Source organism: Xiphophorus couchianus, chromosome 11, assembly GCF_001444195.1.
Source record: "Xiphophorus couchianus chromosome 11, X_couchianus-1.0, whole genome shotgun sequence".
Lineage (NCBI taxonomy): Eukaryota > Metazoa > Chordata > Actinopteri > Cyprinodontiformes > Poeciliidae > Xiphophorus > Xiphophorus couchianus.
The window spans coordinates 7,332,144-7,754,018 of record NC_040238.1 but is presented as its reverse complement, the minus strand read 5'-3'; the positions used below and the strand labels follow the sequence as shown (position 1 = coordinate 7,754,018).

General features: G+C 39.7%; 4 protein-coding genes and 3 long non-coding RNA genes across 9 annotated transcripts; 3 read left to right on the top strand and 4 right to left on the bottom strand.

Annotated features, from left to right (window-relative positions):
• Positions 1-24,372: 24,372 nt before the first annotated feature.
• On the bottom strand, positions 24,373-39,253 carry LOC114153801 (uncharacterized). The gene is made up of 3 exons (XR_003597413.1): positions 39,006-39,253; positions 37,305-37,307; positions 24,373-24,384 (listed from the first exon to the last, which is right to left on the bottom strand). It is a non-coding gene; the product is annotated as an uncharacterized LOC114153801 (long non-coding RNA).
• On the top strand, positions 27,686-60,637 carry cep162 (centrosomal protein 162). Its single transcript, XM_028032566.1, has 25 exons — positions 27,686-27,835; positions 36,264-36,354; positions 39,239-39,362; positions 43,715-43,892; positions 44,218-44,419; positions 44,493-44,535; positions 45,703-45,781; positions 46,237-46,438; positions 46,525-46,714; positions 46,805-46,965; positions 47,135-47,260; positions 47,648-47,776; positions 50,047-50,159; positions 50,264-50,363; positions 50,444-50,570; positions 50,728-50,894; positions 52,208-52,312; positions 52,399-52,635; positions 52,870-53,088; positions 53,462-53,759; positions 54,943-55,075; positions 56,539-56,680; positions 56,765-56,863; positions 58,011-58,145; positions 58,407-60,637. Exons 2-25 carry the CDS (start codon positions 36,295-36,297, stop codon positions 58,608-58,610), a joined length of 3,573 nt encoding a protein of 1,190 aa, XP_027888367.1. The 5' UTR covers positions 27,686-27,835; positions 36,264-36,294; the 3' UTR covers positions 58,611-60,637.
• On the bottom strand, positions 40,891-43,682 carry LOC114153802 (uncharacterized). The gene is made up of 2 exons (XR_003597414.1): positions 41,674-43,682; positions 40,891-41,495 (listed from the first exon to the last, which is right to left on the bottom strand). It is a non-coding gene; the product is annotated as an uncharacterized LOC114153802 (long non-coding RNA).
• A 7,576-nt stretch (positions 60,638-68,213) lies between the features above and the next one.
• On the top strand, positions 68,214-92,809 carry cyb5r4 (cytochrome b5 reductase 4). 2 transcript variants are annotated; one of them, XM_028032567.1, is made up of 16 exons: positions 68,214-68,831; positions 69,022-69,175; positions 72,336-72,436; positions 81,087-81,200; positions 83,119-83,203; positions 84,380-84,461; positions 84,541-84,598; positions 85,350-85,443; positions 87,223-87,255; positions 87,591-87,713; positions 87,965-88,105; positions 88,378-88,524; positions 88,975-89,125; positions 89,769-89,855; positions 90,248-90,409; positions 92,368-92,809. In XM_028032567.1, exons 1-16 carry the CDS (start codon positions 68,748-68,750, stop codon positions 92,420-92,422), a joined length of 1,671 nt encoding a protein of 556 aa, XP_027888368.1. In that variant the 5' UTR covers positions 68,214-68,747; the 3' UTR covers positions 92,423-92,809. The 2 variants fall into 2 exon arrangements, with proteins under 2 accessions (XP_027888368.1, XP_027888370.1); XM_028032569.1 differs by lacking the exon at positions 81,087-81,200 and having other exon boundaries at positions 68,220-68,831.
• Positions 92,810-99,697: 6,888 nt separating this feature from the next.
• On the top strand, positions 99,698-109,122 carry LOC114152724 (uncharacterized). Its single transcript, XR_003597215.1, has 2 exons — positions 99,698-100,509; positions 108,261-109,122. It is a non-coding gene; the product is annotated as an uncharacterized LOC114152724 (long non-coding RNA).
• Positions 109,123-138,761: 29,639 nt separating this feature from the next.
• LOC114153643 (single-minded homolog 1-A-like) lies at positions 138,762-167,462 on the bottom strand. The gene is made up of 12 exons (XM_028032324.1): positions 166,678-167,462; positions 166,003-166,496; positions 163,310-163,389; positions 161,431-161,520; positions 161,243-161,351; positions 161,064-161,149; positions 158,713-158,912; positions 157,537-157,643; positions 156,870-157,017; positions 145,054-145,222; positions 141,190-141,571; positions 138,762-141,020 (listed from the first exon to the last, which is right to left on the bottom strand). Exons 2-12 carry the CDS (start codon positions 166,175-166,177, stop codon positions 140,296-140,298), a joined length of 2,271 nt encoding a protein of 756 aa, XP_027888125.1. The 5' UTR covers positions 166,178-166,496; positions 166,678-167,462; the 3' UTR covers positions 138,762-140,295.
• A 3,058-nt stretch (positions 167,463-170,520) lies between these two features.
• ascc3 (activating signal cointegrator 1 complex subunit 3) lies at positions 170,521-408,857 on the bottom strand. Of its 2 annotated transcripts, XM_028030743.1 has the most exons (42): positions 408,738-408,856; positions 408,006-408,143; positions 400,894-401,044; positions 392,491-393,068; positions 380,448-380,565; positions 369,007-369,208; positions 366,248-366,383; positions 358,689-358,814; positions 317,433-317,636; positions 316,482-316,622; positions 295,866-296,030; positions 284,339-284,515; positions 284,034-284,105; positions 278,949-279,083; positions 262,770-262,961; positions 262,246-262,470; positions 252,106-252,225; positions 251,059-251,223; positions 250,604-250,690; positions 249,368-249,544; positions 244,773-244,998; positions 244,435-244,589; positions 229,396-229,494; positions 229,145-229,313; positions 223,788-224,008; positions 223,405-223,490; positions 223,123-223,289; positions 222,807-222,952; positions 221,700-221,820; positions 221,322-221,464; positions 201,580-201,717; positions 201,027-201,147; positions 199,212-199,344; positions 198,698-198,823; positions 188,642-188,753; positions 188,422-188,556; positions 184,333-184,557; positions 178,267-178,418; positions 176,214-176,364; positions 174,585-174,791; positions 173,912-174,087; positions 170,521-171,458 (listed from the first exon to the last, which is right to left on the bottom strand). In XM_028030743.1, exons 2-42 carry the CDS (start codon positions 408,093-408,095, stop codon positions 171,326-171,328), a joined length of 6,603 nt encoding a protein of 2,200 aa, XP_027886544.1. In that variant the 5' UTR covers positions 408,096-408,143; positions 408,738-408,856; the 3' UTR covers positions 170,521-171,325. The 2 variants fall into 2 exon arrangements, with proteins under 2 accessions (XP_027886544.1, XP_027886546.1); XM_028030745.1 differs by lacking the exons at positions 170,521-171,458; positions 173,912-174,087; positions 174,585-174,791; ... (20 more) ...; positions 250,604-250,690; positions 251,059-251,223 and adding an exon at positions 251,237-251,761 and having other exon boundaries at positions 408,738-408,857.
• Between the last annotated feature and the right edge of the window lie 13,018 nt (positions 408,858-421,875).

The window sequence follows — 421,875 nt, the reverse complement described above, 5'->3', positions numbered from 1 at the left end:
TCTCTCGCTGAGAAAACGCTTTTTTGGTCTCTGACATTCAAAACTCATGAAACTCAAAATTTAGACTTTGTTCCAGCATTCAAACCACCAGAAACTACTGCATCTCAGCATTTCTATGCTGTTCCAAAGCTTACTAGGCTGAAAAGTGAACGCAGGCTGAAATTCACATATTGTCACTTTTTTCACTTCCTCTCGCTGAGAAACGCTTTTTTGGTCTCTGACATTCAAACTCATGAAACTCAAAATTTAGACTTTGTTCCAGCTTCAAACCACCAGAACTACTGCATCTCAGCATTTCTATGCTGTTCCAAAGCTTATAAGGCTGTAAAGTGAACGCAGAGCCGAAATTTCACATATTGTCACTTTTTCACCTCTCTCGCTGAGAAAACGCTTTTTTGGTCTCTGACATTCAAAACTCATGAAACTCAAAATTTAGACTTTGTTCCAGCTTCAAACCACCAGAACTACTGCATCTCAGCATTTCTATGCTGTTCCAAACCTACTAAGGCTGAAAATTGAACGCAGTGCTGAAAATTCACATATTGTCACTTTTTCACCTCTCTCGCTGAGAAAACGCTTTTTTGGTCTCTAACATTCAAAACTCATGAAACTCAAAATTTAGACTTGGTTCCATCTTCAAACCACCAGAACTACTGCATCTCAGCATTTCTATGCTGTTCCAAAGCTTATAAGGCTGTAAAGTGAACGCAGAGCCGAAATTTCACATATTGTCACTTTTTCACCTCTCTCGCTGAGAAAACGCTTTTTTGGTCTCTGACATTCAAAACTCATGAAACTCAAAATTTAGACTTTGTTCCAGCTTCAAACCACCAGAACTACTGCATCTCAGCATTTCTATGCTGTTCCAAAGCTAACAAGGCTGAAAAGTGAACGCAGTGCTGAAAATTCACATATTGTCACTTTTTCACCTCTCTCGCTGAGAAAACGCTTTTTTGGTCTCTAACATTCAAAACTCATGAAACTCAAAATTTAGACTTTGTTCCAGCTTCAAACCACCAGAACTACTGCATCTCAGCATTTCTATGCTGTTCCAAAGCTTATAAGGCTGTAAAGTGAACGCAGAGCCGAAATTTCACATATTGTCACTTTTTCACCTCTCTCGCTGAGAAAACGCTTTTTTGGTCTCTAACATTCAAAACTCATGAAACTCAAAATTTAGACTTTGTTCCAGCTTCAAACCACCAGAACTACTGCATCTCAGCATTTCTATGCTGTTCCAAAGCTATAAGGCTGAAAAGTGAACGCAGTGCTGAAAATTCACATATTGTCACTTTTTCACCTCTCTCGCTGAGAAAACGCTTTTTTGGTCTCTAACATTCAAAACTCATGAAACTCAAAATTTAGACTTTGTTCCAGCTTCAAACCACCAGAACTACTGCATCTCAGCATTTCTATGCTGTTCCAAAGCTTATAAGGCTGAAAAGTGAACGCAGAGCCGAAAATTCACATATTGTCACTTTTTCACCTCTCTCGCTGAGAAAACGCTTTTTTGGTCTCTGACATTCAAAACTCATGAAACTCAAAATTTAGACTTTGTTCCAGCTTCAAACCACCAGAACTACTGCATCTCAGCATTTCTATGCTGTTCCAAAGCTTATAAGGCTGAAAATTGAACGCAGTGCTGAAAATTCACATATTGTCACTTTTTCACCTCTCTCGCTGAGAAAACGCTTTTTTGGTCTCTGACATTCAAAACTCATGAAACTCAAAATTTAGACTTTGTTCCAGCTTCAAACCACCAGAACTACTGCATCTCAGCATTTCTATGCTGTTCCAAAGCTTATAAGGCTGAAAAGTGAACGCAGAGCCGAAATTTCACATATTGTCACTTTTTCACCTCTCTCGCTGAGAAAACGCTTTTTTGGTCTCTGACATTCAAAACTCATGAAACTCAAAATTTAGACTTTGTTCCAGCTTCAAACCACCAGAACTACTGCATCTCAGCATTTCTATGCTGTTCCAAAGCTTATAAGGTTGAAAATTGAACGCAGTGCTGAAAATTCACATATTGTCACTTTTTCACCTCTCTCGCTGAGAAAACGCTTTTTTGGTCTCTGAACATTCAAAACTCATGAAACTCAAAATTTAGACTTTGTTCCAGCTTCAAACCACCAGAACTACTGCATCTCAGCATTTCTATGCTGTTCCAAAGCTATAAGGCTGAAAAGTGAACGCAGTGCTGAAAATTCACATATTGTCACTTTTTCACCTCTCTCGCTGAGAAAACGCTTTTTTGGTCTCTAACATTCAAAACTCATGAAACTCAAAATTTAGACTTTGTTCCAGCTTCAAACCACCAGAACTACTGCATCTCAGCATTTCTATGCTGTTCCAAAGCTTATAAGGCTGTAAAGTGAACGCAGAGCCGAAATTCACATATTGTCACTTTTTCACCTCTCTCGCTGAGAAAACGCTTTTTTGGTCTCTGACATTCAAAACTCATGAAACTCAAAATTTAGACTTTGTTCCAGCTTCAAACCACCAGAACTACTGCATCTCAGCATTTCTATGCTGTTCCAAAGCTACTAAGGCTGAAAAGTGAACGCAGTGCTGAAAATTCACATATTGTCACTTTTTCACCTCTCTCGCTGAGAAAACGCTTTTTTGGTCTCTAACATTCAAAACTCATGAAACTCAAAATTTAGACTTTGTTCCAGCTTCAAACCACCAGAACTACTGCATCTCAGCATTTCTATGCTGTTCCAAAGCTATAAGGCTGAAAAGTGAACGCAGTGCTGAAAATTCACATATTGTCACTTTTTCACCTCTCTCGCTGAGAAAACGCTTTTTTGGTCTCTAACATTCAAAACTCATGAAACTCAAAATTTAGACTTTGTTCCAGCTTCAAACCACCAGAACTACTGCATCTCAGCATTTCTATGCTGTTCCAAACCTACTAAGGCTGAAAATTGAACGCAGTGCTGAAAATTCACATATTGTCACTTTTTCACCTCTCTCGCTGAGAAAACGCTTTTTTGGTCTCTGACATTCAAAACTCATGAAACTCAAAATTTAGACTTTGTTCCAGCTTCAAACCACCAGAACTACTGCATCTCAGCATTTCTATGCTGTTCCAAAGCTATAAGGCTGAAAAGTGAACGCAGTGCTGAAAATTCACATATTGTCACTTTTTCACCTCTCTCGCTGAGAAAACGCTTTTTTGGTCTCTGACATTCAAAACTCATGAAACTCAAAATTTAGACTTTGTTCCAGCTTCAAACCACCAGAACTACTGCATCTCAGCATTTCTATGCTGTTCCAAAGCTTATAAGGCTGAAAAGTGAACGCAGTGCTGAAAATTCACATATTGTCACTTTTTCACCTCTCTCGCTGAGAAAACGCTTTTTTGGTCTCTAACATTCAAAACTCATGAAACTCAAAATTTAGACTTTGTTCCAGCTTCAAACCACCAGAACTACTGCATCTCAGCATTTCTATGCTGTTCCAAAGCTTATAAGGCTGTAAAGTGAACGCAGAGCCGAAAATTCACATATTGTCACTTTTTCACCTCTCTCGCTGAGAAAACGCTTTTTTGGTCTCTGACATTCAAAACTCATGAAACTCAAAATTTAGACTTTGTTCCAGCTTCAAACCACCAGAACTACTGCATCTCAGCATTTCTATGCTGTTCCAAAGCTATAAGGCTGAAAAGTGAACGCAGTGCTGAAAATTCACATATTGTCACTTTTTCACCTCTCTCGCTGAGAAAACGCTTTTTTGGTCTCTGACATTCAAAACTCATGAAACTCAAAATTTAGACTTTGTTCCAGCTTCAAACCACCAGAACTACTGCATCTCAGCATTTCTATGCTGTTCCAAACCTACTAAGGCTGAAAAGTGAACGCAGTGCTGAAAATTCACATATTGTCACTTTTTCACCTCTCTCGCTGAGAAAACGCTTTTTTGGTCTCTAACATTCAAAACTCATGAAACTCAAAATTTAGACTTGGTTCCAGCTTCAAACCACCAGAACTACTGCATCTCAGCATTTCTATGCTGTTCCAAAGCTTATAAGGCTGAAAAGTGAACGCAGTGCTGAAAATTCACATATTGTCACTTTTTCACCTCTCTCGCTGAGAAAACGCTTTTTTGGTCTCTGACATTCAAAACTCATGAAACTCAAAATTTAGACTTTGTTCCAGCTTCAAACCACCAGAACTACTGCATCTCAGCATTTCTATGCTGTTCCAAAGCTATAAGGCTGAAAAGTGAACGCAGTGCTGAAAATTCACATATTGTCACTTTTTCACCTCTCTCGCTGAGAAAACGCTTTTTTGGTCTCTGACATTCAAAACTCATGAAACTCAAAATTTAGACTTTGTTCCAGCTTCAAACCACCAGAACTACTGCATCTCAGCATTTCTATGCTGTTCCAAAGCTAGTAAGGCTGAAAATTGAACGCAGTGCTGAAAATTCACATATTGTCACTTTTTCACCTTCTCTCGCTGAGAAAACGCTTTTTTGGTCTCTGACATTCAAAACTCATGAAACTCAAAATTTAGACTTTGTTCCAGCTTCAAACCACCAGAACTACTGCATCTCAGCATTTCTATGCTGTTCCAAAGCTTATAAGGCTGTAAAGTGAACGCAGAGCCGAAAATTCACATATTGTCACTTTTTCACCTCTCTCGCTGAGAAAACGCTTTTTTGGTCTCTGACATTCAAAACTCATGAAACTCAAAATTTAGACTTTGTTCCAGCTTCAAACCACCAGAACTACTGCATCTCAGCATTTCTATGCTGTTCCAAAGCTTATAAGGCTGAAAAGTGAACGCAGAGCCGAAAATTCACATATTGTCACTTTTTCACCTCTCTCGCTGAGAAAACGCTTTTTTGGTCTCTGACATTCAAAACTCATGAAACTCAAAATTTAGACTTTGTTCCAGCTTCAAACCACCAGAACTACTGCATCTCAGCATTTCTATGCTGTTCCAAAGCTATAAGGCTGAAAATTGAACGCAGTGCTGAAAATTCACATATTGTCACTTTTTCACCTCTCTCGCTGAGAAAACGCTTTTTTGGTCTCTGACATTCAAAACTCATGAAACTCAAAATTTAGACTTTGTTCCAGCTTCAAACCACCAGAACTACTGCATCTCAGCATTTCTATGCTGTTCCAAAGCTATAAGGCTGAAAATTGAACGCAGTGCTGAAAATTCACATATTGTCACTTTTTCACCTTCTCTCGCTGAGAAAACGCTTTTTTGGTCTCTAACATTCAAAACTCATGAAACTCAAAATTTAGACTTTGTTCCAGCTTCAAACCACCAGAACTACTGCATCTCAGCATTTCTATGCTGTTCCAAAGCTTATAAGGCTGTAAAGTGAACGCAGAGCCGAAAATTCACATATTGTCACTTTTTCACCTCTCTCGCTGAGAAAACGCTTTTTTGGTCTCTGACATTCAAAACTCATGAAACTCAAAATTTAGACTTTGTTCCAGCTTCAAACCACCAGAACTACTGCATCTCAGCATTTCTATGCTGTTCCAAAGCTAATAAGGCTGAAAAGTGAACGCAGTGCTGAAAATTCACATATTGTCACTTTTTCACCTCTCTCGCTGAGAAAACGCTTTTTTGGTCTCTGACATTCAAAACTCATGAAACTCAAAATTTAGACTTTGTTCCAGCTTCAAACCACCAGAACTACTGCATCTCAGCATTTCTATGCTGTTCCAAAGCTTATAAGGCTGAAAAGTGAACGCAGAGCCGAAATTTCACATATTGTCACTTTTTCACCTCTCTCGCTGAGAAAACGCTTTTTTGGTCTCTGACATTCAAAACTCATGAAACTCAAAATTTAGACTTGGTTCCAGCTTCAAACCACCAGAACTACTGCATCTCAGCATTTCTATGCTGTTCCAAAGCTAATAAGGTTGAAAATTGAACGCAGTGCTGAAAATTCACATATTGTCACTTTTTCACTTCTCTCGCTGAGAAAACGCTTTTTTGGTCTCTGACATTCAAAACTCATGAAACTCAAAATTTAGACTTTGTTCCAGCTTCAAACCACCAGAACTACTGCATCTCAGCATTTCTATGCTGTTCCAAAGCCTATAAGGCTGAAATTGAACGCAGATGCTGAAAATTCACATATTGTCACTTTTTCACTTCTCTCGCTGAGAAAACGCTTTTTTGGTCTCTGACATTCAAAACTCATGAAACTCAAAATTTAGACTTTGTTCCAGCTTCAAACCACCAGAACTACTGCATCTCAGCATTTCTATGCTGTTCCAAAGCTTATAAGGCTGTAAAGTGAACGCAGAGCCGAAAATTCACATATTGTCACTTTTTCACCTCTCTCGCTGAGAAAACGCTTTTTTGGTCTCTGACATTCAAAACTCATGAAACTCAAAATTTAGACTTGGTTCCAGCTTCAAACCACCAGAACTACTGCATCTCAGCATTTCTATGCTGTTCCAACGCTTATAAGGCTGTAAAGTGAACGCAGAGCCGACAATTCACATATTGTCACTTTTTCACCTCTCTCGCTGAGAAAACGCTTTTTTGGTCTCTGACATTCAAAACTCATGAAACTCAAAATTTAGACTTTGTTCCAGCTTCAAACCACCAGAACTACTGCATCTCAGCATTTCTATGCTGTTCCAAAGCTATAAGGCTGAAAAGTGAACGCAGTGCTGAAAATTCACATATTGTCACTTTTTCACCTCTCTCGCTGAGAAAACGCTTTTTTGGTCTCTAACATTCAAAACTCATGAAACTCAAAATTTAGACTTTGTTCCAGCTTCAAACCACCAGAACTACTGCATCTCAGCATTTCTATGCTGTTCCAAAGCTTATAAGGCTGTAAAGTGAACGCAGAGCCGAAAATTCACATATTGTCACTTTTTCACCTCTCTCGCTGAGAAAACGCTTTTTTGGTCTCTAACATTCAAAACTCATGAAACTCAAAATTTAGACTTTGTTCCAGCTTCAAACCACCAGAACTACTGCATCTCAGCATTTCTATGCTGTTCCAAAGCCTATAAGGCTGAAAATTGAACGCAGTGCTGAAAATTCACATATTGTCACTTTTTCACCTTCTCTCGCTGAGAAAACGCTTTTTTGGTCTCTAACATTCAAAACTCATGAAACTCAAAATTTAGACTTTGTTCCAGCTTCAAACCACCAGAACTACTGCATCTCAGCATTTCTATGCTGTTCCAAAGCTTATAAGGCTGTAAAGTGAACGCAGAGCCGAAAATTCACATATTGTCACTTTTTCACCTCTCTCGCTGAGAAAACGCTTTTTTGGTCTCTGACATTCAAAACTCATGAAACTCAAATTTAGACTTTGTTCCAGCTTCAAACCACCAGAACTACTGCATCTCAGCATTTCTATGCTGTTCCAAACCTACTAAGGCTGAAAAGTGAACGCAGTGCTGAAAATTCACATATTGTCACTTTTTCACCTCTCTCGCTGAGAAAACGCTTTTTTGGTCTCTAACATTCAAAACTCATGAAACTCAAAATTTAGACTTGTTCCAGCTTCAAACCACCAGAACTACTGCATCTCAGCATTTCTATGCTGTTCCAAAGCTTATAAGGCTGAAAAGTGAACGCAGAGCCGAAAATTCACATATTGTCACTTTTTCACCTCTCTCGCTGAGAAAACGCTTTTTTGGTCTCTAACATTCAAAACTCATGAAACTCAAAATTTAGACTTGGTTCCATCTTCAAACCACCAGAACTACTGCATCTCAGCATTTCTATGCTGTTCCAAAGCTATAAGGCTGAAAATTGAACGCAGTGCTGAAAATTCACATATTGTCACTTTTTCACCTCTCTCGCTGAGAAAACGCTTTTTTGGTCTCTGACATTCAAAACTCATGAAACTCAAATTTAGACTTTGTTCCAGCTTCAAACCACCAGAACTACTGCATCTCAGCATTTCTATGCTGTTCCAAAGCTACTAAGGCTGAAAAGTGAACGCAGTGCTGAAAATTCACATATTGTCACTTTTTCACCTCTCTCGCTGAGAAAACGCTTTTTTGGTCTCTGACATTCAAAACTCATGAAACTCAAAATTTAGACTTTGTTCCAGCTTCAAACCACCAGAACTACTGCATCTCAGCATTTCTATGCTGTTCCAAAGCTACTAAGGCTGAAAAGTGAACGCAGTGCTGAAAATTCACATATTGTCACTTTTTCACCTCTCTCGCTGAGAAAACGCTTTTTTGGTCTCTGACATTCAAAACTCATGAAACTCAAAATTTAGACTTTGTTCCAGCTTCAAACCACCAGAACTACTGCATCTCAGCATTTCTATGCTGTTCCAAAGCTAATAAGGCTGAAAAGTGAACGCAGTGCTGAAAATTCACATATTGTCACTTTTTCACCTCTCTCGCTGAGAAAACGCTTTTTTGGTCTCTGACATTCAAAACTCATGAAACTCAAAATTTAGACTTTGTTCCAGCTTCAAACCACCAGAACTACTGCATCTCAGCATTTCTATGCTGTTCCAAAGCTACTAAGGCTGAAAAGTGAACGCAGTGCTGAAAATTCACATATTGTCACTTTTTCACCTCTCTCGCTGAGAAAACGCTTTTTTGGTCTCTGACATTCAAAACTCATGAAACTCAAAATTTAGACTTTGTTCCAGCTTCAAACCACCAGAACTACTGCATCTCAGCATTTCTATGCTGTTCCAAAGCTAATAAGGCTGAAAAGTGAACGCAGTGCTGAAAATTCACATATTGTCACTTTTTCACTTCTCTCGCTGAGAAAACGCTTTTTTGGTCTCTGACATTCAAAACTCATGAAACTCAAAATTTAGACTTTGTTCCAGCTTCAAACCACCAGAACTACTGCATCTCAGCATTTCTATGCTGTTCCAAAGCTTATAAGGCTGTAAAGTGAACGCAGAGCCGAAAATTCACATATTGTCACTTTTTCACCTCTCTCGCTGAGAAAACGCTTTTTTGGTCTCTAACATTCAAAACTCATGAAACTCAAAATTTAGACTTGGTTCCATCTTCAAACCACCAGAACTACTGCATCTCAGCATTTCTATGCTGTTCCAAAGCTATAAGGCTGTAAATTGAACGCAGTGCTGAAAATTCACATATTGTCACTTTTTCACCTCTCTCGCTGAGAAAACGCTTTTTTGGTCTCTAACATTCAAAACTCATGAAACTCAAAATTTAGACTTTGTTCCAGCTTCAAACCACCAGAACTACTGCATCTCAGCATTTCTATGCTGTTCCAAAGCTTATAAGGCTGAAAAGTGAACGCAGTGCTGAAAATTCACATATTGTCACTTTTTCACCTCTCTCGCTGAGAAAACGCTTTTTTGGTCTCTGACATTCAAAACTCATGAAACTCAAAATTTAGACTTTGTTCCAGCTTCAAACCACCAGAACTACTGCATCTCAGCATTTCTATGCTGTTCCAAAGCTAACAAGGCTGAAAAGTGAACGCAGTGCTGAAAATTCACATATTGTCACTTTTTCACCTCTCTCGCTGAGAAAACGCTTTTTTGGTCTCTGACATTCAAAACTCATGAAACTCAAAATTTAGACTTTGTTCCAGCTTCAAACCACCAGAACTACTGCATCTCAGCATTTCTATGCTGTTCCAAACCTACTAAGGCTGAAAATTGAACGCAGTGCTGAAAATTCACATATTGTCACTTTTTCACTTCTCTCGCTGAGAAAACGCTTTTTTGGTCTCTGACATTCAAAACTCATGAAACTCAAAATTTAGACTTTGTTCCAGCTTCAAACCACCAGAACTACTGCATCTCAGCATTTCTATGCTGTTCCAAAGCTTATAAGGCTGAAAATTGAACGCAGTGCTGAAAATTCACATATTGTCACTTTTTCACTTCTCTCGCTGAGAAAACGCTTTTTTGGTCTCTGACATTCAAAACTCATGAAACTCAAAATTTAGACTTTGTTCCAGCTTCAAACCACCAGAACTACTGCATCTCAGCATTTCTATGCTGTTCCAAAGCTTATAAGGCTGTAAAGTGAACGCAGAGCCGAAAATTCACATATTGTCACTTTTTCACCTCTCTCGCTGAGAAAACGCTTTTTTGGTCTCTGACATTCAAAACTCATGAAACTCAAAATTTAGACTTGGTTCCATCTTCAAACCACCAGAACTACTGCATCTCAGCATTTCTATGCTGTTCCAAAGCTAATAAGGCTGAAAATTGAACGCAGTGCTGAAAATTCACATATTGTCACTTTTTCACCTCTCTCGCTGAGAAAACGCTTTTTTGGTCTCTGACATTCAAAACTCATGAAACTCAAAATTTAGACTTTGTTCCAGCTTCAAACCACCAGAACTACTGCATCTCAGCATTTCTATGCTGTTCCAAACCTCATAAGGCTGAAAATTGAACGCAGTGCTGAAAATTCACATATTGTCACTTTTTCACTTCTCTCGCTGAGAAAACGCTTTTTTGGTCTCTAACATTCAAAACTCATGAAACTCAAAATTTAGACTTTGTTCCAGCTTCAAACCACCAGAACTACTGCATCTCAGCATTTCTATGCTGTTCCAAAGCTTATAAGGCTGTAAAGTGAACGCAGAGCCGAAAATTCACATATTGTCACTTTTTCACCTCTCTCGCTGAGAAAACGCTTTTTTGGTCTCTGACATTCAAAACTCATGAAACTCAAAATTTAGACTTTGTTCCAGCTTCAAACCACCAGAACTACTGCATCTCAGCATTTCTATGCTGTTCCAAAGCTAACAAGGCTGAAAAGTGAACGCAGTGCTGAAAATTCACATATTGTCACTTTTTCACCTCTCTCGCTGAGAAAACGCTTTTTTGGTCTCTAACATTCAAAACTCATGAAACTCAAAATTTAGACTTGGTTCCATCTTCAAACCACCAGAACTACTGCATCTCAGCATTTCTATGCTGTTCCAAAGCTTATAAGGCTGTAAAGTGAACGCAGAGCCGAAAATTCACATATTGTCACTTTTTCACCTCTCTCGCTGAGAAAACGCTTTTTTGGTCTCTAACATTCAAAACTCATGAAACTCAAAATTTAGACTTGGTTCCATCTTCAAACCACCAGAACTACTGCATCTCAGCATTTCTATGCTGTTCCAAAGCTATAAGGCTGAAAATTGAACGCAGTGCTGAAAATTCACATATTGTCACTTTTTTCACTCTCTCGCTGAGAAAACGCTTTTTTGGTCTCTGACATTCAAAACTCATGAAACTCAAAATTTAGACTTTGTTCCAGCTTCAAACCACCAGAACTACTGCATCTCAGCATTTCTATGCTGTTCCAAAGCTAACAAGGCTGAAAAGTGAACGCAGTGCTGAAAATTCACATATTGTCACTTTTTCACCTTCTCTCGCTGAGAAAACGCTTTTTTGGTCTCTGACATTCAAAACTCATGAAACTCAAAATTTAGACTTTGTTCCAGCTTCAAACCACCAGAACTACTGCATCTCAGCATTTCTATGCTGTTCCAAAGCTAACAAGGCTGAAAAGTGAACGCAGTGCTGAAAATTCACATATTGTCACTTTTTCACCTCTCTCGCTGAGAAAACGCTTTTTTGGTCTCTGACATTCAAAACTCATGAAACTCAAAATTTAGACTTTGTTCCAGCTTCAAACCACCAGAACTACTGCATCTCAGCATTTCTATGCTGTTCCAAAGCTAACAAGGCTGAAAAGTGAACGCAGTGCTGAAAATTCACATATTGTCACTTTTTCACTTCTCTCGCTGAGAAAACGCTTTTTTGGTCTCTGACATTCAAAACTCATGAAACTCAAAATTTAGACTTTGTTCCAGCTTCAAACCACCAGAACTACTGCATCTCAGCATTTCTATGCTGTTCCAAAGCTAACAAGGCTGAAAAGTGAACGCAGTGCTGAAAATTCACATATTGTCACTTTTTCACTTCTCTCGCTGAGAAAACGCTTTTTTGGTCTCTGACATTCAAAACTCATGAAACTCAAAATTTAGACTTTGTTCCAGCTTCAAACCACCAGAACTACTGCATCTCAGCATTTCTATGCTGTTCCAAACCTCATAAGGCTGAACATTGAACGCAGTGCTGAAAATTCACATATTGTCACTTTTTCACTTCTCTCGCTGAGAAAACGCTTTTTTGGTCTCTAACATTCAAAACTCATGAAACTCAAAATTTAGACTTGGTTCCATCTTCAAACCACCAGAACTACTGCATCTCAGCATTTCTATGCTGTTCCAAAGCTAACAAGGCTGAAAAGTGAACGCAGTGCTGAAAATTCACATATTGTCACTTTTTCACATCTCTCGCTGAGAAAACGCTCTTTTGGTCTCTAACATTCAAAACTCATGAAACTCAAAATTTAGACTTGGTTCCATCTTCAAACCACCAGAACTACTGCATCTCAGCATTTCTATGCTGTTCCAAACCTCATAAGGCTGAACATTGAACGCAGTGCTGAAAATTCACATATTGTCACTTTTTTATTTCTCTCGCCGAGAAAACGCTTTTTTGGTCTCTAACATTCAAAACTCATGAAACTCAAGATTTAGACTTTGTTCCAGCTTCAAACCACCAGAACTACTGCATCTCAGCATTTCTATGCTGTTCCAAAGCTAACAAGGCTGAAAAGTGAACGCAGTGCTGAAAATTCACATATTGTCACTTTTTCACTTCTCTCGCTTAGAAAACGCTTTTTTGGTCTCTGACATTCAAAACTCATGAAACTCAAAATTTAGACTTTGTTCCAGCTTCAAACCACCAGAACTACTGCATCTCAGCATTTCTATGCTGTTCCAAAGCTAACAAGGCTGAAAAGTGAACGCAGTGCTGAAAATTCACATATTGTCACTTTTTCACTTCTCTCGCTGAGAAAACGCTTTTTTGGTCTCTGACATTCAAAACTCATGAACCTCAAAATTTAGACTTTGTTCCAGCTTCAAACCACCAGAACTACTGCATCTCAGCATTTCTATGCTGTTCCAAAGCTAACAAGGCTGAAAAGTGAACGCAGTGCTGAAAATTCACATATTGTCACTTTTTCACTTCTCTCGCTTAGAAAACGCTTTTTTGGTCTCTGACATTCAAAACTCATGAAACTCAAAATTTAGACTTTGTTCCAGCTTCAAACCACCAGAACTACTGCATCTCAGCATTTCTATGCTGTTCCAAAGCTAACAAGGCTGAAAAGTGAACGCAGTGCTGAAAATTCACATATTGTCACTTTTTCACTTCTCTCGCTTAGAAAACGCTTTTTTGGTCTCTGACATTCAAAACTCATGAACCTCAAAATTTAGACTTTGTTCCAGCTTCAAACCACCAGAACTACTGCATCTCAGCATTTCTATGCTGTTCCAAACCTCATAAGGCTGAACATTGAACGCAGTGCTGAAAATTCACATATTGTCACTTTTTTATTTCTCTCGCCGAGAAAACGCTTTTTTGGTCTCTAACATTCAAAACTCATGAAACTCAAAATTTAGACTTTGTTCCAGCGTCAAACCACCAGAACTACTACATCTCAGCATTTCTATGCTGTTCCAAAGCTTATAAGGCTGTAAAGTGAACGCAGAGCCGAAAATTCACATATTGTCACTTTTTTATTTCTCTCGCTGAGAAAACGCTTTTTTGGTCTCTGACATTTAAAACTCATGAAACTCAAAATTTAGACTTTGTTCCAGCTTCAAACCACCAGAACTACTGCATCTCAGGATTTCTATGCTGTTCCAAAGCTAAAAAGGCTGAAAAGTAAACGCAGTGCTGAAAATTCACATATTGTCACTTTTCCACTTCTCTCGCAGAGAAAACGCTTTTTTGGTCTCTAACATTAAAAACTCATGAAACTCAAAATTTAGAATATGTTCCAGCTTCAAACCGCCAGAACTACTGCATCTCAGCATTTCTATGCTGTTCCAAAGCTAATAAGGCTGAAAATTGAACGCAGTGCTGAAAATTCACATATTGTCACTTTTTCACTTCTCTCGCAGAGAAAACGCTTTTTTGGTCTCTAACATTGAAAACTCATGAAACTCAAGATTGAGACTATGTTCCAGCTTCAAACCACCAGAACTACTGCTTCTCAGCATTTCTATGCTGTTCCAAAGCTAATAAGGCTGAAAATTGAACGCAGTGCTGAAAATTCACATATTGTCACTTTTCCACTTCTCCATCCATGGATGGATGGATATCCATCCATCTTCTTCCGCTTATCCGAGGTCGGGTCGCGGGGGTAGCAGCTTCAGAAGGGAGGCCCAGACTTCCCTCTCCCCAGCCACTTCTTCTAGCTCCTCCGGGGGAATCCCGAGGCGTTCCCAGGCCAGCCGAGAGATATAGTCCCTCCAGCGTGTCCTGGGTCTTCCCCGGGGCCTCCTCCCGGTGGGACGTGCCCGGAACACCTCACCAGGGAGGCGTCCAGGAGGCATCCTGACCAGATTCCCAAGCCACCTCAACTGGCACCTCTCGATGTGAAGGAGCAGCGGCTCTACTCTGAGTCCCTCCCGGATGACTGAGCTTCTCACCCTATCTCTAAGGGAGAGCCCAGCCACCCTACGGAGAAAACCCATTTCGGCCGCTTGTATCCGCGATCTCGTTCTTTCGGTCATGACCCAAAACTCATGACCATAGATGAGGGTGGGAACGTAGATCGACCGGTAAATCGAGAGCTTCGCTTTTTGGCTCAGCTCTCTCTTCACCACGACGGACCGGTACAGCGCCCGCTTGACAGCAGACGCTGCGCCAATCCGCCTGTCGATCTCCCGCTCCCTTCTTCCCCCATTCGTGAACAAGATCCCGAGATACTTAAACTCCTCCACTTGGGGCAGGACACCCCCCCTGACCCGGAGAAGGCACTCTACCCTTTTCCGGCTCAAGACCATGGCCTCGGATTTGGAGGCACTGATCCCCATCCCGGACGCTTCACACTCGGCTGCGAACCGATCCAGCGAGAGCTGCAGATCACGATCTGATGAAGCCAAAAGGACCACATCGTCTGCGAAAAGCAGAGATGAGATCCCAAGGCCACCAAATCGGTTCCCCTCAACACCTTGGCTGCGCCTAGAAATTCTGTCCATGAAAGTGATGAACAAAATCGGTGACAAAGGGCAGCCCTGGCGGAGTCCAACTCTCACCGGAAACGAGCCCGACTTACTGCCGGCAATGCGGACCAGACTCTGACACCGGTCATACAGGGACCTGACAGCCCGTATCAAAGTGCCCGGTACCCCATACTCCCGGAGAACCCCCCACAGGGCTCCCCGAGGGACACGGTCGAACGCCTCCTCCAAGTCCACAAAACACATGTAGACTGGTTGGGCGAACTCCCATGCACCCTCCAGGACCCTGCTGAGGGTGTAGAGCTGGTCCAGTGTTCCACGACCAGGACGAAAACCACACTGCTCTTCCTGAATCCGAGGTTCGACTATCCGACGGACCCTCCTCTCCAGGACCCCTGAATAGACCTTGCCAGGGAGGCTTAAGAGTGTGACCCCTCTATAATTGGAGCACACCCTCCGGTCCCCCTTTTTGAACAGGGGGACCACCACCCCAGTCTGCCAATCCAGGGGAACTGCCCCCGATGTCCATGCGATATTGCAGAGTCGCGTCAACCAACACAACCCTACAACATCCAGAGCCTTAAGGAACTCCGGGCGGATCTCATCCACCCCCGGGGCCTTGCCACCGAGGAGCTTTTTAACCACCTCGGCGACCTCGCCCCCAGAGATTGGAGAGCCCAACCCAGAGTCCCCAGGCTCCGCTTCCTCAGTGGAAGGCATGTTGGTGGGATTGAGGAGGTCTTCGAAGTACTCTGCCCACCGGCCCACAACGTCCCGAGTAGAGGTCAGCAGCACACCATCCCCACTATAAACAGTGTTGGTGCTGCACCGCTTCCCCCCCCTGAGACGCCGGATGGTGGACCAGAATCGCCTCGAAGCCGTACGGAAGTCTTTCTCCATGGCCTCTCCAAACTCCTCCCACGCCCGAGTTTTTGCCTCAGCAACCGCCCGAGCCGCATGCCGCTTCGCCCGCCGGTACCCATCAGCTGCTTCCGGAGTCCCACAGGCCAAAAAGGCCCGATAGGACTCCTTCTTCAGCCTGACGGCATCCCTCACCGAAAGTGTCCACCAACGGGTTCGAGGGTTGCCGCCGCGACAGGCACCGACAACCTTGCGGCCACAGCTCCGATCGGCCGCCTCGACAATGGAGGCACGGAACACGATCCACTCAGACTCCATGTCCCCCACCTCCCCCGGGACGTGTTCGAAGCTTTGCCGGAGATGGGAGTTAAAGCTCCGTCTCACAGGGGATTCCGCCAGACGTTCCCAGCAGACCCTCACAACACGTTTGGGCCTGCCAGGTCTGACCGGCTTTCGCCCCCACCACCGGAGCCAACTCACCACCAGGTAGTGGTCAGTGGACAGCTCCGCACCTCTCTTCACCCGAGTGTCCAAGACATACGGCCGCAGATCCGATGAAACGATGACAAAGTCGATCATCGAACTGCGGCCTAGGGTGTCCTGGTGCCAAGTGCACATATGGACACCCTTATGCTTGAACATGGTGTTCGTTATGGACAATCCATGGCGAGCACAGAAGTCCAGCAACAGAACACCGCTCGAGTTCAGGTCGGGTGGGCCGTTCCTCCCAACCACGCCTCTCCAGGTCTCACTGTCGTTGCCCACGTGAGCGTTGAAGTCCCCCAGCAGAACAAGGGAGTCCCCAGGAGGAGCACTCTCCAGTACCCCCTCTAAGGACTCCAAAAAGGGTGGGTAATCTGAACTGTCGTTCGGCCCGTAAGCACAAACGACACTCCTTTTCCACTTCTCTCGCAGAGAAAACGCTTTTTTGGTCTCTGACATTCAAAACTCATGAAACTCATAATTTAGACTTGGTTCCAGCTTCAAACCCCCAGAACTACTGCATCTCAGCATTTCTATGCTGTTCCAAAGCTAATAAGGCTGATAATTGAACGCAGTGCTGAAAATTCACATATTGTCACTTTTCCACTTCTCTCGCAGAGAAAACGCTTTTTTGGTCTCTGACATTCAAAACTCATGAAACTCAAGATTTAGACTTGGTTCCAGCTTCAAACCACCAGAACTACTGCTTCTCAGCATTTCTATGCTGTTCCAAACCTAATAAGGCTGAAAATTGAACGCAGTGCTGAAAATTCACATATTGTCACTTTTTCACTTCTCTCGCCGAGACAACGCTTTTTTGGTCTCTAACATTAAAAACTCATGAAACTCAAAATTTAGAATATTTTCCAGCTTCAAACCACCAGAACTACTGCATCTCAGCATTTCTATGCTGCTCCAAAGCTAATGAGGCTGAAAATTGAACGCAGTGCTGAAAATTCACATATTGTCACTTTTCCACTTCTCTCGCAGAGAAAACGCTTTTTTGGTCTCTGACATTCAAAACTCATGAAACTCAAGATTTAGACTATGTTCCAGCTTCAAACCACCAGAACTACTGCTTCTCAGCATTTCTATGCTGTTCCAAAGCTAATAAGGCTGAAAATTGAACGCAGTGCTGAAAATTCACATATTGTTACTTTTCCACTTCTCTCCCAGAGAAAACGCTTTTTTGGTTCAAAACTCATGAAACTCAAGATTTAGACTATGTTCCAGCTTCAAACCACCAGAACTACTGCTTCTCAGCATTTCTATGCTGTTCCAAAGCTAATAAGGCTGATAATTGAACGCAGTGCTGAAATATCACATATTGTCACTTTTTCACTTCTTTCGCAGAGAAAACGCTTTTTTGGTCTCTGACATTCAAAACTCATGAAACTCAAGATTTAGACTTGGTTCCAGCTTCAGACCACCAGAACTACTGCATCTCAGCATTTCTATTCTGTTCCAAAGCTAATTAGGCTGAAAATTGAACGCAGTGCTGAAAATTCACAAATTGTCACTTTTTCACTTCTTTCGCAGAGAAAACGCTTTTTTGGTCTCTGACATTCAAAACTCATAAAACTCAAGATTTAGACTTGGTTCCAGCTTCAGACCACCAGAACTACTGCATCTCAGCATTTCTATTCTGTTCCAAAGCTAATTAGGCTGAAAATTGAACGCAGTGCTGAAAATTCATATATTGTCATTTTTCCACTTCTCTCGCAGAGAAAACGCTTTTTTGGTCTCTAACAGTAAAAACTCATGAAACTCAAACTTTAGAATATTTTCCAGCTTCAAACCACCAGAACTACTGCATCTCAGCATTTCTATGCTGTTCCAAAGCTAATAAGGCTGATAATTGAACGCAGTGCTGAAAATTCACAAATTGTCACTTTTTCACTTCTTTCGCAGAGAAAACGCTTTTTTGGTCTCTGACATTCAAAACTCATGAAACTCAAGATTTAGACTTGGTTCCAGCTTCAAACCACCAGAACTACTGCATCTCAGCATTTGTATGCTGTTCCAAAGCTAATAAGGCTGAAAATTGAACGCAGTGCTGAAAATTCACATATTGTCACTTTTTCACTTCTCTCGCCGAGAAAACGCTTTTTTGATCTCTAACATCAAAAACTCATGAAACTCAAGATTTAGACTATGTTCCAGCTTCAAACCACCAGAACTACTGCATCTCAGCATTTCTATGCTGTTCCAAAGCTAATAAGGCTGAAAATTGAACGCAGTGCTGAAAATTCACATATTGTCACTTTTCCACTTCTCTCGCAGAGAAAACGCTTTTTTGGTCTCTAACAGTAAAAACTCATGAAACTCAAACTTTAGAATATTTTCCAGCTTCAAACCACCAGAACTACTGCATCTCAGCATTTCTATGCTGTTCCAAAGCTAATAAGGCTGATAATTGAACGCAGTGCTGAAAATTCACAAATTGTCACTTTTTCACTTCTTTCGCAGAGAAAACGCTTTTTTGGTCTCTGACATTCAAAACTCATGAAACTCATAATTTAGACTTGGTTCCAGCTTCAAACCCCCAGAACTACTGCATCTCAGCATTTCTATGCTGTTCCAAACATAACAAAGGCTGAAAATTGAACGCAGTGCTGAAAATTCACATATTGTCACTTTTTCACTTCTCTCGCAGAGAAAACGCTTTTTTGATCTTGTTGTTGCGCAACACCCCCCCCCTCCTTTCTGTCTCTACTCTCTCACTCTCGTACTTCCTCTTCTGAGAGGGGAGATGTGCTACCAGCTCTCCGTCTAACGGGTCCGTTGAGTTTCCTAAATCTGCTGGGATTTACCCTGTCCAGAACTGAAGTAAACTCTGTTTAAGCTGGTTTCGAGAAACGATTCGCCTGGTTATCTGACGGCCTACATCCAGGTGTCCCACCCTTCTTCCCCCTGTGAATTAGCCAGACTGAGCAGCCTACAGCCAACTAGTTTCACAGAGCACACCTGTTAACGGTCGCTCGTTCTCTATTTTACAACTTGCATTTGTTATTGAACCAGGTAGGTTTTAGTGACTCGGGCGAGTCCCAAGGATGAGGTTTTAAATATGGGCTACCAGCAACCTAAAAACATTTTCCACTTTTTCCTCTCCAGAATCAAACATCACAGCTATTTTACAACCATCAAAGAACTTTAAGGTGACTCATTAACTGAATGTCCACAACATCTTTAGATTTTCTTTATGCTAAATATTTTATTAGTAAGGCATTTTTGCAAGGGTCAGTACAGCTTAATTCAGTAGCAGAAATAATCAAATAAGTAAAATCAATCATCTAGTCTATCTTTCCCTACTGCTGATACTGAGAACTAAAAAAGGGAACCTTTGAGAGAGACGGACGGAGTTTGGCGTTTCGAACCCCAGACCTGGCTTGATGATGAAGAAGGTGTGGCAGCAGGAGGAAGATGTTGATCGGCGAAGGCCAGGATCTCCGCAGGTCTGATGAGCTTCCTCTCCGCATGGATGCTGAGGTCACACAGGACTTGGTGCTGGCAGGAAAAAAGGCACCAGTTCTTCTTCCTTGTCTTTGTCTTCATCTTTGTCTTTGGGGTCAGAACCCAGCCGATGAGAGAAGTGCGATTCGAAGCCACAGATTGTGGGCCAGACGGGTTGGTCTCCATGTGCAGGACAGTCTCCGGCTCCGTGGCCCCGGCTCTTCTTCAGCTGCAGAGTTCTTTGTCCATCTCGATCTTGGCTCGAAGCTGCCCGGAGGATCCAACCAACGGTTCCTCTTTTGCACCCACCTTTTATAGGGTTCATCCACCCCCCTGGTGCGCCTGCTGTCTGCTTAGACAGATGATCTCATATCCATCACTGTCTTACAGACATTTCCTGATGTCTGTGCTAATGTCTCAGGGTTGCTCAACCTCCTATGTCCCTTGCCTGCACAACCTTTCACCTACTCTCTACCTCCAACATATCAGTGATGTTTAATTGCAGTTACACCTTTTTACACCATTTCAAGTTTAATGTCAAAATCACATTTATATCACATTTATTTTCTTTAGCTTCTCTGATTTAGCATTCATTTATAATTTTATAACCATAACTTATTAGTTACTCTTATTATGATCTTAATGTGAGTTATTACAGATGTTTTTCTGAAAAGAAACCAAGAATAATACATGATTCTAATTATTTACTACTAAAGTTACAGTTACTTGTTTTTCTTGTAGTTCCCACAAATATAAATGTATTATTACAAGTAAACCAATATTCATATAAGTATTTTACTTTGAATCTTATCCAATTACTAATAATGTTTAGATTTAATTTTTTAAAACTTTCATGCTTTAAAATAGTCTCAGCTATTTTTATAAATCTGCAGGCTGGAAACTTCCTCTTTTTCCAGGAAACCTGCTTTTCCTGTTTCATGAATCTCTCTGACTGACTATGATTTCTTATGATTAGATAGAAAAAAGTAGAATTAAAGCAAAGTTTGCATGAGACAAAAACAACACACACAACCAGATTTATTTTATTGACACTTAAGTCTAATGTTGGGCCTTGATGTCACTTGAGTGATTCATTATAAAGATAACTTTATTTATTATTATACTGTTAAACTAACTTTATTGACACTTAAGTCTACTGCTGGGCCTTGATGTCACTTGAGTGATTCATTTTAAAGATAACTTTATTTATTATTACTGTTAAACTAAAATCTCCAGCATGGGGAAGTGGGATGAACTCGGATTTTCTTGACACCCCCTCCACGAGGTCAGACCTTTCACATGCTGGGAGTCCATCACCCTCCTGCAGTTCGCCGTCCTCATCCCCTAGAAAGAGAAGAAGTTCGTCTGGGATGTGAAGATGCAGATTCTTCATCCTCAGTTTTCACAGAGGGCTCAGTGTAGTCATCAAAACTCCACTTCTCTTGACACCCCCTCCATGGAGTTTTGATTTCCCCCATGAGGTGATGAATGTCGAAGAAAACTTGGATCGCTCTGATTCTTCTACAGGAACCTTCGCTGGATGAACTGTCGGTTCTTCAGGATGTGGAATGGTTCTTTAGGGAAGATGGGCTGAGACAGAAGGCCTCAAAAAAAAAAACTTTTCTGGCTGTTCAGCAGAGCAAAGCAAAAAGCATAAGCATCATGACGCTTTATCCGTAATCATGATCCTTTTCCATTTTAATCCATCAGGTTGTGACAGGAGTTCTTCTTTAGCATAATCCAATTTCTTCACGGCCCTCCCAGTCCAAAGCCTTGAAGTTGTTCTTTGAACGGCAACCTTCCTGTAATAGTGGCCAGTCTACTGTAGGATGGCATGGTGCTTGATTCTCTGGCCATCTTCTTGTAATGTTCTGGTTCGCTGTAGCTAAGAACTGGCTTGAGCACTGCTTCCTCATGGACCCCTTTCTTCATCAGTAGTACTGTGTTGAAGTTCAGTACTTACTTTACAAAATCTTGGGCGTTGAATCTCAGCTTGATCCCCGTAGCTGCAGGCCGATCTTGAGCTTTAATCCAAACTCTCTGCCCTGTTTTCAGTGACACTTCAAGCTGCAACTTCCCTTTTCCTTCTCTAAGCAAAAAGGAGAAGTGTCTTCGCCTCCCTGCTTTCTGTGACGTGAACAGAGTTCCTCTGCAGGGGAAGACCTGCTCTTCTAGCAGTTGTCACTGTGTCCATCAGCACCAAGAGGTACTTCTCACCTCTCTTTCCTGTTGTCCCCATTGGCTCTGCTACATCCATGCAGACTGAACCCCATGGGACTGTGCTCTTGATGAACAAACCTTCCATCCGCTGCCCTCGGCGACCTGCGTTGTATTGACCACACACTTCACAGTCCCTCAGCACGCGTTGGACTTGTTTCACTGGGATCCAAAGATCTTGCTCCTCCAGCTCCTTACGGGTAGGTCGCACGCCTGCATGTCCAAGGGCCTCATGCACGCTCCGCACGACCTCGACCACGTACTCTTCTGGGACCTCCCGTCCTCTGGGAGTACTGTCCCACTTCTCGGTACCGACAAAGACGATCTTCCTTTGTTGGACATAACAGTCCACTTCATCATTCCCACGCCAATGAGCTCCCTCATGCGTGTGTGCTCTTTGATGCTCAACTTCTATCTCCAACTGCATTTTTAGCTCAGCAATCTTTTTCCACAAATCTTTGTGTGCCACGGGCTTGCCCTTTGCAGTCTCGAAACCATTTTCTTCCCAAATGGCCAAGTCCTCTCTAAGGGCCTGAGCACAGTAGTAACTGTCAGTTACTAACCTGGCACTCTTGATTTTCCTTTTCACCAGCTCCAGCAATCCTTCCAGTACTGCCGTTACTTCTCCGGCTTGAGCACTACCGGGAGCTTTTCCTTTCTGACGGCATTTCTCTCTGCCATCCTGCTTCAGAATAAATCCCCAGTATGCCGACTGGTCGGACCCCTTTCTGGATCCATCGGTGTAGATTGTCCATTCCGGTTGTTCTGGCTTCTCAGATGTCTCTTGCGGTCGTTTCTTACTGGTGGGTTGTGCTGGCCCAATTTCAAGCTCCGGGTCCAGCAGGATGTCTTTAACCATGTCTGCGTCTGTGTGATGATGTCAGCTGCTGGTGTTTGTTCCTCTGTTGCCGGATGTCTTCGCGATGGCTGCAGTGGAGGACGCGGTGTGCTTTCTCATCCATCGTCGGCTGATGACACCTTTCTCCGTCTCCTGTGCATGCTTGCTGGCTGGTCTGGTCAGCATTACATCACGAACCACTCCAGCAAGAGTGAGCCAGCTTTTCTTTGTCAGGGGTTGATGTTTCAGTTCCTCATTCTTGGAACCAATTTCCCCACTTGCTTCAGGTCTGAGTCACAGTAGCTGTGTAGAAGCTGATGCAGTTCTGTTGAGGTCTCCTCCTTTTCCAAACGATCTGGGTGGCCGGCTTCCTCCGGTTTCTTTCCCAGATTTTCCTCCTCGAAGTGATCATCCATCACTCCGTCTCTCTGTCGGTTCGAGTTGTCTATCCCCCAAAGCCTCTCTTTAGCCTTCGAGCAGGGATGGGTCTAGACTATGTTGGCTACTAGCTTCACTGTCTGGATCCGGTCATTTATCCTCAGTAGAAGCCTTCCCTCACCTGTATGCCATACAGTTACTGCAAGGGTTGTGACTGACGGCCTTATCAGTCACCATTAACTCTATTCCTTAAGAGTTAACAAGCCAAGTGAGCTATTCAGATCCTCACATCTGTTTTTACTAACTTGGCCATAGGGCCCTCCTACTCCGTTGGACTGGGCCCCACGTTGGGCGCCACTTGTTGTTGCGCAACACCCCCCCCCTCCTTTCTGTCTCTACTCTCTCACTCTCGTACTTCCTCTTCTGAGAGGGGAGATGTGCTACCAGCTCTCCGTCTAACGGGTCCGTTGAGTTTCCTAAATCTGCTGGGATTTACCCTGTCCAGAACTGAAGTAAACTCTGTTTAAGCTGGTTTCGAGAAACGATTCGCCTGGTTATCTGACGGCCTACATCCAGGTGTCCCACCCTTCTTCCCCCTGTGAATTAGCCAGACTGAGCAGCCTACAGCCAACTAGTTTCACAGAGCACACCTGTTAACGGTCGCTCGTTCTCTATTTTACAACTTGCATTTGTTATTGAACCAGGTAGGTTTTAGTGACTCGGGCGAGTCCCAAGGATGAGGTTTTAAATATGGGCTACCAGCAACCTAAAAACATTTTCCACTTTTTCCTCTCCAGAATCAAACATCACAGCTATTTTACAACCATCAAAGAACTTTAAGGTGACTCATTAACTGAATGTCCACAACATCTTTAGATTTTCTTTATGCTAAATATTTTATTAGTAAGGCATTTTTGCAAGGGTCAGTACAGCTTAATTCAGTAGCAGAAATAATCAAATAAGTAAAATCAATCATCTAGTCTATCTTTCCCTACTGCTGATACTGAGAACTAAAAAAGGGAACCTTTGAGAGAGACGGACGGAGTTTGGCGTTTCGAACCCCAGACCTGGCTTGATGATGAAGAAGGTGTGGCAGCAGGAGGAAGATGTTGATCGGCGAAGGCCAGGATCTCCGCAGGTCTGATGAGCTTCCTCTCCGCATGGATGCTGAGGTCACACAGGACTTGGTGCTGGCAGGAAAAAAGGCACCAGTTCTTCTTCCTTGTCTTTGTCTTCATCTTTGTCTTTGGGGTCAGAACCCAGCCGATGAGAGAAGTGCGATTCGAAGCCACAGATTGTGGGCCAGACGGGTTGGTCTCCATGTGCAGGACAGTCTCCGGCTCCGTGGCCCCGGCTCTTCTTCAGCTGCAGAGTTCTTTGTCCATCTCGATCTTGGCTCGAAGCTGCCCGGAGGATCCAACCAACGGTTCCTCTTTTGCACCCACCTTTTATAGGGTTCATCCACCCCCCTGGTGCGCCTGCTGTCTGCTTAGACAGATGATCTCATATCCATCACTGTCTTACAGACATTTCCTGATGTCTGTGCTAATGTCTCAGGGTTGCTCAACCTCCTATGTCCCTTGCCTGCACAACCTTTCACCTACTCTCTACCTCCAACATATCAGTGATGTTTAATTGCAGTTACACCTTTTTACACCATTTCAAGTTTAATGTCAAAATCACATTTATATCACATTTATTTTCTTTAGCTTCTCTGATTTAGCATTCATTTATAATTTTATAACCATAACTTATTAGTTACTCTTATTATGATCTTAATGTGAGTTATTACAGATGTTTTTCTGAAAAGAAACCAAGAATAATACATGATTCTAATTATTTACTACTAAAGTTACAGTTACTTGTTTTTCTTGTAGTTCCCACAAATATAAATGTATTATTACAAGTAAACCAATATTCATATAAGTATTTTACTTTGAATCTTATCCAATTACTAATAATGTTTAGATTTAATTTTTTAAAACTTTCATGCTTTAAAATAGTCTCAGCTATTTTTATAAATCTGCAGGCTGGAAACTTCCTCTTTTTCCAGGAAACCTGCTTTTCCTGTTTCATGAATCTCTCTGACTGACTATGATTTCTTATGATTAGATAGAAAAAAGTAGAATTAAAGCAAAGTTTGCATGAGACAAAAACAACACACACAACCAGATTTATTTTATTGACACTTAAGTCTAATGTTGGGCCTTGATGTCACTTGAGTGATTCATTATAAAGATAACTTTATTTATTATTACTGTTAAACTAACTTTATTGACACTTAAGTCTACTGCTGGGCCTTGATGTCACTTGAGTGATTCATTTTAAAGATAACTTTATTTATTATTACTGTTAAACTAAAATCTCCAGCATGGGGAAGTGGGATGAACTCGGATTTTCTTGACAATCTCTAACATCGAAAACTCATGAAACTCAAGATTTAGACTATGTTTCAGCTTCAAACCACCAGAACTACTGCATCTCAGCATTTCTATTCTGTTCCAAAGCTAATAAGGCTGAAAATTGAACGCAGTGCTGAAAATTCACATATTGTCACTTTTCCACTTCTCTCGCAGAGAAAACGCTTTTTTGGTCTCTGACATTCAAAACTCATGAAACTCAAGATTTAGACTATGTTCCAGCTTCAAACCACCAGAACTACTGCTTCTCAGCATTTCTATGCTGTTCCAAAGCTAATAAGGCTGAAAATTGAACGCAGTGCTGAAAATTTAAATATTGTCACTTTTCCACTTCTCTCGCAGAGAAAACGCTTTTTTGGTCTCTAACATTAAAAACTCATGAAACTCAAAATTTAGAATATTTTCCAGCTTCAAACCACCAGAACTACTGCATCTCAGCATTTGTATGCTATTCCAAAGCTAATAAGGCTGAAAATTGAACGCAGTGCTGAAAATTTCACATATTGTCACTTTTTCACTTCTCTCGCAGAGAAAACGCTTTTTTGGTCTCTGACATTCAAAACTCATGAAACTCAAGATTTAGACTTGGTTCCAGCTTCAAACCACCAGAACTACTGCATCTCAGCATTTCTATGCTGTTCCAAAGCTAATAAGGCTGAAAATTGAGTGTAGTGCTGAAAATCACATATTGTCACTTTTTCACTTCTCTCGCTGAGATAAAGCTTTTTTGGTCTCCCACCACTCATGCTGTGGGAAGTGAAAAAGCTTCAAACAACCAGAACTACTGCTTCTCAGAATTTCTACTAAAACTTGTACTTCTAGCCGATTTCAATATATGTAAATTGCCCATTAAACTATCAGAGTTCCATAAACAAGTGTTACTATACTGGAAAATGCTCTATGTTTATTACTACTCGCCACACTCCTCTATCATATGGAATAACAGATTCATATTACATTGCAATAAATCCTTATTTTACAAAGATTGGATGGAGAAGAATATTTGGCCTATTATACACTTAATGGATGCTAATGGTTGCACGTTAAACTACGAACAATTCTGTGCAAAGTATCAATACTTTCCCCCAAAAGCTGAATTTACCAGATTATATAATGCCTTACCAAAACCATTTATTAATCAGATTAAAAATATAAAAACATATCATCCGATGACCCCACAATTACCTAATTTATCTATTAATGGATTATCATTCACTAACCAAAAATTCAATAACCACACAATTAGAAACTGTCTAAATGAAACTTTATTCTTTGGGAAAATAAATAAAAATAACATTCTTTGCAAGTTTGAAAAAAAAAAAAATCAATGGAAAGGTTAAGAACTCTTTATTTAAAACTCCCCATATAATCAAAAGCTAAAGAAACACACTTTTAAGTTTTAAATGCAATTTACCCCTCAAAAGAACTTCTAAGAAATCGCTTTAATATCGATTACAATAAATGCTTATTCTGTGAAAGTGTTGTAGAATCGATAGACCATGTCTTCTATGAATGCAATCAAACCAAAATATTTTAGAATTGCTTAGAAAGGTGGTTCAAATCGAAAATTGCACTTCCTGAATCTATTTCTAGAGATATGGTAACTTTTGGAGTGTTAGTGAAAAACAAAATAATAGAACTATGTTGTAACCTAATATTTTGTTTGGCAAAATACTTTATTGATAAACAAAGCGTGCTGGGATCATCCCCAGTTTTTTTTAAAATTTTAATCTGAATTCCAGTTATATTTGAAATCTCTGAAATGTATTGAATCATTGATACCTGACTGAATTATTAATGGAATTGTTCACCGGTGTATTATTAATCCTAACATATGAATCCCCTTGTTGCTATTTTAGTTATTATTTTATTATAAAAAAAAATGTTCTTTATCAATATTAATTCGTATTTCATTTCGAAATCTGCCTCTACTATGCCCTGTACAGAGTCGCACTGTTGTAATTGCCTTACTTTTTTTGCTTACTTTGTTTAAATAAAGTTTTTTAAAAAAAAATCACGGCTAGTATCGCGGGAAGTTACACTCAAAACAACAGAGTGAAGAGCACCTTAAATTGTTTGCCAACCGCCATAAACAGGGAAGGGGAAGACTCGCTGAAGATGTTTCAGAAGTTATTGTGCTGAGCAGCTGTCATCAAAGACCTCAGTTCTGAGTGAGTAGTTCTAACCCAGCAGTGAGACATTGTCGATAACAGAAGTGGGTTTCCTGAAGCAACAGTCATGCTGGAAGCTTTGATTAACTTCTTTGGCTAAGTATTAGCTCCTTAGATGAACCGATGTTATAGATTAACTGGTGGCTAAATTAACTGGTTGAAATTTATGCGCACCGCAGATGTTTCTAAATTGTAGGTGGTTGTGTTGATGCCTGTTGAAAAATGCTACTTGTGTGACAAAACTGTCTTCAAAACCTTTACTATAAATCACATTTGAAGCAAATATGTTTAATGTTGCACGTGAAAATTATGTTTCAAAACAAGTTTCTACAGAGCAGCATTCAGTGCGCTTCGAAAACACCGCATTGGAGCAAAACCAGATCAATGAGTAACTCCACAATCCCATTCACATTCAGGTTCACCAGAATAAATTCATTTAATCTCATGAACAGCCACAATGTAAACCTAAGTGGGAGGTTTCTGCTTTTTGTAACCAGCACTGATCAGAAAAACATTGGAATTTACTCTCAAGTACCTGTAATATGATTTGCTTAACACTTCTAGCCTAGTGTGTGTTTTTGGCTCAGATCTTGCAATGCAACCTCACTGTTTCAGAACTTTATTTTTTTGGCGACACTACCCACAGTAAGTGTCGCTGAACAATGAGGTTGGTGTCATCATATTTAATAAAATTTAAATCACATACCTGATGGTGTTGCTTGTGGTGTTTACGTGTCCAAATAGAGAGGAATATAAAGTAATGTCGATAAGTTATACTTAGGCCTGTCACGATAGCAAATTTTGCTCAGCGATTAATTGTCTGAAAAATTATTGCGATAAACGATAATATTGTTTGAAAACCTTTTTACACTGATTTAATGGAAATGACATAATAATGCATGCGATTTCCTGCCAAAGATAGATACACTTTATTTTCAAAAGAACACTAAACACTGGAACTGATAAACAAAACAACCAAAAACGAAAATAAAATGGTCTCCATTAACAAAAAATGCACTTGAAAAAAAAACTAAACAACATAAAGTAAAAGTGGAAATAAATACTGCATTCAACCAAAAGAATGCAGATTATGAAGTCTGTATATTATGTTGCCCTTCAGTAATAATTAGATTTAAATAGAGAAGATGGGCACATCGACTACCTGATGCAATAGTTCACACTACATGATTTTTTGCTCCTATTTTTCCCTTTACAACAATCTTAAAACGTTGGTCTTTCTAAGATTGTGTGGTGTGTTATGGTAGATCATCGTTGCCGCTCCGATCTAAATCAGGGATTTTCCCCGACTGGGAGCTTAACGCAGCCTGTTGAATGTGACAGGTAGCCAAGCGGATTCTCCTCCGCACTTTCTGAGGGGAAATTACGTCGGGGAATCCCAAACAGCTGACACGGCGCAACCCGAAGTCCAGCGGACATTGGAGATGATGTGTGGAAACAACATTAATGTTTATTTAACATGCAAAGAATATAGAAATGACAAGGGGAGGAGTTGGAGCGAAATTGCTACCGCAGTTGATAAACCCGGTAACTTTTCAGCTGTTCTTCGTTAACGTGACGTAAATAGATTATAATGATTTTCATTCAGTCAGGACTTTACGCTGACACTAGCCACATGCATTGCAGGTAGATTGTAGTAAAGCATTGATTAATGCCTGGTTTTAAAATTAGTTCACTGGACTTGTAGCCATTATTTTGTGCCCATTGTTGGACACCACACGGCAGGAACGAATCCGATCGAACCGTTATACCAAGGATTTCTGTCGGCTAAAATGGGCGACAATCGGCCGACAGCTCTAAGATCGTGTCGTGTGCGCTGGGCTTTACACTAAGGAAATGAGAAAGGGGGTCAGTGGAGAGCACCGGAGCAGAGCCCTTTTTTCATTCAGTGTCATTAACAGAAAGAGAAAAAGGCCGGAAGAGGCGATAATGCCGATAATTAAAATGACATCGATAGTTTTAATTTATCGTGCGATTAATCGATTTATCGTTTATCGCGACAGGCCTAGTTATACTGTAATAAAATCTAATCTAAATGATATCAAGTTAACAGCCAATGTTGTAGTTGGTGGTGATATCCAAATTGACAAAAAAAAATTATAACTAGAAAATTCCTGAAGAAATTTAACCGGGGCCTGCCAAAGTGTGCCCGTCGGTTTGGGCCCGGCGTTCTGATGTTACAAATTAGCATCAATGCTAAAGAACGCTGCAATAGTATGAGGAGAATTACAAGATTGTTCACTAACATGCACTTGCACCATTCAGTATGATAAAGTAAGTGTATCAGCTAAAATTAGCATGATGTCAAAATTTTCAAGGCTTTTATTTTGAAATTTTTGTTAAGCTTCATTTCAAAGTGCCAAACTAAATCCATGTATAACAGTCATTGAATAAAATCAGTTATATAATGCTCAAAAGAGCAATAATGTCGTGTAGAAATTGTCAAGGCTTTTATTTTGAAATTTTTGTTAAGCTTCATTTGAAAGGTCCAAACTAATCCCATGTATAACAGTCATTGGTTTAAATCAGTTATATAATGCTCAAAAGAGCAATTACATGATATAAAAATATTCAAGGCTTTTATTTAGAAATTTTCAGTATGCTTCATGTTAAAGTTCCAAACTAATCCCATGTGTAACAGTTACTGAGTTAAATCAGTTATATACAGCCCATAGCAGCAATTGGTTCTAAAGGCCAGTTCAGTCCTGATCTGTTTCAACTGAGTGTTCCACCATAGTTAGTCCTGACCAGCAGCCAATAGCCTCCTGAGTTCCGTTGCTATGGTAAATAATTGAGCTGTGAGTCAGACATGCTGGGGGAGAGAATTCTCTGTTTGAGCCAGCCAGTTTCACCCAAAAAAAGCATTGGGAACAACTCCTTCCCGTTCGGGAACCGTAATACATATTCGAAAACCGTTTGAAGCGTATGAGAGGGCTATGTGTCTTCTGCGATAGTCCCGATATTCATATCTCTACCTCACTCTCAGCATTAAGAGCGATGAGAGAAAGAAATGGTGTGCCCAGATCTGAAATTTTAGTCAAATACATGGGAGAGAGCCTCAGACAGCCTCAGAAATTCCTGTCGCATGACTTTGCTCTGAAGCACCGTGACAGAAAACCGTACGGTCTAGATAAATTTCGAAAACATTTTACCGGAGCAGGCATGCTCAATGTCAGGACCGATTTTGATACCAATCGTGCGATATTTGTGGGCGTGAGGGCGATTTCAAAATTATTTTGGGGTCAAAAATTCTCTTCATTTCTCACTCTAGCAGAGGGGTCTGAGATACACTCTAATGTTAGGAAAAATTAAAAACTTTGGGTCGCTTAGAGACAAATTGTGGACAAACTGTAATTGGTATCGATGAGCCGTCTTCACTTTCGAAGAGATCACGGACGTATCTACAAAATGAAATTTGAATGGCATTTCTACGTGAATTCGTGACGACTGCTTTTCTCTCTTTATTTACTGCCTCTGGGTTCTGTCCTCAGGAAACATGGGATTTCGTTTCATTGTTACGCTGATGATTGTCAGATTTATTTGCCCCTGAAGCAAAAGGATGTACATTCTATCAAACATCTCCTGGCATGTCTAGGTGATATTAAAGCTTGGTTGGCCTTGAACTTTTTAAATTTTAATGAAAACAAAACAGAGGTGATGGTGTTTGGACCCAGTGGCTCCTGTGAGTCCTCCTCTGTTGACCTGGGACCCTTGGAGGTTTATTTTAAACCTGTTATTACAGATCTTGGTTTTAAGGTGGACAGTGATTTTAAATTGGATAGCCAAATCAGAGCCGTGGTTAAGTCCAGCTTTTACCATTTAAGGCGATTGGCGTCAGTGAAATCTTTTCTTTCCAGGCAGCATTTTGAAACAGTGATCCATGCTTTTATTTCAACTCGATTGGATTACTGTAACGCACTTTATCTGGGAGTTAGTCAGTCGCTGCTCTCATGTCTGCAGCTAGTACAGAATGCTGCTGCACGACTGCTGACAGGAACTCGAAAGAGGGAACACGTGACCCCTGTCCTGGCCTCACTTCACTGGCTGCCGGTATATTTTAGGATTCATTTTAAAATTCTTATGTTTGTTTTTAAATCACTACATAATCTTGCCCCAGCTTACCTCTCTGAGCTTCTTCACCCATACATACCTTATCGATCTCTTAGGTCCGCAGATCAGCTGCTTTTGGAGGTACCGAGATCAAGAAGGAAGCTCAGAGGGGACAGGGCTTTCTCTGTCATGGGCCCCAAATTATGGAACAACTTGCCTTTGCAGGTCAGGGAGGCCCCTTCACTGTCCACTTTTAAAGCTCGTCTTAAAACCCATCTATTTTATTTGGCTTTCAACTCTAGCGGGATCTAGTTTTAAATTGTATGTTTTGTTTTTAAATTGTAAGTTTTTATTTTATGTTTTTTATTGTTATGTTGTGTTTTGATGTACAGCACTTTGTATCAGCTGTGGTTGTTTTAAAGTGCTTTATAAATAAAGTTGGTATGGTATGGTACGACACAGAAAATCCTCAAAAATAGGGTAATTTTAGAATTTTTCTGTGCTCGCTCCATTGACTTATAATGGGTTTTTTTGCATCGTTTTTTGCGAATTATGTCGCCATGGTAACCCCGAATCCCACCTAAAGTAATAGCTCCAATGGCGTGAATTTTCCGCACGTTTTGATACCTCATTTGTGGGTGTGCACGCAGCGGTACGAGCCACATTAACGGTCACGGAAGAAAAATAAAGATTAAAGAGACACCTTATTGGGTGTAGAGTAATAGGTTCCTGCCATTGCTTTGCATGGCAGGCCCCAATTAAAGAAGCCTTTCTTGGGAGAATAGTAATAGGTTCCTGCCATTGCTTTGCATGGCAGGCCCCAATAATAAATGTTCCTACATTACTGTCAGATACCACCAACAGATTATGAGCCATATCTACAGTATTTGTCTGTGTTCTCTACTAGGAAACAGTTTGCAGGCTGGCGACGAGGGGAAATAAACTTAAAAACAAAACGAGCCGCATTACGATCTGAATTAACTAGTGACAGTCAAACGGGGTCCTCAACGCAGATGTTTGTAAAACTTTTGGTGGCTGTGTCGTTTCCTGATCAAAACGCGACAAACGTAAATAAACGGATTAGAAAATGTCTATGATCTCTTCAAAACAATAATAATTTTTTGTATGTGAAGGAATATTCAAGAATATATTGAAATATCACTAAAATATACTACACTTCAAGAGGAGACTGTGCTAAACTACAAGAATTTGTACCCAGCATTGTCAGAGTACTGACGATTATTTTACATCTTCTCCGTCTTATATTGATTGACATGTTCTGCAAAGATGTCAATAAATGTAAACAGTTCTGAGATTATGAAAACTAATTCCTTGCTCATTTAATGAAAGCCATATTATTTTGTTTGCACTTTAACTGGGATGCAGACGCAATGCTGTGCAATTTAGTAATTTTACAATATCCTTACAGTTAAAAGTTTGCACGGCAAACTTGTTAAACGATATTACCTCCAAAACATTGGCAGCAAGTTAATTTCATTTTTTTAGACAATAAAATAAAGTGGTCCAAAAAGTGAATCAGACTACATCTCTAACTAAACTCGTACCAGCTGTCGCTGAGTTCCGAGAGCAATGTTTTATCCACTAAACTAAATCAGCCAACGGAAGTCCACTAATCCTACCTGCTATTGATTCTGATCTAACAGACATCCCGCGCTTTAAGAAGCAAACCAAACCTGGATTAACTGGTGACACTTTCAGAATCTCAGTTTGAGTGAAGATTTTAACCCATTTCTGATGTAAAAGTATATAAGACAATTGTTTTTTCAGCGTTGTCTCTTATGGTTGAGTATTAGGGTCACTTGATGAAAAGAATAAAGATGTTTAGTTAAAATACGAGAAAAAATATCAACAATATAGGAGAAATGACACTGCCACATAGATTTGCCATGTCTTCTGTAAATGAACTAGGAAATAAACTATAACATGTTACAAAAACAGTGTTTAAAAAGATTTTGCTATTATTTTGTGGATATCCAATTGAAATATCATACAATATGAGGGAGATGTGGAAAAACAACAAAGTCAGTTGATCTTTTTAAATATTTTATTTTTAATTCCATGGCTCTTCAACACTTATGTTGGCTTTCAGGCATTAATCTTTGCTTTGAGATCTGTTCATGGCATCTTTCGATCTTCCCTTGACGAGTTTCAACCTCTGAAGCAACACATAAATCAGGACAAGTACTGTGTAATTTACCTGTTTTGGTGATTTTGCAGATTAATGTAAAAAAAAAAAAAAAAGGCAACATACCATGTTAGACCAATAAAAGTGTTTCTAATTAGTTATTCCCGAGATCTTAATGGGTGTCTTACGGAATCGGATTGCATTTTTGCAAAAAATTTGTAGTTTTTTAAGCTTATCGCATTGTTTACTTCCTGGTTCTGTAAAGGGGTCCTAAAAAGCCACGCCCACAGAGACATCTGTCTCTCCCAGATGCCGCCACCAGTTAATCTATAACAGCGAACTGCTGCTGGTGAGCCTGTGTTAGCTGGAATTATCCGAATGCAGCGGAAAACCAAAAAACAAACAACAAAAAAAACAACCAAATACTGAATAACTGACCAAATAGGATTCAAAATGATATGTGTTCAAAACTGGAAGATATTGATTCAGCCTTCACCAATAGTTTACGTTAGACACAAATTATACAAAGCAGTGTGAATAGTGAGGGGCATGTGATAAAAGATGTAACAGCTTTTTATGTTCTTTCAGTAATCTGGTTTGAGTGTACATGTCCAAAAACAGTAAATTGAAAACCTTTGGGTTAATTAGCTCGGTAACACTTTATTTGACGGTGTGTGCATAATGAAAGGCGGACCCTGTGGTAAGGTCCATGGACCATTGGCTGATGCCCATTCTACGTGGTCATGTGCGTGGCCGTCTCACAAACACACGCTTCCCGTTAGCTAAGTACAGCATAATAACAGTACTGATGCAACTTCTACACCTTGAAGCCTGTATGCTACACAGTCTTACGTTAGCTAAACAGATCAGTATGCAATGTGTCTGTATCTGACATACACTAAAGATTTTATTTTAGCAGAAAAGGCTTTGGACTAAACTGTTACTCGTGTTAGCCACTCTAGCACCAAGTACAGCTAGTCAATCAACCATCGCTGTGTTCAGGGAAGAGCTGATTAATAATCGAGAAATAAATATCAAGCCTGGAAGCTTGATATGGTAACGGACTGAATGTTATGTTTTTAACATAATCTTTACTCGTCTTGCGGGGCGCAGGCGATTGCCACGGTAACAGGTGTGCTTAAACTACAAAGAGAGAGAGAGTAGAAAGGTACTAGTGGTTTTGAGTTGATCACCTGTTCGGGATATTTTACCTTTGTTTACCTTTGCTGTGGCGCATTACAGCCGCTGGAGGTTGGACTAATTACCTTGTTCGTTTGTGAGTATACATCATTCACAACAAACATCAAATAGAACAAATATATTTCATAAAATTTTAACAAACAAATGGCTTCTACCGTGGTAATTATGTGAAATTAAATTAATTATATCCCAACTTCAGAAGATTTGCCTTTACCTTTACAGAGCTCTTTGGTTCCTCCTATCAGCCTGTAGTTTCTCATATTTCAGTCATCAAACCAAATTTCAGATCTACCATAACTGACTGACACCTGCTGGCCTCAGGTTTGCAACCAGCTTGTGACTGAGAAACCAGTAACCTCCTCCCAGATGATGACATGAACTTGTTAGTCCTCTGTCCATTGTAGTAGCTGATATATTGTGAAAATCTGGTAGAAATTATGCACTAATCAGTCATGTTCACATAGAAACAGCGCCGCGGGCTGTGTGAGATTTGCGGTCACGTGGGTCGGTTGTGGGCGGAGCTTGGTAAGGTCCATATGGGTTGTTGCTATGTTGTACGGTGTTTTAAGATCTTGTTCAATGGGCTCCTTTTTAACTTTTTCAGAACTTATCTGACTTTACATTACGTTGGAGCAAGCTGGTGCTCCAACGTAATGTAAAGTCAGTGACATAACCCCTTTGTCAAAATGTGACACACTAAAATCAGAGTCTCAGTATGCTGCTCATTGTAAGCGTAGCTTCAGTTATTTGTCATTGTTATTGTTTTTCCATTATTTTTTTCTATTGATAATGCCTTAAAAATAATATACTTGTAAATACTGTATGTTAGAACATAGGAAGTATACATATGTAAACATATATCACACACTTGTAATAACACAGGAAATTCAAATGGAAATTTATTGCATTTAAATATTTTTTTAATATCATGTAAATAATGTTAGCATTAAACTGTAGCATTTTACAAAAAATTACTTTGCTTATTAATTTATACTTCATGGGATTCTTTTTCAGGTTCAGTCCACAACTGAGGAGCATTATTACAATGTCTTACAGACAGACTAAGGAAGAGCTGGATGCTGAGTTTGAGAAGTTCCTGAAAGAGGTAATGCACCTAAAAAATGGCAGCTAGTAAGCTCTTCAGAGAAACTGACATTTAAGGGTTAAACACTAGTCTTGCATAAATCCACAGTTTGAAATTTGACTTTGGCGCTAAGCATCATGAACACACCTCAAATGGGGGAAAAAAAACCCTCACCAACCATTGTTGAAATTATTTTGCCACATTTTGCTTTCCCTGTGTCAACCACCATACAGAAGACATAGGTAGAGGAGTCCACTATGTTTTTACAGAAAGAGCATTGATTCAGAGGCTGAATTGGTTGGTGCAGCCACCTTTGTCTGTGTGAAGTGGCACTTTACTGTCTTTCCATTGAAATTTAGTGACATTTTTCAATATGAAAAATCTTTGTATTGAGTTGTTGAAGCTAGGAATATCAGCCATTTAACATCATCAGGTTGAAAAATGGCAACATGTCAATTGTTTCGTCGCGATAAACAATAAATCAATTAATCGCACAATAAATTAAAATGAGGGTGATAATATTGCTTGTTTGTTTTCATTGCATCTCTCTTTCTACCAAGAAAGAGAGAGAAAGTGAAGCTTTTGTCTGCATGACAAAAACTTCACTTTGGCGCCTCGAGTTACTCCCTCTGATCTTATTTCCTTGGTAACTGCTAAACACACAGGGAGCTAAAACTCTCAGTTTTCCTCCACTTGGGCTGAACCCAATACATGGGACATGATAGCGAGAAGGACAAAAGTTTATTGACCCCTGAGAGGTTGTATTTGCATTGTTAGATAATTTTTTTGCTATTGGTTAACAATGGTCTCAAAATGACAATATTCTCAATTATCGCAATAATTTCTGGGACAATTAATTGCCAGCAAAATGTATCGTGACAGGCCTAATTTCAATACTGTAAAAAATATATTAAGAAAATTATTTTACTTTTTAAATGCAAAAATTGTATTCATTTATGCCCCTTTTTCACTGGCTGTACTACAGCAGCCCAGCTTGGCTTGGCTCGGCTCTATTTCGGAGTGACCGCTTTTCCACTGGGCCGTCTCGGCACTGTAGCAGGGTGACGCCTCCTGGCGGTTGGGGTTATAGCGCCCCGCCTCCAGGAGCCATTTGCTGTGCTTTGTTACGATGCGACCTAACGCGAGTTGTTTTTCTGATGCAAAAGAAGAGAGAGCTGAGCTATTTTTTTATAGCCTTATTGTGATTTTTCTGAGACTTCAAGAAAATGCGTGGTGGGAGGAATGCTGCGATATGTCAAGGAGGACAGTGACTCTGCCTTGCAGCAGGAGGAAAGCAGGTGGCTCAGATGGTGCAGGTGAGCTAACAATTATTTTTGTATTAAACTACTATAAAACTTGCTATTGTGCTGAATATACATGCGCTAATGTTAGTCAGGGTGTTGCAAATAACTTAAGCATCAGAATTCATTCATAATATAATTCAATGTGTTTTCAGATGTTGGCAAACTGCTGCTGCAGATCAACAGTATGAGCAGTATGGTTCGTCCTGCACCCTGTGAGTTGTAGGATGTCTCATCAGTGTCCGTCTTCCTGACTGCCAGTCGGCGTTTACCTTCAGGATGTCCAGAGACTTTCACCTTTCTGGAGCTGGGATCACATGAGCCCAATGTGCTGATGAAATATTTCTAATTAAAAAACTGTGGCTGATGTTCTTACAGAGTGCATTAACAACCTGTTGTTTTTAACTTCTCAATACATTTAATTTTGATTCATCTGATGTTCAAGTTATACTGAGAACAAATAAAGCTGTATTCCTTCTGATCTGAATGGCTCTACTTTTAATCAAACCTTCCATGTTTTCACATTTTGGTCACTAAGAATTGATCAAGGGCTTAAAAGTTTAAACTCAGTTGATAGATTTATTTTTGTCCTAACCTGCAAAGAATCAGCAAAAGACAGTGGTTACATTTCTGCAGAACCGGAGAATTGATAGCAGACGCGACGAATCGCTGTCAAACACTGTCTGGAATCAATTCTGCCAGATCTTTCTTTGCATTTCTCTTTATTGTATAGAAAAAGGAGGTTGGGCTTCTTCACACAGTCACACAGAGAATTGACCAACCGTCTTTACATTCTGGAACCTTCTGTGGACATGCCCTTGTAAGGGCATGTGGCTGACCACAACTAATCAGTTACCCATGGAGCTAATAACACATGAATATTTTAACGTTTTTAGCTTCCAGGCAAACATCCTAAACAAAGTTAATAATATACTACAAAAGATTAATAAAGTACTACAAAAGAGAGAAGTTAAGTAAACATAAAAAAGAATAATAACATGAGAATAATATGAAAACATAACTTGTAAAATAAACTCATAAGTAAATGAACAGGAGGATAATTTTTCTAACATCAGTCTTATTTATCACTAATTAAGGTTACAGGACTGTATTAGGACCTTGATGCCATACAAACTACAGTTTGTATGTTTGAGTATAAAAAAGAGACTTTGTTCATTGAGAGAAAACATCATTTATTTTTCTTCTGTCTGTATCAACTCTCCCTGGAGCTCTACCATCTCTCCTGGTAGCTGCTTCCTCCTGAAGGAGATCCAGTTGTTGTTCTGACGGTTCTCCTCATTTTTCACCATCATGTCAGCCATGTTCCTCTTCTTCTGCGATGAAATAAAACACATGAAACGAAACTTCCACAGGTATTTATAAGAAATCTGCTGAGTAAGCAGTATGTGACGTAGCATCGATATGCGCATTACCACCAGGTAGGACGGATTTACGGGTAGCACAGATCAACAGAACACCGGTGGAAAAGGGGCATTAGAAAAATAACCTAGTAGATTTTCTACTACTGAGTTTTTGCATTTTTTTTTTTTTTTGGTGCTGCGTTGTCATTGTTTTGGCATTTTGTTTGATCCAGTGTCTAAAAGTCTGTTTCAGATGACTCGGTGGATTTAAGCAGCCCTGACAAGCAGCCCAAAACTAGAAGCAGCCAGAAATCCAGTGAGAAACCGACAGTTTCATGGTGGCAAGATGATGAAAACAGCAGTGGTGGTAAGTCTGTCTAAAGGACTCTGTGTGTGTGACTATGACCTAAGAAAGGACACCACAAACATTTTCTTTTTTTACAATAATATAATTATATTGATTTCATTCTTGTTTTTCACACTTTTTCTCAAGAAACAAACAAAACAAAACCAACAAAACAAACCAGAACATAAATGGGGGTGGCAGGGTAGCTGGAATACAATCCAATCATTGACATCTAGGACTGTCGCATAAACGATAAATCAATTAATCGTACGATAAATTAAAACTGTCAATCTCATTTTAATTATTGGCATTATCGTCTCTTCCGGCCTTTTTCTCTTTCTGTTGATAACACTGAATGAAAAAAGGCTCAACTTTGGTGCTCTCCCCTCCCTTCCTCATTTCCTTAGTGTAATGCCCAGCATACCCCACACGATCTTAGAGCTGTCGGCCAATTGTCGGCCAATTTTCAAAACCTGAGGCCACACATTAGCCGACAGAAATCCTAAGTATAACGGTTCGATCGGGTTCGTTCCTGCCATGTGGTGTCCAACAATGGGCATAGAATAATGACTACAATTCCAGTTAACTAATTTTAAAACCAGGCATTAATCAATGCTTTACTACAGTCTACCTGCAATGCATGTTGCTAGTGTCAGTCCTGACTGAATGAAAATCATTAGAACCTATTTATGTCACGTTAACGAAGAACAGCTGAAAAGTTACCGGGTTTGTCAACTGCGGTAGCAATTTTGCTCCAACTCCTCCCCTTGTCATTTCTATATTCTTTGCACAAAATGTTGAATAAACGTTAATGTTGTTTTCACATATCATCTCCAATGTCCGTTGGACTTAGGGTTGCGCCATGTCAGTTGTTTAGGATTCCCCGCTGTAATTTCCCCTCAGAAAGCACGGAGGAGAATCCTGCCTGTCACATTCAACAGGCTGCGTTAACGCTCCCAGTCGGGGAAAACCCCTGATTTAGATCGGAGCGGCCACGACGATCTACCGTAACACACCACACACTACAGGATGATCAGTTATGAAATCGCAAGCGACAATCTTAGAATGGCCGGTGTTCTAAGAATGTCGTAAGGCGAAAAATAAGGGCAAAAAATCATGTAGTGTGAACTATTGCATCAGGTAGTCGGATGTGCCCATTTTCCCTGTTTAAATCTAATTATTAATGAAGGGCAACATAGTATACAGACTTCATAATCTGCACTCTTTTAGTTGAATGCAGTATTTATTTCCACTTTAGCTTTATGTTGTTTAGGTTTTATTCAGGTACATTTTTTTATTAATGGAGACTGAGAATCCAGTTTAATTTTGTTTTTGGTTGTTTTGTTTATCAATTCCAATTCTTTGGCAGGAAATCGCATGCATTATTACGTAATTTCCATTGAATCTATGTAAAAAGGTCTTCAAACAATATTATCGTTTATCACAATAATTTTTGAGACAATTAATCGCTCAGCTAAATTTGTTATCGTGACAGGCCTGTTGACATCACATATAATTCACATTGTTAGAGGTTCCCGTTTGAGCCATTTTCTTATGAGAGCCTTTTTGCTCCCAACCAGTAAAGTGTGCAGAGGTTTTTGATCATTATAGTTCAGTTTGTCCACCGGTATGTTACATAAAAGTATGCATTCAAAGTTTAAAGGAAAATCAAATGTGAAAATATTCTGTAAATCAGGGGTCCCCAAACTTTTCCCTGTGAGGGCCACATAACTTTTCCCTTCTCTGATGGGGGGCCGGGGTCAGTTTGTAACAGAAAAAGTGTGACAATTGCAAGAGTGCCTAAACGTAAAAATTTATTGTTTTCCAGAAAGCACAATCAAATAACCCTTTCTGGATTCTTCACAGAACAAAGTCAGGAAATAAATAACAACACTATTCATGAAATAAATAATAACCAAATAACAGTCTCTGGGGTCTTCACATAAAAAAGTCCATGGAACATAAACTTTATGTTGTGCCGTGCACAATCTTAACAGGTCCAAGTTCAGCTTAGTTGTCAGAGCAGAATCTCTTACTTAAATGGTTCATATGAGCAGGCTCTTAAAGTTCTTGTGTTCCTTTCTTATAATCTTTTGGTAGGTTCCAATAGCTTGTAGACATCGCTGTTTGCAGCTCTCTCTCTCTTCAACTTCCCTGTGAAACCCATAAAGCAAGCAGGCTGAGAAACTGAACTAAGTGATACAGCACCTACACAGCACAACCAGTACCACTATCAGTATGGTTGTGGAGATGGATTTTATCCCAGTAGATTTTATTATGATTATATTTTTATACTCAGAATGACTCATTCAAATCAGAAAAGTGATCTTACCTTTGTACGTTCATCAGTGTGAACTGTGGGCCTGAATCTGGCTGGCGAGAAGTTGAATGTCAGGTTCCATTCTAGTCACTGCCAGTCTCAAACACTGATGCAGATGTGCATCTGTTAATCTTGATCTCATTGAAGTTTTCAGCAGTTTCATACGTGAAAAGGTTTGCTCGCAGATATACGTGCTGCTAAAAAGTGTGGACATCTTCATTGTGTGTTTTCTGATGTTAGGGTTCGTGTCGTTTGGGAGGGTGCCATAGAAGTCAATGAGATTGTTGGGCTTGAACGCGTCTTTCAGAACATCACAGTTCTGTAACTCGGCCAACTCAAACTGATAAAAAGGCTGGGCTTCATCAATGTCAGCAACAAAGGGGTTCTGGAAAAGACAGATTTCTTTTGCATAAACATGTACTTCACAGAATCGCACACTGAACTCCGCCTTTAGCATTTCCAGTGCTTCCACACACTTTTCAGCTGGAAAAGGGACCGCTGGGTTCTCTGCAGAGAGATTTTGTGTAGCAGGGAGATGGATAAAACTGTGCTTTTTCACTTGTCCCAAAAGCAGCTCTAGTTTCACCTCAAATGCTTTGATGTGGGAATACATTTCACAAATGAGTTTCCCCTGGCCTTGTAGCTGCAAGTTAAAGCTGTTCAGCATTTCTGTCATGTCTGTTAAAAATGCGAGATGCCATTTCCATTCTGGGTCGATCAGCTCTGGCACCGTTTTGTTTTGTGAATGAAGAGATGCGTTAATTTCAGGTAGCAACTCGTAAAAACGCCCCAAAACTCAACCATTGAACTGCTGTGTAGTACAGCACATCTCCGTGCGCAGATTCCAGTTCAGACAGGAATTCTTGGAACTGCCTGTGTTTAAGTCCCTTTGCTCTGATGAAGTTTATGCACGACACCACAACCTTCATTACAGAATTCCACGTCAACACTTTGCAGCACAGTGCTTGCTGGTGAATTAGGCAGTGGACTGGTAGCGGGGCGGTGAGACCTCGTTCTTCAATCTCCCGGTTCATGCGTCCTATTAGACCCCAAGACATGCCCACCATACTAGGAGCCCTGTCAGTTGTGATGCTGGCCAGCTTTGACCAGTCCAGGTCCAACTCTTCCATGGTTTGGTACACTTTGCCGAAAATGTCCTCCCCCGTCGTAGTCACTTTGAGACTTGGGAGGGCTGCCAGCTCCTTGCACATCTCAAAGTTTGCAGTAACTCCACGAATAAAAATGAGCAGCTGCGCGGTGTCCTGCATGTCCGTGCTCTCATCCAGTGCTAATGAAAAAAATTCAAATTCTTTCGTCTTCTGCTGCAGCTGGGCATATACCCCCGATTTCTTCAATGCGTTTGGTGATTGTACTCGCTGATAGACTCACGGCATTAAAGACGTCTTTCTTCTCGGGACACACCTCCTCTGCGACAGCTTTCATGCATTTCTTGACAAACCCTCCTTCAGTGAAAGGTTTACCGCTGCTTGCTATCAGTTGAGCAACCCGAAAAAAACTGGCCCGAACAGATGACTGGTTCAGCAGAGCTTGTATCCTGCTGAGCTAACAGTCCACCTTTTAGCTTTGAGAGTTTGTCTGCTCGCATTTGGCTTTGCAAGCCATCATACTTGTCTTTATGACGGGATTCATAGTGTCTCTGCAGATTGTATTCTTTGAATACCGCCACCGCCTCTTGACAGATGAGACAGACAGCCTTTTCTTTGCATTGAACAAAAAAATAATTGTTTGTCCACTGCAAGTTAAATGCCCTGCATTCTGAATCAATTTTTCTGTTACCTGATCTTTTCGCCATTATTCCGTTCTCTCTTTGAGAGGGGCGGGTTTAAGATTTTTTGCTGGGGGTTGCCAGATAGGGGCACAGACCCCAGAAGGGTGGAACAGAATGTCACATTTTATGCATGTATGAAATAGTTACTAACTAATAGTTAATAATGAAAAAAGTTTATAACTAAGGAACATTTTATTGCAAAAGTCCAACTTTATTATCAAATACAAATATATTTTGTAGAAGATGATTTTTGTTTTTGTACAGAATCATCAAAGACACCAGGTGGGAACAAGAGCGCTATGGGCCTGGACACACTAGAGGAAGAGGAGGAGAAAGCCAGGTTCTTTGCACAAATAGAGGCAGGAGCTTCATCAGCTATAGATTATTCCAAAATGAACAGAGAGCTGGATTCAAGCCATTCTACCTTTGCCACTGAGCTCAGGTATGGAAGCAGCTAAGGGCATTGATTAGACTTTGAAAAAATCTTGTAAACATTCTCCAGATAGAATGCATTCTAAATTGAAACACATTTCCCAGTGTGGAAGGTAGGTTCTGCTGTGCACGGACCATAGGGGGAACATACCTCCCCACAGGGGATTTGACAGAAATCAAATGACAGATCTCTGTCATTTGACTGTTCTAAAAATACTTTTCTGCACCATTGTTTGACCTTTGGGCATGATGTCACAGCCATCTATGTGATGATGATTCCTTGGTAAAGCTCTGGACTGTGAGTTGATGAAATCAATGAAATAATTTCCTTGTAGGAAAGAGAATGGGCCAGCAGTGGAGCCTTCTGCTGCAGCAGTAGCTGTGGGAGAGTCTTCAGGTAGGAGGGCAGTTCTGACGAACAACCCTGTTAGAGACTCTGGGTTTCCTCATCTCTTTTTTCTCTCAGCCCACTCTGGCTCCCCACAATACAGTGAAGATTTTGAAGATGAGGATGGAATAAAAGAGTCGCAAACGAAGGTTTGAAAATTCACTGTCTACCTATTTTATCTTCTTGCTTACTCTTATATTAACATTTATGTGTCTTCATCAGCATGCTCAGCAGTCTCTGCAGCCTTTTTCTACCAACGACTCAGGTCAGACACCACTTCTCGCATTAATGTTCAGCTGTTTTTTTTTCTTTCTTTTTTTTTAATCACAGACAGTTAAGCCCATATATTTCACATCTGTAGCTCAGAATGTAGGATTGTCATTTTTGCACTAAAAGGTTTCTTCTTAGATCCCATGTTAAAGTATTCTAGTACTTTTTGCCTCAGTCAGGGTTCTTAACAGAACATCTTGACAATTATAATTAACTTCTTGCACAGTGGAGGTTGCATTTAAATTTTTTTGGATTTATATTTTAGTTATTGGTTAGATGTTTCCCACAGTATTGTGGGAACATGATTCTATAAGCTATTAAATGACCAGTTTGGGTGCAAGGTTTTTTTTTGAAGGACTGGAGGACATCTTCTGATATCCACTTTGTGTGCTGAAATTGTTCCACATTCCCCTAATAGTTTGAGTCGACTTTCTAGAATTTGTTCCACTTTTGAGTTGCAAGTTTCCACTTAAAATTATGTTGTCTAATCTGAAATTTTCGTCTCATACTTTCTGCAGTAAAATAAAAATGCACATGTTCTTATTTTTGATTGGCATTTTCCATAGCAGTCGTCAGAATTGGATTCTCTTGATTTAGGAGATGGTTAGAAATGGCCAGGCAGGGGCGTGCTGTGGTGGCGCGACCCACGTTTGGAGGCCTTGAGTCCTCGACGTGGCTGTCGCGAGTTCAATTCCCGGACCCGGCGACATTTGCCGCTTGTCTTTTCCCCTCTCCTTCCCCCTTTCCTATCAGCCTACTTTCATATAAGGGGCACTAGACCCCACAAAAAACCAGGACAAATCGCCTAAAAAACAGTTTTTACCCGATGGCAATCATGGCACTAAATTCAAAGGCATAAGAACGTCTGCTCTTGACACCACTTTGTTATAAATGTAAATTCTGTTGCGACACCTCCAGGCGCTGCAACCATCTTCTGATGTCTAAGTTTATTTCTCATTTTGTACTATTCATTTTGGTATATTACGTATATACACATAACCTGCATCTTAAGTCGAGTCGAGCAAATCTCAATCTCGTTGTAATCTGTTGATGACAATGACAAATAAATCTTATCTTATCTACCTTATCTTATCTGGAGGGGAGAAAAAAAAAAAGAAATGACCAGGCTGATTCCTGTGATGTCTCTGTTTGGATGCTTCAGACTTGCCCACAGAAGAGGAGCTGATGAGGCCCATACGAGCAGAAGACCACACCAGAGGCTTTACTCTGCAGCCTGTCAGGTTAGATCCATGGACTTCTACATCCAAACATTAAACAGTTATCACACAATACAAACTAGAGTCATAAACAACTCACAGTATTATAAAGCATAATATAGTCCCATTATTATTGATGTCGACTAAGAGAGAAAGAACAGTCAGCGTCACGAGCAATGCTGCTTGATTATTGAATTGCATAAACCATCTTAGGTATAGCTATGTAAATATACAAGTATTAAAGAATCTTAAAGGAGTTCGTAATCTCCTTTACAAGCAATAAAAAAGATTTAATACACATGCACCAGGTTTTTTGCTTTAATTTCATGATACGATCAATTAATAGTTATAGAAGTGGCAGCATATAAACACACTAATTACCAACTGGAAAATATGAAGCAGCTGTCTAGGAACAATGTATACTGTACTTTTATCAAATCAGCGATAATGGCCATTTCTATCTGATGAACTGATTTCAGTCAGGAACTGAGGATGTTCCCACGTGTGACTCCATCAGAGCTGGACCTGGAGCAGCCTGGACAGAGCCACTCTAGAACCACAGAACCACTCGACCTTGACCTGACCTCCAGTATCAGGAAGGAAGTGGGAAGACTGATGCAGGAACAGAATAAACATTTTCCCCAAACTCTCTCACTGGTTGGCAACGCAAAAAAAAAAACAGTGAGGAAGGCCAAACTCTGAAAAGCAGACACACACACATGCACGCACGTTTTGAAATTCAATTTGCTTATACACCCCCTTCACAGACATCCAAGGGCTCCTCTGTGTTTCGTTCCTGCATGCTGTCTGAAAGGAAGCTTCCTCTCGCTCCATCCAGAGGCAGGTTCGGGGACAGCAAGGCAGCTGGGAAGATGAGCAAAGCTGCTCCTCCCAAAGCCCCCCCCTCAACAAACAAATCCACAAAAAAACAAGAACAAGATAGCGGTGGTGCTGCAGGTCACTGTTGTCCCTGACCATCTCAACAATATGTTTGTTTTATAATGATACTGTTGGCTGTATGTGTGAACATATGGTGTGTATGGCCAGCAGAGACAGGTGTGAGGGTAAGCAGTGAGCTGGTGGCGTCCGTTCAGTCCCTGGTGGCTGTCCTCGAGCAGCAGATGAGCAGTCTCCATCATGCTGTGCCTCAGGACTGCAGCTGTACACAAGCCCCTCCTCAGGTCGCAGTAAGACAACAATTCACCACAGTGAGTATCATGTATTCTATGTATTCAAATGCACTCATTAGTACAGTTAGTCCACGGTGTGTACATGACACAGAATCAATCAGTCTGGGCTGGATCTGCTGGTTACTTCAGGTTTATGCTGCCTGTGTTGAGTTTGTTCAGATAGTGTTCTGATTTCCAAACGATCCAGGACAGTTCTGTGATTGAGGCATTAAGAGCACAGCTGGTCTACAAGGAAAAGGAGTTGCAGATGATGAAGGATGATGCTGAGGAGGTCAACTCACTGAGACAACAGAACTACCTGCTGCAGAGCAAGGTGCAAAACACACTTCACATCAGAGTACATAGTTTCTAACAGAAACATTCCTCTATGTATTCACCTGCACTCACCAGCTGATATTTACTCACAGAAATACCAGTTTACATGAAATAATCTGTTCATTCAATCAGAGTGGCTCCTTCTGGTAGCCAACCAACACACACGCATACGCACTCCCATGCCCACACACACACAACACTGGATCTGGGTTATAATGACAGTGTTAGCAGACGCTTTGCAGTCAAAGCATCCTGCTAGGTCTTTATTCATGGAAACCAGTTTCCAAACACACAGAGTGAGGAAATGAACATAGTCAGGACTGTTGTGATGTTCAATGCCCATTTATATTCAGGCATTTGTGAATGTTTGCTTTGTCCCACTCAGCTGCGCAGTGCAGAGGAAGCCAGTCAGAGGGGATGGCTGGAGGCTGCAAATCCTGGCGCTGACGACAAAATCCAGCTAATAGAGAAAGAAATGAAGGAGCAGGAGATGCTCATCAAAGGTTACCAGCAGGTCTGTCCCTAACCATTCCTCCTGAAATCTAATGTCCTAATGTCTGTTTTTAACCTGGGCTTGATTCTCATTTAGTTTTTAATTCCCAGTCCTCATACACGGGTCACCCATGTAGTCATGTAGACCAAAAAATGTGTAAAAAACACATTTAGTCTGCAGTCTGAACACTGCAGACACGTCACATTTCATCTAGTTTGTATATCATTGACGTGAGACATGCATTATAATTCTGCACCAGAAGTAGCCAGACATAATAAATCCAAGCATATACAATTCTTCAATTCTATACAATTGAAAGAAGTCTGTCATTGAAGCACATCACATTCCCACCACTCATTGTCCTAGTCCAAACAGACCTCTCTACAAATGCTGCAGTCAATACTCCAAGGCTTTTGCTGTTACAGTGATTAAAATAAGTATTTGAACACCCTGCGACTTTGCAAGTTCTTCCACTTAGAAAGAACTTTCAGACCCCTCCATTTCAGACCCATGGAGGGGTCTGAAATTTTCATCTTAGGTCCACTGTGAGAGACATACCGGTAATCTAAAAAATAAAAGAATCCGGAAAACACAACATATAATTTTTTTAAGAATGTATTTCTGTGTTACTGCTGCAAATAAGTATTTGAACACTTGCCAATCAGCAAAAATTCTGGACTTCAAAGATCTGTTTGTCCACCTCTAAAAAGTCCACCTCCTCTTATTCAAAATTAGAAGCACTTGTTTAGGTTGTTAGCTGCATGAAGACTCCTGTCCACTCCACACAATCAGTAAGACTCCAATTACTAACATGGCTAAGACCAAAGAGCTGTCCAAAGACACAAGAGACTAAATTGAAGACCAACACAAGGCTGTAAAGGGCTACAGGGCAATTGCCAAGCAGCTTGCTAAAAAAAGATCAACTGTTGGAGCAATTATTAGAAAATGGAAGAAGCTAAACATGATTGTCAATCTCCCTTGGACTGGGGCTCCATGCAAGATGTCACCTCGTGGCGTATCACCTAAGGAAGGTGAGGAATCAGCCCAGAACTACATGGGAGGAGCTGGTCAATGACCTGAAGAGAGCTGGCACCACTGTTTTCAAGGTTATTGTGGATAATACGTGGTTTAAAATTATTCATGGCACGGAAGATTCCCCTGCTTAAATCAGCACACGTCTAGGCCCGTCTTAAGTTTGTCCATGACAAGGCCTGTCACAATAATCAATAAATCAATTAATCATACAATAAATTAAAATAAGCTCAATAATTTCCATTGATTTATCACTTTCTCTTTTTCTCTCTTTCTACCAAAAACGGGATGATTTCATAATTTATTTTGTTGTTTCTGTTGTGTTCTTGTATTCTTTTGTGATTACCATTATATTAGTTGAAAATGATCTCAAAACAACAATATTATCGTTCATCGCAAAAGCCTCTGGGACAATGCATCATCCAGCAAAATTTGTTATTGTGACAGACCTACCCTTGACCATTTTGATGATCGAGAGGAATCATGGGAGGAAGTTATGCATGGGAGAAAGTGGTCAGATGAGACCAAAATAGAACTTTTTGATCTTAAGGTGCATGCACACCAAAAGCGTTTTGAGCGTCAGGCGTGTCTGGTTTACATTCAAAGTATAAGTAGAGGTTCATTGAGGACCGTTGCGGTGCGTTTCGAGTGTCTAGCATGGCGAGATTTGAACAGTTTGGAGCGTTTTGAGTGTTTAAAGCGTCAAGAGCGTTCAACACGTATCAATGACTAGAGCTGACGCTTCTGACGCGCCCTCGACATGCCTCCACATAGACTTTGAACGTAAACCAGACGCGCAAAACGCTAGGTGTAGAACAAGATTTCAAGCTTCTGCATTCAAAGTGCGCATACGTCAAACTTAAAGCGTTGGATGCATTTTTGACGCGCATAACACTTTTGGTATGAACGCACCATTAATTCCACTCTCTGTGTTTGGGGGATGAAGAAAAACACTATCGCTACTGTGAAGCATGGGGGTGGAAACATCATGCTTTGGGGGTGTTTTTTTGCACACGTGACAGGACGACTGCACTGTATTAAGAAGAGGATGACCGGGGTATTGCAAGAATTTGGGGAACAACCTCCTTCGCTCAGTTGGAGGATTGAGGATGGGCCATGGCTTGATCTTCCAACATGACAATGACCTGAACCACACAGCCAGGATATGTGCTTCGGAGCCCTACAAAGTGGCTCCGTAAGCATATGAAGGTTCTGGAGTGGCCTATCCAGTGTGTAGTAAAACTGAATGTGTCTTACAGGAAAATGAGAAGCTGTATGTAGAGATGAAGGCTGAGCACAGCAGGAGTAAAGCCAATCAGGACGCCATGTTAAATGAGAACCAGGAGCTGCTCAGCCAGCTGGCTGTCACCAGGTAACTGTTTGCCCAGCAGAGCAGTGAGCTGTGAGAGCTTTTATCTCTTATTTTTGTCAAATGTTTTTTCTCACGAAAATGTTTGTGATTTCCATCTTCATCAGGGAGCAGCTGAGAAGAAGCTCCAGGCCTGTGAGCAACGTGTGTGCAATGGATCACACTAAACGCATCTCTGACTTGTTGGCTCAAATCAACACCCACCAGGTTTCTAACGTTGTGGATAAAGTGTTTCTGTGGTGCTGGTCTCAGTCATCTTCCATATTATAATGTGTGTGTGTGTGCAGCAGAACGAGGCCAGACTATGTGAGGAGAACAGCAGGCTGGAGCAGGAGAAGCAGTCCCTGCAGGTGGAGCTGCAGCTGATAAAACAGGAGCAGCAGTTGGCCAAAGCGCAGGCCTTCTCCATCTCAGGTCACAGCAGCTCATGGCTGGACTTTGTACTAACATGGCTGCCTTCTTCAGTCCTAAACTTGTTCACATGATGAACATCTGCATCACCTGATTCAAGCCCTGGGTCTCCTGGAGCTGAGAGTCCTTCCAGACAGACTGCTGTTTTGATGTGTTTCAGGGGGAGATGAGATGTCTGAGCTGCAGAGCCTGCAGCAGCAGCACAGGGAGGAGGTGGCAGCTTTCAAGAGTAAGCTGCAGTGGTTTGCAGAGAACCAGGAGCTGCTGGACAGAGATGCTGGCCGGCTAAAAGCAGCAACAGCTGAGATAGTCCAACTCAAAGAACAGGTGGGGATTTTCCCTCATGCTGCATGTTTACGAAATGAACACCAAAGTGTGGAAGGATTTTGTCTTTAGTTTGGGAGCAGCAAATGTAAGATTCCATGGAGATAAAAGGTTTTTGTCTCTGAGCTGAGACTAAGATGGACTTCTTCCCTGCAGGTGTGACTCCTCATAAAGACTATGTTAGACTATGTTCAAACTGTAAGGTTGTGTTTTCTTGTTTGGAGTTATAGTATCATCAGACATTCAGTTGAAATTGAATCCAAGTATGTATACACAAATAATACATGACTGCATGCCGATTTATTTTGGAAAATATTTGAGTCTCTCTTTGTCTTGGGTGTAATAATTAGATAGCATTTGACCTAAAGTCATTTTAATTAACTTTTTACCTTTCTCTACATAGAAAGTACACTTTAATCTTTGGTTCTGTTTCGTTTGTTTCTCTCCTCTATCTTCTCAAGCCTCCAGTTGGTCATGTCTCATCAGAACCTGGCCACTGACCCAGGTTCTGATTTTACTGGAGGTTTCTTCATGCTAGATGATAGTTTTTTTCTGTTGCTACATGTGTGCTGAGTATGAGGGATTACTGTAAAATCAATGAGACAACAGAAGGGATTGTACTGTCTCTATGTACTTCAGGACTGAATGCTCCTCATGAAGCTTTCACTCAGTGACTAAATTTTCTGCTAGGCTTCTTTAAACAGAAACTTTTAAAAACTATGAATAATGAGCTGAACTTGATGTGTTATTTGATAAATAGGATCAATTGGGATCTATGTGTGATTGGACTGAATGGCCTTTGTTATATAGTTCTTGACACTTGACTCTGTTGTGAATCAGTCCAATACTGTATATATAAACTGAATTGAAAATTGAATTGGAATGAATTCTCCCACCAATGTTTTCCTTTTTGTAACTACTAGCTGGCTTCTGGTGTAAATCTGATAGGATATTTGACCTCTCGGGAATGGTAGAGGTCATTGAAATAGTTTGGTTGGTGACACAGGCTGAGGTCTTAAGCTCAACTGCTGAGGAAAGAGTTAGAAAAATCTCTTAAATTAACAAATAAAAAGTAGTGAAGAGAGTTATTTTAAAGGCAAAACCTTCATGGAAATACTTTAGGTTTTAATGGATCATTTCTCTGGATTGTGACCTTCAGGAACTGTTATAGCTGCAATAGCTGAAAAAGAACTGTTCAAATGAACCATTTAAACAAAACGAAACTGTTCTATTAGCCATAACTCAAGTCGAGTTTGCAGAATGTCAACTCCAGTCTAGCATTGCAAGCAGTGACTAGAAGCTTGTTTTTGTTCCAGGTGGAAAACCTGAAGAGGGAAGTAGGCAAAAGAAGCAGCGATGTGCAGAGAAAGGCCAGAGACAGACCTGCAGACACAAAGAAAATGCAGGATCTGCAGCGGCAGGTTCCTCCAGACCAAACACATTAATCAGACTAGCCAACTCACTTTTATGCATCTGCAGTACAGCTAACTGCTCCTGTACTCACCAGGTGAAGGAATTGGAGCAGATCCTGAGAAGCAGGAACCCAAACTCTCTACCAGCCCTCATCTATGCTGCAGCCACGGCCGCTGGCGGGGAGGTCACCTCCAGCGGGACGCACCCTCCCAGCACAGTCAACGTTCTTCTGGAGCGCAGGATTCAGCAGCTGGAATCTGAGCTGGAAAGTCACGATCAAGAGGCCAAGCGAACCCTGAGGGCCATAGAGCAACAGTTCCACCAGATTAAGGTCACAGCTGCAGCTGCAACATGAGAAAATCTATGACACCTACCTCTGTCACTTTTAGATGCTTATTTATAAACCTTTATTTATACATGAAAATTCTCTTGACACACTTTATTGGCTCATTTACAACTCATTCATCACAACAAATAACATAAAAAGAAAATTATTAGTTTGATGCAAGAAAGTGTCAGGAAAAGGACCAGCACATGCTGAGTATTTGTGTGTTGTGTTCTGTAGCTGCGTTACGAGCAACAGATATGTGAACTGGAGCAGCAGCTGGAACAAAGACAGCCGCCCGCAGCAGCGGCCACGGTGGCGGAGGCAGGGTCAGATGCATGGATATCTAAATGTCAGGGTCTGGAAAAGGAGCTGCGGCAGATAAAGGACAGACACCAGCAGAAAGACAAACATCTGCAGGACCAGATAGAGTCTCTGCAGCAGCAGCTCAAACACAAGGTCAGCCTGGGTGACTGTAGCTGAAGAAAAGCAGTTGGCTATGGTGCTTCACACTTCAGCAACAGGGTCAATGACATCATACAGTTATTGGTTATGCAATAAACATATTTTGTCAAATGGCTTCATCAAAATTATCAAGCAAATATACATCAGAATTGTATATAATATACTTTAGTTACTTTATTTATAGAGCCTTTCGGCTGTTTCACCATTGAACTATTAGGAAGTCTATTGTGAAATCATATAATAGATCAATTATACATGTTTGGTTCTGGATTCAGACCAGAACCAGAAGAGCTGAAAGGTCTGGGATCTTTAATGTATTGTAGTCCTAATCTCTTCAGTGATTGATAAACTAACTAACTTCTCCCAGGCACAGCCGAGTCCAGGGCGACACCAGCGCCAAGCTGAGGTGGCGTTAGGAGGCCAGATCAAGTGGCTGAACCAGGAGCTGGCCACTAAGAGCCGCACCATTCAGGAGCTGAGCCGGATGGTAGAGAGGCTGCAGAGGGAGCCCAGGAGCATGCCGTCTATGCCCTGCCAGCGATCAGAGAGCCATTCAGCAGAGAGCAGAGCTCAGGAATCTGCTGCTGCAGCAGATGGCAGCACACAGGCAGGAAGGTTTCCTGCAGTTCAGTATGAGAAGACCTACCAGCCGTCTGTGTTCACAGGTCTGACTCTGCTCTGCATCACTTCATATAGTTGGTCATACTGATCAGCAACTAGAAGCCAAACTAACCCCCCTCTCAACTTCTTTTTTTTGCTCTCCCCTCCCCCCTCGTACCTACCCTTCCTTGCCCCCCTATCCCCTTCTCGCTCTTTGGTATGCTCTACCCTCCTCACTCTGACTAAAAGTGCGGATGACTAAAAGTTTCCGGTACTCTCAAATCCAAAATTTGTCAGCACTCTTACGGCCATAATCATCCACTCCCGTGAGTTGTGAAGTTCTGCTGAAGAAACACAGTTTTGACACATTCTGACAACGTGTCTCTCCGTTGGTGAGAAAAAGTCCTGTAAACACCGTTACGCATGAGGGTGCACAGAGCCTGACTTTGACACAGCAAAGTAAGGCGTGTCATTGCGCGTGGTTACGCATGCAGCTGGTGGATTCATGTCAAAATAAACCCCAAATGCCTTATATCCTTATAACAGGACACATGTTGGCTACACATCGGTGGCTTTAGATTTAGTTTCCGAGTTGACCAGACAGAAATATTCCAGAAAAAGAATACAGGCCTGTCAAAATGAGCTCAAGTCGCTCTCGGGATATTATTGGCTCGGAAAAAGACATTTCATAACATTATTGGTCGAATGCGGTGTCAATCAAAGGAGGGGGGCTCAAGGCTACCCAATAAAAGCGTCAGAATGGACACGGGCAGAGTTTAAACTCTTAAATCTCAGCTCCGGAAAATACAATGGAAAAACGGCACGCGGGCGTTTTGGTGCGGGTTAAGGGGTTAACTAATAATTGATTAGAAAATTAATTATTTAATTGATCCATCCATTTTCAACACGCTTATCCCTAGTGGGGTCGTGAAGTGTGCTGGTGCCTATCTCTAGCGGTCAACGGGGGAGAGGAGGGGTCACCCTCAACAAGTCGGCAGTCCATTGTAGGGCAACATAAGCTACCTGATGTTTTACTTTACTGAGGCAGTAGAAGTCATGAGGTCAGTCTGCTTTTGACCGGTAAACCTTTTATGAATGCAAAAGCAAGAAACCCCCACTTGATGACTTTGTGTTTCTGTGTTTGTTATGATGTAAAACACTTTGAAATGCCTTGTTGCTGAAATGTGCTATACAAATAAAATTTGATTGATTGACTTCGCGTCTGGTGGATGTCCCTCCTGCTGTCAGGAAGCCATGTCTCTGAGCTGCAGCAAGAGAACGAGGCTCTGAGTCGGCGTGTGGAACTGTTCCAGCTGCAGAGTGAGCAGAAGAAGGAGGAACTGAAGGCCAACGCTGTTCAGGCAAAGGAGGAGCTATTCAGGTCTGTACATCTGAATCAACTTACTGACACTACAGGGGCCTCATGGAAGAAAGAGCGCACAGTTTTCACACTAAAAAGTGTCTTACGGACAAATTTAGAAAAGTGCAGCGAACAAAAAAATTCAGATGTATAAAGTATTGCGTACATACACACCTTTCCCTTATAAATTCCAATTTGTGGGAAATTCCTCCTTGTGCTGCTGATCTGCCCTTCACATATGTAAATTAGTATAAATACCCTGAATGTATAAATGTTATATAAATGTATAAATAAATGTTAGTATAAATACCCTGAATTATTGCTTCACTATGTGAAGCAATAACCACGGCAACAGTCTTTGCTTGTATCAGTATTTAAAATAATAATTATTATATATTTTATGTAAAAGGGTTTTTAAGGCACATAATATCATCTCACAAAAATTAAAAATAATATATTTTAAAGAAAAAATTCCAAAATAAAGGTAAATGCTTGTTTGTACAGCAGAGCGTTCAGTCAGGATTTAAAGAAAGACAACGTCCCAGAGAGTCCTTTGCGGTGTTTGGGGAATAAATAGAATATTTTAATAATATTCTATGTATTAGAATAAATAGTGGATGTTTACTCTAAACAGAGGAATTGTGTATAAGTTGCCCATTTACATAATGGAGATGCTTTCTAGTCATAAAGCTGGGATGGCTCAACTGTCTGACCTGCCAGCAGTTCCAGCTGCACTGGTAACGCACGGCTCCATGTTAGTTCTGCGCTAATAAACACTAATAAACCATTATCAACATTTCCCAGCAGATCGATGTGGTCTCTGAACAAACACTCCCTCCGAATCGATCTGTTGGCAATGTTCTTCAGTTCCAAAATGTCCCAAATTACACAGCACACCTTTGTGCATCTACACGTGATCAATGTCTACAGATCTTGTTCACCTTACAAATAATAAAACCTGACCTGCTTGGAGTTAAACTGTGGATCTGACTCAGTTTTTTTTTTTTTTTTACTGACACTACAGGGGCGTGATGTATGAAAGAGTGTGCAGCTTTACAAATAACAAGCTTTTCTTGCACTTTGGTGCGCAGATCAATTACATCTTTATGTGAAAAAACTGAGAAAATTTACTATTTACATTCAAGTGAGATTTTCACATCCTTTTATTTTGTGTGTGCCTGTTATTGTCTGATTCAATTTTATCGTTTATTTTTAAAATCATGAGAAACAATGGATTTGATGTTTCTTGGTCTAAAAAACACTGAATGGAGTTAGATTTCAGTGTATTCAGTGTTGATGATGGTTTACTAGGTTTTTGGTGAGTTTTAGCACTTTGTAGTTTATTGTCCACAAAAAAAGCCGCACATTTTCACGGCAGGTAAAAAGTTCACCTGTAAAATATGGCGCCGCACCGTTTTTGTACTTTATACACGAGGCCCAAGATCACCCCTGTGATTAAACAACAATTGAATGGGATTTTGCAGGCTGAAAGAAGAATTTGCAGAGCAGCTCTCCTGTGTGAAGGCTGAACACCTCAGGGTGCTGAAGCATCTGCAAGCCACCCATGCCCTGGAGCACTCATCCTCCAAGGTTTCAGAACTGAGCAATAAGCTCAACAACCAGGAGGTACAGGTTCACTCACCCACTGGCCTGAAGTTAGTTCCAAGGTGAAAATCCATTCCATTGCTTCAGCTCTCCATCTTCTCTCAGATAGCAATGAAACGCCTGCAGCAGCAGCTGAAGGAGCTGCAGGAATGTAAAGAGGCTCTCTCCATCTCCAGGCGCAGAGAAGAAGCTCTGCAGAAGCAGGTGAGCAGCTTCTACCAATCCCCTGCTCCTCAATACCCTTTTAAAATAGTGCTTTAAAATTAGTACTTATACCTCACCAACTTCCTCATATTACAGCTCCAAAACTTAATGTATTTTCATTTATTTTTAATATTTTGTACAGTTAATCTCAGTAGATTCTGTCCATTTGTAGTCAGCACCTTGTAAAGCCACATTTAGCTGCAGTTCTTTCTGCAGTTCTGTTTCTTTACCAGCTTTGGACATCTGCTGAACACCTGCAGCATCTCCATAAAAAAAGTTTACGTGGCTGCCGCACATTTTCACGGCAGGTAAAAACTTTGCGTATATTCAAAATATGGCGCCGCACAGTAGCTTATCTCTTTTATTGAGGGGTTTGTGTGTTCACAGTGTTTCTCATCTGATCTACATTATATTCCCAAAAGTATTTGATCACACATCCAAAATATCGGAATCAGGTGTTCCAATCACTTCCATGGCCACAGGGGTATAAAATCATGCGCCTAAGCAATGGAACCCCATGACTTTATGGACCTTGCTTTGTGCTCTGGTGCACAGAGTCTGGTGTGGATGAGCTTGACTGCCCTGCACACGGTCCTGACCTCAAACTTTGGGATGAATTAGAGCAGAGACTGAGAGTCAGGTCTTCTTGTCTAACAATAATTTCCTGGCTTCTTGTGACCTCTCAAATGTGCTTTTGGAAGAATGGTCAAAAATCCCCATAAACTCTCCTAAACCTTGTGGACAGCCTTCCCAGAAGTTCTAGCTACGAAGGGTTTACCAACGCCACATTGAACCTTATGGATTAGAAATGAGATGTCACTTAAGCTGAGTCAAGGCAGGTGAGACTCACCTGCCTTGACTCGCATATTGGCAATATAGTGTATTTCCATGTTTGCTGTATTTTTTAATTTTTACATTGGTTTTCTATTTGCCACACTTCCACCTTTATTCTCTTCTATTTGCCACATTTTCACAAATTATTGTTGGTAATCAAGACCTGCATCAGTGTTTGGCTTGTGTAATTCTTAATAATTATGATCAATAATTTATTAAGGAAATTCTTAACTACTGTTCAACCTTACAATCAAGTCAGGACTTCACCTTCTTACTTACTCTATGCTTACTCTAATGTTCTGCTCATGCTTAGTTAACCAAACTGCTGCAGGAGCTGAAGGAAGCTAAAGAAGCTCAGAGCTCTGAGGTGAAACTTCTGAGCAGTCTGGAGAGGAAGATCATTAGCATGGAGCTCAGACATGAGCATAGAAAGAAGGAGCTGCGGCAGGTACCACAACACACACTTTATCTGGTAGATGCTGACTTGTTTCTCTGCTGGCGCTCCAAGCTGCCATGATAGGCAACACACCTGAGAGATAATGCACCGAGACCGTACTGCTGCTTTGTTCCTGTCATTTCTAAAGACAAAAGCAGGATGAATAACAGCAGCTGACAATAGAAATTCAAACTGGATACAGAAACATTGTTCCATGATTCTTTAATATATGCAGTTATTAGCTGGAGGTCTGGATGTGACCTGTCTTTGCAGGTTATTGCCGAAACGTTTCAGATGTCAACAGAAGACCTGCAGTCAGAGGTGGAGCGGTGGCGGCGCCTGGCTCAGGACAAGAGCAGCGAGCTGGACACTTTCCGCTCAGAGCTGGACTCCATACTGGACATCCTGAGACATCTGCAGAAACACGGAGCGGTCCTCCCCGCTCTCAAACCTGGGCGTACAGCCTGTCTCCTGTAGAGTACCATGGAATCTGTTAGCATGGAAACTTCACCCTGCAGAGTTTGCACTGTAATGTTAGCCAGCACATAGACGACACTGTCCTGTTCTCAGATCAGTGCTTCTAACAGACAGGCATTTTCAGATTTTTGCATCTAATTTATTATTAAAAAAAAAAAAATTAATATATAGTGTGCATGCACTAACGTGTATGCACCCTGTTGCGGTTACTCCTCTCATTGTTTTCTTTTTAAAATATTTTAAATAATTTTTCAATTATTTTATTTTACCACTTTAATTATTTTAATTAGTCTGTTTATTGGTGAATTATCACCCAACGTAAAGTTTTTTTTCTGTGCTGAAAATTGTTGAATACCATGTCTTCAGTACAATTAGACATAACCTTGTCTAATAAGTGCTTAATATGTAAAAGATCTAAATTAAACTTCATAACACTCCAGTGAAGTATCAGTTTCTTAAATCCCCATTTTCTGCTTCTTTTGCTGAAATAAAGCAGTTTTTTTCACACTTTACTGTGAAGCTCAAACACAACACAATGATTAAACATGTTCTAGTCTAAAATCTTTGTTCAGTATTCTGAGGCGTTAAAAGAAAATTTACATAATCGCTCCATTTTTCTCTTCTGTCACTGAGATAAAGCTACTTTTCCTACCTTTGCGCTAACTGCACTGAGGCAGACCGCGATTGTACTGCTTAGAGGTGGCCTAGTGGAAAAGTGCCTTTAGAGATGCTTCATGACCCTGAAAATTTCTCTATGGAAACTGAAGAAATGGTGACAAGTGATGGGCAGATGAGGCCTCACTTGGTGTGTGGCACATTTCCCAAACTCTGTCGACACTGTGCTGAGACTGTGTTGCTTTGTCACTTACAGTAACATCTGCTGGATTTAGAAAGTCATTGCAGGCAAATTCAATAAAGACTGGAGTGTTAAGTGGTTCATGCCCCTCATGCCGGGGCACGATAATGCCTCAGCATTGTAGAAGAGCTCCGGTTACAGTACGAAACAAAACCTGGGAGCAAATCCGACATTTTTCACCTTCGATATAAATAAAATATCCCATGGAAAGGAATTTGAATAATTCAAAAGAAAACTTATCAAAAGTGGAAATGAGGATGGAATAATTATTTTCTGTGATAAGATCAAAAATGATCAAACACGGGAGAAAACTTCCTCTTCCTCTGTTGATTCATAACACTGGTATTCAAATACGAACCAAAAGCCAATGCAAAGAACACAAAGTATCTTAACTTCATGGTTTGGAAGGGTTATTAAACCAGTCGCTTGATCCGTCCATGGCTGTCATTGAGGCACTTCATGATAAGAGTGATGTTCAGTCACTTTTTCAGTCATTGATGTTTCCAAATTTTTTTATGTGACTCCTGCCAGTGAGTAGGATTGTGTTTTTCTCCTACTCCAGGATTTTCTTTGCAGAAGTAAATCTATATATTTACTTTTGTGTAGTGGGGTGTAAAAGGCACCTCTGGTTGTCCATGGGATCCCAAGGGATTTCTCTAGAATCTAGAGAAATCTAGAGTCTAGATACTGAGCGGATCTCTCGTCTCCTGACCCTATTGTAGGATAGCTGTTGCTGATGTTACATTGTTCCAGTGACAAAAATGAATCTACTCTGTACTGAGTGTCTTTTACACTGATTTTCATTTTGTGTAATTGTAGGGGGGTGGATATTACCGGCTGTATTTCTCTTTTGTTATAATTACACAAAATAACTTTAATTTTGGTTATTTGTATTGTTCCTACCTGACTGTAACACCTTTGAAAACTCTGTCATTGTTTTAACTGTGTGACTTTAAGACCAGGGCACCCCTCCTCTTCATTTCTCCTTCTGTTGTATTGTAATTAAATTGTCTGCGTCTCTTAGCCCTTCCCTTTTGAGATGTTGTCCTGTGCATCCAGTTTCTTTATAGATTGATTAAGTTTGAATTTGTTATCACAATTGTAATATTGTGTAATATTCCTTAATGTGAATATTTAAGTGAACTAACAATAGTAAAGTAGGAGAAATTAACTTTTGTCTTGCTATATACTTTTTAAATTATTGATCACTTTAAATTGTCCTCAGGTCTGAGTGTTTCCATGCATCTTGGTCCTGAGTGTTACCCTGTGATAAACTGGTGAACGTGTCCTGATATATCAAGTCTAATGGCTGCTGCAGATAATCACTTCTTAGAGAAGAATGAAATTTGAAATAAGGCAATTGCATATATTTATTGCCATTTAATATTATTATTAAATGGCAAAACCTATACACACAGTACACTCAAAGATGTGACCTTTATTTTGAAAAGAACGTCTGTCCAGAAATCCTCTTAGCAGATTAAACTTTAGAAAGGAAAATGCCAGTGCAATGGAAGACAAGGTTTGTATATTGAAGCAATTAAGTGTGAATTAACACAGCACTGCTATGTGGGATATTATGATTCCATGATGGGAAAGGCAAACTCAACACATTTGTCGGAGGATGAGAAAGATGACACTGAGACTATATTTTGTGGAGGAAAAAATGGTTCATCCTTCATCTCTTTTTTCGGCACTTTTCTTTCAGGTGAGTTCGTGACTGAATTGAGGCGCACACAAATGTAGCACACAAAATAAAAGATGAAGCAACTATTATGATTGTGTAATACCTTCTGTTTAGTACAATAGCTCCTATGCACACGTATGACTATTATATAATAGTTGCCTGCTGTTGCATCCCATGGGTTGGTTTCACCTGGAGTGGCAGAAAACATTGAAATCATTGTTCTTGGTGTGCATTGCACACGGTATCCCATGGACAATGCAATGAACCAGGTTTCATTGCTGCTCATTTTTGTGTTGTGTGTGTTTTGTTGTGGGGCTGTGGCAGGCTGCATTGACATAAAATCAGTTTCATCTGACTGCAATTACCTAAAAAAAAAAAAAGTATATTACAGAACTATCTTGAATAGTAATTTAAGATATCTGCCAGATATTATGGCTAAGAAATCAAAATATTTTCAGTTATATTTTGACAGATGAAAATATCTCACATCATGTCACTGAATTCGACATTTGATACATCCCTAATTACAATTCAAGGTTGGTTTTTAAAATTTTTTTAAATTACATCTGTACTTTTCTGAATTGAGCATAGGTCCCTTGTGCTGCTGCCAAGTTCCCAGAATTTTGGACTGCATGAATTGTCAAAAAATGCCACTATGTAGAAAGAGCTCAGCATCGTGAGATATGTGCAATCTTTGTGTACTTGAAGACTGCTTCGAAAATCTAAGAATTTCCTATTTTCTTCTGACATTACACTTAAAACTGTCATGTTTCTGGAAAGTCATTTAACCCAGCTGCAGATTTGATCACTTAAAAGGCATGAAAATTCAGGGTATTTACAACATAAGGAGGCTTCATGCATGAACTGTAAGTAAACATTTGTCTTAAGGTCCAAAGGGAGTGTTTCATAGGAGGGTTGGTGAAGTTCAACTGGTGGAGAGTGCAGGAGGCTTGGCAGGTGTGAGAATCTGAGGTCTGTCGCAGAGAGAGGGCTCATCAGAGAGAGGCCAGGCAGGTCAGCGCTGGAATCAGAATGGTGTGGAGTATACCAAAAAAACCAACACAGCCTGTTGCCAGGAGATCAACAAGTGGAGAACTCTGTTAGCTCAAGCAGAGGTCAGAGCTGAGAACACAGAGGAGAAAGCTAGTAAGGACATGAGAGGTAATCACTGGAAGACAAGAGCAGACCACTGGAGCTCAGCAGGCTTGAGACAACTGGTAGAAGGCACCAGTTGTCTCAAGCTGAGCTGCTGCAGCAGATAATCCTCCAGCAGCTCCTTAACCCAGGGCTGTGAGGAGACCTTTGGAGTGACAGGGGCTCAAAGTTAAAAAGGGGCACATTGAACAATATTTTAAAACATCGTACAACAACGTAGCAACAACCCATATTAATCAAGAATCTAATATTAAATTAGATCATACTGTATCACTGTCATCATGTGGGGACAATGCAAAGCAAATTTAATCTATGTTTTCCCCAAAAGTTATGATGTTGCTTCTGCTGCAGTCAATGCTGGAGGACTGTGTTTTAAACAGACCATAGGAGGCAAGGTCGCTGGTCTAATTAAAACCTAATAATATCTGTTTAATCCCCATAGCAACTTGGCTTCAGACTTTTTTTTAAAATCAATAAAGGTCAGAGGGGTTAACTCTACATATTTTTTCAATGTTAGCACCTCAGACAGGGCAGTGCAGAGACCTTTGGAGGGGCAGGGGCTCAAAGTTAAAAAAAGGGAACATTGAACAAGATCTTAAAACACCACACAACAACATAGCAACAACCCATATTAATCAAGAATCTAGTTGGATCATAGTATATAATTGCCATCATGTGGGGACAATGCAAAGCAAATGTAGCATATTTTTCCCAACAGGTATAAAGTTTCTGTTTCTGCTGCTGACAATCCCGGAGGGCTGAGTTGATCTGAGACTGTAGCTGTTATACAGACCAGAGGAGAGAAGGTTGCTGGTTATGAAGTTATGAAATAAGCAAATTTGCTGCCATTTTACTAATTAAGCCCTAATAATATCTATTTAACCTGGCTGTAGACTGATCAAAAAAGCTCAAAGGAGTTAACTCTACATATTTTTTTTATGTTAGCACCTCTGAGATCTAGAATTATAAGACTGGTATATCAAGACAAAGAAAACTCAATAGCTGCTGGTAGGGGCCATCCAGACATTCAGGGGGCCTTAGAAAAGGCAGGACCTGTAGCATTCATTTATAGAGAATGACAGTGTTATTAAATTTTATTTAATGCATTCAGCTGAGGAAAATAAAATTGTGCATTTTAGCAGGATTTAACCTGAACCATTTTAACTATGTTACACGCACATTAATAGATAGATAGATAGATAGATAGATAGATAGATAGATAGATAGATAGATAGATAGATAGATAGATAGATAGATAGATAGATAGATAGATAGATAGACCTCATTAATATAAACGATAAAATTAAAAACCCATCAAATAAAAACAAAGAATAAAAAATAAATAAATGAGACAACACTAAAAGAGGAGGTAATAACTATGTTAGTGGACATAATCATATGCCATCCCCGTATTAACCTCTGTTTCCTTTCTCACTGAGTTACAAAAACAATTTGAATTCTTTCTCCAGCACTGGTCTAGTCAATAAACCAATTTTAGATATCTGAAAACAGTGTGGGACAACGGCCTGCCATACCGGATTGTCGCAATTTGTTGACATAACTGTCACGTAAGCATAGGCACCATATATGGCAAGCCGTTTTAACATAAATTCGGTATCGTCTGACTATCCGTAATTATATTCCAGATATCTAAATTTGGATTTTGACTAGACAAAACTACATTTTGACTATCCGGAATGGTAATTTAAGATATCTGTATTTACATTCTGACTAGGAATAATAATAATTCAAGATATCTTCAATTACATTTTGACTAGTCAAAATTCCTTTCAAGATATCTCAAATAACGTCACCGGATTCGTCATCGGAAGGGTCATACATCCGTAATTATAATTTAAGATATCTCGAACGTAATTATGACTAGTCAGAATTACAATTTTAGATATCTGAAGTAAGAAATTGCATGTAAGCCTCTCTTTGGCTGTACTGAGCTGTCCAAACAATTGCCTGAACATTCAATGGCGCTGGCAGTTTTGGACAAAATTGTAAGAAATTGCTACAATATAGAAAGAGTTCTTCAGAATGTGTTATGCGGAGAGCGCGATTTTATTATATTAATATTAATATTCCGCAGCCCGGGCCAGTTTAAGTAATAACCAGATGTAGTTTTTATACTGTGGTAAAGCTATCTGCCTCTTCGGAAACTATAGTAAAGCCAGCCAGCTCTTGATTTTGACATGCTACACGGCACTACAGCTCCCTCCTTTAGCTCCTCTGAAAATAAAAGCGCAGCCCCGGTTCATGTCTGATTCACACTTTAAGTTGCTTTCCAGCGTCTATAAAAGTTTAAAGCTTTGTGTTCATGGATTTGCAATAGGAAATTATGTATATCAAAATAAATTTATACATTGTGTGAAGTGCATAGTGTCACCCTTAGGAGACACAGGGACACCTGTAGAGGATAGACAGATATAGACAGACAGAGAAAAACAGTTGTATAAAGTAAACATTATGCTAAGGCATTTGAATATGATTCTATTTTAGGTGGTCGAGGTAGACCAGCTATTCATATTAGCTATAAGAGAGCAGATCGACTTTCTTTTGGCCCAAGGTTGGGCTTTGTGGTCCATGGTGGCATCAATGGATGTTCTCGCTTAGTTACTTACTTGAGCTGCAGCACAGAAAATCATGCCTCAACAGTGCTATTTCATTTTCTCAAGGCAACAGGCCTCTATGGCTTACCTTCTAGTGAGGTCAGACTATGGTGGCGAGAATGTGCAAGTGGCACTGGTGATGAACGACAGTCAACTAACTGGGGAATCCATCCATAATCAGAGAATTGAGCATCTTTGGAGGGATGTGTTTTTACATGTTCTGGAACCATTTTATAGCACTTTTTAAAATCTTGAAGATTCAGCCCTCTTGGATCCCAGCAATGATGTGCACAAACTTTCTCTTCACATAGTTTTTCTTCCTGAGATTCAAAGCTGACTAGAACAATTCAGAAAGGCATGGAACCACTATTCCTTGCGTACAGAAAATAAAACACCAACACAAATCTGGACTGAACAGATGTTGGCAAACATGGGTGCCAACAGCAGAGCAACTAACAATGTGTTTGGGGAAAATTCCAACGCACAAGAGACTCTTGAAGAACTTCTGCAACAGCATGGCCTCTGGCCACTACCAACCACTGATGCTGAAGAGGTTCTTAGTGTAGTTGTAGAACCAACCAATCCAGGCTCAGTCAGCAGCAACTTCAGTCAGTTAATCTTGCAGTCAATCATATTTCAGATCTGAAGGAGAAATACCAGGCCTGTTGTGCAGAAATTCCAAATGCTTTATTGATTTAAGTACATGTCACTATGTTTGAGGAGTGACAAACATCAATAACATTTGATCAAATGCATTGTTCTAAAGATACAATTACTACAAATAAAACTCGGAACTGATATGAGTAGGTAACCTTACAAATTTAATTATAAAATGTTAAGGTGTTTAAAGACATGACAAATTAAATATACATTCTGGAGAGGGAAAGAACAATAAAAATTCTACTTTTGGAAATGTTCATGTAGAAATAACAAGTATATCCCAACCCCATTTTCAATTGCATCTTTTGGAACCTTTGAGCATCTTTAGAATTGGATTTTGTTTTTAATCCAAATGAGCCAAGTTCATTACATGAACTAGAACAATCATTACAAAAGATTAAACTACAATGCCCATTTACACAGAAAAAAAAAAAAATCTTACCTAAGATTTTCCAGTGCAAAAATCTTTCTACACTTCAAATAAGACACAAGTAAGATATAAGTAACTTTTCATCAAGATATGAGCTTGTTTTAAGTAATTTTTTCCTTAATATTGATGAAGAAGAACTTATTACATTGTCAGATTAGTTCACTTATAGCAAGGGAAAGATGTTCAGTTATAAGTGAAATTAATATGCCAATGTAACTATTTTTTCAACAATGCTAAATAATTAGACTTAAAACAAGCTCATATCTTGATGAAAAGTTACATGTATATTAGTTTTATCTCTAGTGTACTAAGAAATTTGCACTAGAAAGTAGTCCAAAAATACTTGATAAGACCTCTTGTTTTTGCAGTGTGGCTCAAACATCCACCTTTAAATCGTGAAACAAAAAAGTGGTTAAAAAGACAGCAAATATTGCATTTACAATTCAATATTTTCCAAGTTAGGCCACTACATTACCTTTATTATAACTTGCTTTAAAACACATAACTCTTTTTTAAAAGAACTGCTTATTACACTTATTAGCTGATTATGCAACACCAAAGGTAGGTGCCTGCAGCATCCCGTCTGTCATGTACTTTGTGAAAGACTCATAATCTGGGTGTACAAGAAGGTGGAGTACTATAAGGCAAGTATTTGCTTCTGGGAAGATTTTGTTAGCCTCATGGAGGAATTCAATTTGTGGACGATGGAGAAAGCCCAGTGGAGGCACCGTGGATGCTCTGGAAGCGAACTCCAGTATCATTTCAAGGGCATTCTCCTTCTGAAAGACAAAATGTTGCAATTATTACCTTTGTTATAAGGTATCCAGCATGTACTCTTAAAGACATTGTAGGAGATACTTCTCCATTTTCAGTTAAATCTTAGAATTTAGATTATTTAGCTTATTTGTATTTTGTTTCTTATTTTCTAGCTGATTAGAGACAACTTGCTGGGAGCGCTGCTGATTGCCGGCCAGTTTGTCATTCCTGAGGTTTGGAAAGCCTCTAGTTTTAAATTATTTTGATAACTTGGCTTTGTTTCTGAACCAAATATGAAGATTCGCAGCGACTCAATGTTTTAGTATTTTCCGTTACTGAATTAATGTCTAAATTAAAAAAGGGGTTGCCACCTTTCATAAGTTTCAATAAGGAACGCCCACCACGATGGGCGTTAATCAAGTAGATTATGAAAATTGTGAAATGAAAATGTGAAAGCCAATAATGTAATTTCTCATAATGAACAAAGACTGTGATGGACTGGCTACCTGTCCAGGTGTACCCGCCTCTCGCCCGCTGCTGGTGCGAGATGGGAACAAATCATATACACAACAAATCGCTTCCCATATCGCTTCAATACGGGACGCAAAATACTGGACTATTTCGTATTTTATAGGGCGAATAGCAACTGCAGTGCTAACTAAATAGGCTACTTAAATTTTTCCAATTAATATTTCTTTATTCCACTAGCACGAAGCTAACGTAGCCTCGTAAGCTACAGTTAGAACCGACATCTGAACATCCACTTACCTTCACTTCTCTGCACTTGACGTCGAAAAAGTCTTCTTGTGGCAGAGAATAAATTATCCGTATTTCTTAATTTATGTCGAGCACGAGCTGCAGCGCTGAATATTGTAATAAAAACACGAGCATTTGAGCTGGACTGACCTCTCATTGTGGACCACGGACTAGCACAATAAAGTAGCCTAAGGCTAGAATGCCTGTCCGCCAAAATGCTACGTAAATCTGTGACGTTTTGACTAGACACAGTGCTAATCAAAAATGTCATTTTGACTGGTCAGAATGTCAATTTAAGATATCTTAAATAGAAAAGCTGAATAATTCAAGATATCTCTAATTTATTTAGAGATATCTTAAAAGTAATTTTGACTAGTCAAAATTACAATTCAAGATATTTTTAATTTAGTTTTGTCTAGTCATTATTTGCTTTTAAGATATCTATAATTTAGTTTTCACTAGTCAAAACTACATTTCTCCTATCCAAAAATACATTTAAGATATCTTGAATTATGGTGTCATTTGAGATATCTTTAATTAGAATTATGACTAGTCAAAACTAAAATCGAGATATCTTGAATTTACTTTATGACTAGTCATAATTTAATTGTAGATATCTTAAATGCGTATTTCAGATAGTCAGTAATTAATTGTAGATATCTTGAATTGAAGTCTCCATACAACTCAATGGTAAATCTGACGTCATTTCGACTAGTCAGAATGTAATTAGAGATATATTAAATCGCTAAAACGTCTAGTCATAAAACAATTTGAGATATCTGGAATGTAAGGGCGGTACAACAGAATTTATGTTAAAACGGCTTGCCATACCACCACATGTTGTCTTCCTAATGGAAACGGAAACTGTGACGCACGGGACATTAACTCGTAGTTAATTCTCACATATCGAGGGACAACTGAATTTCCGCACTAAGAATCAGTTCTTTCGACAAAAATATGTATGCCTTTGTTGATTAATGTGACAGTGCCGCAGTAGTTCTCGTGAATGAGACCGATTGAGAGTTATTTCGTTTTAGCCTAGCCTAGCTTAGCCTACCCTTGATGCATCAGTATTAAAGGGATGCTCACAACACGGAAGCTGTCTGGAGTTGTTACAGAATGTTGCGTATGTGACCACATATCATCTCCTGCTCCTTTGTGTTTGTGCTAAACTGCTGCTGTTTGAATAGGTTTTATACAAAATTGGAGCAGCGTTCATAACATGTTGAACATCCCGAGCCAGTCGTTCCCTGCGCCCAGCTCCCAACAGAGGGTCTCCCCGTCCGCACAGTCCGGGAGGAACAAGGTAACACTGGAACCATATATCAAGCAGAGCTGAGAAAGCTATGTAACCAACATTAATGTCACTGTCGCGATCTACGTATTTCCTTAGTCTTTTTTCTAATACTAACTGGCACATTAGCGACCAATCATTAAATATTTAATTTCTTTGCAAGCAACAGCTTCCCGCCCTCTTGTTTACCTCTGTGTGATAGGTGTCCCTGAAGCCGGGCCACAGTCTGATGGACTGGATCCGGTTTGCCAAAAGTGGAAAAGACTTGACAGGGCTGAGAGGGCGCCTTATTGAAGTGACCCAGGATGAGCTGCAGAAGCATAACAAAAGGGATGACTGCTGGACCTGCATCCGAGGTGAGTCAAAAAGACCAAGGAGTCATTATTTATTTTCTAGGCACATAGTGCCATTTATAGTAATTGTTACTTTAAGTAACATAATATAGTATTTTACAGAAATGCTGTATCTATAAAAACAACTTAAGAAAAATTTGACTTTGCATCATAGTCATATCCGAATCCTTGAAATCAGCCTGTGTGTTTAAAAACCTCCTGCCTTTTCTGACATGCCCCTTTCACATCATCAAAACAGTGGTTCTCCATGTTGTGTATTGATGGCATTTGCAACCATTCTTAGGAACATTGTAGTTTCTATAAGATCAGCAGGCTCGTAATTCCTCCCAAACAAAATAAAAGTGTGAGTGGCCAATAAAGCTTAGAGTTTTACTGAATACATCTGTCTTTATGGATTGGGTCCATTGCCACTGATTCCTTCCTGATCAAAAATGTTTTTCAATATCAGGACCGATAGAGATATTAATATCGAATCAGTGCATCTCTGCAAATGACAGTATAATGTGAGATAAAGATTTTTTTTTAAAAAGTTGATTTTGCATAGTAATCCCATCCATAATCCCCCCCATCCAAGGGGCAGTATTATGAAAAATTAAACTTTTGTGTTATTTTCTCTTCGAATACATACCTGGAGTGTTCCTTTGATTGTTTTCATGGATATTTTAGAAATCCTTTAATCTCCATGGCAACCATTTAACTGCAAAATGTCTGGTTGGACAGAGCGCCTCCTTCCAGTCGCAGCTCCTCCTCAGAACCTTTGCCTCACAGAGCAGGCTCATAGTACTGTGGGAAACCCTGCTCATCAGAGAGATTGTTCTCCCTCCTTTTGACCAGCTCCAGTTTTTCTGCTATCATGTATGTGCACTTTTCAGTAGTTTTAGGTATATTTGCTGTTGAAAATGCAAGGAGGAAATTCAATTTCATTATTGCAGGGGACAATAAACACAGAGATTTCTTAAGTACAATTTTGGGGTGAGGGTTGTCAAAGTTACAGTGAAATAGAACGTTATAAAATGTACAGATGGAGCCTTATTAGCATTGCATAGACCATACTCAATAATTGGTAATTATCATGGTTGAAATGGCATGGCTAAAATGTATTTTGTAGTCACATTAATAGCAATATTAATTATTACAACAATGTCCCTTATTATCCCCATATCTCTTAGATAAAAGGTTTTTAATGTGTTCAATCTAGACCAGTAGTGACTAGTAAGTGGCAATGAATATCAAACATTGAACAAACTGCTGAGACCCATAGAAGTCAAACTAAAAATTAAATATTGTTTAGATTTTTAATTTTTCACAAGAATCTTCTTGTGGTCACTGTCACAGATCTAATCTCTGCTATGCCTTTATAAAAATGTAAAGCTCTATATAAAAATAAGTTTTAATGAATAACCCCACTTAATATAAGTTCCTCAATTATTGATTCGTTGTAGTGTCTGTCAACACAAGTTATGCATTATTTAAATTAAAACTTGTATGTATACAATTCAAATTAATAAATTACATGTATATTAGCTACTATTCTGTGCAAAATAATGATTAAATAGCACAAAGATCAGAAAATATCTTTTCCAGGTCTTCCACCTGCATAGTGCACTAAAGCTTCCGTCAGCTTCATATGAAGACTCAGGCACTTCTAGCGCAGGTCTGTGGAGGGAGGTTTACTTGGTCAGAAAAAACCCAGTGCTTCTAAAACCTCTACTGCTTCAAAAATAGGGACAACTGTGTTTAGCGCAGAATACTGAGTTAGGGAATCTGTCTCCAGTCAGGAGTGCACTCTCCAACTTCAGCAAAGCCTTTATGTTGTCTCATCAAAATCCTCACCAAACTCCACACTGTCCAAGAGAACTACTCATAATGTACTACTTGTACTGTTGCTGTTTGATACAACAGCAACAGTACGGTTATTGTTTAAGTACATGTCCGGATGAAGAGGATTTTGCTCAACAATTAAACACACAAGTTAATCAAACTCACAAAAAAAGAAAACAAGGTTTTTAAAATGTAACTGTACTTCAGTTCTTGTGATTAAGTTGCTTTATTTTTAAACCCTTTTTGGTTCGGCCATGCCCCCGATGAAGGTCTGAGAACATTTCATCAGCATCAACACTGTCCTTCCTTTTCTACATATGTTCGGTTCTGTTACTTTAATACCTACATCATTAAACAATTTCATAAAAACTTCAGCCATTTTTTTTTAGAAAATGGCATTAACTTCCCTTTCAAAATACAGCATTTCTTACTTGGCCTTTTCCTAGACTTAAAAATGATTGCCTGTTTTTTTTTTTAAAAACATTTCTGCCAAATTTACTGACATCATTGGCTACTTACAAAACACTTCGTGTTACTTGCAGAGTAGGAGATAAGAAGCACACATTACCTAAATTATCTACCTAAGATTATTTAATTCAGATTATTATGAAGGCTACTAGAGACTTGGTTGACAGAAATTTATCGTATGAATTAAGTCTTCATGTAGTAAAAACATTTAAAACAAAATAACATTCTGGAAGCTATTTTACAAGTAGGTAGAAATAAAGAATAAATCTGGGAAAAACTGTCCTCAATATTGTAGCTTGATTTTATTGTGTGATTTTTAAAGGCTATAAGATGACATACCTTTTTTCTATGTCTACTGCCAGCGCCTCTGCTCTCGGCTCCCACACACCTAGCTGTCAACCACTCACAACGCTCATCCTCTCCCTCCAATTTCAAACTCTTCTCATTAAAGCTGCAGTATGTAACTTGTTAGAAAGAATATTTTACAGTTTCAACAAATATATAAAAAAATATGCTTTATAGAAATTCCACTCTGCAGCTCAGCTTTGTACAGTCAACTGTTTTTGGTCTTATTCAGATTACTGATTATTGATTATTACATTTTTACTCACTAGCCTTTCTTATTTCCTGGTATGTTTTTGGCTATTGGTTATCAGCCATTGGAATGGTGGAGGAGATTGATTTTTTCCACATGGGGGATAATATAAAATAATGTCATGATATGATGACAGATTTAACTTTTTAAATAAAGTTATCCTGCATTCCTATTTGTTACTTAAAAACAGTTCTAAAAACAGGTTATTTGGTACCCAATACCTGTAAAAGGCATTACAACATAATACAGACTAAGCTGATTTTCTCTATGTATGTCCAGGCATGGTTTACAATGTGACACCTTACATGGACTACCATCCTGGTGGAGAAGAGGAGCTGATGAAGGCAGCAGGAATAGATGGGACTGACCTTTTTGACCAGGTAGCTGTGCTTAAAAAGAAAGTAAAGCTCAGATGGTCCCTGTTTCCCAATATTGTTAAAGCTGTTTCATATTCCATTTCTCTGTTAAGATTAAGTTCATTATACTGTATTTAAGCTCTATGTCAGGAATGACCCTGATGAAGGCCACAACCTGATGTGGTTTTTAGTACTTCATGTGCTGCTGGAGGGATTTACCTTACCATATCTGCTCTCTTTCCATGCTCATTAGAAGAGGGTGAAGTTGTGCCAGAAACCTTTAGATAGCTATAGAACTACATCTTTATCCCTTTCCGGATCAAGACATGTACTTTGTAATGCATGAATTAAGATGCCTCTCAGCTTATTAAACCATAATTGAAGTATCAAGCACTGGATTCAAACAGTTCAAATACCAAAAATACCAGAACTAGCATCCACTTCAGGTAAAGACTTCTACCCTGGTTCTTAGTGTAACCCAGTGTTAAAAACACAAGTAAAAAGTGAATAGATATTAATTTAATATCTTCCTCTACAACAAGATATATACAAACAAGATTTATACAAAAGTATAAATAAATACATTTCATGTCTTATTCTACAATAAGAGTTAAAAAGTAATAAAGTTAAAAATAAGTTCATAAATATGTTCATAAATATATATAAAAAGTGCTAAAAGTCTTCAAAAATTGTGAAATATGCCTTTAGTGATTGCTTTTAGTAACGGATTAAATAACCAATAGTTGGCACAGACTGATTTCACATCAGCCAATAAGGTTGATTCCCACTCCTTTAACTGCGTTGCTGAGATTTTGCTCAGATTGCGAAAGACACTCTTGAGAGCTCAGAGCTGATGGTTGCTTCCGCGAATAGCCTGGAAGATCTTGTAAAATTTGATGTTGGATCTTGGAAATCAGTAAGAAAAACAATGTTAAAATAGTTTCGCAATATATATATATAAATCAAAATAGTAAATCTGTTTTTTATTAAATCTCAGAAAGCTTCCGTTGTGAGCAGCTGAAGCCCGGAAAAATCCCCGTGTAGCGTCGTGTAGCATCGTAGCATCGGTGATTGATCGCATGCGCTCTGCAGTTAGCTCAGTAAATTCGCTGAAAATTGGCTAAAATCCCTAGTAACTGATCAGATTTAATAAAAATAAAATTGTATTGTAAGATTATTATTATTGTGTATATTGTGGAAGTCAGCAGAAAAAGACGAAAAAGTAATTTGAGGCTTGATTTGTTCTCAATGTCTTCCAACCAAAACTAAAAATAGAATGAAGTACATCTGTTGGTGTCTTCTCCTCTCACCTTCTCCCCTCCACAATAAAAGTATACATTTGGGTGTGAAATGTATACATTGTATCCGCCACACAGGCCCCCCCTGAACACACAGAATGTCACAAACACAAAAACACATAGCATGTGAAACAACATCACAAGTACATAAAAGAAAACACACAAAGGTAAAACTAAACAGCAGCGACAAACAAAACAACTGAAATACCTAGCGGTAATGACTAGGGAGTTGGCCACCATGGCTTCTTTTCACAGGAACAGGTGTTGAAATTGAAAAAGACTCTCCATATCAACCGCTACCAAACTCTCCAGCTGGAAGGGGAGGACCAGGAAGAGTGTGTAAAGAAACTGGGGGACGACCACGGCGAGGTGGCTGAGCCAACTCAACTGGGTCCCCTGGTAACACATGAGCTGGCTTCAAACTGTCCTCCGAAATACTCTCCTGATTACCCCCCAACTCCACCAAAAAATCCTTAGGTTCCCTCTCCAAAACACGGAATGGACCATCATAAAGAGGCTGAAGTGGTGAGCAGTGTGAGTCATGGCGGATAAATACATACTCAGCAGACATTAGGTCCTTTGGCACAAACACCTGTGGAAGGCAGTGATGTGCTGCCAATGGGACAAAAGATCTAGATACCCCATTTAGAACTGAACTCAACCGAACCCGCTGCACCCAGAAGAAGTTCCCCTGGTACTCTCAAAGGTTGGCCCAGGACCAACTCAGCTGAAGAAAACTGCAGCTCCTCTTTTGGAGCCGAATGTTGGCCCAACAAAACCCAACGCAGGCGATCTATCCAGCCTAGTTGATCTACCCACCAACTAGGCCCGCAATGCAGCCTTCATTGTGCGGTGGAACCTCTCACAAAGACCATTGGCCTGCGGATGGTAGGCAGCCGTACGGTGGAGTTTAACCCCAATGCTCTCTGCCACTGCAGTCCACAACTCTGAAGTGAACTGGGGACCTCTGTTGGAGGTCAAGTCCAATGGCACACCAAACCGGGGCACCCAGGAGGAGATAAATGCCTGAGCCACATCAACCGAAGTGGTTGATGACAGTGGAACTGCGTCCGGCCACCGAGTAGTCCTGTCCACCATCGTAAAATCTCTGGAAGGTGGAAGCGGCCCCACTAAGTCCACATGCCCATGTTCAAACTTCCGTTGTGGAACAGGAAAGTGCTCCAGTGGAGCCTTAGTGTGCCGTTGCACCTTGGCACGCTGGCAAGCCAAGCAGGAAGCCGCCCATATCCGTACATCTTTACGGAGTTCCGGCCACACAAACTTTGCCCCTACGAGTTTAACAGAAGCTTTAACGCCCGGGTGTGAAAGGGAATGAACTGCATCAAAAATCCTCAGACGCCAACTAATAGGGACCAGAGGCCAAGGTTTGCCAAAGAAGGGTTGCGCCACACTCATGAAAGGAGACCTCCTCTAAATGCCACCTGGATTCAGCCGCTTTAAAGGCCAGAATGTCCTGGTCAGTCAGTTTGTCTGTGACCATGGCGAGGTAGTCCACACCTAAATGCACAGAAGCAACCTTTGCTCTGGACAGACAGTCAGCCACCAGATTATTCTTGCCAGCCACATGCTGAATGTCAGTGGTGAACTCTGAAATGGCAGACAAATGCTGTCGTTGCCGAGCCAACCACGGTTCAGAAACGTTTCAGATAGCAAAAGTGAGAGGCTTGTGGTCAACAAAAGCAGTAAAGTCCCTGCCCTCCAACATGAAGCGGAAATGGCGTGTTGCCAGAAAAAGGGCAAGCAGTTCCCTATCAAAGGTGCTATGTTTTTTTTTGGCATCTCGGAGTTTCCTGCTGAAAAAGCAAGGGGTTGCCAGACACCATCCACCCATTGCTAACAAACCTCCCCAACTGCATAATCAGAGGCATCAGTTGTTAGAGCCACAGGAGCCACTGGTGATGGATGGGCCAAAAGCACAGCTTTAGCCAAGGCCTTTTTGGCATCATCAAATGCCTGCACCCTCTCAGGGGTCCACTCTATCTGCTGGTCCCCTTTTTTGCCTCAAAGTGCTTCATACAAGGGGTGCATGAGGTGAGCTGCCTGTGGGATGAAACGGTTATAAAAGTTTACCATCCCCAAAAACTCCTCCAGGGGCTTCACTGAGGGAGGGTGGGGAAAAGCGGAAACTGCTTCAACTTTTGCAGGTAGGGGAACCGCCCCTTGAGAAGACCCTTTGTGTTCCAGGAACTCAACAGCAGGCAGCCAAACTGGCATTTAGCTGGGTTCACAATCAGGCCATGTTCACTGAGTCTAACAAACAGCTGACAAAGGTTTTTCCGCAGAGAACACTGCAGACTAGCCACCAATATGTCATTCAAATAGACGAACAAAAACGGCAAACGGCATTCTGCAGGACCGAATCCATAAGTCGCTGGAAAGTCTGCACTGCGCCTTTATGACCGAAGGTTTTTACTTTATGAGTAAAAACTCATAAAGACCAAAAGGCATGATAACTGTGGTTTGGGGTACATGTAAGGGATGCACTGGAACCTGATGGTAACCTTGCACCAAGTCCACCAAAAAAAATGGTTGCTCCAGCCAGGCAGGCAGAAAAGTCCTGAATGTGACGAATTGGGTACCTGTCATTACTGGTCGCGTTATTAAGGCGCCACAGGGTTGCCAACCCTGGTCTGCTTTGGGAACCATGTGCAACATAGATGCCCATGGACTTTCGGAGCGCCGTACAATGCCATGATGCTCCATGTTTGCAAACTCCTTTTTCGCTATCGCTAACTTTGCTGTGTCTAGGCGGTACACTCGCACAAAAACCAGTGGATCGACCGTAGGTATACAATGTTCCACCCCATGCTTTGCCACGGTAGCAGAAAATGTGGGAACCGTTAAAGATGGGAACTCTGCTAACAGACGCTGATACTCATCACCTGTGGCAAGCATGTCTCCACTGTGCACACGAGTCCACCAGGAAACGCCATCCAGAGACCTCATCCATGTTGAAAAGCAGCTTGTCCGAGCTGCTAGCAAGTGCTAGCAGCTCTGTCGTTTCCCTGATGCACGAACGAACACGGAGGAATGCAGCGCTTTGCCTTCACTCCGAACCGGCGATGGTAGAAGCAGAGAACATCATCCTTCTGCTGCTCCTTCACCGCAGCCGCGGCATCAACAGGCTCTGACTCTCCTTGAGTCACACCTGGTAGAAGTGCATTCATACTGTAGTCCCTGGAAGCCAACAAAATCCGGTCTGCTTCATCAGAAATGGAGTGATAATCTTTTGTCTGGATCAGCGGAGAGCTGGCCAGTGCGGTGCGAACAGGTGGAGGAAGCTGGCTCAGAAACAGATGTGTAAAAAGGAAGGTAACATCTCCCGAGCCAAGTAATGCCAGCATGTTTTCCATCAGCTCGGAGGGCTTGCGATCCCCCAAGCCATTCAAAGAGAGCAAGCAATCGACCGACAGTTGGTAGAGCCAAAGCAGATTCTCCTTGAGCACGCTGTACTTGTTAGCGTTTGGTGGGTCCCTCAGCAGACCCATCAGACGGCGGGTAAAAACGGAGTCCAAAGCAGCAACTACATGGAAGTACTTGGTCTCATCTGTGGTTATCCCTCGGAGATGGAACTGGGCTTCCACATGCTGGAATCATGGTTCTGGATCGTGCTACCAGAACTCTGGAAGCTTGATAACGGCAGCAAAAACAGAAGCGGCGGTTGGAGTAACGGCCGCCTGGCAAGAAACTGGGTTCAAAACCACAGCTGGCGGAGAAGCAGCGGCAGCATATGGTGAGTTCTCGTTAAAAAACATGTTCAGATGTTTGCAGTTGTTCGGGATCACTATTGTGGAAGTCAGCAGAAAAAGACGATAAAGTAATTTGAGTCTTGATTTATTCTCAGTCTCTTCCAACAAAAACCAAAAATAGAATGAAGTAAAACCGTTGGTGTCTTCTCACTTCACCTTCTCCCCTTCACAATAAAAGTATACATTCGGGTGTGAAATATATACATTGTATCTGTCATGAACCGTTGTGGTGAGTGGTGGTGAGGCAGACGCAGCAGACCCAGGATGAGATGATTGATGGAAGTTTAATGATGACAATAGACTTAAGTAATACCAAAAGTCCACAAAACCTGGCAGCACAGTTGAGCGGAAGGCTAGGGCTCAGCACTGGTAGCAGCAGGCTACACGCATGGACAGGAACACATTGACAAGGACCTGACAGAGACGCTAAGACACAGGTGACATTAAATACACGGGAGGGTAATCACAGAAACGAGACACACCTGGGAAACAATCAAGGGGAAGACAGGACAACACGAAGACTCAGGGAGACAGAAAACTCTAAATAAATACACAGAAAAACACAGATCCTGACAGTACCCCCCCCTCAAGGGCGACTACCAGACACCCATAAAAAAATTGTCCAAGTGAAAAAAAAACACAAGGGTGGGTGGAGGGGTGCTGGACACAAAACTTTTACAAACAATTGAGTTTTTAAAAAACACGCAGTCATCTATTAGAAAACGATTAACAGAGAAGAATACAAGGATGGGAGGAGGGGGGGAGGGAGTGGAGCCTTTCTTCCGCCCAGAGTCCAAAAACAACAAAAAACGACCCAACGGAGTGGGCGGAGGCACAGGAAGGGCCAAGAGTCCCAAAACAACAAAAAACTACCCACAGGGTGGGCAGAAGCATAGGAGGCGGGAACCACGGAGGTGGTCCGGCGGCTGTCCATGGCGCTGGAGGCAGCGACGAAGAGTCTCGGGAGGAGCACTAAGAGGCGGGGTCTCGGGAGGAGGGACGGAACTAGGGGGCTCTGGAGGAACACTGGGAAAGTCAGGTGGGGCCGAGAACCCACTAACCGGGGCCGCCTGTCGGCCTGGAGCAGTCTCTGGAGCGGGGGCATGAGGCTCGGGAAAGCCGGCAGGTGCGCCGGCTGGAGGTGCTGGTCCCGGAGATGCTGGAGTTGGGCTGGTGGAGCGAAAGTCCGGCTTGGGAGGCAGAGGGTCGCCAGTCATGATGGCTAGAGCTGCCTGGCGTTCCCACTCTGCCTCCCGCTGCAGCTCCACCAAACCCAGCAGACGGAGGTGAGCGGACCCGTCCTCCAGCATTAAGAGAAGCCTGGTAGCTACACCCAGGCGTCGATAAGCTAAATATGGCTCGGCCATAATTTCTGTGTAGTTCTTGATGTTTCTCCGTAACTCGTTCCATTGCGGGGTGTTCATGTTGATGATTATTTTCTTTTAGCTTGTTTTGCGTTCCTCACCGTATTTGTTGGTCGGGTCCTTCTGTCATGAACCGTTGTGGTGAGTGGTGGTGAGGCAGACGCAGCAGACCCAGGATGAGATGATTGATGGAAGTTTAATGATGACAATAGACTTAAATAATACCAAAAGTCCACAAAACCTGTGCACAGTTGAGCGGAAGGCTAGGGCTCAGCACTGGTAGCAACAGGCTACACGCATGGACAGGAACACATTGACAAGGACCCGACAGAGACGCTGAGACACAGGTGACATTAAATACACGGGAGGGTAATCACAGAAACGAGACACACCTGGGAAACAATCAAGGGGAAGACAGGACAACACGAAGACTCAGGGAGACAGAAAACTCTAAATAAATACACAGTAAAACACAGATCCTGACAGTATCTGCCACAATATTGTATTTTTTCTATGTAATTGCACTTATTTTTCCATTAACACACGTTCTAATATTTCAACGCTGCTAATTCACTTCATGGTGCCAATTCATAGTTCATGGTGCAGTAATGTGCTTTTCTATTATCATGTAACAGGTGGCACATGATACCAGGTGTCGCACTCTCTACAGCCTGAGCCTCCATAAAAGGGAAGCTGGAAAGATGGTGGCCAAGTATCAATTTCCTGTGTGCTAGACCAGCTGTGTGTTGGGCTCACGCTGTTGCTGGCTGTGGACTGCATTGTTGATGGTGTTCAGGTGGTAGCGTTACCTGGGCGTGGTTGTTCAACGCTGCAGGGTTGCACCAGATTGGCTACACCAAGGTTTGATCTGAAAGTGTTGATTTATGCAATGCAGTTTTTGCACTGCCTCTTGCTGTCCTTTTAGCGTTTGGTTTTCCTTTTTGTTAGTCCGCCCAGTTAGGATTGTTTTTCTTCTTGTAGTACTTGTGAGGGCAGGCTAACGACCTTTCATTTATTTTGTTTGTTTTGGAACACTTCCCTGAATACTTGCGTCCTGTTTAGTGTGAGCCCCGTGTCGGGTTGACAACGAATGGATAAAGCTAGCGGGGAATCCTTTTCATGTATGCAACAATACATATTAATAATTAACTAAATTCTGGTTGTTGTTTATTGCGCTTTGGCTTGACAGAACTATAACAGACATTACTTAGGAACTTTCTGTTCTGAGTAGGTCAGAGCTACTGTGAGCTTCTAATCCTGATGTTAAATATAGTGATATACAGTGATCCCTCGTTTTTCGCGGGGGTTACGTTCCAAAAAGAACCCGTGATAAGCGAAATCCGTGAAGTAGGAACCTTTATTTTTTGTAACAATTATCATACAATGAAATACTCAATAATACATTTAAAACAAAGAACAAAACCTCTTTTACAGGGCCAAGAATTTTTTTAACAAATAAACAAAGTACTGTATAAACATTTTTCTTTTTCTTTTTTACAAATAACTACTATACTGAAAAATAATAATTTTAATCATCAATACGAAGTGAAGGCCTCAAATTGCGGAGATCAGCACCGCCCCCCGAGTCATTGGATTAGAACGGGAAAAAAATTATTATGAAAAAAAATACAAAGTGCAGTTGGACAAATAGTGATTCACCTGTATTTCACTGCTCCTCCTGACTCCGCTCTGTCGCGTTTTTGTCTTCTTAAGCCCGCGGTGCAGGTGTGGTTTTTTCGAGAGAAGAACATAGTTATCTGTAGTTGTTGTCGCTCTTTTTTCTTCTGGGCAAAAAGATTCTTATAAATCGACATGCCACCATCGATTATGTTAAATTTGGTCAGCTATTTTACGTACGTGTACATATTACCCGCAAAGTTATTGACACACAGGTAGAGAAGAAGCGGAGAGACTGTTTAGCCAATCAGAATGCAGAACACAATGCACGATGCAAATCCGCGAAGCAGCGAGACCGTGAAAGGTGAACTGCAAAATAGCGAGGGTTCACTGTATATGTGCTTCATTGGTAACTTTATATTGAAATATACTGTATATATATATATTTACCACATATAAGCTAATTTATTTAGTTTTACTGATTTGTTGGTAATATTGAACTCTGATAACTTGAATAATATTGTTGTACAACATGGGAAAACTTGAGAAATGAGGAATAGTAGCTTAAGCTTTATTGATATTAGTGTCCTGTATTTTAAGATGCTTTACTCTGGCCTTGTTCCAGGTCAAGTTTTTTTTTTGTTATGGTGCACTTTTGGCCTGTAGTGCCCAGAGACCCCAAGATCACCCTCTCCAGAACTTGGATGGCAAGCCCCAGCCCAGAGGACCAAGTGAACTGGTAGATGGTGACCCGACTCGTCACTAGCAGTGAGACATTGAATGAACATTTGACAGACACATTGAAAAGACTAAAGGAAACATTGAATGAACATTTGACAGACACATTGAAAAGACTAGCAGGAGTGGGCAACTCCAGGCCTCGAGGGCCGGTCTCCTGCAACTTTTAGATGTATGTGGAATAAAATAATTATTTACAGTGTGTTTACTTTTATTAGAAGTTTATTTAATATTAATCTTACAATGTTTAATTAGTTTATTATGTCTCACTAAGTCTTACAGAGTCATTGTTTCTCTTTTTAGCCTTCACAGTTTGCCTCAGTGTGTCAGAAGCTTAGCAACAGGCGATAAGTAAATAGTTGTCATACCTTGCGGAGGGACAAGACCAGACCGACGGTGGAGCGATTATTATTAGACACAGAATATTCTGTCTGAAACCCATTTTTAACTGAAAGTTGCATTTTTCTCTTTGTGTATATTAATCTGATTAGCTCCTTGGGAATGTTGGTGGTGACACTCTGTCTGTGGGAGAAGGACGGTATACAGTATATGTAGAGAGGTGATTCCTTTGTCTAGTTAGATCTCTTCTGAGTTCTCCATCTGTGCAGATGTAAAATAAAGCTGTGTTTTGTTCTTTCTCTTTAACAAGGTTTGGACTTTAATTTTTCTCGCTCCACATGTATCTCTACTTCAACACACCTGAGTCAAATAATGAGGTTATTAGCAGGACTCTGGAGAACTTGACTGCACTTAGGAGGTGATTCAGCTATTGGATTCAAGTGTGTTGGACCAGGGAGATATCTAAGAGTTGCAGGACACCGGCCCTCGAGGACCAGGATTGCCCACCCCTGGACTAAAGGAAACATTGAATGAATATTTGACAGATACATCGAAAAGACTAAAAAAACTGGGTTATTTCTTTTCTTTTTTTTCAAAAGCACACAATTTTTGTTTATTTTGTAAATGTGGATACACAATGTTCACTATAATAAATTCTGCTCTTTCTTATAGACACTGTGTGCTCTCCTCTGTTGTTGCTCACACCTAGGCTCCCACGAATTCAGAATCTTCTGATCAGGCCCAACTTCCTTTATTCTTGTGTAGTGTTTGTATTAGTCATTGAAATAAATTAACTTACCTGCCATTTACTATTATCAAGGGTATTTGAAGTGATCTTTCTTGTGGGTTACATTAACATAGCATGTGGACTCCTTTGATTATTGATGTTATGCTATCATTAGGCATATTCAGCTTTTTCATTGCTGTTCCAGAAATTGTAAGTATCCAAGAACACCTATCAGGGGATTTACAAAATCATACCTGTCCAATCTATTTATGATACACATCATCAAATCTCCACAAAAGCCACGTTTTGGTAAATGTGCATGCAAACCTACTTTTTGTCTGATGTTTGAGCAGGCAAACATCAGACAAAAGTATCAGAACATTTTGTCGGATACATCACATGTGCTCGCATCAGAATATGTTATTAGTGTAAATACAACCATCTTAAGCATCTTGTTTGTACCATTCTCCAACAAGCCTGATCAATGGTGACTAGCAGAGTCTGAACATAGCAATAGGAGGCTCAGATGATTAGGATTTCCTTAGTATGAAAAGAATGAATTGTTTGCGAACATGTACTGTGTATTTGTGTGGATATACTGCCCATTCAAAGACAGCATATTGTGTTCTTTGTACAAAATTAGATGTACGTGTCTATTGAATAATTTGTGCTAGTTTTGTGTATTTATTGTTATTGACTTTGTTTGAAGTATTGCTTTATCCTTGTTGTATTGCACCATTGTCCCATCTTCTAAGACAAAATTCTCCCATAGAAGACAATGGTGTTATTCTTTAATCATACTAATGTGTTGACCTTGACTTTTTCACCTGGGTGTTGTTACTGTGTCTTGCAGGTCCATCGATGGGTCAATCATGAGTCCATGTTAAAAGAGTGCCTGGTTGGACGAATGACTACCAAGACCGCAACAGCTAGTAAAGGTGAAACTTGATTTGTGCTCTCTGTTTTTGATATGGTTCTTCAGCCCTTAACTAAAATGAAATTTAGTCTTGTAATCTCATAGAAAATGTCACAGGAAACTGATTCTACAATGACATAAGTCCTTTTAAATCCTCCTTGTAAACATATTCATGGCTCATGTTTGCCAAGTGTTTCTGAATATCTCTAATGAGTCATTCTGATTGTTATATTTTCCCCAACTGCTTTTTGGAAAGCAGTTTTTAGCCAAGTTATTTTTGTTTTTAAAATAGTGAGAAAAATGTGTTAGAAAATTCAAGACGGTTCAAGTCCTGACAATGCATCAGAGTTTGTATTTGTAAGTATAGGACTGAGATAAAAACTAAGCCTTCTACAATTAATAATGTTTTAGTAATTATAACAATAATGCATTTAAGTGTTAAATCTTTTCAAGACGCCCAAGGACACTTAACAAGAAAACAAAACAAGAATACACTAAAAATTAAAACAGATGTAGAGGAGAAAAATTACAAACAAGAAATGACAAAAAAGGCCAACTTGAACACATACATTTTGATTTGTGATGTTAAATAGGAAGAAAGTCAATATTGTGAATATGTGAAGGCAGAGTTCTAGAGTTGGGGAGCAGATTGAGAAAATTCTGATCCCCAAGCTGCTGAGCTGTTTTAATCTAAATGTATCTTTACATTAGTTTCAGATACAAGTTCACTCTGTTTACATATTATGGAACGTGATCTGATGAAATGCTCCTGCCCTTTTTTACCACCATGTATGTCACTGTGACATTTGCTCTGTCTGTATCAACTCAAAACCTCAAAAAATAAAGCAGTAATCACATTCTGCCCTCATCATAAAATGTTACAATTTCTGATTATGGGTTTGTAAGGTAAAATAACCAAAATGTGGTGTTTTCATGAAATGTGTTCTTCATAATAACTTTTAATCAGATCCATATGTGAATATTGCATAAAATTATATCTGTTATAGAGGTTTTTATACTTTTGTTGAACCCAACAAAAGCTGCACATAATAATAATAATAATAATAATAATAATAAAACATTTTATTTAATGTGTCATTGATGCAATAGAATCACATCTATTGCATCAATGTATTACATTAAAGTATTTGACTTAAAAAGTACTGATTGTAATCTTTTGTTGAAATTTTTTCCTCAGCCATCACCCTTCCTTCATCATCAACAGGTCTTACTCCACCTGCTGCAGGGCCTTCTCTACCAAACAAAGACTCTCAGCCTCGGTATGAAATTGAGTATATCTGCAAAGAAATGCAGTTAAAGACTGATGACTTTAACTGCCTGTGCTGTTTGCTGTTAAAGGTACGACTGGTTTCAAACTGATGCAGCTGTTCATCTGGCTGTTTATGCCAAAAGAAAGGTAATGAAGGTTTAACTAAAATGAATCACTTGCTTAAAAGATGCAGAGAAATTCCAAACATTACCTGAATTCTTGTGTTTCTGTAGTGAAGCTGTTGAAACATTGTTGGGTATTAAAAGCCAGCTGCCAGACTAATGCTGCGTTCATACTGCAGCCTGAAGTGACCCGATTCCAATTTTTTTTTATGTAATGCGACCTGCATCTGATCTTTTCATGACAGTCTGAACAACACAGAGAGGATTCTTTTCGAATGTGACCCAGGCCACTTGGGTATCCGATACGTATCCGATTCAAATGTGACCTAACTCCTAGGTTACATTCATCTCACCTGAACGTCACTGATACAAATGTTACTATTCTGCGTCCTGATACGTGCAAACGAGAAGAAAAACAACAACTATGGGGGACTATAATGAGGATTAAGTTGTTAATATGCTGACAACAACTTCAAATGTGTAAACTATGCTCCATCGTTAGCATCCATGTTTACTTCTGCAAACACTGAGCACTTATTCGTTTTATGGCGGTTGGCAGAACATAAAGAACACTGACGTTATTGCACCCTCTACTGCGCATGCGGGACACTTGTTTGCCTATTCAAACTGCAGAACACATACAGGTCGCATATATTTGGAAGTGTGAACGGCCATGGCAAAAAAATCCGATTTGACAAAAAATCGGAATTGGGTCACTTCATGCTGTAGTGTGAATGATGCCTAATGTGCAGTGTATGTCATGTTGTTTCTCTCAGATCCCCAGCTCAGGATGTGTGACCGTTGACCTCAAAGCGGGAATTCTTCGGTTGGAAGTTCTCCTTGGGAAACTGTCCTACATGATACACTTAGGTGAGCAGATTCACTGTCATTTTCTCTTTTCCCCTTACAAAATTAAAATACATTTACTTCCAATTGCATTAACATAATTTGGTGTAGCTTTAAATATGTTCTCAGAGCTTGTCATTGATGTCTGATACCGCAAACTAAAGGAATTGGATCAGTTTTCTTCTTTGCTAGTTTCCACTTTGTAGATTTCACTTAGAAGGTCCAAAAAATACTTCATTCAAGCAATATATATTCCAGAAATACTTAAGGAAAATGGCAAACTTGCAAAACAAAATACTCAGTCATGAAACGTTTGTTTTGTAGATGAAATGGTGCAGATTAGAGATAGTCAGATAGAGTTTTTTAAGGCTGATGCTGATACCCATTATTTTGACATCAGTCTAATCAATCACCAATATGTGCTGCCGATACTTTTGGGCTGATTCTTAAAACTGTTTTTGTTTCTTTCTTCCATTTACATAATAAAAAATTACATTCTACAACAAATTTCAAAAAAGGAATAGGTCAAACAGGAATAATCAGATCTGAAAAAAAAAAAAGAAATTTGTGAATAGACAAAATATAAGACTGGAGGTGAGAAAAAGAAAAGAAGTACTAGAGAAAATAAATCCATGTATGGTTTAAAAAAAGTGATAGAAAAAAAATACAGAATATGAAAAAAATGAAATGTCACAATAAATGAAAATATATTATTTATTTAAGGCATTAAATAAATAATGAATATTAAAAAAGAAAAACATAATTGAAAAAAATAACTAATAAAGCTTCAAAATTGATGGAAACAAAGGAAAATGAAAGAATAGTCATAATATTACATTAATACTGTTGATAGTTATAAACAAGTTACTTTATCATATTGTTGTCAGCAAATGAGCATTTTCAGAAAAGGACTCAAACCATCCAGCTGATTAAACTACGGTACACAATCACCAGCAGCCTCAACGCTATCAACAAGCTTTGAAAAAGTAGAAATACAAAACGTTTAAATACGAACATACATAGCAGGGTTAGCAGGGATGTAAATATCTCTCTGAAAGGAAAAGGCATGACTAACATTTCCCATGATGTCACAAACGGCAATGTTCTTGCCGTACAGCAAATAAGCAAATCTTTGTGCAGACCACTTGCATAAAGATTTGCATATTTCCAAGTGTCGGCTCACGTAAGTGCAATGTCGTACTGAACTCGTCTTCATCACCGCTGGTAAAATTCTTAACCAGCTGCGCATATTGCTAAATCCAAATGACAAAAACATTCATAATAGAGACCATTTGTAATGGAAACACAGCTTGTCTGTCTGTCTAGAACAGGGGTGCTCAAGTCTAGTCTTCGAGAGCTACCGTCTTGCAACTTTTAGATGCATCCTTACTCCAACAGACCGGGATCAGCTCTGAACAGCCATTCATTTGATTCAGGTGTGTTGGAGCAGGAATTCATGTGAAGGTTGTAGGATGGTAGCTCTGACTGGGGACTGGACTTGAGCACCCCTGTGTAGAGGGTTGTGAGGGATGGATGGCTATAGATCGATCCATCCATCACTTTCGCAAGCTTTCTGATATTTTACATGTGAAATAAAAAAGGTAATTTTTTGGCAGTATATGTAAAGGATTTTATTTATTAAATGAGTTAGACTGCTCCAGGGCAGATGTGGCCACAATATAGTAGCTTCTCATTATCAGTGTGTGAATGTGAATGACTGGATCTGGTGTACAATGTTTGAGGGTCTACACCAGATAAAGGCCATTTACATGTAAAGGCCATTTACCTTTTATTTCCTTTCAGATCTTGCTCGTAAAGTTGAGGAAAACGTTTCTGGTAAGAAAAGAGTATTTCTATACACGATGCTGCTAATTTTCCAAATCAGTTGGGTTTTTATTTTTTACACTTTTGGTTGAGGACAAAAATCAAATATTTGAATTATTTATCAGTTCCAGGTAAAATGTTTTTAGTTTCAAAACTGATCTCTTTTAACCACGTTGCTTTGGATTATTCTTCCAAGTTAAGTCAGTTAGGCCATTGTCAAGCTCTACATAGCTGAGCTTTATGGAACAGGAAGTGAATAGCTTGTCTTCTGTGTGTTTTCCATGTCACTTATGTAGATGTTTCTGAATGGCATGTTCCTAATTGTAAACTTTGGTTATCACCAACAGTTCATACTGCTTTCTCTGTGGGAAAGATCCAGGTCACCATAAACAAACAAACTAGAGGAAAATGGACAAGTCTTGGTCAACCGCTGGAATTTCATAACACATTTCTATGCAAAAAAAAAAGAGGTGAGAATCTTAATGAGCTCTGTGACATGTCACTTTTATGGCCCATTGAACAATGAATCCAAAGATGATCCTGATATTTGCCTTTCATTACACTGTTGTGTGTATTTATAGTCAAAATTTAGTCAGCTGAGAACCAGAAGATGGTTTTTGTAGTTGCAACCAGGATTTCATCTTACATATTCATCATCAATATTATTGATTTCTTTTTTACTCTCTCTTCTCTTTCTCTGTGTTCCAACTATTCCCTCAAGGACCCTTCTATCGGGACTGTAGACTGGTGTCTAAAATGGAGGTGACTCATAATACACATGTTTTCAGACTGCAGCTTCCTGGAGGGACAGTCATGCATATGGCTGCTGGAAAACACGTCTACCTCAAAGCTATCATTGAAGGTAAACAACAACAAACCTGAGTGTTGTTCATGTTCACAGATGAAGAAGATCTGCTTAGAGAAATCTCCATTGGTGCATAAATGTCACTAAATATAAAATGTTCTGTAAAGGTTTTTTTGTTTTAAGTGAACTAATAATACATTATTATTTATATAATACAAACTAAGTCAAAAGTCAGTTAAATTATTCATGACTTTGGCCATTTTGTTGACATTTTGTTGATTAACATAGAAATTATTAGAATACTCGACGACATGTACTTATATTTCCAGGTACTGAGATAGTGAGGCCATACACTCCAGTGGATCAGAATCTGGTTTCAGCTTCCTCACCTTCGGCACATGAGTCAGACCTCTACCTCATGATTAAAGTCTATCCCGATGGAGTTTTCACCCCATATCTGAACAGCCTGCAGATGGGTATGTCACAGCCAGGTCAAACAATGAGGCGATGTGTTTGTGTGTCTCTCATCATGTCTTAACTGAACCTGCATGTGTCCTCTAATTACATTTTAGTACATCTGAGGATGTACTAAAGCCATCCTTGAAAGCAAACATTGACTCATTTTGATGAACAGTTTCTCCTCAGAACCATTTAGAAAATCTGCTATTTGAACCACCTCCCCCTTCCAATATTTGAACAGATGTAAAAAGGCTCTTATATTAATCACTGCATGTATTTATGTTACTGAAAAGTAGGTCATCAAACAAAACAACAATAACAACTATTAGAAAGTTTTCCTGTTAATAATTTTAGTTTTTAAAAGGTTCTGTAAGGGTTTATACTTTGTTACCTGTTTGATATTTGATCCCTGTTGCCATGCAGTTTTACTTTGGAGTGTATTATGAATGGGTTTTCTGATTTCCCAGGTAAAAATATCTCCGTCAGTGGTCCAGAGGGTACCTTCAGCCTCCGCCCACTTCGTGATGTCACACACCTCTATCTATTAGCAGGAGGCACAGGATTCACGCCAATGGTTCGCCTCATCAACCTGGCTCTACGAGAAGTTGACACAATCAGGTGGGAACAATCAGTTTACTCATTTATTCTGTCAGAAAATATGACTGATGGATGATAATGGCCCTACAAAGCAGCAAAGGTTTGAGTTTCAACTAGAACTCTTGTTGCTGTCTGCTGTTGCTGAAACCTTTTATCCTTTGTATCGTGTGTCGGGTTAATTACACGCTTCTGTGAACTAGATGAATCTGTGGGAGAAAGACCTCTAGGTCAAAATATGTAATTTGAATAATCTGCGTTATTATCAACGTGTTAAAATCTTCAGATTAACGCATGTTAATGCATGCAGATTAATATCTGCTTTTGAAAGGAACACAACCAGGTATGTTTTTGATGAGGGTCTAACATTATAACATGATCTAAAGCTCAGAAAAGTCAGTTTTGCATAATACTGCCCCCTTAAAACATCTGTTCTGATGTGACATTGTAATGTTCCAAGACATTAAATTTTGGTTTTTCTTTACCTACAACCATTAAAATTCTAAAACATAAAACTTTGAAATATTTGCTCTGTAAAGTTCCGATTTCACTTTCTGAGATGACTTGCAGAAAATATTGGATTTTACACAACATTCAGATTTTTCCAGATGTACCAGTAGTAGTATTTTGTTTTGACAAATGATCACTTAAATCTCTGTGTTGACAGAACAACAAAGCTGCTGTTTTTCAACAAACAGGAGAAAGACATACTATGGCGCTGCCAACTGGATGATCTGGCAGCTTTTGATGAACGGTAAAACAAAGTGGTGATATGTTTCTATAAAATTTTCTCTTTCCTGCGCTTGGAAAGTGCAGAAACATTTTTTGCAGAAAAGAAAGCTTGATTTAAAATTCAACTGCATTTAAATATTTCTGAAGATTTGTTCAAGACTGAATCCATATTTTACTATCAGATGGGAAATGAGAAAAAGAATCTGTAAAAGTTTCAGTTGGTTTTGTTTTGACATGGAGTCAATGTACTCTCCAAACTGTAATCTTATTAGATTACAGTTAACTTTTAACTGAAACATCAGTATACAGTTTTGGAAGATTATCTTTGTTATTAAGCTAGAAAGCAGCTATTTTCCCTTGTTCCCTTGCTCTCTAAACATTTTTTCAGACAGTCATGGTTTTGTGTGCTGTCAGGTTTCAGGTGGAGTACATTCTGTCTGAGCCCTCTGCCAGCTGGACCGGCAGGAAGGGTAGGGTGGATGAGATCCTGCTGAATGATCTTCTTGTCAGGCCAGAAGGGTCAAAATGCTACGTTTGTGTGTGTGGGCCATCTGCCTTCACAGAGCAAACACTAGGGTATGGAATATTATAACCATCATGATAAATAATAATAGTTCCTCAGTTTTATCCAAATAACTAATTACTAAAGTCACTGACAAATGCTCTGGCTTTTTCTTCTTGTTTATTTAGTATTAAAATTCAAATATTTCAAACGTTTCAAATGTTTTTGTATAAAAAAACGATTTTATGTACATCATCAACATTTCTGCATGTGCATGTCAGAGCTGCTTAGTTCTCAACCACACTTTGGTTCTGCTATTCCAGCTGAATGCTCTTAAAACAGTTTTGTGATCTCATCAGATTGTTCTGAAAAGGAAAATTTGTCATTGCAAAACTATTTCTGTACTGTCATTTGAAAGGAGTCTTTTTAAACAAAAAGTGACAGTATCCTTTGAAACTACCAAACTTAACATTTTGGGTTTATTATCAAATAATCAGGATGGAGATTTCCTTACAGACACATTCATTTTTATTGAGTAGATGAGTGTGATACACTTTGTGAAGATCTTTGACATTATGTTCCATTGAAATACACTGCCTGACCAAAAAGAAAAGTCGCCACCAAAAAATGGTCACACTCTCTAATATTTTGTTGGATCGCCTTTAGCCTTGATTACAGCCCGCATTCGCTGTGGCATTGTTTCAATAAGCTTCTGCAGTGTCACAAGATTTATTTCCATCCAGTGTTGCATTAATCTTTCACCAAGATCTTGTATTGATGATGTAGTCAGACTACTGCGCAAAGCCTTCTCCAGCACATCCCAAAGATTCTCAATGGGGTTAAGGTCTGGACTCTGTGGTGGCCAATCCATGTGTGAAAAAGATGTCTCATGCTCCCTGAACCACTCTTTCACAATGTGAGCCCGATGAATCCTGGCATTGTTATCTTGGAATATGCCCGTTCCATTTGGGAAGACAAAATCCATTGATGGAATAACCTGGTCATTCAGTATATTCAGGTAGTCAGCTGACCTCATTCTTTGGGCACACAATGTTGCTGGGGTTGCTGACCAACTGCAGCAACCCCAGATCATAGCACTGCCCCCACAGGCTTGTACAGTAGGCACTAGGCATGATGGGTGCATCACTTCACCTGCCTCTCTTCTTACCCTGATGCGCCCATCACTCTGGAACAGGGTAAATCTGGACTCATCAGACCACATGACCCTCTTCCATTCCTCCAGAGTCCAATCTTTATGCTCCCTAGCAAACTGAAGCCTTTTTTTCTGGTTAGCCTTACTGATTAGAGGTTTTCTTACGGCTACACAGCTGTTCAATCCCAACCCCTTGAGTTCCCTTCACATTGTGCGTGTGGAAATGCTTTTGCGTTCACAATTAAACATACTCCTGAGTTCTGCTGTTGTTTTTCTTCGATTTGATTTGACCAAACGTTTAAGTAATCGCCGATCACGATCATTCAGGATTTTTTTCCGACCACATTTCTTCCTGGAAGACGATGGTTCCCCACCATCCTTCCAGTTTTTAATGATGCCTTGGACAGTTCTTAACCCAATTCTAGTAGTTTCTGCAATCTCCTTAGATGTTTTCTCTGCTTGATGCATGCCAATGATTTGACCCTTCTTAAACAGACCAACGTCTTTTCCACGACTACAGGATGTGTCTTTTGCCATGGTTGTTTAAGAAATGAGGAGTTACTCATTGCATCAGCTGGGGTTAAATAACTTGTTGCCAGCTGAAAGATAATCGCCTATGCATTATCCAATTATCTATTATCCAATAGGAGGCTTGTACCTATTTGCTTAGTTAAATCCAGGTGGCGACTTTTTTTTTGGCCAGGCAGTGTATATTCATGTTTGTGGTTGTGACAAATATGGAAAAGTTCAAGGAGCGTGAATACTTTTGCAGGCCACTGTAAGTAAATAATATGCTGAAGAACATAATGTTCATACATAATCAATATTAAGCTCTGGTGTGTTTGCACTGAGGGTTTTTTGTCTTTGTTGGTTTCTCAGATTGTTAAAGCAGCTTTGCTTCAGTGAGGAGGAATGCCACGCCTTCAAGGGCTGATGAGCCTGAAGAGACGGAGGACAAAAAGCCTACTTTTATTTAAAGCTGTGTTTGTGAAACAATAAAAAGAAAGCATATATTTCTATGCACCAAAGACACATGTCTGCAGCCACCACTCTATGCCTGGCCAGGAGAACCTGGACACTTCTCAGGGACGAATTGAAGGTTCCTGGAACATATGAAGAAAAAAACAATTCCTCCACACCTGCTGATTTTTCACCAGATCTTCAAGTTACTTTTTGTGTGTTTACTGTTAGATTATGGTTAGATATTTTTTTATGTCAAGTTTATTTTGAGAAATACTATTTTTAATAAAAGTGAGTATGCACCAGTGAGAAGCTGCTCAGTTTGTGCATTATAATAATAAAGTTACAAAACTTTGTTGATCACCATAAAAGTAAAACTTTGTGTCAGCTACATTTGATACTAATTATTTATCAAAGTCACAAATAGAATGGAGCTTTTCTGGGGACATCCTCTTTGAATAATCAAAGCTTTAGATGACACACCATCAGCTAGAACTTTTAATCTAATAGTTTCAGAACCATTTGACAGGTTTTATACTGTCGTGGAAAAAATACTATTTCCAAGCACTGTTCAGGTGAAATCACTCAATCAGGTTTATTAATATATTGTGCACAATACAGAGAGCTTGTAGGACAATCAGTAATGAAGCAGGTCTGGATGAAAAGCTCTGCCAGGCAGAGACAACACATGACAATGTGTTATCCCTTTGACAATACAAAGGGATAAGGGATCCTAAGCATGGGACCAGACTGGTTCCCATGCAGCTTTGAAAAACAACCAACCTTGCACATGTAACCAAAATAGTTTAACTTGGTGGGAATATACTGGAACTTAGAATAAACATATAGCAATACAACCAGCAGGTGTGACCTTACTTTAATTTTTCCACTACAATATGTGCCAGCATGAGCTGGACCCTCCAACTATCAAGTGAGGGGCAATGGAAATTACACCAAAGTGGGAAAAACTGCTTTATCTCAGCAATAAACATTCAAATTGTACTGTTTGAAATAGTAAATAAACTTCTAAACTACACCTATTTGGTTCTGCTATTCGAGCTGAATGCTCTGAAAAGAGTCTTGTGATCTCATCAGATTGATCTGTAAAGGAAGATTTGTGGTTGCATAGTTATGTCTGTAACTACCTTTGTAAGTGTTAAAGCAATATATTTAAAACATGCTAGTATGGCATGTTTAAATTGAGTGAGCATTCAAATTTATATAGTCTGTTCCTCATTGTTGTGGGCAGGTTGTGAGTGCGCAGCCGCTGTGTCTCTGCTGATGTCTGCAGCTACACTCTGCAAAGGAGAGCCTTAAGGTAGTTCTGGGCTCAAATAAACCCAGATGTTTAATTTTCTTTTACTTAAATTCATTGCTGTCCCAAGCATAATGATAAAGACCCAGATCAGTTGATTATTTTGCAGGACACATTAACATACAGTGAAGAAAATGAGTATTTGAACACCCTGCAACTTTGCAAGGTCTTCCACTTAGAAATCACGGAAGAGTCTGAAATTTCCATCTTAGGTTCACTGTGTGAGACAATCTAAAAATAAAAAAAATCCAAAAATCACTGTGTATGATTTTTCTAATTATTTGTTTCGGTGTTACTGCTGTAAATAAGTATTTGAACACTTGTTAATCAGCAAAAATCCTGGCCCTCAAAGACCTGTTGGTTCGCCTCCAAAAAGTTCACCTCCACTCCACTTATTATTCAAAATTAGAAGCACCTGTTTGAGGTCGTTAGCTGCATAAAGACTCCTGTCCACTCCACACAATCAGTAAGACTCCAACTACTAACATGGCTAAGACCAAAGAGCTGTCCAAAGACACCGAGGCAAAATTGTAGAACTCCACAAGGCTGGAAAGGGCTATGGGGCAATTGCCAAGCAGCTTGATGAAAAAATATTAACTGTCGGAGCAATTATTAGAGAATGGAAGAAATTAAATATGATTGTCAATCTCACTTTGACTGGGGCTCCATGCAAGATGTCACCTTGTGACGTATCAATGATCCTAAGAAAGGGAAGGAAGTTGTTCCCCAATGTAGGAGCTATTTCTTTATTTTCAGTTAAATCTTATAATTTATTTTTATTTGCTTATTTTCTTGATAACTAGAATTTTTGTTTAATTGTAGTTATTTAGAATAAGTTTTTTGGCTAGTAATTCACTTAATTGGTTAATTTCAGATTGGGACATGGGAGTTTCACAGTATAAATACATAGGTTTTAGGTAGCTCATTATGCACGTGGGTGGTCACGTGGTTTTTTACCAGTCTATCCAGCCAGTCACTTCACAAAGTCAGTCTATCCAGTCAGTCAGCTTTGCAACTATGGAAAAACAAAGAAATTTTTGACTTTTTGGTACTATGTAAGCCAGAAACCCATGGTGCATCAAGTGACTATTTGAATTGAATTTATATTTGCTTTGATCACTTTTATACGAAAGAGGATTAGGGCCACTGAAAAAAAAAGAATTCTGAGATTAATCTCAGAATTCTGACTTTGACTTTAATCTCAGAATTATTATTGTTTTTTCCGTGACCCTAATCCTTCGGAAGAGGAGTTTAAAGTCAGAATTCTGAGTTTATCACTCCCTGCTATGTGTGTAAATTTTGTAAAGATTGTTTGAATATCTGTAAGTAATAAATACATTGTTTTTGTTTGTGTAATTGTAAAAAGAATAGAGAGACAGGAAAAATCCACATAGATTGAACACGTCAGGAGCTGTTTTTGTGTATTTATTTCGAGTTTTCTGTGTCTGAGTCTCCATGTTGTCCTGTCTCCCTTTGATTGTTCCCAGGTGTGTCTTGTTCCCTGATTACCTCTTGTGTGTTTAGTGTCCCCTGTGTCTCTGCGTCTTTGTCGGGTCCTTGTTGTATGTGTGCTTCAGTCCTTCGTCTACATTCCAGTTGCTACCTGTGTTGAGCCCTGGCTTCCGCTCAGCAGTGCAGCCTGGCGCTTTGGACTATTTGTTTTGGATTACTCATCATTAAAATCACATTTATTCCTCTCATCCTGGGTCTACTACTTGCTGCCTCACTACCTCACACCTCAGTTCATGACAACACACTCTTACTCATCTTTTCACTGGGACAGGGGTTAAAGATTATGCTGGTATCGGGGTTAGAGCTGCTGCTCACTGACTCATCTGTTAAGTGTGGTACAGAGGTACAGTTAAATGAATATGTTGTTAAATTCTTTCTTTCAATCATTAGTGAAATGGAGGCAAACAGCAGTAAAATCAACATGGAATTCCTGAAAATGGTAATTACAAACATGCAGCTTAAAAAAGCTCCAGTGTTTTTCCTTAAATTTACTTTACATTGTTAAATATCAAGGGGACATATTCAAAATTTACTATTTGCACGTTTTTTACTAGCATGGTTGAAATGTAAGTACTGGTTCTACTGCACAACTAAAGTGCTTTAAAAAACTATCCAGCCATTTTTTTGGCAATAAGTTGTTTTTTGGTGTTTGGAAAACAACCCATTTCAAAAACAACGTACCAATGTAATGTCACAAATTAGGCACTGCCTCTCACCTATCAACCTCAGCAAAACCCAACTCTTTACATTGCCGTGGGGCAATGTAAGGAATCTTGTGTGTTAATACATACTAAAACTGAACATTTTGTCTTGTTTCCTTGCAACTTTGGCATAATTGAACTTGGAATACACAATTGCTGTGAGGAAAAAGAATGGTGGATTTATAAAACTCCAGATTAGCCGGGAGCATGACCTTGCTTAGCAGTTCCATAGCAAATGGAACTGGCAAATAGAGAAAAATGAACAGACTGAAAAATATGACCCAAAAAGAATATAAAGCTATCTAAGCAGCACCGGGAGAGAATAAATGTAATTTTTTGCATTCCTAAACACACAAAGTACACGTAAAAAATTATTTAAGGGCAAAAAAAAGTGGATTTTTCATATGTCTTCTTTAATATATTTTATCTATACACTTGTTTTGGAACTTATATTTTGGTGCATTTATTAACATATCAATTTATATGAGACCAAACACTCATATATTGCATATATTTTATACAGTGATGCATAAAATATTGTCATTGGTTTCCGTTAATTACACATATGTAAGAATGTCTGTACTGAAATTTACTGATTGATTACTTAGTAATCATTTGTTGCTCAGTTTCAAATGGAAATCACTAAATGGTTTCTGATTTCTTCATCTCATATTGTGGTTTTGTAGGTGAGAGACTGTCTTTGACTGTTGTAGCAAAGATGTCTATTCAGTGACAAGTAATTGTGGCATTTCTCACAAAGTATTGGTAAATATGTACTCTCCCACACTTCACTATCTGGGAGAGTGATAAAGCAGGGCAAAGCGAGGCTGATAATGACTCACTGAGAATGGGACCAGATTTGGGGTGTAAACAGAGGTTGAACAAGCTGTCTGTGCTACCACAGCAGATAGTGTTTAAGCTACGACATCTCCCTCTTCCTCTGCGTTGTTCTCTGCTGCGGCCAGCACTATTTTACAGCATATTTCACTGAAAGTCACATGGTGTACTTTTCCCATCTGTACCACTCTCTGTTGTTCCTGGTGGCCAGAACACAGGTTTAGTGTATACAAGAGATGAAATGTGATACCCTTTTTACATTTCATTATAACATGAATTGTTATAATGAAACAATTAACTCACTCTAAGGAGTCTGTGATGATGATGCATCTACAAAACAACCTGTAGCAATTTGGAAATTTTTTATTTCACTGAGTTATGCACAGTTTCTAAACTTCAGAGTTTTAATATGTAATTGTTGTATTACTTTAGGCAGACAAATACTTAAAGGCCTACTGAATAATACATTTTTAAGTGCGTGAGTGTGAGTGTCTTCCACTAATATACATATACGCTGGATGAGTTAGCACCTGATGAAATGTGTACTGGAAATATTAGTTGCACAAGATTTCCACAGCAACGTTTTAACAGATTCTTAGATAGCATTAGCAAATATGAGTTAAGCAGCTACTTTAATAATCACGGTTTGATTATTGAGCTACAGAATTGCTATCACAGAGAAAAATTAATTTTCGAGCACTATTAGGCTATCACACTATCATATTCTACAAAGATGATAATATATTGTACAAACGTGATAATTATGTTGTATAAATTACATTTTATAAACATACATCATATTGTATAAATGTGATAGTTGATAGCAGCTGTACTGCTGCTGAGGGGATGGCTCTGCAGAGTTAAGGCTGCACAGAGGAATGTGGGGAGCCTTTCCTCCACCTCGGACCTCTACACAGCACGATGAAGAAGAATGGCGCTTCTCATAATGGACTCCACCCATCCTGCACATAGACTGTTCTAGCTGCTCCCCTCAGGCAAGAGGCTGAGGAGCATCTGGAGCAAGACCACCAGGCTGAGGAACAGTTTCTTCCCTTCAGCTGTCAGACTGCTGAACTCAAGCTGCACCTAAGACAGATTCATCTTACAAATTATTTGCACACACACATGCTCGCGTGCACCCCAACAGACACACAGACACACACACCTATATATATCACATAATTACTTTAATATTTATTTATTTTTTGTGTAGTAACTTTCTTAATCTGGGACCTGAGTCCAAATTTTTACCACAAACAAGCAAGGTAGTATGACAATGAGTCCTTGCATCCTTGAATCCATAAAAAAAAGCACATTTAGAGGCTTCACTGGATAAGGTTTGTTCACAGAAAAAGGCTGCAACTGCAGAGGCTAAGGCAGAAGTTTTCGAGTCAGCTGTGGAACAACATAACAAAAACCTTCAGTGAAATAGACGTTACAAATGAGCATCCAGAATTACACACAAAATAATATGTAGAAGGAGCTATCCAAAGGGAAGGCACTCTTGAAATGCCTAAAATAAAAACTTATTCATGTGATACAGACCTGCAACCAACCCAACATGAACCTATACGTGACTCTGATCAAAGACTCTGTGCACCAGAATTGACATTCCCAGTTCCAGCCAAACTCAGAACCTGCCATAGCAACACAGGCACAGAATCTAACCATGGCGGTTGGATCCAATAACCATTTCACAAAGCAGTCAAGATTCGGCAGAAAATCTATGCCAAAAATTGAGCAAAACACAAATTCTTTTGCAAATCTAACAGAAACTTTCTACAGACTATAGAAACAGGGCTGACAACTCTCCTCTGTCACAGAATGCCATTTATGCAAATAATGGTCCACAAATGAGTCAAGGGGATGAAAGTAAATGCATGTCTGGTTCATTGCTCGACATAAACTAGTGTCCTCTGGTCTCACACAGTTCAATGACCATCCTGAATGCTGTAGGGCCTGGAGAGCATCCTTTCTGACTGACATCAGTAATTTAAGCCTCTCAGCCAATGAACAGCTCAATCTTTTAGTTAAATGGCTGGGGAATGGTACATGGGAATTACCCCTGAGTCCATACTCAGTTCAGGATAGACTAAATGAGTGTTATGGGCCTTCAAAGGTGATTGAGAAGGTTGGAGAGTTTTCCCAAAAACTCCAATAAATACCACCGCAAATTAAGAGAACTGGGAGATGTTTAAAGGGAGATAGAGGCAGCAAAGACGGATGGTGATCTACTAGGTCTAAGTTACTTAGCCTCACATGCCTTGTTGTGCAGAAGTTGCTATTCTATTTACAAGAGAAGTGTCCTACATCAGGATTTAAATAGAGCAACACAGGGTTTCCTATCCTCCATTCAACTTCTTTGTGAACTTTGTGTGTAATCAAGCAAGAATGAGTGTTCTGCCCTTTAATTTATTGTAAAATAGGTTCTTAGCTTTAAATTTCGTGTTAGGCTTTTATTTTGAAGGTCAAGGTAGGTCTGGGACAGAAAGTCAGCCATTTCGTTGGGATTGTTTTGCTCAGTCACACATGAGGAGGTGAATCTGTCACAATCAGCCTTTTGTTTACGCCATCGACATCACCGTCTGTAAGTTTTCATTTAATATTCAAGAGTAGATTTTATTTAATACCTTATTTGTTAAGAATGTGTTTTTTGTTATAACTTTTTTGTACTCATAATAAGTTCAGCTATTTTATTTATGTTACAGTTTACTCCATGTCATACGAGTACTTGGGTCACCAGAATAAAGCGGAAGTAAAGAACCTGCATCAAGTGTCCATTTTATTGGAGTTGGGCTTACTGCTAAATTGTGTTGGCAAACACACAAGGAGAACAGAATAATGAGACCTGACCCAGGTTTATGCTGATAACATTAAATAATGACTCAATTGAACATATTCAATTGATTCAATTCAATATGACCATTAGGCAACTCCTGATGGTCATAAACCCCTAGCTGTACTGAAGGCTGGGACTTTACTAAGTCATTACCTGGACAGCACAGTGGCTCTACACAAACCAGCATTTCATCTGTAAGTAAACCCATTACAACAGATGACCCAGCCAAACGTGTGCTACACAAAAAATCTCATCTTTCTAAATGTAGAGGCTTCAAGGGAATGCTCATTCAAGAAAGAAAGGCAATTCTGAAGAAATAGAATAGCAGCAAATTCTGCAAGTGTTGCAAAGCTCTACATTTGGCAAGGAACTGTAAAGAAGAGATAATCTGCACAGTGTGGACGTAAAAAACATGTTACAGCTCTACACTTGGTGCTTTAATTCATATCATTCAATGTTTCAGAAAAGGACAGAGTGATGTCTCAACTGAGTCTAAAAGGTAGAATTTGTGTCCCCCCACATCTGTCAGTGCATATTCTCAACCACAGCACTACAGTCATCCTCAAAACTGTTCAACATGAAGTCTTTGGAGAAGAGCTGGAACTACTTCAAAGCATTCCAAAGAACCACCCACTGTGGTCTTTGAACAAGAAGGGAGTCATAAGGACCAGAGCTCGTCTTCATAAAGTAAGTTTGGGATCTGAAAAAGAAAGATCTACCTAATTCTACCTGGCCTTCATCCTGTCACCACCCTGATAGTTTGTGATTACCGTGAAGAGACTCGACATCAAGAAAGGCATTTTACCGAAGGAGTCATCAGATCTGCAGGTTTTTGGATCCTAGGATGCAAACTATGCGTGAGTAAGCTCATCTTTGAGTGTTAGGGTTAGCTATGTATAAAGCTAAGAGGAAGGTGTGAAGTTCAAAAAATGGCAGATCTCCCATCCGTCATTCTCAGCATGGGATTGCTGTTTTCATATATTGACTTAGATGTGTGTGTGGACATCTGAACACAGAAGCTTAAAACCAGGAGATGTTGTACTCCTAAGAGACAATGTAGTGAAATGCAACGGCTGGCCTATGGGCATCATTGCTGAGGTGTACTCCAATAAATATGGGCTTGTTCAGAAAGTTCAGGTGAGAGTGGAAAAAGTAGATGCCATAAAGTTATTCTTATGACCTGTGAGTGCTTATTTCTTCCTAAGCATTATCTGTTATATGTTTGAAAATGTTGTAAAAGGTGAAACACTTAGTGTTTCAGATGGGGAGTGTTTTGTTGCATGTCAGTTTGTTGACATTGCACAGATTTGTTATGGAAGTGTTTGGTTGGTGTCACCTAGAGGCGGAATTTTGGTACTACATTTAATAGTCTGCCGGTGTTTTATGATGCCATTAAAAGGAGACAAGGCAGGAAAATACAAAGCATGGCTTTCTCTCAGTAACACTGCCACTTCTTAAAGATTGTGTTGGTCTTTGAAAACACTGTTTTGCAATTTTGCAATTGATATTTTTTTGATCAAGAATAATTTAGGTGTTTGTCAGAAAGCAGCATTTCTTTTATAAAAACTTTCACAGCTTTGAGCTAAATATTTTCTTTAGAGCAAATTTATTATAATGCTGACATTTAAATGCTGTTTTGTTTGCTACTGCTTTACGGTTGGGGATAGGCTAGGCATTAGGCTCAGAAATGAATGGAAGTCAATGGAAAGTTTGTATGTTCTCAGTTTTACCCTATCCCACCTGGCTTCAGTAAAGAGTCAACGTAAGCCCTCTTGTCTGTGTGGTCATTTTGTAGAGGAGTTTATCTGAATGTCAACTCCAACAAGGCAATAGAATTTGAGGACATGACACCCCAAGAAACAATTTTACATCCAGATTTTTTAAGTTGCTCACACAGAAGAAGAAACGTAAAGAGTTGTAATGTCTGGTCTTCACTTTTATTTAGTTTTATTTAGAACATGAGAATACATTTTAATGATTGGAACAAACAAATTCTCCAAGAAAGTTGCCAAGTGAACTCTCTTGGTAACTTTGGTCACCCCTCATCAAGTAGAATTTTTAGGGCTGTGCGCTTGTACTACTTCTAGTACTAACATTCAGGTGCTTTTTTTAAATATATTTCAAAAAGAAAAACAAATAGTTTTCAAAAATAAGATTAAATGGACAACTCCCAGCATAACCCTCTGTGTATTTTTAATAGAACACACACTAAATTATGAACTTTATCATGTCTTTAGCATCAATGCCCAGGAAAAATGTATTTCAGAATTACATTTATCTGTATTTGGATCTTGTAAAATGATCAAATTAAAAGATAAAACAGCCTGTTTGTTCCTAGAGCTGCACTTTAAATGGCGATCTCCTTTGGAAAAGTGCCAGTTATGTCAAATGAACCATCTGGCAAATTTTAGGGAAGTGCTCATCTTCATCCTGCAGCATCTTTCTAGATCCATCATCATCTTCCTCAGCACTGAGTACAGACTCAGTGCTGTAAATGTCATCACCAGAGAGCGTTAACAGATAATTTCTGTTATTCCTCAGTAAACACACATACACAGACACGCACCCACGCACACGCACTTGTCTATCTTTGCAGGGCCTTTCCATTGACTTCCATTCATTTCTGAGCCTAACGCCTAGCCTATCCCTAACCCTATAACAGATTTCTGTAGGGACCAGGCTTTGGTACGTCCCCACAATTTCACAACGTGTCCAGAAAATGGTCATCACATAGTATTAAATACATGGTACACACACACACACACACACACACACACACACACACACACACATCAATGGCAAACTCATGCTTATCAGCTCACTGCTGGTGCTGGTGAAACCAGGTCACTGCTTGTTCTTCATTGTACTTTTAGTGTAGAATTGATGTCTAATTATTACACCTGACCTCTGACCTCCCATTGTGTTGCCATGGAAACCTGCTCTGGAAATGAGAAGGACGGCAGAGAGTAGGCATTGGTGCTTGGTATTCCAGGCCTATCCCCAATCATGGTTGTGGATAGGCCTGGAAGATCCATCCTGTCTATTCAAAGTAAAAGAAAAGACAGGATGGAGATGGGAACAAAGGACAGGAGTCCTTTACTCCTGTCTGTCCTTTCTTGTCCCCCTTTTCTCTGCTGTGGTGCCAGAAGATGGTTCAGAAAACAAACATTTGTCGGAAGTTCAGATCATTACAATAAATAAACATGGGAAACCAGGAGATTTTGTAAATAAGACTGGTTCTTTGTGAGTACAGATGAGCATATTCATGACATAAACACTAGGAATGGCAGCTTTTGGATGATTAAAAATAAATTTTGTTATACGTTGCTCTTATTTCAGAAGCTGACATTTTTGGAAATTCATCAAAGATGGACATATGAGAAGAATAGTAGTTTATTAGGGTACATACTTAACAAGCTATGCTCAGAATAATATACCCTGAGCAGAGAAAAACAAGGTTTTGATCTGATTTACCCAGAGGAGCTCTTGCTTATATATAAATATTTGACATTTATATAAAACAAATCCAGTGTGTTATTTTCTCTTGAAGAGCAGCTGACAATCTTTTGAAATGTTGGCAGTGTAGCAGAAAGTGAATTATGGTTAGAATCACTATTGTCACAAATGTATTGTGTTTGTATCTTAGCAACAACCAAACTGATGACATCCCATGCAGTGTCAACAACAACTGAGGGTGGAATGTAAGAAGTTACCAAAAAACACTACTGAACTCTTTTGGTATGTACTCACTGGCCACTTTATTAGGTACATCTTGCTAGTACCAGGTTGGACCCCCTTTGGCCTTCAGAACTGCCTTAACCCTTCGTTGCAGAGATTCAACAAGGTACTGGAAACATTCCTCAGTGAGTCTGGTTCATATTGACATGATAGCATCATCATTGCAGATTTGTCGGCTGCGCATCCATGATGCAAATCTCCCGTTTCACCAAATCCCAAAGGTGCTTTATTGAATTTAGATCTGTGACTGTGGAGGCCATTTGAGTTCAGTGAAACCAGTAGTGTTATTGTCGTGTTCAAGAAACCAGTCTGAGATGATTCGCACTTTATAACATGGCACGTTATCCTGCTGGAAGTATCCATCAGAAGATGGGTACACTGTGGTCATAAAAGGATGGACATGGTCAGCAACAATAGGCTGTGGTGTTGACACGATGCTCAGTCGGTACTAATGGGCCGAAGTGTGTCAGGAAAATATCCCCCACACCATTGCACCAGCCTGAACCGTTGATATAAGGCAGGATGGATCCATGCCTTCATGTTGTTGATGCCAAATTCTCACCCTACCATCCGAGTGTCGCAGCAGAAATTGAGACTTATCAGACCAGGCAATATTTTTTTCCAATCTTCTATTGTCCAATTTTGGAGAGACTGTGTTAATTGTAGCCTCTGCTTCCTGTTCTTGACTGACAGGAGTGCCACTCGGTGTGGTCTTCTGCTGCTGTAGTCCATCCAGCACCTCAAAGGTTGATGTGTTGTGAGTTCAGAGATGCTCTTCTGCATATCTCAGTTTTAACGAGTGGTTATTTGAGTTACTGTTGTTCTATGAGCTTGAACCAGTCTGGCCATTCTCCTGTCACCTCTGGTATCAACAAGATATTTGCGCCCATAGAACTGCCTCTCACTGAGAGGCAGTTCTATTTTCTCTTTTTTGGGCTATTCTCTGTAAACCCTGTAAAGATAAGGTTGGACGTGAAAATCCTTGTAGATCAGCAGTTTCTGAAATACTCAGCCCAGCCCGTCTGGCACCATGCCATGTTTAAAGTCACTTAAATCATTTTTCTCCCTCATTGTTATGCTTGGTTTGAACTGCAGATAGTCTTGGCCATGTCTACATGCCTAAATGCATTGAGTTGCTGCTTTGTGATTGGCTGATTTGACATTTGAGTTAATGAGCCGTTGGACAGGTGTACCTAATAAAGTGGCCAGAGAGCGTATGTAAGTCCTGAAAAGCTTGGGAAGCATTTTTTTTTACCATGAAACATTCCAAATATTCATATATCATATATAAAATATGTTATACAAATGTTTGTATGTGATACACATATATCCCATGTGAAAACATGCATAACATATATTGGATATAGAATTTATTATTATTATTATTATTATTATTGGTTATAATTTTCTCCAGATCATGTGTACCTGCATTATTTTCTTGCCTGAAAAAAATTATATTTTTGCTCATCTAAGCACTGGGTACCAGAGTTTTCACTTCAACATCTCAGAGAGACATATTTATAGACAACCAATAAACCCTCATTACACTTCACTACCCATCCTTCATGGAATTCATCATGGCTTATCGGTTTATAGCAGTAAAATACTGGCTCAAACAAAGCTGAAAACCTCAACTTAACTTTTGAGTCATAAGCTTTGCAGCAATCAGTGAAAATGTACTTAACCACCAGAGTTTTGTAGTTTATCCATTGATTATTGTGGTTTTTGTGACCTAAAAAAGAAAATAAAAACTAACCATTTTTCTTCATAGCTTTTAACTGTTTTTCTCAGTCGCTTTCAGTGCATTGCTCAGAACAGAATAACCCAGGTAATCCATGCTGTTCTGCTGTTCTGTGAAATCACCACAACTTTGTGAAATCCAGCAGTGCAAATCATCACTTCTTTTTCCAGCTATATATTTTAATGTCAGCACTAGTAAAAATAATACACATTTGAATAATATTTCTAAATAATTCTGTTACTGGAAAATGTTTCAGTATCTTCAGTATTTATTTTATCTAAAAATTGAAACCACAAGCAGTGCAGAATCCCCCTCCTCTCTTCTCTCTCTGTCATACACGCACGTACACGCACGCACACATGCATACGCAGAATAGCAGTAGGAGTGTTGACAGCAGCCTCTTTGGTAAATATTGAATTTAGCCAAGTAGGCTGAGTCTAATCTCCCAGAATGCACTGGTTAGATGTTCATTTATCCAGATGGACAGCTTTGCAGGAAGTTATTTGGTACGCAAATCTCATATGTTATGCTATGTTACAATCCAGACAAATACAAAAAATTCCACAGCCAGCTAGTGAAGCTTGAAACTTCCTGTTTCCATGAATAGATTATTTTTCCACAAGAATAACATGCATATTCTTGTGCAGTCATGAGAGTTGCTGCTGCCTATCTCCAGCAGAGTATACTCTGGACAGGTTGCCAGTCCAAAGACACACAGGACAAACAACCAGGCACACACAGACGCACGCACACATATGTAAGGACAATTTAGAGACACCAATTAACATAATAGTCATGTTTTTGGATTGTGGGAGGAAGTTGGAGTACCTAGAGAATGAATGCATTGAATGCATTGGGAAAACATGCAAACTCAATGCAGAAAGACTGGGAATCGAATGCAGGAGCTTCTTGCTGCAAAGCAACAGTGCAGCCCTGGATATCCATTAGTCAGAGTTTATTCATAAAGCCCTTTTTTATACAAGCAAATGTAAAACAAGAAACCAAGAATTATGCATGCAAACAACCACATTAAAATAAATTGCTGACTCAACTTGACAGTCTAGATTTCTTATTGTGACAGTATGGTATGAGACAGATAATCAGTGAAACAAATCGAGCTCCTCCATCTCCTCCCAGCACTTCTATTGATGTCTGCAAAAATATTTTCCTGTTTGTATGTATTGTTTTGAGAAAGGCACTTACTGTTTTGCAAATGTCAAAAATGATTTGAAAAATGCATTAAAGGAAAAAAATAGAAATGGGAACATAAGACAGTTTCAATAAAAAACTTTACATTGAAACTGTCTTATGGAATTTGAGGAATTAGAGTTGTCTTCATCAACTAGCTAATGAAAACACCTCAGTGGGGTTAAGGAATGAAAAGCAGGACGAGAGCAACTCCATCAAATTCCTGTTGTGGGTCGCAAATCATATTCTGATGATGTTGGAGTGATGGAAACTGGGATATGTCCTCAGCTTCTTCTGATTCTTCTTCTGTCTTGCCCTGTCACGCCTTCCTCTGTTACAACCTCACTCTCCTTGGTCTCTGTGGCTTTTGACCCTATCCAAATCTTTGTCCTTTCATTGCCTCAAATGGGACATTGTGGCTATGTTGCCTGTTGATGTACCTTTGAGCTATTTCAGATAACTGGTTGATCATTAACTGATCTAGTGCTTCACTTTTACTTACGTTGGTGAAAGTAATGATTCATCTGAGAGCAATGTTCCAGATCAAAGAGAAAGTCAAATAAAAAATTATAGAAATATGTTCTACACATAATTACAACCTGTTCAAGCATTTTACATATTAACACTTATGCAATGAAATTATGGTTAAACATTGTGTAGGTCAAGAGAGACTTTATAATACATTTCGATCAATTTGACAAAAGTCACCAACATTTGGAAAAAGCATAAAATTGTACAAAAGCATTTGGAAGTTGCTGACAGAAATGATAAATTTTTTTTAGATGTGCTCCAGTGGTACAATGATTTGAAGATTGAACAAGTGGTTTTGAGAATTTCAGTTCTGTTTAGAGAAATGAACCAAAGCAACTGAAAAAAAATACTATTAGAAAAGATCATCCAAATATGACTTAGAATCAGAATAATTATGATGTGGGAAAACCCACGAAAGTTCATTGTACACCGACTTACGAGTGTGACATTTATACCTCAACCTTTCTCAAAGATGCTATCTCATCGATAGTATAGCATGGGTAGTATCTATAGTCTATTTCATCAAAAGACTATCAATGATATCTTTGACTATCTCTAAGTCGACTATCTTTAACTAGCTAGTCAAAGATTTTTAACTAGCTAGTCAAAGATCTTGGCTGAAATGTACCAGCAAAGAGTATAGTAGGCACAAAGACACCACCCAGTGCTGTATGATGTTAGCACTGTAAATAAAGCAACACGGTTCTTTATATTTTCTGAATTTTGTCGCTCAGACATAATGGCGGTGTTGAGTGATGGAGACCTGTACTTAAAACTGGATTAGTCTTAATTCTTCAACAACAAATTCTCTCAACAGTTTACAGTCCTTTAGTCATTCTTCTCTCTAACAATGGGACCAAAGCTGTTTAGGGATAAAACTGATTATGGGAAAGATCAAAGGCAGTTACATATATTAAATTTGTATGATTCTTTATGCTGGATTACAAAGCATATTAATCTTCATCAGTACTATAAACCTTCAATTTTAATAAGATTAAAGATGCAATCAGAAATGTTAAGCAAAACTTTATGATTATGACTTGTTCTGCTGACTTTCTACAGGAACCGCTGAGAAAAAAAAAGCAGTAAATGCTTTGGATGAAGTGAAACACTTTCAGTGTTTTTGTTGTCACACCTTGCACTACACTGTTCACACTACACCACACTCAAAACCTAGAGAAATTAGTTTAAGCAGCTGCAGAGGCACTACGCACTGTCTCCTGCACAGTCCTGCCAAGGTTGAAATTTCCATTGCTAATATGAACTTTGCATAAGTGCTTATACTGGTAGCCTTGCTTCAGCCTGGATATTGTTTTTCCACTGAATTAAGGCAAAGCTGAGAGGATTCATGTGTAAATATAAACTTTACTTAAGTACTTATATGGCTGTTTTCTCTCTCCCATATGGCAGCCAAAGACAGAAAGCCTCAGTGGGAATACCAAGCAGCTCTACTAAGCTCCCTTCCTCATCCACTGGACAAAGAGGCACTCTTCAAAGCTACACTTGGCCTTCAATTAGTTGTCAGCAGTGCAGGCTTTTAAACCCAGCACTGTTTGGTGTTTCTAAAGCCTTGAAGATCTCCTGCTCTCCAGCTTGCTGTATCCAAAAGAATGAACAGATATTCTGTATAAGGTGTTATTTGCTTTGGCACATTGTATTTATTTCTGTCTATTTTTTTTTCACTTGGATCATTTTGTATAGAAGTCAGTTGTATGATTTTTTTTGTTGTTGTTTAATATAATTTGGAGTTTTGATAATTCTTTCTTGTAATTTGGTCCGTTAATTTGTGACGCTGTTGGACCGCCTATAAATAGGCTGGGTTGCGCCAGGTAAAGCGCGACGCCCCCTCCCAACAAACACCCAGGATGCGTTCTGACGCGGTGCGCACGTCTCCAGCCTGCCACGCGGTAGTTTTTGTTAGCCGTTTGTTTGGTTGATGTTTTTTTTTGTTGTAATTTTTGACCTGGTGGGACCGGTTGTCCTGTTTTTGATTTTTCTTTAGCAGAAGTTTCTTTTTCCTTGTAGTCCGGTACTAGCAGGGGCTTCGACGGCCCTGTATAGGGTTGGCCCCCTGCTGTACCGTTTTGTTCTTTTTGATCGGCTCATCAGGTCCAACTTTCTGTTTATACTTTGGGATTTTTGTTTTCTTTTTTTTGGGACACGGGGAACCGAGGATTTAATTCTCTCTTTTTCTTCACAGAAAAATCAAAAGAAGCTCATCTTAAAGAAAAAGGTCGAGAGAGTTGAAATAAAAATTACTTTTGAATCCTCATTTTTGTCTTTGTGTCCTCAAATATGTTGGCCCTTTGTGGACGTAACATAAGGTGATGATTTTATCCTTATCTAACTTTTTTTCCTCAAAATTAACTTGCAAACCCTTCTGTTTTATGATGTAAATATTTTTTTTAATTGATGTTCTGTCATATTTGATGCTACACGCTTGACCCACATGCAGAAATACAAAGAATCAGATGAATAAAGTTTATTTCCTTTTCAAATAAATAAATATGTGGTTTGGTAAATGATTTCTTGAAGTGACTTGATCGGGATCGTCTTTGTGCTGGAGGCAGGTAAGAGGAGAGGTAAGTGGAATGTAACCTGGAACAAAACTAATTCAGGAACGAGCTTACTGGATGAGGTGAGGTGCATCTGCCGGGGGTAACTCAGGTTGGGGGTCTGGAGCCTGGAAGGCAGAGGAGTCGGGTCCGGGATCCGAAGGCTGGAGTATTCTCCGAGGTGCGGATGGGAGAGTTGTGTTAGGGCAGACAGGTAAGTATGGGCGTGGAGGAAAACGGAGGAGAGGTCCGGCTGCCAGCTGGAGCTTTCGGAAAACTGCTTGGGATCAGACCAGTGGGTATAGACCCACTGGTTGCCCGAGTTCTATAACCACGTCGTCACGAGGGAGGAAGATCCAAAGGCCAGAACAGGGTCCTCACAAGAAGAATACACTGCATCACGAAGAAGCACCATTACTGGCATAACACTCTGGCGCTGGAGAACCCGCCGCCCGCTCCTCTTATGCTGGCGATGATTATGCCAATTACGCACCGGTGCGTGGGAGCCGCCCTTAAACAGACCCCAACCTCATGGCTCCTCCCGGTGGAAAAAACAGCTCCCAACAAGACCAGATTCCAGCACCCAACATGTTCAGCTGCATTCAAGTTTTCAAACTTCCAAGGAGCATGCATGGCTCTGTAAATATTTTTTTACAGTTCCTAGTAATATTAGTTTGCTAATGTGAAAAGTCTAAAATCATCCCATCATCCACTCTGATGTAGCCTTCCTTACTGAAACACATTCACAAGGATCTGAGTGTATCGTTTTAAAGAGAGGTTGGGTTGGACAGATGACATTCAATCTTCTAGGGAAAGGCTCTAGGAAACAGGATTTATTGAAAAGACTGACATTTTAATCAGTAAATCAGTACACTTCATTCCTCTGAAACCACATCACAATGTCAATGGTCGCTTTGTTACTGTGGTTGGCAAACTTTACACCATATCTGTAGCTCTAGCCTGTGTCTACGCTAGGGATGATTAAAAATTTATTAATAATTTCTTGCCAGCTATACCATATTTAGAGTTCATACTGTAGTTCATATTGTAATTGCAAGGCAAGGCAATTTTATTTACATAGCACATTTGCAACAAGGAAATTCAACATACTTTACACAAAATAACAAACCAAAGGAAAAGAAGAAAAAAAAATCTGATCATGTTGATCTAAAGTATATAAACTAGATACTCCTGATGTGGGTTGCTAAATAAGTATAAGTACTCCATTCTTGTCCAGAATTGCTGGATTCTAAGTTTGTTCTAATCCCTGTTCAAGCAGCTCAACTAACTTACTTATAAGTAAGTATTCTCTGGACTTTCTAAATTTGTAAAACTAATGAGTATTCCACAGTTTTTAAGTAATAATAAGTTTCTAAGTGTTCCTGTTCTGGAAGAATTTTTTCTGGATTCTAATATCGTTCTAATTAGTTTTCTGGGTTGCAATAATAGACTTAGACTGACTTTATTGTCATTTTGCATGAACAGGGTGTATACAGAACGAAATTTCGTTGCATATGGCTCAGGACAATGTTTTGAGGTTCCAATGTTGTGAGGTTACTCCAGAATAAAATAAAATACAGTATAAAATATGAATATAAATATGAATATAAAATATAAAGTGCAGGAATGACAGTAAAATAGAAGTTATTTAGCTATGTATATGTGCAAGGTATGAAGTGGAGACCAGTTTTTGAGTGCAGTCCAGTTAAGAGTTCAGCAGTCTGATGGCAAGTGGGAAAAAGCTGTTTCGGAACCTGGTGGACCTGCACCGGATGCTGCGGAACCTCTTTCCAGAGGGCAGCAGGGAGAATAGTCCATGGTGGGGGTGTGAGGGGTCACTGATGATGTTTTGGCCTCAAAATAGGAGTCAAATAGGAGTCTCTCTGCATAACAATCTAGAAAGTAATCTAAATTAAATTCAGCAATATTGGTCTAAATAGTGAGTACTTCACAGTTTCTAAAATTACTAATAAACTAGAATAATCTGAAAAGTATAGTATTGGTCTGAATAGTGAGTCTCTGGATTCTAATTTTGCTCATTCCTTTTCTGGGTTAATAGTGAGTACTCCATAGTTTCTAACAAGTAACAAAATAAAAAGAGGAAAGGACAAAGGGTATGGACAAAGCAACATTCAGACAAAACAAAGACATGGGTGGAAGGCAGTGGCATCAATTAGTATATGTGCTTGCTATGTTTGTGTATTGCATTTATATGTCTCCCGGCAAATAGTCCGATATGATTTTGCTATCTAGGAACATGTCCTTGGGAGCGCCCAGCTCCACAGTCATATGGATGGTAAGAGGAGGGGCTAAAGTGGGGAGGAGCGTTATATTTAGATATCTTTGAGGAGATTTGAAATATGCAGCCCTTAAAGGCTGACACAGGAAAGCCAATTCAGGTAAAGAATGTTTTAGGTTGGGTAGATTTTAAATTTCAATAAAATAAGTAAGTCTCACCAATACATCTCAGTTCATCCCAATGATCCAAATTAGTGTTGCTGTTCCACTGAACCAAAGCTAGCAACTTCTCCAAGATCAATTCCATTCCGTTGGTGAGTATTTGAGTCCTCAGCTGTCCTGTGAGTTTCAGCAAAACTTGCACCCAACTTGTGACTTTGTCCCACACCAAAACAGTCTGAGTGTTCGCTAGTTCGGCTCAACCCGTCACAAATTTGTCAATATGCCAGGAATGTGCAAGCTCCAAACAGCAGAAATCTTGTTATCATGAATAAATCCAGGGTTTATCCCGCCGAGTATGTCCCTGTGTAACAGGTGGCATCAATGAGTCTCAGAAGTTGTTCAGGTGGGTCTCAACCAGATATTTTATTTTTTTTTTTTTTCTGGGGGAAGAAGGGAAAACAAATGAACAACCTCCTCAACTCCTTCTCCCTGCACTCCGACTCCACAGCAGCGCAGAATAACGCTCTCTGCTAACATTTTTTTCTCTCAGACTTAACAAAAGTTAACAAAAAAAGAAATCTTCTCACAAAAATAGTAAACTAAAAACAAGAGGAGAAAACCGCCACCTGGTGGCCACAACAACACAATACAGTGGGACAGAGTTAAATAAACAGAGATAAAGGGTATAAATTAAAAATAAAAAAACATACCTGGGGGAAGAAGGGAAAACAAATGAACAACCTCCTCAACTCCTTCTCCCTGCACTCCAACTCTAAAAATGTGGAAATAAAAACAATGTTCAACCGGGCTGTGCTGGACTAGCACCGGTCGTTCGCGCCAAAATAAAAAGGAAATTATAATAAAACTATTTATGAAAAAAACCACAATGACGGTCAAAACTGCAAAATAACACACTAACAAACAATAATAAACAGCATATGGTAAAGACCTCAACATGAACAACATCCATACAGAAAAACAACCATATCTCAGCAGCTAACTTTCCTCTGACTTACCCACAGCAGCGCAGAACAACGCTCTGAGGGAAAAGGGGGGCAGAGGAGCTACGAGGGCTGGGATAGACTACGGAAGCCCAGGAAACACAAACGAGGCGGAGAGCAGAAGGGCGACCCCCGCAGGCAAAAACAACGAAATAAATAAAAATAACTGAATAAGATAAAATTCACAAATTCACAATATAAAATGAATAACAAATAATAATTTACAAAGAAACACATTTGTAACTCTGTTACACTTGCAGGACAAGAGGGCCCTCATGTGCCCAGTATTCTTGTCAAGAAAATTTGATCAATTGCATTGAGAGACTGGTTGACCAAATCCTATTTTTTAGATTTGGAAGATGTGCAGAAAAAGGCTCCAAAAAACATAGAGCAAAAGACAGCACAAAAACAGAGCAGGTAGGGCTCAGAGGAAAAAAGCATCTGCCTTCACCGAGTGTGCACTTAGTTTGATAAATCTACCACTCACTCCGTCACTAAATGGCTGCATGAATTTGTGCAGCCATTTAGGCTGTAGTGTGAAGTCCAGAACTTCACACTACAGTTCTGGACTTCACACTGGGACAGAACTTCACACTACATTCAGTCATTCACTCTTTCACATACTAATGAAGGCAAGCTACTGTGGGGCAGCCAGAGCTACCGTGGGGCAGTCTGCCATGCACCAGCGCTAGCTGGAAAGGCGGGTGAAGTGCCCACAATGACAGAGCAGTGCAATCGGACCAACCACGCCATTTACACAGAATGCATTGCAAACAATGTTGTAAATAACAAAGATTGGCTTAAGGGCCAATCACTTTAAACTGAAATCCAACCTTAAGATGGATGATGGAAAATTAATATCACCCATTTACTGGTTTTATTGTTATGTGTGTGAATACAGTGACAAGTAGAATACATTTTTAAACTTTTCATTATGGTCCATCTCATTGTGAGCAAATTTACATCATCTTAGTTATGATTAATTGAAAACACATTTATTTCTCTGGTTTCTGTCCCACATCTCCTGTAATTAAAACTCAGTATCAGATGAGTATCAGATACAGTATCAGATGTTGTAAAACCTTATTTGTGTGTGTGCACGCAGTGAAGACTCCCAGGCATATAAAGCAGTCACTGTTTATGGTTGAGAATAATTACTGTGAGCAGCTGTGAAATGTAACAATCTGGACCCTGTTTCTTTATTGCAGGAGTGTGAAGTGTTATCAATAGTAACATGATTAACATCTTCTCCATAGGAGCAGTAGAGGGCAGTGCTTTGTATGAGAGTACAGCCCTCGGGTGACTGGGGTTATATGATTGTGTGTGCTTTATTTCTAAGCCTGTAATTCAAAATAAGTATTATGTGTAGCTCTTCCACATCCCTATAATTACCTTGTTGATGTATCAGTGACAGGCATTGATCACTTGACTAATCCAATCACAGAGTCTGCAATTGATTCTTCTCTAAGCAGCCCCACATTTAGGACTTTGATCAACGAAACGGTCAATAACACATCCACAATTGTCTCTCTCAGAGCTTAATAGGCTAAAATAAGCCAAACATTTTGGTACCCCTTTCAAGCATCAGATCAATTGAGGGAATAGTGTTTGCATCCAGATGACAGGCTTAGAAGGGTCTGCTCGCCCTCTAGCACTTCAGCCACCACCCCTCTTTTAATTTCTGATGTATTTTGAATCTATGTCTTTAAAAACATTTCCAAGCAAAATGCAATAAAAAGCCGGATCACTGTTCAAGCAAACATATTTTCTTGGATTGCACCCTTTGTACATGCTGTTTACATTGCGTGTGAGTAGGAAATACTGGATAATATCAGTTATGAGCATGGCAGCAGATAAAGTAAAATCAATCAATCAGTCAATATAAATGTGCACATTTCAGGAACACGGCAGTTCAAAGTGCTTTACAGTTTACATCATGAAAAGATTAAAAAAAACATAAATACATGATCAACAGCTGTGAAAACCAGTAACAAACTTAAATTTTGTCCAGTGTCATTGTTAAAACCCTAAATACATAAAAAAATGTACACTAACAGGATATCAGGCAGCTTTGGCTGTGCAAAGGTAAGATTTTAACTTTAACCACTCTGAACCACTCCAGCAAAGTGGGCGGAGTCAAGAGACACAGCAGGTCAGCAGGGCTGTGGTCAGGATGAACTGTTAGCAACTTATCCACTTTGTTGGTGTATTTATCAATTTTCCAGACACCTCTACAATTACAGTTGTGTTATTGGAGACTTTTATTGCAACAGTGCTCTGCAGCCTGGCTGCAGCCTGTCTGTCCTAAGCGAGCAGTGATATTAGTTTTTTCACTTCTTCAGCACTGAAGGGTAAATCCTATTAATCCCACAATCCACTGCATCAATAGTCAGCATAAACAGGAAGCTGAGGATGAGTCAAAAAATAAACTGAAAGAGCCAGACTCTAAAGAGTAGATCCCACATTGGTGAGAAGGACCTCGCTGCTGCAAACAGTTTGGGGCTGGGACAGACCACATGGCAAACTAATACCATTTTTGGAATTGGGGCCATTGCACTCCACAAATGAAGGGGGTGCTATTTCCTATATTATCTGCTGTCTACCATTTTTATTTTCTTTTGAAATGTGTGATTTGCCTATTTGCCTTCTAACCCTAACCCAGCAGGTGTCAGTCAGTTATGGTAGATCTGAAATTTGGTTTGATGACCTCAATATGAGAAGCTAGAGACTGATAGGAGGAACCAAAGAGCTCTGTGAAGGTAAAGGCAAGTCTTCTAAAGTTGGGATATAAATAATTTAATTTCACATAATTACCACGGTAGAAGCCATTTGTTAGTTAAAATTTTATGAAATATATTTGTTCTATTTGATGTTTGTGGTGAATGACGTAAACTCACAAACGAACGAGATAATTAGTCCAACGTTTAGAAACTACAGCGGCTGTAATGAGCCACAGCAAAGGTAAAATATCCCAAACAGGTGATCAACTCAAAACCACTCGTACCTTTTTACTCTCTTTCTCTCTTTGTAGTTTAAGCACACCTGTTACCGTGGCAACCGCCTGCGCCCGCAAGACTAGCAAAGATTACTTTAAAAATATAACATTCAGTTCGTTATGATATCAAGTTTCCAGGCTTGATATTTATTTCTCGATTATTAATCAGCGCTTCCCAGAACACAGCGATGGTTGATTGACTAGCTGTACTTGGTGCTACAGTTTAGTCCAAAGCCTTTTCTACTAAAATAAAATCTTTAGTGTATGTCAGATACGGTACACATTGCATATTGATCTCTTTAGCTAACGTAAGACTGTGTAGCAGACAGGCTTCAAGGTGTAGAAGTTGTATCAGTACTGCCATTATGCTGGCAACTAAGGGGAAGCGTGTGTTTGTGAGATGGCCACGCACGGGACCACATAGAATGGGCATCAGCCAATGAAAAGCGGCCCCTCTGGTAAGGTCCATTTTCCCCTCATGCATGAACAAGATCTCGAAATACTTAAACTCTTTCACTTGGAGCAGGAGATCCTCACCGCTCTTAACAAATTCTGTAGCTTTCTGTGTACTTCTAAATCTGCTCCTTAGTTGCATCTTTTCAGGTCTACTACTGCCTCTAGTGGGGTGGAGGTGGTAATACAACTAACATAAATACATATCTAAATCAGAATTTCATAAAGTCATTATTTACAGATTACAAATCCAATTAAGAACTGCAGTGAACTGCAGTCCAGCTGCATGAAATAAACATCCATCCATCTTCTAACACGCTTATCCTTGTTTTGTCCTGAGGGTAGCTGGTGCTGGGCTGAACAGTTCGCCAGTGCATAAAACACCCATGTTGCAAGATGGGTGACGTGCACGACAGAGACGGATGGTGCAAAAATTGAACTGGCAACCCACTGATTGTAGATTTACTATCCTGTAGTTATTACTTTTACTTGAGAAATATTATGAACTATTGCTCCTCTTACTTGATTAGATTGAAATTGAATTTAAAGAAATATATTTCAGAAACTGGAAACAGATTCTTAAGTTTCTGCAATCGAATCAGCATAATTACTCAGCATTTTATACATGTAACAATTTACATCATTGTTTTTAAGTACGGTTATGTTATTTGAAAGGTTACATGAATGTTTGTTTATGCATTTAAATTAAAAATCAGTTGACTGTGTCCCCTCAAAATAAGAAATTGCCCTTTGAGCTAAATTCCTCTGGAGTTGGGTCTGCCTTTACTGAGAAGTGACTCCTACGATGAGCTCAGCAGATGCAGAGTTCTATCAGGCGTTTACTAATTGCTGCTGCCGCTAGTCTGAAGGAGTTGAAAGGGGGCGGGATACTCTATGAGGCAGAAGCTCGGCTTGGAGACTACAGCTCTGAGGAGGAGCTTCATGGAAAAGGCAGCACCATGAGCGTCTCTGCAAACAGAATGGATACCAGACGAGATTAAAGGATTTTTCAAACATGTATGAAAGAATTACATAGCTGAGCTTCATGTAACAGGTGATGGCGGGAGCTGCAGCAGTCAAAACACTACAGAAACTACTGTTTATCCTTCTTGCAGATATCAGCTAAAACTGTGAAATTCAGTGCAGTCCAGACTGTGGACCACCTGACCAGCTTCTTCCTTGTTTTAAAGAAGGTGCTTGGCAAACAACCAGGGGTGCCACTAGGAATCTTTTGCCTTATGGCAAAAAATTAAATTGGGGCCCCCTTTCACACCTGCTGTTGCTGTTACAGTTTCTTGAGTCTATCTGACCCATATAAAGCATCACAATTTTAAAGGCTTGTGACTGTCTTGCTTTCTTTGGTCCAATACTGATACTAGCACAATATTTACTGCTCGTGAATTGCACAAGCAAATAGGTTGCTTAAATTTTGTGCAAAATATACATAAAACAATCCATACTTCTCAAAAAATGCTATGTAGTTGCATTTTATTCAAGCTGCAGCATGTAACTTTAATAAAAAGAATGTTTTCTCAATATTTGTTAAAGCTGTCACCATGTTGTGATAGTTTGCTAGGAGACAGATAATCTGTGAAAACAATCAATCTCCTCCACCTCCTGCCTGAGCTACTACTGCTAGCTAAAGTAATGCAACGTTCTGACCAAAAACAACCAATCAGAACCAGGAGGGGGGTCTTAGTGTTGTCAATCAACTTCACTCACTACTAAACGTGCTAATGGCGGAGAAACAACTTACGGTTACTGGAAAACTGTTTATCTGCTGTCATTGGTAGCGATGCCAACGAAACTGAGCATTCACAACAGGCTATGCTAGTTGCAGCATAGCACAGAGCTAGGGGAAAGGAGGATGAGCAGACACATAAGATTGTGATTGACAGAGCTGAAATCTTCCTCCTCCTGGTTGTTTCTAGATAGTACTGGGAGCACTGCATTTCATGCAGATCCAGAGGGAGGTTTAGTGCAAATATGGATTTCTGCTTTTTGGTTTGAGAGGGGTAACATTTAATTTTTACTGCTAAACACAATTTTAAAAAACACAATAACAGCAATTGACAGGGCCCTATTTTTTTTTCTATTTCTGTAAAAAAGACAAACATGTTTTTTGTGGAGGTGTGGGGGGGCTGTTGGTCAAGGGCCCTTGGAATTATCCTAAGCAAACAACTATAGGAAGCATTACCACATAGCGCCGCCTTGCGCTACACAGGTCAGGTTCAGTTAAATGACAACATCATTTGATATTACAATATTCATTTTTTCACCTCTGACCACCGTCAGCAGGCAAGGCAGGTGAAATATCTTGCCCAAGGACACAATGACAGAGGCAGGCGGAGAAGGGATCGCATCACCATCGCAACTATGGTAAGGGAGAATCAGGTAAAATTTACTTTTTGTACATGAAATGTTAAAGGCATCTATGAGCCTGTCAAAAAAGACAAGGTGTTCTCACTCTAAGACTCTCAAAGCAGATATCTTTTAACAAGAAACTTAATTGAAGAATGATGCTCATTATATCTAACTTAGGTGCCATTGGGTTTGTATGCTCTGTGAGTGATGATTTGATACATGGAAAAATACTGGTCCACAAGTAATTTACAGAATTCTTGCAAACGCATCATGGATTGAAGAAGTAAGGTAGAAAATACAAGATGTTCAGTTTTTTTTCCCCCACAAATGATATCATTTGGTAATTGTCTCAGCAAAAACCTCCTCACGTGATCAGAGCAAATTTGCTGCAGTGGGGGTCACTAAACTTTAAACACGTGTTATACCCATACAAAAACAAGGACTTGCCTTGGTTTAAGAGTTGAAAGACTTCATTGTTGCAGCACACCTGTCTCCATCACAAGGAACATAATAGAATCCATGCAGGATTTTTGCCTAATCCTAGTCCTGCTTATAGGTTGCATGTCATGGTAATGTTTACCCCACAACTCAACCTCAATGATTGTGCTAAACCATGTGCATGTCAACTTAAATACCACATGGATACCATGCATCCACCAACAGCAATGAACCAATGAGTGAGCGTGAGGTGACATTATGAGAGGCTGCAGGGGTCAAAGGTCAAGTATATCCAGTTACTCTACTCATTTTCAATTGTAAAGTGTTATGGCACAAAGATAATTCTTTGCTCACTGCTAAGTTATATATTAACAACCCCAGACGAACATTAATAAAACAAATGTTACACTCTCAACACTGATGTAACAAAACTTAACATCTTTAGGAGCAACAATGTAAGGAACCTTTCTGCATGATTTCTTAGTCTCCCACAGTGATCTAAAGTGATGTAGAGGTATGTATGAAGGTACTTCACTCTTTTCACTCTTGCTGTTGTTCTAACAAAATAAGCAGAACAACAGCAATCCAATCCAATCTCAGTAGATTATTGACTGAGACTGTACCAAGTCCAAGTCTAATCTCAGTCATTTTCTATAAATACCTGCCTGATAAGGCTTAGATTTAAAATAATAGTACTGATGTTTTTTTGAACTTTAAGATACTACAAATGTATATGAAATAAATACTGACAATTTACAACAATGTGCAAGTCTATTATCAACAGAATTCAACAATATAGTTAAATACTTCATTCAACAAGTTTTTGAATAAAGTATTTACTATATATTACTACTGTCACTAACCTGGTGACTCTTAACTACTGCGGAAAAGACAAAAGAATATTGAATCTAATAACTACTAAAAGTAAAAACAGTAGAAATATAAAAATAGCTAAAAAATAGAAACAATAAATAAATCATGAATGGTGGAAACAGATTTATTAAGAAGAAGTAATGCTTTATTGATTCTTGATGGAGTTAGATTGACTCAATTCTCCAAAAATAAGCTATTTGGAGAATTGATTCTTATACTAGTTATCAGTCACTGCTGGCTCTTAGATTTTCAAAAAGTAGAATGGGAGGCACAACCTTTATTCATCAGGCTCCTCTCCTGTGGAATCAGCTGCCAGTTTTAGTCCATGAGGTAGATACTATGTCTACTTTCTAGTCTAGATTTAAAACTTTTCTTAGCTTAGGTTAACTTAGGCTTGGGCTACTGATCCAAACTGACCACTTTTTCTCACTTTCTTCTTCTACTAACCTCCATCTTTCATTATTTGGTGTTATTTCAACTGTTTGTTTTTTTTTGTTTTCTATCGGTAATTTTTCTCACCATAGAACCTACACCCGGTCTGGCTTGCTGAATGGCTGTGATTCCTTCCTGGAGGAGGACCATTGATTGAGATAATATTGCCATTCTCCATCTCCTGCAATTAATTATAATAATCCTACTTCAGTTCCTCTGTTTATTCTTGTGCATTCTGTTCTGTTTACTCAAATCTCCAGTCTCTATGGTCTTCTTAACAAATAGTCTCAAATCAACAAAGCCTTCCAGCACCATCAGCAGAAACATTGAATCCATCAGTGTAGAGCACATTTGCTTTGCATTGTCCCCACATGATAACAATGATACAGAATGATCCAACTCCATATTACGTTTTTGATTAATATGCTGTTATGTTGTTGTTTGGTATTTTAAGATCCTGTTCTATGTACAGCTTTTTAACTTGGAGCACCTTCCCCTCCAAAGGGGGCTCTGAAGGCCCTGATCTCAAAGATGAACAATGAAAACCGCTCAATTTTGAGTTTATGGCAAAGGTTGTGTATACTTATGTAAATGTGAATTATTGGTTTTCTGTTTTTAATAAATCTATATATATATATATATATATATATATATATATATATAATGACAGATTTTAGGAAACCAATGTTTTAATACAATATGGAATAAGGCTGTGACATAAAACTTGATGCAAGTAAAGTTCTGTGAATATTGTCCAAATGCACTGTAAATTAAAGTCTACTGTTATACCCAACAACATGTCTTTTTTTTAAATGTAGCTCAAACATGTAGAAAAGCAAAAATAGATTTAAATCTGAAACTTCTTAAGAAGAACTACTATTGAATCCTCTCTTTTCTGACCCCAGTCCACCTCTAGCTTGTGCCGGAGGCTGAGGAAGGATCAAAGGCTAAAAGGATGTTTATTTACTTGTATCATTCTGTCCTTGGATTGTCTGACTTTCAGTGAGCTCTATTCACACGGAATGGCAAAAATGAAAAAAATCTTCATACTAATGTTCATGTGTGTCAGAGGAATCAGACCATTCCCAACTGAAGCTCCAGAGCTCTCTGAGGTTTGCATTCAAATACATTCATAGAGAAAAAAAAATCAAAAACCTAAACGGCAGCATCCGGCCAGCGATGATCTGACCATGCAATATTTTTCTTTTTTATTCAATTTACAAAAAATTCTACATTGCTTTGTCGGTCAAAATGGGATGTTGAGTTTACACTCATAAGAAATTATATGAACCTTTTGGATTTTAGCAAATGGCAGCAATGAAATCAAAAGTGAAAATTTTAAAAGGGTCCGAATACTTCATGAAGCGCCTTATGTGCGTGCATGTGTTTGTGCAACACAACTCCCGACTCGTCATATATTGACGCTTTGGGAAGGTTCCCTTTGCGTCAATAATTGATGAAAAGGGTTCTCTCATTGAATGCTGTACCGCTCCCTAAGCGTCCAAGTTGGATCAAGCGACGATCTAGGAACAAATAAGAGGTTAGGGTTAGGGTAAGGGTTAGGGAATACACAGTTTTCCTGTGTGGCAGTATGCCCTGTGAGCTTTGAACGCACCACACAAGTGCCTGAATTTAATTGATTGTGGCGCTGTCTGTATATAAAGGGCCCTCCCTCACCTGGTAGACATCATGTTTTCCTTCCGGTTCAGACCTTGCTGTTTGCTAGCGCTGCACACCAGCCGCATACTAATGCGCGCTTGAATTATGCGCTTAACGACACTTTAATTGCTGATCGAGCCTTCTTGTGGTAAGAAGTAGTGATGGTGAGATGAAGCCTCATGAGGCATTGAACCAACTGGTTCGAGAAAGGGTTCATTTCTTGAAGCTTCATGTGCACACGAAACCACCTACTGGCCAGGTGTATAATCACAGCCAGCTGTATCTTAACACGTGTGATGCATTGAATTTTTGTCTATTATGGCTCTTGGGAATGACGTCACAAAAGGTGTAGGACGAAATCATTTGTCTACATAAATTATGTATACACATATGTGTATAATAAAATATTGTTTGAATGTATTCTCTGTGTGTAATTATTCCCAAAATAGTAGTGTCATGTGATATGGCATGTTGTGTAATAATGTTTTTCTGTGACTCTAGAAAAATGGCATGGGCTTAATCAGGCAGAGGACAGTGAAAGTGCTTGTGGAACTAGGGAGGGGGTAGTGAATAGGCTATTGCTTGTGTAACTTGGATGATTTTGTGCATTTTTATTAAGAAACAACAATTTCTCCACAGTTTTTGGTTTCAAACGATTTCTCTTTTTTGACACTACATGGATGAGGTGTTATTATTGTACCCCAACTCCTTGGAGCACAATAAACACCTCACCTTTACAGAAAATAAGAAACAGTGAAAAATACAGTTCCTCATAAGCAAACCTAATGCATCTGCAAATGTTCAGTTCACCTTACCTTGTTAGGGCTTATCAAATCAAAATGTTCCCACATAGGGGAAATCTTCCTCTTTCTCACCGGCTCCATCCTACTCCTATCCTGTCCTCGCACTCCTATCTATCTATCTATCTATCTATCTATCTATCTATCTATCTATCTATCTATCTATCTATCTATCTATCTATCTATCTATCTATCTATCTATCTATCTATCTATCTATCTATCTCTCTCTCTCTCTCCTAAACTCTTCAAACACCAAACTAACTGTCTCAAACTAAATAACCACTATCCAAACTCTGCTATCCAAACTATCAAAATTCTATCCACTCTCTCAACTGACCGCAACTCGCCTACAACAACCCACATTTTGAATGGAGCCTGTGGGGTTTCTAAGGCTGTCAAACCCCGCGCCAAAATCTGAGCCACTTCCGGAAGCAGTCACGTGGTACAGCCGGGCAGCGAGGCTTCGGACGTCATCGTTTTCGGCTCCTCCCCTAAATGAAGCAAGCTTCGATACGCGCTTTACGGAAACGCCCCCTCCATTACTCGACACACGCCTCGAAGCCTCGGCACATCACGTAACATCACTAGTAAGAAGCTTCTCCCACCCTTAGCCTAGCCTTAGCTCAGCTTTACCTGTATACCCAGGCGGTCCGTACAAGCTGCCTGATTCTCTTCCCTGCCAGAGGCACTACACAGAGGTCAGTGGTGAGTGAAAAGATCATTTTTCGTATGCTTCCAAAGTCTATTTTTGACTTATGTTTGATGGACGATGCTGTTTGTCCTTGGCCGGCTGCTTGCCGGTTGTCCTGTTGTTCCTGGCTGATCGTCCGCCTGATACTTCGGTTATCCATCGTCGGCTGTCTACCCGTCGCCCTGGTTGTTGGCTTCATGCCCGCCGTCCTGGTCGGCGTATGCGGGCTCCTGTCCCTCGTCCAGTGTGGCTGATTCAAGCTGGTTTGTGACCAGCTGGTACTGATCCTTCTGGTGCTGCTCTGGGCGGCGTCTGCTGCGGCGTGGCGGTTCGACTCAGGACGGGGTCTCAGTTGGACTATTGCTGCTTGATTTGTCGTGGACTTAACTGCATAATTATAAAATGTATGTAATTTGAATGTCTCCTTTATTTTGACAGGAACGGCCGGCTCGTGGTGTTGGTGGTGGATTTTCCGGGTGGTGGTAGTCCTTCTGGTTTGGTGCACGATTTTCTTTTGTTCTTCTTGTTTGTTTTTTTGCTGTGTTTTGTAGGTCACCTTCCTGATTTGCACTGCCATCTTCGAGTTGAGTCATAACTGTTATTTTAATGTGTGAGTGGTTTTAAATGGTATATTTCTGACTAAACAATTGTGTAATAAATAAAATTAATGAATTGGGTGAGATTGTCTCGAGCCTCGTCTGTAGTGGGCCTGTGTGCCTTACCTTTTAAGTAGAATTATTGCAACCTTACATTTATTCAATTAATGGTTGTAAATTCACGTTGCCCATTTGAATCACACTGGTACCGTCACATCTGTAACAGGGTTACGGTTAGGGTTACCCCCTCCTGTCAATTATTGATGCGAAGGAAGTACCTGACGCATCAACATGTGACGCTGGGAACCTGCCAAAGTGTCAATATATGACGAGTCGGGAGTTGGAATGGGTTGGTTTGTGGGGATATATACATCCATCCATTTTCTGTACAAACTTGTCCCTAGTGGGTTTCGGAGAGGTGCCGGTGCCTATCTCCAGCGAATGTTTCAGGTCAGAAGCGGGGTACACCCTGGACAGGTCGCCAGAGGTGTTAAAAAGGGCATGACAAGTATCTGTCCCTTGACACAGCTTAGACTGCATGTCAACATTACTGGGAGAATGGAAAGGTTAAGAGCCTCTAGTCACTCAGACTGGACCCTCCCACCCCACACACACATATACACATCACACACAAACATCTTTTCAATTTTATACTTGTAGATCAGCTACATTTTGTGACAACCATGAAGTTGTGGAAAGACATGCAATGATGCAGCTGGTGTGGAGTCAAATTATTAGTGCAGCTTCAAGCAAAATAGCAAAATACAGAAGCTGAGGTAACACAGATTCACACACTTCATTTGTCTTTGCCCTTTCTGCTAGCCATTTATAAATGACTATGTGGAGAATGTGTGAGTATGCACATGCTAAATCTGAAATATAAACCCTATGTGTGACTAGATGGTTCTTTTTTGGGTGATGAACTTGACAAATTCTTGGCAATGGTTAGCGACATCTGTCTACCATTGATACCTTACATATCTAGCTCTCCCAGCCAGCCAAACATGTTGCAGTTCAGCAGTCAGTAGCTGCGATATTGCTTCTCTGTGGCTCCCCAGCAATGACAGCTCTTTCAAATTACCATTCTAAAACACACATCAGTAGAGAGGACATCTTCATGACATTGCTTTTGAATTGTGATTCAATGAACTCATTAAAAAAAACATCCTAATGAAACGAGGCTGGACAAAAATGATGGTCCAGATCAGCAAGTTTCAAAATTCTGTAACATAGAATTTTGTCACGCAGCCTTTTACCATTCTTATAGCATGGTAATTATGTCACCTTCAGTTGTTATATTTTTATAACTGTACATATCAAACATAATTTAAAAAAAGTTTGAATTTGCAAATTCACTCCTTGAAATTAGCTTCTGTATTATTAAGATATTTCATTCAACAAAGAAGTTTGCTTCTGATTGGAAACGAGTCTGGCATTTCTCAGAAGAAAATAAAACAACAAATGTGACAAAGGAGTATGAATTCTGAAAAAGAAAAAAAAATCTGCACAATTAGCATGCCAAAAGTTATTCACACCATGTTTAACAATCACTGAATTTATTTTCTTTATGCCCGTCATTGTTGCTGGCTAGTTTTCAGAAGTATTCCGCAGTTCCTCTCTGAAATCACCCACCCATGCCCAAAAACTCAGTTTAATTTATTTGTTTCAAAGGCATTAGACTTACAACTATTTTCTTATATTTAAAGTTAAAGATTAAGTTTAAGTTAATACACACAGAGCAGTGGCTTGTTTCACAGCCTTAATCCCAGCGCACAAAGAGCTCATCAACATACACACTCTTAGCAGCTTCTTCTCTCAGGCAAATTTAGGCCTTGGTCCAACTGCATCAATCACTCTCTTTTGGTTGCACTCACTTTCTCTTTCAACATTTCTCAATCTCCAACTTCAGTTATCTCACACACACAAAATCAAGCTGCTACGTCAGCTTCAGTTTCTGATTAATTGGCATTCCGAGAGGTAAATGTATTTCTAGTTGTCATTTTTGTCCTGTTGGGCTGGGAAGTGTAAGCTGATATCTCAACTTCAAGACTTTTTATTTCTCTAGGCCTTAAGTTACCAGAAAGCAGGAGATGCCGGATGGTGAGGAGATTGACACATGTGGTGTGTGGATGGTCAGGTGGAGAAAGGAGGTATTAATTTAGTGTCACTCAGTGTCTATTCTAGGCTTGTTGAGATTGCATGTCTCCTGCACTGTCAGGCTCTCAACCATCTGTCATTGTATCAGAGTTGTGTTTACACGTCTTCTTTAACAGACATGTTTTGGATGAACTTGTAAGGTAAAGATGGTGTTCTCCACAAAAATGACTGTCACATGCATGTAACACTTTCTTTGTGCACAAATAAATATTATATAGAACAAAGAGAACATTTGGCCATGATGCAAATAATTTATAATGATAAGGATGTTAGGATTTGAGTTTTTCTATGCGTTTACTTAGGTTTCTGTGTTCTGTGGAGTTTCTGTGTTGTCCAGTCTACCCCTTGATTAGTTACACCTGTCTCTTGTTTCCCCTGATTATCTCCCTATCTATTTAAACCCACCTGTGTTCCTTGTTCTTTTTCAGGTCCTTGTCAGGTCTTACGTCTTGTCTCGCTGTCTTGTTTAGGCATCAAGTCTATACCAGTTGCTACCGGTGTTTTGAGCTCTTAGCCTTCTTGCTTAATCTGTAGTACCTGAATTTTGGACTTTTGTATTTCTGACATCATTAAAATCAACATTTTCTTCATTTCAACCTGGGTCCGCTGCGTCTGCCTCACCACCTCATACCACATATCATGACAAAGGAATTGTTCAAATGAACTGAAAGTTGACACATTAATTTTCATGACTCTGGAATGAACAAAAAAATCAAGAGCAAAAAATAAGGAGAACACAAAAAGCTAACCATTAATTAATACATAATACTTTCTCCATTATTGTGGTTGGGACTAATATAATAGTGATTGTTGGAGTTATACATTGTCCAAAGACTTATACAGTGGGGGAAAAAAGTATTTAGTCAGCCACTGATTGTGCAAGTTTTCATACCTAGAAAGATGAGAGGTGTGTAATTTTTATCATTGGTACACTTCAACTACGAGAGACGAGATGAGGAAAAAAACACTTCAGGAAATCACATTGTAGGATTGTTAAAGGATTTATATGTAAATTGTTGTTATGTTCACTGACCTCTAGGGGCTCTATTCATGTGAGAGCTCTCTTGTGTTACAAGAAATCCTCTTAGCCAGTGATAAAATGAAGGCTTTCTGACCTTATTCATTCACAAAAATACAAAGCATCTTTTGGGCCCCCAAAAGCGCCGGGGCCCTGGCAGTGGCGCAAAAAGTGGGTATGTACCCTATGAAACGCATAGGGGCGCTGCACTAGAGGGGCCGAAAAAACGATGTGGGGAATTTTTTTTCTAGTCAGCATTTTATGTACTTAACAGCTGTTAGTGTATGAAATGATCAATAACAGAGGAACGGCACTGATTAGGCACCCCTCCTCTCCTGCCAGCCGCTCTCCCCTCTGGATAAAGCTTCCTATCAAGCTATAAGAATAATAGAAAACATGCTAACAAAATGCCTCAGACCTGCAGCCCATAGGCGGTTCTAGACATAGGAAGTGGCTCTTTGACTCACTTATATATTAAATGATCAAATATTGCCCTGTTTTTTGTTTCATTCTTTTTTTTTATTGTAATATAGGCAGCAATTTATTCATATATATGTACATTTATTATTATTGTTTCTTTAATTAAAGATGAGTTTATGTCATACAGGGTGGAGGGGGGGCACCGATGACATGTTTGTATACACCTCAGAAAGTATGTAGTTGCACCCCTGGGCCCTGGGCTGCAGCCCAGGTAAGCCCATGCTAAAATCCTGGCTTGTGGACCGCTCTTGCCTATTGTTGCTGACGAGATTTAGGATGGCCATCTTGGAGAGGTTGACCGCTCCACTCAGCGTTATATGTTTGACAGGCGCAATGAAGTATCAGCGCATTTAATCAATCATAACTCGCTAAATACTAAACAGATTTTTATTTTTTTTGCTGTAAACCTTATTCAAACAGTTATCATAGCTACATTTACAAGGAAGTTTATGTTTTTAAATATTTTTGAATTCACTGATACATGGTTCAGCGTATTTAAATATTCTTAGTGGGGAAAACAGAATAGAATATTTTGATACTGATGTGTGATGAGCATTTTACAAAGCACACAACCAGTCATAATTATTTTATATATTATTTAGTAATACTATTAATACATGTTTATATAAATATACAAACACAAAACAATATAATCACAGAGAAACAAAGATGATTAAAGCTGTATTAGGCTATACATATTACACATGGTTATATACATAATGTCTATATAAATTTTATTCATGTTTTCCAGCCGAGGAGTTATTGCTTAAGAGAGATTCAGCAGCTGAGATTAATCCGTGAATCCGTCTCTCCTTAAAGACATTTCCCACTTCTTCCTCAGATCGTTTCTTTATGAAACCTTCAAAACTAAAATGGGAGCTGTTACTTTTGATAGAGTGAAAGAATTACACATAAATAATAGTCTTTGCCATCTTGTCGCATAATCTACACATCAATGGTAGAGAATAATAAAAAAAATTTAAGATTAACAAAATTCGGTTAGCTGTCATCGTGGGCCCGGTATTACACCCAGCACCATAGTCAATATTAGCTGGCATTTTGCTAGTGGGCATAAATGCCAGTATAGTAATATTATATTCACAAAATATAAATGGTAATACACTATGTCCATCTTACTTGTGAAACGTTATCCCCCGATATCTCACGTCAATAGTCCATCGATATGAACAGAATATCCCGCAGTGCTGAGACTTCTGCTTCTGTTTTGGTTTAGCCAAGTAGGAGAGACGATTGCTCCAAGATGACCGCTGTATTTCCTAAGCCAGAGCAACCAATGGGGGGTCTACTCATTATATTATGTCTATGATTTAAAATGTTGCACCATTCCTTTTTCTTCTCTCTTTGCTGCTACATATGACCATACCACGGCAAATCAGTGAACAGGAGTGAAGCTTGCGCCACTCACAAAAGCAGGGCCAACCCGGCTGGCCCTACTCCGAAGCAGGGACCTAAAAAGCAGGGCCAGACTAGAAAAAAAGTCGGTGGAAATGCTTGCAAGTCGAGTAGAGACGAGCTGAGCCAGTGGAAAAAGGGGCATAAGCTAACTTTCCCAGACATTAGCTAAGCCAGTGATAGAGAATTTAGTGAATGGTGAACATGTTTTAAGGTATCTGGGGTGTCTGGAGTCTTGTATGACTTTGCCAAGCTCATGTAATCCGAATGACCCCATCTCTTAAGACCGCAGGAGGGTTAACGCCACAAAGTTCAGCCATTTCCTGAAAATCCAGGAACAAAAATAATTGTGGCTCTTTCCACATGTGAGATCGAGGTCATTGGGTTAACAGCACACAAGAAAGTCTATATTTAACTCTACCATTAAATAGTATCAGGTACAACTGTGTAGTACTTGGTGATAGCCAACAGTGTGTAAGAACCCCTTGAACAGAGATCCAAACATAATGGTGTGCAGAAAAAAAGTCTTCTCTCAACATGTTTGCTGTTCACCTGAACATCCTGACCAAACCTACACCAATAGCAAAATTTCAGAAATTCATTCATATTTGAGAGAACAAAAGTTTGTTAGAATATGTTCTCATGTGTTGTTTGCGTTATCCATTCATGCTGTATAATTTGCTTCAAAAGACATAGCTACAAGTTCTGTATCTAGAAGAAGTTGGACCTGTAATTTATCAATAAACTGTCAGGAAATGCGGGTGGTGAGAGTGGTGAGGCAGATGCAGCGGACCCAGGTATGATGAATATGATGTTTTAATTACGGAAAGCCAGTCAAAACAACGAACAGCAGGCACAAGGAAACACTGACGACGAACTGACTAGACATAGACGAGGACCCGACGACGAACAAGGAACACAGGTGGAGTTAAATACACGGGAGGGTAATCACAGAGACGAGACACACCTGGGAACAATCAAGGGGAGGACAGGACAACGAAGAGACTTAACGACACAGAAAACTCTAAATAAACAAGGAAAAACACAGATCATGACAGTACCCCCCCCTCAAGGGCGGCTACCAGACGCCCAAGAAAAAAAAAACAACCAAAAAACCCAGCAAGGGTGGGTGGAGGGGTGCCGGACGGCGGGCCAGAGTCCAAACCAACAAAAAAAAAAAAAACAACCCACCATCGTGGGCGGAAAAACAAGAAGGGCCAAGAGTCCAAAAACAACAAAAAACTACCCACAGGGTGGGCGGAGGCAAAGGAGGCGGGAACCACGGAGGTGGTCCGGCGGTCGTCCGCGGCGGCGGGAACCACGGAGGCGGTCCGGCGGCCGTCCGCAGCGCTGGAGGCGGGAACCACGGAGGCGGTCCGGCGGCCGTCCGCGGCGCTGGAGGCGGGAACCACGGAGGCGGTCCGGCGGCCGTCCGCGGCGCTGGAGGCGGGAACCACGGAGGCGGTCCGGCGGCCGTCCGCGGCGCTGGAGGCGGAAACCACGGAGGCGGTCCGGCGGCCGTCCGCGGGGCTGGAGGCGGGAACCACGGAGGCGGTCCGGCGGCCGTCCGCGGCGCTGAAGGCGGGAACCACAGAGGCGGGACCCCAGGAGGCGGTCCAGCGGCTGTCCGCGGCCCGGGAGGTGGCGATGATGAGCCCCCCGAGGCAGGGTCTCTGGTGGAGCACAGGGGGTCTCGGTGGGAACGCCGGGGGTCTGAGTCGGAACACTGGGAGTCTTGTGAGGAACGCAGGGGGTCTTGGTCCTCGGGGTCTCGGGAGTCAAGGTCTCGGGGGTCAGGGTCTCGGAGGGAACGCAGAGGGTCAGGGTCTCGGAGGGAACGCAGAGGGTCAGGGTCTCGGAGGGAACGCAGAGGGTCAGGGTCTCTGGAGGAACGCTGGAGGTCAGGGTCTCTGGAGGAACGCTGGAGGTCAGAGTCTCGGGTGGAACGCTGGAGGTCAGAGTCTCGGGTGGAACGCTGGAGGTCAGAGTCTCGGGTGGAACGCTGGAGGTCAGAGTCTCGGGTGGAACGCTGGAGGTCTGAGTCGGAACGCAGGGAGTCTCGGTAGGAACGCAGGGAGTCTCGGTCGGAACACTGGGGGTCTCGGGAGTCGGGGTCTCGGGAGGAACGCAGGGAGTCTCTGGAGGAACACAGGGAGTCGGGGTCTCAGGAGGAACACAGAGGGTCAGGGTCTCAGGAGGAACGCAGAGGGTCTCGGGAGTCGGGGTCCCGGAAGGAACGTAGAGGGTCTCGGTTGGAACACAGGGGGTCTCGGTCGGAACACAGGGGGTCTCGGGAGTCGGGGTCTCGGAGGGAACGTAGAGAGTCTCGGGAGTCGGGGTCTCGGCGGGAACGCCGGCTGATTCGGCCTCGGGTGCGCCGGCTGGAACGCCGGCTGATTCGGCCTCGGGTGCGCCGGCTGGAACGCCGGCTGATTCGGCCTCGGGTGCGCCGGCTGGAACGCCGGCTGATTCGGCCTCGGGTGCGCCGGCTGGAGGTGAGCCGGAGCGGAGCCTCGGTCCCGGCTGCGGGGGCGAACCGCAGCGAAGCCTCGGAAGCGGCTGCGAGGGCGAGCCGCAGCGAAGCCTCGGAAGCGGCTGCGAGCCGCAGCGAAGCCTCGGAAGCGGCTGCGAGCCGCAGCGAAGCCTCGGAACGGGCTCCGGGGGCGAGCCGCAGCGAAGCCTTGGAAACGGCTGCGGGGGCGAGCCGCAGCGAAGCCTCGGAAGCGGCTGCGAGCCGCAGCGAAGCCTCGGAACGGGCTCCGGGGGCGAGCCGCAGCGAAGCCTTGGAAACGGCTGCGGGGGCGAGCCGCAGCGAAGCCTTGGAACCGGCTGCGGGGGCGACAGCTCCGGAAGGCGACGAGGGGCCGGGTCCCTCGGCGGCTCCCATCGCTGTCTCCGAGCTCGCAGCGGAGGAGGTGCTTCCGGAAAGCGACGAGGGGCCGGGTCCACCGGCGGCTCACGTCGCTGTCTCCGGGTAGACGGCGGAGGAGGTGTTCCCGGAAAGCAACGAGGGGCCGGGTCCACCGGCGGCTCACGTCGCTGTCTCCGGGTAGACGGCGGAGGAGGTGTTTCCGGAAAGCGACGAGGGGCCGGTTCCACCGGCGGCTCAGGTCGCTGGCTTCCCGGACGAAGGAATCGACGGGGGCCGTACCCGGGGGGTGCTAACACCAGCCTTGTTCCCCGGAAAAGCTCCCGCTGCAGGTCGGCGAGAGCTTCAGCTAGCTCCCTGTCCTCCCTGCTGGATCTCCGCCTCGGTCCGCTCTGCTTTTTCGGAGGGAACCTCACTCCAGCTGGGTCCATAATAGCGAGCCTCACCGTTCGGTCTGGTCGGGTCCTACTGTCAGGAAATGCGGGTGGTGAGAGTGGTGAGGCAGATGCAGCGGACCCAGGTATGATGAATATGATGTTTTAATTACGGAAAGCCAGTCAAAACAACGAACAGCAGGCACAAGGAAACACTGACGACGAACTGACTAGACATAGACGAGGACCCGACGACGAACAAGGAACACAGGTGGAGTTAAATACACGGGAGGGTAATCACAGAGACGAGACACACCTGGGAACAATCAAGGGGAGGACAGGACAACGAAGAGACTTAACGACACAGAAAACTCTAAATAAACAAGGAAAAACACAGATCATGACATAAACAAAATAGCTTAAGATGAGAACTGAGCAAAAAATGCAACACTAATGCTATTTTGAGATAATTATGTGTGTTGATTAGACATTACTGATAACCTGCTGGTAACCTAAAAGTTAGCTACCTTTTAGGTGACCATTGCTTGACATCAGGCGAAACAATATCAACTGATAGCATTCTTGCAGAAGGAGTTAGGCTGTAACCGTAATTATTAGCATGTCTGTTGAAAACGTTGGGCAGTTTTACGTTTTTTTCTCCATTTAGTTTAGATTACAGATTGTACATCATAAATTTATTTAAGCATTGGTCCATTAGAATGTATATATATATATTTATTATTACTGTAGTGTATGTTAAGTTTCCTGATTACTATCTTATTTTGTATATCATATGTAAAAGACTATACAAACAAATTAAATTCTTAGATTATTGTATTTACACAGAAAACGTTGAGCGTAACATGAGTTGTTGCATCAAGTCATAGACCCTAAGGAATCTTGTTCAAAGGTGTTTGTACTTGTGCAAGTAAGCTATTGCAGATCAATAACTAATGTCTTCTAGCATATGTCCTTTCTATTTGGATAATATGCAAAAGTCAAATGTGACACTAATTCCAGAAAAAAAAGAGAAAATTATTATTGTTATTTCAGTTGCTACTTCCATTATAAAATGCTGTTTTGTTCTGTATCTGTTCTATATTGCCCCACAATGCCAGAAAACTAAGCTATTCGAAGGTCACAGTACAAAAGAAAATCTATGCAACATCTGAATAAGTCATACTTAGACAATTTGTTAAAGTTTACTAAAGAAAAAAATTACTAAATTAATGCCAGTATTTCATTCTTGCATCACACACATCTTGCTGGTGTTTATTATTTCACCCTGAAAACTATGGCTCAAACATTTCCTTTCTGCTGACTATTTCAAGAGTGGAGCCAGAAGTTAACATATCTTCAACACTGGTGGCCAAAGTTCTGTCTCACGTGATCTGGCTTTTCATTCCACCTTCTGTCCTGAGAGAAGACTTTGGTGAGAGGAAATGGAGAAGTTCTCTGCCTTGGAGAAAACAGAGATGCCGAGAGAGCAGGGAGTAGAAGGAGAGGTGTAGTGTTTCAGGATTCACAGGGTTTAGTGGTGAAAGGTTGTGAAAATAACACCAAGCCCAAGCTGTGCGTGAAATTACGAACAGAGGGATTAATGTGACTGTAAAAGGTCCCATTGCCCACCCCCTCTCAAAAAACCTACTTCAAAGAGGTATGTCTTTGTGGGACAACACTTTGCTTGAAGAAGTACTTGTGTGCATCTTTGGCAGGGGAGTCGAGGTGGGAAGGAGTAAGATGAATGGACGGATGGAGAGTATTTCATTTTACAACACTAATGAGAAAACCAGTGATTTAATGTGATAATGGTATCTGAAGCAGTGACAGACCAGACTGCAGCCTTCCATGGCTGAGCTATAATTATTCAGACTAAGACAGTAAATTCTGGTTTAAAGGGCAGGAAGGGCTTTTCATTCCACCTTCTTTCCTATGTAATTTCACACAAAAAAGCATATATTTTAAAATACAATTGTTGGCATACCACAACATTACTGAAAAATTATCCAGTAGCTAAGTCTGAAAATATAAAATTATAGTGACCACAACAAAGAACAAATTTACCATCCTGTTTGGTTATTTAAAGAAAACTGAATAAAAGCAGCTTTGGAAGAACACGTCCAACCTTATCACTTCAGAGATTAAGGTGATAAGAAGCGCCCAGGTGCCTCGGATTAAAAACATTTGATCATCTGATCCTCAGCCAGCTTTAGAGGAGGCATTTTGACAGATTGAAGCATTTTTTGTTTTGCTAATACTATCTCAGTAAGTAAGCAGTTTTTGGGATTCAATAAAGACTTATTAAAGAACTCCACAAAAGCCCATAATGGCTTGGCTTGTACTTGTAGTGTTTTTTCCAGAGCACCCCAAAGCCCTTCAAACCACATTCAGTCATTCACCCATTCACACACACATTCACACTTTGATGGTGGCAACTGGATAGTAGCCACAGCTGGCAAGGTGGGTCTTGCCCAAGGACACAATGACAGAGGCAGACAGAGCGGGATTCAAACTGCTCTGTCTGATTGTTGCAGAAGTGGAGGGACGATCTCTTACCTCTGTCACCCCTGTCAAAGTTAAAAATATTGTTTTTGTTCAATTTAAAAAAAATTATATTTATGCATTTTATTAAGGGAAAACATGCATTTTACTATTTCCACTATAAACTGTTTAGCAAACACACAATTTTGGGGTGTATTTTTGTTTTTGATCTCATTTTAATTTAGTGGACAAGCAGATGTAATCACTACCCCACACACTGCTTGAGCCATGTAAAGGAAAAATGTGTGGGCAAGCAGATATGGAGTAAGATTCTCATCTGGGCATTGTGTCAGAGTTTAAACCTTCATTGGATCTTTTCTTACCTGGAGCTCAGCAGAGGAAAGTGCAGCATATCTTTGATATTGATCCCTGAAAAACAGACAACAGACTTCCATGTTAGTTTTTAGGATTAGCTTTAGTCTTATTTCACAGTAGGAATTACTGTCCCAATTGAGATGTGTAGCCTCATGCTTAAATGTCAGAAAATGGCATCGCAATCATTCATCACTGTATAGGTCAATGTTAACACAAACATTGCAATGATGACCATCTTTCAGCACCTTGGAGGATGGAAAGCACACACAGTGAGTCTACCTGTCTACATTTTGTAGACGGGCAATATATACAATTATATAACGTTAATTAATTGAAGTACGTCAAAAGAAAGACTTCGGTTTTATGTCATTGTCATTATCTGACAGATTGGGTTTTGGTTTTCAGTTGTGTTTTGATCACTGGGCTTTCCATATTCAGTTAATTTCTCTGTTCTTTATTGTTGTTTAGGTTCTGTCATGTTAGTTCATTCCTATTTAGTGTTCAGCTTCTTCATTATTTCTCAATGTCTGATTGTGCATGTAGATTATTCTTTATGTTAGGGTTAGTCTAATTTGTTTGTTTTTGATTCAGTTCAATTCAATTTAGTTTAGTTATATAACCCCAATTCATGACAAAAGGCACAAAGAATTCTGTCAATTCAATCACAGACACATTCCAATTGATCCATACAGTACTACTTTGACTGGATTATTCAAAGTAGATTAAAAAGTTTCTATCCAACAGCATCAGTTTACATCGAGTCATTCACTCCTCCAGGACAAACACGTAGCAACAATCACTTTTCAATCTCTCATATTGCTTTACAATAATACATGTAGCGACGATGGAGAAGAAAAATGTCCCTTAAACAGGAAGAAACCTTCAGCAGAACTGTGCTCAGAACAGTTGGACGTTATTTATGTGTACAGCTCATTGACAGAGCTCAAAAGCATTTGTAAATGATTTGTTAGTGAAAGGTGCATGGATATGACTGGGGAACCACAGAGAAATTCTGCTAAAACAAACGAGTCCAGAACTTTGTGCTCAAGTGCCTTTTGACAATTCTCTCAAGTTCAACTAGCTTCACATGGAATGTGTTAGTTTGGTTATCCCATCATTGTTAGACATTTCACTTATTCAGCATTTGAAAAAGAAAAGCCAATTGAAGTGGAAGAAAGATTAAATCATGTTTCATGTATAACTGATGTGCACAGAAGTGTTTTCGGTGCAAAGGTATTTTTGAATCATTTGTTTATTTGGAAAATCAGAGAAAACTCAAGTTTTTATTTGCCGATTGATAGTCTTCAATAGAACATGTAAAAACCACATGATTATGATTAACTTTCTCACTTGTTTGTCATTAGTATGTCCTGTTATTTTTAGGTAATGTATGACAGAAACAGGGGGTTGGTTTCTGTCTCGCTGTGCTGAGTGCACACTTTGTGTCCACAGGGTGCTTTAGGTCTCCTCTCATTCTCAGCAGAAGCAGGCAGCTTCTGTTTAAAGATTTAATATGTGCTTTGTTTTTAAAAGATTCTTTGATTTCTGTAAATTGACAGAAAACAGAGTTGTGAGACCCGTTGACAAAGATCAACGGGTCAAAGTAGTGGCACAAGAGTGCCACTACTACGACCACTACACTACACTCCACTTACGCAATAAACAATAAAGTATTTGTATTCTGAATGAAAAGCAAAAACAAGAGCAATGTAATCACACTTTCAACAATTTATTTGTAAATAACAGATATAAACTGAAACAAAAACTGAAGTTATTAGTTTTGGACCTAAAGAGGAACAATCTAGAGTCAATGCATAGCTTCAGTTATTACAATTAAAACCTAGCGATCAGGCCCGAAACCTGGGAGTAGTGATGGACTTCAGAGCCACATTAAGACAGTCACAAAGTTCTATCACCTGAAGAACCTCTCCAGAATTAGTCTGTCTCTACAAGATCTAGAGAAACTCATCCATGCGTTCATCTTTAGTCGCATTGATTACTGCAACAGCGTCTTCACAGGTCTGTCCAACAAATCAATCAAACAGCTGCAGCTGATCCAGAATGCTGCTGCTCGCATTCTCACTAAAACCAGGAAGATAGAGCACATAACACCAGTTTTAAAGTCCCTACACTGGCTCCCTGTAGCTCAAAGAATAGACTTTAAAATACTGTTGTTAGTTTACAAATCACTGAACGGCTTAGCACCACAATACATTAAAGATCTGCTGTTGTTGTATCAACCTTCCAGACCCCTCAGGTCTTCTGGTTCTGATTTGTTCTGCATCCTCATAACCAGAACCAAACAAGGATAAGCAGCATTCAGGTTCTATGCACCACAAATCTGGAACAAACTTCCAGAAAACTGTAGAACAGGTGAAACACTGACTTCCTTTAAATTTTGACTAAAAATCCACTATTTAGAGTTGTATTTGAAACATAATCAATTACGAATTTAACGATGGCACTTGACATCATGTAATGTTTTGATTATTGATTCTATGTTGCATGACTTTGTGTTTCTGTGTTTATGATGTAAAGCACTTTGAAATGCCTTGCTGCTGAAATGTGTTGTACAAATAAAATTTGATTGATTGATAATTTGCGATATTTTTTGCACATACTGGAAGAGATGAGGAAAACAACCTCCCTAAAACATTCTCTCCTATTTCCAATTCTGATGATGAGAAGAGTATGTTAAGCATTCTGTGCGTCACAAAGATCCTGCACTTTTACTGTATTTCCAGAAATCCATCATATTTAAGTTTGGGCCAACTGCAACAGCTTTCAGCAGATCTTTATGAGTGGTCTGAGATTTAAATGGACATGCAATCTGTGGTTAGCATACTTTTAATGAATACAACTCTCAGAATGATGGTCTTCTGAAATGATGCTATTGTACTGTTTCAGGTATGCAAGTTGTTGGAGCTCATTCAGCCTTCCATCTTCTAATCTTCTGAGCGCCAAAACCTTATTTAATTCCTGTCAAATAAAACTTTCTAATCGCAGTTTTTTCTTTATGTGAGTCACCCCAGGTTGAATTGCAGCCAAGCCTATCCATGCAGTTTGTAGTGACTTTACAAACTGCAAGGAGTCGCTGTATCTTCAGTTGCAGTTTTATAGATGAAAATGGTGGCAGTTAATTTCCTCTTGGACACTGCTTTCAGACCAAATGTGGCACTTGCTGAGCTTTTTAGTATAGTATAGTACTATGATATACTGTAGTATAGTATCATCTCCATTGAGGAAAAACAATGTCTTAAGTCTATAATGGAAACTTTCATCAGATTGTAGTACAGACGTCAAAGTTTTAGACATTGCAGGACCAAGAAACCCAATAACAGCAACAGATAGGAAAAGAAGCACAAGTCATCCCTGCAAAAAGGGTTTATTTAATGATTTATTTTTTTTAGAATCTGTCAAAATACACTCATTAAACAATCTGTTAAATTGGATCTGACTGCATTCATTTCAAACTCCTTTCTCAAATTTATGTGGAAATATTTATTCAATACAGTTTTTTGCACATGTGCTTACACATGAAGGGATTTTCTCTTCAAAGCATATTTATAGTAACACTATAAATAACAGTAAGCAATGAAACATGTCAAACACACAGTTGCTTCTGTGATCCATCATTGTAACCTTGTCATTTGAGCTCCTTGGCCTGGCATCTCCTCACTTGCACATGGACCCAATCTTTTTTAGGCCTCTTTCGATTATCAACATCTATCTTTAGTATAAATATCTAGTTATTCTTTCAGTATGAGCAGATCTCAATGTCAGGTTATGTTTAATTGGTATTATGGCGGTCATGAGTGCATCTGTCTCTTTGCTTACCCTCTTCCTCAAGGATGAGTGAGAGTGCAGAAAATTGTTTTGCATATCAGTTTGTGAGGTTATAGCTGTCAGATCAACTTGAACCAAAACAGAGATTTGATAACTTTACATATCTCTAATTGTTGCAGTACAACATTTTAGAAAGCTCATTGTGACTAAACAGACTAAATACAGTCTGAAAAACAAGGGACTCCAGTTCCATTATTTTCTTCCAATTTTCTCTATCAAATGAATTGACAACATCAACAGAACTCAGATTTTGTTTTATGCCATTATCTGTTTGACAAGAAAATCACACATGCAGGATGAACACTTTCTAAAATGAATTGCTTGCGGGATAAACAGGGACAGTAACCAAACTACCTACAATTTTATTTTCCCAAATGTTAGAAATGTCACAGTGCAGGAAGTCAGCTCTTTCATTAACACACTTGCAGTTTTTCAGTTCCTAGATGACTTCCCACCAACAGCTACTTCATCCAATCCGATAATGATACAGGCTGACCTGAATAAAAAACTCCTCGAATCTCGGCTTAACTTCAGAAATTGGAACATGGTTAGTTTTCACCTCAGTGATTACTGTAACACAATGAGGATGAAAGCAGGCCTCTAAATGCCAAGAGAAACTACTGCTTGATACTCTCTAACTGGCTCCTCATATTTTAGGGTGGGTTTAATAAATATGTTGTAGTCAGTTCAGATGATACTTTCTTTCAGGAAAAATAAAAGACAAACTTGGATGGAATTGCCTTACAGTGCCTTGTCAAATCCAGAGGACCCCAAAGAGCTTGACACTACAGTCAGTCATTCATCCACTCACACACACATTCACACACTGAGGTTACAAGCTACTGGATAGTAGCCACAACTGCTTTGGGGCAGTCTGACAGAGGTGAGGCTGCCATGTACCGGTGCCACCGGAACCTCAGATCAGCACCAGCAGGCAAGGAGGGTGAAGTGTCTTGCCCAAGGACACAATGACAGAATGAAATAACATTATCTCTTAAGATTTCAGGCACTGGTATTCTACTATGATTTTGTTATTTCATCTTGTGAATATTTTTCACACACTCAGAAATATATTAATTCCCTCTATAGTTATTGCCTGACTTGTTGCTTCCTTGCAGAGTTAGAATGCAAACTGTAAATAGCTGAACCCTGCCAGATAGCCAGCTTGTACAAACTATGTGACTCTAGTCCCTTTGTGGGAGCTAACGCTACTGTTGGTGAGAATGAATGACTGCCCTTTATGTCCAGGATTTTGTTCTCCTGGTACAAGGAAATGATCGTAGTGGTCAGTGCTAGCAGATGTACAGTAGCCCCGCAGGTTCTCAGGGTCATACAGGTGCTCCAGAGTGTAGTCTGTCAAGGAATATGAAGGATGTCTGTCCACATAGGATCGTCGGTGACTGTGAGATGGGTAAAGTGCAGGGGCTGGTGTAGGTAAAGGTGTGCAGACCAACCGACCAAATGGGTTGTGTAACTGCAAAGGAAGAGGATTCATGTCAGTCTGGTGGTAGTCTTTGGGCCTGTGCGAACACTCCGCACTAGAACTGCTAAATCTAGATAGAGGGGTAGGACTAGAAGCAGGGCTTATCACTTGGCTAAAACTTCGGCACACCATAGTTTGTAAGGACCGTTGAGTGTACTCTGAAGTAAAACCTGAAGCAGCACCCCTGTGAAGCTCATTGGCAGTGCCTGGAGGTGTATTTTCAAAGCTCTTGCGTAACTGCATTTGATTCTCTTCTTCCTTGATCATCTGCTGTGTGGCCCTAATCAGAGTCTCAATTTTATTGGGCTCCTCTGGGCTGCAGGAATGGTGATCTGCTTGATACAGATCTCCTGAGTCACTGACTGAGTCTCCACCTGGAGAGCTGACTATGCTGTCTTCCTCCCAGTGGGCTCGGCCTGTAGAAAGAGAAAGAATAAAAACACAACAGTCAGAAGAATGAACTTGAATCAATATTACTGCAGTTGACACAAGAGCTTCCTTTCCTTTCTAGTTTTGGTCACACTATGTCTATCTCTTGCTCACATATTTAGGTAGGACATATTTAGCCATGTTGTAAGTCCTTACCTTGCTTGCTCTGGATTGCTGAGATGCTTGCCAAACTGCTATTGTATCCATCATGGTTGTTCAAATACCTTTTACTCAGTGGTATAAAGGACTGAGCTGTGCTGAACCATGTATCCCTGCTGGTTGGTGGAGCTCCAAGAAAATATCTACCTGCATCACATCGACCCCTCTCACAACTCTGCCCTTGACCGTGTGCATGGATATCACTGGTGGTGTGGTGCTGCTCTTCAGATAAATTGTAGCAGAGACTCTGTGGATCAGATAGGTTTCTGCAGCTGTAAGAGGCTTCCATGTGTTCACTCAGCTGAGGGGAAGCCGAGTCTGTGAGAGGACTGCTTCCCCATGGACTGTCCAGGTCAGACTCTGTGTTGAAGCTAGGATACTGTAACATGGAGAGAGTGTGCAAGAAGAAATATGTTAAGAAACTTGGCAAATAAAACTGTTGGGTTTCAGGATTTTATTTAAAAATGTAGGAATTCCTTTGAATATTACTGTGGACAGCAAACAAGTTTTAACACATGCAAAAAATAAAAAAAATCTTGTTTGAGTTTTTTGTAAAACAATTTGCAAATACATCAATAAGCTATAGGTTAGAAAACCCGATCAGATTCACTGGGACATGCCAGACTTTTTTTATTGTTTGGCACCCATCCACCAAAGCAAGCCAGTTGCTGAAAGGGTTATGTGTCATGCAAAAAACTGGGTTGTTAACAGTCAGATTTCTGTACTGCTGCCTGAAGAAACTGAACAGGCTTTTCGCCAAGAACTGCTTTTGTAGTCCTTAACCTACTGACTCAATTAGAACTCACAAAGGAGTCAGCTTTGCACAAATCAAAGAAATTGCACTTGCAATCCCCCATTGTAGGTGAGGTCTGAACAGTGGGCTGGAACCAACTTAAATAGCAGTTTAGGAGAAATAACATTTTTACATTTCTGTACAGACACAAAAGAAGGATACATTTATGATCTTAGAATCCAAGATCATAACAGATAACTGTTATGATCTTGATAACAGATCATAACAGATAACTCTCAAAGAAAAAGGGAATCTTTTGAAAGAAGAAGAGACCATAGTTCTTCTACAAAACACCCGTAATACCCAAATACTTAAAACAAATTGGAAGTTATGGTCAGAAGTTTACATACAATCATCATGTCTTAAATGTAATTGTTTTAGGTTTTGTAATGTACAGCTCTGTAAGCTGTACATTTAGCAGGGATCCCTAATTATAAAACATACACCTGCAGTGATTTTTATTTCACCACTATTCAACTCTTTTTTGATTATTTTTGTGCCCTTAGAACACTTTTGAACAATAAGTAAACTGGTTAGAAAAAAATAAACATAAAAAAGGACACATAAATGGACATAGTTGAACACTCGCCTATGGTTGCTAAGAAAGGGCATCGTAGCGAGGGGAATATAGGCCCAGCAGTAAGCATGGCAGCATAATGGCTTCCTGTGATAAAGATAATCAGGAGGAGAATTACAGCATCAGTAATTCAGAATAGCTTTGTGGATTTTATATGAAGACTGGCAGGCAGGACAAAAGGGGGTGCAGTGGTGCATGTTGGAGCCACAACAATGAAAATATGACCTGCTTACTAACTGAACTGAAGCTGTACATCTAATGATGCACAGTCAACTGGGCAATCAGGCAGGTATAATTTTGGCCATTTGTGTGATGAGACTTTTTGTAGATGTTGAGCAAAGAAATCTGAACTTTGTGGTAACTTTATGTTTGACAGATATAATACAGTAATATTGTAATTGTTAATAGATTATTTAAATGTATCAGTGCATGCTTATGTACTGTACATGTAGTGTACAGGTAGTTGCTGTACTGAGCCTTGCTCCCATAGGGAGTGGGTGTGCAGCAGAGATTTTTATGTGCTGGAGATTACTGAGAACTTTGGATGATGAATCATGAAGAATTTTTACAGTAGTCCAATCTGGAGGTGATGAAGACTGTATGGATGAGAAGGGGAGTGATGGACGGAGGAAAGCAATATTTTTTAGATGAAAGAAGGCAGTTCTTGTGATGAGGTGACATGGTGTTCAAAGGAGCGGTTACTGTCTAACATGACCCCAAAGTTGCAGATGTGAGTGGGTGGAAACAAAGTGGTGCTGTCAATGGTGGGGCTGAAGTTGTTGATGATTTGGTAAGGAATTTGGGACCCATGTTGATGTCTAACTTGTCACAGTTTAGTTTGAGGGAGTTTGACTATGGGTAATGTAACTGAGGAGGAGCATGTACAGGATGAGACAGTGTTCAAAGTACAAGTGAAGCTTTACATCCCTGCTATGAGCTTGGACATCTCAACTGAGGTAACAGGAGAGACCAGTACTGCAACGAAGGGATCATGTGGGGAGATTGAGGCAAAGGTGGTGGTAATCTAATTATTGTAATCTGCTGTAAAGGAGTTGGAGATGTCATCACTGGGATAAAAAGTGTTTATTTACAGTGGAGCCTTGGGCTAGATGCACCAGAGTATGTAAGGTTTGAGTAGTAGGTGAAGTGGGAATTGATAAATGACTGTAATGACTAGCAATAAAGCAATATGTTCAAATGAAAGAACAACAAGAATGTTGTTAAAATGTCCTTTCTATGTACAGCTCTAACACCATCTCCATGCTCCTCAGGGAAGCTTTTTTAATGTATGTAAAACCAGGGGTGTGGTCTGGTTTAAAGAGAAATAATCCAGGGGTTTATTTCATCTCTGGTTTCAGTGAGACAGAGAAAGTCAAAAATATTTTCAGTTATAAATGAATGTGGTTTTTATTGTTGAGGGAACGAGTTTTTAGCAGAGTCGCTTTCAGATTATGTTGTTTTGTGATAGACTCTGAGGACCAGTGGAGTAGATGGAATTTGGGCAGATTCACATACTGTTTATTGTAATGACGGAAGAAGGGAGTTGGATTGTGACATGACCAAATAAAAGGGATGGAGGTAGGCAATGTGAAATTATAGGAGAGCATATAACCAGAGTGTCTGTGTGGAGGACAGTAATGCCAATGTGTTGCAGATGTCCAACTCAGGTGTTTTTTAAGGCTGTGGAGATCAGTGGTGAAGCAGAGTGACAGCGTGGTCTGGATTGAAGAAGTGGTGGATGGATGTAGCTAAATTTGTGACAGCCTTCTGGTCGATGGTTGAAGGAGGAACATGGGCTGTACCTGAAGCCCAGGAATGGTGGTATGGGCTTCTGATATTTGGTTTCAAATTTAACAAATTGTGCTCACCGTTCACCGTTACTTGAACTTGGTTTTTGTTGGAAGATAACTTCAAAGACAAAAGTGGTTGTTTTTTTTTTTTTGAATGAGTTTATATGAATTGGAAGTAAGATTTAGAAAATTGTGCAAGAAGCGCAATCAACAATTTGCCGGTGGTTTCATTTGTTGCACAAGGTGCCCTTTTTTTCAAACTTGAAAACCTGCCCCCCAAAATGTCTGTGCATGTCACTGTTGAACTGTGTTGAACCAGGGACACATCTAAAAGTTGCAGAACACCAACCCTCAAAGCTGGGATTTGAGGACCCCTGTTCTAGAACTCTCAGCATCTCCTTTTTTAATTTAAATGTTCATATATGTACAATATTGACCTTGTATGACCTTGTATAAATTTCTTTAAGTAAAATGTTAAAAACAATGTTAATGTCATGCCCATGATGGTTGTGTGTAACCCACTGACCAGAACTGTAAATGTTCTTAGGATTGAATAAGTCATTTTCATTTGCATAACATGCTGCTTGTGCTCTATCTGCTTTCAGAAACAGTTTTATTGCAATGACCCCAGTTCACTCATTTGCAGCACAACCTGTAACCTGTAATCTGAATGGTATTGCAACAAAACACAGAAATCTCACCTGAGTGTATGGTGAAAGTCTAGATTTGGTCTTGGGGCGCATCACTCTGCTTTTGAGGGTTTTGCAGTTCTCTGGAAGGCTGTTGGTGATACTATTGGTGCTGAACGGGAAGGAGGCCTTGGATGTAACCTGATCTAGAGAAAACTGAAGACCTTTATATTCTGTTTCCCTAACAAAAAAAAAGCACAAATGTTTTGGTCAGTAGCTACACAAAGAGATTTCCCAGCACCGTGGCTGTTTATTAAAGGCCACAAACAGTTCTTGTATGCCTGTGCATTTTCTTTTAGGAGAAGAAAATCCTCGCCATCTGTTGGAAATTAAAGCCTAATCATGGAGCTTAAAAGGAGCAGCATGTGAAGTGCTGCATTTTTGTGTCTGTATGAGCATAACTCCTGGGAAGAATTGGGATGTGTTAAGAAGGCTGTAGCGGCTGTTGGGAAACTTGTTTTACCAGAAGGATTGCAGCAAGGCCTTTAACAAACAATCCACAGTGAAAATCTGTCCTATCAAATACACAGGGAGATTAAGATCTATGTCTGGATAATCAGGCACAAGGAAAGCTTGGACATCTCACTACTGGGAAATGGGAATTGATTTCTTGCCTAAGTGTTATTACCATCCAAGATGAATCTAGTTTGAGGCAACAAAAAAACCTGGATGAGAAAAATAGTGATTCATTCTACATGCATGTCACCTTTTCGTTTCAATATCTCACCACACAAACACTAATCCATATACAAGTCAAAGCAGTTCAAAGATTTGCAACATCTCCATTTGAAAAGTCCTGGAACACCACAATTATTTAGTGGTCCATTACATACAACTGTAATGGACCGAATGTTTTGGTGTTTTTACGTACTTTTTGTGTGGTAAATGTTTTTGTGTTTTTTATGTTCCTGATACACTTGAACGCACTCTTGGAGCTGTTTGTTGGGTGTCGTGGCAACGGGTCTGCGTGTGATGTTAAGCTGACATAGAAGAAAAGAGAGATTAGATTATGAAACTCTTAAGAAAATTGTGTTGCAAACTTACGAACTTGTCCCTGAAGCATATCATCAGAAATTAGGAATCTTAATAAAACTGCTAATCAGACATTGGTTGAGTTTGTGCAAGAGAAGAACATTTTGTTTGGTAAATGGTGTCATTTGTGTAAAGTTACAACTACTGATGATCTGAAATCACTCATTTTGTTGGAAGAGTTTAAAAAGTGTCTCCTGAACAGATTGTGACTTATCTAAACAAACAAAGTGTCATCTTTAACAAACGCAGCACTTTTGGCTGACGAGTTTATTTTAAGTCACAAAAGTGTGTTTTCTTCACAAAATTCATCTCAGAAAATCGTTCAATCCGAATGAAAAAAAATGCATCTCCAAGGCGGGTGCGTCGAAATGTGCCATCAGTTGCTTTAAAAGCAAACAACCATGATTGCTTTTATTGCCACACACCTGGGGTCTATGTATAAAGTGGCGTACACACAAAAAATTTATTTTACCCACAAGTCAGTATGTATAAAAATGAATGTGGCATGAAAATCCATAATCTGCATAAAATGTAAAAAAAATAAAATAAAAAATAATAATAGTAATAAAATGAAAAAAGCTCTACGTCGATTTTTGGGTATGTGTGGTTTTTATCAGGGGTTTTGCAAAAAAAAAAAAGAAAAATCACATGTGGTTAGTCCGCTGACTAAACTTGTCAGTCTTTCGAAATCTTTTGTTTGGTCTTCATCTTGTCAGGTTGCGTTTGAGTTCGCCAACGCATTCTTGTGCAAATACTTGGTGGAAAAATCCTTGTTGGCAAGCACATCAGGTCTTTTAATTTAAGAAATGTATTTCAGAATTGGTCCTTTATACATTTTTTTACATAAAGCAGGAACTTTGAGCTTTGTATTAAATTTTTGATTTTTATTAATATTATTTTGCATTATGCATTCATATATATTTTGACGCCTATTTGTACATAATTTTATTTTTCTTTATTCCATTTGTTGTCAATATAATTCCAGTGGCAACCTGTAAAGCTCTGGTAAACTCCATGCCCAGGAAGGTTAAGGTAGTTTGGTAAATAATTGTGGCCACGCAAAATATTGAACTTTCACTAAGGGGTGTACTCACTTTTGTTGCCGGTGGTTTAGAGATTAATGACTGTATTTAGAGTTATTTTGAGGGAAGAATAAATTTGCACTGTTATATAAGCTGCACACAGACCACCTTTCATTGTGTCAAAATGTCATTGTGTCAGTGTTGTCCCATGAAAAGATATACTTAAATATTTGCAGAAATGTGAGGGGTGCACTCACTTTTATGATACACTGTATATATATATATAAATATAAGGAGAAGCTGGCTAACTGCGCTGCTGGGATCTGACTGTGTGTCTGCTGTACCCACTGGTTGAGCGTGTCCCCACACTGTGTCTTTGAGGAATAAACTGGTGCAGATCCTGAGTCCAGTGTGACGTTGTTGACCCTTTTAACAACTGTTACACAGAACACCTTCTCCCAGTCTCTCACAGAGTCATTAATATGTTCATTGGCAAACTTGAGGCAGGCCTGGATGTGAACCTTCTTGAACAGAAGAGCCTTGCGTGCACTACAGGATTTTAAACCATTACGTCTTTGTGTATTACCAATGTTTTTTTGGAGGCTGTGGTCCCAGCTGCCTTGAGATCATTAACCAGCTCCTTCCGTATAGTTCTTGGCTGAATTTTAAACTTTCTCACAATCAATCAATAAGACTCCATGAGAAGACATCTTGCATGGAGCGCCAGGCCTAGGTTAATTGACAGTAATGTACTTCTTACACTTCCAAATAATTGCACCTACAGTTGTCACCTTCTCATCCAGCTTCTTACTTATGGCTTAGTAGCCCATTCCAGTCTTGTGTAGGTCAACAATTTTGTCCCCGACATCTTTAGACAGCTCTTTAGTCTTGCCCATGTGGAGAGGTTGGCATGTTGCTGAGTCGTCTTCTTCTTCTTCTTTAGATTTTATTATTGTTCACTACTGCCATCTATTGGATCCTAATATCTATACCTCAAATTCTCATAATGATCCCAGTATTTTTTTAAAAACAAAAAATCTTCTTTTCCCCCTCAATACTATTTAACTGATCAACCACATTCTCAAATTTCAATTCCCTATTAAAACCTAATTCCGTTTTAATAATCTTCTTTGATTTACATATTTTCTACAACTAATATAAACATGTTCCACTGTTTCTACAGTATCACACCAACTACATAACCAGAAAGATGTTTCCCCCATCTTAAAAAGAGTTGCATTTAAAAAACTGTGACCGGTTCTTATTCTATTTAGAATTATTTCCTCTCTCCTGTTTATTCCTCTAATCCTTACTACATCAACTGTATTTTGTATTTTATATGAATGCCTTCCATTTATTTCATTATCCCACCTAATTTTCCATAACTTCTTACTATCTCTCCAAACTATGCTTTTGCCTTCAGATTTAGATAACTTTACTAGCATATCAATATCTTCTTTTTTAATAGCCTCCTTAGCCAACCTATCTGCTCTTTCTTTACCCAAAATACCCACATGAGCAGGAGTCCAAAATAATATTACATTTTTATTTTGTTCACATATTCTATGAACAGCCATAACCTCATATAATATATTTTGATGATTATTTGTACGTTCCTTTTCAATACTCAACAATGCAGATGATGAATCACTACAAACTATTATTTTATTTATATTAGTATCCTTCACCCATTCTAAAGCTAATAATATGGCACATGATTCTACTGCATATATACCGAGATAATTAGATGTTCATTTTGAAATATTAACCTTTAATTCAGGAATCACTACTGCTATACTGGTTGCTTCATTTTTTGGGTCTTTTGAACCATCAGTATAAATTTGCAAATATTCATTATATTTATTCTGTATTTGATCATAAAATTCTTGGCAAATATCTGTTATATTTCTTTTCTTAATATTTAATAATGATCTGTCTATATTAACATATTTCCATGTCCATGTAGGTCTCAAAGGCCACAATACTGTTGGACTAAATTCTGTGTTATATACATTAAATGCTTTTGCTCTGTCATCCTCAACCCACCCAGAACTATTAATGTGTTCCTTTCCTCTTTCCCAACAATTTTCCAATACGTTATTAATTGGATGATCTTCATTATGTCCTTTTAAATTTATCTAATAATTAACCATTATCTGTTGTCTTCTGATACATAATGGCATTTCTCCTGATTCTATTTGTAAAGCACATACTGGAGTTGATTTAACTGCCCCTAAACAAATTCTCAATGCTCTAGTTTGAATAACATAAAAAAAATTTAACCTAGTTTTAGCCGCTGAGCCATACACCACACTCCCACAATCTATTCTTAACCGAATTAGTGACACATAAACATTTTTAAATGATTCAAAACTTGCTCCCCAGGTCAACCTGCTAAACAACTCATATTAAGAACCTTTTTCTTTTTCTCCATATGTTCTATATGATTTTCCCAAGTTAGCTTCTTATCAAAAACTACTCCCAAAAAACAAAAACAGTCAACCCTTTCCAACTCTTTCCAATATAAATACAACTTTTTATCAACCCCAATTTTTTTATTTGTAAAAAACATTCTGTCTTCTCAATTGAAAATTTAAAACCCCACTCTATCCCCCACTTACCCACTTAATCTATGCCTTCCTGAAGTTTAAAATAAGATGTTCTACATTTCTTCCCCTTTTCCATAATGCTCCATCATCTGAAAAAAGTGATTTGCCAAAACTAATTGATAATTCTTTAAAAATATCATTAATCATAACTGAGAATAATGTTGGGCTTACCACACTTCCTTGAGGACTTCCATTTTCTATTTTACATGATTGTGAAACATGAGATCCTATTTTGACTTGAATAGCTCTATCACATAAAAAATCCCATAACAATTAAACATATTACCTCCTATACCCATCTGATGTAATTTAATCATTAACCCTTCTCTCTATGCTTTTTCTACATCAAAAAACACAGCAACAACAGTTTCCTTATTAATCTGAGCTTTTCTAATATCATCTTCTTCATAAAACAGGATCTATACCTCCTCTCCCTCTACGAAAGCCACTCAGATAAGGAGCAATTATATTTCTTGACTCCAAATATTGTATTAATCTCTCGTTCACCATCCTTTCCATCAGTTTACACATATTAGAAGTTAAAGCAATCAGTCTGTAGTTTCAAGGATTACTTTGATCTTTCCCAGGTTTCTTTATCGGAATAACAATGGCTTCTTTCCATTTACAAGGCAGTCTCCCCTCTTTCCAACTCTTATTATACAAAATTAATAATTTATTTAAAACGTCATCACTCACATGCCTTAACATAGTATAACACACTTAGTCTTTACCTGGAGCAATATTCCTAGTTCTATCCATAACGCTTTTCAGTTCTCCAATAGAGAAGGGATAATTCATCAAATCACCAGTAAGTTATCCTTCCTTCTTAAAACTTTATAATTTTTCCTTTTAGTTTTCTATCTTCCCTGTATTTCATTAACTGATAAATTTTTCCCACTATGTATCTCCACAAACGTGCTTACTAAAATATCAGCCTTTTTCCTATCATTTATTGCTACTATATTGTTTTTTTACTAAGTATCGGATAACTCCAATCTCTTCTATCCCCCCTCCATTTTTTGATCATTCCCCAAACTTCCCCTATCTTTGTACTGCTACCAATTTTGTTACAGAAATCTCTCCAATATATTCTTTTTGCTCTTCTTATTGTTCTTCTTACTTTTGCCTGTGTTTCTATATTCAATTAAATGTTGAAAATTATGAGACCTTTTAACCAATTTAAATGCTTTATTTCTTTCTCTGACTGCTGTTCTACACTCATCATTCCATCATGGAACTAACTTTCTCCTATTTTTCCCTGATGTCTTTGAAATAAACTCCTCAGCAGCTGCTAAAATACACTGACTGATCTCTTGATTTATACTTTCAATACTCAAATCATTTTGAACATTTAAAACGCTACATTCACATAAGTTATTAATTTTTTCCCAATTTGTTTTCCCAAATATCCACTTTCCTCCTATCATTTCAGGACTCTGTACCTGACCCATCCTTATATTGTTGGTTATAATATAATGATCACAACCAAAAGGCTTATTTTTAACTTGCCAATCACATGGACAATGTAGCTAACCAACTAGAAACAAATGATAAATCCAATACAGATTCCTTACCTGAATTAATATCAATTCTTGTCTTCTTACCATTATTCAAACATACAAGATCATTACTATCTAAAATTGTTTCTAAAACGTTACCATTATAATCAACTTTTTCACCTCCCCATAATGAATGATGTGCAGTAAAATCTCCACACCAAATAGTATTTCCTTTCATGTCCATCTCCTCAAGTTTACTTATTTCAAGCTTCTTACAGGGATTGTAAAAATTTATAATCAATATTACCTTCTCTTCTACCCATATTTCAATTGCTACATACTCCAAATCCCCTTTCCTTTCAATTATTTGTATGCAATAACTTCCTTAATCAGAGAAAGACACCCACCCCCATTTCCTTATTTTCTATCATATCTTACTGCAATATATCCATGTACTCGGAAGTCCAAAAAAGCTTCAGCCATGTTTCCTGTATACAAATTATATCAGGTTTTACTTCTTGCTCATAAATAAACAGTTTAAAATCTTGACCATTTGACAAAAGACTCCCTGCATTCCATTGTAAGATTAAAATTATGAGAGAAAAGAAAGGAAAATGACCCACATGATCCTTCTTGACTTGTTTGACTACATAGTTCTCCCCTTATGTCTTCCCATCAAATATTCTTCAAATCTAAGCTATGGCAGATTATTAAAAATAATCTGAATCCTTTCCATCTTTGATTTCACATCTGAGGTTGCATTTATTACTCCTGCAATAAAAGTCAGAATTTTCTTTTTTTTTCCTCTTCTATTTTCTTTTCAACCATTTCCGTAACCTTTTGGATTACTTGTTTTTCTCCTGTCAACAATTTTCCATTTTGTTTCTCTTTTTCAACCATTTTACATGCTTCTGCATAACCTTTGTTTTCTGTATAATTGTTAGCTGTTTCATCACAGCAAACAATTATACACATCCCCAAAAGGCGACACTATGCTCTCCTCCACTACTGCAGCACTTTGGTTTAACTTCAACTCCACATTTTCCATATTTATGGTCTCCAGAACATCGGGCACATCTCCTTTTTCCTTTACACATTTTTGCAACATGGCCAAATTCCTGACAGTTGAAACATCTTACTGGTTTAGGCACAAATTCCCTGACACTAAATCTTATCAAACCAAAGAAAACCTCCTTTGTTTCATACTCCACCAACACAGTTTCTGTTTCAACTTTCTCTGGACCCTTTGTCAGTCTTCGTGCTCCTTTTACTTCCCTATTTTGTTCTTTTAATTTCCCAACTAAATCTTTCATATTTCCACATAAAGGCACTCCTGTATTAATTCCTTTACTTTCATCATTTCTTTTTTCACTCACTCTAACAATTGTTCTAACTTTGACTTTACACACCCAACCAAGTTTCTTCGCTTTTTCCACCTGAACTTCGGAATTACATCCAATCAGAAGATTTGCGTCTCTCAATATTTTAGCATGTTTAATTTCTCCAAAATGCTCTTTAAGTGCTTTTGTTAACTTAAGTGGATCAATCTTCTTAACCCCTTCTTCTTCATCAAATCTTACTATAATATTCATAGTTGGATTTTTTGATTCTTCTGCTCTTTCCTCAATGCTTTGACTATCAGTGTCTTCTGTACTTTCCTCACTTCTCTTTTTCCTCTCTTTCAGCAGTTCGCTGCTTCTAATCATCCTTCCTCACCTTTTCCCACTCTTTTTCTTCATTTTGACTACTTATCCCTTCCTCGTCACTACAATCCACACTATTCCAGTCACTTCTTTCTAAATCCATCATTGCCATGTTCTGATTTAAGTCACATTTATCATCAAAAGTTCAGTTAAAAACTTTCCCGTCTTCGCGCTACCGCAATCATACGTGGCTTCTGGAAATGTCCGTTCCCCTCCGAGCTCCGAACCAGACCCTCTCCCGTGCAGACACATTAACAGGAATCCTTCCTCTTGAATAAGGATTCCTTGCCTTCGTTGCCTTTACAGACTGTTGGAAATAGTCGTGTCACTGAGTCTGTTGGGAGGTGACCTTTTATACAGGTGACAATTTGGAACAGGTGCCTCTAATCCAGGTAATGACTTCACTGAGATTAGGGTGTGTCAGTGGTCTGTGGCAACCAATGTTAGTCATTGTTGTTAGGGGATGAAATACCTATTTCACTCAATGAAATGCAAATTATTTTTTATTTAAATATTTAATTTTCTAGAGTGTCTTCTTGATATTCCATCTCTCACTTTTAAAATGAAATTCCCGTAAAAGTCATAGACTGTTTAATTATTTGTCAGACAGAATTTTACACGTTGGTTAACTAGTGACTTTAAAGCAGTGCTTATCCCTGGGATATATCCCGTGACATAGCTGACAAGCTGTAGTAAAACTACGTAAAGCAATACAAGGTGGAAACTTGTTAAAATATTGCCTGATATTATTTTTGAATGAAACATTTAACGAATTATGAAAAATTAGAAGAGAGATTAAACATCCAATTATAGTGGATGAGGAACTTTGAAAACACAATCATGTAGACTTGCACAAAAAACAAACAAAACAAAACACTACATGGAGAAATAAATACAAGTTTTAAAACACTGAAGTTATACTGAACAAAAACAAAAAAATACAATCTAAAATGATACATATTTTGGAGAAAAAGACTTGACAGTACTCCTAAGAGTATTTATAAGATAAATACCAATAAAATGAGAAAACTTCAGAAATGATAAATAGTTATAAGCATAAACTAAAGCCAGATTGAATAGATTGTTTGTGGTTTTTAAAACAATCTTGTTGACATTGCCATATTTAAAGGGCTGGACATGCTGGTAAGTGTCGGAGGAAAAACAACACAACTTCAGTGCAGTGCGCCCCAGAGCCGCCTCTGGCCTTTTTTTTTTAACAATTGCGTCCACTTGTGTACATCTCAACCCACAACTGGAAGTCAACAAGAAGATCAACAATGCGATTCAACACATCTAAACTCTTGCTGCTCTCAGGTCCTTAGTAAGGTTCTTCCAGAGCTGAAGGCTGCAATAGGAGAAAGATCCTTCTATGTGTGTTTTAATTCTCTGTTTAGATAAAAGGAGACCTGAGGGTCTGCACAAGTTCAAATAGGGATTCACAGCCTATGTATAATATCAGTAAGAGCACCTTAAAATATATTCTAAAACAGTCAGGCAACCAATGCAGAGACTTTAGGATTCAACAGCATTAGCAGCTTTTCTGAAGTAGCTGTAATAGAGCCAATATTACTTTAGCAAGACCAGAAGACATAACATAACAATAACCTATTTAACTAAGCTTGAAATAAAGTCTCTACATTTGACTGTGAGAGAAATGGTGGCTATGGAAGATCTCCAAACCTGGGGCATGAAGAGTGGAGGCTATCAAGGCTAAACACACAGCAGGAGTTCACATTCAGGTGAAGTGCCTCCATCCCTTGCATTATCTAACACTGCATACACTTAAGCTACTGCGCAAATTAGCTCTAGATATCACAATCTACTGCATTGCTTTATCTTTTCTTCTATGTGTTATGCAAAGAGAGAAACACTGATAGAAAAATGCCTCATTTTCAGTTCACTTTAAGAAATAGTAAGAATATTGAGATTAGGAGGAAAATAAGGATTCACTCGTGGTATAGTAAGTTAAAGCCCATAAACGCTCATCAACTTTACAACCTATTAATTAGAAGGCCATCAAAATAAAGCTGTTAGGATTTATTGTAGGAGGAGGAGAAAATATGTGCCAAGCTGTTCTCCACCTCTGAATGCAGCCAGCCATGCTGCTTAATGGAGGGTTTTATTGGCTTTATTCGTTCTTGTGTTCCCTTGTACATCTGTGAAATAAGCTCATTGGAAAGGGGATAAAAGAAAGAAATAACAGTACAGAAAACTATCTCTTCCGCATATTGCAGTGTGGACTATGTAGAAAAAAATTGCTGGTTAATTTTTGAATCTGCCTGAAAACACATTACAACTGAACTGCTGCTACTGGATAAAATCAGCCTCTGTCTGCAGGCAGACAGTCTTCAGCTTCTGCCCCCATATTTACAACTGAACTGCCAGGAGAATATGCCACAGGAGAGCTGCCAGTAATGTCAAAGCCAACACATAAGCATGTACAGCAAACTCTGTAACAGAGGCTGTACTTTGAGATAACAGAAGAATATCTGCAGACTAAGAACAGCAGGAGAGCAAAATCAAATACAATTTTTTCTGTTTTCAGTTTGCTTTAGTCTTCAGCAGGAGCAATAAAAACCACATGAACAGAAATGAGTTTAAAACATTTGCCATGTTTTTGCCAAGTACTTGCTTGCAGAATGCATGTAATTTTTTAAAATTCATTTAAAGTTAATTGGCTCTCAGCAAGGGTTTGCATAAATTCATTACATTTACTCATTATCTTCTCAATCACTGAAAGACAGCACAGTGATCTCAGTCATCCCTGTCTACTCTGTGGATATATCTGACATCTTACACTGACCCCACTACCTTTACACATACTGCTTGTGCAGTTTATTCATAGTTTCACATCTGCAATAAAAAGAAATCTTTAATTTCCTTGTTTATTATTGATACTTTCTCATAGACAGTCATTTAAAGAGGCAGTATTATATATTTTCCAGGGTTAGGGTTAGGCTCCTCTTCTTTCTGACACGCCACCTTCAGGAAGCCATCACAATGTTCCTTCATAAAAAAATTTAACAATGTTTTTACCAGCGTTCCACTGAGAAGTAGTTTGTATGATGAGCTCAGTAGATGCACATTCCCACCAGGTGTCTGCTAATTGCTGCTGCTGCTAGTCTGAAGAGGTAGAGCGGGGGAGTTGCAGGGGAGGGCTGACCTATGAGGCGGAATGGTTGCCAAGGAGATTAAAGGATTTCTCAAACATGCATGAAAAAATCAAAGCAACACTCCACGTATATTTTTGATGAGGGAATAACATCATAACATGATGCAAAGCTAAAAAAATTTCAATTTTACACAATATTGCTTGCATGAGGCAGGTCCTGGATTCTTAACCGTTTTAAGAATCAACTAAAAGATTTTTAAAGACATCAAATGAAACCTTCTCCACACCTAACCAAAATACCAATGAAAGAACTCTGATACAATGCTAAGTCAAGATGTTTGCATCAAAGTGCAAACCATTCTGAGTGATGCATCCAACAAGCAGCAGTTATTAAGCAAATACAAGTTGCTGCTTCTTCAACTTACCATTTCTGTTTCTAATCTGACTAATTTATTTATTAAAAAACTGTACTTAATATTTAATTTAGAAATTGAAGTAAGATTTTAAGGTCTTTTTAAGCCTAGTCTTAAATTTCACTCTTAGAACTTGCTCTGCCAGCTGTTTCTTTGGTCCACTTTTATTCAGGAAGAAATGCACATCATCAAGACACCTCAGGCAGAGAGTGCAAGCTGAATGTAAACATCTCTACAGTAAAGTTTCAGATCAAGTTTGAATTCAAAGCAACACTACACGTAAAAAGAGTAGCACTCTTTTTTTAAAGATCAAACTCAAACAACTCAGTGTTTCACAAAGTCTTTTGCGAGGAAATATCTCACCAGCTTCTTAACATAGCACAATCGAATCTAACAGACATTAGAAAGTATGGTTCCAGGAGCTGGAACAACACTTACGTAAGGACATAATTGACGCTGACAATGCAGTGAGGTCGGGATGAGCGGCTGTTGTGCACAATAGTTGCATAACTCTGAACCCAGACCCAACCACCTTGTTTGGCCAAGAAACGGTAGTATCTTGTTGTGACTTGACCTTTCACCAATACTACAAGGAGAAGAGAAAGGAGTCAGCCATGTGGTGAAGATCTACACACACAATAGAAGTACATTAGGTCTGATGGGTATTTATGGTGAAGACTATCAAAGATGACATAGATGAGCTATAAAACCAAAACAACAATATTCACTTGCTCTCTGCACCTCAACTAGCTGGAGATGTTTAAAAATGACACACAAACATATACACAAAGTCATGCCAACTCATTATCAGTTTGGTGCAGTGCCGCAGCAACTACTTCCAGTAACAAATAGCAATTAAACGAATTGCTGTTTTGTTTATACAGAAATTTAAATGAAATTGCTGTCTAAACGAAATTCCTATATATATATGTATATATTAAGACATATATTAAAAATTAATATGTCTTAAATATATGACATTAAGACATATATTTCTTAATGTCCTTGTATAATAAAAAAGGAATGTAATATCCAACAGCATTGTAAAGCTGTAACAGATTTTCTTCTCTACAGAAGAAGAAAATTGAATAAAATCTAAACTTACACAAATGATGTGCATAGCGCAGGTGGAAAGAGTCACAGATGTGGACATGATGATAGAGAGTCTTCTCTATGAGATCCTGAGGCTCATAGCCTGTTAGCTCTGCAACTCTGAGGAAGACAACACAAAAATGCTTTTCATTACATGGAGTGACCCACATTACAGGGAGCTGTTACCTCTTCTGAGAAGACACAAACCATTTAGCTCTGATAAAACACTATAAAACATTTGAGCCACATTTGGTTGTGTGTACCATCTTCAACTCTTTAAGTCAAATAAATTTAGCGTGTTTTAGATTTTGAACCTAAATGTGTGAGTCTGAAGTATAAAGGACAAACTAAGTTGTGTTAACTTTTTATTAATTTTGTCAAACCTCCAGGAGTTGAATAAACTAGAGTTTTTAAGTTAGCACTTAAAAAATGAAAGAAGAAAAAGACGGGAGTGGGAACTAATTCCCAGTGTGCTTAGTGGCATGTTTTTGTATCTTGTGTGCCTTCGTGAGTGAGATGGAAGTGTGTTACATTGATCTGGCTTTTGTGTGTTATTAAAGCAAATGTTTACTTTAATGCAACTGACAGTTTCCAAAGCTTAAGGATAATGTCCTGTTAGCACTAAATATTTTTGAGCTGAATTCATTGTGATGCTTAATAAAATTCATGAAATTTTGTTCATGCAATTTTAAACAAGAATTTCAATTATTCTAAAGTAAAACAAGTAGTTATTTTAACTTGATATTGTGGGTGAACATAATAGAGAAATATATGCTTTTTAGGTGAAGGCAGTTTTTTCTTGCATATTGTGAAATAATTATTTGGTTTAATTTGCAGTATTAAGTTAAAACTCAATTCAAGATTAGTGAATTTAAAAACCAATGTTTAGACAACTTGCCTCTTGTTAAATCAACTTCATGAACTTTAATTTCTGACTTAAAACCGATACAATGTTCTTGTTGTCTTAAATTGCATTTTCAAGGCAGCAGGTGAATCATTTTCTATTTGATCCACCTTCAAATGTTTTACAGTGCAGTTTTATGTCCTCATGTGTCTGAGTACAGTACATCAACAAGGTGTATAATAATTACTCTGCTTTAAATAGTATACTTTAGTCACAATAATTGACATTAATATGTATCCAAGTGTGTACAGGCAGATTGGCTTCACCATAGAAGAAAGAGCACACCGTGAGTCAAGGAAGATTAGTTTCATGTCCAGACTGGCTCTGAACATGAACATGTTGCAGTGCAGTTTGATTTCTGTTACAGCACTGGGTGGTAACGAGTGACCAACGGCCACCAGACCGATGTTCTGATAGCAGCCGTCAAATGGAGACATGTCCAGGCTGTACTGACGGATCTTCAAGTAGCCACTGCAGTGGATCACCTGGACCAGAGGAGTCACACACAAAATCATACATCAGGCATTTTAATTCAGAAGAATAAGAAAAAAGGGCATGCTTGTGGTATTTACCAATATTCCAGTTGATTTATTTATATCGAAAAATAATAAAATGGTTAATCCTTCAATAGCAACAATGATTACACTTTTGTCAGTATCTATAGTTGGACGTGAAGTTAGACTCAGACACAGAACTCATTTGTTTTATGCAGGAAGTACAAAACTATACCATATTTACCTATGTAATAACTAAATCAAATGTATTAACAATACATTTAGGTTGTTAATGATACTTCAATTATTGACAATGACTTTCATTTATGGTAGTGCCATTATAGAGTAGATTGTAAGTGTACTGTACTAATATTTAAACGTAACTGAAATTTAATTAGTGATGTCCCAATCTGATCACGTCATCGAAAATTGGCCTAATCACATGGTTTCAGAATCTGGTGTTAATCCCAATCAGGGATCAGATACATATTCATTCTAAGCACACATTGAATAATACTAAGCTTAATTTTATTTGTTTAGTATTTGATGTTTGTTGTGAAGCACTTTGTTCAGCTGAGGCTGTTGTTAATGTGCTATATAAATAAACTTTGACTTGACTTGAATAACAGTCGGTATATACAGTTACGTGATACAGAGTCAGACTGTCTTAAAGCAACATGCGCCTGGCAATTTACAGAAGTGACGGCTGTAAAGCGAAACAGAACATAGCATCAGCTTGAAGTAAAGCACTGCTGCCAACTTACAGTAGCGACGTTGTTGCTGTACAGTATTTCGCAACTGTTCAGACCCTTCTAGCAATTTTTTTCAAAAAAGTGACAAATCTAGCTTTCTCTGGTTTATTTTAGACTTTGGCAACAAAACAGAAAAAAAAGCCTCGATAGTACTGCAGTTACAACGAGAGTTGAGAGCGGCAGTGAGCCCCTCACACCTACAGAGGACTTGATGCAGCAGAGCAGAGAGGAGATCCACCCACTCCGCTTTGCAATGGAATTATACATGCAAACGGTACTGGTGATCCTGTTCTAAATTAAATATAATGTAAATATAGTTCTTCATTTAGTCAAATGTTAATTTTAACCAAAATTGCTGCACCAAAACAAAATATCTGCACTTGACTTACACAGCCTCAGTGTTTTGTTAAATGATAAATAAAGTAGATCCTTTGTCTTTTTCTTTGCTCTTTATTTTTTAAATGTATTTTTGAAATATTGGATCGGGCCTCAGGATTGGCCAGTACTCAAAATCAAATGACTCAGAGGCAAAAAATAAATTCATTAATTAAATAAATGACAGGGACATTAGGTTAATAAAGTATTATAAAGTTTTGACATACTAAAGTATGTCAATACTAAATTTCCTTGGCAGAGCAATTGTCACTAAAGTATTTTTTCTGACTACAAAAAACTAGACATTGTACTAGTTCTTGTGTAATTGTTCTTGTTCTTATGCTATACAAATAAAGGGATTTTTTAGGAAACTGCTCATTTGACTATTTTTAAGTTTATACTAAAAAATTAAACCATGTAAATGAAAAAGATAGATAAGCTTGCACAAAAAAAGGGTATGTGGGATTTTTATAATTAGTGTTGCAGCATCTACTAAATAATTGTGGATAATAAGAATAATGGCAGGAAGGCTTTGCAAGCTCATCACCAAATATGATTATTCAAACTAACAGTGGAATAAAAGGAGTTATAAAAAAGGTTTGGTTGCTGAAATGCCAATAAAGATTTTTCCATCGATTATTGAGAAGGCTATAAATAACACCCATCATGACATTTTTAAATAAAATGTAACTACAAAAACATAAATTAGTTTTTCAAAGTTGACACGGCTTCAATATTGTTTCACCATGTCTTGAGAGATGTCTGTTTCATTTCCTGCAAGAAATAAATTTTCATCTCACAACAATTTAAAATCTAAATGAAGACTGTATGACAAATTTTAAGTTTCAATATTGCTTTTTTTATTTTTCATGTTCTCTTGGGAGCCTAATAGACATCCCTTTATTGTGGACCCTTTGTCTTACTCCAGGTGTCCGCATCCTCCAGATTTTAAGGTACATAAAAGAACAAAGAACCAAGCAGCATTATGAGTGGTTCAGCAGTGTGACTTTTGTACCTTGTAGCCTCCACAGGTGAGACCAGCATTTCTTTTAGCCAGGACACATTTCATTCTTAGGAAGAAGGAGCGCTCCATCTCATACTCTGCAAAGACGTATAAATTGTGAAGTTATTCATGTTGTGCAGTAAGTTCATGACTCACGTTTTGCAAAACTATAGGGTTGCATGAGAGATTACCTTGTACAAAATGGGAATGGTAAGGTTGGTGGGCTGTTAGGACCGCTGTCATTTCATCATGGTCTGATGGATGAATGTATTCATAAATGCTGTTTCCTGTCAACTCTACCTGTTGAAGGGAACATTTAGCTCTGAGCTGGGATGTGAAAGGTGCAATTGGATAACAGAACAGGCTTTTAAAAACTAACCTGTGATAGACCCAAGTGCACTGACGCTGTCTCTGAGATATACATTATTTTTCCATCTGGAGCTACCACAAAAATGAATCCATCTAAAGTCTGGAAGAAAAAAAAAGACTATTATCTGACCAAGACTAATATTTTTTTTCTTTCTGAAAAAAAAGTCAAATGTCTTTTTATCAATATCACATTTATTGTTAAAATTGTATAGGAGGTGTCACAGTAGAAAGAGTTACAACCATACAGCTGTCAAAAGAATAAGGCATTGAACACTGAAACTGTGCAAGGTGCTCTCAACTAAAAGTGATGGAATAATTTTTATAAAATGATTTGTTTAACCAAAGGAGTTTTTAATTTCCATAGCAATGTAAAATAGTTTTCTGCCTATTATTATTATTATTATTATTATTATTATTATTATTATTACTGCTATTGAATTGTATACCAATAATCAAAACAGAATTGCTCACCGACTTTATGTGCTAGAAAATATAAAGAAATAATTAATACTGTCTGACAGAAAAGCATTTCAGTAACAGCTTGCAACTTCAGCTTTTCAAGTCTGACATTAACGACATTTTTAGATCATGGGTTAGATCAATAACTGATTTACAATTTTTTTCAGACGTTCAAGAAATTATGTCTAAAAAGTTGTTAAATGTCCAGTATTAATCAGACTGAGAGTCCTGCTGTAAGCTGATCATTTTTGATTTCTTCTCAGTGAAAATCAACAGATCCTTGGCTCCAAATCTTGTGGATGAATCTAATTTCTTTCACATATTTGGTAATATTTCTTTCACATAATACATTTTTTTTTGTTACCTGTGTTTAACTGTTTATATGTTGTAACTGTACTGTCTCTTGAAAATGAGGTTTTTAATCTAAATATTTTGTCAAAAAAGGTTAAACATATATACATTTTTATTAAAATAAAGTTAACTGAAAGAAATATCAGCTACTCAGATTTACTATTTTTCAGAGATAGAGTCAGCCTGATGAGTAAAGTTTAATTTTCACTGCCTGTCTGCAGATTTTTATGCAAGTTTATACTGCATACGCTTTAAATTCTCAAGTTAAAATTGGTCAGTGAGAAGTACTGACATTGTGTTATTACCATGCACATAGTATTTCAGTCGGTCTTATTTGCAGATTATTTGGAATTATGGTGATATTTGTTAAAATAATACAAGTTATATGACAAAGGTTTGTTTCCTTAACCTGGAAATCTGTTATCGCAATATTACTTCAAACTAATTAATTTATGTCATGTTTCTGATGTGATTATTTTTGTATTATGACAGAGGTTGTACAGTTGGTAACTTTCAGAGTTATTCTATGTCAGTATTAGTTACATGCCAAAATAGTTAATAGAAGAGAAAACAGTTTGTCATGAAAATCCATTGTACCATTCTTACTAAGTACTTGTTTAGCAAACTGCCTGTTTGCATAACTATCAGTGTACTCACTTCACCTCACTCAGAGGTCCTCTCCTTCCAGCAGTGAAGTTTGTTTTAATGTTTATAGTGATAATGTATTATTGACAAATTATTCCAATCAGTGCCAGACAACCTTTGTTTTTAGTTTCTCCTTTTTGTTAGCCTGGAGCCCTGCAAAGGCACTCCATTGTGTTGCTGCTGATGTGGGGGGAAGGAGGGGCAGGACAGACACGATGTGTGCGTGACCAGGAATGTGTTCAACTCATTTCACTCTCAAAGCAAGGAGAATGAAGGCAGCAGGAGGCAGATGGTGACAGCTACCAAGCCCCCCTCCATACACACAGTCCATCCAGCTTAGCTTAACAACATCAACAACAATAATAATAATAATAATAATAATAATAATAATAATTTTCTTTCAATGTACTACAAGTGAAGCCTTCAGGCAGTACCTGTAAAAGATGGGAGCCTAATTCCAGGCTGACACCATCCAGAGAGCTGTGGCTCACATGACCCCAGGACTCGCCAAGACCTGCAGGAAGATACATTAACATACAGGAAAAGTTACTAAAACACACAGGAAAGAAATTTCTAGTGGACAAAAAGAAGGTGTCTTCTTTGTCTTTTTGAAGACAAAGAAGACACTGATAGTTTCTGCAGCAACTATCAGAAATCAAACTGTCTGTTATAGTGGCTAAATAAATGCAGCCTACAGTTCTGTGAGTGACTGATGTGTTTTTATAAAGAAAATGCTTTATAATTACTGTATAAGCTTCCCGAACTGCAGCACTGTAAACCCTAATATGAAATTTACAGTGAAGTCAAGAAAGCCGGCAGGAGTAAAGTCAGACTGACTGTCTTTCAACTAGCTTTGTTTTTTTTATATGTAGGAATCTTCAGCAGAGTAAACACGCAACAATTACCTTTTCTGAAACGAAACAGATCTCAGATGAAGTAAGGTCTGGAAAATGAATGCGCTGCAGCGCGGCGCATTGAGATGTAAATCCCGATCTGCAGAGTAAACAAGCGGCGTGCCGCGGTCACAGAGCTCCGCCTGCACGCCGCGTACCAGCTAGAATGTACTGAAGGCTTGGAGAATAATCCAGCCAAAAATAATAATAATAATAATAATAATAATAATAATAAACTAGCAGCGACTAAACACACACAGAGAGCGGGAGAAACAACAACAACATGCCTTCACTTGAAAGAGAAATAAATAATAATGTTTTTATAAACCAGCTCAGTAGCATAATAATAATAATAATAATAATAATAATAATAATAATAATAATAATAATAATAATAACAGAACTTAAGACTAGAAATAATTTCTGACTTGCTGCAAAGGGGTTAAAAAAAGGTAAATCGTTAGTGAGGCTCATTTGTGGACCCACCTGAATTCATCAGCACATTATAAGGCATAATAAGAATAATCTGTTAACAATAAAGCTCTTCTAAGGAGGGTGATGCTGTTGATGATTTAGGTCTAAAAATAATTAAGGTTAAAAATGACTGAATAAAATTAGTGTAGCTTCACAACTACTGAGATAAATCTATAAAATAAAAACGATCAACCCAGCAAAATGCAAGAAAATTAAAAAGGAGGGAGGAAGAATATAGCGTATCAACATTATATTTAATATTTTGTTTCAAGAGACACGCAAATACTTTAAAATAAGAAATGGCATGCTACATAATAAAATTATCTAATAATATTAATAATAATGTAATTATGAACTTATGGCTAAATAAATGTCAGGGTCCGCACATGCGACGAATAAGCGCTGCAAGCAGCCGCCAGTCAGATGGTAGGAGCATGGCTCAGTATGAGAAACAGAAAATCACTTTGGAAGTGGACGATTTCATGGTGAAATGAAGGAAAAAAACATTTTTCCACTTTAAGCCTTTTCTAGAAAAGTTTCAAGAAAGTACCCTCGCCCAAATGCTGTTAAAATTAAGATCAATAATGAAGAAATAATTTCTCTTTCTGAAATAATGACTCGATTATTTGTTTATTTACTCATTTATTTGTATGTATCATTTTACTTTTTAATTGACCCTCACCCAATCAAACAGTTGTGTAAGTAAAAAAAATGTAAAATGAACAAGAACAATAAATACATTAATTATGTTTAACAGTAATTATGCATTTAGACAAATTCGGTCAACCAAACCTGGGAGGTTGTAGACTAATCTAACAGCGACACCTCTTAAAACAAGCTGACAAAGTTCATTAAGGGTATTTAAATTATGTTTCTGTCTTTTTTCTGTACCGTTGTGCAGGTTAGGCAGGGAAGTGAGACGGTGTAAGAGCTGCCCACCACTTAAAAAAATAGAGCCCATTTACCGAAGGACTGAGGGCTAACTATTGAGAGCTGTGCAGGTAGCACCGCGCTGCCACACAACAAGCAGCAGCACACAGTAAAAGGCAAATGCAATGAGGGACTCAGCCTTTTCTGCAGCAGTACACAGGATGGCTGTAATGGGGTAGCTGAGGAAAGTCTTCTCAAATAACTGGAGGGTAATTTAAGATCATCAGCATGTTTAAACAACTGTAACCCAGATAGACTACAAGCACTATATTCCAGGATCATAACATCAAATTACCTCAGATAATTTTGCCAATCAATAGAACGCACATTTCCTGCAGAAGCCAATCTTTATATTTCAACATAAAGGGCTGTATAGTGCCGATGTCATGCCAAGGTTTTCTTTGTGTTTATCATCTTGGTTCATTATCACCAACTTCACTGAAACGAGGCTCCATATGTTCATGGATCACACGTGTTGATCACACAATATCAGTGGCCCCATCAACGTCACGCAGGACGGGGCCTTTATTTCTGACCTTTTTTATATATACTTTACAACAGCCGATCCCTTAATAACTGACCACCTTTTAGGAGCTTTGTCTACTTTTAGCATGCTTCCACTGTTTTAACGATTTATCTTTGGTGATGAGCTCCAAGTCTGAGGTTTGAAGATGTCCTGTCCAATAAAATAGATTTTACAAAGTTTTGTACTGGTATACTAAAAACAGTAACAATAGTTGCATAGTCGGAAGAAATATTTATTTGGATAATGGCCACTTTTGTTTGCTCTGTGGTGTTTTGCATGGAAGTATCGCAGCCAGCCCTCTTACCCTCAGGAAACACGGTTCTCATCTTCAGGTAGCTGGTTGTCAGGCGGATAACTGAGGCTTTATCTAGTTGGGAGGTGATGGCAGAAGGAAGCGGCAGCAGCTTGGCCAGTTCGTAAAACTCACTGTTTTCCTTCTCCCGACGCGTCCGGGCCGCATTTTTGGATTTTTCCTTCATGTTGGCGGTGTGTTCCGGTCCGGTCCGGCCCTCTCCCTTCTAAGTCGATTTGCACTTACAGCACGTACAGCTCTCTCATGTCCTGCTCTTGAAGCGATATCTCCCCCGTTCTCGGCCTAAACCCCACAGCAGACGGCGCGCGGAGCCCTCTTTACGTTTACAGGTGTTCCTGATAGTTCACGACCCATGAGACCAAACTACCTCATACTTCCTACTACTGAGGGAATATTCATTAGAATTTGGTGACACCGAAGAACTCAACGCACACTTTGATCCACCACACCTGGTGTGAAACTTGTATGACAGCCTAGGAAAATGCCTACAAGAGGAAGAAAGAAAAGAAAATTAATTAACAAATTACATGTGTTTTCCGGCTATTTTAATACAAGAACATAAACAAATTGAGCCGCAAACTGAAATAGAGGTAAGCATGAGATTTCAACCTAACGGCCGATTGAATTGAATAATATCACAGACTACGGTGAAAATGTTTTCCTTACCTCAATGCAGACAGTATGGTTAGCTGTTACTGGAGGGCCTGCTGGAGCCGTTGGAGTCCGCACACAACCTCCATCTAGCACAGAGCTCCATGACCCTCCATCTGGTAGGATTCTGTGATCAGAAGCGCAGCTACAGTTTCTTCTGCTACAGTGGGAGACACGCCCACTGAAAACAACATAGTTGCTATTGGACAATTGCTTACGCTCAGCGATTGTCTATTGGTTATTCTTTAAAATGATGGGCGCACAATGGACGGTGATTGGTCGGCGACATATTCATCTCGTGGTTCAAGGTGAAAAAGTGAGACAACCGAAATTGGCCACTTAGTTCTCTTACTTTTTAAGAAATGCAGTTAATTTATTTTCAGTCACGTTTATTTCTTTAGGGCACTCAACATTTTGACCATTATTTCGTGTACTAGCGTCTATGATTATTGTTTCTTAAAGAAGTTAAATAAGTACATCCGATATATCTGTCTCAAGAGTTGTTTTTTTTTAAATACACACATTATCTATAAAGCATTCTTTATAAATTGCTTTTATAAAGCACTAACAGTTATACTCTATCTAGTTCACACAAGATTTTTTGTTATTTTCTCAGAAAAACATAGTTTTCAATATATTACCTTACAAATTCACTGCAAATTAACCATATATTTTAGAAAACTTGTCTTATCCAATGCAACAAGAACGATCGTGGTGTTAATATTCTCACAAAGTTGTCGCACTCTTCGCGCTCGCACGCACCTGTGTGTGTGTGTCTGTGTGTCGGAGAATCTCGGTAATGGGCTCCAGCTCTATTTGGAAAAAAAATTCACCCAGATCGATGGAGGTTCTGCTTCAAAAGTAATTTCAGCTTCAAATATATGTAGATAAACAAGTCGCACACTGGGAAATAAATGACTGGAGGAAAAACTCCATAAGGTTAATTCTTTGTGCACTGAGGACGGACAAGTACGCAGCCACTGAAAGACAATTCCTTAACAGAATAAAAGTAAAAACCGGGAAATAAAACGAACTAAATGTTTGCAATTATCATTGTGATTTAGTTACATTTTGTTACAGTGTATTTATAAAGACAGGCCCTACTGAATGGTAGGGGCCCAGATTACAACCAGCCCTACACCAGTTCCCAACCTTCTTTGACTATGTGTCACCTGAACCATTTTGTATACCATCAAATGTGTTAATGATTTTCCAAAAGTAGAACTGATTAGTACAGGTACTATTTTGCATTTTAATGACAAAAGGAGAGAGGTTGTGTTGTTTGGGCCTAGCAGCAGCTCAAAACCTCATGTTGACCTGGCCCCTTTAAATCAGTATGCAACACCTGTTGCAACAAACCTCAGTGTAAGGCTGGATTATAGTTCAGTTGTCAAATACAGCTTTATATATATATATATATACCTTTTGGGGGTGTTATATATATATATATATATAACACCCCCAAAGGTGACGGAGAACGCCAGAGCTAAGATCCTGTGAGACTTCCAGATCCAGACAGACAAAATGGTAATGGCGAACTAACCAGACATTGTCGTAGTGGATAAACAACAGAGGAAAGCCGTTGTGGTAGATGTAGCAATACCAAGCGACTGAAACATCAGGAAAAAGGAGCACGAGAAACTAGAGAAATACCAGGGCCTCAGGGAGGAACTGGAGAGGGCCTGGAAGGTGAAGACCACAGTGGTGCCTGTGGTCATCGGGGCCCTCGGGGCAGTCACCCCCAAACTGGACCAATGGCTACAACAGATCCCAGGAACAACATCAGACATCTCAGTCCAGAAATGTGCAGTCCTTGGCACAGCCAAGATACTGCGCAGGACCCTCAAGCTCCCAGGCCTCTGGTAGAGGACCCGAGCTCAGAGGATAAGAACCACCCGCGGTGGGTGAGAAGGGAATTTATATATGAGACAACTAGCCAAAGTAAAACATTTTCTTGTTTTGCATTACTTTGAAATGTTAATTGTTTTTTTTCACCATTTGTTTAGACTTGAACTTTATGTCAGAAGTCACTTTCTAGACTCCAGTTGGTTTCTATTGCTGCTGCTCGGCTTTTAATCAGTACTAGGAAGCGAGGGTACATTACTCCTGTTTTAGTATCTCTTCACTGACTTCCAGTACATTTTAGGATAGATTTTAAAATTTGTCTGTTTTTAAATGAAACATAATTTAAAAATCCCACTCTGTTTTACCTGCTTCAGCCAAATGTTCCCTCATTCTCTCAGGTCAACAGATGAGTTGTTAGTTGTTCTGAAATCGAAGAGGAGGTTGAGAGGTGATCGCTCATTCTCTGTGGCTGCCTCAAAACTGTGGATCGGTTTAACTCTGCATATCAGACAAACTGAGTCTCTTCTTGTGTTTAAGTCTTTTCTTAAAGCTTATTTTTTCCTCACTGACTTTTAACTCAGCATGAAGTATTGGTTTTTACAGTTATTGTTATTGTGTTGTTTGTTATTATTTCTGATTGTGGATGGAATAAGTCCATCAGATGCTCCTGCAGCCTTGCAGGAAAGGTGCTCTTGCTCTCAATCAGTGTAATTGGGTCTCTCACCCAAACCAGTCTTTCTGACTTTTCTTCAGTGTCCTGAAAATACTGGCTGAAATTAGTGCTGAGTTTGGACATATGTTTTAAGTTTGACCACTTGAGCCAGTTGCTTTGGTGCATTTTTGTCTTGTGACCTCTGTGTGTCTTCTCTCTCTCTCTCCCTGCCTCTCTCCCTCTCGTTCAACTGAAAAGTGTCATTTTTCAGTTGATCAGCACTGATAACCACGCTTTTGTCTTTTCCACATGCAAGTTTTTGCTTGTGTCTTTTTTGTGTGCTTTTTTTTAGGTAAAACATAGCATGTCACCCCACAGGTTTATTTTTTAAGGCGTGCAAAGTGCATGTGTCTGGCAAATGATTGATACTCATAATCTGTGAAATAAAATATAAAATATTTCCCCATACCTTTGTAATATACCACTGGGGATAGGAGTCCCTCCAGTTGTGAATCACTGTCCTACAAAATTCTTCCAAAAAAATATTTGGTTCGTCTCAGGTTGGGCATTTGATGAAATTAGAGATAAATGTTTCATTTCCAGGCACATTTTGCAATAATAAACTAAAAAAAATTAACCTCTGGAGAGGGTGGTTAAGGCTACACAGATGACTGTGGGAAGCAGCCTTCCCTCTATGCATATGTAGACATACTGTATATATGTATACATATACTTCTAAACACACACATATACATGTGTGTTTGCATCTCACACCTCACATACTGAACTCTGCTGCTTAATCCATGTTTTCCCCCATTTAAGGTAAATAAAACTTTCCAGCAGTACAGATGGGTACAAAAAAGAAAAATTAAACCAAACAAATGCCTGACATGCTTATACTAAGTGAACTTAGATGAAACATTTCTCCTCAGTTTCAATATTTGGGTTTCATGTTTCCTGGTACATTCTTTCACCATCAAAATATCCCAGAATCTCTAGATAGGTTATTCTAATTTTGGAGCCATTAAGCGAAAGCAATAAAATGCCAAATCACTGACATCTGGCATTTTGTCAGTCAAAACTAAGACAGAAATATTCACGTAACATAGGACGCATATACTGACACACATAAAATCTCCACAAATATTTGTACAAAAGTTCTGTATGTGGCTGTAAAGATGTGTTGCTCTGCTGAAATGCCACAAGATGGAACTTTTGAGAATCTACTGCCACCAAATCAGAGATTCAAACTAATTCTCAAGCCAGATTATTGAGGCCGAGGCCAGAGGCAGTCAATCCAAATCCCAGAAGTAAATGGTGCATCAGTAAACTGTGGTGAACATATATGCAAAACAAGGATGTCATCTCAAAATGAAATTTTATTTTAAAATAATTCCACGGCATAAAATCAACTTGTTGCACAATTCAATACAGATGGATTTCTGCCATGTTTGTTCTGTTTGATTTGATGACTCAGGTGTGTGTAACTTTGAATGAGTTGTTGATGAGGAAAAGACAGGTCAGATCTGTAGATAAGATGTTGAGGAACTTACCTGCTATTTCACAGATTTGTGCTTTAAATCTACTGCAGCAGTTTAAACTGTTTGACCTGCTGCAACAAATGTTTCATTTATACTCAGATATAAATTAAAGGTTGTAAACTTAACTTTCAATCTTAAACATGTCCCTGGCCCCCACCCTCACAAAAAAAACATAGAATCTTTAGAAAATGTTCTTTACCTTACATTTTTATCTCTGTCTTGAACCAGTCTGTGTACAGCTGTTTGTGGTTTGGATTTCTGTTTTTAAATTTAACTCAAGTTTTTTTATTCATTGCCATTCAGTAAATATACATACAATTTTTGCTAAACTTCCAATTTTTTGCAGTTCGTTAAAGTGGAAAGTCTTTAAAGTTGGAGTATATGTACTTGAACAGGGGAATAAACAAACTGATAACATTCTGTAATGTTTCATATTCCAAGAAGCAAGCCTCACTTGGTCTGATGCTAATGTGAGCAACAGGTCTTTGAGCTTCCAAAGGTTGAGTTCCAGGAAACCTTAACATGTTATGATAACATGTCAGTGTGAGTGTGACTCAGCACATCAATGAGAGAGCTGAACTGCTGCTGTGCCAGAGTGGACTAAAGGTTTCCCTATTGCTGCTCCTTAGCTGAGGGAATCCACTACTTCTGTGTTGACCTGCGCTGCGATGCTGGTGGGGGTTACATTCAGGTGGATGTCATACTGCTGGTCCAGGCCCAGGTAGCTGTCACTCATCACATACAGCGTGTAGATGCACCTACAAGCAGAAGGTTCAGTGTTGAGTAGCGCAAAATCATAGAAAATTTGTTTTTAATGCTCACCCTGTGCTGAATAAGGGAATAACTGAAACTGGAATTAGAAAATGAGAGTCCACATATTTCACTGTTAAAGATCTCAATGAGGAAAACAACTCAGCATTGAGTTCATTTACCACCAAAAGAAGGCTGAAATATGACAGGGTGTCCCCCAGAAAACTTGCTAAGCCCGGTGGTCAGGGCGCCGAGGCGGTCCACTGTGTTTTTGTATTATAAAATGTTAAGTAGACAGGAAAAGTAAAAATATTACTATATGTTATGGGAAAACATCGCCAATGAAATGCTATCTAAACCCACAACTAGTCTTAAAAGAAACAATTCAAAAAATGCAATTAAGGCACCCCGGGGCTTTAGGGGCCCCATAAATGCTAATATTTTAACACAGACCACAGATAAATAAATGTAACATTTGTTTATTGAGATTATCAATGCTGCTAAATTTGATTTAATGGTTCCAGCATACATAAATAAAAATATTTTAAATTGATTAACATTTAAATGTAAGATTGTAAGGAGCTAACAAGTTTACTTTGTAGAAGTTGAAAGAACAATCTTCATAGTTAGATTGTCTTGTTACCACAGCAACAATCTGATGCTGTGAGTTTAATCTTTGAGTTTGAGCTCTGTTTGTTCACAAATACAAATTAATGAACTTATTGCTTTTTAGATTGGCCAATCAAACTACTCCCCCGCTCCCAGATTTCACTAAATCTAACTGCAGCTGTAAGTGGTGTTGATGTTTTTAGCACCAAGAGGGGCCCCTAAGACAAATTCTGCTCAAGACCTCATACAGCGTTGGACCAGCCCTGCATAATGAGTTAAATCTACTGCACTGCCGCAGAGATGCGCAACAAACGGGAGATTTAATGTAAAGCTGCTAATGTGGCTTTAGTAGCACTTCCATTTTGTGTCTGAGTTTTTAATAAGGGCCACAGAAACTGTTTTGGTTGCTCGAATATATGGGACAAGGTTTCCAGACCTCTGCGCTGCCGCGCACATAAACCTTGGCTACATGGACATATCAAGCATTTGATATGGTTTGTTGCATCATGTAACCGGAAAAATAATACTTTAAAAAATAATAAAACAATATAAACCCAGCATGATGCGTGACTACGAGACGAGCGTGAAAGCTCCTCACTGGGCTGTACCTGCATGATGAATGTTTAGCGCTGGTTCTTTAACCACTAACGCTCCAGCCAACAGGGAACACATAAACTTTACAGGGAAGACAAAGTCACGCTGGCCAGCGTGTTGAGATGTAAATGGCCCACATAATTCTTTGTTCACAAATATAAATCATTCTCACCGCTCTCTCAATGTGCACGTCTGAAAGTGCAACTACAAGTTATTCCTGCAGTTCTCATAGAGCTGCACAAACAGAGCTAACGCGGTGGGTTTTAAACTCTTACCTTGATGTGGAGTAGGCTACGCCAAAGAAACATAATTCCACACTGGGGGTTCATGTAAATGTCCATACAGGTCAGGCTGTGTCCAGTTTGAGTGAAAGGAGGCACATGCGATCCGCGCTGAGGTAAACTTCAAAGCTCATTTAAAGGCAACACGTGAGGCAACGCGCAGAGGCACCAGCCGTGTGATTGGTCCATTCTCCGGCTTTCAATGCATAAACTATAAACATATCTTTTAGGAATAAATTTGCTCCGTCACTGAAACGCTCTGAGCAACAGAGACACTTTCAAAATGTATTAAACAAGTTGGGGTTTTTTTAATATATTTTTTTTATTATTATTAATTTTTCTAAAATCAAAAACAAGCAATGCTTGGCCTTGGTGGGGGGGGCTAATAAAGGATGGCGGGCCGCCAGGCTTATAATACACTAGGGGAAACCCTGATTATCACGTAATAAACTCTACATGCAGAGCACATGTGGCATAGTTGATTTTGTGGTGTGTCTTGTGGGAATAACAGCCAGACAACAGTTGATTTGAGGCACATTTAATGCGCCTGCATTAGGTAACAGATTATAGTAGTAAGTAACTAACTTTTCCTCATTAGAGTATTCCATAGTCTCTAAAAGAGAAGAGAGCATCTGGTAGAGTGGGAAAACAATTCACCCACCATGGTCTGAGTCATTAAACTTATCTGCTTAAACATCAAACTAAAACACAAAATAATAATCTTGGTAATCTTGGAGCTTAATTTGTTCAACAGTAAAGATATTTTTTTACCAGTTGTCATAACAAAACTTAAAATTCTAAGTTTCAAAACTGGAAGTTAGCAACAGTGGTTAAAGGTGTGGATGGCTACAGTCACGGGTGAACAGTGTAAAAAGAACCGGGCTAAGCACACAGCCCTCCACCTGTATTGTGGACCAGGGTGGAAAATGTTAGGTTCCATATTCACCACCTGAGGTTGGTTTGGATCAAAATCTTACTTCCCAGTCTTCTCTGGGGTGTAGAAGGCCACAGACACAGCGGTATGGTTCCGGATGTATCCGACCCGTTTGACAGCCAGCAGCTCTTTGCGATCTACTTCCCCCATGATCAGGAACCATCCTTCGTCCTTTGCTTTTGGGAACCTGGGAGCCTGGGCCTTACTTTCCTGCTTCCTCTGCAACATACAAAAATGTCTCACCTTTACTCATGATTTTACTTGCAGTTTTAGAAAAAATTAAACTATATCCTTTTAAATTGCAGGTTTTTAAATTCTTTGTTTGGGAATTTGTAGACATGTCAATTTTTTCCACTAACTTTCACTTTTAGATTTTACCTTTTTTAAATATATAACGGCAGTAAAGAATATGCAGATTATGTGAAGGCAAGGTTGAACTTGATTAATAACAGAACATTTATTAGTTAAAACCTTAAATCTGACAGAAGGTGGACTTCCTTTTTAACCATAAATTGAACTTTCTGAGCACCGTTATAGTTATCTCAAAGAGTGTCACAGCACTTGTGACTTAAATCAAAAATAATGTAATGTCAAAACATGTTGAACTATGTCACTCTTTTTAAAGGTAGATGTTTGTATTTCTATGCTACATCTTTCTGATAAAACATGAACTTTTCATCAAAAGGACTCAGCTGTCTGACATTGGTCCCACTTACCCTGTGCTGACCCAGATTGAGCCGATGCAATGACACCTGTAGAACGTACTCCTGGTCAGCATGGACATCCAGCCATCTGCTCTCCTCTCTCAGGTTAGTGCCCCTTCTAGGGAGAGGGCACTCCATCTGCTCCTGGCTCTCCTCCCACCATCCCTTCACACTCATCTGGACCTCCAGCACTGGGAGGTGGCTCAGGAAGGACCATGCCTGGCAGCGGGCAGAAAGGTGAAAAGACAGGGATGATAGTAGACACTGCAAGTTAAGTCAAGCTGAAGTTACACTGTTCAAAATTAACTTGCTGGGGTAAAACAGAAAAAAAATGGAGAAAATGCAAAGGTTTTTATAGATTTTTAAAATCCATTTATGTACATCATCTCCCACTTAGTGGCTAACAAAGGTTACCCAGGAGGGAAATCCTGATATCAGTTCTCTCACCAGTCTTTATTGTCTACATAAAGACAACAACAAAGAAAAAAATATGGAAAGGATAAATTAGTTTGTTGAGATCTATGTGGGAAAACACCTCTGAAATTCAGCCAAGAAAATACTCTCCAGCTCACTCTGGAACAGAAGGTCAGAAGGAATGCATTGTGACCCCCAAGGCCTTCCAAAGGAGATACTCAGTAAAAAAAAAACTGGATCAGAGCCTAACAACACTTCAGATGACTCCTTTCTTTTATTTCTTATGTTTTCACATGTGAATATGTGAGATGAGTCAGCGCAGACATGAAGAAAGCCTGGTGGTGCAGTGTTATGCTGGAGACAATGTTGACCTGGAAAATTTCCACAGCATGTCTGTCCATAGATGTCTGTGGTAATGGCATGTGTATATAGGTTTGACATGAAGCACCTCTTCAAACATTAAATTGGCCAAATTGATATTTGAAGGCCAAATTGCTGGAATGGAGCCTTTTTACACGCAGCCAAAGGGCAACTGTAACTTTCTTTGATGTGTGCCACTAATGTTAGAAACCAGGACAGGAGTCAAGTCTAGTGATGGTAAATCCCTGTATCAGAGCAGGTTATGATGGACAGATCTGCTAAATGACATCCAGTGTACTGTATCTATTATCACACATGCTTCTCCCTGCTTTGTACGGGATTCTGAGGAAAATCTTAAAAAACACATCAAGAGAAAAAGACAATGTGATACAAAAAACTACATAAAGACAACAACAAAGAAAAAAATATGGAAAGGATAAATTAGTTTGTTGAGATCTATGTGGGAAAACACCTCTGAAATTCAGCCAAGAAAATCTATTTATTTGAGGATTACTCTTCAAGAGCAAGTCAGACAGGAACGCTGCACCACATCTAATTATTCAATTATAGAGCATGCCACCCAGCAAGGCGACGGATGTGAAGGTGGGGACGGAGGAGGAATCCTGCTGATTTGGTGAAGTCACAGGGCCTGTTGCTGTGCCTGACGTCCTCATTACAGCAGCCATTAGCTCTCAGAGTGGAGTTATGATTGGGGGTTTGGGAGGCATCAGCGACCACAGTGGCAGGACTGCTCATGGCCCCGCTCTCATGAAATTATGTGTAAGTGTGCGCAATGTCGGAACAATCAAGTTTTTAAAGTTGTTGAATTGAATTTTTACCAAATAGTTTCTTTTGATGTGAGCTTACCTGCAGTATTTGATTTGGCTGAAACTCCTGGTTAACAATAGCAGATAAAACACTTTCTTTTCCACCGCAGGCAGCAATAAGTTCTGGGAGTCCCTCAACAGGCCCACAGAAGCCTTCAGCATCACTCTTTCCTTTTATACCTGCCCATTTCCTGGAAGATGTTTGTACAAACAAAAAAAAATGAGTCATTGATTTAAACTGAAGAAATCTTCAATTGCAAGCTTTAGGTGTGAAACTTCCATCATGTAATGTTGGTACCAAAACTAGTTTTGATTTAGTGCTTTGAACATTGCAGAAAAGAAATCACATCAAATATTTATTAGAAGGAAGAGTATGTATCTAAAGGTAGTGAGGGTCTGAAAATTGACAAGCTTCAGAGGAAAGGATTATGTTTAAATACTGCAATACATTTATTACTCTTAGCTCTTCAGAGATCATCTAACAGATTTATGTGGATATAAAGAGTCTCTGGGATACGCACATATTTAAATATCACTCTAAGGAGTTGTTTATTGATAATTCTGAAACATTTGGAATCAATAAGTTGTTGGTGTGTATTATAACTGAAAAAGTGGTCTAATCAGGGGCTCTGACTAGGTTCCTGCACTTTATTCATGGAAAATTGTCAGACTTATTTTGACTCATTGATTTACACTTCTAAGTCCTTCACGGTCATTTAAAAATATGTAATGCTAACATATGAATCTATGACGTGTATGTGTTTGACAGGCAGGACATGCATGTGGTACAAAAACCACATGCATGACAGAAGGAATAGAAGTACAAAACCAAGGAAAGAAAGTAAGGAAAAATGAAGGACACATACAGCAAAGGAAAGAAAGAAGAACACAAGGAAAGAAAAACAAGGAATCAAGTTTTGACAAAAGGAAGAAAGAAAGAAAGAAAGAAATGAAAAATAGCGCAGAATGGAAGGAAGGAAGAAAGGGCAAAAGAGAAGGATGAACTTAATGGATGGGAACATAAAATAAAGGAAGGAAATAAAGAAAGAAGACAAGAATAACATAAGAAAGAAAGAATCGAAGAACAAATGGAGAAAAGCGGAAAAGTAGAAAAATATTGAAGGGATGTGAGCATGGAAAAAGAAAATGGACGCATATGAGGAAAGAATACACCCAAAGAAGGAAGGGTAAACAGAAGGACACCTTTAGAGAATGGGATAGGGACAGAAGTCTTGTAATGTAAACTTTGACATATTCTTTTTTTTCTCATATTTTACCAGACCTGGAAAACACTGAAATTGAATTCCATGCCATTCCAGACTATGAAGGAGCCTGCCTATTCCAACAGAGGAATCAATGACAGCCGTTGTTCTATCTAGACCAAGTTTCTTTAAAATGTAGCAGGCTGTCAGAATCCTTCTCTGTAGAGTTTTTCCTAAACCCAGTGTAACAAAAGTTTCAGTCATGTCACTGATCAAGTTGCACAACTAGAAACAGACAGCCATCTTTAAAATGTCAGCTTTAAAAACTCAGATCACTCACAAATATGGTCAACTCAAGGTTTCCATAAGGCTGCATCTGAACTGTATTAGAAGTTATTTTATTCCAGACTTATAAAGAGGGTAATGAAAACATATGTTCTGATTTTAAGATTTCAGGATCTTGCCTCCCCAACTGCATGTTTCCACATGTCTAAACACAACTTTCCCCTGGAAGTCTTGCAAATTGTACTGCTCTGTATTTTATTCTAAAAATGAATGACTTTTCTCAGACTGCTGCTGAGAAACATTAGCCATACTTCACAGGTATCTTTTTTATAGGATGATTTGGCTCTAGTGGCCTTTATTTCACAGTAAATTGACAGAAAACAGGGTTGTGAGAGAGGGAGAAGACATCGTAGGCATCCTACATGGGAAAACGCAGAGTAGCATCCAGCCAGTAACCAGCTTTTAGATGGTTCAAATACTATCTGCTCTATCTCTCATACAGTGTCTGGCAATATTTCCTGTAGAGGTTCTCTCTGTGACATCAATAACAAATGGAGAATGCATAGAGCAGGAGAACAACACACGTGGAGCAGTGATGCCGTTTACCTGAACAGGTAGAGGTGGTGTCGTTGGACATGTGGAAGAGTCAGTAATGAAGAGTCGTGCAGCCAGCGGCCCTGGACGATCATCTGGATCAGGTTGCAGATACTGAGCACTGTACCAAGCCAGCCTTCATTGGCAGCTACATCTAGCATTGCCTGAAGTGAGAAAGAAAAACAATTAAAAATCAAATATACCGTACTTCTGCATGCTTATAATATAAGCATGCAGAAGGTTTGACATGAAGGTTCACTTCCATCCAAGCATTCACAGTACTAACTGCTTCTTAGCCCAATGAAATGCCAATGTTTAATGGCCTTGAAGCATCCAAGGTTTCATCCAACATGTTTTTTTTCTTTACATACATTTTTAAGTTTTCTAAAGAGAGGATTTTAAATTGTGTTCAGTTTTAGCTTAAAACTGAGATTGAGTGAGGAAGCCAGAGAATGTATGAAGTACCCAGGGAGAACTGGGATTCAAACCCAGTGCTTTCTTGGTGCAAGGCAACAGTGCTAAGAGTTCAGCATTGTCATGACTGACAACACCAAAAAAGGTCAAACATAAATTATGTTTTTGTCTCATCTTATTTTGCTGAGCCACTCACTCTGTACACCTTTCTACAACCAATAGATCATCTTACCAGTTGTTACTCTCTGTGCCCAGATCAGGATGGTAGATTGAGTTATTGAGGTTTTATGATCAGGGAGTCTCTTCTATGGAATGAACGAACTGCCACTTACAGTTGAACCAGTACAGTTACTGGTCGAAATGTGTTCATTTTGTAGATCGCCCCAGATTTCAGATTTTCACACAACTCCTCCATAGGACTGAGATGAAGACTTTTGTGATGGCCATAACAAAAGAATTCCCTTTGTGGTCCCTACCTACTTTGTCTCCACTTTGGCTGCAATCTTGGGGTTAATGTCCATTCGGAAGACCCATATCTGTCCAAGATTTAACTTCCTGGCTGTTGTCTTTAGATGTTGCTTCAATACTTCCACATAATTTCCTTTCCTCATGATGCCATCTATTTTATAAAATGTACCAGTTCCTCATCCAGCAAAAACAACCCTATAACATGATACTTCCACCCCCATACTTCACAGTTAGGGTGATACAAGAATTCCCACTTTTCCTCCAAATGTAACAATGGTCATTATGCCCAAACAGTTCCACTTTAGTTTCATCAGACCAAAGGAGATGTCTACGGAAATGAAGATCTTTGTCCTTGTGTATATCTGCAAACCGCAGTCTGGCTTTTTATGTTTCTTTTGAAGTAAAGGCGTCTTCCAAGCTGACTGGCCTTTCAGCCCATGTTGGTACAGGACAGTTTGACTGTGGATAATGACAGTCTGACCAGCTTCAGCAGGATCTTTACAAGGTCTAAGGATTTTGCTTTGGGGTAAATCTGCACATTTTGCTTTGGGGTAAATCTGCAAATTCTGCATGCTTATACTATAAGCATGCAGAAGGTTTGACATGGATGGGTTCTCTGTCTCACAATCTTTAAGACAGAGAACCCATCCCCTTCCTAAATGTTATGATGGTTAGACATTCCCATACTTGCATATAACTGTAAGAACAGATTAACCTTCAAACATCAGTAAATTGTTCCCAAGAATGAACCAGACTTGTGCAGCTGCACAATTTTCTTCCTTAAGTCTTTACTGATTTCTTTTAACTTTCCCATCGTGTCAAACAAGAAAGCAGTGTGTTTCAGGTCCTTCCAATTAACTCAGATGTGTAGGTTAATTTATCAAAAGTTTGTGGAAGGAAACACAAAGTCATACATTTTAAATGATAGTTATCCCTGATAGTGACCAAATGTATGTAAACTTAAGAATTCGAAGAAAGTTATAGAAAACAAATCTCTAAAAAATGTTTTCACTAATTTTTCTGGCATTTAGCAAAAATAAATAATTTTGGTAATTCTAGCTAACCTAATACAAGAAATGTTTGGTTTGATTGAACTTCTATGGAGAGCCATTTCAGCCAAAATTAAATAAACAATTTGCTTCTTTATTCTTATTTATATGTATTTATTATTTTATTTATTTATAAATTTATTTATAATTGTATTTATTCATTCTCACATCTATTTCTGCCTGTCCTTTTCCCATCTCCTCACCCTTCATTATGATAATGAGGAGGGGCAGTGTATTTGGGTGTATTTGGAAAGATGGCTTCCTAAAGCCATCTTTCTTGGCAACAAGAAAGATGGCGACCTACCACCAGCTTATCAGTGAGCTGAAGCTTAGCAACTTTTTTTTAGAAAATAGTGTTATAACTCCTGACTGTTATTTTTTGTGTGGACACTCAGACAGAACGTGTTTCAGTTAGAGCAGGGGTTACCAAATTCAGTCCTCAAGGGCCGGCATCCTGCATGTTTTAGTTCTCTCCCTGGTAGCACCAACAACCTTTTCAGCATGTCAGTGTTCTTCTTATGCCTTCTAATGAGCCATCATTTGATCCAGGTGCGTTAAACCAGGGAGAGACTACAACATGCAGGATGCCGGCCCTCGAGGACCGACTTTGGGGACCCCTGAGTTAGAGACTCTCATGGACTCAAGGATTCACCGTCAGGTTTTTCATAGTTTGGACAAAGCAGCAGATGAAGTTGGCTTCTGATTGCATCTTCGGGAGTCCTGTGAAGCTACTAGCTGAGGTGGAACTATGAAGTGCAGACTTTTCTGTACATCATAAGAGAATGGCAATATCCAAAGGCAACTCTGTGGAGCATCGACAAATGAGTTGTTGTTTTTGTTGAGCTGAGAGAATGAGAATGGCAAGCCTTGGAGATCTGCATGAAAGGCCATCTTTCCTTCACCCTGATATCCACAGACGCACATTCAACACCACTGCTGTGCAGATAGTGACGCCATTAAGGTGAGCAGTGTGCAGGTACTGTATATGTATCTGGGTTATATTGTATTTTATGATTGTCTACACAGTCATGAAGACATAGAAAATTGTTGTACCAAACATTAAAATGAAGAAGGAATTTAAAGAAAACTAGGATGGTATAATATTTTAATGACTGTACGTATCTGTATTTAAATTTACTTATTTCAGTTATGGAGCCTAGGCGAAAATTCAAGCTGGGAGACTCTACACATGTCTCATGGACAGTTCTATGAATGTTTGATTGAAGTGATTGCCTCAAAAGGTTGTGCAACAAAATATGAAGTAAAGGGTACCATCAAAAAGAATGGTATCCAGGCCTGTTTCATGAGTTTTGTTTTTTCTTATAATTCTGTAGAAGCATGTTTGAATAACCATGTTTGACTTTCATTTGTTCATTTTCATAGAATGTTTATTCATTATTACCTCTATCAGATTCAAGTTATTTCTGTGATCATTGTGAGTTATTTTTTCATTAATAACCAACAATTTTGCCCATGTGTGTAGTACTGTCATTGATATTATTGTTTTGAAATGCAATTCTGATTCCTTCCATTTTATTGTAGGTCCCAAAATTCAGTGTGGCTCAGTGTTTGCGTCTGCTTTGTTTTTTAGCAGCGAGGATCCTCAATTTTTAACACCTGCATTAGCTATTCTGCTCTTAAAGTTCTGTAGACCTTAAGGTCTCTTTTGGATGCATCAGCATTTTACTTATATTTGATCTCTTGTATACCTTTCTATTATTTTTTTATCTCTCCTACCTCCGAGAGATTAGGGAGAATTGTTTATCTGTTTTATTGGTTTTATATCTTATGCCTGTGTCAAGTATATGCACTGTATTGATTGTATTGGAGGATACACTAAAATATTCCAGATATTTTTATCGTATTGATGATAAAGCATGAGGAAAATTCATGTCTGGACTTCATTAAGTCAAGAAAAAACAGTCTGCACAGTCAAAGTATCTGCGTGCTGGACTGTGACATCTCCAATGCAGAGCACGGATTTTTGGAAACATAAAATTAGACAGAAATGATTAACCAGTGAACACCTGTAGCTAAATAATGAAATATTGCACTACTGTGGTGAATCACCATGTTCGAGTCTACAAAGAGTTACTGGGGAGAACTGGAAAAAGATGACCACATCCCTCTGTGACAGAATCAGTACCAAATGTGAGCTGACAGCAGCTTCCACTCTCTACAAGTTCCAGTCATCAGCAGCTTTAGTTAACAAATAGATGTTTTCTGGACCAAGTGTTAAAGATGTCAATAATAACAGTCACCTGGGATTCTGTAGTTTACTGTGAAAAGTATCCGGATAAGTTGGACTGGTCAATTCAATGTACAACACTACTGTTCTTTCAGTTCTGCCTAACAATAACACAGTGATGAGCAGAGCCACTGCAGTAAACAGTAGCAATAGGACTGTGCAGCAACAAGTACACCCATACCAGCCACTTGCACTAGAGGGAAAATCACAAGCACATGTCTGCATTTACACACTAAAAACATACATTTCAAGATGTGGAAAAATCCTTAAAGATTTTCAAGCAAAGAGAAACCATTTTAGCTATACATCACATAGATGATGATTTTGAGAAGTTGACCAAAAGCTTAACTCCAAAACATTCTTTAATTTTAAATGTATTTCAATTTGAGCAGCAGAGATGATGTCAATACCAGAAAAGCAGAATCCTATCAGTTCATCTTAATAACAAGATGTACTGATGTACTTATAAACTAAAAACAAGATCAGTTATTTAGCTATAATAAGTTAAATTTACAAACAAAGCTATGGTCACTTATTTCTGTCAATCAATTAAACTCAGAAATAAATTTGTGAATTAATAACTCAGTTTCTTTAAGGGCAGCACAAATTTTGGAGCAATTTTGTTCCACTGACTCACTTTGTTTGACTTTATATCTAAAATAAAAGGTCTGTTGAACACACTGTAAACAAATATTGTTTACGATTTCAAGTGAACATGCTGTTACTGTTATTACTGTTATTCTCATCACTTGTTGTTTGTACTCATCTTAAATAAGTGGAATTAATTTTTGGATAATAAATGTTTAATAAGTTATTCTTTTTAAGTTGAGTCCATGTAAAAAAGTTAAGTATTTGACTGGCCAACAAGGTATACTACAATGCACCGTGCTACCAGTAGCAAGGTATCCCACAATACATTTTGCCACCACCAGCTGCAACTAATTAAACCACTTTTTTATAGTTTTTAGATGCCTGAGGTAGACTCTAAAGCTTCAACTATGCAGTCAGTTCATCAACAACTCTATCAGCTAGTTTTTGAGATTTAACAGCACATAGAACTACTACTCAGCATGAGCAAGTTGTATATTTATTTTCATGACCACCCTAGTCTGCCTTAGGTGCCACCTCCCAAAATTGACTCATTTTTTGTCATTAGTTATTTCTTTGTCTAAATTATATTTCAACAAATAAAGAGGTGGTAATTTCTTTTTCTTTTTTTTTGCAAAAAATATTTTGGAAAAAAATGACTTAAGCCAATATTTTGGTTTCTATATCTGGTTTCTATATTTTCTGTCAAAGTTTCAGCAGAGAAACAAATAGAAAGCAAGAACTGTTTCAATTAAGTTGTTTTCTTTTAATATAACTAATTTCTAGGGAAAAAAACTTATGTTTCGGTCATTGTTTAAGTAAATGCAACATACTCAGATTCATTAAGTTAACTTAAATTATGCTTACTAAAATTGCAAAAGTTATTGTTGCTCAATCAGAACAGTTTTACAAGCTTAATTTTTTGAAGGCCTAAATCAAAATATGCCAGAGGTATGATAACTTTAAACACAGGCTAATAAACTAAGAATTCTGCTGCTCAATTAACTCAATGCACTGAACTAGAGCATTCTAAATACCACTGTATTTTTCTACACATTTACTTCTCCGGCCATGCCGGCTCCTTTAAATTGGAAACACCTCTCATTTCATCAGACCAATCAGACTGGAGACTGGCTACGATTCAGCTGAAGACAAAAAACACATTTTGATTGGCTAGTAAAGATTGGTACATTTATCTTGACCAATCAAATTGTTTTTAATAGAGTTGCTGTGGTGTCCAAAGAGTGGAAACAAATTTTTAATCCTGAAATAAATAACAGTGCTTGGTGTCAAAGCACTATAATGAGTTACCTGACAGATTCGAATGGCGTTGTCCAAAACTGTTTTTGTATCAGTTGTGTAGTCACTACATAGGAGTTGAGTGTGGCTGAAGTGTGCTTGCAGCAAAAGATGAGTCTTGGTGTGTGCACTGTCAAAGGAGCGGGGGTTGACCTGCAGAGGGAGCTGCTGAGCTAGCTGGCTGTTGAGCTGGTCCTCGTTGTGTCTCACCGGTAGCTCAGCGTATTCCTCTGCGTCCTAAAAAACATCAAAAGTGAAACGAGCAAGTCAGCCCTGGTGAGTCCACTTCAGCTGGAAGATCTGTTGACAAGAAAGGCGTTATCTGTCCCCTTTTTAGATCTCTGTCCTGTTCACCAGTCTGTGTGCTGAACCTGGGTTTCCAAGGCTAAGTTTCAGATGGTCTAAAGCACAACACCACTGAACTGGAGACATGTTCACCAGAAAGATACATCCATCAGGGAACTTAGTATTGTCCCTCGGATTAGGTTTGGCAGTTGCCGGGAGAACAGCAAGTTCCCGACTGCATGGGGTAAAGCTTAAAAGGATACATTTTCTGTACTTGTATAGTGCTTTCTCTGGTGCAGTGAATCCCAAAGTGCTTCACAGTACATTCAGTCATTCACCCATTCACACACACATTTACAATGTAGTAGCTGTTGCTACTACACCCTAGCCACAGCTGCCCTGAGCCACCAGGCCCTCTGGATCTCACCAGGAGACAAGATGGGTGATGTGTCTTGCCCAAGGACACAACAACTGAGACAGACATGTAATTGCTTTGAATGGGAAATTCACTGGTTACAGCAGTGGTTCCCAAAGATTTTCTGGGCCCCCCTATGGATTACAATATAATCCCCCCCAAAACGAAAAAAAATCAACTGGGCACACATATCGTTCAACCAGACATAAACCTATACACATATTTTGTTTTCAAACTCCACTGAAGTTTATTTCACACTTCAGGTTGCAACAAAACACACTACAAACCATCTTTACAGTGAAACAATTTTGTGTAACTCTTTTTTTTCATTCATCCATACTGCTTCCTGTTCCCCCCCTGCAATGGCACTGCGCCCCACACTTTGGGAACCACTGGGTTACAGGACAAACTCCTGCCAGAGTTGCTACCTTTGTTTAGACTTAAAGTATGATTGATGATGTTTGCGAGTTTCTTCAGGAGTTAGCCTTGGTTCCTTATTTCCAGTGTTCTTAATGTAATTTTATAATTTTAATATTGTTTCTTTGAATGAATTGTGTGTTTTTTTATGGTTTCATTGAGTGCCAATAAAGGTGTCTCCAAATAAAATGAACTATTATTCTTAATGCTTCCCCATACCAAAACGGTTTTAAGCTCCTGACTCTGAAGTGTCACTAGGAAATGGTCTTTCCTGTTTCAACATGACTGCATCCAGTACATAAAGCAAGATATCCAAGGACATGGATAAGCAAGTTTGGAATGGAAGATTGTCTCTGCACAAATAGTTGATCTCAACCAATAAGATACCTTTGATAAAAACAAGAGTAGTCAAATCCTGAAGGAAATTTTGAGAAGCTAAGAGTTTTGGCACAAATAAAAAAAAAACATTAAGTGGTTAGTGCTCAAATGTTGTTGTCCATGTGTTGTTAGGTCTGCAGGTGTTCATCCTCTCTATTGGGTACCATGGCACTGCATGAGTGGCAGCCTGTTAAGCAGCTCAGACCCCAACAGTTCGGCGAAAGAGCTGCAAAGGAATATTGTAATTTTACAGTTTATTATAATGGTTCTGCCAAATAAATTGACTTTTTGGACTTAAAAAAAAAATTCTATCTTATACATGATAAGACACTGAGAAACCAAAGCATCTGGTACTGATGCTCATCTGGTCCCCTACAATACTCAGTAGCAAAATCATAACATTACTTGGAAAACCCCATGAGATAAGAAAAAAATAGGGTTTACTTTGAAAGGTTCACAGCTGACTCCTGTGACCTGATCATCATGACAGTGGGTCCAGTTACATAAGACATGTTGGTGCAACTAGGCCTCCAGTACTTATAGTTTTTGGTGGAGGATGTGGGCGTGGCGTTGTGGCAAATTTAGAAGTCATGCCATTGCCATATGTTTGGCTCTAAACTCAACAGATTTGAGCTAAGCTGCACCAAACTTGCTAAGATCAATCATAATCTACAGTCCAATATTTGGCGTGTGTAGCCTTATTCGTCCACTCAAGAAATCTTTCACAAGATGAATCCCCAAGCCCTGCTTTGACCGACAATCATGAAACTTGCCACACCTGTGTAACTTATGTCCTACAAAGAAGTCTCTTGGAATCATGGTCCAAACGTTTGCATGAAGTCAGCTAATTTAGATCAAAGCCGCCATGTTATCCGTTTTACTTATGTTGTATGTGAACAAACTGTTCCTACAGTTTTTTTACATACAGGCTTTAGAATCACTCAGCACAATACTGAGACATTGCAGATCAAAAGTTCTCAAAACCTTTTGGCTGCATTAAAGCACTTGGATACGACCAAATCTAAAAATCCAACCATTCGTCATAAAACATCGAGGTGAAATAACTTCTACATACAAGACAATTATCATAGGATACTTTCTGTGTGTCATAACAGATGCAACACTCATCACATTCTCTGGCAACTGGTGATATCACTTTAGCCCCACTCCCTTTGAACATGACTGGAGCATGTGGGTTTGGCTGAATGGCACTGATCGCCAATGATGTCAAAATGCTGAATTTAGAACAGTGCACTGTGCATGTCCCGTGGCCACATTAGTTTTGGACAAAAAGGAGCGATAGTGAATCAGACAAATCCTATTCAAAACACTGCAGCTTTAACAGAGTGACTCAAGGTATGGTGATTGGGAGCAAATGAAGGAAGTTCTTTTTTTTCTTTTTAAATTCCATTTCCAAAACTCCAAAAGAATACAGAGGAATATTAGTCCTGGAGGCAAGCTTATAAGTGAGAGCAGTTTATTGCAGAAATTGCAACTAAGTCGCCTATAAATGCTTTCAACATTTCAGTGGTAGAAAGGAACCAACAATTGACTTTCCATACCCCATACCAGTCACTCCAACATCGGTGCCGGTAAATTTATACATTTTTACAGCAGGATGAAAACGTCAACATTCTATAATGATATCCCTCATCGTTAAATTGTAAACACGCCACACACAGTAATGCAGAATATTAAGACATGAGCTTACCTCAGGAGTGCCACTTAGATATGTGTGAAAATTCTCAATGAAATTATCAAGCTGTAAGCACCTACTGGATTCTTTTTTTATTACCGTTTAAACCTTGGTCTATCTCACAAAGCTGACATAAAAAACAAAGTTTGTTGTTGTAGAACTTTTTTTATGGCTAGTTCATTTGAATCTCGTGAAGACAAACATGCATGTTTAAACAAATAGCATTTCCATGAAGTTGGGTGTCAAGTAGATATTAGTCATTAACTCTGCTGCAAACTTACAGGAGTATAAAACAAGCAGCAGAGGAGGACTGATATAGGCTCAGTGTCAGCCTAATGTTGTGATATCAAAACAAGCATTAAACAGGTGGGTGGGAAACTCTGGCATTAGGAGGTGTGGGTATTCTCAATTAGTGATCACACTTTAACAATTAGGAGTTACTCAAGAAGAATATGAGTGGTGTGTAGCTAAGCAAGGGGAAGTAAATATGATACAAAATCAATAATTGCAATCAAGTAATCAAACAATAATATTGCAGTGGTGAAGTGACTTCACAGGTGTAAATCACTGTGCTGATTTTATTTTACAGGGTTACTACACAGAATATGCTAAAGCCAGACAATGAATGGATGGATGGATGAATGAATGAATAATGGATGGATGGAAATATATTTCTATACAATTTTTTTCCATTTCATACTTTTCCAGACTTGTAAAACACTCAAAACAGATTCCTTATTTTCTCAGACTGTGTAGGAACTCTGACTCTATTAATGCTGTTTAAAATACTTCTTGACAAATGCAATGTCAATTAGTACCTTTAACTGCAAACTAATTAAAAAAATAAAAAAAGACCTGCTTTAAACTCATCTGCTTCGTTACTAAACTAGATCGTAGGTTTCTGACTCACTGTGAGGACAGAGAGTAGGTCATGCAGAGGCAGCTCGGCTCTCAGTCGTTCCTTAAACATCCGGATGGTTGGATGCTTCAGGTAGTAATAAGAGGCAATGCGACCATATGTCAGTGGCTCAACTGTCTGATCATCCTTAAGGAAAAAGCAAAGAATCTCTGGGTAATAACATGACAGTTGCAAATACAAGTAGTTATACCAACATTACACACCCACATACCTCTTTAATGTCTATGCAGTAAGAGCATTCCAGGTCCAGCAAGCTTCTTTCCACCAAGTTGGACAGGTATTTGTTGATGGACTCATGGCCGATGTCTTCTAGGTTGTAGTAGCTGAGCATCACAGACAATATTGGCTTTTTAGAAGTTTAACTGTGAATGAGCTACAAGACAAGTTGCCAGAAGAAAGCGATTTAACCAAACAATGTTTTATTTCAGAAAAAAAAATTATGCCACAGATTGATGGGTAGTCCTCATCTCATAATATCTTGTAAAGTCCTGGGGTCTCATTTATAAAGGATTGCATAGGATTCATACGAAAAGTGTAAATATGCATAAAGGAAAAATTGCATATGCCAAAAAAAAAGATAAATTACCTTTTAAAAATCTAAGTTGTAACTAAAAGTTTGCGCACAAAGTTCTGCCTTTCTGCACAACCACATTCAAATTTGCGCCTGCTGCCTTCCTTTGATGTGGTAGCCGTTTCTCAGGTTCCCTCTCTGGAATCGAATCCCAATTCCCTGTTACCATGGTCATCATAGTAGATATGTAGAGTACCATACAACGTTAATAGGGCAGACATTCAAATGAGACATCATTACCATGGATGGCCAGCGTTCGGCTCGAGGTTATCTAGACTCACCAAAGTGGCCAGATGCAAAGCACCTCATGAATCTCAGGTTTGTCTAAATGAACCAGCAGATCGTGTGATTATGATTAACAGGGGAAGAGAAGGGAAAAAACACAATTTCACTTATTCAGAAAGTGATGTCAGTGAGGTGTAGAGCTGAAATCATATTTGATATCCACAGTAACATAAAATAGTGAAAAATGTAAGCTCCTGGCAGTTTAGGAGCTATGATCCATAGTTGAGCGCTCACAGGTGTGATGATATTAAAGTGAGCCTCTTCTGCGCCCTTGGTGTTTTGAAACGGGGTTAGATGCCAGTACCTTTGGGGTATACAATAGAATACAATATACTTTATTGATACCCAAGGGGAAATGCTTATTCGTTGACAAGCTACTCCATCTGAGGTAATAAATATCAATAATACAAATATAACCATATGAGACAAAGTTTATGATATATATATATATATATATATATATATATATATATAAAAGAGTGATGAGAGTTCAAAATGACTAAATATAAATAAAAACAAGCATGTAAATGCAAATATATTAATCAATAAATAATCTATAAATGAGTGCAGAGAAAATTAGAATTAAATAGCTCAGACTTGTGCATTGTAAAGCCTAATGGCAACAAGCAGAAATTATTTTCTGTGGGGCTCTGTGGTGCACTTTGTATGTATGTATGAGAATCTGGGGGATGCTGGTGTATGCCCAACCAGGAAGGCAGGCTTTACTGCATTCAGCACTGGCACTGACATCCCAGATCTCTGGATAACTTCACAAAATTATGTTACTCCTTAAAGTGGGTCCAGGCAATGTTAATTTTGTATTAATTCAAACACCTGTCTGCTAAATTGAATAATGTGAAAACTTTGCTTTATGAACTTTTCTTGTTTATTTGAGAGGTCCCTATGAATAGCTATGGCTCAGCAGGACACAAATATATCACACTGCAATTTTTGAATGCCTATTCAAAAATAGGCATTTTTAATTTGTAAAGAGATACATATTCCAAAATACTTTATTGATCCCAAAGGGAAATTAAATATTGATGGTAAAAGTTTGATATGTAATTGAAAATCTAAGAAAATCAAGATGAAATATAGATTCTATTCTCCAATTCACCTTCTGTGTTGCCATTTCCCCATGTTTCCGAAACAAGTGCAAAGGCTCAGAGTTGGCAGGAGGGACCACACATATTTACATCAATTTGTGTTTTATAAATCACAACCTTTATGTGAAAAATGGCATATGCCAGTGTCAGACTCAAATTTGTGTATATGCAAGCTTTAGAAATGAGAATCCCTGGGGTCTCATGTATAAACGTGCATACACACCAAAAGTGCGGCGCCATACTTTATGCACAAGTTGGCATGTATAAAAATGAATTTTGCGTCAAAAGTATATGCACAGTTTTTCCCTGGCGTGAAAATATGCGGCAGCCAAGCAAACATTTTCTGTGGACAATATCAAAATACAAAGCATCAAAACTCACCGAAATCCACTGAAACCTGACTACATTAAGTTAGAACAAGAAGCATCAAACCCGATGTTTTTTTTTGTGATTTTAATAATTTATTGTTTAAACGTAAACATTGAAACTGAACCACATTTATCCTCAGACAATAACATAACACGCACACAAATTTATGGGTGGCGACAGGGCGGACCAGCACCTGCGCTCTATTTCCCACTAATTGGGATGTATGAAGTAAATATGAGGATGTCGTGCGCCAGGGATGGGACGTAACGAAGTACAAATACTTCATTGCAGTACTTATGTAGCAAGTGTGTAAAACTGTTTATATTTCACCTCAAATCCATCCTCTTTACCTGTGTATATTTGTTTTTCTTAGTTTTGGAATTGTATTTTATTTTGGCGGAGAAGCTTTTATTTTCTTGTTTCCTGTTTCTGCGTCATATCCTGTGTGTTCGCGCTGCCCTCCTCAGTTCGCGCGAGCTGCACTGGGGAGAGGTAAGCGTACAAAGCTGTCGCCTGTTTGTGTATTAAAGTATTCAAAATGTCCTAAAAAGTATGTTTGCCAAACTCACAAGTTGTTACATGTTGTTCCCCAACTGTTTTATGTATACCGCAGCACTGTACTGGGTACTTAATTCCCACGTTAATAACATTTATTGAGTTTACCATGCCAATGTGGTTATTTTTGTTCTTTTGATTGGTTAAGGTGTGTGTGGGAAAGCCAGAGCCCAAGAACTGGTGTGCTGAGAATATACTTGTTTTAAACAGGTATGCGAGTTGCTCCAAAATGTTATCTGAATGTTAGATTAATGTATTTAGTATATTTTCATATTATGTTGGAAAATCCTTTTGGTTATTAATTCAATTTGAACTATAAAAATTGTAACTAATGGGGAGATTATTTTTGTTTGTGTCTTATTTTAATTGTCTTGACATTTTACTTTATTATTTGTGAACGTCTGAGAGAATTTTGGTTGGTTTTAACACAGTCCTGTATCAGTTTGCGCCAAGCTGCGCTGGGGAGAGGTGTGTGTGGGAAAGCCAGAGCCCAAGAACTGGTGTGCTAAGAATATTCTTGTTTTAAACAGAATAAACCTGCCCTACTGCTGCAATACATCCCGATGTCGTCGTCTGCTGGTTCCTTTTGCCTATTACACACAACGCAGAGTACATACAACAGATGAGTCGGATAAGAGCGGCTACATTTAAGTACAATTTTCGTGTATCTGTACTATACTTAAGTAGATTTAATAATGGATACTTTCGACTGTTACTCCACTACATTTTACAGTAAGTATCTGTACTTTCTACTTCACTACATTTCTTCAAAACCGTCGCATTGCTTGTTACATCCAAGTCACATTGCACTTTTTTCCCGTTAAAATGTGAAGTTCAGGGACTTAACGTGGTGCTGTAAAATCCAAGCAATAACGTGACTTATTAATTATGTCTGTCTGTTGTCACCCATCGCCTCCCCCTTTCACTCGCATGCGGAGCTCCAAGACATTCGCAGCGGTTTCTTCTGAGATGTCTGTCTAATCGTCAGTAATAGAATTCCGCTACATAAATCATAAGATATGGCGACATGTAAATTCAACAGCGCTTTGTCCAACTTTTATCATCACTTGGAAAGGAAGCTTAAAGAAAGGTAAGCTCTGTGGACACACATATGTTGCATCTGCGATGAAAAAAAGTTGTCACTCATGCGCTGAATTTTTGTGTGGACATGTTGACTGAGGTGTCGCATATATGGGACATACAACAAGTCTATCATTAACTGGCATGAGGAGAGCCTAAGCCAAAATGAGTTCCAAGTTCAGCTCTCAAGTGTAAGAGTTGCCACATGAGCCTCAGTAGGAGGCTTTATTAGTTCAAAATGCCAGTATATGTGTGTAGAGTTAAAAATCAGATAAAAGGTACAGGTTTCTTGAAAGGATGGTAAAAACAACTAAACATTCTGCTATATCACAGAAAGCTAGTCAGAACTTTAATGTAAACTGAAGTTCTGGCAACAATGACATTTATTTCTGTTCTCCAGGTACCTTAGATTTAGAAAAGTTCTCATTCAATCAAGAGGTTTGTTTCAGATGGAAATTGAGACAGGGATCTCTCAAAAGATAAAACAATGTGAAAGCAGCATTATATTTGAAATAAATGTTTCTGTTTTGTAATAAATTATATTACAAATTATGTACTGAAAATAATTTTTTTACAGTTCACTAAGGAACACCTTTATTGATATTACAGAAGTCAGATGCTCCTCATAGTTGCTGAGGAAAATGAGCAACTTTCCTTGCATTTTTCCTGTTATTTTAGATGATTTCTTTAAGGTTGGAAGGCCTATTGCCATCACCTTCATCTTTTACATCAGAATTATGTCAGATTTAACCGCAATAACACAGATGCATCAATTAAAAATCATTCAGAGAACCTGTCCACTTCTTATTCTACACTTGCCACAGATAAAATCTTCCTGACTCAACAAAAGAAGTACTTCTTTTTGGAGCAAAAGTGTATAATTCCACTCATATTCAAGGGATGGAACCAGCAGCAAAGAGATGTTGGCGTTGGAATTAATGTGTGCTAAATGACAAGTATTCCTTTTATCCCACATGTTACCAGCATAAACCTCTAAGGACTGCATGTGTTTATTATCATACAGATTTCACAGGGCCTGTCTTATTAAGTTATATCCATTAGTATTATCACCGCCAGGCTCCTTATGGAGCAGGGCATTGGGGTTAATGATTCCCCTGGGACTCCTCTGCTGTGCTTGCTGTGTTGTGGCTATTAAAGCTGAAAGCATGGGTGATTTATTGCATTTGGAGGAAGAAGACACAAGAGCAGAGAAAAAGTGGGGTTTAGCCCACTTTTTCATCCACTAAATCCACTTTTCGGATTTAGCCCCGTTCAGAGGCTAAATCCGAAGAACAAATGTTTCAGCTCATGCAGTTTAAATTCATGTTTTGAGATGGTGTTAAGTTCCAATCATTTGGTTCAAATAAGTGGTGTGAGTCTGACTCAATCATGACAGAATGAGAGGGTTTATGCTTAATTAAAATGTCTGAACTGTTTACAACTGAAGACTCTGAGAGACCCTAACATTGATTAGATAAGAGATAAGATAAGAGATAAGATAAAATTTATTTGTCATTGTCATCAACAGATTACAACGAGATTGAGATTAGATCTGTAGCATGAGACACCTGAACAGATATGATTAACTGTTAGTGTATATATGTGTTCTTGGTGCAGACATGTAGACATTTTCAACTTTACACACAGTACATCACAGAGGTAACTAAACCAATCAATTAAAAAACTTGCCTTTAGAATTAATCTGGCATCAGAGAAGAACTCCATCAGTCACTAAGTGGGACTGAGAGTGAACTTTTGGTTCAGGTACAGTAAATCCTGACTCCTGCATTCTTGTTGTTTTATAGGACCAACAAGAATCTGTCTTACAAATTTAAGGCAGTATAGTCAACAAATTGGATGGCACAGGCATCTTCCATTACATCTCTGTTTTACCTCTCAAGTCTCAATTTTTTATTTTTTTTTTACTTTATTTTTATTCAATTTTTAAACATACAATTACATACAGTACAATCGAACATGAGGGCTAGGGCAGGTGACATGTATTCACACTGATGGACATTACAATGTTACAGATATTTCACTGTTTAAAATCACAAATGGTAAGTAACAAGGAAAACTCCCAGGTGTCTGTCCGAGTGATGTGGAGTCAAAAACATCATCTGTTACACACCTTTGGCAATAAAATGATCCCACTTTTCCCAGAGTTTCTCTCCTTTCTCCTTCTTGAGCCGTATTGTAAAAGTCAATATTTCCATATTGTGGATCAGGTTTATAATATTCACAAGAAGCTTCAGAGTTGGAGGTCTAGGTTGGAGCCAACATTTAGTAATCGCTTTCTTGCTTGCAATCAAAAGTATCTTCAGCAAGAATGCTTCCCCATTACTGAGTCCCTCAGGAAGTATTCCGAGATACGTAACGGAAAACGAAAAGGTTATACCCAGGATTTCATAGATTACTCGATTAACATCCTTCCAGTAAGTCTTCAACAGAGGTCAGTCCCAAAAAATATGAAAGCAGCCCACAGAAACCACACCGCACTCCCAGTGCAACAGAGCTGTGAACCACCCAGCTTCGATCTCTGTTTCGGTGTAATAAAAAATCTGATTAGATTCTTCCAGCCGAAATCGCGCCATGTTAAGGAATTTGTGGTAGACACAGTGTTCCTCCAAATATGCATCCAAGCCTCAGGTAAAATTATTACGTCTGCTTCCTTTTCCCATCGTTGTCTAATATAATTAGTTGAGTTCTTATTCATAGATGTTAAGTTTCTGTAACATTTGCCGATGGTGCCTTTTGTATTTTTGCCAGCATATGAATCCATAAATATTTGTAATATTTATGGATGTCGAGTATCTTACTCTTGGCCTTTTATTGCTCCATATAAACCTTGAAAAGTGCTTATCCCACTCCCTAAATTGTTTTGCTGGAACCTCTACTGGAAGTGTTGCAAATATGTATAATAGTCTTGGAAGAACATTTATCTTTATTGTTCGGATTCTGCTGCCGAAGTCAAGGGGAAGCAGACTCCACCTGTCCAGGTCCTTATATATTTTCTTATTTATTCGTTTATAATTAATTTCATTTAATTGAGCCAAATTTTTTGTTAGTATAACACCCAAATACTCTATTTGTAGTTGATGCCAATTGAATTGATAACTATTTATTAACTGTTTTGATGGGACAAAAAGGGAAGGTCAAAATTTGAGTCTTTTGTATGTTGAGTTTATAACCTGAGAGTCTGCCATATGTTTCCAGAATGTTCATAAGTGATGGAATACCAGATTCAGGGTTTTTAATTACTACTAGAACATCATCCGCATACAAGCATATTTTGTTTTCCACATTCCCTATTGTCACCCCCTCCAACCCAGACTCCTCTCTAATAGCCTGAGTCAATGGTTCAATAAAAAGATTTAAAGAGTAGTGGGCTTAATGGGCAGCCCTGCCTACATCCTCGTTGTAATGTTATTTGATTCGAAAGGCTTCCATTAATTTTAATTCTTGCTTGCTTTTGATCTTTTCCTGTTCCAACTTCCCCTTTAACAACACAAATCTGCCTTCTTTATCTTTATGTTCTGAAATAAAATCAAATCTGATGTTGTTTGATATAAGAATGGCTACCCCTCTTTTTTTCCCCGATCTGTGAGAAGCAAAATATGTTTTTCTATAACCCGTTTTCTTTATTTTCTCATGTTCTGCATTTGACAAATGTGTTTCCTGTAAGAAACCAATGTCAACCTGCTCTCGTTTAAACTTTAAAATTATCTTGCTTCTTTTAATAGGATTTTTTATACCATTCACATTCAGCGTCTGTATATTATAACACTGCATATTCTTTAGACACCAATATTTTTTTTTCCTCCTGCATGACAACACTCCTAGCCCTCAGAACACACAAAGAACAGAAATACATAAAAACAGAACTTGTCATAACAATGAACAGATCTTCCAAATAGGAGGATCCCTTATTCCTCTTAATGTAGGGGGAAGTGCCACTAAGTGGGGGCCCTGCCTAGTTGCCTACTTAAAGGAAGGAAACTGAAAAAGCTAATTTAAGAGTCACCTGCATCGGTTCTTCATTACTCCAATTATGAAGGGGGGGTCACAGTCCTCACCATACTCCTGCGCAGAGACAGCCACCCCGTGACACACTGGTACTAATCAGATGGTCTGCTTCTCTCGCTGCAAGATGATCAATTGTTTCTTCAGTGGGGATAAGGAGGATTATTCAACCATAGCAACGTCCTTTCCGCCTGGCCGCTGAAACACCTTCAGCTTTTCACGTGCGCTCTCTCTCAGGCCAGGCGCGCTCCCAACGCGTCGTGGTCCCACTATATCCATTGACAGAAGATTGTTGATCGCCTCCGCTGTGATGACTTTGGACCTGTTTGCAGACACCGGTCCCACCGTGAATCCACATCTTCTTAGGTCCAGCGCAGCCTCCTCCACGCTGCTGCAGATGACCATGCCGGAGTCAAAGTGCACACGCATTTTGGCCATCGGGGTTTGGAACTGGATAGCGTTTTCTTTGAGTGCTTTCTTAACCAGAGCATACTCTCTCCTCTTCAGTTGTATGTTTTCAGCATAATCGTGGTCGAAGAATATGCGTTTTTCTTTTATATATATAGGCTTCTTCCATGCTGCGTGAAGAATTTGTTCTTTAACGTTAAATTTCAGGAAGCGTACCACCGTGGACTGAGGTGGAGCACCCACTGGAGGCTGCGCACCCAGCGCTCTGTGGGCTCTCTCTATCCCCAGATTCTTCTCACTGCCTAGATCCAAACTGTCCCCGAGTTCAGTTCGAAGCATGTTTTCCACGTACCTCTGCATTGAGGTACCTTCTGCATTTTCAGGGATGCCATATACCCGCAAATTATTCCGGCGTGAGCGTCCTTCCAAATCCGTGATCTTCTCCTGAAGTAATTTCTGGTCATTTAGCAGCTGGACGATAGTATCACTCCAATGTCCCAACTCTCTTTCTCTGCCATGCTCTTCTCCATTTCTCCAAGACGCTTACCCATCTCCTCGGTCTTGTTGATAGTGGCGCTAACCCATTGATTTATTTCGTTTGTCAGCTCGTTCAATAGGACTTTAATTTCCTCCTTTAAGCTCATTCTCACTTACGCTAACTCCTTCTTCATTTCTGATTTGAGGTCCCGCATGCCCTCCGCCATTACTTCACTCACCACCTTTCTTAGTGAGCTAATTGTAGCAGGCAAGGCCTCATCCACCATCTTATCTCCTTCCTCGACCGTGTGTGTTCCGCAGGCTTTGCTTTTGTGTCGCATTTCCGAGTTCCGAGACTGGACTCGTCCCTTCTTGTTTTTATCCCCACTCATTCTTCTTGAGAGAGAGTAACTTTTAACGCGCTAAACCTTGGATTGGGGGGGTTTTATATCTAGTGAAGCAGGACCTCTTTTCTATGCTGCCACACTGTTCGCCATGACACCCTCAAGTCTCTCTTGATAAGGAGACCAATGCAACAACAGATACAGACACTGATGTCCTTAGCTCCTTTTTCTTAAAAATGTAGATAAACCAGCATACTGATTCATTTACTTAACTAAAGGTTATACAGTCAAGATCAATAAATTTGAATATGCATTCCAAAGAAGTTTATATATGTATTTTTTCTCATTTTAAATGTCATGTTTTCATTAACTGTAAGGAGAAAACCATAATTAACAGAAAAGGTCTTTCAAACAACCACCTGTGTGTAATTAATGTATGTAATGTGTTTCATTTTGTGATAAACTTACAGAACTAAATGGACTTTTCAATAAAATTGCAATTTATTGAATGGGTCTATATATTGGGTTGATATTCTCATCAACAACAAAGCCTTGAATACCACAGGAACAAATAAGATACAAGTCCAGCACATTTTAGAGGATTTCTCCCAGAGAAGTCAACAGAAAAAAGATGAATCTGAAAACTCTTGCAGAAACTCATAATCTGGATGTTGGTTTTACCTGACAATTAACAGAAATGCTACCTGAAACAACAGGGAAAATTAACAATTACTGACATTGTTTTCCTAGAATATACACACAATGAATAATGAGCCACGAGAATTCCAAGATAACCAGTGCTTTGGATTCCTGACCAGTAAAATCCATCAGCCAACCTTTAACGTGGTCTGACAGCCGTGAAATACCAACAGGCTGGAATGTTCTGAAATAGAAGGTCTAAAGAGCAGATGTTGAACTGCAAAATGATGGCACACCTCTAACTGGGTCTGTTTTTAGGTGTAATTCAGGGATATGTTTGCTTTTGTTTTGATTTTAACCCTCTTCCATTGTTGTTCTTAACGTGAGCAGTGTGTTCCTCTACAACAAACCTGGGATTCATCACCAGCCGTCTGAAGAAGTATGTCCATGTGATGTAATCCATTGCATCCTGCTTGGACGAGATGGTTCCGGCTGCAATTTCAGCATTCAGATGGTCCGACAGCACACTGAGGAGGCTGAGGACACAAGAACCAGACAGAGATATTGATGAGTGGCTGAGCTAACATCCTTTGATGCTACACAAAAAACCAAAAAATGTCACTGTATTGTACCCAACCAATACCTACAGCACCAGTCACTTGTGGATAAGTGAAATATTACCTTCCACTGAAATCTGTAATTTTTATTTTCTAAAGTTCAATCTTTAAAATGTAATTACATACCCAAACATTTCTTAGGAGTTATGCCAAGCAAAAGCCTTTTCTGTCCAATTACCAAGTAGAGAAACCAGAGGAGTTTACTAAACTGGAACTTTAACTGGACATGTTCTGTGTACTTTATACACGGAGAGACGCAGGCATTTGCTGTGTAAAAGAGGAAATTCAGCAAACAAGTGTCTGTTACCTGGACTCAACAGGGAACGGTTCATAGAGAAACTTCTTGTAGAAATCCTTCTTGATGTCATGGACCAGAATAACTGCTTTGCCCTGGTCATCAAACTGTGGACGACCAGCTCGTCCCATCATCTGCAGGACATCTACATGAACAATACAATATTACAACAGACTGTTTTTTCAACCCATTTTGCAACTGCTTTTAAATAGGCCAATCTGTACAGTAATTTTAATCAAGTGTAACTGTTGTTATTTTTTTCTCATTATTTGAACTTTTTTTCATCTAAGACAAGTTCACTACGCTGGTTAGTATCAGAAAACAAAGCAAAGTAAGAAGATATTGAGTTTAAAAGATAGTTTGGTGTAAATACACCCCCAGTCACGTTTTTGTTTAGAACTGCCTTAACACTCAGCAGCAAAGACTCAACAAGCTGTTGAAAACACCCCTGGAGATTTGAATCCATATTAACATGTTTTGGCTGAACATCCATGATGTAAATCTTGTGTTCCAGATCCCATCAATGCTCTGTTGGATTAGAGTCTAATGACTGTGGAGACCATGGAATACAGTGAAGTCATGTACAAGAAACAAAGTGAGAGTATTGATCTATGTTATATGATATATTAAAGCAGCCATGAGGGGATAGTTATACTGGGGTCATACAGGGATGGACATAGTCAGTAGTAGTCTCATTTTGACAGACTTGTGACCTAATTTTTATGTTCTTGTGTGACAAGTGTGGCACCTGGTGTGGGTTTTCTGTTGCTGTTGCCAATCTAGTTGAAAGCTTGGTGTATCGTCCATTCAGAAATGGTATTCATCATACCTTGGTTGTACTGGTATGATGGTGGTGGTAAGTGGTTATTGGAGCCACTGCTTTGCAGTAAATTGAGTTCTGCTGTGGTTTACTGTAGTGAAGAAAGAGGGGAACCAAAAAGCAAAGCTCTCTGTTTACTTTCTGAACCTCACCCACAGTCTTGAGACAGGGATCAGGACTGACAGAACGAGAATCCAGCTCCTGAAAACAAGCTTCTTCTGGAGACTGGCTAGACTCAGTCTTTATGACAGGTTAAGAAGCTCAAAACTGAACCGCTTCTTTTTCTCATTAAAAGGGATAAGTTGAAGTGGTTGGGCATCTGATCAGGATGTTTCCTGGATGCCACTGCTAGTTTTAAGGGCCTGTATCACTGGAGGTAGACCCCAGGGATTCCCCAGAGCTCACTGAAATATTTCACCAGAAGATGGGATTATAACTGGAAATGTTCTGTGTACTTTATACAAGGAGAGGCATAGACATTTGTTGAAACTGTTGCCCCTGTGATCCTATCTCGGATAAACAGAAGACAATGGATAGATAGATAGATGGATGACACTCTTTCTTGAGCAACCCTTCACCTCGAACCAGTCCTGTCCACATGACCATTGATATCAACATACACTTTGTCTATACTGCTGCCAGTCACTGAATACTTTTTCTTTTTTTTAACACTCACTGTAAAGCTGAGAAATGGTTATGTGGAAATCAGCAGAGTCTGAAATCCTCAGACTTGCCTGACTGCCAAAAACAACCAGTCCACGTTCAAAGTCACTTAGATCCCAAATCTCTCCATTCTGATGTTTGCTTTGAACCTCATTAGGTCTTCCGCACCACCTAGTTATGGCTAAAGGGATTAAGTTCATGTCATGTGATTGACTGCTTTGCTAGTTGCATTGACAATCAATTAATCAGGTGTACCTCAAAGTGGCAGTTTAGTATATTTGGTACATATCTGTACTACACTGACTTTATCAGATGCAGAAGTGAAAATATCCAAGCCTGTGTACCTGTAATGGGATAGTCCACATAGCGCCTGGATTTTCCATCGTAGTATTCTGTTCCCTTGACAACCACCAGGTGAGCAGGAAAGTTTACTCCCCATGCCAAAGTACTGGTGGCGATCAGAACCTGTTAATGTTTTTTACAGGAATGAAAATGTAACAAAAATATGATAATCTAGAAGATAACAATCATCAGCAAGTCTCTGTGGAAAATCTTTCATATAACAACTACAAGACACAATCCACAAGACAAAACAGAACAGGTGCTCAGAAATATCAGCATTCAGTACTACAGTTCCCATACATTCCTTTAAACAAGGTTACAGAGGACTAAAGGAAATCACTAGTGGACAGCAAATATTTGGAAGAAATGACTTGTCCCAAATGTCATTCAGACATGAATGCCATGTCTGAATGAACAACACATCAAACCTAGTTAAATTTATTTCAACCATGAAGTAAAATTAGTAGGAATGATGATTCCATACTTTTTACCAGGTGTTGGATTACTTGTAAACAATGAAATATAAACAAGTGACTATGCTGCTGCAGCTCATACCTGGATCTTGCAGTTGACAAACAGCTCCTCCACAGTCTTTCTGTCCCGTTCATGAAGACCTGCATGGTGCATGCCAATCCCAAAGGCTAAGGTCAGCTTCAAGTTGGAATCTCTCACTGTGGCAATGACGTCCTCTATCTGCAGACGGATCAGAGCAAAAAATATGTCAGAAACACACCAGACCAAAGAGGACGAATACTTTACGAGGGTTAAGACTGGTCCCTAGTTTCATGATAGTGCATGTGTGAAAAAGAAGTTATTCTGTATAACTTTTTATACAGAATAATTTGATATATTATCCCTCCGATAACATAATTTGTGGAAATAAACAGCTTGCAGCAATACATTTGTGCAAATAATGCTAACACTAACCATATGAACACTTTCCTGGAATCTGTAGTCAGACGTTAAGAAGATGTAGTTACCAGTGATGGTTCAAGGTCTCACTACCCTGGGATTTATCATAAGCGGATCATTTTAGCAGGATTTGGCTGACAGTTTGGGAATGTCCCTGTCATCCCTCAGCAAAGCAAACAGCTGGTGAAAACGAGCATCTGGATCATCTTAGGAACTACTTCTCAGTCCAATGCGCCTAAGAACACCGTGAAAGGCTTAATGTAGAAACGTTGTTGTGATAAGGTGCTGAAGTTGTAGTGTCGAAAAGATCAGGAGCTTCTTAAAGAGTGTCAAGAAAATCCGAGCTCATCCCACTTCCCCATGCTAGAGATTTTAGTTTAACAGTAATAATAAAGTTATCTTTAAAATGAATCACTCAAGTGATATCAAGGCCCAACAGTAGACTTAAGTGTCAATAAAATAAATCTGGTTGTGTGTGTTGTTTTTGTCTCATGCAAACTTTGCTTTAATTCTACTTTTTTCTATCTAATCATAAGAAATCATAGTCAGTCAGAGAGAGTCATTAAACAGGAAAAGCAGGTTTCCTGGAAAAAGAGGAAGTTTCCAGCCTGCAGATTTATAAAAATAGCTGAGACTATTTTAAAGCATGAAAGTTTTAAAAAATTAAATCTAAACATTATTAGTAATTGGATAAGATTCAAAGTAAAATACTTATATGAATATTGGTTTACTTGTAATAATACACTTATATTTGTGGGAACTACAAGAAAAACAAGTAACTGTAACTTTAGTAGTAAATAATTAGAATCATGTATTATTCTTGGTTTCTTTTCAGAAAAACATCTGTAATAACTCACATTAAGATTATAATAAGAATAATTAATAAGTTATGGTTATAAAATCATAAATGAATGATAGATCAGAGAAGCTGAAGAAAATAAATGTGATATAAGTTATGGTTATAAAATTATAAATGAATGCTAAATCAGAGAAGCTAAAGAAAATAAATGTGATATAAATGTGATTTTGACATTAAACTTGAAATGGTGTAAAAAGGTGTAACTGCAATTAAACATCACTGATATGTTGGAGGTAGAGAGTAGGTGAAAGGTTGTGCAGGCAAGGGACACAGGAGGTTGAGCAACCCTGAGACATTGGCACAGACATCAGGAAATGTCTGTAAGACAGTGATGGATATGAGATCATCTGTCTAAGCAGACAGCAGGCGCACCAGGGGGGTGGATAAACCCTATAAAAGGTGGGTGCAAAAGAGGAACCTTTCGTTGGATCCTCCGGGCAGCTTCGAGCCAAGATCGAGATGGACAAAAAACTCTGCAGCTGAAGAAGAGCCGGGGCCACGGAGCCGGAGACTGTCCTGCACATGGAGACCAACCCGTCTGGCCCACAATCTGTGGCTTCGAATCGCACTTCTCTCATCGGCTGGGTTCTGACCCCAAAGACAAAGATGAAGACAAAGACAAGGAAGAAGAACTGGTGCCTTTTTTCCTGCCAGCACCAAGTCCTGTGTGACCTCAGCATCCATGCGGAGAGGAGGCTCATCAGACCTGCGGAGATCCTGGCCTTCATCGATCAACATCTTCCTCCTGTTGCAACACCTTCTTCATCATCGTGCCAGGTCTGGGGTTCGAAACGCCAAACTCCGTCCGTCTCTCTCAAAGGTTCCCTTTTTTAGTTCTCAGTATCAGCAGTAGGGAAAGATAGACTAGATGATTGATTTTACTTATTTGATTATTTCTGCTACTGAATTAAGCTGTACTGACCCTTGCAAAAATGCCTTACTAATAAAATATTTAGCATAAAGAAAATCTAAAAGATGTTGTGGACATTCAGTTAATGAGTCACCTTAAAGTTCTTTGATGGTTGTAAAATAGCTGTGATGTTTGATTCTGGAGAGGAAGAGGTGGAAAATGTTTTTAGGTTGCTGGTAGCCCATATTTAAAACCTCATCCTTGGGACTCGCCCGAGTCACTAAAACCTACCTGGTTCAATAACAAATGCAAGTTGTAAAATAGAGAACGAGCGACCGTTAACAGGTGTGCTCTGTGAAACTAGTTGGCTGTAGGCTGCTCAGTCTGGCTAATTCACAGGGGGAAGAAGGGTGGGACACCTGGATGTAGGCCGTCAGATAACCAGGCGAATCGTTTCTCGAAACCAGCTTAAACAGAGTTTACTTCAGTTCTGGACAGGGTAAATCCCAGCAGATTTAGGAAACTCAACGGACCCGTTAGACGGAGAGCTGGTAGCACATCTCCCCTCTCAGAAGAGGAAGTACGAGAGTGAGAGAGTAGAGACAGAAAGGAGGGGGGGGGTGTTGCGCAACAACAAGTGGCGCCCAACGTGGGGCCCAGTCCAACGGAGTAGGAGGGCCCTATGGCCAAGTTAGTAAAAACAGATGTGAGGATCTGAATAGCTCACTTGGCTTGTTAACTCTTAAGGAATAGAGTTAATGGTGACTGATAAGGCCGTCAGTCACAACCCTTGCAGTAACTGTATAGCATACAGGTGAGGGAAGGCTTCTACTGAGGATAAATGACCGGATCCAGACAGTAAAGCTAGTAGCCAACATAGTCTAGACCCATCCCTGCTCGAAGGCTAAAGAGAGGCTTTGGGGGATAGACAACTCGAACCGACAGAGAGACGGAGTGATGGATGATCACTTCGAGGAGGAAAATCTGGGGAAGAAACCGGAGGAAGCCGGTCGTCCAGATCGTTTGGAAAAGGAGGAGACCTCAACAGAACTGCATCAGCTTCTACACAGCTACTGTGACTCAGACCTGAAGCAAGTGGGGAAGTTGGTTCCAAGAATGAGGAACTGAAACATCAACCCCTGACAAAGGAAAGCTGGCTCACTCTTGCTGGAGTGGTTCGTGATGTAATGCTGACCAGACCAGCCAGCAACCATGCAGAGGAGACGGAGAAAGGTGTCATCAGCCGACGATGGATGAGCAAGCACACCGCGTCCTCCACTGCAGCCATCGAGAAGACATCCGGCAACAGAGGAACAAACACCAGCAGCTGACATCATCACACAGACGCAGACATGGTTAAAGACATCCTGCTGGACCCGGAGCTTGAAATTGGGCCAGCACAACCCACCAGTAAGAAACGACCGCAAGAGACATCTGAGAAGCCAGAACAACCGGAATGGACAATCTACACCGATGGATCCAGAAAGGGGTCCGACCAGTCGGCATACTGGGGATTTATTCTGAAGCAGGATGGCAGAGAGAAATGCCGTCAGAAAGGAAAAGCTCCCGGTAGTGCTCAAGCCGGAGAAGTAACGGCAGTACTGGAAGGATTGCTGGAGCTGGTGAAAAGGAAAATCAAGAGTGCCAGGTTAGTAACTGACAGTTACTACTGTGCTCAGGCCCTTAGAGAGGACTTGGCCATTTGGGAAGAAAATGGTTTCGAGACTGCAAAGGGCAAGCCCGTGGCACACAAAGATTTGTGGAAAAAGATTGCTGAGCTAAAAATGCAGTTGGAGATAGAAGTTGAGCATCAAAGAGCACACACGCATGAGGGAGCTCATTGGCGTGGGAATGATGAAGTGGACTGTTATGTCCAACAAAGGAAGATCGTCTTTGTCGGTACCGAGAAGTGGGACAGAACACCTAAGGACAGGTGGTCCTAGAGTAGCACGGGGAGCAGGTAGTACGGTGCGTGCATAAGGCCCTCGAATATGCAGGCGTGCTACACCCCCGTGAAGAACTGAGCAAGCAGGACTGCTGGATGTCCCTTCAGCCCATCCGATGCAGCTGTGTGACTTTGAGGTATGTGGTCGATACGCAGGGCACCCAGGGCAGCGGATGGAAGGTTTGTTCATCAAGAGCACAGTCCCATGGGGTTCAGTCTGCATGGACGTAGCAGAGCCAATGGGGACAACAGGAAAGAGAGGTGAGAAGTACCTCTTGGTGCTGATGGACACAGTGACAACTGCTAGAAGAGCAGGTCTTCCCCTGCAGAGGAACTCCGTTCACGTCACAGAAAGCAGGGAGGCGAAGACACTTCTCCTTTTTGCTTAGAGAAGGAAAAGGGAAGTTGCAGCTTGAAGTGTCACTGAAAACAGGGCAGAGAGTTTGGATTAAAGCTCAAGATCGGCCTGCATCTACGGTGATCAAGCTGAGATTCAACGCCCGAGATTTTGTAAAGTAAGTACTGAACTTCAACACAGTACTACTGATGAAGAAAGGGGTCCATGAGGAAGCAGTGCTCAAGCCAGTTCTTAGCTACAGCGAACCAGAACATTACAAGAAGATGGCCAGAGAATCAAGCACCATGCCATCCTATATTAGACTGGCCACTATTACAGGAAGGTTGCCGTTCAAAGAACAACTTCAAGGCTTTGGACTGGGAGGGCCGTGAAGAAATTGGATTATGCTAAAGAAGAACTCCTGTCACAACCTGATGGATTAAAATGGAAAAGGATCATGATTACGGATAAAGCGTCATGATGCTTATGCTTTTTGCTTTGCTCTGCTGAACAGCCAGAATTTGATTTTTTTTTTTTTTGAGGCCTTCTGTCTCAGCCCATCTTCCCTAAAGAACCATTCCACATCCTGAAGAACCGACAGTTCATCCAGCGAAGGTTCCTGTAGAAGAATCAGAGCGATCCAAGTTTTCTTCGACATTCATCACCTCATGGGGGAAATCAAAACTCCAAAGAGGGGGTGTCAAGAGAAGTGGAGTTTTGATGACTACACTGAGCCCTCTGTGAAAACTGAGGATGAAGAATCTGCATCTTCACATCCCAGACGAACTTCTTCTCTTTCTAGGGGATGAGGACGGCGAACTGCAGGAGGGTGATGGACTCCCAGCATGTGAAAGGTCTGACCTCGTGGAGGGGGTGTCAAGAAAATCCGAGCTCATCCCACTTCCCCATGCTAGAGATTTTAGTTTAACAGTAATAATAAAGTTATCTTTAAAATGAATCACTCAAGTGATATCAAGGCCCAACAGTAGACTTAAGTGTCAATAAAATAAATCTGGTTGTGTGTGTTGTTTTTGTCTCATGCAAACTTTGCTTTAATTCTACTTTTTTCTATCTAATCATAAGAAATCATAGTCAGTCAGAGAGAGTCATTAAACAGGAAAAGCAGGTTTCCTGGAAAAAGAGGAAGTTTCCAGCCTGCAGATTTATAAAAATAGCTGAGACTATTTTAAAGCATGAAAGTTTTAAAAAATTAAATCTAAACATTATTAGTAATTGGATAAGATTCAAAGTAAAATACTTATATGAATATTGGTTTACTTGTAATAATACACTTATATTTGTGGGAACTACAAGAAAAACAAGTAACTGTAACTTTAGTAGTAAATAATTAGAATCATGTATTATTCTTGGTTTCTTTTCAGAAAAACATCTGTAATAACTCACATTAAGATTATAATAAGAATAATTAATAAGTTATGGTTATAAAATCATAAATGAATGATAGATCAGAGAAGCTGAAGAAAATAAATGTGATATAAGTTATGGTTATAAAATTATAAATGAATGCTAAATCAGAGAAGCTAAAGAAAATAAATGTGATATAAATGTGATTTTGACATTAAACTTGAAATGGTGTAAAAAGGTGTAACTGCAATTAAACATCACTGATATGTTGGAGGTAGAGAGTAGGTGAAAGGTTGTGCAGGCAAGGGACACAGGAGGTTGAGCAACCCTGAGACATTGGCACAGACATCAGGAAATGTCTGTAAGACAGTGATGGATATGAGATCATCTGTCTAAGCAGACAGCAGGCGCACCAGGGGGGTGGATAAACCCTATAAAAGGTGGGTGCAAAAGAGGAACCTTTCGTTGGATCCTCCGGGCAGCTTCGAGCCAAGATCGAGATGGACAAAAAACTCTGCAGCTGAAGAAGAGCCGGGGCCACGGAGCCGGAGACTGTCCTGCACATGGAGACCAACCCGTCTGGCCCACAATCTGTGGCTTCGAATCGCACTTCTCTCATCGGCTGGGTTCTGACCCCAAAGACAAAGATGAAGACAAAGACAAGGAAGAAGAACTGGTGCCTTTTTTCCTGCCAGCACCAAGTCCTGTGTGACCTCAGCATCCATGCGGAGAGGAGGCTCATCAGACCTGCGGAGATCCTGGCCTTCATCGATCAACATCTTCCTCCTGTTGCAACACCTTCTTCATCATCGTGCCAGGTCTGGGGTTCGAAACGCCAAACTCCGTCCGTCTCTCTCAAAGGTTCCCTTTTTTAGTTCTCAGTATCAGCAGTAGGGAAAGATAGACTAGATGATTGATTTTACTTATTTGATTATTTCTGCTACTGAATTAAGCTGTACTGACCCTTGCAAAAATGCCTTACTAATAAAATATTTAGCATAAAGAAAATCTAAAAGATGTTGTGGACATTCAGTTAATGAGTCACCTTAAAGTTCTTTGATGGTTGTAAAATAGCTGTGATGTTTGATTCTGGAGAGGAAGAGGTGGAAAATGTTTTTAGGTTGCTGGTAGCCCATATTTAAAACCTCATCCTTGGGACTCGCCCGAGTCACTAAAACCTACCTGGTTCAATAACAAATGCAAGTTGTAAAATAGAGAACGAGCGACCGTTAACAGGTGTGCTCTGTGAAACTAGTTGGCTGTAGGCTGCTCAGTCTGGCTAATTCACAGGGGGAAGAAGGGTGGGACACCTGGATGTAGGCCGTCAGATAACCAGGCGAATCGTTTCTCGAAACCAGCTTAAACAGAGTTTACTTCAGTTCTGGACAGGGTAAATCCCAGCAGATTTAGGAAACTCAACGGACCCGTTAGACGGAGAGCTGGTAGCACATCTCCCCTCTCAGAAGAGGAAGTACGAGAGTGAGAGAGTAGAGACAGAAAGGAGGGGGGGGGTGTTGCGCAACAACAAGAGACAGAGGCCCAGTTTCAAGGCATTACATTACAAAGTCAAATTTACATTCAATTTCTATAATAACTTAAGGTAACATCACTTGACTGTGCTATAAAAGGGCACTATGTGCCTGGAATATACACAATATTACCCCTTAAAATAATTTGCTTTTAAAACTTTTTGCTTTAATTTGTTTGTGAGGTAACCTTGTGAGCTCCGAGTGGTACCTTTTAAATAAAATGCATTAGTATTAACGATAGTGTTGGAAAGCAGCAGCCACTATTGTTATTGGTGCATATATACTAATTATATTTACAGGTGGCGATAGGCATCTCGCGGTATCTCCAGCTGCACTCCATTTCATCTAAATTGCGATGTATAAAGGAAAGGTGCACGACTACATGAGTGGACATTGTTTTATAGATCTGATTATTTTTGTTAAAGTTGTGCCTTTGCCAAGTATTAGTTTGAAACAGTGAAGTGCAGTCAGGGGAGGAAAAATAATATATATAATGAGAAGATATTTTATATTGCTGTTTTAACCCTGTGGTTTATACTATAAAGTATTTATTTTTAATTTAGTTTAACCAATTTTGATGATTTTTTCTTCAAAATCCCTGAATTTTCACAATTTCCCATTCAAATGCTCGGAAGCACAGCTGGCGAGGCAGCAGCGAGCTGAGCCTCACCTTGGATTGTGCAACCTCTCACTAACTGCGCTGGCTACCGTTCAATGGGAGCATGTTCCTCCTCTCTGCACATCACCAATAAAATGGTTAAAAACATTTAAAATATGAACTGATTTTCCATAATTTAACTTATGTATATAATGTACAGTGTTTTTTGTCACCAACTGTGTGTGTAACGTGTTTCGTGTGCTGAGGAGCGATCAGAAATGGCAGAGTTTTGAGGTGAGGCAGGCAGTTTTCTGCATGGCAGGGGGCGCTCAGGATCCCAGACATTGGTCTTGTGACTCCATGTCTGCAGGGTAAGAGACAGCGAGCCAGCCATACAGTAAATAAGTCAAGTGCAGCAATATATTTATTGTTTTTTCCTCTCTTCTGACATTAACATGGATGACTACATTTCTACACTTAAACAGTTTTCTAGAGTGGATTATCAATCGAAGCAGGAAATAATACCAAAGGAAGACCAACACCGGAGCTGAAAGGTTACGTGAGTATTTGGTTTTCTGTGTGTTTATTTAGTTCCTGTGTCATCCCGTCTGCCCCTTGTTTCCCCTAATTACCTTCCTTGTGTATTTATACCCACCTGTGTCTCTTGTTCCCTGTCGGGTCTTTGTCATTGTCATTGCTGTCTTTTGTCGTTGTTCCTTCGTTGCAGTGCTACCAGTTTGAGTTTCTTGCCTCTTAGTTCACCTGTGCTGCCTGGATTTTTGTTAATCTGTGAGAGCATTGATTAAATTATCCTTTTTCACACCACAACTTGTGTCCTCCTCATCCATCCTTACCTTAACAAACCAGTATCATGACAGAAAGCCCCGACAAAAGGACTACGGTGAGGATTCACACTCAGAGAACAAAATTAATAACATGAACCCGGCTGACCTGATTTTTGAATGGGACTTTAATGACTTAAAGTCTATTATAAAGGACTATGTTGAAACCATGGCCAAACCCTACTGCGCCTACAGACATCTCAGCATTGCCATTAGAATGGTCTTAACCTTAGAAGACTGGACTCCGCACCTCCTTTCGTTGGGCTTGATAGAGCTGTTGGAGAAGGCGAGGTGGGAACGAGAAGCAGCTCTGGCCATAATGGCTGGAAAGTCGCTTCCATCTAAGCCAGAGTTGTCGGTCTCATCGATTCCAGCCCCAGTTAGCGGGCAATCTGATCCGCCCAAGCCCCCCAGTGCTCCTCCCAGTGAGTCTCAAAGTACTCCGCCCAGTGAGTCTCCCAGTGCTCCTCCCAGTGAGTCTCAAAGTACTCCTCCCAGTGAGTCTCTCAGTGCTCTTCCCAGTGAGTCTCTCAGTGCTCCTCCCAGTGAGTCTTCCAGTGCTCCTCTCTGGGCTCACCCAAAGCCACCAGAGCCTAGACTCCCCAGCGGCCACAGATTAGCCTCCCCGAGCTCCCAGCTAGCCTGCCCTGAATGTCTGGATGGTCCTGGGTGTTTGGAGGGCCCCTGGATGTCTGGAGGGGCCCCTGAAGGGGCCCTACCAGCTGCTACTGATTTTTCTTTTCCTAGATATCTCTGTCTTACAATTCTAGATCTCGCTGAGGTGCTAACATCAAATGTTTACGTAAAGTTAACCTCTCCGAGCTTTTCTGATCTTTAAAGCAGTCTGCAGACAAGTTATTATAGACGTTAAACAGAAGTAGTAGGGCTTATTTAGTAAAATAGCGGCAAATTTATCTATTTCATAAATTCATAACCAGCAACCTTCTCTCCTGTGGTCTGTTTACCAGCTACAGTCTCAGATCAACTCTCCTGGGGATGGAGTTTACCAGAGCTTCACAGGTTGCTACTGGAATGCTTTTCCACTCCTCCATGATGACATCACAGAGCTGGTAGATATTCAAGACTTGGCGCTCCTCCACCTTCCCCTTGAGGATGCCTCAAAGATGTTCTATTGGGTTTAGGTCTGGAGACATGCTTGGTCAGTCCATCATCTTTACCCTCAGCCTCTTCAATAAAGCAGTGGTCGTCTTAGAGTTGTGTTTGGGGTCATTATCATGCTGGAACAGTGCTCTGTGACACAGTTTCCAGAGGGAGGGGATCAGCCTCTGCTTCAGTATTTCATAGTACATATTGGAGTTCATGAAATGTAACTCCCCATCATTTACAGCACTCATGCAGCCCCAGACCATGACATTCCCACCACTATGGGACTGTAGGCATCACACACTTCTTTTTGTACTCCTGACAGCTGCCACACATGCTGGAGACCATCTGAACCAAACAAATTAATCTTGGTCTCATCAGACCACAGGACCTGGTTCCAGAAATCCATGTCCTTTGTTGACATGTCTTCAGTAAACTGTTTGTGGGCTTTCTTGTGTGTAGACTTCAGAAGAAGCTTCCTTCTGGGGTGACATCCATGCAGACTAATTTGATGTAGTGTGCGGCGCATGGTCTGAGCACTGACAGACTGACCTCCCACCTCTTCAATCTCTGCAGCAATGCTGACAGAACCCCTGCACCTATCTTTCAAAGACAGCATTTGGATGTGACACTGAGCACATGCACTCAGCTTTTTTGGACAACCAATGCGATGTCTGTTAACTGTTCATTGAGTTAAGGGAATTATTCCGAGTGGCAGTGTAGCTATGGATGGTCTATATTTGTAAATCTGACTAAGTCAGTGCCTCACCAGCTATGAACCTCACTGCATGTCACTGGTTTGAAACTTACCAACTCTTTTATGCATGAGGTTCCTGGTCTTTTCTGATTTATTAGGAATCTACTGGAGAGATACTGTATAACCTTCCCAAAAACTGATTGTATTTCAAAGGAAAGAGTAGAATGTGTGTTTTTTTTAAATCGGCAGTTGGTAGAGTTTAGATCAGACCTAAATAACCCAACCCAACCCAGGCCCGTAGGCATTATCTGAGCCTGATTCAACCTGACTGATCAACTTTAGTTAAAGGCTTGGGCCCTGAGTAAATCCCGATGTATTGTTTTAATTACAATTTTGCTGCTTTTGTTTTTAGACTTCTATTTATTTAAGCAATATAACTTCTCTTGTTTTTAGCTTTTCTTACCATTTTCCAGCTCCTTATTGTCACTTGTTGTAACAGCAAGGTGAGTCAAGTGCAAATCTTCTGAGATGTGTGATTAACAGGATCCTATCTCCACTGTTAGAGAGGCACAGGGCGGAGACGCAAGCTCATGCAGTGCACTGGGTTTGTTACAGTCTGATTAACAATTGCACTGTGCTTACTTTCTTTATTTCCACAACTGGATAAACTATGTACTACTTTATTCACACCATAAAAAGTAGATTACAACAACTTTACATCTTACATTCTTGTTTGGTTTTCTCTGTTCTGGATGTATTTTATGCTTATTAAACATGCCACCGAAGCTCGACTTGGACCCGACCATCAACCACATAATTCTGGCCCACCCCAACTCGAATGTTGGGTCAGGTTTGGGTCCTAAATCTAAATTCTAAAATAATAAAATATTTTATAATAAGTGCTCAGTTTGGTGTAGTCTGGAGATCTGTTAATTAAAAAGTGTAGCAATATTCAAAAAGCACATATAAAATACTTAAAATGATCAGTACAACAAACATGAATTCATGGTAAAACGTACAACAACAAAAAAAAAACGACTGAAACTTTGCCTCCCAGGACAGAATAACATGTTGTCAGGTGAGAGCGACCCCAGAGAGAATGAGGCAGCTATCTCTAGAAGCTGTCAGTTAACTAGCAGGGAGCAGAGCTGCTGCACAGGCCAGGACCAAAAAGCAGCAGGCAGTGCAGTAAATCAGCAGAACACACACAGAGACCGTCATACAGGGACAGGAATTACTAACTCAGATTACTCTGAAGCAACAAATCTGCAGAGCTGGTCTAACTGACATTTTGCTTTTCATCTTTTATGACTTGACAATAAAAAACTGCAGTTTGTTTAAATAGACAGTATATCAGCCGCCTTTGAGTAAACACATTGCTGTTATCTAAAGTAGGCCTGTCAAGATAAATTTTGCTGAGCGATTAATAGTCTCAAAATTTAGATAAACAACAATATTGTTTGAAGACCATTTTAAATTGATGTAATGGTAAGGACATAATAATGCAAGCACATTCTGCCAAAAATAAATACATTTTATTTTCAAAAGAACATTTAATACTGGAACTGGTAAACAAAATAAAACAACCAAAAATAAAATCGACTCTCAGTCTCCATTAATAAAAAATGCACTTGAATAAAAACTAAACACAACATAAAACCAAAGTGGAAACAAAAACTACATTCAACCAAATGAGTACAGATTATGAAGTCTGTATACTATATAGCCTTTCAATAATCATTAGATTTAGATAGAGAATATGGGCATATCCGACTACCTGATGCAATAGTTCACTCCTCCCTTAAGCTAAGGAAATGAGGAAGGGAGGGTCAGCGGAGAGCACCTGAGTTGATCCTTTTTTCATCCAGTGTCATCAATAGAAAGAGAAAAAGGCAGAAAGAAATGATAAAGCAGATAAATTAAAATGAGGTCGATAATTTTCATTTATCATGTGTTTTATTGTTTATCGCAAGAGGTCTAGTCTAAAGTGCCTTATAGAAGTACTCATGAATGTTTGGGACAGGTCAACAGCAAATCATTGTGTTGTCTCTGCCTGACAGAGCTTTTCATCCAGACCTGCTTCATTAGTGATTGTCCTACAATGTCTCTGTATTGTGCACAATATATGAATAAACCTGATTGAGTGATTTTACCTGAACAGTGCTTGGAAATAACATATTTTCCCACGACAATTTGGTGCCGTGACCTGGATCCCTCGACTGGAAATCCAAGGACGTCGACGAACAGCGTTTGGCCAACCTGGACTAAATTCCAGCCTCAAACCTTGTTTACGATTTAAGAGAAAAGGGCTGTTGGTCGGCTCCACGGCTCCAGCGCTGGGATCAACAAACTCAAAACCTCTGTTATCAGGTGGGATACTCACTCAGGCTAATAAATTAATTTTACAAATTCTAAATAATTAAATCTAAAATAGTAAAGAATTCGATAAACCTTTTGTAATAGAGTGGTTTGTTGCCCCTAGTGGTAGAAATACAGTTATACCTGTTCTAGGTATAGTTCTTAGTAGGCCAACTTATTAGGTTGGGTTGGCAAGAAAAACTTGTCCTGAAGTGGCTGTTCTGTTCCTGGGTTCCACCATGTAAAAGACTTCGTCTCCACATTCCTTCTGCTGGTTCTTTCCAACCCCAGAATATCACAACTGGCGACGAGGATTTTAAAAGATTTCCACAGCGTGACAGAGATGAGCCTGTCGAAGGACTTTGTACGGAAGTAAGGGAAACAACCGTATGTTCTTTTTTCTCCGAAGCTACAAGATTTAGCATCGAGAAGCTAATATGGCTATGCACGTGGGTCGTGTGGTTGAATATGATGAATCGAAGGAAGATTTTGAGTCATATTTGGAGCGTTTGGAACAATGGATGTTGGCTAAGGATGTTCCAGATGAGAAGATTGTTTGAACTTTTCTCTCTGTGATCGGAGCAGATACATATGGGCTGCTTAAGAATCTAGTGTCTCCGAAAGTACCGAGCACGATGGAGTATGCAGCGCTCACTGCAGCGTTACAAGCACACTATAAGCTGACACCAGTGGTGATAGCTGAGCGTTTTCGATTCCAAAAACGTAACCAAAAGGAGGGGGAGCCAGTATCAGACTACGTGGTTGCCCTGAGGCAGTTGTCAGCCACATGTAATTTTGGACAATACTTGGATGAGGCGCTGAGAGATCGTTTTGTCAGTGGGCTGCACTCGGATGCTGCACAGCGCAAGCTACTGGCAGAAAAAGATCTTACCTTTTCACATGCGTGTGAGATTGCCGTGAACATGGAACTTACTTCAAAGAGTACTATGGAGTTTTCTGGACACCATGACCCTCACCAAGTCAATGCCCTGACAAATGTTCCAATTTTTTCTAAGAGAGGATGAAAGGGACAGCACTCAAAAGAGGAAAAACATCAAATTAAGAGCTGGATGGGGTCTAAAAAAGATACAGCAACAAAGCAACCATGCTATCGATGTGGTGGAAAACATTCGGCACGTGACTGCAGATTTAGAAATGAACAATGTCATGTTTGTGCAAAAATAGGAGCTTGCAGGAATAAAAAAAGCAGACAACAAACTCAGTATGTGGAAATGGACATCAAGGCATCAAACAGAAATGATGAAGCCGAACCTTTTGGAGTTTATTCGGTGTACTCTGTCGCTTCCAGTGAAAAAGGTTACACACTGGACGTTTTACTGGGAGACAAAAACACCACCATGTTGCTGGACACAGGATCAGCAGTATCAGTGATAAGTGACAAGTATTACCAGTCACATCTCACCCAGTTCCCTATAAAACCAGTTGGGTTAAAGTTGAAGTCTTACTCAGGCCAAAGCATCGCTGTTCGTGGATGTATAGTTGTACCAGTACAGTATGAAACACAAAAGAGTATTTTACCACTGATCATTGTTCAGGGAAACAGGCCATCCCTGATTGGACAAAACTGGTTAAAGAAACTACAGCTAAACTGGAAACAGATTTTCACAGTACACAACGTACTAGTGCAAAAAGATGCAAAACCAGGATTACAGAAAGTGATCCTACGCCATCAGGCAGTGTTTTCAGATGACCAAGGCTGCATCAAGGGATTTAAGGCCAGGATTCGCATTAAGCCAAACACTGCACCAGTTTTCTGTAAAGCTCGCCCAGTTCCTTATGCACTAAAGGAAGCGGTAGAAAAAGAGTTGGACAGATTGGAAAAGGTGAAGGTGATTTCAAGGGTCGAGAAAAGTGAGTGGGCATCTCCCATTGTTACGGTGCCCAAAACGGACAAAACCATTAGGATCTGTGGTGACGACAAGGTCAGCATAAATCAGTGCATTGAAGAGAAACATTATCCACTGCCTAATGCTGAAGACCTTTTTGCTACTTTGGCGGGAGGAACATCATTCAGTAAACTGGACCTTTCTCATGCCTACCAGCAGCTGGAGTTAGATGAAGAGTCAGAGAAGTATCTGGTTATCAACACCCACAAAGGTCTGTACAAGTACAGTTGCCTCAGCTATGGCGTTTCCAGTGCTCCTGCTATTTTTCAGTCTGTGATGGATCAGATTTTCCACGGGATGGATCATGTGACCTGTTTTCTGGATGATATTCTCATCACTGCGTCATCGGAGAAGGAACATCTACAGAGGTTGGAAGAACTCCTCACACGCCTGGAGAAGCATGGTGTGAGAGTTAAGCTTGCAAAGTGTCGTTTCCTTCAGAGCAGTGTGGAATATTTGGGACACAGGATCGACAAAGATGGACTGCACCCCATGGAGGAAAAGGTTGCAGCCATAACAAAGGCACCAGAACCAACCAATGTCACTGAACTGAAGTCTTTTTTGGGTCTTCTGAATTACTACAGTTGATTTCTAAACAATCCATCTACCATCCTTCAGCCTCTCCACAACCTGTTGAGAAAAAATGAAACATGGATTTGGACAACAGCATGTACACAAGCATTTGAAGATGCAAAAAGACTACTGCTGCAGAACAAAGTGTTAGTGCATTATAGCACACGCCTGCCATTGAAATTAGCCTGTGATGCATTACCTTATGGGGTTGGTGCAGTCATTTCTCATATCTTGGAAAATGGAGAGGAAAGGCCGGTGGCATTTGCACCAAGAACGCTAACCGATGCTGAGTGGAAGTATGCCCAAATAGAGAAAGAGGCTCTTGCCATCATTTTTGGAGTCAAGAAATACAAATATCTGTACGGAAGAAAATTCACGCTCGTAACAGATCACAAGCCATTGTTGACTATACTGGGACCAAAGTCAGCAGTGCCAACACTTGCTGCTTTGAGGATGCAACGCTGGGTTCTTATTCTAATGGCATATAACTATGACATTGAGTACAGAAGATCAGCTGACCATGCAAATGCGGATGCGTTGTCACGTTTACCGTGGAACTCACCAGACAACACTGCAGAAGAAGGAAGCATCTTCTACTTCTCTTATGTGGAAGAACTACCAATATTAGCAAAAGACATTGAGAAAGCGACTATGAAAGATCCGCTTCTCAGCAGAGTGTGGAGCTACACCATGAATGGGTGGCCAAATTATGTGCAGGATGAAACACTTAAACCTTATTTCATTCGCAGACAGGAACTGTCAGCAGAACAAGGATGTGTTCTTTGGGACAACGTGTTATCATTCCACCAAGTTACCGACAGAAAGTGCTGAAAGACCTGCATCATGAACATCCAGGCATATGTCATATGAAAGCTCTCGCCCGCAGTTACCTGTGGTGGCCAGGGTGTGATGGTGACATACAAGAACTGGTCCAAAGCTGTCAAATCTGTCAAGCTGTGCAGAAGTTGCCAGCGGTCGCACCACTCCACCTGTGGAAATGGCCTGAAAGAGCGTGGCAACGGATTCACATTGACTTCGCTGAAAAGGACAAACACTATTTCTTAGTGGTCATTGACAGTCATTCAAAATGGTTGGAAGTATTCCCGATGACATCCATCACGTCACACAACACCATTGAAATCTTGAGAAGGTTATTCTCTTCATATAGACTTCCAGAAGAACTTGTTTCAGACAATGGACCTCAGCTGGTGTCACAAGAATTCCGCCAGTTGTTGGAGTTAAACAGGATCACGCGCACCATACATGTCGACCACATGTTACCATGGAAACAAGATGTGGAGAAAACTCCAGTTATGTCTTCCCAAGTGCTCGTGGAGGAACCCGAAGAGATCAGAGACTGTGTTGTTCCAGGAAGTCCGAGAGGAACCCTGACAGCATCACCGTTGCCTGCTGAATCACTTGGGCAGACAACAGAAGAACCCTCGGTATCAACCCCTAAAACAACCCAAAGCCCGTCAGCGGAGCGCAGATACCCTGTGAGGCACAGAGTTCCTCCAAAGAGACCGAATCTTTGAAAATGTATAAAGTATGATTTAGTTACTGCTAGTTGATTTTTGAGGTGATAAAGCATTAAGTGCAGCCTAAATTGTTAAATTCTTAGTGAAGGCCATAGGGAATTTATTTGCTGTTATTATGCATTTTTTCCTACATATTAGTTGCAGTAGAAATCTAAAAGGGGAAGAATATAATAGAGTGGTTTGTTGCCTCTAGTGGTAGAAATACAGTTATACCTGTTCTAGGTATAGTTCTTAGTAGGCCAACTTATTAGGTTGGGTTGACAAGAAAAACTTGTCCTGAAGTGGCTGTTCTGTTCCTGCGTTCCACCATTAAAAAGACTTCGCCTCCACATTCCCTCTGCTGGTTCTTTCCAACCCCAGAATATCACACCTTTCACCCTGAGGAATAGAGATTGGCGTTATTCTGGGTTAAAGTCCCAGAAAGAAGGCAAGGCAAGGCAAGGCAAGGCAAGTTTATTTATATAGCACTTTAAAACAGTACCACTGACCAAAGTGCTGTACAATCACAAGATTAAACAAATAAAGATCAAAATTAAAAGAAGAAAAGAAGAAAATGAAAAATAAATAAAAAGAATAAGAAACAAGCGACTGTTTTTTATCCAAAAAAAAAACAGCGGTTGGGTTAGAGTCCCTCCAGGAACCACGGGTTTCTAGGTTAAAGTCCTAGTGAAAGTCCTTAACGGTGAATAAGGCAGGTATTTTCTTGTGGTTTGGTTTTCTAAATTAAGGGAACTAAACCTTTAGAGAATCCGAAAGAACTTTATCGGAAATAAAGGCCCCTCTTAAAGGAGTAAGAGGCAGAGCTACCACAAAGCTGATTTGTTGGATTCTGCAAAGACGTTTGCAGTCTAAAGAGGAAATCCCACCCAATTCAAGAAGAATGGGTCTACGTGGTTCCAGAACTGAACTGTTTGGCGATTGTTTCATCGGTGGACAACATGGACATAGACTCAGGGACGATCTGGACAACCCTAAGATCCAATGCCAGGACCAGTTGGACTGACAGGAAGCCAGAGGAGAGAGATGGGAGAGGATTTCGCTGCAGCGATGCCAGGAAGAGGAGGGGGAGAGAAGCGAAAGAAAAAAGACGTTTAAGATAAGTTTGTATGTTTTGTGTTACTGAACATTGTTTACTAGACTGATTGATTGAGAAATTTAAGTTCTTAAAGAATTATTGCATGAGATGGTTTGAGAGGTGATTTGAATGAGGATTTGAATGAGTTCTTGTTTCTGGTAAATTAGAGCTGCTTGCTGGCAGTAGCACACTTGACAAAAAATTTACATGTCCAGTAATATGTGCCCAGTAAATCTTGTAGGGCGAGATCTGATGTGCTGATTAGGGATTGATCTTATCTTAACACTGGTAGGTGTAAAAGTTACGTCACATTCTAATTGGACTCACACAGCTGTGCAATTTGACTTATCTGCTCTAAATTATGTATGTGAATGGAAGCTTCCAAATTCATCTCTTTCACAACAACTTCTTGGAGAAGTGAAAACTTTAATCTCTCCTTTTTCCAATTTTAAACAGGATGATGAATTAAGCTGCATTTTAAATGTTTATTAGGAGCTGATTGTGAGGGGGGAACGCGTCGTAAGTATCGAGTCCGATGCTGTTGTTCGGGGAGGGGGGGAGGGGGGGGGTCGCAGTACTCCGATGTTGTTTTGTTACTCATTCTGCTGCAAGTTGGCTCAATTTTGACGCGCAAGGCGTAACTGGTAAAATCCGGTTTAGGATTTTCAAAATAAAAGATCTGGAAGTAGTTCATTATTTCTTGCGCGGCCCGGTACCAATTGGTCCACGGACCGGTACCGGTCCGCAGCCCGGTGGTTGGGGACCACTGGACTAGGGGACTGTCGGTAGGTTTTTCGTATCTTGCTATATGTTTCTTTTGTTGCATCTTCCAGGATAGTGTTGTGTTATGTCTTATGACTGAGGAGGGAAATTTGTGTTGATTAATATTAAATATTATCATATTTATTTATAATCAAAAGGGGGGAAATGTGATGGAAAAATTACAATAAGGTCACATCTGCTAGTCATGTTATATGAATGACTGTGAACTCTCACCAAAAGAACTATTTGGGTTACATGTAGAAGGTTGGAAGTTGTTTTCTGCAGCTGCATCAGAACTAGCCTGTCTCGCCCCTTGTTGTTAATTCTTTATCTTTGGTATAAAACTCATGTGTTGTCTCTGCCTGACAGAGCTTTTCATCCAGACCTGCTTCATTACTGATTGTCCTACAAGCTCTCTGTATTGTGCACAATATATGAATAAACCTGATTGAGTGATTTTACCTGAACAGTGCTTGGAAATAGTATTTTTTTCAACGACACACACCTTTGCCAACTGTCCCAAATGCCATTCCGAAGACATGAAGCACACTGCTTCAAACTGTTGGTCTACCTCAAAATTATTTAATTTGTTAAAGTGCATTTTAAAACAAAACAACATTCAAAAAAAGCTTACTCTGAAAATTTAGATATCAGTCCATATTCAACAAAAATTATACTACCATTTTGATTATTAGCAGCAGCAGTATAATATTTGTCATATTTTAATATTTAATATTTTAATCACAAACTCAGCAATACACTCAGGCTGTAGTTTATCCCTGTTCAGCAAGGATAAACTACAGCCTGAATTCAGAATGTTGTGTTTTTGATGTATGTAATTAGCTTTACTACTTTGAAAAGGATTTTATTGCAAAGGTTTGCCAAATTAAAGCTACAAAAAAAGAGTTATAATCCTTCAAGTAATCAGCCTAGCTGGCAGGCCCAGATCTTCAGATACGATGCTGGTAGTTAAACAGATCTGTAATCTTTTCTCTGAATGAAGGCTGATTACTGCGGTTTGGAAACAGGACAGGGTGTCAACATACCATTCTCTCATCTTGGTGCAGCCACTGCTTGGGGTTGTCCTCTGTGGCCAGATAGGCGATCAGGTCCAGGGCAGTCAGGCGGGTTTGTCTTCTTGACGACACAAAAATCAGCACTGGCTTGGCAGGTGAATGACTGCGTATCGCTACAAAGAAATGTTCAGAAATATATTGGCTAATACTTCTTAGGATTGAATAGCAATTTTCAAGTCCCACATCCAAAGGCATAACTTAACATAAAAACATGATGCTTTCTATCTCAGCAGCAGTTTTCTCTGTAATGCTAAATGTTAGACAAATATTTTTGCTTAAAAACTTGTAGAACCTGATCTCACAGTATCTGACACAGAAGAAGACATGAATGTGAATGTGCAGCTTTACCTTGGAAAGTGGGTTTGTTCATGCTGGCCATTCGGGGACAGTAGTGTTGTCCTGGGAAACCATGAATGTGAACTTCCAGTGGGACAGGACGCACAGATGGACGGAAGTTAAACAACCCCACCTGTTAGACAGCACAAGGGAAAATGGAAAAAAGAAGGAAAAAAAATAGAAAATGATTGTGAGCAGCTGGAAACCTGAAGCTCCCTCTGGCTGTGGCATGAAAACAGCAGGACACTGGTGGCCTTTTGTTTAACCTGTGATGTGCCTGACTAATTGGATCTGGTATTCTGGTGTGTTCTATCCCCAATGTCTAGAAATGTTTTAGAGCGATGGAGTGGGCTGGGCAGCTTCCATCCCAGCAGCAGCCAAGCAGCCAGATTTATGGATGGCACACATTCCACTGGGTTTACAAGAACTGGACCTTTCTGTGACTCTGAGCATATGTCCCACCACTCTATTCTGAAACACGAGGATAACACATTGACAAACATCAAAACTGTTGAGCTCTGCAGAAATAAGTAAGATTTCTGCAGATTATTATTATTATTATTAATACAGTGGGTCCAGTCCTGAAACACAGCATGTGTGTTCTTTAGGTTCTTCAATCTAATTTAGCCTTAAACCTAATACTTCTGAGATACAAACTAAAAACAAAGACGAAAATTAGAGAAAACCTGTTGATACTTTAAGGATTTCATTCCAACTGTAGAAAGTTACAGACTTTAGTCTTACAGGGATACATTAATATCATATTAGATATATATCCTATTAATTCAAAATTTTCTTTGCATCATCCTCTCCAGAGGTTCCACAGCCATGCCCCCAGAACAGAACCAGAACAGAACCAGAAACAGCCTTCTTTATCAGGTTGTTGAACCTTTGACACTTACACTGTAATAAACCAGAACTGTTTAATCACGTAACACTATCATTAAATGGTGCTTCTGTTTGATACCCCTTGCAACACTTAAATCCACAAGTCAGGGATGATGTTGTAATCAATAACTCACATAGCACATTATGCTGCATTCACAAGCACTCCAACATTCTGATATTTACTAATTTAAACACTAGTTCAGACAGACCATGTGTTTTTTTAAAATTCACCTGTTGAATTCCCAGCCAGTCAGCAAGGTCCCGAGCATTGGCCAGAGCCGTGGACAGACCAACCACTCTCACTCCTTTTGCAGTGTGAGAGGAGATGAAGTTAGTCCTGGACACAATTACCTCCAACACAGGGCCTCTGTCCTCCCCTGGACACACAGTTCAATAACGTATGCATGTCAGCAGCAGAGAATGTGTCAGAAAATGTAGTTTCTTTCTCTCTACCTCATCACAGCTCTTTAGAGGCCAACACTCTCTGAGAGGTCAGCTGGATGTTTATGCTGCTTTTCAGAACCAGATAACACAGAGTGACACCTACCCAGCAGGTGGATCTCATCTATGATGAGAATGGCCACTTTCTGAACATAGCTCCGGTTCTGCCAACTTCTGCTCACTCCATCCCACTTCTCTGGTGTGGTGACAATGAGGTCAGCTTGTGCGATAGCTCTCATATCTGGAGTAACGTCACCAGTTAGCTCTACCACTCTTCACACACAAGAAACAGGGAAAAGAATGACAACTCTGCAAAACTGGTAGACTTACCATCTTATCACAACAAACTCCTGAGAGGTGGAGCTTTTCTGTGAGGAGTGTCACTTACTGTTTCCCCAGTTTTTCTTCAATCCTGATCTTCCAGTCCTCAATCCTCTCTCTCACCAAAGCTTTCAAAGGGGCAATATAGACGACCTAAATAGCAACAATTAAGACAAAAAGGTCAGGAATGACTTGATAAGCTTAGCCATCAAAAAATTACACCTTATGTATGCGAAACGTCTGTTTTGATTAATACAGAAAAGCATGTGAGAAAGTCAAAGTTTACAGAAAATAAAACCCGGCTTCCTATATTGTTAAATGCTTCTAACCACTTCTAACACATAGTTTAAAGTGGTTATGTTTCCAGAATCAATGTAACAGTGAAGACCTCCAATAAATTAAATTAGAACTGATGCAAAAAGACACACAAAGAGCCTCAGTCAGTCTAACCTTAGAGGAGGGATACTTGCTGAAGACCCGGAACATGGCAAGCTCGGCTGCAATGGTTTTCCCAGAGCCTGTTGGCGCCCCCAGCAGGACGTTGGTGTCAGTGTGGTACAGTGTGTGGAAGATCTGTGTCTGGATGGGATTAAAGTGAGTGAACTTGTACAAGCTCTCAAACTCTTGGTTCCCCAGAGCTGTCACAGGCAATGGCTGCAGGTCCAGAAGTTCTGAGCAGAAAAAAAGGAAAACCACAATGAAATCCAACATATTCACTCGGTTACTATTGCAACAAAAAGCCATGCATGACAGCAAATATATCTAGACACTGTGTCACAGAACAGAGCGTGTAGAGATATCCTAACCAAGACAGGATTTATACTGAAGATTTGAGATCAACCCTGCACACAATACAACAATACAGCTACAACTTAACAATTACTTTGTGATTCATCAGTTGTACACAAACTAAAACTATATTAGCTTTACCAAATCATCAAATCAAGTTAATCTGAAATAATAGAAATGTAATTGGACAATAGACAACAATAGACAACTTTAACTTCATGTGGCAAAATTATCAGCTTCTTTTGTTTTTTTAATGAGCTGCTATACATCAAGATTCTTCAAGACCTTTTTCACTGGGAGAAGCAAGTTGACCTCATCATGTGCAGTAATGCACAGCTGTCTTCTGAGCCTAACAAACTGCATGGTCTACCTATGACAGGAACCACACACTGACCACAATAATGCCCGGTTTAAAGAGATGTGTGGAGAATATAAAAGCTCACATTCATCACACATTACAACCAACAAAGCCTTTCAAAACAAACATGTCTCCTTAATATAATCACAGCACTGATCGTTGATGGTTGACATCCTGTGAAAACAGGGAAGCAATCTCTCAGCTCAAAATGTATATTTTGCAGAATCACCCTGCTATTGCCTTCTCCCACCCCCAAGAAGAGCCCAATGTTAGATGAGTTCTTTAAACATCAGGCTTCACATATAACCATCCAGGTTATTATGAACTGTGACACATTTTAAGTCACATTTCAACCATTTATTAAACAATGCAAATGAGGTGGGCTTTCTAAAACACAATACAGAACAGAATGGAAAAAATAGGTGTTTACTACCATTTAATGATAGTGTCGCGCCAAAGCTTTACAATCAATGGAAAACTTGCATTGCTATTTACTTAAAGCACTTAAACTCCAATGCACTGTATTAAAAACTTGGTGACTTGAAAAATACCATAATTTCTAGACTATTGAGTTCACCTGAATAAGAGCCACACCTAATAACTTTAAAAAGAAAACAAAATTGCGCATATATAGGCCAAACTTGTAAATAAGATGCAAGTGTAACATGAAATAATTACACAAAAATGTTCCACATAAAGAAGAAAATACATTTGCTTTACGGAAACATGCAAATATATAAAAAATCTGGTTTTTGATCAAAAGAAAACACTTTTTTCACATCATACATCAACAGCCGGATGTTACTTCTGGCGAAAATGATGAAGAAGACAACAGGAAGCGTTAGGAGGATGATGGTTAATAGTTTGCTTAATTTTTTGGAAACTGTGCAGCTGGCTCCACCAAAGCTCTCATCATCACACAGTTGATAAGTTGTGTGTCATTCCAACATGTTGAATGTATGACTCTCCTGTAAAATCAGTGACTACAGCTTCCCCAAACTGCTGTATATGTAGCCGCTTCCAAGTATAAGGGGCTTGTCGCGCCAAGGCCTGAATAAGATGTTGACGTCTCCTCTGATAGCTTCTAGATGATGTGCACTAGCACCGTGGCTGAATTATGAATATATGTCATATAAGTGTAAACATTTTTTTTTATTAAAGTTTTTATTATTTTAGAACACACATGTATAGAATGTCTTGGTGCTATGGGTATCCCCACACCTATCCACTTTCCAATGTGTTGTAATACTGCTTTCCAGAATGGGGAAATGCATTTACATTCCCATATTGCATGTTTAAAAGTTCCTGATTCTGTTTTGCATTTCCAACATAGGTTTTTGGCGAGCAGGCCCATTCTATGGAGCCTAGATGGGGTGAAATAAAATCTATGTACCATCTTATAGTGCGTAAATTTCCCTCTTGATTCCTTAATATATTTCCCATTATTTGAAAGTACTTTCAACCATTCTTCATCACTAAAAATGCAGCCAAGGTCCCTCTGCCAGACAATCCCCAGACTTTTACATATATCCTTTTGCATGCTATTAAACAATTTATAAAGTGTAGATGTCTTATATTTGATTTTACTTGAGCCCATAAATTCCTGTATTGGATTATCCTTATGTGTGAAATTGTCTTTAATAATACAGTCTCTAATTTGTAGATATTTAGGGAAACTTTCTTTTTTAAAGTTATATTTCAGCAGTGGTGGAGAAAGTACTCATACAATGTACTAAAGTAAAAGTACAAATACACAGACAAAAATTTACTCAAGTAAAAGTCAAAGTACCACATTATTATTTTACTTAAGTAAAAGTAAGAAAGTACAAGCTTTTAAAACTACCTAAGTATTAAAAGTAAAAGTACTTGCCGACCATAATACCTAACGGCTTATATAATGTCATTAAGTGTACCTATCGTATTTAGTTTTAATAAATCAGTAATGTACCATTTTAATGAGCAATGCTGCAGATAAAGCATGTTTTATTGTGTTTACCCCCTGTGACAGTTTAGATTTAGATATTTTATTCTATGCATCGGAATTCCAGGGATGACCTGCAGGGTTACATGTAATTAGGCAAAATGAGAGAAATTATTATACCTTTGAAATGTTTTATTTAATTCAAAATAAACATGTTCAAAAGAAAATTGTTTCCCTGAAAAAAGGGACTTTAAACTGACCTAACAAACATCAAGCGATTTGGAAACATCTAGTCTTTCGTCCTAACAAAACATGAACTTAACTTTTTTGCCAGCTATTTTGAGAGAACTCTTAACAGAAAGGGGCTGACAATAAACACCTTCCAGGCAGGGGGGGTCCGGCTGACTCTGTGGGCGGGCATGTCCGCCAATGTCGCCGGACTTGCGACAATTGCGTCTCATTGGAACCCATATTCTAATTTATTGAATATGACTGTAACTGTTACATGGAGATTATTTTAATGGCGCTAACATTTATTCAATAACCAGGACGTGAAGGAGTTTAGCGTCAACTTATATGTAACATTCATGGCGGGAGACGTGATCACGACCGCAGTAATCACTGTTACTTGCAAGTTCATGCTAGCTTATAACAATATACAGTAATCGTATTTATTTACTGCAGTCGAGTTCAACAAAAAGCTTGCTAAGATTACATAAAACTTCACTAACACAAATTAATTTAACATCGATAGCGTTTAGCAACTTAACTTACCTCATTATGTTTTTTCAAATTTGATGGTGAATTTTTGAAAGATAGAATTTCATGCTTTCGGGGAAGGCAAAGGCGGCATTGGAATCTCCAGGAAGCGTTTTTTGACCCCGTTATTTCAAAGAAATCTTTTAAATAAGGCCATGGGTGGGGCAGGTCTTCTGGAGGATGACTATCCTTGGACTCCATTCTGGGAGTTAATGATTCTGCAGGACCTGCGTACTGTGCTGCTCTTCTTGAGGGAGGGCCTAATGGTTATTTCCCGCTTTGGATTGGTTCGGCGGACTGATTCTGCTCTCGCCATTGGATACTTTCAAACTAACGAACAAATCAAAAAACTGAAATGCGTCTTGGATGTAACGAGTAATGAAACGCTATATAGAAATGTAGTGAAGTAGAAAGTACAGATACTTACTGTTAAATGTAGTGGAGTAAAAGTAGAAAGTATCCATTATTAAATCTACTTAAGTAAAGTACAGATACACGAAAATTGTACTTAAGTACAGTAACGAAGTACTTGTACTTCGTTACTTCCCACCACTGTATTTCAGCATGATATCTGAAAAAGAAATAAAAACCCCATCTGTATACAAGTCATCTACAATACATATTCCCTTCACAAGCCATTGTTCCCAGTAAACAGTTTTTCTTCCAATACAGATGGATGGATTAAACCACAATGAAGAATACAACTGTTTTAAATCAGACATTCTATATATTTTATGCATCTCCTTCCATACTAATTTAGAATGTGTCAATACTGGATTTGTGGGAAGAGATTGTCTATTATATGTTTTACCATGGGAAAGAACATCTATTGGTCTGAAAGGGTTCACTAATTCTTGTTCAATATTCATCCAACTCAGATTTCTTTCTCCCTTTTCAAAATATTTGAACAACCTAGACATTTCAAAAGCGAGATTATATAACCTTACATTAGGGAGGGCCATGCCCCCTATGTCCCTTGCACACCACATTTTCTTAATGCTAATTCTGGGTTTCTTCTTGTTCCAAAGGAAGTCCTTAACATAAGTCTCATACTGTTTGTATACCTGTGATGGGATGTCAACAGGCACCATCATGGACACATAATTGAACAATCTATCACCATTTTTATTACATTCACCTTTCCCCATAAAGAGAGTTTCAAGTTAACATTTCTTACTGCCATAATTTTTAATAATGTGTCATGTGAACTAACTTATTCACGTTATTTTAACTTAATTTCTTATTTAGTGGGAACGCCGAAATTGTGAAATTGTGTTTTTCGACATTGGCAGAATATAGACAACGATTTGTTTACATTTGTGTACATATATATATATATATATATATATATATATATATATATATATAGACAACTATCTTCTTCCTGTCCACTTAAAGAAGTCAACAGGAAGAAGACTGAAGAAAATCATCTTCTTCAGTGTTAGAATTGAACAACCTCAGATTACTTTGTCACTCAGTTCCTCAGTCTGTCTCTTGTAACTCTTAATGTCACTTTCGTCTAGAGGCAAATTCGCCCTTGAGCTTATGCCGTCCTCTTCATCATGCAGAAGTCCAGCCTTTGGAAACTCGTTGGCGGTCCAAATATTAGCTGCATCATTCTTTAAGCCAGGGGTTTTCAACCCTGGTTCTTGAGATCTCCTGTCCTGTACTGTAGTTTTAGATTAATCCTTTCTCCAACACAGCTGAACAAATAAATGACTCATTCAAGAGGTAATTCAGTCATTTGATTCAGCTGTTTTGGAGCCAGGATGCATTTAAGAGCTGAAGGACACGGACAAGGCTAGGAGACCCCTGCTTTAACTGACCGTGTTCAAAGTGTGTCAATAAAGTAGAGGCTTAGTGCAGAAATTACAGTACAAGAAAAAGTATTTCTCATGTGGGAGGTTTTCTGCTTGCAATAATAAATCCAGTGGCTTTCTTGAATTTGGTTGGACATTGTGTGTGTTTGCTTGTATGTACCAGTGTGTGGGGGATGTCGCTCAGGTAGAATGAGGTTCTGGAAGTTGATGATGCACACAGCCTCGGCTCCAAGCCAGCGGTCAGACACCGCCTTAATGTAGTACTGGGAGGGTAACGGCTCAAAGATGGGAATGGTGAATACTATGTGCTGAGACTCTTTGGTTACCACCTACGTAAAGAACCAACATACAAGTCATTAAAAATGACACACTCCATCCTTAATTTAGCTAAGTTAAAATACAAAAACCAACCTGTTTCTTCTGCAAGAGGAAGTACTCAGAGTGGTAGATGTGATCATTGATGGGGTCTTCCACCCACAACCACCATGGCTCACCCACAGACCCGTGGACCTGAAGTATAAGTAAAACATAGCACTTATCAAGATAAGAATCAGAAACTACTTCAACAAAGAAAATAAATACACAAACCAAAGTGAAGCAAAGGCAGCTAAAAAAAGATATGTTTTTTGCTGGCCTTAAACTTACACTCTGCTGATTTAAAAGTCAGAGGAAGGGAATTCAAAAGTCTTGGTGCCACCAAAGAGAAGGATCTGTCTTCTTTAGTTTTTCATTTTATATGGGGGACAAACAGCAGGTATTTATTACAGTTAGCACTGTTTCCCAACCCTGGCCCTCAAGGCACACTACCCTACATGTTTTTGATTTCTCAATGCTTCAATATGCCTCATTCAGCTGATTTCAGCTCAACAAATACTTGTTAATTGAAATCACCTGGGCTGAAGCAAGGAAACACAAAACATGCAGGGCAGTGTGCTTTGAGGACCATGGTTGGAAAACACTGGCTTTCTCTTCATTTAGCAGGATAAAACTTTCAGTCATCCATTTTTTCAATGAATCCAGAGAGTTTAGTCAAATATGCAGTTCATTAGACTTCAGTAAAAAAGTTGAAAAGAAATGTACAACATAAAAATGATGGGAAATATGCTAAAAAGATAAAACCATTGGCCTAGGCCTGTCACGATAGCAAATTTTGCTCAATGATTAATTGTCTCAAAAATTATTGCGATAAACGATAATATTGTTTGAAGACCTTTTTACACTGATTTAATGAAAATGACGTAATAATGCATGTGATTTCCTGCCAAAGATAGATACACTTTATTTTCAAAAGAATACTTAACACTGGAACTGATAAACAAAATAAACAAAACAACCAAAAACAAAAATAAAATGGATTCTCAGTCTCCATTAACAAAAAACGCACTTGAAAAAAAAAAACTAAACATAAAGCCAAAGTGGAAATAAATACTGCATTCAACCAAAGGATTATGAAGTCTGTATATTATGTTGCCCTTCAGTAATAATTAGATTTAAATAGAGAAGATGGGCACATCGACTACCTGATGCAATAGTTCACACTACATGATTTTTTGCTGCTATTTTTCCCCTTATGACAATCTTAGATCGTTGGTCTTTCTAAGATTGTGTGGTGTGTTACGGTAGATCGTCATTGCTGCTCCGATCTAAATCAGGTGTTTTCCTCGACTGGGCGCTTTAACCCAGCCTGTTGAATGTGACAGGGAGCCAATCAGAAAGCGAGGATTCTCCTCTGAGGGGAAATTACGTCGGGGAATCCCAAACAGCTGACACGGCGCAACCCGAAGTCCAGCGGACATCGGAGATGATATGTGGAAACAACATTAATGTTTATTCAACATTTTGTGCAAAGAATATAGAAATGACAAGGAGAGGAGTTGGAGCGAAATTGCTACTGCAGTTGATAAACCCGGCAACTTTTCAGCTGTTCTTCGTTAACGTGACGTAAATCGGTTATAATGATTTTCATTCCGTCAGGACTGACACTGGCCACATGCATTGCAGGTAGATTGTTAGGTTAGGTTAGGTTAAACTTTATTAATCCCATAGGGAAATTAAGGTTATCTGTTGCTCACACATTAATTCACATCCACACAACATTAAAATCGTACATCTGGAGACAACCATACAAGATAGAAGAATATAATAAATAAATACATTCCCACTAAAAGAAGTCTAGTAAAAGTGCTTAAATAAATAGTAGTAAAGCATTGATTAATACCTGGTTTTAAAATTAGTTAACTGGACTTGTAGCCATTATTTTGTGCCCATTGTTGGACACCACACAGCAGGAACGAACCCGATCAAACCGTTATACCTAGGATTTCTGTCGGCTAATGTGTGGTCTGTCAGGTTTTGAAAATGGGCCGACAGCTCTAAGATCGTGTAGTGTGCGCTGGGCTTTACACTAATGAAATGAGGAAGGGAGGGTCAGTGGAGAGCACCGGAGTTTAGCCTTTTTTCATTCAGTGTCATTAACAGAAAGAGAAAAAGGCCGGAAGAGACGATAAGATAATTAAAATGACGTCGATAGTTTTAATTTATCGTAGGAAAGAAAATAAAGATAATAAAGATAATTTTCGTAGGAAGAAATATGAACATGCATCATATATCGTAGTGATTTCATATTTTTCATAATCAAAAAATCATGTAGTGTGAACTATTGCATCAGGTCAGGGCCGGATTTAGGAGGATGGGGGCCCCTGGGCTAGAGTCAATATATATATATATATATATATATATATATATATATATATATATATATATATATATTTGTTTGTGTTTGTTTTGTTTTAGAGGATGAGCAGAAAATGACCGAACAGTAAGTTTTGACAACTTACAACTCTAATAAGCCAGTTGTCACAAACTACAAACAACTCTGAACTCTTTTCTAGAAAGACTAAACCACATGTTGGGGTTGAAACTAGAATATGATGCTTGCATCACAAAATAAAATCACTGAATAGTTATTGTTGCCTGGACTTCAACACAAACTATAAAACAGATTGAGTGCAAGAAAGTGCAATGCTCAAATATACTTTTACAAAGCAAAGTGAGTAAAACAATATTTATACAAATATCCCCAGCATTTACAAGTCCATAAGTACAAGTGGAATATATCAAAACTCAAACTTTTTCTTTGGTTTTAAAGTTCTTGGTAAGCGGGGGATAATGATGTTTCTGCTCCATCTCCGCTAACAGGTTTAAAAAAGCCTGTTAGTTTAGGCATTTTGTTTGTCGCCTCTTTGGCGCGATGCTCTTTTTCTTTTCTCTTCCTTCTTTTCTGCGCTCCGCTGTCATATTTTCTGTTGTCCGCCATTGTAAAATAATATTCCCTTGACGCTCCTCCTCCGCAATGCGTAAGATGCGTCAAAAGTGGACCAATAACAAGCAAGCATTCAAGATGGACGTTTGCCAGAACAAATTGGAACATTTTTCATCGGTGCTGTCAAAATCATCGTAGTCATTGATTAAATTCTGACACTATCCATTCACAAAAATATAAAACATCCTTCGGGTCCCCCGAAATGCCGGGGCCCCGGGCTGCAGCCCCGGTAAGCCCCTGCTAAAATCCGGCCCAGCATCAGGTAGTCGGATGTGCCCTACGTTTATCGCGACAGGCCTACATTGGCCCAAAAGAGAGCAGATAGAGCAGAAACAATAGTCCCAAAAAAGAGCCCTCTCTGTCTTGACAAAATGAACAGGACAGAGTTTGGGATCTGTACATACATGTAGGTTGATCTATTAGACAAGTAAGAGGACAATCATTTTAAAGCAGAACTTGGTATACCAGCCCAACCCCTCAGCCTCTCTATCAGGGTCAGATGGTCAACACTGTCAAAAGCTGACGTTAGGTTTAACATAAGCAGCACAGAACATTTTCCTGAATCACGCTGCATCAAAATATCAATGGAGAATCTAAGAAGAGCTGTTTCAGTTTCAGTTGAATGCAATTTATGAAGCCCTCACTAAAACTGGTCCAAGACACTGTGGTGATCCAGAGCAGGAGCAGGAGGACGCCTTCATGACACTAGAAAGCTTAACTAGCTCAGGAAGGAACACTGGCTGGAATCTGTGTGAACTAACAGGGAGAGAAAAGTCAGCCCATGTGTAGGTGGAAAAAGATTTTTTCTCACCTTACTGAGTTCAATCTATGAAATAAAGAATTAGTTTGAAATCTTCATTTGAAGAAATATGAACAGAAAATGCTGAAGGAGTATTTGACCCTGACAGCATTAAAAAACAATTTAGAACTACCTTTGCTTCTAGCAATCAAATTAGAAAGATTTGTTGCCCTTGCTTCTTTAACTGCATTGTTAACCCTCTGATGCGTGAGCGACTGACTATACAGTCTTCCATGAGTGGATCTTTTTTGACCCATGTTAGAATCAATGTGTTTTTAGGCTTCTTTTTTTCATTTTGATTCAAAATAATGTTTTGCATAATAGTTTCTTGTGTTTTATTTCACCCAAGAATTATTTCATGTTTGAAATATTTTCATTTTTCAATTTCTTAAACATATTTAGAACAATTTGTAAAACATTTGTGACAATTTGTAGAACATTTTTAAAAGGAAATGCCAACAACAGCAACGATGGAACAATGTCAACATCCATTATATGTGCATGTGTGTGAGCGTGAGGGGCAGGGAGATACGTGTGTGACAACGAGCATGTTTCTTGAAACTAGCTAAACAAGCTAGCTAACATTACTGTCTGCATTCTATTGTGCAATGTGTACCACATATGTGTGTGCATGTATCTGTGTGCATCCATCCATCCATCTTCCGCTTATCCAGGACCGGGTCGCGGGGGTAGCAGCCTAAGAAGGGAGACTCAGATTTCCCTCTCCCCAGTCACTTGTTCCAGCTCCTCCGGAGGAATCCTAAGGCATTCCCAGACCAGCTGAGAAACATAGTCCCTCCAGCGTGTCCTAGGTCTGCTCCTCCCAGTGAGAGGGGGCCCGGAACACCTCGCCAAAGAGGCGTCCAGGAGGCATTCTAACCAGTTGCCCGAGCCACCTCAGCTGGCTCCTCTCGACTTGAAGAAGCAGTGGCTTCCAGGATGACTGAGGTTCTCACCCTATCTCTAAGGGAGATCCCAGACATCCTACAGAGAAAATACATTTTGGCCGCTTGTATCTGTGACCTCATTCTTTCGGACATGACCCTAAGCTCATGACCATAGATGAGGGTAGGAACGTAGATCGACTGGTAAATCAAGAGCTTCACTTTTTGGCTCAGCTCTCTCTTCACCACAACACACCGGTACAGCGCCCGCTTCACTGCAGATGCTGCGCCAATCTGCCTGTCGATCTCCCGCTATATTTTTCCCGCATTGGTGAACAAGATCCTGAGATACTTAAAATCCTGAACTTGGGACAGAACATCCTCCCCGCCCTGGAGAAGGTACTCTATTCTTTTCCAACTTTACATTTATTAATTTATTTATATAGCTATGAATTTTTATTTTATTTATTGAGATGATAAAAGAAAGAACTTTGAACACATTGATAACAGTTTTGCATGTCATTCAATACATTCTCTCTTTTGGTTTTCTCATCCAGGGTGTCAGACACACACCGAAACACATGCCGACACAAACACACAAATAATACACATGCACAATAAAGAATAATCTGTAATGTTAGCTAGCTTGGTTAGATAACTAGTGTTGGCTAACTTCAAAGAAGGCTAATATGCTGATTGTTATTCATGATTGACACACACACACGCTCATTTGTGAAGTAAAAAATAAAGATAATTATTTGCAAAAGTTCTTGCTGTGGTTCACAAAAAAAAATTTCCTGACAGTCACAGTTGGTAAGAAACAAAGATGAATGCAGGTCATTTTTGATCCACTCACGGAAGAAAGGGGTAGTAATATAAAACATGCTATTTCTTAAAATGTAAAAAAGGTAAATTAAAAATTTGAATTGTATGATATAAGTAACATGGTTTTTGAGTAATACCTGGAATATGAAATGATGGAAATTTTTATTACAAAGATATTGCAAAAAAAATGACCTCAGGGACTAGAAAATCCTTTAAGAACAGAAAATGCAACAATCTAGTTTTCTTCTGCAAACGTTAAATTTTTCTGCAAAAACGTTTTAAGCAGCAGATGCTATCATTTACCCACAGCGTAGGATTTGACTCAGGCATTGACCTCTTTGTAACAGGCTTGCTATTGTCTAAAACAGAGAGACAATGTAGGTATGCAGGTGTGAATTATTTAAAAAAAAAGAAAGGGCAAACATTTCTTTCTCCAGATAGGGATATCTACTGTTCTGCAGCTGCTACATGCATCCCTGCTCCAACAAAGATGAGTCACATGACTGAGTTACCTCTTCAGCATGCCATAAAATTTGGCAAAGGCCCGATAACGAGCCATTAATTTGATTCAAGTGTGCTGAAGCAGGGCATAGTAGACCTGGATGGTTGGCTGGAGATGCCTGGTCTAGATGTGCAAAGCTGGTTAAAACACCTCCTTAACGATGGAGCCACTGACAACTGTCATGGAATACAAAATCTGTATAATTTTCTTTTTACTTCTGAGCAATCCAGCACATAAAAAGCAACAAGAAAATATATTAGATTTATGTGACAAAATGCAAATCAATGGGAATTTGTGTTAAGCACTTTAAAACAAGATGGCCTTATGATTACCATCTTGATTGATACAGACAACAATGAATGAGACTGGTGTAGAGACACAGTGTCACACACAGTCTCTGTGTGTGGTTTGTTTTCAGGGTGCCTTTGGGGAGGAGGGCTCATGTGTTGGGACATGTGTCCTGGCTCTGCAGCTGGATCACAGCTAAGCCAGCCAGTGTTCCATTTCCACTCTCCCATGATTAGCGCATGCATTGCTAATCGGACATAAACATTCATCTTCATATTCAGCCCCACTACTATAGGCTTCCTGTTTCCCTCAGATTCCATTATAATGTTTGGGCTGAACTTCCCCTGATTCACCAGTGGCCAGTCTGACCACTGAGGTGAGACATCTTGGCGAGGGCTGTAGGCATTCAGGCTCTCGAGCACAGATGGAGATTCCAGGGCGGGAAAAATAACAAAGATAGAAGAAGAATGAATGTGGTCATGCAGTGCTGCTTGGGTTATTAAACAGTTGTGTAAATATTGAGTGACGTGTTTTATTAGAGAGGAGGAGGAAAAACCCTGAAATGAAACTCTCAAAATGCAGCAGCTGCTGTCTGCCTGGATTCACAGCATAATTCATCCTTTGGAATCTGCTAACAATTAATAGTATCTATGACCAAGTACTACAGAAATGACAAAGCTTTAAACAGGAGGGGTGTGTTGCATGCAGTGGGAAATTTATAAATATTGTCAAAGTGGGTAAAAAAGTACTTCAGCTCTCAATATTTAATTTCTTGTTCAAATCTTTTGTATGAGGCAAGAAGGAAAAGGATATAGCTTCAATTTAGAGTGCTGCTGAGCGTTCTTGAACTGGAGTACTGTTCTCACAGTGACTGAGTCAGTTTCTGATGGATCAGGTAGTGTTGTAGTTAAGACCACTCCTGCTGCATGAAGCCAGGCAGCATAGTACTGTAATGTCTGCCACATGACAGGTGACGAAAACAAAGAGCGTGTTCTGTGTGCTCTTCTGTTCTTGTGTGTTATTTATTTGCTAATTAAATAAATATCAAAATATATAATTAAACAAAACAACAATAACTACTGCAGTGTACGCAGAGCATTACAAGAACAAAGATCGACTCAGTGAGGCTCCAGTCCTATCGTTTATAGTAAAGAGGAATCCAGAATAATCGGATTGTTCATGAATGTCACATCCCTATATTGCAGACTTTGGTCACAGCGTTGCCTCATACATGCGACACGTCAGATAAAGCTCCGCACAATAATTCAGTGCAGTGAGTGGTGTTTTTTCATAGCAAATGCAATTTGTCCTTGCACAGCTAGCTTTGCTAACATGACATCCATGTGGATGGTCAGGTAAGTGATGTAGCTTGCCTTTGTTTGAGCTTCTTTACTAAGTGACGATAAAAGGTAGCCGTAATCCCCACCGTCTGTGAAAGCAAAGTGCTGCTGAACAGGGTCAGCCCAAGCCTCCATGGAGCCATAAGCAAAATTTGGTTTTGGGGCTCTCTATTTATACCAACAATGTGGATTGCTGTAATCAACAGTTATATGTACACCTACTGTAAACTTATTGGATCTCTTATGGTGCCGTTTAGATGATATCCTATGCATGTATAACATAGAATACATTTATCGGCCAACCTATTTATCGGCCAGTCGATTTCTGGTTGCCGATTTCCTTAATTTTGAGGGATTGTGATCAGTCGACAGTTACATATGAAGCCAATCTTATCCCCTGATCTTATCTTGGTCAGCAAAAGTTTAAAAATCGGCCTCTGTCCTCTTCTGCTTTACAGTGAGAAGTTTGACTGACAGACCGGCCTAGCAGGTCATTTTCTGCATGTTTGCAGTTAACAATATTCACTCCACTGTTGCTAACTCAGTGACTTTCTTGCTATATTTAGCGACATTTCAGCAAAGAAAAATTGGTATCAGCCAAAAAACTGCAATCGATGCAGTCCTACTTAAGATGGAATACATATACACATATTCATGACATTCTTTGATTAAACTAATTTCACTTAAGCGTAACTCCAATAGCTAAAAATGTAATTTATACCAGGTGAGTCTTCCTCCCCTGAGAATGTGGACCGGTACCTCGTTGATTCTGAGCCTTTAAATAATTTTAAGAAGTTGATGTAAAAATAATGTTTGTTTTAGCCACATAAATGATCATGCTCATCAGGAAACAACGTATTGTCAACTACAGCTTAGAGCCGCTCATTGATATATTCATGTAGTAGCCATGTAGCCTAATGTAAAAACATTTTGCTAGACAATGTCAAACATTGAGACATTTTAATTATTGTTATCAAATGTTATCAAACACCATTTTGAAACCAAAAAAACCTCAGAAACAAACCACGAGAATCAACTCATTAAACCTCAGTTTCACACAAAACAAGCATCGTAGCATAAATGTTTGGCTGTTGAACTGGACCATTTGTAAACTCCTGACCTATTGGAGGTCACAATTTGTCCAAAAGTGCATGGCTGTTATCTTGATGAACTGACCTCACAATGTTGACAATATTTCAGTATTATCATAGCAAACAAGCTGTGGTCTGAGAGATTTTGAGGAAAATAATAAATAATCATGGTCCGAGCGGTCAGTGAGGAATGTGCAATCCCAACAGACGTTATCGAACATTTAGGGGGCGGAATACAATTTATTACATTTCTAAAACCAAAAAGAAGTCTGGAATAATGGATCATGGCCTACAGCTGACCTCATATCCAGTTGAATGAAGGACAGGATCTACCATAGGTTTGTCAGCACGATGGTAACATGTAGGAAACATCCCTTTTTTTTCATAAGAACAGTCAAATCAAACCCTTAAGCTGCAAATAAACACAAATAAATAAAGAAAACCAATATGACAATATGACCCTTTTCACGTGATATCACTCTCTTCAAAACTCCCCCTGCTCCACCATGATGGACGTCAAAACAACCTAAGAGCTCCCGTAAAGCCTGTCATAAAACTTACATGTGGCAGTCTAATATCGCTTTTATTTGGTTAATTTCGCAGTAAAAATGGTCACAGGATACCATGCGGTCGGCTGCACAAACAGGGGGAAAACAAAACTTGTCATTTTATTTTATAACTTGTAACAAGGAAAGATGTGGCGACACTAGATAGCAGCCATCAGTCGTAATAACTGTTAGCCCTCGGTGTAAGAAGAAGAAGAAGAAGAATTACTTTATTCATCCCAGCAGGGAAATTATTTCGCAGTTACAGCAAGAATTTTTTATACACAGATTAACACACACACGACGGGAGCTGTGTCTGCAGGCAGCCAGCTGAGCCGGCGCCATTTTTGAAGGAGGACATGCGGCAAAGGTCGTCGGGACCGGGAGTCGAACCCGCGGGTCTAAGGCCTCCAAATGTGGGGCGTGCTAACCCCCTGCGCCATCACAGCACGCCCACAGCACGTAACCGTGGATTTGCAGCGAACAATTTTTATAAGGTAAGAAAATTAACATTCATATACTCTATAAGTAAATATGATTAGAAAGATGTCCATTATCCCATTATGGCGAAGGTTCGTGTCTAACCATCAGTAACCATGAAAACAATGTCACACTGTCATTTAGCTTAGCATGTACTGACAAAATTGGTGTCTCGTCTGTATGTTCTTACGGCTGCTCCGGTTTAACACTAGAATGGCTGGGTTTTCGATTTCTCCCCAGAATGGCTGAACAGGGCCAAAAGGCCCTGAGTCCACCCTGACGACTCTGATGGCTCAAATTAGCATTCTTCTTCAATTGTAAATGTGGCCGTTGACCGTCAGGCCAGAATGTAGGAATGTGAATAGTCCATGTTGGGGGTGGGTATCTATGATACCTGCAGGAGATCAGATCTCCTGTAGGTAATGCTCTTCAGTTTAGTTTTGAAGCATACATGAAGTGTTTTTGGAGAGATGTGACCTTTTGCAGCTGATCCATGATGTTGTGCTGCATTATCCAGGTCATTTTGCCAAATGTACATAGAGTTTGCAAAACATACAATCTGTTTCAAGAAATATGCAAAGGTTTTTCTAAAAGAAATTAGTAATGTTTTTCTTTGAAATAAAGCTAAGAGGGTATAAAATGACAGTTTAGAAATAAACTAACCAAATTAATTGTGTTGATCCACCTCAAAAAAATCATGCAAAAAGTGTAAGCAAAAGAAATCTGGGAGACTTTGCACATGCAAATTTGCATGCAGCCTTTTGTGCTGTGGAGGATAAATAGGTGACTGCTTCACCTATTTAGTTCACAAGAACTAATGGCATTTATTTCAGTCATAATCTTGCGGGGGGGTGACCAAGGTTCCATCACTGTGACAGCTGGTCAGCAAACCTGGCAAACATGATTGACATGGCAGCACTGAATGCACATGTGCTTTATCAGGCATGCATTGGGTGCAGGAGAGACGGGTGGACTTCCTGGTTGAGCTTGCAAAAGAGTTCAGTAACTCTCATGTGAGTGAGAAGAAGGCACACAAGGAGAAACTGCTTCGGCAACAACCTTCCACACCCAGCTCAGGCAAAAGGGCGAAGTGTCAGGTCAACCATCGATGCAGGATGCATGTCCCGAGGCCGAAACATCATCAGTGACCCCTCACACCCCCACCATGGACTGTTCTCCCTGCTGCCCTCTGGAAAGAGGTTCTGCAGCATCCGGTGCAGGCCCGCCTGGTTCCGAAACAGCTTTTTCCTACTTGCCATCAGACTGCTGAACTCTTAACTGGACTGCACTCAAAAACTGGTCTCCACTTTATACCTTGCACATGTACATAGCTAAATAACTTCTATTTTACTGTCAGTCCTGCACTTTATATTTTATATTTAGATTTATATTCATATTTTATACTGTATTTTATTTTACTCACATTGGAACCTCAAACATTATCCTGAGCCGTATGCAACGAAATTTTGTTCTGTATACACCCTGTGCATTGAAAATGACAACAAAGTCAGTCGAAGTCGAAGACTAAGGAACAATTGTGCAACTGTGAGATGCGTTGAGGCCATTACCAGGGTACTTCTAAGGTAATGGCCCTAGGTAATGGCCCTATTTACTGAACAAAAGGGCTTCAGTGCAACGGGCTTCAGGCCAGTTGGACTATCTCTAGCCTGAATAGGTATATGTCCAAATGGCCTAACTCCAGCCATTCTAGTAAGGAGACATGCTGTTTATGACATACTGACATAAATCATGTGGTGTGAATTCAGGCAAAGTCGGTAATTTGATCAACACGTCAGGAGCTATGAGGTAAGAGTCGGTTTGTAATCTAGCTGTTTCAAGCTTCTGTAAATACAGGCGTATATGAGCCCCAACCAGGTGTGTTGCGTTCAAAGATAAATTAGCTTGACTTGAACACATAGTCATAAATAAACTGACAAATACAACTTGGGAAAACAACTTCAGTTGCTCAGTTCAACACTCCCGATCCTCATTTCCGACGTCCATCATGGCGCCTCGAATGATTAAGTGACGTAGTTAAAAAGGGTCAATTCTTAGGTATCCCATTTGTCATGGACATTAACCTAAACAATGTAATATATTATCTGGAAGTAATCTGGCTAATGGCGCAAGGCTCCATGCTAACGTCTAAGCATCAAATTACCACAAATCAGTTTGTTTAAAATAACAATACTAAACATCTAATCATTTCCAGATCAATAAGAGATCTTATTGATCACATTATTCACTATCCACTTGATTGGTGACTGCTGATGTCAGAGTTTTTAGTCCACCTTACCTGTGTGTGAGGGGAGGCAAGAGGGGTGCATGTGTGTTGACAACTACAGGGAAAAAAAGATCCTTCATAGCACCTGTCAAGAAAACCCAAGACCATCCCACCTCCCCATGCTGGAGATTTTAGTTTAACAGTAACAATAAATGAAGTTACCTTTAAAATTAATCACACAAGTGACATCTAGACCCAACAGTAGACTCAAACTTCAATAAAAAAAATGTGGTTGTGTGTGTTGTTTTTGTCTCTTGCAAACTTTGCTTTAATTCTACTTCTTTTTTCTATCTAATCATAAGAAATCATATTCAGACAGAGGGAGTCATGAAACAGGAACAGCAGTTTCCTGGAATAAAGAGGAAGTAAGTTTCCAGGCTGAAGATTTATAAAAATAGATGAGACTATTCCTTATTTCAAAGCATGAAAGTTTTAAAGAATGAAATCTAAACATTTTGAGTAATTGGATAAGATTAAAAGTAAAATACTTATATTAATATTGGTTTACTTGTGAGAATACTTACACTTACACTTGTTTGAACACTTACAAGTAAAAAAAACAAGTAACTGTAACTTTGGTATCAAATAATTAGCATCATGGATTTTTCTTGGTTTCTTTTCAGAAAACTCAGATTATAATTATAATAAGAGTAACTAATAAGTTCTGGTTATCATAATATTCTAAATGCATGCTAAATCAAAGAAACTAAAAGGGTTATGAATGTGATTTTGATCAAATCGCACTTCTCTCATCAGCTGGGTTCAGACAAAGACCAAGGCAAAGATAAAAACCCCAAAGACAAAGAACAAAGGCAAAGAAGAAGAACTGGTGCCCTCCTTCCATGAGGTCAGCCCGTCTACATCTCAATGGACCAGAAAGATTGTGAGACAAGGTGAAGGGAGCTTCAGAGCAGCAAGACAAGAAGCTGAGTAACGCTACACACATGAGGAAGTCCCCCTAAGACCTGAGACCTGCCACTTTAAATCAGTACTCTTCCTGCCAGCTTCCAAGTCCTTTGTGACCTCACCATCCATGCATAGACGAAAGCTCATCAGACCTACAGAGATCCCTGCCTTCATCGATCAACATCCTCCTCCTGCTGCAACACCTTCTTCATCATCAGGCCAGTTCTGGGGTTCGAAACGCCATAACTCCGTCCGTCTCACTCAAAGGTTCCCTTTTTAGTTCTCAGTGTCAGCATTAGGGAAAGATAGGCTAGATTACTGATTTTACTTATTTGATTATTTCTGCTACTGAATTAAGCTGTACTGACCCTTGCAAAAATGCCTTACTAATAAAATATTTAGCATAAAGAAAATCTAAAAGATGTTGTGGACATTCAATTAATGAGTCACCTCAAAGTTCTTTGATGGTTGTAAAATAGCTCTGATGTTTGATTCTGGAGAGGAAGAGGTGGAAAATGTTTTATAGGTTGCTGTTAGCCCAAAACTATATGTAAAACAACATCCTTGGGACTCGCCCAAGCCACTAAAACCAACCTGGTTCAGTAACAAGTGCAAGTTGTAATAAAGAGAACGAGCGACCGTTAACAGGTGTGCTCTGTGAAACTAGTTGACTGCATGCTGCTCAGTCTGGCTGATTCACAGGGGGAAGAAGGGTGGGGCATCTGAATGGAGGTCGTCAGAAACCAGGCGAGTCTTTTTCGACACCAGCTTAAACAGAGTTTACTTCAGTTCTAGACAGGGTAAATCCTAGCAGATTTAGGAAACTCATTTCACCCGTTAGATGGAGAGCTGGTAGCACATCTCCCCTCTCAGAAGAGGAAGTAGAGAGTAGCGTGTGAAAAGGGATGGGGGCTGGGGAGGGGTGCTTCGCACTTGCAGAAAAAAATTACTGGAGCTGCCACTGGTTCTCCCAGAGCATTGGACGTTTGGATGCACACTGCACGGCAGCTCATATTACAGGTGAAGCATGCATGACCTACCACGGCCACCAGGGGGGCCCCAAGAGCAGTTTCTTTTCTTTTTGTCCATAAAATAATGATTTCTAAATACATTATCAAATATATATTATTGTAAAAACAAATCACTTCATAATGAAATTGTGTGTTTTTGTTATTATAATGACATAGAAATCGTTCCAAAAAAAAAAAAATCAGCTTCACTGAGTAGTCTAGAGGCCCTGCTTGATTTGCTTATGTCTTGGGAAGGCCCTGCTGCTGAATTTAAGTGTCCCCATACCTGATGATTTATGTAGCAGGATTCTACCGTAGACATCTGCTGCTCAGAGAAAACCACTGTGCATGTCTTGGGAGTGCCGCTTACTAGTAGAAGGAGGAGGCGACGTGTGACAGCGGTAACAGATACACATAATTTGTAGGTCATGTTATTGCTTTGATTTTAATCAGTATGTTTTGCATCCAGTGAAAACAAAGATAACAAATAAACTGGACAATATGCTGGTAACTTAGTGATATTTTTACAGTTGTGGACTTAACCAGTCTTGAAATAAAATCCAGAGTTCCCAAAGACTGAGACAAGACCGAGACCAAATGCGGTGGAGTCCGAGATGAGACCGAGACCATCAAAAGGTGGTCTCGAGACCAAGATCGGTCTCGAGTACTACAACACTAGTATCAGGTAGAATAATTGTGCAAAGCTCAACAAGCAAGCAGACCTGCCGTTGAGGTCCGTTGAGAGCCTGTTTCAAGGAAATCATTGTTTTAAAAACAAAAATTGGCGCTAAGACATTAAGGCCCACCACAATAACCAATCACACCCTCCAGGATCCCTCTAGGGTTCCCTGCAAATGGATAGGCTGGCCGGGACAGAAATGTGTGATCTGATGAAGTAAGACCAAAAGAACTTTGGTCGGAATCCAAGAAGCCTCAGCAAGTCTTCTGCAGCCTTTAAAAGCCTTTCCTTCAGGACTGTCCAGTATTTAATTACATCCATCCTTTCATTATACCTGCTATCCTCTTACTGCGTAGGAAGTCATTTGCACAGCATAACACTGCCACCACCACGTTACTTTGTAGATGCTTTATGGGCAGCTCTAGTTTTTCCACATCAAATGAAGCATGTAGGTCACCTCTAAAAGCTTTCATAGGAATTACTGAATTTAGTCACCTGGTCATTCCAGCGGAAGTCAGGAGTGATGATGAGTCGCACACGTAAAACTGTGCGTGTTATTGGCTGGACGCTCGCCTCCATTGTGAAGGCAGGAATCTGGTGGACGCACTGCTTGACAGTTAATCCAATGTTGACATGGTGCAGCATGTGACCTGAGAAAACCACAACTTATTTACAATACTGAACATGCAGTTTACAATAAGCATTTTTAAACATACCCAGGCCTCAGTGTTCAACAGCTCATTTAGAATTTACCAGAAAAATATTTCAATGCAATTATCAATAAAACATTTACAAAATGGATGTAGTTTGTGAAAATGGTATTGTGTTTTTACCAATTTCATCCTTCTTCATTTCCTTAAGTTTGTCCACTGTAAGCCTCTTCTCCTCTAAGCGGTTGAGTATGACATGGCTCAGGTTAGGGAACTGGCGAAGAGGGTGGGAAAAGCCCCACAGCCGCCTGTCGATCACCTTGCAGAGGTTGAGCAGTCGGGAGGTCATGGCAGGCCAGCGCTTCCTCAGAGCAATCTCAAACAAAGCTCTGACAATCCGAGCAGCGTTCTGACAAAGGGAATGATATCAGGAGTAAAATAAGCTAAACCAAAAGAACTACATGCACTTCAGGCCACTTTTCCTCTTTTTTTTAAGCAAGCAACAGATTTAACAGTAAAGCTGACAGCTGGATTACATGTTTGATGTGGGACAGAGGCAGAATGCAGCTGCCGCAGGGTTCAGGATCCTGCACTCACATGATTAATCATGTGCAGTCAGGAGGAGGTCTGGCTTGCTTCAGATATGCAGGTGGCTACAGCTGTACTCTGATGGATTGCTTGAGTAAGTTGGAGAGAGGAGGTCAGATGGTAGAGCTTACTGATAAAGTGCTCAGCTGTGGTCAGCTATGATTGATCTAGTCAGGTGTTAATGTGATCAGATTGTCTGGTGAATGTGCTTGTGAAGGAGGACCAGTGAAAGCTGATGCCTGAAGTCAGGGCAGATCTAACACGTCCTAAAAACCAGCCTGATAATCCTTGTTACACTATGCTGATCTTCAGCCATTTGCTGGTGTCCAAGGCAACCAGAGCAGTATTGCTGCAGATTACAGCTTTAAACCCAGATCTAATATTACTGAACTGTACTTTCGACTTTGTGAAATCCAGCATAAGACACATTCCGAGTCCCTCTGATTTACTGGGATCATTCTGGATGTTTTCTCTATGAAAATGTTTCTTATCCTATTAGGAAGAAAACATTTCAGCTAAGTTTTAGCAGCTGAAACTTAGCTGTTGAAAGTATGTTTAGCTGCAGTACGATTTGTTCACCATCAAAACACCTCTGGGGTATTTACAAAGAACATATACCTGTTCAATTCAGAATACACTATATGATTAAATTATGTTATAGCTCACATAACACTTTATTTGACGGGGTATGAATAAGACTGACATGACACTGTCATAAACATGATATAACACTTGTCATGAACATTAGTAAGTCTTCATGAATATTTATGACTATTGGCATAAAGTGTCATTCGGTAAATCATGACACTTTTAATACAAAGTTGACATTATTCAAAATGTCCTTGTTATGACAACTTGACATTAACCTATACCAGTGGTTCCTAAAATGTGGAGCGGGCCCCCTAGGGGGTTTCCATGCTTCCATGCTGCGTGGGGAGCAGCACGGATGAATGAAAAAAAAAAAAAAAAAAACAATTACACAGAGGTGTTTCACTGTAAAGATGGTTTGTAGTGTGTTTTGTTGTAACCTGAAGTGTAAAATAAACTTCAGTGGAGTTTGAAAACAAAATATGTGTATAGGTTTATGTCTGGTTGAACGATGTGTGTGCCCAGTTGATTTTTTTTTTCTTTTTTTTATTGTAATCCATAGGGGGGCCCAGAAAATCTTTGGGAACCACTAACCTAGGCAAATACGTCTTTGTTATGACAACTTGACATTAACTTGGACAAGACATTTTTGGATAACACTTTATTTGACGGGTTGTGAATAAGACTGTCATGAGCAGTGATGTCAGTAACGCGCTACTGACGTCGGACCACTTTTTTCAGTAACGAGTAATTTAACGCATTGCTATTTCAAATCCAGTAATCAGACAACAGTTACTTATCGAAATCACTTTGCGTTACTGTGCGTTACTACACTGCCTGGCCAAAAAAAAAGTCGCCACCAAAAAATGGTCACACTCTCTAATATTTTGTTGGCCCGCCTTTAGCTGTGATTACAGCCCGCATTCGCTGTGGCATTGTTTCAATAAGCTTCTGCAGTGTCACAAGATTTATTTCCATCCAGTGTTGCATTAATCTTTCACCAAGATCTTGTATTGATGATGGGAGAGTCTGACCACTGCGCAAAGCCTTCTCCAGCACATCCCAAAGATTCTCAATGGGGTTAAGGTCTGGACTCTGTGGTGGCCAATCCATGTGTGAAAAAGATGTCTCATGCTCCCTGAACCACTCTTTCACAATGTGAGCCCGATGAATCCTGGCATTGTCATCTTGGAATATGCCCGTTCCATTTGGGAAGACAAAATCCATTGATGGAATAACCTGGTCATTCAGTATATTCAGGTAGTCAGCTGACCTCATTCTTTGGGCACACAATGTTGCTGAACCTAGACCTGACCAACTGCAGCAACCCCAGATCATAGCACTGCCCCCACAGGCTTGTACAGTAGGCACTAGGCATGATGGGTGCATCACTTCACCTGCCTCTCTTCTTACCCTGATGCACCCATCACTCTGGAACAGGGTAAATCTGGACTCATCAGACCACATGACCCTCTTCCATTCCTCCAGAGTCCAATCTTTATGCTCCCTAGCAAACTGAAGCCTTTTTTTCTGGTTAGCTTTACTAATTAGAGGTTTTCTTACGACTACACAGCTGTTCAATCCCAACCCCTTGAGTTCCCTTTGCATTGTGCGTGTGGAAATGCTTTTGCGTTCACAATTAAACATACTCCTGAGTTCTGCTGTTGTTTTTCTTCGATTTGATTTGACCAAACGTTTAAGTAATCACCGATCACGATCATTCAGGATTTTTTTCCGACCACATTTCTTCCAGGAAGACGATGGTTCCCCACCATCCTTTCCGTTTTTAATTATGCGTTGGACAGTTCTTAACCCAATTCTAGTAGTTTCTGCAATCTCCTTAGATGTTTTCTCTGCTTGATGCATGCCAATGATTTGACCCTTCTTAAACAGACTAACATCTTTTCCACGACCACAGGATGTGTCTTTTGCCATGGTTGTTTAAGAAATGAGGAGTTACTCATTGCATCAGCTGGGGTTAAATAACTTGTTGCCGGCTGAAAGATAATCGCCTATGCAGTACTTATCCAATAGGAGGCTTGTACCTATTTGCTTAGTTAAATCCAGGTGGCGACTTTTTTTTTTGGCCAGGCAGTGTATTTTCTTTTGCAATTTAATTTAATTTCCTCTACGCGTCTTGGGGAGTGACTACCGTTTTTGTGCGGCAGTATCAGCACAGACAGAAACATAAACAATGGAGATGCGCATTTTGTTGCTGGAAAAACAGGAACGATTTAGAGTTTCGGTCATCAAGTCCTATTATTATAAGCAGCTTTGGGCTTGTTTTTTTTGTGTGTTTTTTTTTAAGTCGCTTGCAGACTTAATGAGTCGCAGGTTGTGGTTTTTTGGGCTCGGAAAAAAGCAGACATAAACCCCAGAATTTGTCTGTTATCCAGTTAGCTTTAGTCAGACTCATGATCCGTCCTGCTGTGTCTTCGTTAATATCAAGTTAATATATTTGCTGTGAATGACGTCGAGCTTCGCATTGGGCTCCAGAAAACTGCAAACATCGAGACAAATATGAACAGCGCAATAAACGTGAAAAGAGCCACGAATGAACGAGTCCGTAAAGTTGTGCAACTAAACGCTATTATCATTATTAATATTAAGATAGTGTCACAAATCTGTGCAGCGGGACAACTGAGCTGTGGAGCCGCAGGAGGAGCGCTGTGCTCCGACAACAAACGCAGGGCTGTAATGCACAACCTGGACGCTGGGGCTGGGTGTGGGTGTGTGTGGGGGGGTTAGTGTGTGTGTTGTAACCATTAAACAATCTCCCCTTCAGTTCAACCTTATAAGTGGAGACTGGAAAAGTTGAGGAGTATTAAACAAAATTTGTTTGAAACATTTCACAGGTGAACAAGTTGATTGAAAACAGGTGAGTGTCATGACTGGGTATAAAGGGAGATTCCACAAAAGACTCAGTCGTTCACAAACAAGGGAGAGGTTCCCCACTTAGTGAACAATAGGACTATGATCTAGTCCTATTGTTCCTATTGTTAGGCTCTCCACTAGGTCATGGTTAAAAAGAAACATAAAACACAGGTCTAACAAATTCTAGTGTGGAAACTTGGAGATAAATTTTATTTATCTCTGAAATAAAATTCTCATGGCGTACCAGAAACTTTCCTTGTTTCTGTTGGCATCTGACAATGTGAGAAAGTATGGAGAAAGTGTGATGGCACTAGAGTGTTTAAGGTGAGTTTGGAGCACGTATTAAAGTTTACAAAGTCCTGTAGTCCAGGTTCTGCTGTACAAATAGATCTGTTACTATATTATTTTATAGTTTGTGCTTTGCCTCTCTGAGAAACTATAACATTCCTTAAGTTTGTTTTATATCTGGATGGACTGAACCAGTTTGTGTCTCCTGGACACATAATAGTTGCTTAAAATGCTGTCCATCCCAGGACACGCTTATAAATCTCAATAAAAACAATGGTGCCTTATAAAAGAACCTTTATTGAAACTGTGGTGTTAATTTTTTAATAGAAGTAAGCTATGTAACTGGGAAAGTTGAGGAATATATAAAAAAAAACTTGTTTGGAACATTTCACAGGTGAACAAGTTGACTGAAAACCAGAGTGTCATGATTTTATCCTTACCTGTGCCACATATGACAGGTCTGAGATGAGTGAGAAGCTATCAACTTCTCCCCGTCCGATGTAAGTCTGCAGCAAAATGTTAACTTTGCCATAACCGTTCTCCACGCCGCCCGCTGCAGAGAGGATGCAATGGTTTTGCAGCAACTGATCCAGCTCCTCCAGCTCCTCATCACGGACCTACCAACAGACACTGCATTAGTGGTGCTGACATCTAACGGGTTGAAATGAGTCCCAGACAGATGGTCTAATGTAGTAAAGGTTTACATACATAAAAACAGGTACAAATTTTGGTATCATGTGTAAACTTCATCTACAAACAACGGACAAACAGGGCTGCATAGCAAAATGAGGAGAATCAAAGGCACACTAAATGTAGCATGTAAATGTAGCATCCATGACTTCATGGAATGCAAAGCATATGTTGATCATCAGAAAGTGCAAAATACTGGGAAATAACCCAATTCTAGTAGTTTCTGCAATCTCCTTAGATGTTAAGGAGTCAACTTATAACCTGAAATGTGATTTCCTAAACCTGAACCAGATTGCTAGATCTGTTTTGCATTTATATTTAACACTTTTGAAAAGTAGGTGTAAGCAGTCACGCAGTAATGTCTGCGGTCACTGAGGAGAGCAGGAGGCATAGATACAATGACATGTCATTGCTTATCAAAAATTTAATCATGTAAAGAATATGATTAAAAATAATAATAAAAAAAAATCCTCCAGCAATGCCTATCTTGAGCAGCAGGATTACCAAAAAATTCCAGCACACCACCTTCACTTTATGGCAGCACACCGTTATGTCTTGAGGCTCTGCGTCTATAAAGTCCAGAAAAGGTGATGCAAATTATATTTTATCTGCTGCTAGATCCACAAATTGTCTGGGCAGAAAATATTGTCTTGAGGCAGATTAATGCAGCCATGCAATATGTATGCAATTAAACCAAAATAAAACAAAACATAAATATTGGGTTGCTGGACCACATTAAACCTTTAGAAAACCTGAACATGAACAGCCACCAAAGACCAAAAAATATAAAATAAATAATAAGTAAATGTCCTGTGCACAAGATTTCCCCCTGCCTCCTGTACTGGCTCATATAAAGCATAATCATGTTTTATAAAAATATTATTGGCTTATCTTGGTTTGCGATTTTTGGGTCAAGTCAGTAATACCCCTTATTTCCAAATTATCACATAAAGATGAACAGACAGTTCAGCATCAGATCCTCCTACCTTCAACTGATCAAACTCTTCTGCCTTGGACACAATACTGAGGATGTCTGCTTCAGTCTTCTGTGAGTTAAAAAGTTCGTTGAATGTCTTCATGCATAAAGAAAGTGGAAATGTAAGTTAGAGGAGTTACATCTGGTCTTTCAGGATGTATATTAAATTTAGGATCAAAGAAGCTGGCAGTAATTTCAGTTTGATGCATCAGCTTTCCACAGTAAACCTAAACCTTTGAATAGTGGCAAGTGGAACATTGATCAACATATCTGATGTGTAGTTGCTTGATGATTTAATCTTTTACCCCTTTTTGGCAAAATGTCATGATTTTTGCTTGTTTCATAATTGGTGACTATGTGATGCTTTTATGATGTAAAGCACTTTGAACTGCCTTGTTGCTGAAATGTGCTATGCAAATAAACTTGACTTGACTAAACATTAAAAAGACACTAAACTGGGTCTACCTCAATGGTATTATATCTGATATAGAAGTGGCTGGCTGTCCTGCCCAGGTCTGTAGAGGCAAAGTAGCAGGTGCGTTCATCAAAGCGGATCATCCTGGCCTTGTCCAGCTTCCGGCCAGACTCCACCACAAGCTCCTTCCTGTGCAGCTCCAAAGCTGGATCCATCTGAGGTACAAATGCATTTCTTGTCCGGTTATGTACGACTGAAAAAATATTTGCAATTCCTAACATTCAGTGAATGCTTTGCTCCTTTTTATATTTCCATTTTGCTTTAAGTAACAATAACCATTTAGAGGGATCCTGAGACAAATTGTATCTTCATCAGCCGTTATATTTTGAGCAACTTTACAGCTAACTTAGCAGGGAATAGAGTTTTGATTTATGGCCTAAGTCCAACCCAGCCAGAATTATTTACTAGATGGTAGATCCGAGTTGGGCTTCGGTGGTGGGTTTAATAAAGCCTGCAATATCAAAGAGAAAAACAAATGAGAATGTTATAGAGTTGTATAAAGTTACTGTAATCTACACATTATTGTGTAAAAACAAGAATTAGATGGATTTAACCAGATGAGGAAATAACAGGTCCACACTGCATGTGCACGAAGTTCTGCTTGAGCAGCAGTGGAGATAGGATCCTATCAATAACACATCCCAGAAGATTTGCATGGCTCACCTTGCGGTTATAAAAAGTGACAACATGGAGCTGGAAGATGATAAGCAAAAGCTTAAAACAGTAGGAGTTACACTGTTTACTTAAATTGTGGTCTTAAAACAAAATCAGTAAATTTGTAATTAAAATAATATGTCGAGTTTACTTTAAGCTCAGGCCTAAATTTAAGTCAGTTGGGTTGGATTGGGCTCAGACACAATGCCTACAGACTCAAGCTGGGTCGGGTTGGATAATTTAGATATGACCTAAACGCTAGCAGGGAGCTGTTCAAACCGACAAAAATATGTTTCTGCTGCCGGCTTCATCTTCTGTACATTAAAAGTAATAAATAATCCTGGGAGGCCTTTGCCAAGAGGAGCAACAAAGGCTTCACAAACCTGAAAGGCTTTGTGGTTGATGCCGTACACCAGTGGGTTGGCCCTCATTCGGACATACAGATATGTGTAACTGAGCCACTTCACAGCCTCCTCCACATTGGTCACAGTTCCCAGAGCAATCTGCAGGAAAGAGGAAAATCATAGACTCACATCCCCTCTGTCATTTTCAGTGGTCTCTGTCGCCATCCTCTGGATGGTTAATGAAAACGCAGTCATAAACATTCAATTCCTTTTATTGTTATTCCATGTAGATTCCATGAGGTTGCATTGTTAGCTTCAACAGACAATGCAACAGTTGCACTATAATGTGAGCAACACATTTTACTACAAAATGGCAAATTGTTACTTTATCACCATGGGGGAACAATTATTTGATATACTGCCAATTTTGCAGGTTTTTCCACTTGCAATGTATTTAGAAGACTATAATAATTATCATATGTACTCTTGATGGAGTACCTTAGTAATTAATTTGATACGCTATCAACCAGTAAGAATCCCGGCTCTTACAGGCCTACTAGTTTTTCTTTATGAATCAATCAATAAATCAATCGATCAAGTTTATTTGTGTAGAACATTTCAACAACAAAGCAGTTCAAAGTGCTTTACATCATAAAAACACACACAAAAATACAAAGTTGTAGAACACACAGTCAACAATTGTCAGGGCCGTCATCAACGATGTCGTAGTGGAATAGGTCAGGGACATCAAATTCCTGGAGATACAGGTCACTGACACTTTGACCTGGTCCCTCCAAACCTCTGGCCTGGTGAAGAAAGCTCAGCAACGTTTGCACTTTTTACGTCGAATGAGAAGAGCACACCTCCCCGCTCCCATCCTCACGACTTTCTATAGAGGGACAGTAGAGAATATACTGACCAGCAGTATCTCTGTCTGGTTTGGAGCATCTAATACCTCTGACTGGCAACGTGTGGAGGAAGTGGTGAGGACAGCTGAGAAAAATCATCGGGACTGAGCTTCCTTCCATCCTTGACACCGCTCACAGGCGCTGCCTGTCCAGGGTTCGGGCGATTATAAAAGACCCCTTCCACCTTCACCAGCAAGTGGGAAAAAGCTGTTTCGGAACCTGGTGGACCTGCACCGGATGCTGCGGAACCTCTTTCCAGAGGGCAGCAGGGAGAACAGTCCATGGTGGGGGTGTGAGGGGTCACTGACGATGTTTCGGCCTCGGGACACGCAGCGCTGGGATGGAATGTCCTGAATGGAGGGAAGGGGGGCCCCGATGATCCTCTCTGCTGTCCGCACCACTCTCCTCACGCTCTTCCAGTCGGAGGCGCTGCAGCCTCCACACCACACAGAGAGGCAGCTGGTCAGAATGCTCTCTATGGTGCTTCTGTAGAACATCTTGAGGATGGGCGGGGGCAGGTGTGCTCTTCTCATCCTCTGCAGGAAATACAAACGTCTCTGTGCCCTCTTGACCAGAGACGTGGTGTTCACAGTCCAGGTGAGGTCGTTAGTGATGTGCACCCCCAGGAATTTGGTGCTGCTGACCACCTCCACAGCCGAGCTGTTGATGAGCAGTGGAGCGTGGCTGGGCCGGTTCTTCCTGAAGTCGACGATCATCTCCTTCGTCTTGTCAACGTTCAGGATCAGGCTGTTGTCTCTGCACCAGCTGCTCCACCTCCTCTCTGTAGTCCAGGTCGTTGTCGTCTCTGATGAGGCCCACCACAGTTGTGTCGTCCGCGAACTTCACGATGTGGTTGGTGGCGAACCTGGGGACGCAGTCGTGTGTCGTCAGAGTGAACAGCAGAGGGCTCGGGACGCAGCCCTGAGGGGAGCCTGTGCTGAGGGTGATGACATCGGAGGTGTGTTGTCCGATCCGGACTGACCCGGTTTCAGACACGTGACCCGGTTGATGCATGAAATTCAGATGGAGGTCCGGAAGTGGATTTCTCTGGTACAAAACAGAGCAAAATGGAGTAGCTAATGCCATTAGCGGGAACAGACGAGGCATCTCGAAAAAATGCAAGTATATTTAGGATATGATCCGTATTATCTCGGTAAAAAAGATTTCTCTTATAATCTTGAGGATTTACCCGGTGTCGAGGCTATCCACATAACTAAATATCTGGAGCTGGAGACCTCATATGAGCCAGAAGAAAGTATGACAAACCCTGGAGAATGCAATCATTTAGTTTTAGGTTGGGTCAAGCATTTAGGATCAAAAGAAGCATTAGTGAGTTGTGCAATTTTAAGTAATTAGTCTATGATAACAATGCTATCACTAACAACGAACTAACCCATGTTATTTCTATGAGCTTAGCTCTCCTGCTGGGTTTCCCCCAGTGTATTACAGGCCTGGCGGCCTGCCATGCTTTACTAGCCCCGCCACCAGGCTAATAAAAAAACAACAAAAAACGCAATTTTTTATTTTTTTTTAAAGTCAGATCGAAAGCGTCTCTATTGCTCTGAGCGTTTCACTGGCAGAGCAGATTTATTCATAAATTCCTAAAAGATATGTTTATAGAAGATAGGTTTATAGTTTATGTATTTAAAGCCGGACCAGCCACACTGCTGGAACCTCTGCGCGTAACCTCGCGCGTTGCAGCAGCTGGATGTGACCAACTACCTTCGGTTTAAATAAGGTTTATCTTTCTCACTATTAGAAAGGTTGGAATAACTGTACAGGACACAGACTTTAGGCATTTTGATGCTGGGTCAACAGAAATAAATGGGCTGCATTTACTTACTGCCCTCCATCTGCAGTGCGTGACATTGGTTCTACGTCATCTGAAACCCAGTAATCCACCTTATTCCTGGGAGGTTTACTGTAGAAACTATTATGGGTCTTACTTCCGGAGCCCACCAGAAGTATCAGTATTTCACTGTAATTTATAGGATTTTTTGCTAATCTATATTCATGATACAAGTTGCATCTCTTATAATACAATATTTAGTAAAACTTATTTACGGACACACCATCTGCTATCAGAGAGTTGCTCAGTATAGAGGTTGTAATTGTGAGTTTAGTCACAGGGAGTGACAGGAACATGATCGTTAAGTTTTGTAACGGAATGACCGTGAGTTAGCAGAGCTGCTAGCAGCTCGTTTCTCTGAAGAATGGGCAGTAATAAAGAAGAGAAAAGCAGAGAAGCTGGTCAGACTTCTGACCAGCTTTGTGCTGACAGTGTAAAACAACAGAACTACATAATATTAGCTTGGTGTGATGTAAATTTGATTTTTTGTTTGAATGTAAGAAATAAAGTTCATGATCTGAGTCTTTATCATGTTTGGGCCAGCAATAATTTTTTATAAGACAAAATAAATTATGCGGGTTTATTTAGTCCATCAGAACCAGAACCTCGAGGTTCTCCGTTGCAGAATGTCACCGCAAATCAATGAAGAAAAGACCTCTGCTGCCGCGCTTCAGACGGTAATACGGATAATCTCCCCACTGGACTAGAACCGAACCGAATCACACATTAACCTGTTAAAGAGAGCAACTTGCCACTGGAAAGTGTCGTAAGATGCACTTGCGGAGCTCAGGTAACTGTTGTGCTGTTCGTGGCTGTACTACTATAATAATCAGACCAAGTTTAGTTTGTGGCTGCAGCAAGTGTGTTTTGAACGTGCTCCCAAAACAAAAGCAGTAGTTTTCATCGCCTACCGACAGATGAGGAAACAAAAAGAATTTGGCTAAAAATTCTAAACTTTGAGAGAGCCCAAATGCTTTATGTCTGATCATTTCATTGTGTGGACAAAAAGAAAACGGAAGAAAACCCGCATCTGCATCCGAAGCAACTGAGTCAGTGAAGTAGCTACATATGCTAATGCGGGTTATTTGCGGCCATTTCTTCAAGTCGCCATCCCTACCAGCAATTGCTGTAGGTAGCGGTAAAACAATATTACCACATTTAAGCTGAGATAGCTGGTGTTCTGTTGGAAGGATTTTATAGTTAATTGTCATTTATTTGCTTTACCTTTATTTTATAGTATCATCCATTTTATTTACCTTTGCATTTACATTTTAATGATGTGCTTTGAGTGTTTTGAAGTGTTTGCAGAAACTCTGGAAGAGGCCTGCTGAGGAGTGAAAAAGGAGGATACCAAGAAGGAGACATTCCGGAGTTGATTGCCCAGAGGAACTGCAAACCTATACTCTTATCTTATGAAATATGCTTTTGAAGATTGTATGAATGAGTTGTGTTCATGTGAGTGTGTAGCTGTTTTCTGCTCCCCCTCCCTTCAGGGCTGCACACTGTCATGTAACTAGGGTGTTCCTAATTCTAATAAAAGCAGGATAAGGCTCAGTTGAAGCTTCAGAGCATAGGCCGAAATCTGTTACTGGGTTTCAGCTGTGTTCTCCCTGCAGGTAAAACTTAAGTTCTGACTCTTGTCTCTTCTTTGTGTCTGTGTTCAGGTAATTTAAACCCAACATGTACCCACATATTTTATAGCCTAAAACATCCGACGAAAGCCGGTTAGCGAGTTGCTAACATGTAAACAATTGGCGGTTCCAGTTTGCGCAGGAAGTCGCACCCATAAATCGCGCAAAACCTCACGGGGGCTAGGAATTAGGTGGATACGGTGCCCCTGAGTTTTGTCCCTTTAAATTCAATGTTGTAGGTGTGTGAGCCAATTAAAGCCCATTGCTGTAACCGTGCTGCAGCCATGGTAGGAAGACCTTTCTGAGGGTTAAAGATGGGCACAGGTGGAGGGTGGTCTGTGACCTGGGTGAAGTGTATTCCATATAATTATTGATTGAACTTCTTTACTCCCCACACCAGACTTTAGTGCTTCTCTTGCTATCTGCGCATAGTAATGCACGGCTGCATTTAGGGACCTTGAAGCAAAAGCAATTGGTCATTCCACTCCATCAGGCATTTTGTAAGATACCCTATGGAGACTCATCACTTGGAAGACGAAGGGGAAGATTTGGGTCAAAGTGTGTTAACACCTCCTCTAATGCATTGAGATGATTAACACTATTAAATGTCTCTTCACAGTCTTTTGTGCAGTTCCATTTGACATTGTGTTGCAGTAGCATATGTAGCGGGTGCAGAATTATTGACAGGTTTGGTAGAAACTTGTGACAGTAAGCCCAAGTAGCTCAGTAACATTTTTAGGCTCTGGTGCATTCAAGGCTGCTTCAACTTTGTCGTTGGTTTTGTGGAGACCATGCCTGTCAATCTGATGTCCACAATACTCAATGGCATCTTTGAAGAACTCACATTTGTTTTTGTTTGCTCTCAGTCCATACTTTTCTATCCTGGTCAGGACTGCTACTAGGTTAGCTAAATAGGTTTCCTCATGGACACCTGTGACGATAATGTCATCCAGAAAACATTGTGTGTCTGGAATGCCCTGCAGAACCTGACCCATGGCATGTTGCCATACTGCTGGAACAATGACGATACCAAATACCAGTCGGTTGTACTGGAATAGGCCTTTATAACTAGATATTTCTTGGATGTCTCTTCTACTTCCATCTGTAGATAAGTTTGGCAAGGTCGATTTTTGAAAAGTGCTTGCCACCTTCCACTGCTGTGAATATATTTTCTACCCGCGGAAGTGGATACTGATTTACGCAGAATACTGGGTTCACTGAAACCTTACCAGCACCACAGATTCTCACACTGCCACCTGTCTTCTTGCTCACTGACACTATTTGTGTAGCCCAGTCTGACCATTCCACTTCGGTGAGCATTCCTTGCTCTTCCAAGCGTTGCAGCTCTGCTTCGACTTTGGGCCGTACAGCATGGTACAGGATGTGCCTTGTGAAATTTGGGTTTTGCGTTGTCTTCCAATATTATCTGTGCTTTAATATTTTTTAGAGTGCCAATTCCTTCTTTGAACACCGGGGCATGCTACAGTAGTTGACCTAAAGTTTTAATTTTCTCAGTTTTTTTGTTAAAAAAACAATGGGTTGTTTTTGTTAAAAAGACCCCATGGTTTTTTTTAACAAAAAACTGAGAAAATTAAAACTTTAGGTCGACTACTGTAGAAGTGTTCTAGTAGGAGCAGAGTTGAGATAGCTCTGGAGCCTATCTCCAGATAGATAGACTCTAGAGCTATGGTGGGTCAAGCCTCTTTTCGTGGCTTGACCCACGAAAAGAGGAACAAGTTGTTCTTAGCCTCTAGTACTGAAGTCAAGCCAATATGGAGATGCAGACAGAAGATCAGCAGAGGACCGCACCCTGGAACCATGGGGAGGTGAAGATGCTGCACTGCTAGAAGGGGGACAAGACCTATCAGCCCTCAACCCTGGTTCCTGATTCGACTGCCGCTTTGAGCTCAACCCAAGGATCTCAAGGCTGCTGCAACAGACATGGTGAATGAACAAAGATCACAGTGATGAAGAACTGAGTCATCGGAGGACAACCACCAGTTCTACTTTGCTTCTATTCAGAAGAGGATTTTGCCATACAAAGACAAGACTCTAGCCAAGGACATCAAAACCTTCTGTTGCCGAGATCATCCACCATCTGGGTATGAGTTGAAGTACATCCTAAAGCTTTGCTCAGTTACACAGTATAGGGAAAGGTGATAGGAAATAGTGAACGTGATTTTAATATTTTTATGCTAAATCTGTAATCCTAATTAATCAAATCTGTTGTAATTTGCCCTTGCTAAAGCTTGCTAAATAAAGATTCATTAAAATTCTAATAAGATTTGTGGACAGCCAAATTAATCGAGTCAATTACTGAGACTGGTTCTTCTAATGAATGTGAAGCCCGTGTGCTTGATTCTAGAAATGTGGTAGCTTCAGACGTTTCTTTAGCGTTTATAAAATAATCACCTTGGGGTTTATGTTGAGCTATTAAAATTGTCTAGTCTGTTGCAAGTGCTCGTTGTTGATAGAGAGACAGCTACCATTAACAAGAGTGGTTTCTGGAGTTATGCAGTTGCAGGGCTGCTCAGCTGATTGCTTCATTAACTGAAAAGGTCATAACTCTTGGATGTGAAGGTAGTTAAAGGCTAGATAAGTTTCTCTCGACACCAGCTTGAATAGATTGTCTCCCCTGAGCCTGTCTTAGAGTAAGACTCGAGGGTTTTAGAGATTTTCCGGACCTGTTAGACGGAGAGCTGGTCAGTAGTCAGACCTAGAGTTGTGAGATTTGGGGTGGGGCTGGCTATTGTGCAATAACAAGTGGAATAGATAAAAGACGCTCAAGGTAGTGAAAATTAGGTTTAATCGCCCTTTAGCCATTTTCCAAATCAGAAGCTGCAATCGGAATCAAAGTTCAGCTTCGTTCCAGATGGTCAGTTAGGAACGCTGCCATATCTAGAGGATCAGACTAACGTTTCCTTCTGTCCAGTCCCATTCTGTTTATTATCCTGCTCAGAGTGTGCATACTATTAATGGTTTCAACCACAATGCAAAGCAGCATCAGTATCTCTCCATGTTTTAGACCAAGCATAGGAAAACTTGACCAACTCCTGTCAACCACTGTACTGGCCTTCTTTATGCCTACACGAAAAGCACACTACCGCCACCTCCTGGACATGAAATAATCACGTTTATACGAGAAAAGCATCAAGTTTGGACACTATAACCACCATGTTTATACAATATAGTTATGTTTACACAATATAATTATTACATTTGTACAATATAATTATCATGTATGTACAATATAACCTTGACGTTATAACGTGATAGCGCTCGAAAATGTATTTTCCTCCGTGATAGCAATATGCTTCCATAGGGATGGGCTACAGGAAAATAGCCAAGCAGCTTGGTGAGAAGCTGGAAGCTCTCACCTCATGGGGTATCAATGGTCATGAGGTAGGTGAGGAATCACGCCTGAACTACACAGCCAGATCTGGTTAATGATCTGAAAAGAGCTTAGTCCACAATCTGAAAGGTTACCATAGTTGCCATGGATTAACATTCTGTCTTGAACGTGCACCTAATGTCCTCTGCTCAAGCCAGCACATGTCCAGGCCCATTTGAAGCTTATCAGTGACCATCAGGAAGGTCCAGAAGAGAAATGAGAGAAGCTCGTAAGGTCTGAAGAGAAAAATATAAAGCTTTCTGGTCTAAACTCCACTTGCCATTTTTAGGGGAAGTAGAAGAATGAGTACAACCCCAAGAACACCATCCCAGACATGAAGCAGGGAGGTGGACACGTCATTCTTTAGGGATGCTTCCATTAAAAGGGATGACTGCACCATGTTGAGGGGACGATGGATGGGGCAGTGCATCAAGTGATCTTAACAAACAACTTCCGTCCTTCTCCAGTAAAGGAGATGATGATGGGTGATGGTTGAGGCTTCTAGCATGACAATGACCCGAAACACACAGCCAGGGTGACTAAGGAGTGGCTCTGTAATAAACATCTCAAGGTCCTGGAGTAGGCTACCCAGTCTCCAGCTCTGAACCCAATAGTGAATCTGTGGAGGGAGCTGAAACTCCACGTTTCCTCTAGCAACAGCCACAAAACCTGAATGATGTGGATAAGATCTGTGTGGTCCAAAATCCCTGCTGCAGTGTGTGCAAACCTTGTCAAGAACTACAGGAAATGCACATCTGTAATTGCACCACACAACAACAGATACTATATCACTGACATCAAATTCATAGAAACAGTAATGAACATAATAATAATGTGAAAATGAAAAATGTGAATGATACACTTTTATACATTTAAAGGTAATGCAATTCCTCCTTATGTAGACTAAAATGTGTCAGGAAAATACACAATCTGGCAGAAAAAGTTTTAGGACATAAGATTAGAAGCCTGATATTTTTGCTATCTTTTTGTTTTTGTTTTGAAACAGTCTAGCTATTAACATCGGTCCAGAAAAATAGCTCTAACACACAAGCACTAATATTTGACTAGATGTCTCTTAACAAATTAAAGCCCAACACACCTTGTGAATATTTCTGCTTGTCCTGGCAGAATTGATAAGAGCTTTTATAAACAGTTACATTTTTAAACACAGATTGAGTCAGTAAGGCTCAGGTGAGGGCCATTAGAAGCTTGATGTTAACATGATTTGCCCATTTCAAATCCTGGAAGGATGCATGTTTGTTGTTATTATCCAGCAAAAACACCTAACTGCATCCAAGTTTGTAATGATAGGCCAGAACGCAGGAGTTTGCTTTGCCAAAGTGAAGCAGGAGACACAGCGGTTGTAACTGATTATAAGTGAGGCCTTTAAAGTGCTTCAAAACTTTTGGCCCCAAAGGCCATTCACACAAGCATCTTCGCTAAACATACACATACCTTGTATACAGAGAGTCTTGTCTCTGTATACAAGGTGTTATTTATTACCATCCTACTATTTCTAGATAAACATTTGGCATAAAAAAACACATGTAAACAAAAATGGATTTCTTGGAACCACTAGGGGTCTGCTGAATTTAAAAGTGCCTGCTCTGTGTCTTTCTGAGCTGCATAAAGTGGATACTTTATGCAGCTCAGAATGAAGTTGCACATTTTGGAGCAGATGCTTCCTTCTTGATTGGCATCTGCTCAATCCACTTATGTAAAACTGACTTCACGTTGTAGTAATGCTGGTGTTGCAATAGTTTTCAGTCCATTGCATTTGTTATTACTGACGGTTCCTGAGTTCCAACAAAACAGTTTTCAGATGCAACAAAAATTGCTTTTGACTAAATAAGACTTCTGAAATAACTTATCTTGATGTCAATGCCATAAAAATGGACTACTCACTATGAGGAAACAGCAAGTCTGACAAGAAAGCACTTGAGAAAACTATCAATTCAACCTAAAAGAGTCAACAAATAATCTTGCCTGACTCTGGTCTTGCTAAGTGGTAATTAACCAAATAGTAGTTTTTGAAATTCATAAAAAATGTATGTTGTATGATAATTCCACCCTGAAAACACAATATTGTTCACCCATTATTCACAAAATTAAGAAAATATCCATACTTTTTATTAATGTGTGTAAACTTTTCACCTGAGCTGAATGTGACAAAGAGTAGTGGATATTTTATTGCAGATTAAGGTGTATTGTTATGCTGTTGTCTTATCTGTGAGTACTCTCCAGCATAAAAAATATGATGAAACTTACTGACGCCTTGCTAAAACCTTGCTGAATACAGCAGAGGTGTTCTGAAAAAGTCTGTTCTGTGCACTACTGATTTTCTTTGCTGAAGGTACAGAAGCAATGATTGTTTAACTGATGATTTGTCTGCAGACTAACCTCTGCATTCAGGTTGTCAGCTAGGCTGCCCAGGAACTGACTCTCGATGGGATTTTGCTGGGTGAGCAGGGTGAGGTAATGACTCAGCTTGTCATGGGTGGTGATGATGGTGCCCTCTCCGTACTTGTCAAACTGAGGTCGACCCGCTCGGCCAAAAATCTGCATGACATCCAAAATTCCCAGGTCCACAAAGGCACCACGCTTTGCATCGTAGATTTGAGTTCCCTGTTAGACACGAAGAAGTGAAGTTGTCCTAAAGTGTATAAATGAACCTGAGACTAGACTAGATTTACATATTAAACCTATGGAACCAGTTTAAGTCCTTTAATTATTTAGTTCACTGTACAATTTAATATTTCTGTACAGAAATGTAATTCATGAGGAATAAAAAGAAAAGCAGCTTAGGGTATTCAGTAGCCTAAAATTCCAATTTCATCCAGGCTAGTTCTGAGGGTATACAAACAAGCAACAGATTAGAATTATCTTGACAGATCAGTGACAAAAAATAAATAAAAAGAAAGAACCTTAATGATAACTGCATGGGCTGGCAGGTTCACTCCCCAGGCTAAAGTGGCAGTGCAGATCAAAACTTTCAGGTGGCCTTTAGAGAACGAGTTCTCCATGAGGCTACGGTCAGACCGCAGCATGCCAGCATGGTGGATCCCAAAGCCTTCTGGGAACATTTCCTTCATCTGCTTGTTTCTGGAGTGTTGGATCTAGAACACATAATAATAAGATCACATAATAAGATCAGAACCAAAACGGCAGGGAGAATATGCAAAGAAACCAGGGTGTCAACAAATCCATACCTAAACTTGAAAGACAGCAGAAAAACTGTTTTATTACACTGATAGTTTTGGCAAATGGCCTGTACTTATATTGTGCAAGTCTGAGGATTCCGAAGTACTTTACACTACAAATCGAATGGGCTGTATGAAACAAATTTTATTGTGCTTCTGTACAATAAAGGCTGATTATGTAGTGTCTTGACCAAGGACACCAAAAAAAAAGTGACTGAGATGGATGGAGCAGGGTTCAAATTGGCAACCCACCAATTACAGGATAAACCCCAAACCTCCTGAGCCACTGCCAATGGCAACTGATAATGTTAAATTAACCACATATAGGTAATACGCAGTGCTTTTGGTTCTCCAAATGTTATGAATACTATGGCCTCCAAATAGTTCCATTTTGGTCTCATTTGACCCGACTATATTCTCCAAGTATTTTATAAGCAGAGGCAATTAAAAGTAGAGAAAACAAAATGTACATGAGACGAGGTCTCAGCCATGGCCAACAACACATAACGGCAGTCCTTTACTAGTCATGCTGATTTTGTGTCTTTGCTTACCTAACTGACATGACTGATATTTTCTAAAGCTAAAGTGCAGAGATTTTCTGAGTCTAGTGCAATGTTTCTCAATTATTTTCTGTCATGCCCGCCCCAGGGATTATAATTTTTTTCACGCCCCTCTACTGCCCTTCCCTCCCCAGAATTGAAATACTACTGAGAATCTGTTCATATTTGATAATTTATCTGTACAATCTACTGGCTCCAGCATTGTGTGACCTTTTTTATCAAAACTGCTGTTTTGTTGTTCTAAGTCTCAAAATAATTTCCAAAATCAGTTTATTAAGTGAATCAGAATAAAGTCGTAATTTTATAATAACTTTTCACCATATCACCTAAATTCTGGAATACTGAGAATCTTGTAAAGGTTATAGTTGGTAGTGGTTTAAAAAGTGAGTAAATATGAAATGTTTTAGCACATCAGAAGCAAATTTTCAGGCCCTTTAAAGCAGGACTTTAAAACGATTGTTTAACCAACTTTTTATCTAACAGAAAGAACCAGATTTGCTGAGCGGGTCACGTTACATATAATTTTATCAGAGCTTTTTAATTTAACGACTTTCTTCCGGCAATATTGCGTCTTTATTCTGCCAATATTTAAACTATTCTGCTAATACAACTTGGTTCTCCGCAGTATTATGACTGTATTTGAAAATAACAATCTCTTAGCCTAGCCATAAAATTCCGTCATACTTCCTTTATTTACCTCTGCTGCCATACTTCTTGTCACTGTCAAACTTCTCCATCACTCCTCTATGGAGCCTCCTTGGGGACATGTGAAATTTTTTTTTTCTTTTGCGTTACCTTGCAAAAGATTTTGCTTTCTATCGCAATGATGTACTGATCAGTTAATGCGGATTAATTGAATACTGTAAGCCTAGAAGGCTTTCGTGAGAGTTTTCCATGTATGTTAAGATCTCATTGTGAAATATCTGAAGTTTTATATCTTTTTTAATATCTTTTTCTGTAGGATAGAAATGCAACACAAACCTATGATATAGACACAAACTTTCCATAAGTAGGAAAAAAAACAAAACATCCAAACTATTTGGACTATTTCTGTATTATTATCGCCGGGTAATAAGTCATCTGACAGTTTTGATTGTGTTTCTGTTCTGTTTTTAGTCTGAATAATTTATGGAGATGTTTTCCATGTGCAGTTCCATCTCAACCTTACACAGACATAAACATGCAGTGAATAAATCAATTTTCAATCAGTTTTTTTCACCAAACAGTTAAGCATAAGCACTGAGGCTCTTTATATGTGTATATATTTGAAATTTTACATTGACATTTGTGACTGTATACAAAATAGACCAGCAAATATTGCAGTAAGCATATTGCGAGGGAACACAAAGGTTTTGCGATGTAACGCAAGAGAAATTTTTTTCCCATGTCCTCTAGAGGGCTCTGTACTCCTGTATCACTGTAGCCATATTTCAAAACATCTGTGCTTATTTTTGTTTTCCCCCCCTCTGCTCTGTTTACAAGTGCTCTGTAGATACTTCTAATCTTGAACAGGCAGCCTGTTGATTAGTTTGAACACTACTGCCACCTAGTGACCGAAGGCTTGTTTATCAATTAAGCATGAATAAAGACAATTATAAAGTCCTGCTTCTCGCGCTCCCCCTGACACTTTGCCATACCCCTCTGTGGGGGTGCTCCCCACTATTTGAGAAGTACTTGTCTAGAGCCAGAGACATGGTTGGGCTGTTACTGTTTTGTTAAATGTTACAAAACAGAAACAGAATAAAAAAGAATTTAAACAAAAGTCCAACAGTGAAGAGTAGCTGCCGATTCACACAGCACCTAGAGCTCAGAGACCACACACAACTAGACACATGTGGTGTGGGGGATTGAGATGTATGCTTTGACTGACAGAAGGCCTGTGACCTCGCTGGGCTTAAGGTGAGTCCTTATCACAGAGCTTTATCTCTCTCTCCGGCATCTAAATGGAGGTCAGAGCCCAGCAATCCTCTTCACTACAAACAGACAGCCCATTATTGTCAGCAGCTGTCTGTCTCACCCCCACTGAGCCAGTGTTTGACTTGCAGTCAATGTCTGCATTTGTATGCAAAACCTGGACAAAAGTAGGAGTATCCAAGAGTGAGCGCATCTGTAGTTGTAACCCGCAGAAAAGTCTTTTTTTGAATATGAATGGTTTGCTTAATATGACAAAATGGAGTTAGAATAATATATGTTAATGAAATTATTGCTGATTATTTGGCATTCAGATTATATGTATATATATTTACTGAAATTAAATCTGCCTTAATTGTCTTTTTTTTCTTTATGAGATTAAATTTTGAAACATCATTAAGGATTAGTAAAGGATAAGGAACATCAGTTTTCCGACATCATTGGGTGGAAAGGAAGCCTTTAACGTCCCTCATTTCTAAGTCGTGATAAACCGTTATTGATATTTAACTTGACTATCTGACAAAACCAGACCTAAACAAAGGTCAAAGGGATTAAGTAGCATAACAAACAATTTGAAACATCCACATGAAGCCCCCTTCATTTGGTAAGAGAAAGTATCTCAATTCAACAAAACAAAAACAAGCTATTTTCATAAGTCCAATTTTTAATCAGAGTTTGTGTACTCAACGCAAGGAAATATTACATGGTGAAAATAAGAGCTTTTAACAATTTTTAATTCAAAAGTGTAGTCCCCCTCACAGTAGCTGTAAAATATATTACCAAAACATTTTTATTGAAACTATTTTATGAAATTTGTCACTCTCTACAAACTGCTGTTCCCCTGGAGTATAAATATGAGGTGACAAGGTGGTCAACACTACTGAGGCTTTAGCTGGAACTATATACCTTGGTCAGATAAAACTTTTATGCCTTGTTTCCACTGAGCATTATGGCATGGGTCACTGTGGATTGCTATTTTGTCTGTTGCTATTGTAAAAGCAATTGACCTACTTGGGCCCCCTTCGGTTGTTGGTCCATAGTACAGTAGGGTTAGGTTGGAGCTACTGGCATTAAATAAGCCCTGTTAATTAGGAGACAGAAATAAACAATAGTTCCTCACGTTTGTCATTGCACTATAATGGCGCCACGTTAGGCGTTTGGGTTTGACCTCGCCTGCCAGTTGGAGTTCAACTGGCAGTGGAAATGGTCACCTTAATAAGCTGGACCATAAAATAGTGTACTATTTTATGCACAGACCCATGCTGTACTGCTCAGTGGAAACAAGGCATAAGTGCTGTTCTTTTGGCAAAAACAGACTGAACAAATGACTGAAGGCACAGGTGCTTAGAACTTTGAAATGTTGGTAAATAAGTGATCACACTCATACAAAATAAGCATGTCACTACCCTAAACTGGTAGTGTGATGCATCATTGCATCCAATTTCATTGATCTTCAAATGACAGCTTCTCTGTGAAGGCCGAACAATTGAACAAGCATAACTTATAACTCTAACTTATAAACAAGCATAACTTATTGACCTCTAAATTACTGGCGTTTGGAACTCAATCTAACCATTTAGTGATTTGAAATAGTGTCACTATGGAAATTTCTACATTGATGGAACCCTGGAATTTTAACAGAACCATTTTCTCAGTCCCATCTCCTGTTTCCTGAGTAGTAATACCGACATGTGTAAGAGTGATAAAGGGGAAAAAAATTCAGCAACACAGCTAAATTGGATTACAGCAAATCCTTATTAAAATACTTAAAAAAAAAAAAAAACTTTTACTGACTAGAACGTCAACAGATATGGTTCCATGAGGAAATAGCAGGAGAGATTATTTTGCTCCCATTAACCGATCACAGTCCCAGGAAAAAAAAATAATTAAGCTAGTTAACATGGTTATGTTGAAAACCATTAGAGTTCTATTCACAAGAACCTAAGCATTGGTCTGATTTCATGTTATAAAACAGCCAAGCTCGTCTGGTTGACATGTTCACAGGAAAAGGCAAAGGCAGGTGCATGTCTGATGGAAGCAGAGTAATAAGTGGCTGAATCACTGTTGCACAAATAATGACAGAAGAGCTTAAAAGCACGTTCAGTTCATCATTAATGGCTTCACTTTGAATGCATAAGACTTTTATTAAGCATGGTTCAGATCAGAATACTTAGAACAGATTGGGTTTAAAAGCTGTTCTGTGTAGCAAAACAGCAACACACAGGGTGAGCTGCAAACAATAAAGCAATAAGACATTTCACTCTTAGCAAAAGTCCTATATTAGCTATATATTAGTCCTATATCAGTACCAACTGAAAATCTGATGTATATAGATGGCAGTGAATGCTGTTGGTATTCTTATATATTCCTTGGTGCACTAACTTATTTGGATGGAAATCCCATAAAAATGATGCAACAGCACAAAAAATATTCCAGCCAAGCTGTCAGAAGCCATATGTCTGAAAAGCAGGGCAAACTCATGCCTGGTGGGGCCCTCAGGGCCAGGGTGCACACACTAGTGCTGAGATATGTGTGAGCCAGAGAAGATAGCTAATTGAAATGCTACAACTGAGGTTCTGCTTTGAGGTGTCAGAGCAAATTACAGCCATGCTTCCAGCCTCTAATCTGAGGTGAGTTAAGGCTGATGTCTGCAGTGCAATGACTGGATTTGAGATGGCAGTGACCTAAGCTTCTGATCAGGTCCCATTATGCGGTGCCGCTTGCAGCCTCTCCTGCTGCACACTTCGCTTGGTCCAGAGACAGCCAGCTGCCCGTTCCACTCACATTCTGTTATGACTTTGACTTTGGATAAAACATCAACAAACAGCCAGGTTTATATTAATTATTCCACAAGTATTACCACCTGGCTTTACATTTCTGACCATTTCTGCAATTAAACTCTTCAATTTCTCGCTAGAGCCTGTTAAAACAAGATGGGGACAAGTATGAAACAGAAACAGATTAACTATAGGATAGGGCTGTTAATGGATTTTAAAAAACAAAACAAAAAAACCCTGTTAATTTAAGTATTTGACATATGGGTGCTGTGTGGGAACTACAATTTTCCTGAGGGAAATCCCCAGGGGATTAATAACGTTTCTATCTGTCTGTCTAAACGAGAATTGTTGTGAAAAACAGTATATGACTAGCATAAAAACCTTCAGAGTCTACTACTATCTGGCAAATGTTGTATGCTATACACATCAACACTGTCTCTCGGAGCATCAGAAATATCCATCTGGTTGTTAAGCTGTGCCACAATAGCTTGTTGCTGATCTCACTTAGTAGCACTTGATGGTCTTAATGTCTACTGCTTTGAAGGTAGGCCGTTACTGTTGGAAAGGCAGGAGTGAGAAGGGAGTATGAGTTCCCACTTATACCTACTCCACTCTACATTTCCATTACATCAGCCCTTTTCTCTGAATAGGCCATTGTACTGCAGTACCATTACCAAGAGTTATTTGCTAAACACACAGAAAATCATTCTAAGGACTATAAAACTGCATAATCAGTTATTACAATTTAATTATGTAGTTCCTTCTGTCTGCAGATGTGATATGGTTAATCTGATTTGCATGATCAGGTCAATTTTCAACATTTATAATAAGCTAAAAAACTGGAGAAAAAATGGTATCTGTAGAAATTCTGAATTCTAAATATTTTTATTAATCCACAAGGAGATTAATAGAATCATATTTTTTTCTTCAAAATAGTCAAATGATAGACAAAACCAATAAAGCTGCAAGCAGCATCGAACAGCCCTTACAGCTCTGCACAAAATTGGTACTTTTCTAAAATACCAGTGTCATTTAAAAAATTACTTCATTGAATAAAAAGAAGCATTTCTAAAATGTTGCTTAAAAATGGTAAGTTCTAAAACATTAGGATCCAGATTTCTGTTCTTCAGAAGGGGCTTTCCCTCTGCCATTTTAAAGGGAGTGGGGAAGACACCCATCTGAAAAGAGCAATTTACAATATCTAAAATTTCATACTAAAAAAAATCTATAAAGTGAATAAAAAAGTAATGATGGAATTGGGTCCAATGGGCAGGTGGTTGGTTTGACTTGAGAAAAAACTTTACAGAGCATCTCTGCACCAACCACAGGATAGTTGTCCAGTGTTTCCAGAGGTAAAAACAAACATTCAGTAGATTTAAAAATTTTACTCAGATAAAATGCTAGCTCTAATTGACTTGGTATTTCCTCTGAAGTGATTTGAAAAACTGTTCACATAGAAAGTCAGTTGGAGTCTGTGAATAAGCAGTAAAGTTAGTACTAATCAGATTATCAATGGTGAAAAACATAACTGGGATTATTTTTGTGACTGTTAATTGTTTTGGAAAAATATTCATTTCTTGAATTTCAGCCAGCAGAGTTGTATATTTTAAGTTGTTTGCGCATTGTTTGGTAGTCAATTGTCAATTTATTTTTCCTCCATTTCCTCTCTGCTTTCCTGCAATTTCTTTTGCGTTTCTTTATATCTCCAGTTTTCCATGCGCATACTTGTTTATTAAAAACCTTTTTGAGGCTAACTGAGCTACATGGTCCAGGTTTGATTTCAGTTTGTTGAAGAATTGACTGACCATTGAGTCACAGGAAGCAGCTAAGCATCACTGAACATGGTGTCATTTTGATTAGGTCACAGGGGTCAGATAGGGACTTTTCAAAGTAAAACATTATACTTCCTGTTGTCTATGGCAAGGCTTATGATCTCATAATTTAACCACTAAGTAGGGGATCAGATGGGGATCAATCTCAGAAGGTTTTGTGTCTCAATGAGTTTCCATTTAGGAGATATAAAATTTCCAAGTTTCATAGTGAGATGTCAAACTTTGAGGACTGGCCATACCCTTTTACCACAATCAAAAACTTTGATTTGACAACTTTAGTCTTCCCTAACATGCAACAATAAACAGGAAAAGTTAGCTTTGAAAAGATCCTTGTACTCACGTGTAACCTGGATTTCTAAGTAGGTAAAGCTCTGATTTATGACCCTAAATGGTAACATGTGCAATGGGCAACTGTTAGCTAAAGCATTAACCAGGAACAATTCACTCTTGCTGAATCTTATAGCCTAACAGCTGACCAAATCTACAGTGGTAAGAACAGCCAGAATAGAAATCTATAAACGTTAATACAAAAAATAGATCTGAGCACAATTATGAGGAGTTCAACTGTTAAAGCAAATTATAATGGATTAATGGGCAGCCCTGACATGTTGAGTCATTGAGACAAACTTCCAGAAAATTGTAAAACAGCCAAAACACAGACCTCCTTTAATCTGGACTAAAACCCCCAATTAACAACAAACATAAATGAGGTGCTTGCGACTGACAATACTACTGTTTTCACCTTTGACTTGAAGGAAAAGTTAAGTTTTTTGTTGTAGATCATGGTTGGTGGTATGCTTCAATGTTTTAACACCGATGAGCAGAAAATGAAACAAGAAAATGGAAGTGCAACTGTTTTCAATAACACGATAACATGCAAGACTGCTCCCTGAGGGCATGAGACTCCAGATGAGCTGTCGTCCCAGAACAGTCAGGCAAGATGGAGGAGTACTTCACACTTCACACAGTTTTCTTTACACTCTTCAACCATCTTACAAAAAGCCTTTTTCTAATTATGGAAATATGTTTTGTAGTACAGTAGGTGTGTTTGTCACTGCTGTTTCAAGCAGCCATTGAGGTGTGGCTTATTTGTTGTTGATCAGTGCTTTGGGGAGCGAGTTTGGACAGACTGAAGCAGTAAAAGGACAGGCAGGGGACTTGAGCTGTAAAAATAGCATCAAATGAAAATAAACCATGACATTAATGAGCCTTGTCTGGTGATGTGCAGAGTCCCTGGGGGCTTCCAACTCAGAGGCATCAGTGGATCTTTAAAAAAAAAAAAACATGAAAGCTGCTCTTCAAAAAAGACCAGAGATACAAAGAATTGAAGAAAATGGTGTCCACAACAGCAATATCAATGCTCGTCAGTTTAAATCTCTGTAGCTTCATATCATCACTGCTAAAAACTGCTCCTTTCATAGAAAACACTCTACGCTATGCCATGCATGCTCTGTTTAAAGCCTCTTAAAAGGTGTGAAAGGTGAAGCTTTAAAGCCCTCTAAAAACAGAGACAGACCTATAAAACAATGTGCAATAGACCTGTGAGACCACAAGGTGTCTCTTATCCTCTACTGAAAATCTGCCCATCTCTCTTTGACTTTGTGTTGAAGGGTGTGGAGATAGTTGAGGAGAAGAGGGTGGCTTGTTTAAGTCAAAGCAAGCAAAATTAAAGAGTGCCTGTAAGAAGTTTGTCCAGATGCGTCCCAAATGCGAGTCATATTCTGAAACTGATTCCAAACACACTCTGCCTTTAAATCAGACAACATGGTTAATTTAGATTTTGTTTATTCTTACAAGTCTATAAAATCATTTCAGTATTTGGATGAAGCAAGAGGGACACCTTGCTTCATAATTAGGAAATAAATTAAATCAGTACATAAAATTTGATTATTATTTCATCATATATTTGAGTTAATAATACTAATGAAATGGTTGTGGGTGTATCCTAACACATTCCCACTGCCCCTTAACCAGAGATATAATATAACTAAAGTTTTCATTGTATCTCTGATATATATATATATGTTTTATATATTTAACAACACCAATTCACACATACTCTGTGCTGTTTTAACAGCCAAAAGCTCATCTACTCAATATTGACTTATAGGAGGTGAATATTTACCTATTTCATATTTAATATGATTTAAAATGATTTTTGAAGAAATCAGTTTTCACTTTGATACAATTTTTTTTATTGTTAAATAAAAGGACACCAGTGTATTAAGAATTATGGGGCAGGGCTTTTCTTTTGAATGTAAAAACAAATAATGTACCGACTTCAAGGTAAAGAGCTAATAAGCTGCAATGAAGTCAGAAGGAACCACAAGCAAAGATATCTTTCTGGAAACACGGGTGGAAGGAGAGCTTTTAATCTGCATGGAGCTAGAGACTGCAGCTATGAGAGCCTGCATATAATGGAAGCCTGTCCATTATATGGACAGGCTTCCATATAATGGAAGGGTTACAAGTTCCATTGTAACTTCTGCTGAAGTTACAATGGAAGACCATGGTGATGACGGTGATGCAGTTATTCTAGCTGGGCAGCCCCACTGCAGTAAGGCTTAGCCCTTTCAGGTATTCTCTCAGTCTGGCCTGCAGAAAGTGGGTTGGTAGGTTGCCAGCAACATAAATGACAAAGAAAGAGAAGTTTGCTGGAACATTTTTGTTCCTGTCTTGTTCACTCTCACAGCATGTAAAAAAAGTGTGAGGTATTACTTAAATCATTTCTGTCTGACCACGCCTCATTCTGGCCTTGTTGCATATAGTACCTAAGTTCTGCAACTGACAGAGTAACATTATATACAATGGATTTAATATTATTTGAAAAATATACATCCAGAGACCCCAAAAACCAGTAGAAGGCTTAATTAGATTGTTTTATGTAAATCCAACAAAAGCCCATCAACAGCGCAACGCTGCTCTTCAGTTTTCAAATATCCTGAATTATTAAAAACACTCATGGTCAGATTTGGCAGTGACATAAAGCATGTTTGTACTTTGGAGTCAACAGTTCTGTTCATTAAGCAAACTGTAGATGTTCAAACAAATGGTTAACTTTGTCTTACTGTCCACCCTTGTTCTGTTTTTACAACCTCAGCCTGCTTATATTCTTTTGGACAGAAGTGATTTCTCTGCTGTGCTTCTTATCACAAGATCATTGTCCAAAAGTGAAATGAAAACCGAATGGGAACAAAACCAGTCAGAAGCAGAGGGCAATTTCTGCAGAGCTAAAGAGATTCTAATGATGAAGGATTTGTAACAAGTGTGTGAAAGGCTAAACTGAAATGTAATTTAAGTGTTGCAAACAAATATGATTTAAATTTGGGTGTTATATTCATTGTAATACACTGCAAACGTGATCATTTTTCAAAGCAGCTTTTAAGAGTCAAACCAACAAAGCAGTTATTGTATATTGTATATATTGTTATTGTTATTGTATATTATATAGTAAGTATAAAGCATTGACTAAGGCAAGAGTGCCAAGACCAATTTTAAACAAACACTTATCTCTGACATTGCATGTCACATATTCAGATTAAAAAGCCACTCTGTGCAATCAGTGGAGAGAAAAAGTAATGTGTAAATGTTGCAGGGAATACAGGCATCATATTTTTCTGTTTATTCTTCACACACACACCCCTTCTCTTCATAGTGCAACATTTAAATATCAAGCGTAGAAACATGAAGAAAAAGCTTTATTTCAGTGTTTATTTGAATGTGGCCATTTTTGTCTTAGCGTGGATTAGTTACACAGCTCAGACAGAAAAACTGCTTTTAATAACTGGCTCTAGAGGGAAAATTCAAATATCTAAGCTTGACTGACAGCCTCTCCAACTCCTGAGATAAAGCCAATTAAATAACATGGATAGAAGAGAGAAAAATAAATTATCTAAAGCTGGATAAATAAATGCTAAATTATTTGAGTGACCTTAGAGGGGCATTATTTCACTGCACATGCATACTGGAGATTAAAAAACACCTATAAATATTTATGCGGGGCAATTTCCAGAGAGCAAATAAGCAGTGCATTATCTCTGTGTGAGTTTAAAGTGGAATCATCCTGATGCCCCTTCCTCTGGCAGTGTAGACTGAGAAAAAAACACATTCAAAGTTAGACTAATGGAGTGGATAATACACATTATTAAATAAAAAATCATTTATGTACATAAACTGCAGAGTATTGCAGAAGTACTTTAAAAGTACAGTTTCAGAGACTAACCAGGTCACAATGCACCATTTTTAGTTCACTAATCTGCTTCTCTTTCCAGTTTTACAAAGCATGAAAAGTGATCTGATTTGTATACATATCCCATTTAAATAGAGAAGCGATTAGAGGCACATCAATCTTGGCTCAGCCCCAGGGAGTAGGGGAAAAGGTTACTAAATTTATCACTGTGGCTTCTGTTGCAGAAAATTTAAAAATGGGGATGGGAGTTAGAGTCTGACTGACTGTCCTCTGAGAAAGAATAAAGCTCCACCTCTGTGTACTCTTCCAGCAAAGAGACCATTAATTACACACACTCTCTTCATGCCCACACCGCATGTAATATACGACTGAAACGAGTAAAGGCTCACACACAGTGATTATTGGCTGTTCATCAAAACATCTAGCGCTCCCAAACTGCAGTAGGTTAGTCCTTAATACTAGAAACAAGTGGGACGAGGATAAAAACAGAAGCATTCTTTTACAGACAAATAGTTTGTTTTTGAGATATAGTCACATATTTTTCTGTGTTACTACATATGTCTGTGATTAACCAACTGACAAAATAAAAATAAGGACCTGGAAACCAGAATAGGTAGAGCTGAAAGTTTAAGTGTGTGAAGGTTCTGAGCTGAATTTTGCTAGCCATGCAAAATGGTGCCCTCTGTCAGTCTACCCCCGGGCAGCTGTTGCTACTATCCAGTAGCTTGTGATCATCAGTGTGTGAGTATGTGAATACGTGCATGACTGCATGCAGTGTGAAACACTTTGGGGTCCTCTGGACTTGATAAAGCACTATACAAATACAGACAATTTACCATTTACTATGCACAATATGAGACATTTCCATATTAGAAAAGCAGCAGTGGATGGACATGTCATCAACCTCTGACCTTCTGAAAAATCGAGTAGGAAAAAAAAAAAGAAAGAAAGAAAAGGAACTCTAGACACTTTCAGATGACAAAAAGCATCAAACATGTAGATCCCAAAAATCATGCTGATAAGGCATGGATCGTTGCTACTATTATTATATGTATATGTATTATATATGTATATATGTATTATATGTATTACACTTAGAAGAAGGGACCATATAGGACTGAAGGGGGTGGGGCATGGTCGGGGAGGGGGCTATGGTGTGTGAGATTTCCTCTTTATTCCTTTGTGTCATTTCCTCACACAGGAAATTCTGAAGTTTGTTCTAAATTTAGAAACTTAACAATGAAACAGGTTTCACAGCTTAGTTCTAATTAAAGCACATCATAATGTTACCTTATTAACTCAGAGAGTCTGCTAACAGAACCATGCACACTGACGTTGTGTCCTTGGACAAGACACTTCACTCACCTTGCCTGCTGGTGGTGATCAGTGCATCAGACTGCCCCAATGCAGCTGTGGCTATGATCCAGTAACTTGTCACCATCGGTGTGTGAATGTGTGTATAAATGTAGTGTGAATCACTTTGGGGTTCAAGTACAGGTGCTGGTCATAAAATTAGAATATCATGAAAAAGTTGATTTATGTCAGCAATTCCAGTCAAAAAGTGAAACCTGCATATTATATTCATTTGTTTCACACAGACTGATATATTTTAATTGTTTATTTTAATGTTGATGATTATAACTCACAACTAACAAAAACCTCAAATTCACTATCTCAGAAAATTACAATATTACTTAAGGCCAATACTAAAAAGGACTTTAGAAATGTTAACCAACTGAAAAGTATGAACATGAAAAGTATGAGCATGTTCAGCACTTAGTGCTTAGTTGGGGTTCCTTTTATCCAAATTACTGCAGCAATGCGGCGTGGCATGGAGTACATCAGTCTGTGGCACTGCTCAAGTATTACCAGAGCCCAGGTTGCTCTGATAGTGACCTTCTGTTCTTCTGAATTGTTGGGTCTGGAAAATCAAATGTTCCTCTTCATAGTACTCCATAGATTTTCTATGGGGTTAAGGTCAGGCAAGTTTGCTGGCTTATTTAAAACAGGGATACCATGGTCCTTAAACCAGGTGCTGGTAGCTTTGGCAATGTGTGCAGGTACCAAGTCCTGTTGGAAAATTAAATCTGCATCTCCAGACAATTGGTGAGCAAGAGGAAGCCTGAAGTGCTCTAAAAACGTCCAAGGCTGTGTTGACCTTGGACCTCAGAAAACACAGTGGACCAACAACAGCAGATGACATGGCACCCAAACCATCACTGACTGTGGAAACTTTGAACCTCAAGCAATGTGGATTCTGTGCCACTCCTCTCTTCCTCCAGATTTTGGGATCTTAATTTCCAAAGGAAATACAAGATTTACTTTAATCAGAGAACATAACTTTGGAACACTCAGCAGCATTCCAGTCCTGTTTGTCTTTAGCATATTTAAATGGGTTTTGTTTCACGATCTTCTCCACGATGTGGTTATCCTGATTGCTTGTCCACTTTTTTTCTACCGCTTTTCCTTCCCTTCACCTCTATGAATGTGCTTGGACACAGAGCTCTGTGCACAGCCAGCTTCTATAGTAATGTGTGTCTTGCCCTCTTGTGCAAGGTGTCAAAGGTCATCTTTTGGACATCTGTGAAGTCATCCCCATGATTGTGTAGCCTACAGAACTAGACTAAGAGACAATTTAAAAGCCTTTGCAGGTGTTTTAAGTTAATTAGCTGATTAGTTTGTGGCACCAGGGGTCTTCAATATTGAACCTTTTCATGATATTAAAATTTTCTGAGATACTGAATTTGGAGTTTTCATTAGTTGTGAGTGATAATCATCAAATAAACATTTGAAATATATCAGTCAGTATGTAATGAATGAATGCAATATACACATTTCACTTTTTGAATGGAATGACTAATTTTAATCAACGTTTTCATAATATTCTGATTTTAAGACCAGCACCTGTACAGGCCAGTTACTTTTTAAAAGATACCTGACAAAATGAAGATAGCAAAGGTTTTTCCAGTCCATAAAAAGGGAGACAAGCAAATATTAACAAATTACAGGTCAATATCATTGCTAGCCCAATTTTTAAAAAGTTTGGAAAAATTATTCATAAAAAGCCTGGACTCCTTTCTTAATAAAAATAATATACTGAACGAGCACCAGTACGGCTTCAGGAACAACTGCTCCACAACTTTAGCTGTGATGGAGTTTGTGGAGCACATTGCTGCTGCAGCAGTTGACCAGAAGCTTAACACCGTAGGTGTGTTTATTGACCTATGCAAGGCATTTGATTCTATTGACCATGCATGACTATTAGGTAAATGCGAACTGTATGGCCTATGGGGGGTTACACATCAGTGGTTAAAGAGTTATTTGAGTAGTAGATTACAATATGTGTAAATTAACAACACAAAGTCAAAAACAGACATAGTAAAATGTGGTCTTCCTCAAGGCTCAGTCCTAGGACCTAACTTATTTCTACTTTATTTAAACAATATTTTTAAAGTATCCAGTATTTTAAAGTTTATAATGTTTGCTGACGATACAAATTTCTTTTTTTCTGAAAAAAATATGAATGAAATAATAAAAACAGTATAAAAAGAGTTAGCCAAGTTGAAAACATGGTTTGATTACAATAAATTGTCGTTAAATGAAGGAAAAACTAAATTCATGGTATTCTCTAGTAATCGGATCTATAATAATGTAAAGTTATGCATAAATGGAGTTGAAATCGAAAGAGTTTGTGAGACAACATTTTTATTGATTATTATAGACAATAAACTTAGTTGGAAGCCTCACATAGAATATATTAGAAATAAAAGTGCAAAAACTATTGGAATATTGGTTAAAATAAAAGATTTAATAAATGTTAAAGGCTTGTATATTATATATTTCTCTTTGATTATGCCTTATTTGTCTTATTGCTCAGAAATCTGGGGAAATGCAAGTAAAACAACCATTGATATATTAGTTAAGTTGCAAAAAAAAGCTATAAGGCTTATTAATAAGGTGGGATATTGTGAACCAACTGATAAACTCTTTATTCATAGTAATACATTCAAATTTAAAGATATTGTTTATATAAAAATACTGGAAATAATGTATAAAGCATTGAATAAAAGTCTTCCTTCTGGTATTCAGAAATTATTTAAGCTAAGAGAGAATAAATATAATTTGCGAGGTTTGTTTATATTTGATTGTGCAAAAGAGAAGAACCAGAGAAAGTCTAGATGTGTTTCAGTTATTGGTGTGAAACTGTGGAATGAATTGAATGATGATTTTAAGTTATGTCCTTTCTTGGTGAACTTTAAAAGAGCTTTAAAATGTAAAATGATAAAATCTTACGCTGTTGTGTAGATGTATATATGTATTGTGAAGATATCCTTCACAATACATATATAAATGTATATAATGTAATGTAAGGTATAAAAACAGGGTAGGCAAGAATAAGTTTTGCTTTGGGCTATTCCTTTTTTGGTAAACTGTGGGTTTGTTTATTGTTGTTTTTTTTCTTTTGTTGTTTCCTGTGTTTAATGTGGACAATTTACCAAAATAAAGTGATAATCTAAAAAATAGAAGCTTTTCAAGCATTAGTTTGTTGGACATCAAGGAGGAGAAAAAATAAACGCCGTCGCAACTTACCTGGAAAAGACCCAAATCTCATAAAATGTGTTTTTTTGTTTTACCTGTTTCTCACACTGGCCATAGTCAGGGCCCTGGTCTGGCTGAAAGAAACAGATTTCTCCTCGGTTTCTTGCCATCTCTATCAACCCAAAAGCTGTCCTCACTGTGGCATTTCGAGCATGAACGAAAACCATGACCTGTTCAACAAACGTACAGAAAAAAAATTAAAACAATGCAAAAAGGAACAACTGATTCACAATTTAGAGTTTGAAAAATATCTGCCCCTAACAGAGTTCTTTCATACTTGCATGCTGTCACACACAGGTGAAATGTTTATTTTGTGTACTATATTCATTTGGCAACTTCTAATAAAGGTTGCATTGGATTTTATTTGGAGCATCAGAGTAAGGAGGACCTAATAAAAATGCATGCTTCACTTTTCAGATTTTTATTTTTCAAAAGTTGAAAAGCTCAAGGGATGTACAGTAAATGCTTTTAAAAGACACTACATAATACAAAAATAGTTTTGCTTTGGTGCTCGATGAAAACAAATATTCTGATGTTTAAATCTACTTTAGCTTCAGTGCAGACATTGTGAACTGTATTCCTAGAATTTAGAATTTTGTCCCTTTTTGAAATTTGATTTGTTTTAATCTTCAGTCCCAGGGAGATGTCCCACCAGACAAACAAGCCTAGAACATGTGAAGTGATATCAGAATGGGAAAGGAGAAAAAGGCAAGGCAAGGCAACTTTATTTATATAGCACCTTTCAGCCAAAGACAATTCAAAGTGCTTGTACAAAGAAGTTAAAAACAACATACAACAGAATAAAAATAAACAAAATAAACATTACAAATTTGAATATAGTTAAAAAATAAATAAATAAAATAAAAATTTACGAATAGGCAGCGTCAAATAAGAAGGTTATTAACCTTGTTTTAAATAAACTCAAGGTAGGGACAGTCTTACAGAGAGCAGGAAGCTTATTCCAGAGTGTTGGAGCATAAAAGCTAAAAGCTGCTTCACTGTGTTTAGTTCTGACTCTCGGAATGGTTAGGTTTGATTCTGATGATCTTAAAGGTCTGAGTGGTATATATGGTTGAAGAAGATCAGAAATGTAGTCTGGGTTTCTATTATGAAGTGCTTTGTAAACCATTAAGGAGACTTTAAATTCTATTCTTCGAGCAACAGGCAGCCAGTTAAGAGATTTTAGAACTGGACTGATATGTTGATCTCTTTTTGTTTTAGTTAGGACTCTTGCAGCAGCATTCTGGAGAAGCTGGATAATCCAGTAAAAATTCCATTGCAGTAATCAGGTCTACTAAAAACAAAGGCATGAACTAATTTTTCAGAGTCTTGTGGGGACATGAGTTGTGTAATTTTAGCAATATTTTTTAAATGGTAGTATGATGTTTTTATGATAGATTTGATGTGGTTATTAAAGTTCAGATCAGGATCCATGATCACCCCCAGATTCTTGGCTTCATCAGAACATTTTAATCCAATGGACTGAAGGTGGGTGATTATATTTAATCTATGCTCTTTTGGCCCAAACACTAATATTTCAGTTTTATTTTTATTTAGTTGGAGGAAATTTTGGCCCATCCAGACATTAATCTGCTCAATACATTTAGTGAGTATTTGAACCTGACTGTAATCTCCTGGTGAAAGACTGATGTATAGCTGTGTGTCATCGGCATAATTGTGGTAGTTTATGTTATTATTTCGTATATTTTGAATTAATGGAAGCATATAGATATTGAAAAGAAGCGGCCCCAGGATGGAACCTTGGGGAACTCCATATGTAATATCATTCAGTTTGGATTTAAAATTGCCTATGGACACACAAAAGATTCTATTGGACAGGTAAGATTTAAGCCAGCTGAGTACCATACCAGAAATGCCAACCCAATTTTCTAATCGGGATAATAAAATATCATGATCGACTGTGTCAAATGCAGCACTTAAGTCAAGTAAAACTAATATTGACATTTTATTATGGTCAGTGTTTAGACGGAGGTCATTAAAAATTTTGACAAGAGCCGTTTCAGTGCTGTGATGCTGACGGAAGCCTGACTGATGGACATCAAAACAGTTGTTCAAGGCCAGAAAGCCATTTATCTGCTGAAAAACAATTTTTTCTAGTATTTTAGACAAAAAAGGTAAGTTTGATATTGGTCGATAATTGCTTAAAATTTATGAGTCTAGATTATGCTTTTTGAGAAGTGGTTTAACTACCGCAGTCTTTAGAGCCTGAGGAAAGACTCCAGAGGAGAGTGACTTGTTAATTATTTGTAAAAGGTCCGGAGCCAAAACATCTGAGACCTTTAAGAATAAATTGGTGGGTATGATGTCAAGGGAACAGGTGGATGATTTCATACGATGTAAAGTGTAACTCAAATCCTTTTGAGTGATCAGGTTCAAGTGGGTCATCAAAGGTAAGTTCTGTTTAGGGAAAAACATAGTTAATTGTTTCCCAACAGCAGACACAGAGGAGTTTATTGTTTCCCTTATTTTCACAGTTTTATTTATAAAAAAAGTGGCAAATTTGTCACAGGCCTCAGATGAGAAAAATTCACGGTTAACAGAGGAAGGTGGATTTGTCAATCTGTCAACAATCGAGAACAGAGCACGAGAGTTGTTGATAGAGGTAGAAATGATATTTGAAAAAAAACTCTCTCTTGCATTTCTTAGTTCAGAATTAAACATTTTGAGTTTGTCTTTGTAGATATCTAGATGAGTTTGTAGTTTCGTTTTACGCCACTGACGTTCTGCTCTCCGGCACACTTTTTTCCCTATTCTAACCGACTCAAAATTTGAGGAAGGAAGCAAAAGTCTTCTGACGACTTGCATTTTTTATGACGGTAAATGAAAAAACGTTTTACAATTTTTTTTACGTTTGAGAAGCTTTTGTGTTTGTTTATCCAATGAAGATATAGAAGAGCAAAGGAGAGTAGCAGACTGCAGAGACATGCAGCAGGAGCAGTGAGCTATGTGCTTGTTCCAACACACACAGTCCAGAGGGAACACTGTAGCAAATGTTATTTATTGGAGGTGTTTTATCAGCACCACTGAACTGTGTGGAAACATAAGCTCCAGATTCTCAGCTTATTAAACTTTGTTCTGGCAGCATGCTTCCCACCAAGAGGATGCTGGAAAAATCATAAAGGAAATTCCATCCATCACATCAACCCTGATGAAATTAATATATGTCAGCACCACTTCTTGACAATTTAATATTGAGTGAAAAAAGGTGCCAGTTGTGCAGTGGACTCGGCAGCTAAAACATGGAAGGTGGACTGGAGCAGTGTATTTAAACATGCTAATAAAACAAAAAGCTTCCTGGTGGTGGATGATCAAGATGCTTCATCATAAGGATCTGTCTAAAAGAAGGGAACGTGTGCGTGTGTGTGAGGGTGTACTTGTAATAAAATCAGCAGGATAACAACAGTGCTTGGTAGGGAATTCAACTCCAGCAGCAGATGGAAGTTAAATGGCAAAGTCTGAATTTGCAATTCTCATGTAACCAACAGGCCTTCTGAGGCTGCAGAGTGGAGGCAGAATGAGAGGAAGGTGGTGCATGGGCTCGGGTGGGGAAACAAAGAAGAACAGGCCTACAATGGGGCAAATAAGGCCCTGAGAAACTTTCAGATAGCTTCTAAGAAAAACAAGGTTTGTGGTAAAGAATTTACAACACTGAGCCTCTACGACTCTGCCATCAGTCCAGAAACATCTGTTTTGTGATGCACCCATTGCAGTTTCTGGCTGATCATAAATCTCCACCGATCTTTAAAAAGCCTATCTGTTCATTACAATTTTGGTTGATAATGATTTTTTTTGTCTGAAATGCCACTCAATACAGCAAGAAAGTCATTGATTTGGCTGCAGCAGGCCACTATTGTTAACTGCAAAACCAACATGTCCTGGTGGGTGGGTCTATCAGTCAAACCAGAGCAACAGAGAACTGTTGAGATACAACCAATCCTCCAAAATGATAAGTGCACCCCTAATTACTCCCACAAAATACAGTAGATCTTATTAGGATGTTATTCCATCAATAAACATAAATCAATGCATAAGTATTAAGATGAAAAAATTACCTTTGTAGAAATTCCTCCCTCATAAAAAGTTGAAACATGTGGAATGAATACTTTATACTCCCTCTTTAGTTCCATATTCCTCAACAAAGCTGCTCTCTGAATACCCTTATTTGTTAGATAACATTAGAGAACAAACCTAATCATTGAGGAGAATGTTGTGGAGAGGTTTAAAGCTGGGTTAAGTTCTAAAACAATATCGCAAGGTTTGAACATTTACTTAGAGGAACTTACAACTGTTATTCTGCCAAATCCTAGAGGTTTGGAATAAGAGAGTATAACTCAGAGAAGAAATTTTCAGCTCAGTTGGTAGAATCTCTCTACAGGACAATTATTAGTCATCACCTCCACAAATCTGACCTTTATGCAGTAATAGCAGAAAGAAAGTCGTAAAAAATCCTGTTTGTAGTTTTCTGAGTCAATTAGGAACACTGCAAATATGAATGTTTTTTTGCTTAGTTAAGAAAACAGAAGAGTAGAGATGCACTGATTGCAGTTTCTGGGGGACCACCAATCTGTACCAGTCTTTAGAAAGCTTGATCTGCTGAAAGTCAATGAGTTGACAACAGTGGGGTGTCTACTGTTAACTGCAAATGTGCAGACATGAACTGGTGGGCCGGTCAGTGAAACCTCTCTCACGGCTGAGTGGAAAAGAACAGTAGTTGACTTTTAGACCTTTGCTGAGGTAGATAAGATCGATGGATAAGATCAGCTTCACATGTAAGTATCGGCTAATCACTGATCTTCCAAATTAAGGAAATTAATTTCCTGGCGCATATAAATCGGTGCCAGCATTATTGTAAACTATTTTATTTTTTCAGGGGGTATTTCTGTAACTCAAACAAATACCTGCACAATCACATCTACACTAATCTGATTTATTTCTTCACTCTTTTCTAAGGCAAAATACAAACATTGAATTAAAATGCCTATAAATAAGCCAAATCTATATATAACATTTATTTCTAGGTGATGAATCCCTGCCACTTTCAGAACTGGATAAATTTATGAATGTCAAATATATTTCAGTTTAGATTAAAAAGAACTCACCTGATGTCCAGCTTTAATCTGCTGCAGAACCTTGTTGTAGCACACTTCTTCCATGTCATGAATCTGTTGGATCTGTGCAGAACACAAAACAACAATGACTGATCTGCTTTTGCTTTAAAAGGTTTCATCTTCATCATAAAAGTGTAGTTTAGGCACTGGGAGGCTTCATTTGTGCAGTTTTTAATCTTTACTGTCAATACCAGTGATCAAACATCAAATAATAATGACCATGGAGATAATATCATTACACCAGTATTCTTGGCTCTAAACATGTATCTATCAATACACGATGGCCAACAATTTACCTTGTTGGTGGTTTTGATGCCAACAAAGGTTTGTCCAAGAGGCACAGGTCTGAAGCGGCTGTCAAAGAAGAACAAGCCGATATAGGGGTTGACGTGCAGGAAGGCTGCCACATCCAGGTAGTTTGGCAGGGTGGCAGACAGTCCCAGGATCCTGATCATACTCTGGGTAGACTCCACCTGCCCATGAAACAGTGCGGAGTTAAAGCTAGACCAGAGATCTATACATTCATCCATGTGGACGGAACTAAATCAGCCCTGGGAAGTCTTGGTAGACAAATAAAAAAAAAAAAAAAAAACGGTGCTTGTGTATACTTGTAGAAATTGACAACAAATATGGATTCATAAGTATGCTAGAGGCATTATAGGCCTCTAACATACTTTTATTCTGTGTTTCCCAATGTTTTTCACTGTGTTTTATGACTATGTAAACGATTAATCCCAAGATTTTTGGCATATTCAGGTTTGAAATCAACTTTTCATTATATGCACACTGTGGTAGAAATTTTGTATGGTTCTCTGTGCAAAAGAGGTTGCCATAGTAAATAGTATGACACTTAAAGTAAGGCGACTTTTTGTGAATTGTGATTTTATCAAGAGGATGATATGCTCAGAGCATACAAATAAGAAGTTGCTGAAGGAAGTGTTTTGCATTGACCAGAGAAAATTGATTTTTAGTCCACAGTGTTTTACACTGATGTGTATTGAGGATTGTTTGACTTTGTGCACAGTTTAGGACAACTGCTAGAAGTTTGTGTGGAACTTGAATCGTTCAATTGTTTTTCCTTTTCAGACTGGATGAAATATTAACATTGAAGAGAGGTTTGGGTTTTATATCTTTAGAAATTATAAGCATTTCCAAGGCTACAAAGCCTCGAAAATGGCTTTTAACTCCAATAAAAAATGTAACATTGTTTTTACAGAAATCTCAATTTTTTTTCTGTTAAAGTAAGTTTTTATTAATAATTGATTGCACATTGTAATGTGTTTTCATTTATTAACTTCTTCAAACACATTTACCACTACTGCTGTGAAAATGCAGCTGTTTACTCTGTTTTCCCTGTTTTTGCTTTCCTGTCACACTGAAATTACTAGGATTTTCTGGTAGAAATAAAAAATCATATTTATATCAATTATGGGAAGTCATCACAGTTGTGAAAGACATGCTCTGTGGAAAGCAGTAGCAACACAGGAATAAATGATTTTTTTAATGTTTTAATCTGACACAAAAAAACTAGAGATGAGAATAACTTTTCAGATGCATTCAGATGCATAATGTAGACTTGGCAAACAGAGAATTTTATAAACGGTTTAGGAACTCTGGCCTACTAAGCTCGTACACCAGCATCCTCAAAGCTACAAATCACAACAACACTGACTCCGTTTCCACTAGAGCTGAAAAGTACGTGACTGACAGGAAATGGTTAACATTATGAACAAAAACAGGAATTATAATGGTTTTTGAGATAAGTATATCTATTTTAGTCATGCTTAAGATGGTCTACCTTTGATGTGCCATGTGTGAATTATGCTGGTGTTACTGCTACCTATTGTAAAAACCTCGATGTTTCAGCAGGGTTGTTGAAATACAACTTTTACTGGAAACAAAGGAAAATTATCAGTATGCATTACACAGTGCAAGCATAATTTGAGCTAACAGCTGCGTTGCTTAGTGCAAGCACTGGGTCAAGCCACAGACACAGTGCTTGCACTAATACAGTATTTGTAGACATATGTTCTAACTACAGATGTCCTGGTCTTATCCTAAATATTGGCTTGTAAAACTACATTGTATCATGGGTGTTTTATTTTGTTGATCTTTCCAGGTCGACTGTACTTAATAATCTAAGAATGTTTCAACTTACCTTTTTTAGGCTTTATATAATGTTATGTTATTCCCTCATCAAGCACATATCTGGAGTGTATGAAAAACAAAGTCCCATCTGACATAATCAAACGTCTTCTCCACGTAGAGTGAGATTTCAGTTTCCAAAGTATTGCCGTGATGGATGGCGGATGCTTTTCCAAATGACGGGTCAATACACTAGCAATATTTTTAGTATCTGTATTTAATGAAGATATTGGGTAGTATGAACATCCATCCAAATGATCTTTGTTCTGTCCAATTATTGTTTTATGCATTGTTGGAGGCAAAGACTGTGAATGAAAGATTTTTCAAATATTGACTGCAACAGTGGAATTATTTGGGTAAAAAACATGTTATAGAAGTCAGAAGGACAACTGCCAGCATTTCTGACAGGTGTCCTTGAGAGTACTTCCGGCCTGTCCGGAAGTACAGCATGCTGTAAGGGGACATTCCAGACAGTGTACTACTTATGCCCATTTCAATTTCAGCATTAGAAACAGACTTCTCCAAACTAGTCATTAAATCTTATCCTAAGGAAGGAATGTCAAGTCTCTCAGATGTTTTCTATAACTACATCATCATTAGCTGTGGGGGTGATGTATAAAATCTGATGGTATTTTGAAAAACAGCTATTTTTGTCTCGGTTATCCCTACATCTTGTTCCCTGATTATTTCGGATCTCAAATATAGTCTGATTAGCTGCACTCTGTCAGAACTGATGAGGTAACAACTTGCCAGTTTTCTCTCCAAGTTCATACAAATAGCCACACAGCTTAGAGATAAGGTATTCAGCTTGTTGATATAAGATTGTATTCAGTTTGTAATTATATAGTGAAAGGATCAGGATAATTACTGAATTTAATATATAATTTATTATCTCACCATTGATGCTGTTGGTGCTGTTCTTTTCTGTTGAGCACAAAGTGACATTTTTGATTCTTTAAATGATGTAGTTAAGTTCATGTAAAAGAGTAACCTGTTGCTACTCACCTTTGTTAACAACTGAGGCTAAACAAGTTTGCTCCAACACTGACTTAGTTTTGTCTTAGAAAAATGAGGGAAATTCACCATATTGTGAATCAACATGAGTGAGTGGATGAGAACTAGAGTGGGTGTCGGCAGAGACGGTGGGCTGCCCGATCTAAGAGCCTCTTGCTGGAAGTGACAGGGAAGATTGGTAAGCCCTTTAATGTGATGCAGAACCTGTCAAAGCCTCCTATCAAGATAAGAACTAACCAATCACTGCCGGCAGACTAGGCTTTCACTGCACTTTCACTCTGATGCTCCACATGCATTTTAAGGTCTACCTTACATTCAAGTTTCTTCTCAATCTGGGAAATACTTTTAATATGATTACAGAAATCTCTATTTCAGAAAAAACAACAAAAAAAAAACCTTACAGAACATGATTTGAAGTCCTTTGTTGTTTCCAAAATAAGATTCCTGAAATTATTTCTATATATCTACTGTATTTTCCGCACTATAAGGCGCACCACATTATAAGGCGCACCTGCAATGAATGGCCTATTTTAAGACTTTTTTCATATATAAGGCGCACCACATTATAAGGCGCATAGAATAGACACTACAGTAGAAGCTGGGGTTACGTTATGCATCCATTAGATGGAACTGCGCCAAAGGGAATGTCAACAAAATAGTCAGATAGGTCAGTCAAACTTTATTAATAGATTACAAACCAGCGTTCTGAAAACTCCGTTCACTCCCAAAATGAACAGCTGTTGCTTCCTCCACTTCCGCACCATTAATTCGTTCATGTTAAATTCTCTCGCTGCTGCTCTATTCCCATGTTCTACAGCGTGACTGATCACCTTGAGCTTAAACTCTGCGTTGTAAGCGTGTCTCTTAATAGGAGCCATTTTGGGGTCTATACACAAAACCCAGCGTGCACCGCGCGCTTCTTCTTCTACGGGGGAAAATGAAGTCGGCGGCTGCTTTCCCCCATTTCTTCTTCTACGGGCGAAAATGAAATCAGTGGCTGCTTTCCCCAGTTTCTTCTACTACGGGGGAAAATGAAGTCGGCGGCTGCTTACCGTAGTTGCGAGACCTGTTGTGTCAAATTATCTTTGCCCTTTTTTAATTGTAAACTTGGTATTTGTGAAGAAAATCTACTCTTTTTTTTAAACTCTATTTCAGTGTCAGATAAGGTAGAAACAAGTCTTGAAGTGACTAAACATCTTGTTGAAACAGGACATGAGCCAGAGTCTGTTATAACTGGCTAATATTGCTGTATTTCACACCAATTTCAGAATGAAGAAATGGCTAAATAATAGACACTGAAAAAGAAAGACAACAGCTAAGCAGTACTCAAGGTTAGAATTAGAGGGAAATTAATTGTAAAATGCAGAACAAAATTTGTTGGACTGAATTTCACCAATTTCAGGGTGGTAAAGATCAAAACTCTTTTAGCAGAACACCAATATGATACCTGGCTCCATTCTAAAACATTTGCATAACAAGGGAGCAAGTTTCATTCAGTTTACAGGGATTTACATATTAATATGTCTGAGGAAGTGAACTTGTGGGTTGGTAGCAGCCTCAGTAATTCCCTCAGCGCAATCAATTACAGGAGTCTATGAGTCCAATAATAGGATAGAAAGATGGAAGAGGTGGGGGCGGGTCTATGAGACGTCCTGTTCATATTCAGCTTCTTCTTCAGTTAGAAAGTGGAGGATTTTACACAAAGAACTGAAATATGCAACCTCTGTGGCTTTTGATATTACTTACAATATAAGCGATATTGTATATCATCTACATAATATATACAAAAAGTGAAAAGAATGTGGACATCTTGTAACTAAAGGCAAGAAACTGATGCCTTAACACAAAAAGCATTTAAAAGCAAATGTATTCCATTTCATTATCAGTGTAGTGCTTTTTATTGTTAGAAACAAAAAAAATATTTACTATTGCCACAATCCCTCTCCCGTTCCCCAAAACAAGTGTGTGTGCCTCACTGTTGCCAGGCCTGGAGTTAGGGCACGATGGCAAGTGCCTGGTGGCCGGGCTTTTACCTGTGGAAAAGCCCAGCCGGGCATAGCCTGAAGAGGAGACATGGGTCCCCCTTCTAATGAGCTCACCACCTGTGAGAGGGGCCAAAGGGGTCGGGTGCAGTGTGGGATGGGTGGGGGCCGAGGGAGGGGGTCCTGGCGATCTGATTCTCGGTTGCAGAAGCTGGCTCTTGGGACATGAAATGTCACCTCTCTGGTGGGGAAGGAGCCAGAGTTGGTGTGTGAGGTTGAGAAGTTCCGGCTAGAAATAGTTGGCCTCACCTCAACGCATGGCTCTGGTTCTAGAATCAATCTCCTTGAGAGGGGCTGGACATACTTCCACTCTGGAGTTGCCCATGGTGATATGCGCTGAGCAGGAGTGGGCATACTTGTTGTCCCCCATCTCGGCAACTGTACGTTAGTGTTTACCCCAGTGAACAAGAGGGTAGCCTCCCTCCTCTTACGGGTGGGGGGACGGGTTCTGACTGTTGTTTGTGTTTACGCGCCAAACAGCAGTTCAGATTACCCACCCTTTTTGAAGTTCTACGAGAGGTTACTGGAGAGTGCCCCTCCTGGGGACTCCCTTGTTCTGCTGGGGGGACTTCAACGCTCAGGTGGGCAATGACAGTAGGGCCTGGGGGGGGCGTGGTTGGGAGCAATGGCCCCCCCGATCTGAACTCAAGTTCTGTTCTGTTGTTGGACTTCTGTGCTCATAATGGATTGTCCATAATGAACACCATGTTTAGGCATAAGGGTGTCCATATGTGCACTAGGCACCAGGACACCTTAGGCCACGGTCTGATAATCAACTTTGTTGTCGTTTCGTCGGATCTGCGGCCACATGTCTTGGACACTCGGGTAAAAGAGAGGTGAGGAGCTATCCACTGACCACTACCTGGTGGTGAGTTGGCTCCGGTGGTGGGGAAGGATGCCGGTCAGATCTGGCAGGCCCAAACGTGTTGTGAGGGTCTGCTGGGAACGTCTGGCAGAGTCTCCCGTGAGACGGAGCTTTAATTCCCATCTCTGGCAGAACTTTGAACACATTCCGGCAGGGGTGGAAGTAAAAAATGTTCTCCACCAGCCATAGTGGTTGGTAGAGAAAATGTTTTACCGGCCACTCAGCCATTTCACGTGCCTCCCCCTGGAGGCTGGGGGAAGGGAAGGCTGGGCCTCCATTCTTAGGCTGCTACCCCCACAACCCGACCCCGGATAAAGTAGAAGAATGAATGGATGGATGGATGGATATGCTTTTACACAGAACTCTGTGAACAACCAGCTTCTTTAGCAATGACCTTTTGTTGATTTCCCTCCTTTTGGAGACTCTTTTGGAGATCTGTCCAGTAAGCAGTCTTACTAATCCAGAGTGAGAAACCATGTATAAACTCGGGAAGCCTTTCACTGTAAAAACACCAAATATTAGCAAGTATTTTTCTCTAGTTTCAAGTGAAAATTTCAAAGTACACTTGAAAAACTCACTTACAAGTAATTGTCCAGAAGGATATAAAAGCCTGTTTTAAATTAATAATTTCTTAATATTGATGAAAAAGTACTAGTTGTTCAGGAGGGAAGAGGTATGGGTCGGTTTCTAAGCTAGCTGTTTCAGGCTTCTGTAAATACTGCCGTCTATGAGCCCCAACCAGGTGTGCTACCTTCACAGACAAATTAGCTTGATTCCAGCAAGTAGAAACCATGAATAAACTGACAAAAACAAGTTGGAAAAACAACTTTAGCCACTCAGTTCAATACTCCTAATTCTCACTTCCGATCTACATCATGGCGCTTTGAATGATTAAGTGATATAGTTGCAAAGTGTCAATAGCAGGGTATCCCCTTTGTCATGAATGCTGTTTTAACCTAAACAATGTGATATTATCTGGAAGTCATCTGGCTAATGGCTCAAGGCTTCGTGCTGACGTCTAAGCGTAAAATAAATGCAAATCAGTCTGATTAAAATAACAATACTAATGTGTGTGTGTTGATAATTATAGGATAAAAAAGATCCGTCATAGCATCCTCAGTAACATGCTTAACTCCCCCTTAGTACCTGCAGAAAAAAATTAACTGGTCACGCATCATGCTGGTTTTATATTATTTTATTACTATTTTTCCGGTTAAACGATGCATCAAACCATATCAAATGTTTTATCCACTTAGTCAGCCAGAGTTAAAGTGCACGGCCACGCGGAGTTTCTCTCATCAAACTTCCATATCGAGTTTGATTGGTCACAAACTCTACCAACCAAAATAGTTTCTGTGTCCTCTTATTATAACCTCAACAGACACGAAATGGAAGAGCTACTAAAGCCTCATTAGCAGCATTGAATTAAATCTTCCGTTTGTTGTCCATCTTTGCGCAGTGCAGTGAATTTAACTCATCACGCAGGGCCGGTCCAAGGCTGTATGAGGCCTTGAGCAGAATTTGAATTAGGGGCCCCTTTTGTTGCTAAAAACATCAGCACCTCTAAAAGCTTCTGTGTTAAATTTAGTGAAATATGGGAGAGGGGGACTAATTTAATTGGTGAACCTAAACGCAATAAGTTATAATCACATTTTACTCATTTGTGTGAACAAACAAAGCTCAAACTCAAATATTAAACTCAGCATCAGATTGTAGCTATGGTAACAATTAACAATTTAACTATGAATATTGTTCTTTGAACTTTTACAAAGTAAACTAGCCAGCTCCGTAAGATCTTCCATATAAATGTTAAACAATTAAAAATCTTTTAATTTATTTATGCTTAAACAATTACCATATTATCCGCACTATAAGGCGCACCTAAAACCCTTCAATTTTCTCAAAAGACGAGAGTGCACCTTATAATCCGGTGTGCCTTATATATGGACTAACATTGAGCCACAACAGGTCTTGCAACTACGGTAAGCAGCCACCGACTTCATTTTCCCCCGTAAATGAAGTCGGCGGCTTCATTTACGTGGGAAGCCGCCGACTTCCGCGCGCCAGCGCGCGGTGCACGCTGGGTTTTTGTAAAGACACCAAAATGGCTCCTATTAAGAGACACGCTTATGACGCAGAGTTTAAGCTCAAGGCGATCAGTCACGCAGTAGAACACAGGAATAGAGCAGCAGCGAGAGGATTTAACATGAACGAATCAATGGTTATAGTGGAAGTGGATATATATTGTGATTGCACTGACGTTTGATTTACCGTAACAGTATCAGACTGTTTTTTACGTGTTTATTGAATCAAGGAAAAGTTCCCCTCCACTATATGTTATACCTTGCTGTTGTTAAAAGACAAACTGTGTCACGAAAATACCACGTCACTTACTTTACCTCGGGGAAATTAACAAAACAGCGGTTTATTCATTTTGGGAATGAACAGAGTTTTCAGAACGCTGGTTTGTAATCTATTAATAACGTTTGACTGACCTATCTGACTATTTTGTTGACATTCCCTTTAGCGCAGCTCCATCTAGTGGATGCATAACGTAACCTCAGCCTCTACTTTAGTGTCTATTCTATGCGCCTTATAATGTGGTGCGCCTTATATATGAAAAAAGTCTTAAAATAGGCCATTCATTGCAGGTGCGCCTTATAATGTGGTGCGCCTTATAGAAATACGGTGTAAACAAATGTTACATTTATGTATCTGTGTTCTGTGTTAGAATATTAGCATTTATGGTCCCCTGAAGTCCTGGGGGCCTTATGAAGTCGCTGACTTAATTTGGATTAAACAGAAGTGCAAATAATTGATATTCATTTTAATTGTATTTTTTGATTTGTTGTTTTTAAGACTAGTTGTGGGTTTAAATAGCGTTTCACTGGCGATGTTTTCTGTAACATATAATTACCCAGTAATATTTTTACATTTCCTGTCAACTTAAAATCTTTTATACAAAACCCCAGTGGACTGCCTTGGTGGCTCGACTTCCAGGCTTGGCAAGTTTACTGGGGGAAACCCTGTAATTCCAGTAAAAAGTGTATGGGAGCGGTGCTTTGGCAGTTTCAGTGTTTTGTTAATTTACACAAAGACCAGAAACGTGTAATTCTGAATTTATATGTAATGCATCATACTTTAAAGATGTGCATGCTACTGTGATGATAAGCGTCCAGTCAGACAGCATTTTACTTTGCTTCTGCATGACATTGCAAAGGATTACAGACAGAATAGAATATTGTGTTCAGCATGGACACATCCTCAACATGTCACATTGTGAAAATGAGTGGAAAAGCAACATAATTGTCTTTGATAATGAAGTGACTCATTTAGCCCGTGTTCCCTTAATAATGTGGGAGATAATAAAAGCAGTAGAGCTTCAAATGATTTCAAATCTTCAGTCAAGCTGACTGAAGATGTTGTTTAGGGTTAACATGTACAGATTGTTTATTAAATGAAAAACAATGATGTTTCATGCTGAAAATGTGCAATATTTTTGCAAAAAACCCCCCCAAAAAACAATTCCGATGCTTGAAACTTCTGAAGTGCAGTAGAGCCTGAAGAGGTGTTAAGGTGTATAAAGAACCCAGTCAGTCCTTCTTCAGTAATATCAGTTAAACAACCTGATAAATGGGCTGTGAACCAAGTAAACAGCAGTCACATGTACAGCCCAGTTTTCAATTACCTTGCAGTTAACCTTACCACAAAGGTCTTGGTAGCTGCTCAGCTCAGCAGCCCATCCCTGTCCCTCTGTTTCAATTCTCTTCCTCACACTGCTCTGTCTTAACATCAGCATACAACTGTTCTACACACATTTCTTCCATACCTGACACATGGAAGAAATATGTACTATTTTGCTTTGTAATTGCAACAAAGCAAAGTACAATTCTTTATTTTAATGAACTACATGTCAACCTCGTGCCTTTAAGCTCTTTCCCCATACATTAATGATTACTTGCTTCTTGATTTTACCTGTCTTCAGGGTTTTTCACCAATACTGCTGAATCTATGGTAATGAGATACTGCTGTTACTCATGGTTTACAGGCCAGGTGAGGGAGACAATAACAATCAATTATTGAAGTTACTAATAAGTGAAATGACAGTAATACATAGTCATATTTGACCTCTCATTGTGATGTAATTGACTCTGGATGAAGTTCTGTAAGCTTCTGTGATTTTAATCAATTTATTATAGAAAAAACCCCAGTAAATTTTACAATGTATCTTACAGACTGTACTGTCATCTTAATATGTTTGCCAATTTCAAACCTACACAAGCTCCCTGGTGTTCAGTGCAATTTTTCAAAAGGGTTTCATAAACCGGATGCAGGGTGAGTCATGTCATTCAGTGCCAAGGACAGAAATAGAGGACTTTGTACATGGAAAAAATTATAGGATCAAAATGTAATTCAAAGAACATGATGCATGATTTAATCAGTGATTGTCTATGTATTCCAAAATTATCAACCACAAGCTCTGTTCCCTTTCTCTATTTTACACCCACAGACTGACATGTGACAGCAGTTCATCAAGATGTGATATTGGACTACACAACGTGCACCAGCCGTCAGCCTGGCTAAATTTGCATGATGACTATACTCCAGCATAAACACATGCCAGTCATCATCGTGAGAAATCATTACATTTTTTAAGCAAGGTGCCAGTAGGTTGGGATTGATGCTGTCAATTATAAGAGGCGCATGTCTGTCTAATATATCACAGCAGTCTCATAGCAAAACATAAACGAATAATAAAAATAATCTGATACATACACAAGCAAATGATTCTGTTTCTCATTACCATGTAAGTGATTGGGCTAGACAGAAAATAAGTAAATATCATCTTGTCTATTTTCAACTGTAATTGCAATTTGTTATATGGCAATTCAAGAGCATCCATATTACTTCTCTTTTCTCATTTCCTCAGGTAAGCTTTCACTCAAATGAGACAACTGTAGTGGGAGAGACGAGCAGAGCTGGTTTCATTTAGTAGCAGTAAGGACACAGTAAAAATCCGACTGCAAAACATTAGCAGCGCTTCAGTATTACTGCAGATTCATAGCACTGGGAAGTGGCAAGTAAAGCTTTGTTTATACTAGTAAAAGAGCAATAAATAATCTCAAGAGCAGATTGTTCACACAGAGTGAAGGTACAGCATGGTTTGGATGTTGTACCAAAAGTGGTTCTCATTCTTAAAGTTGGTTGATGAAATTGACATCATCATTTTGCTCTCAGACTCATGTCCACCCTATCTTGTCACAACCCCCTGGTGAACGTTTTGCCCTATGCTGCATGTAAAACTATTGTGTGAATTTTGAGTGTGCGTTTGTTGATGCGGAAAACAGCCTCATTTACTCAAATTCCAGAAGGCACTTTTCCGCCACAGAGTAGGATGGGTAGTTAGAGGAGTAATTGGTTGTGAGAAATTCTGCACTGTTATACCAAAGCACTGAACTCAACCTGCTTGGCTCTGGTCCAATGTGGCGAGTGAACATCACAACGACAACTTATGTTTTTGGTTTTTTTGGCTTCTGGTAACAAGGAGAAAAAAATTTGATGTTAACCCCTTCAAATTTATTTCAATTAAAGCAGGCGGTATAGTTCATAAAAATACATATGCATAATTGTGATTAAAACGCAAGGCACTTATTGCAAGAATTTCTAAAAAGCAAAAAAAAAGTTCTTATGCGTAAAGTGACAATGTTGAATACAATACATCAGATACATGAGTCACGCAGCATAGCAGGAACTGACCTGTCTGATAGTTCTTGCCACCAGGCTCTCTAGTACTGGTCCACGATCTTCATGTAGAAGATGAACTTCATCGAGGATCAGGAGACGCACAATTTGAGAGAGAGCCACGTCTCCAACACTTTTCCTTGTCACAACATCCCACTTCTCTGGAGTTGTCACCAACATCTAAAACAAGGGTGAACACATATGTGACTGTTCAAACACTACATTTAGGAAGAAATCAAGACTGGAAACAAAGCAATCTATTCATAGCAGTAAGCAAGAGGATGGTAAACTGCAGACACTAAAGACCCGGTCAGATCACCTTTTTATCCTGTGACTGATACATAGTTATCTACAGTACAACTCGGTCTCGACACCAATATCATGGTAGGTAGTCACAAACCCATGACTAGTTTGAACTGTAAGGCCTAATTCTGTAAGGTTACAGAGTGAATGTGATACAGTAAACAGCAGGAAAAAAAATAGAACAGTAAAGGGCTGCTGGAGCTCTCAGAGTGAAGGCATCATCTTTTTTTCCAGTGTACCAGTTAGATCAGAAAAAGATCAGTATAGTCTGATTCCTTTATTGACATTCTGAGTGTAGCACTTTAAAACACTGAATTTTGACAACGGGCAAAGCCATTGCCATAACAGGCTTCTAGGCTTTCCTTTGCCATAGGACAAAGCTATGGGTCAAGGTTTCATGTCTCTGGTGGTACTGTAATTTGAAACGCACTCAGATAGACTGAATCAAAAAAATCCAGTATCAGTTTCTAAATCCCTTCCTAAATTTTAGACAGATAGTAATAAATGCTTGACTAATTCACCTTTGTGTTCGACCAAATTCCAGATACAATTGAAACCAGATATTTGCACACAATACATAAAAAGACACATTTTTCCCCACTGTCTGAAGTTAAATCAAACTAAAGTTTTCTTGTTTTAGGTCAGGTAGCATTACCAAAATTATTTCTATTTGCTGAGTGCCAGAAAACTTAGCAATTTTCTTTTAGAGATCATTTTGAAGTTTTCCATGAATTCACAACTTAACATACCTTTACATGCTTTTGATGATCTATGATCTATTCAATAGAACAGATCAGCGCATTCTCTTGCTACTTTATATATATAGCTAGATGATGGAATGGGTGCCAGCTCAATAATGTGGTCTAAAAATAATAATGGTTTTTAGCTGTACAGTATCCTTGTGTCCTCAAAATGCTTTCAAATAATAAAAATAATAACCCCAGCATTGCCACTATTTAGTTTAGAAATTGCATTGTCCATCCCTGGGCCTCCTCCCAGTGGGATGTGCCTGGAACACCTCACCAGGGAGGCGTCCAGGAGGCATCCTAACCAAATGCCCAAGCCACCTCAACTGGCTCCTCTTGACGTGGAGCAGCAGTGGCTCTACTCTGAGACTCTTCCGGATGATCGAGCTTCTCACCCTATTTCTACGGGAGAGCCCAGACACCCTACGTAGAAAACCTATTTAGGCCGCTTGTATCCATGACCTCGTTAGCCAGAGGTACGTAGGACCTGTCTGGTGACCCAACCAGGGGCATGAAGCCCCTTACAGCATAACTCCTACACTATAAAGGAGTGTAGGAGTTATACTGTAAAAACTACATCATGAAAATACAGTACGGTGGCTGGGCTTTGAAAATACAGATCTTTACTGTGATCTGAAATGCGTATGGAAAATATATGGGACGAGGTTGGACCACTGGATAATGTGCGAAAATTTACAACTGTACTGTAAATCTTTAATGTATAGTTGCATAGTGGTCAACAATGACTTTCACTGGGATATTTACCGGCTGGAGGCGAACGTTCACAGGCTAGAGGGCAGGGCCAACAATGACTTTCACTGGGTAAGTATTTTTAAAAAAACATTATGTTGCAGTTTTGTGTTTGTTTGTGTAAGAAAATATATTTTATGTGGTTATATTGAGCTACTCTCGTTTGTTTGCTAAAGCTAACTTTGGTTATTTCTCAGCTGGCATTATGTGCAACATAATTGTTTTTAGTTCAGTTCACCTAGAATATGCAGATGGCTATATTCTGGTCTTTTTGTGGAAGTTGTTTGAGGGTACAATGCCTCAATTGTTTGTTTTTTTAAAAATTTTCTCGCACATAGGACTGTCAACGTTAACGCGTTAGCGCACGCGATTAACCTGAACATTTTGAGGCAATAATATTACATAACACAGATCAATCAAACCATCTATTTTGACATCAAAGCCTCTCTCCCGCGGAGGATTATCTAGTTCACAGCAGCACGTCACACATGGGGAGCTACGAACAGCGAAATACTTTTTCCGTGACAGCAGACAGCAACAAGAGTTGAACAGTTTCAACTTTCTTGTGTTGGGTCTTTAGCCAACGTTGTGCACATCTAGTATTAGCATAATAGAAATTATGCTAGCGCCCGCAATTTCATGTGCAAGAATTAAACAGGTCTTCGCTGGCTGGATGAGGACAATAGAGTGCTGCGGCGCCTCATCACAGGAAATGAATGTAGAGGAACATTTCTAAACCAACGTTTAAAACAAACTGACTTACTATAAACCTTCCTGAATATAAAAACCTGAAAAACTAAGAATCTTCAGACATGGTTGGTTTGAGAGAACAAAACATTTTTCCGAATGTGCATGTTTGATATGGGCATCATGTTGCCCTTGGAGGTATCATAAAAGGGTGGGGCATCCAAGAACTAGAAAATAAAATAGATCTAATAAAATAGATCTTATCTATCAGTTGGCTCCTGAACAAGTTTGGTACCACTTGTATGCATGTGTGCATGTGTAGTGGGGTAAATTTCTTTTAAGTTACTGTTGAGTATGGGAGATTACAAATGCAAGATAATTCCTTGGATTTTAATTTGTTGGAGTGCAGCAAGAGGGGTTTGCACAGCTGTCTGCATATTCATATTTCAAGATTACAAAGTTAGGCATAGTGATTAATTGTGATTAATCAGTCAATGCCAGATTCTGCTGTGGGTGGGCAACCGCTCATGCAGACATCTTATCGGGGTGACAAGACCAACCCCTCACCGCCCCAGATACTCCAGGGACCCCAGTCCCCTAGTGTATTATAGGCCTGGTGGCCCGCCTTGCTTTTCTAGCCTCGCCACCAGGCTAAGCATTTCTTATGTTTTTAGGAAAATAATTTAAAAAAAATAAAAAACCCGCAATTTTTTAATTTTATTTTTTTAAGTCAGATTGCAAGCATCTCTATTGCTCTGAGCGTTTCACTGGTGGAACAGATTTATTCCTAAATTCTTAAAAGATATGTTTATAGAAGATAGGTTTATAGTTTATGCATTTAAAGCCGGACCAATCACATCGTTGGTGCCTCTGCGCGTTGCCTCGTGTGCTGTAGCAGCTGGATGTCTTAAGTTTACCTCAGCACGGATCGCGCGCGCCTCCTTTCACTCAAACTGGACACAGGCTGCTGACCTGTATGGATATTTACATCAACCCATCACGCTGGTTTTATATTATTCTATTATTATTAGTAGTATTATTTTTCCTGTTAAACAATGTATCAAACCATATCAAATGCTTTGTCCACTTAGTCAGCCAAAGAAAATGTGTGTTAATGTTAATGTGTTTCCCGTCTACTTAACATCTTTTAATACAAAAACACGGTGGGCGGCCTCAGCACCCTAACCACTGGACTTAGCAAGTTTTCTGGGGGAATCCCTGTACACCAATTGTCTGGGTGTCACTGTAACTTCCATCCTTCTGTCCATAGACTAATTTATGGAAGAAATAGTGCGATATTGCCATCTCACTGTATCTGCCATCCTTAGGTTCACAGATAGAGGCACAGAAGGTGTCTCTGTCTGCAAACATAGTTAATGGATAGAGACGGAGGAATGTATCTGTCTATGGAAATGTCTCTCTGTACCTGAGTATTAAGCTAAAATTAAAACTAATATCACTGAACATTGTTATTTTTCAGGAAACGGCACCAAGGGCACAAGCGGGTCCAGCATCGTCTTTTGTCACCTAGAGTATTTTTTCATAGGTGAGAACTATTTCAATAATGCCTTTACAAAACATATTTGGTAGTTCACAGGCATCTAATCTAAAAATGTAATATGTACTTAAAAAACAAAAGGGTAATATTAAATAGTCTCCCATGCTATAACCCCTTATAGTCCATACATACATAGTCTTGTACATCTGTAAATAAATATTTATATCTCGTAGAGTATTACTGGATAGATGCAAACTACATCTCGTTGCTTGTACTTGTGACAGTGCAATGACAATAAAGTTGAATTCTATTCTATCTGTTTTTAGGCGATTCATAGGCCTCAAGAAAGCAGAAAAAAGTTGTAAATGGAAAAGTGACATCAAAACCAACAGGACGACTTATGCAAAACATTAGAACAACAGTGAACCCATGTGTCTCCATTCTCCTCCTTCATGGGCTACTAGTGAAACTTTTAAAATGGTAAAATTATAAATTTATAATCAGTTCTCTTACTCTATCTCTCTGCCTTTCTGTCTCTGACATTTCGGTGTCTGTACAGACATTTCTGTCTGTCTCTCTGGATCTTTCCTGTCTTTCTAATAGACAGACAGGAGGACAGCTACAATAAAAGGTCAGAGAGGCCTGTCCACTAAATCTTTCCTTTTCATCCTGTCTGTCTTTAACTGACACAAATGCAGTTTAATGTGCTGTTTATCTCATGTATTACAACATGTTTTTCTTTCTTTATCTTCTAGCAACGCTTTGATGATTTCTGGAGATGTTCAGGGCTGAGACAAACTCAGAAGTCATCCATGTTGGTTTTGTTTGGCTGTTCACTAAGTCTTTAACTTGCCTAACGGTTTAAGATTTACTGTTGGGGTTCCAATAACGTTTTTAAAAATATGTAACTTCAATATTTGACATTGCTGGATCCCTTCCTTCTTTCAAAGGAACAAAACGACAGACATTTAGAATTTTGACTGTAAGTTTTACATGAAAAGCTGGTGAAACATTGTTTTTATGACTTTGACATGCAGTTTGCTTGGAAACTTTGAAGTTTGTGCACTTTTGATTTAGTAAAGATTATTTAATTCATTGTATTCAATGTAATATTACCATGAGGGTAAATGTATCAGTTATGTTTTTTGATCAGAGTATTTTTCACTTTGGCTGCAATACTTTGACTTCTATGTAACAAGCAAAAGTTGCTTTTGTAAAATAACATTTTGTTTTGCTTCAATTTGTCAGACTTAAATTGACAATAAAATAAAGCAATTTAAAAATATATATGTATATTTTTTATTAGAAAAATAAAACATTTTTTGTTTGGTAAATTGAGGGTTTGGTAAATTAAGTTGCAAATTGACATTAAACCTTTAAAAGCTAGCAAAGTATGCAATTTTATGAACTACTGTAAAATGACAACGTTTTGTAATTCTACTACAGGACTACTGTAATTTTATTATGATAAAAATGTGATGAAATCACAGTAACCATGTTATATAATTACTGTGCTATTTAAAAAAAAAATTACAACAACACTAATCAAAGTACTGTATTTTGTACTTACTGTATCAACGTACAGTAAGATAGGAATAAAAATTACAGTAAACCTGCAATAAAATTACAGTAAAACTGTAATAAAATTACAGTAAGGCTACTGTAAAAAAAAATACATTAAGGTCACTGTAAAGTTACTGTGATTTCTTTACCGTACAATTTACAGTAACTGGCTGGCAACCCTGTTGTCAGCCAGTTACTGTAAATTCTACAGTGACTGTAGCAATGTAGGAAAAAAACATTGCTTCAATTTTTCAGTTACTCAATCTAAAAAACTGGATTCATACCCTTCATATTTACCTACAATCACTGCAACTCAGAAGTACACAAAGCGCCATTAAGAACAACACTAACAAGACAAAGAACCATACAATAACAGATCAATACAGTGGCAGCCTATGATTCATCCCATGGTGAAGTGATCAGATCATGCTCTGTGTTTGTGTGAGGCAATGAACAGTCAGCATGTCTCCTTTGTTTTGGCATCCTTCACAGACTAATTATATTCAACAGGATCAACACATCTATACCAAATGTCAACAGAGTTTCTCTCAGCAAATTGCTAAGTGCATATAATTCTGATGCAGTTTTATTCTCTTCTTAAAACAATACTACAATGCATAATTAATCATGTGTGAACTGTTTGGCAAGTTGTTTGTGGATCTGTGAATCCTATTAAAATCACCCTATGAAAACAGTTCATTAAATCCCCTCCAGTTTGAATATAAATCAATGTATTCAGCCATTAGAGACTGGCGTGCTCACAAAAAAGGAAGCGCCTGCTCCTAATTGGAGCTATTGGTTGATCTAAACGGAGGCTCCAGCAAATGCAACTACAGCCAAAGTGCTTCTTTTAATTGCTTTTTAAATACACACAAGAATGAACAAAGTTGACTAAATGCTATTTACTTTCATCAACTGGCAAGAAGAAATAAATCAATCCACTAAATCTACTCGTACTAAAGGTTTCGCAGAACATGATTCACATTTAATTTAAGTAACTGCTGCACAGAAAAAAATGTAATAGCTTAATCACAGAAATGCTTCATGTACATGAAGGGATGCCAATATTAACCTGAAAGAGCTGATGAAAAATGAAGGCATTACTAAAATAAGCACAGCAGCATAATGAAAGCTTGCTTATGTTGAGAGAAAGAGTGGATAAATGTCAAAGGGTTTACAAATCTGGGAAATGTTTGAAATAAACTCATGCCAAAACATTTTAAATTGAGTTCTTAATTATGAGCCTGTTAATGCTCATTTCATGAAAACACACATAAATGTCAACCTATACAGATTTGCGTCGTTTGAAAATATTGTTCCATCTTGCTTTATGTGAACTGAAATAAACATTATTGCCATACAGTGTTTAAATGACTAATATAGTTTATTTATATAGTACCAATTCACAACCAATGTTGTCTTGACGCACTTTATAAAAACGTCATTTCAATTCAATCACACATTGATCCAAGTTATCAAGTGTACATTACATTTGGTTAATTAAATCAATTTAAGAAGTTCCTATCTAAGGAACAAATAGCTGTGGAACCTCGTGAAAAAAAGTGACATGTTTGCAAGTGCTGGTATTTTAAGTGTTAATCAGACTTTGAACACATTATTCAAGCAGATTTATTAACTTTCTCATAATAAATCATAGTAAATTAGCCATTACTATGACTAATTTGTTGTCACAATAAAAGTAAATCCCAGATTTGTTTTTTACACTAAGATACAGAAGGAACTCCTCTGAAGTGACATTAAATCCATGATTGTCTTCTGGATTTAATTGTATTGGGTAATGGGTCAGAAGTGAAACCCAGATCTCTCTCTCTCAAAAGGCCCACTCCAGATCCAGGATCTAGGTTTGTTCTGAAGTCTCCTCTCAATGGGACATTCCTGGCAAACATTCAAGGCATCCATGCCACAGGATTACAACCCCTTTGCATATTCTTTTAGTGGTTCCATAATCCTTCGGGTGATGGAACTATCCACGCTGAATTACACTTGACCTACTGTCAGGAACACCACAATTGGAAATGGGGACAAAGGGCAGACCCTGGCAGAGTCCAAGTTGCTCATCAAACAGGCTTGATTTCATGTCAAATATAGTAGCACACCTTTTGCTTTGTTTGGATTAGGTCATAGTTGGTAAAGCATCCGCAGAGGAATCACTGTGGCAACTTTAAATTTGATAGGTATAGATACCAGAAACATAGATCAAAAACACATTTAATATTGAACTCAATTTTTTAAAACAAAAATTAGAAGTCAGCTGAGAACATTCTCAATATATTTTCCACACAGAAGATTTTTTAAAAATTCTAAGTTTTAAGTATTTTGAACACGGTGCTGGCTTCAGGCTGGATCTGATTTATTGCCTGTCATTACCATATTTTGTTGTGGCTGACATGGAGAACAAGCTATGCGAGACATTTTTTACATTACTGCTATTCTCTGGCAGGTGTATAGATGGATGAATCTTTACTCATTGTTAATTCGACACCAGACATGTTCAGCATATGGAAAACACCAGTGACACTTTCTGCAGCATTTATTCAGAATTTTGTTACATGTACATACACAATAAGGATATTTAGGTCTGGTGCTTATCTAGACAATTTACATACTCATTAATAACATTATTTTATTTAGAATAGAATGAAATATATTTTATTGATCCCCAAAAAGAAGTTGTGTATTTGTTGACTACTTAGGTGCCAATTACTAAGTACAAATAAGGAATATAAAAAATATTATATATATACTTTACTCGCTTCCGGTGAGAATTGTAGTCATCCAAGGCTGCCCTTTGTCACTGATTCTGATCATTGCTTTCATGATCAGAATTTCTAGGCGCAGCCAAGGTGTGGAGGAGATCTGGGGCCTCATGCATGAAAGAGTGCGCAATTTTCATGCTAAAACTTGGCGTACGGAGAAATTTAGAAAAGTGCGGCGCACAAAAAAATTTGGACGTATAAAGCCATGCACACGCACTTGGCCACGCACCTTTCCTTTAAAAATCCTAATTTGCAGGAAATAGAGCGCAGCTGCTGGTCCGCCCTGTCGCCACCCATGAATACATATGAAAATTAATATAAATACCCAGAAGTCTGCCAAAACATGAAGCCATAACCATGGCAACATCCTTGTTTGTAGCAGTATAAGTATTTATAATAATAATAATTATTATTATATATTTCATTTAAAAGGTGCTTTCAGGGCACATAAGGTCACCTCACAAAAATAAAAATACATTTTAAAGAAAAAAAAAATCCAAATTTAAAAAGAGAAAATAGCGCGTTCAGCTTTGATTTAAAGACAGCATGTCAGAGTCCTATGAGTGGGGAATGTGGACGTTTATTTTAAGTACCGTATTTTCCGCACTATAAGGCGCACCGCATTATAAGGCGCACCTTCAATGAATGGCCTATTTTAAAACTTTTTTCATATATAAGGCGCACCGCATTATAAGGCGCATAGAATAGACGCTACAGTAGAGGCTGGGGTTACGTTATGCATTCATTAGATGGAACTGCGATAAAGGGAATGTCGACAAAATAGTCATATAGGTCAGTCAAACTTTATTAATAGATTACAAACCAGCGTTCTGAAAACTCCGTTCATTCCCAAAATGAACAGCTGTTGCTTCCTCCACTTCCGCACCATTGACTGTTCATGTTAAATTCTCTCACTGCTGCTCTATGGGCTCTTTGCACCTCAGCTTAATGATGAACATCGATCCGAAGCCCCAACAATAAGCTGGAGAAAGGTTTTAACATGTTCGCCTTGTTATACACAGATACGAAGGTGAGTTTTACTTTCTTTAAACTTTGTGGCTAACATTAGCTTTAGCTTATGCCGGACATTTTTCTTGTAAAAATGTGCTATCTAAGTATCTAAACATTTTTCATCATTCATTAACGGACAATGTTTTTACCTTGTGTTCAAGTATATTACGTGGTTTATTGTCGTTAGTGTCAGAGACCAAGTAACGGGGATTTTACGGTTCAGGCTTTTTGCTTCTGAAGCACAACGAGCCCATAGCTTAACATTAGCTCTGGTGTCGGAGTTCTAGTTCAGCTGACTGTTCAGGTTCAAAGTTGTTGCTTTTAGAAAAATATGGCCGTGTTCCTTAAGGTCTCCGTGTTATTTCGCTTTATTAGTTTTGCATGTTTCTTGTGAAGCAGGACGGTGTTTACAGCAGTGTGTTCAGGCGGATCAGTAGCTCGGCTATGTGGCTCTGGTCTGCTCTCTTGTTCCGTAAACTCTCTTTCTGGCTGAATACAGAAGGGATTCCATGGAAATAACACAGGGGGCTCCTTTACCTTCTTTTTTAGGCTGAAGAAGCTGATCCGGAGTGACGTGAAGGCTGTAAACTTTGCTGTGCGGCGTTAGCTTTAACTGGTAGCGACGAATATTTACAAGCCATCGTCTTCTTAATTCAGGATCGTTTGGAAATCCATGAAAACGTAAAAGCCCATTATATTAGGAAGACAGCAATGCGTCTGAAATAAGACTTTGTCTTTTCTAGCTGTCATGGTAACTCAAAGCGAAAAAAGAGAGCCGCATTTGCGCATGCGGTTGTGACGTCAGCGCGGCAGGTGCAAAGAGCCCATTCCCATATTCTACTGTGTGACTGATCGCCTTGAGCTTAAACTCTGCGTTGTAAGCATGTCTCTTAATAGGAGCCATTTTGGGGTCTTTACACAAAACCCAGCGTGCACCGCTGGCTGCATCGGCGGCTGCTTTCCCGTTTCTTCTTCTACGGGGAAAATGAAGTTGGCGTCTGCTTTCCTCCGTTTCTTCCTCTACGGGGAAAATAAAGTCTGTGTCTGCTTTCCCGTTTCTTCTTCCACGGGGGAAAATGAAGTCGGCGGCTGCTTACCGTAGTTGCGAGACCTGTTGTGGCTCAATATTGGTCCATATATAAGGCGCACCGGATTATAAGGCGCACTGTCGGCTTTTGAGAAAATTGAAGGTTTTTAGGTGCGCCTTATAGTGCGGAAAATACGGTAGTTGAATCATGTGCATAAGTTGTATATTTACAGAATAGAAATGCTTTCTTCTAGAAAGGCGGATTCACAAAGCGAGCCTGGCTTGATTGAAGGCAGTTGCACCGGTACCGCACTGTTCCTTTTTTACGTTTCACTCAAGCTCCAGGATAATCGGTCTGGGTAATCTAAACCCTAATAAATCATCAACATTTACCAGCAGATCAATATGATCTCTGATCAATCGCGCCCTCTGAATCTTTCCATTCGCGATGTTCTCCATCAGAGCCAAAGTGCTTCACAATTACATGGCTCACATTTATCTACAGATATACTGTGATTATCTACACACCATGATCACCTTAAAAACAGTCAAACCTGTCTGGAGTTAATCTGCTGATCCAACCCTGTTTTCTAGTCAGAATGAAATTACCCTATAGATGCATTTCATGCGCACAGAACAATGCGTTACATCTTTATGAGACAAAAACTGAGGAAAGTACTGTTTACATTCAAGTGAGGTTTTCACATCCTTTTTTTATTTTATTTATTTTGTGTGAGTGTTAGCTTATTGTCTGAGGACAAATGCGGTTCAGTTTCATCATTTACGTTTAAACAATAAAATATTAAAATCCTGAAAAAAAAACATCGGGTTTGATGCTTCTTGGTCTAAATAACAAGGAATGTAGTCAAGTTTCAGGGGATTTAGGTGAGTTTTGATGTTTTGTAGTCTGGTATTGTTCACAGAAAAAGTTTGCGTGGCTGCAATACATTTTCACACAAGGGAAAAAGTGTGCTTATATTTACACAGACTTTGACGCAAAGTTAATTTTTATACAAAAAAATATGGCGCCGCACATTTTTTGTGCATGTGCACGCTTTATAAACGAGGCCCCTGCTCTGGTGGCCTTAGGATCGCATCTCCGTTTTTTGCAGATGATGTTGTCCCATTGGCTTCATGGGGTCGTGTTCTACAGCTTTCACTAGAGCAGTTCGCAGCCCAGTGTGAAGCGGCCGAGATGAGGATCAGTGCCTCCAAATCCAAGGCTATGGGCTTGAGCCAGAAAAGGGTAGAGCGCCTTCTCCAGGTTGGGGGGTATGTCCTGCCCCAGTTTAAGTATCTCAGGATCTTGTTCACGAATGGGGAAAAAAATGGAACGGCAGATCGACAGACGGATTGACGCAGCGTCTGCAGGGAAGCGCTACAAATTAATAATTTCGTGCTATGCTCCACAGCAAAGGGAAAAACCGTTGAAGTACAACTCAAAACCACGTCTTTCTCACTCCTGGCCAGGCTACACACAGACTTGTTGCCATAGCAACTGACAACAACGACCCTAAAAAACCCCACTGACATACAGTATTTCCCACACAAAGAGCAGAACATTCAGTCTGTTGCAGTAGTATAGTTTTAGGCTTAATGTTTATTTTGTGATTATTAATAAGTGATTGCTGTGGTACAAGGAGAAAACTATAAATATAAGGAACTTTACTGTATGTCTGTCTCGCTGTTACTGTATCTTACTCTGCAGTTGGAGACACAATGTGTGGTATCATGAGCGCCCCCTGCCATGAGGCAAGCGAACTGTTTGCCTCACCTCGAATCTGTTCTCTGCCGTTTATGATCGCTCCGCAGAACACAAAACATGTCACACACACACAGTTGGTGACAAAAAACACTGTACATTATATACATAAGCTAAATTATGGAAGATCAGTTCATATAATAAATGTTTTTTTAACCATTTTATTGGCGACGTACAGACAGGAGGAACATGCTCCCATGGAATGGCAGCCATCGCAGTTAGAGAGAGGTTGCGCAATCCCAGGTGAGGCTCAGCTTCCTGCTGCCTCACCATTTGCGCTTTCGAGCATTTGAATGGGAAATTGAGAAAATTCAGCGATTTTGAAGAAAAAAATAATCAAAATTGGTTAAGCTAAATAAAAAATAAATACTTTACAGTACAAACCACATGGTGAACATAGTAATATAAATTATTTTATTATTATATTTTTCCATTATGACAGGTGCCTCACTTGCCTCATCTGACAGCACGTTACTGATATATATATATAATATCAGAGGTCGCGTTAACGGAATATTTTCCGTATTTGACTGGTTGTTTATTGAAACGACGGGAAAATTTGAAGCCCGTCGGTCAATTTGACAGGTTATAATTAACACCCTTGACTGGTGCACATGGGCATACATTATAGACTTTATGCAAAGAGTTCATTGTAGAGGCAAATAAAATCAATCAAGAAAAAAGTCCTTACTGAATATCATCTCATGGATTCTGAACTAAATGCGTCAAAGACCGGGAGCTGACAGCGTGTTGAAGCGTTATGGACCGGACGCTTTGGAGCGCTAGGAAGCTCATTCCAAACATTTGTTTGAAATGGTTTTTAATCTCAGTCTCCAGTACAGACCAGAGAAAACTAAACACAATGCAATGTTGCAGGGTTTCCCCCAGAAAACTTACTAACCCCAGTGGTCAGGGTGCCGAGGCAGTCCACCAGCGGCCTACTGTGTTTTTGTATTAAAAGATGTTAAGTAGAGAGAAAATGTAAAAATATTACTGGGTAATTACATGTTACGTAAAACATCGCCAGTGAAACGCTAGTTAAACCCACAACTAACCTTAAAAAAAACTAATAAAAAAAAATTCTAATTAAAATGAATATCAATTATTTGCACTTCTGTTTAATCCAAATTAAGTCAGCGGCTTCATAAGGCCACCCCAGGCCTTCAGGGGCCCCATAAATGCTAATATTTTAACACAGACCACAGATACATAAATGTAACATTTGTTTATTGAGATTATCAATGCTGCTAAATTTGATTTAATGGTTTCAGCACACATAAATTAAAAGATTTTAAATTGTTTAACATTTATATGCAAGATCTTAAGGAGCTGGCAAGTTTACTTTCTAAAAGTTCAAAGAACAATATTCATTGTTAAATTGTTTTGTTACCATCGCTACAATCTGATGCTATGAGTTTAATATTTGAGTTTGAGTTTGTTTGCTCATAAAATGAGTAAACTGTGAGTATAACGTATTGCTTTTTAGGTTGGCCAATTAAACTAGTACCCCTCTCCAATATTTCACTAAATTTAACACAGAAGCTTTTAGATGTGTGGATGTTTTTAGCAACAAAAGGGGCCCCTAAGTCAAATTCTGCTCAAGGCCTCATACAGCCTTGGACCGGCCCTGTATGATGAGTTAAATTCACTGCACTGCGCAAAGATGGACAACAAACGGGAGATTTAATTCAATGCTGGTAATGAGGCTTTAGTAGCTCTTCCTTTTCGTGTCTGTTGAGGTTTTAATAAGAGGACACAGAAACTATTTTGGTTGGTCGAGTTTGTGAGACGAGTTTCTCTGATCTCCGCGCGGCCGCGCATTTAAACTCTGGTTGACTAAGTGGACAAAACATTTGATATGGTTTGATGCATCATTTAATTGGAAAAATAATAATAAAATAATATAAAACCAGCGTGATGCGTGACAGCGAGGCTAGCGTGAAAGCTCCTCACCGGGCTGAACCTGCACGATGAGGTTAGCGCTGGTTTGTTAACCACTAACGCAAAGGCCAACAGGGAACACATACATAAACTTTATCAGTGCAGACAGAGCCGGGCGCTGGAAGCATGTTGTAATGGAAAAGCTGCACAAAAGTATTTGTCCACAAATATAAATAATTCTCTACAAGTTATTTCTGCGGAAACTGCACAGCCAGAGCTAACGCGGTGGGGTTTAAACTCCTACCTTGATCAAAAACTCTGGAAAGAAACATAATTCCTCACAGGGGGTTGATGTAAATATCCATAGAGGTCAGCAGCCTGTGTCCAGTTTGAGTGAAAGGAGGCGCACGCGATCCGCGCTAAGGTAAACTTAAGACATCCAGCTGCTGCAACTATGTTTGCAGACAGAGACACCTTCTGTGCCTCTATCTGTGAACCTATGGATGGCAGATGCAGTGAGATGGCAATATCTCTAATTTATGTCCTCCATAAATTAGTCTATGGACAGAAGGATGGAAGTTACAGTGACACACAGACAATTGGTGTACAGGGATTCCCCCAGAAAACTTGCTAAGCCCAGTGGTTAGGGTGCCGAGGCGGCCCACCGTGTTTTTGTATTAAAAGATGTTAAGTAGACAGGAAACACATTAACATTAACACACATTTTCTTTGGCTGACTAAGTGGACAAAGCATTTGATATGGTTTGATACATTGTTTAACAGGAAAAATAATACTACTAATAATAATAAAATAATATAAAACCAGCGTGATGGGTTGATGTAAATATCCATACAGGTCAGCAGCCTGTGTCCAGTTTGAGTGAAAGGAGGCGCGCGCAATCCGTGCTGAGGTAAACGTAAGACATCCAGCTGCTGCAGCACACGAGGCAACGCGCAGAGGCACCAACGATGTGATTGGTCCGGCTTTAAATGCATAAACTATAAACCTATCTTCTATAAACATATATTGCTTGCAATCCGGCTTAAAAAATATATATATATAGTGATTTATTATTTTCTTCATTTATTTTCTTTTTATTTCCCTAAAAACATAAACAAGAATGGCTTAGCCTGGCAGTGGGGCTAGTAAAGCATGGCGCCAGGCCTATAATACACTGGGGGAAACCCTGCAACTTGAAGCTAACTTCACTGTGGTATCAATGCATTCACAATCTGATCACCAAATTATGCCCCACCTCTTTTGTGACAACTCTCACACATACAAAAAGTGAGTCTTTCACACAGAAAAATACAAGTCTCATACCCATTCATTCATTCATTCAGCCTAGTGTTAGTTCACACACATACATTTTCGACCTATCATTCAGAATAGTATGTCTGTATGCTTTGTGTGTATGCGTGATATTTTAGTTGTGTATATGTGAAATTTTAGTCTTGTGTGTGCAAGAGAGAAAAAAATGCATGCACGTGCAATCTTAGTTTTTTATGTATGCGTGTGAGAAAAAAAATGGTATGCATGTGATATTTTAATAGTGAATATGTGCAATTTTAGTATTTTGTGCGTGAGAGAAAAATTGTATGTCTGTGTGATATTTTAATAGCATATATGTGCAATTTTAATATTTTGTGAGTGTGTATAAATCTTTAGTAGTGTCTGAGAGACAAAACATAGTTTTTGTCCTAAACTGTCCAAGTACTACAGCTTCCTCCCTCAGTCCAACAATGTGTGCGCATGATTGATTGTCCTGTCTGTCTCTGTGTTGCCCTGTGACGGACTGGTGACCTGCCTAGGGTGTACCCCGCCTCCCGCCCATTGACTGTTGGCAACCTCAATGGGAAAAATGGATGGATAAATATATACACTCACTGGCCACTTTATTAGGTAGTACTGGGTTGGACCCCTTTTTGTCTTCAGAACTGTCTTAATCCTTCGTGGCATAGATTCAACAAGATACTCGATATATTCCTCAGAGAGTCCGGTTCATATTGACATGATAGCATCAGGAAGTTACTGCAGATTTGTCAGCTGCCCATCCATGATATGAATCTCCCGTTTCACCAAATCCCAAAGATGCTTTATTGAATTTAGATCTGTGACTGTGGAGGCCATTTGAGTTCAGTGAAACCAGTCATGTTATTGTCGTGTTCAAGAAACCAGTCTGAGATGATTCATGCTTTATGACATGGCCTGTAATCCTGCTGGAAGTAGCCATCAGAATATGGGTACACTGTGGTCATAAAGGAATGGACATGGTCAGCAACAATACTCAGTTAGGCTGTGGCATTGACACGATACTCAATTGGTACTAATGGGCCCATAGTGTGCCAGGAAAATATCCCCAACACCATTGAACCACCACCACCAGCGTGAACCGTTGATACAAGGCAGGACAGAACCATGCTATAATGCTTGATGCCAAATATCAACAACATACAGTACAGACCAAAAGTTTGGACACACCTTTTAATTCAATGAGTTTCCTTTATTTTCATGACTATTGACATTGTAGATTCACACTGAAGGCATCAAAACTATGAATAACACATGTGGAAATATGCACTAAACAAAAAAGTGTAAAACAACTGAAAATACCCCTTATATTCTAGTTTCTTCAAAGTAGCAACCTTTTGCTGTGATTACTGCTTTGCACACACTCTGCATTTTCTTGATGAGCTTCAAGAGGTAGTCACCTGAAATGGTTTTCACTTCATAGGTCAACCTGCCCTGTCAGGTTAATAAGTGGAATTTATTGCCTTATAAATAGTCATGAAAATAAAGAAAACCCATTGAATTAGAAGGTGTGTCCAAACTTTTGGTCCGTACTGTATATATATATATATCATTCAAATGTCGCAGCAGAAATCGAGACTCATCAGACCAGGCAACAATTTTCCAATTTTCTATTGTTCAATTTTGGTGAGCCTGTGTGAATTGTAGCCTCAGTTTCCTGTTCTTAGCTGACAGGAGTACCACCCAGTGTGGTCTTATGCCTCATAGTTGGACGTGTTGTGCGTTCAGAGACACTCTTCTGTATAGTTTTCTTAACTCACATATTGTTGTTTTGAGTTATTTACAGATTCTGAATGTGTCTGAGCTTTCTAATGATGTCAAACCCATGGAAATAAAAAAAAATTAGCAGTTCTTTACTACCAAGTGTTGTGTGCATTAATAATATTTAAGTCTATTTGTGATTTAGAAGCACAATTAAATAAAAATAGACTTGAGTTGCTTTAGCAGAAACAAAAAATCATTTTTCCTTTCTCTGGTCATATAATATTCCTGGATTTGTTTTCTTTCTGGTATCTGCAGCTCTTCTTTTGAGTGACTTGGTTTTAAGCCAGTTTTCCATTATTACTTTTAACACAATCCTTTGGTAAACTTACTGTAGCGTCGCACTTTGAGCTCATGTTACAGCAAATAAACGGTCGTTTACATGCAATACTTCACGGAGCACTAGGGGGCGCCAGCGGACCACCAATGGTCCAGGAATCACAGTTTGAGAAAGAGTGCTCTATGGGCATGGAAGGAGGAGGGATTCTGAAAATCCCAGGATGTCAGATAAAGATGGAGAAAGATAGTTACTGGAATGCAGTATGTTAACTAATCACTCGTCCATGATAAGAGCCCTCCTAAATGAGGTCTGTGAAATTGTGTGTGTGTGATCCCCATGAGAGTACACTTACAATTAAACAAATGTGAGAAAATATCATAGCACTCAAAACTGCTCTTTTCTTCTGTTTAGTGGATGACGTGAAATATTGAAGAGTGGGAAGGATAATAAATGTTTGCATTATCCTTCATAAAGCTGTTCAGAATGGCAGCCTCAGCTGTGCGTGCATTCATACACTGATATAAAGATTGCTAAGTAATGTAGATGAAGATAAGTACCTGGACCCCAAAGTGAGGTTGCAGTTCTCATTGAAATTCAAACAACAGATTTAGACTGGACAATAAAATTCCCATTTCCACAGCAATTCTGCAAGATAAAGATCTAGTCCACTGTTCAACTGCCAGGACAAAAGTCACAGTACTGAGTCAAAATTGAAAGCCTTAGATTACGCTTTCACAGGGAGAAGGAGGACTGTGATTTCTCAATAGATGGTGCTAGAGCGTGTGCTCCAGTACCCTTTTTTAAAAATTTAACCTACCACCTCAGTCTACCTCTTCACAGGTGATGTCTGGGTTTCCATGTGATATTTCACAGGTATGCCAACTATGACAGAGCTTTCAGAATCTCAGGGAGAAATCTAGTCCACTCCTGGCACTCTGCCTCTGAAGTACGTTTTTACTTCCATGATGATATCTGGCACAGCATGCAGACCAGATGTAAACTTGAGTTTTAATCAGATCTTAGTGTGGGCACAGAGATATGCCTCAGTAGTTCATTTTCACTGAATGAACATTATTGAGAAACATTATTAAGACACATTATTGTTTCTTCATTAAACATTATTGTTTAATAAAGAAAATGGATGTCCATTTTTGTCATTTCTGGTATGTGCAGGCAGATCTGTCCACACAACAAATTGCAGAGAGCAAACAATATTGTATATCTGAATGACAACATTTTACTGTGTTGTTCCTTTTTCTGTTTTTTAAGTATTTTGTAGTTATTTTCACCATTTTCACATTCCTTGTTTCAAATAAGCAATAATATTCTGTAAAACCATCCAATCACTGAATTGTATGCAGTGATTGGATGCATACGTACAGTGCAGTGCTAGAATGCATTGTATGCTAGAATGATCTAGCTTTCAGTTTCAGTAGTTTTTCAGGACTAAAATGAAGGTTGTAATACAAAAGAAGGGTACAAATCGAGCAAGTCAGCATAAAGCAGCATAAAGTAAATATAGATTTTACCATGTCAAAACAGAGGCGTTTCTGCCTGCCTATCAAAGGCATGGTTGCTCCAGAACTCTGAACTGAGATGAGGAACCTCAGTCCTACACATGTTGCCTCGAAGCTCTACCAAGAACACTTTCTTGATAATTTGGTGACACCCTGTCTTCGTCATTTTGTTTTAAACTACCAAATTTGTCAATAATTGCCCTTAGCAATATATTTTTTTATCCATTCTCAAATTAAACGTATTGTTGCACAATCCTCCAATGTATAATGTTGGAGTTTTTGCAGCTTTATCACCCTTTTAAACTGTGCAAGTCATTAAACATGACATCATATTCTAAAATGAACACCAAAAGGGCAAGACAGATGAAAATATATGAAATGTAGGGAACTTTAAGAAATACAAGAGCATAAAAAGTTAGAAGATTAGGGCACATATCTTAGCAAGTTTCAACATACTTGTTGAGATATGTGGACAGAGATTTTAGACTTAATCATTTTGTAGAAATGTGCTGAAACCAACACGTTAAAATGATGAGATCACAGAAACAAAGTGAAAGAGGCTAAATAAAGAGATAGTGGTGTGCCATAGCGCTTCAGTCTGTCTGACTAATCATTCTCCTTGAGAAATCTTTTCAAATGTCTTTATAAAAAGGCAACTTTAAAACACCTCAAGATGAACTGGAATTGGTCCCATTTCATTCACAGACACCAAACTGAGCCCCCTTTCTTTTGAATTCATAAGTCTCATAAGGCTTATAAATGTCGTGTCTAAGCTGTGCAATCATTCAAGTTAAACTCCTTTGGATAGGTAGATATGCACAATTTCCCATCCACCTCAACAATATTCCAGGCTGAATAAACAGAAATTAATTTTGCCCCTTCAATTTTACTGAAGGGGCAAGGGAGTAAAGACATGGCTTTCCTCTCTTCATTAAAATGAAGACAAGATGTCTTGGCATCTTCATAAAGAATTCATTGTTTTAACAAATTCATAAACTGAGTTTACAAATAAATAAACCCTCTATATTTTTATTATCATAGTTAATGTTTTTTTATATTCTTACCACTTTTAGGACTTTTGTGTGACAGAAGATGGAGTGGGAAGCCATCTGTTCTTTGCACTTCCTTTGTCCATTATTATTGAAGATTTTTATCTTTTGAGAATGACAACAGACTTATGTGTTCACTAGGTAATTAGAACACTCAGCCGCTATGTGACGTTTTGGCATTTATCACAGCATACTGAAGGAAATGGCCACAATGAAGAAAAACAAAAGGCTTGCTTAAATTGGTAGCAGACTGGATATTGTTCATTACGTCACATCCTGTAAAGGGATCACACCGCCAGATATCCAGTGTGCGCAACACAGAGCTAAGCTTAAAATAAACATATTTGCATTTAACTAGCACTTGACTTCTAAAAAAACCAACTATGTGAATGAAATAAGATGAATTTATGTTTGTAATTAATCCATAGTTCAAACATTTTGTCACTGACACCTTATGATTTTAAGATAGCTTTTTAATATTTTTACATCTTTACCAAAGAAGCAATCCTTATAAATTCATCCTCCACCTGATCAAAGTCATATAATGTTAAAGTGTCCAAGCTTTCAGAGCAACATCAGCTGCCCATGCTATCATGTAGGAGGCTTTTCTTTCTGGTTATTTTGTGTAGGGGTTTGTTTAAATAACAGCCAAGGAAAAAGACGAACAGATGGTCTGAAACTGTGTGGGTCTATGACAGTGTATTTACCTGTGTTCGAAGGATCTCTCCTTTGGTTAACTGCATGTCTCCAGTGAGTTCTTTAACAATGATGCCCAGAGGTTCCAATCGCTTGCTGAAGTAATTGGTCATCTCAGCTGCCAAGGCCTTCATTGGAGCCACATATACTATCTGCAGAGAGAGGAAGGGAGAGAGGTGTGGAAATAAATAGGATACATGTAAGAGAACGCTAAGGTGAGGAAGGTGGAAAATGGAGGTAGAAGCTGGAAAGACACTGTGGTGATAATTGAGCAAAGAGAGGTAAGATCATTAATTTCCTGGCAACCGGTACAAATCACAGTTCATGGAGAAATACTAAGACAGTTGCTTGCATGTATGAAAAGTGACTATGTAATAAGAGTGTAAGACCTAAATATGAAGAACAAAACTCTTGGATGAGTTTGAATAAAAAATATCAATGGTAGAATATTTTAGAGGTCCAACACTGTGGGTTTCTGTAAAAACATAAGATTTATAGTCGCTAACTTTATCGTTACAGGCCCAACTTACATTGAAATTGTTCATTTATTGTGCAGCTCTCTGAACTAAGAATCTATGTTGTAAAAAATAACAAAACCTCACCTACAGTATATCAAATAGTATTTGAGCTGTACTTCATTAGATTTAAATGTAATAAGACTGAGCTGGGCTGAAGTAATACATAATGCTAACCATTGCGTTGAAATGGATTTTTTGGATTATATTAGTTGGATTTAAAGATATTAGCCAAACTTTGGGGTTAGTTCCAGTTTGTCTGAATTTCCTCTGAAACTTAGGAAATGAGTTCACTTCTGACCCCACCATTCCCACTTACTGTAATGACATCTTACACCTGATTTAGGAGTCAGCTCCTAAATCACAGCATGATCACAGCATGATTCCTAAGAGAAAAACTAAAACAATATATTCCTGATGTTTTAGTGAGCAATATGAGAGTCAGACCTTAAATTCATCCTTTTTGATAATGCCACCAGGCTGTATGTGCTGACGGATCTCATGCAGGACTGTCAGCATGGCGATGTTGGTCTTGCCAGCGCCAGTCGGAGCGCAGATCAGAAGGTTTTCATTGGTGTTGTAGGCAGTCTCAAACACTAGAGACTGGATCCTGTTCAGACGCTTCATTCCCTTGAACACCAACTGTCCGACCTGAGCATGAAAATTTAGCAGAAGGATTAATAGAAGGGACTGGATCATTTGTGACTCAGAAAGAAAAATAAATAAATAATCAATTTTTAAGATGATGACAATCATGATGATGATGGAACATTCTATTAGGAAAAAATAAGATCAATATAGTTATTTTCCTATCAAACCTTCAGTTGTCATTGAAAGTGAAAAACATCATGTCTTTGTTGAGCAGTTTCCACAGATCAGTTTAATGTTACTTCTTAATTTAAATGTAAATTAATAATTTTTCCAATTTAAAATACTAAAATAATTTTTTTCATCTTAAATATCATTTAAAATGGTGAATGAGCAGGGAATGTCCAAGCAAAAAAGAACACGGTTCAATGACAGTCACTCACACAGCTGAGTGGTGGTTAGCCAGTTTCCATTGGCAACTATATCTGGGCCAGGATCAACATTTTTTGTGAAAATGCCCCCATAGTCAGCCACCATTCAGTGATAAACCCACCCTCTAGAGTCTACCATAGTGATTCTGGTGAAGTAAAATGCAGACAAGTAATTTATGACAGTGTCACTGTCTGAGCCAAAATGTGTCTGAAGTGACTGTGCAGTGAGTGGGGTATCAAAAAGTACAAAGAGAAGAAAAGTGTATATGTTTGATCAGCTGTCACTCAAACTGCCCTCCATCTGGCTTCACTATGGCAACAGAGTGTGGGTGATGGCCCTCAAACTTACCCTGCCTCTGATAAGCACAGAGTGCCACACACACACAATACTGTAAAAACACAAGCAAACAAGGTTCCTTCATTCCATTATGGAAAACACATCTCCCACTCAGACTGGAATGTGGAGGCCAACTTAATGTATAAAATATTCAGTTACAGTTAAAACTTATTTGTTTAATTAGTCATTTAATAAGCGCATTTGTTGAGGTTCAGGTAGCATTATTATATTTCAGGTAGGTAATTTCATAATGTTTTATTGTGAATAAGTGTTTTATTTGAAGTTTGTATGTTTTATAGCTTAATTGGCCACTTTGCAATTTATGCAAATGAGAGGTGCTGCGCTGGAGCGTTAACAAAGGATAGAGAATAGAGAAGGGCAGGCGCTACAAGACCAACAGAGCCACACAGTTTTTCAACCGTAGTTTGTGGAGGTTAGCTAAGAACCAATTGCTCTTGTAAAAGAATTACGCAAAAACTGTGGAATAAATTTTTGTTTTGCATCTTTACATTGGAGCTCTGTCTGTAAATCAGCAAAATTAATGTTGTGGCAACACATTTCGTTGAAAAACCTTAGCTCTTTGGCTTGGGTTGATGAGGAGGCTAAGTGAACAGCAAAGGCTGAGAAATGCAACGATGAGATTAATCCATTCGACAGCGTATCTAATGCATCTTTCTCGAAACAAAGTCATAAGAGCTCTTCTGAACATGGTTCTTGTGAAACATCGTCTGCATCCTCCACAGGAATGAAAGCAGAGTTGGAATGAGCTAAGCTGTTGGTTCAGGCATCATCTTTGAAACAGAGACACTTACTCTTAGGAAAGAGAGGCTAAACTCAAAGCTGAAAAGGAGGAGCTAAAAATACAAACAGCTCTAGCAGCAAATGAGGAAAAGATCAAGATCCTATCAGAATATGAAGGTTGTGCATCCAAGAAATTCAGTTGTGCATCCAAACCGGATGGAATGAACTCCTATGTGACAGCGCACAGAGTTGAAGATTTGTTTGCTCAGCAGCAGTAAAATAGTCCTTTCCCAACGCAAGAGAGTAAAGTATGGAATAAAAATGTTGTTCAAATCATGCATCAAACACACGCTGTTACCTCTCAGCCATCACAGACACCAAGTGCTCTGCAGGATGTAGTCGAAGTGCTAACAAAGCAGGAGAAGTTGGCAGCATTGCCCCCTCAGAACATTTCCGTTTTTAAAGGAGACCCATTACAGTATCGGCTATTCGTTTGGGCATTTGAACATGGTGTGGAGGATAAAACAGAAAGCGATAAAAATCGGTTGTACTTCATGGAACAGTACACAAGTGGACAGCCACGAGAATTGATAAGAAGTTGTCATATGGAACCTACGTGTGGATATAATGAAGCTAAGAGACCTTTGGAAAAGCACTTTGGAAATGCCTACAAGGTATCGGTGGCATACATTAACAAGGCTCTTGGTTGGCCAACCATCAAGTCTGACGACGGAGAGGTTCTTCATGCATTCTGCCTGTCTGAAATGTATCCTGAACAGTAAATGATTACATGTGTTTTACTTAGCATTTTTTCTTTGAATGTAATAATGTTTGAGATTTTAAATATGATCTTTCAGCTGAAAATCCAAAAGAAGTGGCTGTAGTGGGCAATGTGAGAATTTGAGCATAGTATGTGATAAACAGGGGGGAAATGTTAGAACTGTAAATATATTTTATCCAATATATACTCAAAATTAACTTTAAGGACTGTGAGATTCTTTGTATTATTCTCCTATGTGTGTTCTTGTGAGAGATATCTGCAGGAAACTGATAAGCGTGCTAGATTGGAAGCACATACCAGCCACTCTGGAGACAAAACTAAGAACTGCTCTTAGTAAAACACCAAAAGGCTAAAGGGTCAAAGCAGAGAGACACGGGAACTGTTTTGAGACCTCGACAGGAGATTCATCGTATAGAAAGAATTATGACTGTGTGTTAGCAGCTGGGTTTTGTTTCCCTTCACCGCTTATGCAAATAGGCCAATGTAAATTAGGATGTCATGATTGCAAAATAAAGGAGGAGAAGCAAGAGAGGATTCTCAGAGTGAGTTTGGAGACTGTGAAAATCAGACCCTCCTCTCTGCTCTCCTTGCGAGTAAAATCCAATTCATTTGTCTCTCTTCTTTTGTCTATTTTAAGGCTGTAAACCTGATAGGTGGATAATGCATGCTTGTGGAATCTTGGACTGCCACAGTCTGTTATTATCTATGTTTAAAAGTGAGTAGAGCTGGTTACATTTCCTTAAGTAATTTTTGTGAAAAGAATTTACTTAAGAGTTGGTTTACTGCACTGTACTTTTTTCTTTTACTTGAGTAACATTTTTATTCTTAGTTGAGAAGATTTCTTTTGCATTTACAGAAATAGACTTCAGAAATTGGAAACCTTAGATTTCCGTAACATATGAGCTAATGTTAATGCAAATTTGCGCATATTACTCAACATTTCATACATGAAACTGTTTATATCCTTATTGTTTATTTTGTAATAATAAACATGGTTATTTTGTTTGAAATGTTACATAAAGGTTTGTTTATGTATTTATATTAAAGTAAAAGCTTGTTCAGTCTTCCGCCCATCCCCCGAAATAAGCCAATGCCCCACCTGCTAAACTCCACTGGAGCTGGGGCTGATGTGAACACAGTCTGGTATTTTTGAACTGATACCTGACCCAGTTATTGGGTCAGTAAAGCTATTTCTTCTCTGTATTATCCATCACTGGTTGCTAACCAGTGATGGATAATACTGGTTAGGTCTGATTGCGCTAGCTCCATCCAGCCAAAACAGTAATGAGTAAAGTAAAGCCTATTCAAATTGAACCGGAGTACATAGAACTGAAGAAATCACAAGAAGTAATGAAGATTAGGAGGACCAAACGAAGGAAGAGGACAGATACGGCAGAAGAAACTGGTGTTTGTGGTGCTACTGCTGCCACCTTCAGTTTCATAAATGAAACAATGACTGACGCATTACCTCTGGTCGTACTGTGTGTAAGTAATTCTGTAAATAGCTCTGTGTCAGGTCCGATCTTCGGTCCGGTAACACCTGTTTAGTGTCCGGTCTTTGGTCTGCTGCTGGGTCTGTGGTTTCACATTCAGTACCAAAGGCAGTAACAATAACTTCCTTATCATTTTAAAGAGCTTCCAGTGGTGCATGCTGGTGCCTATCTCCACCTGTCAATAGGCAAGAGGCAGGGTACACCCTGGAAAGGTTGCCAGTCCATCGCAGCTCATCCCAAACCATATATAATATAGAAGCCACAGTGTTATAACATTGCACAGTTTCAGCAAATGGTTGGAACCTCCTGTCCAAAGCCCAAGATTCAAATTTCCCAGGGAAGCTAAGCATTGTGCTCCCCTGATGGCTGGAAATTATGTTCTGCTCCCCATTTTAAAGACAAAGTCCACCACTGCAGTTTGCTACTTCACAGACACAACCATAACATTGAAAGCAATACTGTTTACCAGTCTTAAAAACAGCAAACACAAAATGCTCATAGCATTAGCATCGATTGACACGGCAAAGTGCTTGTAACTGAAGCTTGTTTACTACCTTAGAGAGTCAGCTCAGTCCAAGAAATGGCTCACCTTTCTTTTTGCTCTAAGACTATATAGGTCGACATAGTGACAAGATGAAGGAGATCTACAATGTGTTCTTCCCACTATATAAAAACATGCAGCATGTACATTTTCAAGTACGAAACTGTTGTGGTTTTGTTTTTGACTTGCTCTACTGCAGCAAAATCATGCACCTGCTAGATTCCACCTGGTGAAGAAAGCACAACAAAGGCTCTTCTTCCTCAGGAAACTGAGACGGGCTGGACTTTCCTCACGGCTGCTCGTGAACTTTTACAGGGCGATGATCGAGAGCATCCTCTGCCTCAACATGACTGTGTGGTATGGTAGCTGCACAGCATTGGAGAGGAAACAACTGACATGGGTGGTGAGAACAGCACAAGGCATTGTGGGATGCCCCCTCCCAGACCTGGACTCCATTTACACAGACCGGGTCAAGAAGAGAGCTGGATCCATAGCCATGGATTCCAGCCACCCGGGCCACAGACTGTTTGTGCCGCTGCCATCAGGCAAGCGGTACAGGAATATACGGACTACAACAAATAGACTGAGAAACAGTTTCTTCCCCACAGCCGTCAGAGCCATTACTCCCTGCCGCCCCCCCCTCCCACACATATCATAACCTCGCAGTCACACATACATATCCCCCACCCCCACACAGCCATATTGTTCTGCACTTTGCACTGTCACATTATCTGTACTTTGCCATAATTGGACCTGCTGCTACTTCTTTGGTGTGGTTGAGTGCCTTTAGTTAATTTAGTTGTATATATTGTTATTATTATTATTGTGTGTTTGCTTATTTATACTGTATATATTTGACCTTTTGCACGGGAGCTGCAATGGAAATTTCGTTGAATTCTGTTCAATGACAATAAATGCTATCTAAAATTTATTGTCATGTTTGTTGCACATCACTGAACTAAAACTGCAGGTTGAAGTGGTGTAGTCTACAGTCACTCATTGTCCTGAGCAGCAGACAATTATTGTGGAGCTTCTTGGTTGGGGCCAACAATACGCACTAATTTCTTAGGAAAGCCCTTCTGCTTCTTAAGTTGCAAGATGCAAGAGATGTGGCAGGTGCTAATATCCTTGAATAGCCAGTTTGATCTGCTAGATGTGGTGGAACATACTACTATAGTTCATGATCAAGACACTCTAAAATTTGAGACCTTAAACTTAAGACCTTGTATGAACTTAATTGTGTGAAGTTAATTTAACATAGTTTAGTGAAGTTGATTCAACTTAGCAATAGCAAGTAAAATATCATGTTGTTAACTTAGATATTTCAGATTAGTCAAACTGAAACTGTACAGCTTACTTTGTAGAATCTATGAAACCAATTGCCTTATACTGTATGAATTAAGTAACTACAACAAAATAACTGAGTATTTCAATTTTAATACGAACCAAACCAGTGCATCAATAAAATGGGAAGCATTTAAAGCCTACATAAGGGGGGAGATAATGGGGAAGATATACTAGGCATAAATCAAATTTAAATATATTAAAATAAAACCAAACAATTGCATCAATAAAATTGGTAGAATTTAAAGCCTATATGAGGGGGGAAATAATGAGTTATACTAGGCATAAATCAAGACTGGATTTGAATAAACTAAAAAACATTGAAAAACAAATCAAAGAATTGCAAGAACAGATGCATCACTGCAATGACACTGACAACTATAGGAGACTTCTTTTACTAAAATCAGAATATAACGAACTCACTATCAACAAAATAGCAACTAATCTACTGTGGTTAAAACAATCACATTACGATCAGGGTGAGAAGGCAGGAAAACTCTTTGCTTGGAGACTTAAAAAGATTACAGACAAATTGGGCCATATATTTTTACTCAAATTAAATAATGGTGAGAATCTGGTGGATCCAAAAAGAATAAATGATGCTTTTCCAAAATAATATGAAAACTTACATACAGTACATCCCAATATCCAGACAACACAAATAAACAGAAGCAGTTTCCAACTTCAATTTAAAACCCTGTCAGAAAAGAGTAAGAACAATTTGGATGAAAAGCTGAGTATTCAAGAACTTAAAATGGCTCTAAGCCACATGAATTCTGGTAAAGGCCCTGGCCCCGATGGCCTACCAATTGAACGATACAAGAAATTTCCATATAAATTACTGCCCCCTCTACTTGAAGCATTCAATGAAAGGCATCCTGCCCCCATCATTACAATTGGCAACTATTTCTCTTTTATTAAAGCCAGGTAAACACCAACAGAAATTGGTTCATATAGACCCATTTCTTTAATGTCCTGTGACACAAAAATTCTATGCACATCTTTGGTTCAAAGGATTGAAATGCATATTCCTAATTTAATCTCAAATGACCAAAACAAATTCGTTATTGGGAGTCAGGCCTTTCACAATACCCGATTACTAAATATATTATATTCAAAACAGCTTGCTATGGATTACACCTTTTTGTCATCAGATGCTGAAAAAGTTTTTGACAGGATCGAATGGAGTTACCTTTTTGATACCCTTAAGAGATTCGGCCTAGAAAAAACATAGTTAAAATGGATTCAATTACTATACACTGAGACAGTAGCTAAAGTTGCAACAGCCAACTTTCAAGATTTATAAATATTTGTAGATCGATAAAACAGGGATGTCAGCTGTCTCCCTTCTTGTTTGCCAGTGAGCCGCTTGCCATGGCAATATGCAAATCCCCTGATATCACTGGAATTCAAATTGTAGATGTAGAGCACCGGTTTTCTCGTTTTGCAGATGACATTTTTTTGTTTTTAACTTATCTGGGGGAGTCTGTTCAGGCTGTTGATAAAATTCTGAAGGAATTTGGAGAATTCTCAGGATATAAAGTTAACCAAAAGAAAAGCTCCTTATTATTGCTGAACAGAAATAAGCCTCCAACGCAAACACAATTCATTAGAGCTTCACCTACCTAGGAATCAAGATTAACCCAGATATTGAGAAAATAGTTTCTATAAATTACAATCCTTTAGTGCAGAAAATATTAGACTCCCTGATAGCTCATATTAATATTATTAAAATGTAAATTCTCCCAAAATTCTTATACATTTTCCAGTCCATTCCTTTATACATTCCAGCTTCCTTCTTTTCCTCTATGGAAAAAGCCCTGACCAAATTTATATGGAACAATAAATGCCCCAGATTGCGCCTCTCTCTTCTTTATCTGCCCTATGATCGAGGCGGGTTTAGAGTACCCAACATTAAGTTGTTTTAATGCGTGGCGCAGCTTTGTGCTGCTACTTGTTATTTTTTCACCAGTGACATACCCTCTTGGGTACAGAGAACAACTAATTAACATTACCTCTGACATCCTGTCTTTACTCAGCTGAACTTAAATATCTGTTAAAAAAAACACCAAAAATCCTTTTCTCAAAAACATAGTATCAGTTAGGCACAACTCTCATACAGTCTTGAGGTGTCCAAGATCTCATGTCTGTCACCTATTTGGGGAAACAGATGACAGATAGGTGACAGGAAGAGCAGACAGAGGCTTTAGAATATGGCTTAAATAAAATAGGGGACCTTTATAGTGAAGGAATTTTGATGTCAACAACTGGTAAATAAATACAGTCTGCCCCAAAAGCACTTTTTTAGTACTTATAAAGTAGAAGCTTTGTTACTGTCTAACTGAAATCTACTGCTGAACCTCCACTTTCTACCATAGAGGATATAGCCATTCACCATCATCAGAGTAGAGGCCTGTTTTCCAAATTTTATGTTTTTCTTTTAGCATTGGAAGAAAATATTCTCATATTTACCAGCATAAAAAACTGATCTACAAACGGAAGTCCCTGAGAATGAATGGAATAACTCATGTCTATTATCACAAACACAAAATATTAACGCAAGGTTTAAATTACAATACAAATGGTTATTTAGCGTGTATATCACTGCTGTAAAACTTCACCATTTCAATTAAAATATTCCTGATGTGTACAGTATGTTAAAGGTAATATAGATAAGAGTACTCATTTCCATTTTATGTGGCAATGGAGCTTCAAACTTTCTGGAAGGAGGTTATCATGTTCATCTCTCGTTTGATTGAGCAGGATGTTCCAATGGACAGTAAACTTAGCTTTCTGCACATTTCTCCTGATGGCTTTAAAGGAACTACAAAGAGAAAGAAGCTTCTTTGCCTCTTGCAGGCTAAACATGATTTCTCTGAAGTGGAGGAACACAGAAAGACCAAAGACAAATGAATGGATCAAGCTATTGAACAACAACATGGCAACGGAAAAACTGACTTGTATAACAAAAGGAAAGCTTCAAGACTTTAAAGATATTTGATTTCCCTTCCTACATCTTGTCAAACACTGTGACATGTAAGCTTAATTTTTATTTTATTTTTGTGCAGATAGAGTGAGCCCTGAGGTTATTTTTTTTTAGGGGAGGGCGGGTGGAGGGAGGGATTGCACTGTATGTTTAGGGTTAAGGTTAATTTTTATCAATTTTTTTATGTTTTGTCTGTATAACAGAAAATTCTAATAAAAATGTTTGGGAAAAAAGTAACTACAAGAAAAGATATTAAGTTCACAAGATTCAATATTTTATTTTTTTATGTCCTTAGCATAATACCACAATCAATAACCCCACAGGAACATGGATGTAGTCTGCCATGGGACCTGAATCACGTGGATATTAAGAAAAGTAAAAATAATTAAAAAAAGAATGAGATGAAAGTTTTGATTTTCTTGTGTACAACCTCTGACAAACATTACAATACATACAAGAGACACTGTAGTCTCTTGTATGGAAAAAGTTGAGTACGGCCTTTTCCATCATCCTATTAAAAGGAGTGTGTTTTAAAAGATGGCGGCGCCCAAAATGGCTGCGGCTGCATGGGTTCTCGACAACTTGCGAGTATTTGAGCAAAATACGCCGCCTAAAACGCTACAAACTTTGCATCCACTCAGTAACTTAGCATATGCTCGCCAGCGTTCTGCTGGAATTATGATCATCAAGTGATTTTGGACTCATAAATACGACTACTGTGGAGTGTTTACGTGATCTCGGAGTGCTACGGAAGCAAGATCCAGCGGCCCGCAGCGCAGCGGACTCGCCTAGCAGCACTAGCCGGAGGAGAAAGCGAAGGCGGTGCGACCGGCAGCAGAAGCGCGGCTGTCGAAGTGGACTAACAGCTAAGCTAAACGCTAACCCCTACAGATCGCCGCTTCCGTCCATCTTCCTCTCCAACGTCCGCTCTCTGGACAACAAAATAGACCATCTGCAACTAGAACTGTCTTCAAAGAGAGAGTTGAGGAACTGCTGCGCTCTCATTCTGACGGAGACATGGCTCAACTCGACCATACCGGACAACGTTGTTAGCCTGGAGGGGCTCGCTACATTCCACGCAGACAGGAGCAGCGCTCTCAGCGGTAAAACCCGAGTAGGGGGGCTGTGTATTTACATCAACAACAACTGGTGTAAAAATGCCATTACTGTCGCCAGTTACTGCTCCCCGGACATCGAGCTTCTGACTGTTAACTGTAGACCATTCTACCTGCCCAGGGAGTTTACTGTTGTTAGCATCACTGTTGTGTATGTGCCCCCCAGTGCTAACACTAAAGAGGCTATGAGTGTTCTCTACCGGACCATCAGTGAGTTGCAATCCTCACACACAGAAGGCGTTTTCATCATTGCTGGGGATTTTAACCAGGCCAACATGAAGACTGTTCTCCCTCACTTCAACCAGTATGTGGATTTTCCAACCAGGGGAGGAAATACTCTAGACTTGGCCTACACCAACATCAAAGAAGCATTCAGAGCAGCCCCCCGCCCCCACCTTGGCTCTTCAGACCACCTATCTGTTATGCTAATTCCTGCATACAAGCCCCTGCTGATCAGAACAAAACCTACAGTGAGGCAGGTAAGAATGTGGACTGAGGGGGCCATGGAGGCACTTCAGGACTGTTTTGAGTGCTCTGACTGGGAGATGTTCAAGGCAGCAGCCACTTACAACGACCAGATCAACATCGATGAGTACGCCATGACTGTGTCAGCCTACATCAACAAGTGCACAGAGGACGTCAGCATCACTAAGAACATTATCACCCGGGCCAACCAAAAACCCTGGATGACTAAGGAGGTACGGGAAATGCTAAAAGCACGGAACTCAGCCTTCAAGTCTGGCGACAAGGAGGCACTGAGGACAGCGAGAGCCAACTTGAACCGTGCTATCAGGTTAGCAAAGCGAACCCACAGTCGAAAAATACAGGAGTTCTTCCACGACACCAGCAACACCAAGGGTATGTGGCAAAGCATAAAAGCGATCACAGATTACAATCCATCCTCCCCCCCCAGTGGGTGAAATTGATGCTGACTTTCTAAATGGACTCAATAACTTCTTTGGGAGGTTCGAGGCACTGAACAATACTCCGGCAAAGAAAACCGCTCCCCACCAGGAAGAGGAGGCACTCTGCCTGGACACAGCCGATGTGTTGAAGACTCTGAAAAGAGTCAACCCACGGAAGGCCCCAGGCCCCGACAACATACCTGGGCGGGTGTTCAGGGAATGCGCAGGTCAGCTGGCTGGTGTCCTAACAGACATTTTTAACACCTCACTGGACCAAGCCACAGTGTCAGCCTGTCTCAAAACTGCCTCCATCATTCCGGTGCCAAAGAAACCTCAAGTCACCTATTTCAACGATTTCCGGCCTGTGGCACTGACTCCCATCATGATGAAGTGCTTTGAAAGGCTGGTAAAAGAACACATCGTTTCCAGACTCCCCCCCACATTCGACCCGTTCCAGTTTGCCTACCGCCGAAACCGCTCCACTGAGGACGCCATTTCCTCCACCCTACACCTGAGCCTGGCTCACCTGGAGGAGAAGAACACTCATGTGTGGATGTTGTTCCTGGACTTCAGCTCAGCATTCAACACAATCATCCCACAGCATCTGGCAGGAAAACTGGGACACCTGGGCTTCAGCACCCCCCTGTGCAACTGGCTGCTAGACTTCCTCACCGACAGACCTCAGTCAGTCCGGATCGGACAACACACCTCCGATGTCATCACCCTCAGCACAGGCTCCCCACAGGGCTGCGTCCTGAGCCCTCTGTTGTTCACTCTGATGACACACGACTGCGTCCCCAGGTTCGCCATGGATGTAATTACATCCAACTGAACTAGATAAAACTTGCAGAATTTCCTTCCCCTTAGAGTCTGACGGAATTCTTACTCTTCTTTCAACCTGGACAAGAATCTCGGGAAGTGTACTGTCAACGACTATTAATTGTTTTTATCTTGTAACCAGGTTGCTATGTATTGCAAATTTTTGCTCAGGTCCCTCTTGAAAATGAGATCTAGATCTCTACGGGGTTTACCTGATTAAATAAAGGAATATGACTCCTTTTCAGACTTAAATGCTGCAGAGAAAATCATTTGTCACTGTGGGGAACACTGCAAAAACAATAACAATAAGGGATAAAGCTCAAAAAAAAACATTCCATTCTCCACCGTACTACATACAGCAACCGAAATTAACACCTTTGATTTTATGATGTTTCATTCTCTACAAGAACCTTTAAGTAATAAAGCTCTGTGAGAAACTCACCTTCCTCCATCATAGCCGGAATAGGAAGGAAGTGATGTCACAGGTTATGGACCCAAAAATCAAATAAATTTCCCCAAAATTTATTTGGGGAAATTTATTATTACTTCTTTTGGAATAATAATTTGAAGATAAAGATACAAGATAAAATTAAGATCATAAAAATACATACGTTACAATACACTTCGCATAGCCGAGTGGCTACATGAACGTTAACAGGCTTGGCTTGTACTTGCTAAAGGGCTGCAATTGAAAGATAGGTAATTGTTGGTCAGAGCTCTTATTATGGACAAAAACGTTAAAGGCTCTCAAGTAAAACACATGGCAGTTTTAGCTATTGTTAGGCTCATAAGCCCATGCTAACATTAGCATTAGTCTGCAAATACTTTTATGCATCACCTTTCATAAATAAATTAACCTGTAACAATAAATTGACTAATAAAAGCCTACACAACACATACCAATATATTAATGACAAATAACTCACATATAGAGAAGTCTTCTTCCTGTTTGTGAAAGTCCACAAACATTCTGGAAGCTTCCACAACAACTTTACTGTGCATGAGCAATGCTTCACTCAAGCATTCATTTCAGTAACAAAAATATTCAAGTCCAGTTGACACACAACTTAGTCTTTCTCAGGCTAAACATGTACATTTCTCACATTTGTCAGAATAATGAAAGTAAATCTACTTTTACTATTGTTATCAAAATCAGACCATTGATGAACAATTGAGTGAAATAAGACTATTGGTCTGTTTTTAACCATTATTTTATCAGGCAGTATTTGTAAGCACTTTGAACTACCTTGTTGCTGAAAATGTGCTTTATAAATAAAATTACCTTAATCTTTAATCTCAAGGGACGGGTGTACAATCTAAATGTTATGGAGACACATCCGTATGGTAAATGCTACATTCAACTTGAGATAAAGCATACACCTAATAAATAGAAACTTTACATAATTTAATGATCTTTGGAAATCTTTGGTGGGTTTTTATTCTTTCGTTAAAAACACTCTGGTCTTTTTGCTATGATAATATATGCATACACATCTTTCAATTGAAGATTCAATTGCAGCTGCCAAGAGATGTCTCAAGGGTGTGATTTCTGTAATGTTGAGAGTATCATACTGTACTCCAACAAATGTTATGCAGCTATAAGTCTATAGGACAAAACACTGCTTCATTGAAATTTGGCCCATCAAGGGTTTCCTCAGCCAGAGAACACTGATGAATCAGAATAAATGTGCAATAAATATGTTTCCTCCTTTATTTTATCTTTTCTTTCAGACAAAGAAAGAAGAGCTTAAAAAGATTATGTGAACAACCCTGGAAAATATTAAAAAATAAGAACATTCTCTAAGTATTCTCTATGACTGCCTCTTCCAATGTTTGACATTGCTATATCTATATATTTATAAGACATTTATGTAGCATTTAAAGCATTTCAGTAGATAAAAAAAATCTGTGAGAAGGCAAATACTTTTTCATAGCTCTGTATATTCTCCATCAGCTGAATAAAGTGGCTATAAATCATAATCGCACCAATTTCCAGAAAAAAAAACAGGCCTTGAGACATAGTCAAACTGACAGCATAAGAAGAGATGCCAGGTTAATTACGTCTGCCTAAACATAAGACTTTATCAAGAGGAAATTAAGATAAAAAAAATATGCAGAGGCAAAAATGTCATTTTTTGAATTTTCTCCAACTTTCCTGTTACATTCTCACAAAGAAATTATGTAAAAGCAATCACCTTGTCAGACTCAGTCGACAACATTGTTACATATAAACCCTACAGGCTAGCTGAAAGGAATTCTTATTTGATGACAAAACTTATATTACAAGAAACAGTGCGTGAACAACACCTGGTGTACTGACACAGCGACTGTCATCAGCCATTGCTCCCCAGACCTGGAGCATGTGACTGTTGGATGCAGACCAATATACCTCCCCAGAGAGTTCACCGTAGTCATGGTAACCGCTGTTTACATCCCACCGGATGCTAATGCTAAAACAGCTATTGGACTTTTGCATGGCAGCATTAGCCATCTGCAGAGCATCTATCCAGATGCTGTGCACATCATAGCGGGGGACTTCAACCATGCAGATTTGAAGACAGCGCTCCCCAAATTCCACCAGCATGTAAACTGTGCTACAAGAGAGGCTAACATTCTGGACAAAGTCTACTCCAACATCAAGCTAGGCTACAGGGCTAGACCACTTCCTCACCTGGGTCAGTCGGATCACCTGTCCCTGCATTTAATTCCTGCTTATGCCCCCCTCAGGAAAACTGCTCCAACCATCACCAAAACCATCAAATCCTGGCCCAAGGATGCGACAAAGCAGCTGCAGGACAGTTTCGACAGGACAAACTGGGATGTTTTTGAACATCAGGACCTGGAGGGTTTTACGGACAGTGTACTGTGCTATATCAAGAACTGTATTGACACTGTAGCTGTGGATAAACGCATCCGGGTCTTCCCAAACCAGAAGCCCTGGATGACTCAGGAGGTAAAACGACTGCTAAAGACCAGGAATACCGCCTTCAGGTCTGGGGACAGGACCGTCTACAGTACAGCCCGAGCTAACTTGAAGAGCGGCATCAGAATGGCTAAGTCTGACTACAGGAGGAGGATAGAGGGCTACCTTGACAGCAACAACAGCAGGCAGGTGTGGCAGGGAATTCAGCATCTCACCAACTACAGGACCAACCTCGCAGCTGCGGAAGGCGACTGTTAGAAAAATTATCTAAGTTCATTTACTTGTGAGTTTATTTGAAAGATTATGTTTTCATATTATTATTCTGTTTGATGTTTACTTGACTCCTTTTCTTCTGTGAAACACTATTAACCATTTTTAGGATGTTTGCCTGGAGGCTAGAGACGTTTTGCACATTCCTGTGGTATCAGCTTTCTGTGGGGCTGATTGGTTGCGGTCAGCCCCATGCCCTTGTAAGGGCATGTCCACAGAAGGTTCCAGAACACCCTGTAGAAAAAGGTCATTGGACAAATTCTTTGTGTGACTATGTGAAAAAGCCCAACCTCCTTCCTTGTATTTTCTAATAAAGCCAAATGCAGACAAAGATTGGGCAGAGTTGATCCCAGACAGTGTTTGACGGCGGCTTTCCGCGTCTGGGTTCAAATTCTCCTCTTCTGCAGAAAAGAAAATTGTGTCTGGTTGAATCTTTGCAAGTTAGGAATTAAAATAAACCTATCAGCGACGCCACGCTGGCAGAGGAGCTGAACCTCTTCTTTGCCCGCTTTGAGGTGAAGCCAACAGAGGCAGCCACACTACACCAAGCGACCCACAACACCACAACCCTCGTTGTAGAGGAGCACGAGGTGAGGCGCACACTGCGGGCTGTCAACCCAAGGAAGGCTGCTGGACCTGATGGCGTCCTTGGACGTGTCCTGAAAGACTGCGCCGATCAGCTGGCTGCAGTCTTCACCAGGATCTTCAACCAGTCCCTAGCCCTGTCTACAGTCCCATCCTGCCTGAAATCTTCCACCATAGTCCCCATACCCAAGAAACCTCACATCTCCTGCCTCAACGACTACCGGCCAGTGGCACTAACCCCTGTGGTGACAAAGTGTTTTGAAAAACTGGTCCGGGGTCACATCACAGCACTTCTCCCTCCTGGCTTTGACCACCACCAGTTCGCCTACAGAGCCAACAGATCCACAGAGGACGATGTGATCACGGCCCTCCATGCTGCTCTGTCACATCTGGAGCAGCAGCGGAGCTATGTGCGGATGCTCTTTGTAGACTACAGCTCTGCTTTTAATACCATCCTCCCTCACAGACTGGTGGACAAATTGGGGGACCTGGGCCTCCCTCACTCCACCTGCATGTGGATTCTGAGCTTACTGACCAATCGACAGCAGAGAGTTAGGGTGGGAAAACATACATCCACTGCCCTCAGCCTTAGTACTGGCTCTCCACAGGGCTGTGTGCTGAGCCCCCTGCTCTATTGTCTGTACACATACGACTGCACCTCTGCCCACCACAGCAACACCATTATCAAGTTTGCTGATGACACCACAGTGGTGGGGCTCATCTCAGGAGGCGACGAGTCCGCCTACAGGGGTGAGGTGGAGCGGCTGTTGCAGTGGTGCAGGGAGAACAATCTGCTCCTCAAAACTCAAAGACAAAAGAACTCATAATAGATTACAGGAGGAATAAAATGGACATTACACCTCTAACCATTGGGGGAAAATGTGTGGAGAGGGTAGCTGATTTCCGTTTCCTGGGGGTCCAAATTGAGCAGGGCCTCACATGGAACATGAACACCTTCGAGCTGATAAAAAAGGCCCAGCAAACACTGTACTTCCTGAGGGTTCTCAGGAGTAACAACATCAAGGAGAAGCTGCTGGTGTCCTTCTATAAGTGCTCCATAGAGAGCATACTGACCTACTGTATCTGCGTATGGTATAACAGCAGCACTACGGCTCAAAGGAAAGCTCTCCAAAGGGTTGTGAATACAGCCCAAAAAATCATTGGCTGCCCTCTCCCCTCACTGGAGGACCTGCACAGCGACCGCTGTCTAAGAAAAGCACAACACATCACAAAGGACACTTCTCACCCCGGACATTCTCTGTTCACACTGCTGCCTTAAGGCAGAAGATAAGATAAGATAAGATAAGGTAAGATAAGATAAGATAAGATTTATTTGTCATTGTCATCAACAGATTACGAGATTGAGATTTGCTCGACTCGAGTTAAGATGCAGGTTATGTGTATATACGTAATATACCAAGATAAAGAAATGAATAGTACAAAGAGAGAAATAAACTTAGACATCAGAAGATGGTTGCAGCGCCTGGAGGTGTCGCAACAGAATTTACATTTATAACAAAGTGGTGTCAAGAGCAGAAGTTCTTATGCCTTTGAATTTAGTGCCATGATTGCCATCGGGTAAAAACTGTTTTTTAGGCGATTTGTCCTGGTTTTTATTGCTCTGTATCTCTTGCCTGATGGTAGCAGCTGGAAGAGACCATGGCCAGGGTGTGAAGAGACATTTAAAATGTCCAAAAATGTCTTGTGGAGCCTGGAAGTGTAAATCTGTTCCCTAGTGGGGAGGGGGCAGCCTATGGTTGATACAGATACAGAGCAACCAGAACAAGAACCAGCCGTCTCAGAGACAGTTTCTACCCAATAGCAATAACAAAACTAAATGCAATCAAAAACAACCATTAATTATCATAAATGATGTATGTGAGAATGTGGCTGTTCTTACTTTTTTTTTTTTTTTTTTTTTGCCAGTTGTTTGTTGATTCTTGCATTGTGTGTGAATTGTGAGACAGTTATTTTTTGTTTTTGGGCATGTGCACCGACTGATGGCACCCTTTGAATTTCGTTGTCCTTGTGACAATGACAATAAAGATTTATCTTATCTTATCTCTTATCTTATCTTATCTTATCTAAACAGAGCCCAGCTGGCTAGAACTAGACCACTGACATCAGTGGTCTACTTTTCTGTGGCAGGATTAAATTAAGTTTTTTTTAATGAGAGCAAATTTTTGATACTGAGGTAGAAGCGGTCTCAAAACCTCATCTGAGTTAAAGAGGACATTGAATTTTCTTTACTATGAAGTTAATAGGGAAATCTCCGGCTTAAGGAGGTGTCCATCACACCTTCTTGGGTGAATGCTGAAAGGAAAGGAAACAAACATGCTCATTAAACAGCGGATACACAGCTTACGGCTATATGGACAAACTGGGAGGACTGGGAATATCCCGCCAATCCATTAGACACTGAAAACACACTAATTGGACCCACAAAGATTTAAATGATTATTCAACAGCAATAATTAAACACAAGTTTGGTCTATATTTACTGGCTTTCCTGTGTAAATTAAACAGGGAACCAAGATGCCCAGACTTCATGTACAGTATGGTCCTAAATAAGCCAACAGGGATATTTCTCTTGTGGGCTGGCAGCTATTTTGTGTTGTGGTGTGATTACAGTAAGAATTACCATTAGCTCCAAAACTAATTAAATTCCTCTGCACATTGGTAATGGGAAGCTAAGAGATATAATTGTTGTCTTTTTCATGCCGTCCTTTTAATTACTTTCTGGTTCCATTTCATTCCATTTGAATTGACAGCCTGATCAAGTTTTAATTGCCAGTTTTTGCAGACAGCTTATCAGCCAGTTCCAAGCTCGCATGCAGAGTACTAAATGACCTGGCCAAACACACTCCCAAGCACACACACAAAACAAAATTCCAAGCCTGCAGATCCATGTGCACATGCAAGCACAACAACTATTCGAAGCAGATGCATAGTGGAATTTGACAGAGTAAAATGCAGATGCAGCAAACATAAGGCTCATTCATCTCCCAACAGAGCAACAGCAGGAGGAAGAAGAGGAGAGGGCAAAAAGAGGGGAGACAGAGAGTTGGGGGTAGGCTGTAGATAGTTAACAGTCAGGTAATCCATCACTTCATCAACAAGCTCTTGCTGAAATAGCAGATAGCTTTGTCAGACCAAAAGGCTCCCATCTCATAGCTATCAACTTCACCAGCTAATTTCGGATTTTCAAAGCTAACATTAGAGATTTATCTTGTCATGCATTAAAAAAGCGATGCAAGAAAACATGCAGTAAAAGAAAAACCTTCACAACAAGTCAATTTAGCCAGTTATATATTCACAAATATAAGTTTTAAGTTTAGCTCTTGATTCTTATTTTTTTACCAACTATAATAAAACGTAGATATTGCATATACAGGAGGCTGAAAAGAAATAACATATTTGAATTCTTTTTAAATTATTTCTAAATTGGTAAATGAATAAATACTGATTTTACCACTGTTGGAAAGGACAGTTTGTTTTTTTACAGTAACCAGCTGAAATTGACTATTTTGATACAGCTAATTTGCAGAACTTTGTACTATTGTGAAGGTATTACTTTTAATAGGTGAAATACATAATTATGAAAGTGAGCTTTGTGTGGGTCTGTTTGATGAGAAAAAAAACCATGGAAGGCAGCATCATTGTATGAAAATCAGGATATTAAACTTTAATTTTACCCCAAAGTAAGGCCTGTCATGATAATCTTTACTTGTCCCAGAGGTTATTGCGATAAACAATAATATTTTTAAGATCATTTCAAGTAATATAATGTTAATGGCACAATAATGCAAGAATATATTCTAAAAGATCAATGAACTTTAAATTCTAATGAACATTTAACACTGGAACTGGAAAACATGTTAAATATCCATTATAGACAAAACAATAAATAAAATGAATTATGAAGTCTCTGTAAACAAAATTGTCCTTCAAAAAAAGGGCTAGTTGAGACCAAACTGAAAACTTATGCCATCCAGTTTTGGGTAGAGAGAGAGAAAAGAGAAAAATGACAAATGACCTGTGTACAAGTCAGTCTAGAAACATGCTGACTTGTATCCTGTATGGATATTTACATCAACACCCTGTGAGAACTTATGTTAATTTGCAGAATTTTTCATACAGGTAGGATTCAAGTTTAAAACCCACTACAATAGCTTTGCTTGTGCAGCTCTATGATGACCTGTAGTCACGCTTTCAGAGGTGTGCGTTGAGCGAGCAGTGATCAGAAATGGCAGAGAACAGATTCGAGGTGAGGCAGGCAGTTCTCTTGCCTCATGGCATCGGGTGCTCATGATCCCAGACATCATTACTCCACAACTGCAGAGTAAGAGACAGCGAGCTAGCCATACACTAAGTGCAGCGATACATTTAGGGTTTTCTCCTAGTACAACAGCAATCACTTATTAATAATCGTAAAATAAACATTAAACCTAAAACCATACTACTGCAACAGGCTGAATGTTCTGCCCTTTGTGTAGGAAATATTTGAGTGCTTCTTTTGTTTGTTTTTTGTGGCGTTGTCAGTTGCTATGGCAACGAGTCTGTGCGTAGCTGTCCTGATAAAGAGAGCGATCAAAGAAGTGGTTTTGAGTTGTACTTCAATGGTTTTTTCCTTTGCTTTGGAGCATAGCACAAAATTAATAATACCTACCTGTCCAAGTTTGATTAAGTTAAAGATGTCATGAAACGGTGCTGTTGAGGTGATGGTGAGGCAGATGCTTGTAGACCCAGGCAGGATGAATAAATGATTTTAATAATGAATGTCCCAAACAAAGTCCACACAACCAGGCAGCACGACTGAGCAGAAGCCAGGGCTCAACGCCGGTAGCAACTGGTAAATTCAATGGACAAGACGAAGGACTAAACGCACATTCGACAAGGACCCGACAGAGACGCAGACACACAGGTGGCATTAAATAGACGGGAGGGTAATCACAGAAATGAGACACACCTGGGAACAATCAAGGGGAGGACAGGACAACGAAGAGACTCAGAGACACTGAAAACTCAAAATTAACACACAGAAAACACAGAACAGGACAAAAGAAATTATTCTACCGTGGCAGCGCGGCTATGGATTGTATGTAAAAGAATAGTCTTTTTGCCCACCATTGTTGTCCGCATGCGTGAAATTTCCTTATGTAAACAATAACATACAGGGGTCTATAGTTGTAAATCTGATTATGATTAAGTCAGTGCCTTACCAACTATGAACCTCACCGCACGTCACTGGTAAAGACATACTGTTACATGTGTGTTAAATATATGTTAGACATAGATGGAAAGTCAAATGGACCCACCTGTCTTCCTACCTACCTCATTTATGTGTATGTGTGTCACATTGTCTGTGGTTTTTTTTATTTGTATGTCTCTCCCAGCTAATGCTGCAGCAGCCAGCAAAGTCCTCCGCACTATTACCAGCAGCAGCATCCATAGCCCTTCTTTCTGATCTTCGGAGATTTTAATCATGTCTCCTTGTACACCACTCTCCCTATTAGGATGGGTTCTGTTAAGCACCTCATAAATTAATTGAATTTTGTTTCTTTGGGTCATAATTCAATATCAGTTTGATATTGATTCAATATCATACTATATTGATTTAGTAATCAGTAGTATATAAATAATTTATTTGAATACATATTACTTTAATGTATCCATCCATCCATCCATCCATCCATCCATCTTCTTCCGCTAATCCGGGGTCGGGTCGTGAGGGTAGCAGCCTAAGCAGGGAGGCCCCACTTCCCTCTCCCCTGCCACTTGGGCCAGGTCCTCCAGTGGAATCCCAAGACGTTCCCAGACTAGCCGAGAAACATAGTTCCCCCAGCTTGACCTGGATCTTCCCCAGAGCCTCCTCCTGATGGGATGTGCCCGGAACACCTCACCAGGGAGGCGTCCAGAAGGCATCCTAACCAGATGTCCGAGTCGCCTCAACTGGCTCCTTTCGACGTGAAGGAGTAGCGGCTCTACTCTGAGTCCCTCCCAGATGACTGAGTTTTTCCCTTATCTTTAAGGGAGAGCCCAGACACCCTATGGGGAAAACTCATTTCGGCCGCTTGTATCCGTGACCTTGTTCTTTCTGTCATGACCCAAAGCTCATGACCATAGATGAGGGTAGGAACGTAGATCGACCAGTAAATCAAGAGCTTCGCTTTTTGACTCAGCTCTCTCTTCACCACAACAGACCGGTTGGGTGAACTCCCACTCAGGCTCCAGGACCCTGCTGAGAGTGTAGAGCTGGTCCAGTGTTCCACGACCAAGGCGAAAACAACACTGCTCTTACTGAATCAGAAATCAGAAATTGGAAAGCCCAACCCAGAGTCCCCAGTCTCCATTTCTTCAATGGAAGGCATGTTGGTGGGATTGATGACATCTTCGAAGTATTCTGCCCACCGGCCCACAACGTCCCAAGTCGAGGTCAGCAGCACACCATCTCCACTAAACAGTGTTGGTGTTGTACTGCTTCCCCCTCCTGAGATGCCTGTTAGCCCCTTGGACTGCCGATACCCATCAGCTGTTTCTGAGATCCCACAGGCCAAAAAGGCCCGATAGGACTCCTTCTTCATCCTAACAGCACCTCTCACCGAAGGTGTCCACTAATGGGTTTGAGGGTTGCCGCCACGACAGGCCCCAACAACCTTGTGGCCACAGCTCTGGTAAGTCACTCTGACAATGGAGGCGCGGAACATGATCCACTCAGACTCAGCGTCCTTGACCTCCCCCGGAACATGTTCAAAGTTCTTCCGGAGATGGCAGTTAAAGCTCCGTCTCACAGAAGACTTTGCCAGACATTCCCAGCAGACTGTCACAATACTTTTGGGTCTGCCAGGTCTGACCAACTTTCTCCCCCACCACCGGTGGCAACTCACCCATCACCATGTAGTGGTCTTTCGACAGTACCGCACCCCTCTGTACCAGAGTGTCCTGTTTAGGTGGCCGCAGATCCGATGAAACGACGACAAAGTTGATCATCAAACTGTGGCCTAGGGTGTCCTCGTGCCAAGTGCACATATGTTCATATAACTTGAACATGGTGTTCGTTATGGACAATCCATGACAAGCACAGAAGTCCAGCAACAGAACACCACTGTAGTTCAGATCAGCGGAGCCATTCCTCCCAACCACCCCCCCCCCAGGTCTCACTGTCATTGCTCACGTGAGCTTTGAAGTCCCCCAGCAGAACAAGATAGTTCCCAGGAAGGGGACTCTCCAGTACCCCCTCAAGGGACTCCCAAAAGAGTGGGTAATCTGAACTGTTGTTCAGTGCATAAGCACGGACAGTCAGAACCTGACCCCCCACTCGTAAGTGGAGGGATGTTACCCTCTCGTTCACCGGGGTAAACCCCAACATACAGACACCAAGATAGGGGGCAATAAGTCCCACTCCTGCCCGGCTCCTCTCACCATGGGCAACTCCAGAGTGGAAGTATGTCCAACTCCTGTCAAGGAGACTTGTTCCAGAAACAGAGCCATGCGTTGAGGTGAGGCTATTTCCAGCCGAAAGCTCTCAACCTCACACACTAGCTCAAGCTCTTTCCCCACCAGAGAGGTGACGTTTCATGTTCCAAGAGCCAGCTTCTGCAACCAAGGATTGGGTTGCCAAGGTCCCTGCCCTCGGCCACTACCCATCCCACACTGCACCTGTTCCCTTTGGCCCCTCTCACAGGTGGTGAGCCCATGGGAAGGGGGACCCACGTCACCTCTTCGGGCTGAGCCGCCAACATGCCCCACCTCCAAGCCTGGCTCCAGAGTCGGGCCCCGGTGGCCCATGTTCGGGTGAGGGAACACTGATTCCAAAGGTTTTGTTCGTCATAAGAGGTCTTCGGGCTGCACTTTATCTGGTACCTCACCTAGGACCTGCCTTGGATGACCCTACCAGTACAGCTCCTAGGATCACTGGGACACTCAAACACCTCCACCACGATAAGGTGGTAGCCCTGTGTGTTACTGTCCTAGTGGGAAGTAACACACTAGGGCTCTTCACCTTTACACTGCAGACTTTTCCATCAACTTCACATGCTGCCAAGGTTTTCTTCAACCTGTATTTAAACAGGCTAATTCTCCATGAGATCAAAGGTCTCGGTCACAGGAGTGTCCTGGCAATCATACAGGTATAATGGTTAGTAACAAAAATACAGTACAATATCAATAAGGCAAGGTAATTTTATGTACATTCAATTCAAATACAAATATAAAAATACTTTATTAATCCCAAAGGGATTGTTGTAACTCATTAATTTAGATTCTTCAAAGAGTTATTGAACATGGTGGTGGCTGTTGGCAGGAAAGATCTGCTGCTGCGTTCTGTACTGTACTGAACCTGAAAAAACCTCTGACTCAAGATGCTCTGTCTTCCTAAGACAGTGTCAGGATGGTCCGTAGTTTTCTTGATCCTATGAAGAATTCTTCTTGGCATTATCACCTCAAGAGGTTTCACAGTCACCCCCAGAACAGTACCAGCCTTCTTTATCAGGCTGTTGAGCCTTTTAAGGTCCCTGGTTCTGATGCTGTGGTCCCAACAGATGATGGATGAAGAGATGATGCTCTCAACAACAGGCTTATAGAAGATCTGCAGCATCTTGCTGCAAACCTTGAAGGATCTTAGCTTCCTCAAGAAGTACAGTTTGCTCAGTCCCTTCTTGAATAAGGATTCACTGTTGCGTCTCCAGTCCAGTCTGTTGTCAAGGTGAACACCGAGGTATTTATATTTCTCAATCACCTCCACTTCTTCTCCCATGACGGAAATAGGGTTTGATCTAACCCTGTTCCCCCTGAAGGCAACAATCAACCCCTCTGTTTTGTCCACATTCATGATGAGTTGATTGCTCCCACATCATGACAAGAAGCGGTCCACCAAATCTGTACTCAGCCTGTTACATGCCTGGCAGGCTGTTTGTTTCTTTTTTCCCTCCCCCTTTGTTTCTTCACAGGTACTAGGGAAAGCTGGTGTCAATCTCCTCTGATTGATCCTCATCAACTATGGGCCAATCAGCATGCAGGGAGGCCTTATTTAAGCAGCCCAGCTGGGGAGAGCGGAGAGCTGGCTTTGTTACCTGACACATGTCTTGTTGCTCTTTGTGTGAAGGTTTGTGGTGGGAGTTAGAGGGCGAGGTAAGTTTGGGGTACCCTGTACATTTCATCACGTAGGTGTATTTTCTGTTAGATACACTAGGTAAGGAGGGGGGTGCCTCCCATGTAAAGTTTTGGTGGAAACTTTTGTTAGATTAGATAAACAGGGTTTTTGTTTTCTTTTTGTTTCTTTAGTTCAGACGGTAGTTAGGCCCTGTTTTGTTTTATTATTTTCTATGATTCGGCACCCCCCTAACCGCCCCTTTCTCCCCCACAGTTTGTGTGAGCCTTCCGGGATTTTCGTTATCAATAAATCCCTCTTTTTTACAACATTCACCTGGACTCTGTCAAATGATTGTGGCTGTCGTGTTACTCCCCTCCTCACAAAAAGGGGGGGGGGGGGGGGGCTGTAACAAGCCTATTGTCCATCTCTGATACACCTGACAACTGCAGAGTCAATCTGAAGTGTGAAAAGGAACGGTGAGAGTACAGCCCCCTGTGGTGCTCCTGTGTTGCTGATCACCTGGTTTGACACACAGTCCTTCAGTCCACAAACTGTGGTCTGTTTGTGAGGTAGTCATAGATCCAGATAATTGTTGAGGCCTCCACCTGTGTCTTGAGTTACTCAAAGAGCAGATTAAGCTGAATTGTGTTAAATGTTCTGGAGAAATCAAAGAACATGATCCTCATGGTGGTGCCTGCTTTGTCCAGATGACAGTAGGTTTGTTGAAGAAGGCGTACGATGCATTATCAACTCCAGCTCCACGGCGATAAGCAAACTGCAGGGGATCTTGATTATAATTATAACCAATCTGTGAATATAATTGTTCAAATATAGCACATTTCCAGCAAGAAGGCAGTTGTTGTTTGAATAAACATTTAATGATGTTTATTCAAACATCATTAAATAAAACCCACTCTCCTAAAGTCAACTTCAGAAGTTCTCTTATGACCCTTCTAGGCTAGGATGTTTCCTTGACCCAGTGCAAGTGGTAGGGCTAAAATAATGTAACTCATCAAAAATATTTCCCACCAAACGTTGAGTGGTTGAATGCCACGATATTACCAGTGCACTGCTTCCCACTAGTGGGGAAAGAAGCATTAGCCTTTTCCCTAAAATAGGTTTTAGCTATTTTGTAATTCATTAGCTATGTTTAGCATACTTAATGGAGTAAGACAAGATGCAAGAACATTTAGGTTAACATTAGCATTTTAGCTCATTTTAGTTTATATACTAATTTTAGCATGCTGATTAGTCAACATGCTTTTAATTCTCCACATGCTATTGAGTACATTGTAGCTAAGAATAGAAGTGATGGTAAGTTTTAGAGTCAGAACGCTGGGTTCCAACCAATAGCACACTTTAGCAGGCCCAGTTAAATTGTTTTCAGAAATTTTCTAGTTTCAACTATGATTTATTTAAACACTGTAGCTCCAATAATGTGCATTAAATCAAATTAGTTTTTTTCCTCATGGGGTCAACTTTTGATGTTTTTTATTTATTTAAAAATGTAATGAATTGTAATAATTCCACATCATTTTGGAAGACTTATTTTGAATTCATGATTAATCAAACAATACATTTTAACACTCCTGGCTCTTTGAACAGTTATGGTAAAAAATTATTGAATGATTGAAGAATTGCTTCGGTTACATGTTCTGTGCCTTCATTGTTTGAAAACTGGGTTAGGCTAACGAGTCAGTTTCTTCTCAGTCAGTTGTGTTTGGATGGTCCTGGGAAACTGATGTAGATTGATAGGCAAACTCTTCTGCTGAGCAATGGAAATCATTTAGAGTCAAGTAGCAACTTCGTTCATTAACTTAAGCCTGCCCAACTCTGGAACAAAGTGCTTCACTCCTCTGAAATGGCAGCACACAATGCCTAATAAGTCTTTGGCTTTTATTAGAATGATTTTGAAAGGCAGTTTGGAAAGTCTGATGTTTCCCCTCTTTGGTATTTAGATAGAGTGCTGATTGTCATTTATTGAAAGCTGTAATGGAAAACAGGGTTACACAAGCCTCAGTGTGCCTTTAATAGGACTTCAAAACATTAAAAGTGGTGAATTTATTAGGGTGCTTTTTAACTAATGAATCATAATCCAGGCATCCTGCTCCTGCTACTGTGGTAAAAGCCTTCCTAATTTATTCAATAGATCTGTTACTGTGTGTGTTGTGAGTGAGAGCAAATGCCATTCTGTAGTGGAGCTGATGTATTCCGCATTTGCATCAACTACAAGCTTTACTTACTTTTTGATGACTCAAAAATAGTCGGCAACACTGAAAAACAGATGCACACCATATAGACTGGGCTTCTTATTGAACAGAATCCACTCAGGCTTCTAACTTGCTCTGAGAAATGCTACATGTTCACAGAAATGGTCTGAAGGGGTTGAGGGATTAAGAAATGCAGAAAGCTTTGCTTTTTAGCAGCTACAGGAGAGCCATAATGTGCGTGGGTTAAATGAAAGGCATAAGTAATGAATGACTCTTACCTCCCACTCACACTCAAACGTTTTAGTATTATAGCTCTTTTTGACAGATTTTTATGGATAGTCTATTTTAAACAGAAAATTCATTCATCTGAATATATTCTCTAAACTGATCTTTGTTCCTGCCTGCCTCTCTCGTTCTCCACCAGCAGGCTTGTGCGATTTGTTGAGATCTCTGATAATACCATCAATCTCTCTATTATGCTAAAGAGGTCTTGAACCACAACAGTGTATAAGTAAATCTTTAAAAACTGAACAAAGTAACCATTTTCTATTAGCAGTTTTATAGACTTATATCAACAGTTTTCATACTATATTATTGCTTTTTCTGCATTTATTTACTACATTAGAATAATACCTTAACTCATACTCTTTCAACAAAACATATTTTTCCTGGTATTAGAAGAGCACAGAAATAGGACAAGGTTGAAAGACAAAAATGTGCTTGGAAAATTTTCTGTTTTTCAATACAAATCAGAGGTAAAGCCAGGTTTGACATAGCTTTGACATAGCTTGACATAGTTCATCCTGGCATTTTGTGTTTCACAAAGACCAAACCAGGCTCTGGAGGTGCAGCTATGTCGAGCCAGGCTTACTTAAGTCAAGTGAATCGCAGATTTCTTCAGCAGCGCATGAGCTTGATCATTTAAAAACAGCAGGAATCATTAGAAAACTAAATTGAATTTATGTATTTTATTCATAATGAACAGTGGGATAAATCTTATGTTTATGTTAAAACATTTTCTATCGACGGAGTTTATTTCATATAAAAACCTTGCTCTCAGAAGGTTATGATTGTATTGTTTTTTTCCTCCATTAGTGTGAAACCTGTGATTGTGTCAGAAAGATTTCGCAGCTTTAGTGATGGTTTGGAGCCTGTGCCTAAATTAGAACCACTTCTTTCTATTTTGATTGCCTCAGCACTGACTCTATCCACAAATAATTAATGCTACAATAGCACCACCTCTTTCACTGGAACACAGCAAAGTTTGCCTCCATAAATGAATATGGGCAAGGTTATAAAGACCAGCAGAAAAACAATAAGCTTTATGTTTAAATATCCACAACCAATGTGATGTTACATCTACACTATTTTTTTGTACTTCATAGTTAAAGTAAAAAAATTTCAGCACTTTTCACTATCTTAATTAACCAAACATTACTGATCCGAGCCCCTAGAAACGTTCTTCTAAATTTTAAGGACATTGTCAGGTTAGAATAATGTTACAATCAAATCAAAAAGTGATGCTGCTAATTGTACGACAGTGGAATAAGGCATCCCTGTATATGCTTCAAGTGGAAATAAAAAGCACTAATTGAAGTTAAAAATGAAAGATATTGTTTATAAAAGTATACTACAGATATTACAATCTTTGCAGTCATGTTTGTAAATTATTTGAGCATAATCAACATGTGCAATATCTTGAATTGAAAACAGATCTAGATTATCTATTCAGCTTGGTGTATTGTGTATATTTATGTGGTACATATAAATAACTACATAAGTGTTTATTTTCATTTATTTTAAAATTGTTTGAACTTATAAATAAAGTAGATAGTAGGGGTGCATAGAAGTTTTGTAGTCGATCACCAGATTACCGATCTTTTTAAAAGCTTAACTGCCGATTTCGATTTTGGCTGATACCAATTTTTTTTGTCTGAAATGTTGCTCAATACAGCAGGAAAGTTGTTGGGTTGGCAACAGGGAGGTCACTATTGTTAAATATAAACGTGCAGACATAACTTGAAGAGAAAGGTCTATCAGTCAAACCTTTCTCACTGGGGCACAAAAGAGGACAGTGGTTGATTCTTAGACCTTTGCCAAGCTAAATAAGATCGGTGGATAAGATCGGCTTCCTATGTGAAAATCGCTGATCACCAATCTCCCAAAATTAAGAAAATCGGCACCAATATTGTTAGAATAATTTTATTATCACTATTACATTAGTAGTGTTATTAGGGTCATCTATTGCTTAAGTGTGAACATGTGTGTGAGACAGAGATGACTTCCTTTTAACCCTTAAAACATGTTCTTTGAAGATGGTCTTCTGAGAGTTTCCTTAGCCGTAAACCCGTGTTTGTTTATACTCTGTGTCCCCCCTACGTAGAGATTCCTTAGTCGTAAAACTGCGTTTGGTATGCGTTAGTTCCTGGGGACTCCTAATCTTATCAGCACCAGCCCCCTTGCTTTTGTTTTGTGTTAATAAAAGGCAAGTTCTACTGCAGTTTCAGAACACATGGTGAACTGTTCAGAGTACGCTGTGTCTTCTCCTTTTGCAAAAGCTTGCTTGAAAACTCAAATGTTGTCTGTGGTTCTTTCTTTGTATTGTACCAGTAAAAGCTGGCCGATAAATCGGTGCACCCCTGGTAGATAGTCTAGTTAGACTTTTACTATTTGCTATGGGTATATTTTCTTTCATATTTGTAGTTGGTTTTGGTGATTTTATTTTTTATTCCTTTTCATGCTCTTATAATTGCTGCAGCTGTAACACAAGAATTTTCCATGGGGATTTATTAAGTACTGTTATTCTGGTTCTAATGTCAAAACTAGAAACAGTTAAATTAAAGATTAAATCATTTTAACTTAAATGAAAAAAGCATCAATCATTTCTGCTGCAGAGTACTGGCTGTATGCTCTCTAGCCACCCCATGCGCACACACAAAAAAAAGCAGCAGACATGGATTAGACAATTTGTTTGAATGCAAATATATTAGGGCTCCTGTAAACAAATATTTTAGTAATCGAGTATTTTATTGATTATTCTTATGATTAATCAAGTAATCGGATAAAAAAAAGAAATAAAACATTGGTAAACCCAACAAAACTATCGGATATTTACTATCGGATGTTACTATCGGATATCAATATCAGTCAAATTTTTCATATTTGAGTATCCCTAACAATTACTTTTCTGTAGTTTTTCAAATTAACTTGTAACAATAGTAGCTCATTTTCAAAGTTAACCTGAAGAAAAGTTATATAAAAATCTGCAATTATATTTGATTTAATAATAAAAAGGCAGTCTCGCCCGAAACATTCGCTGGAGATAGGCATCAGCACCCCTCCCGACCCCATTTGGGACAAGGATGTACAGAAAATGGATGAATAAAGAATCAGGCTCACAAATATGCTTATAAAATAATATCTACACTCCAGCTTTTAGTTTATGTATTCATCTTTAATCAATTTAATACATGAACTCTCACTTTGCCCAGCCATTTATAGTTTTTGTGTCCATGTTAGCAACTATATTCGACACCTTCGTTCATCACACAGAGAAACATTTACCAGCTATGTACCACCATGATGCGCTCCATCACCCATTTGTTGAGAGCGGGATGAAATAAATTTTCCAGTTCATTCGCAAAGCTACACATCTAAAGCACAGTCGCTTGCAGTGTTCAGTCTGTTCACTCACCTGTATAAATACACCGGCTGCGCTCTTCCCCACCGTTCACTTTTCATAACCACCAGGCTGCTCCGAAACACTGCCGTACTTCAGGCATCGCACCAGTCCTTTTAAGGATGCTTATTTGTCCCCCAAGAATGATAACCCAGACCAAACTTCAAAATTTGACGTTATGCTGCTAACACTTAGCTTTCATCAAAAACTCGTAGGCAGAAGTGAGAGCTCTGCACAATGCAAATAATGACCCGGCCAGAACTCTGTGCACTAAATGATAAAACACAATTTGCTTCGAGGCTATTAAAGTTTCCTCGAGGAATTTTAATAATCAAGGTACTCGAATCATTCGAGGAATTGTTTCAGCCCTAAAAAAATATCACGCACCTTAAGACTTTCAGTTCCACTTTCTGAGACATCCCTCAAGTCTGCTGTAAAGCCAGCAGCACTGCAGGTTTCCTCTTTTCTTCCTCAAATTACAAATTTCAACTGGCTTTCCAGACTGGATTAACTTATTTAGAACACTGACCAGTATGAGACTAAAACACCATACATTACTTCAAATTTGTCACTCTGTGCTGTCCGTTGGTTTTCCAACATTTTAGTAATTGCAATAATTAACTGAACTTGGCAGCATTTTTTATAATTATTATCAAATTGTATGTGATTGACTTAAATCTGCTTAAATGATTAATGTATAGTTATATTAACTGTATATTGTTTGTAAAATGGTTCATTGGTTTTTAAAGTGCCTTGAGACATTTGTTGTGAATCAGATCTAAATAAACAAACTGAACTAAATTATTACAATGTTCTGGTGGTGATGGTAACAAGGGATAGGGTTAGGGTTACCCTAACCCTGCCAGGTAAAGAGCTCCTCACTAGAGCTTTTTACTCTCAGTTTGAGGGCAAAGGTATGGTTGCCTGTTGCTGTCATTCCAGTCTGATCTGCCATCATCCTGTGATTCTCCACACTGTTGACAGCTTGCCCTCTTCTACTTTGATGTGCAAAAGGCAGTGTAATAAGCACTGTGCTGAAAAGAAGTGGCACAACTTAACAGGCCTCCATGTATAATTAATACTTCTTAATTGCATTTCCTAATTCAATTTTGATGTGGCCCCTCCACGGCACACACGGGGCTCAGTGCTATCTTAGACTTGCTGAACAAAAATTACAAATCTGATGTTAAGTATTTGAGATTTTTTAGCCCAGTGTGTTGGGTCCTCTCAAATTGAGCTAAACATTTTTATAAGGAACACATTGCTTCCTCCAGAAAACTTGCTAAGTTGGGTGGTCGGGGTGCCGAGGCGGTCCACCGACAGGTCCACTAGCGGTCCCACCATGATTTTGTATTAAAAGATGGTAAGTTGGGCGTGCCGTGGTGGCGTAGGGGTTAGCGTGACCCATATTTGGAGGCCTTGAGCCCTCGACACGGCCGTCGCGGGTTCGACTCCCGGACCCAACGACATTTGCCGCATGTCTTCCCCCCTCTCCTTCCCTGTTTCCTGTCAGCCTACTATCACATAAGGGACACTAGAGCCCACAAAAGACCCCCTGGAGGGGTAAAAAAAAAAAGATGGTAAGTTGACAAGAAATGTAAAAACATTACTGGGTCATTTTGTGTTACGGGAAGACATCACCACTGAAATGCTATTTAAACCCACACCTATAGAATCTTAAATGCAGCAAACAACAAGCAAAAAATACAATTAAAATTAAAGCTGGAAACAGTGTTGAAAGCCCTCGCAGTTCAGCACCGCTCTGGCCTTATGGCGACTGCGGGAACTCTGGCAATGATACCCGCTCGCCACATCAACACTCTCACGCAGTTCCTCCACCCGTCCACTAGGTGATACTGATGTGTTGAGCACTGCTCCCTTCCTGATTTGGTTGAAGACAAACTTGTGGAAGCAGAAGAGTCCATAACTGATGTGGAAGAGGTTTGACAGGAAAGCAGTGGGTCAGAGTAAGGTGACATGTTTGTATGGTAGAGGACAATGATGTATGGGAGAGGATGATGATGAGCTTGTTCCTGAACTGTTGAAAAATGTGTTCAGCTAATTTGCTCTGTCCAGGCTTCCATTGATCTGATTCTCCTTTTGCTTGAAGCCTGTGATCTTCTTCATCCCTGACCACACATCTCTGATACCGTTTCTCTGTAGTTTATTCTCCAGCTTCTTCCAGTACTTCTCCTTGATCTCTAATCTTGACTTTGAGCTTACTCCTCAATAACTCTGTCTCATTCCCTAAAGGCTCTTTTTTGCTTGTTTAACAGTTCCTTTAGGTCATTGGTGATCCAGGGTTTGTTATTCGGGAAGCATTTTGCTGTTCTGGTGGGGACGCTGCTGTCCACAGAGAAGTTTGTAAAGTCAGTCACACACTGAGTCATGGCACCGATGTTATTTTCATGTGGCTGGCAGAGAGTAGTCCAATCAGTTGCTTCAAAACAAGCCTGGAGGGCCTCCTCTGCTTCCTTTGACCACTTCCTAACAATCATCTTCCTAACAGGCAGCCTCTTCACAAGGCATTTGTATTCAGAGCAGAGAAATCAAGATTATGGTCAATTTCCCCAGAGGAAGTCTTAGTTTGGAGACATATGCATCCTTGACATTATCATTAAAAAAATCCAAAATTTTGTTTTCCCGGATGGAACAGCTAACAAACTGGTGAAATGTTGCCAGTGGTAAAGAGAGTGAGGCATGATTAAAATCACCAGGTATTGCCACAAATGCATTGGGGTGTTGTGTCTGTATCTTAGCAACAACAGAACTGATGACATCACATGCATTATCAGCAACAGCTGAGAGTGGAATATAAACTTACTGCCAAAATAACACTGGTGAATTTTCTTGGTAAATATTATGGTCAGAAACTCACTGCCAAGAGTTGAATGTCTGGATTTCAGATACAACACTTCACAGGAACATGTTTAGTTTAGTAAGGGCCACAGGAACTGTTTTGTTGCTCAAGCTTTATGGGACCAGTTTTTCAGATCTCCGCGTTGTCACGCACAGTAACTCTGGCTAAGTGGACAAAGCATTTGATGTGGTTTGATGCATTGTGTAACCAGAAAAATAATTAAATAAAATGAAATAATGCAGGCGCGTAAGCTCCTCCACAGGCTGAACCGCTTAACCACGAGTGCACCGGCCAACAACATACATAAACTTCATCAGCTCAGACACAGAGTCATGCGCTGAGCAGCATGTTGAGATATAAACGCACACGCCGAACATAATTCTTTGTTCACTAAGATAAATCATTCTCTCTCCACAGCACACAAGTTATGCACACAGTTGGTGACAAAAACATCCATCCATCCATCCATCCATTTTCCGTTCACCCTTGTCCCTAATGGGGTCGGGAGGGTTGCTGGTGCCTATCTCCAGCTACATTCCGGGCGAGAGGCGGGGTACACCCCGGACAGGTCGCCAGTCTGTCGCAGGGCGTGACAAAAACACTGTACATTATATACATAAGCTAAATTATGGAAAATCAATTTATATATTGTGTTTTTTTTAACCACTTCATTGGCGACGTACAGACAGGAGGGACGTGCTCTCATACAATGGCAGCCAGCGCAGTTATAGAGGGGTTGTGCAATCGAAGGTGAGGCTCAGCTCGCTGCTGAGTCTTTCAGCCGCTGCAGAAATTCAGGAATTTTGAAGAAAAAATAATCAAAATTGGTTAACCTAAATGAAAAATAAATACTTCATTGTACAAACCACAGGGTGAAAATAGCAATATAAATTATTTTATCATTATATATTATTTTTCCATGATGACAGGTGAGGCAGAGCCTCACCTCCCCTGACCGCACGTTACTGGTTTTTACATATATTACGAATACATTTTCTCACATAAATCTTAATACATGATGGTGAATATTAATAAATATAAAATTACATATATTTTGGGATATATAAACACATACAGGGGTTGGACAATGAAACTGAAACACCTCTCATTTTAGTGTGGGAGGTTTCATGGCTAAATTGGACCAGCCTGGTGGCCAATCTTCATTAATTGCACATTGAACCAATAAGAGCAGAGTGTGAAGGTCCAATTAGCAGGGTAAGAGCCCAGTTTTGCTCAAAATATTGCAATGCACGCAACATTATGGGTGACATACCAGAGTTCAAAAGAGGACAAATTGTTGGTGCACGTCTTGCTGGCGCATCTGTGACCAAGACAGCAAGTCTTTGTGATGTATCAAGAGCCACGGTATCCAGGGTAATGTCAGCATACCACCAAGAAGGACGAACCACATCCAACAGGATTAACTGTGGACGCAAGAGGAAGCTGTTTGAAAGGGATGTTCGGGTGCTAACCCGGATTGTATCCAAAAAACATAAAACCACGGCTGCCCAAATCACGGCAGAATTAAATGTGCACCTCAACTCTCCTGTTTCCACCAAAACTGTCCGTCGGGAGCTCCACAGGGTCAATATAAACGGCCGGGCTGCTATAGCCAAACCTTTGGTCACTCGTGCCAAAGCCAAACATCGGTTTCAATGGTGCAAGGAGCGCAAATCTTGGGCTGTGGACAATGTGAAACATGTATTGTTCTCTGATGAGTCCACCTTTACTGTTTTCCCCACATCCGGGAGAGTTACGGTGTGGAGAAGCTCCAAAGAAGCGTACCACCCAGACTGTTGCATGCCCAGAGTGAAGCATGGGGGTGGATCAGTGATGGTTTGGGCTGCCATATCATGGCATTCCCTTGGCCCCATACTTGTGCTAGATGGGCGCGTCACTGCCAAGGACTACTGAACCATTCTGGAGGACCATGTGCATCCAATGGTTCAAACATTGTATCCTGAAGGCGTTGCCGTGTATCAGGATGACAATGCACCAATACACACAGCAAGACTGGTGAAAGATTGGTTTGATGAACATGAAAGTGAAGTTGAACATCTCCCATGGCCTGCACAGTCACCAGATCTAAATATTATTGAGCCACTTTGGGGTGTTTTGGAGGAGCGAGTCAGGAAACATTTTCCTCCACCAGCATCACGTCGTGACCTGGCCACTATCCTGCAAGAAGAATGGCTTACAATCCCTCTGACCACTGTGCAGGACTTGTATATGTCATTCCCAAGACGAATTGACGCTGTATTGGCCGCAAAAGGAGGCCCTACACCATACTAATAAGTTATTGTGGTCTAAAACCAGGTGCTTCATACAGGGGTTGTCCAACCCCTGTACATACTGTAGATGTTTAATATAATGCAATATATGAAAAGCGACAGTCATGAATATTTTATATATATTGAATATTATATTACATGCGATATTCATCTAATATATGAATAATATATTGTATAATACATAAATACATAAGAGTGTACTTACAACATATAGTATAATCCAAAATGTATTAGGGCAATATTAAAATATATTACCATATATTACAGGTAATGCTTGTATTTCTTTTCCTTTAGTAAGAGTATATGTATATACTGTAGTACGTTGCAGCATATAAATTATAAGGCCTCCATACATGGGTTGTGTTTTGCCCCTGTTCCACCGCCATAGCCATATATGTGGTTACAATTGATATCAGCAAGATGTAGTCCAGCACCTGAATGCTGGAAGATGAAGGTAGATCAGTCAGCTTTGGAAAATGGGGTCTAACAACTAACAACGTCAGGCAGACCATGTAACTCTAAAACAAAATACACTCAATTAGCCATGTTGCACATGTGTGGAAGGGCTTTGACGAGACAAAGCTTTCAAAAGCAGCCAGAATACTACGGACTTTTATCATTATTACTTAGGCATTTGTATAATAGTCCAATATTCCATGGCTAATGAAGGAATCAATGGGACAACCATGATGGAGATTGAAATTGACAGGCACTGAAGGGACTACGCCATTCTCAGTGCAAAAAACACCTGAGCCACTCTCATTACCTGTGGAAACAAGAGCAATGGTGCAGATGTGATTAAACCATTCATTAATCAATTTGGTATGGCATCAGACACACAAAACATTCTCTTACACATACACACACCAAAAAGCAGAATCCTTATTATGGTGAGTGACAGGGAGTGAAGTGCAACAAAATGCTTTTATAGGTTCACAGGCGTTGTACTTCACCGTCTTCATAAATAAAAGACCAAACATAGAGATGAGGGACTGACCTTTAGTACAACTACATCTTCACTAGTGATATAGTACTGATGGATTACAAAACCCACTTCTGCGGACACAGTGGGAGCTGAGCCATTAAAAGACAATGTTGTGTGTAGACTGTGGTGGAGTCCACCACCCAAAGGACCAGAGCAAGCTGAGCTGCAGCTTTTTTAGCATTCTCCCCTCCTATAAAATATCTGCAGAGATGTCAGGTAATTCTCCAGTAGGCTGGGGGGATGTATGTACCACTAGCATGTGGATTTGTCTGTCAAGGTGTCAGTCAGACTGGCAGGTCATTGTGTTACCTGACAGCTGGCTGATAGCTACAACACTTCTATTAAGAAAGAACATCACTCACTGGACACTGCAATCCCTGGTCTCTCCATTTACTGAGAAAAAAGAAAACAGCAGCTAACAATATTCAGCTACAACATAAAAATTGGTGTCAGGTGGAGTGAATGGCACTGATTTCATCTTTAAAGGGAACTTTTGCATTAGAAAATTGATTGTGGTATGATAGTCGAAACAAAGTTTTGTTACTTGACAAAGGATAACTGGGGATTATTATCAAATTTTTGCTTGTTCTATAAACATATATATAAAAATCAAAACAATAACATTATCAGAACGACAATAAACTCATTCATTTGTTTATCTTTAGTCGCATTGATTACTGCAACAATGTCTTCACAGGTCTGCATAAATAAAAATTAATCGTCCAGCTGCAGCTGATCTAAAACGCTGCTGCTTGCATTTGGACTACAACCAGGAAGATAGAGCACATCGCACCACTTCGACAGTTCTTCCATGGAGAGAATAGACTGTAAAATACTGTTGTTTATTTATAAATCACTGAACAGTTTAGCAGTGATATAATACACATTAAAAATCTGCAGTTGTTGTATCAACCTTCCAGAGCTCTCAGGTCTTCTGCTTCTGGTCTGCTCTGCATCCCCAGAAACAGAACCAAACATGGAAAAGCAGCATTCAGTATGGAGTTAAATTTGTTTCACAATTATTCAATCATAAAGACCTAACCTCAAATTAAAAAAATAAAATTGTGATCAAAACTTTTAGAACTGTAATGATTTTAACAAAATAGAAATTTGTTTTTTTTTTTATTAAAATCACAAATCTTTGTCTCATGAAGTGAAAACGTTTTTTGCAAAACAAACTTATTTGGGTGTGTCAGAAATCTTTGGTTGTGATTTTCCTTTTTTTGGTTGCGCTTCTCAAATTTTTGCTTGTGAATCTCACATGAACATCCTGGGCGGGACCTAAAGACGAACAATGTAAGACAGCGCTAAACCTTTTAGCACTGACTAAAGTGGATGACTGACTCTTTGTAATGTCAGCACTCTGTCCTGAACTGCAAAACTTGCTGCTTCGTTTTGGGACGCAGAATGTGAATGGTAAGTAATCTTCACAAAATTACACCGCTCAGCGTTCAACACAATCATCCCACAGCATCTGGCAGGAAAACTGGGACACCTGGGCTTCAGCACCCCCCTGTGCAACTGGCTGCTAGACTTCCTCACCGACAGACCTCAGTCAGTCCGGATCGGACAACACACCTCCGATGTCATCACCCTCAGCACAGGCTCCCCTCAGGGCTGCGTCCCGAGCCCTCTGCTGTTCACTCTGATGACACACGACTGCGTCCCCAGGTTCGCCACCAACCACATCGTGAAGTTCGCGGACGACACAACGGTGGTGGGCCTCATCAGAGACGACAACGACCTGGACTACAGAGAGGAGGTGGAGCAGCTGGTGGACTGGTGCAGAGACAACAGCCTGATCCTGAACGTTGACAAGACAAAGGAGATGATCGTCGACTTCAGGAAGAACCGGCCCAGCCACGCTCCACTGCTCATCAACAGCTCGGCTGTGGAGGTGGTCAGCAGCACCAAATTCCTGGGGGTGCACATCACTAACGACCTCACCTGGACTGTGAACACCACGTCTCTGGTCAAGAGGGCACAGAAACGTTTGTATTTCCTGCAGAGGATGAGAAGAGCACACCTGCCCCCGCCCATCCTCAAGACGTTCTACAGAAGCACCATAGAGAGCATTCTGACCAGCTGCCTCTCTGTGTGGTGTGGAGGCTGCAGCGCCTCCGACTGGAAGAACGTGAGGAGAGTGGTGCGGACAGCAGAGAGGATCATCGGGGCCCCCCTTTCCTCCATTCAGGACATTTCATCCCAGCGCTGCCTGTCCCGAGGCCGAAACATCATCAGTGACCCCTCACACCCCCACCATGGACTGTTCTCCCTGCTGCCCTCTGGAAAGAGGTTCCGCAGCATCCGGTGCAGGTCCACCAGGTTCCGAAACAGCTTTTTCCCAGTTGCCATCAGACTGCTGAACTCTTAACTGGACTGCACTTAAAATCTAGTCTCCACTTTATACCTTGCACATGTACAGAGCTAAGTAACTTCCTTTTTACTGTCAGTCCTGCACTTTATATTTTATATTTATATTCATGTTTTATACTGTATTTTATTTTATTCTGGAGTAACCTCACAACATTGGAAGCTCAAAACACTGTCCTGAGCCGTATGCAATGAAATTTCGTTCTGTATACACCCTGTGCATGCAAAATGACAATAAAGTCAGTCTAAGTCTAAGTCTAATGGCTACTAAAGTGTCCATCTATTTTTCAAAGAAGAAATCTTACACAACTTATATGACGGCAGTCATATATCTTGTCCCTGTTAGCATATTGTGCTAGCTAATGGTAGCACTAGGTAAAGTGTATAAACTAGACTTGTGTAATATTCATCAGTTTTTTTTAAATTCGTTAACCAGCACACTTTTATAGAGTTACATTAAGAGTTGAAAATATCAAATGTATCTGGAGAAATATGTGTTAAAAACTGTAATGCCTCCATGTGTGTATTAACTAGCATTGAAGCTAAAGTGAGAAAACACACTGGACCACTGCACCAGGGTGTCATTAGGTCCACGTTAATCTGCACCACACATCAAGTGACTGTGGATGAGGAGAGGCAATGTAACTCTTGAATATATATTTTCTTCCAGATGCAAAATGAAAAACCAAGTTGGTAGATCACACAGTGAAGTAGAATATTCACATAATTTCTGTCTTTTTTTAATGGTAATTGTTGTGTATGTGTCTTGTATTTAGTTTTATTTCGAATTATATGTAATATGCCTTTTGCTGTGTTGTGTTATGAAATTAAAATGGTGTTCTCCTATTTCTCTATTCTAGTATGACCAGCAGAGTGCAGCTGAAGCAGGCCACGCTTGTAGGCATTACTGAACAGAGCAATTCCTCCAGCCCCTACAGAGGATCAGAACATGAGGATATAGACCAGCAGGTGTCTATATCCTGCTGCAAAGAGATGGCCAGGTAGGAAAGTAAGTGTTGCTTTTAAGGACCAGGTGTATTTTGGTTAACTGTATTTCTGTAAGTCAGTTTCTTTAAAGGTTTTTAAACTAATATCTCTTCTTTGCTACATTTTTGTATTCATTTTAGTACTGTTAATGGGTGTACCCTGTACTGTGTCTGCTAGCAGTTTAAATTAATTTCAACTACATACTTTCAGAAGAATATTCAGATTTTAACAAGCATTTTCTAAGTACAAAATATTTCACTTTACTCTTACTCAGTGACTTGTGTTTACACCTCTGTGTTACACAAACTGTAGTTCTGAGGAAGAGCTGCATCGTGAAGGCAGCACTCTGTCTACCCAAGTGTTTTGCACAGCTGACTGGCTGCCACAGAGATTTCTGAAGCATGGAAAAGAATCAATGTATGTTTTTGATGAGGGAATACCATTATAACATGATGTAAAGCTCAAAAAGGTAGATTTTAATCTAATACTTTTACCCTTCGAAATGTTAATACTACAACTCGATAAAACTGTGTTGTAACTCAAGTATATGATCCTGTGACAATCTCCAACTTTCAGCTGTGATCAGCTGCACCAAGTGAGTACAATATGACCTACAGAACAAAAGATATAGGCGGAAGCAGAAGGAAAGCCGTTCTTGTTGAAAAAAAATATCTGATTTAAAACCAACGCTGTAAAATTAAATATAATGGGCACTTCAATTCTTATAAACCTCGGTCAGATTTCTCTTCAAATTGTTTCTTTGAAGGTCTATTCTTCCTCTTCAAAGAGAAAGCAATATGCCAGTTAGGTCATCATCCCAGTGATTCTTTCTTGCACCACCAGCTATCAGCACATCATTTTCTTGCTTTATTTGTGTTTGTTGATTTCATAGCACTATCACAGAATCTGAGATTGTCAGGGTTCAAGTTTTAATACTACATTGCATCTAGTTAACAATTATACCAGCTTATAACAAAAGCATTAACGACTTTCCTAAAGAGGAACAGAGGGCCTTTTATAGCAGTTGTTTGGTGCCTTGAAACTAATTATTTCAATTACTGGTCAATTAAAAAGTAATCCCACAGTTGCTTCTTTAGGTAAACTTTAACAATTACAAATAGAAATATTTGCAAATGTGCTCAAAAAAAAAATATATTTTATGCATTTTGTTCTGGAACGATGCACACATGCTTCAGCTGTTTAGTTGCTTCATTTTCCTCTTAATTCTGACGCTGTAAATGTCTTTAGATTTGTTAGCTATAGAGTTATGAAATGACATGAACATTACACTGTGATGCTACAAAAGTACCAGTCCCTCTGAAAAACAGAGGAAACAGTTTAACAAAATTACCTTACAGATTAACTTACCTCATCCAGTTCAGATATGTAGACTGGTCTCTCCTCAAAACCAACAGGCATGGGTTCATTGTATGGGATTTCCACCTCTTCATATATCTTGTTGTTTTCTCTGTGGATACCCTCGGGCAACAGCAGCTAAATGTCACAGACAGAACAAAATGTTAAAGACCCAATAAATGCCCTGGAAGCTCAAAGTAATAATTAAAAAAAGTTTGGAACAACTAGGCCTGTCATGATAACAAATTTTGCTCAACGATTAATTGTCTCAAAAATTATTGCAATAAACGATAATATTGTTTGACGACTTTTTACACTGATTTAATGGAAATGACATAATAATCCATGCGTTTTCCTGCCAAAGATAGATACACTTTATTTTCAAAAGAACACTTAACACTGGAACTGATAAACAAAATAAACAAAACAACCAAAAACAAAAATAAAATGGATTCTCAGTCTCTATTAACAAAAAATTCACTTGAAAAAAAAAACTAAACAACATAAAGCCAAAGTGGAAATAAATACTGCATTCAACCAAAAGAGTGCAGATTATGAAGTCTGTATATTATGTTGCCCTTCAGTAATAATTAGATTCAAATAGAGAAGATGGGCACATCGACTACCTGATGCAATAGTTCACACTACATGATTTTTGCTCCTATTTTTCCCCTTACGACAATCTTAAAACATTGATCTTTCTAAGATTGTGTGGTGTGTTATGGTAGATCGTCCTTGCCGCTCTGATCCAAATCAGGGGTTTTCCCCGACTGGGAGCTTAAAGCAGCCTGTTGAATGTGACAGGTAGCCAATCAGAAAGTGTGGATTCTCCTTGTGTTTTCTGAGGGGAAATTACAGAGGGGAATCCCAAACAGCTGACACTGGCAACCCAAGTCCAGCTGACATCAGAGATGATACAGAAAGGACATTAATGTTTATTCAACATGCAAAGAATATAGAAATGACAAGAGGAGGAGTTGGAGTGAAATTGCTACCGCAGTTGATAAACCCAGTAACTTTTCAGCTGTTCTTCGTTACGTGACATAAATAGGTTATAATGATTTTCATTCAGTCAGGACTGACACTAGCAACATGCATTGCAGGTAGATTGTTGTTACATCCCCAAGGCAGTCTAGGGGTTTTGGAGGGGGGGGCTGTAACAATAGATAAGCCAGGAAAAATTAAGAGACAAAAACCAGGAGGGTAAAATTAAAGGGTTTATTCTGGGGGATCCAGAGAAAACTCAAAGATGAAAATGAAAACCTACAAGAAAAGAAAAGGGAGAATAACAATGAAAACCAGGGTTTCTAGTAGACCAAAATCCTCATTTGCAGCACCACAAAGCTGCAGCACACATGCTGCCCAATTGGCCAAGAGGCACCGAAAGTCAGTTTCCCAGCTAGTTTTATACTCTGCTCATCAAGAGACAGAGTGAAACCAGCTGGGCCTGCTTAACCCGCCGGAGCTCAGCAGCAACCCGAACTGGGAGGAATCCCACATGCAGCCACCACTGCATGTAACAATTGTAGTAAAGCATTGATTAATGCCTGGTTTTAAAATTAGTTAACTGGACTTGTAGCCATTATTTTGTGCCCATTGTTGGACACCACACGGCAGGAACGGACCCGATCGAACCGTTATACCTAGGATTTCTGTCGGCTAATGTGTGGTCTGTCAGGTTTTGAAAATGGGCCGACAATCGCCCTACAGCTCGTGTGCGCTGGGCTTTACACTAAGTAAAATGAGGAAGGGGGGGTCAGTGGAGAGCACTGGAGTTGAGCCTTTTTTTCATTCGGTGTCATCAACAGAAAGAGAAAAGGGCCGGAAGAGACGATAATGCCAATAATTAAAATGACGTCAATAGTTTTAATTTATCGTACGATTAATTGATTTACTGTTTATCGCGACAGGCCTAGGAACAACATTCAACAACATTTTCACTTATAATCCAGGATGTTCTTACATAGAGGGCCTGACCAAAACATGTGATTCATGATAAAAAAGTATTTTTAATCAGTGTTTTATTTGTTCTAATTTAATGTCAAGGCAGCTAGCTACATCAATTTCTTTAAAGAAAATAGATCAGTTTTCCTCCACTCCAACATTAGGTTGACCGTTGCTACAAAGCTTTTTTTCTGCAGGTTCTTGTTGAAAATAACCATCTGTGCAGAAAATTATAACTTTAATACATGGTCATCATGAAAAATTATTAAGGTGAGTTAGGGCACGGCATGATTTTAGAATTGTCAGCTGATTTTCCAAACCTCTGTGACCACACACAAGCCAAAAAAGTACAACAGGTTCAATCGGTTCGTGTGGTGTGGTGCGCCTGCCATGTGTCCAGCCACACGACAGGAGCCACACACCACACACTTTTGTGATGTTCGTGAGTTAACATCCCGACTCAAGAAGAAAATCCTGTAAAACCCCAACATACCATACGTGAATTTAGAGTAAACAATCACGGATGTAGAAGCAATACCGATAGTTTATGGACTCATTTTAAGTGAGCTAGTGTCAGAATCCTGACTGCATGAACAGTCTTATGGTTATAACTATATTATCTCATGTTAATGATAGCTGAATAGTTGCCCGGTTTATCAACTACGTTGCCAGTTTCGCTCCAGTTCCTCTCAGTATCATTTCTGTTGATATTCCTTGCACAAAATGCTGAATAAACATTCATGCTGTTTCCAAATACGATTATCGCAAGCGACCATCTTAGAACTCGGAACATTTGAAGATTGTCGCAAGGGGAAAAGCGAGGCAAAACATTTAAAATTGTGCCATGTGAACTAGGCTTCAGCGGGCACATCAACATGCAGAAGCCTTGTCTGACGGTTAAATAAAATCCTCCCAGTAAATTGGACATTATGCTGCTAACACTTAGCTTCCGTCAATGACTTAGCGCTGCGCAACACAAATAATAAGCCGGCCATCTAAATAATAAAATAAAATTTATATGCTTCGAGGCAGATATTTTGTAAGAATTTTAATAATTGAGGTACTCGAATCATTCCACGAATCGTTTCTGCCCTATTCCCGAGTATAGTTGCTGACCATGTCTTTATAACCATAACATAAAGACATGGTCATAAAAATGAGTACAGAGAACTCATCTCCTGATGGCTACTTCAAGCAGGATAACACGCCATGTTATAAAGCGTGAATCATCTCAGACTGGTTTCTTGAACACAACAATAAGTTCACTGAACTTGAATGGCCTCCACAGTCACCAGATCTCAATCCAATAGAATAGAATGGAATTACTTTATTCATCCCAGCAGGGAAATTATTTTGCAGTTACAGCAGCATAAAGACAAGACACACAACAACCACCACTGAGTAGCAATTGTAGACAAAATAAAAATAACAATAAAATATAACATGCTGTCAATATAAAAAGCAGCTTAGAGCAGTCCTTGCAAAGATTCAAAAAATGCAGATACAGTATGTATATGTAAATATATGTACAGCACGTGTGCCACAGTGCAGTTGTGCAAAATTGGACTGATTAGTGCAGAACAATGATTTAGCTTTTATTGTACAGTGAGATGGCATGTGGAGCAGCCTATGTGAGAAGGTGCTCCGCTGTCTGTCCACTATGTTGTGGAGAGGGTGCTGTTTATTGTCCATAATAGACAGAATCTTCTTCAGTGTCCTCCTCTCCACCACAGTTTCCAGGGACTCCAGCCTTAGTCCCAGTACAGAACCAGCTTTCCTGATGATTTTGTCTAGTCTATTAGAGTCGCTGGCTCTGATGCTGCTTCCCCAACACACAGCAGCAAAGAAGATGGCACCGGCAACAACACTGTGATAAAAGGTCTCCAACATCTTGCTGCACACATTGAAGGATCTCAGCTTCCTTAAGAAATAGAGTCTGCTCATCCCCTTCTTGCACACAGCATCAGTGTTAGATGCCCAGTCCAGTCCGTTGCAGATTACAACTCCCAGGTATTTGTAATCCTCCACCTCCTCCACCACTTCCCCTTTGATCTTTAGTGGCCGTGAAGGTATCTTCTTCCTTCTGAAGGCAATCAGAAGGAAGGGTTACTAATCTCTGGTCTTACTAATGTTGAGCCTCAGGTGATTCTGGTCAGACCACTCCACAAAGCTGTCCACCAGTGTCCTGTACTCCCCCTCCCTTCCATCTCCTATACACCCGACAACCGCTGAGTCATCAGAAAACTTCTGTAGGTGACATGACTCAGAGTTGTACTGGAAATCAGTGGTGTACAAGGTGAAGAGAAAGGGAGAAAGCACAATTCCCTGTGGAGCTCCTACGTCACTGACCACCACATCAGACAGGACACTGCCCAGACGGACAAACTGTGGCCTGCCTGTCAAGTAGTCAGTCACCCAGGAGATCACTGAGTCGTTGACACCCATCCTCCGCAGCTTCTCACCCAGCAGCAGAGGCTGGATGGTGTTGAAGGCACTGGAGAAATCAAAGAATGTGATTCTCACAGTGTCTCCTCCACCATCCAGGTGCGACAGTGCTCGTTGCAGCAGGAAGATGACGGCATCGTCAACTCCTAAGTGGGGCTGGTAGGCAAATTGCAGGGGGTCTAGAAACGTCCTCACCTGAGGCCTCAGCTGGGCCAGGACCAGTCTCTCCATGACCTTCATCACATGAGATGTGAGAGCAACTGGTCTGTAGTCCTCTGGGTCAGATGGCCTTGGCTTCTTGGGAACAGGAACCACATGTGATGTCTTCCACCGCAGCGGGACTCTCTCCAGCCTGAAGCTCAGGTTGTACATGTGTGCCAGTACAGGGGCCAGCTGGATGGAGCAGGTCTTCAAGATCCGTGGTGTAATGCCATCAGGTCCTGCAGCCTTCCCCTGGTGTAATCGCTCCAACTGTCTCTCAACCTGGCCTGTAGTCACCGTTAGCTGGGGGTAGGTGTTGTTGTCTGCAGTGGAGATGGGGGAAGAGGAGGGGATGGGGGGCTGAAGGAGAGGTGGTGTGCTGGAGAATGCCAGTAGGTGGATTGAACAACTTGAGGCAGTGTGAATGTGTGGGGGGCTGGTGGTGGTATGGGAGTAGCAGGAGGTGAGCTGAACCTGTTGAAAAACTGATTGAACTGGTTTGCTCTATCCCGGCCCCCAGATATCTGTGTGTCCTTCCCCTTCATTCCAGCGATGTTCTTCATTCCTTTCCACACATCTCTCACACGGTTCTGCTCGAGTTTGGACTCAAGCTTCCTCCTGTAGTTGTCCTTGCATGTCCTCAGTGTCTCTCTGAGTTCACGCTGAACTCTCCTCTGCTCCTCCTTATCTCCTGACCTGAAAGCCGTCTTCTTTTTGTTTAAAAGTGCCTTCAGGTCGCTGGTAATCCAGGGTTTGTTGTTGGAGAAGCAGCGCACGGTCCGGGCTGGCATGACAGTGTCCTCACAGAATCTGATGTATTCTGTGATGCAGTCAGACATGTTGTCGATGTCCTCCCCATGAGGCCCACAGAGCACATCCCAGTCTGTCGACCCGAAGCAGTCCTGCAGTGCCGCAGCTGCCTCCTGTGTCCACCTCCTCACCGTCCTGATGCGCACAGGCTGCCTACTCACTAAGGGGGCATACTTGGGAGTCATCCTTACCAAGATGTGGGCCGACCTGCCAAGGGGGGGCAGGGCTGTGGCGCTGTATGCATCTTTGGCATTAGCATACAGGAGATCCAGCATTTTGTTTTCCCTAGTGGGACAGTCAACATACTGCTGGAAGTTGTGTAGCGCTTTGTCCAATGAGGCATGGTTAAAGTCACCTGTGATGACCATGAAGGCGTCCTGGTGTTTAGTCTGTAGTTTGGCTGCAGTAGCGCTGATGACGTCACAGGCCACCGCTGCATCAGCTGATGGGGGAATGTAAACAGCGATCAAAATGGCGGACGTAAACTCCCTCGGTAAATAATACGGCCGCATTCCCACAGCCAGAAGTTCAATGTCTAGGCTACAAATCTGTTTCTTCACGTTAACATGACCGGGGTTACACCACCTCTCACTCATGTAACGGTGACAAACAATCAAAAGAGATATTGAGATTGAGTCCGCAACATTTTAATTTAGTAATTGTTACAAAGTAACTCTGTTAGCGGTCTCGTTCCTAACAGCCGTTAGAAAAAAAAGCACATTCACCACCGTTCCACAACCGTCGTTTCCTAGCAACGGCGGAGTGATATTGACCCCCTCCGCAACCACGTCAACCTGCGACACCACTAGTAAATAACACACAACGAAACACAAAACAGTATTAATAAACACAAAACAGTATTAATTTACCTCGACTATTCCATCAAAATGGCCTGTTTGCCACACTCACATAAAGTGCAATCCCGCCGCCCTTCTTCTTCCGACTCTTGGAAAAGTCCCTATCCCCCCGCACCAAGGAAAATCCAGGAACCTCCACGCTGCAGTCTGGAATAAGCGAGTGTAGCCAGCTTTCCGTGAAGCAGAAGATACTGCACTCCCTGTACTCCTTCTGGGTCCTAACCAGCGCCGTGATTTCATCTGTCTTATTCCCCAAAGACCTCACGTTCCCCACAATAATCGCCGGTATTGCCGGTTTGTGACGTCTCCTCTTCCCCCTCCGTTTAACTCCAGACCTGCAGCCCCGTCGTCTCCTCCGTAGCTCCTCTGGGACCACCGGCCTGTCTCCGTGCCGCAGCAGAGGCTTACACAGCGCAATCAGCTGTTCACGCGTGTAAACAATGCCCCTACTCCGTTCGGCGAGGTTCTCCGTAACAATCAATGCCTCTACTCCGTAGACAACAGCGACAGAACCGACAGAACCACATCCAGCCATTGTGGAAGCTTAACTGATGATCTATGGGTTCTTTAAGCACGGATCCTTAATCGATTACAGCAAATATACACAGATTAACACACACACGACGGGAGCTGCGTCTGCAGGCAGCCAGCTAAGCCGGCGCCATTTTGAATTATAGACAACCTTTGGGATGTGGTGGAACAGGAGATTCGTTTCATGGATGTGCAGCCGACAAATCTGCAGAAACTGCCTGATTATATCATGTCAACATGGACCAGACTCTGAGGAATATTTCCAGTACCTTGTTGGATCTATGCCACGGAGGATTAAGGCAGTTCTGAAGACAAAAGGAGGTCTAACCCCTTTTAGCAAGGTGTACTTAATAAAGTGGCCGGTGAGTGTAATTACTTAGTCTTACTGATCTAACATTTTTTAAACAAAAACAGAGTGGGCCCTTTGTGGAATGCCCTAGTGTTGTAGTAGTGCAAGTAACAATGCTTTAAAAAAAAAACACCACCAAACATGACGACCTCTTGGAGAATTGTAGACATTGTGAACATTTTTATTTTGGGTTTTTTTTAAACTGCTATAGTCACCTAAAAAATGTCTAAATGTCTGATTAGCTTATTAGTGTTAGCCTTTTTTAGGAATATATTCACTTCTCAAAAAGTTAATAGTTATATGAATTACTTGAGATAAAGAAACTAATATTAATAACTTCACAGAAACTATTTTCAAACAATTCTAACTAACCCTCAAAGGTTAATAGAAACAAAGCAATAGTTCCAATTTTTTTTGAAAACCAAAAAACTCACCCTGGCTCCTCCAACAAATGCAGGTGCTTTTGTCGCTTCAGCATAGCTGTCATATACATTTGGATAACGGATTCTTTCATAAACTCTTTCCCTGGTTAGAAGAGGTTCATAACGTGCGTTCAGCAGGACATGCTCTCTGTAAGACAAAGACGGGTTAAAAAGTTATAATTTTACACTAAACATTGGAACAGGACAAAAAAAGAACTACTAAAAACCTAAGACTGATGATACTTGACATAAGACATTTTTATTTGTCATTATGTTTCTAGCGCATAATGACATTGGAGTACTACCCTCAGTGATAAGTAAATAAAGTTTTATTCAGTTCCATAGGGTATGGGTGTGTCTGCAGGTGACAGAGAGAATGGAAAGTGGACAGATAGATTTCACAGCTTTTGAGAAAAAGCTGTTCTTTAGCGGCGTGGTTGTGCACTTTATATATCTGTACCGTATCCCTGACAATAGCTCTACAAACAGTTTGTGTCCTGAGTGGGTAGGATCAGCAACAACAGACCTTCCTTTGCAGTCTGCCAGTATGTATTAGATCCAGCTTTGGTACCTGACTCCCCACAATCCACTGAGCAGTTTTCACCACCTGGGCCAAGTCCTTTTTGTCCTCGATTGTGCAGTTGCCATACTGAGGCAGTCATACTGAGGCAGAGAATGCTCTCAATCACAGCTCTGTAGAAGTTCTTGAGCAACTGAGCAGGCAGTCCAACCTTTTCAATTTCCTGAGGAAGACGACTCTTTGTTGGGCCTTCCTCGTCAGAAAAGAGGTGTTCAGCGACCAGGTTAGGTCCGAGGTGATGTGGATGCCCAGGAAGTTGATGTTGTCTAAGCACTCCACTACCTCCTTTTGTATTCTAATAGGTGGGTGCACTGTCTTCCTGGACAGCTCATCCACCAGCACACTGTTCACTGTGACCTCCTTGGTCATAGTGGACCAAGGAGGTCATAGTGGACCTCCTTGGTCTTGCTGTTGTTGAGCACCACTGGGACAGGTTTTAGGTCTCCTCCCTGTACAGTTTCTCATTGTCGTTTGTTACGACACCCACTATGGTGGAATCAACTGCAAACTTTAGAGCCCTGTTAGAGGAGTAGATGGCTACACAGTAGTGAGTGAACAGTGTATAAAGAACCGGACCAAACACACAGCCCTGCAGTGTGCCTGTATTGAGGACCAGAGTGGATGATGTTTGGTTCCCTATTCTCACCACCTCAGGCCGGTCAGTGAGAAAGTCCCTGATCCAAAGGCACATTGTCAAAAGTCCCAGATCGTGGACCTTCACTATCAGCCTCTCCGGAATGATGGTGTAAAACACTGAACTGAAATCAGCGAATGGCATTCTAACGTAAGTGTCATGCTGCAGATGTGTCAGGGCTGTGTGTAGTGCAATGGAGACAGTATCCTAATAACTGGTACCAAAACACCAGCCATTAGGTGTTACAACTTTGAAAATTACATGCTAAGTTTTTGAAGGAGAAGAGAAACTTTGTGTATGTATGTGATTAACTGGATCCACACTGAAATACATTACAAGCTGCATGAACCAGGAGAGTTCATGTATGGTTAGCTTAAAATGGCAGCCATTGTTGAAGAGAACTCAGTTCATGGTGCAGATGGGTCTCAGTGGAACATCTTACTTGTGTATCAGTGGAATACAAAAGAATATGGATATAATGGCTTCACCATGGAATCATCTCTGGTAGCAAACTCAATGAGCTTTTTTTAATTCCGTGACCACCTTCTTGTAAGTGCTTGCTGAATTCGGATGGTACTGTTCGAACATACCAGTGCTATCTGTGTGTGTGTCTTTCTTGTGATGGCCATATGTGTTGAGGACCAATGTGCATCTTCTCTTCTCTGCTGGCAAAATTGTGCTATTTTGGTTCTTGCTTAGGGAATTATATTGCCTTCTTTTTCTATAGTCTGAGGGTAGAAAGAGAAGGCTTAGCTCTGGAAACAACTGAAGTATTTTCCTCCTAAAACGCCCTGCTTCCAGTGCCAGATTCACTATCAATTTATTATTCTGTTCCATTTGTATGAAACGTATACAAAATGTGTCTGGAGTAGGATTTTGTTTTATAGTACTTGTGCAGAAATAGCATGCACCACAGAACCAGAGACTTTGCAGCAACAAATACCTATTCCACTTTAATCACTCCCCATTCTAATGGAAATATTTACACTGAATCTGAGTAAAAATGAGTTTTGGGGGTTTGAAAGTTCTCAATGTAGTTTATTGCAAAATACTGATAGCTCACAAGTATTATACATAACTTCCATAAGATATTTAATTCAACAGATACAAAAAATGCTAAAATGGCTTTTGTTTCTGAATATAACCCTTCCACCTAATCCATTATTCAAAAATAAATGCTCCCGTCAATGGATGATTAATATAAAAACACATGTGAGAGGCATCTGAGGCTTACCTCTCCACTAATCTTCCTTCACATTGCATTGAATTTAACCAGGCTAAGTAAAGAGATCACTGCTCCTTTTTGTCATCCACTGAAATTAAACTTTCAAGATAATCTTCCACAGGAAAGGACATGTGACAAGCTGCAGAGTCACTGTACTGTTGTTTTTTGACCGTTTATCTTCTTAGTTGGATTTTTGTAAAGCTGAAGTTGTGCCATGAAAAATACATAATCTTGTCTAATTTTTTCCTGACTCCTTGGAGTGAAAGCAGAGATAGACAGATTTAAGACAAAAACAACACAAAAGGGACAGAGAAAGTTTGGAAGTGATGTACCGCTGAGCTCTCATCTCTTTGGGGTCAAAGGTCATGACAGCCTCTGAGAAGTCACCATCATCACTTCCTTTGGCTCTCTTTTTCTCTTTCTTTTCTTCTCGCCGGTAGATTTTCATCATTTGTTTCTCCTTCTCTGACTGAATGATCACCTGGCAACCATAGGCAGGCTTGGTCATTTCACCACTGACCTTTCGGCTGACATCTGGGAAACAAAAAGACATTTGTGGAATGTATAGTAAGTTATAAAAAGCTTTACCCACACTTGACTTAATGTTGTATACCTTTAAATAAATGTTCAAAAGAGACTACAACATTAGCCAGAAAAACACAGCAAAGTCTGAAACACGTTTTTGAGTATTGTATTATATGTTTAGATATAACAACAAAATGGCAATCTATTTAACATGACCTTCATGCAATAGGAATAACCTCAGCATCAATAAGCATCAACAGCCAAAAAAAAAAAAATTCCGACTGATTACACAGGAGCCAAACCAAGAAATAAGATTGACTTTTCTTCATTATTATTTCTCATTTTTAGCTCCAATGAACATGGAGGTGGCAATGCATGGGTTAATGTTCTCCACTACAGTCTCCCCTGTTTTAGACACAACAGCTCAATAAAGGGCAGAATTGCTCTTGAAAACAGATGAGATCTGATGATTGCACCAGGGCTTGGGCTGATTGACTGAATGATTTCTTCTTTATCTCATCTAGTGGCTCTACCTACTGCACAGCTCTCCACTCATTCTAACAGCTCTCCTCTTCCCGTCACTCCTAGCCTCCCTCCCATTACCTCTTTCACACCCAACCCCTTTAACTCTGTCACCCTCTATGCACCAATTCCTCTGTCTAAGCCATTCTCCATCCTAAGCGATCGCTCTCTCAGAGTACTAATGTGCCTTATTTTGTGTCTCTCACAAAGATTGCCTCCAAATGTGCAGGATTCTCATTTCCTCAAGTGATCATGGTTGTATAATTGCAGTCAAGAGCACCACCAGGATAGTTTATGTTTGGTTACAAGCTGATTTGAAGGTGTTTTTTGCACATTTGAAGTTGTAGTCTTTCAGATAATTATGAAGATAATTCAATCTACAATCAAATGTCATATCTTCATGTATAATATAAAAATGTTCTACAAACTATGAAGGTTAGAAAGCTCTTAACCAGACTTTTCTTACACACTCCTATAGATAGAGTTTTTAGCAACTTGACAACTTCTCACTAAGCATCTTGATTCTTAAAATATGACAACACCACCACGTTGCATCATCAGTAAAAATGACAGCTCTGATGATCTGGCCAAAACTGGCTCCCAGCTTCCAAGTAAATACTCTGCAGCTCATGGCCTTCGTTTCCAGACACATGAATCTCTTGGTTGTGTCATGTACGTAGCTGAAAACTAAAGGGGACAGAGCCTTCCAGTCAGTGGCTCTAAGACTGCAGCTTTGTTTTTGTTGACTATATGGAGTTTTAAAAAAAAAAAAAACTAAAAACGGATTTATTTTCACAGGATTTTGTTATGATTTTATTGTGTTTATTATAATGTTTTGTAGTACAGCAACTTGCAATTTTATGTCTTCAAAACGGGCTTTATAAATAAACTTCACTTATTAAGTCACAAACGGTCAAATACCAACCATTAGGGTTAAATTTCCCTGAAAGGAAAGTATTGTCCCTAGGCTTAATAGAATGTGAAAACTTCCAAATCACTACAAATCAATATATAATCTTCTGTTAACTACTGCAAAGTAAATAAAACTGACACTCATTATCAACATTGCTTTCATAATGGCATCAATCCTACAAAACCTCTACTTCCATACAGGAAGGAAAACATCTGCTGTGTCCCCCTGAATGACTACAGCCCCACTGCAAACTCTCATAACAACAAAATGTTTTGAGCAGCTTGTCAAACAACATATCAGAACCCACCTCCCTGTACTTTTACAATGGTACAAGTTTGTCAATCACTCTAGTCAACCGAAGCCAAATGTTATATTTAGTAGACCTATGGAGAAAGATAGTTTTGACCTAAACTTTGCACTTGTCTCCATATTCTGAATGTCCTTACTGAGAGACCAATCTAATTCCATTAAGTTATATAGCGCCGATTCACAACAAATGTCTTCAAAGACAACTTTACAAAACAATTCAGTTAAATCAGGTATACACTCCAAATGATCCTAGTTATCAAACAGTACAGTATACTCCTACTACAAAACTTAATTATGACAGCTATGCACTCTTTTATGTATGACATGGCTGTGTTTTTATTTATTTATTTTTTATTATTTTTTATCATAAGCGATTGTCGCTACATTCTCGTCCAGGAGGAGCGAGTGCTGTATGTCAAGAAGTGTCACCGTACACTTTGTCTTTAGAAATCTGGATTTGTGGTAAACTAGATGCAGCTTTGTGTGCAGCTTCTTTTTTTAACTTGATCAATTTTCACAACATTTTTTACAGCATTCAAGTTTTATACAACGCTGTACACTTTAATATGTAAAACCCCTATATGAAACAGATAATAGAAATCATACACCAAATAAAAATAAGTAAAATAAATACTTAAATAAAACACACAAAAAAAAATCATAATGACAAACAAAATGCAAAAATCTGTCCACTTCACAGCTAACTATAAAAATATAGCAGGGATTTGGTTACGATGAGTTACTCATCCTGAATGAGTATTGTAAAAATGACTGCCATGTCTTGACAAATTTAGCAGTTGAACCTGCCAATGTACATCTCATCTTTTCTAAATGCAAAAACCTCATTAGCTCTGTAAGCCACTGTTCATGTGTAAGAGGGGCCTCCTGTTTTCACCTCAAAAGTATAAGACGTCTCGCAATCAGTGTAGCAAAAGCTACTGTATTTAAATTATTCTTGGAATATAAAATATCCGGAGGTATGACTCCAAAAATTGCAGTTAGAGCAGAAGGGCCAAATTTAACATTGTATATTTCTGAGAATGTATTGAATATAGATGTCCAAAAGGTAGTTTTGAACACGCCTAGAAAGTGTGAATAAGGGAACCCATTTCTGACTTGCAACGGTTACACAAGGGATCAGTTCCTGGCTAAAACTTAGCTAGCTTTTCTTTAGAGATATGCAACTGGTGCAGGATCTTGAATTGAAGGAGCCCATGTCTATGGGCTCCTGTCTAGCACATAGAGAAGAGAAGTTTACCCTGTGAAGAATAGATTGCCAGAGCTCATCTGTTAATGTAACTGTGAATCTCTTTAATTACACCCCTCTTATGAATGTTTATACTAGGGCTGAAACGATTCCTCGAATGATTTGAGTACCTCGATTATTACAATTCCTCGAGGAAAATTTACCTGACTCAAAGCTTTGTTAATTTAAGTTTTATTATTTAGCGCAACATGTTCCAGGCGGAACATTATTTGCATTGCCTGGAGCTCTGACTTCTGCCGCTGAGTTGTTGACGAAAGCTAAGTGTTAGCGGCAAAATGTCAAATTTTCAAGTTCGGCCCGTGAGGATTTTATTGGTTGATGATTTCATCGTTTTTGGGGGACCAATAAGCATCCTTAAAATGACTGGTGCGATGCCTGGGCTATGGCAGCCTTCTTTTCCTCTGAGAGCTGCTGGTTCAAAGCGAACAGCGGGAAGAGTGCTGCAGGAGTATTTTATACAGGTGAACGGATAGACTGAACTCGGCGGGCGGCTGAGCAGTTGATGCTTACAGTGTAAGTGTAATATCATCCCGGTCTCAACAAATGGGTGTCAGAAATCATCGTGGCGGTAGATAGCTGGTAGATGAGTTTCTGAGTGTGACGAACGAAGGTGCAGTAAATATCCCGTAGTACTCCCACCATTCTTACGTTCGTCCACTGGTCTACCGGTCCCTGAACTTACAGTCCCCTGGTCTATTTCCTCCCCTCCACCCCCATTTTACATTGGTTCGTTCGCCTGCCCCCTGTTACTGTTAGGGATGCTCAAAAATGAAAAATTGGACTGATATTGATATCCGATAGTAACACCGGTGTTATGCCAGATTTACTAATATTTTATAATATATTTTATCCGATTACTCAATTAATCGTAAGAACAATCGATAGAATACTCGATTACTAACAATATGTGTTTACAACAGCCCTAGTGTATACCTATATTTTATCCAGAGCGGTTTCCTCAGGCAGTTTGGGAAATAAGGGATATCTATTCTTCACAAAATGCCATAGTTGCAAATAGCAAAAAAATGTGTACACGGGACATTAAACTGTTCCATGAGTCGTGTAATCGATGCAAATGTCCCATCGATAAAAAGGTGTTCAATTTTACTTAATCCATTTCTTTTCTAAATTTTAAAAGCAGAATCAGACATAGAAGGTGAGAACATATGATTTGAGGAGATAGGAGTTTTAAATGACATAGAATGTAACCCAAATCTTTTCCTACACTGCACCCAGATTCTCAGGGAGTTATATAGCAGAGGGTTTCATTTATAGGTATATACTTCTAAAGAGAGAGGAGAGGTCAACAAAGCAAGTAGGCTAGTCTTGCCACAATTAGACGACTCAATCTGAAGTCAAGACGAGGTTTCTGTAGAAAAGTCACTGATCCACTTCCGGTTATGGCGTCTCAGCGAAAAGGTGCATGTGCATATGGCTCGCTGCTAAATCCTCTAAATTAATCCGTAAGTCAGACCAATATTCGCAATTTCGCCTGTTTTGCTAACGGGAAAACATTTACTGGGGATCATGCCACCGACAAATGATAAACCTGTCCAACAACCGACTAAAACGGCTCCACAAGAGAATGCAGCTAATGTAGCTCATGCTAATGTGACGGCGCCGGTTGACTCGGTTGAGGCTCAAGAAGCGCCAAAAAACCGTTATATTCTCAGAGCAATCAGCTTGCTGAAGGATATAAACAATCTGCTGATATGCTGAAAGCAATTAAGGATATCAAAGGAGATATGCAATCGCTCACTGAAAGAATTGGGAAAACAGAAGTGCGAATTTCGCAAGCAGAGGATAATGTCACTTCCCTTCAAAGAAGAGTTAAATCATTGGAGAAAACGGTGGAGGTGCTTTGTGACAGAGTTGCGGAGCAAGAGGACAGGAGCAGGCGCTCCAACCTAAAACTGGTCGGGCCGCCTAAAAATTCCGAGAGATCTGATCTGTGTGGCTTTTTGGAGACGTGGCTCTGAGAGACACTAGGTGAGGACTTCACCTCGTCCCACTTTGCGGAGAGAGCTCACAGGATCGGACCCCTTAACTCCAAACCTGCAGCTCCAAGGGTTGTTATAATGAAGTTTCTGAGCTATCGGGACCGGGAAACAACTCTGAAAGGAAAGGAAAATGAAGGAGGTACACTATGAGAACCACCGCGTCACATTTTTTCCTGACTTCTCGGCCGAGACTCGTAAGCTGCAGAGGCACTTTGATGGAGTGAAAATCCGGCTTTGTGCCCTTAAAGTCCGGTATGGCATTCTGTATCCAGCCCATTTTATCATCACACACAATGACAAATGCCGGATCTTCAAGTCCGTGGAAGAGGCCAAAAAATATATTGATGGAATAAGCTCGCAGGCAGAGGACAACTCCAAGACATAGTTTATACTCATCGCTTTTTTTTCTTTTTGCGTGGCGTCACTACGGAACAGTGGATATAAAAGGAACAATTATTGGTGGACAATATTGTAAGTTGACAATTTTTTCTTTTGGGAAATTTGTTGTCATGAATCCTAAAAGTAACTCAGTTTTTTCACGTTTTGTTTCTGTATGTAGAAGCATAAACACTACTGTTAATATTTCTATATTATACCTTTGTATTTGTTAGCAAATCTCGTCTTAACTATTGATATTTTGGTCAAAGCATTTTTTTGTTTTTGCCAGCCAACCTATGCATGACCTTCGTTATGCGTGCAGACTTTTACGTTACCCACTTAGTAGATGCAACATTTCATATAACCCGAGTTCAATGTTCAGAAGGGGTTAATACCACATTTCGTTTGGGTAAATATGTGGAGATTTGGGATGTAGGGCTCACTCTGGATACTGTATTTTGATGACTTTACATGACTTGAATGTGAGAATAAGAAGGGGCCAATGTATTTTATTTGTTTACAACTCCAATTACACAATTTATGTCTGATTGTCTTGTAATTAATATATCTAGTTGGAATGTTAGAGGTCTGAACAAAATGGTTAAGCTTAAACAAGTGATGGGCAGGATCAACCAGACGAAAGCTACAACATGTTTCTTACAAGAGACACTTTTGATTGAAAAGGATGTAAGTAAAATTAGATCTAGGTGGCCTGGTCAGGTATTCTCCTCTAATTTTACAACTCATGCCAGGGGAGTCACAATACTGATTCACAAATCAACTCCATTTGAACTAAAAGATAAATACATTGACCCGTCAGGGAGATCTATTATTCTTAATGGAACTACAATCTCCACATTGGTCAACTTTGTATGTCTGTATGTCAATGGGGATGATCCTGCCTTTTACCAAAATTTGTTTTTAACCATGTCAGCTTATAACGGTCCATTTATAATTGGTGGAGATTTCAATTGTGTTTTAAATCCTGCAATAGACCATTCAAATAGTTCTGTCATGTCCCACCAACAAGCCAGAAAAACTATCAAGAAATGTATGAAAGATCTTAACTTAATGGAGATTTGGAGACAACTTTATCCGAATAAGACAAAGTATTCGTGCTTTTCAAGCACCTTTAAAACTTATTCGTGAATAGACTTTTTCTGGTCTCCTCCGGTCTATTATCTGCAGCTCAAAAATATTGGTATGAAGCTATTCTACTCTCTGATCATGCCCCAGTTATTCTATCAATAAAATTACCAAATTATTGCCGATTTTCAATCCCATTTTGTTTTCAATCTAAATGGTTTAAGTCCGAAGAGTTTGAGGAATTTCTTGAAGAGAAAAGTTTGTATTAAAATTTCAATTTTAATACAAACCAAACAATTGCATCAATAAAATGGGTAGAATTTAAAGCCTATATGAGGGGGGAAATAATGAGTTATACTAGGCATAAATCAAGACTGGATTTGAATAAACTAAAAAACATTGAAAAACAAATCAAAGAATTGCAAGAACAGATGTATCATTGCAATGACACTGACAACTATAGGAGACTTCTTTTACTAAAATCAGAATATAACGAGCTCACTATCAACAAAATAGCAACTAATCTACTGTGGTTAAAACAATCACATTACAATCAGGGTGAGAAGGCAGGAAAACTCTTAGCTTGGAGACTTAAAAAGTTACAGACAAATCAGGCCATATATTTAATCAAATTAAATAATGGTGAGAATCTGGTGGATCCAAAAAATATAAATGATGCATTTGCAAAATATTCTGGACAAATAAACAGAAGCAGTTTCTGGACCAACTTCAATTTCCAACCCTGATCTACACGATGTGCTTCATAAAGAGGGCCTGGGCTCTCATCTATTGAGAAACAACTGCTTCCTGGAGGTGTTCATGCTTTAAATTTTACATAATCACTAAAGATTGGCCGTGGCATTTGCACCAGTTTGACACTACAAAACTTACCAGAATTGCCTGTGCTATAAACAACCATCCTCCACTGCTAAGAGAGAAGTGCTGATCTGAACGAGGCAACTGTTAATGTGAATTTAATATTTGGAAGCGTGGCCAACACGGAAAAGAAAGAAAGTAGGAAGAAAAAAAGGATAGAAAGAAGGAAAGAAGGGGAAGAAAGGAAGTAATTTTTTTGAATAAGGAAGTAAAGACAAACAGCTACTTCCAGTTGTAGAGGTAAGACTTCTGAGTAAACATGTCGGTTTTAAATTCACAAAGCCAGTAACCAACAAGTCAATATTTACAAGAGTTAACATCTCTTCAGAGCAACTAACTCTAAAACAGTCTACTGAAAAACAAACCCCAACAACTAATGACTTGAAGTGATCAAAAATGCTTTAGAAACTTAACTACCATCAGATTGAGATAATCACTGATCTGTCTGATCATTTGAAAATGAAATTATTATTATCTTGATGTGATGTTCCTAAAATGTCCATTCTGACAGAATGTGTCTCCACCCCCAGTGAAATGTGGAAAGGAGCCACTGAGAGAATCTGTTCTCTTGTAAACATGTGAATGCCAAGCTGTGAACTGCAATTTAAAAGCTAATCAGCAAGAGACAGGCATTCCTTCTAAATCCCACTCTTACTCATGGCATGCAAATAGTAGAAAATTTAATCAGCCTTTTTTTAACCCCTCATGACTTCACCCTCAGTCGTCAAGGCAACACTAATCTCAAAAGCTGTCTGCCAAGTGAAATTTCTGAGGCTGATCTGGGTTCTTCAAAATTTCAACAACACCAGCTGAGTTTTAAAGTACCATATATGCATAAATACAAATGCAAGTGGTTCTCTTTGGTTTAAAACGTATCAAAATAGCTAGTTATTCTGCTGGTTAAACTGTCGACTAACAATCACAGAAACCATTTTACACAGATTTAATGCAGCAGAAAAACATTTACAAGGTAAAGAGACGGTAAGGTGGAATGTGTTGCACTGTGGAGTCCTTTGGCTTCAAAAAGCGCAATACATGTACAGGTCGTTCAAGTACGATTTTACAAAACAGCAGAGACCAGCCAGAAGTAACTGTCTTAAATGAGTCCTTGCTATCGAGATACAAATATTGAGGAGGCGGGGGTGTTTCATCACTTTGCTTCAACACTAATAAAAGCCGAGGAAAGCATGAGAATAAATGCATGGTCACAATCTAATTTTCCATTTCTTTTGCTTAAATGTCAACTAATATCTACAACATGCTGATGGTCGTCTCTAATGATCATCATTACTTCACAATGTGCAATATTGCATCTTGAACACAATATTTGGTAGGATTTTGAAATTTGAAAAAAAAAATTCAAATTTTGCATGCATTTTTTTGGCCTTGCTGATGAACATTCACCTTCTGAGCATCTTGGAGAAGTCCAAGAAGAAACTCTCACGTCGAAAGATTGCAAATCCCCCTAAACCCAAAGGTTTCCATTCACCTGGCAACAGCTGCAAAGAGAAGACCTTCCCTTTGTCTCCAAAGAACCTGACCACTTTGGTACAGATGTCTTCGTACCTCCAACAAGCATTTTTCAAAGTGAATAACTTTTGTTCTGATGAGTTTTAGATCTTCTCGTTTTGCTGTGTTTTTCAAACGTGAATGAGACATTTCATGCCCTGCCCCCCTCCACGTCTCAGAGTATTCCACTCCACCCTGTTCAGCCATTTTTATAGTTTGATAGCAGTGATACGATTATGTACCAGCAGAGAAACTTTTTATTCTAGTTTATATCAACAATATCAACAACGGAAGACTTGTCCGTCCAACCTTACATGTTGGAGCCAGAATCTGACTCAGAGCAGGAGAATAAAGACAACCAACCTGCACAACCACACATTCAAATGAATGCACCCAATGTACTGTATTCATTTTAAATATTGTAATTGTTTTTGATTCAGTAGTTTAAATACATTGTTTAATATCACTTTTTCAAAATGTTACCAACTTACTAGAACTAGTACGGTACTAGTATTTACCGTTGAGCTTAACTTGTCATTTATGGGTTTAAAAGTCCTAGAGACAGGTGTTGAGAATTAGTCATAGCTATATACAGTGTGATACAGAAATTAGATTGTCTTGATCTACGTTTCTTGTATTTGTCCTTATGAAATACACAATAAAATAAGAAATAAAAAAGCCCACAATAAGTAGTGAAGATAAATTATAAGAATCGGGAAGTTGCTGATAAAGTAAACACAATGTTCAGTAACTGTGTCACAGTGACAGATATGCAGTCCTAATCAGTGCTCTGCACAGAGCAGGAAGCACATTCACCATGTCTATTTGAAAAATTTGCATCTGTATTCCTAAAAGTGGATTGGTATTGTGATATGCTTAAAATGTGATTTCCTCTGTTGAAAAGTCCTTTAGATAAAATTACTTAATGATAAAATATAAATGTTGATTATAGAAACAGGGAGACGAAGGAAACACAAAGCAGTCTGTATGTTGACTGCTGTTCTAACTGCTTGATGAAGAACTACTATGATATTTTTTTGCCGTCTCCTTGAGATAATTGAAAAAGTGTTGTTTTATCTTCTGTGTTTCCTAGATTTTGTTCTAAATGTTTCAACCAATACATCATCTACGTGGTCAGCTAACCTATTACACTGCTTTAGGTTGTATTTGATAATATGTAGAGTTTAACATTATGCCTGAGCCACAACACCCCATTTGATGTAATCACTGACCCTGTCAATGGTTGACAATTGACCTATTTACCATAACATAAATTACTGACAGACTTCCGGATGGTGGAAAAGCGAGCAACAGCATAAATTCCAAGCTCCAAAACGGTCGAGTTAATTGGTCAAGCTGAAAAGCAATCAGTGATAATTTTAACTTGCTGAGATAAATATACCTTCACAATGGCTCTTTCTATACCTAATCATAAGTGCAAAAGTAGAGAATAGTGAGGAAGCATAATGATTGGTAACCTGCTAGTTAAAACTTAATGTTACTTTGAACTTTGGTCTGCTGTGCTTTTTCATTATACTGAATTACATAAAAGTCTGTTATTTACAGTTCCAATCCCCACCAAACCATATGTCTATATTTATACCATACACATGCATAGTATCTTGCCATTCAGACAATGTCAGTGCTAGACTTCATCTATTATTTTAAAACCAAAGCCTTATCAGGCAGGTATTTATATATACAATAACAGAGACAGAATTTCTATTATGTTATTATTATTTGGGTATTTTCTTGATAATCAAGTGGTGCCCTAGTTTAATCATTTTTGTCTAAAATACTAGTCTTATTATTAAAGCCCTAAGCAATCACTTAGTCATTCACAGTCATAACTAGACCCCTATTGCACAATAGAATGGAATAGAAATAGCCTTTATTGTCCCTTGGTGGGAAAATTTAGATAGCTTGGAGGATTAGTGCAACTGGCCTGTGCCAAATTTCCACTAAAACTACTTTAAGAAAAGATTTTAAAAAACAAACAAACAAAAAAAAAAAACGGGACAAAACCCTTTCCAAATGTTTTGTGAACTTTAAAGAGATCTCCAAGGTCAGCTCTAATTGTTATGAAAAACAAACAATGGCTTACACATGCTTCTATTGTGCAAAAACAGAAGAGTATGAAGATTGAACTTATAGTCTAACTAGTCACATTATAAAACATCACCTCTATCCTACATAAAATAAATATCTAAGATGACATTAGGTGGAATTAATGCCATACAAGACGGGCTTTGAAGTAAAAATGAAATTCACTCAAGATGACTGAAATGACAGCAAACATGTCAGTACCATATGTGCATCAGTATAGGAGAAAAAGTTCATGTAAACCGCAGGAACAGATCAGATCCCAAAACTGCCATGTTGTCTCACCTGGTAGGTATCCTGTCTTTTCATTTGGGATGGAGAGAAAGGAGTCAACAATAGCTGTTCTGCTCTGCAGGAGGGTGGATATCATCTCTAGGCCCTCTGGTCCCAGCAGTTCAAACAGCTGAGGAAAAAAAAGAGATGGAAGGGGCGTTACATTCTGTAGCCACACACATCAAAACATGTAAACACATCCAATGGTGACCAACAACCAACACAGTACTTCTGCCAAGGCTGAACACCTGGTAATTACCATCCGCCTTATGCAGAATATGCTCCACTGCTTAGCCTCACAAACATGGCCACCTGGCACTTAGAGACTCACAGAAAAACAACAACAAATCCTGCGCAGAGCCACAGCATTAATCTAAATGCTCAGCAAAGAAACTCTTTGTTCATTCTAGTTAAAGAACAGTTAATATGAATGTGTATAGTTTATACCTGGAAATGTTTCTTTGGGTTACTTTCAAAAAGATTTTTTTATAGTCTTTTAAATCTGCACAACAGAAAATTCTAGACATATAGATATGGATATATCCTAGCTTTTATTTGGACTTAAACTGTCTAAATATATATATATATATATATATATATATATATATATGATCCCAATTATTTTGCTCAATATAAATGCTGATTATTTAAAAGATTGAGTTTGAGTAAATGCAGTGAAAACAATGCCAATTTTGGCCAATACCAATTTCTTTGGTCTGAAATGTCGCAAAATATAGCAAGAAAGTCACTGAGTTGGCAACAGTGGGGTGACTGCAAACGTGCAGACATGACCTGGTGGTTGGGTCTGTCAATAAGACCTCTATCAGTACAGAGCAGAAGAGGGCAGTGGTTGACTGTTAGACCTTTGCTGATGTAGATAAGATCGGTGGATAAGATGGGCTTCACATATAGGTATCAACCAATCTTCCAAAATTAAGGAAATTGGCGCATACTTACTGAGCATGAATCAATTCAGATGGACCTAGTGGCCCTCCACTCCCTATCTGCCACGTTCACTTACACTGACTTTTATAAACACAAAAGTAGTATCTTAAAACTGTTTTCGCAATTTGTGATTAATTGGTGCCAGTACTGAAAAGAATTGCGAAATGTGATATTGAGACAGACCTCCTTACAACTACAAATGTTTTCTTCCACGATCTATGTGGCCCTCTTCCTCAATCGGTGGCATGGAGATTAGTAATTTGGCCTCCCCTGTTCACAAAGCATGTTTTTCCCTTCTGTATGAAGTCTCGTGAATTATCTACTTAGAGTTATCTGATTAGGTGAGAGTCCCGCAGGGACAGATAAGCAAACTAGTTATTTCATATAGATTCTGGCCAAATGACATCCTACAGGCAAGTGCAATTCTAAAGGATCACCGGTGCAATAACTCCACATCTGCAAGGCTACAGGTCAGGAGAGGAAATATGAGTGTCCTCTGCCATATTTCTATTCAGCTTCACCTTCTCAATTTTTTAGCTGGTATATGAAAAAGGCCAAGGCATTATTGGAATAAAATCCCCAACAGGCAGGGCAGGAGCACCTTGAGATCACCTCAAAACTACAATATCCACTTCAAAACACCTTACATCCTAAGTAATTACCACAACAAATACAAAACTTGGACTTTTCAAATAAAATTTTTAATTAGCCTGTCTTTCTCATTATCTATTTGCAACCATCAAAACATCATTAACCATTTGTTCATCAGATTCAATCGTACATTTTAAATCTTCTACATTAGTAGAAGAAGAAAGTAGAAAAAAATGGTCAATTTGGACACAGAAGAAGTGTGAGGTGTTACCTGGAAATACATCTACAGATATGTCTATCTCAGAAGTTAGATCTGATGGGTTTTCTATTCTTAAAAATAGTTTTTAAAATGCAAAAGTTTATTTTAAAATAGAGTTTCAAAATGCTGTTTTCATTTTAAATGTTGTATGTAGCTTGATGGCTCTCCACTTTTTTGCTCCCATGTTAAGCTCTGTGACTACCACAAAATGTCAGCTTCCCAGGGATACCAACAAGAAATAATAAGTACGGAGTTATTTTATTGTTAGCTTTAATGTTACAGAGTGCAAAGCCTTTTAGCTTTACTGTTGGCTTTGGAGTCACACAGAGGTAGATGCATAGAGAGCCTGCAGGTGTACTCCCACTCATTCTCACACACACTGCATTCTACATCTAAAATATATCAGTGGGAGAGTTCACTCCCAAATGTCAACTACGTGACGAACATTGGAACCAACTGTAACCAGGTTAAGTTGTACAATTCTGGCAACATGGTTGGAAAAGATAAATACCTTGGAGAATATACAAATAAAAACAGGATAAAAAAAACAACAACTTAATGATAAAAAAAACTTTCACAGTTAATAAAAAAAAAACTATTTCAAATAAGAGAGGAGGTTGTTTTTATGAACTGTAGCTTATTCCAATTGCTAAGAGAGTTATAATGCTAAGCAGTCTATTTAGATTGCTTAGGACTCAACTCCTGCATACACAATTGAAACCAGGCGTTCACATACACTATATAAAAAGACACTTTCTCCACTCTGATGTGAAATAATAAACTTTTTCTGTTTTAGGTCAATTAGGATTACCTAATTTTGTTTCTATTTGCAAAATACTTGAATAATGTGAGAGAAAAAAATGTTAAGGCAATTTTCATTATTTTATTCAAAGAAGATAATAAAAGGCAAAAGTTTAAAACAGTTCATTAGTAGTGAAGTCAAACATTTTGATTTCAAACATGTCGAACATGACGTGGGTCAAACATTTTGTAAAAGTAAAATTCAAATGTTACCCCTCCCAGACCAAAAAGCACACATCTATATTTGCCCTGAACACCCCCCTTGATCTGCATGAAATGGTTTGTGAGTCAGCAGCAGCAGCAGTCAGTGGAAGACGAGAACAACTGTGACAGTTACTATGCTGCTAAGAAAAATAATAGTTAGGTTTTCAAAAAACAAAAAAATAGAGAGATATAGAGAGAAAAAGACAAGAGTGTCAATTTACAGTCCAGTGCTCCGAGCGGTGGGTAGACTGTGTCTACCATTATCAATCATTTAGCACAGTTAGCTTAGCTACAGACTACTGTTTGCCTCCATTTCACTAGCATTCAATGAATGAAGGAAAAAATGACCAAGATATTTATATATTTAACTTGTCCCTGTGCCTTTTACCACACTTAACAGATGAGTCAGTCTGGAATCTTTGCTATTTTTACAATTTTTGATATAGAGTCAGGGAAATTAAATTTATTTTTTATTCTTGACCAAATGTTAATCGTTTCCTTAATCCAGCAATTTTGAATTTTGAGATTTCTTTGAACCCTCCTTGTTGTAAAGGGCAGTGACTCTAGGGACAGATTTGGGCAGGCTCTTTGCTCCATATCTACCCATATTGTCTCTTGATTCTTTGCTAACCATAGAGCTATGGCTCTCAGTTGAGAGGTTAAATAATAGTTCTTTAATTCCGGTAAACCTAACCCTCCATTACTCTTTGAGGACTGAAGTATTTTAAATTTGATTCTTGCCTTTTTATTTGCCATACAAACCTTGATATTCTTTTATCCATCTATTTAAAAAAGGAGTTAGGAATGGAAACTGGGAGTGATTGGAATACAAACAGTAGTCTTGGTAATATATTCATTCTGACTGTTTCTACCCTCCCCCCCGAGGGTCAGTGGTAGAATCTCTCATCTTTCTAGGTCTTTTATAAGGTCTTCAGTTTCTCATAATTTGCTTTGAATAATTGTGAAGTTCGAGGTGTGATAATTATGCCCAAGTATCTAAATCCTTTATCGGTCCATTTGAACTTTACTTTATCTTTTAGCTGTGCTGAGCATTCCCCTGATACCATCATTGCTACTGATTTACTTTCGTTACTCGCATACCCAGAGATATTCCCATATTCTTTAAGGCTTTCTAGTAGAGCTGGTACTGACCGGGGTGGTTCTGTTAGGAGTACTAATAGATCGTCGGCAAACTGATATTTTATGTTCCACGCCTCCCTCGTCTCTTATTCCCTGGATTTGTTTATTTTGTCTTATTGCTTCTGCCAGCGGTTCAATATTAACCGCGAATAGTAGAGGGTTTAGACAGTCCCCCTGTCTAACTCCTCTCTTGAGATCAAAAAATTCTGAACAGTACCCATTAATTCAAATTCGGGATTTTGGATTTTTATAGATTACTTTCACCCATTCAACAAATTGCTGTGAAAATAGAAATCTCAATGTCTGGTATAAAAAAACTCCATTTTACCTTGTCAAAAGCCTTTTGGGCATCTAAACTAATTAAAAGGGAGGATTATGATTTAAATTTTGTATACAGTCCTGCTCACCATTATTGGCACCCCTTCATGTTTTGGATAGCTGAGTGAATATCTTCAGAAATAAATGGAAATGTTCAAAACTTAAATCAGCAGTATCTTTCAATTTGAGGTCCAAAGTAATTTGACAAAGACAATTACCATTTCAACATAAATATTTTAATTGGAAAGGACAAAACAGAAAACCAGCATGTGCACTAATATTGACACCCCTCCTTAATATTTGGTTGCACAGCCTTTGGCAGCATTGATGGCCTCCAAACGTTTCTTATATTCATCTATAAGCTGCTTGCACTTCTCGGGTGGCATTTTCTCCCAGACGTCTTTTGCAATATGCTCAAGCTCTTGTACATTTGCAGGGTTCCTTTCTCCAATGGCAGATTTCAGCACCCTCCAAAGATTTTCAATTGGATTGAGATCAGGACTCATTGCTGGCCATTTTAAAACAGTCAATTTTTTTCCCCTTTCAACCATGCCTGCGTGCTTTTGGAGGTGTGCTTTGGGTCATTATCTTGCTGGAGGACCCAGGATCTTCGCCTCAAACCAAGTTTTCTTACGCTGGACAAGACATTTCGCTCTAGAATTGCTTGATAGTCTTCTGATTTCATGATGCCTGTGATACGGTCAAGGCCTCCAGTACCAGATGCCGCAAAGCAGCCCCACAGCATTATGGATCCTCCACCATGCTTGACTGTTGGTATGGTGTTCTTTTCTTTAAAGGCTTCATTGCGCCGTCTGTAAACATATTGTTTGTGTGAATTACCGAAAAGCTCCACTTTTGTTTCATCTGTCCATAAAACGTTGTCCCAGAAGGCTAGAGGTTTGTCCAGGTTCTCTTTTGCGAAGATCAAGCGTTCTTTTTTATGTCTTTTCTTCAGCAATGGGGTCTTCCTTGGCCTCCGCCCATAAAGCCCCACTTTGTTTAGTGTGTGCCGTATGGTACTTGTTGAAACAATCACACCAGACTGCTCCAGGTTGGTCTTTAGGTCTTTAGATGTTTGACATGGTGTTTTTTCCACCATTCGCACCAACCGTCGAAGACTTCTGTCATCAATTTTTCTCTTCCCCCCACGTCCAGGGAGGTTCTTGACCGTTCCATGCCTGGAAAACTTCTTAACATTATGCACCGTTGAAACAGGGATACCGAGGTCTTTGGAGATGGCTTTATACCCTTTGGAGGTCTTGTGCTTACAAATAATAGCATTTCTGGTGTCCTCAGACAGCTCCTTTGTCTTTACCATTGTCACATGTGAAGATGGAATAACAGGTGGCTTTTAAAGTACCAACATGATCATTCATTGGTTAATTCATGTCACTGTGTGGAGGCAGTTCATCACAAGTGATCTTTATTTGTGATTTGCAACAGGTGAGCCGAATTGGGTTTTCATACTGATTTGCTGGAAAGGGTGCCAATACCATTGACATGGTAAATATTATGTTTTTCTTTGTTTTCCTCATAATGTTTATCTTTTAAAATGTGTTTTATCATTTGCTGTTTTGCATCGAGCACAAGCTATCAGCAGTAAAATGTTGTTTCACTTGATGAATTTCCTTCAGGAAATATTCCATTATATGTACTTAAACTTCATGGGTGCCAATAATGGTGAGCAGGACTATATGACATTACATTTAATATTCTTCTAATATTGTTTGCTCCCTGCCTCCCCAGAATAAATCGCGTTTGGTCTGGTTTAATCAATTTAGCTATATATTTTTGCATTCTTTTTGCCATTATACTTGTTAGTATTTTTAAATAGTTGCATAATAAGCTCACGGGTCTATAGCCTTCACACATAGTTGGGTCTTTACCTTTTTTATAGATTACCGACATAATGGCTTCAGACCATGATTTAGGGGGGTCCCCCTCTACTAGTGCATAGTTGAATACCTTACATATTGCTGGCGTTAGTTCTTGGCTAAATGTTTTGTAGAATTCCCCTGGCAGTCCATCTGTCCCCGGGGATTTGCTGTTTTTGAGGTTTTTAATAACATTCATAATTTCCTGTGAAGTTATCGGTCGGGTCATTTCCAGCGACTCTTCTTCTGACAAAGTTGGAAGATTAATCTTTTTGAAAAAAGAGGATGTTACATCTTCCTGAGTGTTTTTGTCCGTATTATCATATAGTTTTTTATAGTATTCTGCGAATGCTTCAGCAATTTCTTTGGGTTGTGTTTGAGTCTGCATTGTTGAGGGGTGTTTTATTTTGGGGACATGTCTATTTATTTGGGCTTTCCTAAGTTGAAATGCCAAAAGGCGACTCGACCTATTGCCCGACTCAGAGGTCAGTCCTGACTCGGAGGCCGGTCCCAACTCGGCCCCAACTCAGAGGCCGGTCCCGAGTCAGAGGCCGGCCCGACTCAGAGGCCGGTCCCGAGTCAGAGGCCGGTCCCGACTCAGAGGCCGGCCCCGAGTCAGAGGCCGGTCCCGAGTCAGGGGCTGGTCCCGAGCCAGGGGCCGGACCGGACTCAGAGGCCGGTCCCGAGTCAGAGGCAGGTCATCGAGCCAGGAGCCGGTCCAGAGCCAGGGGCCAGTCCCGACTCAGAGGCCGGACAGGACTCAGAGGCCGGTCCCGAGTCAGAGGCCGGTCCCGAGTCAGAAGCCGGACCCGAGCCAGGGGCTGGACCGGACTCAGAGGCCGGTCCCGAGTCAGAGGCAGGTCCCGAGCCAGGGGCCAGTCCCGACTCAGAGGCCGGACAGGACTCAGAGGCCGGTCCCGAGTCAGAGGCCGGTCCTGAGTCAGAGGCCGGTCCCGAGTCAGAGACCAGCCCCGAGTCAGAGACCAGCCCCGAGCCAGGGGCTGGACCGGACTCAGAGGCCGGTCCCGACTCAGAGGCAGGTCCCGAGTCAGAGGCCGGTCCCGAGTCAGAGACCGGTCCCGAGCCAGGGGCCGGTCCCGACTCAGAGGCCGGACCGGAGTAAGAGGCAGGTCCTGAGCCACGGGCCAGGCCCGACTCAGAGGCCGGTCCCGAGTCAGAGGCCGGTCCCGAGCCAGGGGCCGGTCCCGAGTCAGAAGCCGGTCCCGAGTCAGAAGCCGGTCCCGAGCCAGGGGCCGGACCGGAGTAAGAGGCAGGTCCTGAGCCACGGGCCAGGCCCGACTCAGAGGCCGGTCCCGAGTCAGAGGCCGGTTCCGAGTCAAAGGCCGGACCCGAGTCAGAGGCCGGTCCTGAGCCAGGGGCCGGACCCAAGTTAGTGGCAGGTCCCGAGCCAGGGGCCAGCCCCGACTCAGAGGCCGGTTCCGAGTCAGAGACAGACCAAATGTTGAGCCTCGCCCTATTTTTAAAAACGTCTTGACTCTCTTCTGAATCCTCTCCACAGCAGACAGCCTGTTCAATCCACTTCCACACCTTTCTAAGATAATTTTTCTTAAGATGAATTTTCCTTGGACGTGCCAGGGTTCTTCTGAAACCTTCGGTGAGTTTGTAAATGACTAGCGGGTTTTCACTTTTTATCATCTTAAACAATAATTCTTTAACTACGTCATCATTGCCGCTGAGAAGTTGAAAGATGTCTTGGCCGAGTTTTGTCTCCATCTCCTCAAAAAATACAAAATCTATGTCCTTTACTGCTTCCCAAAGTTTTGGAGCAAGCTTTTTGTGGATAGGGTCGGTGTCCTTCATTTAATAAGCACCATAGCTAGATCTGTAACTTAAATCAGTCTCCAAAAAATTCTTTCCACCATATTTCTCCTTTGAGCTTCAGTTCCCCGTTTAAATCCCATCTCATTTGCGTCCTTCAAAAACTGTTCTGGATCCATGTCTGCCTGAGTGTAAGCCTCACTCAGGCAATTTTCGTCAGAATACAAATCCTCATTTGGAAAAAATGTCCTTCTGATCTTTATTTTCGTAGATGTAAACATTTTCCTTTTAGGAACAGGATTTTCTAAGTGGCGTTTGAATTTTCTCACAATAAATACATGTCCTTCCGGGTAGTCGAGAAGGGCAATCAAATTAAGTCCAGAAGCAAAGTGGAACGCATCCCTCGCAATGCTTTGGAAAATTCTTTCGCTGAGTTCCTCTGCTACATCTGAAAGAACGTCCACATTTACTTCCCCTGTTTTCCTCAGCAGTAAGGCCAAACGTTTTTTGTGTTGTTCAGAAAAGATTTCTCTGACGAGATGCATCGTGGGGCCGTCTGCCACTTTCTCTATTACTTTCCAAAGAAGTTCGCCAAGAAATTTCCTCTTCCGATAATCTGGGGTGGTTTGCCCAGGATGAACTCTGTTAGAACAAGTCTTTCTTACTTTGTTCCAAAAGGAGACCTTGGGTCTCACATAAACTTCACTTTCATTACTCATCTTTATTCAGTCAGCTAAAGTGTCCAAATGAATTTTGTGTTGACTCAACTGATCAGTTGGTGATGTCATGGACTATGACATCACAGAGGCATCCTTAGAAGGGCCTCTTGGCACTGACATCATTTGAAATCAGGCTGATGACATCATTGTCAGCAGCATGGCAACTGTTGCTGGGGTACTAATAGCTCACAGTGAGCATGCGCTATGAAAATAAATAATCTGTGGGCACTAAATACATTATTCCCACAAGTCTGAACTGGAAGTGACCTGCGCAGCTTCGCCAGAACAGGTTGGGCCAGGGAACCATTGGTCCCTCCACTTTACCCCCCTACACATTTTTATTAGTGTGAATGCTGTAGGCATTCATTCACACTATTGAGTTCCACTTTCCTGGTTGCTCTGTAAATTTCGCCGCACTTCTTCTCCTGCATACTTTGTGCTATTTTCACCATTCAACTTTTATACTACTCAGCTTGCTCTCCTAATGCCGGCTGTATCTCTTGACTCCTCCCTTCCTCATTTCCTTAGTTTAATGCCCAGCGCACACGACACGATCTTAGAGCTGTCAGCCGATTGTCGGCCCATTTTCAAAACCTGACAGACCACACATTAGCCGACAGAAATCCTAGGTCTAACAGTTTGATCGGGTTCGTTCCTGCCGTGTTGGTGTCCAACAATGGGCACAAAATAATGGCTACAAGTCCAGTGAACTAATTTTAAAACCAGGCATTAATCAATGCATTACTACAATCTACCTGCAATGCATGTGGCTAGTGTCAGCGTAAAGTCCTGACTGAATGAAAATCATCAGAACCTATTTACGTCACGTTAATGAAGAACAGCTGAAAAGTTACCGGTTTCGCTCCAACTCCTCCCCTTGTCATTTCTATATTCTTTGCATGTTGATTAAACATTAATGTTGTTTCCAATGTCTGCTGGACTTCGGGTTGGCCGTGTCAGCTGTTTGGGATTCCCCTCTGTAATTTCCCCTCAGAAAACACGGAGGAGAATCCGCCCTGTCTGATTGGCTACCTGTCACATTCAACAGGCTGCGTTAAGATCCCAGTCGGGAAAAACCCCTGATTTAGATCTGAGCGGCAACGATGATCTACCATAACACACCACACAATCTTAGAAAGACCAACGTTTTAAGATTGTTGTAAGGGGAAAAATAGGAGCAAAAAATCATGTAGTGTGAATTATTGCATCAGGTAGTCAATGTGCCCATCTTCTCTATTTAAATCTAATTATTACTGAAGGGCAACACAATATACAGTCTTCATAATCTGCCCTCTTTTGGTTGAATGCAGTATTTATTTACACTTTTGCTTTACGTTTAGTTTTTTTTCCCAGTACATTTTTTGTTAATGGAGACTGAGAATCCATTTTATTTTTGTTTTTGGTTGTTTTGTTTATTTTGTTTACCAGTTCCAGTGTTTAGTGTTCTTTTGAAAATAAAGTGTATCTAACTTTGGCAAGAAATCGCATGCGTTATTACATCATTTTCAGTGTAAAAAGGTCTTCAAACAATATTATCGTTTATCGCAATAATTTTTGAGACAATTAGTTCAGCAAAATTTGCTATCGTGACAGGCCTAATCGTATGATTAATTGATTTATCGTTTATCGCAACAGGCCTATAAATAACCTTTATACTTTTGTATATTTTTCAACTTTTTGGGGGGAGGGGGAGGATTTTTTTGGCTCCATTGAAATTGATGGAAAACCAAAAATATTAGGCAAAAACTTGACAGTTTTGTAAACCTAACTATGTCCACATACTTTCATTAAGAAACGCCATTCAACTTGTAAAATCTTTTGATCCTCTTCAACTACTTGTGTATATTTCAACTTGCTCATATCTTTTACTGTTATAAAATCCTTTTTCAACCTTTTAGGCACATTATGCTTATAATTCATCTTTATATTTGATTACAATAATGGAATTTGGCTACTGATAGAGTATGCCTTATTAACTTTTTGAAAATCCTGCTCCTTCACAAACAGCTTCTGCTCACGCCCTTAATTTTCATTCTTTCTACACATAAAATACATCAAAAGATAGGAAAAATCTATGTCTGGATTTGGAAAACGTAATACTCATTGATGTGGGATTTGCAGTTTTCTGGCAAATCGGCCTAGTGTGTCGAGGATATAAAAAACAGCAGATCTTAAATATACTGTGGTGCTGAGCCGTTCAATGATTTCTAAACTAACAACAGTATTTTATTTACCGTTCTCTGAGATACAAGAAGCCAGTGTAAGAACTTTAGAAATGGTGTGATGTGCTCCATCTTCCTGGTCTTAGAGAGAACACGAGCAGCAGTGTTCTGGATCAGCTTCAGATGTCTGAATGATTTTTTAGGCAGACTTGTAATGACACTATTGCAGTAATCAGTGCGAGATAAACACATGAATGTGTAACCCACATTTATTCAGTGACTTTTATTTTGTGGGCCCACTTCCTGGGTTGGCCCACACTCTTTAACTTCTTTAAAGCCCCGCCTCCAGCTTGCAGTTCGACTTCCTCCTCTGTTTCCACTGTGGTTGTTGCATGCTGTATTCGGCGTCTTCAACACCAATCAATGCATTTCTTAGAATCTTCGGATTTGATTGCCTGGTGAGTTTCTCATCTGGGAGCAGCATTGTTTTATGTCCGAAATGTGAGGTTAATTACTCAATGGGGCATTCTTGCCAGAATGTCTGCTGCTGCCAGATTCTGCTATTGATAACTATCAGGCCACACGTTGAGGCTAAGTACTCCTCACTCTGTTGAAAAGGTTCAATCAGTCAGAAGAGAATGTAGCTACAATTTTAAGTTTGATATTGCATAGTATCTTTATTTGTTCCACTCTTTCACTCTGCTGGAGTATTTGAAAAACTTGACAATTAATTTATTTTATTTTTGATAATTGATTATTCAGATTTTGAAAGGGCACTTTAAGTTGATTAATTTGAAATATGACTGATATTTTTTGACTATATTTAAATTATGGTCGATTTAACATTATTATTTAACTGTTGGATCATATCAAAATTACTGGAAGTCTAATAATTGCATTTGCATTTAATATGCATAAACCAATACCCAAATTAAATATTTATTTTCCTTTTATATATGAGCATGTTATTTGCTGCATTGAGGTCAAATGGAACCAGCCCTATGGTTTTTCGTATGTTTATAGGAAGACTAAACTGTGGTGAGATGGTCCATTTAAAATCTTTGCTACACCTCACTGCTAAAGAAACATATACAGATCAACCTAGTCAGCTAAGAGAATAAAATACCTGAAATGAAAAGAAATGGTACATGGCTAAAGAAATATGCATCTGTCAGTTAGTTTATAAGTCTTCATGAAGGACAATATTTCTGTCAAAATCTGACAATACTGAATTAGACACAAACGCTTTTACACTTCTCTTACCTCATTCTGCAGCTCATCATCACTCCTGTGGGAGGTTAGCATCTCAAACAAGGAGGTGCACAGCTCCTCTGGATTAGATGAAATCATATTTCCACCTTCCAGGTATTTTTCCACTTCTCTTCTAAGGATGGATCCATCCCCAGAGCTTAAAGTTGTTAAACTATGGGGCACATCATCTTCACTGGCAGACTTATATCCACTTTGCTGATTATTGAGAAAGTTGACAAAGTCTACATCCACTCTCTCATCACCAAGATCAGACCCTTGGAGGTCTTCCAGTGGGTCAAGTGTGTAGAAGTCATAAGAGAAATTAACGTTGCATCCAAAGGCAGAGCCTCGCTGGTGGTGGTAACGGGAACGCTGGGTTTTGATGAAATCTTCGACTTTGGAGTCATCAAGTGGGGCCACCAGCCGAGCCACACAAGCACAGGAAGCTTCAACTGCAGACGATGGAAATGGTCCAAACATTTGCTTAATGGCACAGGTCTCCTCTGTTCCAACATGGTCTTTGTTTTGAAAGGTCTCAAACAGAAAGACAGCAGCACATTCTATGGCCTCTTGACCATGTTCAGTTCCAACTGTTAAACAGAAAAAAAGACAAAAAAACAAACTTTTACAAAATAATAGTTTCATGTCACAGCAGCACTGTAAATAGTTAGTGATCACCTAGCTTTTTACCAAGTTATGAATTTCCTATCCATTCCTACACATGCATTCCCATTTTATATTTTCCTACATAAAATTCATATCTGAATACACATACACCCTTGCTAAATGTGTAAGACTGAAGTTAAAGGGAATTATTTACTTATGTAGCACATTTTCAGCAACAAGGCAATATAAAGTGCAACAGAACCCAGATATGAGTCGTCATGGCCTTTAAGGCCTTCACAGCAGGCCTAAACACTATCAAAATCACTATATCTACAACCTATTTTATATTTTTGTTCAGTTAAATGCTGATTTAATTTTAATAGTCTATTCTCTTTTTTATAACATCTCTATTGGCTGCCCAGTTTCCCATTCTGTGTTCCTTCCAATCAGATTTCAGTATCTGTGTTGACAGGGGCAGCCTAACCTGCCTCGGCCTTTCACAATTGCTAACAAAACAGTATAACACCGGAAATATACCTTTAAACAATCAGCTCACAGATTCGCACCTCAAGGCCTGCTTGGAGGTCTACAGTGATCTGATTGGATGGTCAGAGCGAATCATTAACCTCAAAGTTTTGCTAGCAAAGCAGAACTCATCAGCAGCCTGCACTGCTCATATTAATATGTGTGAAGTTATTTTTATTTGTCATACAATGGCTGACAGAGACTGAGAAATTGATTTGATCTTATTAAGAATTTAAAATCTATTTTCAAGACAAACTTTTTCTTAAGGATCTGGACATCAGATCTCAGTTGTGAGCGATACCACCTATACCTTTAGACTGTAGATTAAATGGCTGGAATTTGCCAAGAATAAATCAAAAACAGGCCATAGAAAATGACTTGTTAATGGAACTGAATTGAATAGATCAGCTCCAGGAACTTGTGAAGTTCATTGAAGTTTTCCTGCATAACGAGAGGAGGATGGATTTTGCCTATAAAGAAATAAACAGCAGGTGAGTATTATATGGTTTATTATTTCATTTTTGGCAAAGTTGGCTGTACTGTAGAAGTTTGTAGCTGTTCTAGCTGGCGGGCCGCCAGGCTTTATTGGTAGTAATGAGTAATCTCACACATTACTATTTCAAATCCAGTAATCAGATTAAAGATACTTATCCAAATCACTGTGCGTTACTATTTTCTTTAGTAATTTTATCTTATTTCCTCTACGCGTCTTGACGAAGCCGCGTAGAGGAATTTCTAGGCATTTCTATGCGATAGTTAGCAGCTGTAATAGCACACTATTACAGCAAATGGAAGGAAGAGAGAAATGTGCATTTTGTTGTAGGAAAAACAGGAACTATTTTGAGTTTCTTTAGCCAAGTTCAATTATTATAAGCGACTTTAGGCTTGTTTTGTTCTAAAGTCGATTGCAGATTTAATGAGTTGCAGGTTGATGTTTTTTGGGCTTGTTTTTGAATATGAAGTGCCTCTGCTTATTTGGAAATAAGCAGAGGCACTTAATAAGCCCCAGCTTGACAACCAAGTAGTTTTAATCAGGCTCTCCCTGTCTATCGTTTCCTGGATTATCCGTCCCACTGTGACTTTTGTTAGTGTTCAGGTAATATAAATATATCTATATTACCTATGAATGACGTTGAGCTTCGCGTTGCACTCCAGAAAACTGCCAACGTCAACACCAATAAGGACAGCGCAATAAACGTGAAAACAGCCACGAACAAATGTGTCTGTAAAGTTGCCCAACTAAACACCATTATAATAATTAATAGTAAGATAAGTGTCACAAATCTGTGCCAAAGGCCATCTGAGTTGTGGAGCTGCAGGAGGAGCGTTGTGCACTGAACTCTGACCGCAAACACAGGGCCATAACACAGAACCTGGAGTTTGGGGGGAAGAGGATACTCTAAAATCCTATCTAGAGTTTTCCAGACAACAATGGAACACACAAAAACAACAGAAGTTTTTTGGACTGTTGTAACCATTAAACAATCTCCCCTTCAGTTCAACTTTATAAGAGGAGATGCATTGTTCATGTTGCATTATAAAATAGCTTGGAATTAAGTAAGTATTGGCAAAGTTAAATGTGATTTTTATATTGAGGTGGTAGAGGGTTGTTGTCAACAGCTACTGAAAGTAACTAATAAAGTAACTTGTAATCTAGCTTAGTTACTTTCCAAATTGACTAATCTAACTAAGTTCCTTTTTCGAGGAGCAATCAGTAATCTGATTAAAGTTACTTTTTCAAAGTAACTATGCCATCAATGGTGTTTACATCTCAACACACTGCCCAGTGAACGGCTGTGTTTGCTGAAAACGTTTATAGATGTGTTTTTGGGTTAGATGGTGCATTAGTGGCTGAGCAACATGCATGTTCGCCTCTTAGTCGTACAGCACGTTGGTATTATTTTTAGGCCCGAGCAGCAAAGCACTGCGAAGGCCTATTGTAATCATACCATTTCTTTTTCTTATGATTCTTCCACCCAAATGAATTGGCATTTTGGGGTCTTTATCATATTCAAAAGCTCACCAAACTTGGCAGACATGTCAAGTCTGCAAAAAATGTATGTATTTTAAGATTGTCGCAAAAATTGCACAAGAAACGGCTCAATAGCGCCACCTAGAAACTTTAAAAAAAAAACTCCGCATAGACCTTACTTCATCGTAGAGACATGAAATTTGGTACAACTGTAGAGCTCCCCAAGACGCACAGAAAATTCAATCAATGTTATAGTGCAAGTCAAACAGGAAGTCGTCCATTTTGGATTGAAGTTCTGATTCTGACGCCTACTTGGCTGTTTACAGCCTTCGCATTTGATCAAACTCCTCCTAGGTATTTTGATCGATCGGTTTCAAACTTGGTCAGATCGTTCATAAGGCATGGCCGATTAAAAGTTATCCAAGTTTTGCATTTTCGTGCATGCAGAAGGGGGGCTTGCCTGGGGTCAAAGTTCACCTACTCGCCATGAAACACAACACTGTTGCATCTCCTACAAAAAAATTCACATAGGCAGAGTCCCCAGAGTTTAAATGGCCAACCTTAAAGGCAATTAGTTTTTCCCCCTTGGAAGAAGAAACATAAAAGCAGACGCCGACTTTATTTTCCCCATAGAGGAAGAAACGGAGGAAAGCAGACGCCGACTTTATTTTCCCGTAGGGGAAAAAACGGAGAAAAGCAGACGCCGACTTCATTTTCCCCGTAGAAGAAGAAACGGGAAAGCAGACGCCGACTTCATTTTCCCCGTAGAAGAAGAGGGGGAAAGCAGATGTCGATGCAGCCAGCGGTGCACCCTGGGTTTTGTGTAAAGACCCCAAAATGGCTCCTATTAAGAGACATGCTTACAACGCAGACTTTAAGCTCAAGGCGATCAGTCACGCAGTAGAACACGGGAATGGGCTCTTTGCACCTGCCGCGCTGACGTCACAACCGCATGTGCAAATGCGGCTCTCTTTTTTCGCTTTGAGTTACCATGACAGCTAGAAAAGACACAGTCTTATTTCAGACGCAAATAAAACAATACTATGAACATTGCTGTCTTCCTAATATAATGGGCTTTTACGTTTTCATGGATTTCCAAACGATCCTGAATTAAAAAGACGGTGGCTTGTAAATATTCGTCGCTACCAGTTAAAGCTAACGCCGCACAGCAAAGTTTACAGCCTTTACGTCACTCCGTAATCAACTTCTTCAGCCTAAAGAAGAAGGTAAAGGAGCCTCCTGTGTTATTTCCATGGAATCACTTCTGTATTCAGCCTGAAAGAGAGTTTATGGGAACAAGAGAGCAGACCAGAGCCAGACAGCCGAGCTACTGATCCGCCTGTACAAACTGCTGTAAATACCGTCCTGCTTCACAAGAAGCATGCAAAACTAATAAAGCGAAATAACACGGAGGCCTTAAGGAACACGGCCATATTTTTCTAAAAGCAACAACTGAACCTGAACCGTCAGCTGAACTAGAACTCCAACACCAGAGCTAATGTTAAGCTATGGGCTTGTTGTGCTTCAGAAGCAAAAAGCCTGAACCGTAAAATCCCCGTTACTTGATCTCTGACACTAACGACAATAAACGCACGTAATGTACTTGAACACAAGGTAAAAACATTGTCCGTTAGAATGGATGAAAAATGTTTAGATACTTAAATAGCACATTTTTACAAGAAAAATGTCTAGCATAAGCTAAAGCTAATGTTAGCCACAAAGTTTAAAGAAAGTAAAACTCACCTTCATATCTGTGTATAACGAGGCGAACATATTAAAACCTTTCTCCAGCTACTTGTTGGGGCTTCGGCTCGATGTACATCATTAATTGTTACCTTGGACAAGCCCTGCAAATACCAAGTGTAAAGAGCCTTTTTCAATAGATTGGAAACAATTGAGCCGCTTTTCCCCGTACGGGGAAGCTGAGGTGCAAAGAGCCCATAGAGCAGCAGCGAGAGAATTTAACATGAACAATCAATGGTGCGAAAGTGGAGGAAGCAACAGCTGTTCATTTTGGGAATGAACGGAGTTTTCAGAACGCTGGTTTGTAATCTATTAATAAAGTTTGACTGACCTATCGGACTATTTTGTCGACATTCCCTTTATCGCAGTTCCATCTAATGGATGCATAACGTAACCCCAGCCTCTACTGTAGCGTCTATTCTATGCGCCTTATAATGCGGTGCGCCTTATATAAGAAAAAAGTTTTTACAATAGGCCATTCATTGAAGGTGCGCCTTATAATGCGGTGCGCCTTATAGTGCGGAAAATACGGTGATCGATCGGCCACCGATTATAATTGGCTGATTTCCATGAAAATGTGTATGGTTGGTGATCGCCGATCACCGTCTCTTGTTGCCGATCACCAAAACCAATCACATTTACCTCACTTCGCAGCCTGCGTGTGCAGCTGATATCCTCTTTCCTTCACACAGCGCAAGCGTGCAGCACCAAATCCTGTCATGTGGAACTATTATGCTCTGAGTTTATGGGGAACTTTGCATGTTGTGGCGGAAAATTACTTTGGAGGTGAAGCACGTCAAAATGCATCAACACAACGAATCTAATATGACATTTAAAAAAAACAAGTACTTGATGGAGTTTGGTATTATCGAGGCTCAAAGCAGGAAAAAAACGGACATCCGGTGTGGCCAGATAGCAAGAAAAGCAGCGCACAACTACCAACACTCACCCGGATTAGCATCACAGTCAGAAAGCTGAACAAATAACCCGAGTGTAAGACGCTTGGATCTGCGCTTTCTCTTGGACCGCTGCTACGCACTACTGGCTGTAATATTTCACAGACGGAGCGCCACTCAACCTCCACCAAATAGTGAACTCTGACCGTTTGCCTAAAGCTGCAGCATGCAACTTTAAAAAAAAAAAAGATTTTCGATATGTATTAAAATATGTCTAAATTAGGTGAATTTACTGCCAGATGATTTTTTACAGACACTTTATTCATTACCTCAGGGAAATTGTAGTTCAGTCTCCCACACAGCACCAATGCATCAAATGATACATCAACACTTTAATTTTTTTAATAATTTATACCTAAAGTGAAAAATTAACAGACATTCCAGGCGATTGGCAGTGATCGGTGATCGGCCTCATGGATGATCGTATCGGCAGCAAAAAAACCTAATCGGAGCATCCCTACAATCTAACTATGAAGATTGTTCTTTGCACTTTTACTAATTAAAGTTTCCAGCGCCTTAAAATCTTAAATTTTTTATTTTTTAATTTATCTATGCTGAAACCACTAACAGTCTCAAACATGTGTTACAGTTCAATATCTGTGTCTTAAAATGTTAGTATTTTAAGACACTAAAGTGGAACTCTGTTCATTTGCCTAGAAAGTCCAGTTGGTTTAAGGAGGTCTGAATGCACAATCAAACTCTAACACGGACCAAAGAACCAAACCCTGATCCATGTAAAACCTGGGACTCAGTTCGGTTGAAATGAACTCCGACACTGTGCTTTTGGAGAAGAGACTGTTCCAAAAGCAGGAGGGCATTCTGGTCAATATGTCACTCTTTTTTTTTTTTTTGAGCCCTGTGGGTCAGCAGAGGTGATGTGCCGGTTGCCATGACAACGGGTCTGCATGTAGAGTAAAACTGACTAAGTCATAAAGAAGAAATACTAACTAACTATTTGTAAAATATGTATTCTCCCTGGATATAATTCTATAAACGGTTTGGTTTGTCAAAATGCAAGAAAGGACTAAGCAAATTTCTCTTTTATATTGGTCAATTTAAAAACAAAATATCAGCAATTTGCTCAGCTTTAGTTTAAGCCACATTTTATAGAACTCGGGTAAGAAATAAGGGGGCTAAAACCATCTTTGTGACAGATTACTGCTCATTCCGAATTGGAACATTCTGGTTTTGTGGACATGACTAAATGACTCATAGTAATGGCACCTGCAATATTTTTACGCTGCATTAAACAGATAATACCAAGGATATTATTGACAGAGCAAACTTGAAGCCGTGAATACTTACAATGGTTCAGGTAGTTCTGTGCAATTGTGATATTGGAATATCAAATGTGCGATATATTAATAAGCCCTACTGTGATGTAGGGCTGTTGTAAACAAATATTTTAGTAATCGAGTAATCTATTGATTATTCTTATGATTAATTGAGTAATCGGATAAAAAAAGATGAAGTAAAACATTGGTAAATCTAACAGAACAGCAGTATTACTATCGCATATCAACATCAGTCCAATTATTCACAGTTGAGCTTCCCTAACAATTACTTCTCTTTAGTTTAGAAAATGTACCTGTAACAATAATAGCTCACTTTATAAGTTAACCTGACAAAATGTTATACAAAAATCTGAAATTATATTCAATTTAATAATAAAGAGGCAGGCTCACAAATATGCTTGTAAAAAATGTCTATGCTCCAGCTTTTTTTTTTTATGTATTCATCTTCAGTCAATTTAATAGATGAACTCTCACCTTGCCCAGACATTTATAGCTTTTGTGTTTATGTTAGCGACGGGATTTGACACCTTGTTCGTCACACACAGAAACCTCTGCCAGCTACGTGCCGCCACGATGAGCTCCGCCACCCATTGTTGAGACTGGGATGATGTGAAATAAATTTTCCGGTTCGTCCGTGAAGATACATTTACGTTAATCATCTAAGGCGCAGCCCCCCGCAGTGTTCAGTCTATCCGCTCACCTGTATAAATACATCTTCAGCGCCCTTCCCCGCCGTTCGCTCTGAACACCGGCCACCAGGCAGCAGCTCAGGGAGGAGAAAAGCTGCCGTACTCCAGGCATCGCGCCAGTCATTTTAAGGATGCTTATTGGTCCCCCGAAAAACGACAAAGACCCAGACATTATCACCGATCAATAAAATCCCCACGGCTGAACTTGAAAAGTGGACGTTATGCTGCTAACACTTAGTTTTCGTCAACAACTTAGGCGGAAGTGAGAGCGCTGCGCAAAGCAAGTAATAACCTGGCCGGAACACGGTGCAGTAAATAATAAAATATAACTTAACAAAGCTTCGAGGAAGATAAATTTTCCTCGAAGAATTTTAATAATCGAGGTACTCGAATCACTTGAGGAATCGTTTCAACCCTACTGTGATGGCACAATTTTTTCACCAGACTGTTTGAAGCAGTGTCAACAAAAAAAAAGTTGGTGGTAAGTAAGCACAAACTTGGCACATAACCAGGGTAGTGAAAAAGTGTAGTAGTTAAACAGAAGAAGTTGAAACCCAAAATTCTGGAGTAAAAAATACAAAAACAGAAAATCAAACTGGCAATGGATTTGAGAGCAAGGAGTTAGTTACCAATCTGTTTGGCTGCCTGAATCAGGCTCTTCAGTTCCTGACTGGCAGCTTGCCGCTTAGCTTTATCCTGATGCTCAGAACAAAAATGGACAATCTTCTGCCATGTCAGGCCTTCTCTGGCAAACAGCTCTTGTCTCTTCACACGCTTGGCCTGGAACAAAAGAGAAAATAATTACACTCCAAATAAAGAGAACAATATTCATCAAACTGCAAGAGTCCCAAATAACCAGCACTTCACTTACAACATATAGCTGGATAACTCTAGTATATGAAGTCCAAAAATATGAATACTCTACAAAAGTCTGTGTATTTTGCCAACATAAACATAATCAGAATCTAATTTATTGGCCAAGTATTTTTACATACAAGAAATTTGACATGGTACTGTTGAGGTGCAGATCATTCAACTTAAGGGGATTTTTTTTAATTGGAAAAAAAAAGTATAAATGACAATGTTGGATAAATAAACTTAACTTGAGCTAAAAATAAATTAAGAGTTACGGACTAGCGGTGTAAAAAAGAAAGGAGAGGGAGTACTAAGCTGCCTTGGAGGAGGAGATTGGGTCAGGGGGCTGGTGGGGAATAGAGGTGAGGCGAGGGGGCCATAACAGTGGAATGACTGCATCTGCTGGCAAGGAGGATTATGTACTAGAGGAGAGCACTGGGGCAGAGTAGATGTAGTGATGGTGGTGAGTGTAGCACAATGGCTAAATCTATTTAAAAAGTTATTCTGGGCCACCACTTCTACACAGAAATTAAGATAATTTATGAAACAGTGATTCATCCCCTCTAGATCTTCACCAGGAGTTCCCCCAGTTTGTGATGTTGAAACAGTTTCGCAGGGCCTCCTTTGCTTCACCAGGCCATCTTCTGATGGAGCGAGTGGAGACACCCTGCCTTTGGACCACTGGGGTGTACTTGGCTGTATGTACACCAGGTTGTTGGCTGACTTGCCCAGTGGGGGAAGGGCAACAGCCTTACATGCATCTTTTACATTGGTGCACAGTAAATCAATTGCCCTGTTTTTCCTGATGGGACAATTGACAACCATGGTGAAAAGCAGCCAGAATGGAATCCAGGGTGACATAATTAAAATCTCCAGATATTATTAAGAGGGCTTCAGGATGTTGCAACTGAAGTTGTGCTGTGACACGTTGTATCCTTTGACAGACAGCAGGTGGCTGTCTCAGAGGGATGTAAAAATAGATGGAGATCACATGACTGAACTCCCAGGGAAGATAGTAGGGACACAGGCTGACAGCCAACAGCTCCAGATAAGGGCAACACAACTTTGCCTTACTTGTGACATGGCCAGGGTTACACCAATTTTTGTTAACCGAGATGATCAAACTGCTACCTCTGCTTTTTCCACATGCCTTCGGATCCCCATTATTTCTGGCTGCTGTAAATCCGCACAAAGCGTAAATCCGCAAGCAGCACTGCTGTTGCTCCTGCTACGCAATGGACTAAACCATTGTTCTAAAAATGGCTGGAGGAGGACCTAAAAATTAAAAAAAAAAATTCTTGGATGAATGGTAGGTTTATTTACAGGGTTTATAAAGGAATCCCAGAGTTGAATTTACTAGTTTTTACTACCTCTACAATATTTTTACTACCAACACAAAATTGAGCCAAATTCGCGCCGATTTCCTCAATTTTGGGAGATCGGTGATCGGCCAATATTTACATGAAGCCAATCTCACCCTCTGATTTTTTCTACATCAGCAAAGGTCTAAAAATCAGCCACTGTCTTCTTCTGCTCTGCAATGAGAGGTTTGACTGATAGACCGGCCTACCAGGTCATGTCTGCAAGCTTGTAATTATCAATAGTAACCCCACTGTTACCAACTCAGAGACTTTCTTCCTATATTTAGCAACATTTCAATAAAAAAATGGCACTGGCTAAAATCAAAATTGGCAGGTCAAACTTTTTATAGATTGACATTCTATGATCTGTGAGGAAAGCTGCAATCGGTGACCCATGTAAGATGAGGGCTCATGCAAGACAAAACTTAATCCCACTTACTGTGACTTTATCTTGATCAAAACCTCACGTTAAAAACAGAAAGCACTATTTTTAGTGCTTATCCTATATCCATAAGACTTAGGATATTTGGTTTTTTTTTAAAGAATATCAGTACAATGTAATGACATTCCAATTTCACAAGCCGATGTTTTATTCTCAACAGAATATTAGTTTGCTACCAATTGTCAACACCAGGACAACTCGATAACAAGGTTCAATGGTATCGTATTTCACAGGTCATTAAAAAATTTAAATAAACAAATGTCCATGTGCAGCGAATTTCAGTGTTTCGGTGACCAACACACCAACTCTGTCAGACCATCGTTACAATTAGAGAAACTGTATCAATTTGCTAATCAACCACTGAAAATCCCGGTACTTTCTGTCCAATTTTCTTTGGACAGATGAGTCTAAAAATAGGGCTGTTGTAAACACATATTTTAATAATCGAGTATTCTATCAATTATTCTGACGATTGATCAAGTAATCGTATAAAAATTTTTTAAGATAAAACATTGATAAATCCAACAAAACAGCAGTGTTACTATCGGATATCAACGTGATGATTATCTGGCGAGTCCAATTTCTATTGGACAGATAGTCCAATTTTTTATATTTGAGCATCCCTAACAATTACTTTCTTTGTAGTTTAGAAAAATAACTAACAATAATAGCTCATTTTCTAAGTTAACCTGAAGTTATACAAAATTTGAAGTTATATTTAAATTAATAATAAAGAGTCAGGCTCAGAAATCTGCTTATAAGAAATGTCTATTCTCCTTTAAGTTTATGTATTCATCTTCAGTCAATTTAATAGACGAACTCTCACCTTCCCCAGACATTTATAGCTTTTGTGTCCGTGTTAGAGACAAGATTTAACAGCTTTGTTCCTCACACACAGAAGCTCATCTACCAGCTATTTACCACCAAGATGCACTCCGCCACCCATTTGTTGAGACTGGGATGATATGAAATAAATTTTCAACCATAAAGCTACGCATCTAAAGCACAGTCGCCCACAGTGTTCACTCACCAGCCGCGCTCTTCCAAGCCAGCTCCGGGAGGAAAAACAGTGCCGTAAGCCAGGTATCGCACCAGTCATTTTAAGGATGCTTATTGGTCCCAAAAAAAAAAAACCTGGACATCCTCAATAAATGAATAAAATCCTCCCAGACCGAACTTTAAAATTTGACGAAAGCTAAGCTAACACTTAGCTTTCGTCAAAAACTCTTAGGCAGAAGTGAGAGCGCTGCGCAACGCAAATAATGAGCCAGCCGGAAAACTGTGCACTAAATAATAAAACATAATTTGCTTCAAGGCAGATAAATTTTCCTTGAGGAATTTAATAATAGAGGTACTCGAATAATTCGAGGAATCGTTTCAGCCCTAGTCTAAAATATAATTTTTTTAACACCAGAACAGAGTACATGTTTGGCATAAACCAGATAAAGTCTGGTAGATGGCGACATAAAGCATCACACTTAAGTTATCAAAGCCACAGAAAGGAGTAAGACTCACTATTAGACAGAGAGTCTCTAGAGCCCAATCTATTTCCTCATGTAGTATGCACATTTTCTATTGATATCTAATTGTGGGGAAATGATTAGTCTCTGGTCTTTATCTGTAAAAACAAAACAAAATTTAGAAGAAAAAACAAAAGTTGTAAAAAAAATCATTTTTCATACCAGTTTTTTTTAAACGCTAATATTTCCAACATAGTTTAAGAAAAGCCAAAAAGGTTTTATTTTCACATTTTACATTACAACTCGCATTCATCCACAGCAGTTCTGCAGAAGCCAGTGTTAATGAGCCTAACATTTTGTTATGTATTTTTAAACAGTACCTCATTAGTGTAATAAGGTATTAAATCTAAGCAAGTCTGACAGTTCAGGGCTCATAGGCCAGGAAAAGCATTAACACACTGACTCAACTACAATCAGTATCTGAATACCTTCTAAAACTAAGCATTTTAGCACAAACTGGGAGATCTCTGAGTGACTCCAGTCATCTTTTCCCTGGAGAAGCACATTTTCTGCTGAGCAGATTTAATGAGAGCTGAGCCTGGTAAAATGAAGTTCTGCATATTGCCCCAAATTCCATTTAAAGTGTCAGGCAAAGTCGCAGAGAAATAAACTAGGAAAGAGACACCTGGTTTTAAAAAACCCATGGGTCTATAAATACAGGAAGAATTACATGCATTAATTCTGGGTTACACCAACTAGTTGACACATCGATTCTTTACTCTGCAATGACTCTTTAGGTAGCTAGTCGACTAGTCACAATTACATGACAAAACAGACTTTTACAAAAAGATGGAAGATAATCATCATGTACGTTTTGGAGGGAAACACTACCGGAAGTGGAATCAACTCAGCAAGAACACCGCCATCACGTTTCAACTGAGAAAAGTATTCTACTTTTATCATCACTTTGAGAAAAACTTTTGGTAAAAATACTGAGTGAAATAATGGCTCCAAAAGGACCCAAGACCGATATGAGACCGAATGAGGAATTTGTATCGCTCATACAAGTTAAATAGTTACTGAGCCAGCAGAAGGAAATGTACATGGAGTTGCTTCAACAACAACAGGACAATTTCAAAGGCTTTGTTAAAATCATTATGGACACTACAAACGCCAGACTGGATGAGTTGAAACGAGAAGTGTAGGACAGTGGTCCCCAACCTTTTTATTACCACAGACCAGTCAGGACTTGGCAATTTTGCTGCGGCCCGGGTGGGGGACAGGGTCAAGGGGGAAGGAAAGAACTGTCAGATAATGCTTCTGCATGTTGGTGTTCCCACTAAAGCCTTTTCTTTTCTTTTTTTGCCCCGATTTTCCCTTTACGACAATCTTACAAAGTCCTGCAGTGTGAGGTGTGTTGAATATGTCCGATCTAAAATCGTTGCTCAATTCAATATCAGACCTACGTTTTTATTCACAGACAAGTGTGAGGTTTCCCCCAGAAAACTTGCTAAGCCAGCTGGTTGGATGCTCGGGCAGTCATTCACAAAGCGGCTCATCGTGTTTTTGAGTTAAATATTATTTAAACTTAACAGGAAATGTTAAAATATCACTCGATAATTATGTTATTGAAAGATTGGAAAATTAATACCTGAAAACCACCTATAAAATCTTAAAAAATACAAACATTTTTTAAAATAACTTGAAAAGATAAGCAATGCTTAGCCTGGCACAAGTAAAGCCTGGTGACCCACCAGGCTTGTAGTAATACACTGGGGGAAACCCTGCAAGTGTATGTAGAAAAAAAATATTCTTGCCCATAATTTGATAGTTAGAGGGCACAGTCCGACTGCCCTCCTCCTGCTCAGTGTCTGAACAACATGGAGGCTGTGAGAATCCTCAGTCATTATTAGACCGAGGACAGCAAGACTAATTTATTTTTGCTAAATTGTTATATGTAACTAAATATTATTCTCGAGAGGCACAAGCAGGCATCCTGACACACAGATGAAAAATACATAAATAAAAAAATAGAAAAAAAAAAATAAAGAGAAAAACTCAAAAAGGGCTCTAGGGGCATCAAGGATAAAAGGGGCAGGGGCTCAAGCACCTCCGCCCCCTTTTGCATGTGCCTGCTCATCAAGCAGGTTCTGCGAGGAGCTTTCTTACTCACCTTGTAGTCACGCATCATGCTGGTTTTATACTATTTTTAAATATTATTATTCCGGTTACATGATCCATCTAACCATATCAAACGCTTTGTCCACTTAGTCAGCCAGATTTCCGTGCGGCCTCCATAAAGCTTGGTCAACCAATCCAGTCTCTATGCCGCTTATCAAAAACTCAACAGACATGAAATGGAAGAGTAAAGCCACATAAATATACTTGTCCCTTTATATCCAGCTAGATATGCGTAGTGCAGCTGATTTAGTTCATCATACAGGGCCGGTCTAAGGTTTTATGAAGCTTTGAGCTGTTATACAGAGGGGACTTAGGTCCTCAGGACCTTATTACACACTTAAATCATTACACACTTAAATCAGTAACATGCTGAGTGCAGATGTTTTACATCTGCACTCAGCTTTCCTTCTAGAGATCCCCAGACTAGAGTTACTTACAACAATGCTGTCAATATCTTTTCTACATTTTTAAAATTATTTTTAATAATTCCTCTATGTCTCTTGTCTTGATCGACTATGAAACAAAATATGAATTGACTCAGTGTCATTTCAGTGGGCATTTTTAAGTGATCCTGGACCTATTATTATCAAAAGGTTCAAAAGTTTATTAAAATACAAATCAAATTTAAATTCAAAAATACTTTATTGATGCCAAGGGAAAATTAAATATCAATAACTTCTAAAAGAAAACGTCCTTGTTGTTCATATATAGAATCTGAAAAGAATAAAAGCATAAAAGAATGAACTGTTGTAAATTCTTGCAGAATTACTGAATGAATGTTGATCACATCTGCAGCGTGGAAGGTTTTCACATCCTTAAGTCTCAGTGTTTTTAAGGCAATTTGAGTTTTATAAAAATGCTCTAAAATCAGTAGACATGACTTGTTTGTGAAAGGCAGTTGTTTAACTTGATCTTCTCAGCGACATAGCACAAATTCCCTCATTGCCTTGTCACATTAAATCAAACAAAACTACAACATATCACACTTCATTTAACCTTAAATCAGTGATCCTAATTCACACTGATGCTGGGTATCATTTTTGTTTTTTTATTTTCAAATCTATTCAACACTGGAGTGTTTAGAACTTTAGTGATTTGTTTGCTCACAAGTTCTCTTTTCCCCGAGACATCAGACAGATGTACTTATGTCAAGGTTAAAAGTTAAGAGAAATGATAAAAAACAGATTTTTAGTGTCCAATCATGGTAATTGATAACCTTTAAGTATATTCCAAATACCTTGTCTTTTGCCAAATTGTTTTATTGAATGTTTTCCCCAGAAATTCCATGCAACAAAATGTCAAGTTAAGGCACTATCTGGCTTTTCTAAGCAAACGATGTTTGAAGAATTAAAAGTTCTTGAGTAATATTTAATTGTACTTTAGACAAGATTAAATACTTATTCATTATGAGAGAGAGATATAATTTGCTTTTTTGGCCTCACCTTCAGGTCATAAAGCTGCTCCGTGGGATCCTCCCTCTTGCTGACATTAGAGAAAGAACGAAGAGCACCTGTAAGACGCGGAGGAGACATCGGTCCCTGTGTCTATCGTCACCGCAGCTGGACTGGTTCTTCCTAAGACTAACGCAGAAAATGCACACAGAAATAAGTTCACATGGTAGTATGCTTGAAAGCACAAACTTTATCTATTCAACATGCGCAACAAAGGTCTAATGCAACTGCTTCATTAGAAGAGTCATATTAGACAACTAATACAGCGAGGATAGTTATTAGAAACTGTCCTCGCTCAGTGTTCCCCGGACACCAGGATGTCCAGCTATCCCACAGTTTTGAAATAAACAGACATGTTGAGTGACGCAAGTTCTGGAAAACCCTTTCAGATAAAACTGAATTTCCTGAATTCAAAATCCTACAGAATAAAGAGTCAGTGTTGCTTGTTCCACGTCTAAACCGTTCTAACTTTATCAGTCAACTTTAAAGCCACCTGTTTTCGCGTTTTATTGTCTGATAATTCTGTTTAGATGTCACCGTTCTGTAACAACCCGGTATCGTGCAGCATGTGAGCTGTTACCGCTGCTAGCTAGTCCTTATCCGACAGCTGAGCAATTTCTTTAGCAGCGGCAGCTTTAACAGCGTACATATAACAAGCTGCGAGGAGTCGAAGGATTTTTAACTCTGACCACATCGTTACTAAGGCACATATTTCTGTATTACCTCTTAAAGCGTTGTTTGAAACTTATGTCAGAGACAGCCGGTCTATATTAGTAGCCTACAGGCTGCGGTCAACAGAAGTAGCTGTGCGCACAGAAAGGTGGGTATTGTAGTTTAACGTCTGTTTAACTTTACGGAAGTGTAAGAAATTGTCTTTAAAGAACTACATTTCCCATACCAGTGACGTTGTAGCGTCATCTCACAAGGATGGATTGGATATTTACCCTGGTTTTTTTCTTTCCACTGGCTCCCTGTAGCTCACAGAATAGACTTTAAACCTTGTGTTGTCTTGCGGGTCAAAAGTGACCCACTGGCATGTTTAGCTGTAGAAAAAATACCTTAAACTATCCGTTTTCAACTTGAAATTTTATGACTTTTTCTAAATTGACCCCATCATTAGAAAAAGTGATACTTTATTTTTGTTTATGTTTCCATTTGGGCTGTACACCACTAGGGTACAAAGATTGTCTTGTGGGTAATTTCTGACCCGTGAATTATAAAACCATTTAAACAGCAGAAAGTTCAAAGGTCACACAGAAACTGTCTCTAATACATACACACACACCTACACACCCAAAGGTCACACACAAACTTTCTCTAATACATACACACCCACCTACATACCCGCATATGCAAGCATACACACACATTAAATAAACTGGATTGATGTATGAATTGAACTTGCATCTGCACCTGCAGCTAACCCCTCACATCACACAAGCTCCCAAACACATCAAAAAACAATCTCAGACATAATAAAAACAAATTCAGTATATAGGATGTAAAGGTGCCCTAAATCAAAGTACCCCTAGTTGATTCCTCGCTGAAGCTGTGAGTAAATGTTTCACTGTCCAACAGGTTGTAAGTCGTATGTCAGGCATGTCCAAAGTCCGGCCCGGGGGCCAATCACGGCCCGCGGCCAGATTTCATACGGCCCGCAGCTTCGGTCTTATAATGTATTATTTATGGCCCGCCTGCACTGTGAAACAGAATAAATAAATCATAAAACTTGAAACTGTAATTCCTCCTTTCACCAAATGGTGGCAGCACCACTTTAATACTATCAGTCTCTGCCTCCATGCAGCGAACCGCTCTCCACTCATTTCTGCCATGGCCACTGCAAAGAAAACGAGGAAAGTTTACAGTGAGGGCCGCCGCCTTCAAGAGAGGTGGGAATTATAATACTTCTTTTCTGAAAATCAAGGCAATTGTGCTTGTCTAATTTGTAATGAGATGGTTGCCTTGTTTAAGGATTTTGACGTAAAGAGACACTACCAGACTAAACATGCTAACACATACAACAAGCTAACAGGGAGTCACCGTGCTGAAAAACTGAAGCAGCTCCAAGCTGCACTGGCATCACAACAGCGATTTCTTTGGGCCTGAGTCAAAAGAAAATACCACCAAAGCAAGCTACGATGTTAATGTTAATAGCTAAACATGGCAAACCTTTTACTGAAGATACATTTATCAAAACTGTGTTATGAAAATGGTGGAGAACATTTTGCCCTGAGAAGAAGCAAGAATTTGCGAATGTTTGCCTGGCAGTAACAGTGTGGCACTGAGAGTTGAGGACATAAAACTGAGTGTTTTGAACGGTAACGTCTGTCACTATCAGCAGTGAAAAGCCAAAAGAACATTTATGCACTTGGATTTATGGCACTTATTTTTATTAAACTCTTGAGTAAGATTTGGTTATGAACCTGTCGATGTGATACAAACTAAACTTTCTGAAAGATATTGTAAATGACAAGAGCAAAATTCACTTGTTTTAAAATTTAATAATAACAGACAACTTTGCATTACTTATAACTCCTGTTTAAAATGTTCTTGAGGCAAAGATATTTTTAAACTCATGTAAATTTAAGGTATTTTATACAGTTTGTTCAATGTTATCTGACTCTCCAGATATGAAAGAAAAGCAGAATTTCTGCTTTTAGAGTTGCCTGAGTGGCTTATATTTGGTTATTTTGTCATTTGAAAAATAAAGATAATTGTGACAATGAAAATTGTTTTATAACGGTGTGTATTTGCATGACACTTTTGTAGTTAAAAATTGTCCGAACAAACTATTGGCCCCCAGGCATCTTGACTTTATCAAATCTGGCCCTCTTTGCAAAAAGTTTGGACACCCCTGTCGTATGTTCACACATACTGTCTTACACAAGATGTTGAACATCTTATATAATTTTGCAGGATGTTAATCATAAGATTTTGAACAACATATGGTCAAGATGTTCAAAATCTTTGAACATCTTGATTTGCAAGATGAACATGAATCCTGCAAAATTATTTAACATCCTGAGAAATAATTTTGCCGGATGTTAAACATAAGATTTTGAACATCTTATGATCAACATCTTATGTTGAACATCTTCAACATTTCATGTTGAAGGATGTTGTATGAGAGTAGTATTTTCATAATTGACATCCTAAATAGTATAAAAGAATGAACTGTTAACAAAAAGTTACAGATTCTTGATGTTTTTTCCCTTTCAATATAGTTAATTCAGCAGTAATTACTTCACATTTATATAATAACAATAATAAACTTTTACTATGTAAAAGAAAACTTATGACAGTTGGTTTGTCGTAAAAAGAAAAGTATAATACTGTTGATCGTCTTTTTGTATTGTGTAACAAAAAAATACATGATAAAAATGAAATAAATTAAGTTGAATTGATAAATAACAGATTGTTTCATCATGCAAAATAGACTTTGGATTTCTAATTCAAGTAAACTGCTTCATTTTGGGACTTTTATTAGGGTGGGTCATTTTTGACCCGTAGGACAAGGGGAGTAAACAGAATGTTAAGAACGCACAGTAGTTAAGATACTTTTGTTAGTTTATAAATCACTGAACGGCTCAGCACCACAATACATTAAAGATCTGCTGCTGTTGTATCAACCTTCCAGACCTCTCAGGTCTTAGACATAGACTTAGACTGACTTTATTATCATTTTGCATGCACAGGGTGTATACAGAACGAAATTTCGTTGCATACGGCTCAGAACAATGTTTTGAGGTTCCAATGTTATGAGGTTACTCCGGAATATAAATATAAATATAAAATATAAAGTGCAGGAATGACAGTAAAATAGAAGTTATTTAGTTATGTACATGTGCAAGGTATGAAGTGGAGACCAGTTTTTGAGTGCAATCCAGTTAAGAGTTCAGCAGTTCTTCTGGTTCTGGTCTGCTTTGCATCCCTAGTCTGCTCCGCATCCTGTGAATCAAACATGGAGAAGCAGCATTCAGTTTTTATGCACCACAAATCTGGAACAAACTCCCAGAAATCTACAAAACAGCCAAAACACTGAGCTCTTTTAAATCTAGATTAAAAACCCACCTGTTTAGAGTTGCTTTGGAAAGATAATCAATGAAACATTCAATCAATCAATCAACCAAATTTTATTTGTATAGCACATTTCAGCAGCAAGGCATTTCAAAGTGCTTTACATCATTACAAACACAGAAACACAATGCAACATAGAATCAACAATCAAAACACGTCATTAAGTCAAGTTCCATCAATAAATTTGTAATTGATTACATTTCAAATACAATTCTAAACAGGTGGGTTTTTAGTTGAGATTTAAAAGAAGTCAGTGTTTCAGCTGTTTTACAGTTTTCTGGAAGTTTGTTCCAAATTTGTGGTGCATAGATGCTAAAAGCTGCTTCTCCTCGTTTGGTTCTGGTTCTGGGGATGCAGAGCAGACCAGAACCAGAACCTGAGGGGTCTGGAAGGTTGATACAACAACAGCAGATCTTTAATGTATTGTGGTGCTAAGCCGTTCAGTGATTTGTAAACTAACAACAGTATTTTAAAGTCTATTCTTTGAGCTACAGGGAGCCAGTGGAGGGACTTTAAAACTGGTGTTATGTGCTCTATCTTCCTGGTTTTAGTGAGAACGCGAGCAGCAGCATTCTGGATCAGCTGCAGCTGTTTGATTGATTTGTTGGACAGACCTGTGAAGACGCTGTTGCAATAATCAATACGACTGAAGATGAACGCATGGATGAGTTTCTCTAGATCTTGCTGAGACATTAGTCCTTTAATCCTGGAAATGTTCTTCAGGTGATAGAAGGCCAACTTTGTAACTGTCTTTATGTGGCTCTGGAGGTTCAGGTCAGAGTCCATCACTACTCCCAGGTTTCTGGCCTGATCTCTAGTTTTTAGCTGTAATAACTGAAGCTGTGCATTGACTCTAGATCGTTCCTCTTTAGGTCCAAAAATAATAACTTCAGTTTTGTTTCTGTTCAGCTGGAGAAAGTTTTGGCACATCCACACATTAATCTGTTCTAAGCATCTGTTCAGTGATTGGATGGGCTCTGAGTCACCTGGTGACATCGTAATGTAGAGCTGTGTGTCATCTGCATAGTTATGGTACCGATTTTGTTCGGTAGCCTACTTGCTACTTGCTAATCAGTAGGTGGGGTCAAAACACTTGCGTTTCTCTCTCGCGCTTTTTTGTAACGAGTAACTAAACCACACATTGAAAATGTATCGGAGTAAAAGTACGCAATTAAGTTCGGAAATATAGTGAAGTAAAAGTGAAAGTCATCAAAAATTTTCATACTCGAGGAAAGTATGAAGTATAGGGTGACCAGACGTCCTCTTTTTCCCGGACATGTCCTACTTTTCAGACCTAAAAAGATGTCCGGGGGGAATTTCAAAATCGTCCGGGATTTTGGTCAACTGCCTCAAAACACATTACATAGCTTACAGTGCATTGTAGGGCACTGTGCACGGCGCTGCGTGTCACGTAATCACTGAGCCGCGTAAGTGCGGGCAGCGTTCTGCATGTGGGCAAAACAAATTGAACCAAACATGACACAAACAAGGTCAAAGAATAATTGCAAATTTTGCTATTGATTTCAGAATAAGAGCCACAGCTTCAGTTTGGAACTCCTCTGCACTAAGCGCATTTTTTCATGTCCTTTCAGATAACGAACTGGCAACTCTAGATGTGCCCAGAACCTTGTATGAACTAATCTCTCTTATTTAGATAATCCTTTGAAAGAAATGAGAAGAATCCTATTTTGAAAAAGTCCTGTTTACCTGTATCATCCAATACTCACTCTTCTTCTACTCAGACCCAGAATGAACCTGAACCTATGCAAATCGGCACGACCCACCTTACTTTTGAAAGTCAAAACTGCATGGAGTCTCTACTGTGGTTACCCAGGTCATTTCATTGCCGTCTGACTGGTTCGACCAAAAACCAGGGCCTGTTAATAGACACATTGAGGCTGGCGGGCCACAATAAAAGAAATGCACAATCATCTCCTCAGCTCCTCCTTCCTGCCACTCTGTTTTTCATTAATGACTCTCTCAGTTTGTCTGTTCTAGGTGATTCCAGTTGTGGTCGTAACCTCATTGACTCTGCTTTAGTCCAACATCGAAACAGTTCAATTACCCATGTCGCTCTGTGTCACCACCCTTGATGGTAGTGCCCTGCCGTAGATCATTTACATGACCAGATCATTGCAATTAGTAATATCAGGTACGGTAACTGAAAAGATCTTTTACATTTTTCCCCACATTTAACACACCCATAGTCTTGGGCTTTGACTGGTTACAGCAGCATAATCCTCACATTAATTGGTCAGATTTACATATTGGGTCCTAGTCATACGAATGTCATGCTTCTTGCCTCCGTTCAACCATCCCGCCAAGTTCAGCTCCAGCAGCTCAAGTTGAGGCTGACCCTTCTGATTTGTCTCATGTTCCCTCTGAATAGCATAATCTTGCATAAGTTTTTAGTAAAAGTAAAGCCGTCTCTCAAACACCACATTGTCCTCATGATTGTTACGTAGATCTTCTTCTAGGAGCACCACGACCCTCCAGTTGTCTATAAAACATTTCCTGACCCGAACGAGAGGCAATGGAAACTTGGATTAAAGATTTATCCGTGGGCATAATCCATCACTCATCATCTCTCTTAGGTGCCAGATTTGTTAGAAGGAATGATGGTTTGCTCTGCCCTTGCATTGATTGTAGAGGATTAAACCGAATAACTATCAAGAATAAGTATCCTCTTCCTCTCCTCTCTTCCACCCACGAACCCATGCAAGATGCCACAGTATTTTCCAAACTCAACCTCCAACATCTACAGTACCATCTCGTATCCGCCAGAGGGATGAATGGAAAACTGCTTTTAAAACTCCTATTGAACACGTTGAATACCTAATCATGCTTTTCAGTCTTTCCGACGTTCCAGCCCTTTTTTTTCCAAGCTCTAGTCAATGACATTCTCTGTGATTTACTTAACATGTTCATGTACCTGGATGACATTCTTACTTATTCTAAAACCCTGTCAGAACATAGAACATGTCCCCATCGTGCTTCAACACCTCCTTGAAAATAGATTTTATGTCAAAGCAGAGAAACGTGAATTCCACAAATTGTCCATCTTATTCCTGGAGTTCATCCCTGAGGGTGGAAAGGTACAAACCACCTCTAAGAAAACTCAACTAGTCATGAACTGGCCACTCCCTCAAGCTAGCAAACAGCTGCAGAGATTTCTTGGTTTTGCTAACTTCTACAGATGTTTCATCCGTAATTACAGTCAAACTACATTACCCTTGAGAGCATACGTACGTACCCACATCAGTCAGAGCCAAACTCATTCATTGGATACATTCTGCTAAATCCTCAGCTCATCCAGGAATCAGCCAAACCATATCCCTCATCAATCAAAGATGCTGGTGGCCATCCATACATAAAGACTTCAAAGAATATGTCCTCACCTGTTCCACTTGCATCCGTAATAAGTCTTCACATCGGCCTGCATTTGGATTACTAAAAACATCAGTGTTAAAGTCACTCTTAACTCCATTATATCCCTCAGACAAAACTTAGATCTCTGTTACATCCATCCATTATCACATCCGCCGATCTAAATAGAATAGAATTACTTTATTTATCCCAGCAGGGAAATTATTTCGCAGTTACAGCAGCATAGAGACAAGACACACAACAACCACCACTGAGTAGCAATTGTAGACAAGATAAAATAAAAATAAAATATAACATGCTGTCAATATAAAAAGCAGCTTAGAGCAGTCCTTGCAAAGATTCAAAAATGCAGAAACAGTATGTATATGTAAATATATGTACAGCAAGTGTGCCACAGTGCAGTTGTGCGAAATTGGACTGATTTGTGCAGAACAAAGATTTAGCTTTTATTGTACAGTGAGATGGCATGTGGCAGGAAGGATTTCCTGTATCTGTCCCTACGACAGCGGAGCTGGAGCAGCCTATGTGAGAAGGTGCACCGCTGTCTGTCCACTATGTTGTGGAGAGGGTGCTGTTTATTGTCCATAATAGACAGAACCTTCTTCAGTGTCCTCCTCTCCACCACTCCTGTTTCCAGGGACTCCAGCCTTAGTCCCAGTACAGAGCCAGCTTTCCTGATGATTTTGTCTAGTCTATTAGAGTCGCTGGCTCTGATGCTGCTTCCCCAACACACAGCAGCAAAGAAGATGGCACCGGCAACAACACTGTGATAAAAGGTCTCCAACATCTTGCTGCACACATTGAAGGATCTCAGCTTCCTTAAAAAATAGAGTCTGCTCATCCCCTTCCTGCACACAGCGTCAGTGTTAGATGCCCAGTCCAGTCTGTTGCCGATTACAACTCCCAGGTATTTGTAATCCTCCACCTCCTCCCCTTTGATCTTTAGTGGCCGTGAAGGTATCTTCTTCCTTCTGAAGTCAATCAACCTCTCTCTGGTCTTACTAATGTTGAGCCTCAGGTGATTCTGGTCAGACCACTCCACAAAGCTGTCCACCAGTGTCCTGTACTCCCCCTCCCCTCCTTCCCCTATACACCCGACAACCGCTGAGTCATCAGAAAACATCTGTAGGTGACATGATTCAGAGTTGTACTGGAAATCAGTGGTGTACAAGGTGAAGAGAAAGGGAGAAAGCACCCCTGTGGAGCCCCTACGTCACTGACCACCACATCAGACAGGACACTGCCCAGACGGACAAACTGTGACCTGCCTGTCAAGTAGTCAGTCACCCAGGAGATCACTGAGTCGTTGACACCCATCCTCCGCAGCTTCTCACCCAGCAGCAGAGGCTGGATGGTGTTGAAGGCACTGGAGAAATCAAAGAATGTGATTCTCACAGTGTCTCCTCCACCATCCAGGTGCGACAGTGCTCGTTGCAGCAGGAAGATGACGGCATCGTCAACTCCTAAGTGGGGCTGGTAGGCAAATTGCAGGGGGTCTAGAAACGTCCTCACCTGAGGCCTCAGCAGGGCCAGGACCAGTCTCTCCATGACCTTCATCACATGAGATGTGAGAGCGACTCGTCTGTAGTCCTCTGGGTCAGATGGCCTTGGCTTCTTGGGAACAGGAACCACGTGATGTCTTCCACCGCAGCGGGACTCTCTCCAGCCTCAAGCTGAGGTTGTACATGTGTGCCAGTACAGGGGCCAGTTGGATGGAGCAGGTCTTCAAGATCCGTGGTGTAATGCCATCAGGTCCTGCAGCCTTCCCCTGGTGTAATCGCTCCAACTGTCTCTCAACCTGGCCTGTAGTCACCGTTAGCTGGGGGTAGGTGTTGTTGTCTGCAGTGGAGATGGGGGAAGAGGAGGGGATGGGGGGCTGAAGGAGAGGTGGTGTGCTGGAGAATGCCAGTAGGTGGATTGAACAACTTGGGGCAGTGTGGATGTGTGGGGGGCTGGTGGTGGTATGGGAGTAGCAGGAGGTGAGCTGAACCTGTTGAAAAACTGGTTGAACTGGTTTGCTCTATCCCGGCCCCCAGATATCTGTGTGTCCTTCCCCTTCATTCCAGCGATGTTCTTCATTCCTTTCCACACATCTCTCACACTGTTCTGCTCGAGTTTGGACTCAAGCTTCCTCCTGTAGTTGTCCTTGCATGTCCTCAGTGTCTCTCTGAGTTCATGCTGGACTCTCCTCTGCTCCTCCTTATCTCCAGACCTGAAAGCCATCTTCTTTTTGTTTAAAAGTGCCTTCAGGTCGCTGGTAATCCAGGGTTTATTGTTGGAGAAGCAGCGCACAGTCCGGGCTGGCATGACAGTGTCCTCACAGAATCTGATGTATTCTGTGATGCAGTCAGACATGTTGTCGATGTCCTCCCCATGAGGCCCACAGAGCACATCCCAGTCTGTCGACCCAAAGCAGTCCTGCAGTGCCTCAGCTGCCTCCTGTGTCCACCTCCCCACCGTCCTGATGCGCACAGGCTGCCTGCTCACTAAGGGGACATACTTGGGAGTCATCCTTACCAAGATGTGGTCCGACCTGCCAAGGGGGGACAGGGCTGTGGCGCTGTATGCATCTTTGGCATTAGCATACAGGAGATCCAGCATTTTGTTTTCCCTGGTGGGACAGTCAACATACTACTGGAAGTTGTGTAGCGCTTTGTCCAATGAGGCATGGTTAAAGTCACCTGTGATGACCATGAAGGCGTCCTGGTGTTTAGTCTGTAGTTTGGCTGCAGTAGCGCTGATGACGTCACAGGCCACCGCTGCATCAGCTGATGGGGCAATGTAAACAGCGATCAAAATGGCGGACATAAACTCCCTCGGTAAATAATACGGCCGCATTCCCACAGCCAGAAGTTCAATGTCCGGGCTACAAATCTGTTCCTTCACGTTAACATGACCGGGATTACACCACCTCTCACTCACATAAAGTGCAATCCCGCCGTCCTTCTTCTTCCGACTCTTGGAAAAGTCCCTATCCCCCCGCACCAAGGAAAATCTAGGAACCTCCACGCTGCAGTCTGGAATAAGCGAGTGTAGCCAGGTTTCCGTGACGCAGAAGATACTGCACTCCCTGTAATCCTTCTGGGTCCTAACCAGCGCCGTGATTTCATCTGTCTTATTCCCCAAAGACCTCACGTTCCGCACAATAATCGCCGGTATCGCCGGTTTGTGCCATCTCCTCTTCCCCCTCCTTTTAGCTCCAGACCTGCAGCCCCGTCGTCTCCTCCGTAGCTCCTTTGGGACCACCGGCCTGTCTCCGGGCCGCAGCAGAGGCTTACACAGCGCCATCAGCTGTTCACGCGTGTAAACAATGCCCCTGCTCCGTTCGGCGAGGTTCTCCGTAACAATCATGCCTCTACTCCGTAGAGAACAGCGACAGAACTGACAGAACCACATCCACTGTGGAAGCTTAACTGATGATCTATGGGTTCTTTAAGCACGGATCCTTAATCGGTTACAGCAAATATACACAGATTAACACACACACGACGGGAGCTGCGTCTGCAGGCAGCCAGCTAAACCGGCGCCATTTTGAAATTCCTAGATAGATAAACATACCTGGTCCAACACTGTTGCCACCCTCAATTGCAAATCCAAATAGAACCGCAGTTTTCCTGATCGCAAAAGAATTCCTGCACCATAGTATGTACCTGGTCAAAAGGTCTGGCTTTCATCACGTGACATCCCTTTAAGTCCATTTCCATTTTTCAAGATTTCCCAGATTCATCAGTCCTTTTGAAATTGATTACGTCATCAGTCCCACGGCTGTCCGTCTTTGCCTCCCATCATCTCTTTGAGTTCATCTTACCTTTCATGTTTCTTAGATCAAGCCTTTCCAGACCAGTACATTGTCATTTAGAGAAAGCTACGTATGTTTATGTGTCCGGGCCAAATGCACAGAGGAAGTACAGTCAGTTTAGAAAAATAATTGCAGGGATAGTATTCTTTTTTTTTCTTTTTGCTTGTCCAAAAGCCAGTCCTGTAAAGGCAAAATATTTCAAATGAGTCATATCTCAGGTCCATTAAGTTGTTTGCGGGAAATGACAGTGAGATTGACGTTAAAGCCATAGGGTCAGAGGAGCGCTAAATTGCTTTTGGAAAAATAGAAGCATACGGTAACGTCATGGAGATTTCATGGGAGAGGGTCTTTATTTTATCTTTATATGCCTACTTGATGGTTTTCTGGTCTCTGACTGTGACAATCCAGTTATTTGTTAAAAAACAGGCACAATAAAATTTTGCCGTGTTTAAATTGCAAAAAATATTATTAGAGCCGTCTGGCTTAGCTAGTCAGTCCCACTCAGACATCTTTTGCCCACACAATTTGTGGATCATGCAGCAGAAAAATAAAATCTGTGCTGCTTTTTTTGGCTTTAGACCCAGAGCATCCAAATGTAGTGGTGCTCCGCCGCCGTAACGCGATGATGCACTGCAATTATTTTATTGGCCTGATGCTCAGAATTATCATCGCTGGAGGATTATTGTCATCCATGTTACATTTTTAATCTTCCAAATGCTTGACCAGTCATGTTTTTGTCATATCTTTTTTGGTCTAATTGTGCATCTAGTTGTGCACAACTAGTCTAGTTGTGCATTTTTGCACCTGCTTTTTACAGGTGCAAAAAAGCAGCTCAGATAGCTATGTTTTGATCACCTGTATTAGGCTGTGTATGAACATTTGTAACACATAGGCATTTGTGTTACTGATTTACAAAGAAACTGCACTCATTTGCAGCCACAGCACATTAATTTTGAACCCAGTTTGAGCATTAATCTTTGAATTAAACACTAAGCATATGATGTAATGTTGACAAAACCTTCATATGAATATGTTTTGTCATACAGTTGATGTTGGGTAAATTGTATTATTAGTATTATCAAATATTTGTTGTATTATGTAGCCTTGTAGTTACATTTAGATAATGTTTCTGTGTGTTCATTAATTCTGATTTCTTCCTAATCCCTCCTTGGAAGAGGGAGGTGACAGATATTCTCAGCAGGACTCCCTGTGAAGTGGAGGTGTTAGTTGTTCCTGGCTGAGTTTTACAACCCTAGAGGAAAATGCTTTGTTCTTTGTGCTACAAAGCCGTTGCTTTGAAGCTATACAACGTGTCCCTTTCGACGCCGTGCCTGGAGCAGGAAGGATTTAGATTGTAGATAACATGTGTTTAGTTAGTGATTGTTATTTAGCACTGCAACTAAAATGCTTTGACCCCACCCTTTTAGAGTTGCAGTGCTCTCTGTGATAGGGTTCCTAAAATCAATAAAACAGAGGAGCGAGAGATGTTTTTTCAGAGCGGTAGGAGATTTGAAACTGAAAGCACATCTCTGTCCGTTCTCCTCGCGAGAAACAAAGAATCTAACTCTCTTGTCTTTCCTGTGTTTGTTTAAATTGTCTCTAATAGGTATTTAGACCTGACAGTTGATCACTGTAGTATTCAGCTGTCGATAAGGTCTGCTGCATGCATTTATTTATCTTTTATATTTTTCCGGACTCCAGTTTTGGAAATGGAATAAACTCTGTTCCATGCTCTAAATCAGGGGTGCCCAAAGTCGATCCTCAAGGGCCGGCATCCTGCATGTTTTAGTTCTCTCCCTGGTGGTAGTAACACCAAGGAGAGAACATTGACATACTTTTCAGCATGTCAATGTTTTTCTTAGGTCTTCTAACAAGCCATCATTTGATCCAGGTGTGTTAAACCAGGGAGAGAACTAAAACATGTAGGATGCCGGCCCTCGAGGACAGACTTTGGGCACCCCTGCTCTAAATGCTCTGAGTGTGTCTTAAGTGAATGTCCCCCACTAGCAACGTTTAACCATGTTTTCCAATTATTTCTCACCACATCTCTGAATGCAGCACATTCAATAGAGCAAATCAATAGCCAGACTGCAGCGCAATATAGACACAACTTTGTCAGAGGTTCAGTTCCTCCGGGGAATGGCCGTTCAATCCAGGACAAAAAGAAAGTCCAATTGGTCTGTTGCTGACGAAGCCACTGGACTGATTGACATGCACCATCATGTTAACTGAACATGTGCGCTTGACATTTAAGGTGTGTAACATAGGTGACAAACAGCCCCTTTACTCCCCCACTTTAAAAATGAACCCAATGTCGCCGGTGGTAGGGTTAATGTTACTTGAGTGTAAACATATTTTGAGCAATGTGTATAACAAGAAAAGTTCTATGAAACTTTAGTTAATTTACCATTTATAGACAGAGCTGATTATCACAATGTTAAAGTTGTGATAACTTTATCAAACGAATAAGTGGCTGCTTATTCGTTTCAGTGTAAAGCCACTATATTGTTCAACAAGCTTCAGTTTTCTTTTGCTGATGTTCATTAGGTTGGCTCTTAGCTGACACGTTTCTGTCCCATGATATGCCCTTGTGCATCT

Excerpts from the sequence above, each read along its gene's own strand:
- LOC114153643 (XM_028032324.1), bottom strand. The coding sequence starts at position 166,177 with ATGAAGGAAAAATCCAAAAATGCGGCCCGGACGCGTCGGGAGAAGGAA. Across the intron at positions 145,223-156,869 it reads AGCGTCAATTATGTCCTTAC|GGAAACAGAATATAAAGGTC; the intron begins GTAAGTGTTGTT and ends TTTTTTTGTTAG. Across the intron at positions 141,572-145,053 it reads GACTTTCACCATACACTCAG|TATCCTAGCTTCAACACAGA; the intron begins GTGAGATTTCTG and ends TCCATGTTACAG.
- cyb5r4 (XM_028032567.1), top strand. The coding sequence starts at position 68,748 with ATGTTGAACATCCCGAGCCAGTCGTTCCCTGCGCCCAGCTCCCAACAG. Across the intron at positions 83,204-84,379 it reads GACCGCAACAGCTAGTAAAG|CCATCACCCTTCCTTCATCA; the intron begins GTGAAACTTGAT and ends TTTTTTCCTCAG. Across the intron at positions 85,444-87,222 it reads GTCCTACATGATACACTTAG|ATCTTGCTCGTAAAGTTGAG; the intron begins GTGAGCAGATTC and ends ATTTCCTTTCAG.
- ascc3 (XM_028030743.1), bottom strand. The coding sequence starts at position 408,095 with ATGTCTCCTCCGCGTCTTACAGGTGCTCTTCGTTCTTTCTCTAATGTC. Across the intron at positions 401,045-408,005 it reads AGCAGCTTTATGACCTGAAG|GCCAAGCGTGTGAAGAGACA; the intron begins GTGAGGCCAAAA and ends CTTTTGTTCCAG. Across the intron at positions 223,491-223,787 it reads GCAAGTATCCCTCCTCTAAG|GTCGTCTATATTGCCCCTTT; the intron begins GTTAGACTGACT and ends GTTGCTATTTAG.
- cep162 (XM_028032566.1), top strand. The coding sequence starts at position 36,295 with ATGTCTTACAGACAGACTAAGGAAGAGCTGGATGCTGAGTTTGAGAAG. Across the intron at positions 46,715-46,804 it reads AGATAGCGGTGGTGCTGCAG|CAGAGACAGGTGTGAGGGTA; the intron begins GTCACTGTTGTC and ends GTGTATGGCCAG. Across the intron at positions 47,777-50,046 it reads TCATCAAAGGTTACCAGCAG|GAAAATGAGAAGCTGTATGT; the intron begins GTCTGTCCCTAA and ends TGTGTCTTACAG.